Here is a 576,716-nt window from a genome sequence, read left to right on the forward strand (position 1 = left end):
GAGGTGAGTAAACGTGCCAGCTATCATGGTGTGTATATATGTATTCACCTGAGCACATAATGTACTGATCCACTGTCTTTTAAGCGCCTCATGCCAACAAACCCTGAAGCCCAGAAACAATATCGGCCAACTATTAAAGAAGTCATCAGACCAAGACCAACAAAGGCAGAGTTGGCACTCCGAGCAAGAGCAGCCATCGCTCGCATGCTGTGTGAAGGGCTGGAGGATGAAGACGAGGAAGAAGAGAAGAAAAAAGATGAGGAAGAAGAGATGAAGGAGGAAGGAAGAGAGGAAGAAAAAGAGGAGGACATAGAGGATGAGGAGGAAAGAGAGGAAGAAGATCTTGAGGATGAGGAAGAAGAGGACCAGGAATCCAGCAGTGATGTTCCATCTGACCCACTGAGAGGGATTCAGGACCGGTCACTGAGAAGAAGCAGGATCAGGCAGCACTCCATCCACCATGGCAGCCCCCGCATGTGGGGCAAGAAAAACATCATGTGGACGATCCTGCGACGCACCCTCCACCTCTGAACTATTGCAGTAACATCAGCAATAGTAAAAATAATATAATAATATTTATAATAGTAATTATAGTAAAATAAATAAATTAATAGTAGAACAATAAAAATATCAGCAATAATAGTAGGAAGGGATTTGATCCGGGGTTCTAGGACCGATCGCCTTTTCCCGGGGTCAAGAAGGAATTTTTCCCTGGTCACCAATTGGCTGAATGTGTCCAGGGTTTTTTCGCCTTCTTCTGGATCAATAATTGTAGCGTTAGGGTTAGTGTAATATCACTCATAGTGATTAATGGTTTCATAGTACTAATGGTTTCAGGAAACGCAATAATTATAAAAAATGCTTATCTTCTGTATAAACAATGTAATAGTAATAATATTAGTATAGATAGTATAACAGTGTAATAGTAATAAGAAACAATAGTAATAATGCTGTAAAATAATATAATAGTAGTTTATGGTTTATAATATAATAATATTGAGGAGTAATGATATTAGCATGCAGGTAATAATAGTGTAATACTAGTAATTAGGAACAATAGTAATCTTAAAATGATAATATAATAGTATTTATAATATATTGATCCGGGGTTCTAGGACCGATCGCCTTTTCCCGGGGTCAAGAAGGAATTTTTCCCTGGTCACCAATTGGCTGAATGTGTCCAGGGTTTTTTCGCCTTCTTCTGGATCAACAATGTTAGGGTTAGGTATAGTGTGATATTAGTAATAGTAGAATATTAGTAGTATTAGCACAAAAGTAATAATATATTAGTAATATAAATAATAGTAATAATACTCTTAAAATCATAATATAATAGTATTTATAATATAATACTAACTAGAAATTTGGTAATTGCGTGAGGGGCTTTGATCCGGGGTTCTAGGACCGATCGCCTTTTCCCGGGGTCAAGAAGGAATTTTTCCCTGGTCACCAATTGGCTGAATGTGTCCAGGGTTTTTTCGCCTTCTTCTGGATCAACAATGTTAGGGTTAGGTATAGTGTGATATTAGTAATAGTAGAATATTAGTAGTATTAGCACAAAAGTAATAATATATTAGTAATATAAATAATAGTAATAATACTCTTAAAATCATAATATAATAGTATTTATAATATAATACTAACTAGAAATTTGGTAATTGCGTGAGGGGCTTTGATCCGGGGTTCTAGGACCGATCGCCTTTTCCCGGGGTCAAGAAGGAATTTTTCCCTGGTCACCAATTGGCTGAATGTGTCCAGGGTTTTTTCGCCTTCTTCTGGATCAACAATGTTAGGGTTAGGTATAGTGTGATATTAGTAATAGTAGAATATTAGTAGTATTAGCACAAAAGTAATAATATATTAGTAATATAAATAATAGTAATAATACTCTTAAAATCATAATATAATAGTATTTATAATATAATACTAACTAGAAATTTGGTAATTGCGTGAGGGGCTTTGATCCGGGGTTCTAGGACCGATCGCCTTTTCCCGGGGTCAAGAAGGAATTTTTCCCTGGTCACCAATTGGCTGAATGTGTCCAGGGTTTTTTCGCCTTCTTCTGGATCAACAATGTTAGGGTTAGGCATCTTAGAATTAGTAATAGAACAACATAGTACGCTGATAATAACAGTAACCTTATGATACTAGTGATAGGGTAAAAATGGTCTAATGATTCTAGCAGTAGTCTGATAGCTTCATATAAAACATAATAGCGTTGGAGTAACAATAGCATAATAGTAATAATAGTGATGGAATAATAATAGAATGATAAAACTAGTGATATTATAACAGTGATAAGAATACAGTGTAATAATACTAGTGATATAATAAAAGTATATACTGGAAATAAACAACCTTAGAAATATATCCTGTGTGCCGTCTCGTTTATACTAGTAAGAAAGAAAGATGTGTGAGATTTGGGTAAAAGGGGCCTTTTTTTATCTAGAAACAGTGCAGCTCTTGTCAATGTGTTGCATCTGGTATCACAGCTCATGCCCAGTCAGACCCATTATTCCCATCTCATACAAACTGTTTAGGGAGAACTTGACCCTTCCTATAAGCACCATAAACTAAGACACATGCTTATAGGACGGGTGCGGCGGAGTCCGGGGATGTAATGTATATACTCCCCATTCCCACGCTGTCGCACGCACTCCACTGTTCTCTATGGGAGTGCGCACACAGACTGAATGAAGAGTCACGCTGATAGATGGAGCATTGACTTCCCGGGGAGCCTGGTAAGTATAAACATTACATCCCGGACTCCGCAGGACCTGTCCTATAAGCATCATACTTAGTTTATGGTGCTTATAGAAGGTGACAGCTACCCTTTAATTCCACAAGGTCCACATAGAAGTTACAACTCCTGTTTAGTTCTACAGCAATTTAACCGTATAAACATTTCCATTTGTAACATTTATGAAATCTTTAACTCCTTGTAGATGGGGCCCCGTGTAGGAATCTCAGTAGGGCCACTTAACTCCAATTACCTTCATTCCCTGTCAGCATTTAAGGCTGGATAGAAAAGCATCATCATCAGCGCTTTTCTATCCAGCTATAAAGACTGACAGGGATGGAAACCATGCGAAATACAGACCAAAGAGGTCTCCCCCCTCCTCACATATCGCGCCGTATGGTTCTGTCCTGGCTCCATCCTGGTTTCGGTCCCTATACAGCATTCTGCACCGAAGACGAAAACCGGGGTGGAACCAGCGCTAGACATATAATGCTACATGAAAACAACCTAAAGTTACCTTTACATGGGGCGATTATCACTCAAATCATCGCTGCAAAGAGCGATTTGGGGCAATAGTAGCCCCATGTATACGCGACCACCAACAGGGCACTGAGCAAGAAATTGCTCACCTCTTGGAGTCGCGTAAAAACCAACCAACTGTCAGCCCCTGTAAATGGGCAGTCATTCTTCCTCCAGACTTTCAAAAAAATCGTAACTTTTCTTTCCCCATTGCCACAGCTGTCTGAGTGCTTGTTTTATGTGTGACAAGTTGCATTTTTCATTGGTATTACTTAAAATACCATAGAATGTTTTGAAGATTTTTTAAAACTTTCCAAGTGAAGTGAAATGTACATAAAACTCATTTGGAACATTTTGGGGGTGGGGTGGAAGGGAGTATTTTTATTTTGATTGTTTTGTTTTAACACAGTAGATTTTTAGTGAAATTTTTAACAACTGTAACAATAATGATGATAAAGCAAATTGAGCAACAAATAGAAGATCATAGGTATCCATATATGAAAAATTACACAGAACACTAAACAAATGAATTCAAATAAGTGGATAGAAGGGTAATACGAAAAATGAACTCGAATTTAGGGTTTATGCATTATTGCTCTTAAATGAGGAACATCGATGATTAATTGATTAATTAATGTGGGCATGAAGCTGTAGGAACTCTGGAGCCGGGCTGTCCAACCTATTCTAAATGTATCTTTTTTATTAAGATCCCTTGAATGCTGTCAAACCAACAGTTTTTATTCACTGATTTAATTATTTCGAAGATAGTAACATAGTTCGTAAGGCTGAGTGAAGACAATGTCCTTCTAGTCCAGCCTGTCTAGCCTCCTGTTTTGTTGATCCAGAGGAAGGCAAAAAACCCCAAGAACAGAAGCCAATTAGCCCTTTTGGGGAAAAAATTCCTTCCCGACTCCCTAATGGCAATCAGACTGTTCCCTGGATCAACCCCTAAGGCTAGGTTCACACAGGGCGGATTTGCCGTGGTTCTGCCGCAGCAGATCCGCCCGCGGCAAAACCGCCCGCGGCCGCTAATCTCGGGATTAGCCAGCCATGGGGACGAGGGTTCACACGGGACGGCTAATCCGCTGCGGTAAATCTGGTTGAAACCGCGGTTGCGGCCGCCGCAGCCGCGGTTTCAAAAGAAGCAGCATGTCTGTTTACATTTGGATTTTTGTTTATTTATGCTACGGCCACACTCTCCTCTATGGGAGAGCCGGCCGCAATGGAAAAGCAAGCGGCCGGGCCACTTCAAAGCCGCCGCGGTTTAAACCGCGGCGGTTCTCCTGGCGGAAATCTCGCGGTGTTTGCTGCGAAACTGCAAGATTTCCGACGGGAATACGGCAAGTGTGAACCTAGCATAATAGTTCCTACCTGCCTGTAAACCCGGATTAACAAATAACCTTAGATTTATAGCCTATAATATCCTTCCTCTCCAGAAAGACATCAAGTCCCCTTTTAAACTCCTCTATGGATTTTGCCATCACTACGTCCTCAGGCAGAGAGTTCCACAGTCTAACTGCTCTAACAGTAAAGAACCCTTTTCTATGTTGGTGATGAAACTTGCATTCTTCTAAGCGTAGCGGATGTCCTCTTGTTACCGTCGTAGTCCTGGGTATAAACAGATCCTGGGTGAGATCCTTGTATTGTCCCCTCATGTACTTATACATGGTTATTTGGTCGCCCCTTAAACTTCTTTTTTCTAGACTAAATAGTCCCAATTTTGATAGCCTCTCTGGGTATTCCAGTCCCATCATTCCATGTACTAGCTTAGTCGCTCTTCTTTGAGCACCCTCCAGTACTGTTTACATCTTTCCTGAGCACCGGTGACTAGAACTGTACACAGTATTCCACGTGGGGCCTGACAAGTGCTTTATATAATGGAAGGATAATGTTCGCGTCCTTCGCCCCTATACCTCTTTTAATGCATCCCAAAACTTTATTTGCCTTTGCAGCAGCTGACTGGCATTGGTTGCTCCAGTTTAGTCTACAATCCACTAGTACCCCCAGGTCTTTTTCCATATCACTTTTCCCTAGCAGTACCCCATTAAGTGTATATTGGTAACATCCATTTTTGCTGCCCATGTGCATAACCTTACATTTATCAACATTGAACTTCATTTGCCATTTTTCTGCCCAAGCCCCCAGCTTATCCAGGTCCGTTTGTAGCCGCACATTGTCCTCCATTGCATTAATTATATTGTATAATTTTGTGTCATCTGCAAATATTGATATTTTGCTGTGCAGCCCCTCTATCAGGCCGTTGATAAATATATTGAACAGAGTGGGGCCTAATACTGAACCCTGTGGCACCCCACTAGCGACGGTGGCCCAATCAGAGTATGAGCCATTTATTACCACCCTCTGCTTTCTATCAATGAGCCAATTTTTAACCCAATTACACACGTTTTCACCCAATCCGAGCTGTCTCATTTTTTATATTAGCCTATTATATGGCACGGTGTCAAAGGCTTTAGAGAAGTCCAGATATACGAGATCAATAGATGCTCCCAGGTCCAGCTTAGAGCTTACTTCATCGTAGAAACTGATCAGATTTGTCTGACATGAGCGACCCTTCATGAATCCATGCTGGTGAGGAGTTATTCCCTTGTTCTCCTTGAGGTGCTCATGAATGGCGTCTCTCAGAATCCCCTCGAAACTTTTTCTCGTTACTGAAGTGAGACTTACCGGCCTATAGTTACCAGGCTCACTTTTGGTCTCCTTTTTGTAAATTGGAACCACGTTGGCAATGCGCCAATCCAATGGTACAACATCGGTCTTGATAGTGTCTAGAAATATCAGATATAGCGGCCTAGCTATCTCATCACTTAGTTCCCTTAGTACCCTTGGGTATATTCCATCTGGGCCTGGCGATTTATCGATTTTTAATCTTCTTTAACCGGTTCCGCACCTCCTCCTTCATTAGGTATGACATATTTTGCGAGGGGTTTATTTTATTCCCCTGTTTCTCGTGTGGCATTTCCTTTTCGTTTGTGAATACGCTTGAAAAGAAACTATTTAGTAGATTTGCTTTCCCTTCGTCATCAATGATTTCTCCTGCATTGTTTTTTAAAGGGCCAGTGCTCTCCCTGCAAATCCTTTTGCTGTTAATATAGTTGAAAAATAGTTTCGGGTTGTTTTTGCTCTCTTTGGCGATCAGTCTTTCTGACTCCTCCTTGGCAATTTTGATCCTATCTTTGCATATTTTATTTTTTTTCCTTGTACGATTTTAGCGCTTCTTCGCTGCCTTGTTGTTTAGTAGTTTGAACGCTTTCTTTTTTTCGTTTATTGCCCCTCTTACCGTCTTGTCGAGCCACATTGGTTTCCTTTTAGTTGAGATTCTTTTATTTTTAAAGGGAATGAACTGCTCACATGAGGTGATTAGGATCCTTTTGAACTTTTCCCATTTTTCCTTTGTACTGATATTTTTGAGGATGTTGTCCCAATTAATGTTACCGATAGTAGTTCTAAGCTCATCAAATTTTGCTTTACTAAAGTTTAGTTTCTTTGTCGCTCCCTGAGAAGGCTTCCTATTGAATGACAGCTGGAAGATGATTATATTGTGGTCACTGTTCCCCAAGTGCCCCTCAACCTGTTCCCCCTTTATTCTGTCCGGTTTGTTAGTTAGTACTAGGTCCAGAATGGCCCTCCCTCTTGTTGGTTCCTGTACTAGTTGGTTCAGGTAATTATCTTTAATTACTCTCAAGAACTTATCTCCCCTGTGAGATTTGCAGGTCTCATTTTCCCATATTATATCTGGATAATTAAAGTCCCCCATTATAATTACTTCGTTGCGCTTTGACACCTCTTCTATCTGCCTTAATAGTAAGTTTTCAATTTCTTCTGCTACGTTTGGTGGTCTATAGAAGACCCCTATCAGGATTTTGTTATTTTTTCTTCCCTGTATTTCTACCCACAGAGATTCCACCTGTTCGTCTCCTACCCCTATATCCTCCCGTAGTCTCGGATTTAAGTTCGATTTAACGTACAGACATACCCCTCCCCCTTTCTGGTTCCTTCGGTCTCTTCTGAAGAGATTGTACCCCTGTAAATTCACCGCCCAATTGCATTTATCATCAAGTCATGTTTCCGTTATTCCAACTATATCATAGTTTTCATCAGTCATTCTTGCTTCAAGCTCACCCACTTTACCAATCAGACTTTGTGCATTTGTGGTCATAAAATTGATATAGTTATTTTTGTTCTTTAAAATCGTTTTGTTGCTATATGTGCTAATGGCTGACCTCACAGTTCTAACTGTACTAACTCCCCCCCCCTGCTCAACCCCCCCATTCACATTTCTTTGACCCAGGTCGCTAGCTACACTGGCTACCCCACTATTTCTCATTTTACCCTCCCCCCCAGTCCCTAGTTTAAACACTCCTCCAGCCTTCTAGCCATCTTATCCCCCAGCACAGCTGCACCCTCCCCATTAAGATGCAGCCCGTCCCTACGGTAGAGCCTGTAGGCGACAGCAAAGTCAGCCCAGTTCTCCAGGAACCCAAATCTCTCCTTCTTACACCAACTCCGGAGCCACTTGTTTACCTCCCTAAGATCATGCTGCCTTTCTAGTGTGGCCTTAGGTGCAGGTAGTATTTCCGAGAAAACTACCCTGGAGGTCCTCGCCCTAAGCTTGGACCCTAGGTCCCTGAAATCCTCTTTGAGGGCCCTCAAAAATAGTTTCAGGGACCTAGGAAGGAATTATGTTGTTATTCCAATGGTGGTCAATGTTGGTTCTACATGCTATCAACATATGGAGTAAGGGGTGCGTAGGGTGGAAGGGAATTGTTCAGCATCTATGTTTAGCAAAGCTAAGGCAGGGTTGGCTTGAATCTGGATATTACTAACGTTTGAGATTAGCTGAAAAATCTGACTCCAGAGGTTTGAAATATATGGACAATCCCACCAGAAATGCATAAAAGTACCATTAGTTGAGCCAAATCTCCAACAGCATTTAGAAAACTGAGGAGACGTTTTATTGATAATATGAGGAGTTGGGTACCATCTATACATTACTATTCTAGAATGATCAACCTGGTTTGTGCTTTTAGAAACAGAAGTAATTGAGGAATATGCCTCACTCCATTGGTCATCTGAGATCTGAATTTTTAGGTCATTTTCCCATTTTTTATTGATGCTTTCTAAATGGTCTATCAACAGTTGGCTCTGAATCTGATAACAAGTGGAGAGGCCTTTATTAAGCTCCATTTACATGCAAAGATGATCGCTCAAAATTCATTTAAAAGATAAGGAGAATGACAGTTTTGCGCGATCATTTTGCATAAAGTACTAGTTGGCACTTATCACTTATGCCTATTAGTACTTTATCAGCTTCATTTCCATGCAAATGAACCTCCCAGGAACTGTTGCAGAACATAGCAGAAGGTCTGAGCTCAAATGAAAAGTGCGCAATGGTAGCATTTACAGACAACAATTGATGCTTCAAAGCCTTTGTTTTAACAAATTTTGAGCGATCGATTAATCGTTGCATGTAAATGGGGCTTAAGTGCCCTGAAAAGATAAGAGCCAGGCATTAAGTTTAGATGGGACATTGATTCTTGTAGGGAAAAAGCTTTTAGGAGATGGCTAATTTCAAGGTATTTAAGGAAAATCTGATTGAGGCTTTATTCACATGAGTATATCAGGCGCCGATTTCATGACCGGACGATATACACTACCATCTGCTATATTGTACTGCAATGCATCAGATCACACAGGCGTATTCCCTCGGCATAAAAGCGCCCAGCCGGTCAATACAGTGCTAGGCACTTTTATGTCAGGCAGCAAATATAGTCCTGGAACTATCTTTCCTGGCCGGAATACGGCTGCTGCCATAGACTCCCATGAGAGCAAATGACAGCAGCCAGAAAAGGGAGGTGGGAGGGGGTTTAGCAGCGTGACTATCCTCCTTTCTGGGTGTGTGCAATGGGAGGGGTGGGATGGGGATGGAGCTAATTGCTAAGCTTCCTCTGTCCAGCCCCCTCCAATTCCTGGCTGCCAACAAGGGACGGAGAGGGGGCGGGAGCTTAGCACAATAGCTCCCACCCCATTCTGCCTCCTCCCCTTGCAGGGAGCCAGTGAGGGGGGAGACAGCTTAGCAGCTAAACGGTATCCGCATGCCCAGTGGCATTCCAAGCTCTGCATATTTGTGCCAGGCCAGGGCAGTTAGAACGGGTGCACAAACGTTACCTTTATGCGCTCGTTCAAGCGTTTTATGGTGCCAGCGGATGAATGTAAAAACGCGAACACCCGTGTGAAAGAACCCTAAAGGATATCAAATCTAGTAGTCAACTCTGAGAATAGTAAAAACCGCTCATTATCCCAAAATTGACTCATTTAAGTTAAACCTAGATTTTGGCAGGTAAAGAGATTAGTTTTCGAGTGCAACCTCCAGCAGATCTACTTCAGCTTTTTTTTGCCACCACACTGGCACCAGCAAGAAGAGTAGCTGAATTAGAGGGAAATGGGGAGTTGAAGAATAGTTGGGCCAATAGAGTAGATTTCAGAATCGCCAGCTGCAAATAATAAGTTAATGCAATTGTATATACTTCATCAGTGCTACCCAACACCGACTAGATTTTACAAAATGAACAGGGCGCCTACTAATATATGTCACAGGTGCCAGACACCGGGCCCAAATGTTAACCATCTAATATGGAGCTGCCCAGAGATCTATGCGTACTGGAGGCAGATCACAGAATTTCTATGCCAGCTAATGGAAATGCCAGTCACGCTCATCCCGAACATAAGCTTATTGGGGATCCTGGACGAGGAGCACTGGCAGTTTCATGACCGGATATTCCTTATTAACCCTTTCCAATCCATTTTTTTTCTCATCCATTCTCCCCAGCTCCAATTTATTTGGAGCTGGGAAGAATGGATGAGAAAAAATAAATTTTCCATTCAACCTCCTGATCTGACAGAGTTCAGGAGTGTGCGGGTGGTCACTACACCGTGGGGGGAATGCGGGTCAGGTGACACCCGGCAGTCACATGATTGCCGGGCGGAATGCGGAAGTAACAGTGACCCCCCTCCCACAGTAGTAGTAGTATAGCCCCCATGAAACCGATATACTTACCCTCTTTCTGGTCTTTAGAACAATGCTACTTCTCTTTTCGGCGCTGCTGCCGTGGAAAGTGTGTGCGCCCGCAGCATTACCACCTCCCCCCTCCTCTCCTCTTGCGGAACTAAAGAGGAGAGGTCAGGGGAGGAAGATCCCAGATGCACACTGACACAAAGTGATTACCGGCGGGAAGCTGCAGCACCCCACTTGGTAATCGCTATGGTGACCAGACATCCCGAAAGTGGGACAAATGGCTTTCCTGCCAGGGTCCCAAAGCAGGACTGTCCTGCCTAAATCAGGACGTCTGGTCACCTTAGTTAAGGGGTTAAGAGAAGTTGGGGGTCTCTAAGATAAAATTTTACACCCAGGCCCATGAGCGTTTACGTACGCCCCCTGGAAATGGGTGCTCCCAGAAAGTCAGACTGGCAAACTTGGAGAAGATACCCCTTCTTGAACTATTTAAAACATAGTGCTTTAGATCATTATGAAAAGTGTCCCTAGAAAAGCAATGTATTCATTTATACCAGATGGTGGCAGTGATTGCTCATAAAATAGAATAGGAAGTGTATGAAAAGCAGGCCTCCTGTAGAGATAGCTTGTAGTGCAGTCCCAAGCAAACTCAGGGCTTTCCTGGGTCTCCTGAATCTGATTGTGGGACACCAACAGGCTATGGGAAGTCAGGGGGGGCCAGGATCCCCTGCCTTATTGCTGAAGTGCAGCCTGGTGTAGAAAGATCATCGTCCTCCAGTGAAGGAGAATCCCAGCTTGATTATGCTGCTGACGCGGCACTATAGCGCTGTCTCAGTGCGGCACCGCCTGAACCTCAGTGGGTCTCCCACCTGTTGCAGGAAGCACAGGTGCCCCAGGGGACAGCATTCCCAGCCTTGCAGTGCTTCCTAAGCCTCCCGATGTGGAGAGAGGAGACCCCAATTCCACTTGTGGAGAAGATCAGCGGGCAGCGGTAACCCCGAGGATGATTCCCGAAGCTCACCTCGGTAGTGGGACGGTTGAGGATGCTGCCTGAGCTGGGTGCCCAGGTGAACAGGCAGCTTTTGTATCCTTTGTTGTGCCGGAGCTCCTCGCTCATGCGTCGGCTCAACTAAGACTCTGAGGCCACGCCCCAATGTCTTGTTTTTATGGCATACAAACTACAGCACAAATAACATGATAACTTAATTATGTGGGTCAGTAGGATTATGATAATATCGCATTTATTTACAAATTTTTCCTGTACTATTTTGAAAAAATAAATTAAAAAAAATATAGATTTTCTGCTGCCATCTTCTGACTGGAATAACTTTGGAACACATATGTCTTTCTGATAGCTTTTTATTGTTTTTTCTTGGAAACAGGGTGAAAAAAAGTCTCTGGCGTTATGTTTTGATATGTTTTTTTTTTCTGTTTTGTTTTGACATTTTTATTATAATTACAGGAAAAGTTTGTTTTTTTTTATTTCGAGTTTTTTTACATTAATTTGAATGGGAGTGAAGACTTTAATTACACTTCCAGCTCTGACCACCGATGCAGCTAACCCAAATCATGTCTCAACTTCCAAGGAGGACATATATATGAGTGGACAGAAGCTAGTCCAAAGAACAATTAGTGAACAACCGTATTTTAAATATTCTTCCGTCCCTGATCATATGATCGTCATCACAGGTGCTTCACTTTACTAACTTCCAGAGCCGGACGGCAGCCGTGTGCTGACAGGACCTGTAATGATGTCACTGTTGTGTGATCAGTTACCGACTCTTAGCTCCGCCCCTGATCGCATGACCGTGGGGTCATCACAGATCCTAAACCAGCATGTAGTACAGCTGTGTGTGTCTGTGACATGCGAATGTAATGTAGCAGGGCTGTTTGTGGTGTGTATGTGATGCGCATGTAATATAGCAGAGCTGTGTGTGATGCGCATGTAATGTAGCAGAGCTGTGTGTGACGCACAGGTAATGTAGCAGAGCTGTATGTGTGACGTGCATGTAGCAGAGCTGTGTGGTTTGTGTGACGCGCATGTAGCAGAGCTGTGTGGTTTTTGTGACGCGCATGTAGCAGAGCTGTGTAGTTTTTGTGATGCACATGTAGCAGAGCTGTGTGTGGTGTGTGTGACATGCATGTAGCAAAGCTGTGTCTGGTATGTGTAACATGCATGTACGAGAGCTGTGGGTGGTGTGTGTGACGTGCATGTACCAGAAATGTGTGTGGTGTGTGTGACATGCATGTAGCAGAGCTGTGTGTGGTGTGTGACATGCATGTACCAGAGCTGTGGGGGGGCGACATGCATGTACCAGAACTGTGTGTGACGAGCATTTAGCAGAGCTCTGTTGGTCTGTGACATACTCATGCAGTAGAGCAGTGTGGTGTGTGTGTGACACGCGCATGTAGCAGAGCTGTGTGGCGCATTGCCACCCGAAACACTGGTACTATAATTTCCTAATAATTACTGGTATGTTATAATATTTGTCATAATACTTGTGTTATAATTCGGATATCACAGCGTAATTTTAATAAACATGTGTACACAATACTACTGTCTCCATTGTACACCCAGAACTGACGATACCCCCGCCCCTGATATAATCCCTACCACCTTTGAACCATTTAATGGAAGGATTTCTTTTCTGCAGATTGCTGCTTTGCATCCCCTGTAATAGGAGAGGCCATTACTAAGTGTTTTACCCCCTGCATAGTCCTCCTAGACAGCCCCAGCATGGGCACAGGGCACATACTCAATTCCTGCTCTCCCAGCGCTACCCATTTTATATTCCGGACTAGCGCTGTGGGGAGCCTCAGTGCCCCTCTTCTCTGTTACCAGGTCACATGTCCAAACGCTGCCCGCGCTTCTAGATGGTAAGTCGTCATCATCTCCCTCGACTTCTCAAGAAGCGTGATTTTTAGCCTGATGATGGATTTTATGGGGTCTTTGTTTTATCTCTAATCCCTGGAGGTCGGCTGCGGCCCTTCTGGGCAGATTTTATACTGATTCTACCATTACCAGCAATATTGTTAATGTGTGCGTTTAATATAGGACTATAATTTTAATTATATAGTGAATAAAGTAATTTACCAATTGCGCCATTTTAGCAAAACCAGCTCTGTTTGATAAAGGAGGACTATCAATGTCAGACTTTACATCCGGCTGTACAGGGAGGGGCAGCTCCCTCTTCCCTTGAAAACTTAATATATGTTGATTTACGTTTTTCGTTTGTTTTTTATCCCCGTTACCTTCTAATACTTTATTCTTTGCCTATCGTATTTCATGTGTAATTGCATCCTGATATTTGTATCTATAAAAATGCCCCCGTTCCCCTTGTTTTATTATTTGTCACATGTTCTTACATAGTGTGTCCCCAGCAAATACTGAGGGAGGGGCGCCATAACCCGTGTGGCTGCACAATTTTTACCAGTGATTTGCTGTGGCCGTGGTTTGGCTGGGTGCGGCAGCTGCACTGTATATTCCCATCCTAAGGATATATTCACATGTAGTGGATTTGCTGTGGCTTGGCTGGGTGAGGCAGCTGCACTGTGTATTGCCATCCTAAGGATATATTCACATGTAGTGGATATGCTGTGGCCGTGGTTTGGCTGGGTGCGTCAGCTGCACTGTGTACTCCCACCCTAAGGATATATTCACATGTAGTGGATTTGCAGTGGCCGTGGTTTGGCTGGGTGCGGCAGCTGCACTGTGTACTCCCATCCTAAGGATATATTCACATGTAGTGGATTTCCTGTGCCCGTGGTTTGGCTGGGTGCGGCAGCTGCACTGTGTACTCCCACCCTAAGGATATATTCACATGTGGTGGATTTGCTGTGGCCGTGGTTTGGCTGGGTGCGGCAGCTGCACTATGTACTCCCATCCTAAGGATATATTCACATGTAGTGGATTTGTGTGGCCGTGGTTTGGCTGGGTGCGGCAGCTGCACTGTATATTCCCATCCTAAGGATATATTCACATGTAGTGGATTTGCTGTGGCCGTGGTTTGGCTGGGTGAGGCAGCTGCACTGTGTATTGCCATCCTAAGGATATATTCACATGTAGTGGATTTCCTGTGGCCGTGGTTTGGCTGGGTGCGGCAGCTGCACTGTGTACTCCCACCCTAAGGATATATTCACATGTAGTGGATTTGCTGTGGCCGTGGTTTGGCTGGGTGCGGCAGCTGCACTGTGTACTCCCATCCTAAGGATATATTCACATGTAGTGGATTTCCTGTGCCCGTGGTTTGGCTGGGTGCGGCAGCTGCACTGTGTACTCCCACCCTAAGGATATATTCACATGTAGTGGATTTGCTGTGGCCATGGTTTGGCTGGGTGCGGCAGCTGCACTGTGTACTCCCACCCTAAGGATATATTCACATGTAGTGGATTTGTGTGGCTGTGGTTTGGCTGGGTGCGGCAGCTGCGCTGTGTACTCCCATCCTAAGGATATATTCACATGTAGTGGATTTGCTGTGGTCGTGGTTTGGCTGGGTGCGGCAGCTGCGCTGTGTATTCCCACCCTAAGGATATAGTCACATGTAGTGGATTTGCTGTGGCCATGGTTTGGCTGGGTGCGGCAGCTGCACTGTGTACTCCCATCCTAAGGATATATTCACATGTAGTGGATTTGCTGTGGCCGTGGTTTGGCTGGGTGCGGCAGATGCACTGTGTATTGCCACCCTAAGGATATATTCACATGTAGTGGATTTGCTGTGGCCGTGGTTTGGCTGGGTGCGGCAGCTGCACTGTGTATTGCCACCCTAAGGATATATTCACATGTAGTGGATGTGCTGTGGCCGTGGTTTGTCTGGGTGCGGCAGCTGCACTGTGTACTCCCACCCTAAGGATATATTCACATGTAGTGGATTTGCTGTGGCCGTGGTTTGGCTGGGTGCGGCAGCTGCACTGTGTACTCCCATCCTAAGGATATATTCACATATAGTGGATTTGTGTGGCCGTGGTTTGGCTGGGTGCGGCAGCTGCACTGTGTACTCCCATCCTAAGGATATATTCACATATATTGGATTTGCTGTGGCCGTGGTTTGGCTGGGTGCGGCAGCTGCACTGTGTACTCCTATCCTAAGGATATATTCACATGTAGTGGATTTGCTGTGGCCGTGGTTTGGCTGGGTGCGGCAGCTGCACTGTGTACTCCCATCCTAAGGATATATTCACATATATTGGATTTGCTGTGGCTGTGGTTTGGCTGGGTGCGGCAGCTGCACTGTGTACTCCTATCCTAAGGATATATTCACATGTAGTGGATTTGCTGTGGCCGTGGTTTGGCTGGGTGCGGCAGCTGCACGGGGTATTGCCATCCTAAGGATATATTCACATGTAGTGGATTTGCTGTGGCCGTGGTTTGGCTGGGTGCGGCAGCTGCACTGTGTACTCCCACCCTAAGGATATATTCACATGTAGTGGATTTGCTGTGGCCGTGGTTTGGCTGGGTGTGGCAGCTGCACGGTGTACTCCCATCCTAAGGATATATTCACATATATTGGATTTGCTGTGGCCGTGGTTTGGCTGGGTGCGGCAGCTGCACTGTGTACTCCCATCCTAAGGATATATTCACATATATTGGATATGCTGTGGCCGTGGTTTGGCTGGGTGCGGCAGCTGCACTGTGTATTGCCACCCTAAGGATATATTCACATATATTGGATTTGCTGTGGCCGTGGTTTGGCTGGGTGCAGCAGCTGCACGGTGTACTCCCAGCAGAATAGAGTCACACAGGCTCTCGGTTCGAGCCCCTTCCTACAATTTGCTTTGGGCTCTTGAATGTGTTATCTTCCTACAGATGGGGTTGTCAGGGAGAGGCCGCCTTTGTCCCGGTGGATAGTGGTTGTCAGGGAGAGGCCGCCTGTGTCCCGGCGGATAGTGGTTGCCAGGGAGAGGCCGTCTATGTCCTGGCGGATGGTGGTTGTCAGGGAAAGGCCGCCTGCGTCCCGACGGATAGTGGTTGTCATGGAGAGGCCGCCTGTGTCCCTGCGGATGGTGGTTGTCAGGGAGAGGCCACCTGTGTCCCCGTGGATGGGGTTGTCAGGGAGAGGCCGCCAGTGTCCCGGCGGATAGTGGTTGTCAGGGAGAGGCCGCCTGTGTCCCGGCGGATAGTGGTTGTCAGGGAGAGGCCGCCTGTGTCCCGGCGGATAGTGGTTGTCAGGGAGAGGCCGCCTTAGTCCTGGCGGATGGTGGTTGTCAGGGAGAGGCCGTCTGTGTCCCCGTGGATGGGGTTGTCAGGGAGAGACCGCCAGTGTCCCGGCGGATAGTGGTTGTCAGGGAGAGGCCGCCTGTGTCCCGGCGGATAGTGGTTGTCAGGGAGAGGCCGCCTTAGTCCTGGCCGATGGTGGTTGTCAGGTAGAGGCCGCCTGTGTCCCCGCGGATGGGGTTGTCAGGGAGAGGCTGCCTGTGTCCCGGCGGATAGTGGTTGTCAGGGAGAGGCCGTCTGTGTCCCGGCGGATAGTGGTTGTCAGGGAGAGGCCGCCTTAGTCCTGGCGGATGGTGGTTGTCAGGGAGAGGCCGTCTATGTCCTGGCAGATGGTGGTTGTCAGCGAGAGGCCACCTGTGTCCCGGTGGACAGGGCTGTCAGGGAGGAGGCCGCCTGTGTCCCAGGGGAGTGGGGTTGTCAGGGGAAGGCCACTTACATCCCAGAGAGGTGGGCTGTCAGGGGAGAGCCGACTCTTTCTCGGGGGAGGAGGGTTGTCAGGGAGAAGGCCTGTTTCCTGTGGGAGGTGGGCTGTCAGGGGGAAACTGATTATGTCCTTGGCGAGGTGGGTGGTCAGGGGGAGGCCGCCTCTGTCCTGGGAGAGTGGGGTTGTCAGGGGAAGGCCACCTCTGTTCCGTCGGACGGGGGTTGTCAGGGGGAGCCCGCCACTCTGCTGGCGGAACGGGGTTGCCAGAGGGAGGCCGCCTGTGTCCCAGTGGACAGGGGTTGTCGTAAAAGGGGGGGGGGGGGATGCCTGTATCCTGTAGGACGGGGCTTGTCAGGGGGAGGCCATCTGTGTGATGCGGGAGGTGGATTGTTGTCAGGGAGAGGCTGCCTGTGTCTCCACGGATGGGGATTGTCAGGGGACATGTGCCTCTGTCCCAGGGGATGGGTGTTGTCAGGGGGAGGCCACCTGTGTCCTGCAGGACAGGGGTTGTCAGGGGGAGGCCGCCTGTGTTCTGGGGGACAGGGGTTGTCTGGGGGAGGCCGTCTGTTTTTTGGGGGACGGGATGGTCAGGGGGAGGCCACCTGTGTCCTGGCGGACAATGGTTGTCAAAGGGAGGTCGGCATCTGTCCTGTTGTCGGGGGGAGACTGCCTCTGTCCGGGCGGACAGTGTTTGTCAGGGGGAGGCCGCCTCTGTCCTGTAGGATGGGCGATGTCAGGGACAGGCCGCCTGTGTCTCGGCGGACGGTGACTGTCAAAGGGGCTAGTGCCTCTGTCCCGGCGGTCCCGGCAAACAGTGGTTGTCAGAGGGAGGTCATGCTCTGTCCCGGCAGACCTGGATTGTCGTGGGGAGGCTGCCTGTGTACTGGCGAGCTGGAGTTGTCAGGGGGAGGTCGCCTCTGTCACGGCAGACGGAGGGGTTGCCAGGGAATGGCCGCCTATGTCCTGCGGGAGGTGGGTTGTGGGGGGTGGAAGGGGCATCTCTATCTCTGGGGATGGGAGTTGTCAGGGGGAGGCCGCTTGCGTCCCAGCGGACGGACATTGTCTGGGCATTATCAAGGGGAGGTCGCCTCTGTCACGGTGGTCGGGGGGTTGTCAGGGAGAGGCCGACTGTGTCCCCCTGGACAGGGTTTATCAGTGGGGCCCCTGTGTCCCGGAGGGACAGGGGTTGTCAGGCGGATGTCGCCTCTGTCCTGGCAGACGGGGTTGTCGTGGGGAGACTGTCTCTGTCCCGGCGGACAGGGGTTGTCATGGGGAGGTTCGCCTCTGTCCCAATAGACGGGGGTTGTCAGGGGGAGGCTGCATCTGTCCCGGCAGATGGAGGTTGTCAGTGAAAAGCCGGTTCTGTCCCAGCGGACAAGGATTGTCAGTGAGAGGCCGACTCTGGCCCGGCGGACAGGTAATTGTCAGGGGAAGGCCCCCTACATCTCGGGGGAGGTGGTTTGTCAGCGGGCATGCGCCTCTGTCCCGGCGCATGGGTGTTGTCAGGGGGAGGTCGCCTCTGTCCCGTGGGACGGGTGTTTGTCAGGGGGAGGTTGCCTCTGTCCTGGCAGCGGGTGTTGTCTGAAAGAGGCCGCCTGTGTCCCGGCGGACGGGGGTTGTCAGTGGGAGACTGCCTATGTCCTGGGGAACGGGTTGTCGGCGAGAGGTCGGCCTCTGTCCTGACGGAAGTGGGTTAATGGGGGGGTGGCCGCCTCTGTCCGGGCGGGCGGGGGCTGTCGGGGACACGCCGCCTCTCTCCTATCAAACGGGGGTTGTCGGGGGTAGGCCGCCTACATCTAGAGAGAGGTGGTTTGTCAGGTGGAAGCCGACTCTGTCCCAGGGGAGGTGGGTTGTCAGGGGGAAGCCAACTCTGTCCCAGGGGAGGTAGGTTGTCAGGGGGAAGCCGACTCTGTCCCGGGGCAGGTGGGTTGTCGGGAGGAGGCTGTGTGTGTTCTGACGGATGGGGTTGTCAGGGAAAGGCCACCTCTGTCCCCTCGGAGGGGCTTGTCTGGGGGTTGGCTGCCTGTGTTCCCGCGAACGGCAGTTGTCAGGGTTCGGTCGCCTCTGTCAGGGAGAAGGCCGACTGTGTCCCGGGAGACAGTGGTTGTCAGTGAACATGCGCCTCTGTCCCGGTGGATGGGTGTTGTCAGGGGGAGGTCGCCTCTGTCCCGTGGGACGGGTGTTTGTCAGGGCGAGGTCGCCTCTGTCCCGTGGGACGGGTGTTTGTAAGGGGGAGGTCGCCTCTGTCCCGTGGGACGGGTGTTTGTCAGGGGGAGCTCGCCTCTGTCCCGTGGGACGGGTGTTTGTCAGGGGGAGGTCGCCTCTGTCCCGTGGGACGGGTGTTTGTCAGGGGGAGGTCGCCTCTGTCCCGTGGGACGGGTGTTTGTCAGGGGGAGGTCGCCTCTGTCCCGTGGGACGGGTGTTTGTCAGGGGGAGGTCGCATCTGTCCCGTGGAACGGTTGTTGGTCAGGGGGAGGTCGCCTCTGTCCCGGAGGACGGTGACTGTCAAAGGGGCTACTGCCTCTGTCCCGGCGAACAGTGGTTGTCAGAGGGAGGTCATGCTCTGTCCCGGCGGACCTGGATTGTCGGGGGGAGGCTGCCTGTGTACTGGCGAGCGGGAGTTGTCAGGGGGAGGTCGCCTCTGTCACGGCGGATGGAGGGGATGCCAGGGAATGGCTGCCTGTGTCCTGCGGGAGGTGTGTTGTGGGGGGTGGAAGGGGCGCCTCTGTCCCTGAGGATGGGGGTTGTCAGGGGGAAGCCGACTCTGTCCCGACGGACGGACATTGTCTGGGCATTATCAAGGGGAGGTCGCCTCTGTCACGGTGGTCGGGGGGTTGTCGGGGAGAGGCCGACTGTGTCCCCCTGGACAGGGTTTATCAGTGGGGCCCCTGTGTCCCGGAGGGACAGGGGTTGTCAGGCGGATGTCGCCTCTGTCCTGGCAGACGGGGTTGTCGTGGGGAGACTGTCTCTGTCCCGGCGGACAGGGGTTGTCATGGGGAGGTTCGCCTCTGTCCCAATGGATGGGGGTTGTCGGGTGGAGGCCACCTCTGTTCCAGTGGACGGGGATTGTCAGGGGGAGGCTGCATCTGTCCCGGCAGATGGAGATTGTCAGTGAAAAGCCGGTTCTGTCCCAGCGGACAAGGATTGTCAGTGAGAGGCCGACTCTGGTCCGGCGGACGGGGCTTGTCAGGGGTAGGCCGCCTCTGTCCCGGCGGACCGGGGATTGTCAGGGGAAGGCCGCCTACATCTAGGGGGAGGTGGTTTGTCAGGGGGAAGGCGACTTTGTCCCCTCGGAAGGGGGTTGTCTGGGGGTAGGCTGCCCGTGTTCCCGCGAGCGATGGTTGTCAGGGTTCGGTCGCCTCTGTCAGGGAGAAGGCCAACTGTGTCCCGAGAGACAGTGGTTGTCAGTGGGCATGCGCCTCTGTCCCGGCGGATGGGTGTTGTCAGGGGGAGGTCGCCTCTGTCCCGTGGGACGGGTGTTTGTCAGGGAGGGGTTACCTCTGTCCCAGCCGACGGGTGTTTGTCAGGGAGGGGTTGCCTCTGTCCCAGCGGATGGGGGTTGTCAGGGGGAGGTCGCTTCTGTCCCGGTGGACGGGGATTGTCAGGGGGAGGTCGCCTCTGTCCCAGCGGACGGGTGTTGTCAGGGAGAGGTCGCCTCTGTCCCAGCGGACGGGTGTTGTCAGGGAGAGGTCGCCTCTGTCCCAGCGGCGGGTGTTGTCTGAGAGAGGCTGCCTGTGTCCCGGCGGACAGGGGTTGTCAGTGGGAGACTGCCTCTGTCCTGAGGAACAGGGGTTGTCGGGGAGAGGTCGGCCTCTGTCCTGACGGAAGTGGGTTGTTGAGGGGGTGGCCGCCTCTATCCTGTCAAACGGGCGTTGTCGGGTGTAGGCCGCCTACATCTAGAGGGAGGTGGTTTGTCAGGTGGAAGCCGACTCTGTCCCAGGGGAGGTGGGTTGTCAGGGGGAAGCCAACTCTGTCCCAGGGGAGGTGGGTTGTCAGGGGAAAGCCAACTCTGTCCCGGGGCAGGTGGGTTGTCGGGAGGAGGCTGTCTATGTTCTGACGGATGGGGTTGTCAGGGAAAGGCCACCTCTGTCCCCTCGGAGGGGGGTTGTCTGGGGGTAGGCTGCCCGTGTTCCCGCGAGCGACGGTTGTTAGGGTTCGGTCGCCTCTGTCAGGGAGAAGGCCGACTGTGTCCCGGGAGACAGTGGTTGTCAGTGGGCATGCGCCTCTGTCCCGGCGGATGGGTGTTGTCAGGGGGCGGTCGCCTCCGTCCCGTGGGACGGGTATTTGTCAGGGGGCGGTCGCTTCTGTCCCGTGGGACGGGTGTTTGTCAGGGGGAGGTCGCCTCTGTCCCGTGGAACGGGTGTTTGTCAGGGGGAGGTCGCCTCTGTCCCGTGGGACGCGTGTTGGTCAGGGGGAGGTCGCCTCTGTCCCAGCGGACGGGGGTTGTAAAGGGGAGGTCGCCTCTGTTCCGGCGGACTGGAGTTCTCAGGGAGAGGTCGCCTCTATCCTGGCGACGGGTGTTTTCTGGGAGAGGCCGCCTGTGTCTCGGCGGATGGGTGTTGTCAGAGGAAGTCCGCCTATGTCCCGGCGGACGGGGGTTGTCAGGTGAAGGCTGCCTCTGTCCTGGGGGACAGGGGTTGTCAAGGAGATGGGTCGGCCTCTGTCCTGGGGGACGTGGGTTGTCAGGTGGGTGGCCGCCTCTGTCCGGGTGGACGGGGGCTGTCGGGGAGAGCCGCCTCATGACTCAATCCTGAGTCTTATTGCCGTGAGGATACTGCAGGGAGGGGTCAGTGAATTAGTTCTGCAGGTAACCAGGAGGATTTAGTTTATGGTACTTTTTTCAATTTGTTTGATTGCTGGTGAGGCTCAGCAGGTATAAAGGTTGGTCCCAAGGTGCCCCTTAACCCCTTAAGGACATTGCCTTTTTTCCATTTTCGTTTTTTCCTCCACCCGTTTAAAAAATCAATTGTTTTTTGTGGGATGAGTTGTATTTTTCAGTTCTATTTAATGTACCATATAACGTACTAAAAAACTTCAAAAAATTCAAAGTGGAGTAAAATTTAAAAAAAGTAATTTCGCCATCTTCCGGTGCATCCTGTTTCTACGGCGCACAAAATGCAACAACAATGCCATAAGTTTATTCTATGGTTCAGTACGATTACTACGATACCAAACTTATAAAGTGTTTTTTTTTTCTGTACTACTTTATTTTTATTCAGACATTTAATTATTTTAAATTATTTTCTGCCGCCATCTTCTGCATGTAAGAACTTTTTAAAATTTTCCATCAACGTAGTTGTCCGAGGGCTCATTTTGTACGGTACATCCTGTAGTTTTCATTGGTACCATCTTGGAATATATACAAGTTTTTGATCACTTTTCATTGCATTTTTTTACTTGGAGACCCAAAAAGCGCATTTCTGGAGTTATTTTGTTTTTTTACAGGCGACGTTCACTGTGTGAGGTAAATAATGCGTTACTTTGATAGATCGGACTTTTACGGACACAGCGATACCAAATATGTATTTTTATTTTATTACTTAGATTCTTTTATTGTAAATATGGCAAAAGGGTTGTTTTTTTACAGTTGTTACTTTTTTTTTATGCTAAAACTTTATTAATCTTATTTTTCCTTTTTTTAGCCCCCATAGAGGACCACAACTAGCAATGCTTTGATTGCTCCTGCAGTATCATGTAATGCCATACTGCGATTGGGCAGGCAGTCTATCAAGCCACCCCACAGGGACGCCTTGATAGGCATATTGCGAAGACAGCCCTGGGGCCTTTCAGAAGGGCCCTGGCTGGCATGACACCTGCATGGCTCCCTGCGATCTCATCGCAAGGGAAGGGGCCGTATCAGAATTGACAGTGGCATTGAAAGGGTTAATAGCGCCGATCAGCCACGCGGCTGATTGCAGCTATTGCCCGCAGGTGTCAGCTGTAATAAACAGCCGGCGCCTGCGGTGTATGACGAGAGGTGGCCCTGCGATCTCTCTTCATATATACCCTGCAGCTGCAGGACATAAATGTACAACCTGCAGCGTTAAGGGGTTAAAGAGCGCTTTGCCTTGTGCCCTCAGAGCCCGGTACCTGGTTGTTTGGTCCGGCTTTGCAGAGGATTACCCGGACCGGATACAACTCTGGGAGTAAACAAGAATGGTTTAATTCATTAACAGCAAGCAAAGATCTTGAAATGGTGCAGAATTAAAACTGTGTTTTTGTTCGAGGGGTGAAGTATCTGAGGCAGGATGATGGCCGCCTCCCCGGTGATGAATGGCGGGCATGCCGATCTGTGGGCATCTCATAACCAGATGGTCCTGGAACCTCCTGAAACAGGTGATCCAGAGGTAAGACATACGAGACTCTGCGCTCTCACTGCACTATAGGCGCTTCTACACAGAAGACGGATCCTCTGCTGGCTGTAATGAGCGACTGACAGTATAGCTGCCGATCAGTCCTCGTTCTGCCGCTCGCGGCGCGGAGGATCACTAGTATTGGGACGACCGGTCACTAATATTGATCATCCTTCACCAGCAGCAGCTCTTGTCAGCAGCCGCCCCCCTAATTACACGGAGGATGTCCTGCCAACGAATCAGCATTTTTATGCCCCCATGAAAGATCCAGTCAGCCGGTGAGCGAGCGTTCTGAATGTTCATCAGCTGATTGGGGGGCATTCAGGCGGGGCGATCGGGGAGATAAACCTTCTGACAAATGTGTGTTCCCATGTAAAAGGGTCTTAAAGAATGAGCTGCACATCCAAGACTCCAAGGTATCTTGGTTCCCTACATCGGGTAATAGATGCTGGGCGCTGACCACTAATGGAATCTATTATATTGGCCATCGCAGTTGTCATCCAGCTTTCCATGGATTCTGCATGTCATGGACACCTGCGTTATGCCGTGTTACACTCCACAGTATTGGAGGTCTTTGTGTCATTCAGGAAGCCTTCACACAGGTGAGAAAATCACGTATTGCGAGACGCACAAATCTCGCACGAGTATGAACTCCGTTCTTTTGACCCGGGGTAATATAGATGAGTTTTATTATTTTGCTCTCCTCCCCTGCTGTCCTATATTTGGGTGTTCCCTCGGAACGCCTCACCCGTTGTTTTCAATGGGGCCAGAAAGATCACACAGCGTGCGATGCAAGGTTTCCCATTGGATCGCGACTGTACTGAAGTCATGGGAGGTGGTTTTGACACGAAACGCCTAGCATCCGCGGGGACATCGCACAAGCGTGATATCGGGACGAGCTTCCTTGCCTGAAATATCGCTCAGCTGTGTGAAACTAGTCTCAGTGGGGAAACTAAAGCTAGATGTAACCCTCCTTAAAGTGACCCTCCAGTCCTAGACAAACAAAGATGGCCGCAGCCGTTCTCTGACTGTCTGCTGCACACTGTGCATTAGTACACATCGGTAGTCTAAAACACTACACCTGCTGTGATTGGCCAGTGTTGTCCACGGGAGCAGCGCTGACCAGTCAGAGCAGCATGCAGTGTCTCAGGATGTCTCCTTCACACCTGGAGGTTTGGATGTGGATTTTGAAACCCAAACCAGGTGAGGCTCATAAAGGGTTGTAGGGGGTCAGTCAAACTCTGACCGTTGAGCGGATGCTGCCTGCTTCCAAATTAGTCTTTAGATATGGGTACCCATAGACGACACAAATGGACAACCACATGCTGGATGAGATTGTCAGAGTGAAGTGAAGTTTATTTGCAAAGTACAGAACTTTATAGAAACAGAAAATGCTTGCGTAAGATCTAATCACTGCGCAGGTCCGAACCTGCTGGACACCTGGACTTTCTTAATGAACAATACACATCTTTCAAAGAAGTCTCCTACGTGAGCAATGCATCAATGTCCGATGATAACTGTATCAACAATATGTTCCCAGGCGCTTCTAAGCAAAGGGAGTAAATTTCTCTAGGACAGAGAGAACGCTGATTACACACACGGGAACATATCCAAGGTCATTATATCTGAGATTTAACATTCTTCTAAGTAAAAAGTGAAATTTGTACAGATACATGTATTTAGCAAAGGCAAAGAATACAAAATGGAGTCGCTGTAGTCAATAATTAATACACTTATCAGTTTAAAAAGGCATAAACGTGAATTAACCCCTCACAGGGTAGACTAAAGGACGGGTTCAGTTTCTACCCTTTTTTTTCCTTCATTTTGGTTGACTTCTGGTGTGAACAACTGCACATGTGAGCACATCCTTAGACTGCGGCTGCATACTAACACACATGTGAGCACATCCTTAGACTGCGGCTGCATACTAACATACATGTGAGCACATCCTTAGACTGCGGCTGCATACTAACACACATGTGAGCACATCCTTAGACTGCGGCTGCATACTAACGCACATGTGAGCACATCCTTAGACTGCGGCTGCATACTAACACACATGTGAGCACATCCTTAGACTGCGGCTGCATACTAACACACATGTGAGCACATCCTAACACTGCGGCTGCATACTAACACACATGTGAGCACATCCTTAGACTGTGGCTACATACTAACACACATGTGAGCACATCCTTAGACTGCGGCTGCATACTAACACACATGTGAGCACATCCTTAGACTGTGGCTACATACTAACACACATGTGAGCACATCCTTAGACTGCGGCTGCATACTAACACACATGTGAGCACATCCTTAGACTGCGGCTGCATACTAACACACATGTGAGCACATCCTTAGACTGCGGCTGCATACTAACGCACATGTGAGCGCATCCTTAGACTGCGGCTGCATACTAACACACATATGAGCGCATCCTTAGACTGCGGCTGCATACTAACGCACATGTGAGCACATCCTTAGACTGCGGCTGCATACTAACACACATGTGAGCACATCCTTAGACTGCGGCTGCATACTAACACACATGTGAGCACATCCTTAGACTGCGGCTGCATACTAACACACATATGAGCACATCCTTAGACTGCGGCTGCATACTAACGCACATGTGAGCACATCCTTAGACTGCGGCTGCATACTAACGCACATGTGAGCACATCCTTAGACTGCGGCTGCATACTAACGCACATGTGAGCACATCCTTAGACTGCGGCTGCATACTAACACACGTGAGCACATCCTTAGACTGCGGCTGCATACTAACACACGTGAGCACATCCTTAGACTGCGGCTACATACTAACACACATGTGAGCGCATCCTCAGACTGCGGCTGCATACTAACACACATGTGAGCACATCCTTAGACTGCGGCTGCATACTAACACACATGTGAACACATCCTTAGACTGCGGCTGCATACTAACACACATGTGAGCACATCCTTAGACTGCCGCTGCATACTAACACACATGTGAGCACATCCTTAGACTGCGGCTGCATACTAACACACATGTGAGCGCATCCTTAGACTGCGGCTGCATACTAACGCACATGTGAGCACATCCTTAGACTGCGGCTGCATACTAACGCACATGTGAGCGCATCCTTAGACTGCGGCTGCATACTAACACACATGTGAGCGCATCCTTAGACTGCGGCTGCATACTAACACACATGTGAGCACATCCTTAGACTGCGGCTGCATACTAACACACATGTGAGCACATCCTTAGACTGCGGCTGCATACTAACACACATGTGAGCACATCCTAAGACTGCGGCTGCATACTAACACACATGTGAGCACATCCTTAGACTGCGGCTGCATACTAACACACATGTGAGCACATCCTTAGACTGCGGCTGCATACTAACGCACATGTGAGCACATCCTTAAACTGCGGCTGCATACTAACGCACATGTGAGCGCATCCTTAGACTGCGGCTGCATACTAACACACATGTGAGCGCATCCTTAGACTGCGGCTGCATACTAACACACATGTGAGCACATCCTTAGACTGCGGCTGCATACTAACGCACATGTGAGCACATCCTTAAACTGCGGCTGCATACTAACGCACATGTGAGCGCATCCTTAGACTGCGGCTGCATACTAACACACATGTGAGCACATCCTTAGACTGCGGCTGCATAATAACACATGTGAGCACATCCTTAGACTGCGGCTGCATACTAACACACATGTGAGCGCATCCTTAGACTGCGGCTGCATACTAACACACATGTGAGCACATCCTTAGACTGCGGCTGCATACTAACACACATGTGCATCAGATAGTCATAGCGGCTCGGCCGTCTGTCCAGGGCTGGAGGGTCGCTTTAAGGGAGTATTCCTATATTATACACTGGTGATATGTTGGTAATGTAGGTCGGCACTTTACCATCTCTGGGCTCCTCGCTGGTGGATGAAGTGACTGCAGCACTGATCTAGCACTGTGTCCCCTTCACTGCTTATCCGTGCCCAACAGCGCCCTCACCAGGCATTGTGTGGTCACTTATATAAAGCTGGTACACTTCCCTCACAGACGGTCCGGCTGCCTGACGATCAGGTAGATTCCTATTGGCCTTGGATGGGAGTATTCTTGCCCTTAGATTATCATATTTCCAGGCTACGAGGGGCTGAATTATGAGAATGTCCGCTGCATTAGGCTGGGTTACATCGGAGTTGTCATTTCCAGTTTTCAGTTTCATCGTTGGAGAAGAAAACTGAAAGTGCTGGAGAGCCGGATCAGAAGGTATATATGGAACGGCATCAGAATGCCCAAGGAATGCAGCAGAACAACAAGTATTCGGAGGGTTACCCAGGACAGAGGTGAGTGGGTGACACCAGTGCATCTCATCATAATGGGCAGGGCTGATCACATAGGGACGTGTCCGTTATGATGAGGACCAGGCCTGTAAAGGAAATGCCAACTGCTGTGTGTGTCTGGTATCCTTGGTGTTTTGTTTTTCCTTAAATTTGTATAGTCATGGACTAATACAAGACACATTCTAAGGGTGGTTTCATGTCTGCATCAGGACCTCCAGACGGAGGTGTCCTCACAGATGTGGTTGCAAAACCGGGTAGCTGGGCGGAAAGTGGACAGACCCCATTATAGTCAAGGGGGTCCGCCCGACACTGTTTGGTTCCATCCACAGGCGGACCCCTTGGGCTGCGGGGTTTCTTCTTTTCTGTTTCCCAACCAGAGGAGGACATTGGAATCCCCAGCGCAGATGTGAAAACACCGTAACTTTACTTAACTGTGTTCTTACAGAAAGCCTTGGTGGCGGCGACAGACAAACTGCCTGTATAATAGAGAAGGTTATTGCTGCTGTACACAGTATTGACTTCCATGGACGGTCCCAAGTTACAAACTTGTCTCCTATCCACGGGATAGGTGATAAATGTCTGGTGGGGGTTCTGAATTCTCGGACCCCTGCCTATCATGAAAATGCAGGTCTTGTGTCCCCCACTGTATGAATGGAGCAGCGATCAAGCATGTGGGCTGCTGAGGCTAGCAGGGCGTGTGCGCGACTGCTACACCGTTCTTATGGGAGGCCTCAGTCCCCTCTGTTTTTGTGATCTCTGCAGATCCCAGAAGTCAGACTCTCACTGATCAGACACTTATCCTCTATCCTGTGAATAAGGAGATAAGCCTATATCTTGGGACAACCCCTGTAGAGAGGGTGCCCTTGTGTGAGATCCCTTAGACCAGGGGTCCCCAAGCACCGGACCGCGGCCGGGCCGTTGTGTGTTTAGCGCCGGTCCGCGGCACCGCCGGGAACTTTTGCTCTAAACACAAGGCCCGCGGGCCGAATCCGGCCCGCTGCCTTGTGTCATGTGGCCCGCTGCCTTGTGTCATGTGGCCCACAGCGTGCCAACGCCGCTGAGCACTGAAGCGATTACCAGCGGGGGCGCCGCAGCTCCCCGCTGGTAATCGCGCTGATCCCGGCGCACACTGACCTCAGTGTGCAGCCAGGATTCTCCTCCCCGAGTCCCCTGCTCATTAGTTCCGCAGAAGAGGACTCGGGGAGGAAGCGTTCCGGGCTGCACACTGACGTCAGAGCAAGCAGACAGAGAGCGACGCTGTAGTAAGTATATGGGTTGGGGGGCTGCTTAGAATTGCGGGGGGGGGGGTGCCTATTACTGCGGGGGCTGCTTACTACTGGGGGGGCTGCCTATTACGGGAGGGAGGGGTGCTGCATATTATGGGGGTGCTGCCTATTACTGGGGGGTGGGGGCTGCCCATTACTGGGAAGGAGGGGGCTGCCCATTACTGGGAAGGGGGGGGGGCTGCCCATTACTGGGAAGGGGGGGGGCCTGCCCATTACTGGGAAGGGGGGGGCCTGCCCATTACTGGGAAGGGGGGACCTGCCCATTACTGGGAAGGGGGTGGGGGCTGCCCATTACTGGGAAGGGGGGGGCTGCCCATTACTGGGAAGGGGGGGGCTGCCCATTACTGGGAAGGGGGGAGGACCTGCCCATTACTGGGAAGGGGGGGGGACCTGCCCATTACTGGGAAGGGGGGGGACCTGCCCATTACTGGGAAGGGGGGGGGACCTGCCCATTACTGGGAAGGGGGGGGGACCTGCCCATTACTGGGAAGGGGGGGGACCTGCCCATTACTGGGAAGGGGGGGGGACCTGCCCATTACTGGGAAGGGGGGGGGACCTGCCCATTACTGGGAAGGGGGGGGACCTGCCCATTACTGGGAAGGGGGGGGGACCTGCCCATTACTGGGAAGGGGGGGGGGACCTGCCCATTACTGGGAAGGGGGGGGGACCTGCCCATTACTGGGAAGGGGGGGACCTGCCCATTACTGGGAAGGGGGGGACCTGCCCATTACTGGGAAGGGGGGGACCTGCCCATTACTGGAAAGGGGGGGACCTGCCCATTACTGGGAAGGGGGGGACCTGCCCATTACTGGGAAGGGGGGGACCTGCCCATTACTGGGAAGGGGGGGGGGGCTGCCCATTACTGGGAGTGGGGGGCTACTTATTACATGGGAAGGGGCTGCCTATTTCGGGGGGGGCGCTGTCTATTACTGGGGGACCTGCTTATTATGGGGGGGGGGACCTGCTTATTACTGGGGGAGGGGCTGCTAATAACTGAGGGGTGCGGGCTGTCTATTACTGAGGGGGGAGATAAATTATATGCTGCCCTATCTGTGTGCTGGGGGGGGGATAGATTATATACTGCCCTATGTGTGTACTGCCAGGACATTCTAAATGTCATAATTAAATAAGAATGCACTAAACTCCAACCCCCTTCATAACCCCGCCCCATATAACCAAAGCCCCGCCCATGTCCCGCCCAACCCTTACGGGCCTTGTAAAACTGGTCTTGCTTGAAGCCGGTCCCTGGTGCCAAAAAGGTTGGGGACCACTGCCTTAGACAATCCCCCATCCCAGAGAGACCCAACTAGGAGCCCCTCATATTGAGTGTTAGAGCTGCTTTACATGAAGGGTATGAAGACTTCTGCAACAAAAATGTCTGTTCCAGACAGTCTCTTGCTGTTTTCTGCATACAGCGCTATTCGGGTTATGTGACTCCTGTGCAACAGTATTAAACTAACCCTGCGTTAGGGAGCTCTTCCATCGGCCAATTCTTGGCTACTTGTAACGTGTGCTGGTCGGCAAAGCATTGTGATCAGCGCTTCATCACTCGTTCACACACGGCAGATGGTTGCATGAAGACGAACAATTGTTAGTATGATTGTCCAGCTGGCGCTGCAGATTTTAGTGCAGTCGGCACAAGAATCAATGTCGCCATACACGCAACACGTGGATTTTGGTGTGTTTTTCACACCCTCATTTGAAGGGGTGGAATTCATACTGAATATCCACAGTATAAGCTGACATGCTGCGGACTTAAAACCGCACCACATATCAGTTCTGTACTGACTTGTGCAGATATTTATGCACCATGTGGAAGAGGTTTACATCTCCTCCACGCGGCTCAGACTGGAAATGCTGTGGATCTTACAAAATTTACACCTTGTGTGAAGCGCCTCTAGCAGGCGCTATACTACACTAGGACACCAAAAAGAGGGTCTTCATGTTCTCTCCTGCCTCTACTGACAGGTACTATGGCGGCACGGAGCACGTGGATGAGTTGGAGAGGCTGTGCCAGAAGAGGGCTTTGGAAGCCTACAGCTTGGACCCATAGAAATGGGGGGTGAATGTGCAGCCTTATTCAGGTGAGTCCATGAAGTAGTATAACATGCACATTCACTATTTACTGCACCCATAGATTGTAATGGTGCGTATTACACACCAAAAAAAGACGTGCACCTAATATATCTGTGAAAAACGTAGGTCCGACTGGCCCAATGTAAATCAATGGGGTTTTTAATGTATTCTAGTAGTTATATTCTTGTACATAGAGGACAGTATTATAGTAGGTATATTATTGTACATAGGGGGATCAGTATTATAGTAGTTCTATTCTTGTACATAGGGAGCAGTATTAGAGTAGTTATATTCTTGTACATAGGAGCAGTATTATAGTAGTTATATTCTTGTACATAGGGGCAGTATTATAGTAGTTATATTCTTGTACATAGGGGCAGTATTATAGTAGTTATATTCTTGTACATAGGGGGCAGTATTATAGTTGTTATATTCTTGTACATAGGAGGCAGTATTATAGTAGTTATATTCTTGTATATAGGGGGCAGTATTATAGTAGTTATATTCTTGTACATAGGGGCAGTATTATAGTAGTTATATTCTTGTGCATAGGAGGCAGTATTATAGTAGTTATATTCTTGTGCATAGGAGGCAGTATTATAGTAGTTATATTCTTGTACATAGGGGGCAGTATTGTAGTAATTATATTCTTGTACATAGGGGGCAGTATTATAGTAGTTACATTCTTGTGCATAGGAGGCAGTATTATAGTAGTTATATTCTTGTACATAGGGGCAGTATTATAGTAGTTATATTCTTGTACATAGGGAGCAGTATTATAGTAGTTATATTCTTGTACATAGGGGGCAGTATTATAGTAGTTATATTCATGTACATAGGAGGCAGTATTATAGTAGTTATATTCTGGTACATGGAGGCAGTATTATAGTAGTTATATTCTGGTACATAGGGAGCAGTATTATAGTAGCTATATTCTTGTACATAGGGGGCAGTATTATAGTAGTTATATTCTTGTACATAGGGGACAGTATTATAGTAGTTATATTCTTGTACATAGGAGGCAGTATTATAGTAGTTATATTCTTGTACATAGGAGGCAGTATTATAGTAGTTATATTCTTGTACATAGGGGGCAGTATTATATTAGTTATATTCTTGTACATAGGGGGCAGTATTGTAGTAGTTGTTTTTTGTACATAGGGGGCAGTGTAATAGTAGTTGTTTTTTGTACATAGGGGGCAGTGTAATAGTAGTTATATTCTTGTACATAGGGGGCAGTATTATAGTAGTTATATTCTGGTACATGGAGGCAGTATTATAGTAGTTATATTCTTGTACATAGGGGACAGTATTATAGTAGTTATATTCTTGTACATAGGGGACAGTATTATAGTAGTTATATTCTTGTACATAGGAGCAGTATTATAGTAGTTATATTCTTGTACATAGGAGGCAGTATTATAGTAGTTATATTCTTGTACATAGGAGGCAGTATTATAGTAGTTATATTCTTGTACGTAGGGGCAGTATTATAGTAGTTATATTCTTGTACATAGGGGGCAGTATTATAGTAGTTGTTTTTTGTACATAGGGGGCAGTGTAATAGTAGTTATATTCTTGTACACAGGGGGCAGTATAAAAGTGTATACACCAAGCACAGGAGAACATTTAAGAACATGATAAAGGAAAGGATACACGTGATACTTTGCTGGGGACTTCCATAATGATTACCAATATTGGTGATACATCTATCTACATTGCCCTGAAGGTGATCTCACCCGTGATCTGTAGGATCTTTATTTAGGATTATGTGTGATCTCTCTGTATTGGAGACACATGTGGAATATTATATGTGTACACCTTGTTTTTAAGATATATTATTAAAGGTTATATTTGAAAAAAATACATTCTTTTCTGTTCTTCTCGGTGATGGAATAGTTGTTATAAGGACCTTTCTGCCGCGGTGATTTGCTTATAATTGAAATGGCAGGTTTTCTGTCAGGGAGCATCAATACTGCCCCCTGGCTATTAGAGGCCAAATTAGTTTTCTCGAATAAAGATCTGGATATACATACTCAAGCTACTTTGATTAATTATGCCTTTAAGAATCTCACTAGGCCCTATAAGGAATGTATAAGGTCATGGTGGGAGGTGCAGGGGCTGACCAACTATTTAGAACACAAAATAGTACCTCACGGGCTGAGGGTTCACATTTTGCCACCACTAAAATGAAGAACGGGTCCCTTCATGACAGGTGGGAGAAGGAGGCCACTGAAAGCTCTTTTAGGCTCATAAATCTATTATTAGAGGAAGAGAAGATAAATCTAGAAAAGAAGAGTAAGAGCTTAGAGGAAATGATTAAGGATACCCGGGGGTTCTCAGGAGAGACAGAAGATGAGAAAAAGGAGAAAACACTCAAACCTGCAATAGAAAAGTATACTGGATATCTGAGGGAACGGAAACCTCTTCAGTGCAATAGGGATCTCTGTGATCTCTGGTAATAAGTAGTCTAAAGAGGGTCCTACCCAGAGAGACCTAGGGGTAGGGGTGGCACTATACCCAGAATGCGTGGTAGGGGAAGATTTAACTCAAATGGAGCATAGTTTTTAGACCCACTAATTTCGATTTATATGTTGAGGAATCGCGGTGGCATGGGGTTTCCTCAATAGCGGTCAATAGGTCCTTCCCCATGAGAAGTCTGATCAATTCTCATGAGAGGCAATCGCACTCTGCACCCCCAGCCATGAAAGATGATTTACAGATCATCAATGTATCCTGAAGGGTCAGAGGTTGAGCAGGCAGTAACGAGGAAAGGCTTGTCCTTGATTCCTACTAATAAATTTGACTGTTCCACTTGGACCAAGGATGTTTCACTGTTCTGAAGAAAGTTACGCTGGCACAAGTTTGTTTGTTTTGTTTTTTTTTTCTATCCAGAGCAGGAAAAAAATGCTCTGAGTTGAGTCTTAATCCGAGTGAGCTGGATACTCTTACTATATTAGATGTGTACCTCTTGGGTTCAAAAAGAATTGCACAGCTTGCAGTTCGCCTGAGTGGGAGATAGAGCTGTAGAGGGATTCTACATCCAAACTCGCCAGCTTCGTATCTGGTGATTATATGCCTTCCAGCCGTTTGAGTACATCCGTGGTATCTCTCGTATAAGCTGGTAATGCCTCAACAAACGGTCTCAGGATAATATCCAGATACTTGCTACTTCCTTGGGTCAGAATGACGATCACCAACACTATGGGTCTACCTTTCAGTGGCCTTTAGCTCTCACTCTACCCCCCAGCAAGCTGGGTACTCATTGCACCGACCTCGGAATGAAGGCTGAGTCGACCCTGAGCCGGCTACCTGGCCTATGCAGGTTTTGAACCCGCATACTTCAGGTCGTGAGCGAGATTGAATTCTTCTCTAGTTAGAGTAAAAGGATGTGAAATGAGTGGTCAATTGAATACAGAGGCCAGAGGGTGGGGTCTGGTACAAAGCCAAATAGGCCACTAAGGTAAAAAGTAGAGCGCGCTGCGCAGAAATCCACCGGAATACATGATGGTATGCCCTCAGCTGTCACTCTACCCCCCCAGCAAGCTGGGTACTCATTGCACCGACCTCGGAAGGATGGAAGGCTGAGTCGACCCTGAGCCGGCTACCTGGCCTATGCGGGGTTTGAACCCGCATACTTCAGGTCGTGAGCGAGAGCATGCACGGCCACTGCCCTAATGCTCTGCGCCACACGAGGCTCACAATGTAACTAGGTGTCGGTTTACATCTATAATCCTGGTTCAGTGTCTAGCTTGGAAACGAGATGCCATATAGACAGGCCTGGAGGCTCTGGTACCCTGCTGTACCGCCTCTAGCTTGGATACAAGATGTGCTACGGTGTGGTGGGGCATGGATGCTGTAGTGCCAAGTTGGGCCACCTCTTGCTTAGATTCAGGATGTGATACGAGCGGGCATGGAATCTCTAGTGCCCTGCTGGGACACTCCAGCTTTCATATAAGATGTGATACGGGGGTGGGAGAAGGGGAAGGTGGCTCTAGTAGCCTGTTTCACCGCCTTTAGCTTGGATACAAGATTTGATACCGGGGGGCATGGATGCTCTAGTGCTAAGCAGGGCCACCTTTTGCTTGGATGCAAGATGTGATACGGGCTGGCATGGACTCTCTAGTGCCCTGTTGCTCCAGCTTTCATTGAAGATGTGAAAAGGTTGGGCATGGAGGCTCCCGTTCACTGTTGTACCACCTCTGACAGCTGAGCTGTCATCAGCTCCCTTCCGACAATGCTTTCAGTTTTCAGGCCCCGTAAGGTGTTACACCCCTGGGGTTCAGCTGCAGCACCACCGGCCGCACTGTGTTCTAATGCCAATTTGGAGCCATTACCCTGGGCGCGGGCCTATGGCTGCTTTGAGATGCCCATAATGAATCGCCTTGCGGGTGGTGCTACACTAACCATAAAGCTACAGTGCCAGTCAATCACAGCGCTTGCTTAGTGACGTATGCAAAGGAGCTGGTGGAATAAGCGGATAGGCAGGTGACAAAGCCACTGTTTTTCCAATGGCAATCTCTTAGCGGTTAATTTCGGTTGGCTCTTTCAGGGTTTTCAGCACGCGGAGCTAAGATTTCGGCCGGAATTTTGCGTTCTGTTGTGATAAGTAAAATGCGCGCGTCTCCCTAAGGGCAAAGACTCTGCGGTTGGCGGCATAGAAATAGTGCTCAGGTTTACAGTCACGATTGGGCGGTACTATGGGTCGACCCTCACAAAGGCGAGGGGGTGCGGCAGTGGAGCTGCGAGGCCCGGCGAGCCAACCCAGGTGAGGGTCAGCGTCACCCATAGCCACCTACGTTTTTGGTGGCTAACAGCTTGGTGGGCAGTGCAGCGTTCGGGTTGCGGGTAGAAATGGCGCCTTGGCGCCATGTGCAGAATGTAAGAGGCCTGTAATGATTTTCTCTGGTCTTCTATATATACAAACTGTTGGGTTAAATGGACGTCCACGGGAGTGTGGCAGGGAAATTGCAGTGTGTAACGGAACTATGTTGTGCGGTGATGATTTAAGTTTTGTTGGTTTTGAATTCTTCTCTAGTTAGAGTAAAAGGATGTGAAATGAGTGGTCAATTGAATACAGAGGCCAGAAGGTGGGGTCTGGTACAAAGCCAAATAGGCCACTAAGGTAAAAAGTAGAGCGCGCTGCGCAGAAATCCACCGGAATACATGATGGTATGCCCTCAGCTGTCACTCTACCCCCCCAGCAAGCTGGGTACTCATTGCACCGACCTTGGAAGGATGGAAGGCTGAGTCGACCCTGAGCCGGCTACCTGGCCTATGCGGGGTTTGAACACGCATACTTCAGGTCATGAGCGAGAGCATGCACGGCCACTGCCCTAATGCTCTGCGCCACACGAGGCTCACAATGTAACTAGGTGTCGGTTTACATCTATAATCCTGGTTCAGTGTCTAGCTTGGAAACGAGATGCCATATAGACAGGCGTGGAGGCTCTGGTACCCTGCTGTACCGCCTCTAGCTTGGATACAAGATGTGCTACGGTGTGCTGGGGCATGGATGCTGTAGTGCCAAGTTGGGCCACCTCTTGCTTAGTTTCAGGATGTGATACGAGCGGGCATGGAATCTCTAGTGCCCTGCTGGGACACTCCAGCTTTCATATAAGATGTGATACGGGGGTGGGAGAAGGGGAAGGTGGCTCTAGTAGCCTGTTTCACCGCCTTTAGCTTGGATACAAGATTTGATACCGGGGGGCATGGATGCTCTAGTGCTAAGCAGGGCCACCTTTTGCTTGGATGCAAGATGTGATACGGGCTGGCATGGACTCTCTAGTGCCCTGTTGCTCCAGCTTTCATTGAAGATGTGATACGGTTGGGCATGGAGGCTCCCGTTCACTGTTGTACCACCTCTGACAGCTGAGCTGTCATCAGCTCCCTTCCGACAATGCTTTCAGTTTTCAGGCCCCGTAAGGTGTTACACCCCTGGGGTTCAGCTGCAGCACCACCGGCCGCACTGTGTTCTAATGCCAATTTGGAGCCATTACCCTGGGCGCGGGCCTATGGCTGCTTTGAGATGCCCATAATGAATCGCCTTGCGGGTGGTGCTACACTAACCATAAAGCTACAGTGCCAGTCAATCACAGCGCTTGCTTAGTGACGTATGCAAAGGAGCTGGTGGAATAAGCGGATAGGCAGGTGACAAAGCCACTGTTTTTCCAATGGCAATCTCTTAGCGGTTAATTTCGGTTGGCTCTTTCAGGGTTTTCAGCACGCGGAGCTAAGATTTCGGCCGGAATTTTGCGTTCTGTTGTGATAAGTAAAATGCGCGCGTCTCCCTAAGGGCAAAGACTCTGCGGTTGGCGGCATAGAAATAGTGCTCAGGTTTACAGTCACGATTGGGCGGTACTATGGGTCGACCCTCACAAAGGCGAGGGGGTGCGGCAGTGGAGCTGCGAGGCCCGGCGAGCCAACCCAGGTGAGGGTCAGCGTCACCCATAGCCACCTACGTTTTTGGTGGCTAACAGCTTGGTGGGCAGTGCAGCGTTCGGGTTGCGGGTAGAAATGGCGCCTTGGCGCCATGTGCAGAATGTAAGAGGCCTGTAATGATTTTCTCTGGTCTTCTATATATACAAACTGTTGGGTTAAATGGACGTCCACGGGAGTGTGGCAGGGAAATTGCAGTGTGTAACGGAACTATGTTGTGCGGTGATGATTTAAGTTTTGTTGGTTTTGAATTCTTCTCTAGTTAGAGTAAAAGGATGTGAAATGAGTGGTCAATTGAATACAGAGGCCAGAGGGTGGGGTCTGGTACAAAGCCAAATAGGCCACTAAGGTAAAAAGTAGAGCGCGCTGCGCAGAAATCCACCGGAATACATGATGCCCTCAGCTGTCACTCTACCCCGCCAGCAAGCTGGGTACTCATTGCACCGACCTCGGAAGGATGGAAGGCTGAGTCGACCCTGAGCCGGCTACCTGGCCTATGCGGGGTTTGAACCCTCATACTTCAGGTCGTGAGCGAGAGCATGCACGGCCACTGCCCTAATGCTCTGCGCCACACGAGGCTCACAATGTAACTAGGTGTCGGTTTACATCTATAATCCTGGTTCAGTGTCTAGCTTGGAAACGAGATGCCATATAGACAGGCCTGGAGGCTCTGGTACCCTGCTGTACCGCCTCTAGCTTGGATACAAGATGTGCTACGGTGTGGTGGGGCATGGATGCTGTAGTGCCAAGTTGGGCCACCTCTTGCTTAGATTCAGGATGTGATACGAGCGGGCATGGAATCTCTAGTGCCCTGCTGGGACACTCCAGCTTTCATATAAGATGTGATACGGGGGTGGGAGAAGGGGAAGGTGGCTCTAGTAGCCTGTTTCACCGCCTTTAGCTTGGATACAAGATGTGATACCGGGGGGCATGGATGCTCTAGTGCTAAGCAGGGCCACCTTTTGCTTGGATGCAAGATGTGATACGGGCTGGCATGGACTCTCTAGTGCCCTGTTGCTCCAGCTTTCATTGAAGATGTGATACGGTTGGGCATGGAGGCTCCCGTTCACTGTTGTACCACCTCTGACAGCTGAGCTGTCATCAGCTCCCTTCCGACAATGCTTTCAGTTTTCAGGCCCCGTAAGGTGTTACACCCCTGGGGTTCAGCTGCAGCACCACCGGCCGCATTACCCGCATGTGTAACGGAACTATGTTACACACTGCAATTTCCCTACCACACTCCCGTGGACGTCCATTTAACCCAAACAGTTTGCACATACAGAAAACCACAGAAAATCATTACAGGCCTCTTACATTCTGCACATGTCGCCAAGGCGCCATTTTTACCCGGAACCCGAACGCTGCACTGCCCACCACGCTGTTAGCCACCAAAAACATAGCTGGCTATGGGTGACGCCGGACCTCACCTGGGTTGGCTCGCCGGGCCTCACAGCTCCACTGCCGCACCCCCTTGCTGTTGTGGCGGTCGACCCATAGTACCGCCCAATCGTGACTGTAAACCTGAGCACTATCTCTATGCCGCCAACCGCAGAGTCTTTGCCCTTAGGGAGACGCGCGCATTTTACTTACCACAACAGAACGCAAGATTTGTGCCAAAATATTAGCTCCGCGTGCTGAAAACCCTGAAAGAGCCAACCGTACACAACATATTACACATGCAACCTGCTACCAACAGACTCAGGCCGGGCTCACACAACTGTGGGTTTTGCACGTGAAATACGCTGTACTGATCTCCCATAGGCGCCCATGTTGGCGCTCACATGAAGGGCTTATTTAGACGATCGTATATCGGCTTGGTTTTCACTCCGAGCCGATATACGGTGTCCTTGTTTGCGGGGGGGGGGGCGGATGGAAGAGCCAGAAGCAGGAACTGAGCTCCCGCCCCTTCCCCGCCCCTCGCCATTATTTGCAGTGGGAGGGCGGGACAGGGGCGGAGCTAAGTGTCATGACTTAGCTCCGCCCCGTCTCACCCCTTTCTATTGCAAGTAGTGGAAAGGGGCGGGAGCTCAGTTCCTGCTCCTGGCTCTTCCACCCCCCCCCCCCCCCCGCAGACAAGGACACTGTATATCAGCTCGGCGTGAAAACCGCAAGGCGCAAATTACAGTCGTGTGAAAAATCCATAGAGGGCACTAGAGAGGCACTCGCAATGCAGAGATATTGGGGCCAAGACATTAAAGGAGTTTTCCGACATTTAAAAAAACATGCCCCAGGTTAGGGAATGGTGTAATTAAAATAGTGCTCAAATGATAAAGTTATTTGTCCCACCTTTGTTGATTCACTGCTCCCCGTTCCTATTAGCAGATATGTGCGCAAGACTTTAAATCAGCCATCCGGTTACTCTGGCTTCCTTGTACAGATACAGTCATGGTCGGGAATGCTGCTCGCGTGTCATTATTTCTGCTTTATTTAATAAAAATGAACATATCACAGATATAACGGAGTACGCGTTTCAGTTCTTCCCAGAGGTGAGCAAGGTTCTGGGAAAAGCTGAAACGCGTACTCCGTTATATCTGTGATATGTTCATTTTTATTAAATAAAGCAGAAATAATGACACGCGAGCAGCATTCCCAACCATGACTATCTATAATTAAAATAGTGACTAGTCGCCCTCTCCTTGGGCCACCGACCTGGTCTCCTCTGCTCAGGTCTCTGCTAAAACCCGTAGTGATGGCGTCACATCCATTGCTCACGTGACCACTTTGGCTAATTGCAGGTCTACAGTGGTCACATGTTGTTTACGCAGTCGTGACCACTGGGGGCAGCGATTGGCTGAAGCAGTTATGTGAGCAATAAATGTGACCCTTTCAGTGGGGAGCAGGTAGACAGCGCTGGGCCAGAGCACAGCAGAATGGTGACTAATAGCTATTTTATTTTTTAGACCATTCCCTACTTACCCTAAGCTTCTGTTTTAGGCTGGATTCACACAAACGTATATCGGCTTGGTTTTCACGCCGAGCCGATATACGTCATCCTCATCTGCAGGGGGGGGGGAGGGAGGATGGAAGAGCCAGGAACTGAGCTCCCGCCCCCTCTCCGCCCCTCTACACTATTTGCAATAAAAGGGTTGGGATGGGGGCGGGGCTAAATGGGTGAATTAGCCCCACCCCATCCTGCCTCTCCTAATTGCAAATAGTGCAGAGGGGTGGAGAGGAGGCAGAGAGGGGGCGGGAGCTCAGTTCCTGCTCCTGGCTCTTCCAGGCTCCCCCCCCCCCTGCAGAGAGAGCAGACATACGTGAAAACTGAGCCGATATACGTTCGTGTGAATGCACCCTTAAAGTGGCAGTAACCCTTCATATCCGCCTGTATCCTAGGGAGGCTTCCTATGTCCCCCGTTTAAAAAAATCCTAACCCTTTTATTGTCCATCAAGGTAGCTGTCTGAGGGCTCTTTTTTGCTGAATGAGTTGTATTCTTCAATAGTATTATTTAATGTACCATATAATGTCCTGAAAAACTTAAAATAATTTCTAAGCCAAAACGTTTTTTATATTTCTGTTGAGGGCTCGTTTTTTACGGGACGTTCTGTGGTTTAGGGCCTATTCACGCAGGCATCTGCGTTTTTACATTTGCCCACCGGCCCATGTGAACTGGTGCATTGTAAACCAATACATCAGAGGGGCAGTGTATATCAGCCGGGCATGAAAACGCAGCCGATATATGCTTGTGTAAATCCAGCCTTAGGGCTTATTCATACGAGCATATATCGGCCAGCCGATATACTCTACCATCTGATGCATTGGATTCCAATGCATCAGATCACACAGACGTATTCCTGAGGTGTAAAAGCGCCTGCCTGGAAAGATCTTCCTGTCCTGACTATGGCCACTGCCATAGACTCCTATGGGAGCCAATGACAGCAGCCAGAGAAGGAAGGTGGAAGGAAGTTTAGCAGTGTGTCTGCTAAACTCTCTCCCCCTACTATCCTCCCCTCCGTCTGTTTGCAATGGGAGGGGGCGGGGAGGGGGCATAAGCTTAGCTCCACCCCACACCATCCCATTGCAAACAGCCGGAGGGGAGGAGAGAGGAGGTGAGCCAGGGAGGCAAGGGGAAGACAGCTTAGCTCTGTCGTCCCCCCGCCCAACGGCATATATGCCGAGCCAGTGCAGCGCATGGTAGCATATTCACTCATGTGAATAAGCCCTTCTATTGTATGACTTTTTGATTGCTTTTTATTACATTTTTTCCTGGAGACGGTGGTGACTAAAGCGCAACTTTGTGGGGGGTTTTTTTCTGATGTTTACCGTGCTGGGTAAACAATGCCTTAGGACAGCTTCAGACGACCATATATCCGCCGGGTTTTCTCTGCAGGGGGATGAGGCTGTAAGAGCCGGGAGCAATGCACTGAGCCCCCGCCCCCTCTCTGCCCCTCGCCACTATTTGCAATGGTCGTCTTTATAAGCCCTTAGTTTGATAGATCAAACTTTTATGGACGCAGAGATGCCAAGGCAGAATATACAGTGTTCCAAGTGCAGGCATTAAGACAGACTTGATAGAGTACCTCCACACGGTGATCCCTTAATTTAGGACGCCCTTGTGTGAACAACTAAAGACGTGTAGCTCAACCCAGCAGTCCCAGACTTCAGGACGCTCAGGTGTGAGAGACATGATAATTAGTCAGTGTAAAATGTCTATGGATTTGTACTAAACTAGATGTATTACGCAGCTGTAGTGACTTTAACTCTTAGAGGCTAATGACTGCATAATTTCATTATAGTAATTGCTGGACAATGGCATGGTGAAAGATGTGTGTTATAATGTTAGCCTAATATAATATATATATATATATATATATATATATGTTCCACAAGCAGCCTCTGAGAGTTAAAAGTCTTAGTACTACATGTATACCTGTATTCAATACTGAGTGTTTCCCCAGTCCTTTCCCATCCCCCACACAGAAACTTCTCCAACAAAGAGATACTTTCAGTTTCAGTTTTGACCACATGTTGTTAAGACAAAGGCTCCTACTTGAGAGAGGTGGGGAGAGGGGGAGGCGGGGAATTCTATATAACCCAGCAAATAAGAATATATATATGTTACTGATGTAATCTGTTAAACGCCCATAAAGGGCAGGTGTTATGTCTTTCAATAAAAGAGGCTGTCTGGATGTTCCTGCCCAGAGAGCCATTTTGGACATGAGACTGATAACTTGTGTCTGATCTGGTCGATGATGTGTGCACACTATACAATTTTGGAAGCTACAGAATACCCCGAAACCTGCTGGAGGAAAATATGATCCATTTCACAGGTATGTGAATTAAAGACGAGTACCTCTGCACTGGGCCTTGGGAAAAACACACTCACGGTTCGCTCACGCTCCCTCTCTCTCTGGGGCTTACTCGTCGCTCATGCTAGAACAGTCAATCAAGGGAACCTCTCCTCTTCTTCCATTCTTCACTGCATGCAGCCAGCACTCTTGATCAGGAACCCAGAAGAATCTCAACCTCTGAAGAATGGACCCCTCAGAACTCCTTTCCCATTCTCAGACACTCACATTTATAGTCTCATACCACGTGACAGGACCTAAATTGATACATTCACAGGCAATTTGCAGGCCCTTGCAAACACTTAACCCATCACACGCTGCAGCTGTGCAATACACATAAGAGCATGACTAGACAGATTTGCACAGTACACCAACATAAGACATGACATGTATGACATTATGAAGTGAGCCAGGAAAGCATGTACTGGGCCACTACACAATCCTAACCCTGGGGCCGACCCAAAAAGTACCTCATATGGGCTGGGGCCTATTCTGTTAGGTATGTACCTTACAGAGCAGACTGCCAGGGGGGAGGCACCCGGTCCATGGTCTATTGGGCTCTGCCATGGCCTTCTGGATCGTGGTTTTTAAGGTAACATTTAAGCTCTCTGCTCTACCTCTGCTTTGTGGATGGTACGGGGGCATAAAAGGCCTGTTCTACCCCCAAGGCTTTCATTACTTTCTGTATCACTTCTCCTGTGGAGGGAGTACCTCGGTCACTCTCAGTTATCTCTAGTACACCGTACCTGAATACCACCTCAGATATCAGTTCTTGGCGGTCCTGAGCGGGAAAACCCCAGTCGATCAAATGAGGATAGGTTATCAATAAAAATAGCCCAGAAAAGCCCTTCAATCCACAATCAGGCTCTGGTGGTGGCTTATCTCCTAGGGAACAAAAGAATGGGGTATTAAAAATGAACATCCCTATCCGTCTTTTCCTTGACATCATCAGTCAGGTGACAGTTGAGCTACCCTAATACCCATTAGAGAGTCGTCTGGCCCTGCCGTTATCATCAGGTTTGGATGACTAAACTCTAATATGTATGGGGACCTTAGGCTTCCGTCACATGGGTGACACGAAAAAAAAGATTGCTCACCTATTCTGGTGGCACCCATCCATCGCTGCAGTCTTAGTACCTGCCACTTGGAACCCAGCGGAAGCGGTCGGCGATCATGTGCCATTCATTGCGCATTTGACCACTCAGCCATTTGTAGGAAGGTGATCGTGTGCCCGCTGACAGCGCTGGTATACACTGGGATCGCAGGTGAAGCTCCTGCCTACTAGCCGGCGCTTGGAATTGCAGGAGCAGCTCCTATTGATTTTAATAAAGGCTGTTGCTGCAGTTACAAGCGCCGGCCACTACACAGATGTCGGAGCAGCGGATCCCACTGCGACCCCAGTGTATATTAGTGCTGTTAGTGGGCGGTCAAACAACCATTGACAACCTATTCTGTGGATAGGTCAATAACCCTTTCCAATCAATTTTTGGATTGAGGGTTTCCTAGTGGGATTGTGATTTCTGCCGTTTTATATAACGGCGCCATCTACTGGCTAAATTCAGTAACTACATGATGGGATGTGTCGGAGCAGCCCGACAAGTGGCCGGCGGAATAATATAAGTATACACTGTCTAACAAGCATACATCTTCCGATATTGGAGCTGTACTGACTTCAGTGGTTAACATATTTCAATTTCTCCCACACAGTGAACGTCTTCAGACACCGTGCCGGAGTTCCACTTTTTTAGTCACCCAGTCTGCAAGAAAAATGTTATATAAAGTGATCACAAAGCTGTATGTGGCCCAAAACAGTTCCAACGGAAACTTCAGGCTGCCCCACAAAAACCGCACCGTCACACAGCTGCATCGATGGAGAAATAAAGAGATGGAGCTCAAAAGATGGGGCAGGAGTCTTCTTATTTCTTAAAAACATGGAAATTTGGTATCGCCGTATTCATACTGATCCACAAAATCAAGTTAACGTCATTTTTTCTGTACTATTGACGTCATGAAAACAAGACCCCTTAAGAACAGTGGGATTGTGTTTTTTCAGTTCATTTTATGGCACCCTTGTAAAATACATCTCGCCCTCACATGGCAGTGCCATCTGATACACGAGAGAGTTGTGTCTCAGTCGTAACATCTATACTCTTTTTTTATTTGGGAGACGCCATGTTCACATCAAAGCTGTTGACCCTCGTTCTAGTGGTCCAACCACAACCAATTTTGCTAGGTATGAAGAAATGTGGCTTTGGTGCCAGTTGGTGGAATGGGTTTGGTGGTAAAGTACAGGACGGAGAAACAATCTAGCATGCTGCAAAACACTGAATATAGGGTCTGAATACAAACTACTTCCCAACATACAACGTCCATTGAAAGGATGAGGCTGTGATATATGATCAGACAGAGCAATCCAATCCTGAGGCTCCGACTACTAGAGGGGAGGCTCAACTAGAAAGGTCCAGAAAACAAACCCGCATGCTTTAATTAAGCTGCGGGCGCCCATGAATAGCCTATGGGCGGCTTGAACTCCGAATCATCCGCGCAAGTGCCCCACGTGGATCCTGGGACATGAGCCCTAAAAGAGAATTCAAGTTTCTCACACACTATGCGAATAACTTCAGGATATTCCATAGACGGACCCGTACTGTCTATGCTGCCCCCATTGCATAATCCAGCCCCTCTCTCGATCGGTGATGTGAATGACATCTCCTACATCATCCACAGCACTGTCCGAATCTGATGCATGCGCCGTGGCCACAAACCAGCGCATGCGCAGAAAAAAAATCACTTGAGTGCATCCACAATAGGGCCCGGCGATCCCACACTGCAGCCCCACAGTCTTTCCGGTCTTTGTTTTGGACCGGCTACCACCTGATCACTGTAGCCAATTAGAGGCCTCAGTAGTCCGGTGTCCTTCTCCTGGCATAGATGCTGGTAGTGGATATGCCAGGAGAACAACAGCTGGCCCTTGCAGCGGTCAGGTGGTAGTCATTCCACAACACAGATCGGGAGGACTGGGGGGCTGCAGCGCTGGATCGCCGGGTCTGTCAGCGGATAAGTCCCTCTATGATGTTATTTTAGCATGCGCAGACATAAAGCCCCATTCACAGGAGCGCATTTTCAGTCCATATTTTTTACTGACTGAATACGGACGGCGCACAAACCCCCCTAATTTGTTGTATTCAGATGTGCGGTTTTTGGGGGTATTTTTTAAATGGGGACTTATGTTGCGCAAAAAAATTAAATAAAATCGAAATACGTCCTACTATATTCCATATTTACGGACCAAAATCATCCAATAAAGTCTATAAAGAACATTTTTTGCACGCTCCGTTTTCTGTGGATTGTGACAAAATGGACATCACATGGGCCTTCTTGCTTTATTTTTTTTTTCGCCCACACATGAAAAACAGCTGACACATGGATGCAGCATGGGCATAAGAATAAAACACACACGGACAACCCCTATACGGCCGGCTCCACACGGGCGAACACATATTTGCAAGCGATGGAACACTGTGAATTTGCGGAATGAGCAATGCTTTTTTTGCACGCGCATTGAAGCATCGTACTATATATTTGGCCCCGCAGGACATGTTCATTTGTGTGCGGCAAACAAAAACACCCCAATTGAAATGGCTAATTAGTTCCCGAGGTGTTCTTTTTCCAGTGCGATTACAGGGTTTCACGCATCTCCATGCGGATTGTGTGCCCCCATTGACTTCTATGGGGACCTGTGGTGCGCAAATGTGCAGAAAAATAGAGCAATGTTTTATCTTTCTTTTGCGGAAGCGAAATGTAAATGAAGTCATTGAGATCAGCGGGTTCTGTTCTCTGCATATTGCGGGGTGAAGCCAGCCTAACTGAATGGCTGCCCGTCTGGCCACATGGCATCGCCCGCCCTATATATATAGCGGGGTTATCTCTGCACTGACACACTGGATACATACATCCTCCTACGCACCAATAACCTCCGCACGCCGCGGTCAGGGGAAAAACTTTATCAGCACAACCTATTTTAAAAAAAAAATAGAATTTGAAGCAGCAAAATCTACAATGGAAAGCAGCAGCCGAGGCGAAACCGCAAGAGGCCAGCGGCGCGGTCTAGACACAGATAGACCCCACAGCGGTGCGCCTAGTGCCGGGTTATATGGCTGCACCCACCAGTAACACCACAGTGCACAACACCAAGGCTTGTATACACCGGTCAGTAAAAGGTCTCCGCAAATCCTTGAGTCATCCTCTTATGGAAAGATGATTCTTAGTCATATCTGGGCGGTGACCACTATGGGAGTTGTAGTGGCGGCCATATTGATTGTGACCCAACTTTCCCAGAAACAGAATGACTCAAGTCCATAGACTTTCATTGCCTCCATTCACCACGTGTTACGCACGGGAAAAAGGCGTGCAAAATACGCGGTGACAATACCCCTTGTGAATGAGACCTTATGTACACACATCACTTCTGCAGGAATTCTAGTTATTGTCCTAAACTACAGTTCCCAGCAGGCATTGCCAGACTGACAGTCTGACTAATCGCACACCGATCTGAATTTTAAAGATACAGAAACTTTTATAATCAAAAGCATAATTCAACCAGACAACATCAAAAGAATTGGCTAGAAGTATAACTCAACAGTATGTGAGCGCAGCACCCGTCCATATCAGTCCGCTGGTCGGCTTCAGTATAGAACACTGGCAGATGAGAGACGAATGGAAAGGCAGCAAAAAAAGGAATTCTAGTCCTGCTTAGGGAGATTAAAGGGGCTCTCCAGTTTTGTGTAAATAAAGTTAATTGAAGCAAGAACGGGACGTTCTACTGTTAGAGGAAAGACAGTTCCATCACCAACACAGAAGGATGTTCTTTACTGTAAGAGCAGTGTAACTGTGGGACACAAAATCCACAAACAGGGCCATCAACTAACTTTATTGGAGAAGCACAGATACAAGTAAAGCTTACATCACAGTGTAAGGAAAAGTTCTGCAACTTTCTAATATAGTTTGCATTTCAATTTTAAATATTCAATATTAAATATTCAAAATCTTTGCCTGCTGTCAGTGAATGGAAACATTGTTTATACCTCAAGGCTTATAAACCTGCCCTTGATCATGTGCTGCTCCTGGCATGTTACAATATATCAGAGCTCTCCCTTCTAGTGGGCGGTGCAGCTGTGTGAGCAGGATACGTTTTCAAACTCTGTGTTTGCATTCACTGAAAGCAAGCAGAGATTTTGAAAATTGTCAGCAAGCGATACACATGTATATTAGCAGTTGTAGACCTTTTCATTATACAGTAGCAAGAGTAATTCTGTAGAGACCTCTGGCAGGATGCACTCAGCATTAAGTACCCGATGGCGGCCGTCAGTTGGCTTTAAACAACCTCATTTTCTCAGCAAGGAGCTGGGATCAGAAAAAAAATCTGATACAGTCCAAAGCCGATCTCCTCCTCCATCAGGGGCGAGAATAAACTGACTTCTTCGTTAAAATAGCAAGGGAGGGTCCTGCTGCCCAGATACCCGATGAGCGCCTCTATGACCTGTAGTAAACGGTCGGCTATACTAGACTCTGACCAATCAGATGAGTCCTTACTGACATGGAGAAGAACATGTCTTAGATGGGTTAAAGACAGTTGGCCAAGTTCTGAGCGCTGATGGCCGATATTCTTTAACATGTGTAGGCGCTTCTTCTGAATCGTTGCTGTCTAGGCCCTGGAGGCGGAGAATCTCCTCGCGGTAAAAGGTCCTTCGCCAGGGGTTTTCGGACGGGGCGGTAGAGTGGGGGTATGCCAGCAGGATAATGTCTTTGGTTTAAGCCTCCAGCCTAAGGTCATGAGCACAACAACCGGCCAAACATTGCACTCAAGGACCGTCCCGATCGATGGCCAGTTAATGGACGATGTGATGGTCTTGTGCAAGGACTCCACGATTATCCTGGTAGAAAGGTAGCCCCCCAACATATACCTGTCCCATGGACTAAGCCCCCAGACTGTATGCTCCAGAATAACCCTTTTAATTATCCAAAATAGAGGGTCATTGAGATGGTCCACAGATCCGGTTCAAGTATTAGAGGCAACAATACGTAAGCCTGGTCCAAACTGGTAACGGGGAGGCCATTACCCAGGGAACCCCCCCAACTGCATGGCGAACAAAGGCATTTCGGGGTGCTTTGCCTTCAGAAAGTCCTGTAGCTCGCTAACAAAGTCCAGCAGCAGCTGTCTGGCCACTTGGGTCTTGTCGTCGGGCACAACTGCTTTGTGGGTGTAGTAATGCAGGAGGGTCTCCTGTACGGTGAGGCACATAGGGGTCTTCTCAGCAGCAGGGGGTTGTGGAGGATCACTGCTCGAAGCTGCGACATCTGGAAGGATGGAAAGAAAAGAATCAGGCTCTCCTTCGCTCCATCTCTTGCTATAAAAGGAACCGGTCAACTCCGAAAAGCACCGAAAACTAAGTTATAGTGTGTGGGGAGGCGGCGGGAGTCAGGGGGGATGTATTACCTTTACTCACCTACTCCTGCACTGCTCCACTCACCTGCTCCTAGTAAAGTCCGCACGCAGTCAAAAAAATAGGACCATTTTCAGACCGCTATGCGAACACAGTCCCATAGGCTTCCAGGGGAGAGCGTGTGCACAGCAGTTTGAAAAGAGCTTGGACACGGCAGGAGGAACAAAAAGAAAAATACATTTTTTTGACTCTCCCAAGGTGTCCACGATCCGTCCAAAAATCTGACTCTTTTCAAACTGCTGTGCCTCCCCCAGATTCTCAGGGGCGTAGCATTTAGGAATATGTAGCGTTCACGCTCCCTAAGGGACATTCATAGAAGATTAGACGACAGTTTCTCACACAAAAAAGCAGCAATTTTTTGCACGTGGGGATCTGAGCAAAAACGTGCAACTTTTTCACTTTCTATGCCACCGACTACCAATTATTTTTTAAAGAGCGTGGCTTGTCAGAAAGGGGGCGTGGCTAGCACAGAGACACATTTATGTATAATATACGCCGGTGTAAACTATACCAGAAATGAACACCAGATCGGATCCTGCATACATTTCTGATTAGGTGCATGGAGGAGCTGAGATGTGCCTAATATATGAAGAGTTGTGCTCCTACTCATGTATTAGGTGCGTCATGCCCCGGTGGAAATATTAAGACCAGCACTTGAAATACGGGGCTTAATACAATTTCCCCGGTGTTGTAGTCTGAAGTAGAAATAAACCAGGAGATTTCTGTTAGCAGCTTTGGGTATGACTGGAGTAGAGATGTGATATAGCATATTATATATGATATTATATCCACTGGTGAGGACACTTTCGGTTCCTCTGCTGACCTGTGACAGGCGGGTCGGGCTCGGGTGCTGCTAATGCACTGCTCAAGTCCGGGCAGGTTGCTTTTCACAGACGTTTGGGGGAGGCCTTCATCGGAACGGCTTCCTTCCAGCTTTCTTCTATGGTTTTCTCTTCCACTTTCTCCTCGGGGGCGATGCTGCTCGGTGAATCAGCTGCAGACAATAGGAGTAGAATTAGCCATAATCATGTGCAGAGTCAGCTTTACAGCAATGGCTCATTTAAAGGGACCATGACCCAAAATGCATATGTATTTTTCATCTACACAGTGCCAAATTTGAAATCTCCTTTAATGTGGTCTTTCCCATTAATGACATTCTTCCCTTTTTTACACGAAAGGCAATATATGTTTGATCACTGGGGGTCCAACTGCTGGAACTCCCAGCGATCCTGAGACTAGCTCATCCGAATGCCCCATATGAATAGAGCAGCAGTGCGTATGTTGAACCGCTCCCCCGTTCCCTGCTACTATGGGAAGAAGGGGATGGCTGTCCTTGGCAATCTCCTTCTGTCCCATAGAAGTGAATGAGACAGTAGTCATGCCTGTCCATCGCCACTCCATTCATGTGAGGCATCTGGGTGCACCAGGCTCAGAGTCGCTGAGGGTCCCAGCAGTCAGACATGTATCCCCTATTCTGTAGACAGGGAATAGAGCTCTGAAGGGCTAAAACCCCTTTGAGTATAATTTACCACTTACATATAATTCCTGAGTTATATCATGTCTTATACTCCAGTCACACATAAAGCGGCAAAAAGGGGGGCAGCTTTTTGCCACAAACGGCTAATCGCACCGCGGGAACTTCTTTTTGCCATACTTGGCCAATCGCAAGGCGGACACCTTTTTTTCATTTCCCCACATGGCCAATCGCACTGCGGGCACCTTTTTTATAGTTCACTACACACGGCCAATCGCACTGCGGGCACCTTTTTTATAGTTCGCTACACACGGCCAATCGCACTGCGGGCACCTTTTTTTTGTTCACCACATGCAGCCAATTGCACCGCATTGAGATGCGGCAGATGTCAGTCTGGAGGCAATGGGTCCCAGAGAAAAACACATAGTGTCCCAGTAAAAATAACACCCCCAGTAGTAATAGTACCCCCTAGTGGCCCCAGTAGTAATAATGCCCCCATAGTAGCCCTAGTAGTAATAATACTCCATAGTGACCTAAGTAGTAATAATGGCCCCCATAGTGATCCCAGTAGTAATAATAACCCCATTGTGGCCCCAGTAGTAATAATGCCCCCATAGTGATCCCAGTAGTAATAATAACCCCATTGTGGCACCAGTAGTAATAATACCCCTATAGTGGCCCCAGTAGTAATAATGCCCATATAGTGGCCCCAGTAGTAATACTGCCCTCATTGTAGCCCCAGTAGTAATAATGCCCCCATAGTGGTCCCAGTAGTAATAATGCCCCTATAGTGGCCTCAGTAGTAATACCCTCCTAGTGGCCCTAGTACTAATAATACCCCTATAGTGGCCCCAGTAGTAATAATGGCCACCATAGTGGACCCTGTAGTTTTAATGTCCCCATAGTGGCCCTAGTAGTAATAAGGACCCCATAGTGTCCCCAGTAGTAATAATACCCCCATAGTGGCCCCAGTAGTAATAATGCCCCCATAATAGCCCTAGTAGTAATAATACCCCCATAGTGGCCCCAGTAGTAATAATGCCCCCATAATAGCCCTAGTAGTAATAATACCCCCATAGTGACCCCAGTAGTAATAATACCCCCATAGTGGCCCCATGGTGACCCCAGTAGTAATAATACCCCCATAGTGACCCCAGTAGTAATAGTGGCCCCATAGTGACCCCAGTAGTAATAGCAGCCCCCATAGTGGCCCCATTGTGACCCCAGTAGTAATAATACCCCCATAGTGACCCCAGTAGTAATAGTGGCCCCATAGTGACCCCAGTAGTAATAGTGGCCCCCTTAGTGACCCCAGTAGTAATAATGCCCCCATATCACCCCTCTTTGACGTTCTCTCTGGATGTGGCTGGTGTTTTTTAGCATGAAGTAGCTGACAATCAGGAATATTGGAGATTCAGAACCCCTTACCCAGCAAACTGTGAGTACGAGGTAAGAGCCGGGGGTCTGGTTGCTGATGGTAGTGGGGGTCTGCTAATTATAATTATAGATCCCCACCGTACGGCCCCCAAAGAAAGGAATTGGCCCGTACTGCCCCTTATTATGTCCTTTACGGGGTCGGCAGGACAACTAGCCGCGTTACGCCATATTACGGACGCGTTCTCCCTACAAGCGTTACTCTGAGGGCCTTACTATTATATGGTAACTTCTATTTAGCACAGCTGAGGATTTGTTACAGATGCAGTCAGAGCCGACGATCAGCTGTGAATTCTACTGGATGGCAGTAAAGTAAAGCGGCAGAAAAAAATGGGAGAAAAATAAAAATCCGTAATAAAAAATAGTAATAAAAAACATCTTTTGCGCACTTTTCCTCTTTTGTTAAATAAATAAAAACTCGCATTCGGTATTGTCGCATCCGTAATGATCTGTACAATAAATGGAACCGACTTCTGATCCCGCACGGCAAACGGGGTAAAAAAATGAACGCACAAAAAAATAACAGAGCCCAAATTCTTTTTGAGTCATTTTGCCTCCCCAAGAAAACACAATAAAAGTGATAAAAAAAACACATGTAGCCCAAAGTGGTCCCATTGAAAACTGCACCTCGTCACCGAGCCCCACTGGTCAAAAATAAAGTTATGTGATTTTGAATGCAGCGCTCTAAAACGAAGACCTTCCAAATAGGAATCAATGTTATGGCTTTTAAAGAGCGGAGATGAAAATCCCCCCCAAAATCGTCGCCTCCTTAAGCCTAAACTAGGTTGTGTCACTAAGGGGTTAATGCCTTTAACTTGATGCACAACAACACTGGCAGCCCTGGAGACGGCACATGGCAGATCACCGTAGCAACAGAATGTCCAGAGATCTCACCCGGCGGCCATCTTGTGTCGGCTGAGCTGGACAGCATGCAGATGACTGGTGCAGGTATGTAGCTCCTCCCTCAGCGCTGAGGCCTCGCCCACACATGGCGTAGCTGGTAAAATGGGCACATCTGGGCACGGTGGGGCAGATTTACTGAAGGCCTTCAGTGTTTTGGCGTACAACAGCTGGACATGATGTTGCGCAGCATCTTGTGCGCCGTGCGGGGGACTTTTTACACTTTCTTACACCGGCCACACTACTTTTAAGAGAGTGGGCGTGGCTTCACATGAGGGGGCGGGGCTGCTCACGGCCATCGCATTTGTTTTTACACCAAAAACTGGTGTAAATTTATCTTTGGCGCACAGACAGACGGAAAATACCCCAACTGTATTAGGAGGAGCGAGCGCTCTGTACATTTAGGACGCTTCCCGCCGGCACGATGTTTCCTTAGACCGGCGTACGACGTCGCTGAGTAAATCTGCTCCCTGAAAAGCCCTAAATACAGTTTGTGGTTTGTATAGAGGCGATCCCACGCCATACAATGCGTCAGACGGAGACAGCGTGAACACTGAGCGTGGCTGTTAACCCTTTAAATGCCGTTATCACTCCTGACCATGGCATTTAACCCCTTAATGACATGGCCCCTTTTTCTTTTTCCATTTTCATGTTTTCCTCCCCCCTTTATCATAACTCCTTTATTTATCCATCGACGTCGCTGTTTAAGGGCTTGTTGTTTTTTGTGGGACGAGTTGTATTTTTCAATGGTGCCATTTAAAGTACCATATAATGTACTGAAAAACTTTTAAAAACTTCTAAGTGGAGTAAAATAAAAAAAAATGACATTTCGGCATCTTTTAGTGCGTCTTGTTTCTACGGCGCACAAACGGCAACAAAAACGACATGAAAACTTCATTCCATGGGTCGGTACGATTACTGCGATACCAAACTTGTATAGCTTTTTTTTTACTATACTCCTCTTTTTTTTTTCAAAGACTTTTAATTTTTTTCAATTATTTTCTGCGATCATTTTGTGCGCGCGATAACTTTTTTATCTTTGCGTTGACGTCGTTGAACAAGGGCTCATTTTTTGCGGGATGTTCTGTAGTTTCTGATAGTACCAATTTGGAATGCATACGACTTTTTGATCGCTTTTTATTGCGTTTTTTCTGGGAGACAGGGTAACTAAAAAAGTACATTTCTGGCGTTCTTTATTTTATTTTTCGGACGACGTTCACCGTGCGGGAAAAATAATGCACTACTTTGATAGTTCAGACTTTTGCGGACGCGGCGATACCAAATACATATTTTTATTGTATGATTTAGATTTTTTAATAATAGATATGGCAAAAGGCGGGTGATTTAAACTTTGACAATTTTTTTTTTTTACAATTAAAAAAACTTTATTGATTTTTAAAAAAAATTACTTTGAAGTTCCCCTGGGGGACTTTAACATGCGATGCTTTGATCGCTCCTGCAGTATGATGTAATGTGGGACCCTCGAACATCGTTCGGGGGATTTAAATGCCGCTGTCAGAATTGACAGCGGCATTTAAATGGTTAATAGCCGCGATCGGCCGCACGGCTATTGCCCGCGGTGTCAGCTGTTATAAACAGCTGACACCCGCACTGTATGAAGAGAGGTCGCCACGCGGCTCCATGACGTACCGGTACGTCATGGAGCAGGAAGGGGTTAAATGCCCCAATCACTATTCCGGGGTCCCAAACGCCCCTCCACTTCCCACCTGCAATGAGATCATGAGGCGCCATCCGGTTGCATGGCTGCGAAGGCATGCCTGTAGTGTGGCTGGAAAGACTGCCTGTCAAAACATAGTATAATGCAATACTATGATATCTTATTATACTCTATGAGCGAGCTAAAGACCGCAAGTTCAAAACCCCTATGGTGACTAAAAAAATGTAAACAGGAGTTTAAAAAAGTTGTATTAATTTGCAAAACTAAAAGGTATTAAAAGTTAAAATAAAACCCTTTGTAATTTTTTTATACAAAATTTAAAAAAATTATATATATGTGTGTGTGTGTGTGTGTGTGTCTGTGTGTGTGTCTGTGTGTGTGTGTGTGTGTGTGTGTGTGTGTGATATGGTTGCTTCCGTAAAAGTCCAATCAAAGAAATGTATTATTCATCTCACATGATGGAACGTCGTCAGAAAAAAAAAATAAACATCAGAATTGCATATTTTTGGTCAAATTGTCTCCAGGAGAAAAATGAAAATAAAGTAAATCATAAAGTCATATGTGCTCCGTAATGGAGCTAATAGGAAGTACAGGACACCCCTCAAAAAGACAAACCAAACCATATAAGCCTGGTATTGTCGTCATCGTACTGACCCATAGAATAAAGTTATTTTATTTTTGTCAAAGTGTGCATGCCGTAAAAATAAGTCCCCCCACCCCCAAAGATAGTGGAATATTTTTTTATATGTCACCCCAATTAGAAATTTTTAGTATTTACCTGTCCGTTGTCTTTGGATACGACAAATCTCAGCTTCTTCTCGTCCCGCAGGCGCAGTAGAGCTTGTCAGCTGGTTGGGTCCTCGAGAATGCGCAGTCCGCTCACCCCACGGCTCCCGCTGATAGTACAGACCTGAAAATAAACAGAACAGCAGCTTCCACCTGCCAACCGTCCCCCTGCTGAAGGGTAAGTTTGGAATGAGGGGCTTATGTATGTGACTGTTTATGTGCCAAGGGGGGGGGGCTATCACAGTAATTTGTCGTGGTAGAGGGTGCACTATTACAGTGATCGAGAACCTATGACACGTGTCTCAGCACTGACACGCGTAGCCATGTTTGTTGACACGCCGCCGCATACAGAGAAGTATGGGGCCGCATGCCGAGAACCGAAAAGAATGTTTCATCCTCGGCTCCTGCACGGCCAGGTGTCACTCACTGCTCCGCTGCCCCTTTTGTGTCCTCTGCAGAGCATAGGGGACATGGAGGAGCGCTGAACATCGCCCAACGCGGGGGCACTGTCAAGTATTGTAGAGACGCGCCGGTGCTCACTCCCTACAACGGAGGACCGCAGTGGGACCGGAGATTGCAGCACAAGGCTGCCCCCACCACTGCTGTGTGCCCGCTGTCAGCCGCCATCCATAGAGTCCGGAGCTGTAGGGACGGGACAGACTACGAAGCTGCAGGCAATCGGAAGCTAGGGGTGTGACAGGGGCATTCCCTCCTGCTAAGTGCTGTCACACCCCTAGCTTCCGGTGTCGACAAGGTACAACAGTACCCACAGCGGCACCTTGTCACACATCTTCTGGTCTTATCCACTAATCATGCCTTATTGGCAGGAAGTATAAGCACGTATCAAAAAAGTTACAAATCTAACTGTACCTGTTGTCCCAAAACTCGCTCTACTGATTATTGGTTTCAATAGAATTCACCCAGCATACAAAAAATTGATAGGCCATGTCCTATTAGGTGCCAAATTGCTTTTTTTCCAAAAATTGGAAATCTGAGGCCCAACTGTTTGTCAAAGATCTAATTAGTAGTGATAAGCGAGCACGCTCGTTTAAGGCTGATGCTCGAGAGGGCATCGGTCTTTTTGAGTAACTGCTTACTTGTCCGAGCACCTTGTGGGGAAGCGGTGGGAGGAGCAGGGGGGAGAGTGAGAGAGATCTCTCTTTCTCCCCCCGGCTCCCAGTCACCCCCCACCCCCGCATGGTGCTCAGACTAGTAAGCAGTTACTCGAAAAGACCGATGCTCTCTTGAGCATCAGCCTTAAACAAGCGTGCTGGCTCATCTCTACTAATTAGCTTGATTTTAGAACATAGTTTATACGAGAAAATACTAGCCCTTTGAAATAATGCAATTTCAAAATATCAGAAAATGTGGAACCCATGGATAGTACAATTCTGTCCTTCAAGTGTCTTCTCTCATTCTATTACTTCGTTTTTTCCCAGTTTACAAACAGATGGGAGTGATCCTTGTATTGTCCCTCAATGTATTTATACATAGTTATTTGGTCGCCTCTTAACCGTCTTTTTTCCAGGGTGAATAATCCTAATTTTGATAGCCTCACTGAGTATTCCGGTCCTCTCAGTCCATTTATTGATTTAGTTGCCCTGCTTTGGACCCCTTTAAGCACTGCAACAGCTTTCCTGAGCACCACTGTCCAGAACTGTAGAAGGTATTCCATATGAGGCCTGACAAGTGCCTTATATATCAGAAGATATATCATGTGGCTTGGGATGTCACAAAAATGGGTGTCTTTAAAAAGAAAGCTTCCTTAAGCTCTGAGGGTCAGCCTATGGATGGCCCCCTCAAAAAGGACAGAAAAAAACACAAAAAGAGCAAAAATGTAAAAAAATGTGCTATAAAAGCATAAAGCAAAAAAAAGTAAACCCAAAAAAACCAAGCAGAAACCCTGAGGGTCGATTCCGTTAAAGGGCCTCCTTAAAAACAAAGCCTGAAAGCTTGATGGAGCCCTGAGGTTCGGCCTCTAGACAGGTCTACTCAAAAAGCACAAAAAGTGCAAGAAAACGTGCCTGAAAGCACAGAAAGAAAAAGCAAGCAAAAAAAAAAACAACGGGTGTCACTTGGCTCGGCTGTCATGTGGCTCAGGTTGTCACTTGGCTCCGTTATGTCACGTGGCTCGGGATGTCACTTGGCTCGGCTGTCATGTGGCTCGGGTTGTCACTTGGCTCGTCTGTCATGTGGCTCAGGATGTCACAAAATTTAGTTTCCTTAAAAAGAAAGCTTGCTGAAGCTCTGAGGGTCAGCCTATGGATGGCCCCCTCAAAAGGGACAGAAAAAAAAACACAAAGAGCAAAAATGTAAAAAAATGTGCTATAAAAGCATAAAGCAAAAAAAAGTAAACCCCAAAAAACCAAGCAGAAACCCTGAGGGTCGATTCCGTTGAAGGGCCTCCTTAAAAACAAAGCCTGAAAGCTTGATGGAGCCCTGAGGGTCGGCCTCTAGACGGGTCTACTCAAAAAGCACAAAAAGTGCAAGAAAACGTGCCTGAAAGCACAGAAAGAAAAAGCAAGCAAAAAAAAACCAATGGGTGTCACTTGGCTCGGCTGTCATGTGGCTCGGGTTGTCACTTGGCTCGTCTGTCATGTGGCTCAGGATGTCACAAAATTTAGTTTACTTAAAAAGAAAGCTTGCTGAAGCTCTGAGGGTCAGCCTATGGATGGCCCCCTCAAAAAGAACAGAAAAAAACACAAAAAGAGCAAAAATGTAAAAAAAATGTGCTATAAAAGCATAAAGCAAAAAAAAGTAAACCAAAAAAAAAACAAGCAGAAACCCCGAGGGTCGATTCCGTTGAAGGGCCTCCTTAAAAACAAAGCCTGAAAGCTTGATGGAGCCCTGAGGGTCGGCCTCTAGACGGGTCTACTCAAAAAGCACAAAAAGTGCAAGAAAACGTGCCTGAAAGCACAGAAAAAAAAAGCAGGCAAAAAAAACCCAACGGGTGTCACTTGGCTCGGCTGTCATGTGGCTCGGGTTGTCACTTGGCTCCGTTATGTCACGTGGCTCGGAATGTCACTTGGCTCGGCTGTCATGTGGCTCGGGTTGTCACTTAGCTCGTCTGTCATGTGGCTCAGGATGTCACAAAATTTAGTTTCCTTAAAAAGAAAGCTTGCTGAAGCTCTGAGGGTCAGCCTATGGATGGCCCCCTCAAAAGGGACAGAAAAAAACACAAAAAGAGCAAAAATGTAAAAAAATGTGCTATAAAAGCATAAAGCAAAAAAAAAGTAAACCCAAAAAAAACAAGCAGAAACCCTGAGGGTCGATTCCGTTGAAGGGCCTCCTTAAAAACAAAGCCTGAAAGCTTGATGGAGCCCTGAGGGTCGGCCTCTAGACGGGTCTACTCAAAAAGCACAAAAAGTGCAAGAAAACGTGCCTAAAAGCACAGAAAGAAAAAGCAAGCAAAAAAAAAACAACGGGTGTCACTTGGCTCGGCTGTCATGTGGCTCGGGTTGTCACTTGGCTCCGTTATGTCACGTGGCTCGGGATGTCACTTGGCTCGGCTGTCATGTGGCTCGGGTTGTCACTTGACTCGTTTGTCATGTGGCTCAGGATGTCACAAAATTTAGTTTCCTTAAAAAGAAAGCTTGCTGAAGCTCTGAGGGTCAGCCTATGGATGGCCCCCTCAAAAAGGACAGAAAAAAACACAAAAAGAGCAAAAATGTAAAAAAATGTGCTATAAAAGCATAAAGCAAAAAAAAGTAAACCAAAAAAAAAACAAGCAGAAACCCTGAGGGTCGATTCCGTTGAAGGGCCTCCTTAAAAACAAAGCCTGAAAGCTTGATGGAGCCCTGAGGGTCGGCCTCTAGACGGGTCTACTCAAAAAGCACAAAAAGTGCAAGAAAACGTGCCTGAAAGCACAGAAAGAAAAAGCAAGCAAAAAAAAACAACGGGTGTCACTTGGCTCGGCTGTCATGTGGCTCGGGTTGTCACTTGGCTCCGTTATGTCACGTGGCTCGGGATGTCACTTGGCTCGGCTGTCATGTGGCTCGGGTTGTCACTTGGCTCGTCTGTCATGTGGCTCAGGATGTCACAAAATTTAGTTTCCTTAAAAAGAAAGCTTGCTGAAGCTCTGAGGGTCAGCCTATGGATGGCCCCCTCAAAAAGGACAGAAAAAAACACAAAAAGAGCAAAAATGTAAAAAAATGTGCTATAAAAGCATAAAGCAAAAAAAAGTAAACCAAAAAAAAAACAAGCAGAAACCCTGAGGGTCGATTCCGTTGAAGGGCCTCCTTAAAAACAAAGCCTGAAAGCTTGATGGAGCCCTGAGGGTCGGCCTCTAGACGGGTCTACTCAAAAAGCACAAAAAGTGCAAGAAAACGTGCCTGAAAGCACAGAAAGAAAAAGCAAGCAAAAAAAAACAACGGGTGTCACTTGGCTCGGCTGTCATGTGGCTCGGGTTGTCACTTGGCTCCGTTATGTCACGTGGCTCGGGATGTCACTTGGCTCGGCTGTCATGTGGCTCGGGTTGTCACTTGGCTCGTCTGTCATGTGGCTCAGGATGTCTCAAAATTTAGTTTCCTTAAAAAGAAAGCTTGCTGAAGCTCTGAGGGTCAGTCTATGGATGGCCCCCTCAAAAAGGACAGAAAAAAACACAAAAAGAGCAAAAATGTAAAAAAATGTGCTATAAAAGCATAAAGCAAAAAAAAGTAAACCAAAAAAAAACAAGCAGAAACCCTGAGGGTCGATTCCGTTGAAGGGCCTCCTTAAAAACAAAGCCTGAAAGCTTGATGGAGCCCTGAGGGTCGGCCTCTAGATGGGTCTACTCAAAAAGCACAAAAAGTGCAAGAAAACGTGCCTGAAAGCACAGAAAGAAAAAGCAAGCAAAATAAAACAACGGGTGTCACTTGGCTCGGCTGTCATGTGGCTCGGGTTGTCACTTGGCTCCGTTATGTCACCTGGCTCGGGATGTCACTTGGCTCGGCTGTCATGTGGCTCGGGTTGTCACTTGGCTCGTCTGTCATGTGGCTCAGGATGTCACAAAATTTAGTTTCCTTAAAAAGAAAGCTTGCTGAAGCTCTGAGGGTCAGTCTATGGATGGCCCCCTCAAAAAGGACAGAAAAAAACACAAAAAGAGCAAAAATGTAAAAAAATGTGCTATAAAAGCATAAAGCAAAAAAAAGTAAACCAAAAAAAAAACAAGCAGAAACCCTGAGGGTCGATTCCGTTGAAGGGCCTCCTTAAAAACAAAGCCTGAAAGCTTGATGGAGCCCTGAGGGTCGGCCTCTAGACGGGTCTACTCAAAAAGCACAAAAAGTGCAAGAAAACGTGCCTGAAAGCACAGAAAGAAAAAGCAAGCAAAAAAAAACAACGGGTGTCACTTGGCTCGGCTGTCATGTGGCTCGGGTTGTCACTTGGCTCCGTTATGTCACGTGGCTCGGGATGTCACTTGGCTCGGCTGTCATGTGGCTCGGGTTGTCACTTGGCTCGTCTGTCATGTGGCTCAGGATGTCACAAAATTTAGTTTCCTTAAAAAGAAAGCTTGCTGAAGCTCTGAGGGTCAGCCTATGGATGGCCCCCTCAAAAAGGACAGAAAAAAACACAAAAAGAGCAAAAATGTAAAAAAATGTGCTATAAAAGCATAAAGCAAAAAAAAGTAAACCAAAAAAAAAACAAGCAGAAACCCTGAGGGTCGATTCCGTTGAAGGGCCTCCTTAAAAACAAAGCCTGAAAGCTTGATGGAGCCCTGAGGGTCGGCCTCTAGACGGGTCTACTCAAAAAGCACAAAAAGTGCAAGAAAACGTGCCTGAAAGCACAGAAAGAAAAAGCAAGCAAAAAAAAACAACGGGTGTCACTTGGCTCGGCTGTCATGTGGCTCGGGTTGTCACTTGGCTCCGTTATGTCACGTGGCTCGGGATGTCACTTGGCTCGGCTGTCATGTGGCTCGGGTTGTCACTTGGCTCGTCTGTCATGTGGCTCAGGATGTCTCAAAATTTAGTTTCCTTAAAAAGAAAGCTTGCTGAAGCTCTGAGGGTCAGTCTATGGATGGCCCCCTCAAAAAGGACAGAAAAAAACACAAAAAGAGCAAAAATGTAAAAAAATGTGCTATAAAAGCATAAAGCAAAAAAAAGTAAACCAAAAAAAAACAAGCAGAAACCCTGAGGGTCGATTCCGTTGAAGGGCCTCCTTAAAAACAAAGCCTGAAAGCTTGATGGAGCCCTGAGGGTCGGCCTCTAGATGGGTCTACTCAAAAAGCACAAAAAGTGCAAGAAAACGTGCCTGAAAGCACAGAAAGAAAAAGCAAGCAAAATAAAACAACGGGTGTCACTTGGCTCGGCTGTCATGTGGCTCGGGTTGTCACTTGGCTCCGTTATGTCACCTGGCTCGGGATGTCACTTGGCTCGGCTGTCATGTGGCTCGGGTTGTCACTTGGCTCGTCTGTCATGTGGCTCAGGATGTCACAAAATTTAGTTTCCTTAAAAAGAAAGCTTGCTGAAGCTCTGAGGGTCAGTCTATGGATGGCCCCCTCAAAAAGGACAGAAAAAAACACAAAAAGAGCAAAAATGTAAAAAAATGTGCTATAAAAGCATAAAGCAAAAAAAAGTAAACCAAAAAAAAACAAGCAGAAACCCTGAGGGTCGATTCCGTTGAAGGGCCTCCTTAAAAACAAAGCCTGAAAGCTTGATGGAGCCCTGAGGGTCGGCCTCTAGACGGGTCTACTCAAAAAGCACAAAAAGTGCAAGAAAACGTGCCTGAAAGCACAGAAAGAAAAAGCAAGCAAAAAAAAACAACGGGTGTCACTTGGCTCGGCTGTCATGTGGCTCGGGTTGTCACTTGGCTCCGTTATGTCACGTGGCTCGGGATGTCACTTGGCTCGGCTGTCATGTGGCTCGGGTTGTCACTTGGCTCGTCTGTCATGTGGCTCAGGATGTCACAAAATTTAGTTTCCTTAAAAAGAAAGCTTGCTGAAGCTCTGAGGGTCAGCCTATGGATGGGCCCCTCAAAAGGGACAGAAAAAAACACAAAAAGGGGAAAAAATGTAAAAAATGTGCTATAAAAGCATAAGGCAAGAAAAAGTAAACCCAAAAAAACAAGCAGAAACCCTGATGGTCGATTCCGTTGAAGGGCCTCCTTAAAAACAAAGCCTGAAAGCTTGATGGAGCCCTGAGGGTCGGCCTCTAGACGGGTCTACTCAAAAAGCACAAAAAGTGCAAGAAAACGTGCCTGAAAGCACAGAAAGAAAAAGCAAGCAAAAAAAAACAACGGGTGTCACTTGGCTCGGCTGTCATGTGGCTCGGGTTGTCACTTGGCTCCGTTATGTCACGTGGCTCGGGATGTCACTTGGCTCGGCTGTCATGTGGCTCGGGTTGTCACTTGGCTCGTCTGTCATGTGGCTCAGGATGTCACAAAATTTAGTTTCCTTAAAAAGAAAGCTTGCTGAAGCTCTGAGGGTCAGCCTATGGATGGCCCCCTCAAAAAGGACAGAAAAAAACACAAAAAGAGCAAAAATGTAAAAAATGTGCTATAAAAGCATAAAGCAAAAAAAAGTAAACCCCAAAAAAACAAGCAGAAACCCTGAGGGTCGATTCCGTTGAAGGGCCTCCTTAAAAACAAAGCCTAAAAGCTTGATAGAGCCCTGAGGGTCGGCCTCTAGATGGGTCTACTCAAAAAGCACAAAAAGTGCAAGAAAATGTGCCTAAAAGCACAGAAAGAAAAAGCAAGCAAAAAAAACCAACGGGTGTCACTTGGCTCGGCTGTCATGTGGCTCGGGTTGTCACTTGGCTCCGTTTTGTCACGTGGCTCGGGATGTCACTTGACTCGGCTATCATGTGGCTCGGGTTGTCACTTGGCTCGTCTGTCATGTGGCTCAGGATGTCACAAAATTTAGTTTCCTTAAAAAGAAAGCTTGCTGAAGCTCTGAGGGTCAGCCTATGGATGGCCCCCTCAAAAGGGACAGAAAAAAACACAAAAAGAGCAAAAATGTAAAAAAATGTGCTATAAAAGCATAAAGCAAAAAAAAAGTAAACCCAAAAAAAACCAAGCAGAAACCCTGAGGGTCGATTCCGTTGAAGGGCCTCCTTAAAAACAAAGCCTGAAAGCTTGATGGAGCCCTGAGGGTCGGCCTCTAGATGGGTCTACTCAAAAAGCACAAAAAGTGCAAGAAAACGTGCCTGAAAGCACAGAAAGAAAAAGCAAGCAAAATAAAACAACGGGTGTCACTTGGCTCGGCTGTCATGTGGCTCGGGTTGTCACTTGGCTCCGTTATGTCACCTGGCTCGGGATGTCACTTGGCTCGGCTGTCATGTGGCTCGGGTTGTCACTTGGCTCGTCTGTCATGTGGCTCAGGATGTCACAAAATTTAGTTTCCTTAAAAAGAAAGCTTGCTGAAGCTCTGAGGGTCAGTCTATGGATGGCCCCCTCAAAAAGGACAGAAAAAAACACAAAAAGAGCAAAAATGTAAAAAAATGTGCTATAAAAGCATAAAGCAAAAAAAAGTAAACCAAAAAAAACAAGCAGAAACCCTGAGGGTCGATTCCGTTGAAGGGCCTCCTTAAAAACAAAGCCTGAAAGCTTGATGGAGCCCTGAGGGTCGGCCTCTAGACGGGTCTACTCAAAAAGCACAAAAAGTGCAAGAAAACGTGCCTGAAAGCACAGAAAGAAAAAGCAAGCAAAAAAAAACAACGGGTGTCACTTGGCTCGGCTGTCATGTGGCTCGGGTTGTCACTTGGCTCCGTTATGTCACGTGGCTCGGGATGTCACTTGGCTCGGCTGTCATGTGGCTCGGGTTGTCACTTGGCTCGTCTGTCATGTGGCTCAGGATGTCACAAAATTTAGTTTCCTTAAAAAGAAAGCTTGCTGAAGCTCTGAGGGTCAGCCTATGGATGGGCCCCTCAAAAGGGACAGAAAAAAACACAAAAAGGGGAAAAATGTAAAAAATGTGCTATAAAAGCATAAGGCAAGAAAAAGTAAACCCAAAAAAACAAGCAGAAACCCTGATGGTCGATTCCGTTGAAGGGCCTCCTTAAAAACAAAGCCTGAAAGCTTGATGGAGCCCTGAGGGTCGGCCTCTAGACGGGTCTACTCAAAAAGCACAAAAAGTGCAAGAAAACGTGCCTGAAAGCACAGAAAGAAAAAGCAAGCAAAAAAAAACAACGGGTGTCACTTGGCTCGGCTGTCATGTGGCTCGGGTTGTCACTTGGCTCCGTTATGTCACGTGGCTCGGGATGTCACTTGGCTCGGCTGTCATGTGGCTCGGGTTGTCACTTGGCTCGTCTGTCATGTGGCTCAGGATGTCACAAAATTTAGTTTCCTTAAAAAGAAAGCTTGCTGAAGCTCTGAGGGTCAGCCTATGGATGGCCCCCTCAAAAGGGACAGAAAAAAACACAAAAAGAGCAAAAATGTAAAAACTGTGCTATAAAAGCATAAAGCAAAAAAAAAGTAAACCCAAAAAAAACCAAGCAGAAACCCTGAGGGTCGATTCCGTTGAAGGGCCTCCTTAAAAACAAAGCCTAAAAGCTTGATAGAGCCCTGAGGGTCGGCCTCTAGATGGGTCTACTCAAAAAGCACAAAAAGTGCAAGAAAACGTGCCTAAAAGCACAGAAAGAAAAAGCAAGCAAAAAAAACCAACGGGTGTCACTTGGCTCGGCTGTCATGTGGCTCGGGTTGTCACTTGGCTCCGTTATGTCACGTGGCTCGGGATGTCACTTGGCTCGGCTGTCATGTGGCTCAGGTTGTCACTTGGCTCGTCTGTCATGTGGCTCAGGATGTCACAAAATTTAGTTTCCTTAAAAAGAAAGCTTGTTGAAGCTCTGAGGGTCAGCCTATGGATGGGCCCCTCAAAAGGACAGAAAAAAACACAAAAAGAACAAAAATGTAAAAAAATGTGCTATAAAAGCATAAAGCAAAAAAAAGTAAACCAAAAAAAAACCAAAAAAAAAAAAAGGAAGAAACACTGAGGGTCGATTCCGTTGAAGGGCCTCCTCAAAAACAAACTGCATCCAGACTGACAGAGCTGAGAACAGACAGACAGCAGGATGCGGACAGACTGAACTCTTGCAAAGCTGCACACCACAGCAGACATAGGCAAAATGACCAGCGCCAAGACAGGGCACAGCTATCTAACGGTGCCCATATACCTAAGTAGCAGGATATCAAGTATTCTAATAGATTGGAAGCTCCTAGGAGCAGGTTGTATTTATCTCTTTCTTTACAGCATCAGCTCTCCTGAGCCTGGAATTACATACAAATATGTATACAGCAATATGCAGCAGGACCGATTCCATCCAGGGTGATAGCCGATCGCCACATCTGGGGTCAGGAAGGAATTTTTTGCCCCCCTGAGGTAGAACTCTCCAGGGTTTTTTTCGCCTTCCTCTGGATCTTTGGATCCGGCGGCTCTCATCTTAGGACATTGGTGGACTGGTCAGAAGGACCGTAGCAAGTTCTGTGGTCTCCAGCGGTCCTAACCTGAGAGTCACTGTGATCATTGTGTCATTTATTAAAGGCCGGTAATATTTAATTACAATGTTGCTTATTGCTATTCTAATAAAGCAGAATTCTATCATCTACATCGTGGTGTTTGTCTTTTGTCTGATTTCTCCTTACACAGCGACCATGATGGGATGCCGCCCAATAGTCCAGTAGACGTATCTTGCACATAATAAAGTGTTTAATCTCCTAACCACACGGTGACAGCTGTTGCCGGACAGGAACTATAGTGCGGCCATTATAGGACAAATCACGCCATAACCTGATGGGACTGAAAACTGACATTTCTATAGAAATTCTAGTAATGAACAAATGTGCATATTTTCCTAAACATGGTAGATGGTCGGGTGTTACCCGTTGGGTGATTTGTCTTGGAATGACCCTTCAAACAGTCGTTCACGATCATCTGCACGTGTAAAAGGTGATTTTCCCAAGAAAGACATTTATTCCCTAACTACAGGATAGGGGATAAATGTTTGATTTACTGGGGGCCCCAGCATTCGGACCCTCAGTGATACCGAAACAAGTGCTCCCAGATGCCCCATGTGAATGGAGCGGTAGTGCGCAGGCTTGACCGCTGCTCAGTTCAGTTCTATTGGCAGGCGGAGATTGATGTGCTCAGTAATCTCCCTCAATCCCATAGAAAGTGAATGGAGTGGTCACTGACAATCCATTAACATGGTACATTCGGGTGTGCTGGTCTTGGGAATGCCGGTGGTCTCAGCATTTGGCACCTCAGCGATCAGACATTTTATGACCCTTACCTGCAAATAGTATATAAATGTCTTTAATAGGAAAACCCTTTGAAAGTACCAAAATCCACTATTACCTAGGTGATAGGTGATAAAAGTCTGATTAGTAGGGGTGTTACCGCTAAGACCCCCAGTAATCCCAAGAACGGGGTTCCCATGTCCCCTCTCCTTTTCCCTGTGGGTTTATTGCATCTTCCACAGTGAGGAGTTTGGTTTCCCAAAGTGTGCTCCGCGGAGCCCATGGAGCTCCACGATTGATTATCAGGGCTTGGATGGAGGATCTAGGTCCCCGCTTACCTCACCTAATATGCAGTCCTGCAGTCAGCATAGCAATGCAGATCACATCAGCTGACTCCGATCACATGATCCTCGCTGCTATGCCAACCGCAGGGCCTGTGTATTAGGTGTCCTAGACATTCATTTCGCCTGTACAGGCTGTCGGGACACCGCCACAGAGGTGAGTAAAGCTGGGACCAATGGCAGATCATTACTGGGGCTGCAATAGGGGTCACTATTACAACTGGGGCCACAATAGGAGTCACTATTACTACTGGGGCTCCAACAGGGGGAGCCTATTACCACTTGGGCCGCAATAGGTTAAACCTATTACTACTGGGACCATGATATGGGTCATAATTACTACATCTGACCAATGGCAGATCATTACTGGGGCTGCAATAGGGGTCACTATTACTACTGGGGCCACAATAGGAATCACTATTGCTACTGAGGCTGACATAGGGGGAGCCTGTTACTACTAGGGCCACAATAGGGGACACTATTACTACTGGGGCCAATATCGGGGTCACTATTACTTTGGGACCACTGTGAGGGTCACTATTACTACTGAGGCCAATGTAGGGAAAAGTATTACTGCTGAGGCCAATATAGGGGACACTATTACTACTGGGACCGCAATAGGGGTCACTATTACTACCTGGGCCATAATAGGGGACACTTACTACTGGGGCGTCAATAGTGGTCACTATTACAATTGGGGCAAATATAGAGGTTACTATTACTACTGAAGCCACCAATATAGGGGGTCACTATTACTACTGGAGCCAATATAAGGGTCACTATTTCTACTGGGGCCACCAATTTAGAAGACACTGTTACTACTGGGGCAACCAATACAGGGGAAACTTTTACTGCTGCGGCTACTTTGGGAGACACTTATTACTGAGGCCATTGTGGGGGACACTTACTACTGGGGCCAATATAAGGGACGCTATTACTACTGGGGCCACCAATATAGGGGGTCACTATTACTACATGGGGTGGATTTGCTGTGGAGTTTACAGAAGCTGTAGTAGCAAAGTGGATGAGATTTTTAAAATCTCATCCACACGCTGTTGAAAAAATCTGCTCAAAACCCATGCGGATTTTGACATGTGGTGCGGGATTTAATTCCACAGCATGTTAATTTTAAATAAATTGTATATCAAAAGCGCATCCAGTGCTCCAGCGTTCCGACCTGTGCTTTTTTTAAATGGCTCTATCCTTTTTATAACGATGGAGGTAAAAATCATACGTCATGATAAGGGTGGCTTCACACGAGCATGTTTTTGTGCGTACATACGTGCGTACATAAGTGTGCACCCATGTACGTGCAAAAACACACGTGAATGCAGGTCCGTGCATTGCCTTCAATGGAGCCGTGACTGCTGCCGGCGGCTCCATTCTGCCAGCAACCCGTAATTGATTTTTCAGGGAAGGGCTTTAAATATAAGCCCTTCCCTGAAAAACAACACTTTTAGTGTAAAACAAACAAACAAAAAAACTTACCTGTCCGCCTCTGCTGTGTCCTTGCGGGGATGAAGAACACTCTATGATCCTAACACATGAGTAGCAAAAGTCTCTCTCCTGTCCTGATGGTTTGTTACATTGTATCAGTGCAGATAAAATGTATCAGTTTGGAGCTTAAGCTTTCTATCTGAAGCCATTATTTACATGAGAGATTTTTCTCTTGCAGCGATGATGTAAGCCGGTAAAGACTGCGGCATGTCCTATTTTTTGGCGATCTCGCTCATTACTTTCTATGGGACTACATAAAAGCGTATCGCACTCTCCTGGAAGATTGCATATTTCCCAGCGTGATATTGGTCCGAGTTTCACAGACTGATATCGCTCTTGTCCGCATGACTACAGCCTCACAGAGGATTGTCTAGACTGGATGCAGACCCTCAGCTGTGAGAAGTAGGAGGTCTTCACAGATTTTTCAGCCTCTGGATGTAAATAGAAAAATATCTTGTCCTTAACTGACAGCAAGCAGAGATCCTGAACTGGTCAGGAATTCCAACACACTGAATTTAATGGATGGCAACCCTTTAGAGCTCTGTCTATAGGGGAGATTCTGATAATGCTCTGAAATATCTTCATTGGGCACTCACTACAGTACGGTACGGTGCCCATAGACATTTTCAGCCCCCTCATGTCTGTAGTTGGGGTACATTTTGCCCTGTGATAGTCATGAGGGGTGTTAGGAAAAGTTTACAGAAGCCCTGTACTATAGTGCTGCCCTATTAACAGGCGAGGATGTGACTCGGGATGTAATCATTAATACCTACAGGAGGGAGTGGAAATACCCATCTATGCCCAAATGAAAGGTACATTAGCCACAGAAGGAATAGGATGATGGCCGCATAGTCACACTGTGTTCTTCCTTCATGATCAGGCATAGACATACAATCACAAAGATAGGTATGGCTACATGGTAACTGTGGCTACTATTGCTATATGGTCACTGTAGTTGGTATTACTACTATTTGGTGATTATGGCTGGCACGCAGTGCGGTCTTGATGGTTGGAATGACTAAGGTTCAATGTGGTTGGTATTACTATGTGGCCCCGTTGGTTGCTATTGCTACCGGTACATGGTCTTTGTGACTAGCACTGATATATTGTCACTGTAGTTGGTATTACTGTATTGGCATTGTTGATTGACAATGCTATTAGGGCACTGTAGTTTGTACTGCTGGCTAGCACTGCTATATGGGCAATGTGTTTGGTAACACTAAATGGTCACGATGGTTGATCTTACTAGATGCTCGCATTGGATAGTGTTATTAAAGGGCCACTCCGGTGAAAACACAATTTCCATCCCTGCCCCATCACCTGATTGCCTGCGACACTCTGGAGGTCTCCTCTATGTATTGCAGCCACTTCCATGCAGTGCAGCCCCCTGTCCGATGCTCATCAGGCACCATCTGGAGGCTGAGGTTTTTTGCTTCCACATCTATCCCATGAGGCACTAGCTGAGGCTATAGCATTTCTACCTGCTAAGGAGAAAGTTTAATTATCATTACCTTCTATAATCCCCTAAGTAAGCTACAGTACACAAGTATATGGTCAGGAGGATGAGACGCGATCTCCTCAGTCACTTTTCACTCAGCTTCACCTACACTTTATTAAACGTTAATTGTCCCTTCAGCTAGAGGAACTAGTGGGGGAAATTGTCTTTCAAATCAGTTCAGAGAAAGGAAAGGAGAGAACGTTTAAGTCAGTTGTTAAGTAAATATTGCTGTATTCTTCACCCTGTTCAATTCACTGCATACTGCTGTATCTTCTTGTGCCATTTCCAAGTTTAGTAAATCTGCGTACTCCCAGATTACTACCACAAGCTACTGGACTCGTCTCAGTTATTTCATCGGCATTCCATCCTGAGAGTCCGGTTGGAGTACTGACGTCACGCGTGACAAAACAGGCCTTCCTGTTAAGCATACCGCGGTACGTTCCCTGGGTCGCTGCACAACCCCTGAGCAGAGCACTTTTGGCGCCAATGTCGAGAGGGACCACAGAGCCACCTGTGACAACACTTCATCGCCTCCCTACTGTCAGTACACCACCCAGCCCGCTCACTCCGATCGGCTAACACACTCAGACTAAACACCTGTGTAATACGAACCTCACATGCTTGCCTACAGGACTTCACCAGAGCACGCCCATCCTCTGAATGCTCTACCCCAAGGCATCCGGACAATTCCCGATGCACGAAATTTCAGACGCGCCTTAAAAACGCACCTCTTCAGGGAAGCATACCAAATCTCCTGACCTAGTCCCTCGCCCCTCCCTATGGTGCCCCACCCTGTTTGCCTTCTAATAAATGATCTGTACATGAAATTTCCTATTGCCTGTGTTCCCCAACCCCTGCACCTCCTGTACCACCCTCAACCCATTTGTGTCTAACCCAATGTACCTTATATTGTAATTGTTGTATTGTTTTGCATTTATCCATGCCTGAAAGCGCTGCGGAATAAGTTGGCGCTATACAAATAAAGATTATTATTATATTATATTCTGCAAACCTCATGGTCTCCCTCACTTTGGCACGCCAGGGTCGGCCGTTGCACAATCGTAATGCACTCGCAGTGAACATCGCAATTTAACAAGCATGATAGCGGTGTGAGTTCCTCAGAGCATTATCACGCTCGCCCATATGAATGCACCCTAAGGGTGCATTCCCACAAACGTATATAGGCTCGGTATTTACGCCGAACCAATATACGTCGTCCTACTCTGCAGGGGGGGGGGGGGAATGGAAGAGCCAGGAGCAGGAACTGAGCTCCCGCCACCTCTCCGCCCCTCTGCACTATTTGCAATGAAAGGAGGCGGGAGGGGGGGGGCTAAGTTCCGCGAATAGCCCCCCCCTCCCCATTGCAAATAGTGCAGAGGGGCGGAGAGGAGGCAGAGAGGGGGCGGGAGCTCAGTTCCTGCTCCTGGCTCTTCCATCCTCCCCCCCCCCCTGCACATGAGGACGACGTATATCGGCTCGGCGTGAAAACCGAGCCGATATACGTTCGTGGGAATGCAGCCCACGAAGGACGTATAAAAAAAAGAGAAAAAACCTAAAGTAGGCATCCCTGAAAGAAAACACTACATTTTCTCCTACTGCTCCTTCACATGGTGTTTTTTTGCTGCTGATTCTGCACCAAATCCTCATGAAATTCACACCATTTTAGCATTCTATGAAATACTATGTAAGTCTGTGCTGCAGTTCATACGGCGCAGATTTTTCCGCGTGAGTTCTGAGATACACATTGCTGGGGAAACACCTGCGTCAGTCGGCCGCACACACGCTGTCCCCATTGACTGGAGCCAAATCTCCATGTGGGTCTGCATGAACATCTGTGGCAGAACGCTGCGGCTCAGCCTTGTATTTCTCCAACACGGACGCGACGCTTTCAGTATTGTGTGAACAAGGTCTATCGCAGTTTTCACGGTCACAAGACCACATAATGGTTGAGTATCAGCTAAAATGAAAATCTTAACCCTTTCATGCTCCACGGCATACAGTTACGTCCTGAGCGTGCAGACTTTGTACGGAGCGGGATCAGAAGTCGATCTAGCTTCATACTCGCCGGCAGTCCTTCACAGCTGATACCTACCTGCAACAGCTGTAAGTATACATTTATAAAGTCATACATTATATGAGAGGCGCGCAGGCTGCACACAACTCCCATTACTTGGAAGTGATTCATATGGAAGTCATTGCCTCAGTTTTTGTCGGTTTCAGATTTCCCCGATTTGATTTCGGACGGTTTATTTGCTACTAATTTTTAGAAAAATGTAATTACTATACAAAAAAATCAACAAAACAAACAGAGAACGTCCCCCTACCGGCCCTTTTCTGTTCCAACGCCCCCAGTTGAGCCTTTTCGTTCCTCCGCCCCCCTTGAGAAGTAAAAACGCCCCCCAGGGGGCAATAACGCCCATGTTGAGAACCACTACTCTAGACGTAGAGAGCGCCCCTTTGTGACAGTCCTGGGCATAAATAAATGATGGGAAAAATCTCTGTATTGTTGTCCGCCCATTCCGTTTATTACTTTAGTTGCCCGCCCTTGTACCCGCTCCAGCTTTGATGTCCTTCTTGACTACCGATGCCCACAACTGTACATTACATGTGTGCTCTGACCAGTGACTTGTAAAGAGGAAGAACAATGTTCTCTTCATGTGCCCCTAGACCTCTTTTGATGCACCCTATGATCCTATTTGCCTTGGCAGCAGCTGCCTGACACTGGTTGCTTCATTTTAGCTTAGAGATCACTAAAATCCACAAGTCCTTTTCCACATCAGTGTTATCCAGTGGTTTCCCATGTAGTGTGTAATTATGACACATATTTCCCTTTCCATGTGCAAAACCTTACATTTATCAATGTTAAACCTCATTTCCCACTTTTCTGCCCCCAACTTATCCAGATCCTCTTGTCACCACATTCTGTCTTCTCTTGTGTTCATTTCTTTACATAGTTTTGTCATCTGCAAATATGGATATTTTACTGCACATTCTACCAGGTCATTAATAAATATACTAAAAAGAAGAGGGCCAAATACTGCCCCCTGTGGTACCCCACTAGTAACAATGACCCCTCTAATTCTGCCCCCTGTGGTACCTCACTAGTAACCCTCCCAATACACCTATGAGGTGACAGGACACAGCAGGAGGAACAGTGAAGTCGTAGAACCCATTAGCAGGAGGGATACTGAAGTGACAAGACACAGCAGGAAGGACAGTGAGGTGACAAGACACAGCAGGAGAGATCATGAAGTGAAAGGACACAGCAGGAGGGACAGTGAGGTGATAGGACCCATTAGCAGGAGGGATACTGAAGTGACAAGACACAGCAGGAAGGACAGTGAGGTGATAGGACACAGCAGGAAGGACAGTGAGGTGAAGGGACACAGCAGGAGGGAGAGTCAGGTAACAAGATACAGCAGGAGGGACAGTGAGGTGATAGGACACAGCGGGAGGGACAGTGAGGTGATAGGACACAGCAGGAGGGACAGTGAGGTGACAGGGTACAGCAGGAGGGACACTAAGGTGATAGGACACAGCAGGAGAGACAGTGGGGTGGCAGGACACAGCAGGAGGGACAGTGAAGTGATAGGACACAGCAGGAGGGACAGTGAGGTGGTAGGACACATTAGCAGGAGGAATAGTGAATTGACAAGACACAGCAGGAAGGACAGTGAGGTGATAAGACACAGCAGGAGGGACAGAGAGTTGACAGGAAACAGCAGGAGGGACAGTGAGGTAACAGGACAAAGTAGGGAGAAAGTGAGGTGACGGGACACAGCAGGAAGGACAGTGAGGTGGCAGGACACAGCAGGAGGGACAGTGAGGTGGCAGGACACAGCAGGAGGGACAGTGAGGTGACAGGACACAGCAGGGGGGACAGTGAGGTTACAGGACACATTAGCAGGTGGGATAGTGAGGTGACAGGACACAGGAGGAGGAACAGTGAGGTCACAAGACACAGCAGGAAGGACAGTGAGGTGATAGGACACAGCAGGAAGGACAGTGAGGTGATAGGACATAGCAGGAGGGAGAGTGAGGTAACAAGATACAGCAGGAGGGACAATGACGTGATAGGACACAGCAGTAGGGACAGTGAGGTGGCAGGACACAGCAGGAGAGACAGTGAGGTGACAGGACTCAGCAGGAGGGACAGTGAAGTGATAGGACACAGCAGGAGAGACAGTGGGGTGGCAGGACACAGCAGGAGAGACAGTGAAGTGATAGGACACAGCAGGAGAGACAGTGGGGTGGCAGGACACAGCAGGAGGGACAGTGAGGTGACAGGACACAGCAGGAGGGACAGTGAAGTGATAGGACACAGCAGGAGGGACAGTGAGGTGACAGGGTACAGCAGGAGGGACACTAAGGTGATAGGACACAGCAGGAGAGACAGTGAAGTGATAGGACACAGCAGGAGGGACAGTGAAGTGGTAGAACCCATTAGCAGGAGGTATACTGAAGTGACAAGACACAGCAGGAAGGACAGTGAGGTGATAAGACAGAGCAGGAGGGACAGTGAGGTGATAAGACACAGCAGGAGGGACAGAGAGTTGACAGGAAACAGCAGGAGGGACAGTGAGGTAACAGGACACAGCAGGTGGCATAGTGAGGTGACAGGACACAGGAGGAGGAACAGTGAGGTCACGTTACACAGCAGGAGGGACAGAAAGGTTACAGGGCACAGAAGTAGAGACAGTGAGGGGCAGGACATAGCAGGAAGGACAGTGAGGTGACAGGACACAGCAGTAGGGACAGTGAGGTGACAGGACACAGCAGGAAGGACAGTGAGGTGGCAGGACTCAGCAGGGGGGACAGTGAGGTGACAGGACACAGCAGTAGGGACAGTGAGGTGACAGGACACAGCAGGAAGGACAGTGAGGTGACAGGACACAGCAGGAAGGACAGTGAGGTGAAGGGACACAGCAGTAGGGACAGTTAAGTGACAGGACAGATTAGCAGGGGTGACAATGAGGTGGCAGGACACAGCAGGAGAGAGAGTGAGGTGACAGGACTCAGCAGGAGGGACAGTGAGGTCACAGAACACAGAAGGGGGACACTAAAGTGACAGGAAACACTGCCAGGAGGGACAGTGAGGTGACAGGACATATTAGAAAGAAGGACAGTGAGGTGACAGGACACAGAAGGAGGGACATTGAGGTGACAGGACACAGCAGGAGAGATAGTAAGCTGACAGGACACAATAAAAGGGACAGTGAGGGGCAGGACACAGCACAAGGAACAGTAAGGTGACAGGACACAGCAGGAAGGACAGTGAGGTGACAGGACACAGCAGAAGGGACAGTGAGGTGACAGGGTACAGCAGGAGGGACAGTAAGGTGACAGGACACAGCAGGAAGGACAGTGAGGGTCAGGACACAGCAGGGGGACAGTGGGGTGACCGGACACAGCAGGAGGGACAGTAAGGTGACAGGACACAGCAGGGGGACAGTGGGGTGACAGGACACAGCAGGAGGGACAGTAAGGTAAGAGGACACAGCAGGAGAGACAGTCAGGTGACAGGACACAGCAGGAAGGACAGTAAGGTGACAGGACACAGCAGGAGGGACAGTAAGGTGACAGGACACAACACAAGGGACAGTGAGGGGCAGAACACAGCACTAGGGACAGTGAGGTGATAGGGCACAGCAGAAGGGACAGTGTGGTGACAGGACACAGCTGGGGGCAGTGAGGTGACAGGACACAGCAGGGGGGCACTGAGGTGACAGGACACAGCTGGGGGGACAGTGAGGTGACAGGACACAGCAGGGGGGACAGTGAGGTGACGGGACACAGCAGGGGGGACAGTAAGGTGATGGGACACAGCAGGAAGGACAGTGAGGTGACGGGACACAGCAGGAGAGACAGTCTGCTGCACTCAGGGAGCCTCCTGCCCTCCTGTCATCTCCTCACTTTGGACTGGGCCAGCCTGACCGCTCCGACGGCCCCTTAGAGCTTCCAGAAGGTTCCAGTCTCACTGGTAATGCCTGGTCTGGTAGGATGACATTGCTCATCCATTTTGTTGTAATTTTCTTCCATTGATAACTCGGCTTGGTAACAGCAAAAATGGCCGCTGCCTTCTGTTGGACAGAGACTATTCAGGACGTACAGTTTGTTCTCTTGTGACTGAAGTGGCAGGTTCCTGTGACTACAAATGAGATGCTACAGTTGTTAGTACTGTGTCAAGTGGTCCCAGAAGCAAGAATAAACTCCATAGTGTCCCCAGTGGAAATAATACCCGCATAGTGGCCTCAATAGTAATAATACCCCCATAGTGTCCCCAGTAGTAAAAGCACCCCCGTAGTGTCCCCAGTAGTAGTAATACCCCCATAGTGGCCCCAGTAGAAATAATACCCGCATAGTGGCCTCAATAGTAATAGCACCCCCATACTTTCACCAGTAGTAAAAGCACCCCCGTAGTGTCCTCAGTAGTAATAATACCCCCATAGTGGCCCCAGTAGTAATAATGGCCCCCATAGTGACCCTAGTAGTAATAATACTCCCATAGTGACCCCAGTAGTAATAATGCCTCCATATCACCCCTCTCTGACATTCTCTCTGGATTTGGCTAGTGTTTTTCAGCATCAAGCAGCTCGCAATCAGGAATATTGGAGATTCAGAACCCCTTACCCAGCAAACTGTGAGTACGAGCCAGGGGTCTTATTGCTGATGGTAATGGGGGTCTGCTAATTATAATTATAGATTCTTGCCGTCCTGCCCCTTCTTATGTCTTTTACACGGTACACCATATTACGGTTGCATTCTCCCTACAAGCGTTACTCTAAGGACTTTACTTTTATATGGTAACTTCTATTTAGCACAGCTGGGGATTTCTTACAGATGCAGTCAGATCTGACGATTTAAAATTAAAAAAAAGCATACCTCACCTAGAAGCGCTGTCCAGGGCTCCGCTGCAGCTTCTTCCGGGTCCCTGATACTTGTTTTCTTCATCTCTTCTGGCCAGGATTGAAAATCCCTGCCTCCCGGAAGCGCTGGCTGTGATTGGCTGATGTATAGCCAATCACAGCCAGCGCTCGATGAATGGCTGTGATTGTTTCATCGAGTGCTTGCTGTGCTTGGCTAAGCGTCAGCCAATCACAGCCAGCACTTCGAGGACTTTTTCAATCCCTGGCCAGAAGAGATGAAGGAGAATAGTGCCGAGGACCCGGGGAGAAGATGCAGCTGGGCTGACAGCACCAGAGAGGTGATGTATGTTTTTTGTTTTTTTTTTGCAGCCAGGGCTTAGATTAGGGCTTTGACAGTAGGAGTTCCTAATGTCAAAGTTGCATTGCACCGTCGAAAATCTCGTTTTCCTGCGATGCAACAGAGAGAAAGGCTCCATAAGGAAACACGGGGTACAAAACCTTGCATGTCGCGGGCATATTGCCGGACCTGCAAGGTTTTTGTGTCAGGTTGTTGCATTCTACAAAACATCGCATGTGTGAATTAACCCATAGAAAAACATGGGCTTCACATACATGTGATTTGTAGCATCATAGCAACGCTACAAAATCATGCGACTTTGTCACCTATGTGATCCCAGCCTAAAGGTGTGTGAGTTGATCCCCAGCCCTGTTAGTGAATACGCAGATAAGAGGTGATGTGGGGTGCGTGGGGGTTGAAGTGAGAAGGAGCGCAGGTTTCCTTCCAAAGGAGAGTATAGCAGTGTAGATGGAAAAGAGTTTAGGTTAGGTTGTATGGTAGGCCTCCCTAAATAATGTGTTTTTAAAGCTGTGGGCGTTGGGAATTAACCTGATTATCTAGTGCAGCTCAGGAAAAATCTTGGAAGCGGAGGTGGGAGGTCCAGACTAGAGAGGAATTTAGTCTAAGGTCATTAGCAGAGCGGAGAGCATGGGTAGGGTGGTAGACAGAGAAGAGGGAGGAGATATAGGTCTGTGGAGAGCCTTATGGATGAGGGAAATGGAAATGCACGGAGTATAATGTAAAAAAGTATTAATACGATGTATCAATGTTAGACTCTACTCAGACTTACATTAGGAGCCTCTGTCCAGGGTTTCCATTAGAACAGTATACTAGTACACTGGTATTTTTTCTGGTAAAATGACAAACACCGTGATGAAAACCTGATGGAACCCATTCTTGTCAATGGGATCTGTCTGGCTCCGTTGATGTCCCTTATATGACGGATCTGTCACACCGTTATTAAAGTTTTTCTGTTCCTATGATGCAAATGTGAACAGATTCTTAGGTGTAAGATATAAAGAGATATTGGTAATTGGAGCTGTGCTTTATCTTGTCTCAATGTCCTCCATAATTGTAGGTTTACCACCTGGGCGAGGGTCAGGATTCCACGTCCTGGCTAATCAATAACACAGGAGACCTGGGCAAGATGTTCCTCTCTCACTTGGAGAATGTGGTTGGCTTCCTCCACACCGAGTTCCCCGAGAAGAAACTGCTGATGTGGGATGACATGCTGAGAAAGCTGAGCAGAGAGAGCATACAAGGTGAGTGTTAAGAAAATTGTAGATCAATGTATCAGTTAATTATTCTATATTGCATTGTACATTAGGAATATATAGCATGATACTGGTTTAAGTAGTGAAGGGGTTAAACAAAACCCTTCTATAGGCCTGCATGTCTTCATGAGGAAGAAAGATTAGAAGATAAGACAGTCTACTAAATCACTCATGTATGTTTATAGAATAACATACACAGGGAGAAGCCGAATAGACTGTATGGCGCCTTCCCAGGCCTTCCTTTCTCCTGAATTTATGACGGTCTTATTGTATGTAATAGATACACTTAAGGAGGTGTAACTTATGTTAATCACTTTTATTTTAGCCTATTATGTATCCTTATTCACCTTGGAGGTATATACTTTTGCTGTGATGTCATTTATAGTATATAATCTTTGACCACCTTAGAATAAATTAGAAATCATCTGATACCGCACAGGCTGGTGTGATGTGTTTCTCCTGGGCCCAGACTTCTGCACGGGACCTGGGATCATCTTCTCTTTGATAAACACATAAATTCTCCTTACAGTGAGTGGCCGCCTGTCTACTGTTTACATTTAGCAAAAATGGTAGCCAATCAGAAGGTGGTGTAAGGGGTCTAAAGAGACCGTTCGGCTAATGCTGTCTGCCTCCCAATTGGTTTCAGGGTTGAGTACTCAAAGACAACTTAGATGGATGACCACACAGGTATGTGGTTAGCCAAAGAAGAAGTGAAGTTTATTCAAAGAATTACAGATGATATAGAAAAGGTTTGCTGACGTATTGATTTGATTACTGCGCATGCCCCAGGCATGCCCAAGGCTACATAACATCTGCAAATTTTAATTGACAATACACATCTTTCAAAGAAGTCTCCTACATGAGCAATATATCAATGTCCGGTGACAACTGTAACAAAAACAAATGTTCCTGGACGCTTCTTACTAGAAGGGAGTGAGCTTTCTCAAGGGAAGAGAGACATGAGAGAGAGAAAGCTGATAAGGCATATGTGAACATATTCAAGGCCAATTATTATAATTGGGATCTAATATCTTTCTAGGTAAAAGGTGAAATTAATACAGATACATGTATTGAAGCAAAACAAGCAAAGAGATACAAAATGGAGTCGCTGTAGTCTATTATTAAAGCGTCGGCCCTTACCTTAAACCTTTAGCAAAAGTAGACGCAAATTATAAACACATAAGTATTCTGTGAAATACACTTATCAATTTAAAAGGCATAAACGTGAATTAACCCCTCACAGTGGGGTGGGGCTATAACACAGTGTAGCCAATCAGATCCTGGCAGTGATTAGAGCAGCAGCAGATGAGTATGCTGAGCATATGGGGCAATGACCTGTCCACTTTCTTTGGTATGTTAGTAAGACAGTAACAGTGACGGAGGGGGACATACAAAAGGTTACAAGAAGCTACAGCAGCACAGAGTATCTTAGATCAGGAAGTGATCTGTGGTTGTGTTAGTGAGGACAGGACTGAATGTGATGTGTCAACAAAGTGGAGACAAGTAGAAGGCCACAGACATGATTTAAAGTGACCCTCCGGTCCTGAAGAAACATAGATGGCCGCACCGCTGGTCTGACTACCTGAGGCACACTGTGCATTAATATGCATGGATAGTCAGCGCTTGCCATGCTGAATCCTCAGGTGAATTCCAGTCATCTAAGCCTCGCTTTGCGGTGTATGTGGTGGAAGATGAGACATGAGAGGCGCACGTCACTTGCATGGGATTCAGCCTGGTTTGTACTGACGTCAGAAGGAAAGTTGGTGGCAGTGAGAGGCTGAAGAGGAGGGATTTAACAAGTGACATCTTTACTTGGAGCTGTAATGGCGCCGCCTCTTGAGGCAGGGCATTTGACTAACAGGCGCTCTGCAATAAAAGCAGGATTTTGACTTTTTTGCCGATTTGCTCTATTCTGCTTAAAACATCAATGTTATCCTGCTGCTATGCTGTTTTACACTGTGGGGCCAGGTAATATACCTATATTCTGCTGACAGGTTCCCTTAAAGGTAGTGGAAGGAGCAAGGTATAGTGATGCCAGATCTATGAGCAGGCCATGCATAAGATTTCTCCGTTGGAGGTCAGTCAGGAGACCTTGTACATGTATTAGATTGTTGGCAGTGGTGATTTAAGGGCTTTTTAACACAAGAGTTTTTTTCCGTGCGAGTATGGTCCAATTTTTAATTGTACGGAAATAGAACGCACTGATTTCATAATCAGACAGTCTGAGTAAAAAAAATGCAGCATGTCCTATCTTGGTCTGATTCTTGGGCAAGAATTGTCCATTCAAATCAACGAGTGCATTAAAAAAACAGAATGACATATGAGTGCGTTCTGATTTTTTTTCATGCACCCATTGATTTTAATAGAACTTTTCAATTAGATCAGTTGAGCCACCTTCCATTTTTTAATGCACAGAAAACACAGATGACACTTGGATGACACTCGTGTGGAAAAAAGCAAAAACACATGAAAATCAAAAGGAAAATTGGTCAGTTTTTCCATTGCCCATTTGAACCAGAAAAGTCCAACATGGAATCCACGTTTTAAATATGCATCCTAAATAGGGATTTTTAACACGGTTTTCAATGTTGTATGTAGATTTTGATGCGAATTTTGAGCTTCCAATGAATTTAATGAGGAAATTTGGCACCAAACTAACATCAAGAAGTGATAAGTCCCTTTTTTTCCAAGTCTGCAGGAGGAAAAATCCATGTAGTTTAAACAGTAACATGGGATGTTCATTAGAATCAATATCTGGTATTGCAGCTCGGCCCCTCTTCACTGGGGCAATTTTTTAGAGTCAGGTTAAGTGCTCCCTCACTTGGGCATATTTGCTCGTGTGCAAAATGTACGTGAACAGTATGATGTCAATCCGGTGGAAAATCGCAGCATGCTCTATTTTTGTGTGCACCAAATGCCCCCATAGAAGTCTATGGGGGGAGGGGGTGCAAATGGGCACACAATACACAAGGAGATGCGCAGTACGCAGCGCAATTCAGCTGGAAAAGGAACACATCCTAAATGTGTCTTCTGACCTCACATCCCCTTGGACTATCTATGAGTAAATTTACAACTGCAGTTTCAAAAGTCACAGGGAAGGGGGCAGCAGTTATTATACATCTTGCAGTTGTCAGCTTCAGCTGCATATCTATATAAAGACGAAAGCCCTCACTGACTGACTCACTGACTGACTCGCCACTAATTCTTCAACTTCCCAATGTCGTAGAAACATGACATTTGGCACAAGCATTGATTATGTCCAAAATAGGAAAAGCTAATGGGTCCCAACTCGATTATTCAATTTTAAGCGCAAAAGAATTAGCATCCAAATTTTACGTACGGAATCTAATTCTCTCACTTCCCGATGTCATAGAAACTTGAAATTTGGCACGAGTATTGATTGTCATAAATAGGAAAAGTTAATGGGTCCCAACTCGATTATTCAATTCTAAGCGCAAAAGAATTAGCGTCCAAATTTTATGTACGTAATCTAATTCTCTCACTTCCTGATGTCATTTTATATAAAGGAAACGTTGCTTGGTTACCTCCACGTGGTGTTTCCTGGGTAACGCAAAAAAACATGCAAAATGGTGAACATATTTTTTTCCTTGGTATCTCTAAAGTAACCACGACTTCATAAGATTTTCCGTGGGAACACCAGATAAACACCAGTACCAAATTAACTCGGGCGAAGCCGGGTATATCAGCTAGTTGTATAATAAGGGAGAGTGGCATCACATTGTCTTAAAGCTTCAGAACGGCTGCAGAGCTTCGGGCTACTTACAGTTGCTGTAAGAGACCCCATACTGTAAATGCATCCACATCTACAGCATGTACCTCCTCTGCCATTCTGGGGTACGTCAGTCAATGTAAATGCTGTCCTGGGATTACTCTACTGCTCAGTGGTCTGTGCATTCACTACCTGCATTGAGGAGTATAATGGTTTGATTCGCTGTATTGGATTGATGACATTATGGCTGAGATGAAGGTGGTCTACCTACAGACCTATAGTGCTCATGTCACTGATTGCCCGTTGTCTGTCCCTGCAGGTACGATCATTACTCAGTGCTCTGTGAGCTGCTCCCGATGGGCATCCCCTCCCTGGCGGTGTGTCTAAAGACTCTCAAGTAAAAACACTTGGTAACTACAACCCATAGCCTTTACTGAGTGGGTTAAAAAGGTTGGACCAGAATTTCAAGTTCTCTCCTGTCCACTTTATTTACTTTCATTTAGGCCGTCTGCAGACCGGCGGGTCGGATTCTGCATGTGGAATCCAGCCCTGGCAGCAGCAGCGTCCGTGCGTACCTGCTTTCGCATTCTTCTTTCTGTACTGCGGATGGCTGCACAGCTCGCCGTTGGACATTCGCAGTACAGATTTTTTTAAAATTCTTGCTTAAAAGCTTACTGATAGGGATCCCAGGAGTAAGACCCCACCAATCTGGTATTGATGACATCCTAAGGACAGGCCATCAATATTTACATCACGGATAATCCCATTAAAGGGAACTTGTCATTATGTTTGACCCCCATAAACTATGTTATGGGGCTCCAAGGTGATGGAATGGGCAGTCCTTGGAGCAGTGTCTCATATTCACGTTTTGCGTGCACATCTCCCATTCATCTCTATGCAAGATGCATGTACAGAAAGAGTCAAGCTGTTGGCACCTGTAATCATTGTGGAGATACAGCTCTGGAATGGAGCACCCAGTGAGTATGGAACGCAGCTCCCAGGACTCTCTGTTCCATCACCTTTCAGCCCCATGACACAGTATATGGAGCTCAAATGCAATGGCAGGTTTTCAGTGAGGCTGCAATACCAGAAATAGCCCATGAACAAGAGTGGCGCTGTTTCCAGAAAAACCCTGGAAACCCTTTTAATGAGCGACAATGAAGTTTACAGTAGAAATATAGTTCTTTGGTGATTTCTTCCTCTTAGTGATGGGCACGGAGGATTTCCTGGATCTGAAATTTATAACATGGTGAAGAAAGTCCACAGCGAACTGAAGGGGAAGGTTCATGAAATCACAGAGGGAGACAGGTAAGAAGGGAATGACCAAACTATGACTGCACAGCAGTGGATGTGAGCTATATGACTAGTATAGTAGCCAGGGACAGGGTACATCACAGGGTCCATACGGTGGTGCTGGGCACCAGCTCCGCATTCTCCATGGTACAGGGCAGGGTTTCTCGATACTAAATACCTTCTGCTGGGGCTGATTTTGCCAAAAATTAAAATCTCAATTTTTTTTTAATTCATGGAAAGTTTTCAATTTCAATCTCAATTTTCTTTTTTTGCTAAATACTAAGACTGCGAGAAGAGTTGTAGACTTCAGTGGTACCATGTAGGGGTGATCTGGATTATGGTTTTCTTCAGCAGGTTTCGGGGTATTTTGTAGCTTCCAAATTGTATAGTGTGCACACATCATCGACCAGATCAGACACAAGCTATCAGTCTCATATCCAAAATGGCTCTGGAGAGGAACACCCAGACAGCCCCTTTTATTGTAAAGCATAACACCTGCCCTTTAATGGGCGTGCAACAGATTACATCAGTAACATATAGAATTCTCATTTGTCGGATCATATAGAATCCCCCCTCCTTCCTGCCCACCTTCTCTCAAGTCCAATGTATAAACAAGTCTTTGTCTTACGTACTTTCAGTTTTGAGCACATGTTTGTATCTCTTTGTTGGGAGCTGGATTATGGAGAAGTTTCTGTGTGGGGGATGGGAAAGGACTGGGGAAACACTCAGTATTGAATATAAGCAATAACATATAACACTGTGATGTAACTCTTTCCTTATGCAGCAGAGTTCCACATTAGGGTGAAGTCACAAAACACACATAATACGTCTAGTTTAGTACAAATCGATAGACATTTTACACTGACTAATCATCATGTCTATCACAATCCCCCCTTAAAATGTCTATCCTCTAACTCTCCATCTAATTTTCACAGTTCTCTGCGCGTGAGCCTATAACTGGAGCGCGTTGAAGGTTCGTTTTAGGGTCTTCAAGGGGGTGTAGGACTTGTTCACTCCTTCTGGGGATGCATCCAGCGAACTCATTGTGGGAGTAGCTTTTCCAGCATCAGTTTCACAGGTCTCTCTGACACAGGGGATAACACAGCAGACTAGAACAGAAAAGATAATCAGTTCACATACAACAGCGACGCCCGTCTGTGCCAGGATCCTTTACCACCCGCTCATCCATGGCGAGTACTGGTCCCAAAGGTTAGCTCCTTTTAGTTAGTGCGGTCAGCTTCTTAATGGCAACTGCGTCTTTACCCGCGGGTCACGTGTCTGGGATGTAGGTACAACAAGTCTCCCCTATCATCTTACAGACACTCCCCTTTTTAGCTAAAATCATATCTAAGGCCATTCTATTTTGAAAAGTCATAGTCGAGGTAGGTCCTATTGGTCGACTAGTCCCTATAAGGCGTCTCTAGTATAATTTATAAACCGCTGCTAATTATAATAAACATAATTAATCCAGTCAACGTTTATTTACCATAATGATCAGGAAAATGGACTTGAATCTAGTTTTAACTTAGTCTCTAATTTTAAAACTCGTCAGGTACCCCCCTTGGCTATCCTATGACGTCAATGTACACGTGTAGATCAAAACTACCACCAGGGGTCTCTCTTCTCGCTCTAGTATAATGTTACAATACTAGTAGTGTGTACAGGTACGCACGGCATGAGACTCCCTAATCTTCACCCACACCAATGTCCCTCCTGGAGATAGTCCGGGTGGTGAACACGTCCAGGCCGCCTGCACTGACCCTACACTACCTAGTGACAAGACTGGAAGGAAAACAAGGATAGACCAACATGACAGGATAACCACAAAACACAGACTGAGTTGGATCGAGATAAAGTAACTATTGGGGGTAACCTCATTATCCTCAATGTTGTCTGACAGGATGTGGAGGGGCATAAGGGCTTTACTAAGGCACACTCCCCTGTCCAATTACCCTCCAGGCGGGTCCTCTACCTCATGTCTCCACAAAGCCAGTAAACATCTCCTAAGGACTGGACCTGATTCTGTGTCCATTCCCCTCCTATCGTACCGTAGGAGGAGCAATACCCGTTGGTGAGTTCCCCAAAAATCTCCCTCCACCCTGCCTATTTGCCTGGCAGGTGTAGTTTCCAGGGTAGTCAGTGATACTCTTTCCGGTGCAAAACACTTTAGTTATAGAGTATTCCTTCTTCCACTTCTCACGGACAGTGTAATTAGCGGAAATGTTCGTGAAGAGACAAATAAACCACTCTTCAGCATCTACAGGGAGATTTAGGGGGACCATCCCCGAGTGTGGTCGGGCACTACCACACACGCAACAGTTAGACTTGTTGCTCCTGTTAGCATTGTACCTCATCAACTGCAACCAGAGATTCTGCTCAGAGTAGCCAATCGCTACTGTCAAGGTGTCCTCAAAAGGTAGGGTCGGCTATGATCATCATGTTCGTCAAGGTCTTTATCTTACGGCGGAGGGGGTTAATTATGGGCATGGGACTAAGTGAAGGCTTCCATTCGGGTGCATCTACCATACCCCTTATTTTAAACTTCCCTAAGGGATCTGTCCTCCCGTACCGGTATGTCCCCAGCCTGCAAGTCCCCCCGTTCCCCGGGCTTGGATCTCCCATGGTTAGTGTAACAACCGCATTAAAACCAAGCAACATACTAAGTTCAGCCTTCCAATACCTGCTGTCCTTATTATTCTCAAGGAGGGTTATACGACTAATTAGGGATTTCCCGCTCTTATCTTTCTTATTTTAAGGCACTTCGCGGTTTATAGGACTAATCTGTTCCTGTGTTCCATCCCACTAATCCCCAATAACGGCAGTCTTCTCCCCAGACATTATCAGTGGCGCAAACATATTGTATTCCCCGGGTATATAAGTCATATAACCAGCTGGACTGAGCTAAATCTGGCCTGCGGTGGGATCTTGCGCCTAGACACGGGACCACAGTACAATAGTCGAAGGAATATGTGGCTACTTGAACAGTGAACGAGTTATACCAGAAGGTAACCATACCCTCATATTCTTCCGACTAAGGATTCCAGTTGCCACCCTCCTCTCTCACTAGCCCTAACCAGAGTAATGTATTTGGCACAACTAAGACTGGTCTCCCGGATCTGAAGCTTTCTTACAGTATGAAGCATGGATCCATGTAAGTCTTTCGGCTAGTTTCACAGCTGTGGCAGTAGTCAGAAGCACCTGGTAGGGACCATCAAATCGGAGCTCAAGAGGGTGCTTCCTGAGGAACTTCTTGACGCACACCCAATCCCCAGGCTGCAAGTTATGTGTCCCAGTGTCTGCCTCTGAGTCTGGAAGAGAACACCTGTGCATAGGCTTTGGTTAGTTCTTTAACAACGGAAATCACATATTCAGTCAACACATCAGATTGTAATTGTAACTACTGAGGATAGTAACGACCTAGCCTTGGGGCTAGCCCAAACAATCTCGTAGGGAGATAATGCATGATCCCCCCTGGGTTCATATCTAACACTGTATAAGGCTATTGAATGGCAGTCTTTCCAAAGTGGCGTCATTTTTAAGTATCTTACTTTTTAGCATGCCACTAAGTCTCTCCACCTTTTCACTACTCTAAAAATGGTGGAGTATGTAAAAGGCCTGGGATACACCCAGAGCAGACATGACATGTTACATTCACCTGCGAAGTTTATACCTCTGTCTGACTCTGAATCACTTCTGGTACCCCATATTCACAGTTTACCTCGTTCATGAGCTTCTTTGCAGTTACCTACTTGTTTGCCTTGGTAACAGGGTCGGCCTCCAACCTGCAAAGACATTAACAACAACAAGCACGTATTCATACTTCCCAACAAGTGGGAGCTGAACGTAGTCAATTTGCAATCCCTGAAATGGGTAGAGTGGTCCCGGCAAGTGTGATGTGGCAAATTTACTTCTGCCCTGACTCATGCTAAACTGCACAAATGATGCAGCAGCTACAGAGAACCCAGAAGTCGCCCATCCTCTTTCAAGCGTCGTTGTCATTGCTGCTTTACTAGGTGAGTCTTTCCGTCCATCAGCTGGGCCATCATGGGATACAGGAACTGTGGTGGGCAAGTGCTGTTGACTGTTCACCACACGCTGTCCTGTTTCTGCTGCTCCCATATTAGTCCATTTATCCTTTCCTTCCTTGCTGGCTTGTAACTGTAAAAGTCTTTAGCATATCAAAGTCCAAATTTTGTCAATGTCCAAAGTTTTTACCACTGACTCATGCTGTCAGTATCTTTCTTCTTTCTTCCACGGCTTGAGGGCCGCTGCCTTTTCTGTGCTGTTGGCGAGGGTGTCGTCTCTTGCTTCTCCAGGGTAGGAATCAGTGCGAACTCTCAACTTTGTCAGGTAGAAGTAGGGCCTTCCATGAGACTCTGCACCGCTGCACCATTCTCAATTGGTTGTCCTGTTAAGGTAAAAACTGTCTGGCCTTCCATTTTGGACCGTAATCATGAGCTATGCCAGATGCATACCAGGAGTCAGTGTAAATGGTTGCCGTCTTACCTCTCGCCACTCTACTCGCCTCAGTGAGGGCCTTCAATTCCGCTTCTTGTGCTGAGACATGCGGAGACAGAACTTCTGCTTCTAGGACATCTTGTTGTGTGACCACTGCATATCCGATGTGGAGTCATCAATCCTCACCCTGGTACCATCTTCAAAAAGCTCAACATATGCATTATCAACAGAGGTTCCGGTAACTGTTTGCATACCTGCAGTTTCTTACTGTATTAGTACTGAATAATCGTGTTGATGTTCTATTTCACATGGCACGGAATCTTGTAGCACAAAATCATTTATTTCCTTTTTATCTTATACATTTTTATTTTTTTTAAAACCCAATAGCTGATCTACAACACCTAGATCATCTATGACCCAGATCACCTATGCCTCCCCCCTTTTGAACCAGAATACTCAATGGAAAAAAAATAATCGCGTTCAAACTATTACAACGTTGAAAAAGGAAACCAAGGGGCACAAAAACAAGCACTTTGTAGGTCAAGGTGACATTGTACGCAGCGAAGGCTGAGCGAAAATCTCCTTAAATTTTTTTTTCTTCTTTTTTTTTTCCCAGGTCGCAGTTAGCATTTTTTTAACACAAGGGGGCACAGCACAAGTAAAATTTTACGTCACCCAGTGTAATAGTATTTCAGGGAACGTCCAGTGTTTAACTTTCACTCTCCTGTCGGAATATAATTATAGCTTCAGTGTAGACTGACACTAGAATATACAAAAGACTTAGGGAAAAAACTAAAGAATACGGATGAATTAACATCCTACTCTGGGCAATTTAGTCCCTCTTTCTTCACATAAAAAGTAAAATTACTTCATCAAATTGCGTGAAAAAGTTTGCTGGGTGACTATAGGGAAATTATTCCATCTGTAGGAGCCTTCCATAACATCATCTGTCTGAGCATCCATTGGAGAAGCGGGCAGTGGAAAACAGAGCCCCTGGGAACATGAGAGAGCGTCCTCTGTCATGTATTTCTGGCCTCTGCCCCCCATGCATCAACTCCAATCTTCCATACACTATAAACCAGCTTAGTCATCTACTATGTCCCAAGCTGCATCTTCACAAAGGTTTGTTTCCCTGAACTTATCACACATCCAAAGTGGCCACATCTTGGAGTGTAACAAAGTCTGGTCAAACAAACCTTACTTCAGACAATCATGATGTTAGCACTGGATACAGTGGCACTGGGGAATGTAGGCCTCCCAAGTGCAGCAAAATGGCCACCAGAGGCAGAAAGGGGCGGGGCTACAAATCTCCCAGGTGGGGCAAGATGGCTGCCGGAGGAAGAAGGGGCGGGGCCAGGGGGCGGCAGCACTTCCAGGTGAGGCAAAATGGCCGCTGGAGGAAGGGGCGGGGCCAGGTCCTGTCCTGGATGGGGAGGGACCGGAAGTAACATCACACACCCTGAAAGTGAGCACATGGGGGGAAGTAACTTCAGGGTGGGGGCAGGGCTCACCAAATTTGCTGCAGAGTCACCCTATGTGGGGTTTTAACCATTGCAAGTGTGGCCGCCATTACAGGGAGGGGCTGTAGTCAACACAAAGGCATTACATTGTTCATAAATAATACACATCTCCCACTATACTTTCTCATCTTGAATCTCTTTCTTACGTTATACCACCTCCTAGCAAAAACTAGCACCTAACACCTTTCTTTCTGCTGGGTTTCCTGCTCGTCTTCTGAAAACTTTCTACAGTCTATCTTACCATACTCATTTCTGCTTATCTGTCCATAACCCGACATTTCTTTCTGCAACTTTTCCTGATCCTTTTCTTTGTAAAACATTTCTACATGTTTTGCATATTCCAAAACATCCTGTACTGATCCCTCATTCTATTCTACCTGCTTATTCTATCCTATCCGAAGTTTCTGGACACAGTAGTGTTCCTCTTGTAAAATCTGCTTTCTTCAAATCCTTCCAATATAACCTCTCTTTCCCACTCAGATCACAATGCACATTAATTCTACAAAACACAAGACAAAGGGAACAGAAGGGTTAATTGGGAAATGCTTTCAGTGGCTTAACTTCAGTCCACTCTCTTATCAGCAACCCTCCCCCAATAATAAACACTGCACATTCTTTAAACTAGTCTGAAGCATGCAAAGACTGATGATTATTTTCAATGACCAAGAGCTTCTGGAGACGTCAGCCGTCACACCACGGCTATAATTCTCGCGTATATACCTTTTCACATATGAGAACATAACACGCTCAATCATACAGGTAAACATGCGTATCATAAATTTCCCTAGCCTCACACTAGTTTACCTAGGAGTAAGTGTCTCCGGCGTGCTCCCTCAGACTTAAACAGCCAAGTCCGCCCTTCTGACACATTAACCCTCACAGAATTTATCTCTTGGTCTTGTATACACAATTTTTAACCGTCTCAGACATAATATACACAGCATACAAAATACCCCTTAGGCAGGTTAAAACGGTGGTCTTTTCCGAGTAGAAAGAACTATATTACCTGCCTTTCATTGATTTATCACTCTGGATCAGAAACAGGCAGATTAGCAGTCAGAATTCAGCTCACATCGGTAGATTTTACATAAAGCAATCTTACCGTGTTCTGTAGATTTTCGGGCCCCTGAGTTCTGCGTGCTATCTGCCGATCTCTGTATTTTTCCAGAATGAAACAAATCAAAATCTCTACTCGGGCCCACCCAGAAGGACGCCACTGATCTGGATTATGGTTTTCTCCAGCAGGTTTCGGGGTATTTTGTAGCTTCCAAATTGTATAGTGTGCACACATCATCGACCAGATCAGACACAAGCTATCAGTCTCATATCCAAAATGGCTCTGGAGAGGAACACCCAGACAGCCCCTTTTATTGTAAAGCATAACACCTGCCCTTTAATGGGAGTGCAACAGATTACATCAATAACATATAGGATTCTCATTTGTCGGATCATATAGAATCCCCCCTCCTTCCTGCCCACCTTCTCTCAAGTCCAATGTATAAGCAAGTCTTTGTCTTACGTACTTTCAGTTTTGAGCACATGTTTGTATCTCTTTGTTGTGAGCTGGATTATGGAGAAGTTTCTGTGTGGGGGATGGGAAAGGACTGGGGAAACACTCAGTATTGAATACAAGCAATAACATATAACACTGTGATTTAACTCTTTCCTTATGCAGCAGAGTTCCACATTAGGCTGAAGTCACAAAACACACATAATACGTCTAGTTTAGTACAAATCGATAGACATTTTACACTGACTAATCATCATGTCTATCACAGGGGTACAAGTGGAACTTTTTGATTGCTTTTTATTGTGTTTTTTAGGAGACAGATGAATGAAAAATAGCAATTCTGGCTTCATTTTTAATATATTTCCATGCAGTTTGCTGTGCAGGATAACAAGCATAATACTTTTATAGTGCTGATTTTTGTGAACGAGGTGATACCCAATTTTTTTTCGGCTTTTCCATAACCATTTTCGTTATTTACTATTTTAGATTAAACTTTTTTCCTTTTTGGTTTTTGAACACTTTACTTCTTTTTTAATTGTCCCTTAGAAGTGACTGGAAGATGCGATCAGGAATGCTGTTGTCAGAAAATCAGCTGATACAGCAGCTACCCGCCCCGCATTTGATCGCTGACCAGTGCCACAGTTGTCCGGACTCTCTTGTATCAGAGATAAGTAAATGTATTGGGCAGCCGTCGTGTCAGGGTAATAAAATTCTAAGTACAGCACCAATCAGGCCCACCCCACTTGCCCGCTGCCGGCGGTAAGAAGAAAACACCACACACACAGAGGTCTGGTATAATTCCTCACACGGGACATGGCTGCGCTTTGCCGACGTGCTTAATTACAGATTACATGAGATCTTATACCCTTTGTCCCATCCCCAACAAGGGGTGATGGGCTTATAACCATATATGGGCAGTCCGGATTTAAAGCCTGAGACAGTGAAAACAGCCGCTATCTTGCTACGGCGCCTCTGGCTTATGTACAGAAAATCACGTATTCAATTAACTCCAGTGCAAAGAATCACCCACTCAATTCTAAGAAAACGGCCAAGCATGCATTCTCCATATATGGGAAGTCCGGATTTCCGGCCTGGGACAGTGAAAATTATGTACATGGTTGAACATCTTGATATCTTGTTCCAGCGCTTCTGGGAAAACAGCCAAGTACACGCGGCCTTGTGTCTGGTTCCGTATCTTCTCTGAATTTCTAGAACATCTCTCTCAGCCTTCTAAAGCCTTGGAATATCTGATGTAAGGCGACATATAAGTTTTTTCTCATTTGGAATTGAATAAAACTTGCATATAGGTATAAAAGTATAAAGAACATATGGCAATGTATATATATATCCTCACAGTCGCATTAGTTGTTCTGTTGTAAGAAATCAACGGCTGTAACGGGGCGCCCTGCACATGTACCCAGCCCTAGATGTACCCTTCGCAACATGTATTGTAATGGGACAGAGATAGCAGGTAAGCCTTGGTACAAGTTCTGTATTGCACCAAGTTTTACCTGCTATCTGTGTTACATTGAATTACACACTGTGAAGAATTCTGAGAAGCGCTGCCTCGAAGAGAGTGAAGGACAGACTGCCTGCACATAACTCATCTCTTATATGCAATAGTGTTGCCAGGTGGACAGGGACGCTGTTGAAGTGGAGGGCCGGGTGGTAGCGGTATCCACGCTATCTTGAAGTTTGCTGCCAATCCGGCGCCTGTCCCAGTCTCCTCTTCCCAAGGCGCCCTCTTCCCCCTCCCCTTGCATATGCTGATCCACACCTCCTTTGGCGTAGGCCATCACAAATTGCCCTACTGTGGCGGTCATGATGGTGGTGGCTGGCGGCGAGATTAACCCTTTCCAATCCAATTTGTATCCTGGTTTTCCTAGGGGGCTTACTCTTTTTCTGCCATTATACTACGGCGCTATATGCTGGCTAAAGCCATTACTGCATGAGGTGGCACGTTGGATAGGCTCTGACGGCAGAGAGGCTGGCAATATACAGTAAGAGGACCCCGACGGACGTCTTCCAACATCAGAGCTGTACAGTTTTGAATCATAATGTCTTCAAAAGTCAGACAGTGGATTGGAAAGGGTTAAGAAGCAGAGTCACAATGGTGACGAAGGGACGGCTTCCTACTTTTCCTTCTCATGGGGGCAAATGGCATGAAGGGCCTTCTTCTTCTTGATTGGCTCTAACCACTCGCCGGAATGAGCCAATGACTGCTGTGTAGATACAGGGGAGGAGTTGGCCTCTCAATGTGGACTACGTAAGTTAATACTTTGATATACAGTGTAGTGCCTGACAATTTAAGGAAAATAATAGAATTTTGCAATTTAGTGTGAAAACAGAATCACGGGGTTACCGAGGGGCAAAGTAATCTAAATAATTCAATTAATGGCCAAGTCCTACCTTTTACTCAAGTAAACTACATCAAAGCACCATTAAAGTTATGATCATGCACTGTACCAGTGTACCAGTACGGGACATGTCATGTACCCTCTTGGGTACCAACCATGGGCATTGTGAACTGACCCCATTGTCCAGACTATGTGTCCTTTAATACTCTATGCAACAAATGTTATGACCACATTATGCTGAACCTTCAAAATGTGTTATGTATATGGAAAAAAGGTATAGCAGCTCCTACGGGCCCAGCGGTTAATGGGGAACAGTGGGTAGTGATCCCAATGTATGATGGAAGAAGAGAAAATAATTGGGGAGAGTAAGGAACATAATCCTGATTTATTTCATGAACACGCTGGTCTTGGTAACTTTGACCCCAACCAAAGTTTTTCTGCAGGGCTCCATGATTATATATACTCCCATCAAATCATCATATATATATATTACTCTGAATGGCCCCTTTATTAATGATACCAGCCGTTTCACGATTGGAGCTCTCCTATATGGAAATTCTCCCCGTGACCCCGGAGTGCAGCATAAAATCAGGTGACAAGTTTTCCGTGAATCAGTTTCAGTGTGAATCCACATTAGATGGGAAAATCCAGCGATCTGAGCGATTTCTAACTTCTAATCATTGTTGGACTACAGGAGCCAGGATGTCACTGCCAGCTGCGTGGGGATTTCCTGTATAGCAATGTGGAGAGTATACAGATATGGTGTGATCAAGAAAACACATCCAGCGAAAGGGGATCCTGTGGATGGAAAAACTCCACGAGTAAAGGGGTCAGAGGAGGATGTGAAAAATCATTCTAATGACAGGCACTGCACAGTCAGGCAAATTGCAGCCAAATACAATGCGGGTACCACAACTAATGTGTCCAAATGCACAGCTGCTTATTCTTTAGCACGAATAGGCTAAAACAGCTGGTGACGAGTTCCAGTGACATTGCTGTGTAAGAGAGAAGACTCCAGAGGGCAAAAGAGCACAAAACTGGTATCACTGAAAAGCGGAAAACCATCACCTGGTCAGATGAATCCAGAATTCTGTTGCCTCGTGCTGTTGGGAGGTCAGAATTTGGTGCAAGAAGCATGAATCGATGACCCCTTCCTGTCAGCTGATCAGAACAGGTCAGCACCTCCATCTAATCTGCAGCAACTATAAGAAGCTTCCTGTCCGCAGGGGCCAATATTCCTGCAGAATGATTTCCTCACCTAGTGGAATCTACGTCATGGCAAATTGCTACGGTTCTGAAGGCCAAAGTAGGCTCAACATGATACTAGATGGGGGTCTCTAATAAAATGGCAAAAGAGTGTATATTGTATAATCCGTTTTTGTATTCTTCTGTGATGTTTTCTCTTTTTTTTGCACAGTGAAATCAATGGCTGGTTCTCACGTTACCACAGGGCACACCGCTTTGGCAATCCGCATAAGATGGAGACATTCAGTGCAAAAATCTTGAAGTGAGTATAAAATCAAACACGGACAAAGAGCCCTTTAAGTAATATCCTATTTGTGTAAATAGAAATCTACCTTGTGTAGGCTAAAGACATTCTGCAGGACTTAAAGGGGTTGTCCCGCGAAACAAAGTGGGGGTATACACTTCTGTATGGCCATATTAATGCACTTTGTAATGTACATTGTGCATTAATTATGAGCCATACAGAAGTTATTCACTTACCTGTTCCGTTGCTGGCGTCCCCGTCTCCATGGTGCCGTCTAATTTTCAGCGTCTAATCGCCCGATTAGACGCGCTTGCGCAGTCTAGTCTTCTCCCTTCTGAATGGGGCCGCTCGTGCCAGAGAGCTGCTCCTCATAGCTCCGCCCCGTCACGTGTGCCGATTCCAGCCAATCAGGAGGCTGGAATCGGCAATGGACCGCACAGAAGACCTGCGGTCCACCGAGGGTGAAGATCCCGGCGGCCATCTTCGCAAGGTAAGTAAGAAGTCACCGGAGCACGGGGATTCGGGTAAGTACTATCCGTTTTCTTTTTTAAACCCCTGCATCGGGTTTGTCTCGCGCCGAACGGGGGCTATTGAAAAAAAAAATAACCCGTTTCGGCGCGGGACAACCCCTTTAACATTTGATTGTCTACCCTTAGGGTAGGCCATCAATTTTAGATTTGTGGGGGACTGACTCTTGGCACTCCATCAATCAGTTGTACCACCTTCATTATTTACCAGGCACAGCACCGTGCCATTAGTAGTGGCCATGTCTGGTATTACAACTCACAGCAGCTTCATCCTTCCCAAGGGAATGGGATGGAACTGTAATACCATGCATAAGCACTACGAAAAGGATGGAGCTGTGGCTAGTAAATAGTGAAGAAGACTTTTTAAGCAAATGATCCACATAGGTTTGAGAGTCAGACCCTCAGCAGTCTAATATTTGTGGATTATTCTAAGAATGAACCATCAGTTTTGAAGTGTCAGATAACCCCTTTGAAGTTATAGACTCCATATAAATATAGAATCCCTGGCAACACGTCCTAGAAATGTGCTCTGGTAGTGTTATCATAGGTATACGAGGCACAACCAATAAGTAATCCTCATTTTCTTATTCGTGCTGCAATCTGCACACTGGACTCTGGCTGATAGCAAGTTGCAATGTCAGGAATACTCATATGGGGAGCTGTTTCTGACAAGAATGCAGATCTCCATTTTTAGGTCTTATCACACAAGCTTATATCGGCTGGCCAATATATGCCACTGTGTGATGCACGGGGTGGCGTATACGCTGTCGGGCTGTCTTCCCCTTCCCTCCCCCTTGTCGGCTCTCTGCAATGGGAGGCGGTGGGACAAGGCGGGAGCTGGTGTGCTGAGCTCCCTCCCCTCTCCACTGTTTGCACTGGGGTGAAGGGGTTTAGCTCCACCCTCGTCCCGCCCATCCTATTGCAAACAGTGGCAAGGGGCAGAGAGAAGCACAGAAGAGGGGGGGAGTTTAGCAGTCACATTGCTAAACTCCCTCCCACCTCTCTTCACCTGCAGCTGTCATTGGCTCCCATAGGAGCTACCGCCGCCTACGTAAAGGGGCCCGACCACAGCGCTCATGTGAAGGAGCCCTTAAACATATTTTTAAAGAACTTTTGGTGATTTTCCTTTTCGTTTTTCGTCACAATCTATGTTTTTAAAAAATCCTAAAATCTTGCATTTTTCACCCTGACCACAGAGCTTTATACTAGTCTGACAGTTCCTGATCTGTAGAGAAAGATTTGTAGCAGTCATCCATCGAAGGGCTTATTTACACGAGCGTATATAGGCTTCCATCTAAGCAGTCCACCCCCCCCTTCCCGCCCCCCCACTGACTCTCTACCTCTCTCCTCCCCGCCGAGCGGTTTACAATGCAAGTGGGCAGGATGGGGGTGGAGCTAAGCTCCCGCCCCTTGTGCATAGGCAGCAATGGGAGTGGGCGGGACAGAGCGGAGCTTATCTCTGCCCCGCCCCCTTCCATTGCAAACGCCAGACTGGAGGAGAAAGGCAGAGAGCTGGTGAGGGCGAGGGAAGCAGAGAACAGCTTAGATGGAAAAGTACATCAAGCGGCCGTGAAAACCCGGCCGATATACGCCTGTCTGAATAAGCCCTAAGGGTGGATTTACACGGAACGATTATCGTTTAAAAAAAATTGCTGAATCATTCGCATTTGAATGATAATTGTTCAATGTAAACATAGCCAACAATCAAATGATGTATTATAATTAGTTCGCTCATCATTCATTTCATGCAAGCATGAAAATCATTCTTGGCTTGTCCGCTAATTGTTTGGTTTAATACTGATTGTTCCGTCATTCTGGTACAGCGAACTAAACAATTTATCTGCCTGTATGAACAGGATGTACAAATAAAAACCTGACATCGTTCGCTCGTACAAACAATAAATTGCTCCATCTAAGGGCTTCGACAGATGAGCATATGCCCAAATTGCGCATGAATGGGAATGGCAATAATCGGGCTGTTACACGCGTGTCTGCACACAGTACTGTAATTTTTGCGCTCGCATGGCCAGTTCACAAGCACACATGATGCTCCCTTTAGCTAGAATTGAATGGCTATTAAAGCCTGATAAGGGCCAGCTGTCTTCTCTTCCCGGCATTGATCGCTGGTTGCACCCTCCCATTGCTTTTTTGACCCTGCCATAGACTTCTATGGCAGCTTACTGCATAAAACGCAGACAGATAGGGCAGGTCCTATCTTTTCTCACACACAGGAATTGCGCACAACAATGGGTTGTATTAATCACGTATTGCGCAACGTTTTACTCCACCTCCCTGCAGAAAGACCTCTACACAAGTCATAGAGCATGCCTAGAACAGCCTCCCATACAAGTCAATGGATCCCCTTCTGTCCATTCTGTGCATGGTCCATGAAGCTGCTGTAAAGCACATTTTCTAAATGCTCTAGATGCTGTTAAATGTAGCTCAGGAAAGATGGCCGCCCCCATAGTCATGTGTAGAGAACAGAATCTAAAAAATGTTAGTGACATATTCCCTATAAGGCCTCATGTCTACGAGCATAAATGAAATACGGATCACCCACGCTGATGATCCGCAGTTCAACCTGCCCATAGACAATCATTGGCATCTGCAGGTAATTAAATACCTGCGGATGTCACTTTATCCCATCATGCGGATCACACGCGCGGGGAAAAAAATGCGGCATGCTCCATTTTCTGTGGATTCCCGCATGGATGGCCTCCATTGAAATCAATGAAGACCAGTTGATCCGCGGCACACCCACAGCTGACACTGCAGCCGTGCCATAGATCCGTGGGAAAGCAGGAGATTTGAAAAGAAGATCCGTCCAGGACGGAGGACACCCGCAACGGACAGGTTAATATTCTGCAGAATCCAAAGCACTGGGGTGCAGCAGACGATTGCCAGGGTGTCTGGGAATTGCCCATACTTATATACGGGTAGATGTGAATACTCACTGTGTATATGAGAAGAGCCCCTTATGACTCGGCATGTGAAAGGTGATGCCACCCCAACCCTACTAATCTACATCTCCAGTGATGGGTTATTTCTAATCATCAGCCTTGTGAAGCATCATGGGAGTGTCTTCCTGCCTTCTGCACATAGTAATATGGTAATATAACATAAGGTAATATGGCTTCTTTACATCCGCCGGACTCGTACCTGAACTGAGGCACAGAACAGACCAGTCCAGGAGCCATATTATACAGTCAATAGTATCTCATGACTGCCCCCTGCATTATAGTTTATGTGCATTTAAAAACATTTGCCTCCAAGGTGATTCACAGATTCTTCAGTCCATACAGAGTAGAGAACTTTTATTTTTAGGGTTATAGAAACAGACTTCTTACAATTCCAGTAACAAAAAGTGTGAAAAATATGATAGGATCACAAACACTAATGTTCAATGACAGCAAAAAGTAACAAAAAAATCAGTAATTGTCGGGCTGGTTAAAAAGTAGAGCAGGAATAGATTCACCAATGAGAACTAATCTCCAAGAAATCAGGTGAATCAGCGAAGCTTGGATTGGGAGAGAGAATTTGCTCACCTCTATTAAAGGGTTGGCCAACCTTAAAAGTAAAAGTAAAGCGTGCTGGGCCGTACGTAATCCACCTGATCGTGATGGCGGTATGCCTTCAGCTGTCACTCTACCCCCCAGCAAGCTGGGTACTCATTGCACCGACCTCGGAAGGACAGAAGGCTGAGTCGACCCTGAGCCGGCTACCTGACGTACGCGGCGATTGAACCCGCACATGTCAGGTCGTGAGTGAGAGCTTAGCACTGCGTAAAGCTGCCCTAATGGTCTGCGCCACACGAGGCCCACAATGTAACTAGGTGCCCGTTTACATCTATAATCCTGGTCCAGTGTCTAGCTTGGAAACGAGATGCCATATAGACAGGCGTGGAGGCTCTGGTACTCTGCTGTACCGCCTCTAGCTTGGATACAAGATGTGCTACGGTGTGGTGGGGCATGGATGCTGTAGTGCTAAGTTGGGCCACCTCTTGCTTGGATTCAGGATGTGATACGGGCGGGCATGGAATCCCTAGTGCCCTGCTGGGACACCTCCAGCTTTCGTACAAGATGTGATACGGGGGTGGGAGAAGGGGAAGGTAGCTGCAGCAGCCTGTTTCACCGCCTTTAGCTTGGATACGAGATGTGATACAGGGGGGCATGGATGCTCTAGTGCTAAGCAGGGCCCAGTTTTGCTTGGATGCAAGATGTCATATGGGCTGGCATGGACTCTCTAGTGCCCTGTTGCTCCAGCTTTCATAGAAGATGTGATACGGTTGGGCACGGAGGCTCCAGTTCACTGCTGTACCACCTCTGACAGATGAGCCGTCATCAGCTCCCTTCCGACAATGCTTTCAGTTTTCAGGCCCCTGGGGTTCAACTACAGCGCCACCGGCCGCACTGTCTTCTAATGCCAATTTGGAGCCATTACCTTGGGCCCGGGCCTATGGCTGCTTTGAGATGCCCATAATGAAATCGCCTTGCGGGTGGTGCTACACTAACCATAAAGCTACAGTGTCAGTCAATCACAGCGCGTGCTTAGTGACGCACGCTAAGAAGCTGGTGGAATAAGCAGATAGGCAGGTGACAAAGCCACTGTTTTTCCAATGGAAATCTCCTAATGGTTAATTTCGGTTGGCTCTTTCAGGGTTTTCAGCACGCGGAGCTAATATTTCGGCACGAATTTTGCGTTCTGTTGTGATACATAAAATGCGCGCATCTCCCTAAGGGCAAAGACTCTGCGGTTCGCGGCATAGAGATAGTGCTCAGGTTTACAGTCACGATTGGGCGGTACTATGGGTCGACCGCCACAACGGCAAGAGGGTGCGGCAGTGGAGCTGTGAGGCCCGGCGAGCCAAGCCAGGTGAGGGTCAGAGTCACCCATAGCCACCTACGTTTTTGGTGGCTAACAGCGTGGTGGGCAGTGCAGCGTTCGGGTTGCGGGTAAAAATGGCGCCTTGGCGACATGTGCAGAATGTAAGAGGCCTGTGTGAGGGGTTAATTCTAGTTTCCCTTTTACAATGAATAAATAAGAGAAAAATAGGTTTTAATTTCTCTGTACTATTATCTCAATTTCTTTCTGATCTTGTTCTCACACGAGTTCTTATCTATCCTCCCTTTTTCTTCCCTTCTAGGAAAGTATCCTTGAATACTTTCGCTTTGATTAAACTTATTGCGGAATGTTGATATATTGTTCTTGTAGCAGATGTCTTTTGAAAGGAGTATAATTAATTGTCTCTTCAGATGTCCAGCGACCTTGGACATGCGCAGTAATTAAATCACTACATAAACAGATTTTTTTCTATAACTTCTGTAACTGTGCTGAATAAACTTCACTTCGCTTCTTGGCATTGCATGTCATATGTGGTTGTCCATTTGCGTCGTCTATGAGTACTCATATCTAAGACAAATTCGGAAGCAGACAGCATCAGCTGAACGGTCTATTCAAAGACCCCCCTAACATTACTTGGCGCCCGAACGTGGGGCAGAAGCTAACTCCTTACCTGCAGCTGATACCTGACGACCCTACCTGCCGACTAGCCGGACCAGATGCCACGGGACCCCAGATCTACAAAACACCGGTGTAAGGTAAGCCCTTGACTTGCCACTCCAGCTCTGGGCTCCCCTGACTTCAGTCCCGTATTGACAGGAGGTGAGTCACTGCATGTTATATAGGATGCTTCTGCCTGTTATTTACGGTGTTCTTAGTAACCGTGCTAGACGGAAGAACCCTTGTGTGTACATTGCCATGCTGTCTGCTGTGTGCTGTAGAAATGATTGCTTTTATTCTTGCTTTAACTGCCGGACACATAATGTTAGCTGTAATTTGTAATAAGATTACTAAAGCCGCGTATACAGGTGAGCCGTGGTCCCCCCCTATCCCCGTAAGAAGGAGAGAGATTGCAAATAGTATTCCTGCCAGTGTTTGGCAGAAGGTATTCCTGCCAGTATTCGGCAGAAGGGCCATTGTATGCCTGCCAGTTGCAGAAGGGACTAGCGACAAGTCCATAGTATTCCTGCCAGTATTTGGCAGAAGGGATATAGTATGCCTTCCAGTTGCAGAAGGGACTAGTAACAAGTCCATAGTTGAAATGGGGTTCGACCAGTCCAAGACTTATCTGACACCCATCGAGAAGAGAGGGGGAAGGGAAGGACATTTGTAGGCAAGCCCATAAAGTATACAAGCGGATAGGACTTAGAAAAGCGGGAACCTTTAACTATGAGTTCTGGCAATAGTACGGGAAAAAGCATGAAATATATCAGAGACACCGGTTTAGAAAAAGGAAGCCTCTAAAGGGGCAGTAGTGAGCCCTGGAATCCCCCTACTGACCTCTATACAGGTACAACTTTTGGGTTGCGAGAAGCCTAGGTAGAACAGGACTAACTTTAAATAGTAACTCCTGGGGAAATCTTCTTTTGTAAAAGAAGAAAAAAATAGAGTCAGGGAAGGGATAAGAGGGCTCTAAGAACAGACAATACGGGAAACATACAGGGCAAGGAAGTATATGGAAAACAGCTAGAGAAATAGCAAAAGACAGAGAAAGCAAGTTAGCCGTGGGGAGAGAATGTAGTAAGTTGTTGAGAAAAGCAGGTGTTTAGAATTTTGGGAGTCTTAGACCAGCAAGTTTGGGAAAGATTCAGAGATAGTCAAAGGTTGGATAAAAGTATGTTAGACAGATGGATTGAGGCAAGTGTAGATACGGCAGTAATGGGTTATCAGGGAAAGGGAATACTTTTAGTCTGTGTTCCTCTGTGACATAAAGCAAGTTCATGCAGAATCTGTGGACAATTATGTGACAAATAACCATTATTGTTTGTCTTGTATGTCTTGATGTTATGTAATCTAATCTTTGTTGTACGTTTTAGTCTCCTTTATAAAAGTGTAAGAAAGTTATACCCCACTCACATCTGTGGGGGCTTTTAAGAATACAAGGGTTAAAAATGCGGAAAAATGTTGCGCTGTTAGAAGCGCTTAGCATGTTGTCTTTTCTATGTGTTTAACTATTTCCTGCTGTCTGTGTTTCATATCCTCAGAGAAATATACCTCTTGTAATTACTAATGATTAATGCTGTTTAAAGTCTGGATGTTCTGGCTACTTTCTAAAATCTTAGCTATTGTTCTGTTTCATAGAGAGATAAAATTCAGGGCCATAGAAAGAAGGAAGACAAACGTTGATGAAATAGGAAACTTGTAATGAATTACGTGAATTATACGGTCTTGAAAATAGAAAACATATAGGGATTTTAAGGTATATTTTTGCTTTTTGTGTAAATGTCAGTTCTGTGATTGGTTGGACGTCTGTATCACTGCTAAATGCTGTTAGTACTGTACTGTCTCTGAGAGAATGTTCTGTAGGAGAGACACGCAAACGGCCAGTATCAAAGGGGTGGAACTAGATGATGTAAAAGTACGTAATGTTTCATCCCTCTCTTGTCCACAAAGGAGGGGGGTGAGAAGCTTGGGCAGTTAGGAAAAATTGTTTTTTTTCTCTCAAATTTGATGAGACATTGCAGGCAGGATCAGAATAATAATGAATTTGCTTAAAGAATATCATATTCCAATGTGGATAGATGTTTGTGGATTATTCTGCCTTGTTGTAATTCATGTCTCTGTTATTTGTACTGCTATCTTACAAGCCTTATCTGCATCCATCAAATTCTCACCAGATGGATCGGTACAGGTTGAGACCTCAGGTGACAGTTCAGAAGAGTTTTGTAAACTAACTGCTCTCTTGGTGGATCCGGCTCATGTGTTTGTCTTGACAGCTACTGCAGAAACTCAGCTTTGCGTGGGTCCTGACAAATAGTAAGCCACCTCCAAGACAGACATAGGGAAATTGAATATACCCCCTATGATGGTAAATCTGAAGCCAGTATACACACCCCTGGGTCAAACAGTATCCCTTTAGTTTCCCACAAGAAAAATGTTGAATGGGGAACAAGTGGGAGACTTGGTTCCGATGGGGGATTTGCGTGAGATACGTTCTCCAGCAAACACCCCTCTTTTTCAAGTAAAGAAAAGACGCTGAAGGGTTGCGATGTCTCACGCGCTTCCTTGTGCTGGAAAGTCCTGAAAGCATATTGGGAACCGATGTGATGGGACCCTTGGGATGTTGTATCGAACTTCACCTGTCTGGTGAGGCTCGTATACACCCCGGGTCTGAAAGTCACCCGACCTTCTGTCGGATGGCAGCAGACCTAGCGACACCTCTCCCTGTCCTCACTCTTACGCACGCAGAGGAATAAGCTCTTAGTGTCATTCCTTCGAGCCTTTGGGCTACCAGTCAGATGGACCTCGGCAGACTGTCAGTCCCACCGGTAATGGTTCACCTAAAAGAAGGGAAAAAAGCCCCCATGGTCCGTCAGAACCCCCTGGCACATGCCCAGGAAGATGCAATTGCAGACACCGTCTCTTCTTTATGTCAACTTGAAGCCCTCAAGGAATGTGTCTCCCCAGCCAATACCTCTGTTCCCCGTTAAGAAAAAGGGTATAAAGGGTCAGCCAGACTGTCAGTATTTGTTTGCATTTACTTTCAGAGGAAAGCAGTACTGTTGGACAGTGCTGCCACAAGGGGCTCAGAATAGCTCAAAACCAGTTCACCAGATGCATGAAGCTGGTATTAGATGCCTGGCCAATTCCCGAGGGCACCGCCCTCTTGTAATATGTTGATGACTTACTTTTGTGTGCTCCTGACCCAAATAGTTACCTCAAGGCATCACTAAGCCTTTTGTGTTTCCTCCATCAGAGTAGAATGGCTGCAAAGCCAGCAAAGACAAACTTCAGTTCCGCAAGTCTCACGTAGTGTTCCTGGGCCACTACCTAGGTCCAGGTACCAAACACCTGACGCCGGAACGCACGAAGGTGGTAAGTGACATGCAACTTCCCACCTACCATACCCAGTTGCGTACCTTCTTGGGACTGGTCTCATACTGTTGTCCATGGATACGCTCTGCCTCCATGACCATGCAGCCTCTGTATGACTGTTTGGGTTCACGGCCATTTGCCCTGACCCCGCAGGCCGAGTCAGCCTTCCATCAGCTGAAAGTACAGATAACCAGTGCACCCGCACTGGGGCTGCCAGACTATGACAAACCCTTCCAGCTGTACGTAACTGAGATGACGGGACACGCCACCGCTGTACTGACACAAATGCATGGTGACAAAAAGCGACCTGTAGCATACTACAGTGCCCATCTTGACGCGGTGGCTAGAGGGTCTGCATCATGCGTCCGAGCGGTTCTAGCAGTTCAGGCACTACTGGACAAAAGTTCTGACATTGTACTAGATCACACCATGGTGAGCTACACCCCACATGACATACATGGTATCCTGACTCAGGTAAGCCGTCGTCATCTGTCTCTTGCAAGACAGATAAAAATGGAACTCGCAGTACATTCCTCCTCGAACATCTCATTCCAAAGGTTCACCACCTTGAATCTAGCCACCTTACTTCCATTAGGTGTCTTAGATTCAAATGGGGGAGTATGTACAGGGGATCAGTTGTTTTACAACTCCCTGACTGACGAGCAGGAGGCATTTGACACCGAAAACCAGCATGACTGTGTGGCCCTTATGGCCCAGGAAACGGCTGGGTTTACGCATGTCATAAGACAAGCCCCTGCAGAACCCCCAGTTTGAGCGGTTTGTGGATGGATCCAGATACCTGAATGACGAAGGAAGGTTTGTAACAGGTTTTGAAGTAGTCACACTGAATGAGATACTTGTACAAAAACCACTGCCGCCACACATGTCAGCGCAGGAGGCTGAGCTCCGTGCTCTAACTGAGGCCTGTACGATTGCAAAAGGTACCACTGCTAACATCCACACTGACTCCAGGTACGCCTTTGGTATTGCACATGATTATGGACCTATCTGGCGGTTCAGGAGCTTTCTCACAGCACAAGGCAAGCCCATTAAGAATGGTGTATCAGTAGGTAGATTAATGGAGGCCATCATGTTGCCGGAACAGGTGGCCATAATAAAGGTTAAAGCACACACGCAGGGGCTGTCACCAGAGAGCAAGGGGAATGACAGAGCGGATAGGGCAGCCAAGGCTGCAGCTCTCCTGGACAGGACGTAAGACCTTGGTCCCACCACTCTTGTTGATGTGGGATTTGGCGTCCCACAGGATGAAGTGGAGCAGTGGACCAAGGCAGGAGCTAGGTACGTAGATGATGTATGGAAAATGGGAGACAGAGTGTGTTTACCAGCGGCTGCCTACCCCCACCTCGCCGTCCTAGCTCACGGGAAAGTGCATGCCTCTCGGAATGCTATGGTTTCTGTTGTGGACAAGGTATGGTATGCTCCAGGGTATGACAGGTTGGCGAAGGCATATGTGAAGGCATGTGAAGTGTGCACCCTGCACAATCCAGGTCAAGTGGTGAGGACCCCCCCGGAAGTGCACACCCAGACCACGGTATCCTTTTCAGAGATTGCAGATCGATTACATCCAGCTTCCCAAAACAGGCAGGATTGAGTACGTCCTTGTGTGCGTGGACCTGTACAAAGCCACCGCACAATGCACAGCGACTAAACTTGTGTCAGAACTTGTATGTAGATTTGGGGTACCAGAGACAATTGAGAGTGACAGAGGTACACATTTTACAGGTGAAGTGATGCAAGAGGTGATGTCAGCCCTTGGGGTGGAACAAGCGTTTCACACTCCATACCACCCGCAGAGTTCAGGCAAACTGAAAAGACTAAATGGTACGCTTAAGTTAAAAGAAGTTTTGTTTGGCTCTGTGCCAAGATTGGGGCTATATCATCCACAGGCCCTACAGCAGGGCTATGACACAGTAGCCGGATACGTAAAGCACCTGTGTGACCAACTAAAAGTAACACAGAATCTAGTCTTTTCTTCCATTCCAGACCCAGACAACTTAGAGGGATCACACTCTCTGCAACCTGGAGACTGGGTGGTCGTAAAGAGGCGTGTCCGGAAATCCCTAGGGCCCATATTCGAGGGGCCCTATCAAGTCCTGCTGACCACACCTACTTCGGTGAAAGTTGAAGGAACTGTTGCTTGTTTTGGGACTAATGGGACTTTTCATGCCCTGCTTCGCCCCCTATGAGAAGGAAAATGAAGGACATTTTGTTTATTGTTGGACTTTTGAACTCCTCGCTCCATACTTTGCCCCCATATGAGGAAGTTAAGCTTGGACACAATGCCCAGAACCACTTTGTTAGACACCACCAAATATTGGTAGATGGACTGAACACCTCACAGGTGAAGGACTGTTGGATTTGCACACACGCACCAGTAACTGCCACTACTCTTCCTTTCCTGGCTGTTCCTGTTCCGCCGAAAGAACTGCTTGCATGGAAAAAGAAAATTCAGAGAACGGAGATAGCTGGTGGGGTAACACATTTAGCTTTCTCAATCCCGCTAATTGGTTCTCTGGTCCAGGAGGATGGTTTATGGGAATTTTACAAAGTTAATCATGTCTTGTATCACACGGTGTAGTGAAGAGGCTTTTGCTAAACCTTAACCCAGGTGGACTTCGGGACCACCACATGACTCTAGGGAATCTGGCAGGAGCTGGCACCACTCAGGTGAATGTACCTAGCATGATGGTGGACCCAATGTCCAAATGGGGGAATGTGAGGGGTTAATTCTAGTTTCCCTTCTTTTGAATAAATAGGAGAAAAATAGGTTTTAATTCCTTTGAAACTGTTATCTTATTTTCTTTCTGTTCTTGTTCTCACATGAATTATTATCTGTCCTCCTATGTCATCCTGTGCTGGGAATGTAGTCAAAGGATACTTTTGCTTTGATAAACTTATCACAGTGTTGATGTATTGTCCTTGTAAACCGGGTGTCTTTGAAAGACGTATTGTTAATTGTTTTCTCCAGATGTCCAACGACCTTGGACATGCGCAGTGATTAGATCTTACGTAAGCAAGCTTCTATATATCCTCTGTGCTTCACTAAATAAACTCACTTCTCTTTGGCTACCTGCATGCCGTGTGGTCGTCCAATTTGAGTTGTCTATGACTACTCATATCTAAACTAATTCGGAAGCAGACAGCATCAGCTGAACGGTCTGTTTAAGACACCTAACAACCTCAAATATAATGACACCCCACAGAGGCCCCCAGTATCATAGTGATATCCCACAGCAGCCCCCAGTATCATAGTGATATCCCACAGCGACCCCAGTATCATAGTGATATCCCACAGCGACCCCAGTATCATAGTGATATCCCACAGCGACCGTCAGTGTAATAGTGACACCCCACAGCGGCTCTCAGTATCATAGTGACATCCCACAGCAACCCCAAATGTAATAGTGACACCTCACAGCAGCGGCCAGTATCATAGTGATATCAGACAGCAGCCGAAAGTATCATAGTAAAATCCCACAGAGGCCCCCAGTGTAATAGTGACATCCCACAGCGGCCCCCAGTGTAATAGTGACATTCCACAGCGGCCCCCAGTGTAATAGTGACATCCCACAGCGGCCCCCAGTGTAATAGTGACATTCCACAGCGGCCCCCACTGTAATAGTGACATTCCACAGCGGCCCCCACTGTAATAGTGACATCCCACAGTGGCTCCCAGTATAATAGTGACACTCCACAGCGGCCCCCAGTCTAATAGTGACACTCCACAGCGGCCCCCAGTCTAATAGTGACATCACACAGCTGCTCATAGTCTACTAGTGACATCCCACAGCGGCCCATAGTCTACTAGCGACATCCCACAACTGCTTTTTGGACGCGGAAATGCTGCAGAATGTCCACAGCGGAAATTTCTGTGGAAAATTCTGCAGCATTTCCGCATCCAAAAAGCAGCTGACATCTGCACACTGTCTATTTTGAAGCAGCCCTGCCCATTTCTGCCACATGTAAACATACCCCAGCGATAATAGTGACACCCCACAGTAGTAATAGTGACCCCTCAATGATAATAGTGACCCCCCAGCGATAATAGTGACATCCCACAGCGGCCCCTAGTATAATAGTGACACCCCCCCAGCAATAATAGTGACACCCCACAGCGGACCCCAGTATAATAGTGACCCCCCCCAGTGGTCCCCCAGCAGTAATAATAGTGACACCCCCCAGCAGTAATATTAGTGACACCCCCTAGAGCGCCCCCCCCAGCAGTAGTAATAGTGACACCCCCCCAGCGGCCCCCCAGCAGTAATAACAGTGACACGCCCAGAGCGGCCCCCCAGCAGTAAAATTAGTGACACCCCCTAGAGCGACCCCCCAGCAGTAATAATAGAGACACCCCCAGCGGCCCCCCAGCAGTAATAATAGTGACACCCCCCAGCAGTAACAACTGTGACACCCCCAGGGCCCCCCAGCAGTAATAACAGTGACACCCCCAGAGCGGCCCCCCAGCAGTAATATTAGTGACACCCCCTAGAGCGGCCCCCCAGCAGTAATATTAGTGACACCCCCTAGAGCGACCCCCCAGCAGTAATAACAGTGAACCCCCCCAGCAGTAATAACAGTTTCACCCCCCCAGCGGTCCCCCAGCAGTAATATTGCCCCCCCTCCCGTGGTCGCCCAGCAACAATAATGCCCCCCCCCCCGACAGAGGCCTCCCGGCAGTAATAATAGTGACACCCTCCAGCACAAACAACTGTGACACCCCCCCAGCGGCCATCCAGCAGTAATAACAGTGACGACCCCCAGCAGTAATAATGCCTCCCCCCAGCGGTCCCCCCAGCAGTAATAATGCCCCCCACCCAGCGGTCCTCCAGCAGAAATAATGCCCCCCCCCGGCGGTCCCCGAGCAGTAATAATGCCCCCCCCCTCCCCAGCGGTCGCCCAGCAGTAATGCCCCCCTTTCCCCAGCAGTAATAGTGACACCCCCCAGCGGTCCCCCAGCAGTAATAATAGTGACAACCCCAAGGGGGCCCCAAGCAGTAAAAATAGTGACACCCCCCCAGCGGCCACTCAGCAGTAATAACAGTGACACCCCCCCAGCGGTCCCCCAGCAGTAATAATTTCCCCCCAGCAGTAATAATGCCCCCCCAGTGGTCCCCCAGCAACAATAATGCCCCCCCCCCAGAGGCCCCTTGGCAGTTATAATAGTGACACCCTCCAGCAGAAACAACTGTGACACCCCCCCCCCAGCGGCCACCCAGCAGTAATAACAGTGACACCCCCCCCAGCGGTCCCCCACAAGTAATAATGCCTCCCCCCCCAGCGGTCCCCCAGCAGTAATAATGCCCCCCCAGCGGTCTTCCAGCAGAAATAATGCCCCCCCCGGCGGTCCCCCCCAGCAGTAACAATGCCCCTCCCCCCCAGCGGTCCCCCAGCAGTAATGCCCCACCCTCCCCAGCGGTCGCCCAGCAGTAATGCCCCGCCTTTCCCAGCAGTAATAATAGTGACACCCCCCAGCGGTCCCCCAGCAGTAATAATAGTGACACCACCCAGCAGTAACAACTGTGACACCCCCCAGGGGCCACTCAGCAGTAATAACAGTGACACCCTCCCCAGCGGTCCCCCAGCAATAATAATGCCCCCCCTAGCGGTCCCCCAGCAGTAATAATAGTAACACCCCCCAGCAGTAACAATTGTGAAACCCCCCAGCAGTAATACTGACACCCCCCTCCAGCGGCCACCCAGCAGTAATAATGCCCCCCCAGTGGTCCCCCAGCAGTAATGCCCCTCTCCCCCTTTCCCAGCAGTCGCCCAGCAGTAATGCTTCCCCCCCCAGCAGTCCAACAGCAGTAATGCCCCTCCCAGTGGTCCCCCAGCAGGAATAATACCCCTCCCAGCAGGCCCCCAGCAGTAATAATGCCCCCTTCCCCAGCGGTCCCCCAGCAATAATAATGCCCCCCCCAACGGTCCCCCTAGCAGTAATAATGCCCCCCCCCAGTGGTCCCCAAGCAGTAATGCCCCCCCTTCCCCAGCGGTCCCCCAGCAGTAATGCCCCCCCCCTTCCCCAGTAGTAATAATAGTGACACTCCCCAGTAGAAACAACTGTGACACCCCCCCAGCGGCCACCCAGCAGTAATAACGGTGACACCCCCCAGCGGTCCCCCAGCAGTAATAATGCTTCCCCCCCAGCGGTCCCCCAGCAGTGATAATGCCCCCACCCCCCCAGCGGTCCTCTAGCAGAAATAATGCCCCCCTTCCCCCTGCCGGCGGTCACCGAGCAGTAATAATGCCCCCCCCCCCCACTTCCCCAGTGGTCCCCCAGCAATAATAATGCCCCCCTAGCAGTCTCCCCCAGCAGTAATAATGCCCCTCCCCCCCAGCTGTCCCCCAGCAGTAATGCCCCCCCCCCGCTCCCCAGCGGTCGGACAGCAGTAATGGCCCCCCACCCAGCGGTCCCTGAGCAGTAATAATGCCCCTCCCAGCCGGCCCCCATCAGTAATAATGCCCACACTTCCCCAGCGGTCCCCCAGCTATAATAATGCCCCCCCCCCCAGCGGTCCCCCTAGCAGTAATAATGCCCCTCCCCCCAGAAGTCCCCAAGCAGTAATGCCCCCCCCTTCCCCAGCAGTAATGCCCCTCCCTTCCCCAGCGGTCCCCCAGCAGTAATGGCCCCCCTTCCCCAGCGGTCCCCCAGCAGTAATGGCCCCCCTTCCCCAGCGGTCCCCCAGCAGTAATGGCCCCCCTTCCCCAGCGGTCCCCCAGGAATAATAATCCCCCCCATCGGTCCCCCCTACAGTAATAATACACAAGCCCCCCACCCCAGCAGTAATAATGCCCCCCCAGACCCACATACTTACCCCTCCTCCTTGTGGAAGCGCCGCTCCTCTTCTGCCTGATCGCTGGTGCACACTGACGTCCGTGTGCTGTTGGATGCCTCCTCCCCCTGCTTTCGCGGAACCAAGTAGGAAAGGTCGGGGAACAGGGACTGGGGGCACCATAATCATAATTGTATGCTCACTTACCTCTAATAAACATATCCTATAATAAACATATACTTACACCTTCTTGCTGAAAACGTGGGTTGGCCACAGCTTTATTAACATTTTTTAAACATATTTTTTAACCTTCAATTTAACCTAATTTACTCAATTTAAATTTCTAACGCTTTCCCATGCCGTAAACTGTTGAACTTTTAAAGCCGTAACGGCCACAGGACGTTCGTAAGCCCCTTGTTTCCTAGGGCTTGAAAACCCTCCTCTACGCCGTAGCCCGCATGGGTAGCTCCCGACACGCGGTATGCGCCGTACTCCTATGGCGCATCCCGCCCCACCACGCCAACCCGGGCCAACGCCAACTCAACTCCGTCCTGCAGTCCTGACAAAAAGGTGTCCAAACCGACCTCATTGAGGTGCACTCCATCGTCCCTTAGAGCTCCTTTTTCTTTGTCCTCGAGCTCCCAATGGCGAACTGCCACTTCACCCAATGATCGCACGAACCTGGACATCCTCAGATTTATCAATCTTCTCACCCGTTCGATCGCATCCACATCTCTGGCACCCCTCCAGCATCTCCTGGCCACGATATCGGACCAAACAAGAATGCAATCCTGGAAGCAGTCCCGAAACCGAGGCATGTCTTGCTTCATCAGTACTAGTAGCTCGTTCATTTTAGTCTTTCCTAAGTCGTTCCCCCCGGCGTGAACAACCAGTATAACTCTCCAGGGGGTCCACCTGCTGATTTTCAGAACAAATTGTAACATCCTGGGCCAGCGAAGCCCCCGCACACCAATCCAGTTTATGAGTGCGCCACTCAGACCTAGATTCCTTCCCATAGGTCGAGTGGCCGCTCTTCTCTCCGCCCAATAGATAAATGAGTGGCCGATGATCCACACATGCCAAGGTTCAGAGGCTGAAACAAAATAGACATAGCAAATACCCACAACCTGAAAGAAACACGTATACCTAACACTGAGTTCTGATCCAACGTGCACATCAATCCACAACCAATGACACTTCTACCGTACGGTCCGGTCTTACGTATGATTTATACGCCTGCGATTTCCATCGCCCCAACCGTTTTAAGCCATCTTCTGTCATACCGTGGGCTTCTGCTGTCGTCGCGGCCCCAATTCTGAATGAATGTGTCCCGAATTCCACCGGCTCCAAACCACACTTCTTCAACGTCGCACGTAAAACCGCTGAAAATTGGAACTGGGTGAGCGGGGACCCCGCCGCATGCACTAAAAATTGTCCGCTATGAGGGCGCTTTTTTATGTACTGGCCAGTCACCTCCACCGGGCACCATTGTGCCCCTAATTGGTTGATGGTGAGCCAGTCACCTCTCCCATAAACATCCGTTTTTGACTTCCTTATGCCTATCCGTATGGCCGTTGCCGTAGCGATAACGTCGTTTACCCGTAAACCACCCGGCTTAACTCTACTCGCCGGGACCATCTCGCCAATTCGCAGGGCCGCAAAAAACGCCAACAAAAAGGCCGTTCTAAACAATAGCGTCTCGTATTCGTCCGAACATACCGCCTCCAAAACCGACAGTAAGTTCATCAACACTGGAAATGTAATTGGTCGGCGCGTATCCGTCTGAACCTTTTCTTTTTTCCAACCCCGAACTATCTGTTGGAACACGAATTCCTTAGTCACATCTTGTTTCCCATGTAGTTTTAACAAAAAGGCCACTCCCGATAAATGTTTCCTCGCCGCTCCTACCGACAACCGTTTTTCCCGCAACTCCGCCAACATATCCAATGTCGCCGACCTTGCCCTCTCGCCTACTACCACCTTTCCACCAGCAAATTTTAACCATGACAACCAAACTGAATTGTAACTTTTCCACGTTGTAACTGCCACAGATGTTTCCACCAGCTTCAACAACTCTCCTCTGCCAGATTCCATAAGGAAGGCGGGCAGCGCCCCCCCTCGGCATCCGCCTGTGGGTGTCGCTCCCTGAACAGCTCCATCTGTGAACGAGAGAGTGCGTCAGCCGCTCCATTGTCACAACCCGGGACATGTTTAGCACGCAAATACATATTGCCTTGCAAGCATCTTAATACCACGTGCCTCAACAAGGCCAAAACCGGCGGGGACGCCGACAATTGTTTGTTTATCGTTTGCACAACCGCCGCGTTATCTGACCAAAAACGAACTTTTCGATCTTGTAACTCTGCTCCCCATAACTCAATCGCCACTACCACCGGGAAAAACTCCAGCAACGTGATGTTCTTTGTCCACCGTTTTTCTCTCCATGACCTTGGCCAGGACTCCCTGCACCAATGGTTGTTGAAAATCACACCAAAACCGCCCGAACCGGCTGCGTCGGCGAACAAACTGATATCGGTTCCTTCCACATCTTCCTTCGGGCATACAACCTGCCCGTTGAAAGAATGCAGGAATACCGTCCATACATGCAAATCTGCCTTTATTCCCGCCGTCACGCGTATGAAATGGTGTGGTTCGCGGACCCCCACTGTCGCCAATGATAATCTCCTAGCAAACGGCCACCGCATGGGGATCACTTTGCAGGCGAAATTTAATAGACCCAGTAAAACTTGAACCTGTCGTAGCGTCGCTTTTTTACAATTGGCCACTTCGCCGACCGTTCGCCGCAGCCTAGCCACTTTGTCCACCGGCAACCTGAAAACCATATCCACCGAATCGATCTCTATCCCTAAAAACGTTAGGCATGTGACTGGGCCCATCGTCTTTTCTTCGGACAATGGGATCCCCGCTAATCGCATTAGCCTCTGAAAATTCTTCATTAGGAACCCGCAATCACCCGATGTCTTTGACCCGACAAACAAAAAATCGTCCAAATAATGAATTACAGATGTGACGCCCGTCTCATACTTTAACATCCACTCAAGGAAAGAACTAAATAACTCGAAAAAATAGCATGAAAGAGAGCATCCCATCGGCAAGCACATGTCGACGAAAAACTGGTCCTCAATTCTACATCCCAAAAGATGAAAACACTCCGGATGAACCGGAAGCAGGCGGAACGCCGATTCGATGTCCGTTTTTGCCAACTGGGCAAATCTACCCGCCGATCTTACTAGCCGAATAGCGCAGTCGAACGACGTGTAGGCTACTGCTGCCTCTTCTTTTGAGATGCCATCATTGACCGATCCCCCGTTTGGAAAAGATAAATGATGTATCAAGCGGAACTTCCCGGTTTCCTTTTTAGGTACCAGACCCAAAGGAGACACTCGCAAGTTCTCGAAAGGAGGATCACTGAACGGGCCGGCCATGCGGCCCAACTCCACTTCTTTTTTGACCTTCTCCCTTACCAACTCGATATCGTCTCTTGCCGATTTCAAATTGGGGCATAACGTAGTGGCTGGCTGATACGCGTACGGAATTTTGAAGCCTTCCCGAAATCCTGACCTAAGGATGTCTGCTTCCTGTTTCCTGTGGTACATGTTTAACCACGGATCCAGGTACTGGCTGTTCACTGGGGTTCGCAGCCCCGCTGGCGCTACCCACCGCGGGTACCGACCTTTGTTTTCGGAAATAGCGAATCGCCGCGTGTTGCCCCCCGCATACCGAGCATCCGTGCCGGAACTTGCAGGTGGCGTAGAATCTACAATGGCCCTCATTGTACAACCAACAGGAGCCATTTGGCCTAGGAGATGCCGGGGGTGGTTGAGATGCCCCTCCCGCGGCTCCCCCGGGAAAGTAAGTCCTGGCTGGACGCTGTGCTAGGATCAGCTGAATCCATACATCAGTGGCCGTCGAGGCCCAACTCATATGAGTCCCCGACACCCAACGCCTAAAATCTTCATCATAGCGCCACCACGCTGCACCTCCGTGCAACCGGTACGCGCTATAAATGGTATTTAAATATACCATCATTTCCGGAGCTTTGCGCGGTTGATGCTGACACGTCACATGAACCAAAACCACAAAAGCTTGCAACCAGTTTCCAAAAGTTTTAGCGATCTTCGGTTTTTTATCAGCACCCCGCTCTGTCGACCGCTCTTTATCCACCATCACGTGGTCCGCTGAAAGCAAGGACCATATATCGATATACACACCATTTTTAATTTTATCAACCACGTCATCGGGCAGACCCACCCCCAGAGGGGCAACCCCACAAAACAACGAATCAGCATATTGCAAACTATCCGTTGGATCACTTACTGTACACGCTGCTGAGCAAGCACCGATATTTCCCACAGGCGGGCCTGCGCCCCCTGGAGCCACACAGGACACTAAAAGCCCCTTTTTTGGATCAATCTTGCTCAACAGCGACCTCAGAACCGACACTAAATCATCTTTCTCCGCAACCGATGCGGGATCCGAAACATTTTTCCAAACATTGCATAGGGTGGACTCACCAACTGGACGGACCTCCGGCGTTGCCAGGGGTGATGCCCTCGCTGCACCGCTCCCTTGGTTCCGTCCCATATCATACGCGGGCTGCCGACCACTCGACTGCAGAGCCCTCCTTGCGTTATCCGACTGAAACATGCCAGGCTGGTCCGGCCCTGACCGATCCTGCGCGTGCTCCTGCCACCTGCGGCGTTCCCAGACCTTCTGATAAAGGGATGACTGCGGGTCCGACCTCCGTGGCTGATCCTTTCGCATGTAATATTCGTCCTGGTCGCTGCTACCTACTTCCTCGCTTGACTCGCGCGCCCTGCTGCTAGTACTGCGCCCTACGCTTGACTGCTCTAGCTGGGCTTGAAACTCTCTGTTCTGCCTCTCCTGTCTGGCTCGCTCTTTCTGCCTTTGCCTGGCCCCCTGGCCCTGTTTTTTAGAGCTCCTGCGTGGAGCCTGGCTATGTGAGGGAAGGTAAACTATGGGCTCTGCTGAAGGAGGGATGTAGTGGGGGTTAATATAGCAGTGCCTGTACTCGCTGGTCTGGGCTGGTGGGCGCTGGTACAAGGTGGAGGGGGGCTGACGACCCTGTAATGTGACCATGTGCTGAGTGGGGGGGGGATGGGGTGATATGCCATGTGTCTGAGTGTCCCCTCCCCGTTCCCCCCTGAAGGCTATGTGTGCTCCTAAGTGGCCTCTTTCCCTCTGTGCGGCGTGCTGTCCCTGTACTCCGGGCTACCAATGGAGGGTAACGTGAGCTGCCTCCCCCCTCCCTGCTGCTGTCGGACCCGCTGATGCTACCCGGGCTGTGTGTCAGGGGGGGTTGCGTGGGCCCCTGTTAACTATTCTCCCCCTCGCGCTTCCTGTCCTCCCTCCCCCCTGCAAAGCGGGCTCCCTCTCCGTCGCGCCCCCGGCGCTGCTTGTGCCACCACGTGTGCTGCGCCGCCATCTTGAGAGGACGTGCGGCCTGACCGCGCGCTCCCCTGCTCCTCTCCACTGCTCCCTCCGCGCTCACCTCGCACATGCCTTGGAGTCCTGCGCCCGGCTGCGCGATGCTGCAGCTGTTCAGAGCCCGATATGACTGCCGAACGCCGTCCCCCTTGCTCCGGACCCTCGTTGGTTAGTGTCCTCTGCGCCTCCGCTGCCGGTCCTCCCGCCGTACCTCTCGGTTCCGGCGCCAGTTTCCGGCTCGCTCCTCTGTCCTTCCTCGAGCCTGCGCTGCCCAGGCTGACTCTTCCTCCTCCCCTCTTCGGCGCTGGGCTTGGACTTAGTCTCACGGGGGGCTGCTTTCGTCGGCGCGGTCTCCCTCGTGGCGCCTCTTCCGTGTTTGCTGGCTCCTCTCCTGGCCTCTACTGCTGTTCTTCTTGCCCGACTGGCTCCCTGACTTCAGCGATCGTCCTGCAGCTTGCCAATACCTCTTCAAGCCATCCGGTGCCGTCCTGCATCACCGCTTCTTGAATCCTGGACCGTACGCCGTCCATCTTCTCCCTTCTTTCTCCCGCTGTTTCCATCTTCCACCCGACTCTTCTGACCTTCTTTATCTTCCGACGGCTTCTTTCTTTCAAGACTCCTGTCGTCTGTGCTCTGGGTCTCGCTTTGTTCTTTCTTTTCTGCTGCTGCTCTTAATTCCTTCCTCTGCTCATCTGCTTCTTTCTTTGCGTCCGTCTTCTTCCCTTCCTAGCTGTTTGTGCTCTTTTCCCGCTCTCACTCCTTCTCCTTCCTGTCCTAGCTCCTCCCCTCCCACTACCTCTGCTCGCTACTGTTTAACCCCCACCTTCCTGCCCCCAGTCCCACGCCGCATCGTTAAACACTTTGCGGCATACAAGGAGGAGGATCCAGGCTGCACACTGACGTCACAGTGTGCGCCGTGATCAGCGCAGATAGCAGCGCGCTGATGAGTGAATGCCTGCAGGGGAGCCACAGCCTCTGCAGGCATTCACTAATGTGGTGAGTTGCCGATGGTGACATGTGCCAGCAGGGAGGGCTCTGCGTGCCATAGGTTCGCCACCACTGACATAGAGCGTCCAGAAGCTCCTCTCGGACAGGGATGATGTAGGCTGCTAACAGCGAGCAGCAGCAGTGATTATATCCACGTAACGTCCACCGAGAGCGTCCAGAAGCTTCTCTCAGACAGGGATGCTGATGCAAGGAGACGTTAAGGTGTAGCAGAGGCAGCAGAGCTCAGGTGACTGTTGTAATGTCGGTGCTGCAGGAACTGTCTGTGTGGACGGGTTCTATCTGCATCTAGAACTGGAAACCGCTGTGACCCCACGAAAATTCCATTAGAACCGCTGAGACCCCACAAGACCGCACATACATACACGTTTACAGGGGGACAGGACCAGCCGGAGGCCCTCAAGCCAGGGAATTTTCTATACACATTTTAGGCTAATTTCGCACATAATATGTGAATCCACACTGAAAGTTTGCGCCACAACAAATTCTGCACATGATTACTTCAACTAATGATACCAGTGCCCCCGAGGTCCTCCATGGCTCTCCTGCCCCTGCTACCAATGCTACCAGGGTCCTCCACCGCTCTCCTGCCCCCGCTACTGGTACTACCAGGGTCCTCCACCGCTCTCCTGCCCCCGCTACTGGTACTACCAGGGTTCTCCACCGCTCTCCTGCCCCTGCTACCGATGCTACCAGGGTCACCACCGCTTTCCTGCTCCCGCTAACAGTACTACCAGGGTCCTTCACCGCTCTCCTGCCCCCGTTACCGGTGCTACCAGAGTCCTCCACCGCTCTCCTGCCCCCCTCTACTGGCGCTACCAGGGTCCTTCACCACTCTCCTGCCCCCTGATACTGGTGTCCACAGGGTCCTCCTCTGCTCTCCTGTCCCCAATGCTGGTGCTACCAGGGTCCTCCACCGCTTTCCTGCCCCCCACAACCGGTGGTACCAGGGTCCTCCTGCCCTCCAATGCCGACGCTGCCAGCCTTCTCTGGCCTTAATTTATCAAAAGTCTCAAAGAAAATTTAGCCTTGTTGCCCATAGCAACCAATCACAGCGCAGCTCTGATTTCTGAAGCTGCTCAAGTAAAATGACAGCTGTGCTCTGATTGGTTGCTATGGGCAACAAGGCCAGTTTGTCTACTTGGTTTCTCTAGCTGAGAACAATCACATTGGAAGTATGGAGTCTATAAAAATAGGGTCTTGGCAAATGTTCATAGTATTAGATGCCAGTAGACTACGGCAGACCGGTTTGATGACGGGTCTCTGAAAATAAAGACCTGCCAGGATTACAGACTAGTTTGTATTGTTCGCTGCAGTAACACATAGCGAGCAGTAGAGGGTGTAAGAGCAACGCCATACACACAGCACGCAATTACAGAGGTATCAAGTTACCGGCACTTCCAGCCGGCTTCCACCCAGGTGGCTGCTCTTCACTTCCACTGGGAGGACCAATGTGGCTGCGCTCATGAGTTTAGTCTTGCTGGGGCATGGATGAGGCTCCGGCTCGTGAGAACTGCTGAGTGTTGTCTTGTTGGTAAGGCTCGGGAAAGGGCAGGTAATGTGGGAAATCAATTCAGAAGCCTGATTGGACCTCTTAGCATTGTGATAACAGCCTGGTGCTAGACGAAAAGACAAGCCTTAGTATGAGGTTCACTGATCATTAACTGTTGCTTGTCAGTCTTTTATACTGTCAGTGCTGGGATTTGTAGTTCCACTGCAGGGAGGGACACGTATATAAAGTGTTGACCCTAAAAGAATCTATGTAAGGCTGGGCTTATGCAATTGTTTGCCACATGAGCACCATGCAAGTACGCAATGACGTGGGAATTTGTTGCACTTCACCAATCCCCATGCACTGCCTTAACCCTTTGCAATCCAATTTTGGATTCACAGTATCCTAGGGGGCTTTCTCGTTCTGCCATTATACAATGGCGCCATCTGCTGGCTAGATTCGGTACTGCGGTATGTGACATGCTGGAGAGGCCCCCGACAACAGAGCAGCCAGTAATCTACAGTAAGAATACCCTGCCGGACGTCTTCCGACATCAGAGCTGTACAGCCTTCACTGAGAATGTAAGGCTTGAGGGACAGTTAGGAGGGAAAGCCTCATGGGATCTGGGAGCTTTATGTACATGATGGATGGATGATCTGTCACTCTCTATGGAGCCTCATAGGATCTGGGAGCTTTATGTACATGATGGATGCATGATAGGTCACCTTCTATGGAGCCTCATGGGATCTGGGAGCTTTATGTACATGATGGATGGATGATATGTCACACTCTATGGAGCCTCATGGGATCTGGGAGCTTTATGTACATGATGGGTGATATGTCACTCTCTATGGAGCCTCATGGGATCTGGGAGCTTTATGTACATGATGGATGGATGATATGTCACCCTCTATGGAGCCTCATGGGATCTGGGAGCTTTATGTACACGATGGATGGATGATATGTCACTCTCTATGGAGCCTCATGGGATCTGGGAGCTTTATGTACATGATGGATGATATGTCACTCTCTATGGAGCCTCATGGGATCTGGGAGCTTTATGTACATGATGGATGATATGTCGCTCTCTATGGAGCCTCATGGGATCTGGGAGCTTTATGCACATGATGCATGGATGATATGTCACCTTCTATGGAGCCTCATGGGATCTGGGAGCTTTATGTACATGATGGATGGATGATATGTCACCTTCTATGGAGCCTCATGGGATCTGGGAGCTTTATGTACATGATGGATGGATGATATGTCACCTTCTATGGAGCCTCATGGGATCTGGGAGCTTTATGTACATGATGGATGGATGATATGTCACCTTCTATGGAGCCTCATGGGATCTGGCAGCTTTATGTACATGATGGATGATATGTCACCCTCTATGGAGCCTCATGGGATCTGGGAGCTTTATGTACATGATGGATGGATGATATGTCACCTTCTATGGAGCCTCATGGGATCTGGCAGCTTTATGTACATGATGGATATGTCACCCTCTATGGAGCCTCATGGGATCTGGGAGCTTTATGTACATGATGGATGGATGATATGTCACCTTCTATGGAGAAGGTTTTCTGGTTAACCATGATATGTTACAAAGATCATTACTGAGATGGCACAGAGTGAGTTCTGCCCAGTGATGGACTGGTTGGCAGCAGCAGCAAATGATTGGCTGAAGAAAAAATGTCGGGAAATGCCTGTGGTTGTCAGGCAGAATCTGGTGGCCTGACAGTGGCTGGTGATTGGTCCAGAGGAACAAGCTGAGAGGAGCAGCAGTGAGATATGTAGGTGCAGAGATGTGGGCCATCATCATCTGGAAAGGAAGCAGCATGCAGCATCCAGGTGACAGCTCCCCTCACAGTTCCTGTCAGCTCCCCTCACAGTTCCTGTCAGCTCTCCTCACAGTTCCTCTCAGCTCTCCTCACAGTTCCTCTCAGCTCTCCTCACAGTTCCTCTCAGCTCCCCTCACAGTTCCTCTCAGCTCCCCTCACAGTTCCTCTCAGCTCCCCTCACAGTTCCTCTCAGCTCCCCTCACAGTTCCTCTCAGCTCCCCTCACAGTTCCTCTCAGCTCCCCTCACAGTTCCTCTCAGCTCCCCTCACAGTTCCTCTCAGCTCCCCTCACAGTTCCTCTCAGCTCCCCTCACAGTTCCTCTCAGCTCCCCTCACAGTTCCTCTCAGCTCCCCTCACAGTTCCTCTCAGCTCCCCTCACAGTTCCTCTCAGCTCCCCTCACAGTTCCTCTCAGCTCCCCTCACAGTTCCTCTCAGCTCCCCTCACAGTTCCTCTCAGCTCCCCTCTAAGTAGATCGCGGCAGGGAAAGAGTTCACAAAGGGAGCACGCTCCCTCTGTGTCTCCAGCCGGCTCTCGCAATAACATCGCGAGAGCCCGGCCCGTCGCCATGGCAACAGGACGCCAAACACTGGCGTCCTGTGTTGCCAATGCCTATGATCGCTGTATAAGCGATAAGGCATGGCAGAGCAGTAGCTCTGCCATGCCTTATGACAGCGATCATAGGCACAGTGCTGCAAGTCCCTCAGAGGGACTCAAATTGTGTAAAAAAAAAAAATAATAATAATTTAAAAAAATGTTAAAAAAAACCCTTTTTTTTGTGCTTTTAAAATAGCATAAAAAAAATTGAAACCCCACATATTTGGTATTGACGCGTCCGTAACGACGTGTACAAAAAGTTGAACATGCTTTTTATTTTGTACGGCAAAAAGCGTAAAAAAAACCCTAAAAAACAGGCAAAATGCTAATTTTTAGCATTTTGCCTCCCAAAAAAAGCAATAAAAGTGATCAAAAAAACTGTACATTCCCCAAAATGGTACAAATAAAAACGACAGCTCGTCTCGCAAAAAATAAGCCCTCATAGAGCTCCGTACATAGAAAAATAAAAAAGTTAGAGGACTTTGAATGCAGCTATAGAGAAAAAAAAAGATTTAGAAAAAAAGGGGTTTTATTGCAAAACAGGGTAAAAACCTAAAAAAAATATAAGAATTTTGGTATCGTTGTAACCGTACCGACCCGCAGAAAAAATTTAGTGCGTCATTTATGCTGCATGATTAACGCTGTAAAAAAAAATCTATCGCAGAATTGAGTCGTTTTCTCTCCTTTATCATAAAAAAATAAGTTTTACGATATAGCCTATGTACCAAAAAGTGGCACCAATAAAAACTACAGTTCTCCACGCAAAAAACAAGCCCTTATACGGCTGCGTCGACGGAAAAATAAAGTTATGGCTTTTGAAAAATGGAGATGGAAAAATACCAAAAATCGCTTGGTCCTGAACGCCAAAATAGGCCATGTCCTTAAGGGTTAAATGTGTTTGTGTTAACCCTTACTAGGCTGTAAAGAAAGGGCTGGTCAGGGTGATGATGGGGAATGTATGTCTGCTTAACAATTGTGTTTTATTAATGGTATCTCTGAGCTGAGGTAACTGAGCGCTGCGCTGTGGTAACTGAGCTCTGGGGTGACTGAGCGCTGCGCTGAGGTAACTGAGCTCTGGGGTGACTGAGCGCTGCGCTGAGGTAACTGAGCTCTGGGGTGACTGAGCGCTGCGCTGAGGTAACTGAGCTCTGGGGTGACTGAGCGCTGCGCTGAGGTAACTGAGCTCTGGGGTGACTGAGCGCTGCGCTGAGGTAACTGAGCTCTGGGGTGACTGAGCGCTGCGCTAACTGAGCTCTGGGGTGACTGAGCGCTGCGCTGTGGTAACTGAGCTCTGGGGTGACTGAGCGCTGCGCTGAGGTAACTGAGCTCTGGGGTGACTGAGCGCTGCGCTGAGGTAACTGAGCTCTGGGGTGACTGAGCGCTGCGCTGAGGTAACTGAGCTCTGGGGTGACTGAGCGCTGCGCTGAGGTAACTGAGCTCTGGGGTGACTGAGCGCTGCGCTGAGGTAACTGAGCTCTGGGGTGACTGAGCGCTGCGCTGAGGTAACTGAGCTCTGGGGTGACTGAGCGCTGCGCTGAGGTAACTGAGCGCTGTGCTGACTGAGCGCTGCGCTGACTGAGCGCTGCGCTGGGGTGACTGAGCGCTGCGCTGGGGTGACTGAGCGCTGCGCTGGGGTGACTGAGCGCTGCGCTGGGGTGACTGAGCGCTGCGCTGGGGTGACTGAGCGCTGTGCTGAGGTAACTGAGCTCTGGGGTGACTGAGCGCTGCGCTGAGGTAACTGAGCTCTGGGGTGACTGAGCGCTGCGCTGAGGTAACTGAGCTCTGGGGTGACTGAGCGCTGCGCTGGGGTGACTGAGCTCTGGGGTGACTGAGCTCTGGGGTGACTGAGCTCTGGGGTGACTGAGCTCTGGGGTGACTGAGCTCTGGGGTGACTGAGCGCTGCGCTGAGGTGACTGAGCTCTGGGGTGACTGAGCGCTGCGCTGGGGTGACTGAGCTCTAGGGTGACTGAGCTCTAGGGTGACTGAGCTCTGGGGTGACTGAGCTCTGGGGTGACTGAGCTCTGGGGTGACTGAGCGCTGCGCTGAGGTGACTGAGCTCTGGGGTGACTGAGCGCTGCGCTGGGGTGACTGAGCGCTGCGCTGGGGTGACTGAGCGCTGGGGTGACTGAGCGCTGGGGTGACTGAGCGCTGGGGTGACTGAGCGCTGCGCTGAGGTGACTGAGCGCTGCGCTGAGGTGACTGAGCGCTGCGCTGAGGTGACTGAGCGCTGCGCTGGGGTGACTGAGCGCTGGGGTGACTGAGCGCTGGGGTGAGGTAACTGAGCTCTGGGGTGACTGAGCGCTGCGCTGAGGTAACTGAGCTCTGGGGTGACTGAGCACTGCGCTGAGGTAACTGAGCTCTGGGGTGACTGAGCGCTGCGCTGGGGTGACTGAGCTCTGGGGTGACTGAGCTCTGGGGTAACTGAGCGCTGCGCTGGGGTGACTGAGCTCTGGGGTAACTGAGCGCTGCGCTGAGGTGACTGAGCTCTGGGGTGACTGAGCTCTGGGGTGACTGAGCTCTGGGGTGACTGAGCGTGCGCTGAGGTAACTGAGCTCTGAGGTGACTGAGCTCTGGGGTGACTGAGCGCTGCGCTGGGGTGACTGAGCTCTGGGGTGACTGAGCTCTGGGGTGACTGAGCTCTGGGGTGACTGAGCTCTGGGGTGACTGAGCTCTGGGGTGACTGAGCTCTGGGGTGACTGAGCTCTCGGGTGACTGAGCTCTCGGGTGACTGAGCGTGCGCTGAGGTTTTTTCAGATATTGTTCTTCGATTATTATGGTCCTTGCCGAGGTCTGTATATAGCGAGAGAATTTGGAGAAGGGTAGCCCGGTGGTAGAGCTCACGCCAGGAGTGGATGTTCTCTTTTTAGACATGCTAATATGGAAGGTCTTGTTCCAGGCTTCCATAGGAATGATATGGTATACTTGTCAGAGATTGCGTTGGATATTTTTAATATGGATTTGTGTAGATGATTGAGGAGGCTGCGGTTTGTTGGGGGGGGGGGGGGGGGGCGCCATGTCATTAGTGGATGCCATGGCCTGGTGGGGGATTGTCGCCCGCATTAGGCGGGTGGGCAGGTAAACTTGGGGAGAGTTTGGTGGTGGTAAAATCGTATCTGTAAGACAGAGTTTACATGAACTGTTATGGTTATTGATTGGTTAATAAACTTGGGCCTGTAAAACAGAGTTTACAGCAAGTGTTATGGTTATTATTGGGTACATTTCTCCCCAAATGTTTGTAACCCCGTTAATAAACACTGCGGCCTTATTCATCCAATATTGGTGTCTGTGTCGGTTATTTATAAGAGTTTGGTAAGGTTTTAATAAAGCGTAAGATCCCATGTCTTTAGACGTCAGACACTGGATTGGAAAAGGTTAATACACACCAGATAGGCCGTGCCGTGATCTTTTAGGCGAGCGTTGTGTGAGCAGCGCAATTAAAACTCTATGGGAGATTGGTACTTTGTATTATGTGCGCAAAAACTGTGTGCATAATATGCATTAGCGTACGCTTATGTGAGAATGACCTAAGATATATACTATGGTCGCTCCTGATTGCGTATATTCTCCCCTGCTGGCTGTACAATCCTTGAAGTGTGTGTAGACTTTCGTTAATGTATCTCCCAATGCATCTAAAAATTAAAAAGGCAATATAGCAAATAATAACTTTAAATCTACAGTGGTTTTGTGTCTACATCTCCTGTGCAGACCTATGTGTCTCCATGGTTACAGGCTTCAAACAATATGTTCTTGCAGTTATACACTCTTCTAGGGTAAGGTCACCAGACGTGTGCATCCGGGATCTTTCTCCCCTCTTTCCACAGGAGAAGAGGTAAGGGATGACGCCGCTGTGGGCGCACAGACTTCCACCGGCAGCAGCTGCACTCAGAAGACCTGGAGGAGGGTAAGTATATGGGTTTCAGAGGGAATTCTTTACTGGGACTACTGTGGGAGTCACCAGAAGTCAGGGAGCGTTGACAGCTGGACGCTAATGTAGGAGGTGAGGAAGAGCGCTGCAAAGTATGAAATAAGCTGCAGGTACGCAGCAATGGTACAGAATTTCACAGGTTTTTTTTGGATATGGAAATGCTGCGTTATCCTTTTTTGAACCTGCCCTGTACTTTTGATAACGACAGAGGTAAAATCATACATTGTGATAAGCCCCGCCCCTGACCACACCCCTCTGTCTCGCTTTGACCCTGGTGAAATCTGGTACTTTATTTAGGGTCCATTCACACTGGTGTATTTTCTGTCCATATTCAGTCTGTATTTTTTTACTGACTGAATACAGACCGCACACAGACTCATTGAGTTAAGGCCCATTTACATGCAACGGTTGTCGTTCAAATGAGCGGTAATAGTTACATGCAAAAGTTACTTGTCGTTTATCGCTGAGTTTCAGCCTGCATAAAAATAGTGATTAATTTGTTCGTATTTTGTTTGGTTGAACCCTTTCCAATCCGCTGTCTGACATCTAAAGACATTCTATTTGAAGCCTGTACAGCTCCGATGTCGGAAGGCGTCCAACAGGGTATTCTTACTGTATATTACTGGCCGATTTGTTGTCAGGAGCCTTTCCAGCATGTCCTATACCACAGTACTGGCTCTAGCCAGCAGATGGCGCCATTGTATAATGGCAGAAAGAGAAAGCCCCTAGTAAACCCTGAATCCAAAATTGGATTGCAAAGGGTTAAATACTATTTGCTCCCCTGACCCTGGCAGATCTGTAACATGATGTATAGGTTGAGACCGTTAACCTGTATTCATCACACTTATTTCAACTAACTTGCTGTCTAATAAAATATTTTGGAACCTAAATGACATTTGTTCAGTGGTTTAGTCTTTCAAACGACTTGAGGCGCGGGGGGGGGGGGGGGGGGGGTGGTTGTGGGGGGAGGGGGGGTGATGGTTTGCCCAGCTAAACACAATATTTGTTTACTCATGCAGCAGAAGACAAGGGCTTTTCTCCACATTAAGGCCTCATTCACATGAGCTTGGTTTTGGTGCATTATAGGCGCATGAAAAGATGGTGTCTATCAGGACCAATGGTTTTCTATAGAAGTGTTCAAATGAAGGCATTTTAGACACGCAAAAAGCTTGCGCCTACGGGCGCTTACACGCTGACAATAGATTTTCCTGCGATACGAGAGAGTGAAAACGCAGAGTTTTCAAAACCAATGTTTTTTTTTCTTATTTGGGATGTTTTCACTCGCTCCAAGTTGCGATTAAAAAAAATCTGCAATATTGCGTATTGTTTTCAATGGGGCCGGGGAATTCCTGGGAAAGCCCTCTAGCCCCGCCTATGGTGCTTCTTTACGTAGACATATGTTGAGAGTTAAAAAAAAAACCCTCAGCATTTGCTTTTACAGACCGTATTCACAGTCCAAAATTTCTCATTGAAGTCTATGGGTGTAGCAAAAGAACAGCGAATAAACATTAGTATCCGCGCTCACTACACGTCTTTTTTGCGCACTCCATTTTCTGTGGGTTGCGGTAAACCTGACATCACTTGGGCCTTCTTGCGTTTTTTTTTTGTACACCTGAAAATGAATGACGTATGGATGCGAAATGGACATGAAGAACGGCACGTATAAAGCAAGAACACGTATCACAAACATACAGGCATGTTTTTTTAACATGTTGACATTGCTTAACCCCGTGTGAAGGAGCCCCTACACAGGCCAATCCTCTTCCTGGTTTAACAAGCAATGATTGGCTATCTAGCTTGTTGATTTGCACTTGTTACTGCAGTTTCCACGCAGCAGATAATCTGTAGTTGGGTCCGAACGATTGTAGACCTGAGTGTTTACATTGGGAGACGTGCGGCCGCCGAGCGAGCCTTCTACATGCTCATTGGATGATCCCAGGCATATCTACACTGTTGGATGATCGGGTCAGAGGGCATTGGTGTATTCCCGATAAAGGTATAAGTAGCACACCTCCTTTATTGAGGACTGAACCGCTCCCCGCTCTGACCCCAGACGCCGACGCATCATGTGATTCCGTACTGAACTCTATTTTTCCAGTATTTGCTGTGCTCCCCGGTAGATTACTTCTGCTTATTTCTATATTTTAATATACTTACCCCCACCCCCTTTCCTCACTCCGGGACTCAGCAGTGTCCCCTGCTGAAGTTGGCGCGCGTTATGAAAATCGTACTCTTTTTTTCAGAGTTTCTTGTGCTTTTGGGATGTGAAAGGCTCCCTTTTAAGGTTGATGTTGTCCCATGTAAAAGGGCCTTGAGGATCAGAAGAATAATTAGATCTTGATGAAGTCTTCTGTTTTGTAGGGTTACAGTTTTCTAAGAATGGGGCAGGACATTCTGTCGGTGCGTTGTGGAATCAAAGATCTCTTCACTGAGTTACCCAAGGTCAGTGACGGAGACAGACTGGTGGAGGTGCTGTCTGGTGCCAAACGTTGCCTCGGAGAAGGATCGGTCTTGGCATCTGCTCAGGAGGTTGCTGAATTCAACAGAACACATTACACCCCTTTCCTTAGGTTTTTAGTGACTCAAATGGGACCACAATGGTTGAACCTGCTAACATCTGACTATTTGGATCTTTAGGACAGCTTTTTCTTAGATGGTCCAGGGGACCAAGCTTTCTTAGTGCTAATGGACAACTTTGTGAGAACTGGATGAGTATACACACAAGGCATTTACATTGGGGAAATTTGTGTTTTTAAGAGGAAAATACTCTTTAAAAGGGTTTACCGTCAACTTAAAGGGCCACATGAGCAAAAACTAATTTTTCCATCCCTGCCCTTCCTCCTCTTATTAACTGTCATTTGTGTATTGCAGCCACTTCCATGCAGTGCAAGTGAATAATAAAGGCAACAGCAGCACTCACATGGATTCACTCCAGACCAGTCCCAGTCATTCCACTGCAAACAATGCAGGTGAGGAGCAGGTGGATGCAGCAGCCCAGCTTAGTCAGGATCACGACCAACTAATCAGTAGAAATATGCAGCAAAGACTAGGCAGCATTCGGTCTAGCATGAGACCCAGCATAGAAATTGTGACCTTTCTCAAGCATGAGAAAGGTCACAATTGTGACCGAAACGTCGCAGGTTTTACCTTTGTTGGAGGAATAAAGATTGGAAAATTGTTTTGAAGATCCATCTGATGCTGCCTAGTCTTTGCTGCATACTTCCATGCAGTGCAACCACTTGTCTGATGCTTATCTGACAGCATCTTGTGGCTGAGATCTGTTACTTTTATTTTTAAACCTATCCCATGATTCATAGCGTTAGCTAGAGGCTATGTCATTTCTGTCTGCTTGGTGACAGTTTTAATTATAATTATCCTTTATATTCACCTAACTAATCTACAGAACATAAGTATACAGTCAGGGGGATGAGCTGTGATCTCCTCTATTATAACTGTGTGATCATTATAAGTAACTGACAGGATTTTTGTTTCTTCTTCTTAGCAGTTTCTATGGTATGGTCCATGTAACAGCATCACCCAGACTGAGAACATACTCATCTTAGATAGCATAACCCGAAGTACATCTGAGATGGTCAGTACTGAGATCACATGACCTGAGGAGGAGAAAGAGGATATGACTTTCAGATGGAAAGGAAAAACTCACAAAGGTAAGACTGGCCCACTAATATGCATAAACAATGCCCAGAGTGACCCTATAACATTGCTTCACAGCCACTCTGTCCTTCCTGGTTGCTGCTGTGCCGGACATGTGACTGCTGCAGCCAATCACTGACTATAGTAGTCCCTGCTGTGACCAGTGATTGGCTGTAGCACTCTCAGGTCCTGGACAGCAGCAACCAGGAAGGACTGTTGGGAACCAATTTAAATGGGTTTTCGTCTGAAATACTATTGATCTATCATCAGGATAGGTCATCAATAGTTGATCGGCTGGGGTCTGCCACTCGGGACCCTGACCAATAAGCTGTGCGGACGCATGCTGTCAGCGCCGCAATAACACATAGGTCGGAGTGGAAGTTTCCACGCCGACCTTCTTGTAGTGGCCGGTGCTTGTAACTGCAGGCACAGTTTTTATTGAAGTCAATGGGAGCCGTGCCTGCAGTTACTAGCGCCAGCTATTACAAGGGAGGTCGGCAAGAAGGCTGACCCTCTGACCTCTGTGCATTTGGAACCGAAGTCTCTGTGCCGACCTCCCATGTAGTGGTCGGCGCTGGTAACTGCAGGCATAGCTTTTATTAAAATCAATGGGAGTCGTTTCTGCAGTTAAAAGCGCCAGCCGCTACACAGGGGTTGGCGCGGAGGCTTCTACTCCGATCTGTTGTTGCGGCGCTGACTGAATGTGCCCGCACAGCTGATCAGTCGGGGTCCCGACCTATCCTGAGGATAGGTCATCCATAGTATTTCAGTGGAAACCACTTTTAAGTTAGAGAAAAAACCCCTAATGACACAAGATGTAAGTTTATGTCCTGGGCGCCTGGTACTTAGAGGAACAGAAAGTAAGCCGGGTGTGACAGACATCGAACCCCTTACATACCGCAATCAATCGTTGTTAGGTGTACTACAGTAGAAAGGTTTCACTTCTGCTGAAATCAGTGGGAACGATGCCTCCTATTACACTTCTGTCTCTGACTGCTATGATGAGCCAGAAGTGTAATAGGAGGCAGCGCTCCCACCGAATTCAATGGGACTCGTATTGCATTCTTGGCTCTCGCCATCGATGACTAATTCTGGCCTGCTGCATTGATAGTGGGCTGGAAGATCAGCTGATTGGTGGGGATATTGAACGGTGGACCCCCTCCGATCAACTATTTATGACTTATCCTGAGGATAAAGTCTTAAATAGTAAAAGCCTAGCATGCCCCTTTAACAGATAACCAGGAGATGAATCTTTGTGTTCTCCGCAGGATTGCTACAAGACTGTTTCAGCAGCATGTAGACCAGTGATGGGCAACCTTTTCAGCTCTGTGTGCCAAACTTCGCCAACAAAACGACCCAAAAAATCCATAAATTTGCGATATTTATAGTTTAAACAACAAAAAAGTATAATTGTAATGTATAACTGTATTTAGTAAACCTTAAACCCCCATAGCACAGGCCCTCGCCTCTCCCAGCCTCCCCCTCACTTATCTTAGTAATGATGAGCCCCCAGCAGCAACAGCGCACCCCCCCTCCCTCCAGCAGCGACAGCTGGACCCCCATAGCAGTGACAGCGGGCCCCAAGACCCATGTACTCGCCCCATCCACATCCTGGAAGCTCTGCTCCTCCGCGCCGCTAGCAGAGATGATCTCCGGCGCACACTGACGTTGGTGTGCTGCCAGACTCCTCCCCCGACACTCTCGCGGAACCAAGTGGTAAGAGACGTCAGGGGAGGGGAGAGGCGGATCCCGGCTGCACACTGACATCACAGTGTGCGCCGGGATCAGCTCTACTACCTGTAGTAGCGCTGGTTAGTGAATACCAGCAGGGGAACCGCGGCCCCTGCTAGTATTCACCAATGGGGTGAACGTCCGACAGTGGCCGCGTGTCAGCGACTATGGCTACGCGTGTCAGTGCTGACAAGCGTGTCATAGGTTCGCCATCATGGATGTAGACTATTCTGCAGACTGACAAACACCGGGGACAAGATGAGTTCTGGTTTTCTTTTATAATTCATTTCTAGACTTTGTGTTCCTTTAGCAGCCATTTTTAATGAGATCAGTGTGTTCCCCTGACATGTCTGTGTTAGTAATTGGTAATATTCCTTATGAAGGAACAATACTGCAGTGCATCTTTTTATAACGGTTTTACTGTTGGTCTATTTTTCCTCCTGGAAATCTATGACTATATGGACAAGATGGCGTTACAATTCGCTTTCTTAATAGGGTGTGTGTTTCTACACGGTCTTACACTTTCCCCCACCAATCAGTACTGACCGTATAACACCCGGTTGTCTTTTTATACATTTCCGTGAGGAACTAGAGAGGGATGTCCCTATTGAACACCCTTTCAATTAAGTTGGGCTGCAGTATAATACCAGACATGGGGTTTAGGGCTCCTGCACACTTGGGTTTTTCTAGAGCAATTTTTTTCTCGTGATATCACAGCGTTTTTTTTTTTTTTTTTACACAAATGACAATTGGACTTTCTGTTAAAAACGCATCGCACAAAAATCGCCAGGCACAAACATGCAATTTTTATGCAATGCCCTTTTAACATTAGAAAGTCCCATTGACATTTGCGTTAAACACAGCGATATTGCGTGAAAAAAAACGTGCAAGAAGAATGCAAGTGTGCAAGATCCGTTATAGAGCCATGTCCGTAATAAATGCTGTGTCCTTTTTTTCGTTCAAAAAGTTTTTATTGGGACATTACTTGTTACATACAAATAATATATCTGGCTGCGGACATCCGATTATTCAAAACATGACATGCCATATCGACTACTCTCATCCATCTTTTTTATCTCTGGAGTCCTGCTGTCAATATTTTGTTGTCCTAAAGTATTCCTAAACTAAACCCGTTAGTCTAACCAGAGAATTAACGCTAAGACTTAGGAGAAGGAAAAGGGAAGAGATCCAGAAGTTAGAGAGAGTTTAACTACAGTAGGAAATGGGTAGAGGGGAAAGGCTTGGGGAAGGGGGAGTAGGACAGGGGTGAGAGCTGGGTCGCCTGTATGCCTCGGTGGGCGTGGTATCGTTCCTGCAGGTTGAAATTTACCTGAATTGCGCTGACCTATCCAGGAGCCCAATATTGGGTCGTTTCTGGTGTGTTGGTCTCTGGTATCTCTCTTTCCCTGTTTTGCGGGGTTGGTTGCATAACTAAGGCGATACCAGACCCTGTGCTATCCATTTCGCGGCCCTGGGGGATGTCCTGAAATCAAGCCATGGCCTCCAGATCTCATAAAACTTCTCAGTGGTCATGTCTTCGTCGGCCCTCATTTCCTCAAACCTTGCCAGCTCGTTAACCGCCTCGACCCAATGACTCCTGGAGGGGTGGGCAGGAGACCGCCAGAACCTTGGGATGACTTGCCTTACCGCCTGCACAAAAAAGCGAAGCAGTCCCTTTTTGGTGATTGAGATGAATCTCGGATACATGGATAGTACTGCTATCTCAAGTGTGAGACGCTCCTCCCTTCTGCATAGATTATTGTGCAACTCTGATACGTCTTCCCACAGTGCTGCTGTTGGCCGGCATTCCCACCAGATGTGTGACATGCTGCCCCTTACGTCCGGGCATCTCCAACGTGGGTGAAGCCTGGGGGGACATTCTATGCATTCTCTCTGGGGTCCTGTACCAGCATGACACAATCTTGAAGTTTAATTCCTGTAGTCTGGAGGAGACCGACCCCTTGTGTGTCAGAGCAAATGACTTCTCCCAAGCCTCCGGGGGGAAGCCTCTGCCTAGTTTTTTTTTCCCAAGCCGCAATGTACCCCGGCGGCGTGTCCCCCATCTCCCACTTCAGCAGCATCTTGTAAAGCAGTGAAATCAAGTGACCAGGAGAGCCAGCAGACATGCTTATTTTTTCGAAGGGGTTGAGATCCTTAGCTAGGTTCGATCCGGGTGTCAGGGATTCCAGCGATCCCCTCAGCTGGAAGTATTCCATCCAGGCCCCTGGGGGTACATCACTCTCTATAAAAAGCTCCGTTAGGGGCTTCAGCCCCGACTGTCCCCACACATCTCTCAGACGCTGTGTTTTATTCGCGGGTGCAATCAGCAGGGATTTCCGCTGCTCGAAGGCTTTAAATTGCGGATTTCCTAATAATGGAGTGAGAGGTCCCCGGACCGTGACCAGTGGGCATCCTCTCAGGATGCTCGACCATGCCTCCACCAGCTGTCTCAGCAGAGGAGACAATCTAGGGGAGTCCCTGACCAGGCCTCCCGGTATCCAGAATACACCCTGAGTCAATCCCAGGTCCAGATCATGTTTGATCTCAACCCAAAGCTTCGACTCCCGATGCTTGAGGAGATTCAGTACGCAGTTGACAATGTTAGCCTTATAATACAAGAAGTCCGGTAGGCATAGGCCTCCCTTCTCCTTTGTTCTGGCAAGCATGTTATATTTTAGTCGAGGTCTGCGGCCTCGCCAGACGAATTTTGTTATTAGGGAGCGGATGTGCCTCAGTTAGGGCCTAGGTAGTTTAACGGGGAAGGCCTGGCATACATATAAAAACCTTGGGAGGGAGTCCATTTTAACGGAGTTAATTCTTCCCACCCAGGACAAGAAAAGTGGGTTCCAATTGTTTAGGTCCCTCTCTAGGTTGGCTACGAAGGATTTGAAATTTAGTTCAAATGTGTCTGCAGGGTCTGCCGGTAGCTGAACTCCTAGGTATTTAATGGATTTATCCTACCATTTGAATGGGAACTGTCCCTGAAGGGTCCGCATCTCATGTTGTGGGAGGGATACATTCAATATTTCTGTTTTCTGTAAATTAATTTTAAAATTGCTCGCTGCGCTGAATTTACCAAACTCCCGTAGCAGAACTGGGATGCCGACGCTCGGGCAGGACATATAAATAAGGAGGTCGTCTGCGAACAGAGAGAGTTTGTAGTCTGTTTGTCCCACCCTTATGCCCCTAATCGAGTCGTTCCTCCTTATGGCGTTAGCCAGGGATTCCATTGTCAGGATGTACAAAAAAGGCGACAGTGGGCAGCCCTGTCTCGTTCCGTTTTTATGGGTATATTGTCGAATAGTGACCCGTTTACCCTCACCCTAGCCGTGGGGCTGTTGTAAAGCGCCATGATCCTGTTCCTCATGCAGGGCCCCAACCCTATCCTCTGCAGCGTGGCTTCTAGGAACCTCCATCCCACTCTATCAAAAGCCTTCTCCGTGTCTACTGCCATAAGACAGAGCGGGGACCCCGCATTCCGCGCCGAGGACATCAGCGACATGGATTTTATGTTGTCCCTTCCCTCTCTCCCCGGGACAAACCCCACCTGGTCTCTATGTATTAATTTTGGTATATGGGGCTGCAGCCGGGTCGCAATCAATTTCGCGTATAATTTAATATCTACGTTTAAGAGCGAAATTGGTCTATAATTTCCACAAGTTGTAGGATCCCTCCCTGGCTTGGGCAGTACTACCAGGTGTGCTTGAAGTGCCTGTGGTGGGAAGGGGCAGCCTCTGTTTATTGCATTAAAGGCCTTAAGAAGTAAGGGCGCCAATTCCTCACTGAAGAGTTTATAGAACTTGGAGGTAAACCCATCAGGGTCTGGGCTTTTGCCTGCTTTGAGTTCCTTGATCAGATCCGTTAGTTCCAGGCTTGAGAAATCCTCCTCCATCTTGACTGACTCCTCTGGGTCCACCAGGCCTGGAGCATTGCTATCAAGGTACTCCTCTATTTCCCCCCCCCCCCCCTCTCCTTCTCGCGCTGAAGCCGGGCTAAGCTCAATGTCATATAGCTTTTTGTAGTAATTGTGGAACACCTCCAGTATCTCGGAGGTCGAGTGAGCTATCCCCCCGCTTTGTTTCTGGATTTTAGGGATATGGGTCAGAGGAGTTCTGGGGTGTAGGGCTCTGGACAGCCACCTCCCACATTTATCTCCGTATTCGAATGCACATTTTTGCATTCTGCCTCTATATCCCAATGACTTCTGGTCTAAGATTGTCAGTATTTGGTGGTGTATTGTAGAGATTTCTGCTTTTGTCGTTTCTGTCGGGTGGCCCTTGTTTATTTGCTCTTTGGAATGTAGCTCAGTTAGGAGTCTATTCAGTTTTGCTGACTTATCTTTTTTGAGGCGGGCCCCATGGGAGATACAGATCCCTCTCAGTATGCACTTGAGAGCCTCCCATTTAATGGGGGGGCTAGTTGAGTCTTCCCTGTGCATTTCTTCGAATGTTGTGATAGCTTTTTTGATGTCGCTGGTGCCTAGGGAATCATTAAGGAGGTTCTCATTTAGTCTCCACTGATTTATTTTGGGGGGCCTGCCCATGTCAGTGAGTTCTCCGTATATTGGGGCGTGGTCAGACCACAAAAATGGGCCTATAGAGCAGGCAGGGTTGTAGTCTAATAACCTATGTGAAATAAATAAGTGGTCTATTCGGCTGTAGCTGTTGTGTACCTCTGAATGAAAACTATAGTCCCTGACACCCGGATGCAGGATTCTCCACATGTCCACTAGCTGCAGTCTCTCCAGCTCCCTCTTCAATGTGCGACGTGCTGTGTGCAAGATGAGGGACTTACCCGCCGACGAGTCTACTTCCGGGTCCATCACCATGTTGAGATCGCCTCCCAGGATCACACTTGTGCCGTCAGCGAAGTCAGCCAGCTTACGTAGAATATTCACCCCGAAGGCGACCTGGTTTTGATTGGGGAAATAGATGTTAGCGAATGACAGTACTGAACCCATAACTTCCAGCTTTAAGAAAATATATCTACCGAGTGGATCCACCAAACGATCTTTGATTACATGCTGTAAAGACCTGTGCAATGCTACCGAGACCCCTCCTGCTTTCTTTGTGGGGTGTGGGCTGTGGACCCATGTAGTATAAAATCTGGATGAGAGACGCGGGATGTTATCTGCTTTGAAGTGGTTCTCTTGTAGCATGGCCACCATGATCCCCTTCTTGTGAAGGTGATAAAGGACCTAGTTTCTTTTTTCGGGGGTGTTCATCCCCTTGACATTGTAGGTACATGTAGTAACCTTAACCATGGTCTCTTGAGTACAGGTGCGCGTAAGAGGTCCCAACTCTCGAGCCCCAATGGTGCAGGGAAACGGGGGGGGGGGGGGGGGCAGGTAAGAAGGTGGGGCGAAGAAAGAGAAAGAAGAGAGAAAGAGATTAAAAGAAAAGCGTGAGGCTTAGAGCCTCCTACCATTATAAGATTCTACTTTGAAAAGGTTTTCGATGCAGCGTACTGGCTGCGTACCCTACTGGGGGGTGAGGAGATGCGGAGGCGGGGTTACATCTCCTGGCAGCTCCGGCGGAACCACAGTAATTGTTAACTAAGCTAAACTTTACCGACTTTTATGTCTTTTGTCTGCAGAGAACACATCACTCAGTTAAACCTGAGAAAAAAAATAAGTGAAGAATGCAACAGGCATATATGCATTACGTGAGTGCGACAGCGTTATATAAACACAAGGTGTTAGACTTGGGGTCAACGCTTGGCTCTTCTCTCGACCCTCTTCCATCCTATGGATCCTATGGCTGGAGCTAGCGCCCCCTCTCGTTGTGGCCAGTCTGGGAGCGCTATTATTGAGAGTTCAAAGGCGCCAAGGAATCCTGGCAAGTCCCCTAGGGTCCTGAGAGAAGCTCTTCTATTTCCTTTACACGCCTGAAGTTGAAAGGGATACCCCCATTGGTATTGAATTTCTTTTTCTTTTAGCGCCTCCAGTAAAGGTTTTAGGGCTCGTCTGAGCTGTAACGTGCGTCGTGATAAATCTTGGAAGATGAGAATAGGGGATCCCTTGTACGACAGCTTTCCCGCCTCTCTAGCTCTATGCATAATCAGTTCTTTTTCTTGAAAGAAGTGAACTCTGCAGACCACGTCACGTGGCCTCGCAGGGTCTACAGGCCTTGGGCCCAGCGTACGATGGATTCTGTCAATTTCAATTGGTTCATCTACAGCTTTCTGTAGTAGGTTATTGAAGAATTTCTGAGCCCATGCTCCTAACTGGTTATGTTCTACGCTCTCCTCTAGGCTCTTATGCGGAGATTATTCCTCCTGTGGCGATTCTCCAAATCGTCCAGGTGCATAGACCGTTCTGATAATTGTAATGACTGCGTTTCAATAACTTTTCTGTGGGATTCCACTGTGTCTAATAGCTTTTCCTGAACATCTTCCACCTCCGTTAGGCGCTGGCCCACATTAGCGATATCTTTTTGTAGCGCTGTCATATCTTTTTTGTGTGACAGTTCTAGCTTGTGTAGAGAGCTGTCTAGATCTCTCTTGGTGGGCAGGGAGCGTAGATGTGCTCTCCAGTCCCATTCATCTCCATTGTCTGACCAAGCTGGGGACCTGGTGCGCGACTGGCCGCCTGCGTATATTGCCTGAGACTGTGCTGGGGGGGTGCCTGGGGGGCTGATGGACTCTCCCGATTCCCTTCTCTGTCTCACTGGTGTAAGGGCCTGCTCCACATCTACTGGGGCTGCTGTGTTTGGTGGTGGGGAGTGTGTGCTGGCACAGCACCTTTTGTGGTTCATAGGCTCCTTTGCCCTTCTGGCTGTGGCACCTCTGGGCTGGTGGTTCTCTGTCTCTGCTGCTGCAGGCTCCTGGGATACTTCCTCCGCTGAACCCATGCTACAGTTCATGTCCTCATGCATTTTTATGCTGTGTGGACCACCACTCCGCTGCTCTTCACTTCCGGACGGCTTTCTCATTGCCTCCCTGCTGCCGCCGATCGCAGCCATCTGCAGGGGCGGACTGTGTTCTTGTCTCCTCTGCTCTGGGCTCGGCACTCCTGGTGTCTCCTCTCTGCGTGTGCTGCCGCTCTCCCGCTCTCTTCTCCCCGCCGGCGCCATCTTTGATCTTCCGCGGCCTCCAGCCGCTTCTGTCTGCGGCCACAAAAAGTACTCCAATCGTCCTCTTTCCGGCTCGGACAGGTGGTCCGAGGTGCTGTGGGCTCTCCTACGTCCCATGGGCTCTCTGCTCGCTGGATTATGCCGTCGGTATGCTTTTTTTCTTTAATTGCCGCCGGAGCCCGCCACTCGTGCGACTCACTCACTCATCGGCAAGCTCCGCCCCCCTGAGCTGGATCATATTTTCCTCCAGCAGGTTTCGGGGTATTCTGTAGCTTCCAAATTGTATAGTGTGCACACATCATCAACCAGATCAGACACAAGTGCTGGTCTAAGCTGGGAGTCTTCCCAATGTGTAGAGCCTCAGGCTTTTATTGTAACAAATGATAACTGCCCTTTTATGGGCGTGCAACAGATTACATCAGTAACATATAGGATTCTCATTTGTCGGATCATATAGAATCCCCTGCCTCCCCCTCCCCACACCTCTCTCAAGTCCAGGAGCCTTTGTCTTAACATGCGGTCAAAACTGAAAGTATCTCTTTGTTGGAGAAGTTTCTGTGGAGGAGGGGCTGGATACTGTTCTTCAGTATTGGAATGTGACTTAACTCTTTAAGAGGCTGCTTGTGGAACATTTGTATTAGGCTAACATTATACTACACACACATCTTTCACCATGCCATTGTCCAGCAATTACTATAATGAAATTATGCAGTCATTAGCCTCTAAGAGTTAAAGCCACTACAGCTGCGTAATACATCTAGTTTAGTACAAATCAATAGACATTTTACACTAACTAATCATCATGTCTATCACACCCCGTGTCCCTTTTTTTTCTTGCGATCATGGGGGGTCCCAGCAATTAGACCCTCAGTGATCATATTGATGCCATTTGATTAATATGTAGAGAGGCAGATCTCCATTCTGTCCAGGAAATAACCCAGAAGTGTTCAGCTCCTTCCACCACACATGCTTCAGTGCTATAACTGTCTCTCCTCTTGTTATAGACCCTGTATCTGCCTTGATCGCTGTGTTCACGTATTGCAAGAGTTCTTGCAGCGTGGAGCGCTGGCTGCCCTTATCTGGGAAGTTTGCCAGCAGCAGCTGGAGGCGACGCCAACTCCAATCTTACATGAAGTCATCCTGACGAGGATCTGCAGCTTCCTGGATCAGTTGGTCAATTGTCTCCTAAAGCACAATAAAGTTGTCTTCTACCCTAAAACTTACTACCCCAATGTAGGGAACGTCATACTACATGTGCTGCAGATGGCCTCTGTATCTCTGAGAGGTAAGTGTAGACCTAGTGGAAATACAGATATACACAAGTGCCTGTAGCAACCAATCAACTCATTGATTTCTTTTTTCAGATAGCCAACCGCTTATATCTGGGCAACTGCCCCAGTTTTCTATTGCAACGATTCTTGTAAACCTCCCCACTGTCTTAGAATAGCTGGACACTATAGGACTTTTCAAACTTCTAGTGACAACTTATGCCACATCAGGGGGGGGGCAGTCCTGCCTTGGAATGGAGGAATTGTGCTGTAAAGTGAGGCAGCTCATACTTCATGTATTTTTCCTTTCTTAGATTGGAAAGGTTGCTCCATCGCTTTCATATCTCAGCTCCTGGGAAAAGTCTGCATGCAGGGTCATCAAAGTGAGTATTTTAGTTTTTATGAAAACCATTTCCTAACCCTTGTAAAACTAGGGTGTTAGTGGCCCAGTACATGCTTTCCTGGCCCAGGCTCCTTAATGTCATACATTTATGTCTTCTGTAGATGCTCTGTGCAAAACTGTCTTGTCATTCTGTTGTGTGTATTGCACAGCTGCAGCAAGTGCAGGGTTAAGTGTTTGCAAAGTCTGGAGACTGTCTGTAAATGTATCAATTTATAAAAGTGAGTGTTTGAGAGCGGGAAGGGAGTCCTTGTCTTGTGGAGTTGTAGTCAGGAGGTCCAGCTACATTTATCCCTCATGTAGTGAAGCATGCAAGAGGAGGAGAGGTTTTCCCAGCTTGGATGTGCATGTGAGGAGGAAGGAGCGAGCTCCACCTAAGTAGAGCGAGAGCAACGGTAAGTGAGTGCTTGTCAAGACCCAGTGCAGAGGTACTGTCTACGTGATAAGTTCCTACATGACCATCTGGATCTAGTGGATCACCGCTTCGAGGTGGTACACCCATTTTGTCTTTCACACCCAGCTGTCCTGAAGTCTAGATCACCGGGCTGGAGGTACTACTGTCAAGTCTATTAATTCCCTGCACTGTCATTGCTCTAAATTGTCCCTTGAATTGTTAAAGTTTGCCAAGTAAAGTTTATTCCAGGCCCTGACCGTTCCCAGGGACCTCAGGTATTTCATATCTGTTTGCAGCTCGTTTTATTCTCCGCCGGAGTTCATTCTGGTCTGTACTGGAACGATGGCATCACTTGTGACAAACCTTCTCTGTTCTACCATCTATTGGACATCCCTATCTTAGAGGTGTCTGAAAGAGGCCCAGCGCTGCCCTGGCCTTGGCTGCATGCGTCCTTTCGGGAGGGAGCATGGCAAGTGCCGCCGTGACAAGTCAGCATCTTGTTCCCTCAGCTACTTGGCGTCTGACATACTACGGGATGCTGCAACGGGCTCCTTCACATGAACATATTGTTAGTGTATTCCGTGCAGGTAATACGCTGTACCAATCTGCCATAAGCGCCCATGCTGCCGATCACATATTGGGCACTATAAAGATCGCGGCATGCTCTATCTTGGCGCATATTACACAAGCCTACATGCCAAGATAGTGCATAGTGATCGGCGGCCCACAGCAAGTACACAATGTCATTGCATACTTGCTGCATGCTGTGCGACTGTCACATGCGGGCAGCACATAGTGATTTGCGCTTGTGTGCAGCTGCCCTAAAAGCCAGAGATTTCTTATGATGCAGGTATATTAAGACTTTCACCATCTTCTCACAGCCCTTTCTGAGAGCAGAACAAGGTAGCAACAGGCTCACTAATTAGTGATATGTCTGCTATACGTATCTGTGCAGTAGTTTGGTAGAAGCTTGACTTTTAGCAGCAGCCAGACACAGAGGACTACAGGATTCCTTGATATTCGTGAGCTGCCGCTGTCTGGCTCACCCCATCCTCCAGCCACTGATGAATTGCTTCAGGCTGATCACTGTCTATGTACAGTATTAATCAGTAGCCGGAGAGCAGGGTGGTCTAGCTACAGCTTATGAATATGGGAGACTACTTCCTGTAGTCATGTGTCTGGCTGCTACTAATACAATGCACATTTCTCCCCAATTACTGCACAGATACATGCAGCATATCCTTATAATCCATTAGAGATGAGCGAACGTGTTCGGCTCCGCCCCTTTTCGCCCGAACACCGAACTTTGCGAGCAATTCCGTGCTCGGGCGAAAAAAGTTCGGGGGTCGCCGTGGCAGCGCGGGGGGGTGCGGCGGGGAGTGGGGGGGAGAGGGAGAGAGAGAGGGCTCCCCCCTGTTCCCCGCTGCTGCCGCCCGCCCCGCCGTGCCTCTCCCTGCCCCCCGGCGCCCGCCGAAGCTTTACGCGCGGACACTGAAGTCCTCGGCAAAGCCGGTGTCCGGGGGCGTAAGTGTTCGTTAAGAACACGTTCGCTCATCTCTATAATCCATGTGACTGTCACTACCTGGTGCGGTTCTCCGAGATGTCTGAAAAGATGGTGACAGTCTCTTACAAGGGGCTCTCACTAGGATGGCTCATTTCCATATTGGCATTTTAGTTACAGCAGACCAGGTCATCCATGTAATATGTGACTAGCATGTAGTATTACGTTTCTCTGAAGAAGCAGCTGCTGCAGTTTACTTCTACAATGAACAGCCAGCGTCGGCTTTCAGCAGCAAAATCGGCTGTTTGCTAGTAGTTGCAGCTGATTTCCGCAGCATCTCCTACTATAGGACTGACTTTTCTGAGCCAATCCGTTTAAGAATAAAGTTAATATAAGGAAGTTTACTAAGGCTCCATCCCGGGGTCCCATCAAGGTGTCCATTTGAGATCCAGGAAACAGATCCCCTGGACAGAACCTGTCCCGGCTGCTATTGAAAACTGCTAAAACTGAGACCAATAGATCCCTGTTTCTGCAGGTTTCTGTTAACTTCTAGCACTTTGTGCTGGAAGGAATAGCACGGTGGACTGCGCTGTTCTTTTCGGCATAAAATGCCAGAAATGAATGGAAGCCTGCTGTAACACAGACCTATTGGTCTCCATTTCAGCAGCTTTCAATAATGGCCATTTTTTGGGGTTTTAAACGGACGCCATAACAGGACCCTTGGATGGAGCCAAAAACAAGATGTGAATGGAGCTTAAGGACTAACTTGGCTGATCAGAAGTATCCTGTAATTAGGGAACATCCCTTGAAGGTGGATGGGATAACCATGTTCTGCCTCTTTATTACAGGGGAGCTGTTTAATGTGCTGTTACCTCGCCTGACCACGCTTGTCCAGTCAGACTGCATCTGGCAGAGGATTTGTTGGAGACTGATGGTCTGTTCCTGACCGGTGGATGGAGCCAGTGGTATCTGCACTTGTTCAGGTGGCGGATGGGTAAGTGAGAAATGTCTTGTTATTGCTTCTGCACCACATAAAGCTGACCATACATTTTCGGACAGTTGTATGCCAAACAAGCTCATTTGGCCAACAGCTATCCGTCTTGACCCCCAACCCCCCCCCCCCCCCACCCCGCACTTTTACATAACCATTTGTGGCTCTGCCGACCGTGCATGTGTTCTGGATGGGGAGAGGGCAATAAGCTTATTCCCCTGCAAACAAAAAAGGATTGGACGTGTTGAAATTCAGCTGAGTGAAAGGTTTCTTTGAAAACTGCAACTGCTGATGGCATCTTAGTAAATGGAGGGGCGCTATAATTCTTTTTTTTTTAAACTTGTTTTATTGAACAATATATATTTTGTACATTACATGAATAAAAAATTATTTAAACAGTGTGCATTACATACATTAACAATAATTAAACTTTGCATACATCAGAAAGTTCTTTGGTATCAGTGTTCGGTACACAAGCACGTTACATTTTCTCTATTTTTACCCAGCATATCTTAATACATCTGTAGTGTTCGTAGCATTATTGCTCATTTTACCTGCCAAGCCTGGGTGTGCTCTGTCTTAATAAATTTTGGAACATTTCTTGCGTGAAGTTTGTGTTTGTTGTCCCGCACCAAATCCCCCACACCTTGTCAAACTTTTCAGGGTATTTCCTGTTCTTGTAAACTATTTTCTCGTATGGTAGGATGGTATTGATAATGCTCTGCCATTTTGTAACTGTCGGGGGGCGCCTGTCCATCCATCTCAGCGCTATGACTTTGCGGGCATAAAATAATGCTTTAGTGAGGAATATTTTATCATAATGTTGCCATTGCTCCTCATCTATGATCCCTAGCAGACACATTGCTGGATCCAGCGGTACTGGTATTCCCATCAGTTGGGTCAGGAACTCTGTGACCTCTCCCCAATACGTGTATACCATCGGACAGCCCCATATTAGATGGTTGAAGTTTGCGATTGTTGCGCGGCATCGGTGGCACTGACTGGTCACTGATCTGTTCATTTTATGGAGTCTAGTTGGTGTTAGATAACATTGATGCAGGATATATAACTGGGTTAGTTTGTTGTTCGCGGCTGGTGAGACCCTGGTGTAGGTGGCCATTGCGGTCTCCCAGTCCTCATCAGTCAGTGTTGGGATAAGTTCCCTCCATTTCTCCAGTACCGCCATTTGTGTATTGGGGATCTTAGAGTATAACAAGTGGGTATATAACTTTGAGATTAGGCCCCTAGGGCCCTGTGTGCGCAGTATACCTATTAATGGGTATGTGGAGAAGGGTCTTCTGGGTTCTGGGAATTGCACTGTCAATGCGTGTCTGAGTTGCAGATATCTAAAAAATCCTGTTCTAGGTACCCGGTATATTTGCTGCAATTGCTCAAAGGAGACTAGTGTCCCATCAATGTATAGGTGTTCCAGTGTGGTAATTCCCAGATTTAACCAAAATTGTCTGTCTGGAAGGTTCAATAAATGCGGCAACGCTCTATTATTCCATAAGGGGGTTTCCAGGGGGGTGTCTTCTTGCCCCGTCAGTTTCCTACGTGCCCTCCAGACACTTATTGCGAGCCTGTGAATGGGCAGCATTGGTTTCGTCAACAGCCCTGGTTTTTCCAGGATGATCCAGAGGGATGCCTCCGAAAGGAAGTACATCAGGTGGTGCTCGGAGTTCGGGAGAGGGGCGCCCGACAGCCAGTAACGTATATATCTGACTTGCCCTGCCAGGTAGTATATTTTGAAGTCCGGCAGCGCCATCCCCGCCAGCTCTTTAGGCTTTTGTAGGGTTTCCATACGGAGTTTGGCTCTAGCCTTCCCCCAAACGAACGATGTTATTAATGAGTTAGTTGTTTTAAAGAATTTTTGTGCTATAGCTACTTCTGCATGTTCTAGTCGGTATAGATATTTGGGGAGAATTATCATTTTAATAAGATTTATTCTTCCTGCTACAGATAGTGGCAGGGGGCTCCAGGCTTTCAGTTTTAATTGCAGGGTTGTTATTAGGGGTGCGATGTTTAGATTAAAGCTTTGAGTATGGTCCCGGGTGATGTAGACCCCCAAGTATTTAAATTGGGGGACAATTTGCAGGTTGTGGTATACCTCCCCCACCCTCCACTCCTCCTCTCTCAGCGGCATAAGGGTAGACTTCTGCCAGTTAATACGTAGGCCTGAGAAATTCCCGAATTCGTCTATCTGGGAGACGGCTAAGGGCAGGGTGCTTTGGGGTTCTGACATGTAGAGTATTATATCATCCGCATACAATCCTATCTTGTCCTCCCTGGGGCCAATCTGGATCCCCCTATATAGTGTGTGTTGTCGAATTTTTAGTGCTAGGGGTTCTATGGCAATCGCGAATAGAAGGGGGGAAAGTGGGCAGCCCTGTCGGGTCCCCCTGTGAAGTGGGAGGGAGGTGGAGATCAGGCCATTTGCCACTACTCTCGCCGTCGGTGCACTATAGAAGATAGAGACCCACCTGATGAACGGCTCCCCGAACCCAAATTTTCGCAGAACCTCCATCAAATATGGCCACTCCACTGAATCAAATGCCTTGGCAGCATCCAATGAGGCCAGGGCCCAGCTTTCTCTCCACCTCCGTCCCACCTGCGTAATTACCTGCGTCCTTCTCATATTGTCTGACGTGGACATTCCCGGAATAAATCCGGATTGGTCCGGGTGTATGATATCCTTAATTGCTTGGTTCAGCCTGAAAGCCAGTACCTTGGCGAGGATTTTATAGTCTGTATTTAAAGGGGTTGTCCCGCGGCAGCAAGTGGGTCTATACACTTCTGTATGGCCATATTAATGCACTTTGTAATGTACATTGTGCATTAATTATGAGCCATACAGAAGTTATCAAAAGTTATTCACTTACCTGTTCCGTTGCTGGCGTCCTCGTCTCCATGGTTGCCGTCTAATTTTCGCCGTCTAATGGCTAAATTAGACGCGCTTGCGCAGTCCGGGTCTTCTTATCTTCTCAATGGGGCTCCGTGTAGCTCCGCCCCATCACGTGCCGATTCCAGCCAATCAGGAGGCTGGAATCGGCAATGGACCGCACAGAAGCCCTGTGGTCCACGGAGGGAGAAGATGCCGGCGGCCATCTTCACCGGGTAAGTAAGAAGTCACCGGAGCGCGGGCATTCAGGTAAGCGCTGTCCGGTGTTCTTTTTTAACCCCTGCATCGGGGTTGTCTCGCGCCGAACGGGGGGGGGGGGGGTTGTTGAAAAAAAAAAAAAAAAACCCGTTTCGGCGCGGGACAACCCCTTTAAGAGGGAGATAGGTCTATACGACCCACACTCCTCCGGGTTCTTTTCGGGCTTTAGTATAAGGACTATATTGGCCTCTAACATCGACTCTGGAAGGTGTCCTTTCTCAAATATATCCTCATATAGTGAGAGTAGTTGTGGTGTTATTTCCTCTCTGTACTGAAGATAAACTTCTACTGGTATACCGTCTGTACCCGGGGTCTTGTTTTTTGCCATGCCCTCCATTGCCTCCTTTATTTCTTCTATTGTGATAGGGCCATCTAATAGGGATCTATGCGTTTGCTGTAATACTGGAAATGCTATGCTGGTTAGGTAATTCTCTAGCTCTGCTGGGGTGTAGTTAATCTGGGACTGGTATAGGTCTTGGTAGAATTGTTGAAATCTTTCTAGTATATCTTGGGGGTCTGTGAGTACTGTGCCCTCGGTTGATTTGATCCTTAATATAGCCGGGGAAGTAGTCTCTTGTCGGGCCATATATGCTAGCAATTTACTGGACTGATTACCTAGCTCAAAAAAGGACTGGCGGGTGAAGAATAGTCTCCTGTGAGCCTTTTCCTTCAAATGCATCAGATACTCCCTACCTACTTGTAGCCATTTATCTCTTTTATCGTTTGAGGGATGGGCTATAAATTCTTTTTCTAGTTGTTGGCATTGTTGCGCTAACTGTTCCTCCTCTTTAGCTGCGTTTTTTTTTAATGAAGGAGATTGAGGATTTAAAGCATCCTCTAAGGTATGGCTTAAAGGCTTCCCACACCAGCATCCTGTCCCGGCTTTCCTCATGCGCCTCGTAGTATATTTGAATTTGGTCTACTATTCGGTCATTTGGGCCAAGCAGTGAAAGCCAGAACGGGTGTATTCGTTGCTTCCTCATTACAAGGGGGCCTGGTTTTCAAAGAACCATGCAGATCGGTGAGTGGTCTGAGATCCCTCTTGGCAGAAATTCTATGGACTCTATTTTTGCAAATAATAAGGGGGATCCAAATATATAATCTATTCGGCTCAGTGCATGATTATGGGCTGCATGGCAAGAAAACTCCTGTTGGTGGGGGTGAAATGTTCGCCATAGATCCAGCCATCCCGCCACCGAGATCATAGAGGCCAGGCGGGTCGGGCCCCGTCTCCCGCCCCCCGAGCACCCCCTCCAAATCTGTCCAGGTGTGGGTCCATGACCATATTCATGTCTCCCATACAGATAGTCGTTACATCTGGTGTAAATGAGGCAAATTGTATGCCTTCTGCCAGAAGGGCTGTTGACGTTGTCGGTGGGTTATAGTAACATAGGAGTACATATGGTTCATTGTTTATTTTGGCTCTTACGAAGATGTATCTGCCCTCTGGGTCTCTTTTCAATTGTTCTACCTCCCATCTGAGGGACCTCTCTATCAATAGAGACACCCCCCTGGAATATGATGTGTGGTATGAGTGTGCTGACCACTGAACCCATGGCTTTAACAGGCATTTAGAGGTTACGGGCGTGAGGTGGGTCTCCTGTAGGCACAACACATGTGGTCGCCAGGAGCGTATTAAGGAGTTTATTATGACTCGCTTCCTGGGGGATCCCATGCCTCTGACGTTCCAGGACACAAAAGTTATCTCAGCCATCGGCAAGGATGGTTTAATTGGGCCCGGATAAAATTGTCTATGTCATTCTGTCCGCTAGGAGACCCCCCACCACGCCCTACTACATCTCCATTACTTGCTATGCAATCGCACTTCAGTACATTTATAGAAAAAACATTAAACATCTGATGCATACACTCTAGAAACATTATGGTAGCGTACTACCAACTTATAACTCGTAACTGGACAGGTTTTGAATACTGACTATAACCTCGTTGCGTTAGTATTCGTGGCTAATTTTAACTCGGGGTAACCAACTTAGCATAGCTTCATCGTCGCTATACTTGTGGTTTTGTTTGATTATTGGCACAGTGGTGTAAACCGACCATGTCATATTATGTTTTAGTTAGATGGACTCCCTTCCGGGGAAGCGGAAGGAAACAAGAAAATTTGGGGGGAGGGGGGGGGGGGGGGAGAGGTGAACACGGGGCGGTTATTGCCAGGGGTAACCTGGGGGGGGGGGGGTGTTTCCCCCCCCCAGGCTAGCCGCCGGCAGCACAATTAGGCGGCCCCAATGGGCCCTTTATATTTGGTATGAAAGTCCCATCACCTAGAGGAGGACAAAAATAATGGTTAGGTTTTGGTATACGTTACAGTCTTTCTGGCCGTCGTCTGGTGGTCAGCCATTCTTCTGCCTCGGATGGTGTAGAGAAGAAACGGGTGCGGTTTCCGTCAATCACTCGTAGTCGCGCTGGATACACCATAGAGTACGGGAGCTGCAGATCTCTAAGTTGCCTTTTAATGTTGAAGAACGAGGCTCTTTGCTTCTGGAGGTCTGCCGAGAAGTCCGGAAAGATGGACACTGTGGCGTTATCGTGGCGTAGGGGTCCTCCTTTTCTGGCAGCTTGCAGAATAATATCCCTGTCACGGGAGTTGAGTAACTTTGCTAGTAGAGGTCTGGGTGGGGCACCGGGTATGGGTGGCTTCATTGGCACACGGTGAGCCCGTTCGATGACAAAGACCTACGATAGTTCTGCGTTAGGGAGAAGTTCGCGGAGCCATTTCTCTAAGAATTCTTCCGGTCTTTGTCCCTCGGTTCTTTCTGGCAGGCCGACTATGCGCAAATTATTGCGTCGTGAACGATTTTCGAGGTCGTCCGCTTTTTGTCTCCAATAGTCGGCTTTCTGCGTAAGATCTCTTATCGCGGCTGACATTGGGGAGACGGTGTCGTCTAGCGTAGATATTCTATCCTCCGTAGTTGTGACTCTTTCTCTCAGATTTTGAAGGTCTTGTCTAAGAAGACTGACATCCATTTTAACTTCATCAATTTTACTGGTGAGAGTAGTCGTGGATGTCTGGATTGCTGTCAGTAGCTGGTCGGATAGTTGTAGGGTTTGAACTGTCCCTTCTGTTAGGTTTGGGTTAGTGTTCTTTGTCAGAGGGGGTGAGCCCCCCGGGGCCGGCGGCGTGGAATCAGAGCTTATATCCCTGTGATTTTCGTTTCTGACAAATGCCTTTAATTTATCTGCTGCAGCGTTCTGCCTGGTAGGCCCCATGCTGTTCTGTCAGAGGTATTTAGCGGCGTATGCGGTTGCTTGCCTGTGTTTTATAGTGCTGGGTTCGCCAATATACTCGGTGCAGGGCTTATGTACGTGGTGTTTGCCCTAGTCTCTGTTATCAGCAGTGGTGGTCTTCTGCAGGCTTCACACTCTTTTTTCCCCTTTGTTTGGGGGGTGTTCTGTGGTTGTTTCTTTGGCCTTTTCTCTATGTATTGTGGGGGAGGGGGGTCCCACTCTCTAGCGTCTTGTTTATATAGGGTACAGTAGCTGCTGCTCCTTTTCTCCCCTTCCCCCCCAGTGCACTTAACTGGTTACTGCTGCTGGCGCTGCTTTTCTCCTCCAGGTAGGGGATCTCCGTGCGGCCTCTTCTCCTGGCCTCTCCCCGCCAGCTCAGCCCACTAGATGGTGGTTGTGCCAGCCGCAGCAGTGCGGGTCCCCCGCTTACATTGCCATGGCTGCCGGTGCCCTGGCTGTTGCGCTCGATCTCCCTCTTTATACCAGTAGAGGCGCGCCGGGCCCAAGTTATTGCCGGCTGGCTGGGTCTGCCCCGCAAGATGGCGGCGGTAGCTGCGGCACCACGTGTCCACCCTCCAGGCCTCTCCTGTCTGGGGGGTGCTTTATAAATGCCTCGGTGCTCCGCGGCGCCGCCGGTCGTCTCGGCTTCCCGCCTCTCTCTGTGCGGCCTCTCTATGCGGCCTTTCACTGCTAGGCCCGCCTGCCCCGTCCTCAGGATGGCGGCTGTGTCAGTCGCGGCGCTGCAAGTCTGTCGCCGGCGTCGCTATGGCTGCCGGCGCCACAGACACCTCACCCAGCGCTCGATCCTTCTCCTCTCTATGCCGGTAAGGGGGGGGCTATAGGCTCAGACAGTCGCTCGCCGGTCGGGAGTCTTCTCCACAAAATGGCGGCCGCGGCTTCCTGTGCTCACCTTCCGGGTTTTCTTGCTGCGGCACCGGGCAGGTGCTACAGCGCTTCGCGGCCCCACCGGTGGTCCAGGCTTCCCGTTCCTCGCCCTCCGCTGTGTGCAGCGCTGGATCAGGAGTCCGCCAGTCGGCTGATGTCACGAGCTCTGTAATGGCGGCGCTCCCAGCTTCACAGGTCTCCTCCTAGCTTCGGCGTTGCTGCGTCTTGTCCGTCAGGGGTAAGTGTCTTGAGGTCCAGTCTCTTCCCCCTCTCCTCCGGTGGTGTTGTGTCAGGGTTGGGAGTCCTCAGGATCAATTCAGGATTGCCGGTTGGTCGGTTAGAGCAGGAGCCCTTCTTACATGCGGCCGGTCAGGTCGGCTGTTTGGCCACGCCCCCCCCCCTCGTTCAGGAGCTTTAACGCCACCGATGGTAGCATATATATCGAACGACCGTGAAAACGGCGGCCAATATACGCTCGTGGGAAATAAGCCTAAGGGACATTCATAGAAGATTATACGCCAATTTATCACATAAAAGTGGCAGATTTTTGCACAAGTGGAAATCTGTGCAAAAATATACGACTTTCTGGCTTTCTATGTCACCATCTGCCAATTTTTTATTTTTTTAACAGGGCGTGGCTTGTCAGGAAGGGGCGTGGCTAGCACAGACAGACATTTATGCATAATTTACGCCTATACCAGAAATGAGCACCAGATCCGACTTGGCATACATTTCTGATTAGGCGCATGGAGGAGCCGAGATGTGCCTAATATATGAAGAGTTGTGCTCCTACTCATGCATTAGGTGCATCATGCCCCGGCGGAAATACTGAGACCAGAATTTGAAATACGGGTCTTAATAAATTTTCCTGCGTTGAAGCTTGAAATAGAAATAAAGCAGGAGATTCCTGTTAGCAGCTTTGGGTATGACTGGAGTAGAGATGTGATAAAGCATATTATATATGATATTATATCCACCGGTGAGGACACTATGGGTTCCTCTGCTGACCTGTGACAGGCGGGTCGGGCTCGGGTGCTGCTAATGCACTGCTCAGGTCCGAGCGGGTTGCTTTTCGCTGAAGCTTTGGGGGAGGCCTTCATCAGTACGGCTTCCTTCCAGCTTTCTTCTATGGTTTTCTCTTCCGCTTTCTCCTCAGGGGGCGATGCTGCTCGGTCAATCAGCTGCAGACAATAGGAGCAGAATCAGCCACAATCATGTGCAGAGTCAGCTTTACAGCAATGGCTCACTTAAAGGGGCCGTTACCCAAATATATTTATATTTTTAATTAGACAGGGACAAATTTGGATTCCCCTTTAACAGGGTCTTCCCCATTAATGACATTCTTCACTTCCCGATAGGCAATATATGTTTGATCCCGGGGGTCCAACTGCTGGGATTCCCAGCCATCCTGAGACTAGCTCATCTGAATGCCCCCTATGAATACAGAAGCAGTGCGTATGCTGAACCGCTCCCCCGTTCCCTTGTACTGTGGGATGAATGGTGATCAATGTGCTTGGCAATCTCTTTCTGTCCCATTGAAGTACATGCATGATCACTACTCATTCACATCACTACTACATTCATGTGTGCCAGTCTCAGAATCACTGAGGGTCCCAACAATCAAGACATTTATCCCCTATTGTGTAAATGGGGAATAAATGTCTTTAGCGGTAGAACCCCTTTAAGCATAATTTTACACTTACATATAATGCCTGAGTTATATCATGTCTTATACTCCAGTCACACATAAAGCTGCATCCAAAACACAGCTGACTGGCACTAGGAATCTGCCAACATTGTGCTGATAGACGCACCCCCTTACAGCTCACCTACGATCATGGTGTGTGGCACAATTGTTTAGTGACAGCCGCTGAAGCTATATGGGCGCCTTTAGGGTTGGGCTAAGTCTACTAAACAGCGCCCCTCAGTGATATGGGGTGTTGGGTTCCCATTTATATCAGAACATCTGATAAATGGCTGTAAAATATGGACAGTAGGTAATTCTTACCCGTTTTACTGCCAATGTGGCGATGCCCAGCATTGCTGCTCCGCCGACACCGAGCACCAGCCTGGCATTGGCCAGTAAGAAATCCACCATGGTGCCGATGCCATCGTCTGACTTCTTGCCTTTTTTCGAAAGCTGCATTTCAGCCATGATAACACTGCAGAGGAGGAAAGAGCAGATTACGCGTCACATCTAGATTCTTATACCTGGGGTACATCAGCTGAGCCGATGATGTCATCAGTTTGCATTGACCCACTTCCTAAATAATGGCGCATGGGAAATACAAGCTATACGTCACAACTGTGGAGTAAAATAGTGACACATGATGGCGCATGCCACCATTACAAATTAAAGGGGTTATCCCAAAATCTGACCAGGATAGTGGATAACATCACATTGAATGCAGCAACGGGCAAACTTGCACCGCCGCTGCTCCATTCACTGTAATAGAGCTGATGGAAATTACCAAGCGCTTGTACGCAACTGTCTCAGACAGTCAAGGGACCTCCGTTCTCAGGATTGGTAGAAGTCTCAGCGGGGAGACCTCCAACGATCATAAAGTCATTCCCCATACTGTGGACAAGGATAACCCCTTTAATTTTTAACTTTTTGCCCTTCTTTCGCTACTTTTCCAAAAGTAGTGAGAAAAGGGTGTAGGATTTAGCAGGAGGGACACAGTCCAATACATTATGATGGTCTAAATTATAGCTCAGGTCTGTGCCAACTCATAACTGGCACACATCTGCATTTTTGGCGCAGGGCCAAAATTGCACTAACTTTGATCATCTGCATAAAGGCCATTTAAATGTGTGTAGATCCAACTCTTTCTAGTGGCCCAAGTAAAAGGGCCTTTAGATATTAAAGTCCGCCGCTGCGAGGAACGTTGGGAGAAGGTCAATATAGCCAACACTGCGGTTGCCAATTGTCTTCCGGCTTTCCCAGAATCCTGAATGGAAATCTACCCACTTATAACAAGGGATCTGGGAATAGCGGACACATTACTGTAGTACTGGGCAAAGGTGCTTAACGGGAGTCCGGAAAAACTAGGCAACGACTCACACAACAATGACCAGGATCTACATCAATGACCTTTAAAAGGGCTATTCTGGGCATTTAACCCCTTTTAGTACTGATGACCTATCCTCCAGGGTCGGAGCAAGAAGTGTAACACAAGGCTTTGCTTCCAGTGAAGTCAATGGGAACTATACCCTCTATAGCACTTGAGGCTCCGCTGCAGTTAATGCAGGGCTGAGATCAGGTGACTGACAGAGGTCCCAAGTGGTGGACCCCCAAGATCAACTACAGATGAATTATCATCAGTACTTAAAGGGGTTAAATGCCCAGAATGCGCTTTTAACCTGCAGCTCCCCAGCTGCTGCAAGACTACAATAGCTCCCATGCCTTGTCAGTCTGTGGCTGCCAGGGCATGCTGGGAGTTGTAGTTTAGCAGCAGTTAGCCCGATTTTGCAGATCGCTGCTCTAAAGACTGTTTTATCGTTGTTCTATAAAATCCAACATGCAGGAAGCGATGCGGTGATCGCTGTGACTCAGACAGATCTGTACCCGGCCCGCAGCCGTGTTTACACTAGAAATAGGAGCGTCATTACATGTATCAGTCAGAGAGGGCAGTGCGATTAGTCCATGAGCCACCGACACAGGTGTAATAAATAGTTACTGCGCCCTCTGGCAACTTGGACCAACTTGTCAAATTATAGGGGCTTCCTGCTTAAAGGGAAACCATCATCAAGAATGTGCCTATTAAACTATATCAGTGGCGCACGGGGTTGGCAGAACCTCTCCTACGCAGATATGACGGGTTTATTACACCTTTTTAAACGTTTCCCATGGAAATTAGCTGATAAGAGTCAGATCTTAGCTGAAAGAAGCCACGGAGCTACGATGCCTCCGCGAGTGATGGACGACTCCCGATCCTGCGTGTATTAGGCCTCATTCGCACGACCGTGTGTCTAACGCTGCAGGGGTCCCGCAGTCCAACACATTGACCCCATTTACCACAGGTCACGCAGCCGTGCACCGCCAAAATCACGGTCGTGTGAATGAACCCTTAATCGAGAATGAGCATTGGAATCTTCCTTCACAGGGGACGGCTCCTTCAGGGGGCATATGTGGGCCATGGAGTTGATGTCGTCAGACGCCGCGCTCTGCTGTGTCCGATGCTATAAAGCTTCCCCCGCTTCCCATTCTCGGATGCGTCTGTTATACAAGTCCCCAAACTGACAGATCCGCGCCGAAAACAAATTTTTTTTTTCCCAGTACGCAAACATGGACAATGTTCAGTATTATATAGTATACTGTATACACCGTAATATATATGGGGCTCCTTAGTGATGACATACGGGATTATAGTATACTGTATACACCGTAATATATATGGGGCTCCTTAGTGATGACATACGGGATTATAGTATACTGTATACACCGTAATATATATGGGGCTCCTTAGTGATGACATACGGGATTATAGTATACTGTATACACCGTAATATATATGGGGCTCCTTAGTGATGACATACGGGATTATAGTATACTGTATACACCCTAATATATACGGGGCTCCTTAGTGATGACATACGGGATTATAGTATACTGTATACACCGTAATATATATGGGGCTCCTTAGTGACGACATACGGGATTATAGTATACTGTATACACGGTAATATATATGGGGCTCCTTAGTGATGACATACGGGATTATAGTATACTGTATACACCGTAATATATATGGGGCTCCTTAGTGACGACATACGGGATTATAGTATACTGTATACACCGTAATATATATGGGGCTCCTTAGTGATGACATACGGGATTATAGTATACTGTATACACCGTAATATATATGGGGCTCCTTAGTGATGGCATACGGGATTATAGTATACTGTATACACCGTAATATATATGGGGCTCCTTAGTGATGACATACGGGATTATAGTATACTGTATACACCGTAATATATATGGGGCTCCTTAGTGATGACATACGGGATTATAGTATACTGTATACACCGTAATATATATGGGGCTCCTTAGTGATGACATACGGGATTATAGTATACTGTATACACCGTAATATACATGGGGCTCCTTAGTGATGACATACGGGATTATAGTATACTGTATACACCGTAATATACATGGGGCTCCTTAGTGATGACATACGGGATTATAGTATACTGTATACACCGTAATATACATGGGGCTCCTTAGTGATGACATACGGGATTATAGTATACTGTATACACCGTAATATACATGGGGCTCCTTAGTGATGACATACGGGATTATAGTATACTGTATACACCGTAATATATATGGGGCTCCTTAGTGACGACATACGGGATTATAGTATACTGTATACACCGTAATGTATATGGGGCTCCTTAGTGATGACATACGGGATTATAGAATACTGTATACACCGTAATATATGTGGGGCTCCTTAGTGACGACATACGGGATTATAGTATACTGTATACACCGTAATATATATGGGGCTCCTTAGTGATGACATACGGGATTATAGTATACTGTATACACCGTAATATATATGGGGCTCCTTAGTGACGACATATGCGATTATAGTATACTGTATACACCGTAATATATATGGGGCTCCTTAGTGATGACATACGGGATTATAGTATACTGTATACACCGTAATATATATGGGGCTCCTTAGTGATGACATACGGGATTATAGTATACTGTATACACCGTAATATACATGGGGCTCCTTAGTGATGACATACGGGATTATAGTATACTGTATACACCGTAATATACATGGGGCTCCTTAGTGATGACATACGGGATTATAGTATACTGTATACACCGTAATATACATGGGGCTCCTTAGTGATGACATACGGGATTATAGTATACTGTATACACCGTAATATACATGGGGCTCCTTAGTGATGACATACGGGATTATAGTATACTGTATACACCGTAATATATATGGGGCTCCTTAGTGACGACATACGGGATTATAGTATACTGTATACACCGTAATATATATGGGGCTCCTTAGTGATGACATACGGGATTATAGTATACTGTACACACCGTAATATATATGGGGCTCCTTAGTGATGACATACGGGATTATAGTATACTGTATACACCCTAATATATATGGGGCTCCTTAGTGATGACATACGGGATTATAGTATACTGTATACACCGTAATATATATGGGGCTCCTTAGTGATGACATACGGGATTATAGTATACTGTATACACCGTAATATATATGGGGCTCCTTAGTGACGACATATGGGATTATAGTATACTGTATACACCGTAATATACATGGGGCTCCTTAGTGACGACATACGGGATTATAGTATACTGTATACACCGTAATATATATGGGGCTCCTTAGTGACGACATACGGGATTATAGTATACTGTATACACCGTAATATACATGGGGCTCCTTAGTGACGACATACGGGATTATAGTATACTGTATACACCGTAATATATATGGGGCTCCTTAGTGACGACATACGGGATTATAGTATACTGTATACACCGTAATATATATGGGGCTCCTTAGTGACGACATACGGGATTATAGTATACTGTATACACCGTAATATATATGGGGCTCCTTAGTGACGACATACGGGATTATAGTATACTGTATACACCGTAATATATATGGGGCTCCTTAGTGACGACATACGGGATTATAGTATACTGTATACACCGTAATGTATATGGGGCTCCTTAGTGATGACATACGGGATTATAGAATACTGTATACACCGTAATGTATGTGGGGCTCCTTAGTGACGACATACGGGATTATAGTATACTGTATACACCGTAATATATATGGGGCTCCTTAGTGACGACATACGGGATTATAGTATACTGTATACACCGTAATATATATGGGGCTCCTTAGTGACGACATACGGGATTATAGTATACTGTATACACCGTAATATATATGGGGCTCCTTAGTGACGACATACGGGATTATAGTATACTGTATACACCATAATATATATGGGGCTCCTAGTGACGACATACGGGATTGTAGTATACTGTATACACCGTAATATATATGAGGCTCCTTAGTGATGACATACGGGATTATAGTATACTGTATACACCGTAATATATATGGGGCTCCTAGTGATGACATACGGGATTATAGTATACTGTATACACCGTAATATATATGGGGCTCCTTAGTGATGACATACGGGATTATAGTATACTGTATACACCGTAATATATATGGGGCTCCTTAGTGACGACATACGGGATTATAGTATACTGTATACACCGTAATATATATGGGGCTCCTTAGTGATGACATACGGGATTATAGTATACTGTATACACCGTAATATATATGGGGCTCCTTAGTGATGACATACGGGATTATAGTATACTGTATACACCGTAATATATATGGGGCTCCTTAGTGACGACATACGGGATTATAGTATACTGTATACACCGTAATATCTATGGGGCTCCTTAGTGATGACATACGGGATTATAGTATACTGTATACACCGTAATATCTATGGGGCTCCTTAGTGATGACATACGGGATTATAGTATACTGTATACACCGTAATATCTATGGGGCTCCTTAGTGATGACATACGGGATTATAGTATACTGTATACACCGTAATATCTATGGGGCTCCTTAGTGATGACATACGGGATTATAGTATACTGTATACGCCGTAATATATATGGGGCTCCTTAGTGATGACATACGGGATTATAGTATACTGTATACACCGTAATATATATGGGGCTCCTTAGTGATGACATACGGGATTATAGTATACTGTATACACCGTAATATATATGGGGCTCCTTAGTGATGACATACGGGATTATAGTATACTGTATACACCGTAATATATATGGGGCTCCTTAGTGATGACATACGGGATTATAGTATACTGTATACACCGTAATATATATGGGGCTCCTTAGTGATGACATACGGGATGGCGATTTACAGGCCCATGTGCAGGGTGGTGGCACTAGGCGGCAGGGCTCGATCATTGTATGATGGGCATCTTTAAAGCGTTGGGCCTGCAGTACAATGTAATGCTCATTACAATAATAGCCGTTAATGAGGAAAACACGCATTCTGGCGCAATCAGGAGGCGTTTGAAAAAACAGTTGGCGCTATCAAGGCTGTGCGTCAGCGTGATAAGTGGGGAGTAGAACTTAAGGCGACCCGTCATCCTCCTGCACCATTATATACATACAGGCACACAGGCGCACACCACTATACACACAGAGGCACACACCATTATAACACACAGAGGCACACACCATTATAACACACACAGAGGCACACACCATTATAACACACAGAGGCGCACACCATTATAACACACAGAGGCCCACACCATTATAACACACAGAGGCGCACACCATTATAACACACAGAGGCCCACACCGTTATAACACACAGAGGCGCACACCATTATAACACACAGAGGCCCACACCGTTATAACACACAGAGGCGCACACCATTATAACACACAGAGGCGCACACCATTATAACACACAGAGGCGCACACCATTATACCACACAGAGGCGCACACCATTATACCACACAGAGGCGCACACCATTATACCACACAGAGGCGCACACCATTATAACACACAGAGGCCCACACCATTATAACACACAGAGGGGCACACCATTATAACACACAGAGGCGCACACCATTATAACACACAGAGGCGCACACCATTATAACACACACAGAGGCACACACCATTATACCACACAGAGGCCCACACCATTATAACACACAGAGGCGCACACCATTATAACACACAGAGGCCCACACCATTATAACACACAGAGGCGCACACCGTTATAACACACAGAGGCCCACACCATTATAACACACAGAGGCCCACACCATTATAACACACACAGAGGCCCACACCATTATAACACACAGAGGTGCACACCATTATAACACACAGAGGCCCACACCATTATAACACACAGAGGCGCACACCATTATAACACACAGAGGCCCACACCATTATAACACACAGAGGCGCACACCATTATAACACACAGAGGCGCACACCATTATAACACACACAGAGGCGCACACCATTATAACACACAGAGGCCCACACCATTATAACACACAGAGGCCCACACCATTATAACACACAGAGGCGCACACCATTATAACACACAGAGGCGCACACCATTATAACACACAGAGGCGCACACCATTATAACACACACAGAGGCGCACACCATTATAACACACAGAGGCCCACACCATTATAACACACAGAGGCCCACACCATTATAACACACAGAGGCGCACACCATTATAACACACAGAGGCGCACACCATTATAACACACAGAGGCGCACACCATTATAACACACAGAGGCGCACACCATTATAACACACAGAGGCCCACACCATTATAACACACAGAGGCACACACCATTATAACACATAGAGGCACACACCGTTATAACACAGAGGCCCACACCGTAATAACACACAGAGGCCCACACCATTATAACACACAGAGGCACACACCATTATAACACACACAGAGGCGCACACCATTATAACACACAGAGGCGCACACCATTATAACACACAGAGGCACACACCATTATAACACACAGAGGCGCACACCATTATAACACACAGAGGCGCACACCATTATAACACACAGAGGCACACACCATTATAACACACAGAGGCGCACACCATTATAACACACACAGAGGCACACACCATTATAACACACACAGAGGCACACACCATTATAACACACAGAGGCCCACACCATTATAACACACAGAGGCCCACACCATTATAACACACAGAGGCACACACCATTATAACACACACCATTATAACACACAGAGGCGCACACCATTATAACACACAGAGGCGCACACCATTATAACACACAGAGGCACACACCATTATAACACACAGAGGCACACACCATTATAACACACAGAGGCGCACCCCATTATAACACACAGAGGCCCACACCATTATACACACAGAGGGGCGCACACCATTATAACACACAGAGGCCCACACCATTATAACACACAGAGGCCCACACCATTATAACACACAGAGGCGCACACCATTATAACACACAGAGGCGCACACCATTATAACACACAGAGGCGCACACCATTATAACACACAGAGGCACACACCATTATAACACACAGAGGCCCACACCATTATAACACACAGAGGCGCACACCATTATAACACACAGAGGCACACACCATTATAAGACACAGAGGCGCACACCATTATAACACACAGAGGCGCACACCATTATAACACACAGAGGCCCACACCATTATAACACACAGAGGCACACACCATTATAACACACAGAGGCGCACACCATTATAACACACAGAGGCACACACCATTATACACACAGAGGCCCACACCATTATAACACACAGAGGCGCACACCATTATACACACAGAGGCGCACACCATTATAACACACAGAGGCCCACACCATTATAACACACAGAGGCGCACACCATTATAACACACAGAGGCCCACACCATTATAACACACAGAGGCCCACACCATTATAACACACAGAGGCCCACACCATTATAACACACAGAGGCGCACACCATTATAACACACAGAGGCACACACCATTATAACACACAGAGGCCCACACCATTATAACACATACAGGCACACACCATTATACCACACAGAGGCGCACACCATTATAACACACAGAGGCGCACACCATTATAACACACAGAGGCGCACACCATTATAACACACAGAGGCGCACACCATTATAACACACAGAGGCCCACACCATTATAACACACAGAGGCGCACACCATTATAACACATAGAGGCCCACACCATTATAACACACAGAGGCCCACACCATTATAACACACAGAGGCGCACACCATTATAACACACACAGAGGCGCACACCATTATAACACACAGAGGCACACACCATTATAACACACAGAGGCACACACCATTATAACACACAGAGGCGCACACCATTATACACACAGAGGCGCACACCATTATACACACAGAGGCCCACACCATTATAACACACAGAGGCCCACACCATTATAACACACAGAGGCCCACACCATTATAACACACAGAGGCCCACACCATTATACACACAGAGGCGCACACACACCATTATAACACACAGAGGCGCACACCATTATAACACACAGAGGCGCACACCATTATAACACACAGAGGCGCACACCATTATAACACACAGAGGCGCACACCATTATAACACACAGAGGCGCACACCATTATAACACACAGAGGCGCACACCATTATAACACACAGAGGCGCACACCATTATAACACACAGAGGCGCACACCATTATAACACACAGAGGCCCACACCATTATAACACACAGAGGCCCACACCATTATAACACACAGAGGCCCACACCATTATAACACACAGAGGCCCACACCATTATAACACACAGAGGCCCACACCATTATAACACACAGAGGCCCACACCATTATAACACACAGAGGCGCACACCATTATAACACACAGAGGCGCACACCATTATAACACACAGAGGCCCACACCATTATAACACACAGAGGCCCACACCATTATAACACACAGAGGCGCACACCATTATAACACACAGAGGCACACAGCATTATAACACACACAGAGGCCCACACCATTATAACACACACAGAGGCCCACACCATTATAACACACACAGAGGCACACACCATTATAACACACAGAGGCACACACCATTATACACACAGAGGCCCACACCATTATAACACACAGAGGCGCACACCATTATAACACACAGAGGCCCACACCATTATAACACACAGAGGCGCACACCATTATAACACACAGAGGCACACACCATTATAACACACAGAGGCACACCCCATTATACACACAGAGGCACACCCCATTATACACACAGAGGCCCACCCCATTATACACACAGAGGCCCACACCATTATAACACACACAGAGGCCCACACCATTATAACACACACAGAGGCCCACACCATTATAACACACACAGAGGCACACACCATTATAACACACAGAGGCCCACACCATTATAACACACACAGAGGCACACACCATTATAACACACAGAGGCACACACCATTATAACACACACCATTATAACACACACCATTATAACACACACCATTATAACACACACCATTATAACACACACCATTATACACACAGAGGCGCACACCATTATACACACAGAGGCGCACACCATTATAACACACAGAGGCGCACACCGTTATACCACACAGAGGCCCACACCATTATACACACAGAGGCCCACACCATTATAACACACAGAGGCGCACACCATTATAACACACAGAGGCGCACACCATTATAACACACAGAGGCGCACACCATTATAACACACAGAGGCCCACACCATTATAACACACAGAGGCCCACACCATTATAACACACAGAGGCCCACACCATTATAACACACAGAGGCCCACACCATTATAACACACACAGAGGCCCACACCATTATAACACACACAGAGGCCCACACCATTATAACACACACAGAGGCCCACACCATTATAACACACACAGAGGCCCACACCATTATAACACACAGAGGCACACACCATTATAACACACACCATTATAACACACACCATTATACACACAGAGGCGCACACCATTATACACACAGAGGCGCACACCATTATAACACACAGAGGCGCACACCATTATAACACACAGAGGCGCACACCATTATAACACACAGAGGCGCACACCATTATAACACACAGAGGCGCACACCATTATAACACACAGAGGCCCACACCATTATAACACACAGAGGCCCACACCATTATAACACACAGAGGCCCACACCATTATAACACACAGAGGCCCACACCATTATAACACACAGAGGCGCACACCATTATAACACACAGAGGCGCACACCATTATAACACACAGAGGCGCACACCATTATAACACACAGAGGCCCACACCATTATAACACACAGAGGCCCACACCATTATAACACACAGAGGCGCACACCATTATACACACAGAGGGGCACACCATTATAACACACAGAGGCGCACACCATTATAACACACAGAGGCCCACACCATTATAACACACAGAGGCACACACCATTATAACACATAGAGGCACACACCATTATAACACAGAGGCCCACACCGTAATAACACACAGAGGCGCACACCATTATAACACACAGAGGCCCACACCATTATAACACACAGAGGCCCACACCATTATAACACACAGAGGCCCACACCATTATAACACACAGAGGCCCACACCATTATAACACACAGAGGCCCACACCATTATAACACACAGAGGCCCACACCATTATAACACACAGAGGCCCACACCATTATAACACACAGAGGCCCACACCATTATAACACACAGAGGCGCACACCATTATAACACACAGAGGCCCACACCATTATAACACACAGAGGCACACACCATTATAACACACAGAGGCACACACCATTATAACACACAGAGGCACACACCATTATAACACACAGAGGCGCACACCATTATAACACACAGAGGCCCACACCATTATAACACAGAGAGGCACACACCATTATAACACACAGAGGCGCACACCATTATAACACACAGAGGCACACACCATTATAACACACAGAGGCGCACACCATTATAACACACAGAGGCGCACACCATTATAACACACAGAGGCGCACACCATTATAACACACAGAGGCCCACACCATTATAACACACAGAGGCCCACACCATTATAACACACACAGAGGCGCACACCATTATAACACACAGAGGCACACACCATTATAACACACAGAGGCACACACCATTATAACACACAGAGGCGCACACCATTATAACACACAGAGGCGCACACCATTATAACACACAGAGGCGCACACCATTATAACACACAGAGGCGCACACCATTATAACACACAGAGGCGCACACCATTATAACACACAGAGGCGCACACCATTATAACACACAGAGGCGCACACCATTATAACACACAGAGGCGCACACCATTATAACACACAGAGGCGCACACCATTATAACACACAGAGGCGCACACCATTATAACACACAGAGGCACACACCATTATACCACACAGAGGCACACACCATTATACCACACAGAGGCGCACACCATTATAACACACAGAGGCGCACACCATTATAACACACAGAGGCGCACACCATTATAACACACAGAGGCGCACACCATTATAACACACAGAGGCGCACACCATTATAACACACAGAGGCGCACACCATTATAACACACAGAGGCGCACACCATTATAACACACAGAGGCACACACCATTATACCACACAGAGGCACACACCATTATACCACACAGAGGCCCACACCATTATAACACACAGAGGCCCACACCATTATAACACACAGAGGCGCACACCATTATAACACACAGAGGCGCACACCATTATAACACACAGAGGCCCACACCATTATAACACACAGAGGCCCACACCATTATAACACACAGAGGCGCACACCATTATAACACACAGAGGCACACAGCATTATAACACACACAGAGGCCCACACCATTATAACACACACAGAGGCCCACACCATTATAACACACACAGAGGCACACACCATTATAACACACAGAGGCACACACCATTATACACACAGAGGCCCACACCATTATAACACACAGAGGCGCACACCATTATAACACACAGAGGCCCACACCATTATAACACACAGAGGCGCACACCATTATAACACACAGAGGCACACACCATTATAACACACAGAGGCACACCCCATTATACACACAGAGGCACACCCCATTATACACACAGAGGCCCACCCCATTATACACACAGAGGCCCACACCATTATAACACACACAGAGGCCCACACCATTATAACACACACAGAGGCCCACACCATTATAACACACACAGAGGCACACACCATTATAACACACAGAGGCCCACACCATTATAACACACACAGAGGCACACACCATTATAACACACAGAGGCACACACCATTATAACACACACCATTATAACACACACCATTATAACACACACCATTATAACACACACCATTATACACACAGAGGCGCACACCATTATACACACAGAGGCGCACACCATTATAACACACAGAGGCGCACACCATTATACACACAGAGGCCCACACCATTATAACACACAGAGGCGCACACCATTATAACACACAGAGGCGCACACCATTATAACACACAGAGGCGCACACCATTATAACACACAGAGGCCCACACCATTATAACACACAGAGGCCCACACCATTATAACACACAGAGGCCCACACCATTATAACACACAGAGGCCCACACCATTATAACACACACAGAGGCCCACACCATTATAACACACACAGAGGCCCACACCATTATAACACACACAGAGGCCCACACCATTATAACACACACAGAGGCCCACACCATTATAACACACAGAGGCACACACCATTATAACACACACCATTATAACACACACCATTATACACACAGAGGCGCACACCATTATACACACAGAGGCGCACACCATTATAACACACAGAGGCGCACACCATTATAACACACAGAGGCGCACACCATTATAACACACAGAGGCGCACACCATTATAACACACAGAGGCGCACACCATTATAACACACAGAGGCCCACACCATTATAACACACAGAGGCCCACACCATTATAACACACAGAGGCCCACACCATTATAACACACAGAGGCCCACACCATTATAACACACAGAGGCCCACACCATTATAACACACAGAGGCCCACACCATTATAACACACAGAGGCGCACACCATTATAACACACAGAGGCGCACACCATTATAACACACAGAGGCGCACACCATTATAACACACAGAGGCCCACACCATTATAACACACAGAGGCCCACACCATTATAACACACAGAGGCGCACACCATTATACACACAGAGGGGCACACCATTATAACACACAGAGGCGCACACCATTATAACACACAGAGGCCCACACCATTATAACACACAGAGGCACACACCATTATAACACATAGAGGCACACACCATTATAACACAGAGGCCCACACCGTAATAACACACAGAGGCGCACACCATTATAACACACAGAGGCCCACACCATTATAACACACAGAGGCCCACACCATTATAACACACAGAGGCCCACACCATTATAACACACAGAGGCCCACACCATTATAACACACAGAGGCCCACACCATTATAACACACAGAGGCCCACACCATTATAACACACAGAGGCCCACACCATTATAACACACAGAGGCCCACACCATTATAACACACAGAGGCGCACACCATTATAACACACAGAGGCCCACACCATTATAACACACAGAGGCACACACCATTATAACACACAGAGGCACACACCATTATAACACACAGAGGCACACACCATTATAACACACAGAGGCGCACACCATTATAACACACAGAGGCCCACACCATTATAACACAGAGAGGCACACACCATTATAACACACAGAGGCGCACACCATTATAACACACAGAGGCACACACCATTATAACACACAGAGGCGCACACCATTATAACACACAGAGGCGCACACCATTATAACACACAGAGGCGCACACCATTATAACACACAGAGGCCCACACCATTATAACACACAGAGGCCCACACCATTATAACACACACAGAGGCGCACACCATTATAACACACAGAGGCACACACCATTATAACACACAGAGGCGCACACCATTATAACACACAGAGGCGCACACCATTATAACACACAGAGGCGCACACCATTATAACACACAGAGGCGCACACCATTATAACACACAGAGGCGCACACCATTATAACACACAGAGGCGCACACCATTATAACACACAGAGGCGCACACCATTATAACACACAGAGGCGCACACCATTATAACACACAGAGGCGCACACCATTATAACACACAGAGGCGCACACCATTATAACACACAGAGGCACACACCATTATACCACACAGAGGCACACACCATTATACCACACAGAGGCGCACACCATTATAACACACAGAGGCGCACACCATTATAACACACAGAGGCGCACACCATTATAACACACAGAGGCGCACACCATTATAACACACAGAGGCGCACACCATTATAACACACAGAGGCGCACACCATTATAACACACAGAGGCGCACACCATTATAACACACAGAGGCGCACACCATTATAACACACAGAGGCGCACACCATTATAACACACAGAGGCACACACCATTATACCACACAGAGGCACACACCATTATACCACACAGAGGCGCACACCATTATAACACACAGAGGCACACACCATTATAACACACAGAGGCCCACACCATTATAACACACAGAGGCGCACACCATTATACACACAGAGGCGCACACCATTATAAAACACAGAGGCACACACCATTATAACACATACAGGCACAGATAATATATATATTACACTCACACACATACATACATACACACGGACACTTCTGTATACATATTTTATACTTACCTGCATCCAATATGGTCCCACTGGCAGGTATAGCGGCTGCCCTCCGCTTGGGGCCCTCCTGCATACTTGGGGCCCTGATGTCTCCCCAGGCCTACAGCCATGGACAGTGGAGGGCCGGTGATGGGAGGCCAGCGCTGACCAGGCTCACCCTGCAGCTGCTCCTCCTCAGCGCCGCTCTCCTCGCTGCAGGGATCATGTTCTCTGCACTCCCCTTCCCTCCTCCGCGGCCGTTGTCAGCCTGCTATCGGCACTCCTCTATTACTGTCTGCACTAGACAGAACAAGCCGAGAGAAGATCATCAACTGACAGCAACACTGACGGGAGGAAACTAACTGCGCCGCCGGCGGCCACAGAAGATGAGGCGGCGGGCCTTGTGTTTGCCCCCTGTGCTCCAGACCACCTGGGGGTAACACGGGGGGATTCTCCATTTCTTCAGACATGGGATGTCACTCCGCTTTCTCCATACTGGGTAGGCCTGGGTCAGGCTTCCCTCACACGTCTGGTAGACAGGTGGTCCTCCACAGGAAGTCTCTCCACCTGACTAGATACAAACTAGTCTGGGTTCATCAGACTCGGCCGCCTATCACCGGGCACAGCGATGTCCTGCCGCCGGCGGGCGCACTTCTTGCGATGAACCTATCTATAATGATGGGATCATGGCGGATAGTTGCAGCGATTTCCCACTGGTGGACATTGGGCTGCGCTTTCCATGGTTATCCTATGAAAGGCGTTCGCTGCGTTACCCACGTGCGGATTATTGCCGCGGGGAAAGCAGTGAAGAATGGCCGGTGGACAGGAGTCCTTGGGCTGAAGACTCCTCATTTGCACACCTTGCAAACACATATAGGCCGCCTGCAGACGGGCGGAAATTCAGCGGCGGGATTTACGCCTGTGGAAGCTGCCATAGGATTGTGTTAGCAAACGCAATCCTAGGCAGACGGCCGCGGTTTGTCCGCGTGAAATCTTGCGCGGCAAACAAACCGCAGCATGTTCTGTCTGTGTGGGTCTGGCAGAGCCCCACACAGAAATGTCACTCCCGGCCGCCGACTCTGCTCTGCGCATGCGCCGCCAGCCAGCACATAAAAAAGAGCCGGAGCTGCGGGGCGTGGGTGAGTACGCGCTGCCCTCTGCAGGCGCTTGGGTCCCATTCTCTCAGCCGGATCTGACCTGCCCGCCCGCAGAGGGGTCCGCGGTGGAATTTCCACCCTTGGAAGCGGCCATAGGATTGCGTTAGCAAACGCAATCCTAGGCAGACAGCCGCAGTTTGTCCGCGCGAAATCTCGCGTTACAAACAAACCGCAACATGGCGGCCGCCGGCTCTGCGCATGAAAGAGCCAGAGCTGCAGGGCGCGGGTGAGTACCCGCTGCTGTCTGCAGGCGCTCGGGTCGGGTCCCGCTGCGCAGCCTGATCCAACCCGGCCGTCTGCAGGCGGCCTATCTCACACTCACCTGATGACAATGGATACACACAAACTGTTACATTTCCAGACATACCCAGACATTAACCTCTCACATGCTGCAGCTGTGCAATACTCATAACTCACTGACAAGACAGTTTTGCACAGAGCATCCACATGAAGACATGACATTTCTGACAGTTATAGACATTTATGGAGGGGCCAGATATATATATACACTTCGGTCCATTACAATGGGACCATGATTATACATGAACATATGAAACAAATCTGCCATCTCATGCAGTCTGATTACTAAATTACAGACGAGTGTCCCAGGGATTTATGGTGCTCTTAGTTTGGGTCAATAGACCTGCGGTCAGGCTGGGCTGCTCCTACATATTACAATGTGCCCGTAATACATTGGTCTGAAAGTGGTCTGAATAGCCAACATCATGATTAGCCCCCAACTATAAGTAGCCACATCCCTTATAGGGCTCTAAGGCCGCCTGCAGACGGCCGGGTCGGATCCCGCTGTGAGAATTCTCGCAGTGGGACCCGACCAGCGCGTCACTCACCTCTCCCGTGGCTCCGGCTCTCTGATGTGCCGGCTGTCGGCCAGCCGGCGTATGCGCAGAGCGGAGTCGGCGGCCGGGGAGTGACATTTCTGTGCGGGGCTCTGCGAGCCCTTCACAGAAATAGAGCATGCCGCGATTTGTTTTCTGCGCAGGATTTCATGCGGACAAATCGCGTCCGTCTGCCTAGGATTGCGTTTTCTAACAGAATCCTATGGCAGCTTCCACGGGCGGAAATTCTGCGTGAAATCCTGCCGCAGAATTTCCGCCCGTATGCAGGGGGCCTAACTCTTAGGGCTCTTTCACACGAGAGTATATCGGCCGCCGTTTTCACATATATATGCTACGATCTGATGCATCGGATCACATGGCCGTATTTCCGCGGCGTAAAAGCATCCGGTCAGCCAATATAGTGCCGGGCGCTTTTACGTTAGGCTGAAAAGATAGTCCTGGAACTATCTTGTCGGCCGCTGCACGGGCTCCTATGGGAGCCAATGACAGCAGCCGGAGAAGGGAGGTGGGAGGGAGTTTAGCAGCGTGACTATTGCAAACAGCTGGAGGGGAGGACAGAGGAGGTGAGCTGGCGACGGAGAGGGAAGGGCAATGGCATGGCAGCCTCGGCGTCTATGCGCTGGGCCCATGATGTCTGAACGAGCGCACGTTATATTTGTGCGCCCGTTTACGCGTCTTTACGGCATCGGCGGGCACATGTAAAAACACCTACGGCTGTGTGACTGGGACTTTAGTTGTATTTTCTGGACAAGCCATTGGGCAGGTATCCCTCAATCATGTGGAGGCTGTCGCCGATGGAGGAAGGAACAAAGTGGCAGCACATGTAAACCGGTTGAAGTATGGAAAGCTTGCATACTAAAAACAGTTTGCCACCGGCATCTGGAAATACAACAGTGACACTAATGAGCTGTGTGAAGTCAATGGAAGCCGTCCGCCCCCGGCCCATCCGCAACTGACATTGCAGAGTCCGTGGAAAAAGGAGTTTAGAAAAAATAAACTTTACTGTGCATTTGTGACGGCGAGCGGTGCGGACCATCCGCAATACAGATGAAGCAAACCAGAAGCAGCTACACTCGGACGTGGCGGCTGCCAGGGTTGGATTTCGCATGCGGAATACGACCCACACGTGTGCATGTGGCCTTTATCGGTAGCACACAGTTGATGGATGTCCACATTGTCCGAGCAGAAGAATTTCAAGGGGAACCAATGAAAAGTGAAGGTCAGTAACAACAGAAGAAACCTGCATGATCTGGCTACTATACCCCCATGCCCCCAAATCTAGAGAATGTTCCTAAGGGTGCATTCAGACGATCGTATATCGGCTCGGTTTTCACGCCCAGCTGATATATGTCGTCCCTCTCTGCAGGGGGAGGAAGCTGGAAGAGACGGGAGCAGTGCTCTGAGCTCCCACCTCCTCTCCACCCCCTCTCCGCCCCTCGCCACTATTTGCAATGGGAGGGGGCGGAGCTAAGCTTCTGAACATAGCTCCACCCCTTTCCCAAGCCTCCCATTTCAAATAGTGGCGAGGGGCAGAGGGGGGGGGGGGGTGGAGAGGGGACGAGAGATCAGTACCCTGCTCCCGGCCCTTCCAGCTTCCTCCCCCTGCAGAGAGAGACGACGTATATCGGCTGGGCGTGAAAACCCAGCCGATATACGATCGTCTGAATGCGCCCTAAAGTTGCGTGCACACTAACATAACTGGCATGTAATTTCTCATCTGTGCAAATAAGGAAGATTTAACAGGTATTAGTGTATCTTGATGCCACCAGGAATTCCTGGTGGAGTCAAGATTGACAGGGGGTCACGCCCCTGTACCTGATTGGCTGCACAGGTGGATGGGCTGCAGGTCTTGGGAGCCCACTAACGATTAATAGGAAAAGCATACAGTGTCCGCCCGTGCATGCAGCCAGCCAGCCCCAGCTGCAAGGTCGTTCCCGGCCCGGCGGCCACAATGCGTGCTTTGACAAACATACTGCGTCCCCCGCTGCAGGCAGGCTTACCTCCAAGTTCGTTCCTAGAAGCGCACAGCGTGGTCGGCAGCAGGGACAGGACTGCAGCATCACGCCCCTTCCCTGGTGGCACTGCAGGACGGAGACCACAGGGCCGTGGGACAGAGACTCATCATTGGCGGATGCTGTCTTCCGCAGTAAGAGGAGGAGAGCTCAGGCATCAGACAGCACGGGAGAACAGTGACTCACTGCTGGCGGCCACTAGGTAGCGCCAAAAGACAGCACAGAGGACCACACACTGTGAGAGCTGGCGGCGGCCGAGGATAGCAGGAGGATTACACCAGGGAGCCCATAGAGCAGGAGGCCACAGTGGCAGGAGAGGCTGACTGACAGCCGGCACACGCACAGCACTGGGAACTTACACTGATGTCGGTGAGGACAGTCACAGGGCTGGGAAATCATGCTTTGTTGCACCTTCCAGGACCTTAACATTTTGCACCAATCACTAGCTAGGGGTGTGACAGGGGCATTTCTCCTGTCAAACCCCTAGCTTCCGGTGGCGTCAAGGTACACTAATACCGATTTAACAATACCTCTGCAGCGCTACCTATTGGATGGCAGCATTCTTGCAAATCCATGTCCAAGCCTTTATAGAGGTCTTAAAGATTGAATTGTAAGCCAAGCCAGAATCCATACACAGACAGCTGTTTCAGGGTGTTTGCCCCTCATCAGTGTGCAGTAAGATCCTGGCTTAGCTAGTGAGAGGCCTGTGTCTTGAGGAGCAGGGGGGAGAACTGACAGGTCTCCGCGGGGAGCCAATCTGATAGAAAGGCTCAACGCGGAGAATCGCGGCAAATCATAGCATGCCGCGATTTGAATCCCGTGAGCAGAGAATCGCTATGATTCTATGGGAAGCGTTCACTGCATTACCCGCGGTTGGATTATCGCCACGGATAACGCAGTGACATATCACCCGTGGACAGGAGGCCTTAAGAAGAGCATCTAGAAGGTGAGTGAGGAGACTTATAAGGCCATGCATGCTCTTCTGGGAGATATATGTAAATAAGGAAGATGGAACAATACCTCTGCAGCGCCACCTATTGGATACATACAGCTGTCTGTATGGATTCTGGTTTTGTTTTCGATTCCCAATCTTTGTTAAGACCTGTATAAGACCTGTATAAAAGGGTTGGACTTTGCAGGAATGCTGCAATGCAAAACATGGCGCTGCAGAGGTATTGTTCCATCTTCCTTATTTGCATATATGCTCTAATAAGGTACATTAAAAGGCGATGTACTCTTGGCACAGTCCTTTTAATCCCTTAAGGACATGGCACTTTTTTTCGTTTTTTCCTCCCCTTTTAAAAAAATCATAACTCCTTTATTTTTAGACGTATTTGGGCTTGTTTTTTGCGGGACGACTTGTATTTTTTAATGGTGCTATTTGATGTACCATATAATGTACTGAAAAACGGTTTAAAAATTCTAAGTGAAATAAAATAAAAAAATAAAAAAAATTCCGCCATCTTTCGCCTTTTTTCAATAGTGTGCAAAGTGCAACAAAAATGATGTGATAACTTTATTCTATGGGTCCTACGATTACTAGGATACCAAACTTATATAGTTTTTTTTAAGTTCTATTACTTTTTTTGTTTTTCAAATATATTTAATTTTTTACAATTATTTTCTGCCTCCATCTTCTGAGCACATGAACGTTACTAGTTTTCAAGCGATCATTTTTTTTGTGGGACGTCCTGTAGTTTGCATTGGTTCAATTTTGGAATGCATTAGAGATGAGCGAACGTACTCGTTTAGGGCGCTTTCACAATCGAGCACCGCTTTTTTCGAGTAACTGACTACTCGGGCGAAAACATTCGGGGGGCACCGGGGGTGAGCGGGGGTTGCAGAGGGGAGTGGGGGGGGGGAGAGAGAGAGCTCCCCCCTGTTCCCCACTGCTACCCCCCGCTCCACCAGGTCGCCCCCCGAATCTTTTCGCCCGAGTAGTCAGTTACTCGAAAAAAAAGGTGCTCGAGTGCAAAATGGCCGTAAACGAGTACGTTCGCTCATCTCTAGAATGCATACGACTTTTGATTGCTTTTCATTGGAGACAAGGTGACCAAAAAAGCACATTTCTGGTGTCCGTTATTTTCTTTTTCCGATGATCGTGTGTGGTAAATGTGTTACTTTGATAGATTGGACTTTTTTTGATGCAGGGATATCAAATATATATTTTTGTTTTATTATTTAGATTCTTTTATTATAAATATGGCAAAAGGTTGTTTTTTTTAAACTTTTATTTCTTTATTAAAAATAATTAGTAAAACCTTATTGTTCTTACATGATGGCTTGATAGGCATTCTGCCAAGATAGCCCTGGGGCCTTTCTGAAGGCGCCCGGCTGCCGTGACAGCTGCACAGCTCCCCGGGATCTCACCGCGTTGCGGCCATATGGGAACCTCGAACATCGTTCGGGGGATTTAAACGCCGCTGTCAGAATTGACAGCAGCATTTAAAGGGTTAACCGCTCCGATCAGCCGTGTGGCTTATTGGAGCTGTTGTCGGCGGGTGTTAGCTGTAATAAACGGCTGGCGCCTGCGTTGTATGAGGATAGATCTCCCCGCGTCCTGTCACATGAGTGTATGCGTATTTGCGCCACATATTTGCGAGCACAAGTGCATTTTCTGTACTTTTTGAAGGATCACATTGTTTGCACTTGCACGCACAAAAAAATGACATGTGCTGTAAGGACCCGCGGTTGGCGGGTCCCTCGTGCCCTCACAGCCGGCCCTGTCACACGAGCTGCTACTGTGCGGCACAGGGGAGCCCCGGCCCTTGTCACCTCCCCTGGCTGCCGAGCTCCTCCTCGCCTCCGGGTTGCTAGGGACGCGGTGGGTGTTGCCCTGCGCCGCGTCCTCAGTATCATGGCAACCAGGCATGTGTGTACTTCCCTGCCTCCTGCAGGGCTGGGGGCGGGTGCCCCGCGTACCCTCTTGTTGCCGACCCGGATAGTTTGACTCTCCTAGCTGTTTGTTCCAGTGTCTGTCTGTTTGCTAGTCCCGGTGTTCCCCTTCCCCAGTGAGTGTAGGGACCATCGCCCAGTTGTCGCCCTGGGTCTTTGCATCAGTAGGGCAGCTCAAAACATGCAGATGGGATTCCTTCCCGGCATTCGGGTCACACGCACAGGAAGAAATCGCAGCATGCTCAATTCTTCCACACGGACGGCGCCTATGGAAGCCGTTCGTATCCACGGTACAGCTGCAGCTGTTTTGCGCTTTGCCGCTTATACGCGGGAGAACAGGAGATTTTTAAAAATATTGGTGTGCATGCACGCTACCAGAGTGCCGAGCACATCCGCCGACCGGAAGAAAGAAGATCCGGTCAGCACAGAGGGGAGCCCCGCAGCATCCGGAGGGGTGAGTATAATGTATTTTCCCTCTCCATGTCCACGGGCATGCACGGATTTCACTGCGGGATTCACCAGTGAAATCCGTGCGTGCAAGTGGGCATGCGGCCTAAGAGAGAGAGACAGATGGATAGATAGACATGCAGATATAGATACATACCCCTGGTGGCCGGACCTCTTCTTTGGTGAGGAGAGCAGCTGTGTCAGCAGGAGGTCAGCAGCAGGGAGATGACCTCATCATCCCTGCTCCACTCGATGCTGTGCTGAGCTGAGCCGGTGAGTCTGTGTCCTCTCTGCTCCTTCCCCCACCCCCACCTCCCTCTCCTCTTTCTCTGTCCTCCCCCCTCCCTTCTCCTACTCTCCTCTCTGGCTCGTGCTGTCAGCCGGACCGCACTAAGCACGCGGCAGCCGACAGTGCAGTGCAAAGTGTATGGTGGAGGGCGGCCTCTGGCACCCCCTGCTGGTACGCCTATGGTTGCGGGTATTCTCAGGGACTTCCAGTTTCCCAGACCCCCGAGTCCTGACAGTGCTGATGCTCGCAGCCATTGAAATGACCAATATGTTTAGTGAGTTATTTGCCTCTTTCTCTGCGCAAATGCGCATGAAAATAGAGCATGGCGCGACCGAAATGTGTACGCAAAATATGTGCATGTGAACAAACCCATTGAAATCAATGGGTTCTATTCTATGTGTATTGCACACTCAACATTTGCAGATACGCCCGTGTGACAAAGGCCTAAGAGCTGACAGCAAACCCATAGGCTGCAGACCTTCACCTCTTGTATACTTCTGGCACATCTAGAGCTGCATTCTATAGTATAGGAGCTAACGGGAAGCCTACAGAATGCAGCTCTGGCTGTGAATAGAGTGTATTAGTGTAGTGGCCCAGACTTATAGCCCACTTCAGAATCTCTTTTATGTTTGGCTCATGCTGAAGTGTTCCATAGGGTGACTCAGGACACGGGGCATACGCTGAGGAGCTGGGAGGGTATAGTGGTCATCTGTCACAGTGGCACCTACCAGGCTTCCTCCCGGACGGACACACGTAGCCTCGGCCAGAGCAGCGCTTGGCCTCTTCCGCACACCCCTAGGAGAGGAATGGCCAATATAGATGGAACAAGAATACATCTTTGTGACGCATGACGTTCCTATTACCCACTGGTATGACCCTCAGTAGTAATAAAAAGAATTCACGGACAATGTAAGGTTGAAGTACCTCAGTCTCTGGGAACAGTCAGGGCCTGGCAAACCATTACTTGGGAAATGTCAAATATCCACACAAATCAGAAACAAACTAGTGCAGGTAAGAACAGACAGTTGGGGGTCAGGGAGGAAACTCAGGATGACATCGGTCCTGCAGGCCTGCGTTATCTGTCAGGTACCGCTCCTGGAAGGGAAACTCTCCAGAGGAGGATAGGGGTAGAGTCACTCCACAGACACTCTTTCAACACAGTACCTCTGCACGGTGGTCTGGGACTTCTTTTCTCACGCTCTCTCAGTCTCTCTTTCTCCCCACTCTCTATTGGCTCCTGGCATTAGGGTCCTCAGGATACCTCTCCTCTTCCTCCATCACTTGACCACATATGGCCGGAACTTCACTCCTCCACTGTGATAAACTCAAGACTGACTGACTGACTTACTACCACACCCAAATCACTCTTAAATGTTAATCTCTCACATACCACATGACAGGACATAAATTGATACATTTGCTGGCATCTCCCAGTCTCATGCAGACATTAACCTCTCACTTGCTGCAGCTGTGCAATACACATAACAGGGGACTAGACAATTTGCACAGTGCATCTACACAAAAGACATTACATGTATGACAGGAATAGACGTTCTGGGCCGCTACAGTGCCTTTGTATTGTCTGCAATTTCTGTGTGCATGAAGTATGTGTTGCACCTCTGCAGGAATGCAAGGGCTAATGTCTGCAAGTGAGCTGTCTATGTCTAGTAATGCATCCTTTTGTGTCATGAGTCTATGGTCACCTGACCAGGCTCGATGGAGGTGTGAGGGAATAGGGTCGCTACCGCAGGCGGTGGGGCAAGTGGAGGAGAGCAGTCTGGAGACTTCTTCCTCTGTCATTGGTCTAAGTACAGAGAGTGAGCAGGAGCTAGATGCAGTACTGACGAGACTAGGGTCGGGGCTAGTCTGGGATTGGGAGGTTATTTCCTGCCGGATGTCGTCGATTTTCTTTTTGAGGTAAGCAGCCAGCTCTTCAGCACTGAGATCCGTCACAGGGGGCTGCGGTTTAGGGCTGAGAAGGGAGTGGAAAGTGTCAAAGAGTCTTTTAGGGTTATGGAATAGTGAGGAGAGAGGTGAAGTAGACTTGTTTGGCATGGTGGAGGGCGAGGTTGTAGGTTCTGAGCATTAATTTGAAATGGAGGCAGTCTACGGACTTTGAGACTTTCTCCACAGTCGTTGAGTACACTTAGAGCACCCCCGGATGAAGCACATATTAAAAGAAAACCAGGGAGGGTATGCACGGACTAATGGTTGAGCTAGAAGGGTGTCTCAGTGGGGCAGGTGGGAGGGTAATAATTAGGGGAACTAGAGGGTAGGCCAAGATTAGGAGAAATGTCCCCTGCTGCTACTAACAACAGGATAGCGAGGGTGAGCAGAAGGGTAGGGGACTTATGAGGGCGATAGTTATGTTCACTGTGGCTTTGGGGGATTGAGGTGTTTTATGAGAATGAAGAGTGCGTGAGCTGTGCATGTGTGAAGGAAGTAGAGAGGGGCTGATATGGATAGAATGCACCAGAGGGGGGCGCTGGACATAGGTTTGATAGAAAACAGTAAAGATAAGAATAGAGCCTACAGTAGTAGTGATGGTCAGGAAATGCAAGGTTTTAGGACAATTTATGCGGCATACCTGTTTCTTGCCCTGTTGAACTGCCATATAGCATCTTGTATTCAATGGGAGCCTTTTAGTTTCAAGGAACAATGCCGCTACTCTGGGGCTCCAGCCAGTAACGTTACTATAGGAATGCAGAGAGTGTGCTTGCATCTGACCCTGGAGCCTTAGGGGGTCCATAAGGTCTCTCTTCTCAATGTGATGAAACCAGTACTATAAATGAAGTATTATAGTTAGGAGCCCCTGTTACAGGTTTTGCATTGGAGTCCAGCAGCTATAACTTACTCCTTTGGAGCATGGATACCAGCGACCCGCTGCAGCTGCACAGTTTGCCAAAAGCCTAAAGGGGTTTTGCCATTAAAAAAAGATTCAATACTTACCTATTCCTCCCTCGTCAGTCTTCTTACCAGATCTTCTCCTGGCTCCTGCAGTCTCCCAGGTCACGTCACCTCCAGCCGTCCGGATCCTCTTCTTCCAGTTATGTAGCATCCATTCGCTACAGTTCACTTTCTCAGGGGAATGAATGCTACGTCACTAGACACATAGCATTCACTGCTAGCGGGAGATGCCAACTCCTCGGCATCCTGCTTTAGCACGCAGGTGTGGACTATTTTGTTACTGTGCATGCACGGCGAGACACTGCACATGCGTAGTCGCAGCAATAATTTGCGCTTGCACGCTAAAGCAGGCTGCCGAAGATGAAATAGCGGGATGCCGTGCGGGTGTCATGGCACCCAGAAGCCTTCTGAAAGACCCCAGGGCTGTCATAGCAAAATGCCTATCAGGTCATGCCTGTGGCGTGGCTTGATAGAATGCCTCCCAGATTTTGGTATAATGTAATGCTATGGCATTACATCACACTGCAGGATCGATCAAGGCATCGCCTGTTCTTGTCCCCTCTAGGGACTAAAAAAAAAAAAGTAAAAGTAAGTTTCAAAAAGTTTTACTAATTATTAAAGCAATAAAAGGTATTAAAAGTTTGACCCCCTTTTTTCCATATTTATAATAAAAGAATCTAAGTAGTAAACAAAAACACATATATGGTATCGTTGCGTCCATAAAAGTCCGATCTATCAAAATAATGAATTATTTACCACCCACGGTAAACGTTGTCAGAAAAAAAAAATAAGGACAAATTGGTCTCCCCGTCTCCAAGAAACAATGTAACAAAAAGCGATCAAAAAATCATATGTAGAGATGAGCGAGTATACTCGCTAAAGGCAATTGCTCGAGCGAGCATTGCCTTTAGCGAGTACCTGCCCGCTCGAGGCAAAAGGTTGGGGTGCCGGCGGCCGACAGGGAGCTGCGGGGCGGAACGGAGGGGAGATCTCTCTCTCCCTCTCTCCCTCCCCGCTCCCTCCTGCTGACTGCCGCTACTCACCGCTCCCCACGCCGGCACCCGAACCTTTGGTCTTGAGCGGGCAGGTACTCGCTAAAGGCAATGCTCGCTCGAGTAATTGCCTTTAGCGAGTATATTCGCTCATCTCTAGTCATATGTACTTCAGAATGGTAACCAGAGAACCAAAGGACACCCGCAAAAAAATGAGCCCTCACACAGCTATTTCAACGAAAAAAGAAAAAAGTTATTGCAGTCAGAATATGGCGGCAGAAAATGATTAAAAAAAATTAAATATCTTTGAAAAAAAATAAAAGTAGTACAGTAATAAAAAAAATACAAATTTGGTATCGCAGTAATGGAACCGACCCATAGAATAAAGTTATCGTATCATTTTTGTTGCAGTGTGTACGCCATAGAAACAAGACGCACAGATAGCGGAAATTCATTTTTTTTCCATTTCACTCCATCTAGAATTTTTTTTACGTTTTTCAGTACATTATATGATACAATAAATAGTACCGTTGAAAAACACAACTCGTCCCGCAAAACTCAAGCCCAAATACAGCAATGCTTATGGATTAATAAAAGAGATATAATGTTTTTAAAAGGGCGGAGGAAACGACAAAAGACAAAAAAGGGATAATGCAACTTTGAAAGATCTAACTATAAACCGGGCTATATCTTATACGCAAATTCTCATCCCACAGACTTCAGGATTGAGCGAGAGCTTAGGACTGTGTACCGCTGCCCTAATGCTCTGCGCCACACGAGGCTTACAATGTAACTAGGTGCCGGTTTACATCTATAATCCTGGTCCAGTGTCTAGCTTGGGAACGAGATGCCATATAGACAGGCGTGGAGGCTCTGGTACCCTGCTGTACCGCCTCTAGCTTGGATACAAGATGTGCTACGGTGTGGTGGGGCATGGATGCTGTAGTGGCAAGTTGGGCCACCTCTTGCTTAGATTCAGGATGTGATACGAGCGGGCATGGAATCTCTAGTGCTCTGCTGGGACACTCCAGCTTTCATATAAGATGTGATACGGGGGTGGGAGAAGGGGAAGGTGGCTCTAGTAGCCTGTTTCACCGCCTTTAGCTTGGATACAAGATTTGATACCGGGGGGCATGGATGCTCTAGTGCTAAGCAGGGCCACCTTTTGCTTGGATGCAAGATGTGATACGGGCTGGCATGGACTCTCTAGTGCCCTGTTGCTCCAGCTTTCATAGAAGATGTGATACGGTTGGGCATGGAGGCTCCCGTTCACTGTTGTACCACCTCTGACAGCTGAGCTGTCATCAGCTCCCTTCCGACAATGCTTTCAGTTTTCAGGCCCCTGGGGTTCAGCTGCAGCACCACCGGCCGCACTGTGTTCTAATGCCAATTTGGAGCCATTACCCTGGGCGCGGGCCTATGGCTGCTTTGAGATGCCCATAATGAATCGCCTTGCGGGTGGTGCTACACTAACCATAAAGCTACAGTGCCAGTCAATCACAGCGCTTGCTTAGTGACGTATGCAAAGGAGCTGGTGGAATAAGCGGATAGGCAGGTGACAAAGCCACTGTTTTTCCAATGGCAATCTCTTAGCGGTTAATTTCGGTTGGCTCTTTCAGGGTTTTCAGCACGCGGAGCTAAGATTTCGGCCGGAATTTTGCGTTCTGTTGTGATAAGTAAAATGCGCGCGTCTCCCTAAGGGCAAAGACTCTGCGGTTGGCGGCATAGAAATAGTGCTCAGGTTTACAGTCACGATTGGGCGGTACTATGGGTCGACCCTCACAAAGGCGAGGGGGTGCGGCAGTGGAGCTGCGAGGCCCGGCGAGCCAACCCAGGTGAGGGTCAGCGTCACCCATAGCCACCTACGTTTTTGGTGGCTAACAGCTTGGTGGGCAGTGCAGCGTTCGGGTTGCGGGTAGAAATGGCGCCTTGGCGCCATGTGCAGAATGTAAGAGGCCTGTAATGATTTTCTCTGGTCTTCTATATATACAAACTGTTGGGTTAAATGGACGTCCACGGGAGTGTGGCAGGGAAATTGCAGTGTGTAACGGAACTATGTTGTGCGGTGATGATTTAAGTTTTGTTGGTTTTGAATTCTTCTCTAGTTAGAGTAAAAGGATGTGAAATGAGTGGTCAATTGAATACAGAGGCCAGAGGGTGGGGTCTGGTACAAAGCCAAATAGGCCACTAAGGTAAAAAGTAGAGCGCGCTGCGCAGAAATCCACCGGAATACATGATGGTATGCCCTCAACTGTCACTCTACCCCCCCAGCAAGCTGGGTACTCATTGCACCGACCTCGGAAGGATGGAAGGCTGAGTCGACCCTGAGCCGGCTACCTGGCCTATGCGGGGTTTGAACCCGCATACTTCAGGTCATGAGCGAGAGCATGCACGGCCACTGCCCTAATGCTCTGCGCCACACGAGGCTCACAATGTAACTAGGTGTCGGTTTACATCTATAATCCTGGTTCAATGTCTAGCTTGGAAACGAGATGCCATATAGACAGGCCTGGAGGCTCTGGTACCCTGCTGTACCGCCTCTAGCTTGGATACAAGATGTGCTACGGTGTGGTGGGGCATGGATGCTGTAGTGCCAAGTTGGGCCACCTCTTGCTTAGATTCAGGATGTGATACGAGCGGGCATGGAATCACTAGTGCCCTGCTGGGACACTCCAGCTTTCATATAAGATGTGATACGGGGGTGGGAGAAGGGGAAGGTGGCTCTAGTAGCCTGTTTCACCGCCTTTAGCTTGGATACAAGATTTGATACCGGGGGGCATGGATGCTCTAGTGCTAAGCAGGGCCACCTTTTGCTTGGATGCAAGATGTGATACGGGCTGGCATGGACTCTCTAGTGCCCTGTTGCTCCAGCTTTCATTGAAGATGTGATACGGTTGGGCATGGAGGCTCCCGTTCACTGTTGTACCACCTCTGACAGCTGAGCTGTCATCAGCTCCCTTCCGACAATGCTTTCAGTTTTCAGGCCCCGTAAGGTGTTACAGACCTGGGGTTCAGCTGCAGCACCACCGGCCGCACTGTGTTCTAATGCCAATTTGGAGCCATTACCCTGGGCGCGGGCCTATGGCTGCTTTGAGATGCCCATAATGAATCGCCTTGCGGGTGGTGCTACACTAACCATAAAGCTACAGTGCCAGTCAATCACAACGCTTGCTTAGTGACGTATGCAAAGGAGCTGGTGGAATAAGCGGATAGGCAGGTGACAAAGCCACTGTTTTTCCAATGGCAATCTCTTAGCGGTTAATTTCGGTTGGCTCTTTCAGGGTTTTCAGCACGCGGAGCTAAGATTTCGGCCGGAATTTTGCGTTCTGTTGTGATAAGTAAAATGCGCGCGTCTCCCTAAGGGCAAAGACTCTGCGGTTGGCGGCATAGAAATAGTGCTCAGGTTTACAGTCACGATTGGGCGGTACTATGGGTCGACCCTCACAAAGGCGAGGGGGTGCGGCAGTGGAGCTGCGAGGCCCGGCGAGCCAACCCAGGTGAGGGTCAGCGTCACCCATAGCCACCTACGTTTTTGGTGGCTAACAGCTTGGTGGGCAGTGCAGCGTTCGGGTTGCGGGTAGAAATGGCGCCTTGGCGCCATGTGCAGAATGTAAGAGGCCTGTAATGATTTTCTCTGGTCTTCTATATATACAAACTGTTGGGTTAAATGGACGTCCACGGGAGTGTGGCAGGGAAATTGCAGTGTGTAACGGAACTATGTTGTGCGGTGATGATTTAAGTTTTGTTGGTTTTGAATTCTTCTCTAGTTAGAGTAAAAGGATGTGAAATGAGTGGTCAATTGAATACAGAGGCCAGAAGGTGGGGTCTGGTACAAAGCCAAATAGGCCACTAAGGTAAAAAGTAGAGCGCGCTGCGCAGAAATCCACCGGAATACATGATGGTATGCCCTCAGCTGTCACTCTACCCCCCCAGCAAGCTGGGTACTCATTGCACCGACCTCGGAAGGATGGAAGGCTGAGTCGACCCTGAGCCGGCTACCTGGCCTATGCGGGGTTTGAACCCGCATACTTCAGGTCGTGAGCGAGAGCATGCACGGCCACTGCCCTAATGCTCTGCGCCACACGAGGCTCACAATGTAACTAGGTGTCGGTTTACATCTATAATCCTGGTTCAGTGTCTAGCTTGGAAACGAGATGCCATATAGACAGGCGTGGAGGCTCTGGTACCCTGCTGTACCGCCTCTAGCTTGGATACAAGATGTGCTACGGTGTGGTGGGGCATGGATGCTGTAGTGCCAAGTTGGGCCTCCTCTTGCTTAGATTCAGGATGTGATACGAGCGGGCATGGAATCTCTAGTGCCCTGCTGGGACACTCCAGCTTTCATATAAGATGTGATACGGGGGTGGGAGAAGGGGAAGGTGGCTCTAGTAGCCTGTTTCACCGCCTTTAGCTTGGATACAAGATTTGATACCGGGGGGCATGGATGCTCTAGTGCTAAGCAGGGCCACCTTTTGCTTGGATGCAAGATGTGATACGGGCTGGCATGGACTCTCTAGTGCCCTGTTGCTCCAGCTTTCATTGAAGATGTGATACGGTTGGGCATGGAGGCTCCCGTTCACTGTTGTACCACCTCTGACAGCTGAGCTGTCATCAGCTCCCTTCCGACAATGCTTTCAGTTTTCAGGCCCCGTAAGGTGTTACAGACCTGGGGTTCAGCTGCAGCACCACCGGCCGCACTGTGTTCTAATGCCAATTTGGAGCCATTACCCTGGGCGCGGGCCTATGGCTGCTTTGAGATGCCCATAATGAATCGCCTTGCGGGTGGTGCTACACTAACCATAAAGCTACAGTGCCAGTCAATCACAGCGCTTGCTTAGTGACGTATGCAAAGGAGCTGGTGGAATAAGCGGATAGGCAGGTGACAAAGCCACTGTTTTTCCAATGGCAATCTCTTAGCGGTTAATTTCGGTTGGCTCTTTCAGGGTTTTCAGCACGCGGAGCTAAGATTTCGGCCGGAATTTTGCGTTCTGTTGTGATAAGTAAAATGCGCGCGTCTCCCTAAGGGCAAAGACTCTGCGGTTGGCGGCATAGAAATAGTGCTCAGGTTTACAGTCACGATTGGGCGGTACTATGGGTCGACCCTCACAAAGGCGAGGGGGTGCGGCAGTGGAGCTGCGAGGCCCGGCGAGCCAACCCAGGTGAGGGTCAGCGTCACCCATAGCCACCTACGTTTTTGGTGGCTAACAGCTTGGTGGGCAGTGCAGCGTTCGGGTTGCGGGTAGAAATGGCGCCTTGGCGCCATGTGCAGAATGTAAGAGGCCTGTAATGATTTTCTCTGGTCTTCTATATATACAAACTGTTGGGTTAAATGGACGTCCACGGGAGTGTGGCAGGGAAATTGCAGTGTGTAACGGAACTATGTTGTGCGGTGATGATTTAAGTTTTGTTGGTTTTGAATTCTTCTCTAGTTAGAGTAAAAGGATGTGAAATGAGTGGTCAATTGAATACAGAGGCCAGAGGGTGGGGTCTGGTACAAAGCCAAATAGGCCACTAAGGTAAAAAGTAGAGCGCGCTGCGCAGAAATCCACCGGAATACATGATGGTATGCCCTCAGCTGTCACTCTACCCCCCCAGCAAGCTGGGTACTCATTGCACCGACCTCGGAAGGATGGAAGGCTGAGTCGACCCTGAGCCGGCTACCTGGCCTATGCGGGGTTTGAACCCTCATACTTCAGGTCGTGAGCGAGAGCATGCACGGCCACTGCCCTAATGCTCTGCGCCACACGAGGCTCACGATGTAACTAGGTGTCGGTTTACGTCTATAATCCTGGTTCAGTGTCTAGCTTGGAAACGAGATGCCATATAGACAGGCCTGGAGGCTCTGGTACCCTGCTGTACCGCCTCTAGCTTGGATACAAGATGTGCTACGGTGTGGTGGGGCATGGATGCTGTAGTGCCAAGTTGGGCCACCTCTTGCTTAGATTCAGGATGTGATACGAGCGGGCATGGAATCTCTAGTGCCCTGCTGGGACACTCCAGCTTTCATATAAGATGTGATACGGGGGTGGGAGAAGGGGAAGGTGGCTCTAGTAGCCTGTTTCACCGCCTTTAGCTTGGATACAAGATTTGATACCGGGGGGCATGGATGCTCTAGTGCTAAGCAGGGCCACCTTTTGCTTGGATGCAAGATGTGATACGGGCTGGCATGGACTCTCTAGTGCCCTGTTGCTCCAGCTTTCATTGAAGATGTGATACGGTTGGGCATGGAGGCTCCCGTTCACTGTTGTACCACCTCTGACAGCTGAGCTGTCATCAGCTCCCTTCCGACAATGCTTTCAGTTTTCAGGCCCCGTAAGGTGTTACACCCCTGGGGTTCAGCTGCAGCACCACCGGCCGCACTGTGTTCTAATGCCAATTTGGAGCCATTACCCTGGGCGCGGGCCTATGGCTGCTTTGAGATGGCCATAATGAATCGCCTTGCGGGTGGTGCTACACTAACCATAAAGCTACAGTGCCAGTCAATCACAGCGCTTGCTTAGTGACGTATGCAAAGGAGCTGGTGGAATAAGCGGATAGGCAGGTGACAAAGCCACTGTTTTTCCAATGGCAATCTCTTAGCGGTTAATTTCGGTTGGCTCTTTCAGGGTTTTCAGCACGCGGAGCTAAGATTTCGGCCGGAATTTTGCGTTCTGTTGTGATAAGTAAAATGCGCGCGTCTCCCTAAGGGCAAAGACTCTGCGGTTGGCGGCATAGAAATAGTGCTCAGGTTTACAGTCACGATTGGGCGGTACTATGGGTCGACCCTCACAAAGGCGAGGGGGTGCGGCAGTGGAGCTGCGAGGCCCGGCGAGCCAACCCAGGTGAGGGTCAGCGTCACCCATAGCCACCTACGTTTTTGGTGGCTAACAGCTTGGTGGGCAGTGCAGCGTTCGGGTTGCGGGTAGAAATGGCGCCTTGGCGCCATGTGCAGAATGTAAGAGGCCTGTAATGATTTTCTCTGGTCTTCTATATATACAAACTGTTGGGTTAAATGGACGTCCACGGGAGTGTGGCAGGGAAATTGCAGTGTGTAACGGAACTATGTTGTGCGGTGATGATTTAAGTTTTGTTGGTTTTGAATTCTTCTCTAGTTAGAGTAAAAGGATGTGAAATGAGTGGTCAATTGAATACAGAGGCCAGAAGGTGGGGTCTGGTACAAAGCCAAATAGGCCACTAAGGTAAAAAGTAGAGCACGCTGCGCAGAAATCCACCGGAATACATGATGGTATGCCCTCAGCTGTCACTCTACCCCCCCAGCAAGCTGGGTACTCATTGCACCGACCTCGGAAGGATGGAAGGCTGAGTCGACCCTGAGCCGGCTACCTGGCCTATGCGGGGTTTGAACCCGCATACTTCAGGTCGTGAGCGAGAGCATGCACGGCCACTGCCCTAATGCTCTGCGCCACATGAGGCTCACAATGTAACTAGGTGTCGGTTTACATCTATAATCCTGGTTCAGTGTCTAGCTTGGAAACGAGATGCCATATAGACAGGCCTGGAGGCTCTGGTACCCTGCTGTACCGCCTCTAGCTTGGATACAAGATGTGCTACGGTGTGGTGGGGCATGGATACTAAGTGCCAAGTTGGGCCACCTCTTGCTTAGATTCAGGATGTGATACGAGCGGGCATGGAATCTCTAGTGCTCTGCTGGGACACTCCAGCTTTCATATAAGATGTGATACGGGGGTGGGAGAAGGGGTAGGTGGCTCTAGTAGCCTGTTTCACCGCCTTTAGCTTGGATACAAGATTTGATACCGGGGGGCATGGATGCTCTAGTGCTAAGCAGGGCCACCTTTTGCTTGGATGCAAGATGTGATACGGGCTGGCATGGACTCTCTAGTGCCCTGTTGCTCCAGCTTTCATTGAAGATGTGATACGGTTGGGCATGGAGGCTCCCGTTCACTGTTGTACCACCTCTGACAGCTGAGCTGTCATCAGCTCCCTTCCGACAATGCTTTCAGTTTTCAGGCCCCGTAAGGTGTTACAGACCTGGGGTTCAGCTGCAGCACCACCGGCCGCACTGTGTTCTAATGCCAATTTGGAGCCATTACCCTGGGCGCGGGCCTATGGCTGCTTTGAGATGCCCATAATGAATCGCCTTGCGGGTGGTGCTACACTAACCATAAAGCTACAGTGCCAGTCAATCACAACGCTTGCTTAGTGACGTATGCAAAGGAGCTGGTGGAATAAGCGGATAGGCAGGTGACAAAGCCACTGTTTTTCCAATGGCAATCTCTTAGCGGTTAATTTCGGTTGGCTCTTTCAGGGTTTTCAGCACGCGGAGCTAAGATTTCGGCCGGAATTTTGCGTTCTGTTGTGATAAGTAAAATGCGCGCGTCTCCCTAAGGGCAAAGACTCTGCGGTTGGCGGCATAGAAATAGTGCTCAGGTTTACAGTCACGATTGGGCGGTACTATGGGTCGACCCTCACAAAGGCGAGGGGGTGCGGCAGTGGAGCTGCGAGGCCCGGCGAGCCAACCCAGGTGAGGGTCAGCGTCACCCATAGCCACCTACGTTTTTGGGGGCTAACAGCTTGGTGGGCAGTGCAGCGTTCGGGTTGCGGGTAGAAATGGCGCCTTGGCGCCATGTGCAGAATGTAAGAGGCCTGTAATGATTTTCTCTGGTCTTCTATATATACAAACTGTTGGGTTAAATGGACGTCCACGGGAGTGTGGCAGGGAAATTGCAGTGTGTAACGGAACTATGTTGTGCGGTGATGATTTAAGTTTTGTTGGTTTTGAATTCTTCTCTAGTTAGAGTAAAAGGATGTGAAATGAGTGGTCAATTGAATACAGAGGCCAGAGGGTGGGGTCTGGTACAAAGCCAAATAGGCCACTAAGGTAAAAAGTAGAGCGCGCTGCGCAGAAATCCACCGGAATACATGATGGTATGCCCTCAGCTGTCACTCTACCCCCCCAGCAAGCTGGGTACTCATTGCACCGACCTCGGAAGGATGGAAGGCTGAGTCGACCCTGAGCCGGCTACCTGGCCTATGCGGGGTTTGAACCCGCATACTTCAGGTCATGAGCGAGAGCATGCACGGCCACTGCCCTAATGCTCTGCGCCACACGAGGCTCACAATGTAACTAGGTGTCGGTTTACATCTATAATCCTGGTTCAATGTCTAGCTTGGAAACGAGATGCCATATAGACAGGCCTGGAGGCTCTGGTACCCTGCTGTACCGCCTCTAGCTTGGATACAAGATGTGCTACGGTGTGGTGGGGCATGGATGCTGTAGTGCCAAGTTGGGCCACCTCTTGCTTAGATTCAGGATGTGATACGAGCGGGCATGGAATCACTAGTGCCCTGCTGGGACACTCCAGCTTTCATATAAGATGTGATACGGGGGTGGGAGAAGGGGAAGGTGGCTCTAGTAGCCTGTTTCACCGCCTTTAGCTTGGATACAAGATTTGATACCGGGGGGCATGGATGCTCTAGTGCTAAGCAGGGCCACCTTTTGCTTGGATGCAAGATGTGATACGGGCTGGCATGGACTCTCTAGTGCCCTGTTGCTCCAGCTTTCATTGAAGATGTGATACGGTTGGGCATGGAGGCTCCCGTTCACTGTTGTACCACCTCTGACAGCTGAGCTGTCATCAGCTCCCTTCCGACAATGCTTTCAGTTTTCAGGCCCCGTAAGGTGTTACAGACCTGGGGTTCAGCTGCAGCACCACCGGCCGCACTGTGTTCTAATGCCAATTTGGAGCCATTACCCTGGGCGCGGGCCTATGGCTGCTTTGAGATGCCCATAATGAATCGCCTTGCGGGTGGTGCTACACTAACCATAAAGCTACAGTGCCAGTCAATCACAACGCTTGCTTAGTGACGTATGCAAAGGAGCTGGTGGAATAAGCGGATAGGCAGGTGACAAAGCCACTGTTTTTCCAATGGCAATCTCTTAGCGGTTAATTTCGGTTGGCTCTTTCAGGGTTTTCAGCACGCGGAGCTAAGATTTCGGCCGGAATTTTGCGTTCTGTTGTGATAAGTAAAATGCGCGCGTCTCCCTAAGGGCAAAGACTCTGCGGTTGGCGGCATAGAAATAGTGCTCAGGTTTACAGTCACGATTGGGCGGTACTATGGGTCGACCCTCACAAAGGCGAGGGGGTGCGGCAGTGGAGCTGCGAGGCCCGGCGAGCCAACCCAGGTGAGGGTCAGCGTCACCCATAGCCACCTACGTTTTTGGTGGCTAACAGCTTGGTGGGCAGTGCAGCGTTCGGGTTGCGGGTAGAAATGGCGCCTTGGCGCCATGTGCAGAATGTAAGAGGCCTGTAATGATTTTCTCTGGTCTTCTATATATACAAACTGTTGGGTTAAATGGACGTCCACGGGAGTGTGGCAGGGAAATTGCAGTGTGTAACGGAACTATGTTGTGCGGTGATGATTTAAGTTTTGTTGGTTTTGAATTCTTCTCTAGTTAGAGTAAAAGGATGTGAAATGAGTGGTCAATTGAATACAGAGGCCAGAAGGTGGGGTCTGGTACAAAGCCAAATAGGCCACTAAGGTAAAAAGTAGAGCGCGCTGCGCAGAAATCCACCGGAATACATGATGGTATGCCCTCAGCTGTCACTCTACCCCCCCAGCAAGCTGGGTACTCATTGCACCGACCTCGGAAGGATGGAAGGCTGAGTCGACCCTGAGCCGGCTACCTGGCCTATGCGGGGTTTGAACCCGCATACTTCAGGTCGTGAGCGAGAGCATGCACGGCCACTGCCCTAATGCTCTGCGCCACACGAGGCTCACAATGTAACTAGGTGTCGGTTTACATCTATAATCCTGGTTCAGTGTCTAGCTTGGAAACGAGATGCCATATAGACAGGCGTGGAGGCTCTGGTACCCTGCTGTACCGCCTCTAGCTTGGATACAAGATGTGCTACGGTGTGGTGGGGCATGGATGCTGTAGTGCCAAGTTGGGCCTCCTCTTGCTTAGATTCAGGATGTGATACGAGCGGGCATGGAATCTCTAGTGCCCTGCTGGGACACTCCAGCTTTCATATAAGATGTGATACGGGGGTGGGAGAAGGGGAAGGTGGCTCTAGTAGCCTGTTTCACCGCCTTTAGCTTGGATACAAGATTTGATACCGGGGGGCATGGATGCTCTAGTGCTAAGCAGGGCCACCTTTTGCTTGGATGCAAGATGTGATACGGGCTGGCATGGACTCTCTAGTGCCCTGTTGCTCCAGCTTTCATTGAAGATGTGATACGGTTGGGCATGGAGGCTCCCGTTCACTGTTGTACCACCTCTGACAGCTGAGCTGTCATCAGCTCCCTTCCGACAATGCTTTCAGTTTTCAGGCCCCGTAAGGTGTTACAGACCTGGGGTTCAGCTGCAGCACCACCGGCCGCACTGTGTTCTAATGCCAATTTGGAGCCATTACCCTGGGCGCGGGCCTATGGCTGCTTTGAGATGCCCATAATGAATCGCCTTGCGGGTGGTGCTACACTAACCATAAAGCTACAGTGCCAGTCAATCACAGCGCTTGCTTAGTGACGTATGCAAAGGAGCTGGTGGAATAAGCGGATAGGCAGGTGACAAAGCCACTGTTTTTCCAATGGCAATCTCTTAGCGGTTAATTTCGGTTGGCTCTTTCAGGGTTTTCAGCACGCGGAGCTAAGATTTCGGCCGGAATTTTGCGTTCTGTTGTGATAAGTAAAATGCGCGCGTCTCCCTAAGGGCAAAGACTCTGCGGTTGGCGGCATAGAAATAGTGCTCAGGTTTACAGTCACGATTGGGCGGTACTATGGGTCGACCCTCACAAAGGCGAGGGGGTGCGGCAGTGGAGCTGCGAGGCCCGGCGAGCCAACCCAGGTGAGGGTCAGCGTCACCCATAGCCACCTACGTTTTTGGTGGCTAACAGCTTGGTGGGCAGTGCAGCGTTCGGGTTGCGGGTAGAAATGGCGCCTTGGCGCCATGTGCAGAATGTAAGAGGCCTGTAATAATTTTCTCTGGTCTTCTATATATGCAAACTGTTGGGTTAAATGGACGTCCACGGGAGTGTGGCAGGGAAATTGCAGTGTGTAACGGAACTATGTTGTGCGGTGATGATTTAAGTTTTGTTGGTTTTGAATTCTTCTCTAGTTAGAGTAAAAGGATGTGAAATGAGTGGTCAATTGAATACAGAGGCCAGAGGGTGGGGTCTGGTACAAAGCCAAATAGGCCACTAAGGTAAAAAGTAGAGCGCGCTGCGCAGAAATCCACCGGAATACATGATGGTATGCCCTCAGCTGTCACTCTACCCCCCCAGCAAGCTGGGTACTCATTGCACCGACCTCGGAAGGATGGAAGGCTGAGTCGACCCTGAGCCGGCTACCTGGCCTATGCGGGGTTTGAACCCGCATACTTCAGGTCGTGAGCGAGAGCATGCACGGCCACTGCCCTAATGCTCTGCGCCACACGAGGCTCACAATGTAACTAGGTGTCGGTTTACATCTATAATCCTGGTTCAGTGTCTAGCTTGGAAACGAGATGCCATATAGACAGGCCTGGAGGCTCTGGTACCCTGCTGTACCGCCTCTAGCTTGGATACAAGATGTGCTACGGTGTGGTGGGGCATGGATGCTGTAGTGCCAAGTTGGGCCACCTCTTGCTTAGATTCAGGATGTGATACGAGCGGGCATGGAATCACTAGTGCCCTGCTGGGACACTCCAGCTTTCATATAAGATGTGATACGGGGGTGGGAGAAGGGGAAGGTGGCTCTAGTAGCCTGTTTCACCGCCTTTAGCTTGGATACAAGATTTGATACCGGGGGCATGGATGCTCTAGTGCTAAGCAGGGCCACCTTTTGCTTGGATGCAAGATGTGATACGGGCTGGCATGGACTCTCTAGTGCCCTGTTGCTCCAGCTTTCATTGAAGATGTGATACGGTTGGGCATGGAGGCTCCCGTTCACTGTTGTACCACCTCTGACAGCTGAGCTGTCATCAGCTCCCTTCCGACAATGCTTTCAGTTTTCAGGCCCCGTAAGGTGTTACAGACCTGGGGTTCAGCTGCAGCACCACCGGCCGCACTGTGTTCTAATGCCAATTTGGAGCCATTACCCTGGGCGCGGGCCTATGGCTGCTTTGAGATGCCCATAATGAATCGCCTTGCGGGTGGTGCTACACTAACCATAAAGCTACAGTGCCAGTCAATCACAACGCTTGCTTAGTGACGTATGCAAAGGAGCTGGTGGAATAAGCGGATAGGCAGGTGACAAAGCCACTGTTTTTCCAATGGCAATCTCTTAGCGGTTAATTTCGGTTGGCTCTTTCAGGGTTTTCAGCACGCGGAGCTAAGATTTCGGCCGGAATTTTGCGTTCTGTTGTGATAAGTAAAATGCGCGCGTCTCCCTAAGGGCAAAGACTCTGCGGTTGGCGGCATAGAAATAGTGCTCAGGTTTACAGTCACGATTGGGCGGTACTATGGGTCGACCCTCACAAAGGCGAGGGGGTGCGGCAGTGGAGCTGCGAGGCCCGGCGAGCCAACCCAGGTGAGGGTCAGCGTCACCCATAGCCACCTACGTTTTTGGTGGCTAACAGCTTGGTGGGCAGTGCAGCGTTCGGGTTGCGGGTAGAAATGGCGCCTTGGCGCCATGTGCAGAATGTAAGAGGCCTGTAATGATTTTCTCTGGTCTTCTATATATACAAACTGTTGGGTTAAATGGACGTCCACGGGAGTGTGGCAGGGAAATTGCAGTGTGTAACGGAACTATGTTGTGCGGTGATGATTTAAGTTTTGTTGGTTTTGAATTCTTCTCTAGTTAGAGTAAAAGGATGTGAAATGAGTGGTCAATTGAATACAGAGGCCAGAAGGTGGGGTCTGGTACAAAGCCAAATAGGCCACTAAGGTAAAAAGTAGAGCGCGCTGCGCAGAAATCCACCGGAATACATGATGGTATGCCCTCAGCTGTCACTCTACCCCCCCAGCAAGCTGGGTACTCATTGCACCGACCTCGGAAGGATGGAAGGCTGAGTCGACCCTGAGCCGGCTACCTGGCCTATGCGGGGTTTGAACCCGCATACTTCAGGTCGTGAGCGAGAGCATGCACGGCCACTGCCCTAATGCTCTGCGCCACACGAGGCTCACAATGTAACTAGGTGTCGGTTTACATCTATAATCCTGGTTCAGTGTCTAGCTTGGAAACGAGATGCCATATAGACAGGCGTGGAGGCTCTGGTACCCTGCTGTACCGCCTCTAGCTTGGATACAAGATGTGCTACGGTGTGGTGGGGCATGGATGCTGTAGTGCCAAGTTGGGCCTCCTCTTGCTTAGATTCAGGATGTGATACGAGCGGGCATGGAATCTCTAGTGCCCTGCTGGGACACTCCAGCTTTCATATAAGATGTGATACGGGGGTGGGAGAAGGGGAAGGTGGCTCTAGTAGCCTGTTTCACCGCCTTTAGCTTGGATACAAGATTTGATACCGGGGGGCATGGATGCTCTAGTGCTAAGCAGGGCCACCTTTTGCTTGGATGCAAGATGTGATACGGGCTGGCATGGACTCTCTAGTGCCCTGTTGCTCCAGCTTTCATTGAAGATGTGATACGGTTGGGCATGGAGGCTCCCGTTCACTGTTGTACCAGCTCTGACAGCTGAGCTGTCATCAGCTCCCTTCCGACAATGCTTTCAGTTTTCAGGCCCCGTAAGGTGTTACAGACCTGGGGTTCAGCTGCAGCACCACCGGCCGCACTGTGTTCTAATGCCAATTTGGAGCCATTACCCTGGGCGCGGGCCTATGGCTGCTTTGAGATGCCCATAATGAATCGCCTTGCGGGTGGTGCTACACTAACCATAAAGCTACAGTGCCAGTCAATCACAGCGCTTGCTTAGTGACGTATGCAAAGGAGCTGGTGGAATAAGCGGATAGGCAGGTGACAAAGCCACTGTTTTTCCAATGGCAATCTCTTAGCGGTTAATTTCGGTTGGCTCTTTCAGGGTTTTCAGCACGCGGAGCTAAGATTTCGGCCGGAATTTTGCGTTCTGTTGTGATAAGTAAAATGCGCGCGTCTCCCTAAGGGCAAAGACTCTGCGGTTGGCGGCATAGAAATAGTGCTCAGGTTTACAGTCACGATTGGGCGGTACTATGGGTCGACCCTCACAAAGGCGAGGGGGTGCGGCAGTGGAGCTGCGAGGCCCGGCGAGCCAACCCAGGTGAGGGTCAGCGTCACCCATAGCCACCTACGTTTTTGGTGGCTAACAGCTTGGTGGGCAGTGCAGCGTTCGGGTTGCGGGTAGAAATGGCGCCTTGGCGCCATGTGCAGAATGTAAGAGGCCTGTAATAATTTTCTCTGGTCTTCTATATATGCAAACTGTTGGGTTAAATGGACGTCCACGGGAGTGTGGCAGGGAAATTGCAGTGTGTAACGGAACTATGTTGTGCGGTGATGATTTAAGTTTTGTTGGTTTTGAATTCTTCTCTAGTTAGAGTAAAAGGATGTGAAATGAGTGGTCAATTGAATACAGAGGCCAGAGGGTGGGGTCTGGTACAAAGCCAAATAGGCCACTAAGGTAAAAAGTAGAGCGCGCTGCGCAGAAATCCACCGGAATACATGATGGTATGCCCTCAGCTGTCACTCTACCCCCCCAGCAAGCTGGGTACTCATTGCACCGACCTCGGAAGGATGGAAGGCTGAGTCGACCCTGAGCCGGCTACCTGGCCTATGCGGGGTTTGAACCCGCATACTTCAGGTCGTGAGCGAGAGCATGCACGGCCACTGCCCTAATGCTCTGCGCCACACGAGGCTCACAATGTAACTAGGTGTCGGTTTACATCTATAATCCTGGTTCAGTGTCTAGCTTGGAAACGAGATGCCATATAGACAGGCCTGGAGGCTCTGGTACCCTGCTGTACCGCCTCTAGCTTGGATACAAGATGTGCTACGGTGTGGTGGGGCATGGATACTAAGTGCCAAGTTGGGCCACCTCTTGCTTAGATTCAGGATGTGATACGAGCGGGCATGGAATCTCTAGTGCTCTGCTGGGACACTCCAGCTTTCATATAAGATGTGATACGGGGGTGGGAGAAGGGGAAGGTGGCTCTAGTAGCCTGTTTCACCGCCTTTAGCTTGGATACAAGATTTGATACCGGGGGGCATGGATGCTCTAGTGCTAAGCAGGGCCACCTTTTGCTTGGATGCAAGATGTGATACGGGCTGGCATGGACTCTCTAGTGCCCTGTTGCTCCAGCTTTCATTGAAGATGTGATACGGTTGGGCATGGAGGCTCCCGTTCACTGTTGTACCACCTCTGACAGCTGAGCTGTCATCAGCTCCCTTCCGACAATGCTTTCAGTTTTCAGGCCCCGTAAGGTGTTACAGACCTGGGGTTCAGCTGCAGCACCACCGGCCGCACTGTGTTCTAATGCCAATTTGGAGCCATTACCCTGGGCGCGGGCCTATGGCTGCTTTGAGATGCCCATAATGAATCGCCTTGCGGGTGGTGCTACACTAACCATAAAGCTACAGTGCCAGTCAATCACAACGCTTGCTTAGTGACGTATGCAAAGGAGCTGGTGGAATAAGCGGATAGGCAGGTGACAAAGCCACTGTTTTTCCAATGGCAATCTCTTAGCGGTTAATTTCGGTTGGCTCTTTCAGGGTTTTCAGCACGCGGAGCTAAGATTTCGGCCGGAATTTTGCGTTCTGTTGTGATAAGTAAAATGCGCGCGTCTCCCTAAGGGCAAAGACTCTGCGGTTGGCGGCATAGAAATAGTGCTCAGGTTTACAGTCACGATTGGGCGGTACTATGGGTCGACCCTCACAAAGGCGAGGGGGTGCGGCAGTGGAGCTGCGAGGCCCGGCGAGCCAACCCAGGTGAGGGTCAGCGTCACCCATAGCCACCTACGTTTTTGGTGGCTAACAGCTTGGTGGGCAGTGCAGCGTTCGGGTTGCGGGTAGAAATGGCGCCTTGGCGCCATGTGCAGAATGTAAGAGGCCTGTAATGATTTTCTCTGGTCTTCTATATATACAAACTGTTGGGTTAAATGGACGTCCACGGGAGTGTGGCAGGGAAATTGCAGTGTGTAACGGAACTATGTTGTGCGGTGATGATTTAAGTTTTGTTGGTTTTGAATTCTTCTCTAGTTAGAGTAAAAGGATGTGAAATGAGTGGTCAATTGAATACAGAGGCCAGAGGGTGGGGTCTGGTACAAAGCCAAATAGGCCACTAAGGTAAAAAGTAGAGCGCGCTGCGCAGAAATCCACCGGAATACATGATGGTATGCCCTCAGCTGTCACTCTACCCCCCCAGCAAGCTGGGTACTCATTGCACCGACCTCGGAAGGATGGAAGGCTGAGTCGACCCTGAGCCGGCTACCTGGCCTATGCGGGGTTTGAACCCGCATACTTCAGGTCATGAGCGAGAGCATGCACGGCCACTGCCCTAATGCTCTGCGCCACACGAGGCTCACAATGTAACTAGGTGTCGGTTTACGTCTATAATCCTGGTTCAGTGTCTAGCTTGGAAACGAGATGCCATATAGACAGGCCTGGAGGCTCTGGTACCCTGCTGTACCGCCTCTAGCTTGGATACAAGATGTGCTACGGTGTGGTGGGGCATGGATGCTGTAGTGCCAAGTTGGGCCACCTCTTGCTTAGATTCAGGATGTGATACGAGCGGGCATGGAATCACTAGTGCCCTGCTGGGACACTCCAGCTTTCATATAAGATGTGATACGGGGGTGGGAGAAGGGGAAGGTGGCTCTAGTAGCCTGTTTCACCGCCTTTAGCTTGGATACAAGATTTGATACCGGGGGGCATGGATGCTCTAGTGCTAAGCAGGGCCACCTTTTGCTTGGATGCAAGATGTGATACGGGCTGGCATGGACTCTCTAGTGCCCTGTTGCTCCAGCTTTCATTGAAGATGTGATACGGTTGGGCATGGAGGCTCCCGTTCACTGTTGTACCACCTCTGACAGCTGAGCTGTCATCAGCTCCCTTCCGACAATGCTTTCAGTTTTCAGGCCCCGTAAGGTGTTACAGACCTGGGGTTCAGCTGCAGCACCACCGGCCGCACTGTGTTCTAATGCCAATTTGGAGCCATTACCCTGGGCGCGGGCCTATGGCTGCTTTGAGATGCCCATAATGAATCGCCTTGCGGGTGGTGCTACACTAACCATAAAGCTACAGTGCCAGTCAATCACAACGCTTGCTTAGTGACGTATGCAAAGGAGCTGGTGGAATAAGCGGATAGGCAGGTGACAAAGCCACTGTTTTTCCAATGGCAATCTCTTAGCGGTTAATTTCGGTTGGCTCTTTCAGGGTTTTCAGCACGCGGAGCTAAGATTTCGGCCGGAATTTTGCGTTCTGTTGTGATAAGTAAAATGCGCGCGTCTCCCTAAGGGCAAAGACTCTGCGGTTGGCGGCATAGAAATAGTGCTCAGGTTTACAGTCACGATTGGGCGGTACTATGGGTCGACCCTCACAAAGGCGAGGGGGTGCGGCAGTGGAGCTGCGAGGCCCGGCGAGCCAACCCAGGTGAGGGTCAGCGTCACCCATAGCCACCTACGTTTTTGGTGGCTAACAGCTTGGTGGGCAGTGCAGCGTTCGGGTTGCGGGTAGAAATGGCGCCTTGGCGCCATGTGCAGAATGTAAGAGGCCTGTAATGATTTTCTCTGGTCTTCTATATATACAAACTGTTGGGTTAAATGGACGTCCACGGGAGTGTGGCAGGGAAATTGCAGTGTGTAACGGAACTATGTTGTGCGGTGATGATTTAAGTTTTGTTGGTTTTGAATTCTTCTCTAGTTAGAGTAAAAGGATGTGAAATGAGTGGTCAATTGAATACAGAGGCCAGAAGGTGGGGTCTGGTACAAAGCCAAATAGGCCACTAAGGTAAAAAGTAGAGCGCGCTGCGCAGAAATCCACCGGAATACATGATGGTATGCCCTCAGCTGTCACTCTACCCCCCCAGCAAGCTGGGTACTCATTGCACCGACCTCGGAAGGATGGAAGGCTGAGTCGACCCTGAGCCGGCTACCTGGCCTATGCGGGGTTTGAACCCGCATACTTCAGGTCGTGAGCGAGAGCATGCACGGCCACTGCCCTAATGCTCTGCGCCACACGAGGCTCACAATGTAACTAGGTGTCGGTTTACATCTATAATCCTGGTTCAGTGTCTAGCTTGGAAACGAGATGCCATATAGACAGGCGTGGAGGCTCTGGTACCCTGCTGTACCGCCTCTAGCTTGGATACAAGATGTGCTACGGTGTGGTGGGGCATGGATGCTGTAGTGCCAAGTTGGGCCTCCTCTTGCTTAGATTCAGGATGTGATACGAGCGGGCATGGAATCTCTAGTGCCCTGCTGGGACACTCCAGCTTTCATATAAGATGTGATACGGGGGTGGGAGAAGGGGAAGGTGGCTCTAGTAGCCTGTTTCACCGCCTTTAGCTTGGATACAAGATTTGATACCGGGGGGCATGGATGCTCTAGTGCTAAGCAGGGCCACCTTTTGCTTGGATGCAAGATGTGATACGGGCTGGCATGGACTCTCTAGTGCCCTGTTGCTCCAGCTTTCATTGAAGATGTGATACGGTTGGGCATGGAGGCTCCCGTTCACTGTTGTACCACCTCTGACAGCTGAGCTGTCATCAGCTCCCTTCCGACAATGCTTTCAGTTTTCAGGCCCCGTAAGGTGTTACAGACCTGGGGTTCAGCTGCAGCACCACCGGCCGCACTGTGTTCTAATGCCAATTTGGAGCCATTACCCTGGGCGCGGGCCTATGGCTGCTTTGAGATGCCCATAATGAATCGCCTTGCGGGTGGTGCTACACTAACCATAAAGCTACAGTGCCAGTCAATCACAGCGCTTGCTTAGTGACGTATGCAAAGGAGCTGGTGGAATAAGCGGATAGGCAGGTGACAAAGCCACTGTTTTTCCAATGGCAATCTCTTAGCGGTTAATTTCGGTTGGCTCTTTCAGGGTTTTCAGCACGCGGAGCTAAGATTTCGGCCGGAATTTTGCGTTCTGTTGTGATAAGTAAAATGCGCGCGTCTCCCTAAGGGCAAAGACTCTGCGGTTGGCGGCATAGAAATAGTGCTCAGGTTTACAGTCACGATTGGGCGGTACTATGGGTCGACCCTCACAAAGGCGAGGGGGTGCGGCAGTGGAGCTGCGAGGCCCGGCGAGCCAACCCAGGTGAGGGTCAGCGTCACCCATAGCCACCTACGTTTTTGGTGGCTAACAGCTTGGTGGGCAGTGCAGCGTTCGGGTTGCGGGTAGAAATGGCGCCTTGGCGCCATGTGCAGAATGTAAGAGGCCTGTAATAATTTTCTCTGGTCTTCTATATATGCAAACTGTTGGGTTAAATGGACGTCCACGGGAGTGTGGCAGGGAAATTGCAGTGTGTAACGGAACTATGTTGTGCGGTGATGATTTAAGTTTTGTTGGTTTTGAATTCTTCTCTAGTTAGAGTAAAAGGATGTGAAATGAGTGGTCAATTGAATACAGAGGCCAGAGGGTGGGGTCTGGTACAAAGCCAAATAGGCCACTAAGGTAAAAAGTAGAGCGCGCTGCGCAGAAATCCACCGGAATACATGATGGTATGCCCTCAGCTGTCACTCTACCCCCCCAGCAAGCTGGGTACTCATTGCACCGACCTCGGAAGGATGGAAGGCTGAGTCGACCCTGAGCCGGCTACCTGGCCTATGCGGGGTTTGAACCCGCATACTTCAGGTCGTGAGCGAGAGCATGCACGGCCACTGCCCTAATGCTCTGCGCCACACGAGGCTCACAATGTAACTAGGTGTCGGTTTACATCTATAATCCTGGTTCAGTGTCTAGCTTGGAAACGAGATGCCATATAGACAGGCCTGGAGGCTCTGGTACCCTGCTGTACCGCCTCTAGCTTGGATACAAGATGTGCTACGGTGTGGTGGGGCATGGATGCTGTAGTGCCAAGTTGGGCCACCTCTTGCTTAGATTCAGGATGTGATACGAGCGGGCATGGAATCTCTAGTGCTCTGCTGGGACACTCCAGCTTTCATATAAGATGTGATACGGGGGTGGGAGAAGGGGAAGGTGGCTCTAGTAGCCTGTTTCACCGCCTTTAGCTTGGATACAAGATTTGATACCGGGGGGCATGGATGCTCTAGTGCTAAGCAGGGCCACCTTTTGCTTGGATGCAAGATGTGATACGGGCTGGCATGGACTCTCTAGTGCCCTGTTGCTCCAGCTTTCATTGAAGATGTGATACGGTTGGGCATGGAGGCTCCCGTTCACTGTTGTACCACCTCTGACAGCTGAGCTGTCATCAGCTCCCTTCCGACAATGCTTTCAGTTTTCAGGCCCCGTAAGGTGTTACACCCCTGGGGTTCAGCTGCAGCACCACCGGCCGCACTGTGTTCTAATGCCAATTTGGAGCCATTACCCTGGGCGCGGGCCTATGGCTGCTTTGAGATGCCCATAATGAATCGCCTTGCGGGTGGTGCTACACTAACCATAAAGCTACAGTGCCAGTCAATCACAGCGCTTGCTTAGTGACGTATGCAAAGGAGCTGGTGGAATAAGCGGATAGGCAGGTGACAAAGCCACTGTTTTTCCAATGGCAATCTCTTAGCGGTTAATTTCGGTTGGCTCTTTCAGGGTTTTCAGCACGCGGAGCTAAGATTTCGGCCGGAATTTTGCGTTCTGTTGTGATAAGTAAAATGCGCGCGTCTCCCTAAGGGCAAAGACTCTGCGGTTGGCGGCATAGAAATAGTGCTCAGGTTTACAGTCACGATTGGGCGGTACTATGGGTCGACCCTCACAAAGGCGAGGGGGTGCGGCAGTGGAGCTGCGAGGCCCGGCGAGCCAACCCAGGTGAGGGTCAGCGTCACCCATAGCCACCTACGTTTTTGGTGGCTAACAGCTTGGTGGGCAGTGCAGCGTTCGGGTTGCGGGTAGAAATGGCGCCTTGGCGCCATGTGCAGAATGTAAGAGGCCTGTAATGATTTTCTCTGGTCTTCTATATATACAAACTGTTGGGTTAAATGGACGTCCACGGGAGTGTGGCAGGGAAATTGCAGTGTGTAACGGAACTATGTTGTGCGGTGATGATTTAAGTTTTGTTGGTTTTGAATTCTTCTCTAGTTAGAGTAAAAGGATGTGAAATGAGTGGTCAATTGAATACAGAGGCCAGAGGGTGGGGTCTGGTACAAAGCCAAATAGGCCACTAAGGTAAAAAGTAGAGCGCGCTGCGCAGAAATCCACCGGAATACATGATGGTATGCCCTCAGCTGTCACTCTATCCCCCCAGCAAGCTGGGTACTCATTGCACCGACCTCGGAAGGATGGAAGGCTGAGTCGACCCTGAGCCGGCTACCTGGCCTATGCGGGGTTTGAACCCGCATACTTCAGGTCGTGAGCGAGAGCATGCACGGCCACTGCCCTAATGCTCTGCGCCACACGAGGCTCACAATGTAACTAGGTGTCGGTTTACATCTATAATCCTGGTTCAATGTCTAGCTTGGAAACGAGATGCCATATAGACAGGCCTGGAGGCTCTGGTACCCTGCTGTACCGCCTCTAGCTTGGATACAAGATGTGCTACGGTGTGGTGGGGCATGGATGCTGTAGTGCCAAGTTGGGCCACCTCTTGCTTAGATTCAGGATGTGATACGAGCGGGCATGGAATCTCTAGTGCTCTGCTGGGACACTCCAGCTTTCATATAAGATGTGATACGGGGGTGGGAGAAGGGGAAGGTGGCTCTAGTAGCCTGTTTCACCGCCTTTAGCTTGGATACAAGATTTGATACCGGGGGGCATGGATGCTCTAGTGCTAAGCAGGGCCACCTTTTGCTTGGATGCAAGATGTGATACGGGCTGGCATGGACTCTCTAGTGCCCTGTTGCTCCAGCTTTCATTGAAGATGTGATACGGTTGGGCATGGAGGCTCCCGTTCACTGTTGTACCACCTCTGACAGCTGAGCTGTCATCAGCTCCCTTCCGACAATGCTTTCAGTTTTCAGGCCCCGTAAGGTGTTACAGACCTGGGGTTCAGCTGCAGCATCACCGGCCGCACTGTGTTCTAATGCCAATTTGGAGCCATTACCCTGGGCGCGGGCCTATGGCTGCTTTGAGATGCCCATAATGAATCGCCTTGCGGGTGGTGCTACACTAACCATAAAGCTACAGTGCCAGTCAATCACAACGCTTGCTTAGTGACGTATGCAAAGGAGCTGGTGGAATAAGCGGATAGGCAGGTGACAAAGCCACTGTTTTTCCAATGGCAATCTCTTAGCGGTTAATTTCGGTTGGCTCTTTCAGGGTTTTCAGCACGCGGAGCTAAGATTTCGGCCGGAATTTTGCGTTCTGTTGTGATAAGTAAAATGCGCGCGTCTCCCTAAGGGCAAAGACTCTGCGGTTGGCGGCATAGAAATAGTGCTCAGGTTTACAGTCACGATTGGGCGGTACTATGGGTCGACCCTCACAAAGGCGAGGGGGTGCGGCAGTGGAGCTGCGAGGCCCGGCGAGCCAACCCAGGTGAGGGTCAGCGTCACCCATAGCCACCTACGTTTTTGGTGGCTAACAGCTTGGTGGGCAGTGCAGCGTTCGGGTTGCGGGTAGAAATGGCGCCTTGGCGCCATGTGCAGAATGTAAGAGGCCTGTAATGATTTTCTCTGGTCTTCTATATATACCAACTGTTGGGTTAAATGGACGTCCACGGGAGTGTGGCAGGGAAATTGCAGTGTGTAACGGAACTATGTTGTGCGGTGATGATTTAAGTTTTGTTGGTTTTGAATTCTTCTCTAGTTAGAGTAAAAGGATGTGAAATGAGTGGTCAATTGAATACAGAGGCCAGAGGGTGGGGTCTGGTACAAAGCCAAATAGGCCACTAAGGTAAAAAGTAGAGCGCGCTGCGCAGAAATCCACCGGAATACATGATGGTATGCCCTCAGCTGTCACTCTACCCCCCCAGCAAGCTGGGTACTCATTGCACCGACCTCGGAAGGATGGAAGGCTGAGTCGACCCTGAGCCGGCTACCTGGCCTATGCGGGGTTTGAACCCGCATACTTCAGGTCGTGAGCGAGAGCATGCACGGCCACTGCCCTAATGCTCTGCGCCACACGAGGCTCACAATGTAACTAGGTGTCGGTTTACATCTATAATCCTGGTTCAGTGTCTAGCTTGGAAACGAGATGCCATATAGACAGGCCTGGAGGCTCTGGTACCCTGCTGTACCGCCTCTAGCTTGGATACAAGATGTGCTACGGTGTGGTGGGGCATGGATGCTGTAGTGCCAAGTTGGGCCACCTCTTGCTTAGATTCAGGATGTGATACGAGCGGGCATGGAATCACTAGTGCCCTACTGGGACACTCCAGCTTTCATATAAGATGTGATACGGGGGTGGGAGAAGGGGAAGGTGGCTCTAGTAGCCTGTTTCACCGCCTTTAGCTTGGATACAAGATTTGATACCGGGGGGCATGGATGCTCTAGTGCTAAGCAGGGCCACCTTTTGCTTGGATGCAAGATGTGATACGGGCTGGCATGGACTCTCTAGTGCCCTGTTGCTCCAGCTTTCATTGAAGATGTGATACGGTTGGGCATGGAGGCTCCCGTTCACTGTTGTACCACCTCTGACAGCTGAGCTGTCATCAGCTCCCTTCCGACAATGCTTTCAGTTTTCAGGCCCCGTAAGGTGTTACACCCCTGGGGTTCAGCTGCAGCACCACCGGCCGCACTGTGTTCTAATGCCAATTTGGAGCCATTACCCTGGGCGCGGGCCTATGGCTGCTTTGAGATGCCCATAATGAATCGCCTTGCGGGTGGTGCTACACTAACCATAAAGCTACAGTGCCAGTCAATCACAGCGCTTGCTTAGTGACGTATGCAAAGGAGCTGGTGGAATAAGCGGATAGGCAGGTGACAAAGCCACTGTTTTTCCAATGGCAATCTCTTAGCGGTTAATTTCGGTTGGCTCTTTCAGGGTTTTCAGCACGCGGAGCTAAGATTTCGGCCGGAATTTTGCGTTCTGTTGTGATAAGTAAAATGCGCGCGTCTCCCTAAGGGCAAAGACTCTGCGGTTGGCGGCATAGAAATAGTGCTCAGGTTTACAGTCACGATTGGGCGGTACTATGGGTCGACCCTCACAAAGGCGAGGGGGTGCGGCAGTGGAGCTGCGAGGCCCGGCGAGCCAACCCAGGTGAGGGTCAGCGTCACCCATAGCCACCTACGTTTTTGGTGGCTAACAGCTTGGTGGGCAGTGCAGCGTTCGGGTTGCGGGTAGAAATGGCGCCTTGGCGCCATGTGCAGAATGTAAGAGGCCTGTAATGATTTTCTCTGGTCTTCTATATATACAAACTGTTGGGTTAAATGGACGTCCACGGGAGTGTGGCAGGGAAATTGCAGTGTGTAACGGAACTATGTTGTGCGGTGATGATTTAAGTTTTGTTGGTTTTGAATTCTTCTCTAGTTAGAGTAAAAGGATGTGAAATGAGTGGTCAATTGAATACAGAGGCCAGAGGGTGGGGTCTGGTACAAAGCCAAATAGGCCACTAAGGTAAAAAGTAGAGCGCGCTGCGCAGAAATCCACCGGAATACATGATGGTATGCCCTCAGCTGTCACTCTACCCCCCCAGCATGCTGGGTACTCATTGCACCGACCTCGGAAGGATGGAAGGCTGAGTCGACCCTGAGCCGGCTACCTGGCCTATGCGGGGTTTGAACCCGCATACTTCAGGTCATGAGCGAGAGCATGCACGGCCACTGCCCTAATGCTCTGCGCCACACGAGGCTCACAATGTAACTAGGTGTCGGTTTACATCTATAATCCTGGTTCAGTGTCTAGCTTGGAAACGAGATGCCATATAGACAGGCCTGGAGGCTCTGGTACCCTGCTGTACCGCCTCTAGCTTGGATACAAGATGTGCTACGGTGTGGTGGGGCATGGATTCTGTAGTGCCAAGTTGGGCCACCTCTTGCTTAGATTCAGGATGTGATACGAGCGGGCATGGAATCACTAGTGCCCTGCTGGGACACTCCAGCTTTCATATAAGATGTGATACGGGGGTGGGAGAAGGGGAAGGTGGCTCTAGTAGCCTGTTTCACCGCCTTTAGCTTGGATACAAGATTTGATACCGGGGGGCATGGATGCTCTAGTGCTAAGCAGGGCCACCTTTTGCTTGGATGCAAGATGTGATACGGGCTGGCATGGACTCTCTAGTGCCCTGTTGCTCCAGCTTTCATTGAAGATGTGATACGGTTGGGCATGGAGGCTCCCGTTCACTGTTGTACCACCTCTGACAGCTGAGCTGTCATCAGCTCCCTTCCGACAATGCTTTCAGTTTTCAGGCCCCGTAAGGTGTTACACCCCTGGGGTTCAGCTGCAGCACCACCGGCCGCACTGTGTTCTAATGCCAATTTGGAGCCATTACCCTGGGCGCGGGCCTATGGCTGCTTTGAGATGCCCATAATGAATCGCCTTGCGGGTGGTGCTACACTAACCATAAAGCTACAGTGCCAGTCAATCACAGTGCTTGCTTAGTGACGTATGCAAAGGAGCTGGTGGAATAAGCGGATAGGCAGGTGACAAAGCCACTGTTTTTCCAATGGCAATCTCTTAGCGGTTAATTTCGGTTGGCTCTTTCAGGGTTTTCAGCACGCGGAGCTAAGATTTCGGCCGGAATTTTGCGTTCTGTTGTGATAAGTAAAATGCGCGCGTCTCCCTAAGGGCAAAGACTCTGCGGTTGGCGGCATAGAAATAGTGCTCAGGTTTACAGTCACGATTGGGCGGTACTATGGGTCGACCCTCACAAAGGCGAGGGGGTGCGGCAGTGGAGCTGCGAGGCCCGGCGAGCCAACCCAGGTGAGGGTCAGCGTCACCCATAGCCACCTACGTTTTTGGTGGCTAACAGCTTGGTGGGCAGTGCAGCGTTCGGGTTGCGGGTAGAAATGGCGCCTTGGCGCCATGTGCAGAATGTAAGAGGCCTGTAATGATTTTCTCTGGTCTTCTATATATACAAACTGTTGGGTTAAATGGACGTCCACGGGAGTGTGGCAGGGAAATTGCAGTGTGTAACGGAACTATGTTGTGCGGTGATGATTTAAGTTTTGTTGGTTTTGAATTCTTCTCTAATTAGAGTAAAAGGATGTGAAATGAGTGGTCAATTGAATAAAGAGGCCAGAGGGTGGGGTCTGGTACAAAGCCAAATAGGCCACTAAGGTAAAAAGTAGAGCGCGCTGCGCAGAAATCCACCGGAATACATGATGGTATGCCCTCAGCTGTCACTCTACCCCCCCAGCAAGCTGGGTACTCATTGCACCGACCTCGGAAGGATGGAAGGCTGAGTCGACCCTGAGCCGGCTACCTGGCCTATGCGGGGTTTGAACCCGCATACTTCAGGTCGTGAGCGAGAGCATGCACGGCCACTGCCCTAATGCTCTGCGCCACACAAGGCTCACAATGTAACTAGGTGTCGGTTTACATCTATAATCCTGGTTCAGTGTCTAGCTTGGAAACGAGATGCCATATAGACAGGCGTGGAGGCTCTGGTACCCTGCTGTACCGCCTCTAGCTTGGATACAAGATGTGCTACGGTGTGGTGGGGCATGGATGCTGTAGTGCCAAGTTGGGCCACCTCTTGCTTAGATTCAGGATGTGATACGAGCGGGCATGGAATCACTAGTGCCCTGCTGGGACACTCCAGCTTTCATATAAGATGTGATACGGGGGTGGGAGAAGGGGAAGGTGGCTCTAGTAGCCTGTTTCACCGCCTTTAGCTTGGATACAAGATTTGATACCGGGGGGCATGGATGCTCTAGTGCTAAGCAGGGCCACCTTTTGCTTGGATGCAAGATGTGATACGGGCTGGCATGGACTCTCTAGTGCCCTGTTGCTCCAGCTTTCATTGAAGATGTGATACGGTTGGGCATGGAGGCTCCCGTTCACTGTTGTACCACCTCTGACAGCTGAGCTGTCATCAGCTCCCTTCCGACAATGCTTTCAGTTTTCAGGCCCCGTAAGGTGTTACACCCCTGGGGTTCAGCTGCAGCACCACCGGCCGCACTGTGTTCTAATGCCAATTTGGAGCCATTACCCTGGGCGCGGGCCTATGGCTGCTTTGAGATGCCCATAATGAATCGCCTTGCGGGTGGTGCTACACTAACCATAAAGCTACAGTGCCAGTCAATCACAGCGCTTGCTTAGTGACGTATGCAAAGGAGCTGGTGGAATAAGCGGATAGGCAGGTGACAAAGCCACTGTTTTTCCAATGGCAATCTCTTAGCGGTTAATTTCGGTTGGCTCTTTCAGGGTTTTCAGCACGCGGGGCTAAGATTTCGGCCGGAATTTTGCGTTCTGTTGTGATAAGTAAAATGCGCGCGTCTCCCTAAGGGCAAAGACTCTGCGGTTGGCGGCATAGAAATAGTGCTCAGGTTTACAGTCACGATTGGGCGGTACTATGGGTCGACCCTCACAAAGGCGAGGGGGTGCGGCAGTGGAGCTGCGAGGCCCGGCGAGCCAACCCAGGTGAGGGTCAGCGTCACCCATAGCCACCTACGTTTTTGGTGGCTAACAGCTTGGTGGGCAGTGCAGCGTTCGGGTTGCGGGTAGAAATGGCGCCTTGGCGCCATGTGCAGAATGTAAGAGGCCTGTAATGATTTTCTCTGGTCTTCTATATATACAAACTGTTGGGTTAAATGGACGTCCACGGGAGTGTGGCAGGGAAATTGCAGTGTGTAACGGAACTATGTTGTGCGGTGATGATTTAAGTTTTGTTGGTTTTGAATTCTTCTCTAGTTAGAGTAAAAGGATGTGAAATGAGTGGTCAATTGAATACAGAGGCCAGAAGGTGGGGTCTGGTACAAAGCCAAATAGGCCACTAAGGTAAAAAGTAGAGCGCGCTGCGCAGAAATCCACCGGAATACATGATGGTATGCCCTCAGCTGTCACTCTACCCCCCCAGCAAGCTGGGTACTCATTGCACCGACCTCGGAAGGATGGAAGGCTGAGTCGACCCTGAGCCGGCTACCTGGCCTATGTGGGGTTTGAACCCGCAGACTTCAGGTCGTGAGCGAGAGCATGCATGGCCACTGCCCTAATGCTCTGCGGCACACGAGGCTCACAATGTAACTAGGTGTCGGTTTACATCTATAATCCTGGTCCAGTGTCTAGCTTGGAAACGAGATGCCTTATAGACAGGCGTGGAGGCTCTGGTACCCTGCTGTACCGCCTCTAGCTTGGATACAAGATGTGCTACGGTGTGGTGGGGCATGGATGCTGTAGTGCCAAGTTGGGCCACCTCTTGCTTAGATTCAGGATGTGATACGAGCGGGCATGGAATCTCTAGTGCCCTGCTGGGACACTCCAGCTTTCATATAAGATGTGATACGGGGGTGGGAGAAGGGGAAGGTGGCTCTAGTAGCCTGTTTCACCGCCTTTAGCTTGGATACAAGATTTGATACCGGGGGGCATGGATGCTCTAGTGCTAAGCAGGGCCACCTTTTGCTTGGATGCAAGATGTGATACGGGCTGTCATGGACTCTCTAGTGCCCTGTTGCTCCAGCTTTCATAGAAGATGTGATACGGTTGGGCATGGAGGCTCCCGTTCACTGTTGTACCACCTCTGACAGCTGAGCTGTCATCAGCTCCCTTCCGACAATGCTTTCAGTTTTCAGGCCCCGTAAGGTGTTACACCCCTGGGGTTCAGCTGCAGCACCACCGGCCGCACTGTGTTCTAATGCCAATTTGGAGCCATTACCCTGGGCGCGGGCCTATGGCTGCTTTGAGATGCCCATAATGAATCGCCTTGCGGGTGGTGCTACACTAACCATAAAGCTACAGTGCCAGTCAATCACAGCGCTTGCTTAGTGACGTATGCAAAGGAGCTGGTGGAATAAGCGGATAGGCAGGTGACAAAGCCACTGTTTTTCCAATGGCAATCTCTTAGCGGTTAATTTCGGTTGGCTCTTTCAGGGTTTTCAGCACGCGGAGCTAAGATTTCGGCCGGAATTTTGCGTTCTGTTGTGATAAGTAAAATGCGCGCGTCTCCCTAAGGGCAAAGACTCTGCGGTTGGCGGCATAGAAATAGTGCTCAGGTTTACAGTCACGATTGGGCGGTACTATGGGTCGACCCTCACAAAGGCGAGGGGGTGCGGCAGTGGAGCTGCGAGGCCCGGCGAGCCAACCCAGGTGAGGGTCAGCGTCACCCATAGCCACCTACGTTTTTGGTGGCTAACAGCTTGGTGGGCAGTGCAGCGTTCGGGTTGCGGGTAGAAATGGCGCCTTGGCGCCATGTGCAGAATGTAAGAGGCCTGTAATGATTTTCTCTGGTCTTCTATATATACAAACTGTTGGGTTAAATGGACGTCCACGGGAGTGTGGCAGGGAAATTGCAGTGTGTAACGGAACTATGTTGTGCGGTGATGATTTAAGTTTTGTTGGTTTTGAATTCTTCTCTAGTTAGAGTAAAAGGATGTGAAATGAGTGGTCAATTGAATACAGAGGCCAGAGGGTGGGGTCTGGTACAAAGCCAAATAGGCCACTAAGGTAAAAAGTAGAGCGCGCTGCGCAGAAATCCACCGGAATACATGATGGTATGCCCTCAGCTGTCACTCTACCCCCCCAGCAAGCTGGGTACTCATTGCACCGACCTCGGAAGGATGGAAGGCTGAGTCGACCCTGAGCCGGCTACCTGGCCTATGCGGGGTTTGAACCCGCAGACTTCAGGTCGTGAGCGAGAGCATGCACGGCCACTGCCCTAATGCTCTGCGGCACACGAGGCTCACAATGTAACTAGGTGTCGGTTTACATCTATAATCCTGGTCCAGTGTCTAGCTTGGAAACGAGATGCCTTATAGACAGGCGTGGAGGCTCTGGTACCCTGCTGTACCGCCTCTAGCTTGGATACAAGATGTGCTACGGTGTGGTGGGGCATGGATGCTGTAGTGCCAAGTTGGGCCACCTCTTGCTTAGATTCAGGATGTGATACGAGCGGGCATGGAATCTCTAGTGCCCTGCTGGGACACTCCAGCTTTCATATAAGATGTGATACGGGGGTGGGAGAAGGGGAAGGTGGCTCTAGTAGCCTGTTTCACCGCCTTTAGCTTGGATACAAGATTTGATACCGGGGGGCATGGATGCTCTAGTGCTAAGCAGGGCCACCTTTTGCTTGGATGCAAGATGTGATACGGGCTGGCATGGACTCTCTAGTGCCCTGTTGCTCCAGCTTTCATTGAAGATGTGATACGGTTGGGCATGGAGGCTCCCGTTCACTGTTGTACCACCTCTGACAGCTGAGCTGTCATCAGCTCCCTTCCGACAATGCTTTCAGTTTTCAGGCCCCGTAAGGTGTTACACCCCTGGGGTTCAGCTGCAGCACCACCGGCCGCACTGTGTTCTAATGCCAATTTGGAGCCATTACCCTGGGCGCGGGCCTATGGCTGCTTTGAGATGCCCATAATGAATCGCCTTGCGGGTGGTGCTACACTAACCATAAAGCTACAGTGCCAGTCAATCACAGCGCTTGCTTAGTGACGTATGCAAAGGAGCTGGTGGAATAAGCGGATAGGCAGGTGACAAAGCCACTGTTTTTCCAATGGCAATCTCTTAGCGGTTAATTTCGGTTGGCTCTTTCAGGGTTTTCAGCACGCGGAGCTAAGATTTCGGCCGGAATTTTGCGTTCTGTTGTGATAAGTAAAATGCGCGCGTCTCCCTAAGGGCAAAGACTCTGCGGTTGGCGGCATAGAAATAGTGCTCAGGTTTACAGTCACGATTGGGCGGTACTATGGGTCGACCCTCACAAAGGCGAGGGGGTGCGGCAGTGGAGCTGCGAGGCCCGGCGAGCCAACCCAGGTGAGGGTCAGCGTCACCCATAGCCACCTACGTTTTTGGTGGCTAACAGCTTGGTGGGCAGTGCAGCGTTCGGGTTGCGGGTAGAAATGGCGCCTTGGCGCCATGTGCAGAATGTAAGAGGCCTGTAATGATTTTCTCTGGTCTTCTATATATGCAAACTGTTGGGTTAAATGGACGTCCACGGGAGTGTGGCAGGGAAATTGCAGTGTGTAACGGAACTATGTTGTGCGGTGATGATTTAAGTTTTGTTGGTTTTGAATTCTTCTCTAGTTAGAGTAAAAGGATGTGAAATGAGTGGTCAATTGAATACAGAGGCCAGAGGGTGGGGTCTGGTACAAAGCCAAATAGGCCACTAAGGTAAAAAGTAGAGCACGCTGCGCAGAAATCCACCGGAATACATGATGGTATGCCCTCAGCTGTCACTCTACCCCCCCAGCAAGCTGGGTACTCATTGCACCGACCTCGGAAGGATGGAAGGCTGAGTCGACCCTGAGCCGGCTACCTGGCCTATGCGGGGTTTGAACCCGCATACTTCAGGTCGTGAGCGAGAGCATGCACGGCCACTACCCTAATGCTCTGCGCCACACGAGGCTCACAATGTAACTAGGTGTCGGTTTACATCTATAATCCTGGTTCAGTGTCTAGCTTGGAAACGAGATGCCATATAGACAGGCCTGGAGGCTCTGGTACCCTGCTGTACCGCCTCTAGCTTGGATACAAGATGTGCTACGGTGTGGTGGGGCATGGATGCTGTAGTGCCAAGTTGGGCCACCTCTTGCTTAGATTCAGGATGTGATACGAGCGGGCATGGAATCACTAGTGCCCTACTGGGACACTCCAGCTTTCATATAAGATGTGATACGGGGGTGGGAGAAGGGGAAGGTGGCTCTAGTAGCCTGTTTCACCGCCTTTAGCTTGGATACAAGATTTGATACCGGGGGGCATGGATGCTCTAGTGCTAAGCAGGGCCACCTTTTGCTTGGATGCAAGATGTGATACGGGCTGGCATGGACTCTCTAGTGCCCTGTTGCTCCAGCTTTCATTGAAGATGTGATACGGTTGGGCATGGAGGCTCCCGTTCACTGTTGTACCACCTCTGACAGCTGAGCTGTCATCAGCTCCCTTCCGACAATGCTTTCAGTTTTCAGGCCCCATAAGGTGTTACACCCCTGGGGTTCAGCTGCAGCACCACCGGCCGCACTGTGTTCTAATGCCAATTTGGAGCCATTACCCTGGGCGCGGGCCTATGGCTGCTTTGAGATGCCCATAATGAATCGCCTTGCGGGTGGTGCTACACTAACCATAAAGCTACAGTGCCAGTCAATCACAGTGCTTGCTTAGTGACGTATGCAAAGGAGCTGGTGGAATAAGCGGATAGGCAGGTGACAAAGCCACTGTTTTTCCAATGGCAATCTCTTAGCGGTTAATTTCGGTTGGCTCTTTCAGGGTTTTCAGCACGCGGAGCTAAGATTTCGGCCGGAATTTTGCGTTCTGTTGTGATAAGTAAAATGCGCGCGTCTCCCTAAGGGCAAAGACTCTGCGGTTGGCGGCATAGAAATAGTGCTCAGGTTTACAGTCACGATTGGGCGGTACTATGGGTCGACCCTCACAAAGGCGAGGGGGTGCGGCAGTGGAGCTGCGAGGCCCGGCGAGCCAACCCAGGTGAGGGTCAGCGTCACCCATAGCCACCTACGTTTTTGGTGGCTAACAGCTTGGTGGGCAGTGCAGCGTTCGGGTTGCGGGTAGAAATGGCGCCTTGGCGCCATGTGCAGAATGTAAGAGGCCTGTAATGATTTTCTCTGGTCTTCTATATATACAAACTGTTGGGTTAAATGGACGTCCACGGGAGTGTGGCAGGGAAATTGCAGTGTGTAACGGAACTATGTTGTGCGGTGATGATTTAAGTTTTGTTGGTTTTGAATTCTTCTCTAGTTAGAGTAAAAGGATGTGAAATGAGTGGTCAATTGAATACAGAGGCCAGAGGGTGGGGTCTGGTACAAAGCCAAATAGGCCACTAAGGTAAAAAGTAGAGCGCGCTGCGCAGAAATCCACCGGAATACATGATGGTATGCCCTCAGCTGTCACTCTACCCCCCCAGCAAGCTGGGTACTCATTGCACCGACCTCGGAAGGATGGAAGGCTGAGTCGACCCTGAGCCGGCTACCTGGCCTATGCGGGGTTTGAACCCGCATACTTCAGGTCGTGAGCGAGAGCATGCACGGCCACTGCCCTAATGCTCTGCGCCACACAAGGCTCACAATGTAACTAGGTGTCGGTTTACATCTATAATCCTGGTTCAGTGTCTAGCTTGGAAACGAGATGCCATATAGACAGGCGTGGAGGCTCTGGTACCCTGCTGTACCGCCTCTAGCTTGGATACAAGATGTGCTACGGTGTGGTGGGGCATGGATGCTGTAGTGCCAAGTTGGGCCACCTCTTGCTTAGATTCAGGATGTGATACGAGCGGGCATGGAATCACTAGTGCCCTGCTGGGACACTCCAGCTTTCATATAAGATGTGATACGGGGGTGGGAGAAGGGGAAGGTGGCTCTAGTAGCCTGTTTCACCGCCTTTAGCTTGGATACAAGATTTGATACCGGGGGGCATGGATGCTCTAGTGCTAAGCAGGGCCACCTTTTGCTTGGATGCAAGATGTGATACGGGCTGGCATGGACTCTCTAGTGCCCTGTTGCTCCAGCTTTCATTGAAGATGTGATACGGTTGGGCATGGAGGCTCCCGTTCACTGTTGTACCACCTCTGACAGCTGAGCTGTCATCAGCTCCCTTCCGACAATGCTTTCAGTTTTCAGGCCCCGTAAGGTGTTACACCCCTGGGGTTCAGCTGCAGCACCACCGGCCGCACTGTGTTCTAATGCCAATTTGGAGCCATTACCCTGGGCGCGGGCCTATGGCTGCTTTGAGATGCCCATAATGAATCGCCTTGCGGGTGGTGCTACACTAACCATAAAGCTACAGTGCCAGTCAATCACAGCGCTTGCTTAGTGACGTATGCAAAGGAGCTGGTGGAATAAGCGGATAGGCAGGTGACAAAGCCACTGTTTTTCCAATGGCAATCTCTTAGCGGTTAATTTCGGTTGGCTCTTTCAGGGTTTTCAGCACGCGGGGCTAAGATTTCGGCCGGAATTTTGCGTTCTGTTGTGATAAGTAAAATGCGCGCGTCTCCCTAAGGGCAAAGACTCTGCGGTTGGCGGCATAGAAATAGTGCTCAGGTTTACAGTCACGATTGGGCGGTACTATGGGTCGACCCTCACAAAGGCGAGGGGGTGCGGCAGTGGAGCTGCGAGGCCCGGCGAGCCAACCCAGGTGAGGGTCAGCGTCACCCATAGCCACCTACGTTTTTGGTGGCTAACAGCTTGGTGGGCAGTGCAGCGTTCGGGTTGCGGGTAGAAATGGCGCCTTGGCGCCATGTGCAGAATGTAAGAGGCCTGTAATGATTTTCTCTGGTCTTCTATATATACAAACTGTTGGGTTAAATGGACGTCCACGGGAGTGTGGCAGGGAAATTGCAGTGTGTAACGGAACTATGTTGTGCGGTGATGATTTAAGTTTTGTTGGTTTTGAATTCTTCTCTAGTTAGAGTAAAAGGATGTGAAATGAGTGGTCAATTGAATACAGAGGCCAGAGGGTGGGGTCTGGTACAAAGCCAAATAGGCCACTAAGGTAAAAAGTAGAGCGCGCTGCGCAGAAATCCACCGGAATACATGATGGTATGCCCTCAGCTGTCACTCTACCCCCCCAGCATGCTGGGTACTCATTGCACCGACCTCGGAAGGATGGAAGGCTGAGTCGACCCTGAGCCGGCTACCTGGCCTATGCGGGGTTTGAACCCGCATACTTCAGGTCATGAGCGAGAGCATGCACGGCCACTGCCCTAATGCTCTGCGCCACACGAGGCTCACAATGTAACTAGGTGTCGGTTTACATCTATAATCCTGGTTCAGTGTCTAGCTTGGAAACGAGATGCCATATAGACAGGCCTGGAGGCTCTGGTACCCTGCTGTACCGCCTCTAGCTTGGATACAAGATGTGCTACGGTGTGGTGGGGCATGGATTCTGTAGTGCCAAGTTGGGCCACCTCTTGCTTAGATTCAGGATGTGATACGAGCGGGCATGGAATCACTAGTGCCCTGCTGGGACACTCCAGCTTTCATATAAGATGTGATACGGGGGTGGGAGAAGGGGAAGGTGGCTCTAGTAGCCTGTTTCACCGCCTTTAGCTTGGATACAAGATTTGATACCGGGGGGCATGGATGCTCTAGTGCTAAGCAGGGCCACCTTTTGCTTGGATGCAAGATGTGATACGGGCTGGCATGGACTCTCTAGTGCCCTGTTGCTCCAGCTTTCATTGAAGATGTGATACGGTTGGGCATGGAGGCTCCCGTTCACTGTTGTACCACCTCTGACAGCTGAGCTGTCATCAGCTCCCTTCCGACAATGCTTTCAGTTTTCAGGCCCCGTAAGGTGTTACACCCCTGGGGTTCAGCTGCAGCACCACCGGCCGCACTGTGTTCTAATGCCAATTTGGAGCCATTACCCTGGGCGCGGGCCTATGGCTGCTTTGAGATGCCCATAATGAATCGCCTTGCGGGTGGTGCTACACTAACCATAAAGCTACAGTGCCAGTCAATCACAGTGCTTGCTTAGTGACGTATGCAAAGGAGCTGGTGGAATAAGCGGATAGGCAGGTGACAAAGCCACTGTTTTTCCAATGGCAATCTCTTAGCGGTTAATTTCGGTTGGCTCTTTCAGGGTTTTCAGCACGCGGAGCTAAGATTTCGGCCGGAATTTTGCGTTCTGTTGTGATAAGTAAAATGCGCGCGTCTCCCTAAGGGCAAAGACTCTGCGGTTGGCGGCATAGAAATAGTGCTCAGGTTTACAGTCACGATTGGGCGGTACTATGGGTCGACCCTCACAAAGGCGAGGGGGTGCGGCAGTGGAGCTGCGAGGCCCGGCGAGCCAACCCAGGTGAGGGTCAGCGTCACCCATAGCCACCTACGTTTTTGGTGGCTAACAGCTTGGTGGGCAGTGCAGCGTTCGGGTTGCGGGTAGAAATGGCGCCTTGGCGCCATGTGCAGAATGTAAGAGGCCTGTAATGATTTTCTCTGGTCTTCTATATATACAAACTGTTGGGTTAAATGGACGTCCACGGGAGTGTGGCAGGGAAATTGCAGTGTGTAACGGAACTATGTTGTGCGGTGATGATTTAAGTTTTGTTGGTTTTGAATTCTTCTCTAATTAGAGTAAAAGGATGTGAAATGAGTGGTCAATTGAATAAAGAGGCCAGAGGGTGGGGTCTGGTACAAAGCCAAATAGGCCACTAAGGTAAAAAGTAGAGCGCGCTGCGCAGAAATCCACCGGAATACATGATGGTATGCCCTCAGCTGTCACTCTACCCCCCCAGCAAGCTGGGTACTCATTGCACCGACCTCGGAAGGATGGAAGGCTGAGTCGACCCTGAGCCGGCTACCTGGCCTATGCGGGGTTTGAACCCGCATACTTCAGGTCGTGAGCGAGAGCATGCACGGCCACTGCCCTAATGCTCTGCGCCACACAAGGCTCACAATGTAACTAGGTGTCGGTTTACATCTATAATCCTGGTTCAGTGTCTAGCTTGGAAACGAGATGCCATATAGACAGGCGTGGAGGCTCTGGTACCCTGCTGTACCGCCTCTAGCTTGGATACAAGATGTGCTACGGTGTGGTGGGGCATGGATGCTGTAGTGCCAAGTTGGGCCACCTCTTGCTTAGATTCAGGATGTGATACGAGCGGGCATGGAATCACTAGTGCCCTGCTGGGACACTCCAGCTTTCATATAAGATGTGATACGGGGGTGGGAGAAGGGGAAGGTGGCTCTAGTAGCCTGTTTCACCGCCTTTAGCTTGGATACAAGATTTGATACCGGGGGGCATGGATGCTCTAGTGCTAAGCAGGGCCACCTTTTGCTTGGATGCAAGATGTGATACGGGCTGGCATGGACTCTCTAGTGCCCTGTTGCTCCAGCTTTCATTGAAGATGTGATACGGTTGGGCATGGAGGCTCCCGTTCACTGTTGTACCACCTCTGACAGCTGAGCTGTCATCAGCTCCCTTCCGACAATGCTTTCAGTTTTCAGGCCCCGTAAGGTGTTACACCCCTGGGGTTCAGCTGCAGCACCACCGGCCGCACTGTGTTCTAATGCCAATTTGGAGCCATTACCCTGGGCGCGGGCCTATGGCTGCTTTGAGATGCCCATAATGAATCGCCTTGCGGGTGGTGCTACACTAACCATAAAGCTACAGTGCCAGTCAATCACAGCGCTTGCTTAGTGACGTATGCAAAGGAGCTGGTGGAATAAGCGGATAGGCAGGTGACAAAGCCACTGTTTTTCCAATGGCAATCTCTTAGCGGTTAATTTCGGTTGGCTCTTTCAGGGTTTTCAGCACGCGGGGCTAAGATTTCGGCCGGAATTTTGCGTTCTGTTGTGATAAGTAAAATGCGCGCGTCTCCCTAAGGGCAAAGACTCTGCGGTTGGCGGCATAGAAATAGTGCTCAGGTTTACAGTCACGATTGGGCGGTACTATGGGTCGACCCTCACAAAGGCGAGGGGGTGCGGCAGTGGAGCTGCGAGGCCCGGCGAGCCAACCCAGGTGAGGGTCAGCGTCACCCATAGCCACCTACGTTTTTGGTGGCTAACAGCTTGGTGGGCAGTGCAGCGTTCGGGTTGCGGGTAGAAATGGCGCCTTGGCGCCATGTGCAGAATGTAAGAGGCCTGTAATGATTTTCTCTGGTCTTCTATATATACAAACTGTTGGGTTAAATGGACGTCCACGGGAGTGTGGCAGGGAAATTGCAGTGTGTAACGGAACTATGTTGTGCGGTGATGATTTAAGTTTTGTTGGTTTTGAATTCTTCTCTAGTTAGAGTAAAAGGATGTGAAATGAGTGGTCAATTGAATACAGAGGCCAGAGGGTGGGGTCTGGTACAAAGCCAAATAGGCCACTAAGGTAAAAAGTAGAGCGCGCTGCGCAGAAATCCACCGGAATACATGATGGTATGCCCTCAGCTGTCACTCTACCCCCCCAGCAAGCTGGGTACTCATTGCACCGACCTCGGAAGGATGGAAGGCTGAGTCGACCCTGAGCCGGCTACCTGGCCTATGTGGGGTTTGAACCCGCAGACTTCAGGTCGTGAGCGAGAGCATGCATGGCCACTGCCCTAATGCTCTGCGGCACACGAGGCTCACAATGTAACTAGGTGTCGGTTTACATCTATAATCCTGGTCCAGTGTCTAGCTTGGAAACGAGATGCCTTATAGACAGGCGTGGAGGCTCTGGTACCCTGCTGTACCGCCTCTAGCTTGGATACAAGATGTGCTACGGTGTGGTGGGGCATGGATGCTGTAGTGCCAAGTTGGGCCACCTCTTGCTTAGATTCAGGATGTGATACGAGCGGGCATGGAATCTCTAGTGCCCTGCTGGGACACTCCAGCTTTCATATAAGATGTGATACGGGGGTGGGAGAAGGGGAAGGTGGCTCTAGTAGCCTGTTTCACCGCCTTTAGCTTGGATACAAGATTTGATACCGGGGGGCATGGATGCTCTAGTGCTAAGCAGGGCCACCTTTTGCTTGGATGCAAGATGTGATACGGGCTGTCATGGACTCTCTAGTGCCCTGTTGCTCCAGCTTTCATAGAAGATGTGATACGGTTGGGCATGGAGGCTCCCGTTCACTGTTGTACCACCTCTGACAGCTGAGCTGTCATCAGCTCCCTTCCGACAATGCTTTCAGTTTTCAGGCCCCGTAAGGTGTTACACCCCTGGGGTTCAGCTGCAGCACCACCGGCCGCACTGTGTTCTAATGCCAATTTGGAGCCATTACCCTGGGCGCGGGCCTATGGCTGCTTTGAGATGCCCATAATGAATCGCCTTGCGGGTGGTGCTACACTAACCATAAAGCTACAGTGCCAGTCAATCACAGCGCTTGCTTAGTGACGTATGCAAAGGAGCTGGTGGAATAAGCGGATAGGCAGGTGACAAAGCCACTGTTTTTCCAATGGCAATCTCTTAGCGGTTAATTTCGGTTGGCTCTTTCAGGGTTTTCAGCACGCGGAGCTAAGATTTCGGCCGGAATTTTGCGTTCTGTTGTGATAAGTAAAATGCGCGCGTCTCCCTAAGGGCAAAGACTCTGCGGTTGGCGGCATAGAAATAGTGCTCAGGTTTACAGTCACGATTGGGCGGTACTATGGGTCGACCCTCACAAAGGCGAGGGGGTGCGGCAGTGGAGCTGCGAGGCCCGGCGAGCCAACCCAGGTGAGGGTCAGCGTCACCCATAGCCACCTACGTTTTTGGTGGCTAACAGCTTGGTGGGCAGTGCAGCGTTCGGGTTGCGGGTAGAAATGGCGCCTTGGCGCCATGTGCAGAATGTAAGAGGCCTGTAATGATTTTCTCTGGTCTTCTATATATACAAACTGTTGGGTTAAATGGACGTCCACGGGAGTGTGGCAGGGAAATTGCAGTGTGTAACGGAACTATGTTGTGCGGTGATGATTTAAGTTTTGTTGGTTTTGAATTCTTCTCTAGTTAGAGTAAAAGGATGTGAAATGAGTGGTCAATTGAATACAGAGGCCAGAGGGTGGGGTCTGGTACAAAGCCAAATAGGCCACTAAGGTAAAAAGTAGAGCGCGCTGCGCAGAAATCCACCGGAATACATGATGGTATGCCCTCAGCTGTCACTCTACCCCCCCAGCAAGCTGGGTACTCATTGCACCGACCTCGGAAGGATGGAAGGCTGAGTCGACCCTGAGCCGGCTACCTGGCCTATGCGGGGTTTGAACCCGCAGACTTCAGGTCGTGAGCGAGAGCATGCACGGCCACTGCCCTAATGCTCTGCGGCACACGAGGCTCACAATGTAACTAGGTGTCGGTTTACATCTATAATCCTGGTCCAGTGTCTAGCTTGGAAACGAGATGCCTTATAGACAGGCGTGGAGGCTCTGGTACCCTGCTGTACCGCCTCTAGCTTGGATACAAGATGTGCTACGGTGTGGTGGGGCATGGATGCTGTAGTGCCAAGTTGGGCCACCTCTTGCTTAGATTCAGGATGTGATACGAGCGGGCATGGAATCTCTAGTGCCCTGCTGGGACACTCCAGCTTTCATATAAGATGTGATACGGGGGTGGGAGAAGGGGAAGGTGGCTCTAGTAGCCTGTTTCACCGCCTTTAGCTTGGATACAAGATTTGATACCGGGGGGCATGGATGCTCTAGTGCTAAGCAGGGCCACCTTTTGCTTGGATGCAAGATGTGATACGGGCTGGCATGGACTCTCTAGTGCCCTGTTGCTCCAGCTTTCATTGAAGATGTGATACGGTTGGGCATGGAGGCTCCCGTTCACTGTTGTACCACCTCTGACAGCTGAGCTGTCATCAGCTCCCTTCCGACAATGCTTTCAGTTTTCAGGCCCCGTAAGGTGTTACACCCCTGGGGTTCAGCTGCAGCACCACCGGCCGCACTGTGTTCTAATGCCAATTTGGAGCCATTACCCTGGGCGCGGGCCTATGGCTGCTTTGAGATGCCCATAATGAATCGCCTTGCGGGTGGTGCTACACTAACCATAAAGCTACAGTGCCAGTCAATCACAGCGCTTGCTTAGTGACGTATGCAAAGGAGCTGGTGGAATAAGCGGATAGGCAGGTGACAAAGCCACTGTTTTTCCAATGGCAATCTCTTAGCGGTTAATTTCGGTTGGCTCTTTCAGGGTTTTCAGCACGCGGAGCTAAGATTTCGGCCGGAATTTTGCGTTCTGTTGTGATAAGTAAAATGCGCGCGTCTCCCTAAGGGCAAAGACTCTGCGGTTGGCGGCATAGAAATAGTGCTCAGGTTTACAGTCACGATTGGGCGGTACTATGGGTCGACCCTCACAAAGGCGAGGGGGTGCGGCAGTGGAGCTGCGAGGCCCGGCGAGCCAACCCAGGTGAGGGTCAGCGTCACCCATAGCCACCTACGTTTTTGGTGGCTAACAGCTTGGTGGGCAGTGCAGCGTTCGGGTTGCGGGTAGAAATGGCGCCTTGGCGCCATGTGCAGAATGTAAGAGGCCTGTAATGATTTTCTCTGGTCTTCTATATATACAAACTGTTGGGTTAAATGGACGTCCACGGGAGTGTGGCAGGGAAATTGCAGTGTGTAACGGAACTATGTTGTGCGGTGATGATTTAAGTTTTGTTGGTTTTGAATTCTTCTCTAGTTAGAGTAAAAGGATGTGAAATGAGTGGTCAATTGAATACAGAGGCCAGAGGGTGGGGTCTGGTACAAAGCCAAATAGGCCACTAAGGTAAAAAGTAGAGCGCGCTGCGCAGAAATCCACCGGAATACATGATGGTATGCCCTCAGCTGTCACTCTACCCCCCCAGCAAGCTGGGTACTCATTGCACCGACCTCGGAAGGATGGAAGGCTGAGTCGACCCTGAGCCGGCTACCTGGCCTATGCGGGGTTTGAACCTGCATACTTCAGGTCGTGAGCGAGAGCATGCACGGCCACTGCCCTAATGCTCTGCGCCACACGAGGCTCACAGTGTAACTAGGTGTCGGTTTACATCTATAATCCTGGTTCAGTGTCTAGCTTGGAAACGAGATGCCATATAGACAGGCCTGGAGGCTCTGGTACCCTGCTGTACCGCCTCTAGCTTGGATACAAGATGTGCTACGGTGTGGTGGGGCATGGATGCTGTAGTGCCAAGTTGGGCCTCCTCTTGCTTAGATTCAGGATGTGATACGAGCGGGCATGGAATCTCTAGTGCTCTGCTGGGACACTCCAGCTTTCATATAAGATGTGATACGGGGGTGGGAGAAGGGGAAGGTGGCTCTAGTAGCCTGTTTCACCGCCTTTAGCTTGGATACAAGATTTGATACCGGGGGGCATGGATGCTCTAGTGCTAAGCAGGGCCACCTTTTGCTTGGATGCAAGATGTGATACGGGCTGGCATGGACTCTCTAGTGCCCTGTTGCTCCAGCTTTCATTGAAGATGTGATACGGTTGGGCATGGAGGCTCCCGTTCACTGTTGTACCACCTCTGACAGCTGAGCTGTCATCAGCTCCCTTCCGACAATGCTTTCAGTTTTCAGGCCCCGTAAGGTGTTACAGACCTGGGGTTCAGCTGCAGCACCACCGGCCGCACTGTGTTCTAATGCCAATTTGGAGCCATTACCCTGGGCGCGGGCCTATGGCTGCTTTGAGATGCCCATAATGAATCGCCTTGCGGGTGGTGCTACACTAACCATAAAGCTACAGTGCCAGTCAATCACAGCGCTTGCTTAGTGACGTATGCAAAGGAGCTGGTGGAATAAGCGGATAGGCAGGTGACAAAGCCACTGTTTTTCCAATGGCAATCTCTTAGCGGTTAATTTCGGTTGGCTCTTTCAGGGTTTTCAGCACGCGGGGCTAAGATTTCGGCCGGAATTTTGCGTTCTGTTGTGATAAGTAAAATGCGCGCGTCTCCCTAAGGGCAAAGACTCTGCGGTTGGCGGCATAGAAATAGTGCTCAGGTTTACAGTCACGATTGGGCGGTACTATGGGTCGACCCTCACAAAGGCGAGGGGGTGCGGCAGTGGAGCTGCGAGGCCCGGCGAGCCAACCCAGGTGAGGGTCAGCGTCACCCATAGCCACCTACGTTTTTGGTGGCTAACAGCTTGGTGGGCAGTGCAGCGTTCGGGTTGCGGGTAGAAATGGCGCCTTGGCGCCATGTGCAGAATGTAAGAGGCCTGTAATGATTTTCTCTGGTCTTCTATATATACAAACTGTTGGGTTAAATGGACGTCCACGGGAGTGTGGCAGGGAAATTGCAGTGTGTAACGGAACTATGTTGTGCGGTGATGATTTAAGTTTTGTTGGTTTTGAATTCTTCTCTAGTGGTCAATTGAATACAGAGGCCAGAGGGTGGGGTCTGGTACAAAGCCAAATAGGCCACTAAGGTAAAAAGTAGAGCGCGCTGCGCAGAAATCCACCGGAATACATGATGGTATGCCCTCAGCTGTCACTCTACCCCCCAGCAAGCTGGGTACTCATTGCACCGAGCTCGGAAGGATGGAAGGCTGAGTCGACCCTGAGCCGGCTACCTGGCCTATGTGGGGTTTGAACCCGCATACTTCAGGTCATGAGCGAGAGCATGCACGGCCACTGCCCTAATGCTCTGCGCCACACGAGGCTCACAATGTAACTAGGTGTCGGTTTACATCTATAATCCTGGTTCAGTATCTAGCTTGGAAACGAGATGCCATATAGACAGGCGTGGAGGCTCTGGTACCCTGCTGTACCGCCTCTAGCTTGGATACAAGATGTGCTACGGTGTGGTGGGGCATGGATGCTGTAGTGCCAAGTTGGGCCACCTCTTGCTTAGATTCAGGATGTGATACGAGCGGGCATGGAATCACTAGTGCCCTGCTGGGACACTCCAGCTTTCATATAAGATGTGATACGGGGGTGGGAGAAGGGGAAGGTGGCTCTAGTAGCCTGTTTCACCGCCTTTAGCTTGGATACAAGATTTGATACCGGGGGGCATGGATGCTCTAGTGCTAAGCAGGGCCACCTTTTGCTTGGATGCAAGATGTGATACGGGCTGGCATGGACTCTCTAGTGCCCTGTTGCTCCAGCTTTCATTGAAGATGTGATACGGTTGGGCATGGAGGCTCCCGTTCACTGTTGTACCACCTCTGACAGCTGAGCTGTCATCAGCTCCCTTCCGACAATGCTTTCAGTTTTCAGGCCCCGTAAGGTGTTACACCCCTGGGGTTCAGCTGCAGCACCACCGGCCGCACTGTGTTCTAATGCCAATTTGGAGCCATTACCCTGGGCGCGGGCCTATGGCTGCTTTGAGATGCCCATAATGAATCGCCTTGCGGGTGGTGCTACACTAACCATAAAGCTACAGTGCCAGTCAATCACAGCGCTTGCTTAGTGACGTATGCAAAGGAGCTGGTGGAATAAGCGGATAGGCAGGTGACAAAGCCACTGTTTTTCCAATGGCAATCTCTTAGCGGTTAATTTCGGTTGGCTCTTTCAGGGTTTTCAGCACGCGGAGCTAAGATTTCGGCCGGAATTTTGCGTTCTGTTGTGATAAGTAAAATGCGCGCGTCTCCCTAAGGGCAAAGACTCTGCGGTTGGCGGCATAGAAATAGTGCTCAGGTTTACAGTCACGATTGGGCGGTACTATGGGTCGACCCTCACAAAGGCGAGGGGGTGCGGCAGTGGAGCTGCGAGGCCCGGCGAGCCAACCCAGGTGAGGGTCAGCGTCACCCATAGCCACCTACGTTTTTGGTGGCTAACAGCTTGGTGGGCAGTGCAGCGTTCGGGTTGCGGGTAGAAATGGCGCCTTGGCGCCATGTGCAGAATGTAAGAGGCCTGTAATGATTTTCTCTGGTCTTCTATATATGCAAACTGTTGGGTTAAATGGACGTCCACGGGAGTGTGGCAGGGAAATTGCAGTGTGTAACGGAACTATGTTGTGCGGTGATGATTTAAGTTTTGTTGGTTTTGAATTCTTCTCTAGTTAGAGTAAAAGGATGTGAAATGAGTGGTCAATTGAATACAGAGGCCAGAGGGTGGGGTCTGGTACAAAGCCAAATAGGCCACTAAGGTAAAAAGTAGAGCGCGCTGCGCAGAAATCCACCGGAATACATGATGGTATGCCCTCAGCTGTCACTCTACCCCCCCAGCAAGCTGGGTACTCATTGCACCGACCTCGGAAGGATGGAAGGCTGAGTCGACCCTGAGCCGGCTACCTGGCCTATGCGGGGTTTGAACCTGCATACTTCAGGTCGTGAGCGAGAGCATGCACGGCCACTGCCCTAATGCTCTGCGCCACACGAGGCTCACAATGTAACTAGGTGTCGGTTTACATCTATAATCCTGGTTCAGTGTCTAGCTTGGAAACGAGATGCCATATAGACAGGCGTGGAGGCTCTGGTACCCTGCTGTACCGCCTCTAGCTTGGATACAAGATGTGCTACGGTGTGGTGGGGCATGGATGCTGTAGTGCCAAGTTGGGCCTCCTCTTGCTTAGATTCAGGATGTGATACGAGCGGGCATGGAATCTCAAGTGCCCTGCTGGGACACTCCAGCTTTCATATAAGATGTGATACGGGGGTGGGAGAAGGGGAAGGTGGCTCTAGTAGCCTGTTTCACCGCCTTTAGCTTGGATACAAGATTTGATACCGGGGGGCATGGATGCTCTAGTGCTAAGCAGGGCCACCTTTTGCTTGGATGCAAGATGTGATACGGGCTGGCATGGACTCTCTAGTGCCCTGTTGCTCCAGCTTTCATTGAAGATGTGATACGGTTGGGCATGGAGGCTCCCGTTCACTGTTGTACCACCTCTGACAGCTGAGCTGTCATCAGCTCCCTTCCGACAATGCTTTCAGTTTTCAGGCCCCGTAAGGTGTTACACCCCTGGGGTTCAGCTGCAGCACCACCGGCCGCACTGTGTTCTAATGCCAATTTGGAGCCATTACCCTGGGCGCGGGCCTATGGCTGCTTTGAGATGCCCATAATGAATCGCCTTGCGGGTGGTGCTACACTAACCATAAAGCTACAGTGCCAGTCAATCACAGCGCTTGCTTAGTGACGTATGCAAAGGAGCTGGTGGAATAAGCGGATAGGCAGGTGACAAAGCCACTGTTTTTCCAATGGCAATCTCTTAGCGGTTAATTTCGGTTGGCTCTTTCAGGGTTTTCAGCACGCGGAGCTAAGATTTCGGCCTGAATTTTGCGTTCTGTTGTGATAAGTAAAATGCGCGCGTCTCCCTAAGGGCAAAGACTCTGCGGTTGGCGGCATAGAAATAGTGCTCAGGTTTACAGTCACGATTGGGCGGTACTATGGGTCGACCCTCACAAAGGCGAGGGGGTGCGGCAGTGGAGCTGCGAGGCCCGGCGAGCCAACCCAGGTGAGGGTCAGCGTCACCCATAGCCACCTACGTTTTTGGTGGCTAACAGCTTGGTGGGCAGTGCAGCGTTCGGGTTGCGGGTAGAAATGGCGCCTTGGCGCCATGTGCAGAATGTAAGAGGCCTGTAATGATTTTCTCTGGTCTTCTATATATGCAAACTGTTGGGTTAAATGGACGTCCACGGGAGTGTGGCAGGGAAATTGCAGTGTGTAACGGAACTATGTTGTGCGGTGATGATTTAAGTTTTGTTGGTTTTGAATTCTTCTCTAGTTAGAGTAAAAGGATGTGAAATGAGTGGTCAATTGAATACAGAGGCCAGAGGGTGGGGTCTGGTACAAAGCCAAATAGGCCACTAAGGTAAAAAGTAGAGCGCGCTGCGCAGAAATCCACCGGAATACATGATGGTATGCCCTCAGCTGTCACTCTACCCCCCCAGCAAGCTGGGTACTCATTGCACCGACCTCGGAAGGATGGAAGGCTGAGTCGACCCTGAGCCGGCTACCTGGCCTATGCGGGGTTTGAACCTGCATACTTCAGGTCGTGAGCGAGAGCATGCACGGCCACTGCCCTAATGCTCTGCGCCACACGAGGCTCACAATGTAACTAGGTGTCGGTTTACATCTATAATCCTGGTTCAGTGTCTAGCTTGGAAACGAGATGCCATATAGACAGGCCTGGAGGCTCTGGTACCCTGCTGTACCGCCTCTAGCTTGGATACAAGATGTGCTACGGTGTGGTGGGGCATGGATGCTGTAGTGCCAAGTTGGGCCTCCTCTTGCTTAGATTCAGGATGTGATACGAGCGGGCATGGAATCTCTAGTGCTCTGCTGGGACACTCCAGCTTTCATATAAGATGTGATACGGGGGTGGGAGAAGGGGAAGGTGGCTCTAGTAGCCTGTTTCACCGCCTTTAGCTTGGATACAAGATTTGATACCGGGGGGCATGGATGCTCTAGTGCTAAGCAGGGCCACCTTTTGCTTGGATGCAAGATGTGATACGGGCTGGCATGGACTCTCTAGTGCCCTGTTGCTCCAGCTTTCATTGAAGATGTGATACGGTTGGGCATGGAGGCTCCCGTTCACTGTTGTACCACCTCTGACAGCTGAGCTGTCATCAGCTCCCTTCCGACAATGCTTTCAGTTTTCAGGCCCCGTAAGGTGTTACAGACCTGGGGTTCAGCTGCAGCACCACCGGCCGCACTGTGTTCTAATGCCAATTTGGAGCCATTACCCTGGGCGCGGGCCTATGGCTGCTTTGAGATGCCCATAATGAATCGCCTTGCGGGTGGTGCTACACTAACCATAAAGCTACAGTGCCAGTCAATCACAGCGCTTGCTTAGTGACGTATGCAAAGGAGCTGGTGGAATAAGCGGATAGGCAGGTGACAAAGCCACTGTTTTTCCAATGGCAATCTCTTAGCGGTTAATTTCGGTTGGCTCTTTCAGGGTTTTCAGCACGCGGGGCTAAGATTTCGGCCGGAATTTTGCGTTCTGTTGTGATAAGTAAAATGCGCGCGTCTCCCTAAGGGCAAAGACTCTGCGGTTGGCGGCATAGAAATAGTGCTCAGGTTTACAGTCACGATTGGGCGGTACTATGGGTCGACCCTCACAAAGGCGAGGGGGTGCGGCAGTGGAGCTGCGAGGCCCGGCGAGCCAACCCAGGTGAGGGTCAGCGTCACCCATAGCCACCTACGTTTTTGGTGGCTAACAGCTTGGTGGGCAGTGCAGCGTTCGGGTTGCGGGTAGAAATGGCGCCTTGGCGCCATGTGCAGAATGTAAGAGGCCTGTAATGATTTTCTCTGGTCTTCTATATATACAAACTGTTGGGTTAAATGGACGTCCACGGGAGTGTGGCAGAGAAATTGCAGTGTGTAACGGAACTATGTTGTGCGGTGATGATTTAAGTTTTGTTGGTTTTGAATTCTTCTCTAGTTAGAGTAAAAGGATGTGAAATGAGTGGTCAATTGAATACAGAGGCCAGAGGGTGGGGTCTGGTACAAAGCCAAATAGGCCACTAAGGTAAAAAGTAGAGCGCGCTGCGCAGAAATCCACCGGAATACATGATGGTATGCCCTCAGCTGTCACTCTACCCCCCCAGCAAGCTGGGTACTCATTGCACCGACCTCGGAAGGATGGAAGGCTGAGTCGACCCTGAGCCGGCTACCTGGCCTATGCGGGGTTTGAACCTGCATACTTCAGGTCGTGAGCGAGAGCATGCACGGCCACTGCCCTAATGCTCTGCGCCACACGAGGCTCACAATGTAACTAGGTGTCGGTTTACATCTATAATCCTGGTTCAGTGTCTAGCTTGGAAACGAGATGCCATATAGACAGGCCTGGAGGCTCTGGTACCCTGCTGTACCGCCTCTAGCTTGGATACAAGATGTGCTACGGTGTGGTGGGGCATGGATGCTGTAGTGCCAAGTTGGGCCTCCTCTTGCTTAGATTCAGGATGTGATACGAGCGGGCATGGAATCTCTAGTGCTCTGCTGGGACACTCCAGCTTTCATATAAGATGTGATACGGGGGTGGGAGAAGGGGAAGGTGGCTCTAGTAGCCTGTTTCACCGCCTTTAGCTTGGATACAAGATTTGATACCGGGGGGCATGGATGCTCTAGTGCTAAGCAGGGCCACCTTTTGCTTGGATGCAAGATGTGATACGGGCTGGCATGGACTCTCTAGTGCCCTGTTGCTCCAGCTTTCATTGAAGATGTGATACGGTTGGGCATGGAGGCTCCCGTTCACTGTTGTACCACCTCTGACAGCTGAGCTGTCATCAGCTCCCTTCCGACAATGCTTTCAGTTTTCAGGCCCCGTAAGGTGTTACAGACCTGGGGTTCAGCTGCAGCACCACCGGCCGCACTGTGTTCTAATGCCAATTTGGAGCCATTACCCTGGGCGCGGGCCTATGGCTGCTTTGAGATGCCCATAATGAATCGCCTTGCGGGTGGTGCTACACTAACCATAAAGCTACAGTGCCAGTCAATCACAGCGCTTGCTTAGTGACGTATGCAAAGGAGCTGGTGGAATAAGCGGATAGGCAGGTGACAAAGCCACTGTTTTTCCAATGGCAATCTCTTAGCGGTTAATTTCGGTTGGCTCTTTCAGGGTTTTCAGCACGCGGGGCTAAGATTTCGGCCGGAATTTTGCGTTCTGTTGTGATAAGTAAAATGCGCGCGTCTCCCTAAGGGCAAAGACTCTGCGGTTGGCGGCATAGAAATAGTGCTCAGGTTTACAGTCACGATTGGGCGGTACTATGGGTCGACCCTCACAAAGGCGAGGGGGTGCGGCAGTGGAGCTGCGAGGCCCGGCGAGCCAACCCAGGTGAGGGTCAGCGTCACCCATAGCCACCTACGTTTTTGGTGGCTAACAGCTTGGTGGGCAGTGCAGCGTTCGGGTTGCGGGTAGAAATGGCGCCTTGGCGCCATGTGCAGAATGTAAGAGGCCTGTAATGATTTTCTCTGGTCTTCTATATATACAAACTGTTGGGTTAAATGGACGTCCACGGGAGTGTGGCAGAGAAATTGCAGTGTGTAACGGAACTATGTTGTGCGGTGATGATTTAAGTTTTGTTGGTTTTGAATTCTTCTCTAGTTAGAGTAAAAGGATGTGAAATGAGTGGTCAATTGAATACAGAGGCCAGAGGGTGGGGTCTGGTACAAAGCCAAATAGGCCACTAAGGTAAAAAGTAGAGCGCGCTGCGCAGAAATCCACCGGAATACATGATGGTATGCCCTCAGCTGTCACTCTACCCCCCAGCAAGCTGGGTACTCATTGCACCGACCTCGGAAGGATGGAAGGCTGAGTCGACCCTGAGCCGGCTACCTGGCCTATGTGGGGTTTGAACCCGCATACTTCAGGTCATGAGCGAGAGCATGCACGGCCACTGCCCTAATGCTCTGCGCCACACGAGGCTCACAATGTAACTAGGTGTCGGTTTACATCTATAATCCTGGTTCAGTGTCTAGCTTGGAAACGAGATGCCATATAGACAGGCGTGGAGGCTCTGGTACCCTGCTGTACCGCCTCTAGCTTGGATACAAGATGTGCTACGGTGTGGTGGGGCATGGATGCTGTAGTGCCAAGTTGGGCCACCTCTTGCTTAGATTCAGGATGTGATACGAGCGGGCATGGAATCTCTAGTGCTCTGCTGGGACACTCCAGCTTTCATATAAGATGTGATACGGGGGTGGGAGAAGGGGAAGGTGGCTCTAGTAGCCTGTTTCACCGCCTTTAGCTTGGATACAAGATTTGATACCGGGGGGCATGGATGCTCTAGTGCTAAGCAGGGCCACCTTTTGCTTGGATGCAAGATGTGATACGGGCTGGCATGGACTCTCTAGTGCCCTGTTGCTCCAGCTTTCATTGAAGATGTGATACGGTTGGGCATGGAGGCTCCCGTTCACTGTTGTACCACCTCTGACAGCTGAGCTGTCATCAGCTCCCTTCCGACAATGCTTTCAGTTTTCAGGCCCCGTAAGGTGTTACACCCCTGGGGTTCAGCTGCAGCACCACCGGCCGCACTGTGTTCTAATGCCAATTTGGAGCCATTACCCTGGGCGCGGGCCTATGGCTGCTTTGAGATGCCCATAATGAATCGCCTTGCGGGTGGTGCTACACTAACCATAAAGCTACAGTGCCAGTCAATCACAGCGCTTGCTTAGTGACGTATGCAAAGGAGCTGGTGGAATAAGCGGATAGGCAGGTGACAAAGCCACTGTTTTTCCAATGGCAATCTCTTAGCGGTTAATTTCGGTTGGCTCTTTCAGGGTTTTCAGCACGCGGAGCTAAGATTTCGGCCTGAATTTTGCGTTCTGTTGTGATAAGTAAAATGCGCGCGTCTCCCTAAGGGCAAAGACTCTGCGGTTGGCGGCATAGAAATAGTGCTCAGGTTTACAGTCACGATTGGGCGGTACTATGGGTCGACCCTCACAAAGGCGAGGGGGTGCGGCAGTGGAGCTGCGAGGCCCGGCGAGCCAACCCAGGTGAGGGTCAGCGTCACCCATAGCCACCTACGTTTTTGGTGGCTAACAGCTTGGTGGGCAGTGCAGCGTTCGGGTTGCGGGTAGAAATGGCGCCTTGGCGCCATGTGCAGAATGTAAGAGGCCTGTAATGATTTTCTCTGGTCTTCTATATATGCAAACTGTTGGGTTAAATGGACGTCCACGGGAGTGTGGCAGGGAAATTGCAGTGTGTAACGGAACTATGTTGTGCGGTGATGATTTAAGTTTTGTTGGTTTTGAATTCTTCTCTAGTTAGAGTAAAAGGATGTGAAATGAGTGGTCAATTGAATACAGAGGCCAGAGGGTGGGGTCTGGTACAAAGCCAAATAGGCCACTAAGGTAAAAAGTAGAGCGCGCTGCGCAGAAATCCACCGGAATACATGATGGTATGCCCTCAGCTGTCACTCTACCCCCCCAGCAAGCTGGGTACTCATTGCACCGACCTCGGAAGGATGGAAGGCTGAGTCGACCCTGAGCCGGCTACCTGGCCTATGCGGGGTTTGAACCTGCATACTTCAGGTCGTGAGCGAGAGCATGCACGGCCACTGCCCTAATGCTCTGCGCCACACGAGGCTCACAATGTAACTAGGTGTCGGTTTACATCTATAATCCTGGTTCAGTGTCTAGCTTGGAAACGAGATGCCATATAGACAGGCCTGGAGGCTCTGGTACCCTGCTGTACCGCCTCTAGCTTGGATACAAGATGTGCTACGGTGTGGTGGGGCATGGATGCTGTAGTGCCAAGTTGGGCCTCCTCTTGCTTAGATTCAGGATGTGATACGAGCGGGCATGGAATCTCTAGTGCTCTGCTGGGACACTCCAGCTTTCATATAAGATGTGATACGGGGGTGGGAGAAGGGGAAGGTGGCTCTAGTAGCCTGTTTCACCGCCTTTAGCTTGGATACAAGATTTGATACCGGGGGGCATGGATGCTCTAGTGCTAAGCAGGGCCACCTTTTGCTTGGATGCAAGATGTGATACGGGCTGGCATGGACTCTCTAGTGCCCTGTTGCTCCAGCTTTCATTGAAGATGTGATACGGTTGGGCATGGAGGCTCCCGTTCACTGTTGTACCACCTCTGACAGCTGAGCTGTCATCAGCTCCCTTCCGACAATGCTTTCAGTTTTCAGGCCCCGTAAGGTGTTACAGACCTGGGGTTCAGCTGCAGCACCACCGGCCGCACTGTGTTCTAATGCCAATTTGGAGCCATTACCCTGGGCGCGGGCCTATGGCTGCTTTGAGATGCCCATAATGAATCGCCTTGCGGGTGGTGCTACACTAACCATAAAGCTACAGTGCCAGTCAATCACAGCGCTTGCTTAGTGACGTATGCAAAGGAGCTGGTGGAATAAGCGGATAGGCAGGTGACAAAGCCACTGTTTTTCCAATGGCAATCTCTTAGCGGTTAATTTCGGTTGGCTCTTTCAGGGTTTTCAGCACGCGGGGCTAAGATTTCGGCCGGAATTTTGCGTTCTGTTGTGATAAGTAAAATGCGCGCGTCTCCCTAAGGGCAAAGACTCTGCGGTTGGCGGCATAGAAATAGTGCTCAGGTTTACAGTCACGATTGGGCGGTACTATGGGTCGACCCTCACAAAGGCGAGGGGGTGCGGCAGTGGAGCTGCGAGGCCCGGCGAGCCAACCCAGGTGAGGGTCAGCGTCACCCATAGCCACCTACGTTTTTGGTGGCTAACAGCTTGGTGGGCAGTGCAGCGTTCGGGTTGCGGGTAGAAATGGCGCCTTGGCGCCATGTGCAGAATGTAAGAGGCCTGTAATGATTTTCTCTGGTCTTCTATATATACAAACTGTTGGGTTAAATGGACGTCCACGGGAGTGTGGCAGAGAAATTGCAGTGTGTAACGGAACTATGTTGTGCGGTGATGATTTAAGTTTTGTTGGTTTTGAATTCTTCTCTAGTTAGAGTAAAAGGATGTGAAATGAGTGGTCAATTGAATACAGAGGCCAGAGGGTGGGGTCTGGTACAAAGCCAAATAGGCCACTAAGGTAAAAAGTAGAGCGCGCTGCGCAGAAATCCACCGGAATACATGATGGTATGCCCTCAGCTGTCACTCTACCCCCCAGCAAGCTGGGTACTCATTGCACCGACCTCGGAAGGATGGAAGGCTGAGTCGACCCTGAGCCGGCTACCTGGCCTATGTGGGGTTTGAACCCGCATACTTCAGGTCATGAGCGAGAGCATGCACGGCCACTGCCCTAATGCTCTGCGCCACACGAGGCTCACAATGTAACTAGGTGTCGGTTTACATCTATAATCCTGGTTCAGTGTCTAGCTTGGAAACGAGATGCCATATAGACAGGCGTGGAGGCTCTGGTACCCTGCTGTACCGCCTCTAGCTTGGATACAAGATGTGCTACGGTGTGGTGGGGCATGGATGCTGTAGTGCCAAGTTGGGCCACCTCTTGCTTAGATTCAGGATGTGATACGAGCGGGCATGGAATCTCTAGTGCTCTGCTGGGACACTCCAGCTTTCATATAAGATGTGATACGGGGGTGGGAGAAGGGGAAGGTGGCTCTAGTAGCCTGTTTCACCGCCTTTAGCTTGGATACAAGATTTGATACCGGGGGGCATGGATGCTCTAGTGCTAAGCAGGGCCACCTTTTGCTTGGATGCAAGATGTGATACGGGCTGGCATGGACTCTCTAGTGCCCTGTTGCTCCAGCTTTCATTGAAGATGTGATACGGTTGGGCATGGAGGCTCCCGTTCACTGTTGTACCACCTCTGACAGCTGAGCTGTCATCAGCTCCCTTCCGACAATGCTTTCAGTTTTCAGGCCCCGTAAGGTGTTACACCCCTGGGGTTCAGCTGCAGCACCACCGGCCGCACTGTGTTCTAATGCCAATTTGGAGCCATTACCCTGGGCGCGGGCCTATGGCTGCTTTGAGATGCCCATAATGAATCGCCTTGCGGGTGGTGCTACACTAACCATAAAGCTACAGTGCCAGTCAATCACAGCGCTTGCTTAGTGACGTATGCAAAGGAGCTGGTGGAATAAGCGGATAGGCAGGTGACAAAGCCACTGTTTTTCCAATGGCAATCTCTTAGCGGTTAATTTCGGTTGGCTCTTTCAGGGTTTTCAGCACGCGGAGCTAAGATTTCGGCCTGAATTTTGCGTTCTGTTGTGATAAGTAAAATGCGCGCGTCTCCCTAAGGGCAAAGACTCTGCGGTTGGCGGCATAGAAATAGTGCTCAGGTTTACAGTCACGATTGGGCGGTACTATGGGTCGACCCTCACAAAGGCGAGGGGGTGCGGCAGTGGAGCTGCGAGGCCCGGCGAGCCAACCCAGGTGAGGGTCAGCGTCACCCATAGCCACCTACGTTTTTGGTGGCTAACAGCTTGGTGGGCAGTGCAGCGTTCGGGTTGCGGGTAGAAATGGCGCCTTGGCGCCATGTGCAGAATGTAAGAGGCCTGTAATGATTTTCTCTGGTCTTCTATATATGCAAACTGTTGGGTTAAATGGACGTCCACGGGAGTGTGGCAGGGAAATTGCAGTGTGTAACGGAACTATGTTGTGCGGTGATGATTTAAGTTTTGTTGGTTTTGAATTCTTCTCTAGTTAGAGTAAAAGGATGTGAAATGAGTGGTCAATTGAATACAGAGGCCAGAGGGTGGGGTCTGGTACAAAGCCAAATAGGCCACTAAGGTAAAAAGTAGAGCGCGCTGCGCAGAAATCCACCGGAATACATGATGGTATGCCCTCAGCTGTCACTCTACCCCCCCAGCAAGCTGGGTACTCATTGCACCGACCTCGGAAGGATGGAAGGCTGAGTCGACCCTGAGCCGGCTACCTGGCCTATGCGGGGTTTGAACCTGCATACTTCAGGTCGTGAGCGAGAGCATGCACGGCCACTGCCCTAATGCTCTGCGCCACACGAGGCTCACAATGTAACTAGGTGTCGGTTTACATCTATAATCCTGGTTCAGTGTCTAGCTTGGAAACGAGATGCCATATAGACAGGCCTGGAGGCTCTGGTACCCTGCTGTACCGCCTCTAGCTTGGATACAAGATGTGCTACGGTGTGGTGGGGCATGGATGCTGTAGTGCCAAGTTGGGCCTCCTCTTGCTTAGATTCAGGATGTGATACGAGCGGGCATGGAATCTCTAGTGCTCTGCTGGGACACTCCAGCTTTCATATAAGATGTGATACGGGGGTGGGAGAAGGGGAAGGTGGCTCTAGTAGCCTGTTTCACCGCCTTTAGCTTGGATACAAGATTTGATACCGGGGGGCATGGATGCTCTAGTGCTAAGCAGGGCCACCTTTTGCTTGGATGCAAGATGTGATACGGGCTGGCATGGACTCTCTAGTGCCCTGTTGCTCCAGCTTTCATTGAAGATGTGATACGGTTGGGCATGGAGGCTCCCGTTCACTGTTGTACCACCTCTGACAGCTGAGCTGTCATCAGCTCCCTTCCGACAATGCTTTCAGTTTTCAGGCCCCGTAAGGTGTTACAGACCTGGGGTTCAGCTGCAGCACCACCGGCCGCACTGTGTTCTAATGCCAATTTGGAGCCATTACCCTGGGCGCGGGCCTATGGCTGCTTTGAGATGCCCATAATGAATCGCCTTGCGGGTGGTGCTACACTAACCATAAAGCTACAGTGCCAGTCAATCACAGCGCTTGCTTAGTGACGTATGCAAAGGAGCTGGTGGAATAAGCGGATAGGCAGGTGACAAAGCCACTGTTTTTCCAATGGCAATCTCTTAGCGGTTAATTTCGGTTGGCTCTTTCAGGGTTTTCAGCACGCGGGGCTAAGATTTCGGCCGGAATTTTGCGTTCTGTTGTGATAAGTAAAATGCGCGCGTCTCCCTAAGGGCAAAGACTCTGCGGTTGGCGGCATAGAAATAGTGCTCAGGTTTACAGTCACGATTGGGCGGTACTATGGGTCGACCCTCACAAAGGCGAGGGGGTGCGGCAGTGGAGCTGCGAGGCCCGGCGAGCCAACCCAGGTGAGGGTCAGCGTCACCCATAGCCACCTACGTTTTTGGTGGCTAACAGCTTGGTGGGCAGTGCAGCGTTCGGGTTGCGGGTAGAAATGGCGCCTTGGCGCCATGTGCAGAATGTAAGAGGCCTGTAATGATTTTCTCTGGTCTTCTATATATACAAACTGTTGGGTTAAATGGACGTCCACGGGAGTGTGGCAGAGAAATTGCAGTGTGTAACGGAACTATGTTGTGCGGTGATGATTTAAGTTTTGTTGGTTTTGAATTCTTCTCTAGTTAGAGTAAAAGGATGTGAAATGAGTGGTCAATTGAATACAGAGGCCAGAGGGTGGGGTCTGGTACAAAGCCAAATAGGCCACTAAGGTAAAAAGTAGAGCGCGCTGCGCAGAAATCCACCGGAATACATGATGGTATGCCCTCAGCTGTCACTCTACCCCCCAGCAAGCTGGGTACTCATTGCACCGACCTCGGAAGGATGGAAGGCTGAGTCGACCCTGAGCCGGCTACCTGGCCTATGTGGGGTTTGAACCCGCATACTTCAGGTCATGAGCGAGAGCATGCACGGCCACTGCCCTAATGCTCTGCGCCACACGAGGCTCACAATGTAACTAGGTGTCGGTTTACATCTATAATCCTGGTTCAGTGTCTAGCTTGGAAACGAGATGCCATATAGACAGGCGTGGAGGCTCTGGTACCCTGCTGTACCGCCTCTAGCTTGGATACAAGATGTGCTACGGTGTGGTGGGGCATGGATGCTGTAGTGCCAAGTTGGGCCACCTCTTGCTTAGATTCAGGATGTGATACGAGCGGGCATGGAATCTCTAGTGCTCTGCTGGGACACTCCAGCTTTCATATAAGATGTGATACGGGGGTGGGAGAAGGGGAAGGTGGCTCTAGTAGCCTGTTTCACCGCCTTTAGCTTGGATACAAGATTTGATACCGGGGGGCATGGATGCTCTAGTGCTAAGCAGGGCCACCTTTTGCTTGGATGCAAGATGTGATACGGGCTGGCATGGACTCTCTAGTGCCCTGTTGCTCCAGCTTTCATTGAAGATGTGATACGGTTGGGCATGGAGGCTCCCGTTCACTGTTGTACCACCTCTGACAGCTGAGCTGTCATCAGCTCCCTTCCGACAATGCTTTCAGTTTTCAGGCCCCGTAAGGTGTTACACCCCTGGGGTTCAGCTGCAGCACCACCGGCCGCACTGTGTTCTAATGCCAATTTGGAGCCATTACCCTGGGCGCGGGCCTATGGCTGCTTTGAGATGCCCATAATGAATCGCCTTGCGGGTGGTGCTACACTAACCATAAAGCTACAGTGCCAGTCAATCACAGCGCTTGCTTAGTGACGTATGCAAAGGAGCTGGTGGAATAAGCGGATAGGCAGGTGACAAAGCCACTGTTTTTCCAATGGCAATCTCTTAGCGGTTAATTTCGGTTGGCTCTTTCAGGGTTTTCAGCACGCGGAGCTAAGATTTCGGCCTGAATTTTGCGTTCTGTTGTGATAAGTAAAATGCGCGCGTCTCCCTAAGGGCAAAGACTCTGCGGTTGGCGGCATAGAAATAGTGCTCAGGTTTACAGTCACGATTGGGCGGTACTATGGGTCGACCCTCACAAAGGCGAGGGGGTGCGGCAGTGGAGCTGCGAGGCCCGGCGAGCCAACCCAGGTGAGGGTCAGCGTCACCCATAGCCACCTACGTTTTTGGTGGCTAACAGCTTGGTGGGCAGTGCAGCGTTCGGGTTGCGGGTAGAAATGGCGCCTTGGCGCCATGTGCAGAATGTAAGAGGCCTGTAATGATTTTCTCTGGTCTTCTATATATACAAACTGTTGGGTTAAATGGACGTCCACGGGAGTGTGGCAGAGAAATTGCAGTGTGTAACGGAACTATGTTGTGCGGTGATGATTTAAGTTTTGTTGGTTTTGAATTCTTCTCTAGTTAGAGTAAAAGGATGTGAAATGAGTGGTCAATTGAATACAGAGGCCAGAGGGTGGGGTCTGGTACAAAGCCAAATAGGCCACTAAGGTAAAAAGTAGAGCGCGCTGCGCAGAAATCCACCGGAATACATGATGGTATGCCCTCAGCTGTCACTCTACCCCCCAGCAAGCTGGGTACTCATTGCACCGACCTCGGAAGGATGGAAGGCTGAGTCGACCCTGAGCCGGCTACCTGGCCTATGTGGGGTTTGAACCCGCATACTTCAGGTCATGAGCGAGAGCATGCACGGCCACTGCCCTAATGCTCTGCGCCACACGAGGCTCACAATGTAACTAGGTGTCGGTTTACATCTATAATCCTGGTTCAGTGTCTAGCTTGGAAACGAGATGCCATATAGACAGGCGTGGAGGCTCTGGTACCCTGCTGTACCGCCTCTAGCTTGGATACAAGATGTGCTACGGTGTGGTGGGGCATGGATGCTGTAGTGCCAAGTTGGGCCACCTCTTGCTTAGATTCAGGATGTGATACGAGCGGGCATGGAATCTCTAGTGCTCTGCTGGGACACTCCAGCTTTCATATAAGATGTGATACGGGGGTGGGAGAAGGGGAAGGTGGCTCTAGTAGCCTGTTTCACCGCCTTTAGCTTGGATACAAGATTTGATACCGGGGGGCATGGATGCTCTAGTGCTAAGCAGGGCCACCTTTTGCTTGGATGCAAGATGTGATACGGGCTGGCATGGACTCTCTAGTGCCCTGTTGCTCCAGCTTTCATTGAAGATGTGATACGGTTGGGCATGGAGGCTCCCGTTCACTGTTGTACCACCTCTGACAGCTGAGCTGTCATCAGCTCCCTTCCGACAATGCTTTCAGTTTTCAGGCCCCGTAAGGTGTTACACCCCTGGGGTTCAGCTGCAGCACCACCGGCCGCACTGTGTTCTAATGCCAATTTGGAGCCATTACCCTGGGCGCGGGCCTATGGCTGCTTTGAGATGCCCATAATGAATCGCCTTGCGGGTGGTGCTACACTAACCATAAAGCTACAGTGCCAGTCAATCACAGCGCTTGCTTAGTGACGTATGCAAAGGAGCTGGTGGAATAAGCGGATAGGCAGGTGACAAAGCCACTGTTTTTCCAATGGCAATCTCTTAGCGGTTAATTTCGGTTGGCTCTTTCAGGGTTTTCAGCACGCGGAGCTAAGATTTCGGCCTGAATTTTGCGTTCTGTTGTGATAAGTAAAATGCGCGCGTCTCCCTAAGGGCAAAGACTCTGCGGTTGGCGGCATAGAAATAGTGCTCAGGTTTACAGTCACGATTGGGCGGTACTATGGGTCGACCCTCACAAAGGCGAGGGGGTGCGGCAGTGGAGCTGCGAGGCCCGGCGAGCCAACCCAGGTGAGGGTCAGCGTCACCCATAGCCACCTACGTTTTTGGTGGCTAACAGCTTGGTGGGCAGTGCAGCGTTCGGGTTGCGGGTAGAAATGGCGCCTTGGCGCCATGTGCAGAATGTAAGAGGCCTGTAATGATTTTCTCTGGTCTTCTATATATGCAAACTGTTGGGTTAAATGGACGTCCACGGGAGTGTGGCAGGGAAATTGCAGTGTGTAACGGAACTATGTTGTGCGGTGATGATTTAAGTTTTGTTGGTTTTGAATTCTTCTCTAGTTAGAGTAAAAGGATGTGAAATGAGTGGTCAATTGAATACAGAGGCCAGAGGGTGGGGTCTGGTACAAAGCCAAATAGGCCACTAAGGTAAAAAGTAGAGCGCGCTGCGCAGAAATCCACCGGAATACATGATGGTATGCCCTCAGCTGTCACTCTACCCCCCCAGCAAGCTGGGTACTCATTGCACCGACCTCGGAAGGATGGAAGGCTGAGTCGACCCTGAGCCGGCTACCTGGCCTATGCGGGGTTTGAACCTGCATACTTCAGGTCGTGAGCGAGAGCATGCACGGCCACTGCCCTAATGCTCTGCGCCACACGAGGCTCACAATGTAACTAGGTGTCGGTTTACATCTATAATCCTGGTTCAGTGTCTAGCTTGGAAACGAGAAGCCATATAGACAGGCCTGGAGGCTCTGGTACCCTGCTGTACCGCCTCTAGCTTGGATACAAGATGTGCTACGGTGTGGTGGGGCATGGATGCTGTAGTGCCAAGTTGGGCCTCCTCTTGCTTAGATTCAGGATGTGATACGAGCGGGCATGGAATCTCTAGTGCTCTGCTGGGACACTCCAGCTTTCATATAAGATGTGATACGGGGGTGGGAGAAGGGGAAGGTGGCTCTAGTAGCCTGTTTCACCGCCTTTAGCTTGGATACAAGATTTGATACCGGGGGGCATGGATGCTCTAGTGCTAAGCAGGGCCACCTTTTGCTTGGATGCAAGATGTGATACGGGCTGGCATGGACTCTCTAGTGCCCTGTTGCTCCAGCTTTCATTGAAGATGTGATACGGTTGGGCATGGAGGCTCCCGTTCACTGTTGTACCACCTCTGACAGCTGAGCTGTCATCAGCTCCCTTCCGACAATGCTTTCAGTTTTCAGGCCCCGTAAGGTGTTACAGACCTGGGGTTCAGCTGCAGCACCACCGGCCGCACTGTGTTCTAATGCCAATTTGGAGCCATTACCCTGGGCGCGGGCCTATGGCTGCTTTGAGATGCCCATAATGAATCGCCTTGCGGGTGGTGCTACACTAACCATAAAGCTACAGTGCCAGTCAATCACAGCGCTTGCTTAGTGACGTATGCAAAGGAGCTGGTGGAATAAGCGGATAGGCAGGTGACAAAGCCACTGTTTTTCCAATGGCAATCTCTTAGCGGTTAATTTCGGTTGGCTCTTTCAGGGTTTTCAGCACGCGGGGCTAAGATTTCGGCCGGAATTTTGCGTTCTGTTGTGATAAGTAAAATGCGCGCGTCTCCCTAAGGGCAAAGACTCTGCGGTTGGCGGCATAGAAATAGTGCTCAGGTTTACAGTCACGATTGGGCGGTACTATGGGTCGACCCTCACAAAGGCGAGGGGGTGCGGCAGTGGAGCTGCGAGGCCCGGCGAGCCAACCCAGGTGAGGGTCAGCGTCACCCATAGCCACCTACGTTTTTGGTGGCTAACAGCTTGGTGGGCAGTGCAGCGTTCGGGTTGCGGGTAGAAATGGCGCCTTGGCGCCATGTGCAGAATGTAAGAGGCCTGTAATGATTTTCTCTGGTCTTCTATATATACAAACTGTTGGGTTAAATGGACGTCCACGGGAGTGTGGCAGGGAAATTGCAGTGTGTAACGGAACTATGTTGTGCGGTGATGATTTAAGTTTTGTTGGTTTTGAATTCTTCTCTAGTTAGAGTAAAAGGATGTGAAATGAGTGGTCAATTGAATACAGAGGCCAGAGGGTGGGGTCTGGTACAAAGCCAAATAGGCCACTAAGGTAAAAAGTAGAGCGCGCTGCGCAGAAATCCACCGGAATACATGATGGTATGCCCTCAGCTGTCACTCTACCCCCCAGCAAGCTGGGTACTCATTGCACCGACCTCGGAAGGATGGAAGGCTGAGTCGACCCTGAGCCAGCTACCTGGCCTATGTGGGGTTTGAACCCGCATACTTCAGGTCATGAGCGAGAGCATGCACGGCCACTGCCCTAATGCTCTGCGCCACACGAGGCTCACAATGTAACTAGGTGTCGGTTTACATCTATAATCCTGGTTCAGTGTCTAGCTTGGAAACGAGATGCCATATAGACAGGCGTGGAGGCTCTGGTACCCTGCTGTACCGCCTCTAGCTTGGATACAAGATGTGCTACGGTGTGGTGGGGCATGGATGCTGTAGTGCCAAGTTGGGCCACCTCTTGCTTAGATTCAGGATGTGATACGAGCGGGCATGGAATCACTAGTGCCCTGCTGGGACACTCCAGCTTTCATATAAGATGTGATACGGGGGTGGGAGAAGGGGAAGGTGGCTCTAGTAGCCTGTTTCACCGCCTTTAGCTTGGATACAAGATTTGATACCGGGGGGCATGGATGCTCTAGTGCTAAGCAGGGCCACCTTTTGCTTGGATGCAAGATGTGATACGGGCTGGCATGGACTCTCTAGTGCCCTGTTGCTCCAGCTTTCATTGAAGATGTGATACGGTTGGGCATGGAGGCTCCCGTTCACTGTTGTACCACCTCTGACAGCTGAGCTGTCATCAGCTCCCTTCCGACAATGCTTTCAGTTTTCAGGCCCCGTAAGGTGTTACACCCCTGGGGTTCAGCTGCAGCACCACCGGCCGCACTGTGTTCTAATGCCAATTTGGAGCCATTACCCTGGGCGCGGGCCTATGGCTGCTTTGAGATGCCCATAATGAATCGCCTTGCGGGTGGTGCTACACTAACCATAAAGCTACAGTGCCAGTCAATCACAGCGCTTGCTTAGTGACGTATGCAAAGGAGCTGGTGGAATAAGCGGATAGGCAGGTGACAAAGCCACTGTTTTTCCAATGGCAATCTCTTAGCGGTTAATTTCGGTTGGCTCTTTCAGGGTTTTCAGCACGCGGAGCTAAGATTTCGGCCTGAATTTTGCGTTCTGTTGTGATAAGTAAAATGCGCGCGTCTCCCTAAGGGCAAAGACTCTGCGGTTGGCGGCATAGAAATAGTGCTCAGGTTTACAGTCACGATTGGGCGGTACTATGGGTCGACCCTCACAAAGGCGAGGGGGTGCGGCAGTGGAGCTGCGAGGCCCGGCGAGCCAACCCAGGTGAGGGTCAGCGTCACCCATAGCCACCTACGTTTTTGGTGCCTAACAGCTTGGTGGGCAGTGCAGCGTTCGGGTTGCGGGTAGAAATGGCGCCTTGGCGCCATGTGCAGAATGTAAGAGGCCTGTAATGATTTTCTCTGGTCTTCTATATATACAAACTGTTGGGTTAAATGGACGTCCACGGGAGTGTGGCAGGGAAATTGCAGTGTGTAACGGAACTATGTTGTGCGGTGATGATTTAAGTTTTGTTGGTTTTGAATTCTTCTCTAGTTAGAGTAAAAGGATGTGAAATGAGTGGTCAATTGAATACAGAGGCCAGAGGGTGGGGTCTGGTACAAAGCCAAATAGGCCACTAAGGTAAAAAGTAGAGCGCGCTGCGCAGAAATCCACCGGAATACATGATGGTATGCCCTCAGCTGTCACTCTACCCCCCCAGCAAGCTGGGTACTCATTGCACCGACCTCGGAAGGATGGAAGGCTGAGTCGACCCTGAGCCGGCTACCTGGCCTATGCGGGGTTTGAACCCGCATACTTCAGGTCGTGAGCGAGAGCATGCACGGCCACTGCCCTAATGCTCTGCGCCACACGAGGCTCACGATGTAACTAGGTGTCGGTTTACATCTATAATCCTGGTCCAGTGTCTAGCTTGGAAACGAGATGCCATATAGACAGGCGTGGAGACTCTGGTACCCTGCTGTACCGCCTCTAGCTTGGATACAAGATGTGCTACGGTGTGGTGGGGCATGGATGCTGTAGTGCCAAGTTGGGCCACCTCTTGCTTAGATTCAGGATGTGATACGAGCGGGCATGGAATCTCTAGTGCTCTGCTGGGACACTCCAGCTTTCATATAAGATGTGATACGGGGGTGGGAGAAGGGGAAGGTGGCTCTAGTAGCCTGTTTCACCGCCTTTAGCTTGGATACAAGATTTGATACCGGGGGGCATGGATGCTCTAGTGCTAAGCAGGGCCACCTTTTGCTTGGATGCAAGATGTGATACGGGCTGGCATGGACTCTCTAGTGCCCTGTTGCTCCAGCTTTCATAGAAGATGTGATACGGTTGGGCATGGAGGCTCCCGTTCACTGTTGTACCACCTCTGACAGCTGAGCTGTCATCAGCTCCCTTCCGACAATGCTTTCAGTTTTCAGGCCCTGTAAGGTGTTACACCCCTGGGGTTCAGCTGCAGCACCACCGGCCGCACTGTGTTCTAATGCCAATTTGGAGCCATTACCCTGGGCGCGGGCCTATGGCTGCTTTGAGATGCCCATAATGAATCGCCTTGCGGGTGGTGCTACACTAACCATAAAGCTACAGTGCCAGTCAATCACAGCGCTTGCTTAGTGACGTATGCAAAGGAGCTGGTGGAATAAGCGGATAGGCAGATGACAAAGCCACTGTTTTTCCAATGGCAATCTCTTAGCGGTTAATTTCGGTTGGCTCTTTCAGGGTTTTCAGCACGCGGAGCTTAGATTTCGGCCGGAATTTTGCGTTCTGTTGTGATAAGTAAAATGCGCGCGTCTCCCTTAGGGCAAAGACTCTGCGGTTGGCGGCATAGAAATAGTGCTCAGGTTTACAGTCACGATTGGGCGGTACACTGGGTCGACCCTCACAAAGGCGAGGGGGTGCGGCAGTGGAGCTGCGAGGCCCGGCGAGCCAACCCAGGTGAGGGTCAGCGTCACCCATAGCCACCTACGTTTTTGGTGGCTAACAGCTTGGTGGGCAGTGCAGCGTTCGGGTTGCGGGTAGAAATGGCGCCTTGGCGCCATGTGCAGAATGTAAGAGGCCTGTAATGATTTTCTCTGGTCTTCTATATATACAAACTGTTGGGTTAAATGGACGTCCACGGGAGTGTGGCAGGGAAATTGCAGTGTGTAACGGAACTATGTTGTGCGGTGATGATTTAAGTTTTGTTGGTTTTGAATTCTTCTCTAGTTAGAGTAAAAGGATGTGAAATGAGTGGTCAATTGAATACAGAGGCCAGAGGGTGGGGTCTGGTACAAAGCCAAATAGGCCACTAAGGTAAAAAGTAGAGCGCGCTGCGCAGAAATCCACCGGAATACATGATGGTATGCCCTCAGCTGTCACTCTACCCCCCCAGCAAGCTGGGTACTCATTGCACCGACCTCGGAAGGATGGAAGGCTGAGTCGACCCTGAGCCGGCTACCTGGCCTATGCGGGGTTTGAACCCGCATACTTCAGGTCGTGAGCGAGAGCATGCACGGCCACTGCCCTAATGCTCTGCGCCACACGAGGCTCACAATGTAACTAGGTGTCGGTTTACATCTATAATCCTGGTCCAGTGTCTAGCTTGGAAACGAGATGCCTTATAGACAGGCGTGGAGGCTCTGGTACCCTGCTGTACCGCCTCTAGCTTGGATACAAGATGTGCTACGGTGTGGTGGGGCATGGATGCTGTAGTGCCAAGTTGGGCCACCTCTTGCTTAGATTCAGGATGTGATACGAGCGGGCATGGAATCTCTAGTGCTCTGCTGGGACACTCCAGCTTTCATATAAGATGTGATACGGGGGTGGGAGAAGGGGAAGGTGGCTCTAGTAGCCTGTTTCACCGCCTTTAGCTTGGATACAAGATTTGATACCGGGGGGCATGGATGCTCTAGTGCTAAGCAGGGACACCTTTTGCTTGGATGCAAGATGTGATACGGGCTGGCATGGACTCTCTAGTGCCCTGTTGCTCCAGCTTTCATAGAAGATGTGATACGGTTGGGCATGGAGGCTCCCGTTCACTGTTGTACCACCTCTGACAGCTGAGCTGTCATCAGCTCCCTTCCGACAATGCTTTCAGTTTTCAGGCCCTGTAAGGTGTTACACCCCTGGGGTTCAGCTGCAGCACCACCGGCCGCACTGTGTTCTAATGCCAATTTGGAGCCATTACCCTGGGCGCGGGCCTATGGCTGCTTTGAGATGCCCATAATGAATCGCCTTGCGGGTGGTGCTACACTAACCATAAAGCTACAGTGCCAGTCAATCACAGCGCTTGCTTAGTGACGTATGCAAAGGAGCTGGTGGAATAAGCGGATAGGCAGGTGACAAAGCCACTGTTTTTCCAATGGCAATCTCCTAGCGGTTAATTTCGGTTGGCTCTTTCAGGGTTTTCAGCACGCGGAGCTAAGATTTCGGCCGGAATTTTGCGTTCTGTTGTGATAAGTAAAATGCGCGCGTCTCCCTTAGGGCAAAGACTCTGCGGTTGGCGGCATAGAAATAGTGCTCAGGTTTACAGTCACGATTGGGCGGTACTATGGGTCGACCCTCAGAAAGGCGAGGGGGAGCGGCAGTGGAGCTGCGAGGCCCGGCGAGCCAACCCAGGTGAGGGTCAGCGTCACCCATAGCCACCTACGTTTTTGGTGGCTAACAGCTTGGTGGGCAGTGCAGCGTTCGGGTTGCGGGTAGAAATGGCGCCTTGGCGCCATGTGCAGAATGTAAGAGGCCTGTAATGATTTTCTCTGGTCTTCTATATATACAAACTGTTGGGTTAAATGGACGTCCACGGGAGCGTGGCAGGGAAATTGCAGTGTGTAACGGAACTATGTTGTGCGGTGATGATTTAAGTTTTGTTGGTTTTGAATTCTTCTCTAGTTAGAGTAAAAGGATGTGAAATGAGTGGTCAATTGAATACAGAGGCCAGAGGGTGGGGTCTGGTACAAAGCCAAATAGGCCACTAAGGTAAAAAGTAGAGCGCGCTGCGCAGAAATCCACCGGAATACATGATGGTATGCCCTCAGCTGTCACTCTACCCCCCCAGCAAGCTGGGTACTCATTGCACCGACCTCGGAAGGATGGAAGGCTGAGTCGACCCTGAGCCGGCTACCTGGCCTATGTGGGGTTTGAACCCGCATACTTCAGGTCGTGAGCGAGAGCATGCACGGCCACTGCCCTAATGCTCTGCGCCACACGAGGCTCACAATGTAACTAGGTGTCGGTTTACATCTATAATCCTGGTCCAGTGTCTAGCTTGGAAACGAGATGCCATATAGACAGGCGTGGAGGCTCTGGTACCCTGCTGTACCGCCTCTAGCTTGGATACAAGATGTGCTACGGTGTGGTGGGGCATGGATGTATATATAATGTACTGAAAGACGTTTTAAAAATTCTAAGTGAAATAAAATTAAAAAAAATAAATTCCGCCATCTTTTGGTATGCCTTTTTTCAATAGTGTGCAAAGTGCAACAAAAATGATGTGATAACTTTATTCTATGGGTCCTACGATTACTAGGATACCAAACTTATATAGTTTTTTTTAAGTTCTATTCCTTTTTTTGTTTTTCAAATATATTTAATTTTTTACAATTATTTTCTGCCTCCATCTTCTGAGCACATGAACGTTACTATTTTTCAAGCGATCATTTTTTTTGTGGGACGTCCTGTAGTTTGCATTGGTTCAATTTTGGAATGCATTAGAGATGAGCGAACGTACTCGTTTAGGGCGCTTTCACAATCGAGCACCGCTTTTTTCGAGTAACTGACTACTCGGGCGAAAAGATTCGGGGGGCGCCGGGGGTGAGCGGGGGTTGCAGAGGGGAGGGGGGGGGGGAGAGAGAGCTCCCCCCTGTTCCCCACTGCTATCCCCCGCTCCACCAGGCCGCCCCCCGAATCTTTTCGCCCGAGTAGTCAGTTACTCGAAAAAAAAGGTGCTCGAGTGCAAAATGGCCGTAAACGAGTACGTTCGCTCATCTCTAGAATGCATACGACTTTTGATTGCTTTTCATTGGAGACAAGGTGACCAAAAAAGCACATTTCTGGTGTCCGTTATTTTTTTTTTCTGATGATCGTGTGGTAAATGTGTTACTTTGATAGATTGGACTTTTTTTGATGCAGGGATATCAAATATATATTTTTGTTTTATTATTTAGATTCTTTTATTATAAATATGGCAAAAGGTTGTTTTTTTTAACTTTTATTCCTTTTTTTTAAATAATTAGTAAAACCTTATTGTTCTTACATGATGGCTTGATAGGCATTCTGCCAAGATAGCCCTGGGGCCTTTCTGAAGGCGCCCGGCTGCCGTGACAGCTGCACGGCTCCCCGGGATCTCACCGCGTTGCGGCCATATGGGAACCTCGAACATCGTTCGGGGGATTTAAACGCCGCTGTCAGAATTGACAGCAGCATTTAAAGGGTTAACCGCTCCGATCAGCCGTGTGGCTTATTGGAGCTGTTGTCGGCGGGTGTTAGCTGTAATACACGGCTGGCGCCTGCGTTGTATGAAGATACATCTCCCTGCGTCCTGTCACATGAGCGTATGCGTATTTGCGCCACATATTTGCGAGCACAAGTGCATTTTCTGTACTTTTTGAAGGATCAAATTGTTTGCACGCACAAAAAAAGTACATGTGCTGTAAGGACCCGCGGTTGGCGGGTCCCTCGTGCCCTCACAGCTTGGTGGGCAGTGCAGCGTTCGGGTTGCGGGTAGAAATGGCGCCTTGGCGCCATGTGCAGAATCTAAGAGGCCTGTAATGATTTTCTCTGGTCTTCTATGTATACAAACTGTTGGGTTAAATGGACGTCCACGGGAGTGTGGCAGGGAAATTGCAGTGTGTAACGGAACTATGTTGTGCGGTGATGATTTAAGTTTTGTTGGTTTTGAATTCTTCTCTAGTTAGAGTAAAAGGATGTGAAATGAGTGGTCAATTGAATACAGAGGCCAGAGGGTGGGGTCTGGTACAAAGCCAAATAGGCCACTAAGGTAAAAAGTAGAGCGCGCTGCGCAGAAATCCACCGGAATACATGATGGTATGCCCTCAGCTGTCACTCTACCCCCCCCCAGCAAGCTGGGTACTCATTGCACCGACCTCGGAAGGATGGAAGGCTGAGTCAACCCTGAGCCGGCTACCTGGTCTATGCGGGGTTTGAACCCGCATACTTCAGGTCGTGAGCGAGAGCATACACGGCCACTGCCCTAATGCTCTGCGCCACACGAGGCTCACAATGTAACTAGGTGTCGGTTTACATCTATAATCCTGGTCCAGTGTCTAGCTTGGAAACGAGATGCCATATAGACAGGCGTGGAGGCTCTGGTACCCTGCTGTACCGCCTCTAGCTTGGATACAAGATGTGCTACGGTGTGGTGGGGCATGGATGCTGTAGTGCCAAGTTGTGCCACCTCTTGCTTAGATTCAGGATGTGATACGAGCGGGCATGGAATCTCTAGTGCCCTGCTGGGACACTCCAGCTTTCATATAAGATGTGATACGGGGGTGGGAGAAGGGGAAGGTGGCTCTAGTAGCCTGTTTCACCGCCTTTAGCTTGGATACAAGATTTGATACCGGGGGGCATGGATGCTCTAGTGCTAAGCAGGGCCACCTTTTGCTTGGATGCAAGATGTGATACGGGCTGGCATGGACTCTCTAGTGCCCTGTTGCTCCAGCTTTCATAGAAGATGTGATACGGTTGGGCATGGAGGCTCCCGTTCACTGTTGTACCACCTCTGACAGCTGAGCTGTCATCAGCTCCCTTCCGACAATGCTTTCCGTTTTCAGGCCCCGTAAGGTGTTACACCCCTGGGGTTCAGCTGCAGCACCACCGGCCGCACTGTGTTCTAATGCCAATTTGGAGCCATTACCCTGAGCGCGGGCCTATGGCTGCTTTGAGATGCCCATAATGAATCGCCTTGCGGGTGGTGCTACACTAACCATAAAGCTACAATGCCAGTCAATCACAGCGCTTGCTTAGTGACGTATGCAAAGGAGCTGGTGGAATAAGCGGATAGGCAGGTGACAAAGCCACTGTTTTTCCAATGGCAATCTCTTAGCGGTTAATTTCGGTTGGCTCTTTCAGGGTTTTCAGCACGCGGAGCTAAGACTTCGGCCGGAATTTTGCGTTCTGTTGTGATAAGTAAAATGCGCGCGTCTCCCTAAGGGCAAAGACTCTGCGGTTGGCGGCATAGAAATAGTGCTCAGGTTTACAGTCACGATTGGGCGGTACTATGGGTCGACCCTCACAAAGGCGAGGGGGTGCGGCAGTGGAGCTGCGAGGCCCGGCGAGCCAACCCAGGTGAGGGTCAGCGTCACCCATAGCCACCTACGTTTTTGGTGGCTAACAGCTTGGTGGGCAGTGCAGCGTTCGGGTTGCGGGTAGAAATGGCGCCTTGGCGCCATGTGCAGAATGTAAGAGGCCTGTAATGATTTTCTCTGGTCTTCTATATATACAAACTGTTGGGTTAAATGGACGTCCACGGGAGTGTGGCAGGGAAATTGCAGTGTGTAACGGAACTATGTTGTGCGGTGATGATTTAAGTTTTGTTGGTTTTGAATTCTTCTCTAGTTAGAGTAAAAGGATGTGAAATGAGTGGTCAATTGAATACAGAGGCCAGAGGGTGGGGTCTGGTACAAAGCCAAATAGGCCACTAAGGTAAAAAGTAGAGTGCACTGCGCAGAAATCTACCGGAACACCCTCATACCCCTTCATACACTCTACCCCCCAGCAAGCTGGGTACTCATTGCACTGACCTCGGAAGGATGGAAGGCTGAGTCGACCACCTGGCCTATGCAGGGTTTGAACCTGCATACTTCAGGTCGTGAGCGAGAGCATGCACGGCCACTGCCCTAATGCTCTGCACCACACGAGGCTCACAATGTAACTAGGTGTCGGTTTACATCTATAATCCTGGTCCAGTGTCTAGCTTGGAAACGAGATGCCATATAGACAGGCGTGGAGGCTCTGGTACCCTGCTGTACCGCCTCTAGCTTGGATACAAGATGTGCTACGGTGTGGTGGGGCATGGATGCTGTAGTGCCAAGTTGGGCCACCTCTTGCTTAGATTCAGGATGTGATACGAGCGGGCATGGAATCTCTAGTGCCCTGCTGGGACACTCCAGCTTTCATATAAGATGTGATACGGGGGTGGGAGAAGGGGAAGGTGGCTCTAGTAGCCTGTTTCACCGCCTTTAGCTTGGATACAAGATTTGATACCGGGGGGCATGGATGCTCTAGTGCTAAGCAGGGCCACCTTTTGCTTGGATGCAAGATGTGATACGGGCTGGCATGGACTCTCTAGTGCCCTGTTGCTCCAGCTTTCATAGAAGATGTGATACGGTTGGGCATGGAGGCTCCCGTTCACTGTTGTACCACCTCTGACAGCTGAGCTGTCATCAGCTCCCTTCCGACAATGCTTTCAGTTTTCAGGCCCCGTAAGGTGTTACACCCCTGGGGTTCAGCTGCAGCACCACCAGCCGCACTGTGTTCTAATGCCAATTTGGAGCCATTACCCTGGGCGCGGGCCTATGGCTGCTTTGAGATGCCCATAATGAATCGCCTTGCGGGTGGTGCTACACTAACCATAAAGCTACAGTGCCAGTCAATCACAGCGCTTGCTTAGTGACGTATGTAAAGGAGCTGGTGGAATAAGCGGATAGGCAGGTGACAAAGCCACTGTTTTTCCAATGGCAATCTCCTAGTGGTTAATTTCGGTTGGCTCTTTCAGGGTTTTCAGCACGCGGGGGTAAGATTTCGGCCGGAATTTCGCGTTCTGTTGTGATAAGTAAAATGCGCGCGTCTCCCTAAGGGCAAAGACTCTGCGGTTGGCGGCATAGAACTAGTGCTCAGGTTTACAGTCACGATTGGGCGGTACTATGGGTCGACCCTCACAAAGGCGAGGGGGTGCGGCAGTGGAGCTGCGAGGCCCAGCGAGCCAACCCAGGTGAGGGTCAGCGTCACCCATAGCCACCTACGTTTTTGGTGGCTAACAGCTTGGTGGGCAGTGCAGCGTTCGGGTTGCGGGTAGAAATGGCGCCTTGGCGCCATGTGCAGAATGTAAGAGGCCTGTAATGATTTTCTCTGGTCTTCTATATATACAAACTGTTGGGTTAAATGGACGTCCACGGGAGTGTGGCAGGGAAATTGCAGTGTGTAACGGAACTATGTTGTGCGGTGATGATTTAAGTTTTGTTGGTTTTGAATTCTTCTCTAGTTAGAGTAAAAGGATGTGAAATGAGTGGTCAATTGAATACAGAGGCCAGTGGGTGGGGTCTGGTACAAAGCCAAATAGGCCACTAAGGTAAAAAGTAGAGTGCACTGCGCAGAAATCTACCGGAACACCCTCATACCCCTTCATACACTCTACCCCCCCAGCAAGCTGGGTACTCATTGCACCGACCTCGGAAGGATGGAAGGCTGAGTCGACCCTGAGCCGGCTACCTGGCCTATGCGGGGTTTGAACCCGCATACTTCAGGTCGTGAGCGAGAGCATGCACGGCCACTGCCCTAATGCTCTGCGCCACACGAGGCTCACAATGTAACTAGGTGTCGGTTTACATCTATAATCCTGGTCCAGTGTCTAGCTTGGAAACGAGATGCCATATAGACAGGCGTGGAGGCTCTGGTACCCTGCTGTACCGCCTCTAGCTTGGATACAAGATGTGCTACGGTGTGGTGGGGCATGGATGTATATATAATGTACTGAAAGACGTTTTAAAAATTCTAAGTGAAATAAAATTAAAAAAAATAAATTCCGCCATCTTTTGGTATGCCTTTTTTCAATAGTGTGCAAAGTGCAACAAAAATGATGTGATGACTTTATTCTATGGGTCCTACGATTACTAGGATACCAAACTTATATAGTTTTTTTTAAGTTCTATTACTTTTTTTGTTTTTCAAATATATTTAATTTTTTACAATTATTTTCTGCCTCCATCTTCTGAGCACATGAACGTTACTATTTTTCAAGCGATCATTTTTTTTGTGGGACGTCCTGTAGTTTGCATTGGTTCAATTTTGGAATGCATTAGAGATGAGCGAACGTACTCGTTTAGGGCGCTTTCACAATCGAGCACCGCTTTTTTCGAGTAACTGACTACTCGGGCGAAAAGATTCGGGGGGCGCCGGGGGTGAGCGGGGGTTGCAGAGGGGAGGGGGGGGGGGAGAGAGAGCTCCCCCCTGTTCCCCACTGCTACCCCCCGCTCCACCAGGCCGCCCCCCGAATCTTTTCGCCCGAGTAGTCAGTTACTCGAAAAAAAAGGTGCTCGAGTGCAAAATGGCCATAAACGAGTACGTTCGCTCATCTCTAGAATGCATACGACTTTTGATTGCTTTTCATTGGAGACAAGGTGACCAAAAAAGCACATTTCTGGTGTCCGTTATTTTTTTTTTCTGATGATCGTGTGGTAAATGTGTTACTTTGATAGATTGGACTTTTTTTGATGCAGGGATATCAAATATATATTTTTGTTTTATTATTTAGATTCTTTTATTATAAATATGGCAAAAGGTTGTTTTTTTTAACTTTTATTCCTTTTTTTTAAATAATTAGTAAAACCTTATTGTTCTTACATGATGGCTTGATAGGCATTCTGCCAAGATAGCCCTGGGGCCTTTCTGAAGGCGCCCGGCTGCCGTGACAGCTGCACGGCTCCCCGGGATCTCACCGCGTTGCGGCCATATGGGAACCTCGAACATCGTTCGGGGGATTTAAACGCCGCTGTCAGAATTGACAGCAGCATTTAAAGGGTTAACCGCTCCGATCAGCCGTGTGGCTTATTGGAGCTGTTGTCAGCGGGTGTTAGCTGTAATAAACGGCTGGCGCCTGCGTTGTATGAAGATACATCTCCCTGCGTCCTGTCACATGAGCGTATGCGTATTTGCGCCACATATTTGCGAGCACAAGTGCATTTTCTGTACTTTTTGAAGGATCAAATTGTTTGCACTTGCACGCACAAAAAAATTACATGTGCTGTAAGGACCCGCGGTTGGCGGGTCCCTCGTGCCCTCACAGCTTGGTGGGCAGTGCAGCGTTCGGGTTGCGGGTAGAAATGGCGCCTTGGCGCCATGTGCAGAATCTAAGAGGCCTGTAATGATTTTCTCTGGTCTTCTATGTATACAAACTGTTGGGTTAAATGGACGTCCACGGGAGTGTGGCAGGGAAATTGCAGTGTGTAACGGAACTATGTTGTGCGGTGATGATTTAAGTTTTGTTGGTTTTGAATTCTTCTCTAGTTAGAGTAAAAGGATGTGAAATGAGTGGTCAATTGAATACAGAGGCCAGAGGGTGGGGTCTGGTACAAAGCCAAATAGGCCACTAAGGTAAAAAGTAGAGCGCGCTGCGCAGAAATCCACCGGAATACATGATGGTATGCCCTCAGCTGTCACTCTACCCCCCCAGCAAGCTGGGTACTCATTGCACTGACCTCGGAAGGATGGAAGGCTGAGTCGACCCTGAGCCGGCTACCTGGCCTATGCGCGGTTTGAACCCGCATACTTCAGGTCGTGAGTGAGAGCATGCACGGCCACTGCCCTAATGCTCTGCGCCACACGAGGCTCACGATGTAACTAGGTGTCGGTTTACATCTATAATCCTGGTCCAGTGTCTAGCTTGGAAACGAGATGCCATATAGACAGGCGTGGAGGCTCTGGTACCCTGCTGTACCGCCTCTAGCTTGGATACAAGATGTGCTACGGTGTGGTGGGGCATGGATGCTGTAGTGCCAAGTTGGGCCACCTCTTGCTTAGATTCAGGATGTGATACGAGCGGGCATGGAATCTCTAGTGCCCTGCTGGGACACTCCAGCTTTCATATAAGATGTGATACGGGGGTGGGAGAAGGGGAAGGTGGCTCTAGTAGCCTGTTTCACCGCCTTTAGCTTGGATACAAGATTTGATACCGGGGGGCATGGATGCTCTAGTGCTAAGCAGGGCCACCTTTTGCTTGGATGCAAGATGTGATACGGACTGGCATGGACTCTCTAGTGCCCTGTTGCTCCAGCTTTCATAGAAGATGTGATACGGTTGGGCATGGAGGCTCCCGTTCACTGTTGTACCACCTCTGACAGCTGAGCTGTCATCAGCTCCCTTCCGACAATGCTTTCAGTTTTCAGGCCCCGTAAGGTGTTACACCCCTGGGGTTCAGCTGCAGCACCACCGGCCGCACTGTGTTCTAATGCCAATTTGGAGCCATTACCCTGGGCGCGGGCCTATGGCTGCTTTGAGATGCCCATAATGAATCGCCTTGCGGGTGGTGCTACACTAACCATAAAGCTACAGTGCCAGTCAATCACAGCGCTTGCTTAGTGACGTATGCAAAGGAGCTGGTGGAATAAGCGGATAGGCAGGTGACAAAGCCACTGTTTTTCCAATGGCAATCTCTTAGCGGTTAATTTCGGTTGGCTCTTTCAGGGTTTTCAGCACGCGGAGCTAAGATTTCGGCCGGAATTTTGCGTTCTGTTGTGATAAGTAAAATGCGCGCGTCTCCCTAAGGGCAAAGACTCTGCGGTTGGCGGCATAGAAATAGTGCTCAGGTTTACAGTCACGATTGGGCGGTACTATAGGTCGACCCTCACAAAGGCGAGGGGGTGCGGCAGTGGAGCTGCGAGGCCCGGCGAGCCAACCCAGGTGAGGGTCAGCGTCACCCATAGCCACCTACGTTTTTGGTGGCTAACAGCTTGGTGGGCAGTGCAGCGTTCGGGTTGCGGGTAGAAATGGCGCCTTGGCGCCATGTGCAGAATGTAAGAGGCCTGTAATGATTTTCTCTGGTCTTCTATATATACAAACTGTTGGGTTAAATGGACGTCCACGGGAGCGTGGCAGGGAAATTGCAGTGTGTAACGGAACTATGTTGTGCGGTGATGATTTAAGTTTTGTTGGTTTTGAATTCTTCTCTAGTTAGAGTAAAAGGATGTGAAATGAGTGGTCAATTGAATACAGAGGCCAGAGGGTGGGGTCTGGTACAAAGCCAAATAGGCCACTAAGGTAAAAAGTAGAGCGCGCTGCGCAGAAATCCACCGGAATACATGATGGTATGCCCTCAGCTGTCACTCTACCCCCCCAGCAAGCTGGGTACTCATTGCACCGACCTCGGAAGGATGGAAGGCTGAGTCGACCCTGAGCCGGCTACCTGGCCTATGTGGGGTTTGAACCCGCATACTTCAGGTCGTGAGCGAGAGCATGCACGGCCACTGCCCTAATGCTCTGCGCCACACGAGGCTCACAATGTAACTAGGTGTCGGTTTACATCTATAATCCTGGTCCAGTGTCTAGCTTGGAAACGAGATGCCATATAGACAGGCGTGGAGGCTCTGGTACCCTGCTGTACCGCCTCTAGCTTGGATACAAGATGTGCTACGGTGTGGTGGGGCATGGATGTATATATAATGTACTGAAAGACGTTTTAAAAATTCTAAGTGAAATAAAATTAAAAAAAATAAATTCCGCCATCTTTTGGTATGCCTTTTTTCAATAGTGTGCAAAGTGCAACAAAAATGATGTGATAACTTTATTCTATGGGTCCTACGATTACTAGGATACCAAACTTATATAGTTTTTTTTAAGTTCTATTCCTTTTTTTGTTTTTCAAATATATTTAATTTTTTACAATTATTTTCTGCCTCCATCTTCTGAGCACATGAACGTTACTATTTTTCAAGCGATCATTTTTTTTGTGGGACGTCCTGTAGTTTGCATTGGTTCAATTTTGGAATGCATTAGAGATGAGCGAACGTACTCGTTTAGGGCGCTTTCACAATCGAGCACCGCTTTTTTCGAGTAACTGACTACTCGGGCGAAAAGATTCGGGGGGCGCCGGGGGTGAGCGGGGGTTGCAGAGGGGAGGGGGGGGGGGAGAGAGAGCTCCCCCCTGTTCCCCACTGCTATCCCCCGCTCCACCAGGCCGCCCCCCGAATCTTTTCGCCCGAGTAGTCAGTTACTCGAAAAAAAAGGTGCTCGAGTGCAAAATGGCCGTAAACGAGTACGTTCGCTCATCTCTAGAATGCATACGACTTTTGATTGCTTTTCATTGGAGACAAGGTGACCAAAAAAGCACATTTCTGGTGTCCGTTATTTTTTTTTTCTGATGATCGTGTGGTAAATGTGTTACTTTGATAGATTGGACTTTTTTTGATGCAGGGATATCAAATATATATTTTTGTTTTATTATTTAGATTCTTTTATTATAAATATGGCAAAAGGTTGTTTTTTTTAACTTTTATTCCTTTTTTTTAAATAATTAGTAAAACCTTATTGTTCTTACATGATGGCTTGATAGGCATTCTGCCAAGATAGCCCTGGGGCCTTTCTGAAGGCGCCCGGCTGCCGTGACAGCTGCACGGCTCCCCGGGATCTCACCGCGTTGCGGCCATATGGGAACCTCGAACATCGTTCGGGGGATTTAAACGCCGCTGTCAGAATTGACAGCAGCATTTAAAGGGTTAACCGCTCCGATCAGCCGTGTGGCTTATTGGAGCTGTTGTCGGCGGGTGTTAGCTGTAATACACGGCTGGCGCCTGCGTTGTATGAAGATACATCTCCCTGCGTCCTGTCACATGAGCGTATGCGTATTTGCGCCACATATTTGCGAGCACAAGTGCATTTTCTGTACTTTTTGAAGGATCAAATTGTTTGCACGCACAAAAAAAGTACATGTGCTGTAAGGACCCGCGGTTGGCGGGTCCCTCGTGCCCTCACAGCTTGGTGGGCAGTGCAGCGTTCGGGTTGCGGGTAGAAATGGCGCCTTGGCGCCATGTGCAGAATCTAAGAGGCCTGTAATGATTTTCTCTGGTCTTCTATGTATACAAACTGTTGGGTTAAATGGACGTCCACGGGAGTGTGGCAGGGAAATTGCAGTGTGTAACGGAACTATGTTGTGCGGTGATGATTTAAGTTTTGTTGGTTTTGAATTCTTCTCTAGTTAGAGTAAAAGGATGTGAAATGAGTGGTCAATTGAATACAGAGGCCAGAGGGTGGGGTCTGGTACAAAGCCAAATAGGCCACTAAGGTAAAAAGTAGAGCGCGCTGCGCAGAAATCCACCGGAATACATGATGGTATGCCCTCAGCTGTCACTCTACCCCCCCCCAGCAAGCTGGGTACTCATTGCACCGACCTCGGAAGGATGGAAGGCTGAGTCAACCCTGAGCCGGCTACCTGGTCTATGCGGGGTTTGAACCCGCATACTTCAGGTCGTGAGCGAGAGCATACACGGCCACTGCCCTAATGCTCTGCGCCACACGAGGCTCACAATGTAACTAGGTGTCGGTTTACATCTATAATCCTGGTCCAGTGTCTAGCTTGGAAACGAGATGCCATATAGACAGGCGTGGAGGCTCTGGTACCCTGCTGTACCGCCTCTAGCTTGGATACAAGATGTGCTACGGTGTGGTGGGGCATGGATGCTGTAGTGCCAAGTTGTGCCACCTCTTGCTTAGATTCAGGATGTGATACGAGCGGGCATGGAATCTCTAGTGCCCTGCTGGGACACTCCAGCTTTCATATAAGATGTGATACGGGGGTGGGAGAAGGGGAAGGTGGCTCTAGTAGCCTGTTTCACCGCCTTTAGCTTGGATACAAGATTTGATACCGGGGGGCATGGATGCTCTAGTGCTAAGCAGGGCCACCTTTTGCTTGGATGCAAGATGTGATACGGGCTGGCATGGACTCTCTAGTGCCCTGTTGCTCCAGCTTTCATAGAAGATGTGATACGGTTGGGCATGGAGGCTCCCGTTCACTGTTGTACCACCTCTGACAGCTGAGCTGTCATCAGCTCCCTTCCGACAATGCTTTCCGTTTTCAGGCCCCGTAAGGTGTTACACCCCTGGGGTTCAGCTGCAGCACCACCGGCCGCACTGTGTTCTAATGCCAATTTGGAGCCATTACCCTGAGCGCGGGCCTATGGCTGCTTTGAGATGCCCATAATGAATCGCCTTGCGGGTGGTGCTACACTAACCATAAAGCTACAATGCCAGTCAATCACAGCGCTTGCTTAGTGACGTATGCAAAGGAGCTGGTGGAATAAGCGGATAGGCAGGTGACAAAGCCACTGTTTTTCCAATGGCAATCTCTTAGCGGTTAATTTCGGTTGGCTCTTTCAGGGTTTTCAGCACGCGGAGCTAAGACTTCGGCCGGAATTTTGCGTTCTGTTGTGATAAGTAAAATGCGCGCGTCTCCCTAAGGGCAAAGACTCTGCGGTTGGCGGCATAGAAATAGTGCTCAGGTTTACAGTCACGATTGGGCGGTACTATGGGTCGACCCTCACAAAGGCGAGGGGGTGCGGCAGTGGAGCTGCGAGGCCCGGCGAGCCAACCCAGGTGAGGGTCAGCGTCACCCATAGCCACCTACGTTTTTGGTGGCTAACAGCTTGGTGGGCAGTGCAGCGTTCGGGTTGCGGGTAGAAATGGCGCCTTGGCGCCATGTGCAGAATGTAAGAGGCCTGTAATGATTTTCTCTGGTCTTCTATATATACAAACTGTTGGGTTAAATGGACGTCCACGGGAGTGTGGCAGGGAAATTGCAGTGTGTAACGGAACTATGTTGTGCGGTGATGATTTAAGTTTTGTTGGTTTTGAATTCTTCTCTAGTTAGAGTAAAAGGATGTGAAATGAGTGGTCAATTGAATACAGAGGCCAGAGGGTGGGGTCTGGTACAAAGCCAAATAGGCCACTAAGGTAAAAAGTAGAGTGCACTGCGCAGAAATCTACCGGAACACCCTCATACCCCTTCATACACTCTACCCCCCAGCAAGCTGGGTACTCATTGCACTGACCTCGGAAGGATGGAAGGCTGAGTCGACCACCTGGCCTATGCAGGGTTTGAACCTGCATACTTCAGGTCGTGAGCGAGAGCATGCACGGCCACTGCCCTAATGCTCTGCACCACACGAGGCTCACAATGTAACTAGGTGTCGGTTTACATCTATAATCCTGGTCCAGTGTCTAGCTTGGAAACGAGATGCCATATAGACAGGCGTGGAGGCTCTGGTACCCTGCTGTACCGCCTCTAGCTTGGATACAAGATGTGCTACGGTGTGGTGGGGCATGGATGCTGTAGTGCCAAGTTGGGCCACCTCTTGCTTAGATTCAGGATGTGATACGAGCGGGCATGGAATCTCTAGTGCCCTGCTGGGACACTCCAGCTTTCATATAAGATGTGATACGGGGGTGGGAGAAGGGGAAGGTGGCTCTAGTAGCCTGTTTCACCGCCTTTAGCTTGGATACAAGATTTGATACCGGGGGGCATGGATGCTCTAGTGCTAAGCAGGGCCACCTTTTGCTTGGATGCAAGATGTGATACGGGCTGGCATGGACTCTCTAGTGCCCTGTTGCTCCAGCTTTCATAGAAGATGTGATACGGTTGGGCATGGAGGCTCCCGTTCACTGTTGTACCACCTCTGACAGCTGAGCTGTCATCAGCTCCCTTCCGACAATGCTTTCAGTTTTCAGGCCCCGTAAGGTGTTACACCCCTGGGGTTCAGCTGCAGCACCACCAGCCGCACTGTGTTCTAATGCCAATTTGGAGCCATTACCCTGGGCGCGGGCCTATGGCTGCTTTGAGATGCCCATAATGAATCGCCTTGCGGGTGGTGCTACACTAACCATAAAGCTACAGTGCCAGTCAATCACAGCGCTTGCTTAGTGACGTATGTAAAGGAGCTGGTGGAATAAGCGGATAGGCAGGTGACAAAGCCACTGTTTTTCCAATGGCAATCTCCTAGTGGTTAATTTCGGTTGGCTCTTTCAGGGTTTTCAGCACGCGGGGGTAAGATTTCGGCCGGAATTTCGCGTTCTGTTGTGATAAGTAAAATGCGCGCGTCTCCCTAAGGGCAAAGACTCTGCGGTTGGCGGCATAGAACTAGTGCTCAGGTTTACAGTCACGATTGGGCGGTACTATGGGTCGACCCTCACAAAGGCGAGGGGGTGCGGCAGTGGAGCTGCGAGGCCCAGCGAGCCAACCCAGGTGAGGGTCAGCGTCACCCATAGCCACCTACGTTTTTGGTGGCTAACAGCTTGGTGGGCAGTGCAGCGTTCGGGTTGCGGGTAGAAATGGCGCCTTGGCGCCATGTGCAGAATGTAAGAGGCCTGTAATGATTTTCTCTGGTCTTCTATATATACAAACTGTTGGGTTAAATGGACGTCCACGGGAGTGTGGCAGGGAAATTGCAGTGTGTAACGGAACTATGTTGTGCGGTGATGATTTAAGTTTTGTTGGTTTTGAATTCTTCTCTAGTTAGAGTAAAAGGATGTGAAATGAGTGGTCAATTGAATACAGAGGCCAGTGGGTGGGGTCTGGTACAAAGCCAAATAGGCCACTAAGGTAAAAAGTAGAGTGCACTGCGCAGAAATCTACCGGAACACCCTCATACCCCTTCATACACTCTACCCCCCCAGCAAGCTGGGTACTCATTGCACCGACCTCGGAAGGATGGAAGGCTGAGTCGACCCTGAGCCGGCTACCTGGCCTATGCGGGGTTTGAACCCGCATACTTCAGGTCGTGAGCGAGAGCATGCACGGCCACTGCCCTAATGCTCTGCGCCACACGAGGCTCACAATGTAACTAGGTGTCGGTTTACATCTATAATCCTGGTCCAGTGTCTAGCTTGGAAACGAGATGCCATATAGACAGGCGTGGAGGCTCTGGTACCCTGCTGTACCGCCTCTAGCTTGGATACAAGATGTGCTACGGTGTGGTGGGGCATGGATGTATATATAATGTACTGAAAGACGTTTTAAAAATTCTAAGTGAAATAAAATTAAAAAAAATAAATTCCGCCATCTTTTGGTATGCCTTTTTTCAATAGTGTGCAAAGTGCAACAAAAATGATGTGATGACTTTATTCTATGGGTCCTACGATTACTAGGATACCAAACTTATATAGTTTTTTTTAAGTTCTATTACTTTTTTTGTTTTTCAAATATATTTAATTTTTTACAATTATTTTCTGCCTCCATCTTCTGAGCACATGAACGTTACTATTTTTCAAGCGATCATTTTTTTTGTGGGACGTCCTGTAGTTTGCATTGGTTCAATTTTGGAATGCATTAGAGATGAGCGAACGTACTCGTTTAGGGCGCTTTCACAATCGAGCACCGCTTTTTTCGAGTAACTGACTACTCGGGCGAAAAGATTCGGGGGGCGCCGGGGGTGAGCGGGGGTTGCAGAGGGGAGGGGGGGGGGGAGAGAGAGCTCCCCCCTGTTCCCCACTGCTACCCCCCGCTCCACCAGGCCGCCCCCCGAATCTTTTCGCCCGAGTAGTCAGTTACTCGAAAAAAAAGGTGCTCGAGTGCAAAATGGCCATAAACGAGTACGTTCGCTCATCTCTAGAATGCATACGACTTTTGATTGCTTTTCATTGGAGACAAGGTGACCAAAAAAGCACATTTCTGGTGTCCGTTATTTTTTTTTTCTGATGATCGTGTGGTAAATGTGTTACTTTGATAGATTGGACTTTTTTTGATGCAGGGATATCAAATATATATTTTTGTTTTATTATTTAGATTCTTTTATTATAAATATGGCAAAAGGTTGTTTTTTTTAACTTTTATTCCTTTTTTTTAAATAATTAGTAAAACCTTATTGTTCTTACATGATGGCTTGATAGGCATTCTGCCAAGATAGCCCTGGGGCCTTTCTGAAGGCGCCCGGCTGCCGTGACAGCTGCACGGCTCCCCGGGATCTCACCGCGTTGCGGCCATATGGGAACCTCGAACATCGTTCGGGGGATTTAAACGCCGCTGTCAGAATTGACAGCAGCATTTAAAGGGTTAACCGCTCCGATCAGCCGTGTGGCTTATTGGAGCTGTTGTCAGCGGGTGTTAGCTGTAATAAACGGCTGGCGCCTGCGTTGTATGAAGATACATCTCCCTGCGTCCTGTCACATGAGCGTATGCGTATTTGCGCCACATATTTGCGAGCACAAGTGCATTTTCTGTACTTTTTGAAGGATCAAATTGTTTGCACTTGCACGCACAAAAAAATTACATGTGCTGTAAGGACCCGCGGTTGGCGGGTCCCTCGTGCCCTCACAGCTTGGTGGGCAGTGCAGCGTTCGGGTTGCGGGTAGAAATGGCGCCTTGGCGCCATGTGCAGAATCTAAGAGGCCTGTAATGATTTTCTCTGGTCTTCTATGTATACAAACTGTTGGGTTAAATGGACGTCCACGGGAGTGTGGCAGGGAAATTGCAGTGTGTAACGGAACTATGTTGTGCGGTGATGATTTAAGTTTTGTTGGTTTTGAATTCTTCTCTAGTTAGAGTAAAAGGATGTGAAATGAGTGGTCAATTGAATACAGAGGCCAGAGGGTGGGGTCTGGTACAAAGCCAAATAGGCCACTAAGGTAAAAAGTAGAGCGCGCTGCGCAGAAATCCACCGGAATACATGATGGTATGCCCTCAGCTGTCACTCTACCCCCCCAGCAAGCTGGGTACTCATTGCACTGACCTCGGAAGGATGGAAGGCTGAGTCGACCCTGAGCCGGCTACCTGGCCTATGCGCGGTTTGAACCCGCATACTTCAGGTCGTGAGTGAGAGCATGCACGGCCACTGCCCTAATGCTCTGCGCCACACGAGGCTCACGATGTAACTAGGTGTCGGTTTACATCTATAATCCTGGTCCAGTGTCTAGCTTGGAAACGAGATGCCATATAGACAGGCGTGGAGGCTCTGGTACCCTGCTGTACCGCCTCTAGCTTGGATACAAGATGTGCTACGGTGTGGTGGGGCATGGATGCTGTAGTGCCAAGTTGGGCCACCTCTTGCTTAGATTCAGGATGTGATACGAGCGGGCATGGAATCTCTAGTGCCCTGCTGGGACACTCCAGCTTTCATATAAGATGTGATACGGGGGTGGGAGAAGGGGAAGGTGGCTCTAGTAGCCTGTTTCACCGCCTTTAGCTTGGATACAAGATTTGATACCGGGGGGCATGGATGCTCTAGTGCTAAGCAGGGCCACCTTTTGCTTGGATGCAAGATGTGATACGGACTGGCATGGACTCTCTAGTGCCCTGTTGCTCCAGCTTTCATAGAAGATGTGATACGGTTGGGCATGGAGGCTCCCGTTCACTGTTGTACCACCTCTGACAGCTGAGCTGTCATCAGCTCCCTTCCGACAATGCTTTCAGTTTTCAGGCCCCGTAAGGTGTTACACCCCTGGGGTTCAGCTGCAGCACCACCGGCCGCACTGTGTTCTAATGCCAATTTGGAGCCATTACCCTGGGCGCGGGCCTATGGCTGCTTTGAGATGCCCATAATGAATCGCCTTGCGGGTGGTGCTACACTAACCATAAAGCTACAGTGCCAGTCAATCACAGCGCTTGCTTAGTGACGTATGCAAAGGAGCTGGTGGAATAAGCGGATAGGCAGGTGACAAAGCCACTGTTTTTCCAATGGCAATCTCTTAGCGGTTAATTTCGGTTGGCTCTTTCAGGGTTTTCAGCACGCGGAGCTAAGATTTCGGCCGGAATTTTGCGTTCTGTTGTGATAAGTAAAATGCGCGCGTCTCCCTAAGGGCAAAGACTCTGCGGTTGGCGGCATAGAAATAGTGCTCAGGTTTACAGTCACGATTGGGCGGTACTATAGGTCGACCCTCACAAAGGCGAGGGGGTGCGGCAGTGGAGCTGCGAGGCCCGGCGAGCCAACCCAGGTGAGGGTCAGCGTCACCCATAGCCACCTACGTTTTTGGTGGCTAACAGCTTGGTGGGCAGTGCAGCGTTCGGGTTGCGGGTAGAAATGGCGCCTTGGCGCCATGTGCAGAATGTAAGAGGCCTGTAATGATTTTCTCTGGTCTTCTATATATACAAACTGTTGGGTTAAATGGACGTCCACGGGAGTGTGGCAGGGAAATTGCAGTGTGTAACGGAACTATGTTGTGCGGTGATGATTTAAGTTTTGTTGGTTTTGAATTCTTCTCTAGTTAGAGTAAAAGGATGTGAAATGAGTGGTCAATTGAATACAGAGGCCAGAGGGTGGGGTCTGGTACAAAGCCAAATAGGCCACTAAGGTAAAAAGTAGAGTGCACTGTGCAGAAATCTACCGGAACACATGATGGAATGCCCTCATACCCCTTCATACACTCTACCCCCCAGCAAGCTGGGTACTCATTGCACCGACCTCGGAAGGATGGAAGGCTGAGTCGACCCTGAGCCGGCTACCTGGTCTATGTGGGGTTTGAACCCGCATACTTCAGGTCATGAGCGAGAGCATACACGGCCACTGCCCTAATGCTCTGCGCCACACGAGGCTCACAATGTAACTAGGTGTCGGTTAACATCTATAATCCTGGTCCAGTGTCTAGCTTGGAAACGAGATGCCATATAGACAGGCGTGGAGGCTCTGGTACCCTGCTGTACCGCCTCTAGCTTGGATACAAGATGTGCTACGGTGTGGTGGGGCATGGATGCTGTAGTGCCAAGTTGGGCCACCTCTTGCTTAGATTCAGGATGTGATACGAGCGGGCATGGAATCTCTAGTGCCCTGCTGGGACACTCCAGCTTTCATATAAGATGTGATACGGGGGTGGGAGAAGGGGAAGGTGGCTCTAGTAGCCTGTTTCACCGCCTTTAGCTTGGATACAAGATTTGATACCGGGGGGCATGGATGCTCTAGTGCTAAGCAGGGCCACCTTTTGCTTGGATGCAAGATGTGATACGGGCTGGCATGGACTCTCTAGTGCCCTGTTGCTCCAGCTTTCATAGAAGATGTGATACGGTTGGGCATGGAGGCTCCCGTTCACTGTTGTACCACCTCTGACAGCTGAGCTGTCATCAGCTCCCTTCCGACAATGCTTTCAGTTTTCAGGCCCCGTAAGGTGTTACACCCCTGGGGTTCAGCTGCAGCACCACCGGCCGCACTGTGTTCTAATGCCAATTTGGAGCCATTACCCTGGGCGCGGGCCTATGGCTGCTTTGAGATGCCCATAATGAATCGCCTTGCGGGTGGTGCTACACTAACCATAAAGCTACAGTGCCAGTCAATCACAGCGCTTGCTTAGTGACGTATGCAAAGGAGCTGGTGGAATAAGCGGATAGGCAGGTGACAAAGCCACTGCTTTTCCAATGGCAATCTCTTAGCGGTTAATTTCGGTTGGCTCTTTCAGGGTTTTCAGCACGCGGAGCTAAGATTTCGGCCGGAATTTTGCGTTCTGTTGTGATAAGTAAAATGCGCGCGTCTCCCTAAGGGCAAAGACTCTGCGGTTGGCGGCATAGAAATAGTGCTCAGGTTTACAGTCACGATTGGGCGGTACTATGGGTCGACCCTCACAAAGGCGAGGGGGTGCGGCAGTGGAGCTGCGAGGCCCAGCGAGCCAACCCAGGTGAGGGTCAGCGTCACCCATAGCCACCTACGTTTTTGGTGGCTAACAGCTTGGTGGGCAGTGTGTGACATGCCGAAGAGGCCCCCGACAGCAGAGCGGCTGGCAATATACAGGAAGAATACCCTGCCTCATCAGAGCAGCAGAGAATGTAGGAAGAAGTCAGACTGCGGATTGGAAAAGGTTAATGAGCCCGTCTGGTCTTCCTGTTCGAGCTGTGACATGTCCACACAACATATGACCTCTGCATCCATGCTGCAGCGGTGAGATGACTGCATCACACGTGACATCTGCATCCATGCTGTAGCGGTGACATGTCTACACCACACGTGTCCTCTGCATCCATGCTGTAGCGGTGACATGTCCACACCACACGTGTCCTCTGCATCCATGCTGTAGCGGTGACGTGTCAACACCACACGTGACCTCTGCATCCATGCTGTAGCAGTAACATGTCATTACCACACGTGACCTCTGCATCCCTGCTGTAGCAGTAACATGTCATTACCACACGTGTCCTCTGCATCCATGCTGTAGCGGTGACATGTCTACTCCACACGTGTCCTCTGCATCCATGCTGTAGCGGTGACATGTCATTACCACACGTGTCTTCTGCATCCATGCTGTAGCGGTGACGTGTCCACACCACACGTGTCCTCTGCATCCATGCTGTAGCGGTGACATGTCTACACCACACGTGTTCTCTGCATCCATGCTGTAGTGGTGACATGTCCACACCACACGTGTCCTCTGCATCCATGCTGTAGAGAGGTGACATGTCCACACCACACGTGTCCTCTGCATCCATGCTGTAGCGATGTGTTCACACCACACGTGACCTCTGCATCCATGCTGCAGTGGTGACATGTCTACACCACACGTGACCTCTGCATCCATGCTGCAGCGGTGACATGTCTACACCACACGTGTCCTCTGCATCCATGCTGTAGCGGTGACATGTCCACACCACATGTGTCCTCTGCATCCATGCTGTAGAGAGGTGACATGTCTACACCACACGTGTCCTCTGCATCCATGCTGTAGCGGTGACGTGTCCACACCACACGTGACCTCTGCATCCATGCTGTAGCAGTAACATGTCATTACCACACGTGACCTCTGCATCCCTGCTGTAGCAGTAACATGTCATTACCACACGTGTCCTCTGCATCCATGCTGTAGCGGTGACATGTCTACTCCACACGTGTCCTCTGCATCCATGCTGTAGCGGTGACATGTCATTACCACACGTGTCTTCTGCATCCATGCTGTAGCGGTGACGTGTCCACACCACACGTGTCCTCTGCATCCATGCTGTAGCGGTGACATGTCTACACCACACGTGTTCTCTGCATCCATGCTGTAGTGGTGACATGTCCACACCTCACGTGTCCTCTGCAACCATGCTGTAGAGAGGTGACATGTCCACACCACACGTGTCCTCTGCATCCATGCTGTAGCGGTGACATGTCCACTCCACACGTGACCTCTGCATCCATGCTGTAGCGGTAACATGTCTACACCACACGTGTCCTCTGCATCTATGCTGTAGCGGTGACATGTCTACACCACACGTGACCTCTGCATCAATGCTGTAGCGGTGACATGTCTACACCACACATGACCTCTGCATCCATGCTGTAGCAGTGACATGTTTACTCCACACGTGACCTCTGCATCCATGCTGTAGCGGTGACGTGTCCACACCACACCTGTCCTCTGTATCCATACTGTAGCGGTGACGTGTCCACACCACACGTGACCTCTGCATCCATGCTGTAGCGGTGACGTGTCCACACCACACCTGTCCTCTGTATCCATACTGTAGCGGTGACGTGTCCACACCACACGTGACCTCTGCATCCATGCGGTAGAATGACATGGTGAGAGCACTGATGTAATTATGGTGGTCCATGAATAACTGTCACCGGTCGTGTTTACATCAGTTAGCGCCAGAGTAACAGAGAACGGCCGGGGACGAGGGACGTATTGGCAGAGTATTAATCCTCTTATTATCCTACACCATTGTAGACTGTTCTTTAATTTCTGGGGTTGAACAACCCAACCATGGCGCCCACATACCCGCATGCGATGCGGTGACCCGAAGTAATGCCAAAGCTGCAGGATTACAAAATAAAGCCTCTGACCCAAGAAACGCCCGACTAAAGAAGAACCACACCAACAGAGACCCCTGTATTATTTATGGGGTTCCATACTTCGCCGTTCATCTACAGCTAAAATCCGGCTGCAGGGTTTGGGGGCAAAAATCACCCAGAGAAACGTAATTAAAAATGCTTGTTTTTTACGCGGGCGTAAAAGTGTCCTTCAAGTGTATTCACACGCTGCAGTCACGGTGCGGCTCAGAACCACATCAGAGACCACGTGTCGTTTTACGTTCCTTGATAGAGTTAGCTATTATTTTAGCTGCACCATCCGCATGCACCGTGGATCACATGCAGGCGCAGCTCAATATCTCACCTATGCATATCAAAGGAAATAATTCAGAAGAAAAGTGCGAAATTGACTACAGGTCACGCTGTGAATCTGAGGATCGGCAGCAAGCCGTAAATCCCACCGGCGTAGATCAGGCCACATTCACACGATTGCACGCAAGTTGCTCCAGAGAAACTTGGGCACAACTCCCGCTTGTCCGTGTGCTGTCTGATAACATGGACCCCATACATTGCGTGTGCTGTTCTGTGACTATAAGACATGCCATCTCATGGGTTATTATAGGGCTGTGTGCCGTCCGTGGAATACATGCGCAGCACACGGCCCAAACATACTGCGCATCAGCATGGGGTTAGGATCAACTTCTGGTTTTTGGTTGATAAAAATGCCCTGTATGAGCCGGACCTAAGAAGTCCTCTTCCTAGAACTGTTCCAAAAGTAGCAAAAGCGCCAACAAGTGATGCAAAACCTTGTGTATGTAACATATCTAACTGTGTGGTTTTGTCATGTGGGGGAGCACCTGCTCTGGATACACCCTTAGGCCACGGTCGCACAGGGCGGATTCCCGACGGAAATGTCGTGGTTTGAACGCAGCAAAAACCGCAACATTTCCGCCAGGAGAACCGCCGCGTAAAAACCTGCGGCGGCTTTGAAGCGGCCTGGCCACTCGCCCTTCCGCTGCGGCCGGCGCTCCCATAGAGGAGAGCTCGGCCACAGCGGGAAAAAAAAAATAGACATGCTGCGTTCGGCAAATCCGCGCCGCAGCAGCGGCTTCTGCCCGCTTAGCCGCAGCAGATTTGCTGAGATTTCTGAGAAATGTCGTCCACATGGCTGGCTAATCCCGGGATTAGCGACCGCATACAGATTTGCTGCCGCAAAATTCCGCATGGAATTTCCGCGGCAAATCCGCCCCGTGTGAACCCAGCCTAAGGCCCCCTGTCCACGGCAGTTTATTCGCCGGTGGTAAACCGCTGGCGAATCACGCCAGCCGACGCTTCCCATAGCATTGCTATGGAAAGCGCCGGCACTTGTCCATGGGCGGAGAATCATTGCGTTATTCCACGGTCAGCCTATCTATTAGATAGGGCTGACCGGCGGAGATTCGCCGGCGGCTCCTGCTTCCGGGCAGCGGCTCCTGCGGCGGAGCTTCGCCGCAGGATACCGCATCACCCGTGGACAGACGGCCTAAAAGTAAGGTGATCGATCGTCCCAATTTAAGTAGGACAGTCCCGCTTGGGGACCCAGCAGTGGCCCAGAGTTAATAGGGCCCATCCATAATGTCCTATGTCTGTCTCGTGTCAATGTCTTGTCTGTGGCATGCATTTGATTTATGTTTATTGGATGTTTGCAGGACTGAAAGCGTTAATGTCTGGTATGTGTAGACCTGTCTGGAAAATGTAACATTTTGTGTGTGGTGTTTGTGTGTATGCTCAATGTTGTGTTGTCAGTGTCTTTTGTGTTGTGTGAGTGGAGTGCATTGCATAATCTGCAGCACTGGATGGGTTAAATGTCTGGTGTCTGGGTTATGTATCGTCGATCATGTGACTGTGATATATATACATATATATGCAAGGTGTGCTAGAGAGTCTGGAGTGAGATCTTTCAAGAGAGGTGTACAAGGCAGCTGTCTGTGGGTACCTTCAACCCATGGACATGGAATGGAAGAGGCTGAGAGGATGGGCTGAGGCCTGCGGCGCTCAATATTCGCCGAGGTTGAGCAGCGTGTTTTCCGCTTGTGAGTGTAGACCGGTAGAGACTGAGAGAGGAAAGAATGGTAGCGGGCCGGGACCTACAGGTAACTGTGGCTGGGGTTTCTCCTGCACCCCACCAGTTCTCCCGGTCACATCACTTGACAAGCCGCTGCTAAATTGTTATTTACTGAAAAGAAGTTTGTAACCAAGTTCCGGTAAAACGACCAGTCGCCTGTCTGTTTCCAGAGGCTGTGTGTTAAATGACTCCGCCAACTAGGAATTCCCCCACGGAAGCTGTGCGAGAGATAGTTTACTCCTCCAACTAGAAATCACCGGCTGCAGAAGAAACAATGGCGTCACGAGACACAAAAAAGAACTGAAAGGTAATCCAGAATTGGGTTCCTTTGTTTATTAGCCTGCCCGTGGCTCTAGGATGTGTTACCCTCCAGGTGGGAGACAGAGCCACCGTGACAAGGCCCAAACTCTACCCCGCTGTCTCCTAGGACGTGGCCGGCTTCTCGGACGCTGCTGATTGTGCTATATATATCTTTGCAAGGATGCAATGAGACAGAAGTTGGGAGAGTCTGAGAGCAGTCAGTCCGTGAACACGAGGCTGGAGAGTCTGACCCCCACTCACCGAACAAGTCGGTCTATGTGTGGAGCATGGAGGAGGCCGAGCGACGGCCGGCTGCTCAGCCTAGGCCTAACCAACCCAGGAATTCTCAAAATCTGCACCAATGGTACAGATTTTGCCTGCAGAATTTGCTCCGTCATTTTTGGAAATGGCCCTGTACATTTTATAACGATGGAGGTAAAATTATAAGCCCCGCCCCTGACCACACCCCTCTGTCTCACTTTGACCCTGGTCAAAATCTGCTCACCTTACTAAAAGCCAACTTAATGGGTGGCCCATAAAACTGCTTCTGTCTCGTAGATACTACTGTGATAGACATGATAATTATTTAGTATAAAATGTCTATCGCTATTTGTATATAACCCAAATGTATTTTGCTATTGTAATGACTTTCAGCTCTGAGGAGTTTAAAGGACACACACACAATCTAATCATAGTATTTGCTAGACAATGGATGTCTGATCTAATGTTAGTTAAGTACATAGAAGTTACACAAGTTGCACAACCAGCTTCTAAGAGTTAAGGGCCATAGTGTCGTGTATATTCTTATATCCTGTGTTCAATACCCAGCCCCCTTCCACTCTTCAAACACAAGCTAGTTAAACAAATCATTTGTCAACTACACAGAATTCCTTAAGGCTGTCTGCATGCTAAAGAATACAAAGTCCATACCTTGGCGGACGGGAGGGTAGGGAGGCGGGAGACTCTGTATAATCTAGCGAATGAGAATCTTATATGTTACTGATGTAATCTGTTGCACGCCCATTGAAGGGCGGTTGTCATGTGTTATAATAAAAAGCCTGAGCCTCTACACATTGTAGAGACTCTCCCAGTTTTAGACCAACATTGGTGTCTGATTCTGGTTCGATGATGTGTGCACACGATACTCAATTTGGAAGTGACAAAATACCCCAAAAGCCTGCTGGAGAAACCATAATCCAGATCAGTGGAGTCCCTGGGTGAGCGAGTGGATCTGTGAGGTCACAGCCTGGAACGTACAGAGATCGGCAGATGGCACGCAGAACTCAGGGGCCCGAAAATCTACAGAACACGGTAAGATTGCTTTATCTACCTGTGTCAAAGCTGGGTTCTGACTGCTTTTCTGCCTGTTCCTGATCCAGACTGGACCTTCACTGAAAGACAGGTCTGTCCACTCGAAAAATCACCTTGTTACCTGTCTAGGGGTATTTTGTATGCTGTTGTGTCTGTTATGTCTGAGACGGTTAAAAATTGTGTATACAAGACCAAGAGATAAATTCTGTGAGGGTTAATGTGTCGGGAGGGCGGACTCGGCTGTTTAAGTCTGAGGGAACACGCCAGTGACACGTGCTCCTAGGTAAAACTAGTGTGAGGTTAGGAAGATTTATGATACGTATACTTAACTTTATGATTGAGCGTGTTATGTTCTCATATGTGGAAAGGTATATACTGTGAAGTATAGCCGTGCTTTGTGACGGCTGATTTCTCCAGAATATTATTGAGGTTTTGGTCATTGAAAATAATCGTCAGTCTCTGTGTATAGCTAAATGTCCTGTCTAGATCGTGTACAAGGAGTGCTCTTGGGGATTACTAGTATACAGTGGGCTGTTATAAAGGTAGATGAGATATATACCTTGAGCCGTTGTGGGTATTCTCCAGTAATCCCGTCTGTCTGCTATTATAGAAACAATGTGCAGTGTTGATTATTGGGGGAGGGGTGCTGGTAAGAGAGTGGACTGAAGTTAAGCCACTAAGAGCACTTCTCAATTAACCCTTTCTGTTTACTTTGTCTTTCCCTGTGTTTTATAGAATTAATGCGTATTGTAATCTGAGTGGGAAAGAAGGGTTATATGGGAAGGATTTGAAGAAAGCAGATTTTACAAGAGAAACAGTACTGTGTGCAGAAACTTTGAATAGAATAGAATAAGCAGGTAGCATAGAGTTGAGCAAAGTGAGCAAGGACAAAGGTCATAGAGCTTGTGATTTGGTTACTGAACAATGGGAAAGGATCAGGAAAAGTTGCAGAAAGAAATGCCAGGTTATAGACAGATAAGATAGATTGTAGAAAGTTTTCAGAAGATGAGCAGGAAGCCTAGCAGAAAGAAATGTGTTTTTAGATTGCTAGAAGGAGGTATAATGTAGTTAAGAGATTGAAGAGGGGAAAGCATGTAGGGGGGTATGTGTATTGCTAATGAACAATGTAATGTCTTTGTGTTGACTACAGCCCCTCCCTGTAATGGCGGCCGTGCTTGCAATGTTTACAATCCAACATAGTGTGACTCTGCAGTAAATGTAGTGAGGCCTGCCCCCACCCTGAAGTTATTTCCCCCCATGTGCTCACTTTCAGGGTGCGTGATGTTACTTCCGGTCCCTCCCCATCCGGGACAGGACCTGGCCCCGCCCCTTCCTCCTCCAGCGGCCATCTTGCCTCACCTGGAAGTGCTGCTACTCAGCAGCCATTTTGCCTCACCTGGGAGTGCTGCTGCCCCTGGCCCCGCCCGGTCCTCCGGCAGCCATTTTGCCTCACCTGGGAGTGCTGCTGCCCCTGGCCCCGCCCGGTCCTCCGGCAGCCATTTTGCCTCACCTGGGAGATCTGTAGCCCCGCCCCTTTCTGCCTCTGGCGGCCATTTTGCTGCATTTGGGAAGCCTATATTTCCCAATGCCACTGTATCCAGTGCTAACATCATGATTGTCTGAAGTAAGGTTTTGTTTGACCAGACTTTGTTACGCTCCAAGATGTGGCCACTTTGGATGTGTGATAAGTTCAGGGAAACAAACCTTTGTGGAGATGCAGCTTGGGACATAGTAGATGACTAAGCTGGTTTATAGTGCATGGAAGATTGGAGTTGATGCATGGGGGGCAGAGGCTGGGAATACATGACAGGGGACGCTCTCTCATGTTCCCAGGGGCTCTGTTTTCCACTGCCCGCTTCTCCAATGGATGCTCAGACAGATGATGTTACGGAAGGCTCCTACAGATGAAATAATTTCCCTATAGTCACCCAGCAAACTTTTTCATGCAATTTGGTGAAGTAATTTTACTTTTTATGTGAAGAAAGAGGGACTGAATTGCCCAGAGTAGGATGTTAATTCATCCGTATTCTTTAGTTTTTCTTTAAGTCTTTTGTATATTCTAGTGTCAGTTTACACTGAAGCTATAATTATATTCCGACAGGAGAGTAAAAGCTAAACGCTGGCCATACCCTGAAATACTATTACACTGGGTGACGTAAAATTTTACTTGTGTTGCGCCCCCTTGTGTTAAAAAATGCTAACTGCGACCTGAAATTAAAAAAAAAATTTTTTTAAGGAGATTTTCGCTCAGACTTCGCTGCATACAATGTCACCTTGACCTACAAAGTGCTTGTTTTTGTGCCTCTTGGTTTACTAGTTTGAACGCAATGACTCTTTTTCCATTGATTATTGCGGTTCAAAAGGGGGGAGGCATAGGTGATCTGGGTCATAGATGATCTAGGTGTTGTAGATCAGCTATTGGGTTTGAAAAAAAAAAAAATAAATGATTTTGTGCTACAAGATTCCGAGCCATGTGAAATAGAACATCAGAACGATTATTTAGTACTAATTCAGTAAGAAACTGCAGATATGCAAACAGTTATCAGAACCTCTGTTGATAATGCATATGTTGAGCTTTTTGCAGATGGTACCAGGGTGAGGACTGATGACTCCACATCGGATATGCAGTGGTCACACAACAAGATGTCCTAGAAGCAGGAGCTCTGCCTCCGCATGTCACAGTACAATAAGCGGAATGGAAGGCCCTCACTGAGGCGTGTAGAGTGGCGAGAGGTAAGACCGGCAATCCTTTACACTGACTCCTGGTATGCATTTGGCATAGCTCATGATTACGGCCCAATATGGAAGGCCAGACAGTTTTTTACCTTAGCAGGACAACCAATTGAGAATGGTGCAACGGTACAGAGTCGCATGGAGGCCCTACTTCTACCTGACAAAGTTGAGAGTTCGCACCGATTCCTACACTGGAGAGGCGAGAGACGACACACTCGCTGACAGCGCAGCAAAGGCAGCGGCCCTCAAGCCGTGGAAGAAAGAAGAAAGATACTGACAGCATGAGTCAGTGGTAAAAAAAAACTTTGGACATTGACAAAAATTTGGACTTTGATATGCTAAAGACTTTTACAGTTACCAGCCAGCAAGGAAGGAAAAAATAAATGGACTAATATGGGAGCAGCAGAAACAGGACAGTGTGTGGTGAACGGTCAACAGCACTTGCCCACCACAGTTCCTGTATCCCATGATGGCCCAGCTGATGGACGGAAAGACCCACCTAGTAAAGCAGTAATGACGACGACGCTTGAAAGAGGTTGGGCGACTTCTAGATTCTCTGTAGCTGCTGCATCATTTGTCCGGTTTAGCATGATCTATGCCATGGGTAAGTCAGGGCAGAAGTAAATTTGCCACACCACACTTGCCGGGACCACTCTACCCATTTCAGGGATTGCAAATTGACTACGTTCAGCTCCCACTTGTTGGGAAGTATGACTACGTGCTTGTTGTTGTTGATGTCTTTGCAGGTTGGAGGCCGACCCTGTTACCAAGGTAAACAAGTAGGTAACCGCAAAGAAGCTCATGAACGAGGTAAACTGTGAATATGGGGTACCAGAGGTGATTCAGAGTCAGACAGAGGTATAAACTTCACAGGTGAATGTAACATGTCATGTCTGCTCTGGGTGTATCCCAGGCCTTTTACATACTGTACCACCTTTAGTGTAGTGGAAAGGTGGAGAGACGTAGTGGCACGCTAAAAAGTAAGATACTTAAAAATGACGCCACTTTGGAAAGACTGTCATCCAATAGCCTTATACAGTGTTAGATATGAACCCAGGGGGGATTATACATTATCTCCCTACGAGATTGTTTGGGCTAGCCCCAAGGCTAGGTTGTTACTATCCTCAGTGGTTACAATTACAATCTGATGTGTTGACTGAGTATGTGATTTCCGTTGTTAAAGAACTAACCAAAGCCTATGCACAGGTGTTCTCTTCCAGACTCAGAGGCAGACACTGGGACACATATCTTGCAGCCTGGGGATTGGGTGTGCGTCAAGAAGTTCCCCAGGAAGCACCCTCCTGAGCCCCGATTTGATGGCCCCTACCAGGTGCTTCTGACTACTGCCACAGCTGTGAAACTAGCCGAAAGACTTACATGGATCCACGCTTCATACTGTAAGAAAGCTTCAGATCCGGGAGACCAGTCTTAGTTGTGCCAAAGACGTTACTCTGGTTAGGGCTAGTGAGAGAGGAGGGTGGCAACTGGAATCCTTAGTCGGAAGAATATGGGGGTATGGTTACCTTCTAGTATAACTCGTCCAATGCTCAAGTAGCTGCATATTCCTTCGACTATTGTACTGTGGTCCCGTGTCTAGGCGCAAGATCCCACCGCAGGCCAGATTTAGCTCAGTCCAGCTGGTTATATGACTTATATACCCGGGGAATACAATATGTTTGCGCCACTGATAACGTCTGGGGAGAAGACTGCCGTTATTGGGGATTAGTGGGATGGAACGCAGGAACAGACTAGTCCTATAAACCGCGAAGTGCCTTAAATAAGAAAAATAGGAGCGGGAAATCCCTAATTAGTCGTATAACCCTCCTTGAGAATAATAAGGACAGCAGGTATTGGAAGGCTGAACTTAGTATGCTGCTTGGTTTTAATGCGGTTGTTACACTAACCATGGAAGATCCAAACTCGGGGGACGGGGAGACTTATAGTCTGGGGACATACCGGTACGGGAAGACAGATCCCTTAGGGAAGTTTAAAATAAGGGATATGGTAGATGCAGCCGAATGGAAGCCTTCACTTAGTCCCGTGCCCATAATTAACCCCCTCCGCCGTAAGATAAAGACCTTGACGAACATGATGATCATAGCCGACCCTACCTTTGAGGACACCTTGACAGTAGCGACTGGCTACTCTGACCAGAATCTCTGGTTGGAGTTGATGAGGTACAATGCTAACAGGAGCAACAAGTCTAACTGTTGCGTGTGCGGTAGTGCCCGACTACACTCGGGGATGGTCCCCCTAAATCTCCCTGTAGATGCTGAAGAGTGGTTTATTAGTCTCTTCACGAACATTTCCGCTAATTACACTGTCCGTGAGAAATGGAAGAAGGAATACTCTATAACTACTTAAGTGTTTTGCACCGGAGAGAGTATTACTGACTACCCTGGAAACTACACCTGCCAGGCAAATAGGCAGGGTGGAGGGAGATTTTTGGGGAACTCACCAATGGGTATTGCTCCTCCTACAGTATGATAGGAGGGGAATAGATGCAGAATCAGGTCCAGTCCTTAGGAGACGTTTACTGGCTTTGTGGAGACATGAGGTAGAGGACCCGCCTGGAGGGTAATTGGACAGGGGAGTGTGCCTTAGTAAAGCCCTTATGCTCCTCCACATCCTGTCAGACACCAACGTTTCCCTTGTTTGAAAAAGATGAAGAGCCAGTTCCGATAATGCCAACCACATGCGCTACCAAAGAAAAAGGAGAAATGTACTAGTACTGTGCCTGCCCCGATCTCCTAAGATGGATTGTCAGTGGAATTCCCATTTGCCTAGGGATAGTGCAGAAGACCTTAGGTTCCGGCGAGGGCACACCCTGTGGGGTGTTAACTTGTACAGATAGAGGGTATGGATGCCCGGAAATGAGCCCAGGGAATCCATGGCCTCCCTCTGAGGTAAGGTAGGGACCCCCCCCCCCTCCTAGGAGTAGGGACTTACGGGCAGTGGGAAAGCCCTGACGCAAGGGTGAGGCGACTTGGACGTGTTCACCATTAGGACTATCTCCAGGAGGGACATTGGTGTGGGTGAAGATTAGGGAGTCCCACGCCGTGCGTACCTGTGCACGCTACTAGTATTGTAACATTATACTAGAGCGAGAAGAGAGACCCCTGGTGGTAGTTTTGATCTACACGTATACATTGACGTCATAGGATAGCCAAGGGGGGTACCTGACAAGTTTTAAAAACTAGAGACCAAGTAAAAACTAGATTCGAGTCCATTTTCCTGATCATTATGGTAAATAAACGTTGACTGGATTAATTATGTTTATTATAATTAGCAGTGGTTTATAAATTATACTAGAGACGCCTTATAGGGACTAGTCGACCAATAGGACCTACCTCGACTATGACTTTTTTTTAAAAAATAGAATGACCTTAGATATGACTTTAGCTAAAAAGGAGAGTGTCTGAAAGATGATAGGGGAGACTTGTTGTACCTACATCCCAGACGACACGTGACCCGCGGGTAAAGACGCAGTTGCTATTAAAAAAGCTGACCGCACTAACTAAAAAGAGCTAACTTTTGGGACCAGCACTCGCCATGGATGAGCGGGTGGTAAAGGATCCTGGCACAGACGGGCGTCGCTGTTGTATGTGAACTGATGGTTACCTTTTCTGTTCTAGTCTGCTGTGTTATCCCCTGTGTCAGAGAGACCTGTGAAACTGATGCTGGAAAAGCCGCTCCCACCATGAGTTTGCTGAATGCATCCCCAGAAGGAGTGGACAAGTCCTACACCCCCTTGAAGACCCTAAAACGAACCTTCAACGCGCTCCGGTTATAGGCTCATGCGCAGAAGACTGTGAAAATTAGATAAAGAATTAGAGGATAGACATTTTAAGGGGGGATTGTGATAGACATGATAATTATTTAGTATAAAATGTCTATCGCTATTTGTATATAACCCAAATGTATTTTGCTATTGTAATGACTTTCAGCTCTGAGGAGTTTAAAGGACACACACACAATCTAATCATAGTATTTGCTAGACAATGGATGTCTGATCTAATGTTAGTTAAGTACATAGAAGTTACACAAGTTGCACAACCAGCTTCTAAGAGTTAAGGGCCATAGTGTCGTGTATATTCTTATATCCTGTGTTCAATACCCAGCCCCCTTCCACTCTTCAAACACAAGCTAGTTAAACAAATCATTTGTCAACTACACAGAATTCCTTAAGGCTGTCTGCATGCTAAAGAATACAAAGTCCATACCTTGGCGGACGGGAGGGTAGGGAGGCGGGAGACTCTGTATAATCTAGCGAATGAGAATCTTATATGTTACTGATGTAATCTGTTGCACGCCCATTGAAGGGCGGTTGTCATGTGTTATAATAAAAAGCCTGAGCCTCTACACATTGTAGAGACTCTCCCAGTTTTAGACCAACATTGGTGTCTGATTCTGGTTCGATGATGTGTGCACACGATACTCAATTTGGAAGTGACAAAATACCCCAAAAGCCTGCTGGAGAAACCATAATCCAGATCACTACAAGGCTGATCATGCACCGGGCCGGCATGACACAACATTCTTCTTACTCCAGGGACATTCAGTTTACACCCACGGCTGCTGGGCTTTGTAGTGCACCACGAGCTGCAGCCGGAATTACTGCCGGTGACACCAGGGCGGTGCTGGCTATTGTTGGTAATCTTGTCCGCACATACGTGTCTGTTCCAGCTAGAGATCGCACTACAGAGAAATTAGCTGAGAAATCGCAGTTGATTTCTATGGAAAAGCATTTTGCTTAGTATGTCCTATGGGCAATATTTGCTGCGGGATCCGTAGACGAACGCTCGCAACAGATCCTGCAGTGCAAACACAGCCGTGGGCGTTGGGCCACAGTAAATGAAATAGGCTAGGAAATACACGAATGTTTATGTTGGACATTTGATTTAATCCCTGTGATAAAAGGAAAACAGAATACACGGGCGTGTAATTTACATCTATACACGGTAAGGCCTCATGTCCACGGGCAAAATCAGGCCCGCCGCGGATTCTTCATGCAGAATCCCGCAGCGGGTCCCTCCTTTCCCGCGGACATGAGGCCTAAAAAGAAGATTTACTTACCTGTCCGGATGCTGCGGGTCTTCCCTCCGTTGCGGCCGGATCTTCTTTCTTCAGCCCGGCGGATGTGCTCGGCCCACCGGCAGTGTGCCGTGCGCATGCGCCGTGCACTCTTTTTTTTTTTTTTTTTTAAACTCCTGCTCTTCTGCGCCGGAGAGCAGGAATTCAGCTGCGGGTGTTCCGGGGATCCGGATGGCTTCCATAGGCTTCAATAGAAGCCTGCGGAAGCCCCGCACTAAAATGGAGCATGCTGCGGGTGTTTTCCCACACACGTAATCCGCACCTCAAGGGAAAATGACATCCGCAGGTATTTAATTACCTGCAGGTGTCCAATGCATCCCTATGCGGTGCGGGTGACCTGCTGCGGATCTGTCCCCGTGGACATGAGGCCTAATTGTTGCATTGGTCATTTACTTTAATAAACACAAGAGCATGACATTCCATCAATAGTTTGGCCATTTGACATGCTGTGCAGTTGGTGATGGAGTATCAGTTGAACCACCATTAATGTAACCCATCACCTATCCAGTGGAGAAGTGCTGAACGTATTAAGCTGGAATACCAGTCTAAAACTGCCGATACACGAGAGAGATGCGTCTCATTCGTAAAATCTTTACTATTCTTGTTTGTTTTTAATTTAGGAGGCGCCCTGTTCACATCAAAGCGGATGACCCTCATTCTAACGGACCAACCACAACCAATGTTGCTGGGCATAAAGAAATGTGGCTTGGTGGTAAAGTACAGGAAGACGAAACAATCAAGGAAGCTGCCACACTGTGAATATAGGGTCTGAATACAAATTGCTTCCCAACATACAACTTCCATTGAAAGGATGACACTATGATACATGATCAGACAGAGAGATCCAATCCTGAGGCTCCGACTACTAGAGGGAAGGCTCAACCCTCATCTGTGAAGCCTTAGGGCTTTTACCCACCAGCTTTTTTTTTTTAACGCTGTGTTTTTTCAATGGGACTTTCTAATGTTAGAATTGCGTCGCACACAAAAAAAAGAAAAAAAATCGCAAGTTTGTTCTTTTGCGATTTTTGTGCAATGCGATTTTAACATTGGAGAGTCACATTGAAAAAAAAGTAGCGTTATTGCAGCGTTAAAAAAACACTAGTGGGTAAAAGGCCTAAGTCATATGAAAAGGATTATCTTGATGGAAGTACCCTTCTATAAAGGAGGGGCTCCAAATGCGTTAACCAAGGTAAAGGTACCCATACACTTAGTCGCCCCAGCTGCCAGCTATTTCTCCGGACCCCCCTGATACACATGAATGCTCAGTTCATCCAATTGTTCCTCGGACTTTAGTAGGCAGAGGGAGGTAATCAGCTGCCAGACTCTTCTGGTGGTGGCTTATCTTCAAGGAGAACAAAAGAATTGGGCGTTGAACTTCAAGGTGGCCGATCCTTCCTATCCTCAGCATAGGTTATAAATAGTTGATAGGCTGGGGTCCATTATTTGGGACCCCGACTGATCAGCTGGTAGGGCACCCGCTGTAAGCATCACAAGGTACGGTACGGAAGCAGATCACTTTGACCCTTGTGTAGTGGCCGGCGCTGGTAATGGCAGGCGCACCTCTCCTTGATTTTTATTGGAGTTGTACCTGCAATTACTAGGGCCAGCTATTACACGGGTCAGAGCGATTTGCGCCCATTCGGTTCCATATGTTTTGGCACTGACAATGGGCACCCGGATAGGTGGCCAGTCAGGGTGCTGAGCAGCGGACCCCGGCTGATCAACTAAGGATGACCTGAGGAGTCTTCAGCTAGTCTCCGGACCCGGATTAGTTACACAGAGGGGGTTTAAGCTGAACAGTACTTTATGGCTAGCTGGCACACTCGCTTTTACTGTCCATGCGCTGTCAGAGTAAAGGCAGCCTGCACTCTGACAGCACAGACCTACGTCAGTCAGCGTGGCAAGACACGGAAAATATAGGTTATTCTGATGTGATTTGTGGACAAGACATGCTCATTCAAGTCAATGGGGGATAAAAAACAAAAATATGAAGAAAAACAGCAGCCAGGATGTACAGTTACGGCCGGTGGTGTTAAAGGGTTGTCCGGTTGCAGGAACATGTGTTAAAATAGGGCCAGCCATACCGACCCTTTCTCAGACCCGGCGACCCCGCACTGCCGCCCCGCAGTTCTTCCGGTCTTTGTTTTGGACCAGCTACCACCTGATCACTGTAGCTAATTCGAGGCCTCAGTAGTCCGGTGTCGTTGCCCTGGCATAGATGCTGGGAGTGGATATGACAGGAGAACAACAATTGCCCACTGCAACGGTCAAGTGGTAGTCACTCCACAACAAAGATCAGGAGGACTTGGGGGGGTCATCAGGTCTGACCACAGAGGAGTACCGCTATGTGCAAACATAACGCCCCAGTCACAGGAGCGCATTTTCTTGTGTATATACTTTTTATTCACCGACTATGAACGGCACGCTTAATCTGCTGTATTTTTTTAAATGTGAACTAATGTTGCGCAAAAAAATAAAGTCCCAGTATGTCCTATTATGTTCCATATCCACGGCCCAAACTCGCTCATTAAAGTCTATGGGTGCATTTATAAAAAAATCAAGCAATCACGTATCACACTAGCATTTTTTCACTGCAGATTTTTTGCACGCTCCATTTTTTGTACATTTTGAGAAAACTGAGCCTTCTGGCTTTTTTTTTTCCACCTATGTGTGAAAAACAGATGACAGACAGATGCAACATGGACATAAGAATAAAATACGCACAAGTAGTAAAAATGGTGCCTCCCCCCATGTACCACAATTGCATCAAACGGACAACCCCTCTGAGGCCGGCCTCACACAGGCGTACACGTATTGGCAAGCAGAGCGCTGTGTATTTGCAGAATGAACAGTGCTTTTTTGCACGTGCATCGCTGTATTTTTGGCCCCCGCAGGAAATGTTCATTTGCACATAATAAAACCACCTGATCGCAATGGCTAATTTGCTCCAGAGGTTTTCTTTTGCCAGCACAATTACACAGTGTTTCACACATTGCCATGCGGATTGTGTGGCCCCTTTGACTTCTATGGGGACCTTTGGTGCGCAAATGTGCAGAAAAATAGAGGGATGGGATAGGATGGATATAAATAAATATATAACACAAATCACCAGCACACCCCGCAGTCAGGGGAAAAAAAAACTTTATTATCACAATTTATTTTTAAAAAAATAGAATTTTAAGCAGCAAAATCCACAATGGAAAGCAGCAGCCGAGGCGAAACCCCGAGAGGCCAGCGGCGCCGTGCGGGGTAATATGGCTGCACCCACCTGTATCAGCACAGTGCACAACTCCAAGGCCTGTATACACCGGTCAGTAAAAGGTAAGTCCTTGAGTCATCCTCTTATGGAAAGCGGACTCATATCCAGGGGACGACCACTATGGGAGTTGTAGTGGCGGCCATATTGATTGTGACCCAGCTTTCCCAGAAAAAGGATGACTTAAGGACGGAGGGTCTCTGATACAGGGTGGCTGCAGAAAAGTAGGCCGGCACCTCACTCATTTTACCTCAGCAGTATTAGAAATAGCAACCAATCACAGCACAGCTTTCATTTTACCTCAGCAGTATGAGAAATGTAAGCTGTGCTGTGATTGGTTGCTATGGGCAACAGATTTTCTTGTAGACAGTTTCATAAGACTGTGGTGCCGGCCTACTTTTCCATGGCCGCCCTGTAGATTTTAGGGGTCAGTGGTCTATACATTTGGCACATCTGTTGCAGATTATATGAAGGGAAGTATGTGGGGGGCTGTTAACGACCCCTATAGAGAGCAGGAAGGGATTTATACTTCCAATATATGGCCACTACCCGTTGCTATCACGTATAGTAGGTGGACTGTTATTTATAACCAGCTTGTGGCCACACAGCTGTCGTGAAACTACAAGTCCCAGCATGACATGTACTTGAGGGGTATAAACCTGCTCTAGACCTCAACATGGAGGCTACCGTTACGTAGAGACATTAAACGCTCCGGTGTGACTGAAGATGCTTTGCTTTATTGATCCAGAAAGGCATCAGATGTTATTCTCCATTCACCTCCAAAGCTGCATTCAAAATGGTTTTTGTTTCTTGCAATCCAGCGACACTATGCTGACAACAGAGCTCATCGAATTTGATACGTTGTGACTACTGGATCCTGAACCAGCAGAGGGAGACTTTCAGCCTGAGAACTGACAACGAACCCACAGAGTGCAGCTCTGGATGTGACTAGAGTATAGAGAGGGGAACTCCTGCAGTTTAAGAGCCGACAGTAAACCCACAGAATGCAGCTCTGGATGGGACTGAAGTAGACAAGTTAGGTTCTATATCTTGGAGCCAAGAGCAAACCCAAAAGCTCTGGCTGGGACTGCAATCTGCACAAGATCAAGTCCTGCAGCGTACACCAGTGTGACAAAGGCCTAAGAGCTGACAGCAAACCCATAGGCTGCAGGCCTTCATCTCTTGTATACTGCAGGCGCATCTAGGGCTGCATGCTATACTATAAGAGTCAACAGGAAGCCCGCAAAATGCAGCTTTGGCTGTGACTAGAGTAGATTAGCAACGTTGCACAAGCAGGTTTTCAAGCAAGACCTGCTAGTGGTGTAAGCTGGTATGCGTGGCATTCATCTACATGGAGGGGAGGGGGAGTATATAAATACGGTGCCATCTTCAGTGTTTATACCCACAGTGACTCAAAATCATGTGCTTAGTATATATAACCATACAAATGGCTCCACTGCAAAGTGCCAGAGCATGCTGGGAGTTGTAGTGCAAGACAGCAGGAAAGCAACTGGTTTATAGGGTCTGACAGGACAGAGAAGGGGCAAGGAGGTTGGCATTACTCCCAAAGTTGGAAGTAATCTAACACAGACCGGTTGCTAGGGATGTTCTGCCCGACAACCATACATATAAGCGTGTGCCCATAGCAACCGCAATAGTGCAGCGGAGATGAGGAATTCTGACGCTGTTCGTGTCGATTGGCCATTAACCAATCTGGAAGGGCGATACTGAGCTGGTCAGGCTGGTATATATGGCTTATAATAAACATCCAGCCCAGAATATATGTCCACAGAACAGTGCCTAGTATACACATCCTACCCCGTGCCACGCTCCAGTACGCTTCACCCACCAAGAGCAGCCATATTGTGACCTCATCCAGTACACAAGGTTGGGAACAAGATGCAACCCTGTCTTAAAAGATCCAGTCACCCGTTTCTTTAATCGGCCCTCCATTTCAGAACAAAGTAGACTAGCGTGGCGGGGAATATATATTACTTGCACTTATTTTTTTCACCATCCCTCTGACCATTTGTTTCTGGATCCCATTTTCTAGAAAAGCTGAGTGGCATCCAACATGGCCACCATTACAGCAAAGCTTGGCAACGCCCTCTGTGGGAGCTGTAACGGCAGCCATATTGGACGTCACCATCTTTCCCAGACATGGATAGCGCCTTTCTCTATTATTAGAATAAGGCGCTGCCTTTTAGCATCTGTATAACCTTAAACCGGCTGCAGCCACCAAGTGGATCCATATTTCAACTAGATATTTTCTCACAACAGTGAATTAATGAGCTCAAAGAAAGTGATTAGTGCAAAAAGGCATAAAGAAAATAAGTGCGCAAGACGTTAAAAACGTAAACAAAATCCATGTATGAAATGATGAACCCTATTGGCAAAAACCTCGGCAAACCTCTCATTACAATATAGCAGCAGTTACCCAAGTACACACATCGCTTCTGCGGGAATTCTAGTTATGGTCTTTTAAACTACAGTTCCCAGCAGGCATTGCCAGACCGACAGTCTGACTAATCGTACACCGATCTAAATTTACAGAAACTTTTATAATCAAAAGAATAATTCAACCACACGACGACAAAAGAATTGCCTAGAAGTTTCTGATTCTATAACGCAATAGTATGTGAGCGCAGCGCCCGTCCTTATCAGTACGCCGGTCCACTTCAGCATAGAACACTGGCAGATGAGAGATCAATGGAAAGGCATCAAGAGAATGAATTATAGTCCTGCTTAGGGAGATTATTGGGATCTCCAGGTTTGTGTCAATAAAGTTAATTGAAGAAAGAACGGGACGTACTTTCATTTAATATTTGGTCTCATGGTGAGCAGTTACCATGACGACACAAAATCCGCGAACAAGGGCGCCAAGTAACTTTATTGAACATTCCTGGAGAAGCCCAATACAAGTAAAGCTTAATCACAGTGTAAGGAAAAGTTCTGCAACTTTCTACTATAGTTTGCATTTCAATTTCTTTAAGTATTCAAGATCTTTGCCTGCTGTCAGTGAATGGAAAAACTGTTTACATCCCAAGGCTATAAACCTGCCCTTGATCATGTGCTGCTCCTGGCTTGTTACAATGTATCAGAGCTCTCCCTTCTAATGGGCGGTGCAGCTGTGTGAGCAGGATAAGTGTTCAACCTCGCAGTGTTTGCATTCACTGAAAGCAAGCAGAGATTTTTAACATTGTCAGCAATTGATACACAAGTAGATTGGAAGTTGCAGACCTTTTCATTATACAATAGCAAGAGTGACTCTGTAGAGACCTCTGGCAGGATGCACTCAGCATTAAGTGCCCGTGGTGCCCATCAGTTGGCTCCAAACAACCTCATTTTCTCAACAAGGAGCTGGGATCGGAAAAAATCTGATACAGTCCACATCCGATCTCGTCAATCTCCTCCTCCGTCAGGTGTGAGAATAAATTGACTTCTTCGTTAAAATAGCAAGGGAGGGTCCCGCTGCCCAGATACCCGATGAGCGACTCTATGATCTGCAGGAAGCGGTCGGCAATACTAGATTCTGACCAATCAGATGAGTCATTACTGACATGGAGAAGGACATGTCTTAAGTGGGTTGGAGACAGTTGGCCAAGTCCTGAGCGCTGATGGCCGATACTCCTTAGTATGTGTAGGCACTTCTGCCGAATGCCAGAATCATTGCTGTCCAGCTCCTGGAGACGGAGAATCTCCTCGCGGTAGTAGCTCCGTCGCCAGAGGTTTTCGGATGGGGCGGTAGAGTGGGGGTATGCCAGCAGGACAACGTCTTTGGTTTCAGCCATTGGAAGGACATTGATCGTCACTCTGAAGTCTTGATGGACGACCTCCAGTCTAAGGTCATGAGCGGCAACAACCGGCCACACATTGCACTCAAGGACTGTCCCGATGGACGGCCAGTTGATGGATGCTGTGATGGTCTTGTGCAAGGACTCCATGATCATCCTGGTGGAAAGGTAGCCCCCCAACATATACCTGTCCCATAGACTGCTTCCCCGGGCCGTATACTCCAGATTAACCCTCTTAATCATCCAAAATAGAGGGTCATTGAGAATGGTTTCCTGCCCTGGTACGAAGGTCCACAGATCCGGTTCAAGCATTAGAGGCAGCAATACGTAAGCCTGGTCCAAACTGGTAACGGGGAGGCCATTACCCAGGGAGCCCCCCAACTGCATGGCAAAGAAAGGCATTTCGGGGTGCTTTGCCTTCAGAAAGTCCTGTAGCTCGCTAACAATGTCCATCAGCAGCTGTCTGGCCACTTGGGTCTTGTCTTCGGGCACAACTGCTTTGTGGGTGTAGTAATGCAGGAGGGTCTCCCGTACGGTGAGGCACATTGGGGTCTTCTCAGCAGCAGGGGGTTGTGGAGGATCACTGCTCGAAGCTGCGACATCTGGAAGGATGGAAAGAAAAGAATCAGGCTCTCCTTCGCTCCTCTCTTGCTATAAAAGGAACCTGTCAACTCCGAAAAGCACCGAAAACTAAGTTATAGTGTGTGGGGAGGCGGGGGATTTATTTCTTATACTCGCCTGCTCCTGCGCCGCCTGCTGGTGAAGTGTGGCCATTTTCAGATCGCTGTGTGAATGCAATCACGTGCGTGTGCCGCAGTTTGAAAAGAATCAGATTTTCTGACCGAGCGCAGAAAAAATTATTGTAATATTTATTTTTGACTCTCCCGCCGTGTCTGCGCCCGTCCAAAAGTCTGACTCTTTTCAAACTGCTGTGCATTTACCAGGTTCCTCCCCATACAGCACCATAACTTAGTTGGCGTTGATCGGTTCCCTTTACAATGACGTTACTGATCTTATACTCCAGTCACATCTAAAGCTGCATGAAGAAGTGAACTCACTGCTGCTTGGACACTCCATACCGTGCTTACCGACACAATCATAAAGACTCAGCTGAGTTCCTAGATGCATTTAGGAATATGTAGCATATACATTCACGGCCGGCTGATATACACTGTGATCTGATGCATTAGATTCCAATACATCAGATCACACGGCCGTATTCTCGTGACGTAAAAACGCCCGGCCAATATAGCTCCGGGTGATTTTACGTTGGGCTCAAATGATAGTCCTGGAACTATCTTTTGGGCCGGAATGCATCGGCCACTCTGTGGGCTCCTATAGGAGCCAATGACAGCGGCCGGGGGTGGGAGGGAGTATAGCAGCGTGGAAAGCAGAGGTAAGCCTGCGAGGGGAAGGGAGGGGAAGGGAGGGGAAAGGGGCAACAGCATGGTAGCCCCGGCGTATATGCGCCAGGGCCCATTTCATGTGAACGGGCACACAAACTTCAGCTTTAACGCCACCGATGGTAGCATATATATCGAACGACCGTGAAAACGGCGGCCAATATACGCTCTTGGGAAATAAGCCTAAGGGACATTCATAGAAGATTCTACGCCAATTTATCACATAAAAGTGGCAGATTTTTGCACAAGTGGAAATCTGTGCAAAAATATACGACTTTCTGGCTTTCTATGTCACCATCTGCCAATTTTTAAATTTTTTAACAGGGCGTGGCTTGTCAGGAAGGGGCGTGGCTAGCACAGACAGATATTTATGCATAATTTACGCTGGTGTAAACTATACCAGAAATGAGCACCAGATCCGACTTGGCATACATTTCTGATTAGGCGCATGGAGGAGCCGAGATACGCCTAATATATGAAGAGTCATGCGCCTACTCATGCATTAGGTGCGTCATGCGCCGGCGGAAATACTAAGACCAGAATTTGAAATACGGGTCTTAATAAATTTTCCTGCGTTGAAGCTTGAAATAGAAATAAAGCAGGAGATTCCTGTTAGCAGCTTTGGGTATGACCGGAGTAGAGATGTGATAAAGCATATTATATATGATATTATATCCACCGGTGAGGACACTTTCGGTTCCTCTGCTGACCTGTGACAGGCGGGTCGGGCTCAGGCGCTGGTAATGCACTGCTCAGGTCCGAGCGGGTTGCTTTTCGCTGAAGTTTTGGGGAGGCCTTCATCAGTACGGCTTCCTTCCAGCTTTCTTCTATGGTTTTCTCTTCCACTTTCTCCTCAGGAGGCGATGCTGCTCGGTCAATCAGCTGCAGACAATAGGAGCAGAATCAGCCACAGTCATGTGCAGAGTCAGCTTTACAGCAATGGCTCACTTAAAGGGGCCGTTACCCAAATATATTTTTAATTAGACAGGGACAAATTTGGATTCCCCTTTAACAGGGTCTTCCCCATTAATGACATTCTTTACTTCCCGATAGGCAATATATGTTTGATCACTGGGGGTCCAACTGCTGGGATTCCCAGCCATCCTGAGACTGGCTCATCCGAATGCCCCATATGAATAGAGCAGCAGTGCGTATGTTGAACCGCTCCCCCATTCCCTTGTACTGTGGGATGAACGGTGATCAATGTGCTTGGCATTCTCTTTCTGTCCCATTGAAGTACATGCATGATCACTACTCATTCACATCACTACTACATTCATGTGTGCCGGTCTCAAAATCACTGAGGGTCCCAACAATCAAGACATTTATCCCCTATTGTGTAAACGGGGAATAAATGTCTTTAGCGGTAAAACCCCTTTAAGCATAATTTTACACTTACATATAATGCCTGAGTTATATCATGTCTTATACTCCAGTCACACATAAAGCTGCATCCAAAACACAGCTGACTGGCACTAGGAATCTGCCAACATTGTGCTGATAGACGCACCCCCTTACAGCTCACCTACGATCATGGTGTGTGGAACAATTGTTTAGTGACAGCTGCTGAAGCTATATGGGCGCCTTTAGGGTTGGGCTAAGTCTACTAAACAGCGCCCCTCAGTGATATGGGGTGTTGGGTTCCCATTTATATCAGAACATCTGATAAATGGCTGTAAAATATGGACAGTAAGTAATTCTTACCCGTTTTACTGCCAATGTGGCGATGCCCAGCATTGCTGCTCCGCCGACACCGAGCACCAGCCTGGCATTGGCCAGTAAGAAATCCACCATGGTGCCGATGCCATCGTCTGACTTCTTGCCTTTTTTCGAAAGCTGCATTTCAGCCATGATAACACTGCAGAGGAGGAAAGAGCAGATTACGCGTCACATCTAGATTCTTATACCTGGGGTACATCAGCTGAGCCGATGAGGTCATCAGTTTGCATTGACCCACTTCCTAAATAATGGCGCATGTGAAATACAAGCTATACGTCACAACTGTGGAGTAAAATAGTGACACATGATGGCGCATGCCACCATTACAAATTAAAGGGGTTATCCCAAAATCTGACCAGGATAGTGGATAACATCACATTGAATGCAGCAACGGGCAAACTTGCACCGCCGCTGCTCCATTCACTGTAATAGAGCTGATGGAAATTACCAAGCGCTTGTACGCAACTGTCTCAGACAGTCAAGGGACCTCCGTTCTCAGGATCGGTAGAAGTCTCAGCGGGGAGACCTCCAACGATCATAAAGTCATCCCCCATACTGTGGACAAGGATAACCCCTTTAATTTTTTACTTTTTGCCCTTCTCTCGCTACTTTTCCAAAAGTAGTGAGAAAAGGGTGTAGGATTTAGCAGGAGGGACACAGTCCAATACATTATGATGGTCTAAATTATAGCTCAGGTCTGTGCCAACTCATAACTGGCACACATCTGCATTTTTGGCGCAGGGCCACAATTGCACTAACTTTGATCATCTGCATAAAGGCCATTTAAATGTGTGTAGATTAAACTCTTTCTAGTGGCCCAAGTAAAAGGGCCTTTAGATATTAAAGTCCGCCGCTGCGAGGAACGTTGGGAGAAGGTCAATATAGCCAACACTGCGGTTGCCAATTGTCTTCCGGCTTTCCCAGAATCCTGAATGGAAATCTACCCACTTATAACAAGGGATCTGGGAATAGCGGACACATTACTGTAGTACTGGGCAAAGGTGCTTAACGGGAGTCCGGAAAAACTAGGCAACGACTCACACAACAATGACCAGGATCTACATCAATGACCTTTAAAAGGGCTATTCTGGGCATTTAACCCCTTTTAGTACTGATGACCTCCAGGGTCGGAGCAAGAAGTGTGACACAAGGCTTTGCTTCCAGTGAAGTCAATGAGAACTATACCCTCTATAGCACTTGAGGCTCCGCTGCAGTTAATGCAGGGCTGAGATCAGGTGACTGACAGAGGTCCCAAGTGGTGGACCCCCAAGATCAACTGCTGATGAATTATCATCAGTACTTAAAGGGGTTAAAATGCCCAGAATGCGCTTTTAACCTGCAGCTCCCCAGCTGCTGCAAGACGACAACAGCTCCCATGCCTTGTCAGTCTGTGGCTGCCAGGGCATGCTGGGAGTTGTAGTTTAGCAGCAGTTAGCCCGATTTTGCAGATCGCTGCTCTAAAGACTGTTTTATCGTTGTTCTATAAAATCCAACATGCAGGAAGCGATGCGGTGATCGCTGTGACTCAGACAGATCTGTACCCGGCCCGCAGCCGTGTTTACACTAGAAATAGGAGCGTCATTACATGTATCAGTCAGAGAGGGCAGTGCGATTAGTCCATGAGCCACCGACACAGGTGTAATAAATAGTTACTGCGCCCTCTGGCAACTTGGACCAACTTGTCAAATTATAGGGGCTTCCTGCTTAAAGGGAAACCCTCATCAAGAATGTGCCTATTAAACTAGTATCAGTGGCGCACGGGGTTGGCAGAACCTCTCCTACGCAGATATGACGGGTTTATTACACCTTTTTAAAGGTTTCCCATGGAAATTAGCTGATAAGAGTCAGATCTCAGCTGAAAGAAGCCACGGAGCTACGATGCCTCCCCGAGTGATGGACGACTCCCGATCCTGCGTGTATTAGGCCTCATTCGCACGACCGTGTGTCTAACGCTGCAGGGGTCCCGCAGTCCAACACATTGACCCCATTTACCACAGGTCACGCAGCCGTGCATCGCCAAAATCACGGTCGTGTGAATGAACCCTTCATTGAGCTTGCGCATTGGAATCTTCCTTCACAGGGGACGGCTCCTTCAGGGGGCATATGTGGGCCATGGAGTTGATGTCAGACGCCGCGCTCTGCTGTGTCCGATGCTATAAAGCTTCCCCCGCTTCCCATTCTCGGATGCGTCTGTTATACAAGTCAGCAAACTGACAGATCCGCGCCGAAAACTAGTTTTTTTTTTCCAAGTACGCAAACATCTACAATGTTCAGTATTCATTATATACCGTGTTTCCCTGAAAATAAGACAGTGTCTTATATTAATTTTTATTCAAAAAGGTTTAACTTTTTTACATGTACAGCTGCCTGGACACTATTTAAATTGACTTTTTTAATTAACTGTTAGCAGGGCTTAATTTTGGAGTAGGGCTTATATTTCAAGCATCCTCAAAAAGCCTGAAAAATCATTTTGCATCCTGAAAAATTCTGGAAAATCATGCTATGTCTTATTTTCAGGGAAACAGGGTAGTATACTGTATACAGCGTAATATGGAATATATAAAAGTGGGGCTCCTTAGTGATGACATACGGGATGGCGCACAAACTTTTACCATGTATGGTTGAAAAATAAAAAAAAAATCTAGAAGACAGATTTTCCCGTGCGGATGGCGATTTACAGGCCCATGTGCAGGGTGGTGGCACTAGGCGGCAGGGCTCGATCATTGTATGATGGGCATCTTTAAAGCGCTGGGCCTGTAGCACAATGTAATGCTCATTTCAATAATAGCCGTTAATGAGGAAAACACGCATTCTGGCGCAATCAGGAGGCGTTTGAAAAAACAGTTGGCGCTATCAAGGCTGTGCGTCAGCGTGATAAGTGGGGAGTAGAACTTAAGGCGACCTGCCACCTTCCTGCACCACTATAAACTAAGTTCTGGTGCTGTTTGGGGAGCTGACGGGGAACCGGGTGATGGATTTTTTATGCTCACCTGCTCCCGCGATCCAACGCCGTCACCTGGTGAGGATTACGCGCCGCATGAAAATCGGACTCTTTTCAGATAGCCATGCACACGCTCCCCTATACAAGTCAGATTTCCATGCGTTCTTCAGTGGGTGACCGAGCGGGATCAAGAGCAGGGGGAGTAGAAAGAAGATACATAACCGGCTCCACGTCACCGAACAGCGCCCTAACTTACTTTATAGTGCTGTAGGGACGGGTCCCTTTAAGGCCGGCGTCACACGGGCGTATTGGTGCGTGCAATACAATGAAAATAGAACCCATTGATTTCAATGGGTTGGTTCACATTTCGCATATTGGTCACGCAAAACAAAAAAAAAAAAAAAAAATTAGAACATAGTCTAATTTGTTGTGTATTTACGCACTAAAAGGTCCAAAAAGAAGGGCGCAATACACGAGGAGAAGCACGAAGCACTAGGTTATTGCATTGGAAGAAGAACACATTAACCATTTCAAGCGATGCGTCTGCATGCAACAGAAGATGCTTTGTGAGGGTAAGAGGTACAGTAAAATAAGCTGATGGGGGGGGGGGGGGGGGAACAAAAAAATCGTTCACGCCGCAAAAACGCACTTGTGAATATGCTTCCGCTCATGTGAAGTCAACCTAACACACAAGGCGTTGATGAGCGCCCCTGTAAGACGTCTCCCACGTCTGTACATAAGCCACAATCGCTGCAGATCTCTAACAGACTTGGCGTTTCAGTTTTTTACCATTTTTCTAGATTTCTGCTTGCTGTCAGTGAATAGGAACATTCTTGTTTCTGCTCAAAGGCTGAACACCTGCACAGACCTCTCAGCTGCAGACGTGTACAGTAAACATCCTGAACTTCAGACTGATACATTGTAACAAACTGTGTGCGCTTCTCTACACAGGACACAACTGTAACAAACCCTCAGCTGTGAAAGGTAGCGGGTCGGCACGAGCCAGTAACAATAGATACTTGATACTAAATATCCCAAACGTCAGACTGGAGTACAGAGTCCCAGCAGCCGCTATAGAACTACAAGTCCTATCATGCCCAGCAAACCAGGGTCATTACATTACATTGACAAAGGATGCTGGGAATTGTAGTTCTACTGTAATTACAGATGGGACGAGGTATTTGGTGGTGTTGCCTCGCCACTTACCTCTATAGACCCCGCCATTACCGTCCTTCCCGTCCTCCCATCCCTGAATACCCCGTTGACCCCGAGTTCTCACCAGCCTTTCCCGCGGCCTTTGCTGCTCTCCCTGCGAGCAACGTCCGGGTGTTCGCTCGCTGAGCGCTCCGACCAATCACACGCCTCCATCCCACCTGCCTTCCAATCACAAGTGACACTGCGAAGCCCACTTACCAATCACAGGTAAAGGTTAATATCAGCAGCCAATCAAAGGAGAAGTGAAAAGAAACAGCCAATTACTGAAGAGACAAGGAGACTCGACCAATCATCTTTGCATTTATTAAAAACAACTTCGAAAAAAAAATGTCTTCATCTCAAAATAGAAGCTCAACTGTCCAATGAAAGCGCTGCATTCTGCTGACGCCATTGGTTGCCATGTCAGATTGGGACCTTTGTTTAACCCCTCTGTGGCGGGGTGAGGGAATCACTGAGTAAATAAATCACACTTGGATCGCCACTCGTTGGCGCCATGAGCTGTCAATCATCCTGGGACTGACAGCGGGACGGGGAAGGATAGCTGTGAGGGGGCGGGGCCGGGATGAGACCGGGTTAGGGTGTGTACCGCTGGTGACAGGACGTTGTAGGGTTGTGTGAACGGAGAGGGCGGAGCCTAACCGCTTCCTGCTCCTCAGTGCAGACAGACCCTCCCTGAGACCGGGAGATGGCGGCCACCGGGGTGCTGCCCTTCATACGGGGGGTGGACCTGAGCGGAAATGACTTTAAGGTGAGGGGGGCCCTGGAGGTGGAGCGGGGTACACTGAGGGGGCCGAGGGGTTAACTGGTGCCGACTTATATGTCTGTAGAGAGTGCAGTATGGAGGCCCGTATATAGTATAGAAGGAGGCCGGGGGAGTCCCGTATATACTATAGAAGGAGGCCGGGGGGAGTCCCGTATATAGTATAGAAGGAGGCCGGGGGGAGTCCCGTGTATAGTAGGAGGCCGGGGTGTCCCGTATATAGTATAGTAGGAGGCCGGGGTGTCCCGTATATAGTATAGCAGGTGGCCGGGGGAGTCCCGTATATAGTATAGAAGGAGGCCGGGGGAGGCCCGTATATAGTATAGCAGGAGGCCGGGGGAGTCCCGTATATAGTATAGTAGGAGGTCGGGGGAGTCCCGTATATAGTATAGAAGGAGGCCGGGGGAGTCCCGTATATACTATAGAAGGAGGCCGGGGGGAGTCCCGTATATAGTATAGAAGGAGGCCGGGGGGAGTCCCGTGTATAGTAGGAGGCCGGGGTGTCCCGTATATAGTATAGTAGGAGGCCGGGGTGTCCCGTATATAGTATAGCAGGTGGCCGGGGGAGTCCCGTATATAGTATAGAAGGAGGCCGGGGGAGGCCCGTATATAGTATAGTAGGAGGCCGGGGTGTCCCGTATATAGTATAGCAGGAGGCCGGGGGAGTCCCGTATATAGTATAGCAGGAGGCCGGGGGAGGCCCGTATATAGTATAGAAGGAGGCCGGGGGAGGCCCGTATATAGTATAGCAGGAGGCCGGGGGAGTCCCGTATATAGTATAGCAGGTGGCCGGGGGAGTCCCGTATATAGTATAGAAGGAGGCCGGGGGAGGCCCGTATATACTATAGTAGGAGGCCGGGGGAGGCCTGTATATAGTATAGGAGGAGACCGGGGGAGGCCCGTATATAGTATAGAAGGAGGCCGGGGTGTCCCGTATATACTATAGAAGGAGGCCGGGGTGTCCCGTATATACTATAGTAGGAGGCCGGGGGAGCCCCGTATATAGTATAGCAGGTGGCCGGGGGAGTCCCGTATATAGTATAGAAGGAGGCCGGGGGAGCCCCGTATATACTATAGTAGGAGGTCGGGGGAGCCCCGTATATACTATAGTAGGAGGCCGGGGGAGGCCCGTATATAGTATAGAAGGAGGCCGGGGGAGGCCCGTATATAGTATAGAAGGAGGCCGGGGGAGGCCCGTATATAGTATAGGAGGAGACCGGGGGAGGCCCGTATATAGTATAGAAGGAGGCCGGGGTGTCCCGTATATAGTATAGTAGGAGGCCGGGGTGTCCCGTATATAGTATAGCAGGTGGCCGGGGGAGTCCCGTATATAGTATAGAAGGAGGCCGGGGGAGGCCCGTATATAGTATAGCAGGAGGCCGGGGGAGTCCCGTATATAGTATAGTAGGAGGTCGGGGGAGTCCCGTATATAGTATAGAAGGAGGCCGGGGGAGTCCCGTATATACTATAGAAGGAGGCCGGGGGGAGTCCCGTATATAGTATAGAAGGAGGCCGGGGGGAGTCCCGTGTATAGTAGGAGGCCGGGGTGTCCCGTATATAGTATAGTAGGAGGCCGGGGTGTCCCGTATATAGTATAGCAGGTGGCCGGGGGAGTCCCGTATATAGTATAGAAGGAGGCCGGGGGAGGCCCGTATATAGTATAGTAGGAGGCCGGGGTGTCCCGTATATAGTATAGCAGGAGGCCGGGGGAGTCCCGTATATAGTATAGCAGGAGGCCGGGGGAGGCCCGTATATAGTATAGAAGGAGGCCGGGGGAGGCCCGTATATAGTATAGCAGGAGGCCGGGGGAGTCCCGTATATAGTATAGCAGGTGGCCGGGGGAGTCCCGTATATAGTATAGAAGGAGGCCGGGGGAGGCCCGTATATACTATAGTAGGAGGCCGGGGGAGGCCTGTATATAGTATAGGAGGAGACCGGGGGAGGCCCGTATATAGTATAGAAGGAGGCCGGGGTGTCCCGTATATACTATAGAAGGAGGCCGGGGTGTCCCGTATATACTATAGTAGGAGGCCGGGGGAGCCCCGTATATAGTATAGCAGGTGGCCGGGGGAGTCCCGTATATAGTATAGAAGGAGGCCGGGGGAGCCCCGTATATACTATAGTAGGAGGTCGGGGGAGCCCCGTATATACTATAGTAGGAGGCCGGGGGAGGCCCGTATATAGTATAGAAGGAGGCCGGGGGAGGCCCGTATATAGTATAGAAGGAGGCCGGGGGAGGCCCGTATATAGTATAGGAGGAGACCGGGGGAGGCCCGTATATAGTATAGAAGGAGGCCGGGGTGTCCCGTATATACTATAGAAGGAGGCCGGGGTGTCCCGTATATACTATAGAAGGAGGCCGGGGTGTCCCGTATATACTATAGTAGGAGGCCGGGGGAGCCCCGTATATAGTATAGCAGGTGGCCGGGGGAGTCCCGTATATAGTATAGAAGGAGGCCGGGGGAGGCCCGTATATAGTATAGAAGGAGGCCGGGGGAGGCCCGTATATACTATAGTAGGAGGCCGGGGGAGGCCCGTATATAGTATAGAAGGAGGCCGGGGGAGGCCCGTATATAGTATAGAAGGAGGCCGGGGTGTCCCGTATATACTATAGTAGGAGGCCGGGGGAGTCCCGTATATAGTATAGCAGGTGGCCGGGGGAGTCCCGTATATAGTATAGAAGGAGGCCGGGGGAGTCCCGTATATAGTATAGAAGGAGGCCGGGGGAGGCCCGTATATACTATAGTAGGAGGCCAGGGGAGTCCCCTATATACTATAGTAGGAGGCCAAGGGAGTCCCGTATATAGTATAGTAGGAGGTCGGGGGAGTCCCGTATATACTATAGTAGGAGGCCGGGGGAGTCCCGTATATACTATAGTAGGAGGCCGGGGGAGTCCCGTATATACTATAGTAGGAGGCCGGGGGAGTCCCGTATATAGTATAGAAGGAGGCCGGGGGAGGCCCGTATATAGTATAGAAGGAGGCCGGGGGAGGCCCGTATATACTATAGTAGGAGGCCGGGGTGTCCCGTATATAGTATAGAAGGAGGCCGGGGGAGCCCCGTATATACTATAGTAGGAGGCCGGGGTGTCCCGTATATAGTATAGAAGGAGGCCGGGGGAGTCCCGTATATAGTATAGAAGGAGGCCGGGGGAGGCCCGTATATACTATAGTAGGAGGCCAGGGGAGTCCCCTATATACTATAGTAGGAGGCCAAGGGAGTCCCGTATATAGTATAGTAGGAGGTCGGGGGAGTCCCGTATATACTATAGTAGGAGGCCGGGGGAGTCCCGTATATACTATAGTAGGAGGCCGGGGGAGTCCCGTATATAGTATAGAAGGAGGCCGGGGGAGTCCCGTATATAGTATAGAAGGAGGCTGGGGGAGGCCCGTATATAGTATAGAAGGAGGCCGGGGGAGGCCCGTATATAGTATAGAAGGAGGCCGGGGGAGGCCCGTATATACTATAGTAGGAGGCCGGGGTGTCCCGTATATAGTATAGAAGGAGGCCGGGGGAGCCCCGTATATACTATAGTAGGAGGCCGGGGTGTCCCGTATATAGTATAGAAGGAGGCCGGGGGAGCCCCGTATATACTATAGTAGGAGGCCGGGGTGTCCCGTATATAGTATAGAAGGGGGCCGGCGGAGCCCCGTATATGTAGCGCAGCAGGGGTCATGTATATAGTATAGCGGGTGTCCAGAGCGGTCCTGTGTGTAGCGTAGTGGGGGTCCGGCAGGGTCCTGTAGATGATAATATAGTATGAGCACCTGCAGTCGGCTATAACAGTGTGTTTATCCATCGGTCGCCATGACAGCGCTCGGCCATGAGTTGCATGGTTTCCTCTTGTTTGGCGCTCACTGGGGGGGTCATGTGACATTTACGGTTTTACGCATTAAGCCGCTGTTCACATTTGTGTTTTGGGAGCAGCAGAACAGAACTGCTGGCAATGAATCCGTCCTTTGGTATGAAGGAGGCCGCGCGGGGTGGGCTCTTGTGTAACGGGGTCCGCCTGTCTTCCATCATGGCCGCCCCTGTTTTCCAAAACAAAATAGCGCTACGTGGGATTTTAGGATGGCTTTTCCTTCCATAAACGTTGAGCGGAGGGTAATATGAGCCGTGACGTAAGTTGTGGCCACTTGTGAGGGGTTGGTGGCCGGCGGGTGGCACGTAACGGGCAACTAGATGCTTATTGTAATAGTTCAGCAATAAAAACGCCCAATGTTAAGAATAGAAAATACTTGGAGCGTTCCTTGTGGGTTTTGTGGCAGCGTCGGGTCCGTCTGGCCCGTACCCGTGTAGATGTGTATATTGGGGAGTGTTCCAATATGGCGGTTTTGCTATGGATTTTCCGCAGAGGATGAATCTGTGTGTGAGCCCCCCCCTCTCACCGGCGTTTTTTCCGCCTTTAACGCTGTGTTTTCAGCGCTGCCATTTATTTCAGTGGGGCTCCTCAGGCGAGCGTTAAAGCACAGCTGTTCTATGTTCGGGTGTTTCAGCATTTTTAGGCGCTATGCGTTGCCTAATGCAATAAACGGGCAGCCTCTTTAGCGCTTCTGAAAACACGGCTAAACTTGGTAATAAGCCCTAGTCGCACTGTGTGGAGAAAAAACAGTAATACTCGCCTAACGAGTGCCGTCCGGGTCCCTCCCGCTGCTCTCCGGCGGTCCTGCAGGCTTCTGTGCAATTATCAGCACCAACAGAGCATCTCTTGTTGCCCGATGAACCAATCACAGCCCTTCATTGAATGGCTCTGATTGGCTGAGCCATGGCTCTCAAGAACCAATCAGAGCAATCTCTTGCTGAAGGCGAAGTTTTCAATCCCCATTCACACGTACGACAAAGTGGCACAGTCTTATCGCATTGCTACAAATGGCATGTATGTGAAGCCCATGCTTTCCGATGGGTTCCTTCACACCTGCGATGTTTTGTAGCATGTGACAACCCGACACACAAGCCTCGCGGGTCCCGCCATATGCACGCAGTCTTCATTTGGTGTGATTCAACTTTCACAGTAGGAAATCCTACGGTCAAAGCCCTAAACAAGGCCCCAGCTGCAGGGAAAATAACAGTATACATCACCTTAGAGGCGGTCAGCCCGGCCACATCCTCTCCCCAGGTCTCAGCACTATTCTCCTTCATCTCTTCTGGCCGGGGATTGAATAATCCCCGCCTCCTGAAAGTGCTGCTTCTGATTGGCTAACGCTTAGCCAATCACAGCCAGCGCCCACAATCGCAGCCACTCATCGAGGCTGGCTCTGATTGGCTAAGCATTAGCCAATCATAGCCAGCGCTTCCAGCTGGGGGGATTTCTCAATCCCTGGTCAGAAGAGATACAGTTTCAGGGAACAGGGAGAAGCTGCAGTGGAGCCTCAGACAGCGCTTCAAGGTGATGTGTGTTTTTTTCCCCCCCTGCAGCTAGGACTTATTTTCAGGGTAGGGCTTATACTTTGTAGCACAACATACGACTTTGCAGTGCTACAAAATGATTGTATCCCCACAAGAAACTGCAGGGATATCGCACGGACCAGCAATGCAGTGATGCTGTGGTTTTCTCACGGCGATGCCGTGTCGCCCGTGTGAACGAGGCCTCACCAGCAAGAGATGCTCTGTAGGCGACTGACGACTGCAAGCAAGCCAGCAGGAACGCCGGGAGGAATCCATCCGGCACCGGCTAGGTGAGTATGAGACATCCCCCAAAATAAGACCCTGTGCCTCTTTTGGGTCAAAAATTAATATGACAGGGTCTTATTTTTGGGGAGACACTGTGTGCCACTTGGCATTCAGCTTCCTTGGCTGCAAAACCTCATGTCATCGCTGCTGAAACCGCAGTAAATGCAGCGTTAAAAAATGCATATTTTCTTAACCGTCTGTGTGAGGGCGGCCTTAGGATCTGCGACAAGCCGTCCGGAGTTTGGTGCAGATTTACTGTAAATTTTCTACTATAGAAACTTGCTAGGAAATCTGCCACGAGGGAACCTATAGCCTTAAAGGGGATGTCGGGTACAGGACAGCATTCCCCTTAAATAACAAAACAAGCAGTAGGTGCCCCTCCTGTGCTGCATCCCCCTCCCTCCCCCCCGGCATTTGTTGTGGCAAATGTCACCTGACCGCTGCAGCGCCACTGCCCCATTCTCCTGGCATCAGTGCACACCTACTTGGTACCGTGATACCAGGCGTTTAGAAGGGTGGCGCTGCAGCAGTCGGGTGACGTCCTGTGACTATTGTGGGGCTGCAGCGCTGGGTCGCGGTGGCAGAGGAGGGGTGAGTACAGCTCATAATAATATACATACGACACGCAGAGGAGCGTATAGACCGTTCATAATGCAGCTGGACACACATATATACAGTATATACTGGTGTGTACAGTGTAACGGCCCGTTCGCATTGGCGCCTTGGTTTCTGTTTTGGGTCATGCCACCAGTATTACATCTAACGCCGTGCATGGAACCACGGCTGCCAATAAGGGTCCCTTTGGACCGTGTAGCTGTCGTTCCTCGCTGAGCTTGTATTTTGTTTTGCACTCATATTGGCGGGTTTTACTGTACTTTTTGCGCACGCGTGGCATGTTCATCGCGCGGTGGCCGAACACGCTGTGATTTAAATGGCGGTTTAGCCTAAGGAGTTCCAGGTCTATTTTTTGCATTAGATTGCGCTGTGTATTTCGCACCTCCCATAGACTTCTATGGGGAACTTGGGTGCAAAAAAATGCAGCGCGCTGCGTAATATTGTTCACGCTCACAAGAAAAGAAATGGGAACGAACCCACTGAAAGCAGCGGATTCTGTTCTCTGTGCGCAAATGTTGTGCTCTCTGAAATGCTCGCAGATACGCCCGTGTGAGGCCGCGCTAAACGTGTGTTTTGTTTTTCTTTCTCTGCACCCCGCTGTATGCTGGCGGTATGTGTAATGGTATTTCTACACGTCCTCACATATCTAACATATCCCACACGTAGCGGAGCACATACACATGTATGTAGTATGCACCCACACCATGTCTCCAGAAGGGCTCTCCTACACGCAGCGGTGTATGATTCATTGTAGTTCGCTCTCCTCCAGCCCCGGCATTATATTTAGCCCCTCGGAGATGGCTGGCGGCAGCTGCGGGGGCCGCTGTGGCCACGTAGGAGCTGCTGCCGTGCGTTCACCACAATGTGGTGTAATCTAACCTGTATGTGCTTGTGGTATGGCCGCTCCTGTTTCCTCCCTCTGCATATACTGCAGATACTCGGCTTCACTAAAGGTCCTTCTACACGCAACAGTAATCATTCAAACGAGCAAAAGTGAATGATAAGCATTCAGTTTAAACAAGCGCCAATGTCTGACCGAACGGTTCGCGTTTTGCTCTTTGTCCGTTCTCTGCAGGCATGGTCGGCTCGTTGACTAATCACTCAGTCCCTCTCATCACTCATACAGCCGGTGCCAATGCCGGCTCGTCTAAGAGGACCCTCACGCCGCTCCCACACAGGCGCTTGTAACAATGCTGCGTTCTTTAACACAGCGCTCACTGCGTTTCAGCACAGTTATATAGGAGGCCAAGCTGATCGTGGCACGATCTATTTCTGTGTGGATCTCACAGAGGCCCGCACACAAATGTCAGTAGTGACGGGCCGGCTCCGCTCTGCACATGTGTTGGCTGGCCGGCAGCCGGCACATGGCAGAGACGGAAGATGCCAGGAGCATGTGGGCCGCAGGTCTCTGCAGCGGCACAAGTCTACATCCCGCTGCAAGAATTCTCGCGGCGGGATCCAACCCGGCCGTCTGCAGACGGCCAATGCCAGAACTGAAAAAACGCAGTCAAAAACGCGGTGACCGCAGCGCTGAACACGAACCCCATTCATTTCAATGAGTAAACGTTGCCTTTTAAACCGCAGAAACGCGTGAAAATAGAGCAGACGGCGCTGGATAAATGCTGTGTATTAGCGATGTCCGAGAAGCCCACCAATGGCGGAGTTGGACAGCGTTTAGCGCTGCGCTGAACACACAGCGATGAACCCTGGAAAAGACGCATGTGTGAGGGTGGCCTTAGTGAGTGCAATGAGGAGATTAGATTGTGAGCTCCTGGGCCCAGCTCCTCTGTAGCAGGCTGTATGAGTATAGTGACTACACTAAGAGGTCGCTGCCATTACTGTGGGTACGCCCAATACCCCTGTCTACCGTTGGAGCCTGTAGTAATGGTTCTATCCTGGTATTTGTAGTTCTCCACTGCCTGATGATGGCAGTAGTGGTTGAAATCATCCCCTATTCTCCTTGGAATCGGCTCATTTTGGGGGCTTTTATTGCAAAGGATTTGTCCAACCTGGATGACGTCTTCAGGACTGCGCCTCTGACAGCGAGATTATATTGTATGGAATTCGCAGATAAACAGTAATTACGGCACCTACGGGGAGGGAAGTCACCGGCCGCCCAGCGACTAACGGTTGTGGCGGGGGTGTCCTGGGAATCTTATCCGTACGGACCGCACACTGACCCATTGATTTACATTGGTGTATGCAGATGTAGCGCGTGAAAAACATCACAGAATGTTCTTTTTTTGGTCCATATTCACGGCCCAAACCTTTGGGAGCATTAAAAAGGATAAATACACAGCAAGCGCACATTAGCGGCCGCGTTTACTGCATATTATTTTTTTTTTTTTGCGCATCCGATTTTCTTGTGGGTTGGGACAAATGTAACAAACCTGACGTCCATGGCCCGTTAGTTTACGGCGCTCATAACGTGTTCTTTCTCTGCGCGTATTACGAGGGAAAACTAGCGGCGTGTGCTATCTTACTGCGTGTTATGTGCGCTTACACGCCAAGGTAGTCTATGGCGATTGGCGTCACGCAGTAAGTATTGCGTACGTGCTATGTGGTCGCGCACAGCCTGCTGGTAAGCGCGGTCATGTGAGCCGGCCTACGGCTGCAGAGCAGCTTGTGTCTTGTGATGCCAAGCATCAGACAAGTCGGGCATCGGGGGGCATTGGCGTGACCTGCTGCTGTGCGGTTTGTGTATTTTTGAAAATCCATTGAAGGCAATGTGGAAGAAACAGAAATGCTTAATTCCTTCTTCTGCTCCAAAAACGCAACGGACACGTGGAATTCATACAGAAATCCCCAAAGCAGATGTGGGCCTGCTGGATTATGGGATTGGCTTCTGGGATGACGTACTGGGCTCCTATAACCTATCGTTGTCCCTCCTTGTACGAATCCTTAATTTATCAGCCCGTGCCCCCCCCCCCCCCCCCCCAAACCAGGGCTTTAGTTTGGGCGCCCGATTTGTAATAGCCATGATGCTGCAGGGAATGTAAAGGGTATGGGCAGCCTATTGCAAAGCCTGATGGGAGTTGTAGTTTTGCAGCAGTTGGAGAGCAGCTCACTCTGATCTACTTCTGCATTTACCCTGATGGGAGGTATAGAAGGGGTCGTCTGAGGGATGGCCCTATAATTAGTAGGATCCGGCCTGGTGAGACACTAATGACGGGTGACTAGTGCTGGGAGTGTCCATCGGGCCCCTGTGACTCACAAGCAGCTCATTGTCCACAGACGTCTGGCGGGCAGCGGTGCCCGCAGGGCTCACAGCCAGTTCTCTGCCCTTCATAACATGTGCTGACAGACAAATGGCATTTAAACCTGCCATCATTACTTCCATTCATATGCGCCAGAGGGTCACTGGCACGGGAGCGGACAACTGTTCAGATGATGGTCTGTGCCCATACAGATGGCTTCTCTGTTTATACATGTGGGGGGGGCTGCTGAGCAGCACCTCTATACCTCTATGTACTGATAACAGCGATCAGCTGATGCCCGAGCTACTTACAAGAATACTCACGTGGCCAATGCCCGGGCATGAACGTCGTCAGTTGCTCACTTCTCCTTGGCACAGTTTTGCCAGTCTGTTCTGCCGTTGTGTCCAATCTGTGACCCTCCAGCTGTTGCAAAACTACAACTGCCAGCATGCCCTGACAGCGTTCAGCTGTTAGGGCATGCTGGGAGTTGTAGTTTTCCATCAGCTGGAGAGACCTAGGTTGGGGTACACTGCTGGTTATCTGGGGCTCCTGCACACCCCACCTGTTACACTGCAGGCCGGCTGTCTTTGGTGGCTGCACCCACTCTCAGACCGTGTCATTTAGGTCCTCCATAACCTCACCCCTGTGTGATGCGTATCATCTGCTTGTAAACGGCATAGCTGCATCATAACTGTTTATATGGAGCCTTTACTTCAGCTTAACACCCACTACCATCACACAGCTGAGGGTTTGTTACAGCGAGTCAGGGCCCTCTCTGCCTAAGGGCTCCTTCAAGCTGGCGATCTCTATTTGGCAGTGAGAACATCGCATCTTTTCCCCTGATTTCTGCTTTTTTTCACTAAAAGATCACTGCTGCTTGCGACTTTCCTCCGATTTTTCTTGTGAGACGGACAATAGGACCTTCTAATGTTAACACAAACAAGTTCTTGCATTGCGATGCGATAAAAAGGAGGCTCCATAGGGAAACATTGGGAGATGGGCAAAACGCAGGAAGATGGGCAAAACGCAGGAAGATGGGCAAAACGCAGGAAGATGGGATCATGCTGTGACTTATTTTTTTTTGTTTTTCACATCGCAGATGGGAGTAAACCCATTGGAAATCATTGGTTTCCTAATTCTGGTTCGTGGGACTGTGCAGGCAGCCTTACCATTCATTATCGGCATATATCTCCATTGCGGACCTCCGGGGATGCCGAGTCTCTGACCTCCATGTTGTCTTTCTCTCTTCAGGGCGGATACTTTCCGGAACATGTGCGGTCTATGTCCAGCCTGCGATGGCTGAAACTGAACCGGACGGGGCTGTGCTACCTGCCGGAGGAGCTCTCTTCTCTGCACAAGCTGGTAAGCAATGAGAAGGAATTGTCCCGCCCCGTCAAGCCTTCTCTGTTCTTCCGTTATTGACCCCTATGTAGGTAAAGAGTTTGGCAGCCGTTCCAGTGCCCATAGGGGCGGTCACACGGCTTTCCACATTGCAGATCAGTCTACGTGCTTAGGCCATTACATCCTATTGTGTTAACCCTTTCCAATCCACTGTCTGACGTCTTCCAACATTCTGATTTGAAGACTGTATAGTTCCGATGTCGGAGGACGTCCGTCAGGGTATTCTCACTGTATATTACTGGCAGCTCTGTTGTCGGGGGGCCTCTCCAGCATGTCCCATACCACAGTACTCATATTCCTCCGTCTCCTCGGCAGAACAAGAGAATTGCAAACTAGATCAAATATCAAGATGCAATGGATTTCTCTTGGCTGATATCTGCCCTGCATCAAAACTGATCAAATAGCCCCTGGTGTCTCATGCTATCTAGCATTCATTCAGACTAAAGGCCCATTTACACGGAACGATGATCGCTAAAAAAAATCACTACAAGGCGATCGTTGGGTCTAAATGCGTGCCCATCGTGCACGTTTCGGGCACTGCTAGCTGATCGTTAAGTTCAGTCCAACCTAAAAATCGTCCTTCAGCCTTGTCAGCAGTTCCCCACGGGGAGTGCTGATAGCATTGTTTCCTGCTGGAAAACAAAGGAGCTGAGCTCCGATAAGAGCCCTCGGGCTATTAACTGCATTCAGTGAAGGCTTCATTTGCACACTTAATTGCTCTTAAGTAGCTGAGTAGTTAAATGCTTCATGCAAAATGATCGCTCAAAGCTGTCACTTAAACTGTAGTTTGAGCGATCATCGGGCCGTGTAAATGGGCCTTAAGCATAGACACCCGGCTTGATCAGATCAATCACTGGCTAAGATTTTTGCTTGTGAGTCTAACCTAGCCTATGGTGGAGGATAGATTAAACTACGGTAGCTTTCAGAGCCCCCAACCCCCCCCCCCCCCCCTTCCCCTCTCTCCCCAAAAAAAGGAAAATGCAACCAAAAGAAAATAAATTTTAAAAGTCAGCCCATAATCTGGATAGTAGACCGTGTGAGGGCTCTCATCTGAGCCCAGACTATATAGTGTGCCAAACCCCACCTGCTGGGAGTACCTTGTACAGAGTCATCAAAGCCCGGGCCAAACTATACATGTAAACTACATCTTAACAGCTATCCATTCCAGCTAATCAGTGCGATCTACCTCCGTGATTCAAACGGTCTTTGGCGCGGGGGGGGGGGGGCTATGCAACTCATCCCATATTATTATCATTTAGTCCATAACTGTCATATATGGATAAAATGCTAAACACATAATCGTAACCTGCTGCTTCAGTAGCCGCGGTGACCGAGCCCCACATAGGTCTAATACCGCCTCTCTACACGGTCCCACGTCACTAATTGGCCAGGAATCCATCATCCGAGCGCGCCCTCCTGACGTCAGTGCGCTTTATCATGTGTTAGAGCGTGATGACGCGACTACAGGGCGCCGTGTGCCACCGCCATCTTGATTACTGCCGGAGGGGAGCTTTTCTGGTCTGGAGCGTAGAGATAATCTGAAGACCCCCCTCCGAGGCCCAACAGATGACGGAGGGGAAAAGCTGTAAAACCAAGAATATTTCTATCCCCATTAATAATCTATCATCTGTTTGCGTTACCAGTGCGCGGTTATACTGATAATGTCCTGGATGGTCATTCATATATTTAATCTACTAAAGGACAAACTGATGAAACGACAGGCGGTTATAATGCTGAATAGATATCCTTGTGAGCTGTTAGGTGGGCTCAGTGACTTCCTGACGATCCGTGATATTCGCGGAGAAACATGTTGAAGAAGAATCAGACATGAGAGCTCAAACGTTTAAAAATTCGAGATCTAACTATATCCATATTACAGCTGTATCCCGCTCCCTGATAACAGGCTGGGTATGAGCACAGAGCGGTCCAGCTCTGTTCTCCATACCCCATTTGGAGCGCTCGGCTGTATAACAGCCAGGCGCTCCGTGCAGTAAACAGCTGGATGCAGAAGACAAACGGGGACACACCACTTGTTTTCTGCGTCCTCCACTCCCAGCACTTGGCTGTATAACAGCCAGGCGCACCGAGCAGCGACCGGCTGTATGCAGAAAACGAGCCGGGATGATCCGCTTGTCTTCTGCATCCTCCGCTGGCAGCGCAAGGTTTGAGCGATCACCTTGCGCTGTAAATGGCACAACAATTATCGCTCAAATGACTTCTTTTGAGCGATAATCGTTGTTTCTAAATGGGCCTTTAGTGTACCCTTATGTGTGTATGTGAATAATTGTCAAGGTATTATGGCAGGGTGCGCTAATCAAGGAAAGCAATTAAAGGGGTCTTCCTATGTGGGACTTTTATGTCTTACCCCCAGGATGTAGCATAAAAAGCCTGAGGGTTCTGCACCTATGAGGGGGTGCCAACAGGTCCTCTGCTTTGACCACAAACAACATAACGCAATGACATTTCACAGCTATTCTACATCGTCAATGCACTTTATCAGGAAGTGTTATGTGATGCACAGCTGTGATCGTAGACCCCTTTGGAAGGTCCATAAATGGTCTCCCATGTTTATCCCAGACGACAGACGCCATCACTATGGATGACAACTTCTGCGCTTTGAACCTCTTTGTATGAGGGGAGCCACTGTGTCTCCATTCTTTTGATTCAGGATCATACATCAAAACCCATATCTCATCCGTTGTCATCAGTCGAGATAGGAAAGCATCAGCACCCCGCCGAAAACTGCAGAATTCTCCAGGAGGCTTACACTCTGCACGCTTTTGATCTGCTAACAAACATGTCATGACCCACGTGGCAGACGCCTTCCTCATGTCCAGATGATCATCAATCATGGAGCCCACTCTTCCTCCATGATTGTTCAGAGGCTCGGTTTTCGTCTTAGCAGAAATTCGTCAGTCTTCCAGAATCATTTCATGGATGGCGTCTGTGGTTTCTGGAACGGTCACCACCGGAGGTCTCCTGGGACAGTCTTCATCATCAGGGTTGAGGGGGCCAGTTTTAAGTTTGACAAACTAATTTTTCACTGTGGAGTACAAAGTGCAGTTGTCACCTGCTGGTTGCCCCGTGTCACCTGCTGGTTGCCCCGTGTCACCTGCTGGTTGCGCCGTGTCACCGAGAAGGTCTTTGGCCGACATCCCTTTTAGGAACGGAAACGTCATTGCTGCTCTGGTCTCCTTTGCAGAGAAATCTGCTGCCATCTTGTCTTCAGACCTGCATAACATAAGACTCGCATGTGAGATCAGGCCAGAATTGACTCACCAAGTAGTGCAAAGATTGAATTTCATGAGGATATAACTTAAATAAAAGTCAGACGTATCCGCACCCTCTCGTATCTCCAGAATTCAGCTGTTTCCATAAGTCCTATAGAAGTGAATAGGGGTCATGGAAATGGCGAAGTACGGGAAGGCATGAGTTACAGAATCGGCGTAGCTCGCTATGCTATTTCTATAACCACTATTTACTCTGTGGGAGTTAGAGAAACGGGGTAAGACGGACCGATCTGATGTTTCCGTACTTCCGAGCCACCCTGCCTGCAGAGTACTGGTGAGCATTCCCATCACAGCCATGTTGGGCTGGGACGAGAATACCCCTTTACATTTTTAACCCTTGCTTTGCAAATCTGTCATCAAGAGTTTGTACTCCTTCAGTTCATCCTGACCAAAGTTCTGCTAATATATAAATATGACTTGCCATATGTAAGTTAGTAGTATTAAAGGGGAAAAAAAGAAGTGTATTCACCAATTCGGGAGGAGGAGAGATAGGATGTCGGACGCAGGGCAGCTCATTAGTATATGGCGCTCACACTCTTTGGACAGGAGGTTTACCGGTACGGGGCACTTTTTTAAAAAACCGTTAATACAGAAAGACTACCCCTATATTAGGTTATATGACTGGATTAGCTGTTTTGATGTGTAAACAGCCATGACGGGGTCCCTTTAAGTCCTGATGTGTATTGATAAACTGTATTCCTCTTCTCCAGGAGCACCTGTCAGTGAGCCACAACAGCCTGACCACGTTACATGGGGAGCTCTCGTCCCTACCCTGCCTGCGGGTAAGTAGCCCTGGCCTTCTCCCTGGTATCCTTATTGGTTTCTCTGCTGCACAAATATACGTTGTTGTTCATTTTCTGTTAGCTCATTAGTTGCTTTACTCTTCGTTCCCAGGCAATCGTAGCTCGTGCCAACAGCCTGAAGAATTCTGGGATCCCGGATGACATCTTCCAGCTGGATGACTTGTCTGTCCTGGTAGGTATGGGGCACGGATGTGGGCTGTGCTCATCACTACATAAGTGGCTGCTGCAGATCCGGCTTCCTGCTGGACTGTAAGGGGCGCTTCTGAAAAGTGCACCACATATATCGGCCTGCTGCGGTATGTGATAGTCTGTTGCATAGCCGGGAAGCATGCCCCCTTTGCACCCATCAGAAGGTCGAGCAGCCAGATGTTAATGTTCCAATTAGTCTTCTACTACCGGTCTGGTTATTAGATTACTCTAAGCTAAAACTTCATAGGAAAAAAAAAAATGTCACTTTGCCTTGCAGGACCTGAGTTATAACCAGCTGACGGAGTGTCCACGAGAGCTGGAAAATGCTAAAAACATGCTGGTCCTCAACCTCAGCCATAACAGGTGAGATGTCTCTATTCACTGCCTTGAAGGGATTTCCCATTAAGTGTAGCTGAACTTTCAACAAACCTCTGACATGTCGTCATAGTGAAGTTTTGATCGTAGGAGGTCCCGGTGCTGAGACTTCACCAATTGCTAAAACAGAAGTGTTCGTCTGAGCGCTGTGCCCGTCTGTCTCTCCTCGGAGCAGTGTACATCCTCAATAGGAGTCTGTACTTGCTGATCAAAGACAATGGGGCACAGCATTTGGATAAATGCTTTTGCCCCTTCGTTTTATTCATTGGTGAGGGTGCCGGCCCCCAGGCCTGTAACCAGCAAAACTTCTGTTGTGTCACTATGTGTTGAAAATGTAGTTACCCTTTAAAGGGAACCTATCACCCCTATCTCTCTTCTAGGGCTTACTTCACTAGCCAGCAGGGTATGAAAAATCAATCACTTTTACTGCCCTGTGGTTTCCTCAGTTATCCCACTTCTCCATATGTAAATCAGCAGTAAAGATTACTGATTACTACAAAGTTTGTTGGTTTTTTTTGTTTTTTTTTTAAAGGGCTTTATTTGTCTTTTGCAACAGAAACAAACATAACCAGAGAACAAAGCCGTCATGGTACTCGTTTGTCACAACAGTATTACATATACATAATTATAGCTGAGGTTAAGATCCTAGTTGAATTTCTAGTATAAGCCGAACCAACAGTGACCGTCCCGTTTACAGACATGAGTCATAGAGCTTTTCTTAGGCTGTGGTAACAGTCAGGGTCACGCAGCGAGAACAGATCTTCTCGAATTGGTGCGGGCACTTCCATTTACTGCAAAGCTTTTTGGTGCATCTTGTTAAAAGGAAATGTTCATTCAAGCTTCTGTCAATAAATTAAAATGTATCTTTCCATCGCTCAACGTTACTTCCCTACACGTGACAACGAGATTGGGGTGCCGGAGGACCAAAGCCTGGGTTTGAGCCTCGCAGTTTAAAGGGGTTGTCCCGCGCCGAAGCGGGTTTTTTTTTTTTTTTTCAATATTTCAAGATTCTTGTGGGGAGGTGCCAAGTCTAGCCCATTTAGCATGATGCTTCTCGGTCACATGACTTCACTGATTTGCATACCGAGCGGGATAACTTTGGAACCTAATTATGGAGGTACATAAGTTTATTTGTAAAAGAGAGTTTAAGAAGTGATTGATGTGTCATCCCCGCTGGCCAGTGAGGTTTGTTTTAGGGGTGACATAGTGTTTCTTTTTAAAGAGTTGACTGAGGAAGGCAACCCCCAGACCCCTTTCAGATTGCAACTAGACCAGCTTTAGAAATCCTCCGAGATCAACTGTTATGGGTGAAGCCGCAGCCAGCTATACATCTAATATATGGGTGGGTCCAGACTAAAGGCCCATTTACACACAACAATTATCTATTGAGCGATAATCGTTGTGTCATTTACAGCGCAAGATGATCACTTAAACGTTGAGCGATCACCTTGCACTCTGAGTGGTGTCTTCTGCATCCAGCTTTTTCCCCGCTCCAAGCGCCCAGCTGTTCTACAGCCAAGCGCTCTGAGCGGAGGATGCAGAAGACATGCGGTGTGGCCCTGCTTGTCTTCTGCATCTATCTGTTCTCTGCTTGGAGCGTCGGGTTGTTATACAGCCGAGCGCTCCATGCCAGGTATGGAGAACACAGCTGGACCGCTCTGTTATTCATACCCAGCCCGTTATGAGGGAGCAGGATACAGCTGAAACAATAGTATCAGCTGTATCCCGCTGTGAATCCCTGATAAGGCTCATCGTTGTCTCCCAGCACGCTGAAAGATGACGATGAGCGACGGGGTAACGAAAACTGCACAATGTCAGTGTAGTTACACACAACAATTATTGCTCAAAACATAGTTTTTGAGCGATAATCGTTGTCTAAATGGGCCTTAAAGGGGTTGTCCCGCTCCGAAACGGGGTTTGTTTTTTTTTTTCAACAGCCCCCCCGTTCGGCGCGAGACAACCCCGATGCAGGGGTTAAAACAGAGAACTGGACAGTGCTTACCTGAATCCCCGCGCTCCGGTGACTTCTTACTTACCTTGTGAAGATGGCCGCCGGGATCTTCTCCCTCGGTGGACCGCAGGGCTTCTGTTCGGTCCATTGCCGATTCCAGCCTCCTGATTGGATGGAATCGGCACGGGGCGGAGCTACCAGGAGCCGCTCTCCGGCACGAGCGGCCCCATTCAGAAAAGAAGAAGACCCGGACTGCGCAAGCGCGTCTAATCTGGCGATTAGACGGCTCCATGGAGATGAGGACGCTAGCAACGGAACAGGTAAGTGAAAAATTTCTTATAACTTCTGTATGGCTCATAATTAATGCACAATGTACATTACAAAGTGCATTAATATGGCCATACAGAAGTGTATAACCACACTTGCTTTCGCGGGACAACCCCTTTAAGTATAAGACCATAGTATAATGAGACCAGCTGATTGTTGAGACACAGTAGGCCACATATCCCTAACAACCAGCCTGTCAGACAAGACTAAGTTTATATGTCAAATAATTTTGGCAGAGAGCCCCTCTAAATCTCTGTGTATTTAGTGCTAACGTTCATATGACGAGTTTCTTGAAGTCTTTATGTTCTACTCCTCCACAGTGTTGACAACATCCCCAATCAGCTGTTCATTAATCTGACTGACCTGCTGTATCTGGATCTCGGTGACAACAAGCTGGACAGTTTGCCTCCACAGATGCGAAGACTGGTGCATCTGCAGACCCTCATCCTCAATAATAACCCCCTGATGCACGCCCAGCTCCGGTCAGGATGCCCCTTCAATGCTCTTGTATCTCACGCTATTGATCTGGTAACCTTTCATAACCACTGATTCTCTATCCTGTTAACAGGCAACTTCCTGCCATGGTCGCCCTGCAGACACTGCATTTAAGGAACACACAACGAACACAGAGCAATCTACCCACATCCCTGGAAGGCCTTGCTTATTTAGCGGGTAAACGACTGCTATCATTTACAAGGCAGTAATTCCTCTTCACCGTGCTTTATTTACAATATTTCCTATAGTTGGTTCCTGCATTGGGAGGGTCAGACCTGCGGACCTTCACTACTGCATAGAATAGATATGCAATCTGTTGAGTCATAAATGTTTATAGTGGGAACGTTTATTTAAAGGGTAACTGTCACTAGGTTCATGCTGTCTAAACGACAGGCAGCATGAACCCGAGACAGGTATGTACATTGCAGGCATGTATGTTTTATTCTGAAAGGCTGTAGCCTTTTAGAATAATCATACTTTGAAGATCCGCTCTGAACAGAGCTCGGAGTCACTGGGGTGGTGCCGCCGCTGGTCTCTTCTGCCTGCATCATCTCGAGTGATGGCTCTTTCCTTATACATAAACAAAGAGAGAGCTGTCAGTCTAGGCCAGTGGTGGCGAACCTGTGGCACGCGCTGTCGCCGGCAGCTCACCACGTTAGTAGTCAATACCAGCAGAGGCCGCGGCCCCTCTGCTGGTATTCACTTACTGCGCTGCTAGCGGCGCTGATCCCGGCACACACTGTGACGTCAGTGTGAAGCCGGGCTCCGCCTTCCCCTCCCCTGACGTCTCCTCTTAGGTTCCGTGAGAGCAGGGGGAGGAGGCGTCCGGCAACACACTGACGGCACAGTGTGCACCTGCGATCATCGCTGCTGGCGGCGCCGGGCAGAAGAATAGCGGAGCTTCCACGAGGATGAGGGTGTAAGTATATGGGCCTCAGGGGGGAACTGTCACTGCTGGGGGCCGCTGTGGGGGCACAATTATTACTGGGGCCACTGTGGGATGTCACTATTGTACTCGGGACTCCTATGGGGTCTAACTATTATACTCAGGGCCGCTGCAGCATCTCACTATTATACTGGGGGCCGCTGTGGGGGGTCACTATTACCGCGGGGGCCGCTGTGGGATGTCACTATAATCACGCTGCCGCTCTGGGGGATGTCTCTATTACCGCAGGGACTGCTCTGGGGAATGTCACTATAACTGCTGATGTATGTTTACATGCGGCAGAAATGGGCAGGGCTGTTTCAAAATAGACAGCATGCAGATTTTGACTGCTTTTTGGATACAGAAATGCTGCAGAATTTGCGACAGAAATTTCTGCTGAGGACATTTTGCAGCATTTCCGCATCCAAAAACCAGTCAAAATCTGCACACTGTCTATTTTGAAGCAGGCTTGTCCTTTTTAGAACGATGGGAGTCAAATAGTACATCGTGATAAGCCCCGCCCCCTGACGTGTTGGCACTTTGCGATAAATAAGTGGGTTTTGGGTTGCAGTTTGGGCACTCGGTCTCTAAAAGTTTCGCCATCACTGGTCTAGGCAATCCTGTTGGGGAGAGGTCGGTGCTACATTGCCTCGTGACTTGGAGCGGGTCTTCAAAGTAACGTTTGTTCCGAAACATACATCCCCTCAATATATATACTACCCATGGTTCAGGTAGCGTGAACCTACTGACAGGGTCCCTTTAAGTTTACTAGCCACTGCTCATTTTTTGAACTCTTAACTCCTTACAGACGTTGACTTGTCCATGAATGACCTGACCCGGGTCCCTGAGTGCCTGTACACACTTGCCAACTTGAAACGCCTCAACCTCAGCAGCAACCAAATCTCTGAACTTTCACTGTGTATCGATCAGTGGACTCAGCTCGAGACCCTCAACCTCTCCCGCAATGAGCTAACCTCTCTTCCGGTACGTACCATAACTGTACCATAAGAACAGATTAATATTGCAGTCAGTATTGTATGCACCCATTGCTCTATGCGTTAGACCTGCTTATTCTCTGCTTGCACTTTGGTTCCAGTCTGCCATCTGCAAGTTATCCAAGCTGAAGAAACTCTACCTAAACTCCAACAAGCTGGACTTCGATGGGATCCCATCGGGAATAGGCAAACTCTGCAATCTGGAGGAATTTATGGCATCCAACAATAACCTGGAACTCATCCCTGAGAGTCTGTGCAGGTAATGTAGCTGCCTGTAGGGGATTCAGGACCTAGGCCTATTTACGTGGGACGTCCGACAGTCGTCCCAGCAATAATCACTCCTGTGCTTTCAGTGAATGGAGGTGGAGAGGGATGGAAATCGCTCCAACCGCCTGCCCCTCATTTGATTTTCTTGCCTGCCAACACTGAACGATAAGCAAACAAATTGTTGTTTGTCGTTCAGTCGCCGACCGTGTTTACACTGAATGGTTAACGTTCAGATTACTGCTATCCAGCAAGAATATGAATGGTGTGTCAATGTAAAAAGCCCTCAACTGGGGGAGATTGATGTGGAGGGTTTATGGATCTTATCTGTTCTTTTCAGATCAAGCAAATTGCGGAAGCTGGTCCTAAATAAAAACCGTCTGGTCACATTGCCAGAGGCCATCCACTTCCTGCCAGAGTTAGAGGTAGGTAACGCCACCCACGTGTTACTGTTACCTACTCTTTCTGCCTCCAGCTGCCCCCAGACTGTTTAGATCAACCCCCCCTACCATATTGCGGGGTTGGTGTTTTTGCTCTTTAGGTATATGATTTTATTGCCATTTTATGGCTATTTATACACAGAGCTGGAAAGCTAATGTGAGTTCTATATTTTTTGCATCTTTTACCCACCCTCGTCTAGTCTTTTTATTGTTAGTATATTCATTTTAAACCTCTGCTCTGTGACTTATTGCTTTACTTATCACTGACATTTCAGGTCCTGGATGTAAGGGAGAACCCCAACCTTGTGATGCCCCCTAAACCAGCAGACCGTACCTCCGAGTTCTACAACATTGACTTCTCCTTACAGAACCAGTTGCGCCTGGCAGGGGCGTCCCCGGCCACTGTCGCTGCTGCCGCCGCAGCTGCAGGTGGTAAGTGACCAGCTTTAGTGTTTTATACTCCTATCTCCTGTTTTTTTTTTTTAGGCTGAGAGTAGACAGACGCTCATAGTAAAAAGCGTAAAGCATTGGGTCACATTCTCAGCACTGTTAACAACCTTCTTTGCTCTGCTTCCTTGAAGGAGCAGAACAATGACTAATAGAGTCTGTGGGGTTTCAGTCATGGTGTCAGTATCTTCCTGTGTGGCATTAAAGGGGTTGTCCAGGGTTAGAAAAACATGGTTACTTACTTCCAAACACTGCGCCACACTTGTGGTGGGACTTCTGAGGCAGATGAGAACTAGGCTCTAAGTTATTGTCTGTGTCCAAACTTTCAGCTGGAAGTGTAACAAAAGATCCCTCAGCAAGGAGGATGCGTTTGAGACGACTGAAGGACTCCTCCAAGGATGACCAGGCCAAGCAGGTGTTAAAGGGGATGTCAGATGTGGCTGAAGAGAAGAACAAGAAGAGTCAGGTGAGCTTCATTGACATCTGACCTCTGACCTCTGAGCTGTAATAAGCGGCATGGTTTAAAAAAGATGTTTTTTGAGCGATAATCGTTGTCTAAATGGGCCTTAAGTATAAGACCATAGTACAACGAGACCAGCTGATTGCTAGAGACACAGTAGGCCACATATCCCTAACAACCAGCCACTCAGACAAGTCTAAGTTTATATGGGAAATAATTTTGGCAGAGAAGCCCCTCTAAATCTCGGTGTGTATTTACTGCTAACGTTCATATGACGAGTTTCTTGATGTCTTTATATCAATAAAAGTGGCATATGCTTTTTTTATACACTGTTCTATGTATTTGCTGTGTAATAAATGTTGTTCTGTAGATAACTTTATTAGCTCTCTGCTGATTTATTGTCCTTTTCTTTCCTTTTCCATGTAGGAGAACGGTGACATGAAATACACAGACCTGAAGACCCGGCGCTGGGATCAGGGCCTGGAAAAGCCGCATTTGGATTATTCAGAGTTTTTCACTGAAGATGTAGGTCAGATCCCAGGTGTCACTGTCTGGCAGATCGAAAACTTTATACCCATCATGGTGGATGAGGCTTTCCATGGGAAGTTCTATGAAGCGGACTGTTACATTGTGCTCAAGGTGAAGAAATGCTGTGTTACGTAATTATGTACCATGTCCTTATCTTCACTACCCCACATGTTGAAGGGATGCTCTTGACATACCACTAAGACGTAAGGCCCATTTAGACACAACGATCATTGCTCAATAGCCATCTTTTGACCGATAATCGTTGGGTGTAAATGTGCCCATCTTTCAGTGTTCTGCCAAACGACTGTGTTCAGTTCTGGTTGAAAACCATAGTTTGGCAGAACAGCTGATAAGCAGGACCGCACTCTGTGCTCTGCCTGTGGAGAGCTGATTACAGCTGATAACATTGTATCAACTGTTCTCAGCTGTTGGCCCCTCCGGCTTATCAAAGCGAAAGTAATCAGGAAATCAGTGGGGTTTTCTGATCCCTTATGTTATACTTGGGTATTCTCAGTATGCCAAGGCACTATAACGGTCAGTTTATTATCGACAGGCAAATCTATTAAGCTGTGCCGATGGACAGATACCTGAGGCAGGCCTAGTGTTTTTTGTTTGTTTTTCTAAGGCCTAAAAATGCACTGGCAACTCCTTGATGCCCCATGATCAAGTAGCAGGGCACCGATTGCATCACCGTTAGCTCCCTTCCTCTGTCAAACTACCTAGATGATGATTTTGATCTCGGCTGTTGCAGTGGAAAGTTGGCTGTATATTACAGCCAGCAGCAGGTTGCATGGACGCAGCGCCTGTGCTTACGCCATCCACTGGACTTTAAGGCGTTTTCAGGCACTAACCTGTTGATGGCCTATCCTCAGGATTGGTCATCAATAGTTGATTGACAGGGGTCTGCCGCTCAGGATTCCTGTCGATCTGTTGAAGTGACAGCGGTGCTCGGATGAGTGGCGCTGGCACTTCAGTGCATACCAAGCACAGCGCTATAACGTGTATGGCGGCTGTGCTAGGTATTGCAGCTCAATCACGTTCACTTGAATAGATTGGAGCTGTTCTAAAGCCACGTGACTGATGGATGTGACATCACGTGACTGATGGATGTGACATCACGTGCCTCAGAAGAGGCTTCAGCACTCTCCTCAATGCCACATCCTCTTCACTCAGCTGACCTCCACCGATCAACTATTTATGACCTATCCTGCGGGTATGTCAATAGTTTAGACCTGGAAAACCCCTTTAAACTGTAGTTTCATTTGTGGGAAGGGGGTTAAACGTCTGTCCAAAATATAGAAATCTCTGAGCTCAAAGATTAGGGGGCAAAATCGTTAGTCAGCACTATCAACCTCTATCTGATGGTCATAAGGGGTCTCTGCTGACAGACCTCTCTGATGTTATTTGACTTGCTTTATTAACCAACTTCATCCACCCTACATGATAAGCGATCTGACTTCCTTCCCTCAGACATTCCTGGATGACAATGGCGGTCTTCACTGGGAGATTTATTACTGGATCGGACAAGAGGCCACACTCGATAAGAAGGCCTGTTCTGCCATCCATGCTGTGAACCTGCGGAATTACCTGGGCGCTGAGTGCCGCTCCATACGGGAAGAGATGGGTGATGAGAGCGAAGAGTTTAGTCAGGTGAGAAACTATTGTAGTTTTAACATATCTGATCAGTAGAAAGGAAACTTGTGCTGTATGGGCCTCTCCTCTTCTAACTTCAGGTGTTCGACAATGAGATTTCCTACATAGAAGGAGGTTCAGCCAGCGGCTTTTATACGGTGGAGGATTCACAGTACATCACCAGGTGAGTGTAGCAGGGAGCTTCCATGTGCAGGGAATGCTGGGAAACTATTTTAAAGGGATTTTTCAGCAACTGAGATATTGATAGCCTATTCTAAGAATAGGTCATCAATATCAGATCGGTGGGTGTCCTCCACTTGGGAATCCCACTGATCAGCCGTACTGAAGTGGTCGCAGCGCTCGATTGAGTGCCACATTCACTTAAATGGATTATAGACACAGTGCTATACGTTTTATAGTGGCTGTGCCTCATTCACCTGAATGGGACTGAGCTGTTCTTGGGTCATGTGACCAATGAAAATGATATCACAGGCCTGAGAAGAGAGCAGGGTACTCGCCTGAGCACCACGGCCTATTCAATCAGCTGGTCAGCAAGGGGTCCTGATCAACAGACCCCCACCAATCCGGTATTAGTGACCCACCTTGACAGCAGCATTTAAAGGGTTATCAGCCACGATCATTGTAAATGCTGTTTCGGGTGGGTGTCAGTTGTCAAAGACAGCCAGCACCAGCTGTGTATGGAGTAGGATCGGCTCCTGGTCCTGCTCCTTGCTAAGTGAATCAAATGAAAATATAGATCAAATACTGATATTTAGTATGTGGGGGTCATTTAGCAATTCTATTGATGTCCACTAGAGCTGGGACCGTGGTACTATGACTACAAGATATAGCTTATGACCAGGTGGAGGCGCTGTTCTCTTGTGCTCAGTTTGACAATTTATGTGGTGTTCTCTCCTCCCAGACTCTATAGAATTTATGGCAAGAAAAATATTCGCTTGGAACCCGTGCCATTAAAAGGCTCCTCTCTGGATCCTCGGTTGGTGCCTTCACCTCTATAAGAATATTGATGATTTGGTAGGATGGCAGGGGCTCTTATATCTAAAATTGTGCGTTTTCAGGTACGTGTTTCTCCTGGACCACGGTCTGGAAATTTACATCTGGAGAGGCTCACAAGCAACGCTCAGTAACACGACCAAAGCCAGGTAAGTACGTTTAATAAGGAGGGAGTCCCAGATCCTCATAGATGGAATTGATAAGTGTTTTATGCAAAAACCTAAACGACATGTTTGCCAATCTGATATGTATGTACAAGCATAAGGTTTCCATTCCATCATTGTGAGTTCTGTGCTGGTCACTAGATGGCGCTATAACAGTAATCATTAACATCCAAGAGGTTGCGTATATGACAGTATTGCATCTGCAGCATAATCTGCTGTATGAATATAGCCTTAGTTTATATGCAGATGGACACATTCTGCTTTGGAAAAATCCAACATGGATCCACCTGATCTGTGGATTTGCACATGCGGTCGCTGTGGATCCACATACAGATTTAGCGCATTTTAAGAAGTGGCATCACCTTTTTTTCCCCTGTGACAAGGATTTTGATATGCACGTGTGGAAAATCCATGTCATATAAACTATGGCCTGGTTTCCCATTGGAATGAATGGGGCACGTGTTTGCACCCCTGAAGATGTTACCAGCAGGGGGTGCACGGCTGGAGCAGGGTAGTTGTGCCGTCTTACAATACGATTACTGGAGCCTCTGTTCTAAGTTTACTCTTCCTTCCACAATCCTCTTGCTTAGACTGTTTGCTGAGAAGATCAACAAAAACGAGAGGAAGGGAAAGGCGGAAATCTTATTACTTGCAGAGGAGCAGGAAACCCCCGAATTCTGGGAAGCACTGGGTGGACAGCCAGATGAGATCAAACCCTGGGTGCCTGAGGACTTCCAGCCGTCTCGCCCCAAACTCTATAAGGTAACTAAACAGCCCATAGATTGCAGGTGAAGTAACTGCTGAGACTTGTAGTTTTACAGATTTCAGCGGCATAGGATTGACCCGCTATGTGTGCTGTTCTTGGTCAGCAGCCTCTAACCAGTCTGTGTTCCCCCTGTAGGTTGGACTGGGTCTGGGGTATCTGGAATTGCCACAGATTAATTACAAGATCTGCGTGGAGCATAAAAAGAGACCGAAAATTGACCTTGTACCGGAGATGAGGCTGGTGAGAACTCTATACTACACCGCACAGGAGAGCCCTCAGCTCCTCTGTACTACACCGCACAGGAGAGCCCTCAGCTCCTCTGTACTACACCGCACAGGAGAGCCCTCAGCTCCTCTGTACTACACCGCACAGGAGAGCCTTCAGCTCCTCTGTACTACACCGCACAGGAGAGCCTTCAGCTCCTCTGTACTACACCGCACAGGAGAGCCCTCAGCTCCTCTGTACTACACCGCACAGGAGAGCCCTCAGCTCCTCTGTACTACACCGCACAGGAGAGCCTTCAGCTCCTCTGTACTACACCGCACAGGAGAGCCTTCAGCTCCTCTGTACTACACCGCACAGGAGAGCCTTCAGCTCCTCTGTACTACACCGCACAGGAGAGCCTTCAGCTCCTCTGTACTACACCGCACAGGAGAGCCTTCAGCTCCTCTGTACTACACCGCACAGGAGAGCCTTCAGCTCCTCTGTACTACACCGCACAGGAGAGCCCTCAGCTCCTCTGTACTACACCGCACAGGAGAGCCCTCAGCTCCTCTGTACTACACCGCACAGGAGAGCCCTCAGCTCCTCTGTACTACACCGCACAGGAGAGCCCCCAGCTCCTCTGTACTACACCGCACAGGAGAGCCCCCAGCTCCTCTGTACTACACCGCACAGGAGAGCCCCCAGCTCCTCTGTACTACACCGCACAGGAGAGCCCTCAGCTCCTCTGTACTACACCGCACAGGAGGGCCCTCAGCTCCTCTGTATAGTACACCCCGCAGCTGTATCAATACATGTATAGCCACTATATACAGTAAGTATGATGAGCAGCTTATTGTTTCTTCATATTCTGCAGCTTCAAAGCCTGCTGGAGACCAAGTCCGTTTACATCCTGGACTGCCACACAGACATATTCATCTGGATTGGAAGGAAGTCTTCTCGCTTGGTCAGAGCGGCTGCTTTGAAGCTGGGACAGGAGCTATGTGGAATGCTACACCGCCCCAAGCATGCCATGGTGATCCGCAACCTGGAGGGCACAGAGTGTCAGGTATGGGCGTCAACATGGTTGACTGCATAGTATAGGTGTCTAGAAATGTTTGGCTGCAGAGAAACCTTCATTCACTTTCTGTCTCTTTAGGTGTTCAAATCCAAGTTTAAGAATTGGGATGATGTCCTGAAGGTGGACTACACCAGAAATGCTGAGAGTGTGGTGCAGACTGTTGGGCTGCAGGGCAAAGTGAAGAAAGATGCAGAAAAGAAGGACCAGATGAAAGCCGACCTCACTGCGCTCTTCCTGCCACGCCAGCCCCCAATGCAGGCGTCAGAGGTGAGACAGGGCAGCCATCTTCGCCCTCTTGTCATAGATGGGTAATCAGCATCGACGCGCTGTCATACCCCTGCCTGTCTATGCACCCTTTTGCAATTTGCTCAGTGTTTTGCATCTGAAGGGTGACATTTGACCACAGTTGCGTGCATGGAATATAGGTTTCACTGCAGTACAGAGCTTTACAGCTTGTAGCTCTCCACTGGTTGTGGAACTACAACTTCCAGCATCGATGATGAACATGTGTTGATCTTGTCTCGCAGGCTGAGCAACTCACTGAGGAGTGGAATGAAGATCTGGATGGGATGGAGGGATTTGTACTGGAAGGCAAGAAGTTTGCACGTCTACCTGAAGAAGAGTTTGGCCACTTTCACACAGAGGATTGCTATGTGTTCCTGTGCAGGTAATTGTGGTGACAAGAATTTGTATGACACCTGATCCATATGTGGGTGGTGGACATGGTGGTCATCACACACTTGGCTGCAGGAGCTCATGTACAATATGTTCCTTCAGGTACTGGGTCCCGGTAGAACATGAGGAGGAAGAAGAGCAGCAGCAGAGTAAGAAACGGAAGATCAAAGGTGATGGAGAAGAAGAGGGGGAGGAAGAGGATGATGAGGAGAAGCAGCCAGAGGAAGACTTCCAGTGTGTGGTCTACTTCTGGCAGGGCAGAGAGGCCTCCAACATGGGTTGGCTGACATTCACATTCAGTTTGCAGAAGAAGTTTGAGAGCCTGTTCCCAGGGAAGTTGGAGGTAACCTCTTCTATCAGTACTTACCTGCAGGTTTATGTCTCATCTTCTTCAGCCTCACCCTGCCATTCTGCTCTTTCAGGTTGTCAGGATGACGCAACAACAAGAAAACGCCAAGTTCCTGTCTCATTTTAAGAGAAAGTTCATCATTCATAAAGGGAAACGGAAGATGAGGGACGTGGGGCTGCAGCCGAGCTTATACCAAATGAGGACTAACGGGAGCTCGCTGTGCACAAGGTATGAAGGGAGACAATGGGTTAATATGGCGGAGACAAAGACCTCTTCAGATGTTCTGGCTAACTTTCTATTTACTCCTCGTATATAATTCTGTTCTGCCCCCTACAGGGTTATCCAGATTAACACAGACTGCAGTTTGCTAAATTCTGAGTTCTGCTTTCTCTTGAAGGTGAGTCCGCAGCGGTTAGCCATAACCTCTTCCCCATATAGTTCACCACATTCCCTCCTCATTCGCTTGTTTCTTTCAGGTCCCCTTTGAGAGCACCGATAACCAGGGTATTGTGTACACCTGGGTAGGAAGAGCAGCAGACCCTGACGAGGCAAAGCTTTGTGAGGATATGATGAATACCATGTTTGATGACACGTATAGTAAACAGGTGCGATGCCCAAGGGAAAAGGTTTGGGTGTTTTTATGGTAACGGAGGATAATCTAAAGGTGTTGTACCAGAATCAACTTTTAACATCTATCCATAGGATAGGTAATAAGTCTGAACGGTGGGGGTCTCACCACTGAGACGCCCACCGATCCTCAGGATAGGGGTCCCAGGTTCCCTCATCCTGCTCAATGTGAGCTCGCTGCATCCCCTTCTTCCCCAGATTGAGGAGGAGATTGAATGGAGTGATGACTGTGCATACACAGTGCATTTTCAGTGGGACTGCTGGAGATGGCAGAGTATAAGCGCTTTGCTATTTCCATCAGCCTGATTGAAATTAATGGAGTAGCATCTGCCATTCCACTCTGTGACACCACTACAGGTGATAACAGTTTGATCACAATACAACCCCTTTAAGATGTTTTTCTTCTATTTCCAGGTTATAAATGAAGGCGAGGAACCAGAGAACTTCTTCTGGGTGGGCATTGGCAGCCAGAAACCGTATGATGAGGATGCTGAATATATGAAGTTCTCCCGTTTATTCAGGTATGCAAGCAGACTAGATGGTATTCTCCCTACAAATCGCCCACGGTCATTGGGCACTGCAAATTGGTACAGGGCTGCAAAACCACATGGCACTACAACGCTTTACAGGGAACACAGCACTGAATCCCCATCATAGGATAAATGGTTAAATTCTGACTGGCTGCAGCAGCCACTGGAGCAAAAGTGCGCAGCGTGGCCCACAATGCCATTCTGTGCTGCCCCAAACATCTGGACATAGAAATATCTGTGCGGCTGCTGACATGTAGTTTCCATATTGGGGTGAAGAGGAATGGCACATAACAGGGCAACAGGAATTGACAAGTACTAAGGGTGCCCTGTGTAGCCATGTCTGGGTCTCCTTTATATTCGGACAAGTACTAAGGGTGCACTGTGTAGCCATGTCTGCGTCCCCTATATATCAGGACAAGTACTATGGGTGCACTGTGCAGCCATGTCGGGGTCCCCTATATATTAGGACAAGTACTAAGGGTGCACTGTGTAGCCATGTCTGGGTCTCCTATATATTAGGATAAGTACTAAGGGTGCACTGTGTAGCCATGTCTGCGTCCCCTATATATCAGGACAAGTACTATGGGTGCACTGTGCAGCCATGTCGGGGTCCCCTATATATTAGGACAAGTACTAAGGGTGCACTGTGTAGCCATGTCTGGGTCCCTACATATTAGAACAAGTACTAAGTGTGCACTGTGTAGTCATGTCTGGGTCCCCTATATATTCGGACAAGTACTAAGGGTGCACTGTGTAGTCATGTCTGGTCTCCTATATATCAGGACAAGTACTAAGGGTGCACTGTGTAGTCATGTCTGGGTGTACTATATATTAGGACAAGTACTAAGGGTGCACTGTGTAGTCATGTCTGGGTGTACTATATATTAGGACAAGTACTAAGGGTGCACTGTGTAGCCATGTCTGGGTCCCCTATATATTAGGACAAGTACTAAGGGTGCACTGTGTAGCCATGTCTGGTCTCCTATATATAAGGACAAGTACTAAGGGTGCAGTGTGTAGCCATGTCTGGGTCTCCTATATATTAGGAGAATAAAGTCCCCGGACCCATTTGGCACTCCAGAAATGAGTATATGCGTTAGAGGCATTGTATATGCAGGCATTGTAGTTTATAGGACTTATGAAAGGCCGGGCCGTTACCTCGGCATCCATCATCTACAATGGAGAGAGCCACATACATTGTCTCATCCTCTCAGGAGTGCTGATTGGGGGGAAAGTAACCCCTATTCTCTCAGTAGACGGGAGTCCCAGAAGTGGAACTTCAATTGTATTACGGCATATATTTAGGATCTACCATAAATAGGAATACCCTTGCGGCTCTTGGAAGTGGTTCAGTAATGCAATGTGGCACTTAGACTAGAAAAAAAATCGTTCACCCCTGGGGTAGAGAATACTAATGGTGTACAGATAATATAGTATTAGAAACCATATTGGTTTGCTGCTAGACATTTTCTTGATCTGTGGTGACTGATTTCTTGCTTAACCCTTTCCCTCAGATGCTCCAACGAGAAGGGCTATTTCTCTGTGTCTGAAAAATGCTCCGACTTCTGTCAGGACGATCTCGCTGACGATGACATCATGCTGCTGGATAATGGCAGTGAGGTGAGTGCGGGTACAACGACGGGTACGTCCTTGTTCTAGGGGAAGCCGACTTCATTATAATTGTTTATTTCTAGGTCTACATGTGGGTCGGGAGTCAGACCAGCCAGGTGGAGATAAAGCTCAGCTTAAAGGCCTGTCAGGTAAGTAGGTGCTCCAGCTTTCTACCTAGTTTATTCTGGATCTACACACCAACTTTGGCTGTGACACAGGTTGTGCGGCTGTAGATGGCAGTATAGTCCTGCAATCTCAGAGAAGTCAGTGTGGTCACTGTGTGGCCTGCAGACCCAAGTAAATCCAAACACAATTAATATCTTGCCATTTGTGGGTTGCAGCTACTTGCATACTGTAACGTGACCACATTGCCTCCTATTGGATTGTCAGGTCACATGGCTACACTGTAATCTTTGCCTGTTTGACTTGTGTCGCCAAGTAACCAGGAAGTCCTAAACCTCACTGAGGTACTGAATGTCTATTATGAAACTTGCATTTAGTGCACTTTAATGCAAACTGTGAAAATGTCCAGGCCCCTCCCTCCTATTGAGGCCCCTCCCCTCAGTCTATGTGCCAAAGGTTGTGATGTCTCTTTTCTCATGGGTAGTTTAGTGACTTACAGATAATTATTCTCTTCTGCTTTCCTGCTGATGCATATCAGCTAGCCTGAGCAGGAGCAATAATGAATGACTAGCAGTTAGCACCTCTAACTAGATAGTCTGAAATCTACTTTCTGTTAGCGCTGTTAGGCCAGTCTCACAACGGGGTTTGTAAAAACACTGCGTATTTAAATTAGCAGTTTTACAGAAGTTTGGAATGCTTTTAACTCATTCGACAGCATTTGTAATGTACCCCATCATTGCAATGGGTGATGTACTTTTAAAAAGCGCTGCAACGCACTAAAGTAGAACAGACAGCGTTCGTTTAGCTAAAACGCTTGTCTGAGGAGCCCCCTTGAAATTCATAGAGGCTCAGTGCAGCATTTTTACATTTTTGACATGCTGTAAAAAAAAAAAAAAAAAAAAAGGGTCAGAGTGGCCTTAATCTGTAGTCGCAGGCTCCCACCCCATTTACAGGCTGGCACAGATTTGATGCATTCTTCAGCATAAGAGCTAGTCCGCAATCTCCCAGGCAGAGAGGTGGCTTTATGGGACAATCTCTGAGCAGCAATGATCCGAGCCACCCATTCTGCAACCCTTAGCATGTGGCGTGGGAAATCTGAAAATGCCATTTTACCCGTATGCCTTCTTCAGGAATTGTCTGTTTTGGACAGTTTACAGCTGTACTTCAGTATCTGTTGCTGTAGGGCGCTTAAAGGGAACACATCAACACTTCCCTCTACTGTGAGAACCCACCATTCGGCAATATCCTGTAACCATACATTGGCTTTCCCTACAGGTTTACATCCAACACATGAGAGCCAAGGATCCTGGTCGTCCTCGGAAACTGCGCCTGGTCCGTAAGGGAAACGAACCGCACGCCTTCACCCGCTGCTTCCACGCCTGGGGTGCCTTTCGCAAGCCACCAGCTTAGGCCAGTCCTAAAGCATCTTGGGACTTGTTTGCAGGCAGCAGTGCTACCTTACTGCCTGAGCCTTGTGGCAGTGCTTGAACAGAGGATGTTAATATATTTAATACTTCCTGGCCCCCTGAAGGGTGACTCTACTGTATAAAAGCTGGGAGAGAACTACAGCCTTAATGACTGCACTACTGCTCGCTTACAGTCTCTTCAGTGACTCCATTTCTACAGTGTTAAGGGTTAATATAGATGGGGAAGGGGTTTTGCACACAAAGTGAAATGATGAATCTTCCAAAACTGTCACCAAAGCTGCAGCCTCCACTATGGTGCAATGCTGGGTCCACGCTACCTCCCCCGTACCAGCGCACCACCGATACTTTATTTCTGCATCTAATGTACTTAGTCTTTACCGTAGCAATACATCGCAGTAACCTAAAGGGGTTGTACAGGAGTAGAAAAACATGGCTACCTGCTGCACCTGTCCATCAGATGGTGCTCACTTTGTTGAAGCAAATGAGCTGCAATACCACATCCAGCCTGTGGGTGGTTGCGGTTCAGTTCCTGGGCAGCTGCCATGCTCATAGCAGCTGATGAATGATACATGCAGTTACTCTTTCTATACCCATGGGTGATGGAGGCTAGGGCTCGGTGCAGACTTTGGGCGAGTGACATTAATGTTAATGGAGGCACAAGTTTCAAAAAATAACTCCAGTCTTTGATTGTTGGCAACCTGTGCCGCACTAGAACGCCATTGCCCTTAATGACAGTGTGCAGTCTTACAGCTGCACTGCAATCCTTTGGTTGTGCGACTAAACGCGCCATGTAGCCCTCGTCCACTAACGGCACTTTCTATGCAGGTCCAGCCTTCTTATACGTCCGCTCCTTACAGTATATGCAGCAGGTATTACTGCAGGGACTCTAGCTGATCCTGTAGCCTATAACATCACCTAGGGTTCCCTCCGTTACCAGCCATGTGCAGCCCCCCGCAGTGTTGTATGCACCCAGATCTTCCTGAAGAAGGCGCTGTCAGTAGTGAGTTGTATCCAGGCAACTGTTTCCATGAAGAGCAAGGCCCAGACCTGTGTGCGAGTCTACTGGAAGATGTACTGTCTACTACGGAGAGGCCACGGATGCCACGGCGGGGGCGGACCAGCCTAGACATTTACTGTATGAGCTTTATATTTTAATAAAATTTGCACTTCACTTTCAACTGCTGCTTTATCAAGTGTTAAAGGGAATGCAAGCATGTGCAACCGGCGGTTTAGGCCCGATGCCCAGAGATGGAAATTCAGTAGCAGGATTCCACACGGAATTTTCGCCGTTGCACGCTTCCAGGAAAAACTGCTGTGAACGTGCCAGAAGACACACAAACCTGCAGTCCAGCTCAACGTTGGGTGTGGGGTGGGGTAAGCTTTACACTTTTTAGTCCCTTTAGGGAACTTAATCACCATACTTCATAGATTTTGTAATACACTGCTATACTGAAGTTCAGCTAGAGGCTGAGCCTTATCAGACACGGTAGCTGGCAGACCTGGAGGCCATATTCAAGTCTCCATCTGCCATAACAACCCCCTTGGAACCCCATGATCATAGTGTGGGGGTCTGATGAGAGTTGGAAGCCCCCTCCCTGCATACACATTTTATATGCTGTAGTTGCACTGACTGCAGCATATAAAGGGTTAAACAGCAGGGGTTAGAAGTTTTTTCTGAGGATAGAACAAAGCCTCTACTGCGCCACCTCCTGGAAGGCAGCATTCCTGCAAGTCAATGTCAGACTTCAAACAGGCCTTGTAATGAAAATCAGAGGCCAGGAGTCTTCAAGGAGGATGGTAATCTTTTCCGTCTGTAGAAGGCTGGCTTAGAGCAGCTTCAGACGAGCGTAAGCGCGAATACACACATTTCAGCGCAGTGTATTTGTGCAGTGAACAGCGTTTTCACACGTCGGCCCGTATGGTTGTGGGGTTCTATTCTGTATGTAACTACATCTGTGTGGAGCTGCCCTCAAACTACATTCACACAGGCGAATACGAGATCACGCTTGTCAACGGGCGTTTTACCCACAGATGCCAAGGTGTTTTTCACGCAGAACAGTTTTGCCTCGCTTCAGTGAGCCTCTGATCCTTCGCTGCTCGTTTCACACACAGAGGATCAGGCAGTGTTTCCCCATTGATTTTAATAGGAACACTTACCTTACACTGAATGGGCCGTCTGCCTGCCCCTTGAATGCAATGCCCATTATTTGCAAGGACCTGTGTTATGGTATTACACCATCACGATCAAACAAAGTTCAAGTCCACAATAAGGGAGGAATTAAAAATAATATTTCCAAAGTTGTCTGTACTCTAAACTTGTACATGAAGTCACAGGAAATAGGTTGTGGCTGTCAGAAGAGGGGGGAAAAAATTATTCTATAGGCCATCACTATTTTGACAGCTGAACTGTCATTTTTGTTTCAGGATCAAGTTCAAGTTAAGATTTTTAACCTTGCCCAGGGGAGCATGGATGGCCCTATAAGGCCATATTCACACATCCGATGTGCTCACGCGAGTTTTGTGCGTTGTGAAACACATGAAGATAGACCTCTTGTTTACAACGTCCTTACTTACATGGCCGACTTTTCTCTCGCAGAACAGAGTAGTAGAAATCAAAGCTGGTTTGAAGGGGTTTTTTTCATGTTACAATCCTGTGACCAATCAGATGCGGAGGAGGAGTCATACCTTGCTAGGAGGAGTACAGAGCAAGAAAAGAAATTGCTTTCACACTCAAATCAATCATTTAGACCTTTCATTAAAACCAAAGAGATGCCTGCAGCTTGACCTGTATATGTTGCCCAGCTTTGCCATGCTTCATATACAAAGAGAAGGACACCCCTGTATAAAAGGGCAAGTTCACCCACCCTAAAATGCAGAGAAAAGCAGCGCTAGGCCAGACCAGAGTCTGCAATTACTATTAATTTTTCTAAACCCGGGGTGTGTCTTGTAGTCAGCCAGTTAAGAGTACAGTATCCATTACACATGGCCTACACAAAAAAATGGAGGTGGTGGGGACAAAGGAGAGAAGAGAGACTCGAAGACACTGCTACAGCAAGTGGTAAGTAATTTACAGCTACTGGAATCACATCTACACTGCTGTAACTAGTCAGTCTTTCATACTGCTGTTACTTTTGAGAGTGTGCACACAGGAGAGCAGGATATCTTCTCCACAACAGGGTATGGGAGAAACTGCAGCAGTCTGCACCTACCAGCTCAAAGAAAATTGAAATTTAGAGATTGAGCCTGCAGAGGAGAAAACTAGTGCCAAATGCACCTCCAAGCGATGGCTGCCAGCAGACAGCATTTTTTCATACTGTTCTAACTGCCTTGCTTTTCCTTTGTGCACTAGGGATTAAAGTCATGTCTCCACCCTCTAAAATATTAGGTAGTAAGAGGAGATAAGCTTTAGGGGCCGCTGTGGACCCGTCTGAAGTTTTTCCATGGGGTCCTATGATTTGTGTACAGCCCAACATAGCACAAATACATGGACCATGAAGTTAAGCATTTTCCTCCCCACATTTACAAACCTCACCTCCGCTTTATAAAATTTCATTACAAAACCGTCCATATTCTTTATTATTTTAATAAAAAGTTTTATATCTAAACGAAAAACGCTAAACCAAAAAAAAATGAAATAAGAAACATCCTAAACAGAAAAATAAAATCCATGTAAATTGGATAATTCTTCAAAAGAAACTTGTCAAAGACAATCCGGTTAACAGAATAACCCCCTCCTTCCAGCAAGATAACACGTGGCTCCACGCTGCCGCCATCAGTGCCATGCTGGGACCAGTAGTTCCTTCCAGGTGCATAAAGCCACGCCTCCAGCGCTTGCCCCATCTCTCGAACTTATTACAAATCCTAAGTAGATTCACAGAAAAGCGGTACCAAAAAATAGCCTCAGAAATGGAAGGCAAGGCGTACAAAAATAGATCAAATTGCATGATGGTCAAAAGGAAAGAAAAAAAAAAAGTTGATTAACCCCTGAAATGCTGCAGGGGTCCATAACTCACAGTTGTTTACAATTCATAGTCCTTGGCTAGGAATGAGTTCTCAGTTCACATTCACATTAATGTTGCAGCCAGAACGTCACCTTTTGATCGCCAAGAAGCGGGGGTTGGGTGATGACAGGGACATAGCGGCTCCCTTTCCATGCCTTATTATAAAGCGAGCGGGTTATTGCTGGGTTAGGGGCTGTACCAATTCAATGCAATTATGTTGTCTGTGCAAGATGCTGACTGGAATATATAGGATATAAGAGAATAGAACCGCAGGCAAGTCACAAGACCAGCGCCCACCCCTCCCCCCCCGACTGAGTGGTCAGCGACTGGCATCCATGAGGACACTGCTGCAATACTGATACAACGATGAAGCATTCATATAGTCCTTAATGGTCTAAGAATCAAGAGTGTCTGGAGAGGCCCCTATGTGTTCCCACAATGCTCCAGAAAATAGCAACCGTCTGGCGAAGACTTATGGAATGAGGCACAAGGCGGTGATCATCCACCAATACAAAAGGCAACGTCATGGAGCCAGGTACAGGGGGCGCACCAGTGCAGGAGGCCGGGAAGCTGGTATCATCAGGACGAGGCCTTGTCAAGTCCAACGTAGTAATTATGAAGAAGCCATGAAAAGGACAGATGTAAACCGGGTCAGAGAGGCACGGGGGCTACAGGCAGGCCGGTCCTAGAAGAGATGTAGGGGTGGGAGTGGACAGCAAATAAGTTATATATGCTACATTGACCCAATTCTTTAAGCACATTTTATCCTTGGCCACAGTGACACTTCTATACCGGGCAATTAGTATATAAACAATCCCGCAACTTATCGAAAGCGTTAAAATCTCTCTGCCTTCAGGAGGCAATAAAGGGGCAATTTAGATATACAGCCATCATGGAACTACTGCAGCATTTACCTCGCCATACAGGCCTGTTCAGGAGCTTCCAGCAGCACGGGTTCTGCTGTGGATCCACATTTGATGGAGCCAAAACTATAACGGAGCCAGTCACATGTGCACACCATGATGACAAAGCATAACATCCAGCATCAACCTACCTCATTTGATGAGGATCTCCGGGGGCCGTGTCTCATCTGCTGAATTCTTCATGTTTTTCTCTGACTCTTCATTGGACCTAAAAAGAGAAACATGCCAAGATTATATACCCCTATACCAGGTAGTATTCACCTCAGTATACTGCAGAACGGAGGAAGAAGCTGCTGGATCATTGCTGCCTGCAGTAGAAGAAAAGGCAATAAAAAAAAGGTAGTATTCTAGGTAGATGGGACAACTAGCTGATTGGGGAGGGAGGGGGGGGGGGGCGCTTCGACTGATTACCAGAATAGCAGTACCGGGTCCCCATGAGAAACCGACTAATGTGTGCATGCTTGGCCACCACTCCAGAGTTGAAGCTATGTCCAATACTCACACTGACATGAATGGAGCAGTGGCCAAGCATGCACACACTTACTCGGCACACAAGACCCCCGACCTCCGTTCTGGCAATCAATGGGGACCCCCCAGTGATTAGACTGATCATCTAGTCATCCTCCATCCTGTGGGGAAAGGGGGTATTCTGGGATGAATTCATCCTTTACTGGATGATCTATAGGGGTCTGCGCCCAAGGGTTCACTGCTTATCAGTAGAAAGGAGGAGACAAGGTAAGTGCCGCCCGTCATTGTAGCACCAGAGACCACAATAGTCCCTGCAGAACTCACCCCAGCATATCTCTCACATCCTCCACTGTAATGTCCCCGGTTGTGTCCAGCGTGGTGTCTGTGCTGTTTATGGGCGAGTCCAAGGGAGACGGCGATAACGTGTTGCTGTGCTCATAGGAATTTGCTAAACAGAAAGAGGAGCCAAAAATTACACCCCCGCAATATCCCAGTCCAATTATGCTTTCAGCAGCACTGCATGAACCAAGACAGGCAGGGAACGCACTTACCTTCAGATACAAGCGGGATGCTGTCACACTCGCGGGGAATGTGCGTGCCGTTGGCTTGGTTGTTTTTGGGGGACAAAGTTTCTTTATTACTGAAAGCACAAGAGGAGCTTGATAAGTGCCCCTACGGGCAGAACGTCTTCATCACAGACCCCCTTAAATGTTCTAATCTAGACATAAAGGCCTCACCTGAGATGCACAGGGTCGTGGGGTCTATCAAACTCCACCAAGCACAACGGTTCTGTGATATTCTTGGCACTGAGAGAAAAGCGCTCAAATTCGGAGGGAGAGATCAGGTAAAATCCTGATGGAGGGGAAAAAAAAAAAAAAAATTTAATACTTTGCTGTCAGCTGATATTAGAGTGCATTTACACAGGAAGGTTTGATACGAGTGCGATAGCAAACAGATATCACTTGCAAAAGCTGAGGTGTGAGTATAAGACGGGGGAGGAGATGTGTCACCTGTGTAAATGCACCCTTCACAGATTCACAGAGAAGGCTGGGTGACACTTTGGGTTAGAGTCTTTGGAAGCTGAACACATTTGCTCAGCTTCTGAATAGCACATCTGCCCCTATATTGAACGGCAGCCATATTGGTTACCACTCAGCTTTCCAAGAATCGAGGGAGGGGGGGGGGGGGGGGGGGGGCGGTGGCGCCACATATCAATGTCTGACCTTGGCCATATTTTGTGAATACGCAAGATGCAATCCCACTAATGTCCTCCTTGCGGATGCAGTCGTAGCGTACTTGAGGCCGCAGCCCAGGGACACTGAATACGTGGATGTCTCCCAGGTTCGTCAGACAGGTTAAGCAGTTCTCAGAGTAATCTTCAGATGCCAGGCTGGTGAAGCTGGCTAGTGCCACCTTACGTACCCGGCAGCCTTCATGGGCTGTTAACTTGAATTTTGTTTTGGCACTGACTTTGGGTAAAGTAAAGACCTGGAGAGAAGGAGGAAGAACAAATAAGTAAATGCACAAAGGATATTCAACGCCAGGCTGCAGCGTAAAGCTCTGCATCTTAAGCCCCATTTACATGGGGCGAATGTCAGGCAAACGATGCCCGGGACTCATCCCCGCATGTACTCGCTCCTGTGCTGCTGAACAGGAGCGAGTATCGTTGGCTCGCAGTGGGGCAGCTAGGAGATTTCTCGCGCTCCCCCGCCCCTCTCCATTTACTTAACACAGTGGCCTTTCAGTGTAAAGAGCAGCCGTTAAGTGAAAAGAGAGGGGTGGGTTAGAGCAAGAAGGGCAATCTCCAGCAGCCCTGCCCCCTGCTGGCCGCTCTGTCAGAGCCAGGGATACTCACTCCAGTGTAACAGCATGAGAGCGGGTATGTGTGGGTACGAGTGTCAGGCATAGTTTGCCTGATAGCTGTCCCATGTAAGTGGGCCTTTAGTTATAGGTCATTTACATAGAGCTTACCTTAAACTGCTCTTCAGAAGCAATGAGTACAGAGTGTGTTCCCTGCATATCAGGCGCTTTGGCCAAGTCACGTGACACCTCAAAAGGTTCTGGCAGAGGGTTTCCTCGCCCATCCAGAACAGCAATCGAAACTACTGGCGCTCGATGCATGAGCTGAATCTCCTTCCCCAGGATAGCTTCTGTAGAGCGGTCTGAGAACTTCTCCCTCGAAGGAACCTCCAGCGCGTATGCAAACACCGAGCCAGAGTTAGTGCCCGCCCACAGAGTAGGGCCATGGTGGACAGCTAGGACGACATGTAGATCAAGGTCAGAATATTGTGACAGTATTATAGTAGTTATAGTCTTGTACATAGGAGGCAGTATTATAGTAGTTATATTCTTGTACATAGGGGGCAGTATTATAGTAGTTATATTCTTGTACATAGGGGGCAGTATTATAGTAGTTATATTCTTGTACATAGGAGGCAGTATTATAGTAGTTATATTCTTGTACATAGGAGCAGTATTATAGTAGTTATATTCTTGTACATAGGAGACAGTATTATAGTAGTTATATTCTTGTACATAGGAGCAGTATTATAGTAGTTATATTCTTGTACATAGGAGGCAGTATTATAGTAGTTATATTCTTGTACATAGGGGGCAGTATTATAGTAGTTATAATCTTGTACATAGGGGGCAGTATTATAGTAGTTATATTCTTGTACATAGGGAGCAGTATTATAGTAGTTATATTCTTGTACATAGGGGCAGTATTATAGTAGTTATATTCTTGTACATAGGGGGCAGTATTATAGTAGTTATATTCTTGTACATAGGAGCAGTATTATAGTAGTTATATTCTTGTACATAGGGGGCAGTATTATAGTAGTTATATTCTTGCACATAGGGGGACAGTATTATAGTAGTTATATTCCTGTACATAGGGGGCAGTATTATAGTAGTTATATTCTTGTACATAGGGAGCAGTATTATAGTAGTTATATTCTTGTACATAGGGGGCAGTATTATAGTATGTATATTTTTGTACATAGGAGGCAGTATTATAGTAGTTATATTCTTGTATATAGGGGACAGTATTATAGTAGTTATATTCTTGTACAAGGGGGCAGTATTATAGTAGTTATATTCTTGTACATAGGGAGCAGTATTATAGTAGTTATATTCTTGTACATAGGGAGCAGTATTATAGTAGTTATATTCTTGTACATAGGGAGCAGTATTATAGTAGTTATAGTCTTGTACATGGGGGCAGTATTATAGTAGTTATATTCTTGTACAGAGGAGGCAGTATTATAGTAGTTATATTCTTGTACATAGGGGGCAGTATTATAGTAGTTATATTCTTGTACATAGGAGGCAGTATTATAGTAGTTATATTCTTGTACATAGGAGGCAGTATTATAGTACTTATATTCTTGTACATAGTAGTATTATGGTAGTTATATTCTTGTACGTAGGGGGCAGTATTATAGATGTTATATTCTTGTACATAGGGGCAGTATTATAGTAGTTATATTCTTGTACACAGGGGGCAGTATTATAGTAGTTATATTCTTGTACACAGGGGGCAGTATTATAGTACTTATATTCTTGTACATAGTAGTATTATAGTAGTTATATTCTTGTACACAGGGGGCAGTATTATAGTAGTTATATTCTTGTACATAGGGGCAGTATTATAGTAGTTATATTCTTGTACACAGGGGGCAGTATTATAGTAGTTATATTCTTGTACACAGGGGGCAGTATTATAGTACTTATATTCTTGTACATAGTAGTATTATAGTAGTTATATTCTTGTACACAGGGGGCAGTATTATAGTAGTTATATTCTTGTACATAGGGAGCAGTATTATAGTAGTTATATTCTTGTACACAGGGGGCAGTATTATAGTAGTTATATTCTTGTACATAGGGGCAGTATTATAGTAGTTATATTCTTGTACATAGGGAGCAGTATTATAGTAGTTATATTCTTGTATATAGGAGCAGTATTATAGTAGTTATACTCTTGTACACAGGGGGCAGTATTATAGTAGTTATATTCTTGTACATAGGGGGCAGTATTATAGTAGTTATATTCTTGTACATAGGGAGCAGTATTATAGTAGTTATATTCTTGTACATAGGAGCAGTATTATAGTAGTTATATTCTTGTACATAGGAGGCAGTATTATAGTCGCTCTATACTTGTACATAGGAGGGGGCAGTATTATAGTCGTTCTATACTTGTACATATGGGGCATCTCTGTAACTGAAGGCAATATGGGATAAACTATTCCATACAAGAGCGACATTCTTACCATCCCGCAAAAAAGTGTCAGCAAAATACAAGCAGCGCACCACACCAGAAAGGGAATCATCTGCAGATCGCGGCTCAATCCTCCTCTGCACTGGCGCTACATCTAGGTCATGCGGACCCGGTTGATCAGCTAAGTGTGCATTCGCTTCTTGAAGCTGAGAAAAAGAAAAAAAAAGTAGTAAATTGCAGCAAGAACCTTGAAATTGTACAGCCAGTAAAATGGCTGTCAAGAACCATGACAATATTATATAGCGTATATGCGGCCCTACCCTGCTGTTGGGGCTTGCAGTGTTCAGCCTCTTCTTCCCAGACACTCTGCTCTTCCTTATCCTTCGGAATGACTGCCGGAGAGACTTCTTCAGAGACTTAACCCGAGACAGGGGCCCCTCCATGGCCAGGGAGTCATTGGGGTGTAACGTGCACCTGTATGGATAAAGCAGCCATTAGATCAGCAGCTCCGCCGGCTGTTTACACCCAGGCAGCGGACTTCGTGCAGGTACCTCGCACTGCCCTCCTGGGACCTGTGCAGTCAAAACAAACAACCCTGGCAGGATCTAGTATACCGCAGCGCCACGGCCGCTAACAAACCAATCTCAGGTTTAAAGAGCTTCTACCACAAATCACTTAATGTATCAAAATACAAGACGTCTCTGCACTCCCAGGACCAACACTGGCACAGACAGCAAGGTGCATTATTAATGAGGGGAGCAGCGTACAAAAAGAGAGAATACTAATGCATTAAGCAGGCCAGGCGCCTAAGGAAACAGACAACGGTAGGAGCGGAGAACTTCGCATCTGTATAACTTTGGGCTGCAGTGCTGGAAGTAAAAGAATGGAGGGACAAGCAGGAGACGCTATATCAACTGTGTGATAAGACTTACCTTGCGAGGACTGGACTCCTCCGGTGATAGTCAAAGAGTCCAAAACCATGGCTGGTGCCAAACGCCACCAGATTCCACTCGGAGTGCAAGGAGACAGCGGTGACGGCGGCGGGCGGCATACACTGTACCAACATGGTGGTCTGGAACCCAGATGGGAAAAACAAGGAGCCATTTCTAGGAGTCAACCTATCGTGACCCTTCCACGTGAAGCCCTCTCGATCTTGTAGGAGGTCAACGGTTGCCACACTGACCAGGTGATCAGATTTATCATCATTCAGATCCATGACAAGAACCTAGAAGAGATGAAGGAGTAGTCACTACTGAATGCCGACGCGTCACGGAGGTAAAATATTCTGCTAGTTCCTCTTGGAGAGAGAACAGTTTTGCTCCCATCGCTGCCAGACATCCAAAGTGATCTGTAACTCATCCGTGCGCCCACATTGTGCCATTAGAATAGTGCTTGACCTGATGCCCTACTGAACTGACTGGGTATCCTGGAACAAGTTCTGGATTACAGCCAGGACCAGATCTACACTTAGAGGAATCTCTCTTCAGTCACGGATTAGGTGATGGTCACAATGTACCTCTGTCCGTGCCGAGGAGCAGTCATTGGATATTACATATGCAAGTGGAGATCAACATGGCTCTGGAGCGCCCCCTATTGGAAGGTTGATTCCCACAGAGGTCGATGTAGCTGACTGACTCTTTTAAAAGTCACATTTAGCATAGGAATCCAAATTAAAAATAAAATAAGGGCTTATTTACATCCGAGTTTCGAGCTCCATTTTGAATAGTTTTTTTTGTTTTTGGGAAATGGAACAGATAGTAAAATGGAAATGAAAACATGGAAACTCTCGTTTCCATTTTCTTTAATGGATCTGTAAAATAAATGGATCTGTTTTGCATCCTTTAACCTTTCCAACCTGCGCTTACCCATGTATAACAGATTAGTTATGCAGACATTCTGTTCAGTCATCGATGGACTATAATGTTAGCAGAGATGGAAAAAACAAAAAAAAGCAAAAATGGAAAACCAGTGCGCAGATGTTAGTGCGCCCCAACCGCACTCTTCCCTTTTCCATTCTTTCAATTATGTAATATGAGACTGTGCCCATCTGACGGGTGGTTCTACTGCCAAAGCCATTTGGGCTCTTTGCCAATCATTTGGGTGAAGGAAGGGTGCTTAAAAGTATGATGGGGACATACTGCTCAGGCTCGAGATGCCGTGTATCTGCGCTGCATATCTGGCTTTGGCGCATGTGCATTGCCATCCACAGCCTCAATGATGTCGCATGCATGCGCCGAAACTGGGAATGCAGCACAGATGCATGGTTCTTCTAGCCTGAGCCATCAATCATTAGGGTGAGGTGGCATGACAACAGGTATAGAAGGGAAATCAAGCCCAGATGTCTGGCAGTAGCACCGCCCATTGGACAATTTGATACTCATGTACAGGAAGCAGGACCAAATCCGCAACCAGAGGACAAAAGGAAAAAAAAATAAAAAATTCTTGCATCTAATTGTCACATCCTATATTGGGATTAGCTTCATCTGCCAAATACAACCGACAGACGTCCCTTTAACAAGCCTTGCAGCATGACTACGGTTATATCCTTAGGCCTTATAAGGTGCCTTCATACGTTGACGATTTGCTGCAGATTGTCAGATTTCTGTGCAGATATGCAGCGGATTTTAGCCTTTCAATTTAATAGGAAGAGTGAAATTTGCACCAAACTCCACATCAAGTCTGCGATGTGCAAATGCACCCCTACACGGACAGTCAGGCACAGAAGTCCCGACAGCCATCCCAGCAACAGTCACTCCAATGCTTTCACACAGGAGCAATCATCGCCCAATGAATGGAGGGGAACAAGTCCTCTTGCCCACCTCCATTCACAGTAAACAGGCAGTTCATACATGACTGCCTGTTTACAAGGCCAGGTCATAGTTTTATTTATTTTTATGCCTGCACGATTCGAATGAACAGCCATGCAGGCATTTAGACTGAATGATCAATTCATGCGAGCCAGTGAGAATGTGAATGATAACTGTTCGGTGTAAAAGGGCCCTTAGTCACAATGAAAGGCCTGTTGTACCATCTCCTATTTGCATACCTCAGTCCCCAGGAGGAGCATTATATGGCTTGTAAGTCTGCTGGAGGAGAAATAGGACCCCTCCCAACTGAACGTCAGATGTGATGGCCATTACCTGCCCAGCGGTGCCCGCTACCACCAGCTTGCTGCTGTACTTGCAGAGAGCGATCTTCTGTATGCCCAACCGGGGGTCATCACTGTAAGGGTCAAAGCAGCCGACCTGTAAGACAGAATATAATTGGATGACAGTATGCCTATAAATACATTTATACTCTGTGTGCTTTGCTGTTATCCCGTTTCCTGCCTGTAGAGGGTGCCATCGCTAAAGCTGATGGCTCACAGGACTCAGACACATGAAGCGCTGAGCCTCACACGATTGGAGGCAAGAAGCCAAGGCCAGCGAACCATCCTATAAAGTGTTAAACATGTGAAAACAGGATGATCCCTTTAACACCACCTTACAAAACTAGAAAAAGCATCGACCTTCTGCAATCCCTCTTCTTGGGCGACGATCAGTACAAGAGAAGCATTTACAGCAACTTCAGGTTTGTGCTTCTCAACTGGGAAATGTTACTCAAAACTGGAGCTTTGCCCTAGAAGACGGGTGCCAAGAGTGCAATGGACTACGGCGGAGCCGAGACTCATCCACTCCCCTTGGATTGGCTTATAGCGCCCCCGCTGTGAGGTCACCATACAGGTGGACGCTTCTAGACTTTGGGTTTGCTTCATACATGCCACAGGAGAGCCTAACAAGCAATAAATCCACAACATTCCTGAAGGCTCCTCCAAGATCTCAACAGGTCCAAGGAGAAGGAGCGAGGACGCCAGAAAGCAGACGTAAGGAGAACACATGGCAGGGATCAGCGTGCAGCATATGGGGAGCGCTGCGAACCAGATGCTGGGACTCTGCACAGGCCAAAGAATCACACAGCGGCGCCAAGATTAAACAGAATCCAGATCTTGTATCAAAGGACGGAAGATGCCAGCAGCCGTGAACGCAACACGTAAATCCGGCACCTTGTTTTGTGTAGGACAGTCTCAATTTATGCAAGTAAACCTGGATTGTTGTAGGACCCCCCCCCCCCCCCCCCATCTGCAACTTTAATCTACTTTGTGCCTTAAATCCTGACCATTCGCAAGATCTCTCCTTGCTGTAAGTGAATGGAGTCATGCATCATTTGCATTTGAGGGCTGAAAACCTGACCCAATCTTGTTCTCAGTGTGGCGGTTTGGGACAGTGTCAGTTTAGGTAGCAGCCATCAGCCTGGAATCCAGGCCAGTAGAGGGCGCTGTGAGCAGGAACACATCCACGCTGCCCGCGCCACTCAGAGCCTTCGTCTGCAATTGTCATATGTTGCACAACAAATCCAGCAGCTGTTAAACAGAAGCCAAGACCTGTCAAAAGATGGTTAAAAAGGGGTTTTCCAATCCAATACTACTGATAGCTCATCAACAGCAGATTAGAGCTGCACTCAGAGCGCTGTACCCCTTCAGGATAGTTTCCCCTTACTGTCGGGCTCCTCTGGGTAGCTGAAGATGCATAAGGGTCTATCCACTCACTTATGCATCTGTCTTCAGCTGCCGAGAAGAGCCGACAGTAGATAGCCAAGAAGGAGCACTATGCTTAGGCTAGCGCTTCAGCCCCTCTTCAGAGATCAGGGGTCTCAGCAGAACCCCCACTGATCAAAACATTAGACATGTCCAAAATTTGCAGAAAGTCTTTTTTTGTGCTTTGAGACAGCCAGTATTGGTGACAACCCTCACCATCACCTTTGAACGAGCTTCTCAGTAAAGGTCTGCTTCCACAAGCTAATGTGGCACCAGCGTTCGCCATAATCAACTCATTTCCTTGTTAAAGCGGCTGATTTGATCTTTTACGAGAACATAAAGATGGTCGTTTGTTGGTAGCAGAATCCCCTTTGCAGACGGCGAGCTTCACTGATGAGGAATGCACCTTGTATGGGGATCAAAGAGTTTCCATACTGCAAATCCTCGTCATGTAAAGCGCGTACTAATCCTGACCAACGTACTACTGTATGAATCGGAGTTAGTTTATAACTGCAGAGGGCCAGCCCGTGTAAGAAGGGCCTTACTGAAGTGGTTGTATTATGGATTGAACGTGGAGATGAAATCACAGTTCACCAGTTTCCAAAAGGCGACAACCAATACGGATGCACTTCTGTTATCACATTTGCACTACGGTTCACAAAAATACCCTGAAAAAGCAAATAAAACCCAACAAAGAAGCTGGGGCAACTGCTGTAACTTCTATGGCTACTTAGGCTCTGGGTGGAGGCCCCTTTAAGCAGCGTCTGCACACCTTGCGGAATGGTGGCCAGTCCTCGTCTCCGCTCTGGTTCAGGCTCTCGTTGTGGTCACAGTCCGTCTGGAAGATCCCGGCTGTGGAGAGCTTATAGATCGGCCGCAGAGCAACACCAGAGGCGTCCCAGAAGCGTACGGTGCCATCTTCATGACTACAAGACAAGGGAAAGTAATGAGGCAGAAGGCAGAGATGGGAGGGGGCGATGCATTGTATCCTCAAAGAGATGGTTTCCAAGGATGGAAAATAAGGAGTCATATGTAAAGAGCCTGCAAGGCTAGATGAAGTTTATAGAGGGGGTAAGCAGCGCTCCATGGCTCACCACACCTTCTCTCCCGCACATCTGGGCTTGGGCTGACCCTGACCCTACACTCCCAGCTCCTGGGGTTTTGCTCCAGTCTCAGGGTCTTTACTTTCCAATATTCTGTCTAGTTTCTGGCTCAGCTGCTACATAATAAAAGGAGAGGCCCCGAGCCCACACACAAGTCAGCGTTCCTTCCCGGCAGTCCAGATAACACAGGAAGGCCTCCCGTCCAGGACGCCGCATTATAGGCCCTAACCCAGGATTCCAGACGCCGCAGTACACAGCAAGACGTCCTAAGAGAAGTCAGACAGCTGCTACATGCGGGGGAGGTGCAACGGGTCAGTTTTTAGAGTTTATACCCCTTTAAAAAGATTGCATCTTGTTGTCTATGAATCCTCGTTATCAGCTAAATGAGGTCGTCTAGAAAGATCCTCTGCCAGAAAACCAAATTATAGCCATATAATCTCAATCAGAACCCTTCCCATAAATTTCTGATCTCCAAGAACAAGTTGATCTGGACCTTACCCCGTCAGCAGAAGACCCCTTTGGGAAGGCTCCTCAGACAAACTCTTCCCACCATCGATGGGCCAGCTCTGTAACAAAGCAGAAAGTTTAAGGATTTGAGAGGCAATTGGACGTCACCCACCAAAAGCCCTGGGCAGAACGACCCATATATCCCCCTTATAGGGTTTGCACCCAGAAGTCATGGCACTCACCACAGATGAGAAGTGCAGGTTCTGCTGCTCACCGGCAAGAATTATCCGCTCCCAAAGCTTCAGAGTGACGTTGGAAATGTGATAGGCGCATGTGATGGCCGAAGAGTGAAGCGGGGCAAGATAGGGGGATGGAATGGTTGGCCAGCCAGGGGTCTGAAGGTCAATTACAACCAGCTCTTCTTCTACCAGGACCACCAGGGCTGTAGGGTTGTCATATCCTGGAGGCAAATTGGAGAACTAGTAATCAAAGAGTGACCAAGTCCTTATATGCCACCTCATGCTTGTCCAATGTGATCGGTGAACAATTGGATATTGGAGTGCAATCCTGTAAGATTTCAGCATTAACAAGGGGTCGTCCCATAAAAGCAAATATGGATAGGGAATAGCTTGCCGATTGGCGAGGGTCTTAAGTGTCGAGCAATGACTGGAGCAACCATCGCACATACATGCAGCCACTCCATTTATTTCAATGGTACTTCGGGAGACGGGGTTTAAGCAGTATGCCATCTCCAGTGGCTCCACTGAAATGAACAGTGTGGAAATCCACAGGATAGGGAAAAACTGCTTATTGATTGGTAGGGGTGTCAGTGACCAACCAATCTTAATGTGTGTGTGGGGGGGGGAAATTCTCATTTCCCCAAGGCATCCTCAGTGTGGGTTCATTGCGCCTCCCACAGTGAGTAGACTGAAAATTAATGGAGCTCTTGCATGACCAGCACTGCATTCAAATACGACTGCTGAGAATAGATCTGCAAGCGCTCCGGTATTTCCGCCAGCCTCACCGAAATGAATGGACATGCCAATGGAATGGCCAACTGCACGTGAGCTAGTGCTCTATTCATTCGGACATCACTGTAGGGGAAGCAGCGACCCCACAGTGACAGAGGCACACATGGGACCTAGAGTCGAGATCAGTGGAGGTATCAGTGGTGAGCACCCACCAGATCAGCAAGTTACCCACCATCCAGTACATAGGTGGGCAACTTGTGATTCTGGCACAACCCCTTTACAATTGACCCGTGAGTCAAAGGTAGCCAGAGAAGTGATTCGGCCATCTTTGTTTCTCCAGGACCAGAGTGGCTTGATTTAAAAATTACCTTTTGTATCGATCTCTGAGAAAGATTTTCTCCATCCAGAGCTGCTTACAAAATTCTGCTGGGTCACTCATGGAAACGGTTAGCAGATTAACACTACCCAGTCACGCATGACCTACTGTGTTTCCCCGAAAATAAGACCTATCCTAATAAGCCCTACACAATGCATAAACCAAAGAAATCACGAAGTTCTGACGCAGAAGTTTTTCGTACCATCCTCACTCTTGACCGGACAGACTGTGAAGAAGTCGATAACTCGAGAGGTGAAGTCCAAGGTCACCAGGTTCTTCCCTTGCATTATGGTAACGCAGTGCCGGTCTCCATAGCTGGCACGAGGCATGCCCCCGCTGAATATGATGAAGTGATTCCTGCAGCCGAGATGAGGAAGGAAGGAAGGAAATGTTAAGAAGTGCAAGAATATCACAGGAAGTCAATTGTATGATTGGGATAACAAAGATGCAAAACAACTGCAGGAGGAGGATGAGGAACCCCAATGTCTCATGGGGAGGAGAAGGAAAAAAAAAAAAAGGCACATACTAAAAATTAAACATTGTGTACAACAGTAGGGCGATAAGGACCCGCAGATCTCAGTGCATCAGCAAAACAAGTGGAATATAGGAACAAACAACGTCTTAAAGATACATACCCACAGCTGCTGGACTGCCACTGAATCTTATTGATGGCCTTGCAGGGAAATGGACCTGAGGGGAGAAAAAAAAAAAATATTTATAATATATATATATAAAAATTATATAATTGCGTAAATGATTTGAAAGGCTTTTAGCTGCCATTTCTTTTTGCACGTGGCAGTTCTCACGTTGGGCGTGCGCTCCAGCTCGGACCATTACTGCACTCAGCAGTCCCTCCATAGCAGATGACTTTTAGTAGTTGTCAGCAGAAGTTAACAGCCACCCAGAACGTTCCTTCCTCCCCGTAATCTATGCCCGATTCATGCGATTTAGGAGGGGAACCCACCGTACGGTATTGTAGAGGTGACGGGTTGGGACGTTGTGGAGGAATTGCTGCTCTCGGCCCACACCATGTAACCTCCGTCACTGTGCGAGGTGATGAAGGATGAACCGTTGCTCTCGCAGTACAGACTCTCCAATTGCTGGGGGGAGAGATAGCCATTGATTAAAAGGAACCCTGCAGGCCGATCCGATACTCTGTTAAGGCCTTTTAAATGGTCCGATCATCATGCACAAACATTTGCTTGACTTATCGGACTGTAAAGGGCCACTGACCAGCCCGAGAACAGGCATGCGCTCCTTTGTCAGCTGGTTGTGGGTTCAAGCAGCTGTATGGAGATGAAGGATTGTATTAAGAGTGTTGTACCACAATTACACAGCATAGGGAATAACTTGCTGATCCGTGTGGCCAAGACCCCTGAGGAGTTCGAGAAGGAGTCCATTTCCCTCCTCCTTCCTGAATGATCTGCTGGTCACGCACGCATTCTAGCGCTCAATTCACTTTCAATGGGACTGCAGAGATACCCGAGCAGCATCTGCTTGGCCATTTCCATCAGCCCCACTGAAATGAATGGAGCGCTGACTGCACAGGCTCCGCCACAACGCCATTCACAGGGACGTCACTGCAGTGGTGAGACCCATACCCATCAGCAAGCCATCCCTTATCCTGTGGAGAGGGAATAACTTGTAGTACAACCCCTTTAAGGATCACTTGTTACCTACCATACCAGCGATACTCTGACAGCACATAACGATTGGCGATCATTAACATGTGGCAATCAGCACTTCTGACACTGGGCAGATCCTTGCTCTGTAAGAGGAGCCCCAGGGCACATTCATGCAGGCATATTTTATGGCCGCATGGAGTCCCCATTTATTTTAGCGACAGATCTTGGAAAGCACATGGACCTATTAAGTTAGTGTACTTACATTTTTTTTTTTGCACACAGATGTCCTACGTAAACTATGTAGCAGGTCCTATTTTGGTCCGTATTCAATGACCAAAACGACCCACTAAAGTCTTTGTGCTTTTGAGAACAGATCACACACGGACAGATTTAATATGGATCTAGTAGTACACATGTACTCAGGACGTGCAGCGGACACGGTTTTTCATAGAAAGGTGAAGACGGTCTGAGAGGGCGGAGTGTGACAAGTGTCAGGCCCCGCAGTATGGATGTCCAGAGTCTTACTTCAGGTATTAGACGGTTCTCTATAACTAAGGATTACCACCATTCCCGTTACCTGGTTCCCCAAGAAGTGATGCTCCCCTTTCCTGGATTCGCGGTCCCAGAGGGTCACCAGTCCGCGGCTGTATCCTATGAGCATCTTGCTCGGCTGCTGTGGATGCTGCTGCAGAGACTCAACTGGTCCCAATGTCTTCCCGCATCTGTACTCATCTGGAAGGCTAGAAAGGAAGCCAGAGTAGTCAGAGGGCTAGCACCCATGGCATCACAGCGCCAGCACCCATGTGTGGGGGTTCCGTAGTCTAGAGCCGTGCTCTTCGACCTGCAGTTATTGCAAGACTACAACTCCCAGCATGCCAGGAGAGCCATATATTGGGGTCTCTGAAGCAGATTGTAAACCCGTTGTAAGATTGTGATCGAGCTCCTCTATTATCCTGCCCATGTTAACTAGTAACTACTTTGGGACCCCAATAGTTTGGTCTCTGTACAGCTGCGCTAAAGTACTGCAATCTATATCAGGATGGATATAAAGAGGAACCAGTTATAAGAAAAATAGTGACTAAGAGCAAAGGCTTACTGAAGGCTACAGCATCAGATACAGAAAAACACTATAGCATTGAAGATGGATATGCAAGGGGACTACAAAACCCAGCATCCAATGCCCACCTCTCACGGCCAGGACTGCCCTCACCTCTGGAGTATCTCATCTTGCAGCAGGGTCTGATCTTCCAGGAGTTTCAAGCTTGGAATTTGGACGAAATAGACTCCTCCTCCTTCTGTCCCAAGTGCAACCACATCACAGGCCGAGGCCACCAGGATCACCGTCACACGGGTAACACTGGGAGGGGAGCTGAACACAGATACCGACAGTCAGGAGCTACATGACGATCCATGTACCATACAGACACGGCCCGGAGGTTTGTCCGCGATTAGGAAAACATTGCAGCTTTCTTCCAGCAAGAGCACCACATCTGTCCACAGGTCGTGTCTGGTATTGCAGCTTGGGGTGCTTTTACAAGGGGCGATCAGTCAGGCAACAGATGTCCAGCGATAAGAGTTTGTGCTTTTACACAGGAAGTATCATCGCTCAGTGAATGGAGGTGGAGCGCCCGGGGATCGTTCAGGCCGCCTCCATTCACAGTGAACAGGTAGTGGTGTATAAGGGATGCTGCCTGTTCACAGACCGATACGGTGTTCAGTTTTCTGCATGCAGAAACTAAATGGACAACTTCCCGTTCATCATTCAGTTGGTGCGGGCATTGACACGCTGATCGTGGGCATACAAAATAATCGTTCATGTAAAAGCACCAATTACCTCACTGAACTGCGGCAGGGCTGCAGTACCAGACACAACCTGTGGACCGCTGTGGCACAGTTTCTGGGAGAACGCTAAATATTTATATATTTTTCCTAATCCTGAACCACCCCATTAAAGCACAATTTCACTCTTATTACCCTCTTTTATATAAACATACAACTTTATTAGTGACAATTTGTTTCTTAGCACTACACAAGTGGGGTCCACAAAGAGGCACGTCACAGGTAGTGCAAAGTGAAACAGAAGCCTAAAGCAACCAATCAGGTCCCTCTTTTCATTTATTTAATGTACCTATGAGAAATGAAAGCTGGGATCTGATTGGTTACAATGGGTGATGCTCCAATGAGATTCCAATTCCAAGAGGACCTTTGGAGAAGGTGGCAGTGAAGAGGATAGGGAAAAAGGACACCTGTCGTCGAAATAAGTAAGGGGGTCTCAATGGAGAGAACCGTATCCTGATGACAGGGGGCAACCCCTTAATAGAAGTGAAAGCTATAAAAAGACATTCAGAGATAAGAGCCCGGCACCGGGACACCACAAGGCTTCCACCACCGTGAACATCACCCCCTCCTCACGCTTGTATGCCGACACACAACTGAAAAAGACTTTAGGGGGTCAGATCCACCTCTCCAAGGACTCTGATTGGTCCAGTCTTAATGGGGGCTGAAGGACTAATAATTTGGACTTTATGTAGCCCTATTGGGGCATGCTCAGTGGACAGAGGGGCTCTTAGGGCCCTCCGTTATTAGGAGTGACAGGATGACCATTTGTACTCCGAAAATAGACAACTCATCCTAACAAACGTAATTTCTCCAACACCGGATTTAAACTTCATTGTCTTCTACTCCAGTTGCATCCAAAGCTGCATTCAAAATCCTGTCATCAGCATTCTAACAAGCAAAATCAGATTAGCTGAACCTTTACGATGTACTCAGTATTTTGTTTTAAATGCATTAAGTGTTGGCAATAATCCCATCCTACCAGTAAGGAGGCTCGGCCACTCAAAGGGGAAAAATAAAGTTATATAGACAAGATTTGACATTTGTTCCATACTGTCAGACTGAAGGGCCAACCCTATACATCTGTGGTCTGCAATGTGCCCCTCTGCACCCATTAGACTACAACGCCCATTATATCCCAGCAGGCGTAGACCATTCTACCCAACAGACAAGCGTGAGAGAAAGGGGGGTGTGAGTACTTAGGGCAGTCGAACCCTGGTCGGCCCGGGAGGAGGAAGCTGCGGGTCTCTTCCAGGTAGGAGCAGCCATCTTTCTGGTGCAGCTCCCACAAGTAGATGGTGTTATCGTCCAGCAAGGTAAGAAGCCGGCCCTGGAGGAGAGAGCGAGAACAGTTATTACCAATGGAGCCGGGAATGGGAAAAACTGCAGATAACCCCTAGTTGGTAGTATACAAACAGTTATAATGGCAATGCTGCCTGGCCTTACAACATAGCTGGACAGAAGTACAATCCATGGGCTTGGGAAAGCTGGCGACAACCCCTATGGGAGTGTAAATGCCCATTTACATGGCCTGACGACTGACTGATCGGCCTGTATGGATACATTTCCGCCAGCTGCTCGCATTAATTCTTCCCAGCAGCAGATCAGGGCAGACAGGATTGTGCGGTTGGTGTATACAATATATGGCGCTATTCACACTTTGGGTTTTGTGCACTTTTGGACCGCAGGACACACGACAGAATGCAAGCCTAAGGCCGCATGCACACGGCCGGGTCAAATGCCGACTGAAATCTCGCAGCAGAATCAGACCTGGCACCCCCCAGAGACCCCAAACTCACCTGCCCGGAACCACCCCGAGTATCTCAGCCAGCATGCACAGTCGATCTCTGCTCAGGGGCCGGAGCGAATCATTAACAATTGCATGTCTACGGACGGACATAGCTGCGGAATTCACAGCAGGCGTTTGGCTGCAAATTCCGCAATGATAGTCCATCCGTGGGAATTTGGCCAAAGACGGCAGTAACAAGCCCAAATTGACATGCTATACTCTCAAACCACACTTGATAAACAGCCAGCAACCAGCCCATGTATGCATTGTGCAGAGGGACACCACACTTATTGCAGCCTTATGGGCCATTTACACAGAATGATCACTCAAAGTTTGTTTCATAAAGAAATTGAGAGGTAACAGTCCCATGTAAATGCTACATTTACTATTTGTTCACTTCCCGTTAGCACGGACTTTGTCAGCATAAACAAAAAAAACAAAAAAAAAAATAAAAAAATAAAAAAAACACACAAAAGTCACTGGATTCTCGTGGCGTGCGAGCGCTCCCTGCTTCACATAGAAAATGAGGCGCCGAGCGAGAATCCAGCGGGAACTCAACCTGTCAAAACGCTCTGCACAAGTGACAACGACCTTAGCGGTCGTCTAAAAGTGGGACATAAACAGTTGTATGAATGATCAATCACCCCCCACAGAGGCTGAATCAGCTTGTGCATGAAGCCAAGTAAACAAACACCAATTTAGATGATCGGCGCTCGTCACGTGCCAGCATTAGATAATGCAAGACGCCCTAGGAGCGTGACTCATTTTGGTTGCTACCCAACTTCTCTGCTTTAAAACATGAGACGATCTGATGGGCAACAGAAGCCCGACAGGTCGCCCCAGCAATAATCGTTCTTGTGCTTTTACTAAGGAACGAGCATCGCTGACGACTCCTGGCCGCCCATGTAAGCGGAGCGCTGGTCAGTGAACGACCGCCCACTTACAGACGACGTTTAGTCGCTGCTTGCATTTACCCTGAACCATAATAGTTGAGATGGTCGCTGGATCGCAGGAATCCGAACCATCATCGTTCGGTGTAAGAACACCTTTACATGTCCAGCTCCAGAAAACGTTGTACAATAAGGGACAGAATTATGCCGAAGGGTGCAGCCAAATCCGCAACTGTGGAATTCCATGTCAAATATCATAATTTTATGTGGAATGGCTTAAACTGCATAAAAAGCCACAGGTAGCCTGATGATTGTGGGGCACAATTGGCGCAGCCTATTCTGCCTTGCTTGAAAGGCCCCTAAAGAAAGCACAAAGCATACATCTACCTACCTGTCCAGGTAAGAAGTGCATCTGGGTCACGGTGGCCGTTTCCTTGTGCAGGCCGGTAAACTCCACACCGGGCGCCCCATATCTGGAGGTGGAGGGTCAAGGAGACGAACCCATCTACGGTCAGCGCTAGAGTACATGTATAGCAGGGGGAGATATCTGCACAGCAGCCACTGAGTATCCCAGGTGATACACACTCCACGACATCCGATAATCCAGAATCGGACGACAAGTTAATATAGTTTAGCTGCATTCTGCTCACATGTAGTTCCGCAGGCGCACATGTGTATTTGTATACTACACAAACAGATCACACGTCCTACATAGAGTTATATAATCACATTTATTGTGCAAACACGCAGCCATTTCCCCAACACCAAAACACGTGCGGCTCCTGATTGTCTGGACTGCAAGAAAACTAAACGGGGGGGATTACATTTAAAAAAATCTGGATGTGATCAGTGGAGACGATGCACTCTGAGCCACTTGGGAATACGGTTGTCAGACTAGGAAGATGCACGAGGGCCAGACAGATCTTTTCCATAGAAGCGGTTCCGCATTACTCTGCTTGCAGTAGAGATCCAACCCCGGCCGGGCTCAGCGGGGCTCGTGCCAAATACAGGCAGGGGGTTTCACGTAACACACACACCAGGACGACTGCAACGCTTTTTGCACATTTCTGTAGCGGAATTCATATAGTTACCAGCCCTTTAAAATGGGCCCAAGAGCGCCATCCTCAGGCTGCATTAGTTATTATGACTAGGGGGCTTCAACTCAAAGTCCAGGCTGTAGAGAGCTCAGGTCTGCAGCAGGGGATCCGGCTACTTCATATAACAGTTCCCGACCAGAAATATGCAGAATTCCAGCATCCACCCCGCTGATTTAACTTCATATTCAAGCGACAGGGATGGTGGTGAGAACACAGCGTATGTACATGTACTACATGCGGACGAACCCCATTCATAGTGCCAGGACTGACAGCCGCCCGCCAGCACCACAACGGAATGAACTAGCAAAGCCTACTTCTACGACCATCACCCCCATCATGCCAAGGGACAGAATATTCACCTCATCCTGGAAGCAGATTTACTAGTGCTACCACAAAATGATCGGGGTGTGTGTGTGTTAGGGAAGTAGCATTCAGCCACATGAGCACTAATGCCACTATAACACCGCCCCCCATATACAAGACTATAATACCGCCCCCCATATACAAAACTATAACTACTAGAATACCGCCCCCCATATACAAGACTATAACTACTATAATACCGCCCCCCATATACAAGAATATAACTACTATAATACCGCCGCCCATATACAAGAATATAACTACTATAATACCGCCCCCTATGTACAAGAATATAACTACTATAATATCGCCCCCTATGTACAAGAATATAACTACTATAATACTGCCCCCTATGTACAAGAATATAACTACTATAATACCGCTACCTATGTACAAGAATATAACTACTATAATACTGCTCCTATGTACAGGAATATAACTACAATAATACTGCTCCCTATGTACAAGAATATAACTACTATAATACTGCCCCCTATGTACAAGAATATAACTGCTATAATACTGCTCCTATGTACAAGAATATAACTACAATAATACTGCTCCCTATGTACAAGAATATAACTACTATAATACTGCTCCCTATGTACAAGAATATAACTACTATAATACTGCCCCCTATGTACAAGAATATAACTACTATAATACTGCCCCCTATGTACAAGAATATAACTACTATAATACTGCTCCTATGTACAAGAATATAACTACAATAATACTGCCCCCTATGTACAAGAATATAACTACTATAATACTGCCCCCTATGTACAAGAATATAACTACTATAATACTGCTCCTATGTACAAGAATATAACTATAATAATACTGCTCCCTATGTACAAGAATATAACTACTACAATACTGCCCCCTATGTACAAGAATATAACTACTACAATACTGCCCCCTATGTACAAGAATATAACTCCTATAATATCGCCCCCTATGTACAAGAATATAACTCCTATAATACTGCTCCCTATGTACAAGAATATAACTACTATAATACTGCTCCTATATACAAGAATATAACTACTATAATACTGCCCCCTATGTACAAGAATATAACTACTATAATACTGCCCCCTATATACAAGAATATAACTACTATAATACTGCCCCCTATGTACAAGAATATAACTACAATAATACTGCTCCCTATGTACAAGAATATAACTACTACAATACTGCCCCCTATGTACAAGAATATAACTACTATAATACTGCCCCCTATGTACAAGAATATAACTACTATAATACTGCCCCCTATATACAAGAATATAACTACTATAATACTGCCCCCTATATACAAGAATATAACTACTATAATACTGCTCCCTATGTACAAGAATATAACTACAATAATACTGCTCCCTATGTACAAGAATATAACTACTACAATACTGCCCCCTATGTACAAGAATATAACTACTATAATACTGCCCCCTATATACAAGAATATAACTACTATAATACTGCTCCTATATACAAGAATATAACTACTATAATACTGCTCCTATATACAAGAATATAACTACTATAATACTGCCCCCCTATGTACAAGAATATAACTACTATAATACTGCCCCCCTATGTACAAGAATATAACTACTATAATACTGCCCCCTATGTACAAGAATATAACTACTACAATACTGCCCCCCTATGTACAAGAATATAACTACTATAATACTGCCCCCCTATGTACAAGAATATAACTACTATAATACTGCCCCCTATGTACAAGAATATAACTACTACAATACTGCCCCCTATGTACAAGAATATAACTACTACAATACTGCCCCCTATGTACAAGAATATAAGTACTATAATATCGCCCCCTATGTACAAGAATATAACTCCTATAATACTGCTCCCTATGTACAAGAATATAACTACTATAATACTGCTCCCTATGTACAAGAATATAACTACTATAATACTGCCCCCTATATACAAGAATATAACTACTATAATACTGCTCCTATATACAAGAATATAACTACTATAATACTGCCCCCTATATACAAGAATATAACTACTATAATACTGCTCCTATATACAAGAATATAACTACTATAATACTGCTCCTATATACAAGAATATAACTACTATAATACTGTCCCCTATGTACAAGAATATAACTACTATAATACTGCCCCCTATGTACAAGAATATAACTACTATAATACTGCCTCCTATGTACAAGAATATAACTACTATAATACTGCCCCCTATGTACAAGAATATAACTACTATAATACAGCCTCCTATGTACAGGAATATAACTACTATAATACAGCCTCCTATGTACAGGAATATAACTACTATAATACTGCCCCTATGTACAGGAATATAACTACTATAATACTGCCCCCTATGTACAAGAATATAACTACTATAATACTGCACCCTATGTACAAGAATATAACTACTATAATACTGCACCCTATGTACAAGAGTATAACTACTATAATACTGCCCCCTATGTACAAAAATATAACTACTATAATACTGCCCCCTATGTACAAGAATATAACTACTATAATACTGCTCTGCACCGCAATATACTGAAGTAACAATATTGGCCACAAATCCGCCCTAGCACTAATAGTGAATGGACAGTGCTGACAGATGTGGTCCCTCTGGGGTTTGGAAACATCTTACGGGTTTATAAGGCATGTAGGAGTAGTCCTACTGGGCAGGTTGTCAGATCCCGGGTAGTGCAGCCTTGGGCCTGTAATCAGCATAGAGGATTATTAATCCCCATATACCTCTGGGTAGAGCAGTGATGGGTTCTGTATTAGATTCCTCCGATGCTTGTTACCATGGCAACAGGAACTTTAAAGTTCAGAGCAGATGACAGGCGCGGTCCTGCTTACTCAGCAAGTGTCCTGGAACGGCACAGAATGAATAGTAATAGATGTCTTCCACATGGGCGCCTGGAACTTCATATTTTACGTTCCCAGCACTAAGACACTTTTTAAGGGGATTTCATCTATAACATGATAGGGAGCTGCCCCAGGAGCAGGCCTGTAGAGCATACACTACATTGGACACAAAATGGACGAAAGTCTGCCTTACTCACATTTTCAGCCCGGTGTTGGGCCCCGATGCCTGCAGTAACCCTCCTCGGTCACCTGCCCCTATATTCCCATAGATGTGTGGAGCGAGAAGAGCCTCAGATAGTGATTGGGGGGGGATGGGCTTGTTGGAGGTGCATGGATACAGCATTCTAGTTAGCCCCATAGATGCTCGATGGGATTGAGATCCGGACTTTGGGGGGAGAGGGGGCAATGAAGTTTGCAGACGTCCTGCTCCTCAACACAGCGTGCTGTATGTCATGGCGCTCGGTCATGTTGGTGGAGACACAGAGCTGCACCCAAGTATTGTCACAGGGCAGGTAATGCCACGTTGTCCGGAATGTCTCTGCACCCATCCTTCCACAACACTCGCTTCCACTCATTTACAGTCCGACGCTCCAAGCACCATCACAGGCGCCGCTGTGCATTCACTGCTGTGATGTTGTGTGCCGCCACTCGTCCGTGGTAACCCTTCACACGCCGTTCCCTACGGATGGCTCTGGTGCTGATGGATGTCCCAATGGCCTGTGAGACCCCCTGAGCGAGGGCAGACAATGTGTGCCTGATGCCTTCACAGTTCATACAAGGCTTCGTTGTCCATGTTCGGTCAGTTTACGGGGTCTTCCTGAGCATGGCGGCTGCACCGCACGGCTCCCCCCTCCGAATAACATGAACAACAGGGGACTCTGGAAGTTCCAGAAGCGCTGAGCTGCCCTGTATTGATAGGTTGGTAACATCCCACCACCAGACCCCGTTGTCCGCTCTACACCTGGGGGGCATGTGATGGTTTCTGTACTGGGATACACCTGTGTAATACATCACGTGACCGCACAGGATTGGTGGGGGCAATACCTTTTATCAACAGTAGAAGTTAAATGGAAACCATCAGCAAGTTGCTGTTACCTGATTGATTATTCCCATTCTAATCCCTCCACTAATGAGTGTATAATGAAGGCCTGCGGTTGACAATCCCTGCATCGTGACCCCTACAGACGGGGGGCCTCACTGCCTGCGACCTTGTCATCTATAGGTGAAACAGCAGTTGTGTTGCCCTAAAACCACAAAACCAGAAGCTTGCGTGTTCCTAACACAACCCCCCCCCCTACTAGTTACACAGGCAAGAGCTATAGTACAATACTGTATGCCATCAGCAGCCAGCCTGTTGATGGTTTTCAGCCATCACCGTATACTGGAAGATGCATGTTTGCAACAGCTGGAGACAGCTAGAGGGGAAATCTTACATTTTAAGCTCAGACCTTGGGCCTCATGTCCACTAGCAAAATTGAATTGCGGTTTCCGCGGGTGAATTCTTGCCCATAGGAATATCATTGGCCATCTGCAGTCAATTAAATTGAATTTTGCACCTGCAAATGGCATTTAAATCGATTTGCGTTTTTCACGCGCAGAAAAAAAATGCAGCATGCTCCATTTTAGTGTGGATTCCGTGCAGATCAGCCATATTGCTATCAATGGCCGCCTGCACACGGGCAGAAATCCCGCGGCGGGATTTCCGCCACTGAAAGCCTGCATAGGAGTGCATTACAATACGCACTCCTATGCAGACAGCTGCGGTTTGGCTGCGCGAAATGTCGTGCGGTAAACAAACCGCGGCACGTCCTATTTCTGTGCGGGGCTCGCAGAGCCTCGCACAGAAATGTCACTCACCCGGCCGCCGGCTCCAGGCTGCGTCGGCACATGAAAGAGCCGGGGCCGCCAGGCGCGGGTGAGTACGCGCTGCTCCCTGCAGGCGCGCCGGATCCGACCCCCCCCGTCTGCAGGCGGCCAATAGGTGCGGATATCTGCACAAAAAAAAAAACACTATTTAAAGCAAATCCACACGGAATCTTGCAGAAGTCTGCGTGGATTGTATTTTTCTAGTGGACATGAAGCCTTAGGGCTCATGTCCATGGGGAAAATAAGAATTAAAATCCGCAGCGGATTTTAACTCTTCTCCTGCGTGCGGATCCGCATCCCATAGGGATGCATTGACCACCCGCGGGTAGATAAATACCCGCGGATCGTCAATAAAAGTGATTTTAAAAAAAATGGAGCATGAAAAAATCTGGACCATGCTCCATTTTCATGCGGGTCTCCCGCGGGGACGGCTCCCGCGGGCTTCTATTGAAGCCTATGGAAGCCGTCCGGATCCGCGGGAGACCTAAAATAGGAATTTAAAAGCATTTACTAACCCGCAGCGGGCCGGGAAGGTCTTCTCTTCCTCACGGCCGCATCTCCCTTGCTTCGGCTCGGCGGATGTGCCCGGCACATGCGCGCAGCACGTCGACGACGTGCCGGCGACGTGCCGCCGGCGTGACGAATTCATCCGCCGGCCGAAGAAAAAAGATCCAGCCGCGACGCAGAGAAGAAACGGAGCGGATGGGAGGTGAGTTTATTCTAATTTATTCTTATTTTCAGCGCTCATGTCCGCGGGGCAGGAGGGACCCGCTGCAGATTCTCCATGGAGAATCTGCAGCGGATCTGATTTTCCCCGTGGACATGAGGCCTTAGAATCAAGGTAATAAAGTGGTCATCATTTCTGGGAAATCTCAGTGACAAGAGCCTCCCAGCCACCAAGAAGCCCCCAACACAGAGTGTACCCCAAGTTTCCTAGACCCGATATGCAGAACATAGGAGCCAGTGACGGCTGATAGACCCCTACCCCGGCCGTCAGGCCCAGCTGCAATCAGACAATCGTCCTTTGTGCGGGACGAGGACTGGAGCGGTGACCTGGATATTCCCATCTCACTGACAGCTGTGCAAACGGCTCATTCCAGGACATCAATGCAGCCGCTTATTAATGGGGCGATAGAGAGAAATATATCAGGGGGGTCCGTTATGGGATGACTGCTGTGTGGGGACACTATGCCAGTACAAGAGGGTGGGCAGCGAGGGGAGTGCAAGTTGGGTTTTGGTGCGAGATATCAATCAATGCTCCAAGCAACGAAATGGAGAGGGATTCTATTAAAAAAAACTGGGCAAAAATAAATAGGATATATTACAGAATAGAAGCTTACAGCCGTCACTTAAAGGGGTTGTCCTGCGCCGAAACTTTTTTTTTTTTTTTTGCATAGGCCCCCCGTTCAGCGCAGGACAAACCCAAGGGATGTGTTGAAATTTAAAAAAATAAATAAAAAAAATTTTACTTACCCGAATCCCCTCTCTGCAACTTCTTCCTTCTTTTCCTCCAAGATGGCCGCCGGGATCTTCACCCACGATGCACCGCGGATCTTCTCCCATGGTGCACCGTGGGCTCTGTGCGGTCCATTGCCGATTCCAGCCTCCTGATTGGCTGGAATCGGCACACGTGATGGGGCGGAGCTACGCAATGGTGCATAGAAGGGGGCGGAGCAAGAACGCCGCTCGTGCCCGGACTGACCAGAAGGGAGAAGACCCTTCTGCGCAAGCACGTCTAATCGGGCGATTAGACACTGAAATTAGACGGCACCATGGAGACAGCGCAGGGAAGGAGAGTATATAACTTCTGTATGGCACATATTTCATGCACGATGTATATTACAAAGTGCATGTATATGGCCATACAGAAGTGCTTAACTTAACATCGCGGGACAACCCCTTTAAGGGGAATTGTTCAGGAATGGAAAAAACATGGCCACCTTCAAGGAACAGCACTACAATTGTTTGTAGGTTGTGTCTGGTGTTGCGAATAAGCCCCATTCACTTCAGTGGAGCAGGGCTGTAATACCACAAAAAAAAAAAAAAAAGAAAAACGACGGGGCTACTTGAATTGCTTGATGAGGGTCTGACCAGAGACCCCCACCAATCTAAGCAAGTACAGGGGTCCTCATCACTCTGTAGGCTCATTTCTACCACCTGCAGTGACATCACAGAGTGGAAAGCTGGCTGAACATGTGCGACCAGCAGTCCATTCAGTTCCCTGCTCACTTCAGGGGGACGGGGTGCAGTTAGCCCATAAGGAGGGGGGGGGGGGGGGCGGGACAGGTCTTAGTGGTGAAACCCCCACCAATTAGCAAGTTATCCCTAATCCTGTGGATAGAGGATAATTTGCAGTTCTGGTACAACCACCTTTAAGATGCTACTTCTACAGCTAAGTGGCATCACCGCTTCTCTCTTTCCACAGAGGCAGCACACTCATTGGAGAGTTAAGATGCAGTTGGCCATAGGATTAAGTTAGCTTACGTCTATGGATGTCTTAAGGACAAGTCCTGCTAGAAGAGAGAGAAGTTAACATGAAACACTTGTTAGCTCGTCATAAGTTATATAGTAGAAGAAGTTTTGGAACTTTCTGGTTAGAGATTCTCTCCCATAGATTTTAGTTTCTCTACTTCAGCAGCCTTCTCCTCCCATGCCCACTGTTGCCCCCTGCCAGGCAATGGATCTCGCATGAGTGGCACAGAGTGGAGGAGGGGGCATAGTGAAGGGACTGCTGCTCTGCACAAGTCCATCATCCTTACATGAAGGGCCCCACAAAGGTTTCATGGAGCCCCAGGCAGGACGCAGCTGTCAGACATCGTGGGTGAATCCCTGACTGTGCCCCTTCTCTTCAGGCCACATCACTGGCATCTCCATGGCTACAGGCGCTCATTGAAAGGGGGCCACATCCCATTCCTTGTGCACGGGCGACCCATTCATGGGGAATGTTGCTTAGTGACCCACATTCCCTCCGCCTCTAATCAGAGCGGTCACCCAGAACGATGCCAGGGGGCTTAACACAAGCAAAGCTACAGCCAGGACAAATGGGAGATAATTCACAGTACTGCAGTATAACAAGGCAGACATGCCATTCAGTATGCCAAGAGAGCCGGGAAATGCCCAAGTCTGAGCTATAATTGCCACATACCATCATTACCCTGCTTTCCCAGTAGCAGATAGGACAGAAATGACTCAATAGCTGCCGCTTACCCCGGACCATCGTCCTAATAATAGTGTGAAGAGGCCAAATAAATGCAGCCCACCATACAAGACAGCAGGAAGACCACCCCAAACTCCAGGCTTTCTGAAAAGTCAGGAAGGGGGGGGGGGGGGGGGGGGGGGGGGTCGGCCATTACTCCCCTTAACAAAAAACCTAATTGTGAAGTTTTGGCAAACTAAAAGGTACCTTTACACTGGGCGATCATCACCATAAAATAAAAAAATAAAAAATTAAAACGCTGGAAAGCGTGAATTTGGGCACTAGTCGTCCTGTGTACAAGCATCTGCCGACCGGCCACGGGCTGCCAAGTCGTTTACTTTTCAGTGCACCAAAAATCAAGCGGCTGTCGGGAGGCAGCAACAGGAGCCGCAAAATTTCTGATGCCTGTTTACTGTTCATCAAGGCGGGCAAGAACTCCCACTTCACCTCCATTCACAGAGGGACTAAACACACCCAAAGAACTCCTCTAATGACCCTTTTTATACGTGACGATCATTGTTCAAATTCCCAGGCTTCTGCCCGATGTAAACGCATGCAGAAACGTGATGAGGTGCTTGAGGTGAATGGAGGCAGGAGAGGAGAACGCTCCCCGGCCTGCTCTGCGCAATACTCGCTCCTGTGTAAGTGCGGCACAAGGATTTAATAACAAGTCACCGATTTCCTGCTGATCTGCACCATAAATTTGAGATGTTTGAATGCACTCTAAGTATTGCTGCTGCCACATGCACTCTTGAAGTGCCCCATATATGCAGTGCCCATTCCCAGAGTGCACATGAGTTGGAGCCATCATTAAAGCAATGCCAACACAAGTCCTTCTCTATAGATTCAGGCTGAGAAGTTTCACAAGATCTGCTTTACCGTATTCATTCGCCGTTGTAGAAGGCCTTCCCACCCCCAGTGAGGGACAAGCTGCCCACCTGCACGGCCCGCCTCTTACTCCTGGGTTCCATTACTTCCATAAAAAGGATACATTTTAACAGCTCCAGATTTCGCACCAATCGCCATAATCCGCAACACAGGGTCGAAGGCGAGAGAGCTCGGTTGGTTGGGGAATCCATGTTCTACCGTCTATGAGAGAAGACAAAAATCATAGGTCAGAACATTGCAAAATGAGCAAGATTAGGCGAGGGCGACAGACGGTGGCGCAACATAACTCACGATGCGGCGTAGCATCGCATCTAGCAAGTTACCACAATCTGCAGATTGTAAAATAAGTCAGTCCAGTAGGGTTGGAGGTAGAGTTGCCAACAGCCGCAGGTCACAACATGGCCAGACCAATTCTGTCAGATGGAGATTACAGGGCTACAGCAATATTGTAAGATACAATTTATGCTGTAGCCTCAAAAGGCCCATTACACCGAGCGATGATCGCTAAAAAGCGATTTTAGCGATAATCGTTGTGTCTAAACACACGCCCATCGTGAACTCTTCGGGCGCTGCTAGCTAATCGTTAAATTCAGTCCAACCTAAAAATTGTCCTTCAGCCTCATCAGGAGTTCTCCACGAGTCGTGCTGATAGCATCGTTTCCCACTGAAGAACAAAAGAACTGAAAGCAGATGAGAGCCCTCCGGCTATTAACTGCTTTCAGCTAAGGCTTCATTTGCACACTTAATTGCTCTTAAGTAGCTACTTAATAGTTTATGCAAAATGATCGCTCACAGCTGTCACTCAAACTCTCGTTTGAGTCATCGCTCCATGTAAATGGGCCTTTAGCTATAAACGTTTGGTTGGAAGTGGAGAATTCACTACACTTGGTAACTGGTGATTGGAGACAAAGCCATCCTGACTCTTGAAGTGAGATAAGCGGCTACCAGACAACTGCTGTCGCCAATTCCCTTAGTCATATCTGTCCCCCCATATCCGTCCCGCCCCCATATCCGCTGCCATATCCGCCCCCCATATCCGTCGCCATATCCGCCCCCCATATCCGTCGCCATATCCGCCCCCATATCCGTCGCCATATCCGCCCCCCATATCCGTCGCCATATCCGCCCCCCCCATACCCGTCGCCATATCCGCCCCCCATATCCGTCGCCATATCCGCCCCCCCATATCCGTCGCCATATCCGCCCCCCCCATATCCGTCGCCATATCCGCCCCCCCCATATCCATATCTGTTGCCATATCCGCCCCCCCCCATATCCATATCTGTTGCCATATCCGCCCCCCCCATATCCATATCTGTTGGCATATCCGACCCCCCCATATCCATCGCCATATCCGCCCCCCCCCTATATCCGTCGCCATATCCGCCCCCCCCCCTATATCCGTCGCCATATCCGCCCCCCCCTATATCCGTCGCCATATCCACCCCCCCTATATCCGTCGCCATATCCGCCCCCCCCCTATATCCGTCGCCATATCCGCCCCCCCTATATCCGTCGCCATATCCGCCCCCCCCCATATCCGTCGCCATATCCGCCCCCCCTATATCCGTCGCCATATCCGCCCCCCCTATATCCGTCGCCATATCCGCCCCCCCTATATCCGTCGCCATATCCGCCCCCCCATATCCGTCGCCATATCCGCCCCCCCATATCCGTCGCCATATCCGCCCCCCCCTATATCCGTCGCCATATCCGCCCCCCCTATATCCGTCGCCATATCCGCCCCCCCCTATATCCGTCGCCATATCCGCCCCCCCTATATCCGTCGCCATATCCGCCCCCCCCTATATCCGTCGCCATATCCGCCCCCCCCCTATATCCGTTGCCATATCCGCCCCCCCCCTATATCCGTTGCCATATCCGCCCCCCTATATCCGTTGCCATATCCGCCCCCCCTATATCCGTCGCCATATCCGCCCCCCCTATATCCATCGCCATATCCGCCCCCCCCCCTATATCCGTCGCCATATATCCATCGCCATATCCGCCCCCCCCCTATATCCGTCGCCATATCCGCCCCCATATATCCATCGCCATATCCACCCCCTATATCCGTCGCCATATCCGCCCCCCTATATCCATCGCCATATCCGCCGCTCCCCCCATATCCGACGCCATATCCGCCGCTCCCCCCATATCCGACGCCATATCCGCCCCCCCCCATATCCATTACTATATCTGTCACCATATCCGCTTCCCCATATATCCGCCCCCCCATATCCGCCGCCCCCCCATATCCATCACCATATCCGCCGCCCCCCCTATCCGTTGCTATATCTGTCGCCATATCCGCCCCCCATATCCGTCGCCATATCTGCCCCCCTATATCTATCGCCATATCCGCCCCTCCCCCATATCCATTACTATATCTGTCACCATATCCGCCCCCCCATATCCGTCGCCATATCCGCCCCCTATATCCATCGTCATATCCGCCCCCCCATATATCCGTCACCATATCCGCCGCTCCCCCCATATCCGTCACCATATCCGCCGCCCCCCATATCCGCCCCCTATCCGTCGCCATATCCGCCGCTTCCATATCCGTTGCTATATCTGTTGCCATATCCGCCCCCCCATATCCGTCGCCATATCCGCCCCCCTATATCTATCGCCATATCCGCCCCCCCATATCCATTACTATATCTGTCACCATATCCGTCCCCCCCATATCCGTCGCCATATCCGCCCCCCCCCAATATATCCGTCACCATATCCGCCGTTTCCCCCCATATCCGTCGCCATATCCGCCGCCGCCCCCCATATTCGCCGCCCCCCCATATCCCTCACCATATCTGCCCCCCCCTATCCGTTGCTATATCTGTCGCCATATCCGCCCCGCTATATCCGCCGCCGCCCCCATAGCCGGCGCCATAGCCGCCGCCGGCGCCATAGCCGCCGCCGCCCCCATAGCCGGCGCCATAGCCGCCGCCGCCCCCATAGCCGGCGCCATAGCCGCCGCCGCCCCCATAGCCGGCGCCATAGCCGCCGCCGCCCCCATAGCCGGCGCCATATCCGCCGCCGCCCCCATAGCCGGCGCCATATCCGCCGCCGCCCCCATAGCCGGCGCCATATCCGCCGCCGCCCCCATAGCCGGCGCCATATCCGCCGCCGCCCCCATAGCCGGCGCCATATCCGCCGCCGCCCCCATAGCCGGCGCCATATCCGCCGCCGCCCCCATAGCCGGCGCCATATCCGCCGCCGCCCCCATAGCCGGCGCCATATCCGCCGCCGCCCCCATAGCCGGCGCCATATCCGCCGCCGCCCCCATAGCCGGCGCCATATCCGCCGCCGCCCCCATAGCCGGCGCCATATCCGCCGCCGCCCCCATAGCCGGCGCCATATCCGCCGCCGCCCCCATAGCCGGCGCCATAGCCGGCGCCATATCCGCCGCCGCCGCCATAGCCGCCGCCGCCCCCTTATATCCGTCGCCATATCCGCCGCCGCCCCCTTATATCCGTCGCCATATCCACCACCCTATATCCAATCGCCATATCCACCACCCCATATATCCGTCGCCATATCCGCCGCCCCCCCATATCCGTCGCCATATCCGCCCCCCTATATCCGTCGCCATATCCACCCCCCTATATCCGGCGCCCCCATATCCATCGCCATATCCATCGCCATATCCACCCCCCTATATCCATCGCCATATCCACCCCCCTATATCCATCGCCATATCCACCCCCCCATATCCATATCTGTCGCCATATCCGCCGCCTCGCCATATCACAACACAGAAGGCTGTCAAGGAATCCCACTGATAAACTAACAGATCCCTGTGCGTTTTTAAATTCCTCGCTTTTAAGATCTCTGCTTCCTGTCCAAAAATAGGAAGATTCTTGTCAGCATCCCAAAACTTCTCTGATCACATCCAGCTGTCAGATGAACATCTTATAACAGACTCTCAGCTTTCTTGTCAACGGGAAAGTGTCTTTGCCCTTCATTGGCAGAAAGCAGAGATCTTGAAACCCACAAACAGAACTTTTCGTTATATAATCAGCTTTAGGGCTCATTCACACAATATACAGTTTCAGCAGTGTAAACAGTGTACTAACGCACTGGGACAGCATAGTCCGTGTGTATTTTCACACGCACAAGATTCACAGTAACTAGGCCCATTGATCTTATGTGCAGATACACTGTGAATCATCATGTATCACGTATTTGTACACCCCCATTTACTTCAATGGGCCCTCTGGTATGTAATATGAGCCTGAACAGGCCGTGGTGCTCATCCGAATACCCCAATGCAAGTCAATGGGGATTCAGCACTCCCATATCACACGGCGCACCCTTGTAGGGAGCCCTTATGTGCCCAACAACTCCTCTAAGGATGCCCGCATGGCCCAGATGATCCACTGCAACGGAACGCAAATCACTGCTAAATGCCAGGCAACAACCCAACTTGCCATTCAGTCAGACAAATAGCTGTGACAATGGATTGCCTGGCTGGCAAGGGAACCATAATGACCACTAAGCATCAACTTGCCATATTCATTGGTAGCGGGTTAAGTGCACAATGGCTGCTAACCTTAAGGGGTCCTCTTGAAACACTGGGTGCTCCCTGACCTTAAATTCACAAGGCCTGGCAGTCCTCTAGTACCAGCCTCTTGATATTTACTCATAGGGCAGCTCCTGTACCTGTCAATAGGTGGTGCTATGGAGGCATATTCTCATCTCCAATTTCCATGCATTCCCCATTGCCAAATAAGCAGTCTCTACAAGAAACCGCCGTCCCCCCAACCCCTCTGACATTTCACCTAAAGACCCCAGCAACAACTCAAGACGAGCCCCATATGCTCCTTAATCCAAAGATACCCCCTAACTTCATCTGTAAACATGGCAGTGGGAGGTGCCCACTAATTGGCACCTCAGCCCTGACTCCAGCACCTGGCCATAGGATGGGCTCATTAAAACCCACTACATCTCCTTCCCCGGATTGTGATGGCCGCTGAGGGAGCGCAGCTGGGCGGCTTCCAGCAGTGTAAGGAGCGCAGCCAACATGAGGCTATGCAGAAAAATAAATAGCAGAAAATAAGGCGAGCAGAGCCCCCCAGCTAAGGGAGGGAGGGAGCCAACCCCGTCAAGGAGCAGGTTGAACGATGTGACTCCTCTCCCCCTGGGTGAGATCACAAAACAGCTGCATCCGCTATGAATCAATTATCTCCACAGCAATCTGATTCTAATTACAGGCGAGCGCTTGTCCCCCTCAACCCCCCGGTCCTGCGCGGTGGAGACAAGAACGAGTCGCGGCACTGGGATGATTCTAGGATATCGGTGGGCTGCAGGTAGTCATCCTCTTTAGTAAACCCAAGACTGCATTAGGAAATTCCAAGTTAGTCCCACATTTTAGGATCTTCTCTTAAGACTTCTTGAAGATGCTGTCTTCACTGGCTGAGCACATACATCACACAAATCGCTTACGGATTTCAAACTGTGTAATACCCCCTTTCTCCTGCGGAGGTGCTGCAGGAAAGCTGAACACTTGTTGCCAGATCACCAAGTTATAGCAGATGACAGGAAGTACCCTGGGACCAGCTTATTTGGTGACAAGTTACACTATCCAAAGTGGAGAACGCCTAGATTATTAGCAGGGAGCTAGATTAGGTACATTTAGAAGTTTGGCTCCTAAACTGAAGCCCCCCTAATACTATTAGTGGCGTCAGAATAAGTTTAGAAGTTAAAGGGGTTTTCTGAGCAACTACTGATGACCAATACTCAGGAGTCATCATCAAAAGTTGATCACTAGGGACCCACAGCAATCAGCTGATCACCCGGCCTACAGTCATTGGGCTCGGAGTCTCATAGATAGATTCACAACCATTGAAGTCAATGGAACTGAAGACACCCCCCCCCCCCCATATTTTGGCTCCAGCACCCATGTGATGTCAATGTTTCCACAGAAATCGAGGCAAGAGGACATGAGTATTATTGTGCTATTATCACTCAGTCCGTGTGTTCAGGGTGGAGGCGACCTCCAGTTGATGGCAGAGGCGAGGAACGTTACGCTAAAACTCAGTAACCCATTGGTTAAACTATGGAAGGAAGTTCTCCTCAGGAAAGGGGATAACTTACTAGTTTGGGGGTCTGACCAGTGGAATCTTTACTGGTCCCAAGAAGGAGCAGAATGGCGGTTGTACGTGTGCTCCATTCACTTCTATAGAACATAGAGTTCAAGCACTCAACCCTCTACAGTTCTATAGAACTGAATGGAGCACACATGCGACCGCCAGTCTGATCATTCTTGGGGACCCCCATTCTCAGAATCAGTAGGGCCCCTCCTGTCAGACCCTCTAGTTGGCAAGCTAACCCCTTTCCTGATAACCCCCTTTCATAGCATAACCCAAGGGTCACTGGGCTTTAGTGCAACGTTCCTCATTTAAAGGGGTTGTCTCGCGGCAAACCTCAAAATTTTACCTTACCCCATTCCCCCTGTCACCCCCCTGGCATAAAATAGCAAAGTAAAGCGGTTTTTAAGCCGCTTGCTACTTACCGATCCGACGAAATAAGGACTTTTTAAAAAAAAAAATCTTCTCCCAAGATGGCCACCAGTCCTTTCCCAGGGATGCACTGCAGTTTTCTCCCATGGTGCACCGCGGGTTCACTGCGTTCCATTGCCGATTCCAGCCTCCTGATTGGCTGGAATCGGCACACATGACGGGGCGGAGCTACGCGATGACGCGGAGCTACGCGATGACGCAGAGAAGGGGGCGTTGCCAGAACGCTGCTCGTGCCTGGACCGAGCAGAAGGGGAGAAGATAGCACAGCGCAAGCGCGTCTAAAAAAGTAAGAAGACAGCGAAATTAGACGGATCCATGGCGACGGGGACGCTAGCAACGGAGCAGGTAAGTGAATAACTTCTGTATGGCTCATATTTAATGCACAATGTACATTACAAAGTGCATTATTATGGCCATACAGAAGTGTGTAGACCCACTTGCTGCCGCGAGACAACCCCTTTAGCCAATGGCACGGATTAGGAGGTGGTTTTTATGCGGATCTTTTATTGCAGACCATTAGCACCATTTTCCACTACATGGGAACAACCCCTAAGGTGGTCTTCTGGCCACCGACGGATCTGGAACTGTTCATGGGGGAGAAGTCTTTACTTAACCAGGGCATCTTTTTGTACAACTATTAAGTAGTGTGTTCCCCTGTTATCCTCCTGTATAGATTGACAACAGGGTATTACTACTCCCAGTTGTCACAGAGGCGTGTCCCTACAGTCAAGGCAGTCAATACCGATTGGACAGCATCAGTCTGTGTAGAGAAACACCCCCAACGTAACTTGTTCATAGTTTTCCAGGAGGAACAACAGAGGGACAGAACAATGTAAAGTTCTGAGAGAAGAGGCTCCAGAATGTCTTTCATACTATCACCATACATTAACGTAGACCTATCAAAGAGCCAACAAGTCTTCAGAGCCAGGTTAACACCTTGTGTGCCATCATAACAACACCTGAATAAGTCTAATACTTGCAGCGTACTGTCTCTTTAAGGCAATGATTATATCGCGTTGTATAATATGCAAATAGTGTTATGATAAGAAACGTTTGTCAGAACCTGCAGGCTGCAACGCCAGACGAAGCTGTGAGTAAACATGAGGTAACGTGAGATGGCCTGCAGGCAGTCTCCACTGCTGCAGACTATCACCACCACTGCAGGCTTCACTGTACCTGCCAGGATGGCAGTATAGACCGACACTTCTACATTGGGCAAAGGCTGCTGGAGTCTTCTGTACCAGCATGAATGGCAGGAAGAGGATAAAACTCCTTTTTCATAGACTGTCAATATCAGCTGCATCTATAAGGAGCTGTAAGATGAACACTTTAGGGGGGGGAGTGCCCCTTTAAATATCTGACACAAGGCCTACATATGGGAAGTGTCCTTCTGCAACAGCTGGGGATTGCCCAATGGGACCGATTTGTGCAAAACTTCATATTTAGGACGGCATCACTGGCGGAAGATCCCGTTATAGCCGCACAGCTGGCCAGTCATCGCCGACCCCAAAGGAGCCAGGAATTCATAAAGAATGTCTAAGGCTTGGTCAAGGAAGTCACTAACAGCGGCGGCCATACAATGCCGACACGGGGGAGGTATAGAAAACACAAGGGAAGTAAATACGATGTGTGGACGCTGCAAAAAGTTGCAAAGTGTAAACAAAAAAAAAAAAAAAGTTTAAAAAGTTTACCTACCCCCCCCCCCCCCCCCCTTTTTCAAGAATACGAGCTTCTCCAACAACCCAAAGGGAATAGAGGAGGAGGGTGGGGGGGGATGGGGAGAAGTTTAGGGACGACTATTGTTCCCATTGCGCATCTAATCCAGGACTGGAGAAAAATGGGGCTTTTGTCTCCTATACAGAACATGCACAATACCCCGAAGAGGAGGGGAAGGGGGCACAGAAAGGAGGGCGAGATCAGAGAGCGGACCACAATGCCACCCCGGGAAGAGGGGCCTCTGCTCAATGACCGGAGGTAGCCTCTACAGGCTTAACCACTTACTTACAGGACTGAAGTAGAAAAGGAAGGCCAGCACTGGTAAAGAAAAGGTTAAAAAAATATAAATAATTTACACCAAGACTAAGCCAGGATGGAAGTCGGCCACAAGGGCTGGACTCCGAGCCCAAGGGGCTACAAGAGGCGCACTACAAAGTGTACAAACTCAACTGCGCCCCAAAACCCAAGTGGCTCGGAGTCCTCCCAGAGCACAAGGACATAGCCATAATATACCAGAGGCCCAAATCCTACAACGGTGGGAACTTTTTGGGTGGGTTTAAGGAAGTTCTCAAAAACCATTAGAAGTCAGAGAGACACCTGCCGGTCCTGTGATGATGGGAGGACAGATAGAAAGCCTAAGATTTTCCAAAAATCCTCCACCCCGCTTCAAATAAAGAGTATTGTATCCAAGAAAGGCACAAGATACGGGTCCTGTCACATCCCTATAGGCCTGTAAGAGGAGAGACCGCTGGTATGAGGACCGGGGGCACCATAATAACGCGCTACTGATTGAACAATCACCCATTGCATACCGCCATACTGTGCACCTCAGTGGAATATCCCTTTATCAGTTTGTCCCCACATGTAAACCCAGTGTGTATTTTAGGCTTAAAGGGATCTGCACCGAGGAGTAGGAAGGGTCACAGGCAGTTCTTCAGATTCCTTCTACAGAAAGACGGTACAACCGGCTCATAAATACAAACACTGCAAGAGAAGACGTCATATATAATGCAGAGCGCAGCGAGAGCGTCAATAATTCATAAGGCCTACAATGCAGAAGAGGCGAGAAAACAGGAGCAAGAGAACACTTCTAGTAGTTATATCCTTGTACATGGGGGGCAGTATTATAGTAGTTATATTCTTGTACATAGGGAGCAGTATTATAGTAGTTATATTCTTGTACATAGGGGGCAGTATTATAGTAGTTATATTCTTGTACATAGGGAGCAGTATTATAGTAGTTATATTCTTGTATATAGAAGGCAGGATTATAGTAGTTATATTCTTGTACATAGGAAGCAGTATTATAGTAGTTATATTCTTGTACATAGGGGGCAGTATTATAGTAGTTATATTCTTGTACATAGGGGGCAGTATTATAGTAGTTATATTCTTGTACATAGGGGGCAGTATTATAGTAGTTATATTCTTGTACATAGGAGCAGTATTATAGTAGTTATATTCTTGTACATAGGGGGCAGTATTATAGTAGTTATATTCTTGTACATAGGGGGCAGTATTATAGTAATTATATTCTTGTACATAGGGGGCAGTATTATAGTAGTTATATTCTTGTACATAGGGGGCAGTATTATAGTAGTTATATTCTTGTACATAGGGGGCAGTATTATAGTAGTTATATTCTTGTACATAGGGGGCAGTATTATAGTAGTTATATTCTTGTACATAGGGGGCAGTATTATAGTAGTTATATTCTTGTACATAGGGGGCAGTATTATAGTAGTTATATTCTTGTACATAGGGGGCAGTATTATAGTAGTTATATTCTTGTACATAGGGGGCAGTATTATAGTAGTTATATTCTTGTACATAGGGGGCAGTATTATAGTAGTTATATTCTTGTACATAGGGGGCAGTATTATAGTAGTTATATTCTTGTACATAGGAGGCAGTATTATAGTAGTTATATTCTTGTACATAGGGGGCAGTATTATAGTAGTTATATTCTTGTACATAGGGGCAGTATTATAGTAGTTATATTCTTGTACATAGGGGGCCAGTATTATAGTAGTTATATTCTTGTACATAGGAGCAGTATTATAGTAGTTATATTCTCGTACATAGGGGGCAGTATTATAGTAGTAATATTCTTGTACATAGGGGGCAGTATTATAGTAGTTATATTCTCGTACATAGGGGGCAGTATTCTAGTAACTACATGTAACGTAGCAATAATTACTACATGATGGGAGTGTGACAGAGGACTTGAGGGGAGGAGGCGGCTTTGTTTAGCAGTTCATTGTATAGCACCTCGGCCTCCCAGCTGTCTGATGAGATCTATTACAGACTGAGTCAGGGAAGTGGCGCTCAGCTGAGTGTGTAGGAGGGATCCAGCTGCTGCACCCAAGAATATAGGAAGGAGGGAAAGAAGGATTTTAATATGGATGAGGAAGAGAATACGAGAGATCCATCAGTGTTTGGCAGGCTGGGGGCCCACGCTGCGTCCCTGGAGGCCACCTCTTGCAATGCACAAGTTAATCATAAGATCATGAAGTCTTCCTGCGCTGCTGCAATCTGACATAATTTGCTGTTTTCTGAACTTGTTAATGTCTTGCAGCTGTGAAGTCCCAGGATGACCGGGGAGGACGTCCTCATGGAGCCCACCTTCCCCTCCATCTGCACTGACTCAGTCACACTCCAGATCAGCCGTCTCCGAACTACAGCCAAAGCCCGACTCCCAGCGTATGCAGCCGCCACACGGGACAAATCATTACATAACGAGACAGCTACCCCCCTCGAATCCAGGAAAGCTGGGTGATAGCCATGAGAGGTGCCAACTAGCTTTCCCAGTGTCTTGAAAAGGATATCATATCTGGTAATGCAACGATACGGGACTAGAGAGATGGGTCATGGCACAACTGGGCAGATCTGCCCTTCAGGGCTCAGGGACAGCTGGGTAAGAACACTTGTTGGCAGCAATCATTGTTGTCACCAAGCTTCCCCAGAAACAGAAGGAGTTGTCCTCTACTTACTATGGAATATCCCATCACACCCTGTGCCTCTACATGCCCCAGATCCAGCGACGAGACAGACATTGTCAGCTCTCATTAGTGACACAATAAGATGAGACAGGACTAAATCCCCAGCAAAACCGGATGCCATACGGTGCTGGGGGGCACAGACCACCAGCAAGACATCACTAGTAATGCCACAGACAGCACATGCATGCTACATAAATAGACTTAATCTACACTTATCCTGTACTGATCCTGAGTTACATCCTGTATTATACTCCAGAGCTGCACTCACTATTCTGCTGGTGGAGTCACTGTGTACATACATTACTTATCCTGTACTGATCTGAGTTATATCCTGTATTATACTCCAGAGCTGCACTCACTATTCTGCTGGTGGAGTCACTGTGTACATACATTACTTATCCGGTACTGATCCCGAGTTACATCCTGTATTATACCCCAGAGCTGCACTCACTATTCTGCTGGTGGAGTCACTGTGTACATACATTACTTATCATGTACTGATCCCAAGTTACATCCTGTATTATACTCCAGAGCTGCACTCACTATTCTGCTGGTGGAGTCACTGTGTACATACATTACTTATCCTGTACTGACCCCGAGTTACATCCTGTATTATACTCCAGAGCTGCACTCACTATCCTGCTGGTAGAGTCACTGTGTACATACATGAGTTATCCTGTACTGATCCTGAGTTACATCCTGTATTATACTCCAGAGCTGCACTCACTATTCTGCTGGTGGAGTCACTGTGTACATACATTACTTATCCTGAGTTACATCCTGTATTATACTGCAGAGCTGCACTCCCTATTCTGCTGGTGGAGTCTCATAAAGCAATGCTTGCAGTTCCTCCAGTGGAGACGTGCGGCCATGTGTCTCTGCTCTGGGTTGTAAACTTGTGTAGTGTGAGAACGCAGCAGTTACAGTCACAAAGAAAGGGTTTAGGAAGTGGTGAGGGGCTGCGTGCCGATCGGGTGTAAAGCCATGTTGTGCTGCTGATGAGGGGGTTTTCACCACCTGCCAACCTACATGATGTGCGATCGAGATGACAGAGAACAGGGAAGGGTTTAGTCAGCTGGAAGCAGTGACAGACCGTTCCTGCGGAGCCCCTCTTCACCCGGCAGCAGTGTGGAGCCCCCTATTGATTGTCATACAATGGCTCTAGATGGTGACTGGTCAGAGTGTGGAGCCATGGTACTGGAGTCATCGCCAGCTTCTCAGAACTACTACTGGACCATATTGTTACAATGTATCAGTCTGGGGATCATCCTCTTGTTCACACAGCATATTTGCGCAGTGCATTATGCACTTAAACAGGCCATCGAGGTGAACGGGCCGGCGCAGATATGGAGGAGACCTGCATATGGCAACGCAAATCAACGGGTCCTTCTGGGCGGTTGGGTTTTTTGCCGTCGCAAAGACGTGGCAGATTTATGCACAAAAATCCGCAGGAACGGACAAAAAACCAGGCGGTTGCCATTTAGGATTGCATAACTATGCAGTGTATTTACGCAACCGACCCCTGCGAGCGCCATGTGAACGAGCGCCAAGTGGGGCTGGGCGGATACAAGTGTAAGACTCCCAGCTGTGAGGGCTCAAGTCACCAAGACCTCTACTTACTGTAAAGTATGCAAGTAGGGAACTCAGATGTCCTGGTGAACGGGCAGCGCCAACGCTGCGTATATTATGTGTAGAAAGCAGCATTAACATTACAGCTCAGGAGGTCCCGCACCGCAAGGATCTCCTGTCAAGGACCGGCACAGAGGAAAAAAGGTTCAAGAGCCCTAAAGTGCAATCTGGCCATCTACCAAACAGTTCTGGTGCCAACAAGTCAAGTACTAGTCCTGAGTTACAGCCTGCAGAGCTGCATTCATAATTCTGCTGGTTACTAGAAACTGTCAAGAAGTTTCTTGAAAAATGCACCTCCAACAGCCCAAAATTTGCTACACTGTAGGATGCAACTATCAGCAGAATAGTGAGTGCAGCTCTGGAGTATAATACAGGATGTAACTCAGGATCAGTACAGGATAAGTAATGTATGTACACAGTGACTCCACCAGGAGAATAGTGAGTGCAGCTCTGGAGTATAATACAGGATGTAACTCAGGATCAGTACAGGATAAGTAATCTATGTACACAGTGACTCCACCAGCAGAATAGTGAGTGCAGCTCTGGAGTATAATACAGGATGTAACTCAGGATCAGTACAGGATAAGTAATGTATGTATACAGTGACTCCACCAGCAGAATAGTGAGTGCAGCTCTGCAGTATAATACAGAATGTAACTCAGGATCAGTACAGGATAAGTAATGTATGTACCCAGTGACTCCACCAGCAGAATAGTGAGTGCAGCTCTGGAGTATAATACAGGATGTAACTCAGGATCAGTACAGGATAAGTAATGTATGTACACAGTGCCTCCACCAGCAGAATAGTGAGTGCAGCTCTGGAGTATAATACAGGATGTAACTCAGGATCAGTACAGGATAAGTAATGTATGTACACAGTGAATCCACCAGCAGAATAGTGAGTGCAGCTCTGGAGTATAATACATGATCAGCAATTTAAAAAAGGGGTTGGCCCATGAGAATGAGGGTCCCAGTGATCACAGATTTATCACCCCTCTCTTGACTAGGCGGTACGCATGTTTTGGGGGTACACCCCTTCAACTTTCTGAAAGTCAGCTGGAGGAGAAGGATGAATATCAGGAATAAGATGAAGCCCACAAGTTAGTGGATCCTGAAGACAGGACAGAGGTGCAGAACGCACTGTAGTAAGGCTCCATAGACGTGCCGCCATATAGTACACCCGCACCCCCAGCATGTACTGTGCACCAGCAGCTCAGACACTCAGTAGGGGGTCTCAGCATCAGTCAGGAGTACAAGGACCCCCAGTCTCAGTAAGTCTTCATTTCTAGGTCAGCAGGCGGGGGTCTCATCCTCCTAGAGAGAAGACCCCTAGCTATAAGACACTACACAATGATGGGGGTCACCATCCACTTCCCCACAGAGACCCCAACCCATGGCATCCTCAGGGTCCACAGCCCCTCACCCTAGATAGCAGGTCACACCTCATATGCCCATTGCACACAATGACTGAGCCCCCCAGCCCTGCCATAAGGGCGCACAGCCCCAGCAGCCCCCCATACACCCCGGGACGCCCACCTTGTTGAAGGCGAACAGCTCCTGCTTGACCTTCTCCCTCTGGGGGTCGTGCCCCTGCCGCCTGAAGCGAAACTTCATCATCTTGCCCGCTCCGAGCTCCCCGCACCGCCGCCGCTCTCCGCATCAGCCTCACTCACAGCGGCCGGGAACTTGATCCAGCCCGGCCAGTGATTGACGTGCGGCTCAGCCAATCACAGGCGCCGGAGCCGGACTCAGCTCTACACTGGCAATCTGGCAGCCGCAGAGATTCCTCCCCGCTCTGCACGCATGCGCGACAGCGCGCACAGGCTCATGGGAGTTGTAGTTTCATTGAGAAGTTTGTTTAGGCTTAGAATCATCAACATCCTGGTGGTGCCTCCCTTCACTGCAGGGCTCTCTCCATCTGGAATTAGATCCACAACTCCCACAATGGCACACATCACATCAATGAAGTATAAAGCTAACATCAATACAATTGTAATGGGAAGAAAGTTTTTTCACTGCATAATAAAAAGTTTTTCAACTTTCTTAAGCTATGTTTACATGGTGGATTTTGACACATGATGGGCGCCGATTCTGCACGGATGCCATTCACACGGGCGTATTTCCTGTCCATATTTTTTTACTGATTACGGACAGACCACGGACCCATTAAAGTAAATTGGTGTCTTCAGATGTGCAAAAATAGAAGCTTGTCTATATTGCTTCTTAGGACTCCTTCACACGGGCGCAAAATTTATGCACGCAGAGAATAGAACCCATTAATTTCAATGGGTTCGTTCATGTAAGCGTATTTTATCAGCCTATTTCGGTTGCAAAAAAAGCAGTATGCTCTATTTTTGTGCGCATTTGTTCACCAAAGGTCCCCTTAAACGGTCTGTGGCAGGGTGCGCAAATGTGCGTGCAATACACCAAGAGATGCGCAATAGGTTGTGTAATTCCACTGGAAAAAAACACATCTGGAAATCAGACTTAAGGCTTCTTCACACAGGCGTGATTTTGTCCTGTTATGCGTCCGTGATAATCACGGCCGCGTAACAGGACGAAACGAAATCATTGATTTCAATGGTTTCGTTTTCATTCGCGGTATTCTCATCTGTTAATAGTACGGGCGAGAAAAAATAGGACTTGTTCTATCTTCCTGCTGTTTTTTTTCAAACTCGCGCGCTATGGCACAGAGTGTGAAAAGTCCGAGAATGAAAAAAAAGAACCCCGTTCATGCGCAACTACGCTCCGTAGCAGCGAGTGTGGTTGCGCATACGGTTGTCTGTTTTTGCCCTAAATAGATCTTTAAATTGGGGGGTGTTTGCTGCTCGTGAATGAGCATGCCCTGTGAGCACAAAAAGCACAGTAAAATATGGCAATAGGCACGCAAAAAAGGCTCATTCATTGCGCAAATACGTTACGGTCAATCGCGTGAAAAACGCATACGCCCGTGTGAAGCCATCTTAAATCACGGACTAAAATCACTAAAACGCATGCAACAGACACATGCAGTAAAATCGAAACTGCACACGCCTGTGTGGATGATCCTTCATGGCAAAGTGTACTATGGATTGTAGGGGCTTATTTACAGGCGTATGCGCGTCGCACCCAAACGTCTCAGGCACAACTGGCATCGGACAGCACACGGACGCAAGTCCACGGGCCCCGCAAGCATTGGGCACTGCATGTCTAATTCTCACCCATGATATGAACAAATATAGCACATTTTCCGTTGGCTGTGGGGCAGTTTAAAAAATTGCATGTCCTAAAAGCCCAATAGAAGTCAATGGGTCCGTTCATTATCCGTGTGTAGCCTATTGCAAACATGGACTGCACACGGATAAAATACACGGATGTGTGAATAAGCCTTCATAGAAATCTGTTTGGGGAGAAAAGAAGGAGGTGACATGTCCATACTTGGTGTGGGATCCGCACACACATTTGTCACATTGAACTGGGATAAATCCGCATGCGCAGCTGCTAAAAAGGCAATTCCGTAGCAGAAATCTGCATTTAAAGGGAACCTTCACCAGAAAAATAGTTTAACCATTTCCAATCACTGTCTGAAGACATTCTGATTGAAGGCTGTACAGCTCCGATGTCAGAAGACGTCCGGCAGGGTATTCTTACTGTGCATTACTGGCCGCTCTGTTGTCAGGGGGGGGCCTCTCCAGCATGTCCCATACCGCATTACTGGCTCTAGCCAGCAGATGGAGCCATTGAATAATGGGAGAAAGAGAAAGCCCCCTAGAAAACCCTGAATCCAAAATTGGATTGCAAAGGGTTAACATCTACCGGCAGTAATATACTATCTTAGGGCTTATTCAGACAACCGTATTTATGCAGGTATTTCTGCGCCTAAAAAAGTCGCACATAAAACGCGACCATGCGATGAATTGGATTTCAATTGCTTCATTCAGACAAACACAGGACCTACTCGATCTTTTTCGGACGTCTTTTTTATACGGACCTATCTTGACCTATCTTTTAATGTGATGCGCAGCGAGCTTACATAGACTTCTATGGCAGCTAGAAAAAAGGGAGGGGAGGGAGTTACCCTGCGGGCAACACTGGGAGAAAAAGGAAGCTCGCCATAATTAGGCATTAATTGTCATTCCGAGCATTTTAATCCGATGGTTGCTTGCCATTGCTTTGTGAATGGCTTAAAATACGCTAATTAAAATTGGGTCTCGATCGGGTCAAAAATTCACTCGTGCGAATATACAGCGCGTACGGTGAACATATAAACACATAGGATCATGTGAAGGGGCCCTTTAAGCTGAAAAAAAGACATATGTCCATCCAGTTCAGCCCAATAACCCCCCACCCCCCATTGTTTATCTGTTTATCCAAAGGAGGGCAACAAAAAAAACATTGGTGCAGATTTTGACTGGGAATCAACCGCATATCCACAGCTGATGTCATACTATGCGGCGCTCCCCCTCACCTCTTCCTCAGGCTTTCCGCTGTCAGCGCTCCTCGGATTCTGGTTCCCAGCGGACTCACCTGACCAGCATCACCTGAACAGCGGCGCCGCACCTGACCAGGCTGCTGGGAATCCAGAAACCGGGGAGCGCTGACATCAGGAAGCCTTCGGAGGAGGTGAGGGGGAGCGCCGCATAGTATGAAATCACCTGCGGATATGCAGCTGATTTCCAGTCACAATCTGTACTAATGGTGCGGATTTCAATTGCTTTTTGATTGCGGAAATGCTGCGTAATTTCCATTGCGGACCTTCTGCAACATTTTCACCACGTGTAAACATACCCTGTTAGCTTAAGATACGCTGCCACATACAGAGTGACCTCATGAGTAATAGTGTCCCCCATATTGGCCCCAGTAGTAATAGTGACCTCCACAGTGGCCTTAGTAATAATAGTGTCCCCTATATTGACCCCAGTACTAAGTTACCCCCCACAGTGGCCACAGTAATAATAGTGACCCCTGACAGTGACCTCAGTAGTAATAATGTCCCCTATATTGATCCCAGCACCAAGTGACCCCCCCACAGTGGCTTCAATAGTAATAGAGTTCCCTATTTTGGCTACAGAACTAAGTGACACCCCCCCCCCCCCCCCCCACAGTGGCCCCAGTAGTAATAGTTTCCCCCACAGTGGTCTTAGTACTAAAACTATTACTACTGGGGCTGATATAAGGGGCACTAATAGTGACTAATCTATATCAGCCCCATTAGTAATAGCGTCCCCACTGAAACCTATATACTTACCTCCTCCTTGTCGTCGAAGCGTCTTTCTCTTTTCGGCGTTGCTGCAGACTGCAGTGTGTGTGCCTGGCCTCCTCCTGCCTTTGCTTCCTGTGGAAGCAAGAAGGAGAAGTCAGGGGAGGAAGATCCCGGGTGTACACGCTGCTGACAGTATGTGCACCCGTCGCTAACAGCGCTGCACAGTGATTACTGGCCGGGGAGCCGCAGCACCCCGGCTGGTAATACTATTGTGGTAAGCAGCTGTCAGCGCATACCAACAGAGAGGGCTCTGCGTGCCCCCTGTGGCACGCATGCCATAAGTTCGCAACCACAGCTCTAGGAGTAGAGGGCGCCCCCTTATGACAGTCCTGGGTATAAATAGATGATAGGAGATCTGTATTGTCCCCTGTTATATTTATACATAGTTATCAGGTCGCCCCTCAGACGTCTTTTTTCTAAACTAAATAATCTCAGTTTTGATCACCTCTCTGGGTATTGTAGTCCGCCCATTCCGTTTATTACTTTAGTTGCCCGCCTTTGTACCCGCTCCAGCTCTGATATATCCTTCTTGAGCACCGGTGCCCAAAACTGTCCACAATATTCCATGTGTGGTCTGACACAATGTTCTCGTCATGTTCCCCTAGACCTCTTCTGATGCACCCCATGATCCTATTTGCCTTGGCAGCAGCTGCCTGACACTGGTTGCTCCAGTTAACTGGCAGATAACTAAAACCCCCAAGCCCTTCTCCATGTCAGTGTTCCCCAGTGGTTTCCCATTTAGTGTGTAATGGTGACCTGTATTTCCTGCCCATGTGCAGAACCTTACATTTATCAGTGTTAGACCTCATTTGCCACTTGTCTGTCCCTAACTTATCCAGATCCATTTGCAACTGTATACATATCTATATGTACCCACATTCAGTCCTCTTGTGTTAATATCTTTACATAGTTTTGTATCATCTGCAAATATTAATATTTTACTGCACAATCCCTCTGCGACCACATTAATAAATATATTAAATAGAATAGGACCCAGTACTGCCCCCCAGTGATACCCCACTAGTAACCCCTCCAATACTGCCCCCTGTGGTACCCCACTAGCAACGGTGACCCAATCAGAGTATTTACCATTTATAACCACCCTCTGCTTTCCATCACTGACCAGTTACTTACCCACTTACACACATTCTCACCCAGACCAAGTATTCTCATTTTATATACCAACCATTTATGCGGCTCAGTGTCAAACACTTTGGAGGAGTCCCGATACACAAGACCCAGTGACTCCCCGGTCCGGTCTGAAACTTACCTCCTCATAGAAGCTGATCAGGTTGGTGTGACAGGAGGGACCCTTCATAAGCCCATGCTGATATGGAGTTATACGGGTACTTTCTATGAGGTCCTCCAGGATAGCATCTCTTAGAAACCCTTCAAACATTTTACCCACAATAGAAGTCAGACTTAAGCCCCCTTTGGCCTCATGCCCACGGGGAAAATCAGGCCCGCCGCGGATTCTTCATGTAGAATCCGTAGCGGGTCCCTCCTGCCCCGCGGACATGAGGCCTAAAAATCACATCCGCCAGCCTGAAGAAAGAAGATTCGGCCGCGAAGAAGGGAAGACCTGCATCGCCCGAAGCAGGTGAGTTTAATTCTGGTACGGGTCTCCCACGGATCCGGACGGCTTCCATAGGCTTCAATAGAAGCCTGCGGGAGCCGTCCCCGCGGGAGACCCGCATGAAAATGGAGCATGTCCGGATTTTTTCCAGCACGCGGATCCCCACCTGACGGGAAAAATGACATCCACAGGTATTTAACTACCTGCGGGTGTCCAATGCATCCCTATGGGGCGCGGATTCGCATGCAGGAGAAACGCTGCGGATTTTAACCCCGTGGCCATGAGGCCTTACATGCAACGATTATCGCTCAAAATTCGCTCAAGCAATGTCTTTTGAGCGATAATCGTTACATGTAAATGCTACCATTGTTTGCTTTTTGTCCGAACAATGATTTTTAGTTGAGTTTAAAATTCGGCCGGGCAGCTGATAGCAGAGACCGCACGCTGTGATTCTCCACAGGAGCGCTGATAACATTGTATTCAGCTGTAGTCCCATAGCAGAACAAAGGGGCTGTATGCAGAGAACAGACCACCTGCTGTCATCTGCATGCAATGAAGGGAGGCTCATTTACATGCAAATTAAGCTAATAAACTACTAATGGAGTCTGAAAATATGAGAAACAACGGTCTGTCTATCACATTACTTAATTGCCTTGGAATTCGGGGGTGTATGTGTAATGGCCTAGTACATCATCCTGGTCCCCTCCATAAATATCATACGTTTGTCTTATGTTGATGCACTGTGCAAACCTGTCTTGTCATTTCCAGTGTGAGTGTTGCACAGCTGCAGCACCTGAGAGGTTAAATGTTTAATAAAATCCAAAACCTGCATGTAAATGTATCAAGTCTGGTGTGTCATGTGGTATGAGAGAAGGTATAAATAGGAGTGTTTGAGAGCAGAAAACGGTCTTCCATCTTGTCTGCTACATGAGTTCCGCCTAACGCAGAACCACATGGAGGCCATTCAGCCTCTCTGTGGTGAAGATGGAAGAGGAGGAGAGATTCCCCATGCTGTTTGCATTCTGGATGTGAGTGGAGTGAGCCCCCAAGAGTAAGAGAGAGCATTTGTAAGTAACTACTTCTTCTCAAGGCCAGTGCAGAGGTAATAAGTCCTCGAGTTTTTCCTACACGGCCATCCAGAGCCAGGATCACCGCGTAGAGGTACATCCTTTAATTATCACACCCACATGTCTCCAAGGCTGGGTGGAAGTACTTCAAGTTAACTTCTGTCAGAGTGTCTGTTGATTGACCCTACCCCTTTCCTCCTCCGGAGTGTTCACCTTCCAGGAGCGGTTCCTGGCAGATAACGTAGACTGCAGGACGGCTGTCATTCTGAGTTTCCTCCCTGACCTCAAATCTTTTGTCTTGCCTGCACTGTAAATACTCTAAGTGAACTGCCTTGTATTCTCTGTTTAAAGTTTTTCTGAAGTAAAGTTTATTCCGGGCTCAAACCAATCCTTGGTACTCAAGAACTGTTTGTGGCTATATTTATTCTCTACCGAGGGTCATACCAGTGTGTGAAGGAACGGTGACATCACCCGTTACAACTACAACCCCTGTTTATCTCCGTATCCTATGGGTGTCCCCGGTGGCCTGCAGTGATACTCTGGCCTTGGCTGCGTGTGTTCACTCTGAGAAAGAGTTTGGTAAGTGTCGCCGTGACAAGCCATCACTTTACCCTCCCAGCTCCTCAGGTATGTCAGGTGTCCGTGGTCTCCCTCTGAGATGCTGCATATGCCATTGAGACACGGCAGATCTGCACTTCTTCCTGGGCTAGACTGGTGACATTTAATAGAGAATTTACTTTATCATTCTGAAAGCTGACATTTCATTTTCCTCTATGAATACACTGGAGAAAATGCTATTTAATAGATTTGCTCGCTAATCGTCACCCTCTACAATTTTTCCTACATTATTTATTAAAGGGCCAGCACTTTCAGTATTAATCTTTTTACTAGTTGAAGAACAGTTTAGGGTTAGTTTTCCTCCCTTTAGCAATAAGTCTTCCTGTCTCCATCTTTGCTGCTTTTACCTGATTTTTACATTATTTATATTTTTTCTTATAGGTTTTCAGTGCTTCTTCGCTGCCTTCTTGTTTTAGTAATTTATATGTCTTCTTTTTGCTGTTTATTACCCCCTTTACATCTTTATTGAGCCACATTGTTTCTTTCTCCCTAATCCTAACCCTTTATTCCTATAAGGTATGAACCGCTCACAGTAAGTAGTTAAGATGTTTTTAAACATTTCTCGTTTATCGTCTGTACTCATTTTTGAGAACATTGTCGCAGTCAATAAGGTTAAGGGTATCTCTGAGCTGGTCAAACTTCGCCTCCCTAAAGTGTAGTATTTTTGCAGCTCGCTGATAAAACTCCCCTTTGAAAGACAAGTGGAAATTTATGATATCCGTTCCAAACAGAGGAGGAGCAGAAGTATTGCAGAAAGTGCTATATAAAGCAAACATAAGTGAGCGTGTGCGTCTTCCATGTGTAATGGAGCATGACACAAGCAGGTCATACATGGCTGTACACAAAAATTTAGCCTTAACAGAAATTCTCACTTTGTTTTTGGCACACCCATGCTGTCTCAAGTGATAGGGGCGATGCCATCACCCCCCCCCCCCCTCCCCCTGGGGTAAGCACGCCATAGCAGAAAACTGGCCTTTTTTTTCCCACTCCGTGCTGCTGCTGGTAGTGTCAAGATTTTGTGAATGCGCCGTTTACCCCTCCAGCTACATCTTCCTGCACATGACCAGCGAAGCAAGGTATATAGATCTAGTCTTTACCAGTGCACTGCGCTTGCGCCGGAGGTCCTAGTCAGAGGGGCACACAGCGCGTTCATGGGATATCAGGGTTACCAGCGCTGACATACATACATGGGGAGGCAGCCTGGGGGTCCCTAGACTCCTCTACCACATAAAAAGACACCAGTAGTAGAGTAATAGTCAGTCTGTGCATGGAGGTGGAGCGCTGGAGATCTCTTGCAGTTGCCCTTCTCCATTCACAGTGAACAGGTAGTTATTCATAGATGAACGACTGCCTGTTCACACTGAGCGAGAAGTCACTCATCACAGAGCTGAAAAGGAGCGACTAATAAGCGATTTCTCACTCAGTACCTTTCAGGTCCCGCTTTTACATGGGATGACTACCGGTCAAAAGCACTTATCTGAGCAATTTTTAGGCTGATAGTCCGCCCATGTAGGGTATTGCAGTATGATGAGCTATATTCTCTGTTATCAGTTTCTTGACCTTCTATTTAGCAATGTCAGTTCCCTCTAACACGCGACCCGTGTCAGACTCAGCAGAGGGAAGTGAACCATGTTGACAACATGCCCAACGATATTGCAAATCTGTTTCTTCTTTGTAGACACAAACCCATACAATGGAAGAATCGTCTTGTGACTTCCTTCCACGTGTCGCCTCGTGAATCATATACACTCCTGTCTGCAGACGTTCCGCTTTATATGAACCGTGAAAGTGGCAGATAGACCTGTCCCTCGGGCTACCCTTCATATCCAGAAAGACGTGTAATCACCAGTAATGAAAAGTTCTGCAACTTTGTAATATTCTTGGTGTTTCAGATTTTTACTATTTCAACACCTCTGCTATCAGTCAGCAACTGGAAATGGGTTGCAAACCTGCTAACTTATTTCAGTGATCCGGTTTTCCGTCTCTTGTTCATTTTGGACATTTTGCCTTCGCACAATAAGGCTGGTGTCACATGGGTGTGAGTGCATTTACGCCCGCATTTGCGCCGCTTATTTGTGCAATAGGTGCTGAGTATTTGCGGGGCATGTGCGTGTTTTTTTTGTACTTTTTGCACTCACAAAAAAAAAGTAACCATGCTCCCATCGTTGAAATAGACAGTTAGTGTAAGGCTGGGTTCACACGGGGCAGAACTGCCGCAGAACTTCCGTGCAGACTTTCTACACGGAAACGCCGCCGGCAATCTTAAACCCGAAATTTAAGCAGCAAAGTGGACGAGATTTGCAAAAATCCCGTCTACACGCTGCGGACAGTCCGTTGCAGCCAAGCAGCGCTGAAACTGACATGCTGCGTGGAGTTCAAAGCCGCGGTATGTCATTTGTATCGCCATTTCTGCTGCCAGCTCTCTCCTCCCTATAGGTAGAGATGGCAGCAGCGGAAGAAGCCACTATCAAAACCCTTTGGCTGCGGAAATCTCGCAGAAGTCTCGCAGGCGTAAAACCCTACATGAGTCACGTGGGGGGTCTCACCGCAGTGGAGCCGGCGCCTGACAGCGTATCTCACGCACACCGTCATGGGCGGTCTTCCTGAGGTTTTTTTGTTCTTTAAAGCTAATTACGTATGGGCGTATGCCCTATCTTTTCCGCACGTAGTATCTTTAACACGCGAGAATCTCGATAGGGGAAACGAAACGGACGCATATCGGGACTAAAACACGCCCATCTGTTTATGCCCTAAGACACATAAATGTCACAGCAGATTTGTTGGTGACGTAACGTTACGCCACACGTGAATCCACGCTAACGCTTCTGGAGATTATATACACCTGTCAGTAATAGGTGAGGTTGAAATGGCCAAGTTCACTCATTAGTAAGGGGGCGCACATACTTTTGATGACATAGTAGATGTAAACAGGATGGTTCATGTCTGCTTACAGCTGAGATGGAGACAATAGATTGTCAGCTCCTCTGGCACAGGGACCTGGCAGCGTTATATAATATGATATAAGCGGAGGATGTTAATAATCCCGCTGATGATATCACTGGGCAGGATCCGATGTTTGCATGAGATCGGCCCTCCTTCTTCCTGTAGTCATCCCTCGTGAGGTCAACATCTGCAGCTGATTAACTGCGCAGAGATCGTACGAGAGGCAAAAAAATAAGATAACGAGCTCTGAAAATTCCTTGTGGTTTCCTTTAATTCCCAGTTTACCCACCGTGACTTGGACCTGCGGCCGTCCAGGACCGCATTTAACGCTTACAATGAAGATCCGCGATTACTGGGATAATTGTTAAAGTGAATTTGACCCTAAAAAGAATCTCTTCTTATCTCTGGCTTATTCGCCATGACGCTCCCTGTTACATTTGTATGTTTTTACACACGCATTACATAGTGCTGAATCCCCATGCATTGGCATTGGGGTGTGTGGACAAATGTATTTTTCATGCGACTGTCGGTCACAAAACGCAGCATGTCGTATTTTGGTGCATATTACGCATCCAAATAGCCCATTGAGGTCAATAGGATTGCATAGGGGATGTTGGCTGCGGGCAATCACCCTTCAGGTCCAGACTGCCTACATGATCTTCTTCCTCTATGCAGCAGCATCTTGTGGAGCTACATGAATCATCCTTCTCCAGGCTCTGTCTCCGTCCCTCTAATGTTGAAAGGCACCGCTCTCAGTTCATCAGCGCCCTTACAACACTATCACGTAGCTCTGCTGCTGTACTTAGGTTATGAGCTTAGTTCTGGTGCCGTCTTTATGTTATGAGCTTGGTTCTGGTGCCGTATTTATGTTATAAGCATGGTTCTGGTATTGTATTCACCGAGGCAGTACTAATTCTTTAAACCAACTAAGCAAATCACTGAGGAAGAGCTTGGTTCTGGTGCTGTATTTACGTACTGAGCTTAGTTCTGATATTGTATCTATGCACTGAGTTTGTTTCTGGTGCTGTATTTATATTAAGAGTTTGATTCTGCTGCTGTATTTATGTAAGGAGCTTGGTTCTGGGGCTCTATTTATGTTCTGATGTTGGTTCTGTTGTATTTATGTACTGAGCTGGGTTCTGGTATTGTATCTATGTACTGAGCTTGGTTCTGGCACTGCATTTACTTACTGAGCTTGGTTCTAGAGCTGTATTTATGTTATGAGCTTGATTCTGGTATAGAATGTATTCACTGAGCTGTTCTGGTGTGGGTATGCTGCTTTCTTGTAGCTTTCTACACAAGCAGAATACAGGCAGACTGCCTATCAGTGCAATATATATCGTTTTTTCTTAGGGGGCTGTGTGACAAAAAACATTTCTCAATAGGTGGCATCTATCTAGGGCCAGCATTGAACTTGGGACATAATGTTACCATACAGGAGTCTGGGAAAACTGGATGAAAACCTCTGTGGGAGCTTTCATCCGGCTTTCCTGATACTATACCCAACTAAGACCTCATTCAGACATTCGTAGCATGACTACATTTTAGTGTCTGCTACACGACTTCATAATTAGAGATGAGCGAGCGTACTCGGTAAGGACAGATACTCGAGCGAGTATTGTCCTTACTGAGTACCTGCCTGCTCGCGCGCAAAGATTCAGGTGCCGGCGTGAGTGAGCGCTGTGTTGTGGGAGTGAGCAGGAAGGAACAGGGGGGAGAGAGAAAGAGAGAGATCTCCCTCCTGTTCCTCTATGCTCTCCCCCGCCGGCACCCGAATCTTTGTGGGCGAGCAGGCAGGTACTCGGTAAGAACGATACTCGCTCTAGTATCTGTCCTTACCGAGTATGCTCACTCATCTCTATTTATAATGTAATGACTCAAACTAACACCATCAGGTGGTCTATGATGCTTGCAGTTGAGGTAATTAGAACTGAAGTCAGACCAGGATTTGCTGCCGTGAAACAGACACTAAAGGTGCATTGACACACTAAGATGATCGCTCAAAAGATGGCTTTTGAGCGATCATTTTGCATAAACTACTACTTGGTACTAATGCCTATTAGTACCAATTAGTAGCGTGTGACCTGGCGGGAGCTGTATTCAGGGAACAGACCACCTTCTGTTCTCTGAATAAATTGCCTTTGTCCTGTTGTAGGGCTGACAGCTGAGACATTGTAATCAGATGTAATCAGCACTCCTCGGGCAGAACACAGCGTGCGGTCCTTCTTATCAGCTGTTCTGCCGAACGATGGATTTCATGCCGAACTGCAATTCATCGTTCGGCAAAAAAGTGAAACATGGCCGCATTTACACCCAACGATTATCGGTCATGGCTTTTGTGCAAATTTTGAGGGATAATCATAGTGCCTAAATGGGCCTTAACATGCGGTCATATTATTGCCATCTGAATATGGCCTAAGAGTGCTTTTACATGGAGAGACCATGTGCAAGTAAGACTGTGCCAACAAGTGCCAACTGCCAAGGAACATGTTGATCAGAGCTCAATCCCTCTGTGTACATGGAAAGAATACCATCGTTCATCGCCATAGAGCTGTCACTGGTCAGCGGCACATGGCCCCGTTCACACTGGCACAGACTGTATAAAGGAGAACAACTCCATTCATCCATCCTAAAGGGGTATTCCCACCTTATAGGGAAAAAGTGTTTTTTCCATGTTGTTTCAATCCGATTTTTGAAAACATTGGAAGGATATAGGACCCATTCATTTGAACGGGTTTTACACAGCTTTTTTTTTTACTTGTACTGATAGTCTGAGTAAGGGCTCCTACCCAATTGCGTTTTTTTAACGCTGCGTTAACGCGTTTTTTGTCAATGGGACTTTCTAATGTTAAAAACGTATTGCAAGTTAGTGCTTTGCGATTTTTGTGCGATGCATTTTTAATATTAGTAAGTCCCATGTAAATTTGCGTTAAAAAACGCAGTGTTAAAAAGACGCAAGTGGGTAGGAGCCCTAAAAGAAATAAATCGCAGCATGTCCAATTCTTGTCTGATTTTCAGACGCAAATAGCACGTTATTGTGCGGTGTTTAGAACATTGGACAGCACACAGACAGGATGTCTATATCAGGTCCGATGCGAGTTGTGCTCGAAGACCTTAATCAATAAAAACTGAAGACACCACACGTACAGAAGATATGCCCTTAAGGCTGGGTGCCCACAGGACGGAAATCTCGCGGAATGTCCGCAGTGGGACTGCACGGAAATTCCATCAGAAAAGCTGCTTCATAACCCGCGCCATTTGGCCCTTATTTTGAAGTGGCTTGTCCGCCTGTATTCCGCTGTGGAAGTCTCTCCCCACAAAGAGGAGAGAGCCCACAGTGGAAACAGCGATACAATTGACATGCTGCGGATTTGAATTCCATGCCGCATGTCAGTTTCCTCGTGGCTTGTTCGCAGGGGACTGTCGGCAGCGTATGAACGAGATTTTTGCAAATCTCATCCACTTTGCTGCGTAGTCGCAGATTTAAAAATGCAGGCAGAATTTCTGCACGGATGTTCCGCCCCGTGTGAACCCAGTTGAAGTGAATGCGTTATACCAGTGCTATAGCCCTTTCATTCTCAGGATCGGTGGGGGTCTCAAAGGTCAAGCCCCCACGATCATAAAGTGCAGACAAATCCTATGCCTTCACTTTTTAAGATTATTAATAGATATTAACGAAACCCCAACCTGATCATGATCAGCTGACTCAGCAACGGGGCTTACTGCTGCGTATCAGAGCTATCTGTTGTGCACCTGTGGGCATGACAGTTCACTGACTGCAAGCAGAGTTCTTAAAACTTAAAGAAATCTGTGCAAATATTGAGCAGGGACGTTTGCTGGAATCCTGCTCTCCACCCAACTTCGTATAATGGTGGAGAAGTTACGGGATTAATTGGCGTTAATGACTTGATATTGGCACTGTGATCAGGTGACCTCTAGTCCAGGGGAAGCCGTTAGCATCTGCCATCAAACGTCTCCGTGATTATAATTAGGCCAGAATGAGCCGTGGCGGGTTCAGTGTCTGAGGCACAGATTAACCTGGCTGATTCTGAACAACTGTCACCCGTCGGTCCTGATCCTTCCGCCATTCGTGGAAACAAACGTAATAGGCAGCGCGTACAATAACAATCATGTCACCATGGCTGCATGACAAACATGATGGTAACCAAACCGCACTCCAAACTTGATGCAAGAATTACGTGAAAATGTATTGACATCATCAAGGGGGTTCATCACTTGCAGCAACGTTTCTGCCACAGTCCTTCCTCAGGCTGTTAATGCTATAGTGGAAGTCCAAGTTTCCTAGAAGTGAGAGCTACCCAGGCTGTCACCCAGCTTTCCAAGATTCCTGAATGTCACTGTTGTATTGTTGCAACAGATATGCCATTCAGGACTCGAGGAAAGTTGGATTGAATGCCAAAGGGAGCGAAAACAGAATCCATTTGGCAACGTATGCATAAATAGTTAGAACTAATAAAAAAGATGTCAACTTCGGGCTTTAAAAGGTCTTTTCCAGGAGCTACACTAATGTACATGACTATCCTCCATATTATGGGGCAGTGAGATTACAGGTGACCCTCTAGTTGCCATATACAGAACTACTATATCTAGCTGTAGTTTTCTGGCGCCATCTAGTGGCGGCCTGTTCTGATTTTGAACTCTCAGTAGCTGCAACCACGTAGACATGAATAACCCCTTTATTAGCGCGCCCGTCCCTCTCACAAGCTTCGCTGTATGGTAATTACCCCCGTGACCCCGGAGTGCAGCATAAGATCACCTGACAAGTTAGCTGTGGATCCACGTTAGGCTAGTTTCACATTGGTGAGCATCATATCGGCCGAGAACTCGACTCAATATCACGTTCGTCGACATACGTTTTATCCACGGATGCGAGCTGAATTTCAGGTAAAACGCCTCACATCGCTTCTGTAAAACTCTGATCCGAGCTTCACGCACAATAAAGGATCGGAAGTGTTTCCCATGCATGGCACCCTGCATCGCACCTGCATGCACATCACCGGCACGATGAGAGCCATGCGATGCATTCAAGGCCCTATTGAAATCAATTGGCAATGCGTTCCGAGGAACGTGAAAAAATAGGATATGCTACGTTTTTTTCCTTGCAGCATCGCTCATGCGTATGACTGCATCAAAAGAATGGAGTTCATATTTGCGGGAGATTCTCACCTGTGTGAAATAAGCTTTAGAGAGGAAAATCCAGCGATCCGAGTGACTTCCAACGAGGCCCGGTCATCGGTGCCAGACTAGCCAGGGCCGGGATGTCACTGCGAACCACGTGGGGTTTTCTTGTGTAGCGGTGTGGAGAGGATACAGATATGGTGTGATCGAGGAAAGCATCCAACGAAAAAGTATCCTAAGGATGGAAACAATTCAGAAGGGGTCAGAGGAGGATGTCAGGAATCGTTCTGGCCAACAGGCACTGCACAGTCAGGAGCAGCCAAATACAACACTGGGGCTCCAACTAACGTGTATGAACACACAACTCGCTGTTCCTTATCACGCATGGACTACAACAGCAGATGACTAGTTCCAGCGCCATTGTGTGACAAACAGAAAGGCGAGACTTTGGGGGGCAAAAGAGCACAAAACTTGTATCACTGAGCAGCGGAATACATCTCCTGATCAGATGGATCCAGATTACTGTTGCATGGTGCTGATGGGAGGTCAGAATTTGGCACAAGCAGCATGAATCGATGACCCCTTCCTGTCAGTTGGCGGAGGTGAAGTAATGGTGTGGGGAAGGTTTTCTTGGAGCACATCAGCAGGGAGCTGACTTATAATGACGTATCCCGGCTTGTAGGATGTGATTACAGACAATACTACATGACTAAATGATAAGGAGCGGATGACTAGATCAGGGCTTATAGCATAATGCAGGGTGGGAACGGACAAGGAGGCCGCACCACACTCTTATGTGAGCTGCATAAAAGAAAATCTGTCTGTGTTGCCCATAGCAACCAATCACAGCGCAGCTTTCAGTTCTTACACTGCTGAGGTAAAATGAGAGCTGCACCGTGATTGGTTGTTATCGGAAATGTTATCTTGAAAACAAACCACATCACATCAGGCTAAAATGTATATATACTCATTGTAAAACCAATCCTTCCCCATAGATGGAGTCGTCGGAAAGGAATGACGGCCGTCGTCAGCGCCCAAACTAAACCTGGATTTTTCGCTGAGTACAACCCGGTTTCCCTGCGTAGCATCCAATTTCATCCCTCACGACATCACTGCAAACGGAGGCGACGTTGGGTGTCAGAGCTGTACATGTAATGGGGGCTGTGAGACCAAATGTCCGACCAAGTGCCTGGAAATGATTCAGACAGACGCAGACACGATGGCGCCACCTGTCTCTGGATGGTGGACAACGAAACAGTTAGAGATATTCATACTTGTCGGACGATCAGACACTCCTCTCTACTGGTTGTCTGTAGGGGGGTCCTGAGCCCGGTCACCTTGTGTGCCCTCACACATCCACTGGTCCCAACACCCCCTAACAGTCTGGTCAGATGCTCCTCTCTACTGGTGGTCTGTCGGGGGTCGTGAGCCCGGTCACCTTGTGTGCCCTCACACATCCAGTGGTCCCAACACCCCCTAACAGTCTGGTCAGATGCTCCTCTCTATTGGTGGTCTGTCGGGGGTCGTGAGCCCGGTCACCTTGTGTGCCCTCACACATCCAGTGGTCCCAACACCCCCTAACAGTCTGGTCAGATGCTCCTCTCTACTGGTGGTCTGTCGGGGGTCGTGAGCCCGGTCACCTTGTGTGCCCTCACACATCCAGTGGTCCCAACACCCTCTAACGGTCTGGTCAGATACTGCTCTCTAGTGGTGGTCTGTCGGCGGTCCTGAGCCCGGTCACCTTGTGTGCCCTCACACATCCACTGGTCCCAACACCTCCTAACAGTCTGGTCAGATACTCCCCTCTACTGGTGGTCTGTCAGGGGGGTCCTGAGCCCGGTCACCCTGTGTGCCCTCACACATCCACTGGTCCCAACACTCCCTAACAGTCTGGTGTGACACTCCTCTCTACTGGTGGTCTGTCAGGGGGGTCCTGAGCCCGGTCTCCTTGTGTGCCCTCACACATCCACTGGTCCCAACACCTCCTAACAGTCCGGTCAGATGCTCCTCTCTACTGGTGGTCTGTAGGGGGCGTCCTGAGCCCGGTCACCTTGTGTGTCCTCACACATCCACTGGTCCCAACACCTCCTAACAGTCTGGTCAGACGCTCCTCTCTACTGGTGGTCTGTCGGGGGTCCTGAGCCCGGTCACCTTGTGTGCCCTCACACATCCAGTGGACTCTAGTAATGGGGTGAAATCTCTTCCCTGCGTCATAGAGGCGTCTAGTGGTCAGCAAGCTTTACAAGTGGAAGAAGAGGTCACCACACACAAGGAGCCTCCGAGAGCCTTTTATAGGCCAAAGGGGGAACCATTTTTAGGGCCTCCGATGACAAGACCGCTCATCTAATCACCACAACTCATTACATATCTGCCCGAGATGGAACTGCAGGACGACATTTTTTTAGCAAAACGCCAACTTCCTCTGGGGGCTGGAGTGTTTTTTGGCGATGGGTGTACATTAGATAGCACACACTGTATCATATGTATTCGTGCTCCGTAATACTGGAGCGGACAGTTCATACAGGGACATGTTCACTAAGCTGTCCCTCAAGAGGATAAAGTTATGGCGGTGGTTTAGCAGAAGAAAATCAAGTGACACATTTATTTTAATCCTATGCAAAGTCAGTGGATGGGAGCATGCAAATAGTTTATTTCACGGCCCTGTGATTGATGAAGCACCCAGAACTGCATGTGTGCTGGGTGTTGGGTGTCGTGGGGCCCGTCCAAAAAACAACCTACCTTGCCGAATATTCAGATGCCAGACTAATGCAGTGAACTGAATCTTTGCTCTGGGTAAAGGAAAAGCGAGCTGTGTCTTCGGGTACTGCCGCTTCTCTAGAGGCGCCGCGGATCCCACTACCGCTGATACCCAAAAAAGTCCTGAGCTTTCCATAAAGAAAACCAGGGCTGGTGATCGCACATCGGCCAGCTGAGCTTTACTATCAAAATGTGTTTATTCAGGATTTTGAACATACAAGTTAGGAAGTGGTTGACATGCATAAGAGACATTAACTATTCCGAAGTCTGGCTGGCAGTACAGTAGAGGGGTACAATTGTCCGTTGCGGTGGAGATGTCTACCGCCGCAGCAGGGTAATGTAGAGTAGCTCCAGACTTCAGGGATTAACTTCAACAGTTAAATATTATCAGAAACAATCTCTTGCAGTCTATCAAACCGTGCTTATTACTTATGCGAAGTTTAACCATAAAAGGTATATGGGAGTCGGGTCATCTAAGGGTGATCCTCGACTCAACGTGGATATGATGTGTTGTGAAGTAGAAAGGTGGTGTGTGTGAAGGTGTAACGTGGAAGGTGGTGTCGGAGAAAGTGGTTGAGTGGAACTGTGAGTAAGTTGGGGGAGAGGGAGGTGGTTGTGTAGTAGGGGAGAAGGGAGGTGGGTGAGGAAAAAGGGGGTAAGGAGGGGGGGGGGGGGGGGGAGTAGCGTCCCGGGTAGGGCCCTTAGTGAATTCCCTGTCTATCAGGTGGGTACAACCCCGTGTTCAAGCCATTGCTTGAACTTGTCAGAATTTCGAAACGTCATCCATACCTCCCACACATCGTAGTATTTCAGCCATTTGTCGTCATCTTTGGCTCGCAGCTCTTCCATATATCGGATGTCGTCTAGGGCCAGCTGAGCTTTAAGCTGGGTTCTCACAAGGCAGAATCTCGTGGTTTGGCCACAGCGAAAACCCGCAAGATTTCTGCCGTGGAAGCGCCGCTTCAAAACCCACGGCACTTAGCCGTGGGTTTTGGAGTGGCTTGGCCGCGTGCTTTTACTCCAATAACCCTGATTGCGGGGGGCACAGAACCCCCACCCCACCCACTGAATCTGCACTACGGGTTCCAATAGGTCGTCACCTCCATCCACAACTTCTGTGAGCGCTCCCAACACTGCTAGATTGTATAGTTGTTAGGACCCCAGTTTTACCTGTTGTGACCCCTGACTATCTGACTCCCCCCAGGTCCACATACAGATTTCCCCTCACTGGCGGTTTAGCTACTTGTAGTTCATTAGCATTCGTTTTTTTGCACTGATAGAAAGTGGCATTACATGCACCAACTTCCTGCGGCACGTCCACAACAGTAGAGCTGCAGTGTAAAGCATGGTGATGTGTAGTGCAGCATCCTGAGCCGCACATAGCATTTCAGAATACATTAAGCTCCAATAACAAGGCAGAAGTCATTGATCACTGCAGCACCCTAATGGGGAGGGGAACCCGGAACTCCCACAGAAGTGAACAGAGAACCACGGCCAGCTCTTAATTCAGCCTCTGCATGGAGGTAGGGGACAGTTCACCAAGTGGGGTAGGGGTTTGGGGGACCTTTATTTTCAAGAGAAGTGCAAGCCCCTGTATCTATCACACACTTATGACATATTTTAAGTGCTGCACTCACTATTCTGCTGATGGAGTCACTGTGTACATATATTACCTATCCTTCACTCCACAGCAGAATAGTGAGTGCAGCTCTGGGGTATAATACAGGACGTGACTCAGGATCAGTACAGGATAAGTAATGTATGTATACAGTGACTCCACCAGCAGAATAGTGAGTGCAGCTCTGGAGTATAATACAGGATGTAACTCAGGATCAGTACAGGATAAGTAATGTATGTATACAGTGACTCCACCAGCAGAATAGTGAGTGCAGCTCTGGAGTGTAATACAGGACGTGACTCAGGATCAGTACGGGATAAGTAATGTATGTACACAGTGATTCCACCAGCAGAATAGTGAGTGCAGCTCTGGAGTATAATACAGGATGTAACTCAGGATCAGTACAGGATAAGTAATGTATGTACACAAGAAGGCTTACCTAAGCCGAAACGTCGCTGTCTGTGGGTGATGGGTAAATAAAACAACATTGGATTTTTCATTGCATCCTGAAGTGCTGCCGGATCTCTTTCTTATATGGACTTTCATTTGGAGGTATTGGTTTGGATCTCCTTACTGGCGATTGAACATAGGTCTAACCCCTATTGGGATGATTTTTCTGTGCTGTACAGGATAAGTAATGTATGTACACAATGACTCCACCAGCAGAATAGTGAGTGCAGCTCTGGAGTATAATACAGGATGTAACTCAGGATCAGTACAGGATAAGTAATGTATGTACATAGTGACTCCACCAGCAGAATAGTGAGTGCAGCACTGGAGTATAATACAGGATGTAACTCGGGGTCAGTACAGGATAAGTAATGTATGTACACAGTGACTCCACCAGCAGAATAGTGAGTGCAGCTCTGGAGTATAATGCAGGATGTAACTCAGGATAAGTAATGTATGTGCACAGTGACTGCACCAGCAGAATAGTGAGTGCAGCTCTGGAGTATAATACAGGATGGAACTCAGGATCAGTACATGATAAGTAATGTATGTACACAGTGACTCCACCAGCAGAATAGTGAGTGCAGCTCTGGAGTATAATACAGGATAAGTAATGTATGTACACAGTGACTCCACCAGCAGAATAGTGAGTGCAGCTCTGGGGTATAATACAGGATATAACTCAGGATCAGTACAGGATAAGTAATGTATGTACACAGTGACTCCACCAGCAGAATAGTGTGTGCAGCTGTGGAGTATAATACAGGATGTAACTCAGGATCAGTACAGGATAAGTAATGTATGTACACAGTGACTCCACCAGCAGAATAGTGAGTGCAGCTCTGGAGTATAATACTGGATGTAACTCAGGATCAGTACAGGATAAGTAATGTATGTACACAGTGACTCCACCAGCAGAATAGTGAGTGCAGCTCTGGAGTATAATACAGGATGGAACTCTGGATCAGTACAGGATAAGTAATGTATGTACACAGTGACTCCACCAGCAGAATAGTGAGTGCAGCTCTGGGGTATAATACAGGATGTAACTCAGGAGCAGTACAGGATAAGTAATATATGTACACAGTGACTCCACCAGCAGAATAGTGAGTGCAGCTCTGGAGTATAATACAGGATGGAACTCTGGATCAGTACAGGATAAGTAATGTATGTACACAGTGACTCCACCAGCAGAATAGTGAGTGCAGCTCTGGGGTATAATACAGGATGTAACTCAGGAGCAGTACAGGATAAGTAATATATATACACAGTGACTCCACCAGCAGAATAGGGAGTGCAGCTCTGGGGTATAATACAGGATGTAAGTACAGGATAAGCCGATTCTACATACTGGTTATACATGTCTGCACCCAACGACTGAACAGACAGGAAACAAAAAATACACCTGCCACATGGAAATTCATACAGTCAGGAGCTGTGGGGTTACTGTGGGGCACAGCTGGCAACAGGATGTGCTCAGTACATCAGACAAGGAACAGACGACCGACCCAGGGACAGCATTCTAGAGCACGGCAAGGACCCGTCAGGACTTGGGCATTTAAAGCTGAACTAGAGGGTGCCATGGTATTCACTTGGTGCCACTCTGCCTGGCACCTTGGGAGCACCTGACTGGCAAATAACCAGGTTATGCCCAACAGCGAGTGGCACAACAAGGGTACAGATGCAGAGATCTGTATCTTCCATCCATTGCGCTAATATCAAAGTACAGTTACTAAACCCAAAAAGCTGAAGATTTGGTTGCAGCAGATACAGCCGGTGTAAAGGCGGCCTAAGGACTCATTCACACGGGGGTATTTATTTACTTGCGTAATACAAAGTGAATAGAACCCATTGTTTTCAATGCGTTCATTCGCATCGGAGTATATTTTTCACACAATTTTTTAATCGCACAAAAAATACGCTGCCTGACCTATTTTGGTGCGGATCACATGACAAAATAGGGCATAGAAGTGAATGGGCTAGCGCAAATACACAGCCAATACGCGGGAATTCTGCATATTTGTTGCATATTTGCGCATTAAAACAACGGGCCTTTCTGTGTATTTCTGCATGGAAAATCAATGTCAAAATATGCAGGTAATTCACTGACTATTCATGGACTGAAATAGGCTCATGCCTGTAAGAATGGGCGCTGAGGCCGTTTTCACACGGCCGAGAAAATCGCGTGAGATTTGTGTGTTGCGAGATGCATAAATCTCGCAAGAATATGAATCCTATTCTTTTGAATTAGTCACACATGATTTTTTTTCCCTAATAGCACTGCGATGCAGGAAACATATCGCAGCGCGTCCTATCTTTGGCGCAATATCAGACTGAGTCACGGCCTGATACCGCACTCGCCTGTGTGAAGTTGTGGCGATAGACATCCCTGCGATGTGAGAGTGAGTGAAAACGCATGATTATGAAAAGAAATGATCTTCAATGGTTTCAGTCTCATTAGCGATATCTTCACTGAAGCCTTGCAGCACTAAGAAACATTTGCGTGATCGCCCATTGAAAACATAGGGAGTACATCGCACTCCCCTGACACAGCTGTGGTCCGCGATGCTGCCGCTCCACTGAAAGCAATGGGACGAAGGCAATCCCTGCAGCAATGATTTTCTTGAAATAGAAGCCCTACCCTGAAAATTATCCCTAGCTGTGAAGAAAACGAAAAGAAAAAAAAATGAACTCACCGTAAAGCACTGTCTGACTCTTCTCTCCGTCAGTCTTCATCTGTCTTCTGGAGGCTGGGGATTGAAAAATCCCTGTCTCCAGAAAGCACTACCTCTGATTGGATGAGCGCTGTGGACCAATCGGAGGCAGTGCTCAGCCGTCATAGAATGGAGCCAAAAGGAGGGGGGGAGAGTTTATCATCGCTAGCCTCTCTCTCTCGGGTCAATGGAGTTCCAGGCTGCGGCATTTATTCTGCCAAACCTTAAGCTATATCATGGAGCTGCAGGTTTACAAAACCTAATAGACTGGCACCATCACGCTGCCCAAAACCAATGGATGCGTGTATAACAAGAGGACGGCACGATCCCATTAAGACTGCCCCCCTGGATTAGACCGTGCAAGAGGGCCCGGGTCCTCACCCCCAACTAACTTTGGTTATAGGATCTAAGGATAAGACAGCAGATATCACAGGCTGATGGCCCCCTTACACTGCCAGGAAATACACAGGTACTTTTTGGGATGGGAGGCAAGTGAAGAGCGGCGGGTGCGCCAGGTACTAAATGGCTCTCCATTCCAGTCATTCCAAGAATTAAAAGGAGTATATTCAGTGAGGGTGGCCTCTCTTGGTTGGAGTTTTACCAATCACACTCCTTTCTCACCACTCAGGGGGAGGGAGCGGGTGCAGGTGAGTACGCGCTGGTCCCTGCAGGCGCTCGGGTCAGGTCCCGCGGCGAGAATCCTCACCGCCAGATCCGACCCGCCCGTCTGCAGGCGGGCTCTCTCCGGTTTACAGTTTATTGATCAGTGAGACCTATACTGCTGAACCTCGCTTTAAGTGGGCCTGCGAACAGGTGTTAGGATTTACAATACAGCAGAAGGTGTTCATCTTTACCTATAAATTATCTATCGCCTGTGCCGCCCAGGAAAAAAAAAAACCCTACAAGATCATGATGAGATGGTACAGATACCCAGCTGTCTTCATGCCCCGTTCCCTGCAGTGACTGAAGTGTGTTGGCGCTGTGGAACAGAGAGGGGCACCATGGTGCTTGTGTGGTGAAGCTGTGGCCCTTTTGGGAAAGGGCCACGACCTATGATGGATAATTTGTACTGGATTTTTGCAAAAATGTTACCTAACAGATTAAACATCTTCTATCATTTTTTGCTGTCATTAGGCCAGGCGACAGAGCGCAGTGCCGCACTTTTTACACTCACCTGCTTCCTGGTTCCCACGGTGGCCGTCTGTAAAATCTGCACGCTGAACGAGAACCTGACTACTTTCCGAGTCCTGTGCGCACATTCTTCCATAGACTTGTATAGTAATCTGTCAGAACTGACTGGGGCTTTTAAAGGGTTAACAGCTGTGATCACAGTTTTCGGATCCCGCTGTTGCAGGCAGGTGTCGGCTGTCAGAGAAAGCCAATACCCACCCTGTATGGAGCGGGCTTGGCTCCTGAGCCCGCAGCAAACACAGCCTGTGCTGTGGACGGCTCTGTATGTACTAACTGCATGACGTAGGTGCAATTAGGACGTAAACAAGCTGTCTATAGAGAAGGGGAGCAGCAGCCGCACCATCAATGTCCGATTACGACATAGGCGCCATGGGTGATCGGGAATCCCTGGGACTCCTGGTCGCTCACAAGCTTGCTGCACATGGCAGCTAGATTGTGCTTGCTGCAAAACACACAAACTCCAATGAGAAGCACTTGCTCAAATAGACCCCAATCCAAAGAGTTGATGCACAAAGCAATTTGGTTGCCGTTTTCACAGTAAAATATAATAAAAACCACACTGTAATGAGTCACCGGACCTGCAGAAGGTCCTTTACATGCAAGGTCACATGACTGAGAGACAGTGGAGGAACAGCACAAAAGCACCAGGAATGGATTGACCAGTGAATGATTGTTATTTTGCGCCCTCCCCAGACCACATTTTACTGCCTGTCAGAAAATTCCTTTAAATGCTAGCACAGAGGGGCATTTACTATATACACAGCATGGGAAGGGGGCAGAAATATTGGGAACTGCTCAGAGCCTATGGTCTACTTAAAGGGGTATTCCAGGCTTTTTGAACTGATCACCTATCCTTTGGATAGGGCAGCAGTAGTTCAGCAACAGGAGACGGTGGATTGGAACACCTCACCGTAAGTGAAGCAGGAAGTGTCAGTTCCTGCCATGACCATTTGATGTACCGACAGTGTGAGAGACGATCAGCTGATGGACCGCTCTTGATCAATTGCTGATGACCCAAGAACTACTTTTAGGGCCTCAGGTGACCGTTCATCTAATCACACCACAACTACTCATTCGTACATCTGAGATGTAATTACATGTTGAGATTTACAGCAAAAATAACAACTTCTAGGGGTGGGAAAGTGTATATTGAACCCTTTTAGTCCTCACACTGGCACAAGTGATCTGCCCTGCAGGGTCCTGGCATCGCTCATATAAACAGGATCTAAATGATTTCAGCAAAACAGAATTTAATTGGATAATTTACAGACAACCGGAGGCGGTACAGAATAAAAGAAATCTGCTCTTATACTTTATTATTAGTGCTTATATCGCTAGAAATAAAACATCTGGATTTCTCGGTAACATTTAATCATTTGAAAAACATTGAAGACGATTCCTAACAATTTAAGAAGGGGGAAGAGAGGGTGACATGGCGGCCGCAGCCACCTCAGAGGACGGTGCTCGCACCAACTGGTGCCTCATCGTGATCTGTGACTCCTCAGATTCTTCTCTCCTAGATTCTGGGACAGAAAAAAACAAAAACAAAGAAAAAAAACCTGCTAAATAAAATACGGAAACGTCGTCAACCAAACAGCTTTGGGTGTAGGTCTCCTTCCAAGGGCACAGACCAACACTCCAGCGCCGACGCCTGGGACAGTCTCATGGGAGCGCTGCAGACCCAGATACAAATAAAAGGAACACAAGCCGGACAGCGAGACTGGATCCAGAACATGGTGCGTTGATTTGGAGAACAGAAAAGGACTGGGCCTTCCAATGCAGCCGTGGTGGACAAGGAAAGGAAAAAAAAATTATATATGAAGTTCCACGGTCCACCGAGCAGGGGGTTGAGTCCTTGGAAGAGCGGTCTCAATGTCGCCTCATTTTTACTTTGCGGGCCGGGCTATCCTCATCCTCACCCGTATCTGTATAGCTGTCCACATAATCGTAAGGCCTCCGCCAATAGTTCTCAGAGCTGAAGTTGCTTCGTCTCCTCGGTTTTGGTAAAAGCACGGACCTTCTGTTCTCCTCTTTATCCATTTCGAGAACGCGAGGTCTGTGGGAGAAAAAGGCAGGAGGGGGATCAGATACAGCATGGGATCACATTCTCTGTTCCTTACCATTATGAAGACCTCTGATGGGATATAAACCGTCCTCATTCACACAGCAGCAGCTAAAATTACTGGCTAAAAATAAATAAAATGGTAAAAAAGTTATCCCCTCCCCCCCCCCCCCATCCACAGAATAGGGGATAAATATGTGACTGGCAGGGGTTTGACTGCTGAGACCTCCATCGATCACCAGAATGGGGGTCTGCGCCTCTACATGACTGGGAATGAACAGCGTGGCCAATCCATGCTCAGCCAATCTGTCCACTGCCTGTAACACAAGGAGACATGGGACCTCCTCCCATTAGTGGAGGTCTCAGCAGTCCCCCACCCTGTGATATAACTGGCATACACCTTTAGGGTACGGTCACACAAACACAAATAGTGGGGATTTTCCACAGTAGTAAAGCTGCATCCCAACCTGCAGCATTGGTGCAGAACCACAGCAAGACTTCAGCCCCTCAGCTGCAGACCAGCACCAATAGTGTGGATACTGTGTGCGCCTGGCGGTTCTTCTGACTCAGTGGAGCGTGAATTTAACCCCCTGACTATTTGTGTTGCAGCACGGTGCAAACAGGAGCCCGCAGGGAATCTGCTCTGTACCGTTGTGGCACTCTGTCCGTGTGATCAAGGGCCGGACTGCGGCTTTAACCCTTTGCAACCCAATTTTGGATTCAGGGTTTCCTAGGGGGCTCTCTCTTTCTGCCATTATACAATGGCACCATCTGCTGTCTATAGCCAGTACTGCAATATGTGACATGCTGGAGAGGCCCCCCAACAGAGCAGTCAGTAATCTACAGTAAGAATACCCTGCCGGACATCTTCCGACATCGGAGCTGTACAGGCTTCAATTAGAATGTCTTCAGACATCAGTGGATTGGAAAGGGTTAATAGACAGCTGCCCTATTGTCAGCAGTTTTTGATGAGGAAACACAAATTTTAGTGCAAGCTTTCCATTGTGGAAAACCCATATCATTTCTGCTGTGTGTGAATGTATCCTCACACTGGTTGTCCCATATCAGCATCTCACAGGTAAAATGAGAAACTCAACCACCTCGCCTGGCGTTAAACAAAGTAGAACTTCTGCCGTCTCCTTAACTCCTGGGGCGCTGGTCCCGAAACAGCAATGGGTTTCTCACCTCATCCATGACACAATGAGATGGGGCAACGTCTTAAAGACTTTTGAAAACTTAAAGGGGTTGTCCCGTGCCGAAACGGGGGTTTTTGTTTTTTTTCAATAGCCCCCCCCCCGTTCGGTGCGAGACAAACCCGATGCAGGGGTTTAAAAAAAACAAAACGGATAGTACTTACCCGAATCCCCGCGCTCCGGTGACTTCTTACTTACCTTGCGAAGATGGCCGCCGGGATCTTCACCCACGGTGAACCGCAGGACTTCTGTGCGGTCCATTGCCGATTCCAGCCTCCTGATTGGCTGGAATCGGCACGTGACGGGGCGGAGCTACGAGGAGCAGCTCTCTGGCACGAGCGGCCCCATTCAGAAGGGAGAAGACCAGACTGCGCAAGCGCGTCTAATCGGGCGATTAGACGCTGAAGATTAGACGGCACCATGGCGACGAGGACGCTAGCAACGGAACAGGTAAGTGAATAACTTCTGTATGGCTCATAATTAATGCACGATGTACATTACAAAGTGCATTAATATGGCCATACGGAAGTGTATAGACCCACTTTGTTTCGCGGGACAACCCCTTTAAGTCTCTGATGAGCACTGGATTCTGCATACGGAATCAGAACCCGAGCCCAGCTGGCACCCGCACATACCCGCCTTTCTGAGGTCTCTGTACTGCAGATGGTCCACATGGCGAACCGTCAGACATGCACAGTACAGATTTTTTTTTTTTTTTAAAGCTCTGCTTTTCCCACATAATTGCCGTGACCTTTGCGCAAAGTCATTGTGGACGGGCAGCCTCCATTGACTTCGATGGAAGCCGTCCGTGTGGAACATGCTGCGATCTTTAGTCCGAGGGGGGAGTAGAGTTGATTTCCGCCAGTGTAGAGGAAAAAGCGTATTTCAATAGCATGTTATGGGCGGTATTTGCTGCAGAGTCCAGAGGCAGACTGTGCTCCAGACTCCACAATGCAGATCTGCCCGTGTGCAGCCGGCCCATTACCCTCTATGTGTAACATATACATTAGGAACTAAATTTTGATCACCCTAAATATTATAATCATCCTAGAACACACTTCTGGTTATGTGATACGGCTTTGTGTCTTGTTGAAGTCGTTTCGGGAGAGCACATACATGTTGCCCCGATTGGAGGTTTACTCTGTGGTCAGCATTAAGCAGCCGCTGGTGGGCAGAGGGCACTCCATCAGTGCTATGGGACTGCGCCACGTAGTTCAGGGCAGTCAAACGTACAATGAGAAGGCTTAAAAGCATCATAACACCATATCACCCATCACCCCGGATGGACAGGGCATTGTCCCCCCAATCATTATAAACACCAGTTTGCATTAGATTTTTTTAATGCCCAGAAAGTTGTCCATTTACGGTATTATTACTCGAGCGACCCATTACGTTCTGCGCCCTTATCGAACACAGCCATGTTCTTCTAACACCTGGTAACCTTCTGTCTTAGGCTGGGCTCACATAGCCGGAAGTGTAACACACCACGGGGCATCTTACAGCTGTGTACCAGCCATGACCCTGCACACAGCGGTGAAATTGTACTGCGTCCTCACAGGCGGTCATGTGCCGCACACTTTACTGCTTATACTTCCTGGGCCGCCGCTTAGCGATGACTCTTATACCCGCAGCCCATACACCATTACACAAGACAATAGAGAACAATGGGAACGCTCACGTATATACACAGCAAAATAGAACATGCCGTGTTCTATTTTGCGCTCGCCAATTAGGCAATTCCGAAATGCTAGTGTGAGCAGAACTGTGTGATCGATTGCCTAGGACAGCCTGCGTAATATGCAATTCCAATACGGTTGTGGGAGCCCAGCCTTAGAGTAACAGGATTAGGCCAAGATATTTTGTTTGTGGTTGGGTTTAAACTTTTTACATTATACCGTAATGGACCTTCTATCATTTCCCATCATACATGTACTGGCACATACACAAGCCTTATAAACAGGCCGTTACGGCATACAGCGTACCCCCCCCCCCCCGACAACAGGTCTCATGTTCTTCAATAGAGCCTGCGCGGTCTGTCTATAGATCAAGTCGCAGGATGCCGCTGTGACATAAGGTCCAGTCCTTTGCTTTCCACTTACAAGGTGCAATATTGTATGTTTAATTGCAGCATACAAGGGGTAAAGCAGGAGCTTGGAGGGGTCTCAGGTCTCCGACATTAGAGCAGCTGTCTATTAAAGCCACAGTCCGGCCCTTGATCACACGGACAACCACAGCGCCACAACAGTAGGGAGCACATACCCTGCGGACGCCTGCCTGCACCGTACTGCAACACAAATAGTCAGGGGGTTAAATTCACGCTCCACTACAAGTCAAAGAGCCAGCAGGCGCAGACAGTATCCACGCCCGATGAATCAGAATGTTATTGAGCGTTAATATTACATTTCCTCTGAATTTGGAAGGTGAGACCTATAGAAGATCTGGTGCGCAGAGCGCTGTACTACAGGCAGCAGGTGCGCTACGATGCCTTCATATACCGCCATGGTCTATATTCACCCCTAGAAACAATGCCCTATCTAGTGTCCAGAGGAACCGTCTTCTTCACATGGGGATCTAAACAGTTAGATCCTCAGCAGATCTCTTCACCCTAGACATGACAGCCCTTCTGCAAAAAAACCTCAGAGGCGCAGATCGGACCGTGGACCTCACCCGTCAACGTGGCAAACCCGCATGTGGCAGCTGAACAGAGCTTGCTCATGGACACTGTACCTAGAAGCGCCACGTCAAGTCGTTGGCATCTATAATGCAGATGTCAGAATCCACAACGTTTGACACAGATTTTTACTGCATTCAATAGAATGGTAAAGTAATGCGGACCGACAGACGTCAGGGTGGGATCTGCATCTGAACCCCACTGTGTGAACAAGACCTAAACGGTCAGCTCCATGCAAAAGCCAACAGGTAAAAAAACAACCGCCTCTACGGTAAATCAGTGATACGGCGGGGCCCCATACGCTTCTACAGGCGCGGTATTATAGGAGACTGTATGGCCTGAGCAAGGCTCGGACACGTGTGGCCACTTACCGGTGAGCTGCGTCCGGGTCAGCCTTGCGGTGGGACCGCTTTGGTTTCAGGATATGTTGCCTGTTACTGCCAGATAACCTCTCGGGGTGATAACTGCTGCTCAGGGACTTGGATTCCAGCCGCGGAGCTTCTGTCCTTGTTCTGTAAGGTATAAAGAAAGGAGTCACTCAGGAGGTTCCCCATGCTAGCAGGTCTGTCTAGGAGAGAACACGCTCTAGGGGCAGCAGCCCAACAATGACACAACAACAAGTGGCTTTCGGCTTCTAGGGCTAAAGAGCTAAAGGATACTTCTACGTAACGTTTATGACAGTTTTAGCTGCAATCTGCACCGTGTTCAGGCCTCAGGATAAGGGGCGAAGGTTCCACAACACTCCAATATATCCCAATGCAGATCACACTGTCAGAAATCCCACCCCTACAAGTTGTCATTTTGCTGCTCTGCATGCAGCTTCATCTTCAGGGTCATTCACGTGGGAGAATCCTCCTTTAGAAGCCGTCAGATTCCCACGCTCCCCGTGTAAACATGTGTGGCAACCGAACGACACGCCGGTCTGTGTAATCATCAGTCCTTCACTTCTGTAACAGCACAGGAGCGAGCAGCATTGGGGTGCAGTCAGGCACCGTTCACCGACCGCATGCCCCGTGTAAATGGGACATCAGGCAGATATGTAAACGATGAGAGTTGTGGTGATTAGATGAACGGTCTTACCACCTGGGGCCATAAGAGGGATTCCCCTGTGGTCCTATAAAAGCTCTGAGGCTCCTTGTGTGCAATGACCCATTACATGTACAGCCTTCGACCCCCATCACTATCACCTGTTTGCAGTGGTGTCAAGGACAAAGCTGGGCGCTACAGTGGAACAGGGTTGTTTTCAGTGAGGAACCAAGATTTAGTTTGGGTGCTGATGACATATGATGCCCCCCCAGACCACCACACCAGCAGGGGGCAGTGTGCTGCTCCACAGCAAAGGCAGGAGTGAAGCACTCACGTGTTCGTGTCTGGAAAACTTCGAGTGAGCACCTCAATCCTGCCTTTGCTGTGGAGTGGCACACTGCCCCCTGCTGGTGTGATGATCTGGGGGGGGGGGGGGGGGGGGGGCGCGCCGTCGTATACAACAGTTAGTCTCTCCCCCCCTCCCCCCCAGTAGTGGAACAAGGGACATCCAGCAGCCACATGTGTTCCTCTCATGGCGACTTCTGGCAGGATAATGCTCGGCTGCACACACAAGGGGGTCACAGGAGCCCCCACAACATTGTCACACTTCTGTAGCTGCCCACCTTTATCACATCTTGTATCCAAGCTAGAGGCGGTACAATAGGGTACTAGAGCCTCCATGCCCGGGGGAATCATATCTTGTATCCAAGGTAGAGGCGGTACAACAGGGTACTAGAGCCTCCATGCCCGCACATAAGAGAAAGCTTCCTTCTGATGACTTCTGGGGGAGGGGTAACAGTTGCACTAAGATACTCTCTGCCCGGTTCAGTAGTAATTCTGCTGTGTAATTTAACCCCCTAAGAAACAGGGGGCTTCTGTCCTAAAAGGACCGGACATTTTACATGTGATGTTTTTGCTGTTTTTTGTTTTTCCAGCCATCAGTTTTTGCTGCGTTTTTCCCCAGACTTCTGGAGGTCATTCACATTAAAATAAAAAAAAAATAAAAAAGCCCTTACACTTTTGCATTGTAATTTCCGGCATCCATAGGAGCCCCAGTAACATCCCCTGTAGTGACAGTCACTAACAGAGAGGATCTGGGTCTACTAGGACCCTGCAGTACTGTCACAGCAGGGGGCACTCGGGAGTCATGTGATTGACGCTTTCTCACAGCACTACATAGCGTTCATTGAGTGTTATGTACCTGGGAAAGGAGAAGGCAGCAGCGGTTAAAAACTGCTTCTGCCTTCTCCCCCAGGTCTTCGGCCGTGTGACAGCTGATGACCTGATCGATTGGAGGAGCTTTAATCCTGTGCTGTACTGTAAATTTACTAGGCTTAGCCCTTAAAGGGGTAAGACAGTCTAGTTGCTAGGGACTCGCTGCCTGACACATTGTTAGGTACTGCACCCCTAGCAACTAGTCTGTCAGATACAGCGCAGCCGTTTCATTCATTCCCCATCCCTGGGACAGGTCTGGACTCTTTACCCCTCATCGAGCCTAAACCCAACACCCCTTCCATGAGGACTGTAGACACTGTGCATGCACCACACACTCGGGACCAAGTGCATACACAGCGACTTGCCCTTTGTCAGCCTCAGAGATGTCATACACGTGTGCCTATTCGGTACACACAGCATCTCCAGCCCTAGAGGTGCGGTTTGGTGGAACGAGTGGGGGACAGACCGGCCCGGCCCCCCCAGGAACGGACAGCCATTAGATGCGTGTTGGTAGTTTATACAGAGCATGTATGGCTGAAAAACTGCAATTGTGGGATCAGGAGAAAAATGTTACTTATCCCTCACCTGTGGTATGGAATAGTATAGAGAGAAACTGGTTAAAGGAAGTCGTTCGGCAATATTTCAGACTACCCACAGACTATACAAAAAGAATACGTTGCACCACAGACTTTTCTAGTACCACATGTGGCCTTAAAATAAAAGTATACCCATAGACTAAACGTCCAGTTGACCCATGCCAGGTAAGGAACAGGGGAGGGCAAAGCTTCTGGGCAGGAAGTGGTAAGTAAATCTATGTGGACTTCCCCTTTCTGGACATTCCCCTATGTGGACATTCCTGCAATGCAAGAGCTCGATATAAGTTCCTATAGATAATGAATAATCCTCCCGATGTATGAGTGTTCCCGCAGAGCGGCGCCAGGATTGGAGAGTGGCAGCAGGATGTGTAACCCTCCTCACGTGGCTGGCGCATTTCACACCACATATAACAACTGCCTGAGGGGAAATTCCTATTGTTCTGTTCATCTGCCAGGACTCCGTATGTGATGCCATGCTCACCTCAATGCCCTCCAAGTATCATACGTGGCATGTAGCAGCATAGCTTGGGGCAACCCAGGTGGCAGGAAGGGCACCAACCAGCCATCTGCCCTGAGTGAGAGCCCCACTGCGCCACCAAACTAACATTTACAGAACTCTTCACCTTCCAGGCTGTTAACTTACTTCCTAAGTATGATGACGGCCCGCCGCTCCTTTATGTCCTGGGGTCTGATGCAATGCGTGATCTCATCCGCGGCGTATCCACTGCAAGAAGAGAGACACAGTGAGCCAAAGCTGCAGCTCTATATGGCGACACAGTAACAAGGTACTTTACATGGGCCGACTGGCCGCTGAAGTCACAGAGCGATATTGATAGCTGTCCCATGTAAATGCTGAGCGAGGAGTGGCTCAGTCGCCGGCGCACAGAAACAAAGCGACTTCTCGCCCCGTGTGAACAGACAGTCACTCATGGAGGCGGGGGACGGAAGAGATCTCTGGCGCGCCACCTCCATTCACTGAGCAACTGATCGCTCCTTTGTGAAAGCGCAGAAACAATGGGTGTCCCATGTAAGAGTCCCCCTATACACTTAGTCATCTCAGTGGCTGATAACAGAGAATAGTTAGCATATAAGAAAATACATATATAGGATGGCCATATAGAGGCTAAGAGTAACCATTGTAGCAATAAAGTGCATGTTGTAGTGGGGAGATAAGCGGCTGCAGAGACTCCACAACGCCCGATTACCATCTCTGACCAGTCAGATTTAGGACTGTGGAACGCAAGGAGGATACGGCGACCGGGCTACTTCAGAGGAGGCGGCTGGTCGGCCACATTTCCCACAACCCCCTCTTATACTAGAGCATGCTACCCCCAAACCCAACAATAGAGGCTCCCTTAGTCTATCCCGTCAGGAACGGCCCGACTGCGGACATATGTTGTCAGACAGCTTAAAGCGACCCTCCGGGCGCGGGCACAGATGGCCGCACCGCTGCCAACTACCTGATAGGCTAGTGACGCATGCTACTGCACAAGGCCGGGCACAGACTTGTGTATTACGGCTCCATGTTCACGTTTGTAATACATCAGTGCGTCCCGGTCGGGCTGCAGGTATCCCGGGTGGGCAGGAATGTACGATGCTGGGCGTTTGTGGCAGGAGACCCACAATCAGACCGGGACGCACATCCCGCTATGGACGCACATCCCGTTATGGACACACACACGGAGCCAAAATACGCAAGAGTGTTCCCTGCCCGAGACACTGGATGTGTTCCGATTGGTCAGTACGGCTCATGTGGGCAGCACTGGTCAGTCACAGCGGGTGTCGTTTACTACACTGTCAGGTAGACAGAAGCTGCGGCAGCCATCTTTGTTTGTCCAGGCCTGGAGGGTCACTTTAAGGAAGCGATTATAGATATAACATGGAAGTGCTATTTAAGCAGTTTCCCTTTTGCCCAGTCCCGTATATAATACGACGCAGTAGGGAGCAGCTGGTTGTGCGGTTTCCTTTCCCGGCGCTGCACAGGAATGATCTGTGCGGGTGATCATCATGCACACGTGTTACATACATGGCGCAAATTCACATCCTGCTCCTTAAACTGGCACCAAGGCTGAAGATCCGATTTCATGCAAACAACCTTCCTATTACGGACACTGATGAGTCACAAGTGCTTCCCGAAATGGAAACCACGGTGAAGTGGGGCCCCGGGGCGTCCGCATCCTAAACATACACCAAGTAACAATGCCATGACCCCAGGTAATATGGCCAGGACCCCAAACACACAGGAAGAGACCCCCGAGTGTAACCTGTAGTTGGAGGGGAGATCCTGAAGGCCCCCCACTGGCAGCAGCACCGCTCTACATACAGAGAACGGCCCCTTTATTAGACCCCCTTGTAGTAACACGCAGACCTCCTGAGGCATTCATGGCTGCAGCAGATCACTGCGGCATAGATTCCAGGTGATTAAATTGTTATACAGGAATACCGGCCCCTGCGGACAGGAAGCTTCTTGTAGAGCTGCACATTAGATGGAGCTGCTGACATGTGCTGATCAGCAGACAGGAAGGGGTCATCGGTTCATGCTGCTTGTGCCAAATTCTGACCTCCCATCAGCAACATAAATCTGGATCCATCTGACCAGGAGATGTTTTTCCGCTGCTCAGTGATACAATTTTTACGCTCTTTTGCCCCCTAGACCCTCAGCTTTCTCTCACACACAATGGCGCTGGAGCTGGTCGTCTGCTGTTATAGCCCATCCGTGCCAAGGAGCAGCGAGTTGTACATTCGGACGTTAGTCGGAGCCCCAGCGTTGTATTCGGCCGCTCCTGACTGCGCAGCGCCTGTTGGTCAGAACGATTCCTGACATCCTCCGCTGACCCCTTTCAGTGCTGAGTCATTTTTCCCCACAGGATCCCCCTTTGCTGGACGTTCTTCCTCTATCACGCCATTCTCCCCACACAATTACATAATAAAACCCCACACGGTTGGCAGTGCCATCCCGGCCCCGGCTAGTCCAGCACTGATGACCGGACCTCGCTGGAAGTCCCTCAGATCGCTGGATCTTCCCATCTAATGTGGACTCACACAAACTGATCCACGGAGAACTGGTCACCTGATTTTATGCTGCACTCTGGGGTCACGGGGAGAATCTCAATAGTGAGGGTCGGGGGCTGTAATAAGGGGGGGGGGGGGGGGGGGGGGGGGGGGAAGTGTCCCATGTAAGGTCCTCCAGTGGACCGATGCCAGTGCCCGCCACATCTCCCCCCACCATCACAGTGTAAGACGATGCCGGATTACAGCCTTTGGGGGAGGAATACACCAGCTGCACACAACACGCAGTTCTGATGAGGCGGCTGAGAAGTCCCGGTAGACCCGGCTACCCGGGCAGGCGGTCCAGTTCTCGTTCATGCCAGGAGGGCAAAAGTAAATAAAATCTAAATATAATCCCGGCTTAGAGACTAATTAGCGCGCCCCGGATTACATAACCGCTAATAAGGTCATTGCGCAGTAATACGACCTGGCAGGTTATGATAATGATCGGCCAGGAAGGTGCCCTCGCCCCGTGGGTTATCAGACTGGCAGATGCCCTGACCTGGAGGCTCGGGCACACGCCAGCTGCAGCACCCGTCACCTGGAACATACATCATGTGCCCTCCCCTCACCCACAGGCAGGGGGCAGCGGGCCAAGTCACTGACACCACAGGAGACTGTTTCATCAGTCCTGTTATAGGTCACTAGCCGAGGGGTCAGACAACCTGCTGCTGGGAGGGCATGCTGGGAGCTGTGGCTCGCCAGCTCTTATAGACGACAGGCTGGAGAACTCCGTGTCTATAGAGGAAACGAGATACAGGCCTGATGGATTTCATGATGACCGACCCCGAGCGCCCCTAAGGAGATAAGCGGCTGCCAGATACATCCGCTGCCGCTTATCTCCACTGTGCTGTAGCAGTACATGCTGTTCCTTCATCCGTGCTGTAGAGCATAAGGCCCCCTGCCCACGGGCGTTGTGGCATCCCACGGCGATCGCCGCCGCAGGAGCCGGCAGGTGAATAGCAATGATTCTCCGCTTGTGGAGACGGGGCCGGCGCCTTCCATAGCAACGCGATGGGAAGCTTCAGGCGGGGTGATGTACCGGACAGCCCACTCCATACATGACCCTGTACCCCGGCTGCATCCATCTCTGCTCAGGGGGGCCCGTCACAGTTGTGACCCCCGACAGGGCGGGAGCCTCCCTTGTACAGTCCGCGCTCCGCTGTCTGACTACAGCAGCATTGTGGAAGCCGGGCAGCGGGGGTGAGAGGCCGCGGCACCAACCTGCAGTCCAGGACATAAAGATGGCGGCCGCGCCCCCCGACCGTCTGACGGCCACATCCCCGGGGGCTGCTACATTATTCTTCAAAACCTAAGACAATCGCTGGCTTGTACCTGTGTGAAGGGTGATCAGCGATGCGGCCGGACAGAGCGGAGAAGGTGGGCGCTTATTGTTCGTTTTATCCCCCTGTATGGCGCACATTAGATAGCCGGGAACCGCGGCGGCCATCTTTGTTCCAGGATTGGAGGGTCTCTAAGATGTTCCATGGCAGCTCTTCCCTGAGCGCCCCGCAGCGCTCCCACAGCTCCTGCCCACCGCAACCAGAGCCGTGGGAGCAGCGCCCAGCAGGGACAACCAGCGGACCACCCCAGCCATGACGGGACACCCCCTTTAAGAAATGGATGCACATGACCCGAGGAACCACAAGTCCCAGCCAGAGAGGAGGGAAGCCGGGGTGTTCAGTAGTACATACTGTCCCAGTCTATGAGGTGGAGGTTCACAAGGACCACAAGTCCCAGCCAGCAGAGGAAGGGTGTTCAATGGCTCCATACGTCCCAGTTAGTATACAGATATAAGGGGGAGCTTCAGAGGGACTACAAGTCCCAGGCATCGAGGGGGAGGATGGTAGGAGTGTTCAGGGGGACCACAAATACCAGAATGGGGGAGGGGGAGCGAACAATAAGTCGCAGCCAGCAAGGAGGAAGCAATGTGAGGAGCACTACAAGTCCCAGCCAGCGGGAAGAAACAGATGGCAGACAGGTTGAGGAGATGGGAGTACCACAAGACCCAGTCAACATGTAGGACTACAAGTCCCAGCCAGATGGATGCAGTGTGGGGAGTACTACAAGTCCCAGCTAGTGGGAAGAGGACAGACAGGGTGGGGAGGAGTACTACAAGTCCCAGCCAGCTAGAGGGAGGCAATGCGAGGAGTACTACAAGTCCCAGCCAGCTAGAGGGAGGCAATGCGAGGAGTACTACAAGTCCCAGCCAGATGGATGCAGTGTGGGGAGTACTACAAGTCCCAGCCAGTAGAAAGGAAACAGGTAGAACTACAAGTCCCAGTCGGATGCAGACAATGTGAGGAGTACTACAAGTCCCAGCCAGCGGGAAGAGGAAACAGGTGGCAGACCTATAACTAGGAGACACACAGATGGAGCAGATGGGAGTACTACAAGTCCCAGCCAGCGGAGAGGAAGCACGTAGAACTACACGTCCCATCCAGTGGGCAGAGAGGCACCACAAGTCCCAGCAGCAGTTACCTGAGCACGGTGACGCTGCCCCTCCGCACCGGCAGCAGCAGCACGGGCTCGGACACCCGGATCGGCTTGAACTGGAACTTGCAGCCGAAGCAGAGCGCCGAGTCGCTGAAGAAGGAGACGGAGACGATCGGCCGCTCGAAGATGTGGATGGGGTCCACGTGCGACACGATGCAGCCGCCCGGCTGGTAGTCGTTGATGACGGCGCTGTTGACGAAGCCGTCCGGGATGAGGCGGCGCTCCACCAGCCGCCGGATCACCAGCTCGTGCACCCAGTCCGGGATGTCGTCCACCTGGCCGCGGGGGTACAGCCGCTCCTGGCCCGGGCCCCGCTTCTGCAGCTGCGCCCCGTACGTGTAGCCCTCGCCGAAGAAGTACTTGTTGCGCAGCGGCGCGCGGTCCACCGTGTGCTCCCGGTACAGCCCCTTCTCGGCGCGGGACACCACCTCGTCTATCCGGGCCTCGATGCGGGAGCACTCCTCCGGGGAGAAGAGCCGCAGCTGCCGGATGCCGGAGCGCACCTTACGGGCCTCTTCCTCCTCCGGCTCCGACGCGGCGCCCTCCTCCTCCGTGTCCGACGCCGGCTGCTTGCGCTTCTTCATGCTCGACGGCGGCGGCGGTGGTGGTGGTGACGGCGGCTGTTGCGGAGCAGGAGGCGGGGGCTCCCGGGACAGAGACTGCAGCTTCTCCCGCAGGTCGGTGTAACTGCTCGAGGACATGGCTCAGCCGGGACTGGAGACGGGCATGGCCGAGGAGGCAGTCAGTCAGGCGGACGCTTCCATTCACACAACCGAAGAAGCGGCTCTCGCTGCGCAGGCTGCCCGCCGCTGTGACAGGCCCGGTCTGAGGGCTTCTTCTCTACGATTGGTCTAGCCGCATGCCAATCACGATAGTAGGAGGGGCGACGGTGTGACGCGGCAAGCGACAGGAAGACCCAGCGAAAAGGGGGTGGCTACGATAGTGCCTGTACGTTTGCTGATGTTTAACAACTTCTGAGCGCGCGTAGGACTAGCAAATGCCGCACAGCGAGTCGTCGGACGCCGTTCTAAGTCACTCATTTCACTATTTTTTGAAGACTGGAAGCTCAAGAAATGTATGTTTAGGAGCAGGCGCCCGGGGCACCTTTTGTTTTGGTGCTGCACAAATAGTGTCGACGTGACTGGAGTAACGTTTGCGAAGGCGTGGAGTATCAAGATGGCCGCTTCCTGAAGTACCAAGATGGCTGCTGATTGACAAACCAGCTAGTCTGAGGAACCCGGCCGGCTTGAGGCGATTCTTCCTAGGATTGGTTCAGTGCCTTGTCAATCATACTAGTAGGCGGGGCAAATGAATGATACGAAGCCACTAACAAGACCCAGAGGTCTGTCCTCAGCACTGCCTGCTGTACTACTAAAGTCGAATACGTACGGAAATAGGAAGGATAAATAAACGGTGATTCGCTGAATATGTTTACGTGTATTTTCTTTCTATGTAACCATGGCACCCATGGGGCTACAGCATATTATTTAGGATCTGGCGCAAGGGACACCTTTTGTTTAGATGCCACATTGTCGTTGTCCACGTAACCGGCCAGATCTGTTGCAGACAGTGGAGTAGCAATATGGAGGTGATTTTGGGTGAACCAAGATGGCTGCTGATTGGTACAATAACTTTGTGATAACAGCATGCTGGTTTTTGAGGAGAATTGAAATTAAATCGATATTGTAACTAAAAAATGTATAAATGTGGTTTATAGTCTGTAACTCAATGCACTTCTGACTGCAGTGTTGCAACTTCTTCAACCCATCCAGATAGAATTCCTTTGGCTGGCAGCACACCAGGCGTCAGTCGTGCAATTGTCCCACAAATGGAGGCAAATTTGATTTCTTTTGAGGTCTTTCCTCAAAATAGGAAACAGATGATGTCCAAGGGTGCCGGATCAGGTGAATAAGGAGGGTGATCCGGCACCTCGAAGCCCAGAGCAGCCAGTTTGCTCTTGGTGATGGCTGCTGTGTGGCACGAGGCATTGTCATACAAGAACACGACACCTTGGGTCAACTTTCCACAACTTTCAGGCCGCTCTCACACAGCCCAGTTTTTATGCATGTGTGAGGGTGGCCTTAGACTTCATTGCCTCCTTCAGTTTATCCGGAAGTGTTATGTGAGGCACAGCTGTGATAGTAGACCCCTTTGGAAGGTCCACAAATGGTCTCCCATGTTCATCCCAGAAGACAGACGCCATCACTATGGATGACCACTAGAGATGAGCGAACGTACTCGTCCGAGCTTGATACTCGTTCGAGTATTAGCGTGTTCGAGATGCTCGTTACTCGTGACGAGTACCACGTGATGTTCGAGTTACTTTCACTTTCATCTCTGAGAAGTTAGCGCGCTTTTCTGGCCAATAGAAAGACAGGGAAGGCATTACAACTTCCCCCTGCGACGTTCAAGCCCTATACCACCCCCCTGCAGTGAGTGGCTGGCGAGATCAGGTGTCACCCGAGTATATAAATCGGCCCCTCCCGCGGCTCGCCTCAGATGCATTCTGACAGAGATCAGGGACAGTGCTGCTGGTACCGGAGCTGCTATAGGGAGAGCGTTAGGAGTGATTTTAGGCTTCAAGAACCCCAACGGTCCTTCTTAGGGCCACATCTGGCCGTGTGCAGTACTGTTGAGGCTGCTTTTAGCAGTGTTGCACATTTTTTTTTTTTTGTATATCGGCCGTGCAGAGCATTGCATCCTCAGTCTGCAGTCCTTGTACATAGTATAGGGCCAGTACTGGTAAGGCAGGGAAAGAGATATACTGTCTATATAGGCAGTGGGCTTTTTCAAACAAATTTGGGAAAAATACTATCTTTGGGCTGCCCGTGATCGTCTTGAGTGTACTGCATCTCTGCTGGGGGTAGTAGTCCTAATTATTACGCAGCTAAGTGTTACAGCAGGCTTGCACTAAATTCTTTCCTGGCTCTGTGTTGCCCGTTACATCACCGCCGTCATCCCGTCCAGAGGGAAACAGTATACATATACACGCTGCCTACAGTATCTGCTGTCTCAGCTCAGCCTTTAAAAAAATAGAAGCAAAATACTTAAAGGGGTTGTCCCGCGCCGAAACGTTTTTTTTTTTTTTTCAAACCCCCCCCCCCCCCCCCCCCCCGTTCGGCGCGAGACAACCCCGATGCAGGGACCTAAAGAAAAATCCGCACAGCGCTTACCTGAATCCCCGCGCTCCGGTGACTTCTTACTTACCGGCTGAAGATGGCCGCCGGCATCTTCTCCCTCCGTGGACCGCAGGGCTTCTGTACGGTCCATTGCCGATTCCAGCCTCCTGATTGGCTGGAATCGGCACGTGACGGGGCGGAGCTACACGGAGCCCCATTGAGAACAGAAGAAGACCCGGACTGCGCAAGCGCGGCTAATTTGGCCATTAGACGGCGAAAATTAGTCGGCTCCATGGGAACGAGGACGCTAGCAACGGAGCAGGTAAGTGAAAAACGTCTTATAACTTCTGTATGGCTCATAATTAATGCACAATGTACATTACAAAGTGCATTAATATGGCCATACAGAAGTGTATAGACCCACTTGCTGCCGCGGGACAACCCCTTTAAGACCTACTAGTGGCCTTTGGACACTTGACTGCTTCTGCGCTGTGAATTCCACTAGCTCAGTCATACGCACCTACGTCTCACTACAGGCTTGCGCAAAATTCTTTCCTGGCTCTGCTGTGCGTTCCGTAAGCAAAGTCAGCCTCCAACCACAGGCCAATAAGCGGCACATTTAATTACAGCGTTCTGTTTCTGCACTACTGGTAATACACCATGCTGAGGGGTAGGGGTAGGCCTAGAGGACGTGGACGCAGGCGAGGACGCAGAGGCCCAAGTCAGGGTGTGGGCGCAGGCCGAGCTCCTGGTCCAGGTGTATCACAGCCGACTGCTGCGGGATTAGGAGAGAGGCACGTTTCTGGCGTCCCCACATTCATCTCACAATTAATGGGTCCACGAGGTAGACCTTTATTAGAAAATGAGCAGTGTGAGCAGGTCCTGTCGTGGATGGCAGAAAGTGCATCCAGCAATCTATCAACCACCCAGAGTTCTACGCCGTCCACTGCTGCAACTCTGAATCCTCTGGCTGCTGCTCCTCCTTCCTCCCAGCCTCCTCACTCCATTACAATGACACATTCTGAGGAGCAGGCAGACTCCCAGGAACTGTTCTCGGGCCCCTGCCCATAATGGGCAGCAATGGTTCCTCTCCCACCGGAGGAGTTTGTCGTGACCGATGCCCAACCTTTGGAAAGTTCCCGGGGTCCAGGGGATGAGGCTGGGGACTTCTGGCAAGTGTCTCAAGAGCTTTCAGTGGGTGAGGAGGACGACGACGATGAGACACAGTTGTCTATCACTCAGGTAGTAGTAATTGCAGTAAGTCCGAGGGAGGAGCGCACAGAGGATTCGGAGGAAGAGCAGCAGGACGATGAGGGGACTGACCCCACCTGGTTTGCTAAGCCTACTGAGGACAGGTCTTCAGAGGGGGAGGCAAGTGCAGCAGCAGGGCAGGTTGGAAGAGGCAGTGCAGTGGCCAGGGGTAGAGGCAGGGCCAGACCGAATAATCCACCAACTGTTTCCCAAAGCGCCCCCTCGCGCCATGCCACCCTGCAGAGGCCGAGGTGCTCAAAGGTCTGGCAGTTTTTCACTGAGAGTGCAGACGACCGATGAACTGTGGTGTGCAAGGTTTGTCGCGCCAAGATCAGCCGTGGAGCTACCACCACCAGCCTCACCACCACCAGCATGCGCAGGCATATGATGGCCAAGCACCCCACAAGGTGGGACGAAGGCCGTTCACCACCTTCGGTTTGCACCGCTGCCTCTCCCCCTGTGCCCCAACCTGCCACTGAGATCCAACCCCTCTCTCAGGACACAGGTGTTACCATGCAGGGCGGCACTGGGTCCCACAGCCGGCGCATGGCGCTCCGATGTCGGCTCCGGCGTCCCGGAGCTCTGCTGTCGGGGCTCTCCCGGCGGCGTGGAGCAGCCAGCGTGCAGAGGCGTGGGCGTGTCCGCCCGTAGGGTGCCACCCGCTCTCCTCCACCTTCCATATGCAACAGTGGGAGAGTCGGCTCCTCCCACTCTCCGCCCCTGGGCGGAGGCTTTAAGTTAAATGGCTGGCAGTGACCTGAGCTCACTGCCACTTATTGGTTCTGCTAGCCTCTAGTCAGGTCTGTCTCAGTCTGCTCTAGTTGCTCGTCAGTATCCTGTCAGTTTGCCTGTGAGCTCCATCTCCAGCCTTAGTCTGCTTTGGAAGTTTTGTTGGTCTGTTCCACCTGCCTCTTCTGTCGGCACTCTGTCCCCTGTTAGTAGTTCCATCTAGGTAGTCGCCAGGTCCCTAGCCAGCGCAGGGACCACCGCCCAGTTGTCCGCCTGGGGTTAGCCAGGGCTGAGGCAAGTAGGCAGGGACAGTGGGGTGCGGGAAGATCAGGGCACCCCACCTGGCGCTCGGGGGGCAGAGTGCCGTAACAACAGGCACGACCGTCTCCCGGCCTGCACCCACACCTTCACCTCCGCTGTCCTCGGCCCCATCCACCAATGTCTCTCAGCGCACCGTCCAGCCGTCGCTAGCGCAAGTGTTTGAGCGCAAGCGCAAGTACGCCGCCACGCACCCGCACGCTCAAGCGTTAAACGTGCACATAGCCAAATTGATCAGCCTGGAGATGCTGCCGTATAGGCTTGTGGAAACGGAGGCTTTCAAAAACATGATGGCGGCGGCGGCCCCACGCTACTCGGTTCCCAGTCGCCACTACTTTTCCCGATGTGCCGTCCCAGCCCTGCACGACCACGTCTCCCGCAACATTGTACGCGCCCTCACCAACGCGGTTACTGGCAAGGTCCACTTAACAACGGACACGTGGACAAGCACAGGCGGGCAGGGCCACTATATCTCCCTGACGGCACATTGGGTGAATTTAGTGGAGGCTGGGACCGAGTCAGAGCCTGGGACCGCTCACGTCCTACCGATCCCCAGAATTGCGGGCCCCAGCTCGGTGCTGGTATCTGCGGTGGTGTATGCTTCCTCCACTAAACCACCCTTCTACGCAACCTCTGTCTCGCAATCAAGATGTGTCAGCAGCAGCACGTCGCCAGCAGTCGGTGTCGCGCGGCGTGGCAGCACAGCGGTGGACAAGCGTCAGCAGGCCATGCTGAAACGACTCAGCTTAGGAGATAGGAGGCACACGGCCCACGAACTGCTGCAGGGTCTGACACAGCAGACCGACCGCTGGCTTTCGCCGCTGAGCCTCCAACCGGACATAGTCGTGTGTGACAACGGCCGTAACCTGGTGGCGGCTCTGCAGCTCGGCAGCCTCACGCACGTGCCATGCCTGGCCCACGTCTTTAATTTGGTGGTTCAGCGCTTTCTGAAAAGCTACCCACGCTTGTCAGACCTGCTCGGAAAGGTGCGCCGGCTCAGCGCACATTTCCGCAAGTCCAAGACGGACGCTGCCACCCTGCGCACCCTGCAACATCAGTTTAATCTGCCAGTGCACCGACTGCTGTGCGACGTGCCCACACGGTGGAACTCTACGCTTCACATGTTGGCCAGGCTCTATGAGCAGTGTAGAGCTATAGTGGAATACCAACTCCAACATGGGCGGCGTAGTGGGAGTCAGCCTCCTCAATTCTTTACAGAAGAGTGGGTCTGGTTGGCAGACATCTGCCAGGTCCTTGGAAACTTTGAGGAGTCTACCCAGATGGTGAGCGGCGATGCTGCAATCATTAGCGTCACCATTCCTCTGCTATGCCTCTTGAGAAGTTCCCTGCAAAGCATAAAGGCAGACGCTTTGCACTCGGAAACGGAGGCGGGGGAAGACAGTATGTCGCTCGATAGTCAGAGCACCCTCATGTCTATATCTCAGCGCGTTGAGGAGGAGGAGGAGGGGGAAGAGACAGCTTGGCCCACTGCTGAGGGTACCCATGCTGCTTGCCTGTCATCCTTTCAGCGTGTATGGCCTGAGGAGGAGGAGGATCCTGAAAGTGATCTTCCGAGTGAGGACAGCCATGTGTTGCGTACAGGTACCCTGGCACACATGGCTGACTTCATGTTAGGATGCCTTTCTCGTGACCCTCGCGTTACACGCATTCTGGCCACTACGGATTACTGGGTGTACACGCTGCTCGACCCACGGTATAAGGAGAACTTTTCCACTCTCATACCCGAAGAGGAAAGGGGTTCAAGAGTGACGCTATACCACAGGACCCTGGCGGACAAACTGATGGTAAAATTCCCATCCGACAGCGCTAGTGGCAGAAGGCGCAGTTCCGAGGGCCAGGTAGCAGGGGAGGCGCGGAGATCAGGCAGCATGTACAGCACAGGTAGGGGAACACTATCCAAGGCCTTTGACAGCTTTATGGCTCCCCAGCAAGACTGTGTCACCGCTCCCCAGTCAAGGCTGAGTCGGCGGAAGCACTGTAAAAGGATGGTGAGGGAGTACGTAGCCGATCGCACGACCGTCCTCCGTGACGCCTCTGCCCCCTACAACTACTGGGTGTCGAAGCTGGACACGAGGCCTGAACTCGCGCTGTATGCCCTGGAGGTGCTTGCTTGTCCTGCGGCTACCGTCTTGTCAGAGAGGGTGTTTAGTGCGGCTGGGGGAATCATCACAGATAAGCGTACCCGCCTGTCAACCGACAGTGCCGACAGGCTTACACTTATAAAGATGAACAAAGCCTGGATTTCCCCAGACTTCTCTTCTCCACCAGCGGACAGCAGCGATACCTAAACAATACGTAGGCTGCACCCGCGGATGGAAGCATCGTTCTCTATCACCATCAAAAACGGGGACCTTTTAGCTTCATCAATCTGTGTATTATATTCATCCTCCTCCTCCTGCTCCTCCTCCTGAAATCTCACGTAATCACGCCGAACGGGCAATTTTTCTTAGGCCCACAAGGCTCAGTCATATTACTTTTGTAAACAATGTTTATACGTTTCAATTCTCAATTCAATAAAGCGTTGAAACTTGCACCTGAACCAATTTTTATTTTAACTGAGCTGCCTACAGGCCTAGTTACCAATAAAGCCACATTAACCAAAGCGATTAATGGGATTCACCTGCCCTCTTGGTTGGGCATGGGCAATTTTTCTGAAGTACATTAGTACTGTTGGTACACCAATTTTTTGGGCCCTCGCCTACAGTGTAATCCTACTAATTTTTAGCCCACCTGCATTAAAGCTGACGTTACTTCAGCTGTGCTGGGCACTGCAATGGGATATATTTATGTACCGCCGGTGGGTTCCAGGGAGCCACCCATGCTGTCGGTCCACACGGAGTTGTAACTGCATGTGTCCACTTCTAAAGAACCCCAGTCTGACTGGGACATGCAGTGTGGACCGAAGCCCACCTGCATTAAACATGACATTACCTCAGCTGTGCTGGGAACTGCAATGGGATATATTTACGTACCGCCGGTGGCTTCCTGGGACCCACCCATGCTGTCGGTCCACACGGAGTTGTAACTCCATGTGTCCACTTCTAAAAAACCCCAGTCTGACTGGGGCATGCAGTGTGGGCCGAAGCCCACCTGCATTAAACCTGATGTTACCTCAGCTGTGATGGGCAATGCAATGGGATTTATTTATGTACCGCCGGTGGGTTCCAGGGAGCCACCCATGCTGTGTGTCCACAGGGACTTCACATTAGGGATTTGTACCTGCCAGTGTCTATGTATTAAAAACCCCGGTCAGACTGGGGCATGCAGTGGGGGCCGAAGACCACCTGCATTTAATCGGACGTTACCTCAGCTGTGATGGGCAATGCAATGGGATATATTTATGTACCGCCGGTGGGTTCCAGGGAGCCACCCATGCTGTCGGTCCACACGGAGTTGTAACTGCATGTGTCCACTTCTAAAGAACCCCAGTCTGACTGGGGCATGCAGTGTGGGCCGAAGCCCACCTGCATTAAACCTGACGTTACCTCAGCTGTGATGGGCAATGCAATGGGATACATTTATGTACCGCCGGTGGCTTCCTGGGACTCACCTATGCTGTCGGTCCACACGGAGTTGTAACTCCATGTGTCCACTTCTAAAAAACCCCAGTCTGACTGGGGCATGCAGTGTGGGCTGAAGCCCACCTGCATTAAACCTGATGTTACCTCAGCTGTGATGGGCAATGCAATGGGATTTATTTATGTACCGCCGGTGGGTTCCAGGGAGCCACCCATGCTGTGTGTCCACAGGGACTTCACATTAGGGATTTGTACCTGCCAGTGTCTATGTATTAAAAACCCCGGTCAGACTTGGGCATGCAGTGTGGGCCGTAGACCACCTGCATTTAATCGGACGTTACTTCAGCTGTGATGGGCACTGCAATGGGATATATTTATGTACCGCCGGTGGGTTCCAGGGAGCCACCCATGCTGTCGGTCCACACGGAGTTGTAACTGCATGTGTCCACTTCTAAAGAACCCCAGTCTGACTGGGGCATGCAGTGTGGGCCGAAGCCCACCTGCATTAAACCTGATGTTACCTCAGCTGTGATGGGCAATGCAATGGGATTTATTTATGTACCGCCGGTGGGTTCCAGGGAGCCACCCATGCTGTGTGTCCACAGGGACTTCACATTAGGGATTTGTACCTGCCAATGTCTATGTATTAAAAACCCCGGTCAGACTGGGGCATGCAGTGTGGGCCGAAGACCACCTGCATTTAATCGGACATTACCTCAGCTGTGATGGGCACTGCAATGGGATACATTTATGTACAGCCGGTGGGTTCCAGGGAGCCACCCATGCTGTGGGTCCACACGGAATTCCCATTGCGGAGTTGTACCTGCCTGTGACTATTTATAAAAAACCGCGGTCTGACTGGGGCATGCAGACACCTTGACAGAATGAATAGTGTGTGGCACATGGATTCCCCATTGCTATGCCCACGTGTGCAGCTCCTGATGGAGGTGGCACAGGATTGGATTTCTCATTGCTTCTGTACAGCATTGTGGGCTATCACCCCGCCCCTTTTAAAGAGGGTCGCTGCCTGGCCCTGCCAACCCCTCTGCAGTGTGTGCCTGCAGTTCCTCCTCATGGCAGACGCACTTATAAATAGACATGAGGGTGGTGTGGCTATGAGGCCAGCGTGTGGCATGAGGGCAGCTGAAGGCTGCGCAGGGACACTTTGGTGTGCGCTGTGGACACTGGGTCGTGGGGGGGGGGGGGGGGTTGGGCAGCATTTAACCCAGGAGAAGTGGCAGCGGAGTGTCATGCAGGCAGTGATTGTGCTTTGTTGGAGGTAGTGTGGTGCTTAGCTAAGGTATGCCTTGCTAATGAGGGTTTTTCAGAAGTAAAAATTGTTGGGGGGGGGGGGGCACTCTTGCCGCTATTGTGGCTTAATAGTGGGACCTGGGAACTTGAGATACAGCCCAACATGTAGCCCCTCGCCTGCCCTATCCGTTGCTGTGTCGTTCCCATCACTTTCTTGAATTGCACAGATTTTCACAAATGAAAACCTTAGCGAGCATCGGCGATATACAAAAATGCTCGAGTCGCCCATTGACTTCAATGGGGTTCGTTACTCGAAACGAACCCTCGAGCGTCGCAAAAAGTTCGTCTCGAGTAACGAGCACCCGAGCATTTTGGTGCTCGCTCATCTCTAATGACCACTTCTGCGCTTTGAACCTCTTTGTATGAGGGGAACCACTGTGTCTCCATTTTTCTGACTCCGGATCATACATAAAACCCCACATCTCATCCGTTGTCATCAGTCGAGATAGGAAAGCATCAGCACCCCGCCGAAAACTCTGCGGAATTCCCCAGGAGGCTTACCCTCGGCACGCCGCAGACTCCGCCATGTTGTCTGCAGACCTGCATAACATAAGACTCGAATATGAGATCAGGCCAGAATTTACTTACAAAGTACTGCAAAGATTGAGTCTTATGAGGATATAACTTTCATTATGTGTAAACAAGCAAAGATAGAGAAGCCAAGGACGTATCCGCACCCTCTCATAGTTGCCAACTTAGAGAAGAAATTAATTTAGGGAGCGCTCAGAGATGGATGAGTGTTTGCACTTTAGACAACAGTCAGAGAATGCTTTTACAGAGGGTGCCAGCATTAGAGTGGGTCCATAAACAGGAAATCTCCCTCATAGTCAACCATCAACAAGAGAGTGTTCCCATAAAGAGTGCCAACAAGAGAGCACTTCTATACAGAATGCCAGTAGGAGAGTGGGCCCATAGACAGTCTCAGCAATCACAATAAATTGTGTCATGAAGAGAGTGCTGCCAGAGCCCACTAAAGAGTGCTCCCATAAATAGTGGCAGCAGGAGAGTGCCAGCTGGAAGTTGTCCCCGTAGTTCGTGCCAACAAGAGAGTGCCCCCCTAATAAACCGTGCCAGGAGATTGCTGCTATGAAGAGTGCCAGCAAGATAGTGCTTCTATAGAGAGTGCCCAGTGGGAAAGCAGACCTATAGAGAGCGTCAGCAGGAGAATGCTTCTGTAAAGAGAGCTGGTGGGCCCACTAGCCAACCTGAAATTGCCCCATAGACAAAATGAGCAAGAGAGTGCTCCAATCTGTCAGGAAGAGAGTGCTTCCATAAGCGGTGCCAGCAAAAGAGTGCTTCTATAAAGAATTTCAGAAGGAGAGTGGGCTCAAAGACAGCATCAGCAAGAAAGTGCCCCCATAAACAGTGCCAGCTGGAAATTGCCCCCACAACAGTATCAGCAGTAGAGTGCTCCTATATCAGTGCCAGCAAGAGTACACATCAAACAACGGCAGCAAAACCGCGTTCCAGTAACTAGGGCCACATATGGCCGGACTCACATGGGCATATGATTCCCACGTATTACATGGGCTCTGCACGCCCGTGTGATACGTCGTAACTCGCAGGCAGTCAATTACATTGCTTATGCAGTTCCGATCACATTAGCGCGTCGGAATTGCAAAATACGTGGCCACAAAAAAGAACGCGTCATGTTCTATTTTGACTGGTATATATTCGAGATAAATCCCATAGACACTTTCCCGCGCGTTCTTACTTGGCTCTGTCCATATGACCCATGGGCCTCAATGGAGAGTGACGGCTGCGCGGTGACTTTTCCTGGGCACCCCTATTCCCAGGACCAGCGCAGGCCGCAGTAGTTCCACCTTCACCCAGTACATATTTATGGCATAATATCTCTTGTCAGGCATTCATACAATAAATCTGTGTATTGGTTAAATGGTGCCGAGTTCTCTGATTGCACAATTATCTCACGTCATGGCATCCAAAGCAACAAATCCTCCCCTTGTTGGCGCACGGGCATCATAGTGCTTCCTCTTTGTCCTGCTTTGAACCTCTCTGTTTTTCTCCTCGCTGGTCTGCCAGTTCGATTAATCCTACACAACCTGCTTCCCGATGCACTCTGACAGGTTCAGCGTTCACACAAAATCACCCTTTTGTCATTCGCTCACAAGCCTCAGGCAATACAGGGTTAAACCAGCATGAACGTGCATGTGCCATTATCACTGCATGGCCGACCTAAAACTTCGCTTTCCTAACTTTTTTGCGGCAATTATTTCCTATAAAATGTCCCCCCCCCCAAAAAAAGGAATAAATCACTATAAACAGAAGTCCTTGAGGCGTCTTGGGTGATGTCACCAGATTTTGGGCAACCAACTGAATACACAAGTAGATGTCCAATGGTATGAAGAGTATAATGGTACCTTCTTTACTTTCCATTGTGACTTCTTTCTCATGAAAGAGCTTGATCATTGGGATGTATGCTATATGCAAATGAGGGTAGCACCCTCCTATGGGCGTTCCCGCTGTGCCCGCAGTCCAGCTGTATCCCTGACGATCGCAGATGAAACTGCCCTTTCAGTACTTTGTGGCATCTCCGGCTCTGCCCGCTGGAGAAGTCATGCGTTCAGTGTCATCACGCTTGCGCTGCATGCGCTGTGACTCTTTCCTGGCTGGACTAACATCACGCGCATGCGCCATCCAGTGAGTTTGGGGACCAAAGAAGTGTGGAGAATGCATTGTGTTCCTCCAGCTACTCCATAGTGATCCGAGCACAATGATACGTAGTATTGTCCTGATGAAAGATGGCACTGTGGTCAGGGAAGACTTCCTGAAGATATGGGTGCAGATGGTCCGCTAACAGGTCCTTGTAGTGTTCACCATTAAAGGATTGTGGCATGATGACCAACGGTCCTTGGCCATATCAGGAAAACGCGCCCCAGACCATGACACCATCAGCACCAGCCAGTTGAACCCCATCGGTGCACCCATGGGGTACAGCATCATGCTGTTTACATCAGATGCGGGACTTGTCACTCCAGAAAACCTTCTGCTATGTGTCCAAGGTCCATTGACGTCCTTCCTGGGCCCATGCGAGACACTGTTGGCAATGACACAGGGTCATCGGGGCACCTTTGTCAGTCTTCAGCTATTGAACCGCAGACAACACAAGGTACGCCACATGGTCATAGTGGAAATTTGTCTCACTTTCCCGCTGTTGTACTGCTGAGCCAGTTGCCCCACTGTAGCATGCTGTTACTAGACGTGCCACCCAACGTTCACCTCTAGGAATAGCTACATGTGGCCTGCCACTGTCTGTCCATGGTTCAACCAGTCTTGGTACACACTTGACATCGTGGTTTAGCCAACAAGTGTGACTGTTTCAGAAATACTGGCACCACACCTCTGGGCACCAACAATCTGCCCGCGGTCAAAGTCATTCAAGTCACCATGTTTACCCATGACTGCCAAATGTTACCTTCTGCTGCACAAGGGAGAGGTCAGCACATTATCTGAGAGCAGATCGTGACACGGCCATCACTAGGCACTGCATCACTGATCACAAGATGTCAGCTGTCCCCAGATGGGTTTTCAGCTTTTGAATTGAAACAAGAATGTTCTCATTCATGGATAGTAAGTGGAGATGGTGAGGAACTGAAACTCAAGTATAAAGTTGCAAAAGTTTTAATGCTCTAGTGATTAAAGGGGTTGCGCAAACTTTGAAAGTTATTCCCTATCAACAATATAGGGGATAACTTTCTGATTGGGCGAGGCCAAACTGCTGAGACCCCCATCTATCAAGAGAACGGGTGTCCCAAAGGTCCCTGTGATCAAGCATGTGCACCGCAACTCCATTCATTTCAGTGGGACTGCTGGAGCTAGCCAAGCGCTTGAACTTTGCCATCTTTGACACTCTTATTGAAATGAATGGAGCCTTAGCTCACATGCTAGACCGCCACTCCATTCATGCAGCGACCTTCATTCACTGGAATGGTGCGGTTCAGCAGTCGGACCCCAACCAATCAGATAATAATTCCCTATCCTGTGCCTATAGTCCAGTAATGGTATTATTTCCTTCCATAAATATTCCTCATGCCTCAGCGCCATTTTTCTCATACAGCTGACGAGATCTATGCATGACCTCAGTATAGTGGGGGAAAAAAAAGAACATAGAAATGTAAAGTTTTGGTAAAACATTTATTAATCTGTAAATTTGAGACAAAAAAAATTTATTACAACAATGTGAAAAAAATATTACAAAATTGAATGTCAATGACACATAAAATACACAAGCTATAAAACCAACAAACCGTAATAAAATGGGCTGTAAAACAGGACAAACATCTAGGGAATAAAAAATGGACATTCATTTTAAAGGGACAGTCCCAAAATAAATCACTGTGACATATTAATGAGACATGCACAGCTAGATCCTGAGACCACTCCTTAAATGTAACCGCCTCTGTGCGAGACACCATGAAACACTTAATTGTTCTATGAACCGTGAAAAAAAACCTGCATACATTGATCTAATTTCAGTACATGATACAGATTCTTCCTTTGTACGCTACATGGTGTAGAGGTCCATCAAGTCCAACTTATTACCTTCCTGCTGTGTTGATTCAGAAGAAGGAAGCTGGAGAGTCTCATCTGTAAGAATGATGTGTGTAATTCCTACAGCAGCTACTAGAGGGAGCTTACTGTAGACCGGTTTATTATGTAGTTCAATATATACTGTATACATAACATAATCTGTATGCAAAGAGCTCCCTCTAGTGGTGGCTGCAGACAGACAGAATGTTATCATGTAACTATGTCTACTACACATTCAGACAAATGAGGGTCTGATCGCTATAAAGATATAGTAAGAAATTAATCAGCACAGCATGTTGGATCTATTATAAATACCCGTTCAATGAGGATGTTAACTTTAAGGCAGATCTGATTGAATGTTGGGTACCATATTGGGCTGTATCATTTGTACACAACAATGTACCACTTTATGACAAATCGGACAAGTCATAAAACTGGAATGATTGGATTGGTCAGACTAGGGGGACTCTCACGAAGAAAAAGGGTATGCTATGTTACCACTGAGAGGAATAGGAGTGAGTCACGAGCAACAGAAGGTCTCCTGCTGTGTCATAATCTCCTGCTTTCTATGTTCTTGTTGGGGCAGTTGCTGGGACCGTTGGAGGGGATCAGTGGACCACACTGCTCAGCTTTCTTACAGAAAGAAGTGTCTGATTATATAAAGGCGAACCAAATATTTTTGGTTTCTGCAGTGTGGTGCGGCTGATAGCTGTGACATGTGTTCATCCAGTATTCCTTGTACTAGTACCTAGTTGTAGTCCAATCTTGTCTGTTCAATCAATGTATCTTGCTCCTTGGTTAACCTTACTCCAGTCTTGTCTAGTCTGTCCTGTCAATCTTTCTTGCTCCTTAGTTTTCTAGTCCTGTCTTGTCTAATCCGTCCAGTCAATGTCTTTTGCTCCTTGATTTTCTAAGTCCAGTCTTGTGTAGTCTCTCCAGTCAGTGCGTCTTGGACCTCGAGCAGACTAGCAATTTTTTTTTTCTAGACTCGGCCAGCACATGATCTCATGTTAGTCAATGTGGCAAGACATACTTCAATTTTTTTACACGGACATGCGGATTGCAAGAAAACAACTCATCATATGCACTATTCGGATGCAATTTGCAGACGAGACTCGCCCATTTAAGTAAATGGAAGTCCATACAGAGGTAAAAAAAAAAAAGGACATACGGATTACATACGGATGGCAAAATCATGGATAAATATTAGTATTCTGCAGATGCTACATGGATGAGTTTTTTTTATACCAGTTTGCATCTAGCCTTGTTTTTTTTAGTCCAGTCTTGTCTCTTCAGTCAGTGTGCCTTGCTCCTTAATTTTCTAGTCCCGTCTTTGTTTCCTAGTTTGTGGTTTATTTAATCTTTCCTTGTTTGTTTCTATCTGCCTTGGTTTATTCTAGCATTTGCTTCTTTAGCCTCTTGTCTGGACTCTAGTGCCTTCCTGTACTCAGGAACAGTGTTTTAGACAGGGTCATCCATAGGAACAATGTAGGGCTGCTTAGGAACAGTGGGGTCATCACCTTCTGCAACTGTCATCCAATAATGCATTCCTAGTAGCATTTGTGTTTTCCCTGTGTTGGTATGTGCCTCATATCTATACTTCTTGGGATGTCTGATTGTTGCACTATTTGGCTCTACTGTAAGGCCTGGGGCTATGTGAGTACTGGGAGGCAGGGTTAGTACCCAGGAAAGGCGACTGCTAAAGGTGAAAAGAGGTTCTGTTGTTTAGCTTTGAGCCGACATCATTACAGAGAAATCCCCCCAAAATTCTCATTCATTTCAATGGTGAGCGATGGGATATGAGCACTTCTATACTGAGAATAAGGAATAGGACCCCCTGTTATTGAGACCTCTGGAAGTCCATAGGTCGGACCCTGGACCTTCTCTGATTAACCTATGTTTTACAAGAAAGCACTAGGGGGCACCAGTGACCACAAAAGGACAAGTAGATCACTATTATAGAAATGTCACTTCTTTACTGATTGGAAATAGCTTTACTGTTGTGTACAGAGGGGGAACCCTACAAAGATTTGCGCCTTCCGTGGGAATTGATCCAACAATAACTGGGGCCCTACTACCTTTGGGCCTCATAGCAGCTGCAGGGGCCACATCTATGCTAGGTGTGCCCTTGCTGTGATTATATCTAGCACCATGCACTCGGAGCAGGAGTGGGGTTCATTTACATTTACAATTCATCCAGTGCTAAGTTTTAAAGTGCAGAATAAAACCGTTCAGTCGGGCCATCATGGCGACAATCAGAGCAGAGTGATCTCGCTGGGTGGGAGTGTTAGCCGCTTATCACGACTTATAAGCAGGTTTTCCATGTGAACTGCGACCACCCTGCATAATTCCAGACCCTGTAGACAAAGAAGAGAGGGTTAGAAGTAGAGAAATAATACGCCCTCTACAGGTGGGAATGGAGATAATGATCTTAGATGTCACTTAAAGGGTGCTGTTATGCAGCAGCATAAATGTAGGTGGAGAAACGCTAATTGTGGTCGGCACTTAGACTCATCGTACAGTTTGAATTGATGAATCCTAGTGCCGACCGCAATCAGTGTTTCTCCTCCTGCATTTTGCAAGTGATAAACACTGCTGTGTAGGGTATGTTCACAAAAAGGAAAGTTTGTAATGGGTTTAATGCAGAATCCGTGCCCAATTACTTTTGATGAAAATCTGCATTTAAGTCTATACAGCGTAGATTGTTTCTGTACGTGGATTTAAAATATAAAGCAGTGATATGTCACTTCTTCATGCAGATTCTTCATCAAGAATTCCCCACATGGATTTGCCCATTAAAAATGGGTTAAATCCATGTGCCAATCTGCGGGTATACTTGTACACAGCCATGGCAGAAATCCACAGTGATGCAAATTCTGCTGTGTGAACATACCCTAACTCTAACCCCGATCACATGCAACTGCAGGATGGCTGCACTAGTGTATGAACATGAGGAAATGCAGATGTAGCTGCACTCTGATGGACATAACGGGGGTCCTAAACAGTAACGACATGAGAGTTAGGACATGGTACAGCCTCGAATATATCCAATGTCTCAAGAGTGACTTTCTGTACTCATTTTGGTGGAGGAGTGAGAAAATGCATATGTGGTATTACAGAGAGATGTGGCATACACGGCCCACTGATAGGTCATATCAGGCAGAAGTATTGGGCCATATGTGGTCCCTTTTACTGCATATCGGCCGTCGGTGCCCTGCAAATCTACAATTCTGACAATGATGAAATGGATATTGGAGAGCAACTTGGAACATACCCACGGCTACAGGTCTGACTCGGGGTCCACATGGTAAAGCAGAAGACAGAAAGTGATGGGAAGATTCCATAGACAGAACAGATAAGAGATGTCATTCACAGCAGGAAGTAAAGCAAACTTTTATAGCAGAGCAAAATCTGTATTATCCAACCCCGGACAGAATGCATTATAACTCATTGGAGACCAAAAGTGGGGACGAGATGGTAGAGAATTTGGAAAGCACTTTTAATAAGAAGTTTAGCAATTTCCTAAAATACTTTATTTCCCCCTTATTTTCAAGAGCTCTGCTTGCTTCCAGTAAATGGTATCATTCTGGTTTACATCTTGAGGCTGAAAACTCCTTGTGATTTGGTCCTGTTTTATAGTGGCACATTTTGAGCCTCTAACTGTAAACGAGAAAAGTTTTCTATTCACTGACAACAAGCAAAGATCTTGAAACCCACAGTGTATTAGAAATCTGGATATTATTTTATTATACACTGTAAAGGGCTTGTACCAAAATCACCTAATGATAGGTGATAAAAGTCTGATCGGTGGGGTCTCACCACTGAGACCGCCATTGATCCCAAGAACAGGGGTTCCATTACCCTCTCTTCTCCTCACTGCGGGCTCGCTGTACCTACCACAGTTTCATGGAGACTGAATGGGGTGGCAGTAGCACATATGCTGCACAGCTCCATTTACTTCAATGGGGCTGATGGAAGTACAAGTGCCTGGCTTTCGCCGGCAGTCCCACCGAAGATGAATGGAGAGGCACAGCACAACCGTGGCTCCATCCAATCTCCTTCTCATTGTATGGGGTGTAGTGTGTTGGTAGTGAGAAGGAGAGGAGGACCTGGGACCCCTGTTCTTGGGATCAGTAGATACGTGATAAAAGTCCATTTTGGTACATCCACTTTAAGCTTTATGGCAAAAACGCATTTAAGTGGCAAGGGTATTGATTGCTTCAGAGTTACATTAACAATATGGTGGTGCACAAAGGGCAGCTTTGCCTTGCCATTCAGGAGTCTAGAAAAGCTGAGTGACAACCCTTGTTTGTCACCTAACTTTCCCATAAACAGATGTAAAGCGACCCTCCAGTCCTGTGACACAATTTGTCAAAGGACCATTTTTGATTTCCAGAATGAAATACTGTCGCCTGCAGCGCTATTTCATCCCGGAAAACACAAGGCACCATAAAAGAAACCGAACTAATCAATGGGGTCCATGTGGCCCCATTCCATCATGAGACGATCCATTCGTTCAGGCAGGGCTTCTATAATGAAGCAGGTAAAGGGGAACCAGAATCCTAAAGTGTATGAGCCCTTACTTGGTACCATACTTCCCCCCCATTCTGATCCTCTGGTTCCTGGGGCCGCCTTATGGTGTTCCAAGATGGCGGTGACGATTCTTACACTACTGAAGCACTAGTGCAGGGGTGTCAAACTCAACCCAATGTCATTTCTTTTCTTCCATTACTCTGTTGTACGACTGCTCCTTGAGTCACGGAAAGAGGTTACTGGAATATTATAGTCTATTATATAGCAGTAACCTCTGTCCATGACTCAAGGAGCAGTCGTACCAAGGACTGATGGAAGAAAAGAAAGGATATTCAGTCTGCGGGCCATGAGTTTGACACCCCTGCATTACTGCTTAGTGTGCATTGGATAGTCTAAGACCATACAAGCTGCTCTGATTGGTCAGCGTTGTTCATGTGAGCAGCGCTGGGCACTGCGAGAACAGCATGCAGTTTCTGACTATCGATGTCTAGTGTGCATCAAGGAGCGTCCGTCTTGTAAGAATGAAGGGGAACGCCTGGAACAGGCAGATCCAAGGCAGTACAGGTGAAAGGAGGGCACCAGGTAATGTAACTCCCCCTTGAGTCCCAGGCCTCATTTCCAGCCTCTTCGCTGTCACATAGACTATTACTAGATGCCATTTCCACCGCAGTTCCCCTTGATGACTGATGTGCTCGCCAGTGTTATATCACACAGCGTATAACAGGAAGCCGCTGTTTTACCTGCTCCAGCTGCAGCTGCGTTACCCGTTGTGACATCATATCACCCAGCATGATGTCAACATAAGGGTAGCTGAGTCCTGGCGCCGGACGCTGTGTCCTAGTGCTCTGGATATCCTTCAGCGGGAACGTCACCATCAGCTCCTGGAAAACATTGATAAATGTGAAAGAAGACACATCGGAAACCAGATCCACATATACCAGGGCGGGAGAACAGCCACGTTCCCTCAAGTAAACCGACTCCTCACCATTTTCAACATATATGCTTGATGTCAATGAATAGAAGCACCTAGATATTGAAAACGGGTTCCGATCATGTCCAATTGACACAGATGCAGGACTTGTGAAAGTGTATCTGATCTCTCTATTGCATTTAGCTGTATAAGTTGGAAGGTTTCAGGTTTAGTTTTCAGCATCAGGGATATCACCATTCACTGGCAGCAAGCGGAGAGCTTAAAATGATGAGAATTGAAACGCAGAGTATAATAGGAAGTTCATTGTATAGTGATTAAGCTTTATTTATGGAAAATCTCTAGGCAGTATTGCAATCAAATGATGCCATATGGAAGAACTATATGGCGGCACACAAAGTCAGAGGCGTAACTTGAAGCTCCTGGGCCCCAATGCAAAACCTGTAACAGGGCCCCAACTATAATGCTTTATTCATAGTACTGGGCTCCGTATATAGAGAAGAGAGGCTTTATGGGCCCCCTAAGGCTCCTGGGCCCGGGTGCAACCGCATCCCCTGCATCCTCTATAGTTACACCCCTGCCAAAGTGCATATGCATATCTAATTGTTTGTATGTATTTGCTGTATGCATGCATCCTAAAGGGCCTTTTACACAGCCTGATTATTGGGTCAGAATGTTCCTAGGCACGATCGTTTGCCTGATCATCGGACCACGTGAAGGTGACATCAATCACCTGACAGATGAGCAAACACTCATTGGCTGATCACAGCCTTCCTGCGGCACAAATGAAATCCTTTGTTGTTGGCAGCACATTTCCCCATGTAAATGAGAGATGTGTTGCCAACAATGATGGAACTCTATGGAAGGTGAAAAAGCATATTGTTAGTCCCCTATAGGGTCATAATCAGCAGGTACTGTGGATGAGCCCCGATCAGCGAGATCAGTGCCGTAGCTATACGTATGAAAGGACCCTCAGGCCATCTTCACATGTATATATATATATATGCTGGGGAAATTCTGCAGCATTTGCAGTATAAGGCCTCTTTCACACGGGTAACGCGCTTTTACGCTGGCCGCATCGTGGCCAGCCGTAATGTTTTCGCAGCTTTGGACGTTGCTAAACTCCTTCCTCATCCCTTTTTTTGCAGCTCCCATAGGAGCGATGTGTTTTCCTGTCCCATTAAAAACAATGGGCAATGTGTCCCAAGGAACGCAAGAATATAGGACCTGTCGCGATTTTTTCCCACACCACAATGTGATGCGGGAAAAAAAAATAAAAATAAAAAAAAAATCGCTCATGTATATGACTCCATTCAAAAGAATGGGGTTCATATTCATGCAGGATTTGTGCATCTCACAATGCACAAATCTCGCGCTATTTTCTCGGCCGTGTGAAAGCAGCCTAAGGGTCAGTCAGCCGTGGCTCTAGGTACGTACGTGGGTTTCTTTGTTGAGGAAGTTCAGCCCATTCTGGTTGACGGCCAGGATACACGGAGAGATGACCATGTTGTTACTGCAACTCTGGATGTAGAAGAAAGAGGAACCAAACATGGCGAAAGCGCTGACCAGACCTGGGGGGGAGAGAAGATATTAGTAGTGCATGACGGTAATGATTGTTCTCTGTATATTAGACAATTGCTTATAAGACAATTCTATACAATTAAGCCTTTTCAATCCACTGTCTGACGTTTGAAGACATTCTGATTTAAGGCTGTGCAGCTCTGATGTTGGAAGACGTCCGGCAGGGAATTCTTACTGTATATTACTGGCCGCTCTGTTGTCAGGGGCCTCTCCAGTATGTCCTATACAGCAGTACTGGCTCTAGCCAGCAGTTGGCGCCATTGTATAATGGCAGAAAAAGAAAGCTCCCTAGGAAACCCTGAATCCAAAATATAGAGATAAATCGTTTATATGCAAGAGGCATCCTTTAATAGTGAGGAACGAGTAGGAAATGCGATACCCAACAGCTTCACTGTCAGTTACATAAGGTATATTCACGCCTGCATGTGAAAATACGGATCAAATATGGATGGACAATACGGATCATTTGCTTAGATTTTCTTGGCATTCTCTTCCGAGTTGTCCATTTTTCATCCATTATTTGTTTTAAGGTCTTATCCCACCAACAGTACTAGTCCTCTATCTACAAAATACCTGGCTGAGTAGTGGGGGTCTGACCACTGAAACCCCACCGATCCCAAGAATATATGGAGCAGCTGTCGAGAATGTGCATCCCCGCTCCATTCATACGGGGCAACTCTTTTTATGCTGTTGTGATGTTCCAGAAATACGGATGATAAAAACCAAAACGCGCATGAGAACCATGCCAATATGAAACATATGTTTTTAAGTTTAACCCATTCTACTGGATCAGCTGAAACAGATTGCGTATTGAGAAAACATCGCCATGCGCAAATAGGAAAAACGGAAAGGTGAATAAAAACATTTAAATGTAAAGGCATCGTTTTTTGAACTGTAAAGCATACATCCAATATGAATCCATAATACGCAGGTGTGAATGAATCCATAGACCGTTTTATGACAACCAATGCCTATAACGCCATAAGCAGGATACAGACTGCTGTAAATAGCATTGTTCATTCTGTGGACGGTCCTGCGGGACAATGATAGGAGCCTCTGCTGTCCTGTCTTATTAACAGTATTGCTTTACTCATACCAGGTGTAATTCCGATAATTGCTAGTTAAGGCTCTGTTTGGAGTCTCCATTGCAGATCTGGTATGAAATCCTGGATGAAATGGTGCAGAATACTGCACGGCTCTGTCTGGGCACATTCAGGCCCCTATAGCAGAAGCTGGATGGATCCCATTATAGCAATGGGGTCTGTTCTGCACCATCCGGGTCCCATATATGCTAGATTTGGTACTTCCTAGGATGGAGCAGAACAATGCAACAACTGAATGCTGATGTGAATCCTGCTTAATTAGTTGTGAAATATATGTGTTAAGCCCAATTCACACAGACGTACTTGCATTGCGGAATCCGGAGCGGGTGTCTGCCTCCGGGTTCTGCAGCAAATACTGCCCATAGACATGCAATGGAAAATCACTTTTCCATGTCCACAAGCGGAAATCAATTGCGATTTTCTGCTCACAGAGGGAAAATCGCAGCATGTCCTATTCCAGTGCGGATTCCGCGTGGACCAATTCCAAGTCAATGGAAGCTGTCCGATCCGCGGAATCCGTGCCATCACATGCGCGGCACTCTCGGTATGTACATGTGCGCCGGCCAGCACACCCGCAGCACAGAAAAGAAGCATCCGGACAGGGAAGGGATTACTGCAGATTTTAGTTGGAGGTCTGTGCAGGTAACATCTGCAGTGGAATACAGTAGTAAATGCGGTTTAACGAATCTCATCCCCATACTGCAAAGACACGGACCTGTGAAGCAGAGTTTAAAATGTCAGATTTTATCAGCAGGTTTCACCCCGTTCAATGTAGAGAGAAGAAATCTGCTGTGAATCCGGAGCAAAATCCTCATGTTACACATGCAGATACTGCTGTGATGTGTGTAAGTGTGCTGCGAGTGGACCTACCTGAGGCCTCCTTCACACGAGCACATGTGTTTTCACGCTGGCAGTATCGCAGCTGAAAATCACATGGAAAGGAAATCGCTGCAATCAAGTCCCGAGCTTAATTAGCGTTTCCCTGTCCATTTACATGGCGGGGTGCGACGCATTATTGAAAAAATACACCGCTGTCCGGAAATCCATTAGTCGGCATAAATCCTTGGAATGACTTATAATGCCTAAATAGAGAGATCTGTAGGCTTATAGCAGCGCTGGCCGCTCCTAAACTCCCTCCCTCTCCCTTTTTTTTGCAGCTCCCACAGTAGTCTATGGGAGCTGCCAGCATATATCAGTCAAAAAAAAGGGCAAGACGTATTTTTTCTGGCAGAGTATAAATTCGGTCGTGTATGTCCTATTTTTTTTGGCACGACTAAAAATTGGTCATTTTAAAAAATACACTGGAACCCAATGCTTCAGATGGTCGTGATGTATAAACGTGGCTAACAACGCCAGTGTGAATAAGGCCTTAGGCTAATTTTACACGGGTGAGTGCGATTTCGGGCTGGGAATCATGGCCGGATATTGCGCTCATTAACATGTAATCACTTCGGGGAAGAAGCAATTGCGGAGTGTCTCCCATTGTTTTCAACGGGGAGACCTCACATCACACCGCGTGCACCTAGGACATGGTGTGGTGCTACCGCCAGCCCCATTGAAAGCAATGAGTGATGTTATGTAAGGGTACGCCCAAAAATAGGACATGTATGACTCCATTAAAAAAAAAAAAGGGTTCATATTTGTGCAAGATTTTTGTGTCTCGCAACGCACAAATCTTGCACGATTTTCTTGGCTGTGTGAAAACGGCCTAAGGCCATTCTGTAAAATGCCTCCATTGATTTCAATGGGGCTTCTCAGAAGAGCGTTCGAACTCGCCATTTCTAACGCTGTGATTTTCGAACGCTGTCTGAGCTATTTTAGCACATTTCAACGCTTTTTACTGCGTTTAAAAACCTTGTCGAACACATTTGAAAACGCAGTTCAAAACGTTTGAAAACGCGACATTTTAACAAACGGTGTGTGAGTGGCCTAAGCCATTTCAACTCTTGTTTTCTCCTTACCTAAGAACTGCGCCCTCCCCTGGTGAGGGCTGAGAGGCTGGATCTGCTGCATATGCTGCATCACCATGTTCAACCAAGACTGCGGCTTCACCACCTTGTAGTACTGACCGGGGATGTAATCCTGCACCTCCCGACTGTAGAAGAAAGGGACATGTCAGAGCGGAGTATAACACCGACTGGCTGCAACTACTAGTACAACCGGGAGACATAGTCACGTTCAGAGAACCAGAAGGGGAGGTCACAGACAGCAGAGAAGAGAGCGTTCATGGGGATAACACTGAACGGCCCCTTTGTTAGAGGCCCCTATCTAGTAGCATCTTGGACTCCTTTGGCTTTCAGAACCACAATAGTTAATCGTGGTGTAGATTCCACTGGGTGATGACATCATTCTGCAGGAATATCGGCCCCTGCGGACAGGAAGCTTCCTGTAGTCACTGCAGATTAGATGGTGGTGCTGAAATGTTCTGATCAGCTGACAGGAAGGGGTCAGCGATTCATGCTGCCTGCGCCAAATTCTGACCTCCCACCAGCATGGGGCAACAGAGATCTAGACTCTTCACTGCTCAGTGATCCAATTTTTGCTCTATTTTGCCCACTGGGGTCTCAGCTATCTGTTTCTCTTAGACAACAATGGCGCTGGAACCGGAGGTCCGCTGTTATAGCCCGTCCGCGAAACTGATTCACGGAAAACTTGTCACATGATTTTATGCTGCTTAAAACCATACAGGGAAGCGCCAATCATGAGAGGGTCGGGGGCTGTAATAAAGGGGCCGTTCAGTGTACGCCATCAAACATTACAGAAAGCCACTTGTTCATTGCCAATATCACAATCGCAATCAGAGCTGTAGATTCTTTTAATGTCAACAGGTGGCGCTCTATATTACTATAATCTGGAATCAGACTTCCAAGCAGGATGAATATATGTAGCTAGCGGGTATTAGAGGAGTAAGGGGACATGAGGGGGAATACACACGCAGTAGGCAGGTAGACGCTGTCCTTGGCACGATGCTGCAAAGCTGCCAGTCTTGCTATCTGCTGGAATTGTTGCTCAGTGGGTTTAGCGTGAGAGAAGACATTAAAGAGTCCTTTCAGATAATCCGGTAATACCTAAGAAGGAACAGCAGCACAGTGTAGAATAATGCTTCATCTCTGGCCACCTATCACCCCAAGTATCAGTGTCATTATCCTGTACCTCAACTATCAGTGTGTCATTATTCTGTACCCCAAGTATCAGTGTGTCATTATCCTGTACCCCAACTATCAGTGTGTCATTGTCCTGTCCCCCAAGTATCAGTGTGTCATTATCCTGTACCCCAACTATCAGTGTATCATTGTCCTGTCCCCCAAGTATCAGTGTGTCATTATCCTGTACCCCAACTATCAGTGTATCATTGTCCTGTCCCCCAAGTATCAGTGTGTCATTATCCTGTACCCCAACTATCAGTGTGTCATTGTCCTGTACCCCAAGTATCAGTGTGTCATTATCCTGTACCCCAAGTATCAGTGTATCATTGTCCTGTCCCCCAAGTATCAGTGTCATTATCCAGTACCTCAACTATCAGTGTGTCATTATCCTGTACCCCAACTATCAGTGTGTCATTGTCCTGTCCCCCAAGTATCAGTGTGCAGTACCCCAACTATCAGTGTGTCATTGTCCTGTATCCCAACTATCAATGTATCATTGTCCTGTACCCCAAGTATCAGTGTATCATTGTTCTGTACCCTAACTATCAGTGTGTCATTATCCTGTACCCCAACTATCAGTGTGTCATTACCCAGTACCCCAAGTGCCAGTGTCCTGTACCCCAACTATCAGTGTAATTGAGGAAAATAGAAAAAGCACGGATCTGGCACAAAACAATGACATTTATAAGGCCTTCAATTTATTGGGAAAAGTACTGTATATAAATGTGAAGCATGCTGTGAAGAAGGACTCCCGTCTGTAACATGGAGCTCTGCAATTCTTCTACCGGCCTTGTGTGCGGTGTGTTTTTATATACCTTTCCCAATAAACTTATGGCTTTTTAAACTTCATTGCTTTGGGCTTTTTCCATCTGCATTGCTGGAGATCTTTTGTACTGAGGACTGGATCCGTGCACATTGCTGACCTGATGGTTTGGACCTCATGTGCTTGCGTGTAATTGTTGTTAGAAGACATTATGACCCCCAAGTACTTCGGACCCCACGCTGGCTTCCCCTTCTTCCCCCCAAATATTGTTAGCAGAGACTCAGCTCCTCCCCATACCTGGTTATAGTGCATGGTTACATATAACTCATTCTCAAACTTTAGCGGTTGCGCCCAGATGACGCGTCTAAACCAAAACATGTAGTTGCTGTCAATCTGCTCCATCTCTGCAGATACATCCAAGATGTATTCCTTCCTATTAATGGGTCTCACGTTCTGACCTGGTCACCACAACAAATGAGACAATAATGGAGACAATCGTTTATGTGGATCTACATGATCATGTAGACTGCACAGAAATCAAATATGCTATAGAGTCCGCTCATCAGCGATTAGGTTTCTACTTCAGATACGGAATATTAAGCAACATATCTGGCACTTACCCCTATTAGTCACAGCAAAAATGGCATATTCATTATAGGCCTCGTCCCTGTGAACCCCCATCTCTGTGCAGATCTCCTCTATGACATCAAAGGCCACCTGCAGATATAATACCCATGTTATATGATAAGAGGTCCCATTGATCCGGCATGTCCGCTGGTCCGGCATCCTTTGCATCTAGAAGCAATTTAATGTAAAACTACCTTTTCTTCAGAATTGCACTTACCGAACAAGTCTTTATCTTGAGATGTCGCTCAATTCCTCCAGGCAGTAGAAACAGTTGCCTCTTGGAGCTTCTCCCGGCCTGTGGGAAAATATATGTCACTTGTAAGAGGAACAAAGTGCTTGAGATAAGGAATATTGAAGTCATGTGAGATCATAGGTGCTGCGGGATTAATCCCTCCACATTAGAGTTGAGCGAACTGAACCAGTCCAACCCTGTTTTAGGTCACACTTTGCTAAAAGTTCAGTTCAGAGTGAACTTTGGGTGGTTCATCCCAGTAGAACAGTAGTGGTAGTTCAGTGATTAGCAATATTGCCTTACAGCACCGGGGTCCCGGGTTCAAATCTGACCAAGGACAACATCTGCATGGAGTTTGTATGTTAAACTAATAGGGACAGAAAATACCAAGTAATGTAAAGTTCTATAATATAATATATACACTACCGTTCAAAAGTTTGGGGTCACATTGAAATGTCCTTATTTTTGAAGGAAAAACACTGTACTTTTCAATGAAGATAACTTTAAACTAGTCCTAACTTTAAACAAATGCACTCTATACATTGCTAATGTGGTAAATGACTATTCTAGCTGCAAATGTCTGTTTTTTTGTGCAATATCTACAAAGGTGTATAGAGGCCCATTTCCAGCAACTATCACTCCAGTGTTCTAATGGTACAATGTGTTTGCTCATTGGCTCAGAAGGCTAATTGATGATTAGAAAACCCTTGTGCAATCATGTTCACACATCTGAAAACAGTCTAGCTCGTTACAGAAGCTACAAAACTGACCTTCCTGTGAGCAGATTGAGTTTCTGGAGCATCACATTTGTGGGGTCAATTAAACGCTCAAAATGGCCAGAAAAAGAGAACTTTCATCTGAAACTCGACAGTCTATTCTTGTTCTTAGAAATGAAGGCTATTCCATGCGAGAAATTGCTAAGAAATTGAAGATTTCCTACAACGGTGTGTACTACTCCCTTCAGAGGACAGCACAAACAGGCTCTAATCAGAGTAGAAAAAGAAGTGGGAGGCCGCGTTGCACAACTAAGCAAGAAGATAAGCACATTAGAGTCTCTAGTTTGAGAAACAGACGCCTCACAGGTACCCAACTGGCATCTTCATTAAATAGTACCCGCAAAACACCAGTGTCAACATCTACAGTGAAGAGGCGGCTGCGGGATTTTGGGCTTCAGGGCAGAGTGGCAAAGAAAAAGCCATATCTGAGACTGGCCAATAAAAGAAAAAGATTAAGATGGGCAAAAGAACACAGACATTGGACAGAGGAAGACTGGAAAAAAGTGTTGTGGACGGATGAATCCAAGTTTGAGGTGTTTGGATCACAAAGAAGAACGTTTGTGAGACGCAGAACAAATGAAAAGATGCTGGAAGAATGCCTGACGCCATCTGTTAAGCATGGTGGAGGTAATGTGATGGTCTGGGGTTGCTTTGGTGCTGGTAAGGTGGGCGATTTGTACAGGGTAAAAGGGATTCTGAATAAGGAAGGCTATCACTCCATTTTGCAACGCCATGCCATACCCAGTGGACAGCGCTTGATTGGAACCAATTTCATCCTACAACAGGACAATGACCCTAAACACACCTCCAAATTGTGCAAGAGCTATTTACAGCAGAAGCAGGCAGCTGGTATTCTACCGGTAATGGAGTGGCCAGCGCAGTCACCAGATCTGAACCCCATTGAGCTGTTGTGGGAGCAGCTTGACCGTATGGTACGCCAGAAGTGCCCATCCAACCAATCCAACTTGTGGGAGATGCTTCTAGAAGCGTGGGGTGCAATTTCACAAGCTTACCTCAACAAATTAACAGCTAGAATGTCAAAGGTGTGCAATGCTGGAATTGCTGCAAAAGGAGGATTCTTTGACGAAAGCAAAGTTTGATGTAAAAACAATGTTATTTCAAATACAAATCATTATTTCTAACCTTGTCAATGTCTTGACTCTATTTTCTATTCATTTCACAATGCATGGTGGTGAATAAGTGTGACTTTTCATGGAAAACACAAAATTGTTTGGGTGACCCCAAACTTTTGAACGGTAGTATATGTGCTATATAAAGATGATTACTCTGAAACAAAGAGAGAACATACAAACTCCATACAGATGTTGTCCTTAGTTGGATTGGAACCCAGTGCTGCAAGGCAACAGTGCTACCCACAGAATCACAGGACCAACACCACCAATGTTATATACATATTTTAGGGGTATTGGTGAAGTTCCAATTCAGTTCAAACTTATTTGGACCAAACTGATTTTTTTGTCGAAATTCGGTGAACCAGCCAAACCAAACTTTTCAAAATTTTGTTCAATACTACTCTACATGTCTAACTACTCATATGATAAAGAACCCTATACATTCCTAGGAGCATTCATTGGCCCAATGATTGGGCTGTGTGATTGTGCAAGTAAACAGTTGTTTGTCTAACGATGGCATGCTTCATGTGGCACAAAAAATGATCATTGTCAGCGTCTCATCCCACTGCGTATATTGGGGATGTGTTGCCAACACTGATGGAACTCAATGGGGGACTAATGATCATCTCCTTAGGGACCTTTCACACAGTTGGAATTTGGCCACAGGACGCACCACAACACATACTAAGATCTGCACGGCTCCATGTGAATTGTCATGCAGAATTGATAATAGCTTAATTCTGCTGGCAATCCTGCATCGAAATGCACATGTAGCCGTGCAGATTTGGGTGTGGAAGCTGTGACGGCAGCTTCAGTTGCATGTTGCTCTGTGTCCTGCAGCCAAATTCCAGCCCGTGTTAAAGGCCTCTTAGGCTGTGTTCACACAGGGCGGGTTCCCGCCGGAAATCCGGCGGTTTGGCCGCAGCAAAAACCGCGAGATTTCCGCCGGGAGAACCACCGCGGAAAAACCCGCGGTGGCTTTGAAGCGGCCCGGCTGCTCGCTCTTCCGCTGTGGCCGGCGCTCCCATAGAGGAGAGCGCGGCCGCAGCGGAAAGAAAAATTAAATAAACATGCTGCATATTGTAAAGCCGCGGCTGCGGTCGCCGCAGCCGCGGTTCCTGCCTGACTTACCGCAGCAGATTGGCCGTCCTGTGTGGACGAGATTTCTGAGAAATCTCGTCCACATAGCTGGCTAATCCCGAGATTAGCGGGCGCAGGCGGATTTGTCGCGGCGAAATTCTGCAGCAAATCCGCCCTGTGTGAACCTTAAAGTCTGAATTGGCCTGTTTAAAGAGCACTGATCTCATTAATCAGCGCTCATCATCTGGAGCAAATTGTGGCTGCTGTTAGGGATCTTCCACGCATGGCGGAATATTCTGCAACAGCGTTGTGCAATATGTGATCTCTGAATTCCGCATCAAACACCACTGCTAACTTTGGATTTTGATACAGAATTACTGGCAGGATTCTGCTATTTTCAATTCTGCACCAAAATCTGCACATTAGCAGTGCAGATTTTGGGACTGAATATTCTGCAGGAGGCATATTCTACAACCCTCTAGTGAAGTATTCCATCCTGTGTGGAAGGCCCCTTACACAAGCACTAGTGGCAGACACTTACACTTGCATTTTTCCTGTAAGCGCAGGTGCAGGCCAGCAATTAGTGCTATTACACGAGAGTTAACAGTGCTTGTGTATATATAGCGTGCTAATATGGCGCCGGATGCTTTTGTGCCGGGCAGCAAAGATAGTCCTGGAACTATCTTGTCGGCCGCTGCATAGACTCCTATAGGAGCCAATCACAGCGGCGGGAGAAGGGAGGTGGGAGGGAGTTTAGCAGCGTGACGCTAAACTCCATCACCCTTCTCTCCTCCTTTCCGCCCTCCAGCTGTTTGCAATGGGACGGGCCAGGATGGGGGCAGAGCTAAGCTTGGAGTGAAAAAATTGTGGCAACGCAGCATTGCCGCAATCTAATTCCTTTCAGAATTAGTGTTTTCTCGTCCACTCACAGGAGTGCATCACGTGAATGGACTCTATAGCGGCAGAATGGCTTCTAGTTAGCTTTAGTAGCTAAATAGAAGCCAGCTGTCTTCTGCAACAAGTGACAGAGCAGGTAAACTCCCTCTCCTCCTTTTTTTTCCAGCAATCTATGGGAGCTCCCTGCAATTTCCATCAAAACATAGGACATGGCCCATATTTTGACGCTGCGAGGAAAAATCACAGTTGCGATTTTTAGCCACGAAAACAAAATCACCTATGTAAATGAATGCATTGGAATCCAATGCTTCACATGGTAGCGATTTTTGGGTGACGTTTACTTGCAGCTAATAGCTGCGAGAATACGTTTATCTGAATGAAGAGTAAGGGTGACTGCCCACTACATTTTTTTTTCACTGCGAAATTCGCAGCGTTTTTTTTCCCGCAGGGGTCTATGGGACTTGTAATGTTAAAACCGCGATTGCGCAAAATCGCGATTTACCGTGAAATTGCAATTTTGCGCGATCGCGATTTTAACATTACAAGTCCCATAGACCCCTGCAGAAGAAAAAACGCTGCGAATTTCACAGTGAAAAAAAACTGTAGTAGGTAGTCACCCTAAGGGCGCCTACCCACTTGCGATTTTTTTTCCTTTGCGTTTTGCGTTTTTTCTGAAGAGCAATTAGCATAGAATGTGTTCTTGTCCACTTGCGGTTTTTTTTTCGGTCCGTTGCAATTTTTAACATAGGAACTGTCAGTTGCATATGTGTCCTTATTTTTCTCTTAATGCACCCATGAATGTCAATGGAAATTAACGGAAAAGCCGCGAAAAAGCCGCGAAAAACGCGCCAAAAACGCGCGTGAAAACACTGCGTTTTTCATGCACGAAAATCGCAAACGCCAGTGGGTAGGCGCCCTAAGGGTGCATTCACACAGGCGAGTGTGATATCAGACCACGAAGCTCAGACCGATATCACGCTTGTAAATTTGTGATTCAAGATGCGTGCACAAAGTGTTTTTCCCACACATCTATGTACTTGCGATTTTCAAGCACATTTGTCAAACCGGTGAAAAGATCACAAGTGCTTCCAATTGCAATGGTAAAAATTGCATCACATTGGCATGCAAATCACTTGACATGAGAGCGCGATGCGATTTCTTAAAAGATCACATAGGAAATAATAAGATTGGTGTTTTACACAATAGTTTCAGATAAGTGCCACTGGAGTGAGATGCATCAAGTATATTAGGAGGCATATTGCTCTTAATAGATTTGTCAATCTATTAACAAATCAACCAGTGTTCCTCTTCTGAAATCCATGGGAAAAAGTGGCGAAGCTTTCCTCTATAATTTCCGGAATTTCTGGCGTAGAGTGAATTTGATCATTTAGTTTTTTTTTTACACCAGAATTCTAACATAAAAACTTTTATAAATCCCCTGCCAATACAGCTTTGAGTTTCCTGCAGTGCTTACCAGGGACAATAGTAGTGAAGACATTGCGGCACATTTACCTTAGGGCTTATTCACAGAAGCGTATATCGGCTGCTGTTTTCACGGCCGGCCAATATACGCTACCATCTGATGCACTGGATTACAATGTATCAGATCACACAGGCGTATTTCCACTGCGTAAAAGTGCCCGGACCGGTGCTTTTACGCCGGGCAGGAAGCAATCTTCCTGGCCGGACTACGGCCGCTGCCATTGACTCCTATGGGAGCCAATGACAGCGACTGAAAAAGGAAGGTGGAATGGAGTTTAGCAGCGTGACTGCTAAACTCCCTTATCCTTCTCCTCTCCACTCCTTGCTGCTGTTTGCAATGGGATGGGGTGGGTGGGGCGAAGCTAATCTCAGCCCACTCCAATTGCTTATTGCTGGGAGGGGGCATGAGGTTATCTCTGCCCCCATTCCACCCACTCCCATTGCAATCAGTCAGAGGGGAGGAGATAGGAGGTGAGTCGGCAAGGGGAAGGGAAGGGGGAGACAGCTTAGCAGCATATACGCCGAGCCCATGCATCACATGGTGTAGCGTATATCGGCCAGCCGTGAAAACGCCGGTCGATATACGCTCGTGTGAATAAGCCCTGAGACTGACATTTCCTACACCACTCTTAATGCAGTAGAGTAAGATACAACAAGAATGCTTCTAAATCAGTTTGTCACATGTTTGGCCGGTCCATGCACCAAAGAATCAAATCTATGCTGGCTGTGAAGTGGTATAGATTTGCGCTGTAAATTATGCCAATTTTTGGAGCAAATTATATTATATTTGTGGGGCTGCAGGTGGCACCGCCCTCACGGCTACTGGCCTCCCTGCACAGAGCATGCCCACAACACTCTCCCACAAACATAATACGCAACTTTCCCACCTTTTTTCCAGCAAAGATTTTAAGCTAGTAAACAAAGTGTCTGAAGTTCCTTCATTAGTCTTTTCATCATCATTACCGTAGACGTGACCACTTACCACCATGGCTTTTAGCTCCATTGCACCCGGGTATTCAGATCGCCCCCCATACTGCAGGGTCTTACGTAGATTCTGCTCACAGGCCTTTGCGATCCCTGGTTAAGGTTGACAGGTGAATACATTATTTTAACACTGATGTATGTATAATGTAGAGGGGATGCAGTACATCGGGCAACAGCCCAGCAGTACTTATTCTTGGATGGTATAGAGAAGTGTAAGCTCATATGTTGTACTTACCTTGGAAGTGCAGACCTGGACTTCGGCATGTGTCTTGAAGGAACTTAAACAGGTATGGCTTGAGGACTTCAGAGCATCTGTGATATGCAGTGAGGATGTAGAGGAGCCGCCATCCTCGCTGACAACTGTCCCTATAATGTAAATGAGGTTTATAGGTTACTAGAGTTGACATTGTTGACTGAGTGTGATATTAGTAAGCAAGAGGGAGGGCAGTGTGGCCAACTGTCTTAGAGACCCTTCAAGTTTAAGGTTTGTGGTGGTAACGCACCAAAATTTGTTATGGTCCCAACAGATCAGTGTGTGGCCTAGCTCAGATCTTTGTTGGGCAATGTATGGGAGGATCTGGGGAAGTAGGGTATGGATTAGCTCAGTGTTCCCCAACTCCAGTCTTCAGGGACCCCCAACAGGTCATGTTTTCAGGATTTCCTCAGTATTGCACAGATGATGTCATTATTGTCGTTGCCTCAGACATAGCCACAGGTGTTCTTACCATACGATATCCTGAAAACATGACCTGTTGGTTGTCCCTGAGGACTGGAGTTGGGGACCCCTGGATTAGCTGACTTACGTCTTAGTGCTGGAGTTGTCAGAAATCTGTTTGATGATTTGACAATAGCCTTCATCCTTCAATACCTCATGGTCCTCGCACAGCTGCAATGACAAAGAGCAAACAGTCCAAAAAAACACGATTTGTGTACTTACCATTAAATCTTTTTCTCGGCCCGTTTATTGGGGGACACAGCTGAAGACTGCGGGTAAAGCTTTTCCCGCTGTAACTTAGCTCAGCACCGTATGTATCTCTAGAGAGAACGCTCTAACAAGGAAGTCCTAAGAACAGACTGGGTGTGTGCTGTGTCCCCCAAGGAACGAGACAATACAGATTTTAGGGTAAAAAAATCTTGTTTTCTCATCTGTATCATTGGATGCCACAGCTGAAGACTGTGGGATGTTTCAGAGCAGTCCCTCAGAGGTGAGGAAAGTATAGAAGAAAGCATGCGGCCAGTTTATGGCTGTCTGTAAAACTCTTCGACTGAGGGAGGCATCCACGGATGCAAAAGTATAAGCCTGGTAAAACTTTGAAAAGGTGTGGAAGCAGGTCCATGTAGTGGCCTTACATACTTTAATAGTGGAAGTACCATTGTGTAACACCTACAACTGCACCCACTGCCCAAGTAGAATGCGCAGTAACACTTAAGGGAAGCACTCTACCCTTGGCACCGTAGGTCTCCTCCACTGCTGATCGGATCCAGTGAGAGATGACCTACTTGGAAGCAGTAAGGCCATGTTTTGGGCCATTAGGGATCATAAAAAGAGCCAGAGCGAGTGAAAGCGGCTGTCTGAGAGAGGAAGGTCCACAAGGCTCACACTAGATCCAGTTTGTTGAGAGCGCATGTCTAGGATGAACTTTGGAGGGGCAAAATTATATCCTCTTAGGTAGGAAGGAGAGACAGGAAGTAGGACTGTCTTGTCCTGATGAAAGACAGTGAATGGAGGCTTGGCCAACAAAGCTGCGAGCCCGAATGGAGCTGGATGAAGGTGACAGCTACTAAGAAAGCCGCCTTACAGGCTAAAAGATGAGATAAAACTTTACTCAACGGCTAAAATGGATAAGACTGTAACACATCCTGTCCACTTTGGGATAGGAGAATACTATGTAGGAGATCTTTGGCCCATGTCAGGATTTTCGCTGTGTCTGCCATGACCTTCGTGCTGCCTGTACCGCTTTGATGATTTATGTAAGCATCAGCCATCGTGTTGTCTGTTTGGACCTGAACTGGGGGGCCTGTCAGCTGGTGTGTTAAGTAATGAAGCGACGGGAGAATAGCCAGAAGTTCCAACACATTTATCAGTAGTGTGGACTCCCTTATGGTCCAAGTGACTTGCGCCATGAGATACCGCAGAGCACCCCCACAGCCGAAAATGCTGGCATCCATGGTGAGTACCTACTGTTGGAGGGTTAGAGAGGAGCGCTCCAGATGGGTCAGTGGGGAATCCAGCCAACTAAGGTGTTGCTGCAGAGAGAGGTGGATTTTTTGATCAAAAGAGTCCACAGATTTGTCCCAATGGTCAACTGGAGAGGCCAAGCATATGAAATTGGCTAAATGGAATCGCCTCAAAGGAGAAGACCATACGCCTCAGCACTCTTATGCAGTGACAAATGGTCACGGAATTCTGAGTTTTCATAGAACATACCTGCTTCTGGAGGAGAAGTAGTTTCAGCGGCAGCAGTAAGACATGGGCCTGAGCCATGTCGAAGGAGAGACCAAGAAAGTCCAAATGTTGCGACAGTGAGAGGGGTGATTAATGATCCATCTGAATCTGGACAGGGTGTCCAAAGTGATGTGCAGACTATCCAGGCTGGATGACCAAGTTTGGGCTTTTACCATGTCATCAAGATAGGGAATGGCCACTATCCCCTTGGAGTGGAGGGAAGCCATCACTGACGCCAGAACTTTTATGAAGACACGGGGGTCTGTGGCTAACGCAAATGGAAGGACCGTTAATTAATAGTGATTTGATCAGATGGCGAAGTGGAGAAATCACTAATGTGCTTGACAGATGGTGATATGAAGATAGGCATCCATGATGCCATAAGATGACAGAAGCTCCTTCCATGGATGCAATGACAGATCTCAGTAACTTCATGTGGAAATGTCAGTCTGCTCAGCAGAAGATTTAGTACAAGAGGACTTAGAGGGCTGCGGTCAGGGGCTCCAAGAGGGTCTCGGTTTAAAGGAGGGCCTTTGCTTTTGTTCCTGTGAGGTTTTCTTACTATCAGCTCCGGGGGCTGGAGCCGGGAAAGGAGCGAAATTGAGAAATTCTTTTCTGGATCAGTTCTGTGGCACATGGGAAATCTTACCACAAGTGGCTTCAGAGATGATCTCATCCAGTCTGGTGCTGAAAAGTCTTAAGTCAACAAAATGAAGGCCTGTTAAGGACCTCTTAGAGGAGGCATCTGCGTCCCTGAATTTTAGCCACAGGGTACAGCATGTGACTACCAAAGCTGCTGAGGCACGAGCTAAAAGTCTGGCTGTATCCAGGGAAGAGTCACAGTCACATTTACAATTCCCGTCTGGCTTATCTGAATCATAATGTCTGCCAATTCTTCTGGAGGGTAGCCAGAGAGAATACCTCGGTGTAGTTGCTTAGCCTGTTCAGTACTGACCCTGTTGACCCAGGTAGAGACGAAAATCCACTGCCTTAGAGGACGGTTTGGCTAGTCATTCCATTTTGCTACAACGCACGTCTTTAAAAGACGAAGCATCTGCCATGGGAAAAGTGGTGTGTTTCGCCAAATGGGACACTGGTGGACCCACTGCTGGTGAAGATAACTACTTGCTCACTAATATATTATGAAATTGCCCTAGGAATACTCTGGGTGATATAAACACAATTCTAATTGCCAAAGGCAAAAAACACCCATAGGTAATATCCCCTAATATATAATATAAATACTTTATTATTCAAAAAGACAGCATTGAATGATATTTAAAATTAAAGGAGCAAATGGTGGTAGAAAATGAAATGTGACCAGCAGTCATCAGTTAGTATCATGTGTGTAACTGCATATACACACACTAACATGGGCCTGGGGGCCAACTTCCAAATGCCTACGTCGAAATTAATAAGTCAGCACTACCAAAACCCTATTAAAATCTAACCTATAGCCACCCCGACATGTTTTGCCTTGCGGCGTCTTGAGGGGGAGCAAAAAAAACCAGGTCTTGCTATAGCCTATGGCCAGTGGTCCACCGTCGAAGGGGCCTCACCCAGCACTGGAGAAAGCAGCGGAGGAGTGGGAGAGGCTGGCATCGGGTGCGAAGTACAGCCGCATTGTGGACAGAGGTTCTGGGATACACCATCTAGCTGCAGAGAACCACCCATTCCCATATCGCATGCTGTGTAGCCACAGAGGGAAAAGGGAACAGCAGCGGGCCCCGAGCACCAAATGGCCACTGCAAGAGGAAGACCCCCCTACCAACTCAAGGGGACTTGAATGGAACCTCCCCTCCTACAGCAGCTCCAGAGGAGCACCGGTGAAGAAGCAACATGCACCCCGTCAGGCAGGTACACCCACTGAGTGAAATGCTGCCAGGAAGAGGAAGAGAGCTGCAGAGTGTGGCAGGGAGAAAAAGAGATACCAGGATAGAAAGAAGGTTCTCCAAACCCCAATGGCATTGTCAGTTAAGCCGGTAGAGCGTTCCTGAGGCAGGGACATAGCTCTGCGCCTCCCTGGGAGTTGTAGTGGGCAGTGCGGGATGGGGAGAGAGAATACTCACCTTGCTGGAGAGTGGAGAGATACTTACCCGTTCACCAAGAAAGAAATGAGTGTTCCATAGTTCCTGTGCTCACCTGCCTTGAAGGAGGAAGGGGGTGCTCCGGTGCAAGGGGCAAACTGTGGCTGGCAGGTCACATTCAAGTTAGGGGGTGGATGTGCCTCATTTTCTTCTGAAGTCTGTGCAGGCAACATAACAGTTAACTCCGTTCTTTTCACCCTCGTTAGGATTACTAGGACACTCCTGCTAGCCCTGTATTTCCTGAGTCCAAGTGGTTCTTGAAGACCGGCAACAAACAGGTCTGCCTCTTACGGACACTAAGCTGAAACTGGTTAGCTTGGTGACTGCAGGGGGTGTATAGCTAGTAGGAGGACCTAACACTTTTTCCGCTTAGTGTCCACCTCCTAGTGGCAGTAGCTGTACCCACGGTCTTCAGCTGTGTCCCCCCGTGATATGGGCGAGAAAGTGGATTCTTATTCATAAAGATTTAGTGTGAATGAACATAAACTTTGCTGACAAATCCTCTCTACCTTCAGAACTGCGCACACCACATCCAATTCGGACTGACCCTTCATCGGTGCGTCCCCCATAAACCTCATCACAGCTGTAGAAGAAAGAATGGAAGACATTAGTCTACAAGGGACATATCTTCTACAGAGGGTTATGTACAATGAATGGTCCCTTTATTAGTCTTTCATAATTGGCGTTTCCTTGTATGGAAATTCTCCCCGTGACCCCGGAGTGGAGCAAAAAAATCAGGCGACAAGTTTTCTGTGAATCAGTTATAGTGTGAATCCACATTAGATGGGAAAATCCAGCAATCTGAGTGACTTCCACCGAAACCTGGTCACCAGTTCTAGACTAGCCGGGGCCGGGCTTTCACTGACTTTGTGAACCTTGTTGGTTTTTCTCATGTAACGGTGCGGAGAGTATATAGAGAATGGCGTAATTGAGGAAAAACATTCAGCAAAATAGGGATCCTATGAACGGAAAGAACTTTTCACTGAAAGAGGTCAGAGGAGAACGGATGTCAGGAATGGGTCCGGCCAACAGGCACTGCACAGTCAAAAGCAGCTGAATATAATGCTGTTCCTCCAAACTAACATGTTTGAACACACAACTCGTCTTTCATTAGCACGGATGGACTATAACAGGCGATGACCAGTACCAGCACCATTGTAAAAGAGTCAGAAGGGCGATGCTCCAGTAGCCAAAAGAGCGCAAAACCTGTATAATAGAGCAGTGGCAAAACATCTCCTGGTCAGATGAATCCAGATTTCTGTTACCCTGATCAGAGGATCAGAATTTGGCACAAGCAGCATGAATTGATGACCCCTTCCTGACAGCTGGTCAGAACATGTCAGCACCTCCATCTAATCTGCGGCAACAACAAGAAGCTTCCTGTCCGCAGGGGCCAATATTTTTGCAGGACAATTTCATCACCCAGCGGAATCTACATCACAACAAATTGCTGTGGGTCTGAAGGTCAAAGAAGGCGCAACACCACTAGATGGGGGTCTCTAATAAAGGAGCCATTCAGTGTATACGGAGCACATGATGTAAGTGAAGATATGAATTGGAGACCAACATAATAATATGCAGCTAGTATATAACTTCATATAATGGAGCAATTTCACATACTGGAAATTATTCTTACCTAGGAAGAGTTCGGAGGCGATTCTGTTCATACTGCTGTCGCTGAACTCAATAAGTGACTCCTGTATGGGGTTCTAGGGAGACATACAGAGCATCATTAATACAAGAATCATGTAAGACTGAGGGCTCCAACCTGGACATGCTGGGAACTGTAGTTTTGCAACAGTTGGAGAGCAATAAGTTGAGATCACTGATATAAGGCAATTATGGCAAACTCAGCTGTGAGACGTATTAGGTCTATAGGGGTTTTATTCCAGAATGGTATGCCAAGTTACTGAAAATGGTGATGAAGTTAAACACAAAGTTTTTTAGAAAGTTGCAGAACTTTTTATTGTCCACTGATTGTGCTATAGTTACATAGATGTGCAAAGCTATCACCCTGTCTGCTGTCTTGGTAATACAAGATGGCCATTCACATGGCTGCCCTGTAATATTACATTTCCCTTGTAGCAACTGTTGTAGGGAAAATGTTTGGTTGGCCATTGCTTTACCCTGCAAAACCAGCCGATTGTCGGAGCTGCAGGAGGAGAACTTGCCATGATCAGCTGTTCATGCCAGGGCTTATATTATGGTAGGGGTTGTGCAACTTGACACAACCCCTTCAAGGGTATGTTCACATGCAGCGAAAATGGCTGCAGAAAAACAGCAGCATCTTACAGTCTAGGCTTTGTGGATGAGATTTCAGGAAATCCCATCCATACGCTGTTGAGAAAATCTGCAGCGTAAAGTGACCTGCAGTGTACATTTTATATCCACGCCATGTCATGCTATGGATTTTCACTGTGGATCTCATCTTTTTGAATATGGGAGATGAAATCTGCATCAAAATCTGCAGTGGAGTATCTGCTACAGAAATTCTACAATGTGAACATAAGCTGGCTGAAAGAATATATGCATGTGAAAAGTGAATGCTATAGATGATCTGTCAAGTGGTAAAGTCTGCAGGTTTGGTTACATAGCTCTGCTTCGTTGACTTTATAGCCGCCTGTCCTTTTTTGATACTCACCCTCATCCTCCCATATGGATCTTCTTAGGTCCAGCTCCCAGCACTGTGAATCTGTCAAGTGGATGGTCCACACCACCTACTGTTAATCAAGCCCAATATCACCCACTGACAATGAGCTGTAGGACCACCCACTTGACAGATTCCCAGCATCAGGAATCAGACTTTAGAAGAGCCTGTATGAAAGTGAACACGGTTGAGTTCAAGAGTCATGGCTGCAGAGCTATGCAACCAATCCCACTGACTATACCATATGACAAGTCCTCTGTAGCTCACCTTGGTGAATTTCATCATATCACCCGGGTCTTTGAACTCTCGACTTTTCTTTGATCCTTGTTTAGAAGATTCTCTGGAATAAAAGGAAAAAAGTTAATTTATTAACACTTTGGCTCAGTCTGACCAAGTTATGGTACATGCAGAAGTAGAGCCTGACACAGGCAAAGGGGCTCAGTACAACAACAGTATGGAGGTCCCTTGCTCTCTAATAGCTCCTCATTGAGCCCCTTCCCATGTCCCACCATCAAACTACTAATAGTTGAGCAGCTATGTAGGTTGCACATAGGATACATCCGCTCCTGTGCATAGGAACACCCCACCACCAGCCACAATAGCCCTAGGAAACAAGGACGGTGAGGTTACCCTGACGTCTTAGCCGCTTCCTCTTGCGCCAACATTCTCTGACCCTCTCGGAAATACTTTTTGGCGAATTCCACCATGTTATACGAACTTCCCTGTAGAATGATCTCAGAGGTGTCCGCCCCTGTATATTCATCCAAACTTTCCGCATATTCACTTGGAGTGGGTGATCCCTGAAAAAAAGCATGATGGCTGTCTACAACGTCCACTATAAGAGGCAACTACAAAGGTAAACATGTCTGCACTACAGATCTCCAAAGACTTTTTTCCAACTTACATCCGTTTTCTTATCAAACTCATGAGCCACGGCCGTTGAAGCCACAGCTACAGCCACTGCCGCAGATGCCGCCGCTCGACTCTGGCGATTTCTTGGCTCTTCTTTCCTGTCAGCTGGAAGGTTCACAAAATCTGGAGCCGCTACCGGTTGTACACACTCAACTGGGAACAATCCCGCCCGGCCGTGAATGGCCCCAAATTTCCAGCCTGTGTGAGAAGAGATTGTATTGATGTCTACAGTTGATTGGGTATTTTTATGATGGCTTTGGTAGTGCTACGTGCTAGACGTTGATGTAGTATAGCTGATCATGTAGTCCTAACATTCACAGCAAAATAAGACATATCTACACATGCCACCACTCAGAAGAAGAGATACTGGAAGCTGCACGCATGGAGAATGACCCCATCTGCACAAAAGACCAACTTTCAGAGTAGAACAGAGTAAACAGATGAATAGAACATGCTACAGGAACCCACCGAAATCCTGAGTGCCGCGCTTTAGCTCCTCCAAATACATCACCTTCTTCCTAACGACACAACCGTAGTTCTGGCCTGTGTAAGGATCCATTATGCAGCATGAACATGAACAGAGAATGTTAGAAAGATGGAATGCTACAGTTACCGTGTATAAGTGACCTTAACCGCATTTACATCAGGGAATCTGTCGGATTTTTCGGTGTGGATTCCTCCTGAAATACTCATTTGAGGTTACTGTAAATTTATGGATTAGCCTTTTTCAGTGGGGGAACTCTACACTACCCTACCAAATGTAAATGGACACCAGAGCAAGTATGAAAAGTAGTATTTATTTCCATATGTTACTACTTATTGGGGCTCCTTTGGCCCTAATGACATCAGATACTCTCCGCGGCATACTTTCTACTAATGTCTGATACACTTCTCTCAAATAAGATGCATCGGCCCATCTACAATGGGGCAAGGAGCGTCATTATTGGATGGTTGAGCAATTGAAGAACATTCTATGGAGTGATGAATCACACTACTGCATCTTCACATCAGATCGATGTACCCGGGTGTGAAGGATAATGGGGAACACCTTTTACCTGAGTGTGCTGTACCAACAGTTGAGTATGGTGGAGGATCTGTTATGGTTGGGGATGTGTTTCATGGCATGGTCTCGGTCCATTGGTTGTAGTGACAAGAACCATGACCATGGAGGTGAACCCTGACATTCTAGACAATAATGTGCTGCTGACAATGTGGTAATGTGACAATGTGGGAATGGTCGGCCATGCTTCCAACAGAACAGCGTGCCTTCTCACGCATCCAACGCTGTTTTACATTGGTTTGAGGATATGGATGCTCCACGATTGGACTGGCCTTCACAGAGTCCCTACCTGAACATCTTTGGAATGAACTGGAACGTCAGATCAGGAAATACGAACAGCGTCCATCTTCTTCGAGAGAACTTGCCAAACATTTTCAGGAACAATGGAGAGAAATCCCAGCTAAAGTGTATCAGACGTTAGTAGAAAGTATGCCACAGAGAGTATCCAATGTCATCACGGCCAAAGGAGCCCCATTAACATTGGGAATAAATACTACTTGTTTAGATGTCCAATTACTTTTGTTGGGATAGTGGATGTGCGGCTCTTCTAACATGGATTCCGTATCAAGAAGCGAAATATCACTTACTTTTATCCCGTATGCAGATTTCAAATCTGCACATGGAAAAAATCCCTGCCGTGTACCTTATAGCATTAATGGGTGTTACAATCCATGGAAGACAATTAGGATGTGGAGTTGGTGCGGATTCTACTTCAAGTCCATAGCCAAATCTGCTGTGTGAATGAGGCCTGAATGTATGTTTACAGCTGGAGATCCACTGCGGATGTTTTACCGCAGTAGAAAATTCACAGTGAATCCACGGCGGGAAGTTCACAGCAGATTTTGGCGCAGAAACATTGCGAATTTGCAGCAGATGTCATGCTTTGCAATGCAAAGAATGAGATTTTAAAAATACGGTATCAATTAAAAGTTTGGATGCACCTTTTTATTCCCTGTTTTGTTTTGTTTTTAACAATGTAGATTCGTATTGAAGACATGAAAACTATGAAAAAACAAGTATGGAATTAAGTAGTAAACAAAAAAGTGTTAAACAAACCAGAATATTTTAGATTTTAGGTTCTTCAAAGTAGCCACCTTTTCCTTTGATGACAGCTTTACGCACTCTTGGCATTCTCTCCTATCAGTTTCAAGAAGTAGTCACCCAAAATTAAGTTTACTTAAATAAGTAAAGAGATATGGCTGTCCATCATAACTTTAAAGGGCCACTTACACGCAAATATAATCTTTCAAACAAATGAAAGTTTTAGTGATCTTTTTGCATAAAGTGTTAAGGGCCACTGATGGCCATTAATATTTTATCATCTTCATTTGCATGTAAATGGGCCTCCATGTTGCAAAGCCCAGCACATGATTAATCACATGCCCAGGTGTGTGCAAAACTGCATTGTTCTCCTTGGTGTTGTCAGCAGAATACAATATTATCTCCCCCTCAGAGATAACAGCCCCTGGTCTACTGACAGATAAAGGTATTTGCGTTATCTCCAGTAGCTGAACAATGGATTTTAAGTTCATCTTAAAATCCTCATTTCAAGCGAAAACTGCACTCTGAGCCCAAATGAGATTATTTGGGGTGAGTCGGACTGCAGAGTGAAGCAAAAACAGTCAACAAGTGCTCAGAACCTCTGGGAACTCCTTCAAGACTGTTACAAAACCATTCCATGAAGCCGATTGAGAGAATGAAGAGTGTCATCAAAGCTGTCATCAAAGCAAAAGGCGCTACTTTGAAGAATCTAAAACATAAAACAAATTTGGGTTTGACACTTTTTTTGTTTACCACTTAAAGGGGTTGTCCCGCGAAACAAAGTGGGTCTATACACTTCTGTATGGCCATATTAATGCACTTTGTAATGTACATTGTGCATTAATTATGAGCCATACAGAAGTTATCAGAAATTTTTCACTTACCTGTTCCGTTGCTAGCGTCCTCGTTTCCATGGAGCCGTCTAATTTTCAGCGTCTAATCGCCAAATTAGACGCGCTTGCGCAGTCCGGGTCTTCTTCTTTTCTCAATGGGGCTCCGTGTAGCTCCGCCCCGTCACGTGCCGATTCCAGCCAATCAGGAGGCTGGAATCGGCAATGGACCGCACAGAAGCCCTGCGGTCCACCGAGGGAGAAGATGCCGGCGGCCATCTTCAGCAGGTAAGTAAGAAGTCACCGGAGCGCGGGGATTCAGGTAAGCGCTGTCCGGTGTTCTTGTTTAACCCCTGCATCGGGGTTGTCTCGCGCCGAACGGGGGGGCTGTTGAAAAAAAAACAAACCTGTTTCGGCGCGGGACAACCCCTTTAATTCCATGTGTTACTTCATAGTTTTCATGTCTTCAATGTAAATATATATTGTAGAAAATAAGAAAAAACAAGGAATAAAAAGTTGTGTCCAAGCTTCTGACTGGTAGTTGCTGCTAGTTTAAATGGTGCAGAAACCTACATGAAAATGTTGCAGTAAATAAGCCCTGTGTGAACATGGCACAAAGTTGTATATATTTGACGCAGAGCATCAGGGGGCCCACAGCCAAAAAGCACAGTATATCTTCATAGAGGTCGGAGCTCTGTCCGATTGTTATGGAAGTTGTTATGGCCACCTGCAACCACCACTAGGGGGAGCTTACTGTATACATGTGTATACAGCCGCCATGTGCCAATATAAAAAAGCAGGCTCCTGATTGGCTGATATCTTGAAGCTGCAGTCAGCAAACAAACATACAGTATGTCAGTAAATTTCACGTTCTCTAATTTTCCTGACCTTTCTGCAGTGTTTCCAGAGGCTGCAAGCGAATGATATCTCCTTTATGGAAGCTCAAGAAACTTTTGTCTTCTGTTACATAATTTTGCACAGCGACCATGTAGTTGGAGTCCTGAGAACACAAAGATAGACAGATAGGAGTCCTACTAAAAAATACATAGTTTTTAATGAATGACTTGATGAAGGCATACCTCCATCATCTAGGAGACATGTTACAATTGTTTTAAATCCTGAATCGGGAAAGGATTTGTCTCTTCCTGATTCTTATTGTCCAATATCTTTATTGACCACAAATGTAAAAATTTTAGCCAAGGTACTTGCGAAAAAAAAAATTACTTTCAGTTATGACTTATTTAATACATGATGATCCGTCCGGCTTTACGTCAAAAAAATCAACCGCTATTAATTAAAGATTATATTTGAATCTTCAGGTGGATCATCGGGTTCGTGGAGGACAGGGCTGTTTTTTCACTGGACACTGCCAAGGCTTTTGACTGTTCTTGATACGATGGGCTTTGCTGAGAAGTTATGGGCTAAATTGCTTGATTTAATGCTAGGGGCAAGAGTGAGGCAAACAACTGTATTTCTGGAAGGATGGTGTTAGAGAGGGAAACAAGGTAGGGGTATCTCCTGTCCCCTCTTCACTTTGTGTTGGCAATCGAGCCCCTGGCTGGGTTAATAAAGACAATCACCCAATATAGTTGCATTGCAGTATGAAAAAATTGAGGAAGATGTTTCACTGTATGTAGATAACTTGTTGCTGTATTTGGGGGATGTGAGTAAATCTATGGGCCCTTTAATATATTTGGCAGGATGTCAGGTTTTGCTATTAATTGGAGGAAATCCGTAATTCTTCCCATAAACACTTTTCTGGCAGACTTTCCGTTGGAACAAATGTAATTACAAATAGTGAAGGAATTCAAATATTTTGGAATTGTGGTATCTTCTAGACCTCAGGATTTTATTTCTGCTAACTTGCTTCCATTGGTACGAACGTTTGAGGACAAGGTCAAGGTTTGGAATCATCTCCCATTATCGATAATTGGCAGAGGAAATCTTATTAAAATGGTTTTCATGCCATAACTCCCTTATATACTTTAAAACTCTCCGGTTTGGATTCCATCACATTTTTTAGACTCCATACAATTATTGAGCTTATTGTGGAATAATAAATCAGCTAAAATTAAATTGGAGACCTTACAAGGGGGTAAAGGTCTGGGGGGCTGGCAATTCCAAAGGATTGCAGCATATGTTTGCTGCTCAAGCCCGGACAGTGTCTGTACTTACAGTCCAACGCCCTTTGTGTTCTAAGAAGGGTATAATATCTTATTTATATAGACAGATCAGTTCTTATTATTCATAGCAATTTCCAATAAAGGCAAGAGAAAAATGGGAGAAAGATCTAGGTGAAATTAGTGAAGATAAATGGGCCGCAGTGTGGCTTACGATACCCATGTTATCCTTATCTGAAAGTCAATGGGTATCACAATTATATTTAGTACATAGAGTTTATTGCACACCTTTAAAGTTGTTTCATATGGGTATTACATTAAACTCAGACTGTCTGAGGTGTAGACTGATGATGCACATGGACTGGGGCTGTGTAAAACTATGTACATTTTGGAGTAGAGTATTGGAGATATATATATCTTGTTGACATTGGCTTTACCCCAGATTTTGCATATTGGGTATTGCTGATGGGTTTAATGGGCATGCTGTTCTGGGAATTCAGGGAACTCTATGCCAGACACGGAAACGGATTACTGCCTGCTTGATGCAGCCTGCCTCCCTAATAGTGGGAGACTTTGGTATAAGGAGGTTATATTTTTGGAGAGGGGGATATATAAAAGTTTAGATTGTTTAAGTTTGAGGACATTTGGGGACGATGGTCTGGTATATAAAATCGGTAGTCAATCATGAGTGTTGGTTGTATTGAGTTATATAAAGGAGGAGGTGAGGAGAAGGTAAGAAGGTGGAGGAGAATTAGTCTTTAATGTTGTTTTTTTTTGTTGTATATGTGTAGTAGGCTTCATTGGGGATGATGGAAGATATGAGTCATTTATGTATACTTATGTTTAAATATATTGTTTGGGTGGGGAAATGTTCTGTACATTATGTTCATGTAAGTGTAAATATATAGGAACTAAGGCCTCATGTCCACAGGGAAAATCAGGCCCGCTACGGATTCTACATGGAGAATCTGCAGCGGGTCCCTCCTGCCCCGCGGACATGAGCGCTGAAAATAGGAATTTAAAAGAATTTACCCATCCGTAGCGGGCGGGGAAAGTCTTCTCTTCCTCACGGCCGGATCTTCTTTTTCGGCCGGCGGATGAACTCGTCACGGCTGCGGCACGTCGCCGACGTGCCGCGCGCATGCGCCGGGCACATCCGCCGAGCCGAAGCAAGAAAGATGCGGCCGTGAAGAAGAGAAGACCTTCCCGGTCCGCTCCGGATGGGTAAATTCTTTTAAATTCCTATTTTAGGTCTCCCGCGGATCCGGACGGCTTCCATAGGCTTCAATAGAAGCCCGTGGGAGCCGTCCCCGCGGGAGACCCGCATGAAAATGGAGCATGGTCCAGATTTTTTCATGCTCCGTTTTTTTAAAAATCCCTTTTATTGACCATCCGCGGGTATTTATCTACCCGCGGGTGGTCAATGCATCCCTATGGGGTGCGGATCCGCGGGCAGAAGAAGAGTTAAAATCTGCTGCGGATTTTAATTCTTATTTTGCCCGTGGACATGAGCCCTTAAGGGTCAATTTTAGTAAAATTATAATTTCAATAAAATGATCTGATTAAAAAAAGAAGAGATGCCAAGTGTATAGTATGTGACACAGTCTGGAGAGAGCTGTGGTTATGCTGACCCTCCTAAGGCCTGAAGCACACGGGCGTGATGTAAAACGCTGTGTGTATAATGCAGCATTTTACCGCAGTGTGAACCGGTGTATTGCCGCGCACGGCAGCGATTACAGACGGTGCATGATAGCGTATCTTACGCACACTGTCATACACAGTGGGACTTGTTTCTTTAAAACAAAATTCCCGCTGTCGCTTAGTGTAGTGGCGCAGAAACGCAGCACATATGCAATGTAATTGCATACATACAGCGTTTATTACACGGCCATAAAGAACAATAGGGCTCTATCGTGTGTAATATGCAGTAAAATAGAACCTGCTGCGTTCTTTTTTTTATGTGCATTTTATACGCAAGTGTGAATGGATTAATCAATGTACTTTTATTGACTCCATTCACCGCGTATTACGCGCCCATAATACGCTATTAAGTTACGTTCGTGTGAACCTGCCCTTTACTTTGACATCACTATGTGTATTGATCCAACACTGTGAATACGGTTTTCATTTTCTGAACTTACTACTGAAGGTAGTTATGGTGAAGTGGGGCCCCGTTAAAAGTTTTGCTATGGGGCCCAATAGTTACTTGTTGGACCCCTTGTATGTTACAGTATGCCAGTGCAGGCTAGAGCCATCAGCCTGGAGTGCAGGAGGAGGATAGGGATTTCTAAGCTTGCTCTGTTTAACCTCACAGAGAATTTCTTGCACATTGTAACAGACCTCCAGCTTGTATCATGCTTTTGATATCTATACTCAGACCTCCTCAGTGTTTGTGATCATTATAGTTGATGGACCATTGATAACAATCCTATTCCGAGACTTGCACTCGGCATCTTAAGATGTATTGACACTCACCTTCTTGAGCTCCATTAAGAAGCAATCTACAAAGCTCTTCACCTGGCTGGACCTTGATGAGAAAAGTATAAGCTTCTCATTGGTCAAGTTAAACTCCAGCATATTCTTGGAGAGAACGGTGACAAACATGATATCCGTGTAACTGTGTGGAGAGAGTGAAAAAAGAATCATCAAAAGACATCACTTCTTGGGAATGGATTATGTCTTGGATTTCTAAGAAGGTAAATATAAGCCATTAGCCCCCATTAACTTCTAACATATCAATCAGCTTCTTGGACGTGTACAGCAGAGTGTCCAAAAACCGATTCCAAGGAAGTAACTTGAGAGAGCAGCCCAAACTTTTCTGTCTTGTACTGCCCCCTAGTGGTGATGGACAATACGGGTTTGTAAAGCTGTATGAGGCTCAGCTCCCACATACCTGTAACTCCTCAGGACTCGCAGCTGTTCCGGGGTGTTGCCTCCACTTTTCAGCATCTTCAGGAGCTTTATTCCAGTATGAGAAACCCCAAGAATCTGTACACCGGTGCCAACACTGCCCTACAGGAGAAAAGGGAGCTGCCAGTGAAATCTTTGAAGCAATATTGACATCTTAAAGAAACATGCCATACTTATTGGTAGAGCAACTTACAGCAGCCGGGAAAAGCCTTGAGAAATACACTTCCCACTCCTCCCGGGCAGCAGTCACAACCTTTTTTTTCACCATGTCATCTGCAATGGCGTTAACAGAATCCACCCTGTACTCCACTGTGGATATCAAAGCTACAAGTGTTATTCTACAAGTAGGGAAGGCAGAAAATTTCACCATTGTTAACAGTGTTAAATAGATGAAGGGAAATCACAACACCCTGAGCACCAATGTGATTTACAGCCAGTATTATACTCCAGAGCTGCACTCACCATTCTGCTGGTGAGTGCAGCTCTGTGTACATACATTACTGTGTACATACATTACTTATCCTGTACTGCTCCTGAGTCACATCCTGTATTATACTTCAGAGCTGCACTCACTATTAGGCCTCAGTCACACGGGCGTTTTTTCCCGCGATTTGCGGATCACATAACGGATGCGCATCTGCAAATCGTGTGACCGGGGCCGACGATTCACTGAAAAATCTGCACCTAGCAGTGTTTTTAGCGAAACGGCCCAGCGCTGCCCGTTATCCTCTGCCACAGCTGTGGCAGAGGAGAACGATGTTCGCCCATTGAATTCAATGGAGCCGGCAATACAGCCGGCTCCATTGAAAGCAATGGGCTGCCGGCAAGCGCTGGATGAATTTTTGGGGAAGGGCTTAAAATATAAGCCCTTCCCTGAAAACCATCCTGAGAATGTGTAAAAAAAAAAAAAAGTATACTCACTCTTTTCCTGCAGCCGGAGTTCAGCTGCGTCCGGCCTGCAGTTCTCCTGAACTGCTCTCTGTAGTATTCAGCAGGCGGGGATTTAAAATCTCCGCCTGCTGAATGGACTGCCTCTGATTGGTCACAGCCCTCACCAATCAGAGGCAGCTCTCACTCACCCATTCATAAATTCATAAATTCACAGGTGGAGTCCCTGTGTACATACATTACTTATCCTGTACTGCTTCTGAGTCACATCTTGTATTATACTTCAGAGCTGCACTCACTATTCTGCTGGGGGAGTCACTGTGTACATACATTACTTATCCTTTAGTGATCCTGAGTTACATCCTGTATTATACCCCAGAGCTGCACTCGCTATTCTGCTGGTGGAGTCACTGTGTACATACATTACTTATCCTGTACTGATCCTGAGTTACATCCTGTATTATGCTCCAAAGCTGCACTCGCTATTCTGCTGGTGGAGTCACTGTGTACATACATTACTTATCCTGTACTGATCCTCAGTTACATCCTGTATTATACTCCAGAGCTGCACTCACTATTCTGCTGGTGGAGTCACTGTATACATACATTTCTTATCCTGTACTGATCCTGAGTTACATCCTGTTTTATACTGCAGAGCTGCACTCACTATTCTGCTGGTGGAGTCACTGTGTACATTAGAGGCGCAACTTGAAGCTTCTGGGCCCTGATGCAAAATCTGTAACAGGGCCCCCAACTATAATGCTTTTTCATAGTACTGGGCTCCCAATATGGAGAAGAGAGGTCTTATGGGCCCCCTAAGGCACTATTCTGCTGGTGGAGTGACTGTATTGATCCAGAGTTACATCCTGTGTTATACTCCAGAGCTGCACTCACTATTCTGCTGGAGGAGTCATTGTGTACATACATTACTTATCCTGTACTGATCCTGAGTTACATCCTGTGTTATACTCCAGAGCTGCACTCACTATTCTGCTGGTGAAGTCACAGTGTACATATGCTGATAATAATTCCTCGGTGCTGGTATTCTTATATATTAGTATCAGCCCACAGTCAACACCAAGGTATGTGGTTCTTAGGGTTTTTAGTGTAGTCATTTGGGGATCGCCATAAATCCACTTACAGACTAGTGAATATGGGGATAGTGGGGTCTCCAGAGGAGAGGAGGGTCCAGAAGGAAAGCCTATTGCCATTGTATTTGTGATGGGGGCAGATTGACTCCTCATATAAACATGGTCGCCTCCCGAAGTCACATCTTCGAGCTATGAAGCAACATCTACACGACGCACAACTAGTAGACGTGTGAGAATATTACATCCCCAGGATAAAGACTACACTTTCTTTTCGCATGCGCACAATTCTTACAGCCGGATAGACCTGTTCTTACTGAGCCACCATGCCCTTACTTGGCATCCATCTTCTACCATAGTTAGTCTTGTGTGGTGGGATCACGCACCGGTCTCTCTATTTTTAGAGATCCCCGGGAATGGTTGGACATTCCGGCTCATGGAGGCTAATTGAGAATTTATTGCACGACTCAGTATGCGCTGCGGAGAGTTGTTCGACTATAGATAACTTTGTAGGGGACCATTCTAGTGATCCGACTTCTCTTCCCTTTCAAGGGGTGCTCAAACATGGATCCCGGTTAAAAAAAGAGAATTCAGCTACAGCGGTTAATTTACTAGCCAAAATACGAAACTTAGAGGTGGCCCACAAAGCCAAGAAACACCTAACAGGCTGAATTAACTTATTACTACTAGGCTGGAGCTTAAGGCCCTCCTGGACAAAAGTACACCAAATACAGACAGCATATCAAAAAATATGCTTCTGAATATGCCAATAAATGTAGCCGACCACTAGCAAGGCATTTACACCCCAGAACGTTGCCTGCGAATACTAAGTGATGACCCAACACTCATCTCGGGGCAGTTTCAGAAATCCTATCAAGATCTATACAATATACAAGGACTATACTCTGAGCTGCCTCTAGATCAGCTGGATATTAAAAGAATATGTTGAAGAGAACCCTCTACCGTCTATTTCAGCAGAGATTAAACCCTCCTCAGAGAATGATTTCACAGTAGAAGAGGTAGTGGAGGTCATTAAGGGAACCCCAGCAGGGAAAAGCCCGGGTCCGGACGGGTACACTCCCCGCTTTTATAAAACTTTTGGGGAACAGCTAATACCCTTTATTACAGAAGTATTGAACAGTATATCTCCATCTTCCCCATTCCCGGATCAGTCTTTATCCGCACTAATTACAGTTATCCCAAAGCCGGAGAAAGGATCCATCTATATGCGCTAGTTATAGACCGATCTCATTAATTAATGGAGATGTTAAACTATCCTCTAAATCACAGGTGTCAAACACAAGGCCCGCGGGCCGAATCCGGCCCGCCGCCTCATTTTCTGTGACCCGGCCGGCTGTGCACAAAGTTGCCTCACCTCTGTGCTGCTGTCAGTAGGTGATCTTCTCTCGGCTTGTTCTGTCTAGTGCAGACAGTAATAGAGGAGTGCCGATAGCAGACTGACAACGGCCGCGGAGGAGGGAAGGGGAGTGCAGAGAACATGATCCCTGCAGCCAGGAGAGCGGCGCTGAGGAGGAGCAGCTGCAGGGTGAGCCTGGTCAGCGCTGGCCTCCTCTCACCGGCCCTATCTCTGTTCATGGCTGCAGGCCTGGGGAGACATCAGGGGCCCAAGTACGCAGGAGGGCCCCAAGAAGAACTGAGAGCAGCCGGTATATCTGTCAGTGGGACCATATTGGATGCAGGTAAGTATAAAAATGTGTATAAAAATGCAGAAGTGTCCGTGTGTGTGTATGTATGTGTATATGTATATATATATATATATATATATATATATATATATATATATAGTGTGTGTGTGTGCCCGTGCGTATATGTGTGTGCGTCTGTGTGCATGTATGTGTATAATAGTGTGCGTCTGTGTGTATGTGTGTGTGTGTATATATATATATATATATATATATATATATGTATATTAGTGTGCGCCACTGGCCACTATGGGGGACCTTATTACCAGACGGGCCACTATGGGTTTAACTTTTACTATACTGTCTTACAATTAACAATTAGAATCGGCCCTTTGAAGGCAACCATAAGGCTGATGTGGCCCTCGGTGAAAATGAGTTTGACATCCCTGATCTAAATGCATGGCAAATAGATTAGGTGCTATCCTTCCATCTTTAATACATGGAGATCAGGTAGGGTTCATGGGGGAACGGGAGGCGAGGGACAACACCAATAGGGTGGTCCTCCTGATAAAAAACGCAAAGGAACAAAAGACCCCATTATGTATAATATCTTTAGACGCTGCAAAGTCTTTTGACCGTGTGCATTGGGGTTTCCTAAGGGCCTCGCTAGAGCAGATTGGCTTGGGACCAGGGGTGATGGGGAAGATTTTTGCCCTTTACAACAGACCTACAGCACGGGTGAGGACTAACGCGATTCTGTCACCCCCATTTTCAATAGCAAATGGAATTAGGCAGGGTTGCCCGCTGTCTAGCATTTGGCCGTGGCGGTGAGACAGAACACCACTGTGCATGGTCTCTCAATAGGGCCCAAAAAGTACAAAATGTCTTTGTATGCGGCTGATGTGCTATTGTATATTACACAACCACGTATCTCTCTTGCAGAGATTTGCAGGTTTGGCCGATAGAGTAACTTTAAAATAAATATGTCAAAATCGGAGGCACTGAACGTACCTATACCTCCCGGGAAGGCTGCTAGCTTATCACAGCGTTTCCCATTTACATGAAGGAACTCTAGTATAAAGTATTTGGGCACACATATAGCTAGAGATGTGTCGTCAATATATTCTCTAAATTACCTTCCATTACTAGAAGATACTATTAAGGATTTAAATAATTATGACAAAAAATTCTTGCCCTGGTTTGGCCGTACTAATGTTCTCAAAATGGATATTGTCCCTCGCATCCTATATCTGTTTCGGACGCTCCCCATTGTCCCTCCGGAGGATTTCTTCAAACAACTACAAACAGCATTTACTTGATTTGTATGGGGAGGGAACCGGAGTAGGATAGGTTTTAAAACACTAACAAGACCTACAGGGGATGGAGGAGCGGAGCATTCACACGAACGTATATCGGCTCGGTTTTCACGCCGAGCCGATATACGTCGTCCTCATCTGCAGGGGGGGGAGGCTGGAAGAGCCCAGGAGCAGGAACTGAGCTCCCACCCCCTCTCTGCCTCCTCTCCGCCCCTCTGCACTATTTGCAATGAGGAGAGGCGGGACGGGAGCGGGGCCAATTCTCGGAACTTAGCCCTGACCCTGTCCCGCCTCCTTTCATTGCAAATAGTGCAGAGGGGCGGAAAGGGGTTGGAGAGGAGGCAGAGAGGGGGCGGGAGCTCACTTCCTGCTCCTGGCTCTTCCATACCCCCCCCCCTGCAGATGAGGACGACGTATATCGGCTCGGCGTGAAAACCGAGCTGATATACGTTCGTGTGAATGCACCCTAAGATATACCATTTGGCCTCAGTGCTAATGCGCTTGTTTGACTGGCATTTCCACAAAGAGTCCAAACAATGGGTGAGTCTAGAAGAGGATTTGTTGGAAACGAAGCTGGGGGGTTTGCCATGGTTGGCACAGACATTAAGACCTAATACTATAGAGCGCTCGCCTTTCGGGGAAGATTTCCTGAAAATGTGGGATAAATCATCAATAAGAGGGGACCATTAACTCCATTATTTGGTAACCCTGATTTCCCTCCTGCTATGGAGGCTGCCAGCTTCCTAGGTTGGTCAATGAAAGATGACATTAGAGTGTATCACATTTTGAGAGAGGTAGGGGTCCCATCTTATAAGGACCTGAGGGCGTTTCACCCAGGAAAATTATTATCATGGTTCTCATACGTGATATTAGCACACTTCCTGAAATCCAATTACACTAATTTCTCGATTACACCCACTCCCTTTGAAATACTATTTACTAAAAAAAAAAATCGCACCCAAATAGATGCCTGTCAAAAGTTTACCAAGAAATTATGGTAAATACCCTTAACTGGGACCCAACCTTCATAAAGAAGTGGGAACATAACCTAGGATGTTCGATTCAATGCGAGGAGCGGGGCAGAGCCTTCTTACTGGCTCACAAGCTGTCCATGGCCTGTAGAGCACCAGAAAGGAGTTATAAAATAATAATGAGATGGTACAGATGTCCAGCTATGTTGCACCGCATTTTCCCCACAGTCTCTATGGATTGCTGAAGGTGTGGTAGAGAGCTTGGAACCATGCTGCATATTTGGTGGAACTGTTCTAGCATTGTGCCCTTTTGCGGTATGGTGTTCTCTAGAGATGAGTGAACCTACTCGGCCACACCCCTTTTTCGCCCGAGTGCCGCGATTTTCGAGTACTTCCGTACTCGGGCGAAAAGATTCGGGGGGCGCCGTGGGTGAGTGGGGGGTTGCAGCGGGGAGTGGGGGGGAGAGAGAGAGGGCTCCCCCCTGTTCCCCACTGCAACCCCCCGCTCCGCCACGCCTCCCCCCGCCCCCGGATCTTTTCACCTGAGTACGGAAGTACTCGAAAATCGCGGTGCTCGATCGAGTAAATACTCGAAACGAGTATGTTCGCTCATCTCTAGTGTTCTCCACTTACAAGGAAATTACATAAAGTTCAATTACTCCCACCCCGCAGATAGCTCTCCTGTCTATGCTACCTGGTTCAATATCGTCTGTCAAGAAAGACCTGTTGCGTTTCTTTTTAAGAGCCTCACACTCAGTTATTCCTACATATTGGAAAAGGCAAAGAGTCCCAACAACGGTGGAGTGGATACAGGAGGTTAATGACTTGATGACTATGGAGGAGTTGGTGGCAAAGGAAAGAGATAAAGTTTATATGTGTCTGGAGTTCCTGGATGCACTTCCAGAAATCTCCAGAACGTAGGAGACTGATTGGAAACTAGTAGAATGCCGTTTGGGATCGATCTTTATTGTTCTTTTTATATGTCACACAAGAGATAATAACGTCACCTGGCTATAGACACATATTTTTTTCTTCCATTTATCATTATACTACATATTTTGCCTTTCCCACTGATGTATGTATGGTATATGGAGGAGAGTTTTCCCCCCACTTTTTTTTTCTTCTCCTTCCTCTTTTAGAGCAATCTAATTCTTGTAGCTGTACTAAGAGCTATGATTCTCGGGAACGCTTAAAAAATAGGGCTTAGATAAAGGCAACTGTTGATCATTTGATAGACAGGAATGCTAATTAGGGGCTATTAGCATAATTAAGAATTATCACTTGTTGTTTAACTACCTGATCGTGTTTAGATATAATAGGTGGTTTAATGAAAGATACATGTAAGGCTGGATTCACACGAACGTATATCGGCTCGGTTTTCACGCCCAGCCAATATACATCATCTCTCTCTGCAGGGGGAGAGGCTGAAAGAGCCAGGAGCAGTGCTCTGAGCTCCCGCCCCTTCTCTGCCTCCTCTCCGCCCCTCTGCACTATTTGCAATAGGGAGAGGTGGGACGGGGGCGGGGGCTAATTCTCGTAACTTAGCCCCACCTCTGTCCTGCCTCCTTTCATTGCAAATAGTGCAGAGGGGCGGAGAGGAGGCAGAGAGGGAGCGGGAGCTCAGTTCCTGCTCCTGGCTTTTCCATCCCCTCCCCCTGCAGATGAGAATGACGTATATCAGCTCGGCATGAAAACCGAGCTGATATACGTTCGTGTGAATCCAGCCTTATTATGATGATTGAAAATGTTTATTTACGGTTATGTAAAAACTAAAATGCTTCAATAAAAATTGATTAAGCATATTTGTGCTGAGGGGATAAGCACAATAACTCCTTAAGGTAACAATCATTTGTGATAAATCTGACATTGCAGCATCTATATTACTACACGACTCACTTAACAAAGACCTCATTTTCTGCCTCTCCTCCTGGTTGATCCTGATGCAGCTCTCAGACAAGGTATCACTGATGATCTATGGGATAATGGTAGACAATATATCAGGTAAATGTAGAACTGCCAGGCCAGCGGTCTGCAACATGTGCTTCTTTTCATTTTTGCGAAACTACAATTTCCCCAGCATGTCCTTTTAATAAGCAGACTATACAGAAGCCCCATTTAAAGTCATAATAGTAGATACATACTTGGACTTGTGAATATAGAATATGAAGATCTGGAGTCTCACCTGCTTGAAGATGAGGTCCAGGATGAGAGGATTGTTGATGCTGTCTCTGGGGTAAAACACCTGGAGGGGGATAAAACCAGGTAAAATCTCCAAATGTGTTCACGACCCCAAGCATGCCCCCATCCAAAGGAAAGCGCTTAAAGGAGATGTCTCGAGGAAGCAGTGAATTTTTTTTTTTGCCCAGTCCCCTAATTAAGCATACATTACTAAGCCCCCCTGTAAATGATATTTCTAGCTGGTTTCTACTTACAGTTCCAGCAACTTATAAAAGTTTCCCCAAGATGGCCGCCGGCTCTTTTCCCTTCGCTTGCTGCAGCCCGACGTGCGCGCTCCCGAGACGCTACCAGCTGTGTCTCCCTGACAACCAGACGCCCCGCAGCCGCCGACCGGACCCCTGGATTGAACGCCGCCGACCAGTCACCCACCGCCAGGCAGCAGGTAACCGGCGCTAGCCCCCGGCTCCCCAGCGCTACCCCCCTGGCTCCCCAGCGCTACCCCCCTGGCTCCCCAGCGCTACGCCCCGGCTCCCCAGCGCTACGCCCCGGCTCCCCAGCCTAGACCCTGACAACAGACGAAGGCCCCTCGGCCCAGCGCTAGGTTCCGGAGCCCAGCGCTAGGTTCCGGGGCCTAGCACTGGGCTCCGGGGCCTTCACCTGTTAGTGAACATCACCCCCGACCCATCACTTACCTGGGCGGCTTCTCGGGACAGCTGGGCGGCTTCTCGGCTGGGCAGCTCCAGTTTCTGCACCTTCCTCTAACAGAGGATGGTACAGAATGGCCGCTGCAGCGCGCTCCCGAGCAGTGACAGCTCGTCTGCGCATGCGCAGAAGAGCTGTAGCGGGGAGCACACTGAAGCGGCTCGTGCTGAAAGGAGAAGACCGGACTGCGCAAGCGCGTCTAAAAAAGCAAGCTGCCAGCGAATTTAGACGGAACCATGGAGACGAGGACGCTAGCAACGGAGCAGGTAAGTGAATAACTTCTGTATGGCTCATATTTAATGCACGATGTATATTACAAAGTGCATTAATATGGCCATACAGAAGTGTATAACCCCACTTGATTTCGCGAGACATCCCCTTTAAATGTGTCCTACGGGGCTTATTGATTTCTCACGCTAGTGTGTAGAGCCAACGACCGAATTCCCCCGTATATAATGTCCCTTCATTTTGATCATAAAGGGAAAATCCATTCTACTAGCGACATATTAGAGGAATACCAGGATTACAATGAATGCCTTAATAACATCCAGGGCAAATATGCCTCACTATCAGACAAGGACCGTGCATGAAAAATCAGGGACTATCTTAAACAACCTATGGGTCCCTTCCTGGCTTGGGGGACAGTAAGGAGTTGGAGGCTCATTTTTCTGAATCAGATATGTTGGTTGCCATTGAAGACCTTAAAGTTGGTAAATGCCCTGGCCCAAATGGATACACTCTGCAATTTTATAAGCTGTTCCCCCAAAATTTAGTTGGCCCTCTTCTAAAAGCATTCAACTCCCATTGGTGTGTGGTCATTGCTCAGGACCAAGACAGATATGACAATTTGCTACATATTTGGACCTCTTGGATAACGCTTGGATAACGCTTCAAGAAACCCTTGAATTGTCAACTTGGCTCCATAGCCAAATTATCAGAAAGGTTAAATCCACCTGGTGACCCCCCCCCAATCTCGTGGATAACAAGGCTGGATTGCAATTCATGATTCTTGGAAGGCTGGAGGATAACCCTTTGAGAACTCTACTGGCAGCCATATTGGATTTCACCCAAGAGGGGATCTCACCTCTTTCCTGATGAAGATCTTCCAAGACACATTGCTGTAGGTGTAAAACTCCTCGCTGTACTGCCGATGTAATTGGGTCTGGATGTTTTCTTGTTCTTCTGACAGCTCCCGGGAGACTGACACTGCAAGGCATAGAAATGATTACAGGAACACAAACCTGCTCCACCAAAGGGGTAAAAGTCATTATCAGAGATGATGTAGCATGTTGGACCGTCTTTGGCCTTCAGAACTAGGGTTGCCACTTTTGCCACCAAAAAATACCGGGCAAGGTAAAAGTGGGCATGGTTTGGGGTGTGACTTATCATGACATATGTTTTTACATCTGGTATTTCAGTAGCCCCAGTAGTAGTAGTGCCCCCTCTCAGTGGCCCCAATAATATTAGTGCTCCCTCTTAGTGGTCCCAATAATATTAGTGCCCCCTCTAAGTGGCCCCAATAGTCATAAGGCCGACTTTAGTAGCCACGGTAGTATTAGTGCCCTCTTTCAGTGGCCCCAGTAGTAAAATTGCCTTCTTTAGTGGCCCCAGTAATAATAGTGCCCTCTTTAGTGTCCCCAGTAATAATAGTGCCCTTTTAATGTCCATAGTAGTGATATTGCTTCTTTTAGTGGCCCCAATAGTATTAGTGCCCATCTTAATGGCACAAACAGTATTAGTCCCCCCTAAGTGGCACAAGCAGTAATAGCACCCCCCTTTGAGTACCCAACTGTAAAAATGACCTCTTTTAGTGCCCTCCCCAACCCTGCACATTCAGTTGGCCAGTAACCTATCATCAAGTGCTATAAATTACTGTCAAGCTCCTGTCAGGGTAAGACACCACTGCAGCTCTCGGAGAAGATCCTCACACCTCCCTAGCATCTGCGGTCTGTACAGTATGTGCATGAATGCAGACATCGGGGGTAAGAAGTAAGGATCTTCTCTGAGCACTACAGCAGCGTCCCATCTTAATCGAAGCTTGTAAATGATAGCACTTGAGGATAGGGTTGCTGTGCATATGAGTGTGCTCATACCAGGTAATTATTTTTTACCAGCCATTAATATGGCAGGTACAAAATAAATACTCTCATCGATACAGTAAATTATGGATGGCAACTCTATTCAGAACATAATAATTCATCATGGTGCCCATACGCTTGTATCAGGGGACCCAGGGTGTGCCAAGAAACCATTCCCCACACCACTACCCCACCAGCCTGACAGGAATTCATGCTGCTTGCATCAAATTCTGACCTCCCATCAGCGCAGTGCAACTTCTATCTAGGTTCTGGAACTGGTCATCTGCTGTTATAACCCATCCATGCTAAGGAACAGCAAGTTGTGTGTTCAGACATATTAGTAGAAACACCAGTGTTGTCTTCTACCCATTGCATTACACCTAATGCACTAAGCCACTGACACAGTGCATCAGGTCAGGCGAGGAGTGGAGACTATGTGAAGGAGAGAAGACGTCTGCAGCACAGGATGGCTTCTCCTTACACAGCGCCCAGAGACACATGACAGGGGAGGCAAGAGGACGATAACATTTAGTTTTATGGGAGATATGTATACATCAATAAAACAAAAAGCAGACATTAGTAATAAAGTGTTATATGGAAGCAGTGGTGCCTGCAGTAGAGACGACATAGCAGCACACTGAAGAAGGAAATTCTGTATTTAGCTCTGCAGTTAGCAGCGCTCCTTCTAGCTGCACAGCTCAATAGGAGGTTTTATGCTAAAACTGTACATTATACACTGCTAGAACATACTGCAAAAATGCTTATAATCACTTAATCTATACATAAAATAATTGAAAGAATGGTTAGACTTAAATGTCCTACTGCAATGTATAGGGATTACCTGGAGGGGCTGTGGTGGGTCTCACGGCACTGACCGGTGGTGAACTGGCTGGCTTCTTTTGTTTGATGCTGGGCACAGGTTTTACCAAAGCTATGGTGTCTCTAGAAATCTAAATTATAAACAGAGAACAGCAAGTAAATGTGAGCTGATAAACCAGAAACTGCAGATAGCAAACTGAAATGTTTTGCAGGGATCTTGTCACCACACAGACCTCAGTAAAACACATCTCCATTTATGAAGTTAGGTCCAACATGCTGTGCTCACTAATATATTGTTATAGCAGTCAGAGCTACTTTATCCTGATACAGAGCTCCAAATCTCCTGTATACCCATAGAAATAAATGATAACATTTTGTCTACCCACGGCTACCATTAGGGGGAGCTCACATTGGACTGAAATCCGTATGCAGTATGCTCCCCCTAGTGGTGGCTGCAAGCAGACAGAATTTTATCATTTAAAAGTGTATTCTGATCTGATAGATGCTCGACTCATTTCTGGAACATACATAAATATCTTTAGCTATGTTTTCTGCCACTAATGGCACAGCTGAATGTGGTTGCTGGAACTGATGGAAACAGACAAGCAGGCTTCACTACACTGTTAGTCTTATGGAAGTCAACGGGAGTTATGAAAATAGAATAGCACAGCGAGCTACTTTGTTTCTGTAACTGCTGAGGTGTGCTATGCTGTTTGCATAACTCCCATTGACTTCTCCTGCTTGGCTTTTTGCAGAAGTTCCAACCACCCTCTTGCCTCAACATTCAGCCAAGTTGGGGGCGGTGGGGATCACATCCTGTAGATATGCCATTAAAATATCTGAAGGGAAGACCCCTTTAATCCCTTCAGTGGCAGGTTTATTATTACGATGTCAGCGCAGAAAGCCCCGGAGATTTTCCTGAGGTAATTCGCAAATGTGTACAGTGGCACAATAACTGTATGCCCTGGCCAGTATTTCAGCACAAGTGCTGTCCACAGAAATCTTCCGGGGTTTAACTGCATGGTCAGTTCAGCAAGCCCCAGAGATTTTCCGGGCGTGCCACTAAAGGGGCTAAAATTCTATCTGCTAGTAGCCACAACTAGGAGAAGCTTATGGCATACTGCAGTGGCTGCAGGTATACAGAATCTTATTACCCTCTCCCTTATTTATTAACATTTGGATTTCTATGAAGAAAAGGTTTGCTCTGCTTCTAGGGTGGGGTTAATATCAACTGTTGGTCAGAGACTCCATAGTAGTAGCATGGGCTACCTGCTCACCCTAGAATTACTCATCCTCCTCCACTAGCTGTACACAAGAATACTACATTTTTTCTTCATCTTTTGTAAGAAATTTTACCTTTGTTTTATCTCAAATATCGTAAAGAGGTAGTCTCCCAACTACAAGCTGACCACAAGTTATAGGATCCCTAGTGATTGTCTGTAGTCTGTGGGGTAGTAACTATTCAATTTTCCTGCAGCACCTCCGCAGGGGAAATAAAGTATTACACAATTCCTATTGAAATCAATAGGCTGTTTATGTAATGCATGGAAGTGCCGGGTCCTCCACAGTAAGATGAGCTCTTTGGAGTCCTTTGTCTTTTTAGAGCCAACTTTCATAGTATGTTTGCTTACCTTAGGAACATAAGACATATTGGACACTGGTGAAGGGCCTGCAAGTGGTCGATTAGACATTTGTCCCTTAAGTATCTTTAAAGCTTCTTCATGTGGGTCCATTTTTCTTCCAAAGATTTTCGGGGGCTCCCTTCTATAAACCAAAAACAGATTTTACTAATTATGCAAACAGCAGCTATCAGTAATATAGCTAAAGCACGGGCAAAAGTAGCAGTGGCACCGGAACATTGGTGCCTCAAGGGGCCTAAAAGCCCCCAGGCACATAAAAAGACACCAGTATTACAAATAGCGCATGATCAGGGACCCCTGTAATAAATTTTACATTGGAGCCTAGAATCATATTTCCATTTCTGTGCCTTACTCCGTAGCACTTGTCTACAACCAATGACTCCTCAGCTGACAGCCATGCTGGGAGTTGTAGTTTCAGCAAAGTTTGCAGAACACTGATCTACAGGAGTTGATGTCATACCATTAGGGGGTTTATGCCACGATGGCATCTCCTGTTTATATGCCCTATTAGAACATATAAACCTCATAGGTCCCCTCTAGGACTCAGAACGGAGAGCTGCTCAGTAAGAGCAGCTGTCGTTCTGGCGGTCCCTGCACTATCCTGGTATCACAGGACAGTTATTCATGTGAACAGCCATCCTGTAATACTACATTTTCCCTTAAGCTGAATTGTGTAGCTAGCCGTGGCTTCCTTTGGCAGAATCAGTTGATTGCCAGGGGTTTCAAGAGCAGGAATCGGTGTGATTGGCTATTCATCCCAGGTTCCACGTTGTTGGAGTGCTCGTGCACTTTAATTTACCTTACAGGAACGGGTGCAGGTCTGGTCACTCCAGGCTGCTTGTATTGGTTTATGATATCCTTAATGTTGTGCGTTGGTTCAGAAAAGTGTTCAGAGTTTAGTGGGCTGTAATGGATGAGCTCTTCCTGCCTGATCTGTCCAGAGATGCCTGCAATGGCACAAGATAATGATAAGGCACTCGCTAAGGGAGAAAGAAATGGTCACTTGGGATCCCCCAATATGATCTCCAAATGCCCCAATGGTCATATTGACAACCCCTTTCATACAAGAAAAAGGGTCTATTTTCTCATTGGGCAGAGCACCAAGTGGTATAGAGCAGGGTTCCCCAACTCCAGCCCTCAGGGACCGCAAACAGGTCATGTTTTCAGGATTTCCTCAGTGTTGCACAGGTGATGTCATTATTGTCAGTGCCTCAGACATTGCCACAGGTGTTCTTACCATAGGATATCCTGAAAACATGACCTGTTGGTGGTCCCTGAGGACTGGAGTTGGGGACCACTGGTATAGAGAACCTCATAGGTCATGTGATGCTTTCTGGAAAAACAAAAGTTTTGCAAATTAGCTTTCACATCCAGAAAGAACTGTTTAAAAAGGGCAAATTCACCAGGTCTGTGGATGATGGAGCTTCCTCTGGTTGGAGATGTTGGGGTCCTGTAGGGAGATCCATTGACGACATTCCTCTAGTATGTAAATGAGAAAGTAGAATTAGATGTGTCCTCCTGCAATTTACCCCAAGTGAAGATTAAATCAAGATTGTGCTGTTCATGGTGTATTGAATGCCGGCCACTTACCTGGCTGGGTGTGCCAGTCCTGGGCATTGGAGCTACTGTAGGTGTCACCCTGTAAGAACTGGGTCTGCTGGATGGTGTCTTGATGCTGTGTTTTTGGTTGCTAGAAATGGAAGTACCTAAGGAGGAACTGCTGACCATCTGCTGCTGCAGAGCCATTGCCTGCATGGTCATCTGCTGGGCCTGGAGATGAGGAGATAATAACGGCCGACCAGTAAACCCAACATTGGACATAGGATGTAAGCGAATACGTATCTGGATTACATGACTCCCATTATCCCTAACTAACCAACTAACCAACAAAAATCGTGAGTTTACAAGAAACATGAAGTTACAACCATAAGGCGCCCACCCACTGGCGTTTTTTTTTACCTGCGTTTGCGTTTTGCGTTTTTCCTGCACAGGCATAGAGATAACATGTGTTCCTGTCCACTGGCGTTTTTTTTTTCGGTCCGTTGCGATTTTTAACATAGGAACTGTCAGTTGCATATGTGTCCTTATTTTTCTCTTAATGCACCCATGAATGTCAATGGAAATTAACGGAAAAGCCGCAAAAACGCCGCGAAAAGGCCGCAAAAAACGCCGCGGAAAACGCTGCGTTTTTCACGCACGGAAATCGCAAACGCCAGTGGGTGGGCGCCCTCAGGCTGATGTCACACACTCTTTTTTTAAAAATGCCACTTTTTTGTAATTTTAATGTTGTCATTTTTTGTCGAGCTTTATTTAAGTAATAAGAAAAATATGAAGAACCCTACAATCACAACATTTCTCTTACTGAATCTTTTTCCCACCATTGCTGCGTTTTTGGGTCCATTGCGTTTTTTTTTTTTATTTCAGCATGCAGCAGGCTACAGTTTTTTTTTCTGGTGTTTTCTCATAGGCATCTATAGGGAAAAAAACCCTCCCATGTTTACCTAAAGGAAGGCCACCAAAAAACACAGCATCATCCAAAAAATGACAGAAAAAAAATACTATAGGGGGAATTTAACAAATAACCTACCCCAGTTTAGTGGCATATAAAAGTCACACTTTTTTGATGCACGCCGTATTTGCACCAAGATGTGTAACTATTGCCTGGGGGAGGGGGGGTGTTACAGTCTCCTGCGACTCGTCAGACTTACTATAGTTTACCTAGAAACTGGCATAAATTATAGAGGAAATCTATGGCAGGTCTTACCTGGTGCAGATTTCAGGAGGAGGAACGCAGGCTGCTCAGAAATGTGACAGATGTATTAAAGGGGTTCTACCAGATTAGACTTATCACCCATCCATTGTATAGGATTTTGGTCAGTGAAAAACGGACTGTTTTCCATGCGATTTTAACCCCTTCCCTCCCCATGACGTAAGGGTACTTCCCGCAAAATGATGTACCCTTACGTCATAGGGATAGTGCAAGATCATAGCAGATCTCGCTCTATCCCGCAGCGGGAGCCAGCTGTCACTGGTAGCCGGCCTCCCTCTGCGACAGCCCCCCGCTGTTAACCCATTCCCTGCCGCGATCTAAGTAGATAACATCGCGAGAGGCCGGCTGTTTGCAATTGGCAACAGGACGCCAGATACCGGCGTCCTGTATTGCCATAGCCTAAGATCGCTGTAATAAGCAATAAGGCATGGCAGGAGAGAAGTCCTGCCATGCCTTATCGCAGCGATCTGCAGTGCTGTAGTAAAAGTCTCTCAGAGGGACACCGATGGTGAAAAAATAAGAGCAAAATAAAGTACAAAAAATAAAAATGTAAAAAGTAAAAAAAAAACCTTTTTTATGCTTTTTCTCATATTAGCATAAACAAAAATTAAAAACTCCACATATTTGGTATCGACGCGTACAATACATTGAACATGCTTTTTATCCTGCACGGCAAAATGCTAGTTTTTAGCATTTTGCCTCCCAAAAAAATGCAATAAAAGTGATAAAAAAAAGGTGTGTAACCCAAAATGGTACCAATAAAAACTCCAGCTCATCTCGCAAAAAATAAGCCCTCACAGAGCTCAGTCCATGGAAAAATAAAAAAGTTATAGCACTTTGAATGCAGCGAGTTTAGAAAAAAATAATAATTTCCAAAAAAAGGGTTTTTATTGTGGAAAAGTGGAAAAACCTAAAAAAAATATAAGAATTTTGGTATCGTTGTAACTGTACTGACCTGCAGAAAAAAAATGTAGTGTGTCATTTATGCTGCATAATTAACACTTAAAAAAAAAAAAAAAAAAATCTATGGCAGAATTGATGCATTTTCTCTCCCTACGATCATAAAAAGATAATAAAAGTTTTACAATGTAGTCTATGTACCCCAAAATGGTAACAATAAAAACTACAGTTCGCCACGCAAAAACAAGCCCTTATACGGCCGCGTCGACGGAACAATAAAAAAGTTATGGCTTTTGAAAAATGGATATGAAAAAATACCAAAAATCGTTTGGTCCTCAACGCCAAAATAGGCCGTGTCCTTATGGGGTTAATGCATGTGCTATGCGCTTAACGATTTTGATGAGCGATTTGAATGCAGTTTTCACCTATTTTCCTCTTTTTTTTATGTGGTCCCCATAGTAACATGCACTACAAACATATTCTATTTAGATAGCATGCGAGTGTGATCCGTTTTTTAATGCTTCCATAGAAAACAATGGGTGATTCCTGGATAAAAAAAAAGTACAAAAATAGGGCATGCAGTGGTTTTTCCAACACAGACCTATCAGAGTGAGGAGAAGAAAGGGACACGGGACCACTGCTCTCCGGATTGGTGGGGGTCTCAACGGTGACAACCCCACCTATCAATAGGTGATAAAAGACTATTGTGCTACAACCACTTCCAGAATCAGCACCTATTAATACATTTTCTGCATCTCACTCCAGTGCCCCTTATCTGAGGGTACTTTTTCATGTGCCAACTGCTAGATGAAAAACTGCTCAAATGAGCAATTTTGATTGATAATTGTAATATGTAAATGCGTGGCCCGACGGTACTGAGCGAGATATCGCTATTAGTCGCTAGTCGTTTCGTTTCAGCTCACTGAAACAAAGTGACTAGTGAATGACTTCTTGCTCATCCATCTTGCTCCACCTTTGAACGACTGCCTGTTCACTGTGATTGTAAAAGGGAGACTGGAAGAGATCTCCGGCGCGCTCCGCCTCCATTCAATAAGCAATTATATCGCTCCTGTGTAAGAGCACGGAAGCGATAGTTGGGACGGTCATTGGGCACTTGAGTGCGCAACAATCGTCTCGTCTAAGAGTACCCTAAGACCAACATGTAAGATGCTGGCCCTATATAAATGTGCCGCCATATCTGAAGGAAGCCTTGTAGGAGTTTTTTCGATCTAGTTAGCCAGTCACCTACCTCATACATGAAGACTACAGCCTGTTCTTCTATGTGTCTATCCCTGCAATAATCAAGTCCACTTGGGATAGGACACGGCGCCTTTAAGGTGTGGCAGGAAAGTCCACGTGACCGCCCACATCCCCTTTGGCAGTGTGGGTATACTCACCAGTAACATGGCCTGCTGGTTGATATACGCTTGCTGCTGGGCATACATGCTTTGTTCTACAGATGAAAATGAAGGATATATGAAGGATGTACCAGAACCCAAAATGCTATTCTTGGTAGTGGGTTTAAACTCACCTGTGCGGTGTGATGCCTCACTAGGTAAATTGGATTCTCCGGGCACCTCGGTGCCATCCCTGCCCCCCACACCTCCACCCCCTTTCATTTTCTGGGACATTGCCGTCAGCTTTTCCAGATCCTACAGAAGAGAAGAGATGAAGATAACTGGCCTATAACGACATAGGGATGAGCTGGAACGTGATCTCTGACAAAGAGCGAGACGAGAGAGATCAGGTGACAGCAGGAAACCATTGTGCCAATGAAGAAGTGCCCGGCTGGTATAGTAATACAAAGTGTTATAAAGACAGAAGGAAAGTTCTTCCATACAAGTCTATATGTAACTACCAGGAAGAGGGGGAAGTAACAGCACTGCTATGAGAAAAGCTAATCTTTCCATGTCCCCATGACAACACCTCCTGTCCTTATGTCATTTTTAGAGCAATGATTAAAGAATGATTATGAATGGTTGTTATGAGGCCCAGGGACTAGAGATGAGCGGACGTACTCGGTAAAGCACTACTCGTCCGAGTAATGTGCTTTATCCGAGTACCTCCCCGCTCGTCCTGAAAGATTCGGGGAGCGCCGCTGCTGACAGGTGAGTTGCGGCGGGGAGCAGGGGAGAGCGGGCGGGAGAGAAGGAGAGAGAGATCTCCCCTCCGTTCCTCCCCGCTCTCCCCTGCAGCTCCCCGCTCCGCGGCGCTCCCCGAATCTTTCAGGACGAGCGGGGAGGTACTCGGATAAAGCACATTACTCGGACGAGAAGTGCTTATCCGAGTACGTTCGCTCATCTCTACCAGGGACCTATCGATAACAAGGACCTTCAAGGGAAAAAATGTATAATATAAAGCCTCCTATTTTTCTATATTATTGCATTCTCAGTTTCTACACCATTGGCCACAATACAAGGGTGGGGGTTAGGGGCCATTTACACAGGATGATTAGCGCTCAAACTTAGTTCAAATGAATGAAATTAAGTAATAATCATCCCGTGTAAACGCAAAAAAATCATTTAGGACTGCTGCACACAGGCAATTTTGCTAGCATTTTCGCACGTGCAAAATCACTTGTGCAAACCGCTGACAATTGAGTACAATGGGTTCCCTCACATTCAGCGTTTTTGCACCCGCATTTCCGTTAGGTGAAAAATATGCAACATGTTCTATTTTTGTGCCCATTTGCGCTCCCAAGCTACCATAGGAGCACCCTGTGCGCACAAAATTGCGTGCGTATCTGCGCAATTTCGCAGTGCTATTTGATAACAGTGGGGAATAATTAGTTTTCTGAGTCGGTTCAACACCGCGTGGGTGTATCCAGCGCCGATGTAAATGGACTTGGCAGTGTGGATATGCTTGCGAACACATGCTAGTGATCCATTCACAGCGCAATCACGTCATCCTCTTGCAAGCGCATCGACACATTCGCTCGTGTGCGGGAGCCCTTACTATTTATTCATCTCTTATTATCGCTGACTTTCAGTCACTATAAAGAATATCGCTAGATCGCGAGATTCTCGCTCCATGTAAACGCTCCCCGACCAGAACTTCACATCGGGCACCTGCACACGGGCGGATTTGAATTGGGAATCTGGGGCCGGCGGCTGCCCCTGGATTCCGCAGCAAATACCGCCCATAGCCTCCTATAGAGATCCGCTTACTTCCTGCACATGAGCGGAAATTTCTGCTCGTGGCAAAAAAATCACAGCATGCTCCATTTTGCGCGGTTTTCCACACCAATGGCTTCCATTGAAGTCAATGGAAGCCATCAGTCCCGCGGCCCTTCCGCTGTGAGCACTGCAGAAGGGCCAAGTGATCCGCATCATCACCTAGCGACGGCGCGGCATTATCTGCACTGCGCATGCGCGCCGGCTGGTGCTCCCGCAGTACAGAAGGTGAATCCGGTGAGGTGAGCAGCCGGGCATAGGGTCAGATCCTGCTGCAGGATCCCACATGCCAGATCCGATCCTGTCGTGTGCAGGAGGCCATAGAATGTAAAGCGCTGAGCGAGAGGCCAGCGATCCAGCAGTGACGTCTGCTGGTGTAAACAGTCTGCACGAGCGCTAATGACCTCAGCGGTGATGCCAGCACTTGTGCGGTCGGTTAGATGACTGTCGGGTGTAGATGGGCCATTAGTCACACACTGAATGCGGGGTCAGAAGTTACCTCAGACCAGACAGGACTTGTTTTATCCTGACTGTATAAGGGTCAGAAGTAGAAGATCACGTCCTTATGCATAAATGTATCCAATCTTATATAAAACACAAAATCTGTCTGTTTGTGTCGTGTACAAATCTACAGTTCTGGTCCCATTTGTGTTCTCCAGCACCAGGTGACAAATATTGGCATAATTAAAAATTGAAAACTCACCGAATTACCCTGTAATTTTTGTTGCCAATAGCAACCAATCACAGTGCAGCTTTTGTTTCTTATACTGCTGAGGTAAAATGAAAGCTGTGCTGTGATTGGTTGCTATTTCCTATACTGCTGAGGTAAAATGAAAGCTGCGCCGTGATTGGTTGCTATTTCTTATATTGCTGAGGTAAAATGAAAGCTGCGCCGTGATTGGTTGCTATTTGTTATACTGCTGAGGTAAAATGAAAGCTGCGCTGTGATTGGTTGCTATTTCTTATACTGCTGAAGTAAAATGAAAGCTGCGCTGTGATTGGTTGCTATTTGTTATACTGCTGAGGTAAAATAAAAGCTGCGCTGTGATTGCTTGCTGTTTCTTATACTTCTGTGGTAAAATGAAAGCTGCGCTGTGATTGGTTGCTATGGGCAAAACAGATTTCCTTTCGGACAGCTTCCATAACAGTGCGGTGCTTGGCTCACTTTTGTGGTGCTCTTTGTATATTCCAGGACTGTGATACATAAAATCACCGTGCAACGCACCGGTATATCACCTAATATATATATACATATATATATATATATATATGTACACACTCACACACAACGCCCGGGTATATCACCTAATATATATACACACTCACACACAACGCACTGGTATATATATATATATATATATATACACAATGCCCGGGTATATCACCTAATATATATATATATATATATATATATATATATATATATACACACACAATACACCAGTATATCGCCTAGTGTGTGTGTGTATATATATATATATATATATATATATATATACACACACACACAACTCCCGGGTATATCACCTAATATATATATATATATATATATATATATATATATATATATATATATATATATACACACACACACACGCAATGCACCAGTATATATATACACACACAACGCAAATTTAAGCATTCAATCGGGATGAAGGCTTGATGTATAATGAAGACTGTATAGGTATAAAACCGCAATATCATGCTTTGTGCTGCGGTTGTGAACGCTCCCAGTAGGCTGAGAATAAACCTGATCTTCCTGAAGACTCTGCAACAACCTGATAGTTTAGAAGCAGGAAGAATTGTCATGGGGGCACACGCAGAGAGCTAAAAAACTATCTGCAACTATAAGGCTCATTCACATGGATGTATACAACATCAAGGGGTGTACGTGCGTGCTGCATGTGGTTCGGTTGTGTAGGCGCCATTTTCTTTACATCCTTGTGCCATCTGTGTGTCATCTATTTATTACACGTGCAAAAAAAAAAAACACAAGAAGCCCCAATTGGTATCACTTTTTTTCTCACTGTCTCCTGGCAACACGGGTAAAAACATGCAGCACACATATGACATCCGTGTTCACTGCTTTTTTATTTTTCTATAGACTTTTTTGGACGACTTTGATTTGTGAATATGGCCCAAAATACCGGATGCTGTCAGCCAAAAATATGTTGAGCACACGGACGGGAAGATACGCCTGTATGAATGGGCCCTAAGTACCTGAAGCATCCTTTTGTAGAAGGACTTTCAAAATCTACTTCTAATGCAGCTCCAGGATGGCACGGAGCAGTGGATAGTGTAATAGGATATAATAATGCCACGTGTGAGGGCACTGACCCAGATCAATGCCTCTCCCAGGAACAGAGATCTGGTGTCCGATGGATCACGGCATAGCTTCTTGTATGAACACAATGTTACCACTTACAGCTCCACAGAATATGCAGCAGCCTGCTTCACTTATCTTGCAGTGAACTTGACTTATATTGAGCTGTCTTCTCTAGTCACATCCAGAGCTACATTCTAAATTGTTCTGCTTTTTCTTCAACTCCCAGGCTCTAGAACTTCTAGAATCACCCTACTGCCTCAGTAGTAATTCTTTTACTGCTGTATGGCATTGTGGAGGATGTAGTTCTTACATAAGACTCTATAGAATAGTCGGATGTCGAAAAAAAATGACTCCCCCCTGAAATGCACCTGAGCAAAGAGCATTCTGGCGGCCCACCTAAACTATAAGGGATGTCTGTCAGCGCCGTGATGGAATGGAGTGTGGCTGCCAGCAGAATTCTGAATGCACTGCACTCATTGCAAATTTCTACCTGGCCGTTGCATCATTTCTTACCCCATTTCCATAAGACAGAACGGGATCAAACAGGCTGTCCAAGTAATGATCCATGCCTTTCTGAGTCGGGGGCTCGCTCAATGTGTCCGAATCTGCTGGCATAAAGGACACAGATCAATCATCTGTCAATTAAAATACAATGTACTGCAGCACAATCAGATCACTTCTAGGTCCATCATTATAGTAGTCAATGCACGGAATGGCCCCTTTATTAGAACCCTGATTATTGCTTCCCTGTACGGAGATTCTCCCCGTGACCAAGCAGAGAGGAGAGCATAACCCTCTATGGAGGAGCAGTCCGTCTAAATGAAGTATCTTATTACAACCATTATCTTACTGGAATTGGACCATTCAGGGACATAAAAAAATCAAGTTTTATGACAGTTTTCCTCACCATGACTGTAATAACCTTCTGACTCTGGAACACCCTGCTGCGGTAGAGAGGGAGCTTTCATCATAGGTGGAGGAGGGACGTTTTCATCTGTCTCAGACTTGTTCTCAAATACTCTATGAAATGAGGATAACAGAGAAAGGAAAAATTGCAGCGTGCAATAAATATTCATTGCTAAATATCACACATGGGGAAGAGAAGTGCAGCATTCTGCACACATGGGTGGGGGAGCGATGCTTTACAGGGAATACATAATCAGCACTGCTGTGTCTTCATTCTCAGGATCAGTTGTGACCCCAGAGATCAGTCCCCCACTGATCATAAAGTGGTGGCATATCCAGGCAATATACACTATCCTACCAAAAGTAGTTGGACACCTGAACAAGAATCAATAGTAGTATTTATTTCCATATGGTAATACTTAATGAGGCTCATTTGGCCCTAATGACATTGGATACTCTCTGTGATATACTTTCTACTAATGCTTGATACTCTTCAGCTGGTATTTTCCTCCATTCATCCTGCAAACATCTGGTGGCTTCTCTCAAATAAGATGGATGTTGTTCATATTTCCTCACCCAACATTTCAGTTTGTCCCAAAAATGATCAGTAGGGTTCAGCCGGTCCAATCATGAAACATCCATATCCTCAAACCAATATAAAACAGCGTTGGATGTGTGACAAGGCGCATTGTCTTGTTAGAAGTATGGCTAATTATTCCCAGAGTATTACCACATTGTGGGCAACACATTATTGTCTAGAATGTCAGGGTTCACCTACGTGGTCATGGTGCTTGTCACTACAACCAACGGACCGAGACCATGCCATGTAACACATCCCCAACCATAACTGAACCTCCACCGTACTTACCTGTTGGCACAACACACTCAGGTAAAAGGTGTTCCCCATCATCCCCCACACCCAGGTATGGCCATCTGATGTGAATATGGAGTAGTGTGATTCATCACTTCATAGAACATTCTTTCATTGCTCAACTGTCTGATGACGACGCTCCTGGCATCATTGTAGACGGGCCGATATATTGAGCTACATGATGGACGGCTTGTGTGCAGTGGCGTAACCCCTATATTCCATAGCATGCAGTTCCCATCACAAACTATGGCTGACACCTCCAAGGGTCTGCATCTTATGTAGCATGGTTTAGGACATGTGACATGCTAATAAGACAATCCATTCTACTGATAGGGGAGTCCAAATACTCTCAGTAGGATGGTGTCTCATCACTTTATAAGGTACCTTTACGCAGGCCGACTGTGCCGAACAGCTATTTCACGGACTACTGGCCGACACAAGAGTGATAGTCATTCTGTGAATGAAGGCGCAGTGGGCCAAAATGATATGTTGCTCGCCAACCTCTGCTAAAAAACAAGCAGCTCCGACAAGTGAGCGACTCCTCGCATAGTGCTTTGTCGGTGGCCGCATGTACACGAGACGATAATCACCCAAATTCGATGTTTCTAGCGATAATTGCCCCATGTGAAGATACCTTAACTAGGTATAAAGTTGTCAAGTCCACACTCGGTAGGATACTTACACACTGCGTCTTTCTATGTTCTCTTGTGTGGCTTCGGAGGTGATGAAATAAGACTTCTGTCTGGGGAATTCTCTGGGTAATTCCACATTAGAGATCAGGTCCAGGACATAATCATGGCCTGCCAGTTCTGACCATTGGCCGCCATCCTTTAAACATACTGACCATCCTCTCCAGCCTTCAGTCACCCCCCTAAAGGAAGAAAAACGGAGATGTACTTGTTGTATCACTTCCAGGAACCCCTCTGTATGCCGTGAGAACAGCAAGAAGAAAATGACAGTTTATTCTTTACTTCTTAGAATTCTGTCACAGACAAAGCACACGGACATTCAAAGTTTAGTTTTCAATGAAAATCCAGGTCAGAAACCAGCATAGTTCGCGCACATTTCTGAGATGGATTTTTATTTCCGAATGCCACGGATTTGGACACGTTAGCCACATTCCAATGTGGAATCCATTCAGCCATGGAATCTATTTGCAAAAGTGACAGATCACTTTTTTTTTCTGCACACAGATTTTAAATCTGCACACATGCTGTATAGTCTATGGCGCAGATATCCATTCAAGTGAATGAACGCTTTTGGATGTGGAATTGATAAGGAATCGATCGGATATCATCATATAAAAACTGTGTCTGCTTTAACTAAAATGAATTACATTCTCAGAAACGTGCCAGCCTTCAGCAAACTACCTGTGCCTAAGGACATCCCCTGCCAACTCCTCTCCGTCAGTCCATGAATGGATGGGGCATAACATCTTGGCACCTACATGTATACAGAACAGCAGAAGATTAGATGAAGATCCGTGTCACACTGGTCGTTACCTTCCAAATATTGAGCAATGAAAATAGAGACAGTTTTTGGGGTGTGTGTAGTGTGCCTTCATGTCCCTCCATAGTAATAATGCCTGTCACTGACCCTCTCATGGTAATAGTGCCCCTCAGTGGCTACCTCACAGGAATAGTGCCTCTTAGTATCCCTCTCACAGTAGTAGTGGCCTTCAGTAACACCCTTACAGTAATAGTGCCGCTTAGTGTCCCTCTCACAGTAATAGTGCCCTTCAGTGACACACTTACAGTAATAGTGCCGCTTAGTGTCCCTCTCACAGTAATAGTGCCCTTCAGTGACACACTTACAGTAAAAGTGCCACTTAGTGTCCCTCTCACATTAATAGTGCCCCTCAGTGGCTACCTCACAGCAATAGTGCCTCTTAGTGTCCTCCTCACTGTAATAGTGCCCCTTATTGTCCCTCTCACAGTAATAATGCCCCTCAGTGGCTACCTCATAGTAATAGTGCCTCTTAGTGTCCTCCTCACTGTAATAGTGCCCCTTAGTGTCCCTCTCACAGTAATAATGCCCCTCAGTGGCTACCTCATAGTAATAGTGCCTCTTAGTGTCCCTCTCACAGTAATAGTGCCCTTCAGTTACACCCTTACAGTAAAAGTGGCCCTTAGCATCCCTCTCACGGTAATAGTGCGCGACTCACAATATTAATGCCCCCACTCAGTAATAATACCCCATTTTATGCAGTAAATGAAAAAACTGTCTACACTCATCTCTTTTGCTTTACACGCTGTTCCGGTCCCCAGCTCACTTCAGAGCAGAGTGATCACTGCAGCCAACCTCCGGCATCTGCATTGGTATGGCTGAGATCAGTGATTGACTGCAGTAATCACATTCTAATTGGCACCCGATTGCATTACCTGGAAATGAGCTGGGACTGGCACAACATGGACTGGATTAACTAAAGGTGTGAAACATGTGAATATAGACCATTTTTGAATTTACTCCATTTTTATCTGTCCCTGCGGAATACGTCTCCTGCCTTCTGGGACAGTGAGACAGATGCCAAATCCTGGACAGTAGGGAGACACGCTGGTAGTCAGCTCCTTGAAGTGTATAGGTTTTACTTCGAAATTCACATCTGTTAGGGCTCTCTCACACAAGCATATTTCACTGCGTATTATGTGCGTGGGTCTTGCAGGTGTAATATGTAGTGCCAATCTTTACATTACTTTCAATTGTGCCTCTCGCATACAGTGAGCAAAATGCGCATGCAAAAAAGATCGCAGTATGCACTATCTTGGTGTGTACTATGTGTGCATACACACCAAGATGGTGTATGGGGATTGCAAGCACATAGCAGGTATTGCTGCTCCTGCGTGCTCCTGTGCGGGAGATATTCCAGCTGCACGCAGGAGAGAAACGCTTGTGTAAGAGAGCCCTTAAAGGACAACTCAAGGCCAAACTTGTACATTATCAAGACCCTGGACTTGGCTGCCATTAGAGCTCTCACAATGGTTGTCACTCAGCTTTTCTATTGTTACAGGAGTCCCAGGGAGCAGTGAGCATGGTTTGTATCACCCCATCAGCATTCAGGGCCCCAGTGTGACACTTACTTTGCACCCACTATAGCTATGCCCCGGGCTAAAGATATTTCAGCAGGAAACTCTGCAGTCTTCAGGAGAAAACTGCCAGTATGATCTGGGCCAAATGGAGAAGAAAAGTGCAGTGAATCATCAAATTAAATATTTATTCTGCCTGTATCTGATTCTTTTAAAATGTGTTTAAATCTCTCATTACAGAGCAAGGTGTTTTTTAATTGATTCTTGGAGTTGCAGGGAAGGCGCACAATTTGCCTGATCTGCTTAGAATGCCAAATCCCCTTGTCCCAGCCCTGCCTAAGGAAGCTAGTTGACAACCATCATAATGCTGTAATTGCAGTCATTGTGGTTGGTACCAACTTTTCTAGAAACAAATATAAGTTGTATTTTATAGAAAAATGATCATTCATATACACCCTGGGAAGGCGCTGGTTCTCCTTGTGGAGATCTGCACGCAAAGTTCCCTGGGAAAAGGTATTCAAATTAGCAAATCTACAGAAGGCACCTGATTGACTCCAAATTTATTCTGCAGCAGAACAATGACCCCCAAACATACAGCCAATGTTATTAAGAACTATCTTCACTGCAAAGAAGAACAAGGAGTCCTGGAAGTGAAGAAGATCTGTGATTAGTTCTCCAAGATGTTTGGAACAACCCCCTTGCTGAGTTCCTTCAAAAACTGTGTGCAAGTGTACCTAGAAGAACTGATACTGTTCTGAAGGCAAAGAGCAGTCACTATAAATATTGATGTCATTTTGATTTCTCTTCTGTTCATTCAATCAGCATTTTGTTAATTGGCCAAAAAAACTATTAGCACTTCTATTTTTGACAGCATTCTAATTTTGTAGCATTTTTTCCACCCTGGCATAAAACTTTTGCACAGCACTGTATGTAGACTATGCAGCAATAATATAAAGTTGATCTAAAGATTTCAGTTTTGTACCATCAAAGCAATGAATATCCAAGGCCATGTTCGCTCTCTCCCTGCTTGCGGTCCACTCCATTAAACAGGGAGGGAAAGTCCTTGCAGTCTCGGATCCCTGTTGAGATTTCTGAATTGCTAGGATGAGTTTGTGCTGACAAATCGGTTTATAACCATCATATGCATAGTCAGAGACGTACCTGAAAAATACAGCAAATCAGTGATGACCTCGTTAGCAGAAAGTGCTCGTTCATTACCACCACTGCTGGGCCTCTGATCAGAACAAGAAACCACAGATGTGCAGAGATTCTCCATACACAAGGCTTGTCTACATGCACCATTTGGGCTTCCACAGATGAGCGTGTAACGTAATACGCCCGTTCCTGCGCAATGTTTGTGTAGTGAACGAGCGTAATTTGCACCTATGCCTGCGGAAATATGGAACATCGCTCATTCACGGGGGAATCACCCCGCCCTGATTTAAAGGTCTAATTTGCCTAATGAGGTGCCAGTGATCGTGTGTATGCGCAGCATTTAGCGCATACTAAGCGGGAAGATGTGTGTGTTTGCGCACCTCCCATAAACCTCTATGGTCTCTTTGGTGCGCAAACACACACGATTGGGCAGGTCCTATTTTTTGAACCTGCAAAAACAAAAAAAATATGTGAGAATTAACCCACTGAAATCAACGGGTTCTATTCTTTGCATTATGCGCAGGAAATTCCTAACGTATCCCACTTATTTGTTTAAGGGTGCATACACATGAACGTATATCGGCTCGGTTTTCACGCCGAGCCGATATACGTCGTCCTCATCTGCAGGGGGAGGGGGGGGGATGAAAGAGCCAGGAGCAGGAACTGAGCTCCCGCCCCCCCTCTGCCTCCTCTCCGCCCCTCTGCACTATTTGCAATGGGGAGAGCCGTGACGGGGGCGGGACTAATTCTCAGAACTTAGCCCCGCCCCGCCTCTTTTCATTGCAAATAATGCAGAGGGGCGGAGAGGAGGCAGAGAGGGGGCGGGAGCTCAGTTCCTGCTCCTGGCTCTTCCATCCCCCCCCCCCGCAGATGAGAATGACGTATATCGGCTCAGCGTGAAAACCGAGCCAATATACGTTTGTGTGAATGCAGCCCACGTGCTTAGAGATATTGATTGCATATACACTGAATGGCCTCTTTATTCCCGCTATAGGAAAAAAATCGCAGCATGTTCTATTTCATCGCAGATTTCCGCAGCGGAGGTCTCAATAGTATAGTATTAATGGAGACCGCAGAAAAACTAGTGTTTTGATCACGATCACCAGCGGGGACATTTTGTTTACCACCGGCTCCCGGCTCTTCCACCACCTCCCCCTTGCAGAGAGGGAAGCCGTATATCGGCCGGCGTGAATACCCGGCCGATATACGGTTGTCTGAATGCGCCCTAAGTTTGGGGAATTTGTCCTCCTACTATTTGCACCAGTTGTACAATTTTTATTAAAACCATAAAAAATGTATGAGGATGAAAACATAATGATGGATTTGATTTCTATTATTCTGAAGGGTCTTACTTGAGAAGATGCTTGTCCAGGTTTGGGGATGGAGCAAAGCTGCTGAGACAAGAAGCCAGTAGGTACCAGCCCCGCTCCTCGTTGTTTGGGTTGGTGTTCCTCCAGACCTGGTTGGCTATTTGAACCAGGATCTCATCCCGCAGTCCCGTATTGGACAATCCTTTTTGGATAATGTAATTGCCAAATAAGATCTCCTGCGCTCCATTGAGGAACGGATCACCCATGAATCTCAACACCTAGGTTGTAAGGAGACAAGATGTTCAAAACAAAAAGTTGATACCTACCTGAATGCTTTTTTTCATTATTTTTTATTGCTATCTGTTTTGTAAGGATATGTACTTGCAATAACCGAGAGGAAGATGACCGCCATATTTGGGATATGTTATAGTACAAGGTGGTGGTCATCTTGCTTTGGAGAACAGTACATCAAATTTGCCTACAAATGTTTACAGGTAGTGCTGGCCCCCTGGATCTTTTCTTAAATGATGTAGGTATAGATAGTGCTGCTTTCTTGTCTTTTTCAGTAAATGATGGAGGTACCAATAGTACTGCATCCCTGTCTGTAAATGATGTAGGTACAGATAGTACTGCCTCCCTGTCTGTAAATGATGTAGGTACAGATAGTACTGCCTCCCCGTCTCTCCCTGTTAATGATGGAGGTATGGATATTACTGCCTACATGTCTCTCCATGTAAGTGATGTACGTACAGATAGTACTGTCTACATATCTGGAAATGATGTAGGAAAAGATAGTATTGCCTCCCTGTCTGTAAATGATGGAGGTACAGATAGTACTGCCTCCCTGTCTGTCCCTGTTAATGATGGAGATACAGATAGTACTGTCTCCATGATACTTACTGTAAATGATGTAGGTACAGATATTACTGCCTACATGTCTCTCCATGTAAGTGATGGAGGTACAGATAGTACTGTCTACCTGTCTGTAAATGATGTAGGTACAGATATTACTGCCTACATGTCTCTCCATGTAAGTGATGGAGGTACAGATAGTACTGTCTCCATGATACTTACTGTAAATGATGTAGGTACAGATATTACTGCCTCCATATCTCTCCATGTAAGTGATGGAGGTACAGATAGTACTGTCTACATATCTGGAAATGATGTAGGAAAAGATAGTATTGCCTCCCTGTCTGTAAATGATGGAGGTACAGATAGTACTGCCTCCCTGTCTGTCCCTGTTAATGATGGAGATACAGATAGTACTGTCTCCATGATACTTACTGTAAATGATGTAGGTACAGATATTACTGCCTACATGTCTCTCCATGTAAGTGATGGAGGTACAGATAGTACTGTCTACCTGTCTGTAAATGATGTAGGTACAGATATTACTGCCTACATGTCTCTCCATGTAAGTGATGGAGGTACAGATAGTACTGTCTCCATGATACTTACTGTAAATGATGTAGGTATTAGGTACAAATAGTACTGCCTCCCTGCCACTTCCTTTAAGTGATGGAGGTACAGATAGTACAGCCTCCCTGCTACTTCCTGTAAATGATGTAGGTACAGATAGTACTGCCTCCATATCTCTCCATGTAAATGATGTAGGTACAGATAGTACTGCCTCCATATCTCTCCATGTAAGTGATGGAGGTACAGATAGTACTGTCTACCTGTCTGTAAATGATGAAGGTACAGATAGTGCTGCCTCCCTGCCACTTCCTTTAAATGATATAATTATAGATAGTACTGCCATTTCTTTTAAGTGATGGAGGTGCAGATAGTACTGCCTCCTTATCTCAATATGAAATTTTCTATTTGATTAATAGTTCCTTAAGGAGAATAATTACCAGTTTGAATGAAGTAATGGCTTGTGGCTTCAGATCATCTTCGACAGGAAGCAGTGAGGATCCAAGTGTCATTGCCAACATCCCAAACAGAGGTTCCTGAAAGATAATCAAGTTTTTAGAAATTGTTACGATGGAGGGGTGGGCTGAGGGACCAGGCAATCTGTCAATGCCAATGGGCCTGTAACGTGAGTAGGACCCTCTGTCTGAGGCAGTCGATAACAACTAGTGGTGGTGGTTGCCTTCAGTGTAGCTGACTACTAGTCAACTAGCAGCTTTGGGCATTTACCCAACGACCTTTAGATCTAATTTGGTGACAGCACTTCTCTCTGCCTGGAGGCCAACATCACTGTCAGTCCATCCCTGTTCCAATATAACGACCATGCTAACTGATTAATTATAAGCCGCCCACATAGACGGTGATATTCGATCTCTACGATATTCAGTGTCCACCCTTACTTGTGCCATCTCTTACCCTGAAAAAAACTCGCACATATTTGAACATGGGGTAGTTGTTGATGTCGAGGGGCAGGGTGAGCTGGGTGAAGGCCTGGACCCTCGGAACATGAGTTGGCACCACATGTTCCAACATGATGTTCTTCTGAGCTGGGAGGGAAAAGAACAAAATTATAGTCACAGGTACATTCATTTTTTCATGCTGATTCTGATGACAACATGATTTCTATCAGGGCGGATTCAGACAAACGCATTTGCGGAGGCATTTCTGAACGCGAAAATCTCGCTCCTACAACGAGACAAAGCAATGCCTTCGATTACTATAGAGACGAACGGGTTTTTTCCGCGCAGAATCTTCTTCCCCAAAAAGATAGGTCCTGCTCTATCTTGGTCCGTGTTACACAGAAAGGTGCCATAGGCTTCAATGGCAGCTCAAAAACAAGGAGGGAGTTACCCTGGGTACAATGGAGGGATAAGAAGACAGCTGGCCCTAATTAGGCATTTAATTGCCATTCTATTCCACGGAAAGGGTGTAACACACAAGCGTGTGAGCTGGCGTTTCGATCGCAAAAAAAAAGCGATCGATCTGCTGGCATGGACGTATCCACCTGCTTCTTGCCATCTCCTAACTTCGTTCATATCAAAATATGTTCTGTATCGGCGAACGTATTTATGCATAGCCTCGTCTGAATAAGCCCTTAGGTTTCGTGTTGTGATGGAGACCTTGTAGATTCTATATATATATATATATATATATATATATATATATATATAGATATATATAGATATATATAGATATATATAGATATATATATATATATATAGATATATATATACACATTTGGTTTGTAAGCCACACCTCCTTTATAGAAAACCCCACCATTCTCCATTTTTCATCCTGTTTTCCACCCTCACATCCTTCATTTTTTAATACGTTTTTCACCCCCACATCCTCAATTTTTATTTCCACGTTTCATTTTCAACACTATATCCTCCGTATTTTACAACTTCTTGGTTCACCCCTGCATCCTCCATTTTCATCCCCAAGTCCTCAATTTTTCACCATATTCACCATTTCCCACGTTTCATTTTTTACACCAAAATCCTCCATTTTTAGAAACATTTTTCATCCCAACAGCCTCCATTTTTTACATCTTGTTTTGCACCCCCACGTCCTCCATTTTTCACCATATCCTCCATTTTCACCCCCAAGTCCTCTATTTTTCAGTACGCTTCTCATCCTCGCATCCTGCATTTTTCACTGTATCTCGTTTTTATCCCCACATCCTCCATTTTCAATAAGTTATTTTTACTTCGACATCCTTAATTTTCCACCAAGTATTTCACCCCCAGATCCTCATCAGAAAGCTGACTGGACAACCCACCTCATGGTGCCAAGTCTCTCCCATAATTAGCTAAGCCCAACTGTGGTCTGTGGCTCAAAACAAGGGGCTGCTGGGAAAGTGCTAGCAAAGCGGATCTAAGGAAGCAATGCTCAGGGAGGAGAGCCTAACGGAAGGCTCCGGTAAGGTTCTGAAGAGCACGGGAGACTTGCCAACACTTCCAGAAGTCTGTTGGGTCTCTTCTGGATGATCTGGAAGAGTTGGCAAGTATGTTTAAACCTTTCATGGTCTCTGTGACAACACTGTATGTGTGAAAAACATTGGAAGGGCACAGGTTGTCATCAGACTCTGTCAGTAGTGCAGCCTCAGGCTTTGGGCCTGCATCTTCAGGCCTTCATATGGCAGCATTAAAGCGAGATATTAAAATCAGTTTTGACTTTCGCGGTTTATGATAAAACACGTTATTCTGGACCTTCTCCTTTATTTCATCTGTAGCACTCCGGTTACGGTGCAGCATATCTACTATTTCATGGTGAGATGCTTACCTGATGTCGTGCGGAGGAGGCCCGCCAGCTCTGCTGGGATCTCTAGATGAGTGACATTAAACACTTCCCTCTTAGTCAGCTCCTGGATAGAGAAAATAACTCATAATCAGATTTTCTTTAAATTATATTTTCCGCGCCGTCGCTTAGCGATGAAGCGGGCACCCGCAGCCCATACGCAATGTAATTGGGTATGGGCTGCGGGTATATCTGTGACCATAGAGCAGAATGGGTTCTATGTCATGGATACCTGCGATAGAATAGAACATGCTGCGTTGTATTTTCCGCAAGCACATTACACAATTTCGACCCGCTAATGTGAGCGCAAGCGCATAATCCAATGTATTTGAATAAAGAGCGTATTACCGTGGATCAACCTATCATGGAATCTGCAATTGAAATCCGGTCGTGCGAGACCGGTTGTACGCAGATTAATTCTGGTAATACAAAAACTATGAACACCGGGCACAGCAATAGATCCGGTGATGTCAGCCGCACACCCACCTGCTCTGCCTTCCTTTGCTCTTCCTCAGCCAACCTGCGAGCTTCTGCCTTTATCTGCAAGTGAACAGGAAGCATAGGAAATAAGACAAAACTAAAATTGGTAGTCATACACTTCACATAGCTGTTGGGTAGATGCTCGTTCGGCTGATGGGTCTCCCCTGACCTCCTATACACATGAAGGCTGGGTTTGGCTGAGCATGCATGTGTTCTGCATGTAGAGAGGGGAGTAAGCTGCTGCCAGACTAACCTGATGTTGTCTTATCTCCCCAAGAACAAAACGGTGGGGTATGTTGAAACCCAAATGCCCGATCCTTTTTTTCCTGTAAAGGGAGCTTCTGGAGGCCCTGCATACATTAGATAGTCAGATGGTCCTGCTGAAATCAGAGGCTTCATTTGACATTGATCTAATGTGTTTGGCCAGCTTAGGACATCCTGTGTTTCCAGAACTCACATGTTTGCACCCCCACATACCTGTACCCGTTATATTATAATATCCATGCCACCTGATGTACCTGAAACAAACCAGCATGATCCTTTGTGATGTCTACTTGAGGAGAAAAGCGCACCCGCTTCATACTGCCCTGCTTCTGTTCTGTGCCTGTCACCTCACCGCTGGGATGGGTGTGGTGTCACCGAAGCCCAGGTAAAGCCATGCTTATTAATAGCTATTAGTGGAAAAGGTGCTGAGCACATGGACATCAGTCCTCCTGTATCTGCTGAATACACTAGACATATCTGTCACTGTATCATATTGGGTCTCCCGCGAACAGCCAAGCTTTACCATCAGAATCTGGCCAAAACTTGCCTTTTTCACAATTTAAATTTTGCTAATACTTTATATCAATGTTTTTTTGTTTTTTTAATTTTAATTATTTCTATCATTTTCTCCATGCACATCCAGAGCTGCCTTCAAAATTCTACAGATTGTTTTTGGAAACAGGCAGCAGTTTAGCTCCACCTTGCTGTCAGACATGTGACCCAACATATGGGCTCTAATTGTGTACTTGTCATCCCACAATGCACTGCTTTCTCATAAGAAGAAACCAGAATTCTTAATGCAGCTTCAGATGTGAGTAGTGAAGTTTAATCCTTTCCAATCCACTGTCTGACGTCTTCCTACATTCTGATTGAAGCTTGTACAGCTCCAATGTCAGAAAACGTCCGACAGGGCATTCTTACCGTCTATTGCCAGCCACTCTGCTGTTGGAGCCTCTCTGGTGCACACACATTGGCTTTAGCGAGCAGATGACACCATTGTATAATAGTTCTACAAAAATTTTAGAAAGGGCAGTAAATGATTAAAAATAAGAAACTATGATATACTCAGCACTCCGATCCCCCACTGGTTCAGCGCCACTGCTCTCATCCTCACCACCAATCTATATTTACTAGCGTTGACATCCGTATACACGTATCACTGGGCTCAATGGCGCATGGTTCAAGACAGCTGAGAGCAGTGATTGGCTGCAGCAGTCACAAGCACTTATATGGGATGTCACTGCTGCAGCCTAGTAAACACAGACTGGCGGTGAGGATGGGAGCGATAGCGTTGGATTGCTGGAGGATTGAAGCAATGAGTATACCATAGTTTGTCATTATTTAACCATTTCATGTCTTCACGGAAATTTTCTTAGAACTTGTAAAACCCTTTAAAAAGGGTTTTCTATGATTAAACTATTGAAGATCCATATAGGTCATCAATAGTTGATCTGCTGCCCAGAACCTCACCATTCAGCTTATTGCCTCGTTGCCCAGAAACACACAGCTCTATATACTAGCATAGTGGCCCGGTGATCAGCTGATTGCCCTATTAGGGCATAGGGAAGTCATAAAGGGGTGTCTGCAGCTCTTGACCCCCTGCATTAGCCAGAGTGGAGAGCCACTCCAAGGAGGATCTCACTGTCACGGTTCATCAGCTGCGTCGGATTGGGGTGATGTCAAAGTGTCAGCCCCGGCCCATATGATTCACTTTCAATGGGCATCGACATGAGCACTTCTCTGCGGGTGTGTGGATGGACTGGTCGGCATGTGGCCCAGCCTGCTAATCAGCACCTGTCTATACATTTATTCCAGCTCCTTCTTATGGGGGACATTGGTTAGATCTCCTGTCTGTTGGTGTCCTGCTCCATTGTCGGATAAGTGTGTTTGGTGTAAAGCACGTGTCCATCTCAAAACCAGTGGGCCAAATCCGTCCCGCCACGTCATTTAATATGGCACGCAACGAGGTCCCGACATAGAAGGAGCAGCTCTCTACTTTCCCCGGAGATGCAGCCAACGCTTGGAAGAGGCACAGGGAGTGGGTGCCATCTCGGAATATGAGGTCCGGCATGCGCCTTCACAATGCTCTGATCAGTAGCTTACAAGTGGTGGCACAGCTTTGCCAGCCCTTCCTGTGTACCCTCCAAGGTAGGAAGCTCAGAGGTGGAAGGTTAGAGTCAGATTTCCCAGTCTCCTCACTTTTTGGTTTCATTACTAATATTTTTTTTTCCCTGCGATTATATATTGTGTGTATATCTATCCTCCTAAGGACAACAAAGTACATCTGATCCAGATGAGGTCTTTCGCATCCAACACTCCTGTTGTGGAGAACTCAGTTCAGTCACGTACTACATGCCCATCCACTGATTTCCCATAGTTGATGACTTTGAACCATTAAATTTAATGTAAAAAATCTGGTATAAGATTAAAAAAACGCGTCTGCTTATTGAAATAGCGCCACACCTGTTTATGGGCTGTGCTTGGTATTACAGCTCAGCCTCAACTCTCTGGGTATAAAGTCATATTTGGCACCGGCCTGACCTTGATAGTGTATATAACACCTACTCTTCCCTCACTGACTCATTTCTAAGGGTAAGGTGATGTGATGTATACATACAGACTGCACCCTGACCTTTTACACACTGGGTGGACTTTGAGCCCTTGACAACAATACTGCCCACAATGTAATAATGATAACCTAGAACAGCCGGAACTGAGCAAAGAGAGGACAATAAAAGAGTAAACACTACTATACAATAATAATACAGCGCTGTTAATAAACAGAATGACACAAAACATCATTTTGTTACATGATATCATTTTTTATACGTGATAATAATTTGCTATAAAAAAACTAATTTTCAATAAATTATATTTTTGTGGCATCTAATGTAATTTTGTGACATAGAAATTAGTCTGATGCATCGGGTCTGCAGATTGCTCATTCAGTCCATTGAGGACAGTCACGTCCTAGGGCCAATCGCAACTACTGCTGCAGCAGTTGCTGCCACAGATATTCCCCTAAGCCTCCAGTTTACGAGGTGGCCGGGTGAAGTAAAAAAAGAAAAAAACTGTATATTCATCTCTTTCACTTTTCCCATGGTCCAATACTACCTGATTTTCGGTCGCGCGGTCATGTGGTATGTGACCATGCAACCCAGAAGGCAGAGAAGTGGAAGGAAGGACCGTCGGAATGGAGCAGCTTAGACAGCAAAGGATGGGAGTGTATTGAGGGACCATGGGCAACGCTATTGTTGATGGGGACAGCAAGGGGAGGGTTTTTACTGATAGAGGGCTACAAGGGGCAGCATTATTACTGACAGGGCAACAAAAGGGGCACCAATAATGACGGCAACAAGGGGGATCATTATTACTGACAGGGCAACAAAAGGGGGCGCCAATAATGACGGCAACAAGGGGGATCTTTATTACTGAAAGGAGGAACAAAGGGAGGCATTATTAATGATGGAGCAACAAGGGGCAGTATTTTTAATAATGAGGTAAGAAGGAGGGCATTATTTATAACGGGCAATAAAGGGGCCATTTTTAATGATGGGGATAACATGATTAAGCATTTTTAATAACTGTGCAATAAATGGGAGCATTATTCATGATGTGGGTATAAAAGAGGGGCATTATTACTACTGGGCCCACTGAGAGGGGCGATGCTACTACTGGGCCCACTGAGAGGGGCGATGCTACTACTGGGACCACTGAGAGGGGCGATGCTACTACTGGGCACACTTGGAGAGGGCACTATTACTATAAGGGGCACTAGAATAATGGTTCAAAACTAAGTTAAAAACATAAAATATTATGAACTTTTAACTTGAAAAGCAACAATAGTCTGAATTTACGGTTTTAACCAAGGAGTTTTTTTTCAGGGAACGCATCAATGACTGCTGCTCTGCAGCACAGAAAGCAAATTATGGTCTGGAATTGGATGCAAACTATTCCTACAGGTGTCTCAACTTTTGTAGATTACTTTCAAACTCTCTGATTCTATATAACCAGTGTTGGAACAGACTGCATTACAATACCCAATGGGATTTGGACAGTTTTGTTCTTCAGGACAGAGTACATTGCTATAATAATGGCAAGAAAAAGGCAATTAATCAAATAAGACAGACAGACAATTATAACCCTTAGACGTGTAGGTCTGTCCTACAGAGAAATTACCAAGAAAGCGAAGCTGGCAGTCAGTGAAGAGTGGAAGAAGGCCTTATGGACTGATAAATCAAAATTTGACATCTTTGGTATATCACACAGGGTTTTGTGCGCCATCGAGTAGGTGAAAGAATGGTTCCTGAGTGTGTGACACCAACTGTCAAACATGGAGGAGGGAGCGTCATGGTCTGGGGTTTTTTTTCTTTGCTGGATGCAGAGCTGGCAATTTGAACCGGGTGAATGGCACATTGGACAAAAAGGGCTACCACAGCATTTTGATATGCCATGCAATACCCTCTGGTGTTCACCCAGTTGGTCAGGGGTTCATATTACAGCAAGACAATGATACAAAACATACTTCTAGGTTATGTCAGAACTACTTAGGAAAACAAGAGAAGCCAGTACGCTACAAAGAATGGATTGGCCTGCCCTGTCTCCAGACTAAAACCCCATTAAGCTTGTTTGGGATGAACTGGACAGCAAGATGAAAGCAAAGCAACCTACAAGTGCAGCACATTTGTTGGAACTTCTGCAACAATGTTTGGAAGGAATTTCTGAATATCATCTGATGACAATGCAATTGTAGAAAGAATGCCTCGGTGGTGTAAAGCTGTTATATCAGCTACAGGTGGCTACTTTGAAGTAAAAAAAATCCAGATTTAATTTGGTGGAACAAAGTTAATCCATTATTTGTATTCATCTTGGGGTACATGCACACGAAAATCGGAGGGAAATAGGACCTGCTCATTTGAAGGGGCGAATGCACATGGGCTTTTTTACACAGCATGTCCAAATCTTGTCCGATTTCCAGAAGACAATAGCATATGTCAATCTGCCATGTTCAGCACACCGGACAGCACACGACTGGACTTTCAAGTTGCCCGTGTGCCAGTACCCGTAGCTTGTTTATTTGTTCAATGCTTTCATGCCAAAGTATGTTAGAGACATTAAACTGTATAAATATCAATAAAAACTGAAAAATTGAGGTGTTCTAAAATTTTGACCGGTAGTGTATTTACATAAAGTACTGTGCAAAGGTTTTAGCCGCTGCGGAAAAATAAAAAAGAAGATGTCTGATTGACTTCTGCAGCAGGAAGTGATGATTTGGCCCCACAGAGTCATGATCTCATCATCATCCAGTCTGTCTGAGATTACATGGACAGACAGAAAGATTTGAGCGAGCCGACATCCACAGAAGATCTGTGCTTAGTTCTTCAAGATGTTTGGAACAACCTCCAAGCTGAGTTCCTTAAAAAACTGTGTGCAAGTGTACCTAGAAGAATTGCTGCTGTTTTAAAGACAAAGGGTGGTCACTAGAGATGAGCGAGCCTACTCGGCCACGCCCCTTTTTCACCCAAGCACCGCGATTTTCGAGTACTTCCGTACTCGGGCGAAAAGATTCGGGGGGCGCCTTGGGTGAGTGGGGGGCTGCAGCAGGGAGTGCTGGAGTGCTACCCCCCGCTCCGCCACGCTTCCCCCCGCCCCCCGGCGCCCCCCGAATCTTTTCACCCGAGTACTGAAGTACTCGAAAATCGTGGTGCTCGATCGAGTAATTACTCGAAACGAGTATACTCGCTCATCTCTAGTGGTCACACCAAATATTGATTTGATTTAGATTTCTCTTGTGTTCAGTCACTTTGCATTTTGTTAAGAGACAAAAATAAACTAGAAACACTTTTATTTTTGAAAGCATTCTTACTTGGCAGCATTATACATATATATATTTTATTTATTTTTTTCTTTTTGGGGGGGAGGGGCCCAATTCTGAGTTACGCTACGGGTCCCTGAGTTCTATGTACAGCATGTAGTGTCTCAGACTAATGATGCACACTAATACACAGTGAGCATCAGGTAGTCGTAGGAGCTGTACTGATAGCTCGAAAAAGCTTTTTTAATTTTCTTAAAAACCTTGTAGAATGTAATAAAACTGCACCAAAGAAGTGTTTGACAATACTGACATCTTACCCTCAGGTATCTCCTCCGATTCACGTACATATGGACCACAGCTCGAACTTTTAGCATGCTGCTTCTCCAGTTGTGAAACCTACACCTGCAAGTTGTAAAGTTGCGTTAATACAAAATACACATACAGTGCAAAATGCTACACACAGAGAAGTAGTAAATAAAAGTTGCACCCCCCTCACGCACCTCCCCTTATTAAGCACTATACACTGATATTGCAAATTTTACTGACATGTATCCAGGAAATGTCATTTAGGCCTCGTTCACACGGGTGACATGGCACCGCTGCGAGAAAATCACTGGTACGTGCGATATCGCTGCTATTTCTCGCGGTGATACCACGACTTTGTAGCGCTACAAAGTCGGGCAACTTTGTAGCAACACATGCGAGTACTTTCGGGGGAGACTTGAAATATAAGCCCTTCCTCGAAAATACACCTTAGCTGAAGAAGAAGAAAAAAAACCCACATACATGACCTGTCCCGTGCTGTTAGCCTGGCCGCATCTTCTCACCAGGTCCCCAGCACAGATCATCTTCTTTTCTGGCTGGGGATTCAAAAATCCCCGCCTCCTGGAAGCGCTGGCTGTGCTTGGCTGACGCTTAGCTAATAACAGCCAGCACCCAATGAATGGCAGTGATTAAACCAATCACCGCCATTCATTGAGTACTGGCTGTGATTGGCTAATTGTCAAGAAAGTAAGAAGCTGCAAGAAGTGCGAGTTTCCACTGTGCATTCTTCTAATCCATGGGTGTATCGGTAGAGAGTCGGTGAGTGTTTGTGAGAAAGTATCCAGAAACAAAAATCTACAGATAACTTGGCCTGTGTAAGTCACTCTGTCCTCCCGTGTTGCCTCCCTGCCACACCACGTGTTCCCCTGCACTAAGTATATTGCCAGTGAATGTCAAGTGTGCACTGTATTGGATTTTAATCAAGTTGCATTCAAGTAAACTGCTTTACCGACCGTTCACGGTTCTGCCTTTAACCATCAACTCTGCATGTGTGGACTCTTTCTTTCTCGAGAATTCACTACGGAGGAAGAAACAGTGGCTTCACACGTGACAAACGAACTGAGGTAAACCACCAGTAGGTTTACCTATTTAATAGCCTGCTCTTGGCCCCTTGGACGTGTCCCTGGTGGTATTATTGTATCTTGACGCCACCAGAAGCTAAGGGTTTGACAGGAGGAACGCCCCTTTCACACCCCCAGCTCCTGATTGGGTCAAGACTTCAAGGTCCTAGCAGTGTGTGCATAGTTTGTTGGTGGCCGTGCTGGCTTAGGGTGAGGATTACTTATCCATTTAGTCTTACAATCTCTGCACAGAAGAAAGTACGGCTAAGAAGAAAAGTAAGCCTGACGGTAAGGCAGCACAGCATGGACTGTCATCACTGGGTTCCACGGTGCTTCTCAGGCATGCGTCCCTACTGACCGCCGAATGAGCCCTTCGTCCCATCCACAGCCTGTCACTTGCGCCCCCGCAACCTGCTCACTGCACGATGCCGCTGGATACACCGGAGTACCCCGCTGCTCTGTCCCCTTCCTGGTCTGCTGCTGCTTCACACAGCGCCGCCCGGCTGTAACACTGTCTTTTCCCCCTGGCACTGTGGCCTCAGTGCTGGCAGGGGGACGCCTTGTATGTCGCTGATGGGGAAGAGCCTTGCAACTGGGGCTGCCTGGCTGCAGCCTAAGGCTGAAGTCAGCTTATGACATTAAGGTTTTGAAATTGTACCTTTTGCTTAGTGGGCTGCCAGGACCTGCAGCCCAGGCCGCTGTGCAGCCAATCAGGTACAGGGGGCATCATCCCCTGTCAATCTTGGCTCCACCAGGAATTCCTGGTAGTGTCAAGATACAATAATACCGTACAATAAAACCATCCCTGGTTACCCTCCGGCTGGTAGACGGTAGAGCCACTGTGACAAGGCCTACATCCATAGCCCGCTGTCTCCTAGGCTGAGGCTCACTCCTCGGATTCTGCAGATGCCTTACTTGGTCTGCTTACCTCCACCCTGGTTTGCTAATAGTACAGTTTAATTTTCTTTCACCCATGGGAAAAAACCTGAGCAGGGCCGTTCTGCCTATGCAGCCCCAAAGCAGCCACTTGAGCTGTCTGTATGCTATACACGCCCTTATACAAATGGGTTGTCTTAAGTAAACCACCCATTTAATCTATTGTAAATTACCTCCTGCCATGTCATATCTATGTCTTGCCAATTCCTTTATATATATTTATGTATAGTACAGTTCTTGCACCTTGCCATGTAGCCACGGGCCAGGGCTTGCAGTTGAATGATCCTGTACCGGAGAGTAGTGTAACGTTTTCGGGTCAGGTATCCACGCCCATAACGCTGTAGAGTTAGAGCCGCCTTGGTCATCAGTTGGTCTCGTTTGCTCTCTAGTTGCTGGTAAACACTCTCCTTCATGAAGAGCTGAAATGGAGAAATATGATAGAGGCAAATTTAGTGTCTACTGATAGGAGTGCAGGGAAGACACAGATATTCTGCATTTCCTGCATTACGGCTTGCTATAACTAGCATTGCTCCTGCAGTTTAATATGTATAAGGCGGATGAAAAATATTAACTTCCATGGGCAAATAAATGCCATAGCTGATGAGGGTATTTGCACGGCTGCTGAAGTTTGTTGCTAATGTTTATTATGCTATTTATTATGTAGATTATTGTAACAGACGCTGTCATGGCCCCTTTGTGTAGGCTCTCTGTGGTTTCGATTGCAGTGGCTATTGGAAGGTATACATTACTATTCACTGTGGGGCACGACCGATGGACGAATGGTAGGGCATGTGTTGTCCCGCAGGGTGGTGCCTTCGTTTGGTACAAATGGCAGCATGTAACATGCAAGTGTGGGTTGTTGTTACAGCTGTGGGGAAATGTGCAAGGAAGAGTGAAAGGTTGGATGTGACCTGAGCTTTGAGCTGCAAACGAAGCCCTGAAGCCTGCTGAGAAGTTGGGTGCAACTTGAAAGTGTGAGTTGTGAGAGAAGCCCTGGAGCCTCCTGATCAGAGCTGAAAATACCTGGGCAGTCCAGACCATCAAGCTGAGGGCTCCAAAGTCTTAGACCTGCCGAATGAGGACTTTTTAACATTGGCGTATGCGCAAATACGCTCACCGCCATGGAGCCTATATGCGCATGGACCAGTGAAAAGTTCTTTTTTTTCACAATGCAAACTCCCTGCTATTGCGTGAGCAAAAAAAAAGCAGAAAGATAGATCCTGCCCTATCTTTTCTTGCATGTAGTAGTGTTGCGCAAGAAACATGCTAGTCAAAACGAAATTATTGAAATCAATAGTTGTGTTTCGTCATGTTTTGTAGGCGTGATTTTCACACCCGCAAAATTTGAGGAAATCACGGTTATGTGTTTAAGCTGTGAGAGAAAGGAAGTTCACCATAGAGACTGTGAGTACATACCTCTGTGAACCGTTAAATATGTCCGGGAACAATGATAGGCAGCAAGGGCTGCCAAGCCTAGAAGTGCTGCCAAGTCTACAGTGGGCATTGCTGAGTACTGAAACTGTTGCAACATTCTGAAACTGTGTGCCAAGTTAAAAAGACGGTACCGCTAATTCAGCTTCCAAGTAAAGACTGTTCTGTTTACCGCAATGCGCACTCCGCATCTTAATCTACCTGCACTTAGGGGTCCCCACATATTGACTATGAGGGGATTCTGATAGGTCCTTGGCTTTTCATTCTTCATTTGTTTTCACATCAATGTAAGTTATACAATTTGAAAGCTCAATCTTTGCAATACTTTGTGATCACATTCTGGCCTGATCTCATAGTTGAGTCTTATGTTATGCAGGTCTGCAGATAACATGGCAGAGTCTGCAGTAGATTTTACTGCAAAAGAGAGCAGATCAGTGATGAAGTTCCTGAAATGACTGTTGGCCAAAGACAGTCATGGTGACACGGTACAATTATCAGGTGACAACTGCACTTTGTCAAATTTACAACCAGCCACTTCAACACTGATGATGAAGACTCTTCCAGGAGACCTCCGGTGGTGACCATTCCAGAAACTATAGAAGCCATTGATGACATGATTCTGGAAGACTGACAAATATCTGCTAAGATGAAAGCCGAGTCTCTGAACATTTCCAGAATAAGAGTGGGCTCCACGATTAATGATCATCTAGACACGAGGAATCGTCTGCCACATGGGTCATGACATGTTTGTCAGCAGATCAAAAGCGTGGCGAGTGTAAGCCTCCTGGAGAATTCTGCAGAGTTTCTGGCGGGGTGCTGATGCTTTCCTATCTCGACTGATGACGATGGATGAGATGTGGATTTTAATGTATGATCCTGAGTCAAAAGAGCAGTCAGGAGAATGGAGACAAAGTGGTTCCCCGCACCCAAAGAGGTTCAGAGTGCAGAAGTTGTCATCAATGGTGTGGCGTCTGTCATCTGGGATAACAATTGGATACCGTTTGCCGATCTTCCAAAGGGGTCTACTATCATAGCTGTGCATTACATAACACTTCCGGATAAATTGAAGGAGGCAATGAAGTCTAAAAGTTGCGGAAAGTTGACCCAAGGTGTCGTGTTCTCGTATGACAATGCCTCGTCCCACACAGCAGCCATCACCAAGAGCAAACTGGCTGCCCTGGACTTCAAGGTGCTGGATCATCCTCCTTGTTCACCTGATCCGGCACCCGTGGACATCATCTGTTTCCTAATTTGAAGAAAGACCTCAAAGGAATCAAATTTGCCTCCATTTGTGACACAATTGCAGCGGCTGACGCCTGGTGTGCTGCCAGCCAAAGGAATTCTATCTGGATAGTTTGAAGAAGTTGCAACACTGCAGTCAGAAGTGCATTCATATCCGAAGAGACGATATAGAATAACTGTGATATTTCATTGTAATATGTCGATTTTTTGTGGCCAAAGACGAGACCTTATCAGCACCCCTTTGTATAACATTATACTGGGAAACTGCTAGTTCAACCTTTCCTTAAAATGGCTCCAATAAAGAGTTTATTAGCTACTCCAAATCACTAACATTTATGGGTCAAATATCTCCACTAGTTTATAGTAGTAGGACAAGTAAGTAAAATAAAATGTTACCTTGCTCATGCCGATGCAGTACATGATGGGGTGAACAGATGGACACAACTTTCTCAACACAGTGACACATAGGGGGCCATCAGCACGGATATTACGTCCCAGGTCCATGACACAGCGATACCTGGAGATAAGATCAAGGTAACGCTGAGCTAAAAAGTTACCAAAATGTTGTACTATGCAGACTATAATACGAGTTCTATTAGGAGAACAGGTTTGCTTTACTGCTGGAGACTAGATAGGCAAGAAGGCACATTGAAAGAATAGCTAAAGCAGCACACCCCAGGTCTTCAGGATATCTTTCCACATAACCTTACCTGCTGAGAAAGAAACTGAAAGGGATCCGAACCGGAAATCCTTCTTTCCGAATTCTGATAGTCTCTAAAATACCAGAGTACTTCAGCTGAGTGGTCACAACGTCTGATTCAAAGAGGCAGGGTTCCTAGGGAGGTAACAGATCCGAGCAGAAGCTACAACATCCACCCTAATACACTGTATAACATATGTATTGTATTGCAATTTATAGTTTGTATATCTTTCAACTATGTATATGGTAACCTAAAGAGGTCTCTGGTATTTAATAGAATAGGTCATCAATGTGATCATTGCGGAGTCTGAAACCAAACATCAGAACAAGGGCTGGAGTGCTGCTGCTAATTCACAGCAATACCTCACACAGCACCATTCTTGTCCATGTGGGTGTGTTTGGTACTGCAACTAAGCCCCATTCCACAGTACTACACACAGCCACAGGAACAAACGTGTTGACTACAACATTGAATTGAATCCCACCTAAGGATAGGCCACCTTTAATTAACCTTTTCCAATCCACTGTCTGACCTCTGAAGACATGATTTAAGGCTGTACAGCTCCAATGTCAGAAGACGTCCGTCGGGGTTCTCTTACTGTATATTGCCAGCCTCTCTGCTGTCGGAGCCTATCCAACATGTCACCTCATGCAGTACTGGCTTTAACCAGCATATAGCGCCATTGTATAACGGCAAAAAAAGAGTAAGTCCCCTAGGAAAACCAGGATACAAATTGGATTGGAAAGGGTTAAGGTTAATGGTCACATTGGTTGAACCTTTGCTGATACTGTATATTATAGTAATGTATATACAGCAATTCTCTCTTCATAATGAAATCCTGTGATTCCCGATTCTCTCACCTACAGCATGATGATTGACAGCTCTCTCCCTATACACAAGCAGGGAGAAAGCTGTCAGTCTGCACTGTGAGGGCGGGGAGAGGCCGGCACGGCCCGCCTCCTTGGCTTGAAGCTCAGCTCCGAGTTAAACTTCAAATTATGTTTTTTTCTGCAACATTTGAGAATAAAGCACTCCCAGGGGCCGTAGGCATCTCTGTTCTGAGGTCATGCTGCTATGGAGGCAGCATGAATCTGATGACAGAATACCTTTAAACAGCCTTTTACATCAAATCCTAGCAAACTGTACATCCTGAAGCTGTGATACGTCTAGGATGGGAGACCTGAGAGAGTCGTGTTAAAAAAATAGAATATTTATAACAATGTGTTTTCCAAAGACGATCTGGATAACTCGATTTTTCTTACCTTTTTGCTGTTAGGTTTGATACATCGGACAAAGAAAGGATTGCATCTGTTGGAGAAAGACACATGTTTCTGAGGCGGTGGGTAAAATTCACCTGTGATTATAATATTCCCTCTATGCCAGTGATCCCCACGCGGGATCCTACAGCTGGCCCGGCTGGGAATTCTGGCCGTTAATATTAAAAAATAATTAGGCAGCCACAAGGAACCGCGGGTCCGTCAGCATCCCTACAAGCCTGCTGAACTGTTCCAACTCACTCATTACAGACGCTTCGGACATCGTGCTGAAACGAACAGTGGCATCAGAGGCCAGGGTCCTCCAGGGGCATTTGTGACATGCTATTACTAAAGGGGCCACTAAGGGCTGCACTATTACTACTGAGGCCACTGAGAGGGGCGCTATTACTACTGGTGACACTGAAAAGGGGTGCTGTTACTACTGGGCACAATGAGAGGGGATGCTATAGGGCCATTGGAATAATGGAGGTAAAATCATACCTCATGATAAGCTGCACACCTAGCCACATTCCCTTTTTGGTACAGGTGCTCCACGGTAAAAAAAAAAAAAAATCCCAGGGGTGTCCAGAGGCTGAAAAGGTTGGGAAACACTGCTTTATGCAATGAAGGGCACAGATATAGCAGCACTACGGTGGGATGACCGTGACACTTAGCACCCCAGATCTCAGCTTCCTGGCCAAAGTCATTGTGACTTGGGTTGGGGGGCTAATAAAATGAGATAGATTAGAGATAGTTAATAGGAGGTTGGGTATTGATGTTATGATGCTTTGGGGTGTGCATACTTTTAGAAATTGAAGGGGGGGATTTAGTACATCATCAGTGCACCGTAGTCCATCACCGAAAAGATATCATGAGTGATTTACTGTAGTTGATATGCCCTGTTCTTTCCCATGGTGTTACAGTTGGGTCTTTCTATGCCGGGTTATAACTATAGGCAGTGGTGTAGCTAAAGGCTCATGGGCCGGGTGAAACCACATCCCCTATAGTTATACCAGTGACTATAGGGGATGCAGAGGTTGCTGTTGCACTTGAGTCTTGCTGCCTGATGAGGACAGCACATCATAGTTGTGGCCCCTGGTACATCCTCTGTATCAGGGCCCGAGAGCTTGAAGTTCTACCTCTGTCTCCTACCTCTCCATCTTCTCCACCAGCTCCAGGAGCGATTGCTGGAACTTTGCAGCTACAGTCTGAGCCTTGATCTTCCGGGTCATGGTACTGCTTTTACCCATCATGCTTTTCTGCTGAGCCAGTACCTGAGCATGGCTGAAGAACAGGTTGGCCAATACCTGAGGAAGTGAAAAAGTTAAAATCGGGGATCCATCTAAATATTCCTACTTCTGTCTCTGTAATTTCCATTGACCACCTTGTGCGCCTGATAAGTTTACACAATGGAAACAGTTCATATATAAAGGCCGCTGCCAATTGGTGGCATTTATAATAACCTCCTTACCTTAATTTTACTGTTGACAAAGAGGTCCAGAACGTCTTGTCTCACTTGGTCGTAGTTTTTATCCAAGAATTTGTGGACCTGCAATTAGAGCGGATAATCCTCTGATATAGCATAAACAGCTATAAGTGAACTACACTCCCCATCATGTGACGTTACTAGATGTGGTTATAACATGACCCTCAGGAACAGTGTGTAGCCAAACTGGAGTATCTAAGCCTATTGTGTGATACTGTGTCAGTGCAGCTAAGCCTATTCATGTACCGTACAGTCTCAGAGTATCTAAACCTATAAAGTGTGGCTATCATGCCTAATACAGTCTCATTGTATCTAAGCCGATTACGTGTGATACCATATCAGAGCCTAATCATGGTTGATGCAGTTTTACAGTATCTAATCCTTTCATGTATGATGTAGTTAATGTATTTAAGCATATCATATGTGATACTGTCTCAGTGTATCAAAGCTTATCATGTATGTTACTTTCTCAGTGCATCTAAGTCTATCATGTAGGGTGTCATGTCTGTGAATTTGCACCTCTTATGTTTGATACAGTTTATGCGTATCTAAGCCTACCATGCCCAATTTTGCCTCACAGTATCTAAGTCTATCATGCGCAATACAGTCTCAGTGTATCTAAAGCTATCATGTGTGATACTGTGTCAGTGCAGCTAACTCTATTTATGTATGATACAGTCTCAGAGTATCTAATCCTATAAGGTATGCTGCCATGTCAGTATTTCTAAGGCTATCATGTCTGATACAGTGTCATTCTGCTGTATCTAAGCCTATCATGTGGGATGCCGCATCAGGGCATTTAAACCTGTCATATATGATGCAGTCTCAGAGTATCTGATCCTATCATATGTGATATAGTCTTAAGTGTATGGAAGTCTATCATGTTTTACACTGTCCCAGTGTATCTGTGACTATTATGTATGATACAGTTTCACTGTATTGGCGCCTAACATGTTTGTATCTATTATTTGTCATACAGTCTCAATGTATCCAAGCCTATCATGTATATTGTAGTCTCAGTATCTAAGCCTATCATATGTGATACTGTCTTCTGCCTACCATGCCTGATGCTCAAAGTATCTAAGCCTATCATGCGCAATACAGTCTTGGTGTATCTAAGTGGTGCAGTCATGTCAGTGTATCTAGACCTATCATATGTGACAGTCTCGGTGTATCTAAGCCTATCTTGTCTGATGCAATCTCAGAGTATCTAAGCCTATCATGCGCAATACAGTCTTGGTGTATCTACGGCTATCATGTGTGCAGTCATGTCAGTGTATCTAGACCTATCATATGTGACAGTCTCGGTGTATCTAAGCCTATCATGTCTGATGCAATCTCAGAGTATCTAAGCCTATAATGTGTGCTATGTCTCCATGTATCTAAGCCTATGATATGTCACATTATATTTCTATCATGAAATGTTACCCCATTGTGCAGCAAGTAGATGTGATGTAATAATCAGACGGACCTGGTAAGTAACTTTCCCAGCAAAATGTTTGATCCCAAATTCGGGAAGAGGCATCTTTGGCTTGCAGTAAAGTTCGTTGGTGCCGTGGTGGTAGTGACACTTCTGGAGGAAGGTGTGGTCTGTGGCCTGAAAAGAACAAAGGAGACTTATGGTATACACAGATGTACAGGTAGAGCGGTCAGGTAATGGTACTAGTCGCCTTTAGTTATAGCCTATTGGTGCAAAGGAATGGCGAGTTGTGCATTTGGATGGGCTAGTTGAAGCATCAGCGTTGTATTTGGCTGACTGTGCAGCGCCTGTTTATCAAAATGATTCCTAACATCCTCCTGTGACCCCTTTTGGTGATGAGTGGTTTTCGCCCACAAAATCCCCTCTCGCTGGATGTTTTCCTTGATCATGCCATACTCTATATACTCTCTGTATGAGAAAACCCCACAAAGTTGACAATGAAATCCCGGCCTCGGCTAGTCTACACTGTTAGGCGGGCCTCATTGGAAGTCCCTCAGATCACTGCATTACCCCATCTAATGTGGATTCACACTGAGGGTGACTACCCACTACAGTTTTTTTTCACTGCGAAATTCACAGCGTTTTTTTTTCTCCAGGGGTCCATGGGACTTGTAATGTTAAAATCGCGATCACGCAAAATCGAGATTTCGCGGTAAATCGCGATTTTAACATTACAAGTCCCATAGACCCCTGCAGAAAAAAATAACGCTGCGAATTTCGCAGTAAAAAAAACTGTAGTGGGCGGTCACCCTGAAACTGATCCACTAAAAACTTGTTACCTGATTTTATGCCGCACTCTGGGGTCTTTCCATGCAAGGAAGATCCAACCATTAGAGGGTTAGGGTCTAATAAAGGGGCCATTCAGTGTCCATCCAACATGGCATTTTACACTGAAGGGTCCCTTGTCCAGGACGTACGTTGATCCTTTTAACCAGATAAAACAGAATAATGTAGTGTTACCTGAGGGAAGCAGCTCTGGTCGTCCAAGATCCTCAGAATTCCATAGGGCTTCTGGGAAATGAGATCTATGCAGGTCTGATTATCCACAAAGGAAATTTCCCTCCAGTCTATCTGCTCACGAATGTATTCCTCCTGTAGGTGAAAGGTGCTTAAAATACTCAGGAGTGAAGACGGTTGGAGGAAACAATCAGGTGTCCATTAAATATCTCCCATAGAAGTACAGTCACCGTGAACCTGCCATCTACTCCACATCCCTCGACCTGATGTCAAGAACCAAGATCCCCACTTTCTGACTCTCACCTGCTCCTCCTTGAAGATAATCTTATTGAAGAAGAACTGCAGATATTCATTTGCATAGTTGATGCAAAGTTGTTCAAAGCTGTTGAAGTTCAGATCCTACGGATTAGAGGACAGGATTATTATAGGAGCAGGCACAGAGGTCAGGAAAGAGAATGCAGCTTACCTGAGCGTTCGCTGGTGGGCCCAGGCCCTTACATAATAATGGGCCATAAAGGTTCAGCACAGGTCAGCCCCATTTGGAGGGGCCTTTGCAGCCAGTCACTTACCACTGGGGTCTATGGATGATGCACAAATACACTAACCTACCAAAAGTATTTGGACACACCTATCAGTAGAATGGATCGTGTCCATGGAGGGGTCAGCCATAATTTGAGATCGAAGCGGTACACAATTGAATATAGGGGTTGTGCCGCTGCATGTAAGTTATCCATCATGAAGCGCAACATCTCAGCCCTTCTACAATGGTGAAAGGAGGGTCGTCATTAGACAGTTGGGCAATGGAAGAATGTTCTATGGAGTGATGAATCGCACTACTCCTTTTTCACATCAGATGAAGGTACCTGGTGTGGAGGATCATGGGGAACCTGAGTGTGTTGTGCTAACAGGATAGTACGGCGGAGGTACTATTATGGCCTAGGGATGTGTTACATGGCATGGTCTCGCTCTGTTGGTTGTAGTGACAAGAACCATGAACACGAAGGTGTACCCTGACAATCTAGACAATAATGTGCTGCCGACAATGTGGCAATAACACACCTTGTCAGACACCCAACGCTGTTTTACATTCCTTTGAGAATATGGATGCTTCACGATTGGACCGGCTGCACAGAGTCCGACCTGAACCCTACTGATCAGCTTTGGGATAAACTGGAACGTTGGGTCAGGAAATATGAACAGCAGAGAACTCTCCAGAGATTTGCAGGATGAATGGAGGGAAATACCAGCTGAAGAGTATCAGACATTAGTAGAAAGTATGCCACAGAGAGTGTCTGATGTTATTAGGGCCAAAGGGGCCCCATGAAGTATTAACATATGGAAATAAATACCACTTTTGATTCCTGCTCAGATGTCCAATTACTTGTGTGCAATAATAATAGCAAGGACTGTAGAAAACTATACAATAAAGAGTGGATGTGTGCATGTTCTATATAGATGGAGGGGGTGTAATTATGATATCTACTAATAGCTGCCTGCTTTATTATATAAGTTTCCATGTAAATAGGTGACTGACGAGTCCTTCGACTATTATTCCCCCTTCATTGTGTAAGGCCTCTTTCCCACGAGCGCATATATGACGAAGGCGTTTTTACGCCTGCTCTGTATAAGCGCCTGAATAGGTGTTTTTCCGCGATCACGGACAGCGGTTTTTTATCCATTCACATGACTGCGAGCATCGTTTTTAGCCAAAAAAAATACACCGCACCCCTGAAAACCCTCGCTCTCCCAAAATCCTCGGGATGCCTTCCAGTGCCTATATAGAGGCAACTGTAAGCTTTTCGCAGCATTGGACGCTGCAAAAATGCCTCCCCCTCCCTTCTCTTTCCCTGCTCCCATAGGAGTCTATAGGACCTGCCGGTGTATATTGGCCAAAACATAGTTCCAGAACTATCTTTTGGTTGAGCGTATATGTGCCGGCCGCATATATGCTCTATTTTTCACGTTGCCAGCGTATTTACGTGCCGTCTTTTTGCCCATGTGAACGGCTGCATTGAAAACCAATGCTTCACATGGGTATCTTATATACACCGGGGTGTTAAAATGCTGGGTATATGCGCTCGTGGGAATGAAGCCTAAGGTAGTGGAAGGTGCGACCTATTGCTGCACTGAAGAAAATGGGATATTGCTGCACAAGTGAATATAAACTAAGACCAGCAGAGAAAAGCCCCTATCTGTGTCAGCAGCAGACGACACGGCGGCCGCTGATGACCGGAGTGGCCGAGAGCATGAGAGCTCCAGTGCATGGAGTCTCCCTTCTATCGGTAGCCTGAGATGACCAGATGGACAATCACTGTGGTAATGACCAGGCTGCAATAGTTAATGGTACAGCAGACAGACACACTGTTGTGATGTCGACTCTGCAGGCCCTATTCACATGGGGTGGATTTGTTGCGCATTTCCCGTCCGGACTCTCCACAGCACTTACAGTAGCAGCAGTGTGGATGAGATCCTCAAAGTCTTGTCCATACGCTGCAGAAAAAATCCTCAATAAATCAGTGCAAAAATTGAGATGCGGTGCAGGACTTAAATCCACAGCATGTCAATTTTAACAGCAGATTTGTGGTGTGGATTCCAACTTTTCTAATGAGAGGGTGAAATCAGCATCAGTGGAATGGACACTCTACAACAAATTTTTGCCCAGTGTCAACATGGTCAAAGTGCGCCGGTCTGGAATATGCAAATAAGGGAGATGGGAAAATACCTCCACAGTGCCACCTATTAGAAGGCAGCAATCCCTAAAGTCAATGTTAGACTCTTTATACAAGCCTTGTAACAATGACCAGGAATTTCAAGCAAAGCCAGAATCCATGCACAGACAGCCGTTTCAGGGGTTTTGCCCCTCATCAGTGTGCAGCAGGATTCTGGCTTCGCTGGAATAGAGACTAGTGAATCTGGAGTCCCAACTTCAGAAGTTATACCTGGAAGAACAGGAGCAGCCACGACCGCCAGAGTATATAAGCAGAGACCAAGAGTTTGATAGAAAGACTGTCAAGCGCTCACGTAAGAGACTGTTCTAAGCCTATAATATTGATTCAGGATTGCTAGGCCCATTGTGTTTCAAGTGTTATGCCCTTCTATGGAGTGAAGCATGTAGATTATGTTGTGCTGCAGAGAAACTGTGTTGCCTCTGCCTGTTTCACTGTCTCGCCAGAATGCACATCACCGACACCTTAATGTTGCAGATAATGAGGAATGGCAGTTTGAAACCTTCCCATTAGATGTCAGCAGAGTTCACTGCAGGGGAGTAAATGATGCAAATTACAGAAGTATATTTGCTCTCCATAGTGCTGAAGCCAAGACAGGCAAGGCCAATTATTATTATTTTTGGCTAATTGCAAACAAGGTGGATCTCCAATATACTCAATACTTTAAAATAGAAGGAATGGAGGTGGCAGTAGTTCAGATGGGAAGGATATGGGTGCGAAAAATCTGGCAATCTGTGTAATCCCATTACCTCAAAGCCATAAATATCCAGTATGGCAATGGACAGTGCATCTTGTTTGGGGTAGACAAGCTTGTTGATTCTATCAGTCAGCCAGCTGAAGAGCAGGGAGTATAAAATCTTGGCAATTGCATCTCTGTAATACACAAAAATAATGTCTGAGCAACGATCAAAACATCCGTCCGTCCCGGCAGCCCCATAGCAGGAGCTGAGGGGGCAGACCAATGTCTGGATGACAGCTTTACATTAAGTAACAGTTGGCTCTGAGGTCAAACTTTGCAATAACTTCTGCTGACCTGGCATCTACTGCACTGTCCACGGTCAGGGGAGTGAAGATCTTTTCTCTCATTGTTTCCTGCAAAATGAAGAACCTCAATCAGATCAGCCGCCCGTTGCAGGATTTACTGCTGCTACCTGCTGCCTAGTACTTACAGTCACTTTATAAGTGATGGCTTTCTGTAGACCTTCATGGGATATCTGTAGAAGTTCGGACACCACTCGGATCTCGCTTGCACTCACAACTGAAGCCACCTCCTGGGATTCAGTCTGAAAGAAACCAGCCCCTTAGAGCTCAGCAAGACCCCTGATACTTACTGCAGTCTCTTTGCATGTTCACCCTTGGAGAGCTGCCATAGACTTGCATGCAGATATGCTCACGGATTTAGCACCATTCAATGGGAGAAATTTGCATGGGGCTGCCCAATGTGGTTTCCATGCAGACATCAATTCTTTTGTTCCATGATACAGATTTCAAAAACCACATGCAGAAAAATACACGTTGTGTGAACTGTGGCGCAGATTTCCCTACTGGACTGGGGTCACATGCCACCAACGTGCATTTGATTGAAAATCTGCATTAAAAAAATCACACTGTTGCCGCGGATTTCTGCCGTGGATTTTCATGTGTTGCAGCTGTGTCTCTATATACGGATTTAGCTCAGTCAATGCGAAAAATCAGTGTGATTTTAAGACATAGAATCCATGTGAGGTCTTAAACACAAAAGGGGCGTGATTAAGTCCGCTGTGCTGATTTCAATGGTTTTGTGTTCACTACTGTGTTTTCCCTGATATAAGTTTTACCCCTAAAATAAGCCCTACCCTGTTTTTTTGTGGGGGGTGGCTAGGAATATAAGCTCTACCCCCCAAAAAAGCCCTAGATACACTACATAAAAAAACAATGCATTACCTAGCAGGCGCTGTCCGGGTCCCTCCCGTTGGTCTCTGGAGCAATGACGCTCTTGCTTCAGATCTCAGCCACAGACAGAAGATCGCCTGCTGGCAAAGGGGTTCATAAACCCCACCTCCAGCAAGCGATGGATCTGATTGGTTCTTGAGCACCATGGCTGAGGCAATCAATGCATCACTCGATGAACCAATGTGATGGCTGTGATTGATTCTTCAAGCGCTGAATTGATTGTCCGAACTGCGGCGCATGAGAACCAATCAGAGCCATCACTTCCTGGAGGCAGCGTTTATGAACCCCATTACCAGGAAGCGATTTTCTGATGGCGGCTGAGGATTGAAGCAGGAGCACTGGAGCTCCGAAGAGCAGCAGGGGGACCCGGATGTCACCTGCAAGGTAAGTATGATGAGACACATTCCCCGAAAATAAGACCCTGTGCTTTTTTTGGGGAAAAAATTGATATAAGACAGGGTCTTATTTTCAGGGAAAACACGATAGCTGTTTCCTCAGGGTTGCAGAATATGCCCGAGAAAAGATAGGACTTGCCCTATATTTCCCGCATGTACGTGCAAGAAAGATAGGACAAGTCCCACCTTCCCGTGTTTTCTTCAAACTCCTGTCATATGCGCAACTACGCTCCATAGCTTTTCTGCTTCTTGGGTACTTACCTCATACTTTTCAAAATAGACATTCCCTAAGTGCAAGATAGAAGAGAGAATCCGGAAGATGCTATCCTGGTCTTCTATGGTGAAGCTGAGAGATTCCATGGCATTCAGGAGTCTTCGGAAGTCTTCAGCATCACTTTTAGAAGGAATCTCACAGTTACCTCCCTAAATATGGAGACAGTCAACATTTGGCATATCTAACCACAGAGACGCAAAAAAGCAGTAATGTACATAAAAATTCCCCTACATGTTCAGAGCCTTTTTGCTACCCATAGGGTGTGCAATGTATATACACTGATTGGCCCCTTCATTAGAGACCCCCCATCTAATAGCGCGTTGGACCTCCTTTTCCTTTAGAACCGCAGCAGTTTGTCGTGGCATAGATTCCACTAAGTGATAAAATTGTTCTTAGGAAATATCGGCCCCTGCGGACAGGAAGCTGAAGATGAGATGGAGGTGCTGATATGTTCTGATCAGCTGACAGGAAGGGGTCAGTGCTTCATGCTGCTTGTACCAAATTCTGACCTCCCATCAGCTTGGGGCAACAGAAATCTGGATCCATCTGACCAGGAGATGTTTTTCCGCTGCTCAGTGATACAATTTTTGCGCTCTTTTGTCCCCTGGATTCTCGCCTTTCTGTTTCTCTTAGACACAATAGCGCTGAAACTTGTTGCCTGCTGCTATAGCCCATCCGTGGTAAGGAACGGCAGGACATAAGTCGGAGCACCGGTGTTGTATTCGGCTGCTTCTGACTATGCAGCACCTGTTGTTCAGAACGATTCCTGACATCCTCCTGTGACCCCTTTTGGCAACGAGCTGTTTCCATTCACAGAATCCCGTTTTGCTGGATGTTGTTTCATACCCCACAAATGAATTATAACTCTCAGTAGATTTATTTTTAATTTTACTCTTTACTTTTTCTCTTTTTTTATTTTTTTTAATTGCAAACACCCATAGTATGGCTGTCACACTTATGGGGCCTTTACACGGTAGATATTTTGACAAGAACGTTAGTAGAAATGTACTTGATCCTCGGGCTGTGTGAAGGGCCAGTGACCCGATGAATGAACACTTGCTCATTAGTCAGCTATTCACATTTTTTATCTGGCACAGAAAGTCCTTGTTGTCGACATCTTCTAAGTGATGTGCCGCCTACAGCAGCCAATCAGTATGGGGGAACGAACAATATACGAAGCATCGTTCATCCCTCATACATGCTGAATCGGCCTATGTAAAGGCCAATCAAAGGATCACCAAGCTCCCTGACTGGTGTAAGCTCATGCAGAGTCCGTCCTCATTTATTAGTGCTGGAAGCCGAAATGTTGCAGTGAATTCCTGTACAGAAGTCCCTGAGACCCCACACCCACTCCCAGAGGACTCAAACTAGTCACATGGCTCAGATTAGGCCGTTTAAAAGTACCCTTACTGTAACGAACCTTTTCCAGTTATGCTGATTGAGAACAGTGGCACATATGTCCATTATAGAGGCAGGTTTTTTAACTTCTAGTAATGTTACAGTGTTTGTTAAAGGGGTTCTCCAGTTACTATATAGTCAAAGAATGGTAGAGTTGGAAGTGACCTCCAAGGTCATCGGACCCCCTGCTTAATGCAGGATCACTAAATCATCCCAGACTGATGTCTGTCCAGCCTCTGTAGACTTCCATTAAAGGAGAACTCACCACTCCAGTGGCAACCTATTCCACTCACTGATCACCCTCAGGTCACTCTCACACACAGTGTCAGCAAAACACAGCGATTTTGAGCATGGCATTCTGCAGTGATTTTACCGCCATTTTCAGGCGCAGGTAACTGTGTCCGATAGCAGTTTTTAACGCACCCCATTATTGTGATGGGTGATGAGGTGTATTGAAATAAAGCAGATGACACTTGAAAATGGCAGCGCAGATTTTCGAGGCCCCTTTGAAATGAATGGGAGCAGTCTACGGCAGGCATTCAAAACGCTGAGGTAATCGCTGTAAAAAGCGCATGTGTGTGAGTGGCCTCTCTGTCAGAAAGTTTTTTCAGATATCTAATCTGTGTCCCCCCTTTCACTTTCATCCCATTGCTTCTAGTCTTTCCTTGTACAAATGAGAATAGGGCTGATCCCTCTGCACTGTGACAGCCCTTCAGCTATTTGTAGACAGATATTAAGTCTCCTCTCAGCCTTCTGTTTTGCAAGCTAAGGGCGCCCACCCACTGGCGATTTTTTTTTCTTTGCGTTTTGCGTTTTTTCTCAAGAGCAATTAGAATTGAATGTACTCCTGTCCACTGGCGTTTTTTTTTTTGCGTTGCGTTTTTTAACATAGGAACTGTCAGTTGCATATGTGTCCTTATTTTCTCCTAATGCACCCATGAAAGTCAATGGAAATTAATGGAAAAGCCGCGAAAACGCGGCAAAAAACGCCGCGAAAAACGCGGCGTTCTTCACGCACGAAAATCGCAAACGCCAGTTGGTGGGCGCCCTAAACATTCCAGATCCTTTAACTGTTCTTCATAGGACATGATTTGCAGACCGCTCACCATCTTGGTAACTCTTCTCTGAACTTGCTCCAGTTTGTCTAATGGCCTATTCTCAGAAAAGGTTGTCAAAAGTATATTGTCGGGGGTCTGTAACCAAGGACACCCACCAGTCAGCTGCTGGAGCAAACCTGCTATGAGCTGATTTCTGCAAGAAGCGCACAGCTCCTTTCTTAGTGCAGTGGCCAGGTTTGGTATTGCAGGCCAGGTTCCTGTTCATTTCAAGGCCGGGCCATTGCAGTAGGAACAGAGCTGTCTGCTACCTGGAGAAGTTATCTCAGTGCATGAAAGCAACGGCCCAGAAAACAGCTGATCGACAAGGGTCCTAAGCAAACTACTCCCGCCAACCTGCTACTGATGTCCTATCATGTAGATAGACCATCAGTAGTTTACAACTGGATAACCCCTGTAAGAAGCCCATGACCTTTAACGTCTGGGGTCCCAGGTCACACTCAATATGCCCCATTCCTATAACACACCTGATTTAGGTAGTAATATGTTTCGGCATCCTGAAGGTAGAACGCCTGCTTCTGTTGAGAGGGAAGACCGGCCAACATCTCGTAAAAAATGTGGTAATTCCTCTCATTTTTGGCCTAAAATTAAACCATAAGGGTCAAATTAGATTATTCTTTCCAATACAGGGTCAAAAATCAAAACTAAAGATATTGGGATGCAGGGAACTGCCACTGTGTATACAAGGGGCATGACAATATGGTGTGCCAAGATTACAGTCATACCCAGATCCCAGGGACATAGCTAAAGGCTCATGGGCCCGGGTGCAAGCGTTTATCTTGGGGCACCCCAACTTCTCTTAACCCCTTAATGCAGAGGTGTAACTTGAAGCTCCTGGACCCCAATGCAAAACCTGTAACAGGGACCCAATTATAATGCTTTATTCATAGTACTGGGCTCCCTATATGGAGAAGAGAGGCCTTATGGGCCCCCTAAGGTTAATGGGCCCGGGTGCAACCGCATCCCCTGCAACCTCTATAGTTACGCCAGTGCCAGATCCTGCCGCTTCAGGTCCATATGGCACATTCGTGGGCAACTGTACTACAAACTGCTTATAATGGCTTTACAGGTAGTCTGAGCGGTGGCAGCAAGAGAAAAGGAGAACTTACCTGGAATACGATTCTGGATTTTTCAAGCAGATATTGGGATGTTATGGCACCACAAATTACACCTCTGAGGGGGAAGAAACATGCCAGTGGGTCAAATGCAACATATATGGCAATGAACAAGCAAGATGTGATCCAGTATGTTTAATACTCACTCCTCCAGATAAATTTCCACAAATTTTCCAAACCGGCTGGAATTATCATTCCGGACTGTTTTGGCATTTCCGAAAGATTCCAACAAAGGTGTTGCCTCTAGAATCTGAAGGCAGGAGTGAAGATGTGAGAAATGTGTAGCATCAAACATACCGTCACCACCCAGATAATATAATGTCATACACACACACACATGGCCACTTTATTAGAGTCCCCAGGCCTCTTGTGATTTGAGCTTCCTTGTATGAAATTATCCCCATGACCCCGGGAGTGCAGCATAAAATCATGTGATAAGTTTTCTGCGGATCAGTTTTAGTGTAAATCCACTTTAAACTGGGAAATACAGTGATCTGAGCACTGGTCATCAGGGCTAGACTGGCCAGGGCCGGGATTTCATTATCAGCTTTGTGAGGTTTTGCATAACAGTGTGGAGAGTATACAGAGAATGGCGTAATCAAATAAAGCATCCAGTGGAAGGGAATCCTGTGGACGGACACAACTCTTTGCTGAAAGGGGTCACAGGAGGATGTGAGGAATCCTTCTGACCAACAGGTGTTGCACAGTCAAGAGCCTCTGAATATAACGCTGGTGCTTCAACTAACTTGTCCAATCACACAACTCGACGTTCCTTAGCACAGATGGACTATAAAAGCAGATGACCAGTTCCAGCGCCATTGTGTCTTCCAGAAACAGAAAGACGAGTCTCCAGCGGGCAAAAGAATGCAAAAATTGTATCACTGAGCAGTGGAGAAACATCTCCTGGTCAGATGACTCCAGATTTCATTGCAACATGCTGCTAAGGGGGTAGGAATTAGGCGGAAGCAGCATGAACCGATGAACCATTCCTGTCAGCTGATCAGCGTGGCTCAGTGGGTAGCAATGTTGCATTGACGTGCTGCATTCCTAGGTTCAAATCTTACTAAGGACAGCATGTATTTGTTTGGGTTTTCTTCAGGCATTCTGGTTTCCTTTCACACTCCAAAAAAAAAGAAAAGAAAGGTGGATATAGATAGTGAGCCCCAATGGGGACAGAATCTGCTGTCATTTAATGTATGATGTAAAGTGTTGTATAATATCCATGCACTACATACATAGAGGTAATTAAATCTGCACCAACTACCAGAAGCTTCTTCTCTGTTTAGGCCAGTATTCCTGCAGAACGATTTCATCATACAGGGCTTAAACAGACAAACGTATTTTCATCGGGTCTTGTGGGCGTGAAAATCACAAAATATGACGAAGCCATTGACTTCAATGGTTCCGTTTTCACTGGTGGGATTCTTGTGCAAGAAAAAAATAGGCCTTGCCTATTTTTGCGCTTCATTTTTTTTACGTATGCAATAGCACCAAGTTTGCTTGGTAAAAAAAAGGCTTTTGACTCGTTCCTGCACAAATACACTCCACAGCGGCGAGCAGATTTGCAGATGCACTCGTCTGACGAAGCCCATACAGCTAGATAAATTGCTGCAGTTCTGAAGGCCAAAGGAGATCCAACGTGCTGCTAGATTGGGGTCTCTAATTACATTACTCGAGCGAGTAGTACCTTAGCCGAGTATCTTCCCGCTCGTCTCTAAAGATTCGGGGGCTGGCGTGGGGCGGGGAGCGGCGGGGGAGAGCGGGGAGGAATGGAGGGGAGATCTCTCTCTCCCTCTATCCCCCCGCTCCCCGCCGCAACTCACCTGTCACCCCCGCCGGCCCCCGAATCTTTAGAGACGAGCGGGGAGATACTCGGCTAAGGCACTACTCGCTCGAGTAATGTGCCTTAGAGAGTATACTCGCTCATCTCTAGTCTCTAATAAAGTGTAAATGTGCATAGATGGACAGATCTCAAACAGTGTAAGAAGTTAAGTATCTAACATGCAGTACCTCTATCTGTAACATCCAGTTAATGTGTGGATATGGGAAGGAGTAAGATACAGTTAGATCAGTTTTAAATACAATAATACATTTAAAAAACTTATTCAAAAAGATGCAAATAACTTGTAATGATATAAAACGTATATGCCTCCCTAGCCATCAATGAGCCATGGAAAGCCCTGAAACCTCAAAAGGTTGGGTGCAGCTGAAACCACTGCGCTGCGAGAAAGCCCTAGTAAGGAGAACATGGACTGCCTCCTGACCATGGAGTTGAAGTCACTCCGTCAGTGACCTGCTGACCACAACCTTAGAGACTGTGAGTGTGTTCTGTCGTTTGGGACCCCAGAGCCATGCCAGGCCTGCTGCGTACCCAAAGAGACTGAACTTTTAAGGGTTTTAGGGGTCATGCCCACAAGCATCGCAGGATACGCCCACGGATTTACGTCGCGGGAGTACCAAGATTAAAAACAAAAAGTGCCTGCTGGTGATCGTGGAATTCCGCGGTCTCAATTAATGCTATATTAATGGAGACCTCCCACGGTGTAAATCCGCAGCAAATAGAACATGCCGCAATTTATTTCCCGCTGCGGAAATCCATGGTAAAATTCCGCATGTGAGCATTAGCGGGCAGAAAGCTATTAGGTTTAGTAGAACCTAATAGCTGCGGAATGCATGCACAGATATCCGCCACGGGAAACACGGTAAAAATCCATTTGTGGGCATTCACCCTTAACCCTTTCCAATCCACTGTCTGACGTCTAAAGACATTCTGATTGAAGGCTGTACAGCTCCAATGTTAGAAGACGTCCAGCAGGGTATTCTTGCTGTATATTACTGGCCGCTCTGTTGTCGGGGGCCTCTCCAGCATGTCCAATACCGCAGTACTGGCTCTAGCCAGCAGATGGCGCTATTGTATAATGGCAGAAAGAGAAAGCCCCCTAGGAAACTCTGAATCCAAAATTGGATTGCAAAGGGTTAAGGCCAAGAGTGTGCTGCCAAGATTCTATAGATTGTGTTGCCGCTTTCCTGGCAAAGAAAAGACTGTTACTATTTATCGCAACATGTATTCTGCCTCTTTACCTGCCTGTCTGAAGACTCCTCACAAGTTGCAACAATTTAACGGATCATTATACAAATAAAGATAAGAATTCTAAAACTATATAAATAACAATATTCTTATTAAACAAGATATATATTGGGGTCACAGAAGATCACTGGAGGTCTTATAAATTTCAGGCATATATGGAAAATCTTTGGGATCCAAGGAATAACAATGTGCAGATTACTGAGCGTCTCAGTAAAAAGGCTCACTGACTGGTACGAGGGTGCACTGACATTTTTGGTTCACTTGACAATATTGGGGGTCTGTGTGTTGATGCCAGTGTACTACAATTAACTGTACAGAACTCACCTGGTTTGTCACACCGCGCCTTTGATTAACCGCTACCAGGTAACGCAGAACCAGCTTCGTGGCTTCTGTTTTACCAGATCCACTTTCACCACTAACGATAACGAAGAAATAAATTAATGAAATAATAATGATCAGACTTCAGCTACATTCACACAGTGTCTTCTGGCATGGCTCCATGAGCTCCAATTAGTAAAACAGAGACCGAAGATGCACAATTTAGTCTCCTTATTAGCAAGTTTAATTTAGATACCAGCATTTTGATCAGACAGAATAGCATTTGACCTAACAAAAACATTGAAACAAAAATGAAAGCTAATTTTACTTGTAGCAGCCTTTGGAGCTGTCCATGGGTCCATCTGGACACCACCTTCAGCCATCCAGACAGAGCCCTGAAACAGAACTCCTGAATGAGGGTGAAGACACCATGTGAATGTAAGTTAATGTAAAATCTTTCTTCTGGACAACAATCATAATATAACTACTATAATACTGCCCCGCTATGTACAAGAATATAACTACTATAATACTGCCCCCTATGTACAATAATATAACTACTATAATACTGCCCCTATGTACAAGAATATAACTACTATAATACTGCCCCCTATGTACAAGAATATAACTACTATAATACTGCCCCCTATGTCCAAGAATATATTTACTATAATACTGCCCCCTATGTCCAAGAATATAATTACTATAATACTGCCCCTATGTACAAGAATATAACTAGTATAATACTGCCCCCTATATACAAGAATATAACTACTATAATACTGCCCTCTATGTACAAGAATATAACTACTATAATACTGCCCCCTATGTACAAGAATATAACTGCTAGAATATTGCTCCCTACGTACAAGAATATAACTACTTTAATACTGTCCCTATATACAAGAATATAACTACTAGAATACTGCTCCCTATGTACAAAAATATAGCTACTATAATACTGCCTCCTATGTACAAAAATATTACTACTATAACACTGCCCCCTATATACAAGAATATAACTACTATAATACTGCCCCTATGTACAAGAATATAACTACTATAATACTACTCCTAAATACAAGAATATAACTACTATAGTACTGCTCCCCATGTACAAGAATATAACTACTATAATACTGTTCCTACATACAAGAATATTACTACTATAATACTGCTCCTATGTACAAGAATATAACTACTATAATACTGCCTCCTATGTACAAGAATATAACTACTATAATACTGCCTGCTATGTACAAGAATATAACTACTATAATACTGCCCCCTATCTACAAGAATATAACTACTATAATACTGCCCCCTATGTACAAGAATATAGCTACTATAATACTACTCCCTATGTACAAGAATATAACTATTATAATACTGCCTCCTATGTACAAGAATATAACTACTATAATACTGCCTCCTATGTACAAGAATATAACTACTATAATACTGCCCCCTATGTGCAAGAATATAACTACTATAATACTGCCCCTATGTACAAGAATATAACTACTATAATACTGTCCACTATGTGCAAGAATATAACTACTGTAATACTGCCCCTACGTACAATAATATAACTACTATAATACTGCCCCCTACGTACAATAATATAACTACTATAATACTGCCCCCTACGTACAAGAATATAACTACTATAAAACAGCCCCCTATGTGCAAGAATATAACTACTATAATACTGCCCCTATGTACAAGAATATAACTACTATAATACTGTCCACTATGTGCAAGAATATAACTACTGTAATACTGCCCCTACGTACAATAATATAACTACTATAATACTGCCCCCTACGTACAAGAATATAACTACTATAAAACAGCCCCCTATGTACAAGAATATAACTACTTTAATACTGCTCCCTATGTACAAAAATATAGCTGCTATAATACTGCCCCCCTATATACAAGAATATAACTACTATAATACTGCCCCTATGTACAAGAATATAACTACTATAATACTGCTCCTACATACAAGAATATTACTACTATAATATTGCCTCCTATGTACAAGAATATAACTACTATAATACTGTCCACTATGTACAAGAATATAACTACTATAATACTGCCTCCTATGTACAAGAACATTAGTACTATAATACTGCCCCCTTATGTACAAGAACATAATTATGATAATACTGCCCCCTATGTACAAGAATATAACTAATATAATACTGCCCCCTATGTACAAGAATATAACTACTATCATACTGCTCCTATGTACAAGAATATAACTACTATAATACTGCCCCCTATGTACAAGAATATAACTAATATAATACTGCCCCCTATGTACAAGAATATAACTACTATCATACTGCTCCTATGTACAAGAATATAACCACTATAATACTGCCCTCTATCTACAAGAATATAACTAATGTAATACTGCCCTCTATGTACAAGAATATAACTACTATAATACTGCCCCATATGTACAAGAATAAAACTACTATAATACTGCCCTCTATGTACAAGAATATAACTACTATAATACTGCCCCATATGTACAAGAATATAACTACTATAATACTGCCTCCTATGTACAAGAATTAAGGATGAGCGAGTATACTCGCTAAAGCACTACTCGTCCGAGTAATGTGCTTTAGCCGAGTATCTCCCTGCTCGTCCTTAAAGATTCGGGGACCGCCGCGGAGCGGGGAGCTGCGGGGGAGAGCGGGGAGGAATGGAGGGCAGATCTCTCTCTCCCTCTCTCCCGCCCGCTCTCCCCTGCTCCCCGCCGCGACTCACCTGTCACCCGCAGCGGTCCCCGAATCTTTAAGGACGAGCAGGGAGATACTCGTCTAAAGCACATTACTCGGACGAGTAGTGCTTTAGCGAGTATACTCGCTCATCCTTAACAAGAATATAACTGCTATAATACTGCTCCCTATGTACAAGAATATACTACAATACTGCTCCTATGTACAAGAATATAATTACTATAATTTTGCTCCTATGTACAAGAATATAACTACTATAATACTGCCCCCCTATGTACAAGAATATAACTACTATAATACTGCTCCTATGTACAAGAATATAACTACTATAATACTGCCCCCTATGTACAAGAATATAACTACTATAATACTGCTCCTATATACAAGACTATACTATAATACTGCCCCCTATGTACAAGAATATAACTACTATAATAGAGCCTCCTATGTACAAGAATATAACTACTATAATACAGCCTCCTATGTACAAGAATATAACTACTATAATACTGCCCCCTATGTACAAGAATATAACTACTATAATAGTGCCCCCTATGTACAAGAATATAACTACTATAATACTGCCTCCTATGTACAAGAATATAACTACTATAATACTGCCTCCTATGTACAAGAATATAACTACTATAATACTGCTCCCATGTACAAGAATATAACTACTATAATACTGCCCCCTATGTACAAGAATATAACTACTGTAATACTGCCCCCTATGTACAAGAATATAACTACTATAATACTGCCTCCTATGTACAAGAATATAAGTACTATACTACTGTTCCTATGTACAAGAATATAACTACTATAATACTGCCCCCTATGTACAATAATATAACTACTATAATACTGCCCCTATGTACAAGAATATAACTACTATAATACTGCCCCCTATGTACAAGAATATAACTACTATAATACTGCCCCCTATGTCCAAGAATATATTTACTATAATACTGCCCCCTATGTCCAAGAATATAATTACTATAATACTGCCCCTATGTACAAGAATATAACTAGTATAATACTGCCCCCTATATACAAGAATATAACTACTATAATACTGCCCTCTATGTACAAGAATATAACTACTATAATACTGCCCCCTATGTACAAGAATATAACTGCTAGAATATTGCTCCCTACGTACAAGAATATAACTACTTTAATACTGTCCCTATATACAAGAATATAACTACTAGAATACTGCTCCCTATGTACAAAAATATAGCTACTATAATACTGCCTCCTATGTACAAAAATATTACTACTATAACACTGCCCCCTATATACAAGAATATAACTACTATAATACTGCCCCTATGTACAAGAATATAACTACTATAATACTACTCCTAAATACAAGAATATAACTACTATAGTACTGCTCCCCATGTACAAGAATATAACTACTATAATACTGTTCCTACATACAAGAATATTACTACTATAATACTGCTCCTATGTACAAGAATATAACTACTATAATACTGCCTCCTATGTACAAGAATATAACTACTATAATACTGCCTGCTATGTACAAGAATATAACTACTATAATACTGCCCCCTATCTACAAGAATATAACTACTATAATACTGCCCCCTATGTACAAGAATATAGCTACTATAATACTACTCCCTATGTACAAGAATATAACTATTATAATACTGCCTCCTATGTACAAGAATATAACTACTATAATACTGCCTCCTATGTACAAGAATATAACTACTATAATACTGCCCCCTATGTGCAAGAATATAACTACTATAATACTGCCCCTATGTACAAGAATATAACTACTATAATACTGTCCACTATGTGCAAGAATATAACTACTGTAATACTGCCCCTACGTACAATAATATAACTACTATAATACTGCCCCCTACGTACAATAATATAACTACTATAATACTGCCCCCTACGTACAAGAATATAACTACTATAAAACAGCCCCCTATGTGCAAGAATATAACTACTATAATACTGCCCCTATGTACAAGAATATAACTACTATAATACTGTCCACTATGTGCAAGAATATAACTACTGTAATACTGCCCCTACGTACAATAATATAACTACTATAATACTGCCCCCTACGTACAAGAATATAACTACTATAAAACAGCCCCCTATGTACAAGAATATAACTACTTTAATACTGCTCCCTATGTACAAAAATATAGCTGCTATAATACTGCCCCCCTATATACAAGAATATAACTACTATAATACTGCCCCTATGTACAAGAATATAACTACTATAATACTGCTCCTACATACAAGAATATTACTACTATAATATTGCCTCCTATGTACAAGAATATAACTACTATAATACTGTCCACTATGTACAAGAATATAACTACTATAATACTGCCTCCTATGTACAAGAACATTAGTACTATAATACTGCCCCCTTATGTACAAGAACATAATTATGATAATACTGCCCCCTATGTACAAGAATATAACTAATATAATACTGCCCCCTATGTACAAGAATATAACTACTATCATACTGCTCCTATGTACAAGAATATAACTACTATAATACTGCCCCCTATGTACAAGAATATAACTAATATAATACTGCCCCCTATGTACAAGAATATAACTACTATCATACTGCTCCTATGTACAAGAATATAACCACTATAATACTGCCCTCTATCTACAAGAATATAACTAATGTAATACTGCCCTCTATGTACAAGAATATAACTACTATAATACTGCCCCATATGTACAAGAATAAAACTACTATAATACTGCCCTCTATGTACAAGAATATAACTACTATAATACTGCCCCATATGTACAAGAATATAACTACTATAATACTGCCTCCTATGTACAAGAATTAAGGATGAGCGAGTATACTCGCTAAAGCACTACTCGTCCGAGTAATGTGCTTTAGCCGAGTATCTCCCTGCTCGTCCTTAAAGATTCGGGGACCGCCGCGGAGCGGGGAGCTGCGGGGGAGAGCGGGGAGGAATGGAGGGCAGATCTCTCTCTCCCTCTCTCCCGCCCGCTCTCCCCTGCTCCCCGCCGCGATTCACCTGTCACCCGCAGCGGTCCCCGAATCTTTAAGGACGAGCAGGGAGATACTCGTCTAAAGCACATTACTCGGACGAGTAGTGCTTTAGCGAGTATACTCGCTCATCCTTAACAAGAATATAACTGCTATAATACTGCTCCCTATGTACAAGAATATACTACAATACTGCTCCTATGTACAAGAATATAATTACTATAATTTTGCTCCTATGTACAAGAATATAACTACTATAATACTGCCCCCCTATGTACAAGAATATAACTACTATAATACTGCTCCTATGTACAAGAATATAACTACTATAATACTGCCCCCTATGTACAAGAATATAACTACTATAATACTGCTCCTATATACAAGACTATACTATAATACTGCCCCCTATGTACAAGAATATAACTACTATAATAGAGCCTCCTATGTACAAGAATATAACTACTATAATACAGCCTCCTATGTACAAGAATATAACTACTATAATACTGCCCCCTATGTACAAGAATATAACTACTATAATAGTGCCCCCTATGTACAAGAATATAACTACTATAATACTGCCTCCTATGTACAAGAATATAACTACTATAATACTGCCTCCTATGTACAAGAATATAACTACTATAATACTGCTCCCATGTACAAGAATATAACTACTATAATACTGCCCCCTATGTACAAGAATATAACTACTGTAATACTGCCCCCTATGTACAAGAATATAACTACTATAATACTGCCTCCTATGTACAAGAATATAAGTACTATACTACTGTTCCTATGTACAAGAATATAACTACTATAATACTGCCCCCTATATACAAGAATATAACTACTGTAATACTGCCCCCTATGTACAAGAATATAGCTGCTATAATACTGCCCCCCTATGTACAAGAATATAACTACTATATTACTGCTCCTATGTACAAGAATAAAACTACTATATTACTGCCCCCTTATGTACAATAATATAACTACTATAATACTGCCCCCTATGTACAAGAATAAAACTACTATATTACTGCTTCCTATGTACAAGAATATAACTACTATAATACTGGCCCCTATGTACAAGAATATAACTACTATAATACTGCCCCCTATGTACAAGAATATAACTACTATAATACTGCTCCCATGTACAAGAATATAACTACTATAATACTGCCCCCTATGTACAAGAATATAACTACTGTAATACTGCCCCCTATGTACAAGAATATAACTACTATAATACTGCCTCCTATGTACAAGAATATAAGTACTATACTACTGTTCCTATGTACAAGAATATAACTACTATAATACTGCCCCCTATATACAAGAATATAACTACTGTAATACTGCCCCCTATGTACAAGAATATAGCTGCTATAATACTGCCCCCCTATGTACAAGAATATAACTACTATATTACTGCTCCTATGTACAAGAATAAAACTACTATATTACTGCCCCCTTATGTACAATAATATAACTACTATAATACTGCCCCCTATGTACAAAAATAAAACTACTATATTACTGCTTCCTATGTACAAGAATATAACTACTATAATACTGGCCCCTATGTACAAGAATATAACTACTATAATACTGCCCCCTATGTACAAGAATATAACTACTATAATACTGCCCCCTATGTACAAGAATATACCTACTATAATACTGCCCCTATGTACAAGAATATAACTACTATAATACTGCTCCTATGTACAAGAATATACCTACTATAATACTGCTCCCTCTTTACAAGAATATAACTACTATAATACTGCCCCCTATGTACAAGAATGTAACTACTATAATACTGCTCCTATGTACAAGAATATAACTACTATAATACTGCCTCCTATGTACAATAATATAACTACTATAATACTGCCTCCTATGCACAATAATATAACTACTATAATACTGCCCCCTATGTACAATAATATAACTACTATAATACTGCCCGCTATGAATAACAATTTGGATCCCAACAGGTTGTAAGCTGTGAATGAGCGCACCCCATGCAGTATTCACACTCATTGCCCACTCACCTAATGATAATACACTGGTTATGTTTGGCATCCATCAGTTTGGTGTAGGCTATGTTCGCAATTGCAAAAAGGTGTCTGGAAAAAAATATTTTAATTGAGTAATTAATCTCTTTATGGCGCACATCTTTTGTCATACAGAGCTCGAAGTGTCATGCATAGTTATAGAGGGAGATGTCCTTATAAAGGTGTACGCATAAATAAGAGAAGAGGAATCAGGACCACTTACGGAGGAGTCTCTCCCAAGGCTTTCCCTTCATAGTACAGGACATGGTCCGTCCCATAAATATTCAGCATCCTGTATGGGTTTAATGAAATGAGGATGCTACCAATATAGGTCTGGGGAAGGGGACAAGAGGCTTGTTACTGTCATCTTGAAACAGAACTCCTGCTAAAGATGCCATATAATACTCACATATATCAGCTCCCGCTCAAACCTTTTCCTCAAGTTGTGGAGGACAGAAGCTTCCTGTAAGTCCCTGCAAAGGGGCAATGGCTGCATCACAAACAGTATACATATTCAATACATGCATATAAAATACCCAATGCTGAAAAGATATAGTAACGTTGCAATGAAATATGCATACATAAACTCATGCCATCCAACTGGCTCTAGTCCAGCGGGACAGTCTCAATTTTCAGGTGCTGTCCGGGAAGGCATGCGGATTGTCCTGGTTTCATGCTATACTATGCACAGAGCTGTGATGTGCCCTGCAGCAACGTAAGAAAGTTTGCCCTCTGCAGCCATAGTTTTGGTGAACAGAGAAAGCTATGGACTGTAGGGGCACAGAGTGGAACTATTACTTTAAGAGGGCACAAACTGGCATCATAGCACAAAGGGGCGTTATTACTTCGAGGAGGTACAGATTGGTACTATAGCATAGAGGAGTATTATTACTTTGTATCGGTACTGTAGGAGTGCAGTACACAGAATGTTCTGTACGGGGCTATGGACAGGCATTCTGGAACCTGAAGTGAGGGAAAACACCTGTGGGTGTGCCAGGAAGTAACATAAAAGGATCAGTTCCTGCCATACTCAGGGAAAAGGAAAACAGACAGCTCAGTAGAGCTGAAAGGACTGCAAACCAAGGTCCGGTGTGGACCTGAGTCTGAAAGGAAAGACTCCCTTAGACTCATACCTTAGACTCATACCCTGAAGTAAAGGCCCCAAGTCTGACACGAAAGACGCCCCTAGACTCATACCCTCATGGGGTACGGATAATTAACTTTTTTTGAAGCTGTGGCATTGTCCTGCATATGTAATAAATGTTGGCAGACGCCAGAACTTAAAGAAACTCCAAGTCTCCTGAGCCTTTTCTACACATTTGCCAACCATCCTGACGAAAGATGACAATCCAATAGGCGAGTAACCCTAACTTTCCACAGTACAGAGAGGCACTATTACTTTGTAGGGCACAGAGAGGCACTATTACTTTGTAGGGCACAGAGAGGCACTATTACTTTATAGGGGGCACAAAGAGGCACTATTACTTTGTAGGGGTACAGAGGCGGCTGTATTACTGTGAGACTACAGAGAATGGCACTGTTACTTTTAGGGGCACAGAAGGGCATTATTACTTTGATAGAGTGTAAGGTTGTAGCATTGCCATGCTCTCCCTTACATAGTAGGGAGCAACTGCCGGTAACAACGCTAAGCCCTGCCTACCCTCACAGTCTGAGATGTGGCTGGGAGAGGGGAGGACCTGTTGGGCGCTTGCTAGTTCCAGTGTCAGGGTGCATCAGTTACTGTCAACAAAAGCTCCTCTTCACCTTCCAAAGAGACTAGGCTGGGAATGGGAGGCAGAGATAAGGCGCCACTTTATTGCAGCCTCAGCTGAGGCTGTATGAGGTTCCATCTCCATGCATGTCAACGCCCCCAGAAACAGGCCATTGGTAGAACTGGCGTTCTGAAAGGGATGGTCCTGCCTTCCCGCTTGAAAAACGGCTGCATGCAATAGAAGAGAATGGAGCGCTAAGCCCTCCCTGGCTCACAGGTGACGCCGGTCACTAGCAGAGCTGCAGTACACTACAAATAGATTTATAGCTGTGTCACTGTGTGGGAGAGAGAGAGCCAGTGATCAGCAGTGTGTGTAGGGAGCTACATACAGGGTGGCCAGTGACGTGGCAGCTGTCCCCAAGCTGGGGAGCAGTGCCGGAGGAACAGCACCATACTGAAAGGGCCTGATGACCAGGGGCTAAAACCGTCAAGCTGCGTGGAGGGAGAGGGAGTCTCCCTTCCTGCAGTGGACTCGGTCCATGAAAAGATGACATCACCAGGAACTCAGATGTGACAAAGCGGCCAGAAATGTAAGACCGATCCAACGACTGTTAGCGTGCGCACACTATAGAGACAATGACGGACAGGTTCGGACTGAGGGAGTATCTCCCCAAAGGGACTGTAATGTAAGAAGTGTGACGACGCTGTTTGATGTTTCGCAGTAGTACAACAGGATATGCTACGTGAGGCACTATATGTGAAGTGATAACATGTATGTAAGCGATGTGCAGCTGTTGTACCGGGGGATAAGGCAGCACTATGGGCCAGAATGAGATGATCTTAGACAAAAATGTATGTGGGATGCTTGTTCGCACCTATTGTGCCCGCAGTGACGCGAAGCTCCGAAATTAAGTGATGTACTCTGGTACCTACGGTATATGAGGCCGCGAGGTTAGTCATACCGTGGACCTTCGAGCAATAGTATGGAGTATGATGATGAATGTGGAGCACTACGTGGACAGAGTTGAGTAATGAGAAAGTCCGAAGTGTCTTGTCCCGCCGAAGTGATCCCCAGATACAGACAAGTGGGGATACATGTTATATGTGACTTACGGTTAAATTCCCGTAATACTCAAGTACGAAAACTCTTTGATGCTAAGCTAGTTAACCCTTTCCAATCCACTGTCTGACGTCTAAAGACATTCTGATTGAAGGCCATACAGCTCCGATGTCAGAAGATGTCTGGCAGGGTATTCTTACTGTAGATTACTGGCCGCTCTGTTGTCAGGGACCTCTCCAGCATGTCACGTACCACAGTACTGGCTCTAGCCAGCAGATGGCGCCTTTGTATAATGGCAGAAAGCGAAAGCCCCCTAGGAAACCCTGAATCTAAAATTGGATTGCAAAGGGTTAAACTTTACTGTCTGAGTGTAAAGATTATGTTAAGCTAAAAAAATTTGACCTCTGTCTTCGTCTTTCAGCTGCTGCGCCATCCTGAACCTGCGTTGCAGCAACACCTGCGACAGGGGCACAGAGGGGCACTATTACTTTGAAAGGGCACAGACGGGCATTATTACCTTGAGGAATTCAGAGTGGTACCATTACTTTGAAGAGCACAGAGGGGCACTGGTTGTAGGGGTATAGAGGGGGCATTATTTCTTTGAGGGTGACAGAGTGGCATTATTACTTTGAAAGGTCACAGAAGGCCATCATTATTTTGAGGGGACCAGAGTGACGCTAATTGAGAGGGTAAGGTGCGGCAGGGTTAGATATGTACCTTATCTTTAAAAAGAAATTGCTGCCATGTGTGCTGCAGAGATTGTGCCTCTTTTTATTCTTTGAAGTTGTGAGGTACGAGAATTACTAAGTTACAAGTCCATAATATGATTCTTTTATCTGGGGGTTCAATCCACATGTGAACCTTAATACAGAAAGTATATACAGCACACATGACAACGCTAGAATATATTCTGGACACTCAGTGATACTCACTCCAGCTGCGTCATATCCTGGACCCCATTGTCATCCTGCTCTTGGCTCGGTCCAGTGTTCTGGGGGCTTCTCATGGGTTGCATCTTAGATGAAGCAACAAAAATGTAAGAAAGTTACCAGAGTCTTCTTAACATTCTATAACTTTCTTGTGTTCTGAATGTTTTAAAGCTTTTTGTGCTTTTGTGGTGAACTTTGTACCAGATTAGTAAGAGTTCCTGCTGAGAAGCCAGAGTAGGATTGTCTGAAACTAATGGCACACAAGCACTGCACTCCTTAGGGTTTGTTCACATCATCGTCGGAGGTTCTGTTCGGAACCTCCGTCATTGATTTCCACTAGAAAACAGGATGATTTACCGCTGCAAGTAAATTCTGGGAAAATGCTGGATGGAAATTGGACAGACCCTATATAATCAATCAGGGGCTTTTCGGTTTCAACATAACACAGAACCGTTCAGCCAGGGGGTGCCGTTTTCCTACTCCCCGAACCAATCAGGTAAATGGAATCCCATAACGCCGATGGAACGAAACCTTTTCACTAAGAACCCATTTTTAAAAAGAAGGCACTCCTGTAATCAGTTAATTGCTGAAGGTCTGACTCCTAAAACCTGACAATTGACCACACACTTCCCTTGCCACAAAGGAAACATGTTGCCCATCCCAATAAATGTTAGACCGTGTAGTACTACTCAAGGAAAAACTAGAAGCAATGGGATGAAACTGAAAGGGAGTAGACACAAATTAGATATTAGAAAAACCTTTCTGACAGTGAAGGTGATCAATGAGTGGAACAGGTTACCACGGGAGGTGATGAGTTCTCCTTCAATGGAAGTGTTCATACAAAGGCTGGACAGATATCTGTCTGGGATAAGTTAGTGAATCCTGCACTGAGCAGGGGGTTGGACCTGATGACCCTGGAGGTCCCTTCCAACTCCACCAGTCTATGATACATAGCCAGGCCGAGTCCATATAAGTGAGAACCTCTCTTTATTAGTTGATCTTTGTCCTGGTGAATATAGTGCTCTTCAATGACTGGACATATAGACTGGGGGGGGGGGTCTCTTCTTGTGAAAACACTTTTAGAGTGCATTCACATAGGCAAGAAAACTGTGCAAGCTTTGAAATGGATGTCTTTACATGGGCAATTTTTTTCTTGCAGCGATGATAGGAGATGGAAAAGTTGCAGCGGGTTCTATTTTCGTGTGCAGTGAGATGTGAGTCGGGTGCGACTCGCTCTCACCCGTGTGAATGCACCCTTATGGAGGACCTGTTATGTTCTCGGGTCAACAGGGCCAGCTGCATAGCTGTGCAGGTGCTGCCCTGCTTACTCTATAGAAGTTTTTCTTTTGTACCTATTCCCTCTGTAAGGCTGGCTTCACACGAGACCAAAATCTTGCAGAATGACGGCACAGAGATACCGCGAGATTTGCAGTGTCAAAAGGTCTGTAGTATCCTTATAGAGAGGAAAGCAGCCGCCATGGAAACAGGGAAATAATTGACATGCCACTTCTTTGAATTCTGCACAGCATGTCAATTTCAGTGCGGCTTGGCCGCAACGGATTTGCCGCAGCGTGTGGATGAGATGCACTTTGCTGGTTAATCCCAGGATAAAAAGCCACGGGTGGAATTTCCGTGCAGAAAGTCTGCACGGAAATTCCGCAGCCTAACCCAGCCTAATCTGACATCATTCATTGAAGGTAAGCAGTTGGGACCGCCTACTTGACAGATTCGAAGCGTCAAGAGCCAAATCTATTTGGATTCAGAACAAGGAGATGGAGGGGAATAGTAACAAAGGAACAGCTGTGATAGAGTGAGCGGGCCCACAGCTCCAAAGCTATGCAGCTGGCCTCCATGAACCAAGGGCACGACATATCCTCTTAAAGGAGTATATACACCTGGAATTTAAAAATCATTAGTATCAACACATAAAACTTACACCTTCAAATGGTTCTTCATTAAAGTTTCGGAAGATTATTTTCAGCCATTACTTACTTATAGCCATTTCTTCCTTCTGTGTTTCCAGTAGTAACAACAAGAAAAGACCGTCATTACATCTTTGTAGTAGTAGTCGACAGCGATAAAGAGACCAGCAGAGTGTCACTGCATAACAGGGCAGATTTCTGCTTCCAGAAGACTGAAATAAGTAAAAAGTACAACTTCTACACTATCCTACCAAAAGTATTTGGACCCCCGTATCAGTAGAATGGACTCTTATTAGTATGTCATGTGTCCTAAGCCATGCTACATAAGATGCAGACCCTTGGAGGTGTCAGCCATAGTTGGTGACGGGAACTGCACTCTATGAGATATAGGGGTTATGCCGCTGCACACAAGCTGTCCATCATGTAGCGCAATGCATCAGCCTGTCTACAATGGTGCAATGGAAGAACGTTCTATGGAGTGATGAATCCCACTCTCCATCTTCACATCAGATGGCCGTACCTGGGTGTGGAGGATGATGGGGAACACCTTTTACCTGAGTGTGTTGTGTCAACAGGTAAGTACGGCGGAGGTTCCGTTATGGTCTGGGAATGTGTTACATAGCATGGTCTCGTTGGTTGTAGTAACAAGAAACATGAACTCGGAGGTGAACTCTGACATTCTAGACAATAATGTGGTAATACTCTGGGAATGGTCGGCCATACTTCCAACAAGACAAACGTCCCTTGTTTTAGGTTGATTTGAGGATATGGATGTTCCACGATTGGACCAGCCTGTACAGAGTCTGACCTGAACCCTACTGAACAGCTTTGGGATGAACTGGAACATCAGATCAGGAAATCTCAGCAGTGTTCATCTTTTTTTGAGTGAACTCACCAGATGTTTGCAGGATGAATGGAGGGAAATACCAGCTGAAGTGTATCAGACATTAGTAGAAAGTATATCACAGAGAGTATCCAACGTCATTAGGGCCAAAGGAGCCCCAATAAGTAGTAACATATGGAAACAAGTACTACTTTTCATTCTTGTGCAGGTGCCCAATTACTTTTGGTAGGATAGTGTATAGGAGTAGTAATGGTGGCCACTTCCTGTTGTCACTCTTGGAAAAATAACATTTAACAAAGCAACGGAACAATGAAATGTAAGAAAAACTTCATGGAAGAAAAGAATTCAATTAGCTGTACGGATCTTGCGTCCCATGTGACCTGCTGGATTTTAGCAGAATCTACCTACCCAGTGCATGCTCAATCAACCCTCTGCTAACATGCAGTGCAAAGAATGATGGTTGTGGACAAATGGCATGCCCCTTTAAGAGAATTATGGCTGACAACTTTGTAGAATTACATGCTTCCATTTATAAAAGCAGGGAAATACTATTGATGATGTATCCTCAGGATAGGTCACCAATAGTTGATCAGCTGGGATCCGCCACTCAGGACCCTGATGATCAGCTGATTGGGCGCCCGCTGTCAGTGCTGCAGTACACAGGGATACCCCCATGTAGTGGCCAGCACTCGTAACTGCAGGTGCAGGTCCCAATAACTTTAATGAGACCCCAGTCAGCAGTTACAAGCACCAGCCACTGCGCAGGGGTCGGGGCAGCAGCTTTCGCTTCGTACCGCGGTGTAATGTGGCGCTGACAGCTGACGCCCTATCAGCAGTGGTCCTGAGTGACGGACCCCAGACGATCAACTATTGATGACTATCCTGAGGACAGTATTTCCTTGGAAAACCCCTTTAAGATGTATGGAATGAGCAGGGGATTTTTCCAGTTGTCACCACAGAACGCAGCGGGCTTCACATACCCAAGAGCATTCCTAATATTCAGACTCCTTAAAGGCTCATCCTCTGTCACTCAGGAGCAAGTAAAACTTTGCATGCAGTGTCATCACAGCTTAGTTGCTCCTTGAGTTTGAAGATCCTGCCTGAGACCATTTGATAACATGGTGCAATCGTTTTTGGCTTCTTTGGATCTCCAGTTTGGGCCATTTTGCTTGAGAGTGTGGGTCCAGTCCGTATCTACAAGTCATATCTCTTTAAAGGGGTTGTGCTATCTGCACAATCCCTCCTCAAATCAAAGGCGCTTGACGATCAGATGATCTCTGTGAGTGTGACTAGTGAAACCCCCTTGACTACAGCTGGGGGCTTTAGCAGCCACCCGTATTGTATTACAGTGATTCAAGTAAATGGGTGACTATGTAATAAATACTTGGTTCCACTGCACCCAACAAAGTAGGTGGTACTGTTTGCAACAATTCTCCACTCTTCCCCTCTATGACATCCATACGTCCTAAGGCCTTAGTCAGACGGGCGTGTTTTCGCCCGATTTGCGCATGCGTCCGGCGATTTTTTAAAACCATTGCTTTGCAATGGTATCGGACACATGAGCGCTTTTTATGCGCTCGTCCGATAAATTATAGAACAGAAATCGCAGATCGCACCTATCTGCGATCTGCGATTCCTGTTCTCTTCTCTATATGTGCTCAATGGGGCCGGCGGCAGCAGCGCCGACCCCATTGAGAACATATAGAAGACAAATCATTCTTCTCTGCCACAGCTGTAACAGCTGTGGCAGAGAAGAACGATGTTTGCCCATTGAATTCAATGGAGTCGGCAATACAGCCGGCTACATTGAAAGCAATAGGCTGCTGGCGAGCGCAGGATGAATTGTCGGGAAGGGCTTAAATATATAAGCCCCTCCCTGCAATTCATCCAGAAATGTGTTAAAATAAAAAAAATATATATACTCACCTGCTCCCGGCAGCCGTCATGCGATCCGCAAATCACGCGAAAAAACGCCCGTCTGACTAAGGCCTAATAGGGTGTAAAAAAAACGGGTTGTCCCTTTAAAAGAATACTTTGGACTAAGTTTTTACACTTTGTTGTGCCTAGGACCTCAGGGGGCGGAGCATGAGACAAGGATTCAAGAACAGCAAAGAGAGACTTCATGTGTCAAGCCCCGCCCCTCGGGCTCTGTACTAAGCAGGACACTATTTCTACCTTGCATAGGTCCTACTTGTATTTGTCTAGGAAATTGGGGTGCTGAAGTAATTTAAGCACCTGTAAATTAAACAATAAGGTCCAAGACTCCTTCTAGTCCTCTGCCCTCCACTACTGATAGAAGTACACTGAATGGCCAGTTTATTAACGACACAGTCCCTTACACAATTGGCGCTTTCCTGTATGGAAATTCACATCACAAGTTTTCCGTGGAACAGTTTCAGTGTGAATCCACATCAGATAGGAAAATCCAGCAATCTGAGCGACTTCCAACGAGGTCTGGTCATCGGCGCCAGACTAGCCGGGGCTGGGATGGCACTGCGAACCGCGTGGAGTTTTCTCATGTAATGGTGTGGATAGTACAGCCAGAATGGTGTGATCAGTGAAAAACATCCAGTAAAAGGGGTCAGATATCAGGAATCGTTTTGAGGCACTGCACAATCAAGAGCAGCCGAATACAACGCTGGCGCTCCAACTAATATGTCTGATTACACAACTCTTCGTCTCTTACCATGGATGGACTATAACAGCAGACGACCAGTTCCAGCACCATTGTGTCTAAGAAAAACAGAGAGGTGAGACTCCAGCGGGGCAAAAGAGCGCAAAACTTGTATCACTGAGCAGCGGAAAAACATCTCCTGGTCAGATGGACCCAGATTTCTGTTGCTGATGGGAGGTCAAAATTTGGCACAAGCAGCATGAATCGATGACCCCTTCCTGTCAGCTGATCAGAACCTGTCAGCACCTCCATCTAATCTGCAGCTCTACAAGAAGCTTCCTGTCCGCAGGGGCCAATATTGTTGCATAACGATTTTATCAGCTATTGGAATCTACACTACGACAATCACTAAAGCTCCAACGCGCTACCCAATGGGGGTCTCAGGGTGTACTGGCATATTATGGCATCCTTTTTAGTTCTGTCGTTGTGCTCATTGCTTTATATTTATATATATTGCACCATGTTACCAAATGAGACTCAATAATATTGTATTTGCTTCTTATAAATGAAGTTTCGTATTGATGTAGGGTTTAGTTAATGTCCGACTCTGTTTACTACTGTTGTTATTTTGGCGCATGTTTCTCAAAACTGGATGGATTCGGCCACTGATAAAGCAATATCATTTTTTGTAAAAACTACTTCTTTTTATTCTTTTTCAAGTGATTAAAAAATGCACCAAAATCATGTATAATAAAAGTCCTTTAATCCATCACCCCCTAATCTAACAATTCGGATAATATGAAGTTTGTGCCTGGGACATCATTGCCCAATAATCCAGATTATTAGACATATTTCATGCTAAAATCTCAACTTCTAAAAGTAGATTCCATCTCCTCCTCTGTGTCCCTCTGATAATCCAGAACAGGGGCGTAACTATAGGGGGATGCGGTTGCACCCGGGCCCAGGAGCCTTAGGGGGCCCATAAGGCCTCTCTTCTCCATATAGGGAGCTCAGTACTATGAATAAAGCATTATAGTTGGGGCCCCATTATAGATTTTGCATCAGGGCCCAGAAGCTTCAAGTTACGCCTCTGATCCAGAATATTTAAAATTCTAGACTTTTTTGTGTTTATTTGGGGACAGTTGGATTTAAGGAATTTTAGTAGATGTTACAGCATGAGCAGTGATTTTCTATATACTGACACACCCTACAGATTTGGCATATATAGAGCTAATAAACCGTTAGAACCTCTAATACCAAAGAGCTCTATAGACCAATAATAGTTATTATATAATTTAGTACACTGAGAATTTGTCTTGATCTAGAAGGTATATAATTAGTACATAGTATGCCAAATGAAGGGTTAAAATCAACCAGTAACACGGTGATGCATAAACTATAGTAAATCTCACCATGTACCAGTCCCAGAGCTGCATCATATCAAAATATAATGTACATGAGTATACATATCTCATTTATACCAGCGGTAGATATATAATTATTTACAGAAAACACCCAGGTTATACCAGCATGGTCCATATCACTGTATACAGTAGATGAATAACTTATACCAGCTGTACATTTATAATTATATACAGGAGATACCCAGGTTATACCAGCACATTCCATATCACTATATAGAGGATGTATAACTTGTGCCAATTGTACATATATAATTATATACAGGAGATACCCAGGTTATACCAGCATGGTCCATATCACTGTATACAGTAGATGAATAACTTATACCAGCTGTACATATATACCGTATAAGCTGAGTTTTTCAGCACATTTTTTTGTGCTGAAAAAGCCCCCCTCGGCTTATACTCGAGTGAGGTAAAAAAAAAGGAATACTCACCTCCCAGCCGGCGTCTGTGTCCTCAGCGCAATGGTCTCCCCAGCGGTGCTCAATCCAATCACAGCGCTTACTTACACAGTGCTGATGGCGGGGGAATTCAAAGCCGAGCAGGGAGATGACAGCGGGGCGAATTCTCAAGCAGCTTGCTGCACCGCCGGGGAGACCACTGCATCGGGGACACAGACGCCGGCTGGGAGGTGAGCATTGCGTTTTATTTTTTTACTTAAAGGGGTTGTCCCGCGGCAGCAAGTGGGGTTATACACTTCTGTATGGCCATATTAATGCACTTTGTAATGTACATCGTGCATTAATTATGAGCCATACAGAAGTTATTCACTTACCTGTTCCGTTGCTAGCGTCCCCGTCGCCATGGTGCCGTCTAATTTCAGCATCTAATCGCCCGATTAGACGCGCTTGCGCAGTCCGGTCTTCTCCGTGTTGAATGGGGCCGCTCGTGCCGGAGAGCTGGTCCTCGTAGCTCCGCCCCGTCACGTGTGCCGATTCCAGCCAATCAGGAGGCTGGAATCGGCAATGGACCGCACAGAGCCCACGGTGCACCATGGGAGAAGACCCGCGGTGCATCGTGGGTGAAGATCCCGGCGGCCATCTTGGTAAGGTAAGTAAGAAGTCGCCGCAGCGCGGGGATTCGGGTAAGTACTAAACCTTTTTTTTTTTAACCCATCCCTTGGGTTTGTCTCGCGCCTATTGAATTAAAAAAAAACCCGTTTCGGCGCGGGACAACCCCTTTAATATATACTTGAGTATAGCTAGGCTTATACTCAAGTCAATAAGTTTTACCAGTTTTGTGTGGTAAAACTTATTGACTCATCTTATACTCGGTTCAGCTAATACTCGAGTATATACGGTAATTATATACAGGAGATACCTAGGTCATATCAGCATGCTCCAAACCACTATATATGTAGGGAAGTTATGTCAAGAAGGAACCAGTGGAGCAGGGATGTATTGCATTATGCCAGAAGAACCGGCATGGGAGCCGCTGGAGGAGCCATCCGGAGGGGAGAAAGGAGTCAGGAGAAGAGGAACGGGTCCCGGAGTTCTCTCTGGCAGCCAGCCAGAGAGAGCATACACCAGTGAGAGGGAGGAGTAGAGGAGCAGCTCACTGGGGGCACTCGCTGGGGTAGAAGTGGGGGTGGATGGTAGTTTGGGAGAACAGGATGAGCAGGCAGCTAGCTGGGTGACAGGAGGAGGGGTAGAGGGAAGGGAACCAGTCCTGAACTGGCAAAGTTGGCAAAAGAGGGGGATGCCATTGGGTTCCTGGAGAACTGGGTTGAGTTTGCTGTTGGCTACAGGCTCTACCACAGGGACGGGCTGCATCTCAATGGGAAGGGTGCAGCTGTGCTGGTGCAGAAGAGGGCTAGAAGGTTGGAGGAGCATTTAAACTAGGACGTGGGGGGGAGGGCAACAAAAAATAGTGGGAAAGACAGTATAGACGGAGTTCTGGGATTAAGGAATGGAAGAGGGGGGTCAAGCACGGGGAGGAGTTAGTACAGTTGGAACTGACAAAGCAGCTAATAGGACCATAAGTAGCATAATAAATACAAATAATAACCCCAACTGTATAAACTGTATCATAACGAATGCAATAAGTCTGATCAATAAAGTGGGTGAGCTTGAAGTGAGAATGTCTGAAGACAACTATGATATAGTAGGAATAACGGGAACATGGCTTAATGATAAATGCAATTGGGCGGTGAACTTGCATGGTTACACGCTCTCTTCAGAAGAGATCGTGGGATCCAGAAAGGAAGGGTATATCTGTATGCTAAATCCTACTTAATGTCAAGGCTAAGAGAAGATATAATTATAAGAGAAGAACATGTGAAATCTCTATGGGTAGAAATACAGGGAGGAAAGAGTAATAAAATACTGATAGGAGTTTTCTGTGGCCATCAAAAATAACAGAAGAAACTGAAAATTTATTAATAAGGCAAATAGAGAAGGTTTCAAACCTCAATGAGATAATTATTATGAGGGGACTTTATTTATCCTGATATGAAGTTGAAACCTGCAAATCTCACAAGGGCAAAAAGTTCTTGAGAACAATTAAAGATAACTACCTTATCCAACTTGTACAGGAGCCAACTAGAGGGAGGGCCACTCTGGACTTATTATTAACCAACAGACCAGACAGAATCATGGGGGTGCAGGTTGAGGGCCACTTGGGAAATAGCGGCCACAATATAATTAATTTACAGCTGTTATTCAATAGAAAGCCTTACCAGGGAGCGACAAAATAACTGAACTTTAGTAAGGCAAAATTTGTTTAGCTCAGAATTACAACATTAAATGGGACAACTTCCTCAAAAATAACAGTACAGGTGACAAATAGGAGAAGTTTAAAAACGTCCTAAATACCACATGTGAGCAGTTCATACCCTTCAAAAACAGAAGAAATACAAATAGAGGGAAACCAATGTAGCTCAACAAGACTGTAAGGGGGGCAATAACTGAAAAATAGAATGCGTTTAAATTACTAAAACAAGAAGGCAGTGAAGAAGCACTCAAAAAATAAAGGGAAAAAAAAACAAATATATAAGGGCTCCCACACACTTGTGATTGCGTTTTTTGTTAACACGATTGTCAATGGGACTTTCTATTGTAAAAAAACGCAACGCACGTAACTGCATTTTTGGTGTATTGCATTGCGTTGCGTTTTTAACATTAGAAAGTCCCATTGACAATCGCGTTAACAAAAAACGCAATCGCAAGTGTGTGGGAGCCCTAAAGAAAAGATAAAAATTGCCAAGGAGGAGGCAGAAAGACTGATTGTCGAAGAGGGCAAAAATAACCCTAATCTATTTTTCAATTATATACATGCTAAAAGGATTTGAACTAAAAGCACCGGCCCTTTAACAAATAATGCAGGAGAAATGATAGAAGGTGATGAGGGGAAGGCGAATCTATTAAATAGTTTTTTCTCAAGTGTATTCACAAATGAAAAAGAAATGTCACACGAGATGCAGGGAGATAAGGTGAACCCCCCACCCCCACTAAATATCACCTGCCTAACGCAGGAGGAAGTGCAGAGTTGGCAAAAAAAAAATTTAAATCGTCAAATTGCCGAGCCCAGATAGAATACACCCAAAGGTTCTAAGGGAACTAAGTGAGGTGATAGGCCGCTATTTCTTGTATTTAGGAACTCTATTGAGACCAGGGTTGTACCACTGGATTGGCGTATTGCCAATGTGGTTCCAATATACAAAAAGGCACAATAACATAATCATCGAGGAGGGGTCCTCCTTCAAAGCTGGTTGGTCAGATGACCTGAGTATAGAACGAGCCGTGCGTTCCAATTTTTCACCTAGCTTTATTGATTGTGATCTTTGTGAACAGAAAGTATTGGAGTTTATTTAATTTTGCAATATATTTTTTTTTAAATTATATTCCAATACTTCATAAAGAATTCATTTATCCCAAATATTCATATTATGAAAATCCTGTAGTCAATTTTGAGCTAGATAATGTTAGCATCTAGATTATTGTGTCATCATATTACATCACATTTTTATTATTATATATTATAATTATGTTTTCTGAATCCATTTTACTATTTTATTATAAGACTAATATTTAGTTCCACACATGAGGTTTTAATATACATTATTTATGCTTGTAATGTATTAGACAAAGACTGGTTGTGTAAGCTATCAATCCACAAAGATCACAATCAATAAAGCTAAGTGAAAAATTGGAACGCACGGCGCGTTCCATAGTCAGGTCATGTGACCAACCGGTGTTGTAGAAGAAAACCCCTGCCTGATGATTACGTCATTGTGCAGCTTGGAGCACTCGTGACGGATGCCTTGTTGTAAGTCTTTTTTAATATATATATGCCTGTATGAACTATATGTATTATTTGCTTGAAAAAGGCACAAAGTAGTGCCGAAAAGCGTGGCAATAAGCAAATTCTTTGTTAAATAAACCTATAGTAGGTTTCCATGCACTGCACCCAGATACGTATAAGAGTGCTTCTATAGTCCATTTGAGCGCAGGGCTATGTTATCATTTTGGCTGTCTTCTATTGAGAGGATCTGGTTATCCGGATAGCTTTTCTAGCTCCAGACGTCTCTCCAAACCTATTGGATCGTGGACAAAGAAAGTTTTCTACATGCTGACTTGGACACAGGGTGTCGGTGGTGATTCCCCTGGGCAGGGTTAACCCATCGTGCACCAGGTGAGTTCACCTTCACCGTTTTTGTTCAATTGTTGAACAATACAAAAACACAAGGCACAATTCTTACCCCTATTTCTTTAAATATACAAAAAGGGGTTAAGAAGAGAGCCTGGTAACTACAGGCCGGTAAGTCTTACTTCAATAATTGGAAAAATATTCAAGGGGTTTCTGAGAGACGCAATCCTGGAATACCTCAAGGAGAACAATGGAATAACTCCTCACCAGCATGGGTTTATGAGGGGTCGATCATGTCAGACCAACCTGATCAGCTTCTACGATGAAGTAAGCTCTAGGCTGGACCTGGGAGAGTCTATTGATCTTGTATATCTGGACTTCTCTAAAGGATTTGACACCGTGCCACATAATAGGCTGATATATAAAATGAGACAGCTCGGATTGGGTGAAAACATGTGTATCTGGGTAAAGAACTGGCTCAGAGACAGAAAGCGGAGGGTGGTAATAAATGGTTCGTACTCTGATTGGGCCACTGTCGCTAGTGGGGGCCACAGGGTTCAGTATTAGGACCCATTCTGTTCAATATATTTATCAACGACCTGATAGAGGGGCTGCACAGTAAAATATCAATATTTACAGATGATATAAAACTATACAAGACAATTAATACAACGGAGGACAAGGTATGGCTACAAACGGACCTAGATAAGCTGGCGGCTTGGGTAGAAAATGGCAAATGAAGTTCAACATTGATAAATGTAAGGTTATGCACATGGGCAGCAAAAATGGATGTTACCAATATACACTTAATGGGGTACTGCTAGGGAAAAGGGAGATGGAAAAAGACCTGGGGGTACTAGTGGATTGTAGACTAAACTGGAGGAACCAATGCCAGTCAGCTGCTGCAAAGGCAAATAAAGTCTTGGGGTGCATTAAAAGAGGTATGGGGTGAGGGATGAGAACATTATCCTCCCACTATATAAGGCACTTGTCAGGCCTGGATATACCAGCACGCTCCATATTACTATGTACAGGTTATATATATACTTACACCAGCTGAACATATCTAATTATATATAGGAGATACCCTGGTTATACTAGCATGCACCAAACCACTATATACAGGGAAATGTATGCCTAGATATACATATATAATTATATACATGAGATACCCAGGTTATACCAGCACAGTCCATATCGTTATATATTAAAAGATGTATAATTTATACCAGATGTACATATATAATTATATAGAGGAGATACCCAGCATGTTTCATATCACTGTATACAGGATGTATACCAGCTGTACAGATATAATTATATAGAGATGATATCCAGGTTATACCAGCATGGTCCATATCACTATATACAGGATGTATACCAGCTGTACAGATATAATTATATAGAGATGATATCCAGGTTATACCAGCATGGTGCATATCACTATATACAGTGAGATATATAACATATACTGACTGTACATATATAATTATATAGAGATGATACCCAGGTTATACCAGCATGGTGCATATCACTATATACAGGAGATGTATAACTTATACCAGCTGTGCATACACAATTATATGTATTTAGACTGAGCTCAAAGGAGTGTAGGTTTACTGTGTATTACGCTCGAGATGATATGCGGTAATTCGCAGGCAAACAAATACATCGCTTATGCTGTTTCGCTCACATTTGCGTGTATGCCTTGCATAATACGCAAGCGTAAAAAAAAAGAGCGCAACATGTTCTATTTTGTCGCTTATTACGCACAAGAAAGACTATTATACTCTATAGGTGTGTTACATTATACTGCGTATGGGCGGCCCTGATGTGCGCTGCTGCGAAGCAACAGAGCAAAAGTTTAAATTAATCAAAGACAGAAGACCACTGATGACAGCGTGCGTGGGCCGGCTTACCGCCAGCTCCGTAGGGGTAAGACCCTGCAAGACTCACGCAGGATTTTACACATACGGTCGTGTGAGCCCGGCCTTAATGTAACTATCAGTAATGAAGTCTCCATGTTCCCCTTGTATGAACCCAGCATCCACAGAGCTGCCAAAACCTCATGTCATCCATTTCCTAATTAAATATCTCCGCTCCTTTCTAAGGCCGTGACTTAGGTCGGGATCATTTCTCCACATTTGCATAAATCTCTTTGTGTTGTGGGGATCAGTGCCCGGCCTATAATCTCCCTTAGACTTTCCTTTATGTGCTGTATTATGAGGGAAATCACAGAGCTTTGTGCTCCTGTCAAATCATAGCAGATTGAAACTGATAACCAAGGTGGATTGAGGGCAGAGATTAGACTTCTCAAAGGAACAACCAAGAACTGGAACAGCTTTACACAAGGCAAGTTTTCAGTTGCGGGGTTAACCAAAGTTTACTGAAAGCCTCTGTCTATTTATTTATTGCTAAATTAAAGGTAGATACAAAAGAAAGAAAGAGAGAAGGAAGGGAGAAATGTGGAGAGAGAGAAAGAAAAGAAAGAAGGGAGAAAGAGAGAGAGAGAGAAAGGAAGGAAGTAAGGAAGGAGAGAGAAAAGAAAGAAAGAAGGACGGACAAAGAAGAGAAGTAAGGAAGGACGGAGAGAGAAAGAGAAAGGAAGGAAGAAGAGAGACAGAAAAAGGAAGGACAGAGAGAGAGAAAGAGAGAGGAAGGAAGAAGAGAGACATAAAAAGGAAGGACGGATAGAGAAAGAGAAAGAAAGGAAGGCGAAAGAAAGAGAAAGGAAAGAAGGAGAGAGAAAGAGAAAAGCAGGAAGGAGAGAGAAAGACAAAGGAAGGAATGAGAGAGTAAGAGAAAGGAAGGAAAGAGAGAGAAAGAAAGGAAGGAGAGAGAAAGAGAAAGGAAGGAAGGAGAGAGAGAAAGAAAAAAGAAGGAAGGAAGGAGAAAGACAGACAAAAGAAGGAAGGAGAGAGAAAGAGAAAGGAAGGAAGGAGAGAAAGAAAGGAGAGAGAAAGGGAAAGGAAGGAAGGAGAGAAAAAGAGAAAGGAAGGAGAGAGAAATAAAGGAGAAAGAGAAAGGCAGGAAGGAGAGAGAAAGAGAAACGAAGGAAGGAGAGAGATAGAAAAGAAGGAAGGAGAGAGAAAGAGAAAGGAAGAAAGGAATATCAGTTTTTCCCAACTCCAGCCCTCATGGACCCCCAACAGGTCATGTTTTCAGGATCTCCTCAGTATTGCACAGGTTATGTAATATTTGTCGGTGCCTCAGACATTGTCACCGGGTTTCTTACCATAGGATATCCTGAAAACATGACCTGTTGGTGGTCCCTGAGGACTGGAGTTGGGAAACACTAATCTATATAATTATGCTGATTTTCCTATATATTTTTATGTCCATTATCGGGTTGTATAAAACACATCAAACAAATATAAAAATGTAACCGTACCTTGTTATTCATCGGAGACCTCCCTCTTGAGTGAACCATATGTTGCCAGTTTTTTGGAGCTCGTGTGCTGCCATGTGTAAGATAATTGGCAACCTTTTCCCTGGCCCTCCGTGAGCCTCCTCTTAGGGATCCAGGCATATGCATGGATTTTTCAGATGACCACGTCCCGGGCATCTCATGGAAATTTCCTGCATGGTGCCTGGGCCAAGGCCGATTCCGTAGACTACCGCGACCTCTAAAGCTTTCCATCTGGTGACTTTGGGGCATGACGACAGCATATCTTCCCATATCATCTTCAAAGTCACCATTGTAGTATTCTGTTGGATGCTTTTCTACACCATGCCACATATATGGATCTCTTGGTGGTGGATTCTGTGGGAATGAATGGTTGGCACCAGCCAAAGTTGGAGATCCTCGAAATTTTAGATGAATACTAGACCTTCCATTTATGGATCCATGGTTTGCTTGGTTTAATGACTCAGAAATAAAACCACCTAATGACTTCAACCCGGGTTGAGAGGATTGGGGTCTTGATTGGCTTATGTTTCCAGAATAAGACACAGGATTCCATTTTGGTACACTCCTCATGTCATTGTGAAGATGACTACTTGCTCCAAAATTATTGTTTATAGAAAAAGATGGAGACTCTGGCCTCTGCATTTGGTTACCTGCCAACTGCCCAAATTTTTTAACAAATGAATTGGAAGGTATTTTTTCTTGAAGACGGTTGCCTAATGGGGGTTCTTCCCTGTGTAACATCTGTTGCGATGGATGGGAACCCTGAGACATTCCTACAAGTGGCTGTCCAATTCGCTTCCAGAATGGATTTTTAGAGTTTGGAGCGGGGTCAGATGGTGGCATCATTAACCCTTCATTGTATTCTCTATTTATCATTCGGCTGCTTCCTTGGCTATTCATTAGTTGTGAAACTGGATTTTGGGATGAACGAGTTAAAGTCCCTTTTATGCTACCAGGTCTTCCTATGACTGGTGACCATGTGGGATCAGAAAACGGATGTGCAGAAGGCTCATGAGATTCTCTTGGTGTGTACAAACCATGTTTATGTACTGGCAGTGCTGGGTTTTGTGGCATTGAGTTTGCAATGCCTCTCATACTATTTTGTCTTCCCATCAGAGCTGAGCTTGGAGGATCAAAGTAAGGAGATTGGAAAGAACTTTCTTGAAATTCTCTGGCTGAAGTATGATCACTTTTTTGCCACATAGGGTTAGGTGGATAAAGAGTAGACGAACTTCTCATACTGTCATATCTGTTCAATACCGGCGATTTACTGGGTTCAGACATTGCATATATATTTTCGGGTCGTTGAGACAATTGATGTGACAGGTTAATGTTATCTTTTCTACATTGTGGCATTGGAGACATTGGTTGTTTTGTTGATGGTGGATTTTGTGGTTTCATATCACTGGTGCGTCTTAGATGTTTCATAAATGGATTCATTGTAAGTGGTTTCACTTCTCCTCTTGACTCAACTTCATTCCCCCACCTTTGCATAGAAATTCCTTGGTGATCATTTAATTTTCCATCCATTCTTCTCGCCAACTGTGGAGATTTCTGTTGCACAACTTGACTTCCAGGATAATAGTTGGAACTTTCAAAAGCTTTCTTTGTTGAGAGTGGTGATGATGACATGTGAAAGTCTTTTTTTGCAAAATTACCAATTCTTTGTGTCACTGGACTTGCTGAGGGTGACGAAGAGCGACTTCTCAAATTCATTGATGGTTGAAGACTTAGAGGAATTCCAGGGTTATTTCTAAAGCTGGTTCCTCTTTTCATGGTAGATAGTGATGGTGAGGGTACATCACTGCTCTTACTAGCAACTGCAACAGATGGTGTATTTAGATTGCTAGAATTGGAAGACCAATGTGCCATTCTTGGAGGTGAAGGTGACCTTGGAAAATGTGGTTTGCCTAACTGTGCTGAGGACAACATTCCTCTTTGTCTGAAAGAGGAACGAAGCTCTGACTGCTTGTGTCCACCTTGATTTTGAGAGACATTACTAGATTTGTTTAAGCCAAATGCATTCATAGAAGGCGTTGGAGAAACTGGTCTCTGCCTCGTGGAAAGGTTAGGAGAGGGGGGCATAGATATTTGTTTTCCTTGGTTACCAAATCTTGGAACAGTAGAGGGCGATAGGGGAAATCTTTGCTTGGAGAGCGGTAAAGGTGAGCCTGTTTCTGTATTTTTGTTAGAAGATGAAGGATTGATTCTTCTTGAAACATTTGATGACTCCATACCGGCCAGTTTATGGCCAAATCGTTTGTGGTATGGCAAAGTAGAATTTAGCTCATCTGCCAAATCTTTCTGCAAAGACTCTAATCGTTGTGTTGAGGCATTTTTTCCAGTTTGATTTGTATTAGGATGTGGCATTTTAACACGTTTTAGGACAGAAAGTGGAGACTGTGGTCTGTTGGATGTAGTGTCGGCAAAGGGATTCCTCGGCGGTGGAGAAAGAGGTCGTCTTTGAAACTGCTGCTCATTATGTTTTAAGATTGGCTTGGGAGAAAGTGACTTTTTCATAAATTGTCCCAAAGGACTACCAAATGCTCTAGGTGAGAAGTCTTGCAAATCCTGTTCTTGGTAATTATCTTGATATTGGGAAGTATTTATTTTTCTTCCTATTGGTTTTGTAGAAAGCAGCTTTTGCACTCCTCTTGCATGCGGCTGGCTAAAATTTCTTTGAACTGATTTTGCAAAAAGAGATTTACCAGCTAGTGGTCTTGGATTTCTAGGCTGCTGTGGTGGAAGTAATGGTTCATCTTCGCCATCTTCTTCTTCTTCTTCTTCAAAATCTGTAAATGCTATATGTGGAGATGGTAGTAATGGAACATCCAATCTGTCCCGGCCAAAAAGTTTTACTTGTGGTCTTGGGAACAGTTTATATTTCCTACTTCGGGATAACATTGAAGTGTCTTCTTCTACCTGGTCTTCAGACTGGTAGTATGGATCATTACAGCATTCCATTGCTTCTGGATCATCGTGTTCCATGATGTCATCCAAAGTTTGAGCATATGGGTTTAATGGCTCTGCATATGGGGATACCATGTAGCTATTGTTGTCCATTGCACCTGAGTAGTTGTTATACCCATCTTGCATGTCAGAATAAGGAGGGTTTCCATCGAAATAACCAAAAGACTCACTCTCACTTTCCTGTGGATCATATGGATTCATTGGATCCTGAGAATATCCCATCTGATTCCCATCATAACCGTATGGAGAATATGCATTGTGCGGATTATGAACATCTACCTCATATTGAAAATACGAGTTTTGGCTCTTAAGCAGATGACTGCCTTCATCATAATACTTCATGTTATCCTGATATGAAGTGTAGTCATCTTCCATAGGGTAACCAGAATAATCATCATACTCTTCATCTGCTCCAGCATATGCTGAAAATTGACCATTATGTGCAAATGGAAATTCCTCATCTTCATTGGGATATCCATTCTGATCAAAACCATATTCTTCATTGTTATAGTTGTAATATTCAGTTGATGCATCATCATGTCTTCCAGGCCCATCTTGTAAATATCTCTGAGTTGGGAATCTTTGGTGGCGATAGGCTTCATAGTTTTTAGGATGTCCGTAAACATCTTCATATTGGCCGTAGAATCTGTGAGCACCTGGAAACCGTTTCAAATTTGACCTAGATCTATCAAGTTCCTCTTGTGAAGGGAATGGCAGCTTCTGAGCTCCCATCCTAGTAAGCCAGGCATCCTGTATGGCTTGCTCTTCTTCCAAGTTTCGATTCCTCTTGGACAGAAATCTTCTGGTCAACCAGCTGGCAGCTGCTGATACTTTAGCAAGCACTTTAGCTTTTGGTTTGAACTTATCTTTTGCTTTTTTTCTGCCAAACATCCCCCCAAACATCTTCCCTGGCCCTTTCTTATCTGGAGGATCCGGTTTTGGGGTATTGCCTCCTAATCTTATAAGTAAAAATGAAGGTCTTTGTTTTGACCCATCACTGGCTTCACTTGCTTTTGGCAATTGTTTCTTTGAGTCTTTCCGTAAGCCCAACATAAGCTTGGAAGTGTTTTTCAAATTTGTAGCTGGTTTCTTTTTCTTATCTAGTGCAAACTTTCTTCTTAAGCCCATAAATAGTTTGGATGCTGTCTTGAAGTGACCTTTTTTTGATCTCCTTGGTTTTAACTTGCTGAATTTCATGAAAAGTTTAGATGTCGCCTTGAGACTCCTCTTTTTCTTTGGAGGAGCTTTCTTGGCCAGACCAGCCATGGCTTTCGTTGCCCCTTTCAGTTGAGCTCTTGCTAAATCTTTTTTTGGTCCCTTGTCTTTGGAATCTTTGGGTTCCTCTACTTGACTTTTTTTCCCTTTATTTATTCCAGCCACTGCTTTAGAAGCACCTTTAAGGGCAGCCACACCTTTTTCTTTTCCTCTCCTACCTCTAGCCGCTGGAACAATATCTTCATCTTCTTCCTCATTTTTACTCTCTTCACTTCTACCCCGTTCTGCCTCAGACTCTTCCTCCTCACTTACGTCTTTCTTTGTTTTCTTGGCATCCTTGCCTTTTTCTTTACCTTTCTCCTTTTTTTTATCATCTTTGCTACTGGGGTCAGGCTTGGTGGGTGATCCCCTTCCACCTCCTTTCTTGGCTGGTTTTGCATCACCTTTTTTGCCGCCCATAATGACAACCTTCCAAGCTCATGCTAATGTTTCTGTCTTGATACAAAATAGTGGAACGTCTGTGTCGTCTCTGAGATTACAGACGTCAGCACGCATCATGTCGTTTGGTTGAGAACACGGGAAGCAAATTGCAGATCTAAGACTCTACGAAACGGAATGCTCATGCTGTTAGGTGATACTGAGCATGGAATTAAATAGTAACGTCAGCGCAACTAAAGTCCTTGCCTTAATTAAGCAAAAATACTCTGTGCTTCTAGATGGCTCTCGGAGCAAGGAAAAATGCTCATGAATATCAAGCTCATTGCAGTCAACATCTTCAGTTACCTTGCTCGGGTTGTGGTAATGGCGAAAGAAAGGAAAGTCCCTTCTTAAATTGTCCTTTCTTTGCAGGAATCCACCAAACTCTTCTCCGGTTTACTTTTAGAAAGTCACAGTCCAGGCAAACAGATAGATCCATGGAAGTACATTGTTCTTAACGGAGACTTGAGAAATCCAGAGACTTTCAGTACAAGTTCAGGGAGATTCCTGTTACATTGTCATCAAGTCATAGTGACGCTTCTGCAGAGCACTGAGAAGTAGGAAGCCAAGATATAGTGGCGGCTCTCTTGTGCTGTAACACTATATTCTTGGCTCAGTTTAATATGAATAATGCAAGTAGCCTGTACCATTCCTACTTTACCACCCTGAGACTTTTCCAATGAAACGACTTAAGTGCTAAGATGCAAGAACCCGAACACAGGAGGAAAGAAGACTGTAAGTGCGCATGGTCATATATTAACCCTTTAATGGGAGACATGGTTTTGCACTTACTACAGAATGTAACAAGACAAGATATCTAGCAGATATAGCTTACAAATGCAACACCGAAACACATAACTTGTCAGTAAATATATACATTATCCAAACTGCATGCGTTTTACAGCGGCTTTTCATTCTCCAGGGAGGGATGCGACAATACTGCTCTTTATTCCATTTTCTCACTTGATCTGTTAACGCAAAAATTAACTTTGTAAACACAAAATACACTTAGAGTCAGATTGGACCCTGTTACAAAAATACATTCCGTGACAAAATAGTATTTTTTATGCCACAAAAGTTATATGTCAATCATTTGTCACAAAATGACCCATAATGGTATTTAGTGGCACAAAATGTTATTTCATGCCATAAAATGTCATATAATCCATGTCCAAAAAGCAATCCTGTGTTATAAAACTGTATTATGTACCACAAAAGGTAATTCTGTATCGTAAAATTTTAATATAATCCGAGTGAAATAGATATGTTTTACAGCAGCTTTTCTTTCTTTGGCAGGGAAGGGAACACAATTTCACCTTTATTTTGCATTTTTAAAGTTAGGGCCCGTCCACACTGTCACTTTTGCATACGCTTCACGTGCGCAAGAAACGTACATGAAAAATTAATTTTAAAAACACGTTTTTTTTTACAATTTGATAAGCTTCGATTCATTTTTGATATGAAAAACACACGTTTTTCACTGTAAATTCTTTTTTTCTTTCTAAAGTTTTATAGTTTAACACTAGAGATGAGCGAACGTACTCGTCCGAGCTTGATACTCGTTCGAGTATTAGCGTGTTCGAGATGCTCGTTACTCGTGACGAGTACCACGCGATGTTCGAGTTACTTTCACTTTCATCTCTGAGACGTTAGCACGCTTTTCTGGCCAATAGAAAGACAGGGAAGGCATTACAACTTCCCCCTGCGACGTTCAAGCCCTATACCACCCCCCTGCAGTGAGTGGCTGGCGAGATCAGGTGTCACCCGAGTATATAAATCGGCCCCTCCCGCGGCTCGCCACAGATGCATTCTGACATAGCTCAGGGAAAGTGCTGCTGGTGCCGGAGCTGCTATAGGGAGAGCGTTAGGAGTTATTTTAGGCTTCAAGAACCCCAACGGTCCTTCTTAGGGCCACATCTGACCGTGTACAGTACTGTTGAGGCTGCTTTTTGCAGTGTTGCATTTTTTTTTTTTGTATATCGGCCGTGCAGAGCATTGCGTCCTCAGTCTGCAGTAATTTTACATAGTATAGGGCCAGTAGTGCTGAGCCAGGGACAGTGAAAAAGGTGAAAGACATATACTGTCTATATAGGCAGTGGGCTTTTCCAAAACAATTTGGGAAAAAACATTCTATTTGGGCTGCCTGTGACCGTCCTGAGTGTACTGCATCTCTGCTGGGGGTAGTAGTCCTAATTAATACGCAGCCAGCTAAGTGTTACAGCAGGCTTGCGCAAAGTTCTTTCCTGGCTCTGCATTGGCCGTTACATCACCACTGTCATCCTGTCCAGAGGGAAACAGTCTGCAGTAATTTTACATAGTCCAGGGCCAGTAGTGGTGAGGCAGGGACAGTGAAAGAGATATACTGTCTATATAGGCAGTGGGCTTTTCCAAAATATTTGGGAAAAAACATTCTATTTGGGCTGCCTGTGACCGTCCTGAGTGTACTGCGTCTCTGCTGGGGGTAGTAGTCCTAATTAATACGCAGCCAGCTAAGTGTTACAGCAGGCTTGTGCAAAATTCTTTCCTGGCTCTGCGTTGCCCGTTACATCACCGCTGTCATCCTGTCCAGAGGGAAACAGTCTGCAGTAATTTTACATAGTCCAGGGCCAGTAGTGGTGAGGCAGGGACAGTGAAAGAGATATACTGTCTATATAGGCAGTGGGCTTTTCCAAAAAATTTGGGAAAAAACATTCTATTTGGGCTGCCTGTGACCGTCCTGAGTGTACTGCGTCTCTGCTAGGGGTAGTAGTCCTAATTAATACGCAGCCAGCTAAGTGTTACAGCAGGCTTGCGCAAAATTCTTTCCTGGCTCTGCTGTGCGTTCCGTAAGCGAAGTCAGCCTCCAACCACAGGCCAATAAGCGGCACATTTAATTACAACGTTCTGTTTCTGCACTACTGGTAATACACCATGCTGAGGGGTAGGGGTAGGCCTAGAGGACGTGGACGCTGGCGAGGACGCGGAGGCCCAAGTCAGGGTGTGGGCACAGGCCAAGCTCCTGATCCAAGTGTATCGCAGCCGACTGCTGCGGGATTAGGAGAGAGGCACGTTTCTGGCGTCCCCACATTCATCTCACAATTAATGGGTCCATGCGGTAGACCTTTATTAGAAAATGAGCAGTGTGAGCAGGTCCTGTCGTGGATGGCAGAATTTGCATCCAGCAATCTATCGACCACCCAGAGTTCTGCGCCGTCCACTGCTGCAACTCTGAATCCTCTGGCTGCTGCTCCTCCTTCCTCCCAGTCTCCTCACTCCAATACAATGAAACATTCTGAGGAGCAGGCAGACTCCCAGGAACTGTTCTCGGGCCCCTGCCCAGAATGGGCAGCAATGGTTCCGAATCCTCTCCCACTGGAGTAGTTTGTCGTGACCGATGCCCAACCTTTGGAAAGTTCCCGGGGTCCGGGGGATGAGGCTGGGGACTTCCGGCAACTGTCTCAAGAGCTTTCAGTGGGTGAGGAGGACGATGACGATGAGACACAGTTGTCTATCACTCAGGTAGTAGTAATTGGAGTAAGTCCGAGGGAGGAGCGCACAGAGGATTCGGAGGAAGAGCAGCAGTACGATGAGGTGACTGACCCCACCTGGTTTGCTACGCCTACTGAGGACAGGTCTTCAGAGGGGGAGGCAAGTGCAGCAGCAGGGCAGGTTGGAAGAGGCAATGCGGTGGCCAGGGGTAGAGGCAGGGCCAGACCGAATAATCCACCAACTGTTTCCCAAAGCGCCCCCTCGCGCCATGCCACCCTGCAGAGGCCGAGGTGCTCAAAGGTCTGGCAGTTTTTCACTGAGAGTGCAGACGACCGACGAACAGTGGTGTGCAACCTTTGTCGCGCCAAGATCAGCCGGGGAGCCACCACCACCAGCAGGCGCAGACATATGATGGCCAAGCACCCCACAAGGTGGGACGAAGGCCGTTCACCGCCTCCGGTTTGCACCGCTGCCTCTCCCCCTGTGCCCCAACCTGCCACTGAGATCCAACCCCCCTCTCAGGACACAGGCACTACCGTCTCCTGGCCTGCACCCACACCCTCACCTCCGCTGTCCTCGACCCCATCCACCAATGTCTCTCAGCGCACCGTCCAGCTGTCGCTAGCGCAAGTGTTGGAGCACAAGCGCAAGTACGCCGCCACGCACCCACACGCTCAAGCGTTAAACATGCACATAGCCAAATTTATCAGCCTGGAGATGCTGCCGTATAGGGTTGTGGAAACGGAGGCTTTCAAAGGTATGATGGCGGCGGCGGCCCCGCGCCACTACTTTTCCCGATGTGCCGTCCCAGCCCTGCACGACCATGTCTCTCGCAACATTGTACGCGCCCTCACCAACGCGGTTACTGCCAAGGTCCACTTAACAACGGACACGTGGACAAGCACAGGCGGGCAGGGCCACTATATCTCCCTGACAGCACATTGGGTGAATTTAGTGGAGGCTGGGACAGAGTTAGAGCCTGGGACCGCTCACGTCCTACCCACCCCCAGAATTGCGGGCCCCAGCTCGGTGGTGGTATCTGTGGCGGTGTATGCTTCCTCCACTAAACCACCCTCCTCCTCCTCCTACGCAACCTCTGTCTCGCAATCAAGATGTGTCAGCCGCAGCACGTCGCCAGCAGTCGGTGTCGCGCGGCACGGCAGCACAGCGGTGGGCAAGCGTCAGCAGGCCGTGCTGAAACTACTCAGCTTAGGAGAGAAGAGGCCCACGGCCCACGAACTGCTGCAGGGTCTGACAGAGCAGACCGACCGCTGGCTTGCGCCGCTGAGCCTCCAACCGGGCATGGTCGTGTGTGACAACGGCCGTAACCTGGTGGCGGCTCTGCAGCTCGGCAGCCTCACGCACGTGCCATGCCTGGCCCACGTCTTTAATTTGGTGGTTCAGCGCTTTCTGAAAAGCTACCCACGCTTGTCAGACCTGCTCGGAAAGGTGCGTCGGCTCTGCGCACATTTCCGCAAGTCCCACACGGACGCTGCCACCCTGCACACCCTGCAACATCGGTTTAATCTGCCAGTGCACCGACTACTGTGCGACGTGCCCACACGGTGGAACTCTACGCTCCACATGTTGGCCAGGCTCTATGAGCAGCGTAGAGCTATAGTGGAATACCAACTCCCACATGGGCGGCGCAGTGGGAGTCAGCCTCCTCAATTCTTTACAGAAGAGTGGGCCTGTTGTCGCTGGATAGTCAGAGCACCCTCCTGTCTATATCTCAGCGCATTGAGGAGGAGGAGCATGAGGAGGATGAGGAGGAGGGGGAAGAGACAGATTGGCCCACTGCTGAGGGTACCCATGCTGCTTGCCTGTCATCCTTTCAGCGTGTATGGCCTGAGGAGGAGGATCCTGAAAGTGATCTTCCTAGTGAGGACAGCCATGTGTTGCGTACAGGTACCCTGGCACATGTGGCTGACTTCATGTTAGGATGCCTTACTCGTGACCCTCGCGTTACACGCATTCTGGCCACTACGGATTACTGGGTGTACACACTGCTCGACCCACGGTATAAGGAGAACCTTTCCACTCTCATACCCGAAGAGGAAAGGGTGAGTGATGTTATACCACAGGACCCTGGCGGACAAACTGATGATAAAATTCCCATCCGACAGCGCTAGTGGCCGAAGGCGCAGTTCTGAGGGCCAGGTAGCAGGGGAGGCGCGGAGATCAGGCAGCATGTACAGCACAGGCAGGGGAACACTCTCTAAGGCCTTTGACAGCTTTCTGGCTCCCCAGCAAGACTGTGTCACCGCTCCCCAGTCAAGGCTGAGTTGGCGGGAGCACTGTAAAAGGATGGTGAGGGAGTACGTAGCCGATCGCACGACCGTCCTCCGTAACGCCTCTGCCCCCTACAACTACTGGGTGTCGAAGCTGGACACGTGGCCTGAACTCGGGCTGTATGCCCTGGAGGTGCTTGCTTGTCCTGCGGCTAGCGTCTTGTCAGAGAGGGTGTTTAGTGCGGCTGGGGGAATCATCACGGATAAGCGTACCCGCCTGTCAACCGACAGTGCCGACAGGCTTACACTCATCAAGATGAACAAAGCCTGGATTTCCCCAGACTTCTCTTCTCCACCAGCGGTCAGCAGCGATACCTAAGCAATACGTAGGCTGCACCCGCGGATGGAAGCATCGTTCTCTATCACCATCAAAAACGGGGACCTTTTAGCTTCATCAATCTGTGTATTCTATTCATCCTCCTGCTCCTCCTCCTGAAACCTCACGTAATCACGCCGAACGGGCAATTTTTCTTAGGCCCACAAGGCTCAGTCATATAATTTTTGTAAACAATTTTTAGACGTTTCAATGCTCATTAAAGCGTTGAAACTTGCACCTGAACCAATTTTTATTTTAACTGGGCTGCCTCCAGGCCTAGTTACAAATTAAGCCACATTAACCAAAGCGATTAATGGGTTTCACCTGCCCTCTTGGTTGGGCATGGGCAATTTTTCTGAGGTACATTGGTACTGTTGGTACACCAATTTTTTTGGGCCCTCGCCTACAGTGTAATCCAATTAATTTTTTGCCCACCTGCATTAAAGCTGACATTACATCAGCTGTGCTGGGCACTGCAATGGGATATATTTATGCACCGCCGGTGGCTTCCTGGGACCCACCCATGCTGTCGGTCCACATGGACTTCCCATTAGGGAGATGTACGTGCCTGTGTATACTTATAAAAAACTCGAGTCTGACTGGGGCATGCAGTTTGGGCCGAAGCCCACCCGTATTTAATCAGACGTTAGCTCTGCTGTCCAGGGCACTGCAATGGGATATATTTTTGTACCGCTAGTGGGTTCCAGGGAGCCACCCATGCTGTCGGTCCACACGGACCTCACATTAAGGAGTTGTACCTGCCTGTGTCTATGTATTAAAAACCCCGGTCTGACTGGGGCATGCAGTGTGGGCCGAAGACCACCTGTATTTTATCTGACGTTACCTCAGCTGTGCAGGGCAATGCAATGGGATATATTTATGTACCGCCGGTGGCTTCCTGGCACCCACCCATGCTGTCGATCCACACGGAGTTGTAACTGCATGTGTCCACTTCTAAAGAACCCCAGTCTGACTGGGGCATGCAGTGTGGGCCGAAGCCCACCTGTATTTTATCTGATGTTACCTCAGCTGTGCAGGGCAATGCAATGGGATATATTTATGTACCGCCGGTGGCTTCCTGGCACCCACCCATGCTGTCGGTCCACAGGGAGTTGTAACTGCATGTGTCCACTTCTAAAGAACCCCAGTCTGACTGGGGCATGCAGTGTGGGCCGAAGCCCACCTGTATTTTATCTGACGTTACCTCAGCTGTGCAGGGCAATGCAATGGGATATATTTATGTACCGCCGGTGGCTTCCTGGCACCCACCCATGCTGTTGGTCCACACGGAGTTGTAACTGCATGTGTCCACTTCTAAAGAACCCCAGTCTGACTGGGGCATGCAGTGTGGGCCGAAGCCCACCTGCATTAAACATGACATTACCTCAGCTGTGATGGGCAATGCAATGGGATATATTTATGTACCGCCGGTGGCTTCCTGGGACCCACCCATGCTGCCGGTCCACACGGAGTTGTAACTGCATGTGTCTACTTCTAAAGAACCCCAGTCTGACTGGGGCATGCAGTGTGGGCTGAAGCCCACCTGCATTTAACATGACATTACATCAGCTGTGCTGGGCACTGCAATGGGATATATTTATGTACAGCCGGTGGGTTCCAGGGAGCCACCCATGCTGTGGGTGCACACGGAATTCCCATTGCGGAGTTGTACCTGCCTGTGACTATTTATAAAAAAACGCGGTCTGACTGGGGCATGCAGACACCTTGACAGAATGAATAGTGTGTGGCACATAGGTTCCCCATTGCTATGCCCACGTGTGCAGCTCCTGATGGAGGTGGCACAGGATTGGATTTCTCATTGCTTCTGTACAGCATTGTGGGCTATCGCCCCGCCCCTTTTAAAGTGGGTCGCTGCCTAGCCGTGCCAACCCTCTGCAGTGTGTGTCTGCGGTTCCTCCTCATGTCAGACGCACTTATAAATAGACATGAGGGTTGTGTGGCATGAAGGCAGCTGAAGGCTGCGCAGGGACACTTTGGTGTGTGCTGTGGACACTGGGTCGTGCAGGGGGGGGGGGGTGTTGGGCAACATGTAACCCAGGAGAAGTGGCAGCGGAGTGTCATGCAGGCAGTGATTGTGCTTTGTTGGAGGTAGTGTGGTGCTTAGCTAAGGTATGCATTGCTAATGAGGGCTTTTCAGATGTAAAAGTTGTTGGGGGGGGGGGCCACTCTTGCTGCTATTGTGGCTTAATAGTGGGACCTGTGAACTTGAGATGCAGCCCAACATGTAGCCCCTCGCCTGCCCTATCCGTTGCTGTGTCGTTCCCATCACTTTCTTGAATTGCCCAGATTTTCGCAAATGGAAACCTTAGCGAGCATCGGCGATATACAAAAATGCTCGGGTCGCCCATTGACTTCAATGGGGTTCGTTATTCGAAACGAACCCTCGAGCATTGCGAAATTTTCGTCCCGAGTAAAGAGCACCCGAGCATTTTGGTGCTCGCTCATCTCTATTTAACACTTTTTTTTCTTTTAAAGGCATCTGATCACAAAAAACATGTACGTTAAACATATGAATACATACAGCCATACGTTTCCATATGCTATATATTGACTGCAATATTGAAAAAGTTGACGTTTTCATACTTTTTTAGTTGAACAGAAAAGCGTTTTAATCCTACAAAAAAAAAAACCGCACCTAAACGTATTCCTTGCTTAATGAAGTCAAACATATTCATTGTTTGTCTATATTTAACTTATTGGTCTGGTAAACACTACGTTTTCATCCATTTTAGGCCGCCTGCACACGGGCGGAAATCCCGCGGCGGGATTTCCCGTGGGATTTCCGCCGCTCAAAGCCTGCATAGGAGTGCATTACAATACGCACTCCTATGCAGACGAAATCTCGCGGGGCAAACAAACCGCGGCATGTCCTATTTTTGTGCGGGGCTCGCAGGTGCAGGTGCTCGGGTCGTGTCTCGCGGCGAGAATTCTCGCCGCCGGATCCGACCCGCTCGTCTGCAGGTGGCCATATGCAGTAGCAAAAAATGTGTGTTTCATGAATGACCATATGACGGTGGCCAGGCCCTTAATGTATGGGGTATCATTTTCTAAATGGCGCATCTTACTCCAGCAGCACTTACCCAGGAATGGCATGTAAATCGCTAGCCTTAGATAAAGTGCCCCTGGATTGCATAGCAACAGTTTTTATAACATGTCCTTCTGTTTTACAATATGATCCATGTAAAAAAAAATATTTCTGTTTTATACAATTCTACTATTCGTCACAAAATGTAATTCTGAGTCGAAAAATGGTACGTCTGTCACCAAATTGTGCATTCTGCTACACAGGAAGAACCAATTACATAGTAGAACGTTAACTTGGTTAATCACTTTCTGACACAGAAATTAATTTAGTAAAACGGGTTCATTTGTCTGTATTTGTGTATTTTTAGTTTAAAAAATGCTTTTTTTTCTACCAAACACATTGCAGCTATCACATTAGGCACAAGTAGGCTTTCTTTCCAGTCTAGGAGTCCTAAACGGCTAATTTGCGCTAGCAGTGGAAAAAAGTTCTGGGCACCAATCAACCCCATCAACCAACTTAGAAAACCGAAAATGTGACAATCGGTATAGCACGTTCTTCTCCGGTAACAGATCCTCTATAGGATCATGTAATTGAATCTACTGTACCCGCCATCCGGTATGTGGGTGTACACTACTGCAGCAGGTTATCATATACCCTTTAATTTTTCTAATACCCTCTTAATAATTTTCTACTGCTGTAGAGCTGTGAAAAATTAATGACAGCTTCGGAATCAGGTCTCTTTCAATTCATACAACTTTAATCAGAGATGTTTCCAAATTTGTCTTTTGTTGTGTCTGAACAGATCAATTTCTCATCCCAATGAGAAATATATTGTTGGAGATGTCTGAGAGAGAGCGCCTCCTACAGGGCACCTACTCAGCTGTGGAGGAAAGCCCTCACTCACCTCTAACTATAGGAAAAGCAAAAACAGCGATTCCATGGTACAGAATTCCGAAACAAAAGGGAGAATTCAAAAAAGTGATCCTCACAATGGCCGCAGTAGTAATAGTGTCCCCTATCTTGGTCGCAGTAGTAATAATGACCCCCATAGTGGCTCCAGTAGTAATAGTGTCCCCTATCTTGGCTGCAGTAGTAATAATGACCCCCATAGGGGCTGCAGTAGTAACAGCGGCCCCCATAGTGGTTCCAGTAGTAATAATGACCCCCATAGTAGCCCCACTAGTAATAGCGATTATCTTATTGGCCTCTGGCCCGGCAGCGTCCCTTTAGTGTTTAGTGTGTAAAAACATATTTGGTGTTACTGCATTCATCCAATGTATCAAAATAACGTATTATTTATCCCGTACAGTGAACATCATTAGAAAAAAAATACAGAATTTCAGCCTTTTTGGTCACCCATCTCCAAGAGAAAATGCAATCTCCAAAAAGTCATATAAACTCCAACATATACCAATAGAAACCACAGGATAAGCCAAAAGTGGGGGGAAAATGCTGTGTCCTTAAAGGAGATGTCTCGAGGAAGCAGTGAATTTTTTTTTTTGCCCAGTCCCCCTAATTAAGCATACATTACTAAGCCCCCCTGTAAATGACTTTTCTAGCTGGTTTGTACTTACCGTTCCAGCGTTTTAGCAACTTATAAAAGTTTCCCCAAGATGGCCGCCGGCTTTTTTCCCGTCGCTTGCTGTAGCCCGACGTGCGCGCTCCCGAGACGCTGCCAGCTGTGTCTCCATGACAACATGACGCCCCGCAGCCGCCGACCGGACCCCTGGAGTGAACACGGCCGACCAGTCACCCACCGCCAGGCAGCAGGTAACCGGCGTAGCCCCCGGCCCCCCCACGCTAGACCCGACTCCCCAGCGCTACCGCCCCGGCTCCCCACTGCTAGACCCTGACAGACGAAGGCCCCCTCGGCCCAGCGCTAGGCCCCGGAGCCCAGCGCTAGGTTCCGGAGCCCAGGTGAAGGCCCCGGAGCCCAGCGCTAGGCTCCGGAGCCCAGCGCTAGGCCCCGGAGCCCAGCGCTAGGTTCCGGAGCCCAGCGCTGGGCTACGGAACCTAGCGCTGGGCTCCGGGGCCTACCGCTGTGGCCCGGGACCTTCACCTGTTAGTGAAGATCACCCCCCGACCCATCACTTACCTGGGCGGCTTCTCGGGACAGCTGGGCTGCTGGGCTGGGCTTCTCCGCTGGGCAGCTCCAGTTTCTGCACCTTCCTCTAACAGAGGATGGTACAGAATGGCCGCTCTAGCGCGCTCCCGAGCAGTGACAGCTCGTCTGCGCATGCGCAGAAGAGCTGTAGCGGGGAGCACACTGAAGCGGCTCGTGCTGAAAGGAGAAGACCGGACTGCGCAAGCGCGTCTAAAAAAGCAAGCTGCCAGCGAATTTAGACGGAACCATGGAGACGAGGACGCCAGCAACGGAACAGGTAAGTGGAATAACTTCTGTATGGCTCATAATTAATGCACAATGTACATTACAAAGTGCATTAATATGGCCATACAGAAGTGTATACCCCCATTTGCTTTCGTGAGACAACCCCTTTAAGCTCAACTTCACACGGGCGAGCGCATTATCGAGCCGTGAATCCTGCCCCCATATTGCACTTCCCATCATGTGAATTCCTCAGCGATGCGAGGCGTTTTCATGGCAAAACCGCCTTGCATCACTTCGGGGAAAAAACAATCCTCTGCCCGTCTCTCGCAGCAGCGGCAGAGGATTGCGGAGTTTCTCCCATTACTTTTAATGGGGCTGCAATTTGAGATCATGCAGCCAGATAGAACATGTCGCGATTTGTTTCTCGCATCGCATCACCGTGCCAGGAAACCAGCAATCAGTCCATGCATCGTACTCATCTCTGCAGTCAGTGTGTACGTACTGTTCGCTATGTGTGCAAGCATGCACTGACTGCAGAGAGGAGTCCGATGCACGGACCCAGCACCCAGGGCTGACAGCAAGGGAACAGGAAGGTCGGCAAGCCCCCGACCTCCGCCCCCCCCCCCCCCCCCCCGTGTCCTAATAGCTCATAAACTTAGTTCATGGTGCTCATGTGGCATGACGGGTTCCCTTTAAGGTTCCAACCATATCAGCCTACATAACAGTGACATGAGTGGCAATATGGCTGCCATGACATATAATATAAGTCTTTACACTCTCAATTTCACGTATATTAAACAATTCAATACAAATGGAGATCTTAAAAATAGTCAGATAATAAACCCTACTGTCTAATATTCTCTACATGTCCAAGTTTCTAAATAGTTAACATAAAGCTCCTGTGTTACGCCATACATTTGCATTCCAACTCCCACCCTATTCTTTGTGACTGCGTTGCCCTCACCTTCCTCATCAAATATACAGAGGAGTGATGTCAGGGGCTCCTTAGGTTGCACAAGAAGATGCGTCTCATCCTGCTGTACACAGGCTGCACTAAACCAAACCCGGTGATGTCACATGTAAGAGCGAAGAATGGCGTAGCATACGTCGGGCGGCTCTGTGTATTTTATCACTGTCCATTATAGAGAATGATCCATATGGAAAATTAAAGGGATTGTCCACTTTCATCAATTCCCTTTTGTTTGGACCTAAATGATAAGCAGATTACATGGTGTCCCACTCCAGAGAGCTCCAGTGACCTGCTATAGATGGAACCCAGCAGCAAGTATTCAACTGCCCTGCAGCAACCCCAAAGGTGAAATGAAGTATTACAAGGTTCCCATTGAAACCAATGTTTTCTCTCTGTAATACAACAACACATTCGATCCTGCAGAAAGACATTATTCACATGTGTAGCTTAATGTAATGTGGTCATGGGTAATTCTATATCTTACATGTGTGAAGACGAAGGCTATCCATGCCTAGGATATGCAGGTACTAGTGTATCTTGACGCCACCAGGAAGTGCTGGTGGAGACAAGATTGACAAGAGGTTGACGCCGCCCCCCCCCCCTCTACTTGATTGGCTGCACAGCTTGCTGGGCTGCAGGTTCTGAGGTTCTGGCAGCCTACGAAGGATGTATGTGAAAAGCATACCACAGCCCCAGCTGAAAGTGCCTTCCCTGCCGGCGTCCCCCAAGGCGGCAATGCCCTCACTAGTGAAGTGGTGAGCGGCCTCAGCACCAGGGAGGGCACAGCACCCTGCAGCGTATTTTCCAGCGGAGGGGCACAAGGCGCACTTCTCGACCGCCTCCCACCCCCTCCCACCTTCCCTCACAGCAGCATGGAGCGCACACCGCCGGGGGGACAGACACAGACAGCCTGTGGCCAATGACAGCTAGGATCGGGACAGTAGAATGACAGCAGCGGAGGACGGCCACAATGCATAGCAACCCCCATGTAAGTTGCACATCACGGCCGGCAGCATGGAGCCCACAGTGGCCAAGGGGGAAAAAAACTCACAGCAAGAGGCTGCACACTGCAGGGATCCAACAGCGCTCCAGGACACTCCATACTGTGAAAAATACACTAACAGCCACCGCCCGCAGACTGCTGGGATTCCACATCGGGGACTCTCGCTACTGTCATACATAGACGGGTTAGAGGAGTGGATCAGCGCCTAACACACAGGGAGTGCAGCACCTTCCAGGACCTTGGCCTATTCCGCCAATCGGGAGCCAAGGGTGTGACAGGGGCCTTCCTTCATGGAAGCCCTGTCAAACCCCTAGCTTCCAGTGGCATCAAGATACACCACCAGTACCGGATATGCAACCAACTCTCTGGTCCTCTTGTGAATTCCGCCACTAAACATGCATCAAAATCCATGTTTTTTTATGCAGTTTTTGGCATGGATCCACACACGGAATTTGCGCTGTCAATGGATAAAATCCACATGCGGAATTCCGACATGGAAACTAAAAAGAAATGACATGTCAGAGATCCCTCTATCATCTATTTATACGCAGGACTGTCACAAGGGGGCGACCTCTATGTCTAGAGGAAAGAAGGTTTCTATGTAGTGACCGAGGAGTGGGGTATCCAGTTTAGGGGACAGTGGGGTGGAGTTTGGGCCTTGTCACGGGGCTCTAGTATCTCCCAACTGGAGGGTGACATGGGACCCGTCCTAGGCACCGGGAGGAGGCTTTCAAAGGGGGAGTTTGAGGATAACCCACGGAATAGATTATTTCTCTCGGCAGGCACTCTACTCTGCGGAACGTTTCCTCTCTCTCTCTCTCGACGGCAGGCACTCAACTCTACGGAACGTCTCCTCTCTCTCTCGACGGCAGGCACTTAACTGTACGGAATGTCTCCTCTCTCTCTCTCAAAAGACAGCAGGCACTCGACTCTGTGTAACATCTCCTCTCTCTCTCGACGACAGGCACTCAACTCCGCGGAAGGTCTCTCTCTCAAAAGACGGCAAGCAATCAACTCTGCGGAACGTCTCTTACAGGGGCTTGCAGCTACCCCGCGGTCTCCTGGGATAAGAGATATCCAGGGGAGATGGGTGATACCTTTCGGCTTCTTCCATTCTCATTTCCACAGCACAGGGAAATTCTATGAATAGCCCTTCAAAGAGACATCGACAGATATTCCAAGTGTCTTGGCTCTCAGACTGATTCAGGCTAGACTAGGCCAAGAAGTGCCTCCAGAATCCCTCCAGCAACAACCACTTGCAGAATCTTTGCAGACGGATTGACCCCACTCATACACCTTGCAAAAACATATACACCCCAAATGCACGGTCACATGACACACATAAACGATACATTGCTAGACATCTCACATACCAGAAAGTTAACTCTTTCAGTGCTGCAGAGGGGCACCACATACACTTTATGCATACAGAAATTGCTGACAATATAAATGAACATGACAAACATAGAAGGCATTTTAGAGTGGCCTATAGCTCTGGGCCCCTACATCTACACAACACAGAAGGGGTTCTTTACTGTAAGAGCAGTGAGACTATGGAGCTCTCTGCGTGGGGATGGGAAACTCACTAATAGAGTACAAGGGTGGCGTAATAATATTACATGTTATAGTCACTAATTACTTCAGAAGGGTCGGTGATCTGGGGATTATTCTGATTGTCAGATTGGAGTCAGGAAGGAATTTTTTCCACTAAAATGAGGAAAATTGTCTTCTACCTCATTGGGGTTTTTTTCTTGCCCACCTCTGGATAAACATTGCAGGATAATCGGCTGAACTGGATGGACAGGGGTCTTTTTTAGCTTTAGGGTTTGTTCACACTTGCGTGAAAGCCTCTGTTCTCGGCTGTGTTCTGGGCGTCACACAGCTACAAAAGCAGAATTGCCAGAACGATGATGACCAGAACCCATTCACTGTTATGGTCTATGTGAGGAGGGACCTTAGTCCCACGTGGTGTAGCAACCATGATGTATAGCCATAGGCAAAGGAGTTGGGTGCTTTTCAGTACCTAGGGAAGCTGGGTGCTGAAATACCTTTGAAGTAGACTTCACAAAGGGCTGTTACACTTCTCCCCCAGGGGGTCTCTGATGCCCTACAGCCCCTCTGAAGCCAGAGCCAGCAAATGTTAATATTAGGAAATAAGGGGAGGAAACAGGCTTCACACCTCAGTAGCTCTAGGTGAAGGAGCTGGGTGCTGGAATACCTTTGCAGTAGACCTCAGAAAAGGTTTTTACACTTTCCCCCCAGGGGGTCTCTGATGTCCTACAGCCCTCTGGAGCCAGAGATAACGAGAGGAAACAGGCTTCACACCTCAGCAGCTCTTTCCCTTGTTACGGGTCCAAATGGTCGTAACTGACCTGATAAGTTTTGGAGGCAAAGCTAACATAAGAACGAAAAATGTAATTTAGGAATTATGAAAGACCTGTACGTCGCAGCCCGCGGACGAGGATATTTTATGGAACGTCGCATCCCCACAAATAAGATGCAGGGACCCCTACATTTGCACGACGCTCAGGAACCGAGAATTGCGTATCTCGGATCAGATGCGTCCAAAACTACTCATGCATGGGCTCAAAACACACGTAAAATCACAACAGGAAACATCGTTGTCATATTTTCATGGTGGGGCACACCCACATGGAGTTATGAAGGAAATATGTATTTCAGGGAATTATGTGTCCCAAGATAAGCCAGCCCCTAAGGGGGCTGGAAGGAACTAAAGGGGAGTTACCACCGTGAGAGTTTAAAAGTCGCACACAATGTGTGCTCCGGGTCAGCCCCTTGGAGGTCACTATACGTGAGGTCTGGTCCGCAGTTCTGGCGCGACTCCACGCCACAGAATGGTAACACTCTTCTTTTAATCCTTGTTATTTTACTGTCTGTGATATCATATGTAAGTCTCTTGCCATTTATCTTGTAACATCATTTTCGTATTTTTTCTGTAAATAAGCACTGCTCGATTCTTTGAGAATTAAACTTTAAATTAATTAGTGAGCCTCGTCCGTGTTAACACGAAACCATATTCTCCGAAGATTGTATTCAGAAATCGGGTTCCAATTTACCGTAACCAAATTGGTGGTGGCAGCGTTTTGTATGCATATTGTAGAGCTCTGCAGTGCGTTAGAACTGACCAGGTTGGTGATTTGAGTTTCCGCTTCGCATGCGTGCAGAAGTCGGAGAACGCTAAATACAAACCAGCCTGTATTCTAACGACTGCCAGCTTGCAATACTGCAGAGTGTTTGAGGACCAGAGGTGGGATCGATAGGTATCGTCCCTTCCCCTCTCTCCTCTTGTCCAGTGAGGGACAAATTGTTAATAAGTGCAGGGCCAGGTGGGTTGCTGTAGAGTTGTGGCTGTGGCTCATGGTCGCTTTTCAGGAGTCTGGAAAGTTGGGTACCAGTCACTCCACAACCTAAGAGCCTTTCCTTCCTCGCCCTCGCCCTGCGTACGTGACAAATTGGTGGCAGCGGTGGGATAACGTTAACACGTTCGTGCCAGGATTAAGCAGTTAGTCCTTGTACGAAAAGAAGCACCCAGCCTTTGCGAAGATTGGTGCCCTTCTTACGAGGTTTCACTCAGTGCTTTTTGTGTAAGAGACTTACGATATCCCCAGACAGTCCCCTTCCCTTTCTTCTTGTTTTCTATTCTATCTTTTATTTGGCAAAGCAACTGCGGAAATGGCAACTAGAAGCCAGGCCGCTAAGCTAAAGGGCCCTGTGACCGAGGTGCTGGGAGAAGACGATGTCTCGCACCAAGCCACAGCAAACCCTGATACAGAGATGGGTGACCCCATCGGAGAAGAGGCTATGGGTCGGAATCGAGGAGACCCCAGCAATAGCAGCTCTCAGCAGGACTTTGATTTGCCTACCCGAGAGGCTCTACAACAGCTGAGTGCAAGAGACCCTGAGCGTTACCTGCAATATGTTTTCCAGCTGCAAGAAAATGCCAAGCGAGAACGCCAGGCAGAGCAAGAACGCCAGGCAGAGCGAGAAGCCGCAGAACGCCAGGCAGAGCAAGAACGCCAGGCACAGCGAGAAGCCGCAGAGCGAGAAGCCGCAGAACGCCAGGCACAGCGAGAAGCCGCAGAGCGTGAACGCCAGGCCGAGCGAGAAGCCGCAGAACGCCAGGCAGAGCGTGAGTACCAGCTGCAACTTAAACGACTCGAGATGGGCAGTTTGGACTCACAGAGGAGTGGGTCCAGAGACCCTTCACCGTTCAGACCCCGAATGGAAAATTTCCCTGCTCTGGACCCGGAAGGAGATCTGGACGCTTTCCTGCAGGTATTTGAGCAGACGTGCTGCCAATACCAAATACCTGAATTGGAATGGGCCCGGTATTTAATCCCAGGGCTTAAGGGCAAGGCCCTCCAGGCCCTCTCTGCTCTTCCCAAGGAGCAACGTGCGGACTATGCCGTCATCAAAGCGGCCCTTATCAAAAAATACAATCTCACGCCAGAGATGTACCGCCAAAAGTTTCGTACACTATCGCGAGGCCCCACGGACAGTTTTGTGGACCTGCGAGATGGCCAGAAGGCCGCCCTCCGACAATGGATTCGGGGACAATCCATCACCGAGTTTGATGACCTGGAAGACATGATATTAAAGGAACAGTTCCTGGATATGTGCCCAGGAGATGTGCGACGGTTCATCGTGGACCGAAGGATTAAGGGATCGGCCGAGGCGGCTGAGGTTGCTGATGAATATGTCGCCAACCGAAAGCTGGACTTACGAAAACCTGAAACCAGCGGGAGAATGGGTAAGCCGAACATTAAACATGACAACCCTTCTCCCCTTGCCGCTCGACCCCCAAGGGGGTCCACCATCCCTTCTTCCTCCAAGTTTGCTGCGGAGACTCGCAGATGTTTTATTTGTCACAAGCTGGGTCACCTCAGTGTTGCCTGTCCTGACAAGAGGAAAAACCTTCCGTCTTCCAAGCCCACCCCACCTGCCCCAGCCGTGCTTCTGGTCAAAGGGGGTAGTGGGAAGATTGATCATAACCTACAAACTGTCACCGTTGGTAATACTGTCACTGTAGGGATGCGTGACAGCGGAGCTGAACTGACTCTCATCCGTCCGGAACTTGTGTCCCCTACTGACATAATTCCTGGGAAGACCATGACTGTTTCTGGAGTCGGAGGTATCTCCTCCGCCTTACCCATGGCCTGTGTGTACCTAGATTGGGGTGCGGGAAGTGGGGTGAAGGAGGTAGTGTTGTCCGATGACCTCCCTGTAAATGTGGTACTGGGGAAGGATCTGGGGAAGTTGGTGTCTCGATACGAGGAACCTGACCCCCCTGAACCCAGTGAAAATCGTAATGTCAAAAATAATGATGTTGATGTTGTTAAAATTATAATGTGTGATCCTGTGTCGATCAGTGATGCTTCAGACGGGGGAAGCAGTGGGGAGTCCCATGCAGTCTGCCCCCCTCTTGGGCTCACTGACCCAATCCGGTATGACAGTACTACCAACCAGTGTGAACCCGCGGAGCTCGGTGATACCCCACCCCAGTGTGATATCACCGAGAGCCTGCAAGGACCTCCGGTGGTAGGTGATGTCACAAAATGTGGGGATGATGTGAGTTGTACCCCTGCCGAGCCTGTGCCCTGCACCACAGGGTGTGATAAGGCCGGTGGGGGTGGACCAATGACCAATGCAGGTACAGGAATATGCCAGTCTGGAGCGGGGGTGTCACCCAAAGATCTAGCCAA

The 576,716-nt window shown here is 47.8% G+C and overlaps 6 protein-coding genes, 2 long non-coding RNA genes and 1 pseudogene across 10 annotated transcripts in view; 4 read left to right on the forward strand and 5 right to left on the reverse strand.

Annotated features, from left to right (window-relative positions):
- Nucleotides 1-2,223, forward strand: part of LOC136577615 (splicing regulatory glutamine/lysine-rich protein 1-like) — a 6,499-nt gene extending 4,276 nt beyond the window's left edge. Inside the window, exons 3-4 of the mRNA XM_066577537.1 lie at nt 1-3; nt 85-2,223. The exon at nt 1-3 is cut by the window's left edge and continues 83 nt beyond it. Coding sequence (XP_066433634.1) covers nt 1-3; nt 85-531 — 450 coding nt within the window. The 3' untranslated portion in view covers nt 532-2,223. The remainder of the gene's footprint in view (nt 4-84) is intronic.
- Nucleotides 2,224-27,606: 25,383 nt separating this feature from the next.
- LOC136576984 (uncharacterized) lies at nt 27,607-275,924 on the forward strand. Its single transcript, XR_010786429.1, has 3 exons — nt 27,607-27,642; nt 30,894-31,009; nt 275,018-275,924. It is a non-coding gene; the product is annotated as an uncharacterized lncRNA (long non-coding RNA).
- Nucleotides 47,782-151,828, reverse strand: LOC136576981 (mitochondrial dynamics protein MID49-like; annotated as a pseudogene).
- Nucleotides 138,962-142,284, forward strand: LOC136576985 (uncharacterized). The gene is made up of 3 exons (XR_010786430.1): nt 138,962-139,083; nt 139,381-139,449; nt 142,210-142,284. It is a non-coding gene; the product is annotated as an uncharacterized lncRNA (long non-coding RNA).
- Nucleotides 275,925-282,029: 6,105 nt separating the features above from the next.
- Nucleotides 282,030-293,388, reverse strand: MIEF2 (mitochondrial elongation factor 2). Of its 2 annotated transcripts, none has more exons than XM_066576664.1 (4): nt 293,298-293,388; nt 289,063-289,216; nt 288,069-288,240; nt 282,030-286,557 (listed from the first exon to the last, which is right to left on the reverse strand). In XM_066576664.1, the coding sequence occupies exons 1-4, from the start codon at nt 293,384-293,386 to the stop codon at nt 285,503-285,505; spliced, it is 1,470 nt and encodes a 489-aa protein (XP_066432761.1). In that variant the 5' UTR covers nt 293,387-293,388; the 3' UTR covers nt 282,030-285,502. The 2 variants fall into 2 exon arrangements, with proteins under 2 accessions (XP_066432761.1, XP_066432762.1); XM_066576665.1 differs by having other exon boundaries at nt 293,225-293,330.
- A 440-nt stretch (nt 293,389-293,828) lies between these two features.
- FLII (FLII actin remodeling protein) lies at nt 293,829-327,744 on the forward strand. Its single transcript, XM_066576666.1, has 30 exons — nt 293,829-293,981; nt 304,728-304,838; nt 308,878-308,949; nt 309,062-309,142; nt 309,437-309,522; nt 312,133-312,294; nt 312,381-312,484; nt 314,041-314,216; nt 314,329-314,486; nt 314,832-314,916; nt 315,207-315,363; nt 315,708-315,844; nt 316,265-316,477; nt 317,837-318,016; nt 318,100-318,182; nt 318,921-318,995; nt 319,078-319,161; nt 319,767-319,938; nt 320,078-320,182; nt 321,021-321,212; nt 321,303-321,491; nt 321,752-321,891; nt 322,002-322,242; nt 322,322-322,476; nt 322,585-322,645; nt 322,725-322,853; nt 323,290-323,396; nt 324,920-325,025; nt 325,100-325,165; nt 326,415-327,744. The coding sequence occupies exons 1-30, from the start codon at nt 293,919-293,921 to the stop codon at nt 326,547-326,549; spliced, it is 3,825 nt and encodes a 1,274-aa protein (XP_066432763.1). The 5' UTR covers nt 293,829-293,918; the 3' UTR covers nt 326,550-327,744.
- Nucleotides 327,745-330,124: 2,380 nt separating this feature from the next.
- LLGL1 (LLGL scribble cell polarity complex component 1) lies at nt 330,125-374,699 on the reverse strand. 2 transcript variants are annotated; one of them, XM_066576668.1, is made up of 23 exons: nt 374,523-374,699; nt 360,216-360,313; nt 350,185-350,266; nt 348,329-348,444; nt 346,489-346,647; nt 345,856-346,018; nt 344,618-344,753; nt 344,289-344,343; nt 343,856-344,010; nt 342,549-342,766; nt 342,358-342,425; nt 341,529-341,682; nt 339,324-339,428; nt 337,116-337,408; nt 336,504-336,657; nt 336,236-336,389; nt 333,930-334,213; nt 333,182-333,446; nt 332,696-332,810; nt 332,510-332,598; nt 332,283-332,406; nt 331,622-331,698; nt 330,125-331,252 (listed from the first exon to the last, which is right to left on the reverse strand). In XM_066576668.1, exons 1-22 carry the CDS (start codon nt 374,601-374,603, stop codon nt 331,623-331,625), a joined length of 3,144 nt encoding a protein of 1,047 aa, XP_066432765.1. In that variant the 5' UTR covers nt 374,604-374,699; the 3' UTR covers nt 330,125-331,252; nt 331,622. The 2 variants fall into 2 exon arrangements, with proteins under 2 accessions (XP_066432765.1, XP_066432764.1); XM_066576667.1 differs by having other exon boundaries at nt 348,314-348,444.
- A 24,835-nt stretch (nt 374,700-399,534) lies between these two features.
- Nucleotides 399,535-413,453, reverse strand: ALKBH5 (alkB homolog 5, RNA demethylase). Its single transcript, XM_066576669.1, has 4 exons — nt 412,594-413,453; nt 407,708-407,788; nt 404,599-404,739; nt 399,535-400,357 (listed from the first exon to the last, which is right to left on the reverse strand). Exons 1-4 carry the CDS (start codon nt 413,307-413,309, stop codon nt 400,171-400,173), a joined length of 1,125 nt encoding a protein of 374 aa, XP_066432766.1. The 5' UTR covers nt 413,310-413,453; the 3' UTR covers nt 399,535-400,170.
- Nucleotides 413,454-429,488: 16,035 nt separating this feature from the next.
- On the reverse strand, nt 429,489-535,603 carry MYO15A (myosin XVA). Its single transcript, XM_066577864.1, has 63 exons — nt 535,542-535,603; nt 534,818-534,881; nt 534,632-534,741; nt 534,406-534,480; nt 526,517-526,607; nt 523,251-523,354; nt 523,099-523,162; nt 522,457-522,570; nt 519,464-519,625; nt 518,045-518,158; nt 517,909-517,967; nt 517,625-517,748; nt 514,453-514,548; nt 514,153-514,284; nt 513,184-513,309; nt 511,698-511,775; nt 511,379-511,533; nt 510,233-510,278; nt 508,980-509,104; nt 508,666-508,786; nt 505,840-506,015; nt 503,593-503,677; nt 497,203-497,256; nt 496,702-496,783; nt 494,833-494,963; nt 494,361-494,456; nt 492,544-492,779; nt 491,019-491,197; nt 488,384-488,456; nt 487,696-487,884; nt 486,144-486,256; nt 485,750-485,841; nt 481,269-481,389; nt 481,135-481,190; nt 477,658-477,837; nt 477,471-477,546; nt 476,867-477,014; nt 476,059-476,191; nt 474,450-474,558; nt 472,615-472,736; nt 470,833-470,892; nt 470,547-470,622; nt 462,938-463,053; nt 462,728-462,846; nt 462,310-462,451; nt 458,603-458,714; nt 455,252-455,326; nt 454,776-454,981; nt 454,502-454,671; nt 454,139-454,211; nt 452,861-452,933; nt 451,734-451,807; nt 447,495-447,577; nt 446,927-447,057; nt 446,690-446,784; nt 440,325-440,402; nt 440,101-440,197; nt 439,778-439,938; nt 438,506-438,639; nt 437,533-437,666; nt 434,325-434,458; nt 432,700-432,840; nt 429,489-429,783 (listed from the first exon to the last, which is right to left on the reverse strand). The coding sequence occupies exons 1-63, from the start codon at nt 535,601-535,603 to the stop codon at nt 429,682-429,684; spliced, it is 7,059 nt and encodes a 2,352-aa protein (XP_066433961.1). The 3' UTR covers nt 429,489-429,681.
- Nucleotides 535,604-576,716: the final 41,113 nt, after the last annotated feature.

This window comes from Eleutherodactylus coqui, chromosome 8, assembly GCF_035609145.1.
Source record: "Eleutherodactylus coqui strain aEleCoq1 chromosome 8, aEleCoq1.hap1, whole genome shotgun sequence".
Taxonomy (NCBI): domain Eukaryota; kingdom Metazoa; phylum Chordata; class Amphibia; order Anura; family Eleutherodactylidae; genus Eleutherodactylus; species Eleutherodactylus coqui.

Bases quoted from the DNA above. Each gene is read 5' to 3' on its own strand.
- MYO15A (XM_066577864.1), bottom strand. From the start codon at position 535,603: ATGAGTCTAGGGGCGTCTTTCGTGTCAGACTTGGGGCCTTTACTTCAG. The intron at 497,257-503,592 runs GTAAGATGTCAG...GTTCACTTGCAG, and splicing joins ATCGGAGGAGATACCTGAGG to ATAAAGGCAGAAGCTCGCAG. The intron at 492,780-494,360 runs GTAATTATTCTC...CTTACAACCTAG, and splicing joins CCATTACTTCATTCAAACTG to GTGTTGAGATTCATGGGTGA.
- ALKBH5 (XM_066576669.1), bottom strand. From the start codon at position 413,309: ATGTCCTCGAGCAGTTACACCGACCTGCGGGAGAAGCTGCAGTCTCTG. The intron at 407,789-412,593 runs GTAACTGCTGCT...CTCTTCTTGCAG, and splicing joins GGCAGCGTCACCGTGCTCAG to TGGATACGCCGCGGATGAGA. The intron at 400,358-404,598 runs GTAAGTGGCCAC...TTTCTCCCACAG, and splicing joins GACCCGGACGCAGCTCACCG to ACCTCGCGTTCTCGAAATGG.
- MIEF2 (XM_066576664.1), bottom strand. From the start codon at position 293,386: ATGGAGGCGTGTGATTGGTCGGAGCGCTCAGCGAGCGAACACCCGGAC. The intron at 289,217-293,297 runs GTGAGAACTCGG...CCTCCTCTGCAG, and splicing joins AAAGGCCGCGGGAAAGGCTG to TGTTATCATGGCTGAAATGC. The intron at 286,558-288,068 runs GTCAGCAGAGGA...CCATCCTTCCAG, and splicing joins GCCCGACCCGCCTGTCACAG to ATGTCGCAGCTTCGAGCAGT.
- FLII (XM_066576666.1), top strand. From the start codon at position 293,919: ATGGCGGCCACCGGGGTGCTGCCCTTCATACGGGGGGTGGACCTGAGC. The intron at 315,845-316,264 runs GTGAGCTTCATT...TTTTCCATGTAG, and splicing joins AGAAGAACAAGAAGAGTCAG to GAGAACGGTGACATGAAATA. The intron at 322,854-323,289 runs GTGCGATGCCCA...TTCTATTTCCAG, and splicing joins ATGACACGTATAGTAAACAG to GTTATAAATGAAGGCGAGGA.
- LLGL1 (XM_066576667.1), bottom strand. From the start codon at position 374,603: ATGATGAAGTTTCGCTTCAGGCGGCAGGGGCACGACCCCCAGAGGGAG. The intron at 360,314-374,522 runs GTGGGCGTCCCG...CTTCTCTCATAG, and splicing joins AGCTGTTCGCCTTCAACAAG to ACGGTAGAACATGGATTCCC. The intron at 332,811-333,181 runs GTCAGACATTGA...CCCCTCCATCAG, and splicing joins ATTCACAAAATATGGCCAAG to GATTTTACCTGATCTCTCCC.